We start from the raw sequence: 576,716 nt of genomic DNA, 5'->3' as shown, positions 1-576,716 counted from the left end.
CTCTTGTTAGTCTTGCAGACCACTAAAATCTCCAAATTGTTCTTGAACTCTAATCTAGTTTAAGCCTTCTCTATATTTTACTTATGAAGTTAATTTTTAACCTAAGTTTAAGACTTTACATTTATCACCATTGAATGCCATCATATTATGTTCAGCCCAATGTCTTATTCTATCAAGATCTTTTTTGATCCTAACTCATACAGTGTACTTTATATCTTTTACTAGCTCTGTACCATCAGCAAATTTGATGTTTGCCATTTATGCCTTTAATTAAACCAGAGATAAAATATTAAAAAGCATAAAGTCAAGCACAAATCCTTTGGGTTCTCAATTATAGACTGCCCGCCCTCCAGGTTGACATTGAAACATTCTAGTCTTTCAATCTTTGGGTCCAGCCTTCAACCAATTCTGAATCCAACCAAATGTACTCTTATCCAGTCACATCTCTACCTTTTCCTTCCAAATAGCACGAAAGCATTTGCTTTTAAAATCTAAATAAACAATGTCTATGGCATTCTCCTGATTTTGCAATTTAGAAACTATGTCAAAAAAAGAAAGCTTTCGTCTGGTATGAACTGTTCTTGATGAAGATATGCTGATTCTTTGCGACTACTGCTGCTTTTTCTAGTTGTTTACAAACCATCCCTTTAATAAATATGTTCTAGAATTTTGCAAGAAATTGAAAGTCAAACTTACTGGCCCAAAGCTTGTGAACTCCATTCTCTTCCATTTCTTTTTTTTGTAAATTGAAAAAATTTCCTTTCTCTAGTTCTATGGTACTTCTATTATCCACAGTCATTCAAAGATTACTTTCAGTTCCTCAGCAAATCACTTCTGCCAGTTCTTTCAATACCCAAGAAAATAGTCTATCTGACTTCTGACTTGAACTCATCAAGGGCAGTTAGGAGCTCTTTATTTCCTTTTTAACCACATTATTGGTGCCACATCAGCCATGAATGTTTTGTATTTTCCAGTCCAAAATTCATTCTCTTTAGCAGAAAAAAAGGCAATAGGTCAGCTTTCTCTTTATCATCTATTATCATTTAACCCTCTATAAATCCTCTTATTATCTCCATTCTTAGGTTTCCTTGACATCGTTTAGCTTATTGTGACACTCTTCTTACAAGACTATATCCTATTTTTGTATTTGTCTTCTATCATCTATCCTCACTTTCATTTCCTGTAAATATCCTTCAAAAATTTAGATGAGTCAATCAATTGCTTGTGTAACTACATTGGTCTCTTTGGACAACTCTCTTTTTTCTACCCCATTAGAATTATTTTTCTTCATGTCTTTAGAATTTAATGCCTGAGAAGTTTCAATCATTCTTAGGTGTATATCACTCTAGAATTTTAATCCATGGAATTCTACCTATCCTTATTCTGAACCATTTGGTTCATGACTCATATCAGCTTATCCCTGCCTTTCCTCTCCTCCACCACAAATTATAGTATAGGGAAGTTACTTCTTCCATTTCTGGGGAGGCTACCCTTTGTTCTGGGATGGCCTAACTCAAGCCAGAAATATAGTAGGTTAGGTTCAATATTGGAACAATATGAGATATTTCTTGAAAAATCAACAGTTAACAAAAAGAAATGTATTTACCAATAATAGGGAGAGAGTCACTAGTTAGGCACTGAAGATATCTTGAGTTAATTCAACTGAGCAAAGTTCCCTTGACTGAGTCACCATTGTTTTCCACCAGCCAAACAACATAGAGTGCCTAGAGCTCCTCCTAGCTGCTTTGTAATCAGGCAACCAGGGAATGGATGTCAACATCCTGAGCCTTTAGTCCCCTCAACCAATCAATAGTCTTAATATCTTTAAGGAAAAACTACCCTAATTTGCATGGGAGCAGGGATTAAAATATTGCTTCTACCATACCATCTTTTTAATCCCAGCAACCAATGCACATTGATGAAAGTTGGGTGCAAGATGAAGTTCCCGATTTTAGTTCTTTCACCTTTTGAAGCAAGAAATTATCATTAAGGAAAATCAATAAATTATTTACTTTTTGGTTTTCGATAGAGAGTGCCTACATGGGTCCAGATATCTGTCCCTTCCCTTTACTTGCTATTTCCAATTTATCCTACACCTAGCTTGTTTGCATATAGTAGTTTGCATATTATCTCCCTTCCCCATTAAACTGTGAGCCCCTTGAGAGAAGGAACTATCTTTTGCCTTGCTTTGGCTTAGGACAGTGACTGATGTATAGCTGGTGCTTAATAAATATGCATTGACAAAATGGATAATTTTGATTGCATTTAATTAAAAAAGTTTTTGCACAAACAAAGTCAATGCAACTAAGATTAGAAGGGAAGCAGAAATCTGGGAAACAGTTTTTACAGCCAGTATCTCTGATAAAGGCCTCGATTCTAAAATATATAGAGAACTGAATGAAATCTATAAGAATACAAATCATTCCCTAATTGATAAATGGTCAAAGAATATAAATAGGCAGTTTTTGGATGAAGAAATTAAAGCTATCTATAGTCAGATGAAAACTGCTCTAAATCACTATTGATTAGAAAAATGCAAATTCAAACAACTCCGAGGTTACACATCATGCCTGTCAGATTGGTTAACATGACAAAACAGGAAAATGATAAATGTTGGAGAAGATGTGGGAAAATTGGGATACTAATGTATTGTTTGTAGAGTTATGAACTGATCCAACCACTCTGAAGAACAATTTGGAACTATGCCCAAAGGGTTATAAAATTGTGCATACCCTTTGATCTAGCAATACCACTACTTGGTCTGTAGCCCAAAGAGATCATAAAAAAGGGAAAAAGACCCACATGTACAAAAATGTTTACCACTGTCCTTTTTGTGGTGGCCAAGAATTGGAAGTTGAGGGGATGCCCATCAATTGGGGAATAGCTGAAAAAGTTGTGGTTCATGAATGTAATGAAACACTATTGTTCCATAAGAAATGGTGAATAAGCAGACTTCAGAAAAGTCTAGAAAGACTTGCATGAACTGATGCTGAGTGACTAGTATGCAGAACCAGGAGAACACTGTACACAGTAACAGCAACATTGTGCAATGACCGACTTTATTAGACACAAGTCTTCTGGGTAATGCAATGATCTAAGGCAATTCCAAAAGACTAATGATGGAAAATGCTATCCACATCCAGAGAAAGAACTATGGAGTCTGAATGCAGATCAAAGCATACAATTTTCTCTTTTTTTGGTGTGTGTGTGTTTTCTTTCTCATGGTTTTTCCCTTTGGTTCTGATTCTTCTTTACAGCATGACTAATGTAGAAATATGTTTAATGTAATTTTACATGTATACATGTACATATATCACATTGCATTCCTTCTTGGGGAGGGGGCAGTGGAGGGAGGGGGAAAATTTAGAACTCAAAATCTTAAAAAAAAGAATGTTGAAAATTAAAAATAAATTAATTAATTTTCTTTTTTAAGAAATGTGCATTGACTGACTACTATATCCTAACTCAATTCCAAATTTGTAGTCTATTTTCCAGATTCATCTCTTTTTTGTTTACATTGGTCTACATTAGTGGTATCAAAATCAAATAGAAAAAGGGCCCTCTAATACCTACATAAGGATCTGTAAGGGCCACGTATTAGCTCAATTTTAAAATGTAATATTATCTATGTTTTATCATATTTTTATTTATTTTATAAAATATTTCCCAATTACATTCAATCTGGTTCAGACCACACAAAAATGTTACAGGTCAATTTTTTTTGACACTGCTGCTCTATGTAGGACTTGGGTGATGATTTTTTTCCTTCTTTTGCCTCTGTTGAGCTTCACCCAAATGTTCCTACCCATACTTCTTAAATTTCCTCAAATTAATATATCTTTTTAATGTACAATACTACTCCACCTGTCCCTTCTTTTATGTATGAGGCCATTCTCCCATTTATCTATCTCATTTTTTTCTCTTTAATTTCCTTTTCTCTAGTCATAGTCTATCTAGTTAAATTTCTTCTTGAATTAGCATCTCTAATTCATCTTGTGACTTTTGGTGGGGCGGGGGCAAATGCTTATAAATCTCTGAGGCTATGAGTTCCTTCCTACAAGTTCCTCTCTTAGATTTGTCTCCTATGACCTTCTGGGAATACCTACTTCTATATTTCTTCCTTAGTAGTTATATGTATTAAAAACAGAATGTTCAGGGGGCAGCTAGGTGGCATAGTGAGGAGAGCACCAGCCTGGAGTCTGGAGGACCCCAGTTCAAATCCAGCCTCACACACTTGACACATTTACTAGCTGTGTGACCTCGAGCAAGTCATTTAACCCCAATTGTCCTGCCTCCCTCCCTCCAAAAAAAAATAAAGTTTTCTTTCTCCTCTTTTCTTTTCAGTTTAAAGCCCTTTGATTATATAACAGTAATTACTCTGGCTCCCACTGCGTGAAAACCAGGTATTCCACCCCTCTTATTGGGTTAGGGGATATGGGGGCACAGGGATATTATCTCTGCCATTGAGTCAAGCCCCCATAAATTGTATTCCTGCAATTTTAGAGGTCCAAGAACCTCAATTCCATTTATCCATTTAACAGTCAGATTAGCTTTTACAGAGAAACATTTACTTCAAAGACATAATAAGAACAAATATACAAACATTTCCCTTCAACACCTGGAAGGGAATAGTCCCCCTCTAAGCCACCTCCATCTCTAAGGAGTTAAGGGGGATTAGCTTAGCTCAGGTTCAAAATAAAATTGGTCTCACCAAGTTCCAAGTCCAAAGGCCCCACTGGTCAGGCCTGGAATCCTAGCTTCTCAGGACTTCCCCGAAGAGTAGAATGCAACATCTGGTTTAGCATGCTGGGCTCCAGGATCCCCAAAGCACGCAGGTCCAGGACTCTACTTCTTGAACCTAAAACTAAAAAGGACAAACAAAACAACACTAAAACCCTATGCCCATTTCTCAGAGCTAACTGGCCTTGGGGAAGGAGAGGATGGCCTCTAGGTTTCCCCTTACTGCATGGTGTCCATGTCAGGGAGGAGGAGAGAGGAAGGAATCTATACCTCAGGTAGATTTAAAGACACAGTCAGCGGAAGGAGGCTGTTCTCAATCATGTGGTGAGCCAACAGAGAATGTACATGCTTCAGTTAGTCCTGTCTCCCAGGAGCAGGTCCAAAGTATCTCTCATGTAGGTGCCTCCATCTTAGGTGCTCTGGGCATGTACAATTACATTAGATTTACAATTATATTTGTAAGACTTCAGGAAAAATATTCTTAGCAATAATAATCAATAGCAATAACATTTATATAACACCCACTATGTACCAGGCACCGTGCTAAGTGTTATACAAATATTATCTCATTTGATTGTTAGCCCTGGTTGTGCTATACATCTTTAGACAGAGTCTATCATTGCTTTGTCCTCAACCATGTTTCTGAAATCAAATCCTATTCACAATGTCTTAATAATCCAGACTCTTCATTTTCCGAGTATGTATTTCTCTTCTGAAGCTCTCACAACAACCATCATGAAAACATCATCTGTGTCCTTTCAACTTCTTGCCCAAGACTTTATATTTTTACTAACTTTTTCTAGATTCATTCTAGCAGCATTATTGTACCAATGTGAAAAGAATGTGAAACATCTCATAAGAAAAACAATGGATCTAGAGAATAGATCAAGAAGAGAAAACATAAGAATAACTGGATTACCTCAAAGTTCTGACCAAAAAAAGATTCTTGATGCAATAATACAAAAAATAATTAAAGAAAATTGTCCTAAAGCATTAAAACAAGAAGGGAAAGTAGAAATAGAAAGTCGAAAAAGATCTACTGATATCTGAGACAGATCCTACGAGGAAACCTTCCAGGAATATTATAGTTAAATTCCCAAACCACCAGATCAAGGACAAAATATTACGAGCAACAAGAAAAAAATAAGACCTAGCACTGGTAACACTAAAAGATCTCCAGTCTTGGAAGACCATATATCGAGCAAAAGACTTTGGCTTCTGGCTGAAAATATCATGCCCAGCAAAGCTCAGCATAATTTTAAATAGAAAAAAATGAACAGTTGATCAACTTTCAGGCTTTCAGGACTTTGTTTAAAAAAACCCCTGAACTCAATAAAAGATTTGACACACCAAGAATCAAGAGAAATACGAGGTACATACCAATGACCAATTACAAGGGACTAAATAATAAGGATAGAATGTTTTCCTTTTATGTATGGAAAATGTCAAATCTGTGAAGATTGTTACTAGTAATTAGGTTGCTTATAAGAAAGATTGGGGTAGACCTGTGTATGATATGACTTTAAAAAGTAAAACCATTCAAGAATAGCTAAGAGGGTAATTATCTTATACAAATGAGGTACAAGAGGAAGAACCAATACAGAAGAATTAGATGGGGGAGGAGGGATATTAGTTCTGGAAACCTACTTTCATCAGGAATGGATTTAAGAGGGGAAAATACATTTACATCTAGAAGAGTATAAAAGTCCTCTAAATTTAAAAAAGAAATAAAACTCTAGGGAGGGGGAGAGGATAAAGGAGGGGTCTTTAGAGAGGAGGCAGAGGGGATAGGTTAAAAGGGGGTATAGAAGGGTGTTTAGATTTAGGGGAATGGGAGGATAGGGGAGGGATTTCTGGAGTGGGTGTGGGTGTTTCCACAATCCGGCTAGCAGCTTCTGTGGGGGTGTAAGATCCACCCACAACCAGCACCCAGAAAGCTGCCAACATGCTGTGAAAGCACAGGTTCTTTTGATCTGCTTTAATAAGGAAAGCAAGGTGAAGGGGTTGACAAGCTTACATTAATTCAGCATACAAATATCATTCACTTAGTTCAGGGGAAGAGACCAGCACACTGAACTTCAGAGCAAACAAAGTACAAACATCAACAGACAGACCAAATACAGATTCATAGTTACCAACATCTAGGTTCAGCCCGGGAGCTCAGAACAACGGCTGGCCCAGAGTCACTTGCCCACCACTGCTGCGGCAAAGAGCTCCAGGGAAGAGGAGGCCAACCCCTGGTTTTATATCTTTTTCAGCGTCAGGGGTGAGTCACACATGCAACTCACCCACATGACCTAAAATCGTCACAAAGAGGCAACTTAAACCCACGTGGTCTAAGAGCCTCTGCTGTCCCAGACATGTAAACTAGGCCCTCCCTGGAGTTAGCCGTACCTTGGGCCCCACCTTAGTTGCCAATTCACACCCACATAGGTTTTACACCAAATAGGGGTTTGGGCCTGGGGCTTAGCACCTAGTAAGGCTCAGTGAAATACACTGAATTACTCAAAGGGAGCAAAAGGCAAACTATTCAAGGGCACTTGGTTGAACTAAGTGCTAAGGAGTCCATTTTGCTTACCAACACAGTGGGTTAAGTAATAGAAGGGCAAGTAGCAAGTAGAAGTGAAGTAGAGGAGTTAGAAGAGATAGGAAAAAAGAGATATATACAAACATAAAACAAGATTAGGAGTAGAATCTCTTAGGGAAAGTATATGTTTATACAGGGTGTTCCTAAAGTGGACACATAGGCAAAAATGTATATTTTCAAGAAATAAAATGAATGAAATTTTCAACAAAATTTTATTTAATTGGAATATTAACAAATAACATCTTCAATATGATTTCCATCATTTATGATGCAAAGGTTGATGTGCTTTGCAAGATTCATGTGAACTCGATGTAGTAACTCCACATTGCTGCCAATCTTAGCACATTCACTCTTTATGCACGCAATCAAGTGTGTAGCATCTGGGATTTTCATTGAGTATGCCTTCTCCTTTAGCATAGCCCAGAAAAAGAAGTCACTGAACAACACAGAGTCTTTGGTGAAATGGTTAATGACATATTAATGAGGTTTCCTATGTGTCCAGACTTTAGGGAAATCCTGCATATGTATGTATGTATGTATGTGTAGGGACAGCTAGGTGGTTCAATAAATAGAGCACCAGCTTTGGAGTCAGGAGGACCTGAGTTCAAATCCTGCCTCAGACATTTGACATGTACTAGCTATCTGACCTTGGGCAAGTCACTTAACCCCAATTGTCTTGCCTTCGCCCCTCCAAAAAAAAAAAAAAGAAAAAGAAATGAGATCCGTAGTCTGCTGTTCGAATCCCCAGGATGGCAAACTGTTTTGTCATTAACTCCAAAGTCTTTTACTTTGTTAGCATCTTTTCACCTTTTTATCCCTTTGTCAACTTCTTTTCTCCTGACTTACTAACATTTTACATGTTGTCAATTTGTCTCTAGTCAATAAATCAACCAGCATTTTTTAAGTACCTACTATGCCAGGCACTATGCAAAGTGCTGGGAATACAAAGACAAAAAATAGTCCCTGCTCTCAAGGAGCTCACAATGTAATATCATATCTTGCCTTTCTAAATTCCATCTCCTCCACCAGACCTCCTTGTCTTTCTCTTCCTCCTCCTTTGATTTCTCTTCTTCTTCCTCTTCCTCCTCTTAGATTTTCATTTTCCTCCTTATCCTTTCAGATTCTACTTCTCAAGTTCTCTTCAAATCCTTGTCTTTCTTATTCTTAACTCCTTTTCTTTCAACTCAAACTCTCTTCCTCCTTCAGCCTGAGTGTTTCTTCTCATTTTATCCTTCAATTTCCCCTCAAATCCTCCAAATTTCCCTTTCCCAATTTGGTGTTGCCTTTTCCTTCAAACCTGTGACCATCCGCTTCTCACTTCTATAGCTATCTCTGGATTCAGCTTAGGGTTCATCTTTAGTGCCTGTCAAAGACATAGGCAAAAGTACATACCAATATATTCCCATGTCTATATCTCTCTATCACAATCCAGGTGCATGCTGTAGTTTTTTGAGTCTTTCTACTCTACTACCAGCCTCTTATAATTAAGAACCAGTACCTGATCATTCTGTGCTAATAGAAAATACTATTATTACTAAGACCACTTACTAAAGTGACTCATTGTTTCTATTACCCTTTACTAAAGTGACTTACTTGCACTGATTCACTCTGAAACGTTTGTAGGCCTCATTTCAATGACTAATGTTCCCTTTTATTTCAAAAAATATGTTACTTATTAATCATTATTGCCACAATCTCATCTCCCAAAGTCACTATGATTCGTCAAGTTTAATATCAGAATGTTTTTTTAAATATAACTCTAAGACGCATCATCACAACCCACTTAAATTCAGTTCAGCAAGTATTTATAAGTTAACAGAAATGAAATAAATGTTTCAGACATATCCCTAATTTGTCAAACGTTTCTCAAACTTTTACTCTGGGCTTGGAACTGTATAGAGCATTAAAGATACAAAGAAAAGCGAAATGTAACCTTGTCCTATGCTGGGGAGATATAGCTTTTACATAGGTAAGTAAATAAAAAAAATTGTCTTTTTAATTTTTTTCTTCAGGATAGTGATTTTATAGGTATATGGAGCTCATGGACAAGAAAACTTCCTCACAATGCAGGCTACTGTTATGTAATTTATAATATTAGAGCATTGCCTGGGACACTGAAATGTTAAGTGATTTTCCCAAAGAGACACAGACAGTGAACATCAGAGGTGGCACTTAAAACCAGGTCACACTGACTCCCAAGCTAGGTTCTATCTACTACATCATCCTGCCCTTCATTTCGAAAGCAATAGGGAGTCATTTCAAGATGCAAAAAGCATAAGTAATTGGGGGATCGGGAAAGGACTAACATAAGCTGTGGTAGCTGAGTAGCATTTTGACAAAATTCTACCTGCTGGAAGTATAATTACTCAGCAAAAAGAATGTTGTCAATGAGAAAATGAGTTATTAAGAATTTTTCAAAATGGATCTATGATCTCATCAATGAAGAAAACTCCTAGTGAGTAACTTCCTCTAGGAATAGAGGCAGCTGATAGGCTCCATGTATCCAGGCCTGGGCCTAGAGGCAGGAATACCTGAATTCAAATTTGGCCTCAGACACTTATAAACTATGTGACCCTTGGCAAGTCACTCATATGAAATAATCCTTGTAAAGAGCTCTTAGCACAGTGCCTGAAATGTAGTAAGCTTTATAAAAATGCTTATTCCCTTTCCCTTCCCCTTAGCAATGCAAAGCAGGGTCTTCTCTGCAGCTGTCTTAGAGATGTACATGGGACACCAAGAGGTTAAAAGTCACTTGTTTATCTATAGTCATATGAAAAAATGCTTTAAATCACTATTGATTAGAGAAATGCAAATCAAAACAACTCTGAGGTGCCACATCACACCTGTCAGATTGGCTAACAGAACAGGAAAATTATAAATGTTGAAGAAGATGTGGGAAAATTATAACACTAATGCATTGTTGGTGGAGTTGTGAACTGATTCAACCATTTCAGAGAGCAATTTGGAACTATGCCCAAAGGGCTATAAAAAATGTGCATACCCTTTGACCCAGCAATACCACTTCTAGGACTGTATCCCAAAGAGACCATGCAAATGGGAAAAGAACCCACATGTACAAAAATATTTATAGCAGCTTTTTGTAGTGGCAAAGAACTGGAAATTGAGGGGATGCCCATCAGTTGAGGAATGCTTGAACAAGTTGTGGTATATGAACGTAATCGAATACTATTGTATCATAAGAAATGATGAGTAGGCAGACAACAGAAAAACCTGGAAAGACTTGCATGAACTGATGCTGAGTGAAGGGAGCAGAACCAGGAGAACATTGTACACAGTTACAGCTGCATTGCGCAATGACTAACTTTGATAGACTTGGCTCTTCTCAGCAATGCAAGGTTCTAAGACAACTCCAAAAGGCTCATGATGGAAAATGCTATCCACATCCAGAGAAAGAATTTCGGAGTCTGAATGCAGGTGAAGCATACTATTTTCTCTCTCTTTTTTTATTTTGTTTCGTTTCTTTTTTCTCACGGTTCATTGCATTGGTTATAATTCTTCTTTGCAACATGGCTAATGTGAAGATATGGTTAATGTGAATGTACATGTAGAGCCTATATTGGACTGCATGCTGTCTGTGGAGGGGGGAGAGGAGGGAGGGGTAGGAAATTTGGAACTCAAAAGCTTGTGGAACCCAAGGTTGTAAACTAAAAATACATAAATAATTTTTTTAAAGTGACTGGCCCTTAGCCCAATAATTAGTGTGTGTCATCCAGGACTTAAACCCAAGTCTTCCTGACTCCAAAGCCAACTCTCTATCCCCTAAGACACACAATCCTTATGAGAAAAATACCAATATTTTTTAAAAATCAAGAAAAAATAAACCATACAGCTAGAATATAATTCTTGAGCCCAAAGCTCTAGGAGAAATAAATCATATGATTTAGTTTTATTTTGCGTGATTTGTTTGCCTTGTGTTATTTTTTTTTTGCCTTGTCACTAATGACAACACTTAGCAGGTGGGGCAAAGCTGATTCTCAACTGGAGTAGCAGCTCTTGCTCAGGACTCTATTTGTATAGTCCATGAACATTGTGAATTGGGCATTCCATTAGCATTTTGGTTGGAGATTCCTGTTCCACCTACTTCCTGAACTGTGCTGGCTTTGAGAATGAGTTTATCACTGTAATATCAATTAAGTTGGGTGTCTTTGATTGAGTCTTGCTAGGTGCTAAACCCCAGGCCCAAACCCCTATCTACTAGGTGCTAAGCCTGTGTGGGCATGAAGTCCTCAGGGTCCTAAAGGGAGTTGCTAAGACCAGAGCCAGTAGTAGGAGCCTGAGTTCTGGTCACTCAGATGACTTCGATGACGGCTAAAGAGTGTATAAAAAGAGAGAACAGAGCTATTTCCTTAGGGCTCTCACTCTTGCTAGAGTGCTGATGTGGAGACTCTGGGCAGCTGTAGTTAAGAGCCCTCCAGCTTGTAAACCTGGATGTTCAGACTTTGTTAAACTCTGGTAATTATGCATTGAGATTTGAATCAGACAAGGTCTCTCTGTTGATGTTTGTAATTTGTTTGTATTTGCTCTGAAGTTCAGGGTGCTGGCTTTTCCCCCTGAACTAAGTGAATTATATTTGTATGCTGGATTAAAGTAAGATTGTTAACCCCTTAACTTGATTTCCTTAGTGAAGCAGATCAAAAGAACCTGTGTTGGCAGCTTTCTGTGTGCTGGTTGTTGGTGGCTCTTATACCCCTTCAGCAGCCACTGGCAGATTGTTGCAACAATCACCAGCAGGAATCCCAGAGCAGTTTTTGAAGCTAAGATTTCAGCTTATTTGCTCTAGTGGACAAAGACAGGACTTTGGAAAGCTAAGCATATTTTCTTGGTACTTAAGTATTGCCATGGATGCCCTGTACCTTTGTCATGACACATGATGACTTCAAGGAGAATGGTAATGGGAATTAATGAATTTAATATGGATAGCTGGCTGATTTGGAAATTCAGTTGAAGTTCCACAGCAATGATTGCGGAGCATGTTGCCCTGCCATATTGCCTAAAGTGGTATCTCTGGAATTTTCTCAACAATGCCTGAAGTCTGAAATTCTACATACTTAGAAAATGCTCACCAATGTCGCTGACAGTTTAGTTTGATTCATAAGGCACATTGGAACAAAAAAAAATGCATACTGTTATTAATTATTATTGTATTTTAATTAATAGTAGCATAAACAATGCACAAGGCTCATAGTTATTTTGCTACTTTTTTGTTTCATAAGAATTAAATGAATCTTAATATCATTAATTGTGATAGGTAATGTGGTATAGGAGAGAGAAAGAAAGAGAGCGACAGCGTGGGAGGGTTAGAGAGAAGGAGAGAGAGAGAAGGAGAGAGAGAGAGGAAGAGGGGGAGAGAGAGAGAGGAAGAGGGGGAAAGAGAGAGAGAGGAAGAGGGGGAGAGAGAGGGAGAGAGATGGGCTCAAAAATAAGAAGACCTGAGTTCCTGTTACCTTAACATATACTAGTAGCTGGGTGGCCTAGACAAGTCATTTAACTCTCAGTGACCTAGATAACTCTCTAACACTCTAAGTTGCAGAAAAGAAAACAACAATAATTATATTTTAAACAATAAACAATAGCTAACACCTGTATTGCTCTAAAGTTTGCAAGGCACTTTACATACGTTAACTCATTTGATCTGCATCTCAAGGGAGGGGATTTCCTCATCTGGAGGTTCCTTATGTGATAGATGATTAATTGGACCCGTATTTTATTCCAATCAGTATTAATCAGTTTCATATGATTCCATAGAGGTAGTGATTATAAATTCTGTATATGAGGCCCCAGAGCTGTGAACTATAGATTGCAAGTTCACTTGCTTGATCATAGGAAGCTAACTAAAGACCCTCTACCTTTGTTTTTCCTTGTTATGGAGACTAACCCAGCGTGGCAGAGGTGACTCAATTACATAGAAAGTCCCCCAGCTTTTTTTGTGTCCCTCTGTGCCTGGTCATCCCTCCATTGCCCAACATGGGCAGATGACCATGAGCACTTGACCAACAAGTGGTCCTGTTTGCCAGCCTGTGGCCTGCCTGCCTACCAGCCCATCAGCCCGTATAGATGTTTTGATATATCTTTATCAGCCCAGCCCATGGATCTGCTTATCAATTTAGTCAGGACCTCTTGAAAAATCAAAATAGGTCTGTCAAGGTCTGTTCATTAGCCCATTTGTTAACCAATAGGATTCTGCATTTCATATAGTCCTCCTGGAGGGTCAAGGGCAAGGTCTATCAAACAATTAGATTCTGTATTTTTGGTTTGCTTCATCTGTATCATCTGACTATCAAGCACTATAAAACTAAGACCATGAAGGAAGGGGCATCTCATATCATGAGGAAGATCTAAGGTCCACTTCATTAGAGGGGGCCATTGGCCCTTTAATAAATTGCCATTGGTTCAGAGCTCTGCCTCAGTTTCTTTAATTGTAAGTTAGACAATTTTGAACTCCACACCTGTATCAGGGAAATCATAGATCTAGTTCCTATTCCCTACCCTAATTATTAACTGCATCTAACAGGCACCCCAAAATAGTCTGTGCTCACTTCAAAGCCTCTTGCAATTTGATGATAATTAACAAGATTGCATTAATATGAGTGGGTCTGGGCCCTGAAGTTTCAAGGCTTTTCTTTGGACAAAGAAGATACATATTCTTTTTATAGACCAAACTGGGAGTTAATGTCTAAGCAAATAAAAATAATTACCACCTTGAAAAAGAGAACTTCTCCACCTGCTGGGTGATGGTTCAAATTCCCTTAACAAGGCACAAAGTCACTTCTCCTATAATTAGAAATAAATCTTAAGATGTAGATATCCCTGAGAAAAGTTAGGCATGGCGCCTAACTGACTAAATCAGACCTTCCTCAGAGAACAAGACACATTCACTAATTTGGATTCTGATTAAATTACTGATGTCCACTCTAATCTCATGTTTGTTTGGTTTTGAGATCTGCTGCCTTTATTAGACTTATCAGTGGATGCTGTTGAATAATACTTTTATGTGTTTAAACCTCAGGACCTTGAATCTGGCCCTTCCTTTCAAATACCACCATCCTCCCCCCAGTTTAGGTCCTTAATTAACTTGAATATGCACTATTTTAGTATTCTCATCACACTTCTTGTTTCTCTTTTTATGAAATTAATCCTCTTTGCCAACTCCAGGTTAATTTTCCTAAAATTATGCTAATTATACTACTTCTTTTTCCAGAAACCTTCTAAAAGTTCCCTTTAATTCACAGGATTCCTTAGCTTGGAATTCGAGGCTCCAAAATATGAGAAAGCATCATGGTACACTGGATTGGGAGCCAAAAGAAATGTTTTTTGTGTCCCAACTGATATCCACCAGCAGTTTGACCTTGGGGAAATTAATTAATTTGTGTAGGCCTGAATTTCCTCATCTATAAAATGGATGCTCTGGGAATTGACTAAAAGATCATTAAGGTATCTTCTGACTTTGAATCATGTGATCCAATTTTGATTACCGCCCCCCCCCCCCATTTTTCTAGCCTATCATGCACTATTTTCCAACATAAGCTCTGTATTTCCTCACTCTTTAGACAGGCTGATCTACTCATTGTACCCAGAACATGACTTGGCTCATGCTTTCCCATGGCCTGGAATGCCTTGTCCCATCTTCTCTCCCTTCCACCTGCTATCCAAGTTATACTAATTCATTTGAACTATTGCCTACCGATGTGTTGCCTATCTTGTCCTTGTACAATTGTTGTTTTCATTCTTTATATAGAATTTTACATTGCATCCTGCCAAATTTTGCCTTAACTGAACCCAACACAAAGATCTTTTTAGGACACAATTCTATCATTTTGTATAAACTACCCACTCTGCAAATTTTTAAACATATAATCTCTATAATCTATAGTATAGATTCTATACCTTTACTCGAGTCACTGATTAAAAAGTTAAATAAAACAGGGATAAGAATGGATGCATGAAGTATTCCCCTAGACACTTCCCTCTAGATTGACTGTGAGCAATTAATCACTGATCTTTGGGTCCAGTCATTCAGCTAGTTCAAAATGCACCAAAGTATACTGAAATACAGCTCACACCTCTCCATCTTGCTCACAAGGAAGACTTGTCAAATGAATTGCTGAAGTCCAGGTACGTTTTGTCCGTGTCATGTCCCTTATCTACCCTTCAGCATTCTAGTTACCCTGCCAAAAAGTTAAATTCATTTAGTCAAGCAGGGCCTGTTATTGATGAACCCATGCTACTCCCTATTGATCTCTGCCTCACTTTCTAAAAGGTCACTGACAGTAGCTCTACCACATTCACAAGCAACCATTCCTCCAGGCCTTGTGACTTGGACTCATCCAAGGAAGCTAAGGGTTTTTTCACTATCTTCCCACATCTTGTTATTCAAATCCCTGTTAGACAATTTTGTTCCTACTTCCCAGACTGAAAGTCATTCTTCTGGGTAAAAGCAAAAACAAAGTTAGGGCAAGGGCATTTCTATTTTCTCCCTATCATTTATTATTATCATCACATCCACACCAAGCAGCTGTCTTGTCTCCTCTTTCCGATCTTCATTTTGCCCCATGTATACCTCTAAAGATGGTTCTTCTTATCATCTTTAACATCTGTCTCCAGTTTCAGCTTATTCCAGAATTCAGAATTCCTAATATTCCTCTAATAATGTTGTGTGTCATTTTTATTCATTTTCAGTTTGCTTCCCACCTTCATTTCAAAAATTATATTTAGAATAATTAATCAGTTCTACATAGTACATTCAGATTTATTATTAAGTGCAAGTCATTTTAAAAATCTAAGTTAATTGGAGCAGCTAGGTGGCACAGTGAATAGAGCACAGGCCCTCGATTCCAGAGTGTAATAGCAATTTAGATTTGAAGATCTTTCCCACCAATTAATAGCCCATGTGACCTGCTTACTAAGACGCATGTGGTAGGAGGAGCTTCCTGACAGGAAAATGAAGTTATGTCACAAGAAATGGGGAGAGAGAGGGGGAGAGAGGGAGAGAGAGAGAGAGAGAGAGAGAGAGAGAGAGAGAGAGAGAGAGAGAGAGAGAGAAAAGAAAAGAAAAGAGAAGAGAGGAGAAGAGAAGAGAAGAGAAGAGAAGAGGAGAGGAGAGGAGAGGAGAGGAGAGGAGAGGAGAGGAGAGGAGAGGAGAGGAGAGGAGAGGAGAGGAGAGGAGAGGAGAGGAGAGGAGAGGAGAGGAGAGGAGAGGAGAGGAGAGGAGAGGAGAGGAGAGGAGAGGAGAGGAGAGGAGAGGAGAGGAGAGGAGAGGAGAGGAGAGGAGAGGAGAGGAGAGGAGAGGAGAGGAGGGGAGGGGAGAGGAAGGGAGGGGAGGGGAGGGGAAGGAAGGGGAGGGGAGGGGAGGGGAGGGGAGAGAAGAGAAGAGAAGAGAAGAGAAGAGAAGAGAAGAGAAGAGAAGAGAAGAGAAGAGAAGAGAAGAGAAGAGAAGAGAAGAGAAGAGAAGAGAAGAGAAGAGAAGAGAGAGCAGTTATGGCTGCTAATGGTCACTGTCATGATGGTTAGAACTGAACAGACTGACTTAGCTGTACTATGAGTTTGTTTTGGGGAAGATCCCAGCAGGGGGTCAGAGAGGTTTTGGGATGGTGAGGCTCCAGACTGTGATATGGTGTTTTAAGTTCCTTGCTGTTGTGATAAAGTGGGCTAACTGGCTGTGGGAGCTGAACATTTGGTAATGGGATATGATTCTCTGGTGTCTGAATAAATGTTATACTTCTTTTATCTTCTATATGGAGAGTCTCTCATACTTTGCAATACAGAACTACATAGGCATATTCATGATTATCGTTGATGTTTTGCTTATTGCTTTACTGATACAAGGAGGACCTGAGTTCAAATCCGGCCTCCGACACTTGACACTTACTAGCCATGTGACCTTAGGCAAGTCACTTAACTCCAATTGCCTTGCCTTTCTCCCTCCAAAAAGAATAAAAAATCTAAGTTAATGAAGAATTTTCTGTTCATCCATATTGGTCTCTTCAGATGGGGTCTCTTTCTCTTTTCCCTCATAATCATTTGTATTCAAGTCATAGGACTAATTTTTTATGACCTGATAAAGACTAGACTGATTGGACTTTGTAATTTACAAAGCTAGTGTCCTGAAAATAAGTTATTCTACAAATTTCTAATGAGATATATTTGGCTGGGCCTTTCCATTACCAAAGAGTAAGTGGCAGAGTGTTTTCTAAGTATTAAAAAGATTCATCTGTGGGACTTTCTTGATCACCATAGAATTATAGATTTATAGCAAGAAGGCATGCTTAGAAGTTATCTAGTTCAACTCTACTATTTTAGAGATGAGGAGACCGAAGCTTAGAATAGGATGTTTGAAGGTTACTTTTTGGCCAGAGAAACACTTGTTTTGAGATCAATCCAATATTTATATAATACTGCTTCCTTATAAATTAGATAATCTATCACAAATACTATATTTTCCTCCATAAACTTATATACCACTGATGTACCTTTGAAATGCAGGTTGTCCTATAAGATCTGAATGTCTATTTTTACCTCTTAACTCTCTGGTACATAAATATTTGATATTAATCTTCACTTGCTGATTGAAGACTTTAGTCAATCGCTTTAATTATAGCACTATTCATGGAAATGAGAAATTTGTAAGTGTTAGTAATGGAGATGAGACCAGAATCAAAGTGCTCCATCATTTTGATAGAATCAGAACAGAAACTCCAGTTGTGTTTTTGTGAAGGAGATCTCAAGACAAAGCAAAGCGTCTGGTTTTTCTCAGTTCTCAAATTAGGCTGTTAATGTTTTTACTAAGTGCTTACTGAGGTTCAGAGAATCTGAGAGGAGGAAGGGACCTTCTAACTTCCCATGGTTCCCACCGGTAGGAAATTTTCATTATATCAGGCCTGAAACTGCCTCTTTCTACCCTATTGTCTATAACAGTGTTTCAAATACTTTGATTATTACCATATTGCCCTCTAAGTCAATCAATCAAATATTTTTTTTCAGTTCCTACTACGTATCAGGTGTTGAGGATATAACAACAACTTAATGTATTTATAAGATTTTACATTTATTTTTTCATTTAGTCCTCACAACATCCCTAATGTATATATGCTGTGATTATGCACATTTTACAGATGATGAAAATGAGGCTGAGAGATGGTAAGTGACTTACCTAGAGTTATTCAGCTAGTCCAAGGTAGGACTCAAACTCAGGTCTTCCTGACTCTGAATTTAACACACTATGCTATCTTAAGTACAAAGAATGATAAAATCTTTACTTGTACATATATGTATGTATATACATATATATTTCTATGTGGTACTATATATATGCACAACATAAATATAAAGTTATTCAATATGTATGTATACGCATAAAAAATGGCTAATTTTGTTCAGGCATATCCAACTCTTCATGACCCCATTTGGGGTCTTCTTGGCAAAGATACTGGAGGGGGTTGCCATTTCCTTCTCCAGATTATTGTTTACTGAGGCAAACAAGGTTAAGTGATTTGTCCAAGGTCACACAGCTAATAAATGTCTGAAGTCAGATTTGAGCTCAAGTCTTCCTGAGTCTAGGTTCAGCACTCTATCCATTGTGCCACCTATCTGCCCATTTAAATATATATATGTACACACATGAAAATAGTTAAATACTATGAGTCACCAGCACTTGGGGGGTGGGGGTCAGGGGGGTGAGTGTGGTTCAGGAAAGGCTTCATGTCAAAGATGGCATCTAAACTTTATCATAAAGGAAGAGAGAGGGGCCATCTCCAGTCATCCTGATCTATATCCTATCACTGGACCCAGACAGCTTTGGAGGAGAAAGTGAGGCTGGTGACCTTGCACAGCCCTTCCTCACTTAAATTCAATTCATTTGCAAGTCATGGCATCATCTTCCTAATGTCACAGTCCTCTTCAAGAATGAAGCACAAACAACAATGACAGCAATAAAGGAAGATAAGGACCCTATGAGGAAGAGGTAAGGAGAAAGTTCATTCAGGTAATGAAAGACAGCCAATAAAAAGGCAAAGAGACAGGAGGTGGTATGTCATGTATGAGGGACAGAGAGAAGGACAATTTGGCTGGATCACAGAGCATGGGAGAGGGAATAATGTCTAAGGAAGCTGGAAATATAGGCTGGGACTTAGGTGTGTCAGGTTTAAAAGATAAACTAAAGGACTTTATATTTTATCTCAGGAGCTATAGGGAACAACTGGCATTGATTAGTTACGGCGATCATATGGTTAGATTGACGCTTAAGGAAAATCTTCTTTTGACAGTAGACACTAGAGTGGTGAGAGATTTGAAATAAGAGGACTGATCAAGACACTCTTGCAGTAATCGAGGAAAGTGGTGATAAAAGACCCACTGAACTAAGATGGTAACAGGGTGAGTAAAGAGAAGGGACCACCTTATTAAGAAGTCTTCTCCTACAGTCTAAATACACCCCTTTTCTTAAACCAATCCCTGTACAAGATTTTCCAGCCCTCTCAGTAATCCTGGTTTCCCTTTTGAGGATGCATTTAAACTTGTCTAAGGCCTTCCTATAACATGGCACCTAGAGCCAAACAAAATATCCCTGATGTGTCATAACCCAGGCAAAATACAGCAGGACTGTGACCTCTCATCCTGGATACAATGTCTCTTTTTTTCCAATATATCTTTATTTATTTCATTAAATGTTTACCAGTTACACATAAAAAATTTTTAAATTCTTTTTTTTTTAAATTTTGAATTCCAAATTCTCTCTCTCCCTCCTGCCCCTCTCTTCTCTTTGAGGAGGCAAGCAATTGATATTGATTATACATGTGAAGTCATGCAAAACATACTTCCATATTAGTCATGTTGCAAAAGAAAACACAGACCAAAAAAAGGAAGAAAAATGAAGTTTAAAAAGCATGCTTCAATATCCATTCAGAGTTCATCAATTCTCTCTCTTGAGGTGGAGAGCATTTTTTTATCATAGGTATTTTGGAATTGTCTCAGGTCATTATCTTTATTAGAGTAGTTAAGTCTTTCACAGTTGACCATCTTTACAATATTATTACTGTCTACAATGTTCTTCTGGTTCTACTCACTTCACTTTGTATGAGTTCATATTAAGTCTTCTCAGGGTTTTCTGAAACCATCCTGCTCTTCATTTCTTATAGCAAAATAGTATTCCATCACAATCATATACCACAACTTGTTCAGCCATCCCCCAATTGATGGGTATCCCCTCAATTTCCAATTCTTTGCCACCACAAGAAGAACTACTCTAAATATTTTTGTATGAATAGGTCCTTCTCCCTTTTCTTCATTCTCTTTGGGATACAGACTTAGTAGTGGCATTCCTGGGTCAAAGGGTATGCACAGTTTTGGGCATAGTTCCAAATTGTTCTCCAGAATGTTTGGATCAGTTCACAACTGCACCAGATACTAGATGTACTATGGTCATTTACAACTATATGTACCTATGTATTCCTGTGATCCACCACTCTGTTTCTTAGTTAATATCAGATTGTTTTAATGATTACTGCTTTAAAATAAAGCTTGAAATCAGGTACCAGTAGGCTTCCTTCCTTCATATTTTTATATTGAATCCCTTGATATTCTTAACCTTTGGTTCTTCCAAATGAATTTTGTTATTATTTTTATGGCTCTATAAAACAATATATGGTAATTTGTTTGGTATGGCATTGAAAAACTAAATTAACTTAGGTAGGATTATCATTTTCATTTTATTGGTTTAGTCTACCCATGAGCAATTAATATAATTAACAATAGCTAATTAACAGTTAATATAATTAACAATCTTACCAATTGTTTAGATCTATCTTTGTGTGAAAAGTAATTCTAATTTTGTTCATATGTCTCTGGATTTGTCTTGTTAGGTAGACTCCCAAGTATTCTATATTGTCTACAACTATTTTAAATGGAATTTCTCTATTTCTTCCTGCTGAGTTTTGTTAGTGGTATATAGAAATGCTGATGATTTACATGATTTTGTTTTATATTTCGCAACTTTGCTAAAGTTGTTCATTGTTTTAACTAGTTTTTTAGTTGATTCTCTGGGGTTCTCTAAGTATACCATCATACCATCTGCATAGAGTGATAGTTTTGTTTACTCAGTGCCTATTTTTATTTCTTCAGTTTATTTTTCTTGTCTCATTGCTATAGCTAACATTTCTAGTACAATATTGGATAATAGTGTTAATAATGGACATTCTTGCTTCACCCTTGATCTTGTTGGGATACTTCACATTTATTCCTGTTACAGATAATACTAGCCTTTAGCTTTAGATAGATACTACTCATCATTTTAAGAAAGGCTCCATTTATTCCTATACTATGCTTCTCAATGCAGCCTGGAAGAGTGCTAGAATTTTTTGGCTGCCTTAGGACACTGTTGACTCCTTTTGAGCTTACAACCCACTAAAATCTCTCAGTCCTTTTTCACAGGAACTATTGTCTAGCCACAACTCCTCCATTCTGTACTTGTGAAGTTGATTTTTGAAAAAAAAAATACATAGTTCTTTCAAGTCACTCAATATGAAAATTCCCACTGCCAGCAGCAGTATGAGGAACAGTGCTGCTGTTGTATCCACTCTTACCTGCTTGAGGCAAAGGAGAGGCAGGAAGGATGAAGTTATAGCAGTCATCCAGACTGGTAACCCTTTGGATTGCCCTACATGGTGATCTCACCTGGTTCCCCACAAACACGTTGTACTCAGCCAGATATCTCTCATCGTAATGCTACAGTGGAGATTTTCTTGCTCTCTGTGTTCTTTTTAAAGCTAACCTGGCATGACTGTTGCCTAGAGACTAAAAACTCCCCATCTTGTGCTCCAGTAGCAAATCTTTCTGTCTCCATCTGTTAGGTCCATAGTTTTTTAGAATACCAAACACCATGTCCCAAATTTACTTTACTAGTGGAAAGCTGAATTCCCTCCAAAAAGAAGGGGGAAGTGACCTTATTATCTTACTATTAAATCTTGGTTTCATAAATACAGTGATTCCTCAGAACTAGTACAGCCCTGACCAGGCCTCAAACACCACCCTTGGCACAAAAAGGATCTAGGACTCAAACAAAAGCCTAGTGAGGCTTCAAATGGAGCCTCAGGCACTGGAGCAAACAGCAAAAGAACCAAAGCCTAAGATATTTGACACAGAACCCAGTGTGTCTTCCATGTCATGAGGCTTTATAACTAATGCCATGTGTGAGTTCAGTACTATCCCTAGAGGTTTAGCATGGTGCCTGGTACGTAGTAGGTACTTGCCAAATGTTCATTAACTGACTGATTGACCTAGATCTTTTCCCAAACTTTCTATTATAGCCACCCACAGCTTTGTGGTCTCTAGAGAGCAGAAATCCATACTACTATCACCATCCACTATCACAGTATCCTCAAGGGAGGAGACCCCAATTAATTGGAATTTCCCCAGGTTTAGGACTAGCAAATGCAGACTTTTGGTTTCCCTAATCCCTGCAATTCAAAGTTGTCATATGTTGAGGAAAAACCCCATTCCTCTGCCTATTGAAGAAGGATAGGAATTTCATTGTATGGATTTCATTGAAATATGGAACCTCCCAGATGATAAAAAAAAACACTATACCATTGTATCTTCTCTGTAATAGAATACTGAGAGGTTACCTGAGGTGCCTAGGGTCATGATGCTAGTATGGGATACGAGTGGACTTTCTGTCTCTGAGATGGGCTCTCTATCTTCTATACTATGGCTGCCTCTCTCTACTGGAAATGAGGGGAGCAAGCAAATGAGAGCCCATATGAAAAACCTTGTAGGGTGGGGGAGAAAGAGAGATAGAGACAGAAAGAATTGTGTGAGAGAGCAAAAATAAAAGATTGTGTGTACAAGATAGAAAAAATGTGTGTGTGTGTATGAGAGAGAGAAATGGAGACAGAGACAGTTGTGTGTGTATATATATATATATGTATATATATACATATATATATACAGAGAGAGAGAGAGAGAGAGAGATGGAGACAGAAAGAGATAGTTGTGTATATATATATATATATGTGTGTGTGTGTGTGTATGTGTATATATATATATGTATATACATATATATAGGGAAGGAAAGGGAAAGGGAAAGGGAGAGGGAGAGGGAGAGGGAGACAGAATGAGACAGAGTCATATATATATATATATATGTATTTGTGTATGTGTATATATATATGTATATATATATACATATATATGTATATATATACATATATATGTATATATATACATATGAAGAGAGGGAGAGGAATAGAGGGAGGGAAGGAGAGAGAGAGAGAGAGAGAGAGAGAGAGAGAGAGAGAATGAGCAGAAAGCATATTCCTATAAAGGAAACTTTAAATAAAGATCTAGGATATTTTTATCAGAAAATGTAATCTTCTTGCATGTTGAATAAGTGGTTAAAATTTTAATAGCTGGGCTGTGTGTGGGAAGTCTATTGTAATCTCTTTTATCCCTTTTTACGTGCCTATTAAAAGTTCTTTTTTTCCGGTTGTGTTTCTTTCCTTTTTCCTTTGGTTGTTTTTTTTTTGGCTCTGTCTAATATAGTTGAGTTCTGTGAGAGGCTTACTCTACCATTCCACTAACCCCAATCTCAAAGATAATAGCTGCCATCAACAAGGCCATAACTGACATGAATAGCTGTATTGGGCAGGTTATTTAACTTGCTGAATGCCTGCCAAGGACCAAGAAGTCTAAAAGACAAATCAGGAACTGGTCCACTTATCTCCTAGCCAATCACTGCACTCCAGCACTCTAAGAAATAGTCAAAATCAGAGCCTTATCACAGGCCAGAAGTGCAGCTTTCCATATATATATATATATATATATATATATAAGATATTGCAAGTTGCCCTCCCTACCTGTTCTTCACAGATATGGGAGCTCACCATCAGTGATCAGAAATGTCTGAGTCTGGGAAGAAAGTCCAAGGTGGTCACATTCCAGCTCCTACTCCATTATTTTCGAACCCAGCCAGCTGTGATTTCTACTTCAATAAACTCCACCTGTATCCCCAAAATGTGAATTGGTTTATGCTTCTACATTTAGGGGTGAAGTGGCAATGTTTACCACATAGCCACTTGATTCAGGGAAAGAACAAACAGTGGAGACCAATGACCTCTTTAGTCTCAAGGAGTTTGTTTCTCACCTCCAACGTCCTGTGATCATCATCTTTATTCTTTTCCCTTTCCAGCTCCACTCAATTTTTCTATGTCCTGTTGGATTTCTGTATGGTACCTCTAGTCACATTTACTATCATTAGCTATTCTTGTTCTAATGCCTCCTAAAACACTGAATCAAAGAGAGAAATCATAGATTTTGAGTTAGAAAAAAATCTTTGAGATCACCTACTCCAATATCTATATTTTACAAATTAGTAAACTGAGACTCAGAGAAATTAAATAACTTACCCATGCTTGCACGTGTAAAAACTGACAGCTAGGATTTGAACCTAGGTCATCTGACTCCAAATTCAGCAATCCAAATTTCACTGTACCATGTAGTTTTAATTTCTCTCCTAAACTCCATGCAGTCCTTCCTCACTAAATATCCACTGGAAAACTCCACATGGTTGTCCTATTCACACCTCAAAGTCAACATGACTCAAACAAAGCTCACTGTCTTCCCTCCTAAACCTCAAAACTTGCCTTTTTCTGCTTAGGACATTTCCAGTCTCCCAGTTACTTAGGTTTATAACATTGGAGTCATCTTTGACTTGCCCCTCTCACTCATTCACCATATCTAATCAGTTGTCAGACCTTGTCCATTCTCTCTCCACAACATCTCACATCCTTCCCTTTGTCTCTACTCATACGGGCACAACTCTAATTCAGGATCTCATAGCCCTTCTCCTGGATTATGGTAAAAGCCTCCTAATTGGGCTCCCTGCTTCTGCTCCATTCCTTTTCAAATCCATCATCTCCATAGCTGCCAAAAGAGTCTTCCCCAGGTACAGGTGTAATCAGGTTACTCCTGTATTTAAAACTTTTTTCTGACTCCTCAATATTTATAAAATTAAATACAATATCCTAAGCCCTATATACAACTGTCCAAATCTTGACCCACCCCCACACTTTTCCAGATTCATTTCATACAATTCTCCTTCAAGAATTTCACATTTAGAGGAACAGACTGACTTTATTATAACCTGGGAAGACTTATATGAAATGATGCTGAGTGAGGAGAGCAGAACCAGGAGATCATTACACATGATTACAGACACATGGTATCGGTAAGGGCTAACTTTGACAGACTTACCTCCTCTCATCAATACCAGGTTCAAAGACAGTTCCAAAAGACTCATGATGGAAAAAGCTATGCACATCCAGAGAAAGAACTATGGAGTCTGAATGCAGATTGAGACAAAGCATTTGCTCTCTTTTTTCCCTTCTTTTTTGGTTTTGTTTCCTCTTTCTCACGATTCATTCCATTGGTTATAATTCTTCTTTACAACTGGACTATTATGTAAATAAGTTCAATGTGAAGGTATATGTAGAACCTACATTGGATTACATGCCATCTTGGGGGGTTGGGGGAGGAGAGGGAAAGAGAGAAAATTTGGAATTCAAAAACTTGTGGAACTGAATGTTGTAAACTAAAAATAAAAAATATATTTATTTAAAAAAGAATTTCACATTTAAGCCACACTGGAAAATTGCATTTCCCTACCTGACTTCATATCTGAGCCTTTCTCAGGCTCTCTTGCATACCTACAATGTACTCTGTCTTCAAGTGACAAGGTGGTGGGATCAAGTCAGAGATCAGACTCAGAATAATGTCTATTTTAAAAGAAGTACCATCATATACAGCTGCCAAATGGGACACAGCATATGTATAGTATAGAGGTGTAAGAGGTGAGTTGTGATTGGTAATGATGGTGTCAAGATTCTGGGTTAATAATAAATAACCATACCACATTACTTTAACTGCTCCCTTTAAAAGCCACATGAACACAGTCGCAGGCAAGCAGGGACCTACTTGCCCCAACACAGGGCCAATCAAGTCCTCGCTTTATCTGTCTCTGTCTCTGCCTCTCTCTTCCCGCTGGGATCAGAAAACAATGGTGTGATTGAGGCTCGAAGGAGCACACCCATTTAAGAAAGCTGACAATGAAGATGAGCTTAGGAAAGCTGTTTATGGATTAAGAATGGGTAGAATTCTTTCTTTAAGATTTCTGTGAATGGGAGGCTGGGAGAACATTTTCACTCAAAACATTAGGAGCTTCTAATATGTACTGTGTGGTCATAGATCTGAGGTTAAGCTCTGGGGAAACTAACCAGAATATGGTTTGCATCCTCAATAACCAAGAGAATGAGCTTAGAGGCTTAGAGATAAACAGAGAGAGATCAAACTAGGAAGTAGCTGGTAAATGCCTATTTGTTGTTGTTCAGTCGTGTCCTACTCTTCACGACCCCATTTGGGGTTTTCTTGGCAAAGGTACTGGAGTGGTTTGCCATTTCCTTCTCCAGCTCATTTTACAGACAAGGAAACTGAGCAAACAGGGTTAAGTGGCTTGCCCAGGGTCACATAGCTAGCAACTGTCAGAGGCCAGATTTGAATTCAGGTCTTCCTGACTCCAGGCCTGGCAACCTATCCACTGCACCACCTAGCTCTCCCAATAAATGGCTAGATATTGAGTTAATCAAATCAAGCTGAATTTAATGAATATTACACTTTTCTAGACACTATTCACCTGAACACGTCAAGTATATCTTCTAGTTCAGATCCTGATTGTTGTAACATAACCGTCATCCTCTTTTCTCTAGCAGTTCAGGAATTTCAGTATAATTGCAGATGTTTCCTCAAATATCCTGAGCCCCCCAGTCCATCAATCTCTTCCTGCTCCATAACCTTTATCTTCACTTGATCCCAGCCACTTGCAGGGGATGGTCATATTTTAGATCTCGTTATCATCACCCAAAACTGGGGCCTCCATGAGTTTGAATTGTGAAATTCCCCTTTCTCACAATAATTTCCTCTCCTTTCATCTTCCCTTCTTCCTCCCTCCATTTAAATCTACTCTTCAACTTCATTGCAAACTCTACTTCTTCCACACTTCCTTGTTCACCCAGTCCATCATCCTTACTTTCTTTTTGTCAGAATCTCGAGGCTCTAATGAACTCAATTCTCAGTCCTAAATCACTGGCATCATTGGCCCCCAATCTTTGCCATCCCTCCTTCTCCCTCTCCTTTCCACTTCCTCCTCTTCCTCCTCCTCCTTCTTCTTTTTCTTCTTCCCCCCCCCACACACACCCCCCACATACAAACACAGACTTTGGTATGTTATCTATTAGTTCTTTCCCTGCTGTCTACAAACATGTTCAGATTTACCCCATCCTAGAAACTGATTCTGACATTTCCTATCACCTACATGTGACAAACTCACAGAAAGAGCAATCTGCACTTTCTGACTCAATTTCCTCACTACCCACACACTTCTTAATCCCTTGGATTCTGGATTCCAACCTCACCCCTTTACTGAAACTACATTTTATAAGGTTGTCTACAATCTACTGCCTGCTAAATCCAAATATATTTCTTAATGCTTATCCTCTTGTATAACTCTGAAGCTTTGAATAATGTTGACTATCGCCTTCTCCTAGATCCTCCCTGCTCTACTGGCATCCATGATATAGATTTTCTTCTCTCTTGGTTATCTTTCTGCCTTATCATTTCTTCTAGATCATCACCGATTGTCCACCACTCCTTCTACCCTTCAGTATGTCATTGATGAATCATCATCCATTACCTTTCTGCTTAGAGTGTCTGCTTCCCAAGATTCTATCTTAGTCCATTTTCTCTAAGGTGAGCTTGGTGGTGCAGTGAATGCAGCACTGGGTCTGGTGTCCAGAAGACTTAAGTTCAGATCTGAACTCAGACACTTCTTAGCTATGTGACCTTGGACAAGTCACTTAACCCTGTTTGTCTCAGTTTCCTCATCTGTAAAATGAGCTGGAGAAAGAAATGGGAAACCACTCCAGTATCTTTACCAAGAAAACCCTAAATAGGATCATGAAGAGTCAGACACAACTGAAACAACTGAACAACAAGGTGTCTAGTGTGTCTGAGGAAGAATTTAAACTCAAAGCATCCTGATTCCAAGTCTACTGTAATTAGAACATATTCACCATTTTTACTCTTATTTAAGACAGTTTGTTCCATAACTTATTTCATTTTAAAACCTCTGCATTCATTTACCAATTTGTCTCTAATTCATTGGATCCTGCTGAAATTATTAGTTAAGAGCTTTTCCTTTGAGCAAAAGAAAGATGGTAGCCTATTTTCCGTCACTGAACTTATTTTCTCTTTCTATTTGTACTTAGATATCCAATGATGTCTTCAAAATATGTCTGTGAAACATTGTGCTGCAAGTACAGATAACAAAAAGCCTTTTGCTTGGTCTCTGGCTAGGACAGAGTGCTTGAGAACTGGCAAGTATTTAAGCAGAACCCCCAAATCCAAATCCTTTCCTGGCTGGTCCAACACATTTTGATATGTCACATGTTTCCCTTGTGACAATTGGTTTTCAGCTGGCAGGCAAGACAAAGAGGTTTTGTAGTTTCTAGTTAAAACTGAAGGACTCAGGAAATCGGTATGAATAAAAGGAGAAACCTGTTGAGCCCTGTGCAATAAGAACCTGAGCTAGAAAAACAACTATTTTATGAATAACTACTTGGCAAGATCATACATGTATACACAACTGCAAAAGACCAAAAAGGAAGGCATGTTCTATTTGAAAATATGAGCATCACACTACTTCCTTGCAGATTTCAGTTCTATCTTCTTGGCTACTGGACCATTTTGCTGGAAACAGTTTTTTACTCTTTCTGATCTCAAAATATTTATAGAAATCAGCAAATTGTTTGGCAACTGAATGTGCATCCATTCAACTCATGCTAAGAAATCATTTGGAAATGAGCATCAAATTGGTCAGTCAATAAACACAGCTGAGTACTTCATTTTTTCCCCATAGCACTCTGATTCATGTAACTTTGAGCATGTCTCTTTAAAGATAACCACCTAGTCTAACCAGTGGAAGCCAGTCACCTGCACCAAGAAGAGCCTGTCAGCTGTGACTAGTTCAATAGCAAACTCAGCAGTGCTTGTGAGTTGAAAAGGACATCATTAAGCATGTCACTGCTAGGCTTCCCTGCTGTTCCATCAGCCAATACAGCAGGTGTTGGGCAGCCTCTCTAATTCAGGATGTTATTGGATTAAACGATATTCCCTTTGAAGCTGAAGACTGTGTATAAACAGCAGTTTGTGCCACAAAAGCCTAACAACTCTGCAAGAATATGATGGATACTACATGTTTAAATGTTTAATTGAGGTTGGAGAAGAACTCTATGGAAGTGGCAAATCTGGCAGGAATTTCTCAGGATGCGGGGTTTGACATTGAAGGAATTACTTTTACTTTTCAATATGCCCTTCTGTCCCAGGCCTCCATATGTTGGAAGACCAAAAAGCTACACAATCACAGAACTGGAAGAGAGCTTTTAAATTATCTATTCCAATAGCCTCATTTTACAGACAAGAAAACTGGGGTCCAGAGATTGGGAATGACTTGCCCATAGTTACACGGTGGCAGAACCAGGATGAAGACTCTGGGGTCTTCTGACTCCTAATCCAAACTTCTTTCCAGTGTCAGTAAGTTCCCTACAACTTTTATAGACCTGGACTGGAAAGAGAAAAAACTAACAGTGTTTTGCAAAGATTTTCTTGCCTTTGATGTTGAGCTTGGAGATAGAAAAGACTGTCTATGGACAAATAATGTTATAGCTAATACTTATATAGCATTTAAAGGATTCAAAATATTTTACATACATTATCTCATTTGACCTATACAACAACCCTGTATAAAATGGGCAACAGGCCCTATTATCATCGTGATGGTCCAGTGAGATTAAGTGATTTGTCCAACGTCAAGATAGAAGGACTGGTATTCAAACCCAGGTGCTCTGACACTAAATCCAATATGTTTTCAAGTATTCATTATTACTCCTTGTAATATTTGTGTATGGTTATTCTTTGGGAAAAAGTTTCCTCTCTTCATCTAGTCCCATATGAGGGAGATTGTTGATTCATCAAAGATGAAGGAAAAACTGGGAGAAATAGCTGATGGTAATCAGGATTCAAAAATGTCTTGACAGGCCATAACACCAAGCCAAATATAATGAGATGAAATTTAATAACAATAAATGTAAAGTTTTACAATTGGGTTCAAAAAGCCAACTTTACTGGTACAAGATTGATCATGTAAAGCAATGCAATTTTAGACTTGCAATGAGGTATAGTGCCCCAAATCAATCAACAAATGTCTATTAAGTGTTTGCTCTGTGCAAGGCATCATGTCAAGTGCTAGGAATATGATGAAAGGTGGAAGTCCAAAGAGAGATCATTCTAGGCCTGGGAAAGAGTCAGTGCCAAGGGAGAGAAACAATAAATGGCATTTCATCAGTGATAAACAGTAAGAAAGAAAGATTTACTGGATTGTAGAATGCATGAAGGAGAGATATCATAAAGCTAGAAAGGAAGATTGGGGGTCTCACTTTAAATGTGAGAGTAGTTTAAATTTTCTCCTAGGGATGATAGGAAACTTCTGGAGTTTACTGACTAACACACAGTTGTCCATTATTTGTCTGAGGCTGTATTCAAACTCAGATCTTCCTGATTCCAGGTCTGGCACTCTATATACACCACCTACTTTTAAGTTAATTTCCAATTCAGATATATTCATATTCAAATGTGAGTCCTAGACCATATTGTAAAGGCCAGTTATAGCCTCCATTCTTCCACTGAAGAGCTATAACTTTGGGTAGGCCACTTAACCAATTTTTTCAACCAATCAATTAACATTTATTAATTGCCTACTATGTATCAGGCGGCTAGGTAACACAGTGAATAGAGTGCCAGGCTTGGAATCAGAAAGACTCCTCTTCCCCAGATCAAATCTGGCTAGCTATGTGACCCTAGGCAAGTCACTTAACCCTGTTTGCCTCAGTTCCTCATCTGTAAAATGAGCTGGAGAGGGAAATGGTAAATCACTCCAATACCTTTGACAAAACAAACAAAAAATGGGGTCACAAAGAGTCAGACATGAGTGAAATGACTGAGCAACATGTATCAGGATCTATGCAAGGCACTAGAGATAAAGACAAACATGAAACAGGGCCTGCCTTCAAGGTGCTTACTTTATATTGGGGAAGAAAGCATGCACACATGTAGATATACACAAAATACAGGGTGTTCCTAAAGTCTGGACACATAGGCAAAAATGCATATTTTCAAGAAATGAAATTAATAAAATTTTCAACAACATTTTATTTAATTGGAACACTTACAAATAACATCTTCAATATGATTTCCATTTGTGATGCAAAGGTTGATGTGCTTTGCAAGATTCATGGGACCTCGATGCAGTAACTTCATATTGCCCTCAATTTTAGCACATTCACTCTTTATGCATTCAATCAAGTGTGTTGCATCTGCAATTTTCATTGAGCACACCTTCTCCTTTAGCATACCCCAGAAAAAGAAGTCAAGGGTGCTAAGGTCTGGTGAACGAGGAGATCATTCCACATGACCACATCTTCCAATCCAGTTAGGGAAATTGTCATTCAGCCAATCTCTTACCACCGTGATGAAATGGGCAGCGGCATCTTGCTGTTGGAACCACTCAGGAAGTCCTTCACCTAGCCTTTCAAGTTGGGACATTAATTGGTCTCACCAGTTACGTGTTCATTGAATAAAAATGGTCCCAACACATGAGCTTTCCGCAAACCACAGCACACCATCATTTTTTTGCGCTCCTTGCTGTTTGGAATGGTCCACCCAATGTGGATTGCTTTGGGACCAGTATCGAACATTCTGTCTGTTAATCTCACCATTCACATAAAACAAAGCTTCATCACTGAACAACACAGAGTCTTCGGTGAAATGGTTAACGGGATGTTAATGAGATTTCCTATGTGTCCAGTCTTTAGGGACACCCTGTATATGCAAAAGAGGTACAAGGTGATTTTGGTAGAGAGGGTTATAGGAGCTGAGGGCAGGAAGGATCAGGGAAGTATTGGCCCTTAAGTTGTCTTTTTAAAAAATTATATTTATTGACATGTTTTTGTTTCACACCTCCAAAATTTCCCCTTTCTTCTCACCAAATAAATCATCTCTTATAACAAAAACAACAACAACAAAACCAATTGATATAACGAAAAAATATGACAATATTTGAATTGCTCCACACCCATGGAAAGGAGTAGGAGGGAGGAAATATCATCTATTTCTCTCCTGTGGGGTTAACTATGTTCTTTGCATTTTTGCCACCTTTTAGAGTTGTTTTGTGTTTGCTACTCTTTCCATCTACACTGTATTTGCATTGCCAGCATTTAGCACAGTGCCTGGCACATAGTAAGTGCTGATTAAAGAAGGTGCCAACTGGCATTGGTAGAGGAAATTTCCCCACCCGAGAACACAAGTCCAATCCCTATCAACCTATCAATCTATCTACGTCTATGTGTACAAATTATCTCCTCAATGTAATGTAATCTCCTTGAGGGCTGGGAATGTTTCATTTTTGTCTTTGTACCACCCACACATAGCACTGTATGTAGTATACAGCCTTGAACAGCATAAGAGCTCAATAAAATGTTTATTGACTAACTACAAAATAGGCACTTAATAAATGCTTGCTGATTGGTTAATTGAATATGCTTATGTGACACTTTCCTCAGGACAAACTGATGGGTTTAGTGAGCATAAACATTATTACATTATTACTATTCCCTTTTTAATATGTGAGGAAACTGAGGCTCATAGAGGCTTTTACAGTTAAGGGAACTGAGGCAGACAGAGATTAAGTGATTTGCCCACTAGCAAATATCTGAGGTCTTATTTCTGATTCCAGGCCCAGCACTCTCTCCTTTGTACCACCACCCACCATGCTCCCTAGCTGCCTCTAAGAAGTCTAAATGAATCAGCAGTACCCAGGAAACTGTCAAATGATACAAGGAAGAAAAATCAGTGCTGTATCTAGCCAGATTGTAAGGAAACTGAAGTGAGTTGAGAATATTGTCCTTTGAAGCAAAGAAGGGAAGGTTCCACTGGATGGGCATAAGCAGAATTTCAAAGAAATCACATCTGATATCAAATAAGAATCGATCACTGGCCTGGGGTTTCTTGGAAGAACCGATAGTCTACATTTATTTCAGTGGCAAGCTCACGTTAACGCCCACTCATCACACCAGGTGCCTATCAATAGTACAAATTACCTATAAATTTGTCTCAAATCTTTTGCCAAATAAGTGTGAATGAAGATGCCTAGTCATGTGTGAGCTTTCAGAACTTCATACTTTTTCTATTTTTCTTTTACTTTCTATTATTCTTATTTAAAAATTTAGAAGCCACATTCCCTGTAACAGCCCTGTGAGAAATCCTTACCCACTTTATGAATGAGCAAACTAAGCTATCAAAGCACTTTCACAAGGTCATACGATCAACTAGTGATGGAGTTAGGCCTTGACCTGGGATCTCCTGATTCTGAAACTACTGCTCCTTTTATCATACCACACTGCCTTCACCTTTTTAAAGGAAAGTTTACGACAACTAATATACTGTCTTCTAGCTCTACACTATCCTTCTACATCACCTAAAGGATTATTGACCTTCCAGGACATTTGGTTCTTGTACTTGTAAAAAATATGGAAAATCTATTGTTTGTCAGATGTTAAGGATCTTGGCTGGAATAGATCTATCTCTTAACTAAAGCTCCTTTCCTTAAAGCTCAATGTCAATATTTAAGAAACACTAATTGCCTATAATGTGCAAGGCACACAATGATAAAAAAAAATGTGACGTGCCCACCCCTAAGGAGCTTATATTCTAATCATAAGTCTTTCCACATAAAAAGATAAGAGAAATTTGACTCACCTAGAAAGTCCAATAACCCTGTGGCCTATTCTTGGCCTATTTCAACTTGCAAATGTACTAATTACTAGTGTTTCAAAGATTCAAGGCTGGGAAGGACCTTAGGAGTCATCCAATGTCATCCCCTTATTATGCAAATGAAGAAATTGAAGCTTGGAGATGATAAGCCACCTGCTTAAAGTAACGCAGATAGTAAATGACAGAGCTGGGACTGGAACTCGAGGGCCGTGATTCTGCAGGTCAAGCTCTTTCCACTGCACCACAAGACCTCCCTCATGATTCTTCTTTGTATGCAATATTACAGGCAAAGAAGGTGTTCAGCCACCCCTTCTCCCCAGACATGCACCACTCACTTCTTGAATGCTATGCTTAGCAGAAGAAAACTATTCCTTCAATCATCCCCTTCCTTCCTATCTTCTTCACCTCCTCCCCATCTTACAGTTGTTTCTTTACTTCCTTCTCCTTTGGGGTAGAACTGAACTTAATACATTTTCCCCAAAATCCACTTAACAAAAAAAGAACTCAAATACTAGCTTTATAATTCCAAAGCCTACTTCTGGAGGGCACTCACATATATAACCTCAGAATCATCCTCAGTTTCTCTCTCTCTCATGTCCCACATTCAATCAGTTGGCAAATCCTATCAATTTTGCCCTTATGTCATCTTTCAAACCCATCCCACTCCCTCCAAAAACAAGGTTAATACTCTGGTCGGAGCTCTCATCATCTCCTTCCTGAAATATTAAGATAGCCCCCAAATTGGTCTCCCTGCTTCAAACCTCTTCCTTGTCCAATCCGTCTTCCACACAGTGACCAGTGATTTTCCTAAAGCCTACTTCTGACCATGTTGGTTCTTGCTCAATAATACATATAAAACAATAACTCACACTGGATGGGCATGAGGAGAATTTCAAAGTGATCACATTTGATATCAAATAAGAATCTGGTCCACTCTGAGGGTCATTGGGCTCCATGACCTTCTTTGGATCTATCCTTTTCATGCCTACCCTGCAGATATTTTTGGACTTAGACTGGAGTTATAAAGCTAGTATTTGAGTTCTTTTTTGTTAATTAAACCCTCCACACCCTTCCTGGGAAGAAAAGGGTATATTACGTCTTTTCTTCTCTACAGCTAAACTATTCTCTATAGAACATGGCTGATTTATTGTTTCCTCCTCCACTAGAATTTTTGATAACATCATTCAGTACAGTTGTTTTAAACCAACACTCTATAACGTGCAAATAACAATGGATAATTAACTACACAAGTATAGGATAAGGAAGGCGTAGTGAGGGGAAAGTTCATATGTAAGGAAAGTGGGAGCTTCAGCAGACTGAGAAGTCAGTGATGCATGATCAATACTATGATCTGAAGCTGCACTGATAAAAGTGTAATGTCCAGAATTAGTGAAGTTATCATCCAGCTGCACTTTTCTCTGGTCAGACATCTGGAGTATTATACTGAGGTCCAAGTGTCTCATTTTGGGGAAAGACAGCGGCATCTGGGAAAATATCCAGAGGAGGGCAAACAGAATGGTGAATTGACTTATGACCGTCCACTAAAATATTCAACTGAAAGAACTGAATATGCTAACTCTGAAGAAGACAGTGGAGTGGCCTTTGAAAACTTGAAGGGCTGTCATATGAAAAGGGATTAGCTAGGTTTTGCTTTGGCCCCATAGAGCAGCACTGTGAGTAATGGAGGGAAAGTTACAGTTACAATGTGGAAAATATCAGCTTGACATTAAGCAAAATGTTCCTAATAATTAGAGCCATCCCTGTGAGGAAGCAGTGAGCTCCATCACTAGAGAGCCTGACCATTTGCCAGGAATGTTGCATAGAGGGCTTTTTCTCAGAAACATGAAGGTCTACATGATTTCTGAGGTCCCTTTCAACAAACTCTCTGAATTTTCTATATCTCTTTCTCATTGTACTGCCCACCCCCCCACACACACACACATACTTGTGCCACACGCACACACACATATACACACACAGACATACACTGCCTTATGAAGCTGTCAAGAATTTCTCAACTGGCAACATAATGATATCTAATAAGTTAGTTATGGCAAAACCAAGGAGTCAGGAACATTGAAATTCAAATTCAGCCTCATACACTTATTGTGTGACCCTGGGCAAGTCACTTAATCCCTGTCTGCCTCAGTTTCTTCAGATGTAAAGTGGGTATAATAATAGCACCATATTACCATTGATCAAATGAGATCAAATTTGGAAAGCACTTAACACCGTGACTGGCATATACTAGGCATTCAAATATTTTTCTTTCCTTTTATATCCTGCTCCCATTTCTTTGTTTTTATTTTAATTTATGGAATAAAACAAGCATTTTCATAACATCGTATAATAAAAAGATGATTGCACATGAAGCTGCAAATTATGTTCAACTTGCTATTCCTTTTAAATATATAATAAAGTTATCATGTGAATTTTTTCTTCCCTCCAACCCCATCTTTTCTTGACAAAACATTTTTTAATGTGATGATTCAGAGACCTGATAAAGTTGACCACTTTGTGACTGTTAACAAAGCTTCTTTTAGGATTTTTGGAAGAGTTTTGTCACCCATTTAAACCTATGTATATAAAGCAATAAGTGACCACAATATGAGGAGCTTTGTTTTTCACTAAAAAAGCAAAATCAGTTATATTACCCAAGAACTGCAGAAGCTCCATCTGAACTATGCATTGAAGCTTTGCTTTTCAAAGTGTTGATCACCAAAAAATCTTCTCCATATTTCCAAAACATCAATGGCCTTTGTAATTTCCAAAAGGGGCCCAGACAATAATAATTTTTCTTTGATGGCATCAGCACACATGGAATGCAAAAGAAGCCTACTACATTGAAAGATGTCTTTAGGGAGGCAGAGCCAAGATGGTAGAGAAAAGGCAGCAACTCACCTGAGTTCTCCCCAAAACCTTCTCCAAACACCTTTAAATAATGTCATAAAACAATTTCTGGAGCAGCAGAATTCCCAAAAGGATTGAGTGAAATAGTTTTCCAACCAAAGGTAACTTAGAAGGTCAGCAGGAATGATTTGTTGCACCTGGGTGAGAGTGGAGCAAAGTCTAGAGAAGGCTGTGCCAAGCACAGCCCCAGCCCCAGCCAACCAGGAGCAGGCCTTGGGAGCCACTGAATCAGCAGCAGCATCTGCTTCCACAGCTCCCAGCCCACAGACAGTAAGGGGATTGAACAACTGATCAGGAGGAGATTTATAGGGCTCCCTTTGCTGGTACTGGGGGCAGGACTCTGTTGCTTTGCGCACACTTAGATCTGGGTCCCAGTAGAGGGCAGCAGTCCCAAGGTGAGGAGGAACACTAGAACACCAGAGTTTGCAGCCACAGTGGAGCAGGACCCTCGTCACAGTTCCAGGGCAGAAAAGAGTGCTTGCAGTCACTCATAGACCAGATGAAAGCCAGGAGAGTAGTAAATGAACCTCTCCTTAGATCATACTACCCTGGAAGAAACAAAAATTTACAGGTCCCTAAGAGTATCTCTGAAAACAGTTGTATAAAACCTTTTGAAGCTTGGGACAGTGTGCCCTAACAAAGAGTTAAAAGTCAAGAAATAGACTGGAAAATGAACAAACAACAGAAAAAAAATTCTGACCATAGTCTTTGCTGACTAGGGCATTCGAAGCTTAGTGGTGCAGTGCTGAGCGGAGAGGAGCAGCCCAAGGCAGAGAGGAAGAGAACACCATGAGGGAGCCATGGATAATTAATTTGAGTATGAGGATTATAAGAAAACTGCTGAGTGGCTTTTATCCCATACTAAATATCGATCCAAAATTGCAGTGATCCGTGGTTCTGGACTGGGGTGGGGGGGTTGGCGGATAGACTGACCGAATTCTAGGCCTTTGACTACAATGAGATACCCAACTTCCCTCAAAGCCTAGTACCAGGATACACAGGGCAGCTGGTATTTGGATATTTAAATGACAAGTGCTGTGTGATGAGACAGGGCTGATTCCACCTATGTGAAGGCTACCCACTCTGGAATGTAGCATTCCCTGTGAGGGTTTCTGACTTATAGATGTGCACGCCTTAATTGTTACCAATGCTGCTGGTGGGCTGAACCCTAAATATGAAGTTGGGGATGTTATGCTGATCCAAGATCTTATCACTTTGGTCAGCCAAAATCTGCTCAGAGGCCCTAATGATGAGAGGTTTAGAGAAAGATTTCCTCCCATGTCTGATGCCTACGTCAGGATTCTGAGACAGAAGCCTCATTGCACATGGAAGCAAATGGAACAGGAACGACCACTGCAGGAAGAAACCTATGTTATGGTGGGAGTGCCCAACTTTGAAACCATTGCAGAGTATAGGTTTCTGCAGAAACTAGGGGCTGATGCTGTTGGCATGAGTACTGTGCCAGAGGTTATAGTGGCCAGACACTGTGGCATTCGAGTCTTTGGATTCTCCCTCATTACAAACAAATCAGTATTGGATTATGAAAGCCAGGAGATGGCCAATCATGAAATGGTATTGGTGGCTGGGCCCTGGCTGCCAAGAAATTGCAGCAACCTGTCTGTGCTTTTGTGGAAAACATGCAGCTACCTTCGGAGAAGACTTTTTGACCCATAGGCTGCCTGGCCTCTCCTTTCCCTGTTGCCGACTTTGTATTTCAGACAGTGGCCAGCTTTGCCTTCTTGCTTGAGGCATTTAGCTTTCTGCCCTGAGGTTGTGTAAGAGAAGTGAGAAATATTGGTATTCTACCTCCTTGGAATATCTGCTTATCCTTTCAGGCCCTTCCTAACGGTATCTAATTCTCTTTTATTCCATTGGTCCCTTCGTCACCATGGAAAGCTGGATCATTCCATTGTAGCTCCCAACCATAGCCAACATCCCAACATCCTTCATTCCACCTCCAGTAGGGTTGTCTAGGGATTAAGTCCACTTCACTCAACTAAGGCTGCTGCTAATATTTTGAAAAGACTACTCATACATTCCCTGAGGCCTCACACTGCCATCCTATGACTTCTGAGTTCCTTTGTGGTCCAGACCAGTTTGTATTGAGAATTTAGTGCTATGAGGGAATAAAAAGACAGAAATGTTTCTACCTTTCTGTGCTGAACACTTGACTGGGTGGGGAACAACAGTTTAGGCTGTGAGAATATGTATGTAAGTGTCGGCGGCCGGACGGGTGTGCCCCACAATAGCACCCCGTTCTCCCCGACTACCGCCTCACACTCACCCTGCCCACGGGTCTTCGGACGTCTCCGGCTCCTCCCGGGGGACGCGAGAGGAGAATCACCAGGCAGCTACCAGAATGCGACAAGCAGTTTTATTGCAATGGCGTACCAGAAATCTTACACAAAAAATCCCACTGACCCTCTCTGGGGTGCTCCTTATATTGGGAGTTTCGGGTTAGCTCCTCCCCAGTTCCTCCCCGAAGGTGGAGCCCTTCCAGTTGGAGCCGCCCCGGTACTGACGTAACAGAAGCCACACAGGCACTGCTGCGTCAGCAGGTCCAGACTCCCTGGCGTCTCACTACCCTTTCAGGAGGCCCAGGTCCAGAGCGCCCCTAACATGTAAGTATGATGATGACAAAAGGCTTACAGGCTTCTTAGACAATAAAGAATGGATATTTCACTAGTTGTATATTACTAAATTGTACTCAGGTTCGTCAACAGGTAAGACAGGGAGCAATGTTTTCTTTTAATTCAATTCAATTAAAAACACATTAAGTGCCACTGTAAGCAAAGAAACTGTTCGGTGTTGTCAGATAGAGAGATAAATAAAAGATAAGTTCCTACTGTCAAAGGGCATTTGGTGCGGTAGGAGGATATAGGGTATAAATGCACAATAGAATATAGAATAACATTTTAAAGCCAGGAAAGAATTGAGTTCATTCAATCTAATCCCTCATTTTACAAATGAGGAAACAAAAGAAAGAATTCAAAGTCACTTATAGCCAGTTAGCATTCTAGCTGTAGGAACCTATAAGAACATATACAGAGAGGTGGGAAAAATTCAAGGATGAGTGAATTATCTCTGCTTAGGGTTCCTCAAAGAGGATTGTATGAATAAGGCCTGACTAAGGAATCTGGGTTCCAGTCCAGAAAAATGAGAAATTATTAAAATTTTTCAGCAATGGAGAGATACGAGCAGAATAGTGTGCCTAGAACATTAGGAAGCTGACGAATAGCTCTCTAAATTGGGACAGAGAGAGACAAGTTTAGAGATCAGTATAAAAACTCAAACTGAAATGCAAAGGGGCATGAACTTAGCTGGTAACAGTATTGATACATTCAAGGGATGGCAGAGGTAGAATCTATAAGACTTGACAACTGATTTGGAAGGTTTGGGGAGTCAAAAATGATCCCCAAGATTCCAGCCTTGGGAAAGTTGGAAAATGATGGTGCTATTAAGGAGAAATTAAGAATAATGGTGAATTTTATAGGGAAAAGGGGATGAGTTGTTGAGTTTGACTTGGCCTATGATGTCAACATGGAACTGTACAGTTAGCTGATACAGATAGAAATGTAGGTCTGGAGCTCAGGAGAGGTCAGAACAAGAGACAGATTTGTGAATCATTGGCATAGGGGTCAATAGTCCTGGGAATATATAAAGCCAAGAAAGGGAGGTACAGGGGGTGAGTATCTTTACATTTAAGGAGTAGGAGGAAAACGAAAACCCTGTAACCAAAGAATAAAATAAGGACAGTGGTCAAAGGGGTCAGATTTTACATAAAGGCAAGGAAGGATGAGGATGGAAAAGTTCCATTTGTTTGGCAATTAGGAAGACAGTGGTAACTTTAGAGAATAGTTTCACAAGAGTGATGTGAGTAGCGGCCATCAGATTATAGGGGGCTGGGCAAACAAGTGGTCAGGAAGTAGCTAAACAATTCACTTATCTTCTGATTTAATTCAGCAAAGGAATTAGAGTTCTACAAGTATGGCATTTGTGCCTATGGATGTAACAAAGGAAGTACTTGTTTTCTGTTTCCCAAATAGCCAAAGTGTTCTTCTAAGGCAAAGTTGTGAAACCAATCTGGCACCCTTCTACTTTTAAGTAGAATTTCCCCCACTCTTGATGGCCGTTGCCCCCAGGGCAACCAGGGCTCTCATGATACCTTATGGCAGGCTAGAACCTCTAGTCTGGTGCCTCTGGTTCCTAGCCTATGCTGTAATCCCTTTCTATAAAAACACACTTTTTTGCTAGCTATTAATAAGATGAAATGGTGGTTTTATTTCAGCATCAGGATGTCTCTTTGGCTTTCCTACTTAACTGTGCCCAGCCTGTGTTATATTGTCACTCTTCACGGTACCATCACCTCACCACCAAAATAGTTGCTTCGTACAATTTACCACCATTAGCATGTGCTTTTTTCTCTGCAAGAACAGATATAAGTTCTGGTTTGAGACCACCTTCTGCATTTCTCTCTTCTAGATAGGCACCCAACTATAATTTCTTTATATTAATTGGAGAAAAGATTCAACTTTAAGATACCTGTTAGGGTGGGGGAAATTAAAACAAGAGTTGGATTTGTTCCATGGGCTCACTATCTTTTTCTGTATCTCTTATTACCATGAGTTGGCTCTGATAGAACTAAAAAAGTTGGAACCATGCAACCTGAGAATTAAAGACTGAAGAGTATCTGGTAGCTCATTCAGGACCAAACATAGCTTAATTATTAGCAAGTGTGTAGAAAGTAATAGTGTGCCTTAGGAGTTGCAGCATTTGATGGGAAGACAAGATCAAACAGGAGCTCACTGGTATCCTAACTACAAAGCTCAGATAGGGGAGGACATGGACTCTACCGGTAGTGTGTCAAGCTCTTTATGGGGTAAAGTGGCTACCCAACCTCACTTTCATTCGAAAGAAATTGAGTCATTTTGTGGTGTTGGCGGCAACGTAAGTAATCAACAAGAAGATAGGGAGAGTAAAAATTAACCTTGGGGGAGACTTCTAGCCAAACTCCATGCCTTTACTATCACTATTCTCTACACCTGAAGTGTTCTTGGAAAAAAAATTCTCTCCTCTTCCTCCCTTTCACCTCTTGAAGGCTTACCACTTTTTCTAAAAATGTGACCTCTTTTAGGAAGCCTTATTTAAAACTCTCCAAAAAAAATTATCTTTCTTTCCTTGGTTCTTGGATAGCCCTTTGTACCTGTCTTAATGTTTTTATATATTCCATTTTGCACTATAAGTCTGGGTATTTATCATCATATTGTCAATTTGTGTATTTTGTATTTTCCCTACAGGATTGTAAACTCTATGAGAATAATAAATATGCCATAATTGCATTTTTAATCTCTTTAATCACCTAATTTAATAAGTACTTAATAAATGGCCAATGAATGGAATGGAAAAATCTTAATAACCATAAGTAATTCAATTTTATAATAGTGCTTTATGAGGCTTTGCAAAGTGTTTTTCTCATGCCAATCGATAAATTCTATATGCATTTTTTAAAAAAATTCTGACCATAGAAAGTTACTATGGTGACAAGAAAGATCAAAACACACTCAGAAGAATATAACAAAGTCAAAATTCCAACATCCAAAGCCTCCAAAGGAAAATATGAATTGGTCTGAGGCCATAGAAGAGCTCAAAAAGGATTTAGAAAATCAAGGGACGTAGAAGAAAATATTGGAAGAGAAATGAGAGTGATGAAAGAAAATCATGAAAAAAGAGTCAACAACTTGGTAAAGAAGACACAAAAAAAACTAAAGAAAATAATACCTTTAAAAAACAGAATAGGCTAAATGGTAAAAGTGCAATGAGGAGAATTGGTCAAATGGGGGAAAAAGGCACAAGAAAAAAAATTCCTTAAAAAAGTAGAATTGGCCAAATGGGAAAAAAGGCACAAAAGAAAAAAATAAATTTCTTAAAAAGTAGAATCAGCCAAATGGAAAAGGAGGTACAAAAGCTCACTGAAGAAAGTAATTTCTTAAAAATTAGAATTAGAAGCTCATGATTCTACAAGATATCAAGGAACAATAAAATAAAACAAAAAGAATGAAAAAATAGAAGATAACAGGAAATATCTCATTGGAAAAACAACTGACATGGAAAATAAATCCAGGAGAGATAAATTAAAAATTATTAGATTACCTGAAAGTCATGATCAAAAAAGGAGCCTATACATCATCTTTCAAGAATTTATCAAGGAAAACTGCCCTGATATTCTAGAACCAGAGGGTAAAATAGAAATTTAAAGAATCCACCCATCACCTCCTGAAAGAGGTCCCAAAATGAAAACTTCCAGGAATATTATAGCTAAATTCCAGAGCTCCCACTTCAAGGAGAGAATATCGCAAATAGCCAGAAAGAAACAATTCAAGTATCTTGGAGCCACAGTCAGGATAACACAAGATTCAGCAGCTTCTACATTAAAGGATTGGAGGGTTTGGAATATGATATCCCAGAAGGCAAAGGAGTCAAGATTACAACCAAGAAACAACTACCTAGCAAAACCAAGTATAATCTTTTGGGGGACAAATGAATATTCAATGAAATAGAGGACTTTCAAGCATTCTTGATAAAAAAAAAGACCAGAGCTGAATAGAAATAAACAGGAAAGGGAAATCAAAAGGGACTTAATAAGGTTTAACTATTTACATTCCTACATGGGAAGATAATACTTGCAACTCATAAAAATGTTCCATTATTAGCTAAAATAAAATATTCAATCCAATTGATATTTTTGAAAATAAGTATTTTTATATGGTTTTAAATTTTTTACTTGGTAAATTTTCATAGAAATGAGTAATTTATATGCCAATTAAAGTTTAAGATTCAAGAAATGTACATGGCAAGTATAAGATAATTTTATAATTTATCATAAGGTTTTAACACTTTTTAATGGTTTTTAACTCTTTCATAGACAGTAACTAAAGGATTGTGTCCTTCCTGGAAGTAGGCTATTGTTGAGCATAAAGTAACAAGGCTTTCTGTGCTTTCCTATAAATAATGGTTCTCATTTCTGTTGTTGTTTGAAGTTTTTACACAAAGCTTTTTTTAAAAAGTCCAATATTTTAATGGGTTAATAAGATACAAACACCACTTTTATAACATACTGTATATGAATGCTTTTATTTCATAACCCAATGCACAAAAAGGGAGTATGAAGCAAAAAAGAAATGAAAGAACTTCCCTCCTCACAGAATTATACTGTGCTTGGACCATATCACTTAAAAATCTGTTAAGGCCCCTAGGTGGCACAGTGGATAGAGAGAGTGCTGGACTTGGAGTTAGGAAAACTCATCTTCATGAGTTCAGATCTGGCCTCAGATACTTACTAGCTGTGTCACCCTGGGTAAGTCACTTAACCCTGTTTACTTCAGTTTTCTCATCTGTAAAATGAGCTGGAGAAGGAAATGGCAAAAACACTCCAGTATGTTTGCCAAAAGAACTCCATATGACTGAAATATATATATATATATATACACACACACACACATATATATGTATATATATGTATGTGTGTATATGTATATATATGTGTGTGTATATGTGTATATATACACACATGCATGTATATACATATATGTATATACATACATATTGTGTATGTATAGATACACATGTATACACATGTACCTCTATGTTCATATATGTAGCAATTAATTACCAAGCATGTGCTAACTACTCAACACTCTAAATTTATAGGTTATGGGGAAGCTACTGACTTACATACAAGGGAATTTTCTTATCTAGGAGTTTTCTATACTAATGAAATTATAGGTTCAGTCCCTATTGTTATCTTCCAGGCCTTGTTCTAAGTATTGCATAAACAGAAACCAAAAAAGGAAATAATTCTTGACCTCAAGGAACTTACATTCTGTCAAGGGAGACAATATATACATATAGAAATAAACATAAAATATGCACAAAATAAATGCAAGAGGATTTTATTAATTTTTGAAAGGGAATGTACTTGCAGGGGGGAGGATGTAGCACTTGACACGAGCTTTGAAAGAAACTGAGAATTTTAAGTGTTCAAGGTGTGAAAGGGATGCTTTGTCAATGTGGAAGTGTCCCTGAGATTAATATGTCTGTTTTCTATGAGTTACCTTACCAGGCAGATGCACTGGACACAGAGTAAGCCTATTTGCTGAAAGGAGGCAATCAGGAGCTGGAAGGGAGCCAAAGTCTTGCTCACTTCCAGACTCCTCTGCTGATGTTCACTGGCTGACGTGGCTGTGCTGTGCCCCCCAAACTAGCCCAAACCAGACTTGCAGTCAAACTGTTCCTGCAAAACATCCTGCTTCTATGTCCACTTTTTCCTGGGAAAGAGTATCCATTCTTTTCCCCAACCCATCCCTGAACCTCCTCTTCATGTTTTTGAAGCATAAATCTCCCCTGCCTCTCCCGGGCTATGGGCTCCTTTGTACCTTGAACAGGGACACCTCAGCATCAGTGTCTGGTTTTTCTCCTAATAAAACTTTTCTGCTTTCAACCCAGCTTGGACTCCTCTGCATTTTGAGGGATGGGCTTCACTAGGTTGGCATAAGCATGAGGGACAGAATATGAAAAAGGTTTGGATAAGAAGATGGAGAATTATATGTGAGGAACAGCACAAAGGCCAGTTTGACTGAACAGAAGCATGTATGAAGTGGGGAAAGGAAGAGCAAAAAGTATTTTTTAAACACCTACTTAGGCACTGTGCTAAGTGCTCTGCAAAAATTATATCATTTGATCCTCAGAACAACCCTGGGAGCTAAGTGCTCCTAACATCCCTATTTTACATTTGAGGACATTGAGGCAAATGGAGGTTAAGTGATTTGCCCAAGGTCCCACAGCTAGTATCTGAGGCCTGATTTGAACTCTAGTTCCTACTCCAAGACCAGCACTATATCCACTGGGTCTCCCAGCTGCCTACATATAATGGAGAGTAATATGTAACAGTACTGGAAAAGTAAGCTAGAGCTAGGTTGGAAAGGGTTTTAAATATCAAATAGAATCGTATAAGTATGTACACAGAGAGACAGATAGGAAGAAAAGTAGAAAAACTTACATAAAGTTGCTATCAGGTATGGTAGGATAATATACCATGATTGAACCATTGGAGACCATGATTTTAGATTCTCAATAACACATGTGCGCATGCGCACACACACACACACGCACACACAATGAACTACTTATGCTCGAATTTATTAGTTGGTAATGATTGGATTATGTAAATAGAATTCACAAATTGATCCATAGGTCATAATAGAATACAAGCTTCTGAATATATGATAGTAACTCAGTTTACTTATCTAAAAAGAACATTTAATGACAGCTTGCATTTTAAAGTGATACTGTAAAAGAATGAGTTCATTTTAGCAGTGTCTTTAGCATAGTCTTTTACTAGAAGACTATGAATAGTTGGGAGCTCCACAATTTAAGAAGTAGATGGGAAACTTAGGAGATTCAGAGAGAAATCATGAAGATGAATAAAGAGCTGGAAAATCAAACAAAAAAATGGTTCACAGATCTTCAGCATAGGAAAGAAGGCTGGTTTAATAACACACTTTAAATATATGCAGGATTCCACTACACAGGCAAGTGGCCAGCTGTTTCCAGTCTCCACTAAGGATGACACAGAGGTAAAGCACTAAATTTGAGGCACAAGAAGCAAAAGGTAGAAATCCAGACCTTCTTGATAGCAAGCCTTGTCAGACACTGGCATGAGTTATGAAGAGAGGTTGGGGAGCTGGGGGGTTGGGGAGGTCACTTCTCTGCTCTTTCCTGTAGAGGAGTTTTTCTCACCTGTCTGGGTTGACTAGGTGGCTCACAGGGCTCTTTCTGGCCCCACGATTTTCTGGTAAATTTGAATAAGGGTGAATTGGAAGTCTGTCTCAAGTTAAAACTTTTACATTCTCTTCAAGTACTCCTGCCTCCCTCCAACCTAGTCTTTATTAATGGAATTTCAGCGTAAAACTTTATGAGACACACTGGCAAAGATTGGCTCCAGCAGGCAATTTAACAAAAAAATGGACCAAAGGACAGTACAAACCTGTCTCTACCACAGACGCCATTCAAGAGAGAAATTTCACTGTCTCCTGCAAACCTCATTAAATGTTCTAGGCAGGTTTCTAAAACAATTGGTTCTATTTTGAGCCATTATACTGGTAAAGAATCTTTTTTAATGTAATAACATTTTATTTTTTCCCAGTTACATGTCAAGAAAAATTTTAGCATTCATTTCATAAGATTTTGAATTCCAAATTTTTCTGTCTCCCTCCCCTCCCCTCTTCCAAAAATGGCAGGCAATTTTATAGAGGTTATAATGTGCTACCATGTAAAAAAAAAATCTCCTTAGACACAGTTGTGAAAGAAGAAACAGATCAAAAGGGAAAAAACATGAAAAAATAAAGTGAAAAAAGTATGTTTTCATCTGCATTCAGAACCCATCAGTTCTTTGTCTGGATACGTATAGCATTTTCCTTCATGAGTCCTTTGTACTTGTCTTGGATCATTGTGTTGCTGAGAAGAGCTGAATCATTCAGTCAATCATCAAAGAATGTTACTGATACTGTGTATAGTGTTTTCCTGGTTTTGCTCATTTCACTTTGCATCAGTTCATATAAGTCTTTATATGTTTTTTTCCCTGAAATCTGCCTGTCCATCATTTCTTATTGCACAACAGTATTCCATTACATTCATATACCATAACTTGTTCAGCCATTCTCCAGTTAATGGGCATCCCCTCAATTTCCAGTTCTTGGCCACTGCAAAAAGAGCTGCTGTAAATAGTTTTGTACATATGGGTCTTTTCCCCTTTTTATGATCTCTTTGGGATACAGACCTAGAAGTGGTATGGCTACATCAAAGGGTATGTACAGTTTGATTGCCCTTTAAACATAGTTCCAATTTGCTCTCCAGAATGATTGGATCAGTTCACAACTCCACCAATAGTGCATTAGTGTCCTAATTTTCCCACATCTTCTCCAACATTTATCATTTTACTTTTTTGTCATATTAGCCAATCTGATAGGTGTGAAGTGGTACCTCAGAGTTGTTTTAATTTGCATTTCTCTAATCAATAGTGGTTTAGAGCCCTTCTTCATATGCCTATAGATAGCTTTGATTTCTTCATCTGAAAATTGCCTGTTCATATCCTTTGACCATTTATCAATTGGGGAATGGCTTGTATTCTTATATATTTGACTTATTTCTCTACATATTTGAGAAATCAAGCCTTTATCAGAGATACATGCTGTAAAGACTGTTTCCCAGCTTTCTGCTTTCCTTCTAATCTTGATTGCATTGGTTTTGCTTGTACAAAAGCTTTTTAATTTAATTTAATCAAAATGTTCTATTTTACATTTTGTAATGCTCCCTATCTCTTGTTTGGTCATAAACCCATAATTTGCTTAATTTCTCCTTTAAGAATTTGAAAGTCATATCACTTGGTGTATATGTGTTTAATATTGGTATTACTTCATTGTCTATGGTAACTTTTAGCAAGATGTAATTTCCTTCCTCATCTATTTTAGTTAGCTCTATTTTTGCTTTTGCTTTGTCTGAGATCACTTTTTTTTTACTTCAACTGAAGCATAGTAGATTCTGCTCCAGCCCCTTACCTTTACTCTATGTCTGTCTGCTTCAAGTGTGTCTCTTGTAAACAATATGTTGTAGGATTCTAGTCTTTGATCCACTCTGCTATCTACTTCTGTTTTATGAGAGAGTTTATCCCGTACCATACTATAGTATGGTAAAAGAAGAGATCTAACCTTTACTCCTGTGGACACTGGGAAGAAAGGTGGGCCCCTGAGAGGGGTATCAAGGAAATGAGATGGTGGATGAGTGGCTCCACCATGGCTGTGAGGCATTACTGAGTGACTTGCACCGGCAGATGATTATGAGGAAAGAACTAAATTGCCACAGGAAGGAAGCATTCCCTCAACTTCCTGGTAAAAGTCACATTTGCCTCATGTTGAGTCACAACTCAGCTAGGAATTCTATCCAAAGAAGGCTACTTAGCTCTTTCAGGGGCCTTTTGAATTATAGTTAAGAGAGAAGATCACAAAGGGTTGATACCAAGTGATGGTATCTAGCCCCTCGATGTGATAAGGCTCAATTCTCAAAGGAGGACAAGATCTAGTTTAAGTTAAGGTCCTAATGCCTCAGATAATTTAAATGGGAATTAATTAATTAATTAATTAAATATAAATGGGAATCAAAAGTTTGATTCCCAACTCTTTGTGACTAGGAGTCATTCATTGTGATCTGTGTGACCTCTGTCAGCTTAAGGGAAAATCATCTAACTTCTCTGGGTCTCAGTTTCCTCAACCGCAAACTGAGGGGGTTGGAAAAGAAATCATACAAGATCCTTTGTAGCTCTTGATCTGTGAACCCCTTGGTGCTTCCAGATAGCACCTTTCCCTGTTCGTGTCCTTCTCTTTCTATATTTATTCTTAAAGTTTTTTCATTTTTTAATGTTTTTCTGTATTAGTCATGTTGTGAAAGAAACAGACCAAAAATATTAAAAATAAAGATTGTTCATTTTTTTAAGCAAAAGAAATATTGTGTTGGAACACAAATTGGCTACCCCCAAATAAAGGTCAAATTCTGAAAATGAAATCTCTTTCACTAATTAAAGGTCACACTCACATGTAATACAAGACAGGTTGGAGGAAGAAGGAGAGGGAGGGGGAAGGGGAAGGGAGAGGAGGGGAGGGGGGCAAGGGGAGGCGAAGGGGAAGGGAGAGGGAGAGGTATGGAGGGAGAAGAAGAGGGAGAGGTATGGAGGGAGAAGGAGAGGGAGAGGGAGAGGGAGAGGGAAAGGGAGTAGGAGCAGGGTATGGACAGTACCATTTTTATGTGGACCAATACAGTGTATACTCATCTTTCCTTTAGATTCTGAATTTGAGACAGAGGCCATGTATTCTCTTTATGGTCCCTATGTATGGATCTCTGCATTTGACATATCTTCACCATCACTGATCAGCAACTCAAAAGATTACTGATAGAATATTTCTGAGACTGCAGTTAATTGTCCAATCTGTTGGTGATTCTAGCGGAAAGAACACAGAACTTGGAATACAAAGACCTGAGCTGGGTTCCACTGCCACCACTCACCAACTCTTTGAATGTGAATAAAACACTTCCTGCCACAGGAAAATGAGGTGCTTAGATTAGATTGTCTCAAAGATTCTTTCCTGTCCTAACATTCAATGGCAGTGACTTGTTCAAGGTCTTAAACTTGTTTGCTTACTCCAGCATTTTAACCTACAGTAGCCCAGACCACCTGCCTTCCATTTCTTTTGAGTCATGATAATTCCCTTCAACTCTTCTCCCTTTGGTTTCAGCTTAAGCCTCCTGATCTTATTTCCCATTTCTGCTCCTGGTCCCATACCCACTATTTCTCCTGTTCATCGAATGACTGTTCCTAACTGTCTATTGCTACATCTTCACTAAGAGGTGACTCTCTGGAACTTAGGAAAGCCCACCAGGAAGAAAACAAGTAGCTAGGTGACTCAGTGGATAAAACACTGGGCTTAGAGTCAAGAAAACCTGAGTTCCAGTCTTGCCTCAGGCATTTACTAGCTGTGAGATACTGGGTCAGTCACTTAACTGCAGTTGAACTTCCTCAGCTATAGAACAAGAAGATTGGACTTGATGGCCAAAGTCTCTAAAGTACTTCATAATCCTGTGTGAAACTGTGTGAAAGGATACCAAACACTACTTGCTCCAAAATTATTGAGTCCCAACAAAAGAAACAATATAGGAAAATACAATGGTATGAACAAGGTATGATCATTTTGGCTTTGAATCCAGGAATTGGAATAGATTTCTTATCTTGTCTTGTCTTGTCTCACAGAAAAAAAAAAAAACTTCAGAAACCATATTCCTTTCCCTTTCTATGTCCTGAATTTAGGACTGCAAGGTAGCCTAAAGTATGGACTAGAGGCCCAACCTTAGAATTTGAAAAAGATAGGATTCAAGTCTTGCCTTTACACATACAGCTGCTGTGTGATCATAGCCAGTCACCAATGTACCAGGAAATCCCTTAAGCATTTAAGTTAGATGAGTGATTGATCTGTATCAGTGAAGGGAGTTTCCACATGGAAAGTTCATACTAATGAAATCACAGGTCTGAACGAAAACAAAGCAAAACCTTTGGATCATAGATTTTTTTTAGTTGGAGGACCCTTAGAAGTCATCTAGTCTAATTCTCCCATTTTACAAATGAGAAAACTGAGTCCCAGAGGTGAAGTGACTTGCCTCCAGGTCACACTAGGAATGAGTAACAGAACTAGGATTTGAACCAGCCCTTCTGACTCTAAGGCACTCTTTCCATCACACTACATTGGTTACACCTAAGGATAATAAATGCCTTCCTTGGTAGCTGGAGGGAAACTAAATTAACATTGTATGGCAGTTGTTAATTATAAAGTACTTTATAATCTGTACTTTTGCTTCCCCATAGAAATTTTGTAACGCAAAAAGGTAAATATTTAGCCAACTGACAGTTTTAAATTCAGCCCACAAATACACGCATCTTCACTAAACAGTCTATTTGAATAGAAATATGGATTTGGAGGAAGGATTCTGAAACCATTTAAAGATCAACTGAGGTGGGCAGAAGACTCTAAGACCTATTTCCAGGACAAGAAAGCTCATCAGGAGTATTAATAAGGTAAGAAACAAAAAAGAAATTTTGTCAGTCAACAAGCATCCATTAAGCACCTACTATGCACCAGGTCCTGTCCTAAGCCTTCACTGAATACTATTCATCCTACAAATGAAAGTCTTGGACAGGGGTTCTCCAAGAGGGAGCTGTGAGTAGTATTAGGTAGACTACATACAATTTGGGATATTAGGTTATTGTAGATAAACCATGTAAGTCAATTTGTTTAGTTTGTTGATTTGTTCATAAATTTTATATACCTACAATACAAGGTAGGTATATATAAATATTCACAAAATAAACAAACCTCACGTATCATACATATGTACCAACCTCAAGGTATGTACGATATAGAAAATGGAACTCAACAAAAATGGCTGTTCTTATTGAAGAGATAATTTACTACCTGCAAGATTTTCCTGGACCATTAAGAGTGCTCCCAATATTAGTAAGTAATACTATGACAATAGATAAACAACATTTGAGCACCACTGGTCTAGACATTTTGTTGTTATTCGGTCATTCAGTCGTGTCTGACTCTTCATGACCCCATGACCATAACATACCAGGCCCTTCTATCTTCCACTATCTCTCAAAGTCTAAGTTCATGTTTGTTGTTTCCATGGCGCTATCTATCCATCTCATCCTCTGCCATTCCCTTTTCCTTTTGCCTTCAATCTTTCCCAACATCAGGGTCTTTTCCAATGAGTTCCATCTTCTCATTATGTGGCCAAAGTATTCAAGCTTCAGCTTCAGTATTTGACTTTCCAGTGAATAGCCTGAAATAATTTAAGTATTGACTGATTTTATTTTTTGACTGTCCAAAGAACTCTCAAAAGTCTTCTCCAGCACCACAATTCAAAAGTCAATTCTATGATACTCAGCTTTCCTTATAATATAACTCTCACAGTCATACATTACTACTGGAAAAAAAATCATAGTTTTCACTATACCACGTAGCTAATATTACAAAATATCATCCTATGGACTCACAGAAGGACCTCCATAGATAACCAGAGGTGCCTAAAATACAAACACAACCACAGACTTAAGAGGAGCTGTTAATTGAATATTTGGAGTACCAATTTTCAGAACACTGAACTAGTAGTAATAACTGAACTAACTTTATAATGACTTGAGTATCATCCAGAGTCATTAGTCTATCCCTGTCTTGGTTTTTACAGAACAGAGGAGGGGGAAATAGACTTCAAATCATTTCAAAGTAAATGCAATCCTTAGAAAAAAGCATGATTATAAATTTTTAAAAGATCACTATCAAAGTGGGGCAGGATTGAGCAGTGGTCTCCCCAAAATGATTAAAATGGATTTTAATTCAACAGTTGAGTTTTATACTTGGGCTCAAAAAGCCAACTTCACTAACATAAACTGAGGGAAATCTAGTTGGACATCAGGTTGTCTGGAAAAGATCTGAAGGGTTTCATGGACCAAAAGTTCAATAAGTCAACAGTATGACATGGCAGCCAGGATCAGATCTTAGGTTCCATCAAGAGAGGCATAACTTCCAGGAATAAGGAGGCAAGAGCTCTGCTATAGCATGGCCTTGTTTGACCATATCTAGCATATCATATTAAGTTCTATACATTACATTTTAGAAAGGATATTAGTAAACTGGAGAACGTCCAGAATAGGCAACCAAGACTGTTTGTGGTATATGCAGATCAATTGAAAGGATGGATACTGTTTAACCTGGAAATGGGAGCCTTCATATGGATCTGATAATTGTCCTCAGGTAGTTGAATGACTGTCACATGCAAGAAGAACAAGATTTGTTCTGTCTTGGCCCCAAAAGACAGAAGAAGAGCAAAGGAATAAGTTACAAAGAGGCAAATTTATACATGATGTAAGGTAAAATTTTCTCATGATTAGAGATATTCTAAGGTAGCAAGGACTGCCTCTGAATATAACTGATTCCTCCCCACTGGAGGTCTTTAAGCAAAGGCTGGATCAACCACTTGCTGGATAACCTACTGAAAGAATTATCATTAGACTAACCAGTCTCTAAGTTTCCTTCCAGTTCTGAGATTCTGCAAACCCCGCAATGTACTGGATGCTGGAGAGATCCTCATTACTGGGTAAAGGAAGAGGTCATCTTTACAATCTCAAGGAAAAGATTGTACTTGAAAGAGGAGAGATTGTTTGCCTTCTGGTCTTTTTATAGGACTCCTGACTGGAGAATAACTGTTGCCAGTGATGTGGAGACTTTTGCAGTGTGTCCCATATTTTATAAATTGAGCAATTTATTTCCCAAAGGTCCCTGAGAATTTTTAAGCATTTACTTTCTACCACTGAGACGCTAGCCCCAGTTTGTACAAAGAGATGTTTACAATATATGGTGTTTCTTTTTTTAATTAAAACTGAGAACTGCCATGGGAAAAATAAATAAATAAAACCAACACTGAAACAAAAATAAGTCTCAAGGAACTGGTAATTATATTCTGAGGCAGAAGTGGGCAAACAAATTGGACACAAGTCATGAGTAAATGCTATGCAGAAGGCTGGATATGAAATGTGGCAGAGGATGTTGCAAAAAGCACTGGATTCTCACCACCTATGGAAACCTGGCAAAGTATTTCATGTCTCTCAAACTACAAATCTCACTGATCTCTGGCCCTCTGTTTCCTTATCTCTAAAGTGAGGGTAATTAGGTGATATCTGAGATCCATTCTATCTCTGAAAGTCTGTGGTTCTATGCTTTTTGTGAACTTGAGAAGCTAAGAGATTCTTCTTTACCTGGGAACTGCATTCCTCTTTCCTCAAACTGATAACAATGCAGCTAGGTAATACAATAGATAGAGCACTGGACTTGGACTCAGTAAGTCCTGGCTTCAAATCTGGCCTTAGAACTTACTAACTATGGGACCTTGGGCAAGTCATTTAACCTCTGCCTGCCTTAGTTTCTTCATCTGTAAAATGAAAATAATAATTGCAACTACCTGCCATGGGTGCTGTAAGGATCAAATGAGATAATATTTACAAAGTGCTTTACAAACCTTAAAGAGCTATATAGATGCTACCTATTATTATTAAGATTCCAAGTATACTGATAATTTACTCCATGGGAACTTTTGTACTTGGACAATATATTAAACATCTGTTCCAAGGCCAAGTAAAAGTCTATGGTTTCTAGCACGTCTCATGATTCATCAACTTTTTTTAAGTTTCTTAAAAATAAACATGCAATTATGTGTCCTGCAATCTGTATACACAAAAGTTTTAGAAATATAATGGATCTACAAATCCAAAGGATAAATATGGCTCTATTTATAACAATTTGCTTTGAGAAAGGCTTGTGTCTCATGGAAAACATTGAAACCTAGTCTGTTTAATTTGCTATTCTCTGACTTTTATTGCAAGTTTAAAACGTTCATCATCCCTCCAGTTTGTCCAAGCCTCTCTTAGCTCCTTTCAAACTGGCCATGGAATTTGAGTTAGAGCTAAGAAAGTTTGCTTCTCTGGTCCTCACTTTCCCTCACTGGAAAATGAAGATGTTGCTAACATTTGCTCATTGCCTGTAGGGCAGAGATATGAGAACTAGACTAGTGGGGACTGGGTGGGAGTAGTGGTAATGCCCCTACAAAAAGAGACATGGACCAGGTAAAAAAAACTGGTGTCCTGATCCTTATTCTCACAGGAGATTTTGCCTAGGTCAACCCAACTTAAACTATTTCAAAACCTGACAGAACCAGGGGAGATATGATTTTTTAAGTCAATTTCTACAAAAAGGTACAAGGTGATCTGACAGGTAATTCCAGTTGAAAAGTTCAGGAGTAAGAGTTAATCATGTGGATGTAATGAAAATGAGAACAGAACCTATTGAAAGGAAGGATGGAAACCTCCTCAAGTCATGATAGTGCAAAGGAGAGAGTGCTGGCTTTCAAGTCAGAAGATATGAATACTTGAACTTGAATCCTGAACCTGACACTTTTAAAAGGGAAGGTGGCAGTCAGAAGCAAAACAGACTTTAGAAAAAGGACAGGATAAAAAGAAAAAGATTTAAAAAAGAAAACAGGATGAAGGAAAATACATAATTAGTAATCATAACTATAAATGTGAATGGGTTGAATTCACCCATAAAATGGAAGCAGAGGCAAAATGTATTAGGAACCAGAATCCAACAATATGTTTACGAGAATCACACTTGAAACAGAGAGACATACAGAAAATTAAAATAATGGGCTGGAGTAGAATCTATTATGATTTAGCTGAAGTAAAAAAGCCAAGCATAGCAACCATGATCTCAGACAAAGTAAAAATAAAAATAGACCTAGTTAAAAGGGATAAGAAGGAAAACAATATCTCATTAAAAGAAACCATAGACAATGAAGTAATATTAACAGTAAACATATATGCACCAAATAGTGTAGCATCCAAACTCTTAAAGGAAAGATTAAATAAATTATAGGAGCAAATAGACAGTAAAACTATACTAGTGGGGGACCTCAACTTTCCTTCTAATAACTTGATAAATCTAACTATAAAATGAATAAGAAGGAAGTCAAGGAGATGAATAAAATCCTAGAAAAGTTAGATATGATAGCCCTCTGGAGAAAATTGAATGGGAATAGAAAGGAGTACACCTTTTTCTCAGCTGTATATGGCACCTTCTTAAAAAATTGACTATATATTACAGCATTAAAGACCTCAAACTAAATGTAGAAAAGCAGAAATATTAAATACCCTCTTTTCAAAACACAAAAAACAATACAATAAAATGATATTCCATAAAGATCCATGGAAGCATAGATTAAAAATTAGTTGGAAACTAAATAATTTAATCCTAAAGAAAGAGTGTGTCAGAGAATAAGTCATAGAAATTATAATTTCATTAACAAGAATGACAACACTGAGAGAACATTCCAAAATTTGCGGGATGCAGCCAAAGTAGTAGGCAAAAATTTATCTCTCTAAACATGAACATCAGTAAAAGAAAGAGTAGAGCAATGAATGGGGCATGCAACCAAAAAGGTTAAAAAAAGAATAAATCAGAAATCCCCAATTTAAACACCAAAATGGAAATCCTGAAAATCAAATGAGAAATTAATAAAATTGAGAGCTAAAAAAATTAACAAATAAATAAAACTAAGAACTGGTTTTATGGTAAAGAAACATAAAATAGATAAAAACCATTGGTTAATTTGATTTTTTTAAAAAGAAAACCAAATTACTAGTATCAAGAATGAAAAGGGTAAATACCCCACAAATGGAAATGAAATGAAAGCAATTATCAGGAATAGTTTGCCCAATTACATACCAGTAAAACTGACAATCTAAATAAAATGGTTGAATATTTATAAATATAAAAAACTTCCTGTATTAACAGAAGAGGAAATAGAATAAATAACCCTATTTTAGAAAATGAAATTGAATGAGCCACAAATGAGCTATCTAATAAAAAATCTCCAGGACCAAAAAAATGTACAAGTGAATTCTACCAAACATTTAAGGAATAATTAAACCGAATACTATACAAACCATTTAAAACAATAGATAAAGGAGTCATGCCAAATTCCTTTATGATACAAGTAGTGTTTCAGAAAACTCTGGGAAGATTTATATGAACTTAGGCAAAGTGAAGTAGGTAGAACCAGGAGAACATCATACACAGTAATAGCAATCTTGTGAGGATGATCAACTGTGAAAGACTTAGTTACTCTGATGAATATAATGATCCAAGAGAATTCTTGGAATTCTAGAAAAATACTATCCATCTCCAGAGAGGGAAATGATAAACTCTGAATGTAGATTAAAGCATACTTTTTTTAGATTTATTTTTTCCCCTTTTTGTCTGTGTTCTATTTTGCAACATGGCTAATATGGAAATATGTTTTGCATGACTTCACATGTATAATCAATATTAAATTGCTTTTCTTCTTAAGGAGAAGGAAAGTCTTGGAATGAAGGATAGAATTTGGAACTTAATTTTCATATGACTGTTAAGAACTTTTACATGTAATTGGGAAATATTTAATAAAATAAAATATATATATATATATTTTAAATAAAATTAAAACATAACTCTGAACATTGTAGAATAAGCAGGGATAACATGGTAGAGAAATGTTGAAGTATAATGAGTTTCTGAACATTATCCAGATGTAAGTCAGGAATAGGAAAATTATTTTTCCATCCTCACCGATGGGCTTAAATCTCCAGGAAAGTACGCTAGGCTCTACACACACACACACACACACACACACACACACACACACGCATGAGCGCACACACACGTGAGCGAGCAAGTAAAATCTACTAAATATTGAGTCACTAAGACTTGAGTTTGAATCTTCCTCAGATGCTTTCTAGCTATGTGATGCAGAGAAAGTTACTCGACCTCTCGGTAACTGTTTCCTAATTCTGTAAAATAGAGATTATAATAGTACCTACCTCCCAGAGTTTTGAGGATCAAATGTGATACATAAATGGCTTTCAAAACCTTAAAGCATTATATAAACATTAGCTATTTTAAATAATTATCAGTAGGCACCACTGCCTGAGTGGTATTCCATATTATACCTCTCACAATATGAATTGGTGGAACCTGCAGTCTTGAGGCCACATGTGGCCCTCTAGGTCCTCAAATGTGGCCCTTTGACTGAATCTGAGCTTAACAGAACAAATACCCTTAATAAAAGGATTTATTACATATGGCCTTGAGGCCACAGGTTCCCCACCTCTGACTGTTGCAAAGAATGGCCTACCTGAATAGGTATCATTTATACCTCAATGATACTCTGTGCTCTAGAGGTTCTTAAACTGGAGTCCATGAACTTTTTTTAACATTTTGATAATATTTCAATATAGTTTCCTTTACAACCCTATGTACTTTATCTTACATGTGTAAAAACCTTACTTGGAGAAGAATTCTATAGGTTTCCCTAGATTTCCGAAGAGGTTTATGACCCACACGAAAGTGTTTAAGAATACCTGCAAGACTATAAGCATGTATTCACATGATGCATTGCTTAGCTGTGCCTGACCAGAACAGAAAAACTGCTTGCCCAAAATGACTCAAATGTACCCACTTTGGAAATCCCTTGCAAGTGTCTTTTATGGTTCCTTTGATTAAGCCTAATGATTTTGCTCATTCTGGAATAAGTGGTAACAGCTGAGGATGATTTGTAGGGAACATGATTAAATTCAGAACTGGAAGGAAGACTGATGTCAGTTTACTGTGAAACCTAACTCTAATGCCCATTAGGGTTCTTGCCTTTCAATAAAGCCCGCCATATGAACACCAAATGGCCTGACAAAGACAAACTGATGTTTTCCTAGTGGGCGTGGTGACATTTTACATGGCCCTCTTATTCATGAATGGTGGTTGCTGGTTCTCTCAGCAATCGTCAAAATTTTAAGAAAAAAGAAAAAAAAGTCACTACATGGCACTTGTCCCCAGCATTTGGATCCCTTTTCTCTCTTTCTGATAATTGTGGGCCATGTGTTTGACCTTATTAATTGAGAAGGCCCATGCTAGAAAAGAAACATGAGCTCAGCTTTTGTGTTTTTCCCAAAGAAATAATTATTATTTACTTTTAAAACTAAGTTAGCTAAACGCATAGTTGCTGCTGTCACACAAGTAGTTTTCTTTATGTTATAGTATTCTCTCTCAACTTCAGACTTGCCTTTCTGATTTTTTTCAACTTATTTCTGTGCCTCTGGGGTAATATTTCAGAGTCTCTTTTCCAGTTAACACTTCACTGTTCCAAAGTGGGTCATAAAAGAGATGGGAGGCATTACCCAATTTGAGGAATAAAGAGGTAATAGTCCCTCTGTACTCTACCCTAGTCAACCCATGTCTGGAATAAAATTCTAGGCAGTTTAAGAAGGACATTGATAAGATGTAGAGTAGCCAGAGGAAGGCATCCAGGTTGATAAAGAGCCCTGAACCCAGGTCATATGGGAATCTATTGAAAGAACTGAGAATGTTTAGCCAACTAGAGAGAAGACTTGGGGAGGGAGGTGCTCAATGAGGAGGTTCTGATAGCTGTCTTCAAGCACTTGACATCCTGTATTGAGGAAGAGGGCTCAAACTTATTCTGTTTGGCCTCGCCTGGACTCTCGAGCAAGCAATGGATGGGAGTGGTAGAGACTGAGATTTAAACTTCATGTTGAGAAAGACTTACTCACCATTAGAGCTATTGCAAAGTGGGATGGGGAGCCTCCAGAGGTCATGGGTTCACCTTCATTGGAGATTATGAAGAGGCTAGGTGACCACTGGTCAGGGGTGTTATTGTAGGTATTCTTTTCATGTAAGGGTAGGACTAGATGACCCCTAAAGCTCATTTCAACTCTTAAATGCTGCCATTTTTATCCTGTGTAATTCCAAGGGAAAAGCCTAGTGTGTGCCAAATTTCCTCCCTGGGACTATGCCACTGCTAAATTTCAAGATCTCAGAAATCCCTTCTCACGTATGGGCACCCCACAAAAGCTACTTCACATTCTAGGCAAGCAACCGCCTAATATCCTAGGAAACTGGAGAAACACCAACAGCAGAGCAGCCATCAAACAGAGCTGACTAGACCCCACAGATCCTGTAAAAGAAAGGGACAAAACCCTCACCATCGGACTTATTGAAGTATGAAATGTGGGTCCTGCCTCCTTGCACCATGCTGGGTGTTCATTCCTAAATATGTTCTAGAGTTTGTAAGAGACATTAGACCTCAACTAATCAAACCTCCACTTTTCTTGATGAAGAAACTGAGGCTTATGGACGTTAAGCAACAAAAGTAAGATTATAGTAATAACAAGTAACCCAGATTTTAACACATCTTTTGACTCCAATTTCAGCATTCTTTCCACTATGCCAGGATGCTTCTCCGCCTAAGTCACCTTATTTAATATTGCCCCTCTCACCCCAAAAAACAAATATCTCTACCATACTCGCAAAATTGTTACCTCCCTCCAATGTGCCATTTTAAAGAAAACTTCCCTAAACATCTTATTTTAGGAGAAATTCCCTACCGGAGGTTTCGTCAATCTTGCCTGAAAAACAGAGCTTAACTTTTAACTTAGTTTTACTTTTCTTGAGGAAGAAGAGAGGAGAGGAGAGGAGAGGAGAGGAGAGGAGAGGAGAGGAGAGGAGAGGAGAGGAGAGGAGAGGAGAGGAGAGGGCCTATACGTATCTACAGAATGTTCAAGGAAATGGGAGAACCTGGGCCAGCAATAACGCAGAGACAGGAGAGATAAATAATTTAAAGATATTAAATACATAGCTCCTAACACATCCCTTCTCACAGGTGGGCACCCCACCCCCCGCAAAAGCTATTCCACATTCAAGGCAAGCTATTTCCTAATGTCCTAAGAATCTGGAAAAACAACACCAACAACAGAGCAAATAACAAACAGCTAAATAATTTAAAGGCACTACGTATGGAATCCCCAAGATACCCCTTTTGACAGGTAGGTACCCTGGAAAAGCTACATCACATTCAAGTGAAGTGGATTAGTGCAAGGGTTTGCTGTTAAACAGCCAGCTTTTTTGTGGGGAGGGAAGAGAGGTATACAAGATAATTTTTAAGTGTAATTCGCATTAACTTTTAAATTTAATCTGCACTATTAACATTTTCTCCATCACTTTCTTAAGCCTAGACAATCAACAAAATAATATTTCAAGCCCTAATTTGTAGTATTTGCTGATTTTCAAGGTGCAAATGCTCACAATGAAAATTTAACTATGGATTCAAATCAGTATGATCTGGCTCCAGCATACCTCCCATTAACACCCACTCAAAAATAATATCTTATGAGCCCCTACCAATGTGATACTAGAAATATAGATAATATATGACTTTTACTGGAAATATAAAAGATATATTAATTCAAGTTATTTCATCAAGCATTGCCACACATACATATGGCACATTCTTCCATAGCTTACCGAATTACCAATGGAAAAGGCATATATGTTGATAACGTATGTGAATAGGAACATTCATGGAGGGCAAACAGATAAGGAACCCATGTATCTAGAGAACAAGCATAAAAATGTACATATCAGTTGCTCATATTCCAAGGCACACATGTCCAGGACAACTTATACCTCTGCCCCACAGGATCCTGTGGATGTCTTCTCATGATGTCATTAGGCTGTTCTTTGCAGGGCATATCATGCCTGTTGGGTATTGTTCCAGTAGCCATGGTTGCTGCTGAGTACATAGATTTGCCTCTTATTTTCTCAGCTTCTTTCTGATACTCACTTCTGGGCTTTATCTCTTTGGAGCCACCTGCTGGCCATCTCGACTCCCTTATGCTATTGTGCAATGGTACACTAAACCACCCCCACACCTTCCTTTTAATAGAAGCCCAACTGGTTAATTTGATTTAAAAAAGGAGAGAGGAAAACCAAATCAACCACTAGTATCAAAACTGAAAATGGTGAATATACAACAAAGATGAAAATAAATCAATTATAAGGAGCTATTTTGCTCAATTATATGCCAATAAATTTAATAACTTAAGTGAAATGGAAGAATATCTGCAACAATATAAATTGCCTAAATTAGCATAAGAGGAAATAGAATATCTAAAATAGACCTATTTTAGAAAAAGAAATTGAACACACCATAAATGAGCATCCTAAGAGAAAAGCATCAGGGTCAGATAGATTTACAAGTAAATTCTATCAAAAATTTAAAGATCTAACAATTCTAATATTAAATAAATTATTTGGAATAAAAGGTAAAAAAGGGATCCTACCAAATTCCTTTTATGAAACAAATATGATACAGATACCTAAACCAGAAAGAGTAAAAGCATAAAAAGAAATTTATAGACTAATTTCATTCATGAATATGGATTCAAAAATCCTAAATAAAGTACTAACTAAAAGATCACAATAATATATTACAAAAATTTTACATCATGATCAAGTGGGATTTATACCAGTAATGCAGGGATGGTTTAACATAAGGAAAACTACTGGTAAAATGAATTATATCAACAACAAAAGTTTTAAAATCACATGATTATATCAATAAATGCAGAAAAAACTTTTGATAAAATTCAAATGGATTTTATCCTTAAATTAATTGATAAAAAAGCATTTATCTAAAAGCATTGGCAAGCATCATTTGTAATGGGAATAAACTAGAAAGCTTCCCAGTAAGATCAGGTGTGAAACAAGGATGCCCACTGTCACCAATATTATTAAATATTGTATTGGAAACCCTACAAATAACAATAAGAGAAGAAAAAGAAATAAAAGGAATCAGAATAGGGAATGAGGTAATAAAACTATCTCTTGCTGCAGACAATATGTTGATATACTTGGAAAATCCCACAGACTCAATTAAAAAGTTAGATGATACAATTAATAATTTTGGCAAAGTAGCAGGATATAAAGTAAATGCACACAAATCATCAGCATTCCAATATCACAAACAGACTCTGTAAGAAGAGATAGTAAAATAAATAGCCCGTTTAAAACAATTCTGGACAGTATAGAATACCTGGGAGTATATCTGCTGAAACAAACCCAGGAAGGATATAAACAAAACCATTGAAAAACTTTTTGTACAAATAAAATCAGAGTTAATAATTGGAAAAATAGTAATTGCCCATGGGTAGGCAGGACCAATATAATAAAAATGACAATTTTACCCAAACTAATTAATATATTCAACTCCATCCCAATTAAATTACCAAAACTTTTACTGAATTAGAAAAAAAATAACAAAATTCATTTGGAAAAACAAAAAGTCAAGAATTTCAAAGGAAATAATAAAAAAATGTAAAGGAAGGAAGTTTAGTAATCCCAGATCTTAAACTATATTATAAGGTAGTAACTATCAAAACTATTTGGTACTGGCTAAGAAATAGAAAGACAAGGTAGTAACTATCAAAACTATTTGGTACTGGCTAAGAAATAGAAAGACAAATCAATAGAAAAGAGTAGACATACCATTTGCAGCAAATGAACAAAGTAACCTTGTGTTTGACAAGTTTAAAGACTTAAGATATGGGGATAAGAATTCATTATTTGGTTAAAAACTTGTTGGCAAAACTAGAAAGCAGTATGGCAGAAACTGGGCATAAACCAACATCTTACACCATTTATCAAGATAAGGTCAAAATGGATACATGACTAGATATAGAGATTTTACAAGAAAATTAGAACAACATGGAACATATTATCAGATTTATGGATATGTGAATGACTTATGAATAAACAAGAGATAGAGAGCAAAGTTAGGGGTAAAATAGATAATTCTGATTACATTAAATTTAAAAGGGTTTGTACAAGTAAAACAAATGTAGCCAAGTTCAGAAAGAAAGCAGAAAATTGGGAGCAGGGGGAATTTATAGACAGTTTATCAGATAAATGTCTCTTGTCTAAAATATATAAAGAACTTTGTCAAATCTATGAAAATATAAGTCATTCACCCAATGGCCAAAGGATAGGAACAGGCAGTTTTCCAATGAAGAAGTAATTTATAACCATATGGAAAAAAGCTCTAAATCATTATTGATTAAAATAATGCAAATAAAAACAACCTTTAGATATCATTTTACACCTACCAGATTGGCTAAAATGATAGGAGGGGAAAGTGATGAATGTTGGAGGAAATGTGGAAAAATTAGGACACTAATTCATTGTTGGTGGAATTATGAACTCATCCAACCTTTTTGGAGAGCAATCTGGAATTATGCCCAAAGAATTATTAAACTACCTCTACCCTTTGACTGAGCAATAGCATTACTTGGTCTATTTCCAAAGGTGATTAGGAAAAAAAGGAAAAGAACCTATATTTTCCAAAAATGTTTATAGCAACTCTCTTTGTGGTGGCAAAGAATGGGAAATTGTACGAATACCTATTAATTGGGGAAGAGCTGAACAAGTCATGGTATATGATTGTGATGGAACACTACTGTGCTATAAGAAGGATGAGCTCAATGATTTCTGAAATAAAAATCAAAAGACTTGCAAGAAATAATGAAGAGTAAAATGAGTAGAACCAAGAGAACAGTGTATACAGTAACAGCAATATTGTTTTAAGAATAACTGAGCAAATAAGTTATTTTGACTGTTATAAATACCCAAACTAACTATAAAGGACATACGAAGAAAGATGGTATCTGCATCCAGAAGGAAAAAACTGATAAACAGAAGTATGTATAGAACAATTTTACATATATAGTATATATATACATGTGTGTGTGTTTGTGTGTGTGTATACATATATGTGTATATACACACACACATGCACTCCTATTTGTGTCTAATGGTAGCCATCTCTGGAGCGGGTGGTGTGAAGGGAAGAAAAAAGGAAAAAAGGAAATTTATATGATAATTTTGTTATATATTTGAAAGGAATATCAAGTTGTGCAATAGTAGATTTGTAGTTTCATATGCAATCATCTTTTTATTGTACTGTGTCACGGAAATGTTTGTTTTATTCCATAAATTAAAGATAAAATTTAAAAAATAGAAGCCCTCCTCTGTAACAAATATGTAAAGTCAAGCAAGACAAACACTCACCATGTCTAAGAATGCATATCTCATTTTGCATCTAGTCCATTATCTCTCTGTCAAGAGGTGAGAGGTATATTTCATTATTCTTTTGTTCAAAAGAAAAAAAATAATTGTCCCACTCTCTTTCACTATCGCTTCTGCCCCTTCAACTCTGAATGTACTTTTTTAATCTAGATTTCAAACAAAAGTTAAATCTGATTTAATGATGTGAAAATATTCAAAACATGCCTTCATTTGTTTTTGCTTCTTATAAAACTCTTAGCTGCTTATAAAGAACTCCGACATTTCAACCCAGACATATCTCCAAGGGGTTATCATAAATAATGAGCTGTCATTTATCAGGGCAAGACTGGCAAGGCTTTGCCCTAAAATATTACCATAGCTGATGGTAGAAACGGAGGAAGGCCCTAAGACTTCTCCTTACCCCTTGGTAGACCAGCTAGTTACCTAAATTATGTGTTTTCTATATAATAAGAAGGTCTTTCTGTTGGAGGGAGGAGGGAATAGAGAACTTTTCACCTGGGTTTTTTTTTGATGCTTAAAATTCATTAATTAAAGCCTTATTCTTTTGACTTAATTCTTCTTGTGCCTTTAGATCCTGAGCTCCTTGAGAGGAGGGACAGAGTTTTTGCTTTTCTGAACTTAACACAGTGCCTAACACATTGTAAGCATATAATAACATTCGTTGACTTGGCTTGTTCAATATCACCTCTGATCATTCTAGAAGCCTCTGAAAGCCTTTCCCATCATTTATACTTCAACATTAATGAATTGATAAGGTCCTTTCCTAATAAGGAAAGCAAGGCAGCCTGAGACCACAGGGCATATCATTTAGTGAAGATCACTAAGGCAGTCACACTCAAAAATAATTGGATGTATAAGGGAGGCAAAGTGGTTATAGTACAAATCATCCTGGATCTGAAGGTGAAGAGATGCGAGCTTGAATCCTGACACTCTAGCTAGCTGTGTGACGGTGAGAAGTCACTTAGCATCTCTAAACCTCAGTTTCTTCAGCCATAAAATGGGGTTAATAACACCTGTAATATCTGTCTCTCAGGATTGTACTAAGCTTCAAATGAATTAATGAATGTAAAGTATAAAGAGCCATATAAATCTCAACTATTATAACTATGGTGAAACAGGCAGGCAGAAAGGAAGCGTGGGGCAGAAGACGAACTGGGTCAACTTTGTCATTTCTTAAAACATCACCTTAATGCAGGACACTAAGATGGACACCTACCCTGTTGAGCTGCAATCTGTCATGTCAACAATGCTTCCTGTGTAGTAATTATGGAATGATGGGGCCCCCAAAATAGTTATGGGGTATATCAAATATAAATAATAGGATTTGGCCAGAAAGAGATAAAGACAATGCTGTATCCCTCAGATGGTCACTTTTGTGTCCTGAATCATTTATTCTGCCATATTGAAATAGGTTTCCCAAAAGTCTAGTTGATTAAAATGATTTCATATCATCATTAAGTCCCTTCACTTGGAGTCAGGGTTTCACAGTGATGGTACACAGTGCAAAGCCAGAAATAAGAGAATTTAATTCATCAGTGTTATATTCCCCTTTACCAAATCCATTGCCAAAAGATAATCTTAATTCCCTGTTTTTGTCCAAATGGCATCGTCCCTTTCCTGAATGACATTTTTTTCTGAAAACTATTTTAGATATTTTTCTAAATGAGAAATTGTAATGCTTTATTTGATTTTTAATTCTTTCTAGTGAAAAGAGAGTAAATATTTTTCATAACTGCACATATATAACTTTTTATCAAATTGCTTGCCTTCTCAGTAATAGGGGAGGGGAGGGGGAATGGGAGAAAATTTGGAACTTGAAATTGTAAAAATCCAAAAGGTTAAAAATTGTTTTTACATGTAATTGGGAAAAAATAAAATATTAAAATTCAGAAAAGAGGCTAGTTGACTGGTGTAAAAAGACTGGATGCTGTTGCTAACTCCTGATGGTAGAAATGAGTCATCATTGAGGAAATATTTGGGAATACAGTTCCACAACTTACCCTTCAAAAAAATTATTTTAATGAAGTAAGCATAGGGGCATTTCAGTGACAGACGTCAAGGGAAGAAAGGAAGAATGAGAGATTCAAGTGGTAGACATACAATTGCTTCTAGACACAGATTAGTTTCCGCCCACCTACCCCATCCCATCATAGCAAACAGGCAGACAGTTTGACTGATACCCACAGTTCCCCCTAGAGGTCATACCTTCTTCCAAGGAACATTTAGAAAGGACAGCAGAGACTTTTACGGGTTAGCACAAGGTCAGGTTAGACTGATTTCATTTACTTTATTGATAAGATTTCTAGACGGGAACATTAAAAGGGAACACCACAGGCGCAGTACACTTGGATTTCAGCAAAGCGTTTAACAAATTGATACCCTTGGAGGCAAGATAGAGAGATGCGAACACGATGATAACAGTTAGGTGGATTCAGAAGTCGTTGGACAGCCTGCCACCAGGAGTGGTGATTAATCATTAACAGCAACCTTGAGGAAGTCTGCAAAACAGTGCACCAGCACTTGACTCTGTTCTTTGAATTTTTATCAACAATTTAGATAAAGGCAAAAATTATATGCTCATCCTCATAAGTAGAAAGACACTCATTTTTGAGGGACTCTCTCTTGAAACAGAAAGCAAGCATGGACTGGCTCTCCTCTAGACCTTCCATGCATCTCCCCTAATGCCCAGCTCCTTTAACATAAAACAACAAAATCCATTGGCTTTTATTTAACCTTTCTCATTGTTATGATTGAAAATCCTGCTTCCTTTGAAATAAAGAGGCCATATTCCTTTATGTTGTTCTAAATGTCCAGCTCAGAGGCCTCGCACTCTGATTTTCGAAGATGCCCTTTGCTTAGTCTAACCCAGCAGTGGGGAACCTATGGACTCTAGGTCCTCAAGTGCAACCGTTTGACTGAATCCGAACTTCACAGAACAAATCCCCTTAATAAAAGGATTTTTTCTGTAAAACTTGGACTCTGTCAAAAGGCTGCACTTGAGGACCTAGAAGGCCACAGGTTCCCCAGCCCTGATAACCCTTACATCAGAGGTTCCACCCCAATATGAGGAAACCAGGCATAATTTACCAATCTCTTCCTTCTGCAGCTTATTGTTCCCACCCAGGTAGAATGTGAGTACTTCTGACATATTCCTTCCAAACTTGTCATTAAGCAATATCACTCAACATTTTTTTTTGATCTGTGACTTTACCAGGGAAGGGAACTTCCACTGTGGAAACTCCCTCCTCCAATGCAAATCATCAATTCATCTGCATTTTATAATATTAGAGATTGCCAGTGGCATCATGGAGTTAGAGTGACTGCACAGTAATATCATCATCATCATCATCAAAGCTAACATCTACATAGCCCTTACAATGTGCTAAGCACTTTACATTTATTCAATCCTCACAACAACCCTAGGAGGCAGGTGCTATTATTATCCCTATTTTACAGATGAGGAAACTGAGGCAAATAAAGGGTAAGTGACTTGCCTAAGGTCCCACAGCTAGTAACATAGCTAATGCATCAGAGACCAGACCTGAACTTGGGTGTTTCTGATCCACTATGCTATGATGTATCTCTGCATATGATATGGAATAAACATTTTCTAACAGAGAAAGCATTATAAAGCTAGAAATGACCTTAGAGGTCATCTAGTTCAACCCCTTCATTTTACAGATAAAACAGAGACTCAGAAAAGTAAAATGACCTGCCTAAAGTCACCCACCAAACTTTAGTCTTCTGACTCTGCATGCGGACATGGGAATAAACCAGGTAACAATTGTCCGAGGTAGATTTCAAACCCAGGGCCTCTGACTCCAGAGTCAATGCTCATTTCTCTTGCATAATGCTATCTCTCACTCGTCACCTCAGTGATGATAATTCCCACCTCTATATCTTATCAGGAGCACAGTGTTCCATTCCAGAGACAGCTAGGGGACTCAGGGGACAGAATTCTGGGCCTGGAGTCAAGAAAAACTGAGTTTAAATCTAGCTTCAGACACATACTAGCTCTGTGAAACCAGGGCAAATTACTTCATCTGGGTCTGCCTTAGTTTCTTCAACTATGGGAGAGATAAAAGCACCTACCCTTCAGGTTTGTTGTAGATCAGATGAGACGATATTTGTAAAGCACTCAGCACAGTGCCTGGATCATAGCAGAAACCATACAAATGTTTATTCCCTTCCTTTCTAGGCACCATGTTTTAAAATAGTATTTTATTTAGTCACACAATTACATGGAGAGACAGTTTTTGATATTCATTTTTTTTAAATTTGAGTTCCAAATTTTCTCCTTCCCTCCCTCATCTCCCCCCCTCCCTAAGACGTTAAGCAATTTGATATAGGTCACATATGTGCAATCATGTAAAATATATTTCCATATTAATTATGTTGTGTGAGAAGAAATAGACCAAAAGGAAAAAAAAAACATGAATAAAATAAAGAAAGTAAAAAATAGCCTGCTTCTCTCTACATTCAGACTCCATCAGTTCTCTCTCTGGAGACAGATAGCATTTTTCATCATGAGTGCTTTGGGATTGTCTTGGATCATCATATTGCTGAGAATAGCTAAGTCATTCAGAGTTGATCATCATACATAGGCACCAATTTTTACAAAAGATGCTGATATGGGAGGCCAAGGTGGTCATGGGTCCAAAGATTTAGGACTGAAAGACGCCTAGGCCAACACCTTTATTTTTATTTACCAGTGCCTTTGATTGGCTCTTCTTTCAGGTTTGTAAGAAGAGAATTCACCGTTTTTCTCTTTTCTGTATCAAAATTTATGGGGTAAATTCTGGCTCTGCAGCAGATATTTTGATGGAAATAGTGGTTTAGGCTTTGTTATCTCATTTCAATAATTGCTTGACAAATTTATATCTTTTGCACAGAACATAATTCGTAATCCTACTACATATACTGAGTCACTGTAAATATTACTGATAATTTACAAGCCTACATTGGAGAAGGCAAACTGAAAATTACTTCTTCTAGTAATTTGCTAAAATAGAATAATATGTGGAAATTACTGATGTTCAGAGAAACTATGCCATATAATGAAACTATTCCTTCTCTGTCTCTTTTGCAGACTCCTCATCTTTCTCCTAACACTAACCATGTGTCCTCTAAGATTCTGTTCTCAGTCCTTTCCTCTTTCCACATTATCTGCCCCTGTGATCTCATTTACTCCTATAGCCTTGGGCAAGTAATGTTAATCCCTGGGCCTCATTTCCTCATCTGTAAATTGAGAACATTAGATTATTTTTGTCCACTGAGGTTCCTTTCGAGTCTGAACATGTGATTGGATTTCAACAGATTCGAAGAAATGTTAAGTAGGATCCCATGGCCTCAAAATCTGTACAGGAAGTTGTCCTATAAGAGGATAGCAAACTCTCAAAACTCAAACTTAAGATATTTTTAATGAGGAAGAAAAATGGGGAGACTCTAAAAAGGCCGGTGTGGATTCAAAGGTCACTCATTGACCTAGTTAACCCATTCTATAGATGAGATAGCTAAGATAAACATTCCTAATATATCATACTACTGTATGACCTATCTATGATCTCTCCTGTCACTTTTGTATAAAGGGAAAGAGAGAGGGGGAGGAAAGTTAAGAAACATTTATATAGCACCTACTATGTGCCAGGCACTTTGCTAAGCACTTTTTTTTCAAATGTTATCTCATTTGTGTAACAACAATGTTGCTAACAGCAGCTGTGGCTGTGTAAGACCAAAAACATCAGCACACAGAAGGGCTGCTAGCACAGGTCCTTTGATCTGCTTTTCTAAGGAAAGCAACTTTAAGGGGTTAACAAACTCAGTTTAATTAAACATACATATATAATTCACTTAGTTCTGGGAAAAGATAAGCCCCCTGAACTTCAGAGCAAATACAAACAAAAATTACAAGCATACATCATATAAACAGAGCAAATAACACAAACCAGTCTGTCCATAGCAATGCATAGTTACCAGAGGAGCACCAACATCTGGGTTTTCAAAGCCGGGGTGGGGCAGGGCGCTGTTTCAACAGCTTGCCCAGAGTCTTGTCACCAACAGTCTTTCAGTGAGTGTACCCCCCAAAGGCAAAACGCCAACCTCAGAGCTCTTATACCCTGTTCAGGACCCTGAGGGCTGGGGCCAACTTAGCATTTAGGGTGTGGGAAAGTTCTTCAATGTCTAGCACCACATCATATACAAATCAATGACTCCCTATTGCCTTAGTGTTGAGAAACACTCCAAAACAAAAAGATCCCACTTTACCTGCCCCATTAAAACAAAGGTGAGACTCATTAAAGGCACTTAATACCCTTAGCATCCCAAAAGAGAAGAACAGCAAAAAGTCCTGCGCTGTTTACCATTACAATTTGATATTCATAACAGCCCATTTTACAGTTAAAGAAACTGAGACAGACAAAGGTGAAGTGACTCGTCCAGCATCATGTAGCTAACCTAAGGCCAGATTTGAGCTCAGTTTTTCCTGACCCTAGGCCTATGGCTTTATCAACTCAACAGCAACTGTCCCTTGTGTATATTGCTTATCTATGTTCCATAAGCCAGATATCATAACCATCACATGGGGGAGCAGAATGACATTAGGCATGTACAGACCATGACAGCAAACGAAACCCAAGAAAAGAGATAGTGATAAAACCCAAGGCACTAATAAGATTAACACCTAACTGCTTCTCGATACATTAGGGTCACCTGGTCAGATGAACTACAAACTAAAGTATTAAAAAAATAGCCAGATATAATTGAAGAACTACTGTCAGGAATCTTGCAAAACCGTGGGAAATTGGAAGCACTGCAGAATTAAAATAGAACAAAAATCGTCCAAATTTTCCCTTAAAGCATTGGAGGCAAGAGGGGGAAGACGATGGAGTCTTCAGTGTAGAAACCAGTGAGCTTGACTTTGATTCATGGCAAAATTCTAGAGCCTCTTAATAATCAGTTTCTAGTGAGCATCTAGAAAGGAAGCAGTGATCATACTGAGAAAACTTGATAACTGGCTTGACCCACAGGCTGACATAAAAGATGAGCTTCATTTCTTTTTTGGACAGGGTTACCAGGATAGGATGCTTAACCACAGGAATGCTCGAGATAAGAGTTTACCCAGATTTTAGTAAAACATTTGACAAAGTTTCTCATGTTAACCTTGTGAAAAAGTTGGAAAGAAATTCGTTAGACAATACATAACTAAAACAAATCAGAACGGGTTGGATATCAGATGCCTTCATTAGTTACTAATGATGATATGCCAGTTTGGAAGGTCTCCAGTGGAGTGATCCCAGGGGATCAGTCATTGGCTCTGTGCTACTTGACCTTTTTTTTTTTTAATCAATGGCTTACATAAATGTGTGATTAGCATCTTTATCTCATTTACAAATTACACAAAGCTGGGAAGGATAGCTAACATAGTTGACAAAGTCAAGTTTCAAAACAATATTGAACATGAGGGTATTGGATGGATGCATTCAAAATAGAGAGAAATGGCTTAAATAATTAACTTTAAAAGAGATAAGGAAATCATGGATAGATAGCAGTTCATCTGAAAAAAATACCTTAAAGCAGATGTTCTTAACTTGGGGTCTGTGAACTTTTTAAAAAGTATTTTGACAACTATTTCAATATATTGGTTTCCTTTGTTTTATATCATATTTTATTTTATCGACTAAAAACATTATTCTTAGAAAGGTTCATAGGATTCATCTGATTGCCAATGGGATTCATGATAGAAAAAAATAAAAGGTTTAGAGTTTTAATGGACTACAATGACAGTATAATGGTATGCCAAGAAACTTTTGCTACCTTAGGCCACATCAAATGAAATATGGCATCTTGGACTAGGGAGACATTGGCCCTCTTTTGCTCTGCCCTGGTCAGAGCACCTCTGAATTATTACTTTCAGTTCTAAGATGCAGTATTTAGTATAAACATTGATAAGCTAGAGAATGGCCAGTGGAAGAAAATCAACCAGAATGAAGAATGAAGTATTCTTGTTAAAAAATGGAAGACAAGTTTCAAAGTAAAAACAAAAAAGAAAAGGCTTTGAAGAGGGACAAACAGAGGTCAAGTGACTTGCCTAGGTTCACAGTTAGTAAGTGTCTGAGGTGCCATTTGAACTCACATATTCCTGATTCCAGGTCCATGAATGATAAATCACTAGAGAAGATCCTCCATATTACAGTGCAAGCTCAACACATATGTATCAAAGCTCCCTGCCTCCTTTTGAAGATTCTCCTGCTTGGAGACTGACAGGCCTTAAACAAACAGGAAACTCTTAAGACAAAGGATAAGAAATAACTCCTTTCCTGCTTGGAGAAATACTCCTGAGATTACCTAGCTAGTTCTTAGGAATGAGGGCAGGGGGAGGGTGGCTCCCCTCTTTGGAAGAGAACATCCAGGACAGTTAGCAGTGAGTCTCCCCTCTCTGGCAAGAAAAACTTTCTTTGTTCAGCTCCTTATAAAAGTCACCACGTGGGACAGGCTCATTGGAAACTCATCCATGGGGAGGATGCTTCACCTGGGGTTACATTCAGAAGGGACTCACCAAAGTGGCTGTAAAAGTCGGGGTTCTTCAGCTTAGGAAAAGCCTTGGTGTAGGTGGCGAATGTAGTTATGTTGTATGTTATATGTGTGTCTTTTTGTCGGTATCACTGTATGTGTAGATGTCTCTGTGTGTCTGTGTCTCTGACTTGGTCGCTGTGTTAACTGTGTTTGTTACGAATTGTGATTAATGTGGCTATGGGGTTAATAGAGTATTTCCCCTGTCTTTCAATAAAAAAAAACCTTGTTCTGTTGGGAGTGTACGTTATTGCCAGCGCCAATCTGAATCCAAACCTAACTTAGCTTAACAGAAGAGTCCAGTACTCAATTCCATGTACCACCTAGCTGCCTTTCTATAGAAAACAAGAAAAAAATCTTGGATCCAATCAATCACGATAGCCATAGAGTTGGTAAAAAGCATAGCTTTCGAACTAGAAGGGATTTTCAAGGTAATCTAGTTCAAACTCCTCATTTTTATAAGTGAGGAAATTGAAACTCAGAGAGGTTGAGGGCTTTATCCAAAGTTTCAAAGGTAGTGTGGGGAAAAGTGGGGACATAAGCTCAAGTCTTTTGATTCCAAATTGTTAAGGCAATCAGACTTTTCCCAGGACTTCCCTTTTGGGATGCTAAGACTTTCAAGTCTCCCCTTTGTTTGAATGGGTGGGAAACCTTTTTGCTGTCTTTGTTTAGGAGTATTTCTCTGCCCTGAGGCAATCAAGTCATTGACTTGTATATGTTGTGATGCTGGGGATAGGGAACTTTCACGTACCCAGTCTGGGTGAGGTCAGAGCCCTCAGGGCTCCAAACTGGATATAAATGAGGGGAGCATGGTATTTGACTTTTGGGGGCTTTCAGTCACTGGAAGAGTGGCATGTGACTTGAGGAGACTCTGGGCAGCCGTTAAGAGCCCCTCGACTCATAAACCCAAATGTTGATGCTTTCCTGGTAACTATGAATTGTGATTTGGTCTGTTTATATTGTGTATGTTTGTAATTTGTTTGCATTTGTTCTGAAGTTCAGGGTGCTGGCTTTTCCTCGTGAACTAAGTGAATGATATTTGTATGTTGGATTAAAGTGAGATAGTTAACCCCTTAAAGTTACTTTCCTTAGTAAAGCAGATCAAAGAACCTGTGCTGGCAGCTCTTGTTGCTAGTCTTGTTGGCTCTTACACTCCACAACAGCTGCTAGCCAAATTGTTGCTACATAAACCTGTATACTTTCCACTATACAATGTTTGATGTCCTACCATACCACCATCCCTCCCTGAATGCTGCAGTACTTGACACAAATACCTATGGCTGCCTCTTTCTTTGTGTGCCCTCATCTCCCAGACTGGTGGAAGAGACCAAGTCTGAATAGACTGCCTTACCTTTGGTCTTTAAATTTCCTGAAGTAAGAATCACAGTTATTGCTTATTCTTCTTGGTAGTTCTTGTGGCCAACTCTGATAACAAATTGCAGTGCCAAACTGCCTGCTGGGTTCAGCAGTGGAAACTAACGAGAGAGACTGCTTTTCCTTCTTTTCTTCTTCTTTCCTTTCTTTCTTTCCTTCTTTCTTTTTTTTTCTTTCTTTCTTTCCTTCTTTCTTTCTTTCCTTCCTCCCTCCCTTCTTTCTTTCTTTCTCTCTTTCTTTCTTCTTTCCTGTCTTTTCTCAGGAGGGGAGTCTAGCTTGCCCAGCTGCTTTTGATTACATAAAGGTCCAAAATAAGCTGCAGCTGAACACAGTTAATATAGATGACAGGTTATCTGGCTGAATTCAGTTACCAGTTACTTCAATTCAATTCAAGGAATAAAATTTAGTAAGTGCTCTCTGAGCAAGGCACTGGAGATACAAGGACATACACAGTCCCTGCCCTAAGGAGCTAACAATGTACTGGGGGAATATAGCAGGTACACAAACAAATCATTCTTGATTCTTCCCTCTACCTAACCACCACCCTTTAGCTAACCATGTTTCCAAGTCTTATCTAGTCTACCTCCATAGTTCTCACATCCATTACTTTTTCTACTCTCATCCAGTTTCTCGTCCTCATCGCCTCTCACCTAGATTACTGTAATAGCTTTCTAAATGGTCTCCTTGCATTAAGCCTCTTCCACCTCTAATCAATCTATCCTTCACAAAACTGCCAAACAATCTTCCTAAGGTATCTATGTTACTTTCCTGATCAAAAATTTTCAGTGGGTCCCCATTCCCTCAAAGAAGATGGAATTCAAACGCACCAGCCTGACATTTAAAACCATCTACAATCTGGCTCCAACCCTCCTTTTGAGACTTGTTTTGTATCATTCCTATTTATAAACTCTCTGTTCCAGCCCAAGTGCCTGACAAATTGTTCCCAAAACTCCCCAGTATATTTTCTATCACTATGCCTTTGTATGCATTGTCTCCCATGCCTAGAATGCATCCTCTCCTCACTGCTACCTTTCCTGATGCCTAATACATCCTAGACACTCAATAAATGCTTGTATCTTTGAGTCTTCTGACAAAACTGCCAGAGACAATAGGGGAAGATTAAAAAGGGAACTATGGAAATTGGACAAATAAAGAAAGATTAATGGAAGTGAATTATTTACTGCAGGAAAAATTATTTACCTCAGGAAACTAAAAGGCCAAGCATTGAATTAATATTCCAAGTCTACATTACAGGATTGGTGGCCACAGTGGGAAAGTTCTCTGCAGTCCCTGACAAGCAAAACAAGACATGAGTTTGAGTTATAGCTGTAAGTAACTCTGATAAGTATTACGAAGAATAATTTAGATCTCAACACATCAATAATGGTAGTTTGGGAATTGTCTTCCCTAAAGATATTTAAGCATCTTGGATTGAGTTAGTTCAGTGCTGGCTGGGGGAAAAGGTAGGAAGAGAAAATTATACGTTGCTTCCACTCCTTTGATGTCATAGATGTTTCATTTGAAGGTAGCTTCAACTATTATCCAAAATAATTTCTAGTTCACCTTAAAAACCTTAGATGACCAGTATTTCTCAGTGATACTGTGCTAGATTTGAAGATCAGTTTTCTGATCCCATGGGAAGATTTTTTTATTCAAACTACACACTACCACAATGCTGACAACTTTGTACAACTCTGCCTCATTTAAATCTAATCCATGCACAAGTCAAGACAGCACCTCATGATATCATTGGTCCTCTTCAAAACAAAGGACAAACAAACAACAACAAGACATTTGGAATGTGTGTGTATTTGTATCTTTGTGTGTGTGAATGTATCATAGAAATGTATAAAAGGAAGGTACTTTCAGAGAGAAGGCAATATCTAGCCCCTGGGGGGCAAAGAAGAAAGATCAGGAAAAGCCTCTTGTAGAAGACTGGATTTGAGCTGAGTCTTGGGAAAAAAAAAACAGGGAACCCAGGAGGCCAAAGTAAGGAGGGGTAGTATCCCAGGCATGGAAAGCAGTTAGTATAAAGTCACCAAGTTAGTAGATGGAGTATCCTGTGTGAGGAACAGCAAAAAGACCAGTGCCATTAAATTATATGGCATGTGGAGGAGAGTAAAGTATAAGATAACCACAATGGTAGCAAGAAGTTGGGTTGTGAAGAGCCTTAAAATCCAAAAATAGCACTTTATTTTTGATCTGGAGGTAATAAGGAGTCACTGGAGAGAGCTACTGGTCTCTGCCAGCTCTCATTTCTGATATCCTCTGGCTTCTGTCATATCCACAATTATTCTTCAGTTAATCATTCAATCTACCAACCCCTATCACCTAAAGGAGATATCTTTAACTGTCAAACATGGGAACACATATAAACTGAGGCAAACTGAAGAAAATAGAATGGGGCAGTCAACACACCCAGTGACCACAATAAAGCAAATGAAAAAACTGCTAAAATATATCAGAATTCAGATCATATACCAGGCTTAATCTTGATTCTAGGATCTAAACTCCTTGATCAGAGATAGTCTCAATTTTGGAATTGTATCCCTAGGGCCTAGAATCATGGCGGTCACATATTTAATAATAATAATAATAACAATACTTAATAAATGCTTGTTGATTTATTGTTTGAAACACATCTCCCTCTATTCAGTAAAGAAGTGGTCAGCTGCAGGTATAGATTGTTACACCCAGTGCCCATTGCATCACTGTATTTATATTCTTTAACTGTTTTGCCTTGATTATAAGGAAGATCTATTCAGAAATTGTATTTGTATAAATAACCAAAAACTAAAATAAGGAGAAAGGCAGCATAGTACAGTCTAAAGAGCATTGATTCTCAAATCAAAGGACCAGGGTTCAGGTACCACCTCTGACACTTGCTACATGTCTGACCTTGGGCAAGGCAGCAATTTATCTCTTTAAACCTCAGTTGCCCTATCTGGAAAATGCAAAGGTTAAAGTAACTAACCTTTGAGGTCCCTTCAACCCTAAATCTTTGATCCAGTGTTTGGACTAGATGATCTCTAAAGTTTTGCCTAGCTCTAAATTTCTGGGAATCAGTTATAATACAAATTCTAGTAGCTTTAGAAATCAGGACAGAAATTCAGAGTGAAGTAGATGATTAAAGGTATTTTCTTCTAGTGATGAGGACTGGTAGATAGATCGACCAACTAAAGAGCAATTATGGATGTGCCAGAAGTCAGAGGATATCAGAAGTCAACATTGGCAGCCAGCAAAGGCTAGGTGCAGTTATCAATGACCACAATGGTCATTCGAAGTTTAACCTGAGTGTCTGCAGATAAGAAACAGCATGTTTCCTTCAAAAACAAGTGCTATAAGAAAGTAAAGAGAAATCAGATTGCTGCTAGAATAATGGTATTATAAAGACAGTCTATTCTCCTGAGAGATGGTTAGAAGGATACTATTTAGGCCTGTCTTTACTTGTCACACTGTTAAATTATCCTGCTAGGTCTTCCTGAGCACACACACCCAGAGTGTCAGGGAATGAGATTTCATTTGCAGTAAAAAAAAATTTTTAAAAACAGTCAAAGAGACCAGGCCCAAAAGTTCCCACAGAGCTAATGTCCCCTAATTCCTTCATACCCAGACCCATTAGTTCTCAACCTTTTTGCTGATTCAGCAACCTCTTTCTCTGAATAATAATTAGGCCAGCAGCCTTGCACAGAGTAGACACTGAGTTAATTACCTTTAATAATGCAACATTGTATATGATATATGCATAAGAATGGTGCAAGACAAACGTGAAACAAAATTTGATGAGTAGGGGAGAATCATAACTGCCTGGGATAATCAAGGAAAGCTTCACGGCTATGGAGGTAGGTAGGATTATAATAGCTAGGCAGAATAGGGTATGATGGACAAAGGGAACAGCATGAACAAAGATTCAGGACTTGTATGGGAGATGGTGAATAATACAAATTGTTTGAAGTGGGGTGTGCTTTCCAAGGAAGAGGGCAGAAATCATAAATGTGAAGCGGTACCAGATTATGGAGTCATCAGATGATCTATCAAGGCACCTTAAGAACCAAGAAACAGCATGATACAGTGCAAAGAGAAACGTCTCTGGAATTGGAGGACCTGGGTTCAAATATTGCCTTTGATGCTTACAACCCATATGACTTTGGACAAGTCTCTTCAATCCCCATGGGCTTTGGTTTCCTTATCTGTAAGAAAAAAAATGAAAAAAAGAAAAAGGAAGAAGAAAGTTGGACTTTGAGGTCTCTTCCAACTGTGAAATTTGGTGATTCTATAAACTTTCTGAGCTTCAGTTGGCCTATCTGTAAAAAGGGAATAATAATACCTATACTACCTAATTTATATGGTTGTATTTGGCAATCAGAAGAAATAATATATGTAAAGCACTTGTAAATCTTGAGTCAATACGCAACAATGTGTTAGTGCTCTACATGAAAAATTTTGAAGAAAGCCCAATTTATCTAATACAAAGTTGTTAAAAATGATTCTCAAATAAGTATTCTATATCCATGAGCTTGAATTGTTCCAGAGGTTGTAAAGTGTAAGGTTGTAGGTACTGTCAATCTGAATCTTTTTTTGACATTCCATTTATTTGAAAGAAATTTAAACCCAACCCATTCTTGTAAAATGCTGTTTGTTAGTCCCTTCCAGGGTTGGGATTATACCAGAATCTGACTAAAACACTAGTAATGTGAGCTTGGACCAAATGAAATGAGTCAACACCATTTACCAAATGCCAAGTCATCTTAATGAAAAAACACAGTCCAAGTCAAAATTCCCTGACTCCCCACAAAACAGAAATCATGAGGAGTGAGAATGTAAAATTGGCTCTCTTTAAGCCAAAGTGAAAAAAGGCAACTGAGTGACTTCATCCATGGAGATTTATCTAGCTGGGAGCAATGTTTAAGAGAAGTAATTTTCTGCTATCAACAAACAGACTTGAATTGCTTCAACAAATAAGCCAAGCAAAGCCATACAATGTAAGATCAAGGCTTTCTAGGAGGATCAGGATCCTGTGGCTTCCTCGGTTCACCAACCATTCAACAAACATTTATTGGAAGCCAGGGATGTGCAAGGCACTCTGCTAGGAACTGAAAGAGACACAAAGATATTTAAGACATGGCCTCTTTCATCAAATTTACAGCCTGTCAGCATAGCTAGGATTAATATATAAATAGCTCTCTTCAAATTTGATTATAATAAAGGTATAAATGAAATCTAAATGAAGTGAGAGCTCACAGAAAGAAAAGATCAGTTCTGGCTGGGTTTAATCCAGATTTTTTCCCCATCTGGGACAAAGTTCACAAAACACAGATAAGACAAATTTAGCTAGGGGCAAAGAGAAAGAGACCCTCCACCCTATCCCAAAAGACACAGGAAAAATGTAATGCCATATTCAGTTGTGGGGAAAGAGTTTAAAGCTTTTCTGAGGTACAACATTCAAGGGGGAGGAAGTAACTATAATACCATCTGATAGCTTCCAATTGTAATTAATTATTCTTAATAACATCATTCTAAACTCTGCTATTTGTGTACTGCTAAAGGAGTATAAGTGTTATCAGGGCTCTCTAAATTTTGGCATTCTGGATTATAGCTCTGATCACCCTGCCTTAGTTACAGCCACAGCCCAGGGAGAATCACAGAATACTTCATGGAGTTAGTGTCTACACTAGGCCTTGTTGCAAAAGTGCAACAGGTAGAAATGGATAGGAAGATCATTCTAGGCATAAGGAATGATGTAGACAGGAAATCTCAGTATATATATATATAGTACATATCTTGGTTCTTAGGAAAATTACTTCTCTTCAAACAAAAATTGGGGGTGGGGAGGAGTAAGAGATGAACTATAGTATCTCTAAGGCTCCTTCCAGTTCTAAATCCTATGATCCCATGAGTAGTCAAGTTTGCCTGGAATACATGACAGAGAATAGTGAAATAAACCCAGAAAAGATGGTTAACAAGAGAACAGAGGGATGACATGACACAAGCTGGGCATTAGAAAAATCAATCTGGTCATAGTTTATAGGGTGGATTGAAGGAGAAAGATGAACTTAAGGTGAGGAAACCAGTTAGGAAGGCCATTGTATAAATCCAGGTGAGAGGGAATGAGAGAGCAAAGCCATGCTCACTCTACTTTGCCTCTGCTGCCCTGTCTTGGTTTCAACTCTAGGGAATAAGATGCCCTTCTCAGGATAAATTCCTCACCTCCAATCTCATCTCCATGCTGCTAACTCAAGTATTAATTAACACCACTTCCCTCAGCCTCCTCTCCCCTTTGATGGGAGGGCTGGAGGTTAGGGTACCAAACTCCTCCCAATACCTTCCTTTATTCTACTCTCTGCCTGGTTTCCACTTCTCAGAACAAAATATTCCCTTCTGTTCCCCATTTCTCTCTCTTCCCCTAACATACACATGTGTGCACACACAGACGCACACACACATATATAGCATACACACACACACACACACACACACACACACACTCTTTCCTGCCTCCTTTTGTGTGTTGTCTCCCCCTTTAGACTGTAAGCTCCTTGAGGGCAGGGGCTGTCTTTATTAATTGTATCCCAATTGTTTAGCATAGTGCCTAGCACACAGTAGGCATTTAATACATGTTTATTGGACTTGACTGGATATGAAGTGGAAAGGAGAGTATAGATACAAGAGATATCATGAAGGTAGAACCCACAGGGGATTTAATGACTGCTTAGTCCAATGAGGGAGAGAGGGGGTGGGGCACTCAAAGATAAGTGACATAAAAGCTTGGCTTACAGAGAATGGCAGCATTCTTAACAAAAATAACACTCAGTAGGCTCTTTAAAGTAAAAAGGGATCTTCTGCTTAAAATGGCAATGTGCAAAGCTGCATAGCAGCTCACCTATTCCACATTTACCCAAGCACAGACAAAAAGCACCAGATTAAATAATGATCAGAAAACCCAAAGAGAAAGAACTGAGAACTTTATTCAGCCAGAAGCCTGTAGGGAAGCCAACTCAGGCCAGGTAAATAAGGTAGAAACTCCTGGGGCACCTAAAAGTTACATCTCTGTGCTCCCTGGGGACACAAATCCCAGAGTGCTTTGACAAGGAAACACCAGAGGGGTCAGAAACCCAACATTTCCTGACTATAGATAGAGGGCCAAAAGCTGGCAGTGCTCAGATTTGGTTACAGAGCACCTGGCAGTCCACAACATTCCAAGGTGAGATGCTCCAGAGAGACTTGAAGACCACAAGGTTCCGTGCCCAGGAATTAGGAAGCCTAAAGTAAAACTCTGGGGCTGGGGGTGTGTCAGGAACCCACAGTGTTCTGACCATGGACAGGGCAGGGAGCTAGCAGCACCCTGAAACAGACAAATCGGGTAGGCCAGAAATCCACAGCACCATGACCTGAGATGCACTGATGGGTAAGGAAGATTTCAGTGCTCTGATTCCCAAAATCTAGCGGGAACAAAAATTTACCAGGATTCTGAGTGCAGACACAGGAGAGTAGAAGCCAGTAGAAAGACCCCAGGAAATTCAGGTCAAAACCAAACAGGTTCTTACCAGCACAGCTAAGAGCATGGGAAAAGGTACAACCTACCCCTCGTACAAAGTTCAAAATCAAGAAGTAAGGTGGAAATAGAAGTAAACAGAAGAAAACAAACACTGAGTAGAATTATTTTTGGTCAAGAGATACCCAATGGGTAAACCCAAAGGGAAGAGAGAATGCTACAATGAGTGAAAGTAGTATCTTAGAGAAAACCATAGCGTGACCCCCAAGGTCTGTAACAACACCAGGAAGAAATGAAAGAAGAGATAAAAAATTAACTTATAACTCAAATATAAGTGCCAGAGTAAAGAATTGGAAACAAGAATAGTTTAGAATATAAGATGGAAACTTACCTGAGAAATGCTGCTGAAAATTAGAATAGAGCAAACAAATCTCAAAGATTCCTTGAGACAAAAAGAAATATTAGAATATCAAAATGCTGAAAAATGTAGTATAGAAGGGAATGTGCCCCCCAAGTGTTAGGGGAGTAGTACTGGGACTTCTTTTCCCTTCTGGAAAAGCAAATCAATGTTAATTAGTTTAATGTAAGTGGGTTTCTAATTACAGTTAACATTTAACAGTGAGGGGAGTACATCACAATGGGGACTTGGGCTGATAGTATTAGTATCCCTGCTTCTCAGGAATATCCTTAGACCCCTGAGAGGCAGATGTGCTCCGGGAAAATAAGGCCAGAGAATCACAACACACTTAATAAATGCACTTTCATTTCTTTCAAAGAGGCCAGATGACCTGCCTGTGTCAAATAGCTAGCAAAGGTCAAAGGAAAAATTTGAACTCAGACCTTTTTGACTCCAGAGGTCCATCACCTTTCCACTCTCCTAGGCAGACAACCTGACCTAGATATGCAAGACTAGAAATCCGACTAAAAGCTCTCTAAAGTCCTTCCTAATCTAAAATTCTGTCTCAGCCTAGGGATAAATGTTCAGTTGTCCTCTGAGATAACTCAAATTTGCCCCCACAATATGACTGGGTTAGCAGTGTAACTGACTTTGGTCACCAATACATATCAGATGTGTATTTCTAGGAATTATGAGTTTTAGCCACAGACAAATGAACTCACTAAAATCTTATACTGTCAGCAACTAAAAAGGAGCTTCTTAGTCCTGAATGATAGTCCTTCCTTCCAAATCTTTCTTCTTTCTATGTGCTCTATGCCCAAAGGGCAAAAGTTGGAAATCATTTCCAAATAACCTTCCAAATAATTTTTACCAATCTTTCCAATCAACTGTAAGTAGAACTAGAACCCTCCATGGATGGATTTTCAAGGTTGAGATCCATAAAGCAGAATTCCTCACACTTTACCATAAATTATTTCCTTCCCACCATATACAAACCTAGGTCTTAGAAAAAAATTGTTAATAAATACTCTTTCAATAAATAATATCCTCACTATACTCCCAAATGAAGCCTCACAATGCATAGTTTTATGATATAGTTAAGCACAACAACATAAAATAATGATTTACCTGTACCTTTATACTTCGACAGGTTTTAATTTCTTAGAGGAAAGAATAGAAGCATGCTTAAAAGTTAATGTTAGTATTATCCCTTTTTATTGGAAGTGTACTGCTATTTAAAGTCTTCTTAATTTACAAAGTTGTAATTGGGCATACTGTTTATTGTTTCTGCTTTGTTCACTTTGTGTCTCCTCATGCAAGTCTCTTAATATTTCCACTAATGCTTTATGTGTCTTTCTACAGAGCATAGTATTACATTGCATTCAGAGATCACAATTTATTCAACCATTCCCCAAGACTAGACTAGAGTACTGCATTCATTTCCTTTGAATTCTCAATTATCTAATCTATTCCACCAATCAACTTTGTTATTTTTGAAATGCTTATGAAACAGAGAAATTATATGTTCTTCAAACATTTGATAGAATTCACTTGCAGAGCCATCTGGAGACATTTTTTCCATAGTAGCTCATTCATAACTTGTTCAATTTCTCTTCCTAGGAGATATTTATTTAAGTCATCATTTTCTATTTTGCTAATTTAGGAATTTTACATTTTTGTAAATATTAATCTATTTTCTTTGTTATTTCAGTTTTATCATCAGAGAGTTTGGAATTGTAGTTTCTACTAATTTTCTTACTTTCCCCACATTTGTTGTGAATTCGCTTTATTTTAACTTAGTTTTACTTTCTCTTTTGAAAATTCAATTAACCAATATTATCAATCATGTAAGTTTTTTCAGAAAACCAGATCTATTTTTATTTACTAGTTTAATTTTTTTCTTAAATACCCAAAACTGTTGCCCTTAATTTTCAAAAAGCAACTATTTTTTGTGCCTATTTTGGAACTGTTTTGTTGTTGTATATTAAGTACATTCCCAAACCACTAGTTCTTTCTATCTTTTTGCTAATAGAAGTATTCACTTAATATAAGTGTATAAATATAAATATACAAATAGTACATGTATATTTATACATTTATGTAAATAATATAATAATATAAATGTAATATAATAATGCGAGTTTAGGATAAATTTTCCTCTAATCACTGCTTTAGTCATGCTAGCTCATAATTGTCATTTTCTTTAATATAATTCTGTATTTCTATGAATTGGTATTTGATCTACCTGTTATCTAGGATAGAATTTTTAGCTTCCATTTGTCTTTATCACTTGGCATATTTTCTTTACAATGCTTTTTGAATTATGGTTAATAAAGGATGTATTTATGATTTCTGCCTTTCTGCATTTGTTTATAAGTTCTTTAGCACATGAACACTTTTTATACGGATTCCAAAGTATTGATGAATAATAAAGTGAGAAAAACCAGGAGAATAATTTATACAAAAATGGTTAGTCGTTGTCCTTAGTTCTCTAAGAGGACCAAAATGACATCACTATGCTAGAGTCAAGTTACAATGTGTCCAACTGTGCCTAATCAGACCAATACAAGCTCAGAATGTTCTACCACCGGTCAGGCACAAATAGTCCATGTGAACATTCGGAGTGCATTCTCTAAATTTGCAGATCTTGCATTTCTTTTGAGCTACTTCAATTCTGCTTTGCTCATACAGCACAGAACCTTCTCTCATGAGGGCATGCAGTCCTGCACCAGTGTCTCCCATGTCATGCAATCAATTCCAAAGTTCTTAAGAGAGACCTTGAGAGTGTCCTTGTATAGCTTATTCTGACCACCATGAGAACACTTGCCTTGTGTGATTTCTCCATAAAACAGTCTTTTTGGCAAGAGGACAATTTGCATTTGAATAACATGGCCAGCCCATTGGAGTTGTGCTCTCTGCAGCAGAATTTGAATGCTTGGCATTTTAGTTCAAGCAAGGACCTCAGTATCGTGTATCTTACCTTACCAAGTGATGTTCAAAATCTTCCTAAGACAATTCAAATAGAAGTGATTCAGTTTCCTGGCATGGTGCTGGTAGACTGTCCAGGTTTCACAGGCATACAACAATGAGGTCAGCACAATGGGTCTGTAGACCTTCAGTTTGGTAGTCAGTCTAATACCTCTTGTCTCCCACACTTTCCTTCAGAGCCTCTCAAACACTGACTGAGCTACCTCTGGCAATGCACGCATCAACCTCATTATCAATGTGTACATCCCTGGAAAGTACACTACCAAGGTAAGCGAACTTATCCACAGCATTTGATGCTTCTCCATTTGCTATAACCAATGGTTCCACACATGGATGGTGTGGTGATGACTGAGGGAGCACCTGTGTTTTCTTGGTGTTAATTGTTAGGCCAAAATTAGCACAACAGAGAATTGATCCATACTCTGGTGCACAATCATCTGCAAACAGAAAATCATACACCAATACTCCCTCCACTTTGGTCTTGGATTATAGCCTTTTAAACTTGAATTTATCATCAGTGTGGTAGCTGACTTTGATGCCATGTTCATCCTCATTGAAGGCATTTGACAGCATGGCTGAAAACATCATGCGTGGGGAACAAGCACATAGCCTTGTTTCACTCCATTAGTGACTGGGAAAGCATGAGAGCATTGTCCATTATCCAGAACCCAGGCAAGCCTACCACCATAAAATTGATGTAGAATACTTATGAACTTCTCCAGGCAACAAAATTTCGACATAATTTTCCATAAGCCCTCAGGACCAACAGTATCAAAGGCCTGGGTCAGTTCTACAAACATTGTGTACAGACCTCTCTTCTGCTCCTGGCATTTCTCCTGGAGTTGTAGGGCAGCAAACACTATCTTGACCGTTCCTCAGCCCTTTCTGAAGCCACACTGGCTCTCAGATAGATTACCATCTTCCAGGTGAAGGATCAGCCTATTAAGTAGGACCTCTGGCAAGAATCATCATCCATACCACTTTCCCATATTTTTTACAATAATAACAACATTGCAAACGCAAAGAAAAAAATGTACTTAAGAGGTCTCAAGTCACTTGACCAATGGGATCAAGGACTAGATATTTCCTTCTATCCTAATGACCTCACAGACCTTCCCAAAATAAAAATTATGCACAAGAGGTAAAACAATTACAGCTGTCCTCACAGGCTAAGACTCCAAGAATCCTACCAAGGCACAACCTAATAAATTTATAATTGTAGAAAGGACTAATACCTAATCCCTAGCGTACTCACTCAGCAGCTTCTTCCCCACCACCCCCACACTCTGACAGGGTGACACTATTGGACTCACAGGCTTCAGCAATTCTTTTGCTGCTACTGTGGTCTCTGACAAGATGCAACTTTGCCCCTGCCCTTACCCCATTCTGTGGCAACAAGCAACTGTACTCAACTCTGCTCCTTCCTCTTTTGAGGAGGAGGTGGAGCATAAGACAGAGAAAGTTTGTTCTGCCTAGGGTGGCAGCTTATTGTTCTGCAGCAATGCTCATCCAGAGGTCTAAGAAACATAGGAAACTGGAGCAGGATGCCAGTATGGGGATGGGGAGAGACCACTAGGCCTGAAGGAAAAGGGACTAACATCCAGCTAAAGCCAGTTCTGTGAATTCCCCATCAAAGTGGAAGTAATTCAAATGGGGGGGCAGAGAGAATGGAATTACCAAAGATCTTAGAAAGGAGAAAACTCTGAGCACAAACAGATAAAGATGTTAATGACAAAAGAGAATATGGCATCCAAGATACCTAAATAAGTCAAAACATATCTGAATAAATATTGTAAGACAAAGGAAAATGAATCAATATGAGGCAAAAGGCCCTGTGGGTTCCCAAGAGAACATAGTACCATAGAAGAATGTTTCCAAGTGGTTCAAGAGAGAATTAAGAATGGTAAAAACAGGATGTATAGCCTATTCAATAGAAATAATTAATAACATTGAATAACTTGAATTAGTGCTTGCAAGTCTTAAGAAAAAAAAGAATAACTGATTAAGATTGCAAATACACCAAAATGAAGGACCATCTGGAGGAAGCAATAACATTAAAAGAACACTTGTTCTCTATATAACCAAAATATAGTGATCTTAAAGACAGCATGCACAGAGACAACTTATAGATGTCCCAGAGGAACATTAGAAGTGAAAACATATAAATACCATAATGCAAGAAATAATGCAATAAAACTGCCCAGAACTTCTCAACACAAAAAACCATAGAACCAGTCAAAAGGATCCATAAATTGCCTCCAGAAAAAAAATCCTGTCATGAAAACTCTAATACAGTGATTATATTTAACAATTCCAATGACAAACAACAAATTCTGCAAGTCACCAGGAGAAAGACAGGAATGTCTAATGAACGAGACTGTTCTGCACCCACCAAAAACTGCAGAAGGAATGAAATAACGTGTTCCAAAGCAAAGGAGTTCAGTATACAATCTGAAGCTGACATACCTTGCAAACCTGAGCCTAATCATCAATGAAAAAAGATGACCATTCTATAAAGGAGGAATATTTGATACATTCTTAGAGAAAAACCACACATGAGCAGATTATTTCCCTTGTAAATACCCAGATAGCAAAAAATAAGAAAAGCAAACAAATGCAGCAACTAAGGAAGGCACAAGTAACAAAATTAATTACACTAGAAAAAAGGGTGGGAAAAAACTAGAAAGAGAAACACAACTATCGGGTTAAAAACAACAAGAAATAGGAACAGAGGCACTATTAAGATATTTCTTTCTAAAAATGCACATGGAGTCAAGGGTAAAGTGAAATTTAAATAGACCAAGTGATGGTGGCCTGAGACAACATGGACTAAATCTCACAACACTGCCTATAAGTGAACCAACGTTTTGTTTTGTTTGCTTGTTTGTTTTTTAAGAAACTGCAAAATATGGGGCTATATAAAAGTTGAAAGGGGGGAAAGAAAATTAAGACGGGTGTCTTATGTACCCTAATCAACTCATGGTTAAGAATGAAGGCGAAATAATTCCTGTATTCTCTTAGGAAGACAAAGGCCTACAGGAGAATGGGTGAGGGAACAAAGTTGAAGGGATTGAAACATAGAGAAAGAGAAGGGGAGATATCACTTCAGTGGCAGAAGGGAGTCCCTCTGAAGAACATTCCCATGTCAGAAGAGGAATTTTCTGCCATGGAAGATGGGGGCCTTAGAGTGTGTATGACCTTCAGGGATATGGTGATTAGAGCCACTACCTCCGATAATGTCACATCTCCATATACAGCATCCTGCCAGAGCTTCCTGACCAAATGACATACAGAAAGTAAAAGGACTCAGGGGAGGAGAACAGTCCATCACAAAATACATAATCAGAAACACAGGAACATTCTTGCCACGGGGCAATACTTCTAGCCTCTCTATCTTCTGCAGGAATTGGTAGTTCTAAGTAAGAAGGGAAAAGGAAATACGAAAGGAAAAAAGGGGGAAGGGAGCAAGATTTGCCACACCAAGACAGAGAACTCAAAAGTACCTTGGACTTATTAATTCCATGAGGAATACAGAGACTAAAGAAGGAACAAATAGGTTTAAGGACTATAATCAAAGAATAAAAGTCATGAATGGGCAGAAAGAAACAAGAATTGACAAAGTGAGGGAAGAAATCTTTTTTTTTTAGAAAAAAGAGGCAGAAAATGAATCTAACAAATAAGAGAAGATGAATGGAAGGAGAAGAGGGATTCTACTTGATTATGTAACTAAGAGGGGAAAATTAGATAATTAGATAAAGGAAGAAAAAAGAATTAATAAGTTAAACAAAACTCCCAATGTAGAGAGAGTGGTGACAGTCAGGAGGGGTCGGTTAGGGTTGAAGGGAAGGGAAGCTATAGAAATTGGGTTGTCTTAAAGTAAATTAAGCTAAAAATAACTCAAGAGACAAAGTACTGTCTTTATGGAGAAAGAGGACCAAAAAAATCGTAATTCAATATTAGAGACAAATAGAGGAAAATATCAGCCTAACTCATAATTTTTAATGTGAATGAACTTAACAATCCAATAAAGCAAAAGAGTAGCAGTTTGAATAAGAAAATAAAACACAATCTGTTGTTTACAAGAAATACACCTAAAAATAAAAATGACAAAAGATAGGAAGTCAATATTGAATGGGAGGTGTGGAATGACAGACACCCTAGCAAAGTTTTTGGTGGAGCTATCAATCAATACAACTATTTTGGAAAGAAAGTAGAAATTATGCAAATAAAGTAATTAAAATGTCCATATACTTAGACCCAGAAATTCCACTACTGGATTTATTTCCCAAGGAAGTCATTGATAAGAAAAAAGTTCCCATATACACCAAATTATTTATAGCAGCACCTTTTGTGATAGCAAAAAATTGGAAACAAAATTGACTTTCATTAATTGGGGGATGATAAACAAACTGCAGTACATGAATGTAATGGAATATTGTTGTGCTGCAGGAAATGACAAATACACAGAAATGCAGAAAATCATGGGAAGATTTACACCATCTGATCCAGAGTGAAGTAAGCAGAGCCAAGAGAACAGCATGCACAACTGCTACAATACACAGCACACAACGTCTCATCTCCCTACCCTGCCCCTGGCCTGATACCTTCACACAGCTCATGTCTGAGGCAGAATTTGAATTTAGGCTTTCCTGACTACAAGTCCAGTCCTATACACAGTGCCTTTATCTCTGTAAAACAGATTTAAAAAGGGATGATTATTAACAGTAAATATTTATTACTTTATGAAAGGACTTATCAAAGAATTCCTTTAATTAGCCATCTTCATTGTATTTGAAAGATGATCTGATTTACAAATATTTGGATTTTGTGTAAAGGGAGGCTAGTCCCTCAGCCAATAAACATCTACTAAATCCCTACTATGTGCCCGGCACTGTGCTATTCACTGGGGATACAAAGAAAGGTTAAAAAAAAAGAAAAAAAGTCGCTGTTCTTGAGAAGCTCACAGTCTGATGGGGGAGACAACATGCACACAATTATGTACAAACAAGCATTTGTACAAATAAAATGTACATTTTCCTGTCCTACAGGATAGGAATCATCAACAGATGAAAGGTACTAGCATTAAGGAGGATCCAGAAAGTATTATTGCAGAACATGGAATTATAGATGAGACCTGAAGGAAACGAGGAGATGAAGTTGAGGAGGGAGAGAGGGGGCAGCCAGGGAAAATGGAAGGAGCTGGGGAGTGGAGGATCTTATGTGAGGAAAAGGAACCGCTTGATTTACACTTTGCCTTCCATTTCCAATATTTTGGATCATAGATTTAAGAGAAGGGAACTAAGAGACCGTGAAATCCAAATTCACCATTTTACAGATGAAGAATCTGAAGCAATAGGTTAAATGACTTGGCCAGAGCCACACAGCTAAAAAGTATCTAAGGCAGGCTTTGAACTCAGCCCTTTGTGAGGCTCAGTGCAGGACCTTTTCACTACCCCACAATGCCTCACTTCTGAGCAATTTTGTACATGACTTCTTGAACTTTAGTATCCAAACTCTTTGTCTCTTCATATTTTCCTTGCAGGTCATTAATTCTCAAATTTTATTTTCTCATCATGCTGGAGCACAGCGTATAGAGCGCTGTGCCTGGAGTCAGGAGGACTTGAGTTTAAATATGGCGTTAGATACTTACTTAGCTGTGTGACCGGGGCCAGTCACCCAACCACTATCTGCCTCAGTTTCATCATCTGCAAAATGGGGATAATAATAATTGCACCTGTCTTGCAGTTTTATTGTAAAAAAATGCCTGGTACAATACCTTGTACATAGTAAGTGCTACGGTGCAGTTAGATGGCACAGTGGATAGAGTGCAAGTCCCAGAATCGGGAGGATCTGAGTTCAAATCTGACCTCAGACACGTACTAGCTGTGTGACCCTGGGCAAGTCACTTAACCCTGTTTGCCTCAGTTTCCTCATCTGTAAATTGAAATGGCAAACCATTCAAGTATCTTTGCCAAGAAAACCCCAAATGGGGTCACAATGTGTCAGACTCAACTAATCAACTCTCTCTCTCTCTCTCTCTCTCTCTCTCTCTCTCTCTCTCTCTCTTTCTATGCATATATGTGTGTGTGTGTGTGTGTGTATGTATGTATGCATATATATATGCTAGATATTTTGATTATTAGTTATTATATTATTAACTCTGTAGCTCTGGTTTATAGATTTGAGTCTTCTTCAAATTTTAATCCATTGTTAGTTCTCTGACATCTCTATTTTTCATTCTGTCCAAGCCTCCTCCTCTACCTACTCTTTAAAGGGTCCAATGCCTCACTGATATTTTGCAGCAACTTTTCTGTTATTAAATCATGTCTGCCTTCTTGAATTCTTCCTTTAGCAATCTTATTCCCGATCTTAAATATGCTAAACCTTCTTTTATATCTTACTTCCACTCAAAACCACTCTGTAAGGTCTTTCTTGTGCTATGCCTCTTACCTCTTTTAAAAGTGGTGGTGGTGGTTGGTGGTGGTTGGTGGTGGTGGTGGCAGTGACTGTACTGTTCATGCTCCTACCACTGGTGGTGGTGGTAATGTTGTTGCTAATACTGATGATGGTAGCGGTAGAGATGGTGGTGGTGTTACTGCTATTGGTGGTGATAGTACCAACAACAAAAAGAACAGTCTTGTTCTTCTCATCTGTAAATTTCTCTTTGTCTTCTTTTGCCGTGCCTCATTTCCTCATTGTACTGGGTCTCTTTTTTGCTTACTTCTTTCATCTCTCTATTTATTTTCCTAGGACGACTTTTTCCCCCTCTCCCCTCTACTTTTGATGTTTGCTCTAATTTTATTTGGCACATTTGTCACTGCTTCGAGGCAGGGCAGAAGAGCTGGGAGTTGTGATGACCACTCGTTCTTCCACCTTCTAACCCCAGCTCTCCCTTGTCAGACCACCCAGACACCTGCACACAGGCTTTTCCAGTGCCCACTCTGCAGCCCCAAGAGCCAAAACAACATCTGGATTTCTCCTTTTGTGCTATAGCACATGGCTCAACCCCACACAAATGAGTCTCCCGTGAGTATTTTGTAATGCTTATGATTATTTTTAATGCTGGAAAATGAAGTAAGTTTTCTTAGTAACATTGATCGTGGCTATTGAGAAATAAGAATCTGGCACTTACGGACATGTGGGCAAATTTACTCCAAACTGGTGCAATACACACAAAATTGCTTGTTGAACCAGAAGTGATGAAAGGGAATATGAGAGGAAAGACTGAGAGTTAAGTTCATAGGGGTAATTTTCTCTATTTACATCATAATCTTTCCCTGAAATGAACTATATACAATTCATTTCGGTGACAACAGATATTCCTGAGAAAGCAGCTTTCTTAACAATAATGTTCTTTTATTTCAAACGTGACAATTTCATTAAAAAGCAAACTATAACACACAGAAGAAAAAATGTCCTACGTGTCCATTTCACAAATACAAGAAACTCACAGCTCAGCACCTCAGAAGTTGTATAGGAAGGTGGTAAGATCAACCATCTAGTACACTTCTGTGCTGACAAATTAAAATTGCTCTTCTAGAGCACTAATATTGAGCACAAAATAATAATCATTCAAAAACATGTTAATTTCTAGATGAGTCATCATTCTGTCATAGGCTTCTGCAAAATACTATGAGAGCAAAATAATATATGTTACAGTTAACAAGGAGAAGTAACACATAGCTATGAAAAAAGCATTGGATTTGTACTCAGAGGACATGGGTTCAGACCCCAGGTTCCGCCCTGGCAAGGCCCAAGGTCTGTGTGACATTGGCCAAGTTACTCTCTGGGCCTCAGTTTTGACATCTGTGAAATAGGAAGATCAGACTAGGTGACCTCTAGGGCCCCTTCCAGCTCTAAATCTAATCCAAAAGGACAACAGAGACATATAATCCCCATTAGGTACTCTTTGGTATAATGGAAATAGCATTGAAGGAGAATCTGCAGTTCTGGGCTCTAGTCTCTAGTCTGTGAAGTTGTGATGTATGAGTGTGTGAGAGCAAGGCACAATTTTTCTGGGCCTAAGATGCGCCCCACAGGTCACTCTTACTCTCTGCCTCTGTTGCTTCTAACACCACCGTTTCTCACAACTACCCAGCACCCTTGTTAAACTTTTATCTCCCACCCCCTCCCCAACTGTAGCTCCCCAGTCCTTGGATGGAGGTGAGAAAGCAGGAAGAAACCAGGCTATGATCAATGGCCCCTCCAACCACCCTCTTGGCCTCCAAAGCCATTCTAGCCCTAGCTTTCTCAGTCCTGCAATCTCTATGATCTGCATCCTCTTGCAAACACTGCTGCCCCTACCCTTGACCTCTGTAGTGTCCAGTCAGGTGGGGGTACTGTGACCTAGCTGCTCACAGAGCCCTCACTCAGCCTGTAAATATCCTCATTGCCACCACTGCTCAGCCCAACCCTCTTCCAAAGAAGCCATCCAGATAGAGAAGCCTCTGCAGAAACATCTGGGCAGGGGAAGAAGAGGCCCCAGAGCTCTATTTCTTCTTAGACCCCTATTGATCATCTTACATAATCCCCGTGGGGACCCACGGCCCCCTTGTGAAGATCAGCGCTGTTGTTTCCTGACATTGTGTAGACACCAAAGAGGAACAGAGACTACCCAATGGTCATCCATAATTCTTGCTAAGTGACCACCCCATCTTCTTTTCTGGTCCTATGCTTCTTGGACCTCTTTTCTTTTGCCAGGTTTTCTCCATTGGTAGTTTGTTGTAGTCTCCTCATCCCTAACCATGCATCTCTCCGTTTTCCTGTGGGTAACCTACAATTCTAATTCTTTGGAGACTTTGGTATTCTTCTACGCTATAATAGCGTCACTAAAAGAAAATTAGTATTAGGAAGATCAGTCTTTGTTTCATGAATAATCTTGAGAGTCACAAAAACGCTGCGTGATTTCCCAGCCTGCTCTTTGTGTTGAATTGAAAATAACGCATCCTTCTCCACATAGTTCTACTTTACAGATCCACCATTCATGTCTAAAACCCACATTCTAGCCAAGCTTCCCTTGATTATGAAAGGATTTTCAGATTTCAAAGCATGATAAAAATAAAAAATAAAAAACCTTCAAACTTGATCTCTTTGGAAGCAACTACGTGCAGAAACATGTAAAGAGATGTATTTAAGAAGAGCAATGTAAACAAGTCTTCATTATCTGTATACCTAGCTGGTCCTAGCAGGTCAAAAAGGCACAATGCATTAGAAATTGGAGACAGATAATGAGGCAGCCAGTGGGGAGCAAAAGCACTATTTTCTCATTTGTAATAGGTGTCTCAGACAGCAGTAGTAGTATAAGTTAGTGGTTCTGCTGTTAGCAGCAGCAAAATTATTTAGGGACAGGATATTACAATAGTTAGGTGTTGAAGAAAACCAATAGGAAAAAAGCATAATACAGCCTCAAGCATAGCGACAATATGATAGGGGTTGGTACATCCTGGATAAAAAGTAATTGTTTTGGGGAATAAGGTTTTACTAGGAAAGTGATGGCACCTCCCTGTTTAATAATCCTCTTTTATCAAAAATTAAGTTCTGAATGTGGACAAGAATTTCATCAGAACTCACAAGCAATCTGTCTTACCTATTTGGTTATAATAAAATTGATCATTTTAAATAATGAAAGTAAACTTTGAGAATTCCCATGGATTTCAAATTTGTAAGGCATTTCAGTTGGATTGACTCTTCATATAACTGGAAAGTAATCCAAGCTCAAAATAGATGCACCCCAGCTGCTCCCTCTCATACACTAACCGCCACACAAAGTCCAGAACTTTGTGCTTACCATAATGGCCTATGGAACTTCACTGAAGTGCCCTACCCAACCTTGCTCACCTGGATACTATTCTATGTGCTAGGCTAACCTACAGAATCCTCATCTATTACACTACACTGGTCATCTACTACTTCATGTGTTATTCCTTCAGGTACCTTTAGGAAGACAAGTCTGCTCATTTCGCATAAATTAATTGTAAGGTGATAGATGGCTCCATATGTTATCTTTCATTAGATGTATACATGCTAAAAGGGATTTCAGTTGTAGAATTCCTGAGGAATGAATTTCTAATGGCAAAAATTTGGACCCTGTGAGAGGAGAGAGATTTTGTGGAGTGGGGTTTTCCAGTGACTCTCAATTCACATCTCTCTTTAATGTCTGTACTCAAGATAGCATGTAAACATTTCTAAAGCCTGACAAACAGCACAAATAATACCTCCTTCTATAAGGGGGAAGTGAAAGGAAGGAGAGTCCACTTGCCATACTCCAAGAGCAGTGAAGTTAGTGGCATCAAGAAGTAATCAGAGGTCCTCACCAACAATAGAAAACAAAATGGAAAAGCACCATCCGTGGAGCCTCATTCTGTACTAGGGGCCTCCTTGTGTCCTTGTCCTCATCTCTTGCAGTGAGAAAGGCCCTGGGCCTGGATCCTTATCTGAGTTCCAGAGTCTCTCATTTAATGCCTGGGCTTACTAGATGCTATGAGCTGAATATCCTTTGGAAACTGTCTTTACCCACTCATAGAAGTGGCAGGTGTGGGGAGACTAAGCAAACAAACTATGTTTTCCTGGGACTCTTGGGTTTGGAGAAACTTATTTATTGTTTATGGGTCACCTGGGTCTCTGAAATGCTATGGGCACACAGCCATGTGGTAGACGTTATATTGTTATATGTGTAATGTTATTATTATGTTTGTTTTACTGATTCTATGCCTAAAAGGTAAAATACTATATACATTATTAAAAAAAAACTACCAGGTCCCATGGAGTGCCAGCTCTGTTATGCCAAAGTCATGTGACCAGGGATCAATACAATGTAGCACATTCAGGGAAGATTCCAAATGTTCCAGGAAGTGGGCTTTTAGACCTATTCTGATTGGGTAAATCTATACTAAATATAGCTCTTAGACAAAGGAGACAAGTCTGCCACCCAAAGAGAGGTGGAGCTGAATGTTAGAAGTCCACATACTCTCTGAGAACCATTGGCCACTTGGCACTCTCCAAGAACAATCACCAGGATGATGGCGGGACATCTTAGGGCTAATTTTTTTTTTTAATGAACTGGATCAGGGTAGTGACTTGCAGTGCCACCTAGTGGTTAAACTTCTACCATGCTCTGTCCTCCTTTTGTTTCTTCTATCTCCCATTTGCAGTCAATCACCTAATACAGTTGCTTTTAATCATAGAACTACAAATAGAACATAAGGTCTTTGAGGGCAGAGGCAATTTTCACATTTTGTCTTTGTATCTCCATAGCACAGCCCAGTGCCTGACACTTTGTAGGTACTTAATTAAAAAAAAAAAAACCCTTGTTGAATTGAACTCAATCACCCATGTATTGTCTATGGTTATTTTCATATATTTCTCCATATGGGGAAATAGAAACTAAATCCATTCATCACTGGAAACTCTCCAACCCTGCCCTTGCAATAGGTAGGAAATGAGCCATCTGCTTCCCCACACCCGCCCACTAAAGACCGCATCAGCCAAATAATTGATTTCTATAGTTGAAGAAATCACCCAAGTGGAATGAAGGACATTGAGTTATTTAAAATCTAAGAAGTACACTGTGCAAAGTTAGGTAATGGGCTGGTGGATAGGGAGGGAAGCAAGCGTCACAGACAACTTTTGAAAAAGGGTGTTCTTTTGGAATCTTTTTCTCTTTGCTTCCCTCCTACCCTGACAGGAATCTAGTCTCAGCTTTAGGACTCGCTATTAACTACAGGGATAATCTCTAAACCCTAAGGGAAGCAAATGTGATTTTTAAAATTTACATTATGTTGGGAATAGAAAAACAATCTACTGTTGATGTTTTGTCCCCTTACTTGTTTTTGCTACCCTAAGACAGACAATTAGAGGCAATTGGATGAACTAGTGGACAGAGCCCTGGCTGTGGTGTCAGAAAGACTTGAGTTCCGATATGACCTCAGACACTTACTAGCTGGGTGACCTTGGATACGTCACTTCACCCTCCACCTCCCCCCATTTTCTGATCTACAAAATGGGTATGATAACAGCACCTACCTCCCAGAGTTATCGTGAGGATCAAAGGAGATAATACTTGTAAAACTCTTGGTATAACTCAAAGTGCTCCATAAATGCTAGCTATTCTTATCATAATAACTAAGGTTTACATTGCTTTACACATGTTTCATTTCATCCGTGAGGTCAATACTACAGGCATTGTTCGTCCAATTTTACAGATGGAGAAATTAAGACTGAGATTTTAAGTGACTTGCCTCCAGGCACATGGCTCATAAATTCCAGAGACAGGATTAGAATTTCTCTTCAAGCCCAGAATTCTTCTCAGGCACATTAGCACACCACAGAAAAATAATTCTTGGCAGACCTGAGTTCAGATCTGACCTCAGACACTTACTAGCTGTGTGATCCTGGGCAAATCACTTAACCCCAATTGCCTCCAAAAAAGAAGAAAAAGAATTCACACACACACACACACACACACACACACAGAGTCACACGCATCCTTCTAAATACACATACTTTTTCATCCCATTGGTTATAATTCTTCTTTGCAACATGACTAATATGAAAATATGTTTAATGCAAATGTATACATAGAGCCCATATCAGATTATACACCATCTTGGGGAGGGAGAGGGGAAGGTGGGGAGAAAATTTAAAACTCAAAAGCTTGTGGAACTGAATGTTGTAATCTAAAAATAAATTAATTAATTTAAAAAAAACATGCATACCAACCTCACAGGGTTCTTAGATAATCCTAGATTATTCCCATTTTCTTCCTCTTTTCCTCTTCCGTGTGTGGAGCTGAACAAAGCTAGAAGTCATGACACCACTAACTTGGTCCATTACAAAATTGTGTTGTCTGCTATTGTCTCCTTGTAAGAAGGTGACAATCCCTCTCCTCTCTAAGTGATTCTTTGCCCCATTCGCTGCTGCAGCTGTCCCAAGTGTTCTCTTCTCTCCTCAGATCTCCTTCACTCCCCATCTCATCATCGGAGGACCTTGCCTCAAAAAACACAAGCTCCATTTTCTTCCACTGCTGTTGTCGAGTCTTTTCAGTCATGTCCAACTCTCTGTGACCCCATTTGGGGTTTTCTTGGCAAAGACCCTGGGGAGAGTGGTGGTTTGCCATTTCCTTTTCCGGCTCACTTTACAGTTGAGGAAACTGAGGCAAACTGGATTAAGTGCCCTGGGTCACACAGCTAGTAAGTTCCTGAGGCTGGATTTGAACTCAGATCCTCCTGACTCCAGGGATAGTGTTCTATCCACTGCGCCATCTAGAGTCCCCCTTCTCCCCTTGTAGCCATCTCATATCCCGGACAAGCTAGCCCCTCCCTATCTTTTCAGCATTCTCGCATATCACTCTCCGTCATAACTTCTATCTTCTGGCCATTCTTGCCCACTTGCTGTTGTTCATAAAGTAGGCACCCTCTCCTGTCTCCATCCCTCACCACCAGTGGTCCCCTGTGCCTGGAATGCTTTAATTGTTAGAGTCCCCGGCTTCCTTCAATCCTCAACTCAAGCTCTACCTTCTACAAGAGGCCTCTTCTAGTCCCCCCTCAAGCTCCCTTAAGCTATTGGTGCCTTCTTTTATAAAGTTACTTTGTGCCTAGTTTTGGAGTACCATAGTTTTCAAGCTAGAAGAGACTCAGAAGCCATTGAGCCCAACTGAGGCACAGAAATGTTAAGTGACCTGATTAGTAAATATCTGACACGAGACTGGAATCCAGATCCCCTCTATGCATCACACCATACTGTCTCTGATGTGTTTGTATCCTTTACACACCTATAGATGCTGATGTCATGTCTCCCATTCAAATGTAATCTTGTGTTGGGCAGAACTGTTTTCACATGTTCTTTATGTCCCCCACACTCAGTACAGAGCTGGGCAGCATAGAGTAAGCCCTTAATTGTTGATTGATTGACTTGGTTTTGTTTTTTGGAGGGGAGAAGGCAGGGCAATTGGGGTTAAGTGACTTGCCCAAGGTCACACAGGTAGTAAGTGTGTCAAGTGTCTGAGGCCGCATTTGAACTCAGGTCCTCCTGACTTCAGGGCCTGTGCTCTACTCACTGCACCACCTAGCTGCCCAGATTGATTGACTTGTGTAATAGGAGGGCCGAGTTTATAATCTCAAAGAGGATCATAAACATGTCTGAAAGGTTCGGAATCGCCGGATATAAGAAACTCTCAAAGTAGAAGGCAGAAGAATCAAAACATTTATTTAGGCTCAACAGTAACCAACCCATGAACCAGCAACCCCATTTCGATATGTTGATCGAAAGCTTCCAGGCCCAATAAGTACGCCTTGAAAGAGTAACCAGGAGGCTACAGAGAAACATGATTGCGTAAAGCAAAATCATGTTTCCCCCTTTTATGGTAATAAGATTACCCACTGGACTGAAGTCTTTGTTCAGCTTTCTCCCGTAGGTCAGCTCTGCTACTGGCAGCTCCTGCTTCAGCTGTGTCTGTGGCTGTAACTGACGTAACTGTCGTAACTGCCTCTGTAACTGTCGTTGTAACTGTCGCTGGCTCCAACCGGAAAAGGAAGAGAGAGGATCTTCAAGCTGTCCTCTCCCCTCTTATAGAGTTTTTTGACATCATCAAGCATCGCCTAAACGACCAGGGCCGATTGGTTCTTGACTTGGCCCCTCCCCCTAGCATAGCCGTTAACACCTCCCCTCAGCCAGCCCCATGACTCATCACACAGGAAGTTGTCTGGTCCTGCCCCGGAAGAGCAAGCCCCAGCATCCAGGGAAGCTCAATGAGGTAAGCTGAGTCATTCAAAGAAAACAAAGGCCATTCTGGCTACACTCCACCCCTTGTTATAGGATACATAATCTAATCAGCCATGTATCCTAGAACATACATTGTGATCCAATTACAAAGGAAACTAAAACATATCATTCATTATAAAGCAAAACATATCATTTGGTGACATTCCTAAATATTGGTTTACGATTCAAATGTGATCCACCCCTAGGTCCCAGCAAGATAATCTCTTCAATCAATCATCCCCAAAATAATTATTAATAATTCAAATGTCCACCCCTAAATCCTTGTATCCATTACATAGGATCAATAATATCATAACAATAAAACAACACAGCAAGGATAACACAAAATAAGTAAACAGAACACTATCATCATTTCCACCCCCCTTGAACGATTGGGGCTCAAAATCTTGGGGTGAGGGGTGAAGGTCTCATTTTCCATAGCTTCTTCATGCTGAAATTGGATGTAGAGATGGCCCTGCCCCCAAAAAGTCCCATTCCAGAGGTCATTTCTTTAACGAGCTGGCAGGAATTCCAAGAATGCTACATGCTTAGGCAGTCACCGGAAAGTGCAGGGTGCTTAAGCCTGAAGGAAACAAAACTAGCAACAAGGTTAGCCAAAACAAAGGACAAAAAGAATAGACAAGTATGGACTATAATTCTTCAAATAAAATCATCTCAAGTTTGGTTGAGATTTCAGTTATGCAAAGATCCAACATCAGAGCCAAACTCAGGTGGGAAATGTTTCTTTTCAAAAGGAACATAATGAGGAAGCCAAGAGGATCCCACCCTAGATAGAGACTAAGATTGTCCTCCCAGCCTTTCCCCAGATGTACAAGTTTTCATCCGTTAATCACACAAGGTCACCTTCAGTCTGAGTGGCTTGTAGGCTTGCAGGAGCAGTTCTTATTTCCCTATTTCTCATGTTATCAAGTCCTCTATACATTCTGTATAATTCATTGGTTGGAATTCCATCTATCATTTCAAAACCTACCCCTGCTCTCAATAAAGTAGTAAACATTTCTTTCCTTGTTACTCTCCTTTGGCGCCAAGTTTGCTGGTTATTCACCCTTCTCTCTCGAGGAGATCTATCCCCTCCCCAGTCACCTAAGTCATGTAACTGTAAAATCTTATTTATCACTGTTGTAAGACGGCTCCCTACTTCTCCAAGTAATAAATTCAAAATTAGTTGTTTATAAGCAGGGGGAGCTGTCCTAATTATTAAATTCCTATGAGGCAGTTCCATTGAATCATTGTAATATTTGTCTGCAGTTCCTGTCATAATGGCAGTCTTCATTACCTCCTCCTTTAGTCTCATGATACAATCTCTAAGTGAATACCAGGGTCTGTGCTCAGTGGGCCACATAGAATCAGTAGCATATCTCTTATTGCATCCCACAGCGGCTAATGCCAACAGAGTAGTCCTGCTATCACCATCTCCTTGCTGATGATGTTCCCTAAAAGCTTGTTGAACTAGAGGATCATGGCTGATACCTATGAATCTCATGCAGTCTGTCCCATCTACTGATATTCCACCGGCCCCTTGATCACTGAGTCTTACCATCCAAGATATCAATGGTTCTCCTATTCTTTGGCTGAATCTACTCAAAATATCTGTGACCTCTTGCGGTGAGAAATCTTCCTGAATTTCCCTTGTAACTGAATCTTCACCTCGGGTTTCTGTCTTCCTCCTTTGTATGGGTCGAGCCCTTGTCTGATCATTTAACCATCTCCTATTCTCTGTGTGAGGCACATCCTGAACCCCAGTAGTGTTTTGTGCCTCAGCCCCTAACATTGTCTCATTCTCTCCCCACTCACTTCCTCTGCCACCATGGCTAGGACGAAGCAGGCAGTCAGGCTCTTTCTGGGCTGGGTTGAAATGCACTCTGGGCTTTTTTGGTCTCCTGTTGCTCTTAGCCACATTAATAGAAAAGTTCTCATTTGAGTCAGTTTGGTCTCCTGCTATCTGAGATTCCTCTTCTTCCTGTGGGGTAGGAGTGCCCCCATGTCTTTCACTTAATCTCAATCTTTCGTATACTAGCCGGTAGGCTGATAACACTATCCAGCTTTGCCTAGATAGTGATGCCCCTGACTGAATCCCAACTTCTCGTAAACACTTTTCCAAATCCCTAGGATCTCCTCTCCGTAGCCTTGGTTCCCAGTTTTCACAGGGTCCAGCTTTTTTAGCCAATTCTTTTGCTAGGGAGGAATAAAATGGATCCTCCCATCCTGGGATATTCATCTCTTCCTCTGAAATTGTTCTGCTTCTAAATAGAGATCTTATACCTAGCGATCCTGTTCGTGACGCCAAATGTAATAGGAGGGCCGAGTTTATAATCTCAAAGAGGATCATAAACATGTCTGAAAGGTTCGGAATCGCCGGATATAAGAAACTCTCAAAGTAGAAGGCAGAAGAATCAAAACATTTATTTAGGCTCAACAGTAACCAACCCATGAACCAGCAACCCCATTTCGATATGTTGATCGAAAGCTTCCAGGCCCAATAAGTACGCCTTGAAAGAGTAACCAGGAGGCTACAGAGAAACATGATTGCGTAAAGCAAAATCATGTTTCCCCCTTTTATGGTAATAAGATTACCCACTGGACTGAAGTCTTTGTTCAGCTTTCTCCCGTAGGTCAGCTCTGCTACTGGCAGCTCCTGCTTCAGCTGTGTCTGTGGCTGTAACTGACGTAACTGTCGTAACTGCCTCTGTAACTGTCGTTGTAACTGTCGCTGGCTCCAACCGGAAAAGGAAGAGAGAGGATCTTCAAGCTGTCCTCTCCCCTCTTATAGAGTTTTTTGACATCATCAAGCATCGCCTAAACGACCAGGGCCGATTGGTTCTTGACTTGGCCCCTCCCCCTAGCATAGCCGTTAACACCTCCCCTCAGCCAGCCCCATGACTCATCACACAGGAAGTTGTCTGGTCCTGCCCCGGAAGAGCAAGCCCCAGCATCCAGGGAAGCTCAATGAGGTAAGCTGAGTCATTCAAAGAAAACAAAGGCCATTCTGGCTACAACTTGTTGACAATGTAAGTGAAGCCCTTTATAAAACTTGAAGCACTGTATGATTGCCAACTACTGGTATTATTATTCATTATTCTCTTTCCAACTAAATATGTCTTGTTTGTGATACCTCCTTTGTACCTGCCAGGACCACCGCCTCTGACATCGATATCTAATGAGGTACTGAGCATACTCAGTAAACACTTGTTGAGGGATTGAAATATAGCTCTTGGCAAGCCTTAAACTGCTGGAGGAGCCATGAGCAATCATAATGATGATGGTAGTGACCAAGGTGATGATGACCCTGAGGACAACAGTAAGCAGCTCAAATTTGAAATGTCTAAAGTAACTCATCATCTTCTCCACCCCCACCCCACTCCTGCTCCAAACTTTCCCATTTCTATGGAGGGCTTTTGCCTGGGCCATCCTGCTACCTTGAATACTCCCCCCACCTCACCTCCACCTTTTAGAACTCTTCGCTTCCTTTGTGGCTCAAATCAGGTGCCACCTCCTTCTGCAAGCTTTCCCCAGCTCCCTGAGTTGTTATTGCTCATTGTCTCCTCAAATTATCTTGTATTTACTTATCCCTGTAAATACTCTGCTAAAGTAATACTGGCTGACATTTATGTAACACTGGGAAGTTTGCAAAGCAATTTATATACATTATTCCACTCAAGCCTCACGACAACCTTATGAGGAAACTGCTGCATTTTAAAGAGAAAGAAGCTAAGCTCGGAAAAGCTGTGGGACTTTGCCCGGAGTCTGATAGCTGGCAAGTGTCAGCCGCAGATTTGGAAGCCAGCTGTTCCTGACACGCAGGACTCGATTCACCCCAGCAGGCTATCTCAGTGTCAGCTCCTCAAGACTAGAGACTTCCTTGTTATATATCCTTATCTCCTATAATACTTGACCCAGCATCTGGCCCATAGCAGGCATTTAACAAAGGATTGGTGGGTTGAATTGAATTGAGGCTGGTATAGTGGAAATAACTGTGGACTTTAAGGAAAGAGTCCTAGGTTCTAGGCCTCACTGTCACTAACCATCCGAAAAGGGTTTAGCAACTTCTCCTCCACCTACACCCATTAGAATCCTGATGTTGTGGTTGTTCAATCCTATCTGACTTTTTGTGACCCCAATTGGGGTTTTCTCAGCAAAGATACTGGAGTGGTTTGCCATTTCCTCCTCCAAATCATTTTACAGTTGAAGAAACTGAGACAAACAGGGTTAAGTGACTTACCCAGGGTCACCAGACAGTAAGGCTCTGAGGCTGGATTTGAACTCAAGTTGTTCTGACTGTAGGATCGGTGCTCTATTCACTTGCACCACCTTATAATCCTAATAATTACTATTGTGCTTTTATTTTACAAAACAGTCTCTTGGGATTATTCAGAAGATCTCATGGGATAAATTATGTGACAGTCTTTATCATGCAAATGTTAGGCATTATTAATAAAATATCAAAATGTAGGACCATATGTAAAATTACCTGACAAAAAAGAAAACTTTTTTACTTTATTCAACCAGATGGAAATAATATCTATTCATTAAAATTTTCCCCTCCACATATTCTTCCCTCTCTTAAATATTCCAAAATATATGCACACCTTCCTTTCACATTATAAAAAAATGGGATAATAGCAACTCCCTGAGATGCAAACCCTCATGACATAATAGTCCTAACTAATCTCTAATAGCACAGACAGTTGCAGGAAAAGATGTGATAGATTGTCTTTCCTTTCATCATTATAAAAATTCATACTCCAGCTGAAATGAAGACAAATTTGCCTATTTTATCCAGACAACATTCATAGGACTTTTTTTTTCCCAGTGCTACTGTATATACTCTCATTTTTTTTCAATAGTGTCCCTTCTCTCTATATTTCATTTGCAGCTTCAGCCATTCATAAACCTCTTCTGCCCGATTACTCAGTATTTCACCCTTGAGGGATTACAGGACTTGCCTTCCCCAAATACATTGGGTTTGATTATTGCTCCTAAATAGATGGATGGCCTGAATAGGGCATTGTTGAGAGCTAAAAAGATTCTACCAGCACAAAGCATTCCTAGAATCACAGAACATTTGAGTGGAATAGCCATCAAGTGTTTTCTCAATAATTTAAGAGCTTATTTAAGATTTCATAGTAAAAGCGAGATCCCTAGAAATAGAAGAGACTTTAAAGCTTATCTAGCCCAACTTGATTTTGCAGATAAGGAAAACTGAGGGCCAGATAATTCAAACAGCTTATCTAAGATCACCCCAACCTCATACATGGCAGAAAATTATAAGTTAAGTTATAAGTTAATTATAAATTAAGAATGGTGCATCAATCAGAGATGGTTTATTACCTCTGAATTCATTTCACATATAGCCCAAAAGATTAAAACCTAGAGTCGAAGCTATTTGAATCAGATACCTGAAACATCAAGTTATTTGTGTATTTGTATGGAAGCCAAGTGGTAGAGCAAATAGAGGGTGGGACATGAAGACGGAAAAATCTGATTCAAATCCCACCTCTGAAACTTATCAGCAATGTGTTCCTGGATACAGTTGGTGTCCTGAAGTGCAGTGGATAAGAGTACTGGGTCTGAAATCAGGAAGACTTGAGTTCAGATATGAATTCAGATGCTGTATAACCCTGAGGAAATCACTTTAACCCCTATTTGCCTCAGTTTCCTCATCCGTAAAATGGGATTGTTATGTAGCTCAGATGAGATAATCATAAAGCACTTAGCACAGTGCATATCTATATAAATGTTAGCTGTTATTACTATTGTTAAGTCTCCTAACCTCTAAATGCCTCAAGCAACTCCCTAATGGGTTGTAACCTTTTAGTGGAGGGAGCTGCCATACCAAGAGTCCCAACACTGACAAAATCACAGCTTCTTTATTTACAGAAGGAATCCAAAATATTTCATAGATGGCTAAGGAATCAATTTGGTTCTTTGAGTCAAATGATCAGAACTCCCTATTCTACCACTAACAAGCTGCATGACCAGAGCTCCCTTCAGGCTGCAGGGTCCTCATCTATAAAATGAGGGGGTTGAATCAGATGACCTCTAAAACCCGTTCTAGCTCTAATATTCCATAAATCCTTTGTTCCTGTGAAATCTCAGATTAGCTCCCATGTCACTGAGAAATTAATTGCCTTTTCCTCACCATACCCCTGAGCAGATGTAATGAACAAGCTATTTGATAGTCACAGTGGATCGTAGCTCCTCCTAAAATAAATATTAGTAGAGGAGATTACTCTGAAATTCATAACATACATCTATCTTTCCAGAAGCTAGAAGCCGACCCTCCCCTCTTGTGACACAGTCGCCCGTTGCCATGGGAATGGTACCAACAATTCCATGACATTATCCAGCATCACATAAGCCAGAAGGAAAGGGATGCAATTTAGATAACAAGCTCTCCGTTCACACAGATACCTTATAACACTAAGGGGGATGGGACATCAAGATAAAAGGCACCTATAAGAAATTGGAATTATATCCCATATAGCAGAATATTTCTAAAATCGGTCTACTGATCATCCAAATGAAAAAAAAATTGCAGCCTACCACAAGATGCAAGTTCACATCAGACTCTGGAACATAGCAAGCCATACATATGTAGCTGTCACATAAGCAAATCAATGAGCCCTCTCATTTTTGAACCCCAGATTGTTGGCTCCAGAGCTGGATAGTAAGTTAGAGATTGGCTAGTCCTTCTACCTCATATTACAGATGAATAAACTGAGGCCAAGAAAGGTAGCATTACATCCTTAAAGTCACACAAGTAAGTAGAAGAGCTGAAATTTGAACGCATACCTTCTGATTTCCTATTCGGGGTTTCACAAAATACGTGAAATGATCCTACCCCAGAACAATCGGCCCTAAGCCTTGCCTTTCTCAGGAAGGGGAATCTCAGAAGCGTGAGAATGGCCACGTATTCCCCTTGTGTTTGCACACACAAACTTTTCCATTGTACATAAGCATGCTAAACATTTGGTTGACCTGGTCTGCCAGAACAAAAACGAAGTGGGAAAAATATTTGACATTATTTTATCTGGTCCTTATTTTCCATGGAACCCACCCTCTGATACCCAACTGAAAACTTCTGATTCAACAGCCCAAGAATAAGCACTCCTCTGTGAGATGCTTTCCAGAGAACGAGGCATTTTTCTCATATGTTTTGGTCCACATTAGTCTTCCCATCTTTGGTAAGATCTGTAAGATCACATTTGTTGTCAACAGCTGCTACTTTCCGTAAATATTATCACTCCACAGGGGTCTATTTAGAATGAGAATATTAAACACTTCTGTTGGACAAGACAAAACAAGACGCGGTCTAAAAGCAACCTGAGTGTGCATAACTGTCTCTGTATACCATTCTTCTCCCCACCTATGCTAGCATGAGAGGATTTAGTATTAGTATGCCTGAAACATAACTATTTTCTTTTTAGACAGAGATGCTACCTTGAGTCAGAGGGTGTGGATTCAAATTATATGTTTTCTATATTATCTTGGCTAAGTCACTTGGGCAGCTAGATGGTACAGTGGATAGAGTACCGGGCCTGGGGTCAGGAAGACCAGAGTGCCAATGTGGCCTCAGACACAGACTTACTAGCCATGTGACCCTGAGTAAGTCACTTCACCTCAGTCTGCCTCAGTTTTCTCAATCATAAATCAGGGACAGTTCTCACCTCCTAGGGTTGTTAGGAGGATCAAGTGAGATAATATTTGTAAAGCTCTCAAGATAATACCTGGCATAAAGTAGTTGCTTAATAAACACTTGTTCCCACCAACCTCTTCTCTAGGTTAAACACATCTAGTCCCCGCTACCTATCCACACATGACATGTTTTTGAGTATGCTAACCCTCCTGGCCACAATCCCCTGGACCTGTCTCAGCTAGTTAATGATCCTATCAAATTGTTGCATCCAAAACCAATGCAAATATGTACACTAGGTCTACAGCTTTACCCAAATCTATACGTGTTAGTACATATTAATATGTGGCTGGAATTGAAGCCAGAAAGACCTGAGTTCAAGTCCTGCCTCTGACACGTTCCAGCTTTATGACCCTGGACAAATCACAGAACCTCTGAGTGCCCTAAGCAAATCTTTAAGACTATGAGTTGCTGAGAATGTTCTATAGTGGTAAAGGAAATTCCTCACTGGATTCTATTTTTATCCAGAATCTATTCTTATTAATGAGCTGCAGCATGGCATCATTGAGTAGAGAGCCAGTCTTGGGTTAGGAAGACCTGAATTCAAGTGCTACCAAGGACCCAAACTGTGTGCCTACGGCCAGATTTTTTAACCTCTCAGTTCCCCCATACAATGACCTGTAGAGACCCTAAATTAAACACAAGTTACCTACCTACATTAGTGGAGAAAATTTTCATCCTAGGAGTCCCCTATACCAACAAAATCATAGATCTAGACCAACCAACCAACAGAAAAAGGCAAGAAACCATCCAAAATGGTGTCAAGAATAGTCTGACATGATTTGTCCTTCATGGGCTTATGCTGGCTTGTAGTTGTTATTACTTTCCATTATAAATGCTCTCCGATCATCAAATTGGTAATTCATTCTAGAATTTCACTAACCTTACTACGTGCTAAAAGTTAGTTGAGTCCATCTTCCTCCCCTTTCGGAAAATTGGGACAAAACTTGCCTGTTAGCATTTACACTACAACCCTCCAGGTCGCCACAAGCTTCCTTCAAGATCAGTATCACCAGTTCAAGCAGTAACTCAATAAGTTTTCTCATTCCCTTGGAAGGTAATTCATTTAGGCAGAAAGAGACGATGAGAGAATACTTACATAATGGATCCTTTACTGTCTCCTCACCTCCCTTGGATTTCTTTGTCTTCATAACTCATTGGGTACAACCCATCTCAGGCTGAAGTTAGTTTTCTTTGACAGAGAAAATAGGAGTAAAATAGGAGCCAATAAACATTTATTAAGCACCCACTATGTGCCAGGCACTGAGTTGAGCCCTGGGGAGATAGAGCGAGAGAAAGAAAGGTGTGGGGGAAGAAGGGAGGGGAGAAGAAGGAGGGAGTAAAGAAGAGGGAGGGAAGGAGGGAGGAAGAGAGAGGGAGAGAGAGAGAGAGAGAGAGAGAGAGAGAGAGAGAGAGAGAGAGAGAGACAGTCTAATGGCAGAGGCAACATACAAATAACTATATATATATATAAAATATATACAACAGAAATTGGAGATAATCAACACAGATACACAGATTCTTGAAGTTTGGCATCCTTTGCCTCAAATGCAGACCACAAGGATTTGAACATGTGAACACTAGAAGGAAACAATGAACAGATGATAGACACTGACAACAGCATCCTAGGGACAGAGGGAAGTAGCAGGGAAACTGCCCTAATGAGGACCTCCCAAACCTGCATGATGCAGTTGTCGATGGTCATCCTGGTTAATTTTCATGCTAGTCAAAGCAAAGCATCTCTATTGAGAGACAGTGTGGTATAGTGAATGAAGGGATTAAAAAAGCATTAATTAAGTGCTTACTATGTGCCAAATACTGGGGACACAAATAGAAAAGACTAGATTGTTCCTATTTTCAAGGAGTTTACATTCTAAATGAGGGAGATGACTCATTAAAGAAAATATAACTGCAGGTCAGATGGGAAATTTCTGAGTGTCCTTAGAGTGCATCAGAAGGGACTGATGGCAAAGCCCAGAGGCTTTTGGTTACATCAATCACCATTCAGATGACAATGCCAGGGGTCTGCATGGCATAGAGTCAGAGCAGATGGCAAGGACTAGAGGACCTTAGGAGACAAAAGTCAGCTGGTAAGGCCTTTGGTCCTCCATGCCAGAAGGAATAGAGTTGGTGAATCCCATCTCATCCAAGCCATGTGAGCAGTCAAAGGTTTTGGGTGGCTTGGGCAAGGGAAGGAGGCAAAGGCAGGAGGCAAGTAGGAGTCCAGTTGGGGTAATAATATGCAAGACAACTATAATATAAGGAGGGATCAGCTGTGGCATAATAGAGAAAGCAACTGAATTCAAAGTCAGAAGACCTTAGTTTAATCCCACATCTGCCACTTACATATTTGAGCTTATGAACCGTCACTTCTCCATTTACATTCAGTTTTCACATCTGTAAAATGGGATGGGAAAGGAGATAAAGTAAAACTAGATCCTTTTCAGCTCTAAGTGTTAAGATGCTACGTGCTTCCATGTGTCATCCATGTTGCTTCATTGCAGTCGTCTCCACTCAGGAAAACAACAGCAGGCCTCTTTAGGCCTGTGTAGCAAATTGAACCACCGGACAAAGCTTCCAGGAGATGTGTGATTAAGATGCACTGGAGATATTATTTATGAAGTCTTCTATCATATTCAGACTTAACACAGCCCTTTTTAAAAAACTAAGAAGAGCTATCAATCATGCCTAGAAAAGTTATTGTCTTAATGTACAGATCCAAACAAAGCTTATTATTTCAAAAGCTTTCTATAATGTCAAACAACCAAATGAAAACTCTGACCAGCTTTTAAAAGAGGCTGTCAATTCCCAATATCAATTATCTGATTGCCTCCCTCCATAAACCTCAATAGTTGTTAATATCTTCTGAAAAATGCTGGAATTTGCAATTATGTTGTGTTTTGTTGTTGTTTCTTGGTTTGTTTGTTTGTTTTTTAAGGATGCTGAGACTTGTTTGCAAACCTACAATCTGGCAAACAGTGCACATTATTTCCAAGGGGAGATTTTGCAAAAGAGACAAGAATTACTATGTGATATATTTGGAAACAGATGGATACGTAATGGAAAATTCTGCATGCTCTCTATCATTGCAGCAAAGGTTGTTCAAATCAGAATCATCCAGATGGTGCCATCAATGAAAAAACTGACCCCAAGAAAGCTGAAAGCGTGTCCATAATGTCTTATGGCTTTTTAATGAACCATGACCATAGGATTCATGGCTTTAGGATGCCCCAAACATGCCATGACACATTTTCCTGGATGAAAACATGCCAGGGAAAGAAAGGAGGCAGCAGAGTGCAGGGAGATGAATGTTGGGGGAGAGGTAAAGGGCCTACCACTGGGTAACCTTGGGCAAATAACTTCTCTGGCCCCCACTGTCCTCATCTACAAAAGATTTGGACAACATAACTGCCAAAGGCTCTTTCAGCTTTCTAGCTAAACGTCATGTAGCCTGTTACTCCTCAATACTCTTCTCTGCACTTGGGAAGCTACAGTTTAAGGAAGCTGAGATTCCAGAATATTGCTCTACGTAAGGATACCTCCAATATCCTTGGTCTAAGTTGAAAATCATGCAATTACCACACCTGTGGTAAAATAGAAACAACACCGGGGTTCAGAAAATCTGACTTCCACAAGTAACCATGCTACTGATTGCCAACTTCCCACACAATGTCAGCAGTATCTTACTGACTTCATTGAGATGTTATAATAAATGTTGTTGCTGCTGAGCCCTTTCAGTCATAGCCAACTTTTCTTGAGTCCATTCGGGATTTTCTTGGCAAAGTGTTTTGCCATTTCCTTCTCCAGCTCATTTTACAGAGGAGGAAACTGATGCAAACAGAGTTAAGTGACTTGCCCAGGGTCACACAGTTAGTAAGTGTCTGAGGCCATATTTGAACTCAGGAAGAGGAGTATTCCTGATTTCAGGCCTGGCACTCTATCCACTGTGCCACCTAGCTGCCCAAAATCTGTTTGTGTATACAGGTTTTGCTAAGTTCAAGTAGGTTTGGTTTTTTTTTTTTGAGGGAGGGAGAGAGATGGACCTATGATTTCGTCAGTGCTGAAAGCAGGTGTAGAAATTCCCTTCACCAGTGAACATTAGCAGTGAATAGGTAACTCTTAAAGTCCTAGAGACTTTCCTGGGAAACTAAGACCTGGAGGCAGGTCTTAAACACACGCTATTCTGACTCTCAGGCCAGGCCTCCTTCCATTATGCCATACAGCCTCATATAAATATAACATGGGGTAAATGAATTTACATGTAAATTAAAAACCTCCACCGAAGCTGGTCTGTACTCATGCATAATGAAAAACTTCAGGAGACATATTATGAAAGTTATCCCTATCCATAATTTAAGTAGACATGACTTCCTTACAAATTGAATATTAAAAAAATTTCTTTCATTTTAATAATAATATTAGTAATAACCAGTTAGGTCATGACACCTACCCTTTTAACATGGATTCTTAAGAAGCCCTGAGGGAGATCTTCAAGTAGAGATTAGATGAGAGCTTGCCCTGCACTCAGTTGTAAGGATTCCTTTTCAGGCTGATTTGGCTGTGTTCATTCCTAACCCTAAAAATTTGGTGATTTTGTGATTATGATGTTTGCTAATCTTAGCTCATATTTCTCTGATCAAAGTAAAATCACAACTTTTAGTCCAATCGCACATTCTCCAATTACCTTCTATATCATTTTATAAGAATAAAAAACACCTGGATCCTTTTGCCTTCCTTTAAAACAAAACCAGTAAAAAAAAAAAGGAAATTTGAGTACCTTTTAAAGGAAGTATAAAGACATGTCAAGCTTTAGATGTTCTAAGTGTTAAAACAGAAGTTATAAAGTAGAATCCCTTGAATAATTACAAATTGATCTCTTTTAAAGACTATTAATGAAATATTTTGAGGCCACCAAGGCACCATTTGGCCTAAAATAATTTGATTTATATAATAAAATGTCCAATCTTAATTTATCACCTACCATAGCTGACCCACTGAGAAACAGAACTTTTTGCATCATACTTTTTATAAGCCAGATATTAGATAGATGCCCACTTGCTTCCACTTAGCTTTAAAGTCCAGCCTTTTCAATTAATTCACTAATGAAAAACAGGTCAAAGCTTTTTTCATATCTTTACTCTCTCAGTAATGTGCAACATGAACATAATTTTAAGAAGAAGTCAGAATAACTTAACACACTAGCAATATTAGATTTTAAGATAGGCAAACTTTCAACAATTACCTTCCATTAAATTCAAAAAATTAGCACATTTGTTAATCAAATTAATTAAGTAGCTTTTCAAAATAAAAGCAATGCTTTAAATAAATATATTCTTTTTATAACCATAGAACATAATGTTCTGTCAGAGATAACATACATATTACACTCAAGTACATTATCAATAAGATGACAAAATAACAATGATACAGATTCTACCATGACAGGAGCCTAATTTGTCTCTTCACTGACCTATGTGTCTTCCAATGTGTGTTAAAAGTGCCTTGAAGTTTATTATTTCTCAAAAATTACCCCACTGTTAGACATTTATACCGCTCAACGTGCCCTTTTAGCTGGGTGTAACAGCACACACTCCCGCAACCCTGGCTACTGGGGAGGCTGAGGCTAGTGGGTTGCTTGAGCTAGGGAGTTTTGAGCTGCAGTAGGCCTAAAGGCAATCAAATGTCCACACCAAGTCCAGCACCAGTCACTAAGCTGTCTAAGAAGGGATAAATTGGCCTGGGTTAGAAATGGAGTAAGTCAAAGCTTCCATGATAATCGGCAGTGAGACAGGCCCATGAGTGGCTACTGAACTGCCAGCCTGGGCAAGGTAGAGACCCAATCTCAACAATAATAATGATGCTAATAATAGCAATAACGATGTCCTTTATGTAGAGCTACGTCTAACCCTCCAGGGCCTCCATTTTCTCATCTGTAAAAAAAGGGGGCTGGCCTAGATGACATCTGAGATCCTTCCCATCTCTAGAACTTAAATCCTGTAACTTGTGACACCCCTTAGAGCAATCAGACATTCTTCATTAAAATTCCTATCAAGATATATTCTCTCAATGGGCCCCCACTGATCATACAAGCCTATCACAAGGCTCATGGTTTATGAAGTTCATGAGTTCTCTACAAATACCAACACTGAAATTTCAGGACCCCTGAATATTATTTCTGCATCAAAACCCTAATTGCAAACAGAGCTTTCACTACGTTACTGAGTTCCTACTTGGTGGGCATTATTTTACTAATTATTGGCTTCTCCACTGAAGTCATATGTGTTCACTCATCTCAGGTGCATTACTTTCCTGAATTCTAATAAAGGAATTTTTAAAATTAAATTTTAAATAGCAATGGCTGAATGCAATGGCTTTGGTGATCTATCCATAAATTCTGCTGGTTTGTTTGTATTGATTCACATTGATGCTATGACTCAGAAAATTTATTCTAATCTATATTTTAAGCTATCAAAACATCTATCTGTTGGTAAATTTGGCTTCCCTCAATGATAAGATACATTAAGAGCTCTAAATTAAATGACAAAAGCAAGAAAGTAAAATAAGGTACAAACCCAGTTACAAGAAATACTCTTCGGAATTTCAAAATTAATGGGGGTGCTACAAAACTGGGAGAAAAATAACTTAGTACATGGAGATGCAACATAGAATAGATTCTACACAGTCTCTCTCTCCTTCAATGTGCACACACATGTGCACACAAACACACAGAGCTCTGATCTATTTTAAAACATGGCTACAAAAGGGTTTAACTTAGATAAATTAACCACAATTAAATACTGACGTTGTGAAATAATCTGGGTACTTCCAACACCCTGGAGAGGGCATTCTTTGTGAATTCCTAAATGCTCTTAAAAAATAGTTTCAAGTCCTTGATCCAGAGGACAAGCCGAGTAGCAGTGCCTTGGCTCAGAGCCTTCCATTCTCATCTCCAGTTTCCTTCTCCTCTATCGCCTCGAGGCTTCGCTTGTTCTTTGCTTCAGCACCACCAGCAGCTGCTTTGCTCAAGCCACAGGACAAACACGCTAATTGTATCTGCTTCATGTTCTCCAGGGCCTCATTCTTGGCATTCTTCAACAGATCGCTTTGTCCCTGTACGTAGGTGTAAATATGAACAAAGAAGAAACTAGGAGTGAGACATGATCTTTTCAATGTGAAATAATTCAAATTTGCTCATGCCGTTGCTTAAGTAAATGAAACACAGGCCCATTTCTCCCAACATATACCCTGTATTATTTTATGATAATAATATGTTATTTAAGCTTAAAACTGTACTAATCCCCCATACCTGCAACACTCTCCCTCCTCCACTCCACCTACTGACCTCCCTTAGCTTCCTTTAAGTCCAAACTAAAATTTCTTCTTTTATTGAAAACCTTCTCTAACCCCTGTTTATTCTATTGTTTTCCCTCTGTTAATTATTTCCTCTTTATCCTGTATAAGTTTGCATTGTATGTATTTCTTTACATGTTTTCTCCCCATTATAGATGGTAAGCTCCTTGAGGACAGGGACTTTTTTGCCTCTTTTTGTATACGCAGTGTTTATTACAATGCCTGGTACATAGTAGGCACTTAATAAATGTTGATTGAGAGACTCTTGAGTTACCCAGTGCACATGTGTACATAGGTACATGGTGTGTCTATATCTATAGATTTATATACATAGACTTAGACATGAATTTCTATTACATATACACATGTGTATTCATATATGTGTGTTTAGTGTATGTATATATTGTATTATAATATATGTATTGTATATATGCATACATGTATATTGTGTTGGTATATAATGGGTGCTTATGTGCATTATATGTGTGTACAATTATATATGTGTTAGATACATATATACATATAAACACATATATACATATACACACATATGTATGTGCGTATATGTATGCGTATGTGTGTAGATATATGTATAGATATTTATCTATCTATCAATATCTATTGATATCTATCTGTATATATGTCAGAGAGACAGAGAGGGACAGAGAGACAGAGAGAATATGTGTGTTTGGTATTGTTGTTTGTCCTTCATTCTCACAAAGGACCATGGTATCAGGAAGGTGATGCCATGACTTGCAAGAGAATTGGATTTAAGTGATGGAGGGCTGTGCAAAGTCACCAGCCTCACTTTCTCCCCTAGAGCCTTCTGGGCCCAGTAGCAAGATATAGATCAGGAAGAGTGGAGATAGCCCTAGATGTAGTGGGGACACCTTGGCCTTTTTAACCTAAACAGGTCTCAGTTTGACTGAGGCAACTCCCATTCAGTGATTAAGGCTAAGTAAGAAATGAGGCAGAGAATGTATATATTTGGTATATAATATGTGTAACACATATATAACATATATGCACACACATACAAATTTAGATATACATATATTACGTGTATGTTCTATGTGTGTGTTTGATATATATTGAATTTGATATATTACTGTGATATACATAGTGTGTTTGATATTATATCAGTAAGGCAAGATTCATGACCTCGAGGATAACCATGAACATGCCTGGATGGTTTGGAATCGCAAAGTATGAAAAACTGTCTTTGTAGAAGGCTGAGAAAATATAACATATATTTAGATTCCAGAGGATTAAATCTGAGAACCAAAACCCCCAATTCGATATAGTAGCAATTATATTCCAAAATCAGTAAGCCCACCTCAATGTAGTAACAGGAAATTATAACACAGTATTATAGCAAGGAACTAAGAAACCTTCCCCCCGGCCAGGACATTCCTGTAAACAATCACTCACGAATCCTAACTCTCGGCTCAGCAGTCTCTTCTGCAGCTCTGCCAATACTGGTTTTCTCAATGTCTGTTCTTCAGTACCCTCTTAATGTCTGCTGCCTCAATGTCTTCCTCTCAGTTCTGCTCCCCTTCAATTCTGCTGCTCTTCACTTCTGCACTCTCCTTTTACACAGTCCTAGCCAGCATCTGATTGACTAGAACTCAAGTCTCTGATTGACTGAATTCATGATTGACATGCCGTTGGCTCTGGTCTTAGAAACTCCTCTTGGGCCCTGAGGGCTTCACGCCCACATCAGCTTAGCACCTGGTAAGTAGGGGCTTTAGGACTACTTATAAACAAAGTTATAATCAAGCTTTCCCACCTAGGCCCACTGAGACCTATGGAATGGGTGGGGAAGATCTTCAATCATATAAATACCGTAGATATATGTATATAATGTGTATATAGTGTTACATATACATATAAAATGTGTGTTTGATATATTATGTGATATACAGTATATTTGTTATAGACTATGTGACATCTATATTATGTGTGTTTGAGAGATATAATGTAAGTTGAGATATATTGAGAGTTTGATATACATATATATCATGTGTTAGATATAAACATATCTTATATGTTTAGTATATTTCATGTGTGCTTGATCATGTGTGTTTATTATATCATGTATTTGATATATGATATGTGTTTGGTATATTATATATTGATATAAAATGTGTATTTTATACATAAAATGTGTATTTGATAGATATAATATGTATTTGATTGATATACATATATAATGTGTGTTTGATATACAGTATTTGTGTTTGATAGATATTGTGTGTTTGATATACACTATGTGTTTGATATAAATCATGTGTATTTGATACATATTATGTATGTTTGATACATATTGTTTTGATATTTATTTAGCATGTGCATTTGTTTTCTATATACCATGTATGATACGTATAAATAATGTGTTTGATATATTGTTTTGTTATATAAAATGTGTTTTATATATGTATGTTTAATATATGTGTGTGTGTGTGTGTGTGTGTGTATATATATATAATTCCATAAATCCTCCACCTTACTCCTACTCCATTGCCCCACTGTAATATGGGATTGAATCTAGGTACTAAAAATGTATGCCTCTATATGTATATGTATATTGTTAGGCATGACAGTAGTACTTCAGTGGCATAGATAGACAGACACATATATACGTACATATCTTGTAGAGACACACAGAGGGAGGTGGGAGACAGACAGACATGGGGAGAGAGGCTCTATGGTACAGTAAACAAGATCTCAGATCTGGAACAACTGAGTTCATAAGATTGTAAGTCACAAACAGGTGCCTAACTTCATCGTTGAGGAAGTTTCCTAAACTTCGACAATCTCTGATTTCATCTGTTATTTCTCTGACTGGAGTAAATGGAAGTACCCACTCCTCATGCCTGCTTGGCCAACTCTTTTGTGCCTTAGAAGATCATTTAATTAGTTGCTGTAGCTAAAGAATCATCCAATACCCAAAGCCCTGGTGATGGGCCTTTGAACTTACCTTTGTAGGTGCTCAGAGAACGGATGTACATCCTTCTACCAACAATCAGTGGGAACTTCCATATCTGTCAGGGAAGCTAGGTGGCACAGGGGATAGAGAGTGCCAAGCCTGGAGTTAGGAAGACCTGAGTTCCAATGTGGCCTCAGACACTTACTAGCTGTGTGACCCAGGGCAAGTCACTTAACCCTGTTTGCCTCAGTTTCCTCATCTGTAAAATGAGCTGAAGAAGAAAATGGCAAAACATTCTCGTAGCTTTGCCAAGAAAACCTAAAATGGGTTCACATGGACATAAATGAAAAACTGCTAAATACCTACAACCCTTATCTGTTCTGACTCCAGAATCATCTCCACAAAGAGATATTGGAATAGAACCTTCATGGATACTTACATGTATTCATATACACACTCATACAAATATACATGTATATTTTTGTGTGTTTATTTTATACTTATGTATATTTGTGAAAGATACGCTGATAGTTTTACACATTTTAAATAAACACAACAAATTTTAATAATGCCTTTAATGTTATTTGGATTACAGAGAAGTGTGCAATGAGGTACAACGGATTAAGCACTGCATTTGGAGTCAAAATAAGTGAGTTTAAATCCCAGTTTTTATGCTTAGCTGTACGGGCAAATCAACATTCTGGGCCTCAGTTTCCCCATCTGCAAAATTGAGATGATTCCTACTCTTTCTACTTCATGGTGTTAGTTATAAAGAAAGCTAATTGTAAAAAATAAATAAAGGCATCTTACAAACATGAGTTTTTATTCTTATTTAACCACTATTTTTTGAACAAAAAAAAAATTCCTGTCACCCACTGAGCCAAGACCCTGGTTCAGGCCCACATGATCTCTCTATTAGATTTCTTAATGACTGCCTGGCTTCCAGCTCTTCCCTCTACACAACTCAGAATATGATATTCCTAAATCACAATTCTGACTGTCACTCCCCTGCTCAAGCTTCTGTGGCTCCCTATTGCCTCTAGGATCAACTTCAAACTCTTCTGTTTGATATGTGAAGCTATTCACAATCTCCAGCCAATCTTTCCAGATCCACATGATTTCACTTCATACACTCCAGCCAAACTATCCTACTTACCTTTCTCCAAAGAGAGCATTACAGACAGGAAGACCCTGTAATCTGGCCTCAGACACTTACCAGCTGTGTGACCCCAGGGTCATCTCCACAAAGAGGTATTGGAATAGAACCTTCATGGATACCTATATGTACTCATAACATAGACACATAGGATGTCCTTCATGCATGAGCTATCCTCCCTCCTTCCCCTCTGCCTCTGGGAATCCTTAACTCTCTATATACCCCAGCTAAAGTAACGCCTCCTAGACAAGGCCTTTCCTGATGCCTCTTAATCCTCCACCCCCATACACAGGAAATTACTTTGTATCTACTATTATATGTACATATATGTATATATATATACATATATTTTGTACTCACTAAACATGTCGTTTCTTCTCAATATGACCTAACCTAACTTGGGAAGCTAAGGACTATTTTTTTTTGTACTAGACCAATGCTAGCAAGGAAGAGATACAATAAATACTTGTTGAGGCAATGTGGAATTATAAAAAAGCATGCTGGACTTGGAATCAGGAAGATCTGGGTTCAAATCCCACCTCATACACTTACTAAGTGTGGGATCTGCAATAGTAATTAAGGTGGGACTTTTTGCTGTTGACCTTTAATGATTCTGGCCTTGTTTGAATGGGGCAGATAAAGTGGGATGTTTTTGTATTTCTCAGCACTGAGACAATTGGGAGTCATTGAGATTTGTATCTGATGTGATATTGGGGGTGGGGAACTTTTCCATGCCCAGCCTGGGTGAGGTCACGACCCTCGGGGCCCTGAACAGGATATATAAGTGCAGAGGTTAGCGTTCTCTTTCTGAGCTCTGAGCCACAGCAGGAGTGGCGTGTGACTCGGCCAGCCATTGTAATGAGCTCCCCGGGTGAACACTCAGATGTTGATAACTACAAACTGTATTTGGTCTGTAATTCAGGATGCTGGTTTTTTCCCCTGAACTAGGCAAATGATATTTGCATGCTGGATTAAAGTAAGATTGTTAACCCTTTAACGTTGCTTTCCTTAAATAAAGCAGATCAAAAGGGCCTGGGCTTGCAGCATTCTGTGAGCTGGTTGTTGTTGGTTTTACACCCTCACAGCAGCTGCTAGCTGGATTGTTGATACAGGATCCCAAGCAAATCATTTAGCCTCTCTATGTCTTGGTTTCCTCTTTTGTAGGATGAAGGGAGGCCTAGAAATTCTCTTCCAACTCTAAATCTATGCTCCTCTGATGCTATGAATTGAATTGCTGTAGAACAGAGCCCCTGCCTCAATTTTCTTTGTATCTGCACCTATTCCAAGTGATAGATTTTTGTAGAAGGCAAACTGCATGGATAATGAGAGCATACATATACTGATTTCAAAGATATCTCTCACGCATGGACTGCTACAAAATGCATTCAGAATAGACTTCCCCCTGAATTCTTTGATCAATCAGTTTCCTAAATATGACAGTATTCTCAGAAGAAAGGACAGTATCATATTTCCAGTGAATGCTGAAGCACACAAGACACCAAAATCTATATTACACATGCATATTTTCTCCCCATCGTCCTGAAAGTGTATAATATTTCTAAAACTTCTTAATTACAAATTAATTGACCAATGAATCACCGGAATTTTCTCTTGGCCACTAATCAGCAGTGTGTATGCTCGAGCACCAGACTGTGCCAGTTCTGGTAAACAGAAGTCAGTTTCTCTAGAAAACAATAGCAAATTGGGGAAAACAATTTGTACCAGCTCACAAGAACATGACAGCATCACCTCCTGATAACCCAGAAGACAAAACGTCCTTGCTGCATAACACAGGGAGAAAAAAATAGAAAAGGCAGAAGCTAAGCGAGGAAGGACCAAAGGCAGTCAATGCCAATGACGTGCTAGCCACGATTAAGCATGAAGCACTCCTGCCAGGACTTTAATGCCTTTTTTTTTAAAAGGAGCAACAAGATGTCAGGTTGTATTTCAACAGCCAGAGATTGACAACTGACTAACTGGCCCTTCTCCCTTCCCCATCCCTACTGCTCACTCCCAATAATAGTTGAACTTAAGCAAAATGGTAAAATAGATACAGGTACCATTTGCTCACCCCAATTTATTCTCCCCTTTTTAGTGGCTGCCTCTCTCTTCTCTTGCAGCATGAACCCAAGGGTGTGCTGTCCCTGACCAAAAAAAATATGCTACTATAAATATTTGGTGCATATGGAACACATCTTTTTGTTAATGACCTCCTTGGGGTACATATCTATTGTAGAATTCTATGGGTCAAAAACTTTGGACATTTTAGTGTCTTTATTTGCAAATTTTCAATTATTTTCCAGAATGGTTGTACCAAATCATGGCTCCACCAAAAATGTGTTAATGTGCCTGTCTTTCCACAACCTTTCCAACGTTGACTCTTTCTGTCTTTTGGCATCTTCTGTGATATGTAATCCCAAATGAACTCTTGCTGCACCATTCCTATCTTACTATCTCCCTAATGCAGTCCTCACTATGGCTATTTCAAAACTTTCTTCTCTTTAAGTCCCTAATCCCACAACCTACCTCCATCTATGAGAACAGCCTTACTGAATAGATCCAGGGCATCCTACATGAATATTCTTTTCTCCACTCCTCCGCACCCCACAACTCCTCCATTTGTTCATTTTTAAGACATCTGATTAGACATTTTTTATCTGAGTAGCTATGTGGCGTAGTCCATAGAGCGCTGTGTCTGGAGTTAGAAAGACCAGAGTTCAAATCTAGCCTCAGACACTAACTAGCTATAAGAACCTGGGCAAGTTGCTTTACCTATGCCTCAGTTTCCTCATCTGTAAAATGGGGTGATAATAGCACCTATCTCCCAGGATAGTTGTGAGGGTCAAAAAAGATAATAATTGGAAAGTGCTTAAAACAGTGTGTGGCACATAGCAAGTACTATATAAAAGTTGGTTATTGTTGTTATCTCACTCAAGTTGGAAGTGCAGCAGTCACTAATGGGCTCAGTCTCATTGCTAATAATCATGGAAACTTTGACCTTTTCCATTTATGACCTGAGCCAATTCACCCTTTCTCCATGTTCCCAGGGGTTCCCATGTGGCTCCATGTCCCCAGAGGCTAACCATATTAGTGCCAGACTTAGTAATGACATGTGATCAGCTTTAGTCCTACAGAAGCTCAGAGCTCTTGAACTCCAATAATTCACCAGCCTCAGCCTCCCCCAGTATCAGGGATTACAAGTGTGTGTCACCACACCTGGCCTCTATGTCTTTTCCTAACTTATCTTCCTCATTCTTGCCAAAGTTGAGGCCAGCTGTGCCCTTGATCCCTTCCCCTGGGTTATCCACTGGGCCTTTGCTTCATCAGGCATCCACCTTCATAAACTCATCTTCACTCTTTATCTCTCTACTCTTCTACTCTTTATCTCCTCCTTGAAGAAGGAGGAGGCTAAGAAGAAAAAGGAAGAGGATAAGAAAGAGGAGAAGGAGAAGGAAAAGAGGAGGAAGAGGAGGAGAAGAAGGAGAAGGAGGAGGAGGAAAATAATCTTTTCTTGACCCTGCAATTACCTAAAACTATCATCCTACCTCTTTCTTCCCTTTCAGTGCCAAATTTCTAGAAAGAGTGCTCTATATTCCCTCTTCTGCTTTCTCAAAGTTCCCTCCCTCTCCTCAATCTTTTGCAATCTATCTTCTGCTTAAGATATGCTCCTAAAACTTCTCCTTCCTATGCTTCGGCCAACCTAACCTGGAGTTTTATAGTCTCATCCTGGCACCTCTGGCTTCTGTGCATTTACATATGCATCCTCCATGCCTAGAATAGACTCAGTCATCATCTACTGAAATCTCTACTCATCCAGGTCCCATCTCAGGTGCCACATAGGTTCCTCAAGGAATCTCAGAGTCTGAAGGTAGGTTGGAGGCCATCTAGTACAAGCTGCATCTGAACAAGAATACCACCTATGATAGGTCCTCTTACCACTTTGGGGCTGCTCTAGGTAATAGTGAATGTTTTTTAATTGTTCTTGTTCAGTCATTCAGTAGTATCCAGATCTTCATGACTCTGTATGGGGTTTACGTGACCAGTATAATGTTGTAATTTGTCATTTCCTTCTCCAGTTGGTTAAGACAAATGGAGGTTAAGTGACTTGCCCAGGGTCACACAGATGGTAAGTTTCCGAGGCCACATTTGAACTCAGATCTTCCTGACTCTAGGCTTAGAGCTTTATCCACTGAGCCATTTAACTGCCTCTTTAATGTTTTCTTACAGTAATCTTATTAGATACAAGCCATAAGTCTAGCCCATTGAGATCCTTTAGAATCCTGGGCCTGTCACTAATGTGTTAGCTGTACCTTTCCACTTCTGTGTTGGCAACCAAAAATGGGCTCCTTAGCACTTAGTCAACAAGTGCCCTTGACTAGTTTGGCTTTTTCCCCTGAACTGAATGCTGTTTGTATCTTGGACTGGAGTAAGCTTGTCGGCCCCTTCACCTTGCTTCCCTTGCTTAAGCTGATGGAAAGAACCTGTGCTTTCCTGGTCAACCCCTTCACCTTGCTTAAGCTGATCGAAAGAACCTGTGCTTTCCCGGTCAACCCCTTCACCTTGCTTAAGCAGATCGAAAGAACCTGTGCTTTCCCCAGCATACCTTACACCCCCCCCCCCCCCCCCCCCCCCCCCCGGGCAGAAGCCGGATGGTTAAAAACAGCTTCCGTTGGAGCCAGAGGCTGCTATAGCCGCAGCAGAAGCCAAAGCCGAAGCAGAAGCTGCCCGTAGCAGAGCTGACCTACGGAAGGAAGCTGAACAAGGACTTCAGGCCAGTGGGTAATCTTTTTACCATAGAGGGGAAGCATGTATATGATTTTGCTGTACACCATCATGCTTCTCTGTGGCCTCCTGGTTACTCTTGCGAGGCATACTTATTGGGCCTGGAAGCTTTTGATCAATATGTCAAAATGGGGATGCTGGTTCATGGGTTGGTTACTGTGGAGCCTAAATATATGCTTTGATTCTTCTGCCTCCTACTTTGAGAGTTTCTTATATCCAGTGGTTCCAAACCTTTCAGACATATATATGATCCTCTTTGAAATTATAAACTCTGCCCTCCTAATACAACTTCTTGTTATCTTAAAATGTAACAACCATCCCATCATCTCTGACTTTACGACACATAGCCCAGGACCAAGGACATATACAGAATCATTCTACTACAGACTTCCTTCCAAGTGGACAATGACTCATTAAGGACTATTTTTTGAACTACTGTATTCAATGAGCTCCAAGCTAAGCTAATTATATTTTTATCCAGCTAACAGCCGTCTCATCCACAAGGACATCATATGAATTAGAGACAGAGATGAGATAGAGATATAGATGATGGAGATAGAGATGATAGTGACAGAGATGATAAAGGCAGATATGGATGGGCATTGACCTCAGCTAAAATTAGAGACTTTTGCTGGGCTGCATGTTTTGAGGTCCCACCTGTCCCTAGAAGCAGAAGAAGCAGCGAGAGAAGACAAAGCATTTCCACTCATGCTTTTCTTAGTTCTACTGTATTTTCATCTAGCTGACAGACACCCTTCTTCAGCTCAGCCCTATCTGAGCTAAAGTGGTTCTTTGTTTCTAGTCAATGGACTCAATGAGACAAAGCTATCAGTGCCACAAGCTCTCTAGTAACATTTTTCTCCAACATTGAGCTCTAGATGTGGAGGACTAGACCTTGACAGGTTCATTCCCTTTTTATGCTCCCTTCTTTTTCTGCTCTTCCTCTATACTCCATAAATGAATCCTTCTCAACTATCTAGCCATAGGTTCAAGATGGATCTTTGTCCTTGCCTCCTGATTCCTAGATTGAGAAATACCTTTCTCTCCTCAGGCTTCAGGATGAAAAAGTTTGAAGTCACTTCAACAACCATTCTTAGGGGTTTAAGGTTCCAAATCCCTAAAATGTCTGATTCTTTCTTAATGTTGGCCTAATCTAAATATCCTGATTGTTTAAAGTATTTCACTAGTTTCCTGTAACAGTTGGTATGATCCTTATTTGTGAAATTGACTTCTCTATCTAAAATCCTATAGATGAAGGAATCTTAATCTGGGTTCATGGTCCCCTTAGTCTGTGGATAGATTTCAGGAGATATATGAACTTTCATGGGAAATTCAACATTTCCTTTGACACTTAAAAATATTTTTCTGAAGTGTTCATAGGCTTCACCAAAATGCCAGAGGATTTCATGACACCAAATGGATAAAAACTCCTTTACAGACATACATATAGCTGATCCTCCTCTTTTCTAGAAGCTATAAAGTTTGGGAACCAAGCAATCTAAGCAACCATATTTCCCTCACCATCTTCAAGTCCTTAAGATTCACCTAACAAAGGCTACCTCTTTCAAGCTGAACTTCCTCTTTCTACCCCAATTCCTAGACCTCCAGGAGGCCATCCTATCAGGTTTTTGTTTCTGAGCCTTTATTCATTCCTAGATACACCAGAGTTCAAAAAAGTATGGACACTTTTACTTTGTCCGTCTGCTGGTTCTCAACCTTCTATTTGAAGCCCTAAGTTTCCAGGTCACAGCTCAAGACCATTTTATGGAGAAATTACTTTTGGGACTTCAGCTTTAAACAATGACAATATGACACAAATTACTCACAAACTTAATACTCAAAAGTAAACAGTTTACTACTCTCAATACCAGCATCATCTGGAAACGGTAAATTATCAATAGTAGCCCTAAACATTGATTATTTACATTTTTCCAAAGTTTGAGAAAATGCAATATAGATATCCTCTATGGATAACTATGTATGTTGATTATTCCCCCAAAATAAATAGAGAAAAATGAATGATGGATAAGATATCATTTTAGCAACCAAGAAAAGAAATTTAAGTTTGGTTCCAGGGAAGACTTGAGAATGTGTACCTCATCTCCTTCCCCTCTTTGAAGAGGTGGGGGACTGTTGAGTGTGGAATATTATTTATACTATTAGACATGATTAATTGGTTTTGCTTAACTGCTATTTTTTCCTATTTAAAAAAAATCTTTTGTATAAGGAATAACTCACTGGGTAGAGAAGGGGAAGATTCAGAAATGAAGATAATATAAAATCAAGATAAATCAATAAAAATAAGATTTTTCAAAATAAATTTATTCATTGAATATAATAAGAATGCAATGGAACATGTTTAACAAAAACAAGCCTGAAAGGGAAGTGGATAATGACCTTGACTGAGCTAATATGTAGATAATTTTGAATAATTCCAAAAAGCACTTTAGTATCAAAGAAATAAATCTTCTCTCTCCCTATTTCTTATTTAAATAAAAATACTTTGCATTTTGATACTTCCTTTCCCTAAGAAGCAAATATGTAGATGATGGAACCTTGATTTACCTGAAGAACCTGGCTTGTATGAAAACTTTTAATACCTGTTTAACTATTGGTGGGGGCAGGGGTGGGGCAGGGTCAGAAAGAGGAAGTTTAAGGAAAAGGTTGTTATTGGCAAACCAGCTCACCTCCTGCCTTATTAAATATGGTATGCTGAACGCAACCAAAAATAGTCAAGTTGTACGAATGAAATGTTCTTGAAACTCAAAACATCCAAAATAGAATTCATCTTTTTCCATCCTAAACCCAGCCCTTTCTCATATGTCACTATTTCTACGAAAGAACACGATCATCCCCCTAATCACCTAGGTTTGTAGAAGTCTCGGGAGTCACCCTAGACTTTTCTCTTAACTTCCATATTCAATCAATTGCCAAGTCTAGTCAATTCTTTTTTCATATCCCTTCTCTCACATCCATCCCCTTCTCTCCACTCTGACAGGCAAAGCCCTAATTAGGTCCCTTCCATTCTAATAAACTAAGATGTATTCCTTAGGAATGGGGTTGGGGAGGGAGGAGAGGAGAGAGATGCTTACTAACCATTAGAATGCCTTGAAGGCAGGAACTGTTTTTGCCTTTTCTGAGCACATGATTGGTTAATAGATTGAGTCACGTTCTAAGAGACTCCTCAAAACCTTCTCAACTCAAAGGTTTTATTTGTACTGCTCTTAGAACATATTCTGGAAGTTGTCTCATTGTCTCTTGCAATATCATAATAGTAAAACTAATTACTAGCATTTATATAGCTCTTTAAGATTTGGAAAGTATTTTATATGTATCATTTCATTTATCCTCACAACAACCCTGGGAGGTAGATATTTTTACTATCCATGTTTTACAAAGGGGGAAACTGAGGCAAACACAGGTTACATGACTTGCCCAGAATAACACAGTAAGCATCCGAGGCCAGATTTGAACAAAGGTCTTCCTGATTCTAGGGGAAAGCACTCTACCCACTGCACCATCTGGCTGTCCCTTTATTACTATGATTCCCCAAAACATTGTCTGTCTTATGATACTTTGTTTAGAAGGTTTTGTAACAGGGCATTGGCCTCTTAGTGGATGGAGGAAGGAAGGTGCTTCCTCCTTGTGGAGACCACTACCCCTGCATCTAGACCTGCAGTCCTGCAGAGGGATGAAGGGCTCTCCCAGGGACTTCCTTCCCTCCCAACTCCTTGGGGGCTGGGACTCTCTAGGGGATAAAATACCCTTCCCCCTATTGTGATTTCACCAATAGTACCACCATCCTCTGGAACTTTGCCACTTCCCAGCCAACAACAGAATTTACCCCAGGCCCATTTTGAGCTAGTTACGGCTTAAATTTACTGACTCTAACTGACCATCCCCAATACTTGGAATGTACTCCTTTCTCATATCCATTTTTCAAAGCCCTTCTCTTCCTTCCAGGCTCAACTCAGGTATCACCTCTTCTGTGACACTGACATCTGTCACCCCACCTCAAATAGCCCTAAAGGCCTTTGTCTATATGCCTTTTAGCTCCATTACACCCAGCCACATCTTATACCTATCTGTATATATGCCCTATCCTTCCCAGTAAAATATATGTTCCTTTAGAGCAGAGACTGCCTTGTTTAAAAAAAACAACTTTGTATTCACAGAACCTAGCAAATATGATTTGCACAGAGTAGAGACTTCATAAATGGTTGTTTAATAACCTCACAGGTTTCTCTACACCCTCAAATCCATTAATGCAACACTCCCAGATGAATCTTTCTGGTACTAAGCTCTGATTACAATATTCTACTGCTCAAAAGCCTTCAGAAACTTACCTAATAAAATCTAAATTCCTCAGTTTGTCATCCAAAATCCTTCACAGAGTAACTAGGAAGTGCAATTCATAGAAAGCCATGTCTAGAATCAGAAAAAACTCAGTTCAAATCTGGCCTCAGACATTTACTAGCTGTTGTACCCTGGGTAAACTCCTTAACCTGTTTGCCTCAGTTTCCTCATCTGTAAAATGGGGATAATTACAGCACCTACATCGCAGAGTTGTTGTAAGGATAGAATGAGATATGGCACATAGAAGGCTCTATATAAACATTAGCTATTTAATTATTATTAGTTCAAGGCTCTTGGACTAATCTCACACTACTTCTTTTCATGTCTCCTATAGCTCCTTCCAAAAAGAATACCCTCTAAAAGAGTCCTATGTTTTCTAGGTCTGTGCCTTTGGTGACTTTGTTGAGCTAAACTGTTGTGTAATTCCAGCTTTACCTGTTGAATTCTTCCCGTGATTCAAAGCTCAGACTAAATGTCACCTCCTCCATAAAATCTCCTCTCCTTCAGGGTCAGATGCTCCTTCTCCCTCTTCAAAGCTTTCATAGCAATCTGTGCCTCTCTTTCCTTATCTATGACGTTCATTGAATCATAAACTTTGAGCCAGAAGGAACCTTAAAAGTCATCAAGTCCAACCCTTTTATTTCACAGAAGAGGAAACTGAGGCTAAGAGGAGTTGACTATCCTAGTCCAAGGCAAAATTTGAACTCAGGTCTTCTTGGCTGAAAGCCCAATGCTCTATCCACTATGCCACCATCCAAATCAACTCAATTCAACACTTTCTCAAGCATTTATTAAGTACCTACTATGTGCAACATTCTAAGCCAGCTGCTGAGGATACAAAGACAAAAGTGACAAGGTCCCTGCCCTCAAGGCACTAATATTCTCCTGGAAAGCTATAGCATGAACTCAGATTAGTAAGGGAAAAGCAGGCATGACATCAATTCAAAATAGTCTGTTGAAGAAAAGGACCAATGTCAGGAAAGTTCTTATGCAGGATGTAACACCTGAGCAGGATCTTGGAGAGAGCTGACGATTTACAGAGGTGGCCTTGGGGAGGGAGATAATGCCAGACAGATTCCAAGGCAGCCTATGGAAAGGAGCTGAAGCAGATACAGAATGGCATGTATGACTGCAACATAGAATGTGCGAGGGGAGCCGTGATATCTACTCTTTCCTGCTAGATGGTAAGCCCATTCAGGATAGAGACCATGTCCTCTTCTGGTCAATGCGGGTAGAATGGTGGATAGAATACTGTACTTGGAGTCAAGTCATAGGTTTAAATCCTGCCTCCAATACCTAACTACCTGTGTAACTTTCTCCTCTGGAGCCATTTGGGCCCAGCGGCAAGACACAGATCAGGACGACTGGAGATGTTCCCAGATGCAGTTGGAGACCCTTGGCCTTTTTAAGTTAAGTGAGCTGAATGTAAGAAAATGAAGCTGGTGACATTGCACAGTCCTCCCTCACTTAAATTCAATTCACTTGCAAATCATAGCATCACCTTCCTGATGCCATAGTGCTCTTCAAGAACAAAGGACAAACAATCTGTGAGGAGGAGTAGCTGCCCCACTGGGGACCCAACTGGCCGGTTCCAGTTGGGCAATGCAGCTCCTTCATCTTCTCTCCTTTCTCTCTTCCTTCATTTGTCCATATAGGGTATAATACCCTTACCTATGGGTGCTCAGCCCAAAGGTATGTAAACTTTGATCCCTGAAACCTGGAAAGATATCTTGGACTTTACAAGCTAGATTTCTTTCTTAAGGACCATGCCTTAAACCCAAATCACTCTGGCTCTCATTAACTGGCCAACTATAGGTCCCAACCCAAGCCCCACCTGGTCATTGTTTGGGCTCTCATGGCTCTCCTGGCTCAGAGTGAATGTAAATAGCAACTGTTTCTGTTTTGGCCAGAAACTCTGGGGGTCTTCCCCTCCCAGACTGATTGATTTTCTTTTTTGACTAAGTGAAAGAGGCCAGTCTTTGCCTCATTTATTAGCTAACTTTAATCACTTAATGACATTGCCTCAGTCAAACTGAGACCTGGGGAAGACTTTAGCTTAAAAAGGCCATGGGCTCCCATTACATCCAGTGCCATCTCCAATCATACTGATCTATGTCTTGCCACTGGGCCCAGATTGTTCCAGAGGAGAAAGTGAGGCTGGTGACTTTGCACAGCCCTCCCTCACTTAAATTCAATTTACTTGCAAGTCATGGCATCTTCTGGATGTCAAATAACAAGATATGAATGTGAATGAAATGGGGAAAGGGATGGTTAGGAAGTAGGAGTAATTAAAATTTATAAAACTACTAATACTTCAAAAATTTGTGATTTCATCAGTGTTGTGGATACTCCTTCCACCCAAGTAAATCACAACTTCCCACTCAGGCCCCCCAAACTTAGTAAATGGCCTCACATAAGACACTAAGAATAAAAATGTATAACCTTGCAACCAAGACAGTGATAAGTCTATGACAACTTAGCCAGGCTGACTCTCAAACAACAAATACATGGTTCTGTAGTCAAGTCCTTATCTAGCTGAGTAGGACTCATCAGAGCTTGCACTAGTCTGGGATAGCCTTCAAAATACCACAATGATGGTGGTTGGCTATTGTCCTTCATTCTCCAAGAGGACCAAAATGACATCACTACGTTGGAGTCAAGCCACAATGAACCATCACAATATACCACTATTAACACTTGACGCTTATATGTTGCTCGGCAAGGCATTTTCTTTGCAACACTCCTGTGAGGTGAGTATTAAAGGATTATTGTCCACATTTTACAGATAAAGAACCTAAGCTTCAGAAAGATTAAGTCTTGCTACCTTGCAGCAAAAGTCTCCTGATTCCAAGGCCTGTGACCTTTCCATTATATCACATTTGCTGCAAGGTGGCGCAATGGATAGGGTAAGGAAGACCTGAGTTCAAATCTAACATGACACTCGCTAGCTGAGTGACCTTCAGCAAGTCACTTAACCTCTGTTTCCCTTGGTTTCCTCAATGGTAAAATAAGGATAGTGATAGCACCTAGCTCCCAGTGATTGTAAGCATCAAATGAAATTGTAAATTGTAAAGTGCTTTTGCACATTGACTGGTACATAGTAAATGCTATATAAAAGTCACTATCATTATTATTGTGTCCATCTGCATTTCACAAGGATTCCTTGCTTCCCACACACTGCGACAACCCGGCTTGGAAACTATCATTTAGAAGCTGAAATGAAGCACATATTTCTGCATTCTTAACAGTCGATATTCAAAGTAGTCAGAAAGTTTAATATTTTTCCATTGGTAGTAACGGTGATGGATTTCATTTTCTTTAGCCCATGATTACTAGAGCTGTACTATATGTTTTGCATTTCAAGCATTTCAATTTACTGGAGGGAAAGGATGGAAATCGAAATCACTTGGGCACTTAAAAAAATAAATAACCCTTCCTCAGGCAGTAGAGCGAGGATCCAACTAGCAGACAGTCGTGTAAAGGGTACTGAAAATAAAAACCATCGTTCTTCATGCTGACATAGAAACTTTCATTAGAGAATCGCAAAATATTTTAATGCCCCTTCCAAAGGGTTTCTTTCCATAATTATCATATCAGGATAACTAAAAGGTTCTGTGTAAAACACAGAAGTGTTGCTCTTTTCTGGAAAATTTTTAAACAGCTGTTTCATTTGAGCAAGATGAAAAAGTAAAAATGATCTGGAATCATCTGTCACCCCCAAAGTTAATGGCAAACATTATCCTTTGCAACAAGCCTGTCATCTTTTTGAAGACACCATAAGCAATGTTTCTGTGAGCATGCTCTGTTTGGGAAGCCATCTGCTCGCTTTGGAAAGATGACTGCAAGTATAATCCACTTATAGAAAATGCCATCAGAATTGCTTCAACACCAGTGAGCTAAATGAGAGGGGGAAAACATCCAAGCTAAACTTTAAAAACATGATTAAATTGAAATAAGCATTATGAGTAGTCTGCATAGTGATTCAGGTGCCCAGAACAATTTCCTTACCTCCTACTCACAAAAGAATCATTTTATGAACCAAGATGTCACCTCTTGTTGATTCTCATTGCTATTTTCTGACTTTTTTCTGCTACTAAGATATATGTGTGTAAGGAAGGGAAGGAAATTAGTGGGAATACATCTATATACATAATTTACATATATATGTGTATGTGTGTACATACATATACATCCATATAAAAACATTTATTCTATGAACCAAAATAAGTTATGTTTTGTTGATTCTCATAGTTATCTAACTTTGTTCTACTGATACATAGATATGTATAGAGACACAGGCATGTGCATTCATATACCTACATCATACATATATTTTATATTTAAATATATACACACAATACATTGTGTAAACTATTCTACGAACTAAAATAAATCACCCCTTGTTGATCTCAGTTATCTCTGCCACTGTTCTATTGGATATAAATATAAATGTATTCATATGTTTGTAGTTATATATGTATATTCACATATACATACTCCCCCAACACTGCCCGCCACAGTCCAAACCTGTGATTTCATTGCAGAAATTACCCTACCAATATCACTGACTCCACGAATGCAGATCAGTGGTTGTTCTGTAACATACGCTCTTAAAAGGTTACTTGAGACACTGAGAGGTTAAGTGAGTCGCCCAGAGTCACACAGCCAGATGCGTAAGAGGGAGGACTTGAATCTAGGACTTTCTGACTGTTTCTCCATCTTCTCTGAGTGTTCTTATTGAGATCACAGAATCCAAAAGTTGGACTGGATCTCAGAGGTCATCTAATATGAGCCTTGCTTAAAGTGTGCTAAGAAATAACATTCGATTTCAACAAATTGGTAGAGCTATCACTTCAGATGAAATTTGAATAAGTAGAACAAATATGCGTTAATGAAATAAAACATACTTTGAAACACTTCAGCAGCTAAAGGACTGGTTTTAGAGTAAAAGAGCAAGAGTTCAAATCCTGACTCTGATGTTTACTGCTTAAAAGTGACCTTGGACAAGTCATTTAACAACCTCCCTAGGTCTTGGTTTCCCCATCTTGTAAAATGAAGGGGTTTGCTCTAAATGGCCTCTGAGGTTTCTCCTGGCTCAAAATCTACAATCCTATGATCAATAGTCTGTATGAATTTTCTCTGAGTAATAAGTGACCCTGAAAACTTGAATTTATATAACTGTCATGACATATATATACCAAAATAATAAAGGAATATCTAGATAACCCAACTAATGCAATATAAAATTAGGACTGTTAACAACCCTAGAAAGATACTTTTCAAATGCACCTCAATATTTTGGCAGTTGTTTAGTCATGCCAAATATATCACTGGTGGCAACTATTGGTAATTCATATGAGAAGAAACTAATTCTCCAAAGTGCTCTTCAAAGTTATTTTAAAGAATGAATATGTCATTACAAAAAAAACCATTTACAGTAACAGTGGTCAGCTAGAATCATGGTCTCAATTGATTACCCTGCTACAACGCACTGGATTTCAGAAGGGAGGGGTTCTAATGAAAAGGGGAAAAAAAAGGTCCAGAAATTTCCGTTTGCCTGAAAAAAAATTGTAAAGGTAACTTTAGCCAGGATCCAAGTCCATAACACTTCTAAACAGCTTGAGATGTTGTCTTTTGAGGACATTTTATGGTCTGCCACTGGTAGCATAGCCAATGCGGCATAGGTGTTTTCTTGACACCAAGTTAAATTTCACTTAGACTGAGTCATTAGCAATACCTGTGTCAAAGGGGGAATTTTATTTAACCTGCTGCTCCCCATAAAGATCCCCAGGCACTTTTGTTCTTACTTCTATATCTGGTGCTAAAAGAAATGTTTGTCTTCTTATAAAGGTTTGCAATGAGGAAGAAGCCCAATGTGCACCACCCATCATTGCTGAATTGATGAGTGAATTACATTAGTGAACACTGTGGGGCCTCATATTTGGAAAGGTACTTTCTTTTGCTTCAAAAAATATTATTCTCGGCTTCCTATTTTTCTTTCTTCCACTAAAATTTAAGATTTTTTCTCCAGAAATATGAAATTTTCTTAACACATTAAAGTTAAGATTCAAGCCATATATATACCACATCAAATTACAAGGTGTACTTACAAGATAAAGGCTTGATTTGACTTTCTCTCAGTGGACAGTAGGAGTCAGGAAAAGGAGCATTCATAACCCTAACTGGAAGTTCACAGCAGTAATATACCTCACTGTAAGATACATTTCCATAGCACAGCCCCTGTTGTCTTTAGGAAGCATACACAGTTAAATCCAGTACTCAAGTTTTCACAGCTTTCCCCCTGAAAATCATTTTAGTACCCTTTTTTAGATTAAATTTGTAAATAATTTTTAAAATGATGCCTATATATATTTTTATACTGATGCCCCAGCCCTTGTAATAGCACCACTCACATTTACTAGGAGCATCCCTACAATCCCTAAGCAAACTTTGTAGTTTTCCTACTCTTCACTATGTCACAAGGCCAAGAGGACACAGGCTGTATATTCAGAATTCCACACCTAGAGTCCATAGATATGTATTCTAAAGTCCTTCTCGTCCCCACCCTGCACCCCAAAAAAGGAGTACAGTGAGACAGTGTTCCAGCCTCTATGCTAAATACTTTAAACTTGAGTCTTCCTAACAATTATATTAAGACAAATAATTTGTTCATTTTAAGTAAGACATTCTCTTTTGATTAAAGTCAAAAGTGTCCACCAGTAAAGAAAGCTGAATTTAAATTTTTATCAATATACATCTGTTTCCTCCACCTGCCTCATTATGTCAAGGAAGCGTCAAATCAACACAGTTATCAGATAAAATGAATGGCAAAACCAGTCCCTGTTCTCAAGGAGCACACGTTCTAGTAGGGGAGAGAGCATTCAAATAACTATGTGCATAACAAGGTATTTGCATGGTAGATCATTGATAACCTCAGAAAGAAAGCACTAGCATTTCAGGGGACTGGGAAAGGGTTCTTGCAGAAGATTGGATTTTAGCAGCGACTTGTAGGGAGCAAGAGATGCCAGAAGCAGAGAGGAGAGAGAGCATTGTAGGAACAGAAGCTAGCCGGTGAAAACAAACACAGTTGAGAGATGGAGTGCCATTTGAAAGAAACAGCAAAAAGACCAGTGTCACTGGATTATAGAATGGGTGAAGGGGAGTAACGTGCACAAAGACTGGAAAGTAGGAAGAAAAGGTCGTGAAAAGCTTTAAAAGCCAACCAGGATTTTCTATTTGATCAGTAATAGGGAGTCATGGGAACAAATTAAGTAGGGCCAGAGGGGAGACAAGAGTTAGCCCTGAACTTTCGGAAGATCACTTTGGCGTGGCCTGGAGTGGGGAGAGATTTGCAGCAGGGAGAACAACCAGTAGACTTTTGCAATATTCTGGGCTTGAGGTGATGAGATGGCATGGGGTTCTTAAGACTTTGCCAGCAAAGCCTGAGTTTTAGCTGGAGCTAGCAAGATCAAAAGGCTTCAGTTACAGAGTAGGTGATAACCTGAATGCCTTTGGCAGGAGGTAAATCTGGAAAAGCCCACCACCAGAAATTGGGCCAGGTAAATAAATTTTTGTTTTGTCATTTATGAAAACAATCTGCTGAAGTGTGGAGGGGATATAACATTTTATTGATAAAAGCATGCAGGCCCTGAAGAAGGTTTCAGAGAAATACATCTGATTTCACCACAGAGACTCATTTCAGACAATACCTTCACGGTCTGACATCTGAGACTTAGGCCATGAGGTCTTACTTAACAAATCATTATCCTTTTTAATCGAAGGGCAAACAGAACTGGGGGCAGATAGGAGGCGCAGTAGAGTGCTGGGCCTGGAGTGAAGAGGACTCATCATCCCAAATTCAAATTTTCCCCAGACAAGCACTAGATGTGTGACTCTTGGCAAGTCACTTAATCCTATTTGCCTCAGTTTCCTCATCTGTAAAATGATCTGGAGAAGGAAATGGCAGACCACTCCAGTATCTTTGCTGAGAAAACCCCAAATGGAGTCATGAAGAGCTGGACACAGCTGAAAAGAGCTGAACAACAATAAAAAACAGGACCTGGTTTATGAATTTGCTAAAAGTTGTTCTCTACCCTGTACATTGTGACCAGGCATTTTTCTTTCTTGACCTATGTCATTCACATCACTAATGCATGGATGAAAGGTGTAGCTAGCCATAAACACACTTTGCACAGGACACAGAGAAGGCTGGTTACACCTTTCTTTTTTCTGATCAGAGATAAACTCATCCAGCCCAAACTTTGAATTTTCAAGAAATATATAAAAAGTAGAATGAATTTATTTAAAGCCTCAATTTATAAGGAGACTGCTTGTTTTGATTTCATCACATCTTCAATAAATTCCACTTTCTTTGGACCTTTATTTACAAAAGTGAGTTACACAATAAATAGAAATTTTTAAAAGTATCACGTTAAAAATGAAAATAGAACAGATAAAAATATAAAAGAGGCATTTTGTGCGACTGCGATGACCAGAATGTATAGTGTCAAGAATTATCATCTTGCCCACCAGGTGGCTCCCATGTGTTGGATTTGGGTGTGGGTTTGTGATTATGTGTACAACATATAAACATATTCATATAGATACATATAAACACTCCCACCAAAAAAAATCATGTAATTATAAAGTTAGATGACTGCTGAAATCATTTCCAACTCTGATATCCTATAACCCTATCACCAGAAAACATTTGATAGACTGTCCAGTTTGTAGGGAGACCTTTACTGGGAAAGAACAATGGATTTGGGATCAGGTAACCCCTTGCTGTTCAGTCGTTCTTCAGTTGTGTCCGACTCTTTGTCATCCCATTTGGGGATTTCTTGGCAAAGACACTTTAATGGCTTGCCATTTCCTTTTCTAGTTCATTTTACAGAAGAGAAAACTGAGGCAAACAGGGAACTCCAGGCCCAGCTTCCATCCACTGTGCCACCTAGTTACAGACAGCCCTACCTGGGCTTAATTCTCAACTCTGTCACATATAGTTTGAATTTAGGTAAGCCACTTAACTTCTCTGAGGCTTTATTTATTATCTATAAAATAAAAGAGTTGGATTAGATGATCTCTGAGATCCTTTCCAGCTCTAAACTCAATGGTTTGGAACTGTAAAAGCACAGGAAGTTAAAAATCTGATAAATGTATATATTAGCAGAGATTAAACTGAGAGATTCAAAATATGCAAGGAGAACTCCCTTCTAAGTGAGGCAAGAGTCAAAGGAGACATTATGGAAATTGTCTGTGCGTTATCCTTGAAGGAGGGAAAGGATTTCCAGCAATCAATTAATCAATGTGCATTTCCTAAACCCTAGGTGTCAGACACTATACTAAGTTCTGGGAATGCAAAGAAAAAGCAAAAACCTTCCCTGCCCTCAAAGAACTTGCACTGTAATGAGAGAGATAACATGGATAAATCTGTAAATACAACATAATACAGAGTACATGGAAGGTAGCATTAGAGAGGAAAAGAATTAAGAAGGGGCTCCTGGAGGAGGTGGAAGTTAATCTGAGTCTTAAAGGAACTGAGGGAAAATGAAGAGTTAGTGATAAGGGGAAAGAATATTCCAGGATTGGGAAAAAAAATAGTACAAAGTCATGGACACAGGAGATGGAAAGGCAAGTATGAGGAGCCTCCAATAAGCCATTGTGTCTGGACCATAGAATGTGTGGAAAAGGGTAAAGAATTAATAATAATAATAGTTAACATGTATATAGCATTTGAGGGCAACTAGTGGTGTAGAGCATAGAACACTGGGCCTGGAGTCTGAAAGACCTCAGTTCAAATCCAGCCACAGACACTTACTAGGTGTGTGACCTTGGGCAAGTCACTTAACCCTGTTTGCCTCAGTTTCTTCATCTGTAAAATGAGTTAGAGAAGTAAATGGCAAACCAATCCAGGATCTTTGCCAAGAAAACTCCAAATGAAGTTGTGAAGAGTTGGACATGACGGAACAACACCTTCATCTGCCCTATTTTCTTAGGATTGGCCCCATTGACAGTACTGTAAATATTTATGTATAATGAGATTCAAAATAGCCATGAAAAGACTAGACAAAACCATGTTTCTCTCCTTAAAGAAATGTTTGGAAAATTGTACTGTCGATATAAATAAATTCATAAACTGTGGAGGAGGCATGTTATCAACCAAGATGAGGAATTTAAATGAGTATAAAAAATATTGAATGGAATAATCAAGACTGAACCACTTCAAACACCAACAGACTAGGAAAATTTTCACAAAACCCAATCAGTTGGCAAAGGTATCAGGGATAGTAATAGACTGCTTCTGTCCCTTACCCCTAGCTCTTTCATAGGAAACATAAAAGAAAAAAAAAACGCAGTTATCCAATTAGTCACTGAGGCAAAATCTAATTGTCCTGAGGTGATCCTACAGAATGCACACAGATACATGATCACTAATGGAGTTGATCATCCATTAAAATCCTATCCTGATGACTAATCATGGAATAATAACAGGGACAGAGGGCTGGATTAGGAATGAAAAGACCTAGATTTGAGTCTCAGCACTTATATCAACTAGCTTTGTGTCCTGGGAGTAAATTAAGTCCCTGCCCTCTTCCAGGCATCAGTTTCCCTATCTATAAAATGAAAGGATTGATCTCTAAGAACCAACATTCTCTGATTCCATTTTCTTTACTTTCTTCACTTGAATTTCTAACATTTTTTAAAAGAGGAACTAGGCTGACACCCAACAAAGAATACTTAATAATTTGAGAAGAGAAAAATGGATTCTGGAGGATATCTGATGTCCCTTCAAGAAGTGACCTTCAGGTGTGACTTCAGAACCATGTTGTCTAACTTGAGAGTTTGGTTTTTGCCCTCAGTTTTTTTTCCCCTATATTTGAATACATCTGCTAATGGCAACAGCAAGGGTCTCAGACCAACAGACGTTTTTCCCCATCTTCTCTTTCCAGACCACCCTCCTCAACCCTCGCAAATACACTTTTTCTTTCTCTCTTGGAAAGGCATTGAGCAGTAGCTGCATTGCAGTCTAGTGTAAGCCTGCAAACACTGAATAAGACAAGTGTTAGTGATCAGCCAATCACCACCCTGCCATACTCGTAGACAATACTGCTCCTTCCTAACAAACACTCAGGGGCGGGGGTGTCTTATTAATTAATTTTCTTTGAAAATACAAAATCCCTTAGTTACTGTATGAGAATTGTTCATAATGCAAAACAATTATGTAAAGACAAAGGCATTAATAGAACATGTATTTTAAATATCGAATTGAATTGGTGCAAGCTTAGATAATTGTTGGTTTGTTGTTTTGTTTTTGTTTTTTTAATCAGAAACTAATTGTAATTCTACTATGATGCCTCCAATCAAGACTCCCTCTGGGAGTCTCCTTGCCAGACTTTTACTGTCTCTGGTCTCCCCAGGGACTCTCCCATCAGAGAGCACTGGACTTTATTTTTAGGTACAGCCAAGGCACTGATTAGGTATGTGACAGCAGGCAAGTCAGCTAACTTGTCTAAGCCTCAATTTCCTCATCTATGAAATGGGGATAATAATACTTAAACTACAAATAGTTTAAGCATAGTATTTGGGTTACCATGAGGAAAATGCTTTGCATACCTTACTGTGCTACGGAACTAGAAGGTAATATCATTATATGAGAAAACTCTTTTATGGAAGCAGCTAGGTGGCTCAATGGATAGAGTACTGAAGGACTCTTCAGGAAGGCTAGAGTTCAAATGTAGCCTCAGACACTTACTAGCTGTGTAACCTCGGCAAGTCACTCAACCCTGTTTACCTCAGTTTCCTCATCTGTAATATGAGTTGGAGAAGGAAATGGCAAACCACTCCAGTGTCTTTGCCAAGAAAACCCCATGGACAGTATGGTCCATGGGCTCACAAGAGTTAGACGTGACCGAACAACAATCTCACTTTATAGAATATAACTTCCTGAGATTATACATGTAAGTTTTTTTTTTTTGCAGATTATATTGTTCCAGTAATAAAAATTTCAGAGACAGGTTATCTTCACTTCGAATGGAGCTTTAAATTGTAGCAGCATTACCATCTTTGTCTTAAGTGCCTCTGCTCCTCATAGCTCCAACTGCCAGTGCTTGGCTACAGCCTGTTTCTCAAGGATGGCCCACTAGTAATCATTAAAATATAATAGGAAAGTCATCATTTTACCATTTTTTAGCTTAGATATTTATTTTTAATAGCATTTTCCCCAATTATATGTCAAGATAATTTTTAGCATTCATTTTTACAAGATTCCAGATTTTTCTTCCTCCTCTTCCCTCTTCTCTTGCTAAAATGGTAGGCAATTAGATATAGATTATGCATGTGCTATCATGTAAAACATATTTCCATATTAGTCACAGTTGTGAAAGAAGAAACAGATCAAAAACAAAAAAAAAACACATGGAAAAGAATAAAGTGAAAAAAGCATGTTTCAATCTGCATTCAGAGCCCATCAGTTCTTTACACAGATGTGGATAGCATTTTCCTTCATGAGTCCTTGGATCATTGTGTGGGTGAAAAGAGCTGAGTCATTTATAGCTGATCATCAAACAATGTTGCTGATACTGGGTACAGTGTTTTTTCCTCATTCTGCTCATTTCACTTTGCATCAGTTCATACAAGTCTTTCCAGGTTTTTCTGAAATCTGTCCATTCATTATCCCTTATTTCACAATAGTATTCAATTACATTCATATAGCACAGCTTGTTAATCAATTCCCTAATTAATGGGCATCCCCTCAATTTCCAATATTTTGCCACCACAAAGAGGGCTGCTATAAATAGTTTTATACAGGTAGATCCTTTTCCCTTTTTTATGATCTCTTTGGGATACAAACCTAGTAGTAGTATTGCTGGATAAAAGGGTATGCACATTTTGGTTGCCCTTTGGACATAGTTCCAAATTGCTCTACAGACTGGTTGGATCAGTTCACAAATCCACAAACAGTGTCCAAATTTTCCCACATCCTTGCCAACATTTACCATTTTCCTTTTTTGTCATATTAACCAATCTGATAGGTGTGCGGGAGTACTACAGAGTTGTTTTAATGTGTATTTCTCTAATCAATAGCGGTTTAGAGCACTTCTTCACATGCCTATAGATAGCTTTGATTTCTTCATCTGAAAACTATCTGTTCATATCCTTTGACCATTTATCAATTGGGGAATTGCTTGTTTTCTTATAAATTTTACTCACTTCTCCATATATTTGAGAACTGAGGCCTTTATCAGAGACACTTGCTGTAAAGATTGTTTCCAAGCTTTCTGCTTTCCTTCTAATCTTGGTTCTATTGGTTTTGTTTGTGCAAAAGCTTTTTAATTTAATATAATCAAAAGGATATATTTTACATTTCATAATGCTTTCTATCTCTTGTTTGGTCATTAACCTGTAACTCACTTAACATCTCCTTTAAGAACTTGAATGCTACACCACTAGGTGCATTTATATTAAGTATTGACATTACTTCATTGTCTACAGTACCTTTCAGCAAGATGTAGTTTCTTTCCTTATCTCTTTTAATTAGGTCTATTCTTGCTTGCTTTGTCTAAGATCAGGATTGCTACCCCTGTCCTTTTTGTGCTTTAGCTAAAGCATAACAGATTGTATTCTAGCCCCTTACTTTTACTCTGTGTGTATAGAGGAGGGAAAGGGCGAAAAGAGAGAGAGGACCAACAGGAGGCCTCCTTGACACTGTTTTGCTTTTTCTACCACCTCCCCTGGTCTGCCCTCTCTTCTGTCAGTCCCGCTCACCTTTACTTAATCTGGGGCTCAGGATCTCCTGATGGTTTGCTGAGGTGAGGCTTGCTACTGGATTGCTGGGATATTTCTTGTCCTGTACTACATTCCCCTTTAACCTAAGACAGACCTTTCTTGCTAATCCTTCAAGTTTCTTGGTCTAAAAGATTGTTTCACCCCATCTTTTTGCTGGTTCTACTGTTCCAGGAACGGTTTGGGGTTGCTGGTTTATGGTTGTTTAGAGGTGAATATGAGAGAGTTATGGTGATTTACGGTTCACTCTGCCATCTTGGCTCCCAGAAGGTAGAACCATTTATTATTCCTTGAAATATAAATACTCCTATTAAACTCCTTTATTCATCTTAGTAAATATGTTTACATATATCAACTTATGAAAAAACAGCAGCACAGAGTAGATTACATGTTAAGAGCTGAAAGGGACCTTAAAGTAATTTAATTCAACAATACTACTTTAGAGATAAAGAAATCGAGATCCTTATATGCAAGATCACCAAGAGGTATTAAGTGGCAGAGGTAGGATTCAAACCCAGGTTCTCTGAGACTAATTTTACCATGTAATTCACCAGTTCTGAGTAGCCACATAGTCACTTCTAATTTCTCCAATATCTCGTCTCTTTGGCTAGTTTACCCAAGGTGCCTTTTGTAAGTAAAGTGGATTTTAGTATGTAAGGTAGATTGTTGTTATTCTTAGAGTTTAGTTTCCCAGGATCCATGGCCATAACATTCTCCATTTCCCAGTCACACGACTTGTAAACATCTCTACCATGCTTGCGCAGCATTATATAATGATAAATAATATAAACATTTGTGCTTAAATTGTAAATATCCATTGTGACTGCCCAGTGGATGTAATGGTGAGGTAATGTAAACTTGTGAGATTATTGCTGGCAATATGCCCTCTTTGTCTGTTGCCCTATAAAGCAGGTGGGCACTGGTCGGTGAGTGCAGAACCCTTAGGGTTGAATGCACAAGCTGGAATGCTGTGTGTGGCTTGATCAGCCCCCATTAAGGCTTGGAGGGAATATGTGTTTGCCTCAACTGGCCCTCATCGAGGCTTGAGGGGATTTAGGAGAGTGCACAAGCTGCGCCTGTCTCTATTGACCCCATCAAGACATAGGGGTAGTTGTCCCCTCTTCCAGCTGGCCCCTGTGAGAAGGTGGATTAGGGAATGCTGTAAGAGTTGGTACTCCCATTATCAGCAGCTCCCATTGAGAAGACAAGATTAGAATAAAGTAAAATCATTAACCCCTCCAAAGCTGTCTTCCTGTCTGACCAAATCAAGAGTGAACCTGTTCTAGCAGCCCTCCTATGTACCGGTGTTGTCCATCTTACACCTTTCAACAGAGACTCCAGTTACAGGAAAGAAATAAATACATTGAGAGTGGTCTCAAAATGACAGTTATTCCAAACTGATCAGTGAGGCTAAAGGAACAAGACCTGCCAGGTTTGAGTATTAGAAGACTCTTGGAAGAAGAGAATAACTCTCTGGCAAGAGACATTTTATTTTTAGTGCCAGACACACAATGAATTCTCAATAAATATTTCATGGTGGCAGTAATGAAGATGATAATGATTCATAAAAGAAGGAAAGAACCCAAGGACAAAGTTAAACAGATAACAGGAAAAGATCACATAAAGCTATCCCAAGTCCAATCCCTCAGACAGTTAACAATCTCCATGGAACACAGGAAAAGGAAGTTAAACCCACTGAGAACTAAGGGATCCTTCTTCTTCCTTTTAAGAATCACCACCCATATAAAAAGCCTCATTATACTGGTGCCATTGTTATAGTTTAATCTAAATCACCTAGAAGACTAATTTTCCCTCATTCAAATTTCCATATATTGTTTAAAAAATGAGAGAGGGGGGCAGTAGGAGACAGGCCCCTAATTGACCAATTTTTTTCCTCAGATGGCAAAACTTAATTTGTTCTCTCAAAAGGTTGGATTGAACTTCAAAGAGGATTGGTTTTTGCTTGCTCTGATCTTCTTGTTTCTGTTATGTGGAGGAACAAACCAAATCAAGCACATTTGGTTATCAAAATCAACGAAGGTCCAAATCTAGCTGACCCACAGCAGGCATTGTCCTCATAATCAAATGAAATCTACCAATCACTATAATGCTCCTTACAGTTCAGCTTTTGATTTCATATCCTGTGCTTCCGGTATACAAAAATAATAATAATAATGATAAGTAAATAGTTATAAGTAGACATAACCTTTGGTGGCTTAGGACTTTGGGGTGTATTATTATTTTTTAACTTAATTTTAATTTTTCAATTAATCAAAGTACTTTTTCTCTCTTAAGTATTATTGGTCATGAGGTCATTTTCCTAAATTAACCTCAGCATGATATTGGCTTGTACTAAGTACCAGGGTTTGTGCTAACTCAATAATTTCCTTGTAATTAATAATGCATTAAAGATATACCCTCCCACCCTCACCTACCCACCCATCATGATAATCCAATGACAAATGCTTAAGGACCAGGTGGGGCTACAGGTCTGCTAAATCTGTAAAATTTAAGGATCATATTTTTAAGTCTTGCATTGCCAAAAAAGAAAAGGCAGTGGGGACATAATCATTCCACACCTGACGACCTCAGGGTAGTTGTCACTAGAGAAAAGAATTTTGGTTAAATCCAAATTTTGCTTCAATCAGTTTCATAATGGGACAGTTAGATAAGCAGGGATAATGAATAGTTCAGGGGTTTTTATAAATAACCCTACAATCAGTCCCACATTTTCCCACATGAATTCTATTAACACTGGCAATTTTGCCTAACAATCAAATCAGGTGTAGGGATGTGATCAGAAGCATTTGTGAAAAGAGTAGAGTCAGTAGGAATCACCTATCCTATTCCCCACCCTAGGAGACAGAAATGTAGTACCTCCAGAAACTTGACTCAGACATCCTGATAATTCATAGTTTTTGATGCTAATAAGAGATCTGGCATAACACACGGTAGAAAGTGCACTGATGACCTAGATTTGAGTTAGCAGTTCTGGTGCTGACTAGCTATGTGACCCTGGGCAAGTCACTTTATCTCTGTAAGCCAATTTCTTTGCCCATAAAATGAAGATAATAATATTAGCCCTATTTATCTCCAAATAAATCCAATAATCATTTATTAAATGCCTACTAGGTAGGGGATTCAAAACCAAGAGGAAAATCAGTCCTTTCCCTCAAAGAGCTTATATTTTACTGAGGGCATACATCAGCAATCCTGTCCTAACTCTGTGAATCTTTTTAGGGTTTTCTTGCAAAGATACTGGAGTGGTTTGCCATTTCCTTCTCCAGCACATTTTACTGATCAGGAACTGAGGCAAACAGGGTTAAGTGACTTGCCCAGAGTCACACACCTAATAAGCATCTTAGACCAGATTTGAACTCATCTGTATGTTTTCCCGACTCCAGACCTCGTACTGTATTCACTACACCACCTAGCTGTCCCTTACAACATCAAAATAGATCAATAGACATATGGTAATTGAGTAAGGAGAGAAAACTAACAACTAGGGGGATCAGGAAAAGCTTACTGTAAAAGGTGGTACATACACAGAATGTGCCTGGATGGGAGCTAGGGATGCCATATGAATTGAGGGGGAAGTGTATTCCAGGCCTATCAAAGAACACGGTCAGGAGAGGGAAGGCCCATTTCGGGAAACAGCAAATAGGACAATTTGGCAAGAATATAAAGTACATGAAGGTTGATGTGAGGAAGTCACTTTGCAGACCTTAAAAGAATTATATTAATGTGGGTTCTGCAGCTCAAAAGGGAAGGTACTCAATAAGGATCGTAGATGGAGAGACAGAAGGGAACTTAGAGGTACTCAGTCCTAATCCCCACATTTTACAGACAAACTGACTTGCCCAGGATCACATAAGTAGAAAGCAGCAGTCAGGACTCAATCCCAAGGCCTCTTACACCAGATCTATCACTCTTTTCACTGTTGCTTAGCAAGTATTTTTCAGAGTAAATCTGAAATCCCACTGATGGCATGTATGTATATATGTATATGTGTATCTATGTATATATATGTATATATATATGTGTGTGTGTGTGTGTGTGTGTATATATGTAGATAGATACACATTTATGTTTTATGAGAGAATAATAGAGTTCTAGTATATATAAATAACCAAAAACTCAAAGGAAGTTACCAATTCTCCTTGGTGACCAAGATCCTACCTATCATTGTTATGTATAGTTATAACCTTCCTCCCAGTGAGTGTTATTATTAACAGGGTCACTACAATATATAAACCAGAGAGTAGCCTTTGCATACCATAAACACACACACACACACATGCGTACACACACACACAGAGTCACAATATATTTTACAGCATTCTTTTCAGTGACAGTCTTCCTCTCCCACACAAATCTTTTATTAAAAGAGGAAAGGAAGGAAGTTTCTGGCTTTCCCCCCCAACCCCACCCCCTCCATTTTCAGACTACAACATGCTAAGTAGTCAATGAGCTGGCACTGTGGTTACACAATGTACATTGTTTGGATTCTTCAGTCCCTCTCATTTACTATTAATGTTTTGACATCACCATTGAGACAGACGGATTTTTAGGTTCAGAAAATTTATGCTTGAGAAACAAAAATTACTGATTAGTCTCATTTTCAACAAATAATAAATCAAAAGACCTATTTTATGTAAAATGTATAATGTTTTCTCATATAAATATATAAATAAAAATTGATATTTATTTCTAATTATCTATTATTCTTTGGAAAGTCAGGATTGAGCAGCATTATAATGCAAAAGAATTCTGGCTTTTGAGTCAAATAACCTGTGTGCAAATCCTGGTTCTTCCTATTTCTACCTTAGTTTCCTCATTTGTACAATGAGGAAGTTGGACTAAATAACATTAAAGGTTCTTGCTAACTATAATCCTCTAAATAGTGCTAAACTTAGAAAAATTCAGTACCAAGTGAGAAATCAATGGATATTCAACCAAACTGATTTGTTTTCAATGTTTTGTTAAAACTTCAAAACATTCTTTTTGCTGAAAGAGTTCAATTCATTCACTGACATATTAACAACTCACATTTATTCTTTTCTTTGGAGAGAGAAAAATGAGAGTGAGACAGAGAGACAGACAGAGACAGAGACAGAGGCAGAGACCAAGATGGAGAGACAAACAGAGGAGAGAAACAGAGAGAGAAGAGACAGAGACAGAGACAAAGGAGTGAGAGACAGCGAAGAGAGAGGAGTGTGTGAGAGAGAGAAAACAGGTGACAGTATAAACATAGGCAGTCAGACAATGGATTCATTTTGTCATTTATAAGAATTACAAACCATTATTATTTTACTTGCTTCATAATGATAATGACTCTCTCCGTAGCTCCCTTGCTACTGAATAACAGGCAGATGGGAGTTACAGAAAATTCCCATTGATTAAGTAGTACCTGTGAGAGATTTGGATTACAATCATGTTACCCTGAAACACATTGTAAAGCAACTTAAGAACTTTCCATCATTGAGTACAATTGATTCAAAAGCCCATTGAGAATAGTATCTTTTAAATAAACACAGCAGGAGTTTGACTATTTTTAGACCAGCATTGTGCTGGCAGAGAAAAAGCTTAGGAACCTAATCATTAGGAGGCAGTATTCTCTGCTGCCTAACGAAGTACTCTGTTCAGCTAGAAAGGCCCACGGTTCTCTTTGTTTCTGAAAGCCTCAGCTTTGACCTTGTAGGCTGATAACACCTCCCCAGTGATTCAGTAGGTCAGAATTTCTGGTCAGAGGTCTACCGGGAAGAAAATAAGTCTCTCAAATTCATCCCCCACCTCAAAAACAAAAAACTAATAGCTGTATTCCTAAAAAGTTGTATATAAATCAAATCATATTTCAAATCACAGAGGAATATTCAACTTTTAAGATCCCTAAAATGACTCACTTTAAGACAATGAGTCAACCCTCAATTTATCTGTTTTATACATCCTAATTATCATATACAGTTAATTATGCTTGTTTAAACCACACCAAGAGTGCGGCAGATTTTTTTTTTATAATTGTTTCGATGCTTGTGGTACATCCCTTCAGAAGAAAAGGATTCCAAAAACAACTCCTTTTCGATCACACAAACTTTTGAATCTGGGGCCTTGTATCCCCAGCACCCAAGACGGTTTCTGGCGTATAACACAGGTGCTTAATTAATGGCTTGTTGAGTTGAAAGTAATTGAATTGGTGTATACTGTCTAGTGAGACTTAAGGTCTTTGGCTCAGGACTAAGATGAAGAAAATCAATTTCAATTAGGGAACATCCACACCTGGAAAACAGCCATATCTCTTCTTCCCTATCGGGATCTACTCAAACCAGTTCCTCAGAGACGCAATCTAATTTCTTTGTCTTTTCTATAACATGCACATCATGGGTTTGCCAGCTCAGTGGGGAAAATGGGGAGAAACTACTGCTGATTGGCAGAGACGGCTGCTCAGTTTCCAAAGTGACAGAGAGAAGAGGTTGTTCAAATATGAATTGATAATGATACTTCACATCTGCAAAATTTATGATGAATCATGCATTAAGTCTTAGTACTTAGTATGTATCAGACATGCTACGTGCTAATTCCTTACAGTTTACAAAGCCCTTCACATATATTATCTCATTGGAGGCCCTCCAAAATACTTCAAGGTAGGCACTATCACTGCCATTTCAAAGACGAGAAAACTGAGCCTCAGAAAGATTAGGGTTGACCAAGATCACAGAGGTAGTGAGTGGCAAAGACAGGACTCAAATGTATGTCCTCTCACTCCAAAGCTAATATCTTTTCTACTCTACCACACTGTTACCTAATTTAAAGGGGGGCTGAGGAGCATGAGGATAAAGCTGGTGTATTTTCACTTACACGGTTTTCTTTTAGCTTTATCATGTCCATTCTAGGAAACACTTGAGATAGCACTTTCATCTCAAACTACAAAAGCTTTTGTAAAGACACTAAATATCCATGTGAGAAAGACCCCTTCCACTCCCATCCCAGCCCCAATGTAAAATAAAACTTGGAAATGGCCTCCAAAGTTGCAGCCAACTCCTCCAGTCTTTTTGATAGCTCTATTCATTAGGGCTCTGCCACTTGTGAATTATTTAATAATCATTGTAAGATATGCTGCTTTTCCTCTGAAGAAAAAAGTGTATCTCAGAGAGAAGCTAAATTTAGTTTGAGTGGAAGAAAAGTAACGTAGTCTGTGCCTCCATAATCATGTCAACAGCCTGGCTTTTATCTCTGCCAGCCTCCTGGGCAGCACAGCTGGGTTTCAGCCACCAAAGGGGAAAAGGTAGAGAGGGAGTAACTGCCTATTTATTGCTAAAAAGCATTAGAGACCCCATGCTCAAAGTTCCTTATGTAATTGAGATAAGAACAATTCAGAAAGGGCATGTTTTAAATTAGTTTCATAATGACTCTAGGTACATCCATTTTACATTTATATTAATTAGAATGATCTCTGCTCATTTCTTTACTAGCCCTGTAACCCTGGACAAACCAATTAATGTTTCTGATCCCATGTCTCCACTATAAAACAGGAAAATTGGACTCTACAACATCTAAGGACCTCTTTCATTCTCACAGCCTATAATTCTATGTTTAATTTTTTTTGCTTGTTATTTTATTTAATTTGGTTTGGACTTGTAAAACACAGTCCACTGATGCAGATTCCCAACTCATCTGTACCTTAATATCTGAGAATTGCTTGGGGCAATAAGAGTTTAAGTAATGTGACAATGTTGGTTTGACATGCAAGATTTGAACCTAGGCTAAGAGGTAAAATTTGAACCCAGGTCTTACTGATTCCAAGGATAATGGTTTCTATGTCTTGCCACTGGTTCTCAAACTTTTTGGTCTGAGGACCCCTTCACACTATTAAAAACTGTTGAGACCCCCCCAAAGAGCTTTCGTTTATGTGGATTATATCTATCAATATTTACCATACTAGAAATGTATAAATATGTATTTATTCATTTTAGAGTAACAATAACAAATCCATTACATGTTGATATAAATAATTTATTTTATGACAAATAACTATATTTTCTAAAACAAAAAATGAGTCAGTAGAATAGCTTTATCATATTTTTATAAAAATATAATGTCTGGCTTAAAAGTAGACAGCCAGGAGGGAGCCAAGATGGTAGAGCAAGCAGTAAATCACAACAACTCTCCCACATTCATCTCTAAACAACCATAAAGCAGTGCCCCAAACAAATACTGGAACAGAAGAACCAGCAAAAGCAAGCGAAGCAATCCTTCAGCCCAAGAAACTCGGAAGATCAGCAAGAAAGGTCTGTCTCACTTCAGTAAAAGGGGAATGAAGTACAGGACAGGAAGCAACCCACCAAGCCAGCAGCAAGACCCACCTCAGCAAATCACCAGGAGATCCTGAGCCCCAGTGTGGTGAAGCAGGCAGACACCAATACTAGGACATCCCACATGCTTCAGCATAGCCAGGAATATGGACAGACTCCAGTTCCAAGAACCACCTTGTGCTTCAGCATAGCCTTGGGCAAACAGACAGCTAGCAGCCAGACCTCTACATGCATCAGTGTAGCTCCAGGGAAATGCAGAAACACCTCACAGGCCTCAGCACATGCCAGACACCAAGGCTAGGACCCTAGTTCAATACCAGGTATTCTACCAGGCCCCTACAGCCTCCAGCATCGCCAGCCACCCCCCTCCATCATACCCTCTCAGCACAGCACCAGACAAGAGAATCCCCCATGGGTCACAGGGCAACATTAGTGAAGAACCAGGTAAACAGTCAGGGCTTGCAGCCCCTGACAAGCTTGAGACAGTGCCTACATGTGCAAAACTATTTATAGCAATCCTTTTTGTAGTGACAAATTATTAGAACTCGAAGAGATGTCAGTCATCTGGAGAATGGCTGAACAAACTATGCTACGTGAATTTAATGAAATACTATTGAGCAATAAGAAATGACGAACACTAAGATTTCAGAAAAACCTGGAAAGACTTATATGAACCGATGCAAAGTGAAATGAGCAGAACCAGGAAAACATTGTACACATTATCAGCAACATTGTGTGATGATCAATTATGAGTGACTCAGTTCTTCTCAGCAACACAATAATCTGAGACAAGTATAAAGGACTCATGAAGGAAAATGCTATCCACATCCAGATAAAGAACTGATGGACTCTGAATGCAGATCAAAGTATACTTTTTCACTTAAGAAAAAAAAGACAGCTAGATTCTCACATCTGCTTCTGTATTCAATCTGTTGTGAAGTTAATTTGGTTGAAGTATATGAGGAAAATCCAGCCTCACAAATATATGTAGTTGGAAAAGACAGGAGTATTTTAATTGGCAAATAATGTCAGTAGTATAATGAAAAGAGTTTTTACCTTGCAGACCCTATGAAAGCATCTTAGGGACCCCCTAGAAATCTAGGGACTACACCTTGGAACCACCACACTATGTCCTTCTGCCTCTCACTAACATTCTTGCAATCCCTTAACACAAGCTAACTTTTAATATTATAAAATATTCTTCACCACTTTCTCCTCCATAAGTTTTCAATTGACATTTATGGATGTGCATAGTAATTAAACGATGCTACAGATATTTTCTATAGCCTAGCTAATTAATTCCATTCATAATTTAGTATTTAAATCTTTCTGAAATTAACAATCATCTTGTTTAAATTTAAAGCACTAATAAATTATCTATAATACTAATGAGCGGTTAATGAAATAAAAGTTGCAAATTCTGGAAAATAACATATCCATCCCTATTTCATTTTGAGAATTTCTAACATAACCACATAGACTAAAGTTATACTATGATGCCTCATTCTATTGCAAATGTGACCTTATGTTCTTGAAAGCTAAGTCAGTGAAGTATAAATTCCATTGAATCCTACCATTCAACCTAATAAACATGTCTCCTAGAAGGGACTGGTGTATGGGAACATATATCATGGGTGTGTTGTTTAAAGATCAGCCTCATCGCTAAGAAGGTTGTCACAAGGTGAATAATGCTTTGGCCATAGCAACTTATGAAGGCTATCTTTGAAGGCACAGAGTAGTCAGTATTGTCATCAGTATATGGAGGACCCATAATATTCAAATCACAGATCTTTTGACTTACGGAAATGGTTTTACAGCCATACAACAATCTAAATGAATGACAGACAACTAGAAATTAAGGAAACTAAGGACGTGGATATGAAGTCAAAGTCATTTTTATACTAAATGTCTACAAATATTACCTATAAAGGTGGTGATCAAATAAATCTTTTCCTTACCAAATACCACAATGAAATTTGGGAGGAAAGGAAGGGTGAGAATACCACAATGAAGTTTGGGAGGAGAGGAAGAGTGAGAGAAGCTTTTTCTTAAACGGTAAATATAATAGACTATAGGGAGAAACCATGTTTTCTGTTACCTACTTATAGTCACCAAAATATGCCTAGTTAATTAAATAATAAACATGCACTGTCCTGTCTCTAAACTCATGAGAAAAGCTATGGCATCTCTAAAAAGCCAAGGGTAGATACCGTGGCTTCTAAATGCACACATTTTCTTCTCCCAATAGCTAATAATGAAGTTGAGATACAGAGAGATTGAGGTCAAACATATCTTCCACCACTAAAATGATCACCCTTTCCATTATATCATGCTGCCTCTTATACATTATTTTCTCAATCAACTCTTATCCAACTGGTGTCTAGGTGCCAATTTAGATACTTTTCAGCCTGCTAAAAGGGACTGGCTAGCTCAGCTTAGTGGAAGAAGAATGCTGGTAATGGGTTTGATTCCACACAAACCACTTAGTTTCCCTTCTTTCTATCACCACAGACTACATGTACAAACCTAATTAGCTGTCTTGTCATCATGGGTCATCGAAAGCAATTAGATGGTGTCGGAGATAGAGTGCTGGGCTCAGAAAGAGAAAGCCCTAAGCTTGAATCCTGCCTCAGACAATGACTCACTCTTCAGCCCTTTACAGGTCACTTAACCTCTCTCTCAGGCTCAGCTTCCTCATCTGTAAAATGAGGATGAATGATAATAGCATTTACATCATATGATGACTGTGAGAATCAAATAAGATACCATATGTAGAGGACTTTGTAACCCTTAGAGTGATATATGTGTATACATGTGTGTGTGTATATATATATATATATATGTCTGTGTATATTTAGATATTATTATTGCTATTGCTATAAGAATAAAGCGTGATATAATGGCAAGGGTGATCATTTTAGTGGTGGAAGATATGTTTGACCTCTTAATCTCTTTGTGTCTCAATGTCCTATTCTATAAAATAAAGTGAGAAGGAATGAACCAGCCTGCAAAGTTCTATCCCCCTCGAAATCTAATGATCCTATTGTCCTAAGTAAAAAGCAAAGTAAATCAAATAAAAGGTATCATTTCATTTATACATGCTGTCAGGAACAATTACAGACCAATAAGCCATTCCAATCAGATGTTATCAGAATTTGGACCTTCCACATAAGAAAGGTTCTAAGAAAACACAAAAAGACCGGCATAGTGTAAATGAATGCACTGTTAATATAAACCTGTTTGGGACATATTATGGACTATCAAGTACTATTTATTGCAGATCACACTGTTCCAGAGGAAAGAAGATGGTGAAAACACACTTGCTACATAAGTTTAGAAAACTGCAATCTGAATTTCATGTGTAGACCAACTTCTCTGTGAGATACAGAATCAACAGAAACACTTCCTCAACTATGATGATCAATTCAGCCCAATTTGAACAGCCCTGCAGAACTGACAGAGAAGGCCAGAAAGGCCACTATGTTGGCAAAGGAATGTTGAGATGAGACCCTCTTAGATAAACCTGGAAGGAACAGTGAGAGAGAGAGAAGAGAGCACTGAGTAATGATAATCAAAGGGAGTGCAATAGTAGAGGAGGGGTGGGCAGCAATCAGAACAATACAGAATCACAGACCCTCAAGGTTAGAAGTCTAGTCCAACCTGAGTGGGAGATAATTCTTGTGAAGACTTCACAGAGACAGAAAACATAAAAATTACTTTTTGTTTTTTATTTCTGGAATAAGCAGAGGCAATGAGAGGATGGAATGGACTTGGGATTTAACCTTGTAGGAATGTGATTATCTAATTCACAGGAATTCGAGGCCTGGGGCAATAAGTGCCTACAGGTTGTTAGTTCCCTGCTCCATGAGGCCCCCTCCCTCTTTCCTCATTCCTCCTCTTTATCTTAGCCATATTATTGCCACATCAGCAACTAGTTACTAAATAAGGAGATATGTTTCAGATTGGCTATACTCGATTTCCTGGTTCTTTGTCTAGCTTTTCATGCCTAGATTGTAAGCCCGCCTCCCAGCCAATGGAGAGGAGGGATAGTGGTGGGTGGGAGTTCTTTTGTGACAGGATATATGTTGGTGCTTTGCCTTTGTGATCTGCCTCCTTCCACTAGTCCGTCCTAGTGGAGGTGACACCCAAATCTTGTGAGATTTGTAAAATAAATATTAATTCCTTTTCTGTCCCTACCTGAGAATCCTCTGTGAATTATTGGGGTACTCGGGTGGTCTTGCCACCCCACACAAACCCATGATCAACCAAGAGTCAGTTCTATAACACTCCCATAAATGGGTCATCTAGCCTAATAATATCAAACTCAAATAGAAATGTGGGGAAGGGAGATCACTAAACTACACATAAGGAACCCTCTGGGCTGCATATTGCCTTAGTTTTAAAATGTAATGTCCAGACTTTATTGTTTCTTTTATTTATTTCTTCCCAATTACATTTTAATCTGGTTCAGGATGCCCTAGGGAACCCATAGCATGTGTTTGACCCCTCTAATCTAACCTATGTTAAAAGTCTTATAATGGTGGTTAACCCACTATCTCCCCAGGCAGGAGAAAGACAGCCTTAGAAAGGGAACAGACGATAATAATTTTAAAAATCAATAAATATAACAAGTTTGTAGAAGAACATGCAGAGAGAGGAAAACCTATTTAAGTACAAAGGGACCAAATATTGAAAGTAACTGATGAGACAGTAAGTCAGAGAGAGAAAAAGAGAAGCATTGAAGGTTTTCCAGAACCTTATAAGGTAATCTGGTCCAAGCAGCCCACACAGTGAAGCAGAGAAGGAAAGGAGATCCGTTTACCCCAACTATATTATTCTATATACAAGGCATTTGAAATAGCATCTTACACTTCCCAGGAAGAAAATTCTGCCTTAACTCTTCAATTTCTATCAGTCCCAGATTCTCCAAGTCCTTTTCTAATTATTAATAATAATAATAAAGTTTTTATTGCACTTTCAGGTTTGCACAGCACTTTACACATATGTATGTTACATATATCATATCACAATAACAATGTGAAGTAAGTACTAGAGCTATTATTGTGTTCATTTTAGTGATGAAGAAAACAAGGCCCTGGGAAGGTGGTTGGCCCATAGTCACAGGTATCTCTTAACTCCAAGCCCAGCACTACTTCCGCTACAAAATGATGTTTCTCAATAGAGTGCACTGAAGACATTTCGGATTTTCTGCCCAAGAGTATTTCTCTCTATTCTTCTTCCTCTCCCTTTTCATTATTCCAGGAGACCTGGGTATTTCATCTGTTATAAATCCTACCTTCTCACCCCTTTGTATTGTTAACAACTCCCCTTTTTGTATCATGATGCCCTTGGAAGTCTGGTAAAGCCTATGGATCCCTTCTCAAAATAATGTCTTTAGATGCATAAGACAAAATGTACAGCATTACAATGGAAACTCATTATATTGAAATAAAGTTTATCAAAATATTATTTTAAAAACTAGGTTAGGAACATCCTCCTAGAGAAATGAAGTTTGCATATGAAAGAAGGTTGAAAGTTTCCACCCTAATCTTCTTATCTTACTCTCTCTGATAGAGAAGGAGAAAAGAGCTGTGAAGTAAGAGTGAGGATTATAATGGGAGCATAGTAATGATGGGGGCAGCTAGGTGGCACAGTAGATCAAGTGCCAGGTCTGGAATCAGGCAGACCTGAGTTTAAATGCGGCCTCAGAAACTAGCTGTGGGTCCCTGGGCAAGTCACTTAACCCTATTTGCCTCAATTTCCTCATCTGTAAAATGAGCTGAAGAAGGAAATGGCAAACCACTCCAGTATCTTTACCAAGGAAACCCCAAATTGGGTCACCAAGAGTCAGACACAACTGAAAACAATTGAACAACATAGTAATGATGAAATGTTGGATAAGGGGAAAAAGCCCTTTTCAAAAATTTTAGCATTGGGATATAGTTCTTAATTGTAAAATTTTAATTATAAAGCACTTAGCACAGTGCCTGGCACATAGTAAGCACTATACAGCTATTATTATAATATTTATTTATATAGTGTTTTGTGGTTTCATCTTTATAGGGAACTTCTGGTGAAAAAAAAAATCCCTTTACCCATGGAGATAAACAAATGGTCCACAATTTCCCGTAGTAGACAGTTGCCAGAGGCACTAGAAGATTAAGAGACTTAACTAGGGTCACACAATCCAATGGAGCCAAGATGGATCTGATATCATTAAGCTGTCTGTCTTTCTTACTATTGGTTTAAAGTCCACAAAACACTTGACATGTGTTTGAGGCACACAATAACCCAGTGAGGATGGTAGCATGGTAGTTTCTCATCTTACAGATGAGAAAACTAAGGGCCAGATTTGTTAAGTGAGTTGTCCATGGTCATATAACTAGATCAGAGGTTCACAAACTTATTTGACTTACTGCCCCCTTTTCAAAAGAATTACCCAGCACCTCCTTGGAAATTTACTTTCTTTAACCCTTTAATAGGTTGTTTTTTTAATTTGTCATTTCAAAAAATACAAAATATTTTTAAACAATACATCTTAAATTTGATAATTTATTGTAAATTTGTGGATTTTTCCTGCATTGAAATTTTGATGACACAATATTGTCTCATGTAACAATATAGTATCATGTTGTAAACAGTACATATTCTGGCCAACGCATGCTGGGCTTCCCTACAATGCATGACATTCCTCCTGTCAACACTTGCTTGTTAAGATTTGTGAGTGCACTTGACCACTGATCGGTTATAACTTTTATTTTGTGTGTTTATTTGGAAAATAATATAATCACTATGACTTTAACTGTGTTACAACACAGATGAAACATGTATGAACAGTTTTTCAAATTTTTCTTATCTTCTCTTCTTTACGCTTCCACTGCCCATTATCTATTCAACACTCCCCAACTGCACCTGAGGCTACTACCGCTCCCCTGCATCATTCCAGCACCCTTCCAGGGGGCAATATCACCTACTTTGGGGTCCTGTGAACTAGGTCATGTATTAGATATTGAGGTACACTGGATATTATCTTCCTGACCTTAGGTCTAGTACCAGATCTGTTATACCAACTCAGGCGCCTCCTCTTCTATGACGAAGCCTTTAATGAAATGACAGCAATTGCTGTTTGTCTACGCTGCCCCCCAACAGAAAAGGACCTCTCTCTTCTCATATTTCTTATAGCACTTTAAAATTCTCACATTAGGCCTTGCATCATTTTATTAATGTATATCTTATCCTATTCTCCCTCCTAGATAGCTAATTTGTGGGCTGAGTTATATTTTAGCTTTGTATCCCTGGGGAAAACCATATGCCAAATGCCTACCATAGTGCTCTCCTTAGAGCAGGCACTTATAACTAAATTGTTCAAGGAGAGGAGGCTTGCGTTCCTGATACGGAAGATAAAAGGTAGGGAAGCGTTAGGAGCTCTCCTAGTAGCTGCTGTCCCGGAACTATTTCATAATCTTGGTTGTTTTGTGGGAAGAGGGAAAGTTCTGCACTCACTTATATGTGGACAGATGCTCTCTACTCCCAGAAAAGCTTAGACTTGTTTCCATACTACCCCTGACAAGGCAGACCTCATTTTATCACCCTGAGCGTAGCCCTGTTCCCTCCAACCCTGTTCTCTCCCTAGGGCTGCCTAGCTCCCTCTCATTTCTCCTATTAATATTTCACTTTTCAACAGAATCATGGACCATTAAAGTGGGATGGCGCCTTACAGGTCAACTCCCCCAGTCTACACATGAGCCTTAGGTTTAAACTTTTCAACAGCGAATGAAAGGAGCTTAAATAGTATATGACACTGTAAGGCTAAACAAAAGTATGCTGCATTGAGAAATAAAAAGCATAATTCTGGTCAAGACAATCCAGTCTTTATTATAGTACTGGGGCCGTTTTAGGACCTATAGCTAACCAGCCCATAGAAAACTTTTCAAGAGGATCACCAAGATTAGTATCAAATTTCAAAGGAAGACATACCAAAAGTTTAAAGGCTCTAGGATTATTCGGCCTAGAACAAGGAAAACTTAGAGGTAATTTAATAACATGGATAAGTATAATAGACTAGGACTCAAGAAGAGCTAGGTTCAAATTCTGCCTCACATACATGCTAATTTTGTGACCCTGGTGAGCTATTTAACCTCTCTAATATTTCCACCTTTGTAGATGGGAATAATAATGACACTTGACCCACAAGTTAATCAGGAGGATCAAATGAGGTAAAGCACTTTGCACACCATAAAGTCTTATGTAATAGATACTATTTTTCAATCATTTGAAAAGCATCCACACAATGCATAACAATCAGCTTTGCTCAGTCTCCACCCTTCTCTCTCATGACATGCAATAAAGGATGAAGATTTCATGCCCTGTCAGAGACCCCTGAATAGGCGGAGGCCATGTGAATGCTTGGATGAGATAAGACATTTGATGGAAGTCTACTGTGGAGCAACAGGCAAGAGGAGAGAATCAGGTTAAGTTAGGAGGTTGCATCACATAGGATTTTCCATTAGATTGTAAGCTTCTTGAGGGCAGGGACTGTGTTTTGCCTCTTTTTGTATCTCTATTGATCAGCACTGAGCTTGGCACATACTAGGTGCTTAATAAATGTTTATTGATTGATTGATACATAGAGGAAGTAAAATCTTAGAGGAGAGGAAATAAAATGAAGTAGCAGTAGAAATAAACCCAGAGAAAGAATGAAAGTGGAAGAGATAGTACTTACACAATTGGGTCTTAACTTATTGTTCTGACCTCACTGAGCATTACTCCCTACCTTATACTGCAGTCTAACCAAATTAGCCTTCTCTGTGTTTCTCACACAGGACAATTCATGCCTTTGCACTGACCTCATGGGATGGCTATCTTGTAGAGTCCCTCTCTTCCGATTAAGATGCAACTTTCAGGGGCAGCTAGGTGGCACAGTAGATGTAGCACCTGCCCTGGAGTTAGGAGGACCTAAGTTCAAGTCTGACCTCAGACATTTACTGGCTGTGTGACCCTGGGCCCCCCAAAAAAGCAACTTTTGCATGAAGCTTTTCCTGATTCTCCTCTTTCTCTCCCCATACTTGTCAAATGCTAATGCCCTATCTCACAGACTCTCTTGTATTTGACTACTTTGTATTTGTATTTCTTTTCTTTCTAATTATATTGTATATATTTCTACATGTACTTGTTGTCTCTCCCATTAAAAGATAAGCTCCTTGCAAGTAGGGATTATTTCATTCTTTTTACTTGCATCCCCAGCACCAAGCATAAGTTCCTGAAATATAAAGACCACTTAAGAAATAATAATGAATTGATTGATTGTGGGGGGATTATTATGGTAATATTGAGGAGTATAATAAGAATTAGATAAAGATATTTCATCTATATGCTCCACCTAAATCAAAAGAATTTTTTTTCTATCTTATACACCAAAAAATAGCAAATTATGGAACAAGTCCTCGCCAAGAATTTGGAAAACTGAAAATACAAATCATTCCACATGAGAAACTACTGCTGAGGTAATAGTTTCATTATCCCGAGATGCCATCTATTCTACACAAATGTCATTCAACTACTGATCATTAAAACTCATGAATAAAGCTTAAGTTAGGTTTTCACCCTCCCCTACTTCAATTTCTAGTAAACACCTTCTTCCTTTCTTTCCTTTATAATAAAACTCCAAAAATATACTCCCCCATTATTATTTTTCCATCTGTACTTAAATCTTTCCCAGCCTCCTAAAAATGGATGTCATCTGTTAAGCCACTAAAATTTAATGGTTATGAAATCTTGAGCCCTCAAAACAAATTTTAAAAATGAGCCAGAAGAACCTATTCCAGAATCTCTCTAGGACATTGTTCTCAGAGTCCATTTTTGGCATCATGTTATAGGTAAGAATACCTTAACTCAATTTCATTCTGGAGGGAAAAAAAATCACATTTTGGCCTAGGCATAATGAATTTCTATGTCTCTCTGCTAAGAGTAGAAGCTCAGAAAGTTTTCAAACCCCCAGAGTCTCTTCTAAATTTAATTTACATTTCCCCAAGAGTGATGGATAACCAAGGGAAGTTGCAGATGCCCTTTCAGCAGAGGTCTTTTAAAATAGGAGAGATTCTGTTAGATATAAAATCATGCTAGCAACCAGAACAAACCTGTTCCTGAAGAACATCATTAAGAAAAAAACAGGTGGATGAAGCTGCTAACGTGTGAGGGTAGGACAGGTGCTGGTGTCTGAATCACTTTCAGCATGCAATAGATGTATGTACTACAAAATGGACCGAACGGCTCATTCCAGAGCATGTATATCCTATACTTAGCAAGAAGTGGAGGTGGGATAGGGGTCAGAGGGAGGATGAAAATTGGCTCCTCCAATCCAGCTACACTGGCCTCCTTGTAGTTCTGCAAATATAACCTTCCATCTCCCTCCTCTATGTTTTGACCTTTGTCATCCCCACCTGCTCTGCCTCCTCTCACCTGGTTTTCCTGGCTTTCTTCAATACTCAGCTCAAATCTCACTTTCTATCAGAGGCCTTTCCCGGTTCCAAGTCTTCTGCCCCTGCCCCCAACTAATGCCTTCCCATTTCAGATTACCTTCACCTCCTCTGTTTATATTTTATACGTACCTAATTATTTACATGCTGTCTCCCCCATTAGAAACGTAAGCCCCCTGAAGTCAGGAACTAGCTTTTTTCCTTTGCAATTTCTTTGTATCCCTAGTACATGATGAATAAATTACTGCTGAATAACTAACAATCATTGCCATGTGGAAAAACACAGAGAATTTGATACAGTCACACCATGCCCAGAACTCTAAGGCTAATAAACAAAACAGGCACTCAGGCCTTTTTTCATCTCTCTACCTCCATTTTTTTTAACAACCTACAATTTTTTTTACCAGCTTCTTTCCCATTGATTAATATCATATCAGTGGGACATCTAAACAAGAAGATTTGATTTTTAACTAAAGAAATTCATTCAAATAAATTAATGAAACTAAAGAAATTTTCCATATTCTTTTTTATTTTAAGATCCAGCCCTCTTTCTTATAGGTCTGGGATGTCTGGGGCTACACTGACTTGTAAAAGATGAAACTCTTTCTCTTCCCTTACCTAGGCAGCTAGGTAGCACAACTGGTAGAACTCTGGGCTTGAAATCAGGAGGACCTGAATTCAAATTTGGAGTCAGGCATGTATTAGCTATGTAACCTTGGGCAAGTCACTTAACTTCTATCTGCTTCAGTTTTTTTTTCAACTGCAAAATGGAGAAAAAATTGCACCTACCTCCCAAGGTTATTGTGAGGATCAAATGAGAAAATATTTGTAAAGCATTTACCACAGTGCTTGGCACCTAGTAGGAGCTTAATACACGCTCATATCCATCCCTTGCTCATTTTTATAGCCCTTCCTTAAACCAAACACAAGTGAGATGGAGAAGCAAGGGAATTTACAGAACTAGGCCTTTCTGAGCAACTCCATTATCAATTCAATTGCAATTTTAAGTGCCTAGTATAAGCATGGCCCTATACTAGACACTGATGATACAAAGACTAATTATAAGAAGGCCTCCACCCTCAGGAAGCTTGTATCTTACGTGGTGCTGGATTGGACATGAGGAGACATGGTGGTGTAGTTTCAAACACTTGTATTTGCTTGAACTCTACCTGGAGCCACTTACTAAAGACTGGTCAAAGAAGAAGGTGGAAGCTTCTCTGATTGCAAACCTGTGTCTCAGTGGCTTGTTTCTAAAAACTAAGGAGGATGGACTGCCTGACCTCTGAGGTTCCTTCCTGCTCTAAATCTCCGATCTGATGAATGGCTCCAAGCCCTAAACCAATCAAAGAGCAAATACCAAGATTTTGGGAAGAATCGGAGGTGGGAGGGAGAAGGAAGAAGAGAAACCTACTCAAGTTGCTTTGTTCTTAACATGGCTGAAAAGTGCTACAGGTGAATTCTGTTAAGGTTGAACCTGAATATTTGGGGCATCTTAATTAAATCCAATAAATAATTCAATTAGCATTTATTGAGCACCTACTATGTGCCATGAACTATGGTAAGTACTGACCATGCAAAAAGAGGCAAAAGACAGTCCCTGCCCTCAAGGAGCTTATAATCTAATGGGGAAGACAATATGCAAACAAATATACACAAAGCAATCTATATACAAGATAAATAGGAAATAACTAAAAGTGAGAACTCACTGGAATTAAGAGAATTAGGGAAGGTTTCCTGTAGAAGGTTGGATTTTAGTTGGGATTTAAAGAAGACAAGAAATTTAGTAGAGAGAGCTGAAGGGGAGGAAAGCATCCCCATCATTAAGGACAATCAGAGAAAATGCCTATGTAACTGGATCAAAGAGTATGTGTAGGGGAAAAAAGGTGTAAGAAAATTGTGAAGGTAGGAGAGAGCTAGGTCATGAAGGGCTTTGAATGCCAAGTGGCATCTTGTATTTGCTCCTGGAGGTAAGAGGAAGCCACTCAGCTTCATTAGGGTGGGACTGGGGGGAGGGGGTTCAGGACTAAACAGCAAATCTCTAACTCTACTTTTTGTTTATGTTGATGGCCTTACACATGTGGATATAGCTTCATAGGGAAAGAGAAATAATTTTACACTATTTTGCCACTGAGTATTGAAACAGTCAATCTCTCTAGGCCCTTCTTTTCACTCTAATAATATTTTCAAGCTCTCTGCCTTCAACATAAGAAAGGATAAGGTGTAGAAAAAGGTTTTACTGCCTAAGTGGCAACCTAAAAGTCTATGTGTAAGCCAAAGATAGGATGGAAGTAGAATCCAAGAGAACATCGAATTAGACTGTCTTGTGCAGAGAGATTTATTTTTAAACTGCTTAATTTCTTTTTGCATAAGGGGAAGAGTTCCAATTTTCAGGACTCAGGCAGCATCCAGAAGCACAGTTGTATCTCATATGGAGTCAGTTTTTCCATAAATACAGTTTCTCAGAGATTTAAATATTGCTTTTGCAAAAATTCGGTCTAAATTGGGGGGGTGGGGGGGAAGTATTGTCTTCTAGGTAATATGCTTTCCTACAACAGCATAACAATAAAACTAACCTCTTTTTTCAATTAAGGTATAAAATGTTGCATTTCTGCTGTAGACTTCCAAAGTAGCAGGTATTTGAGAATTATCTAAGTCAGAATATTTTTAAAGTATATCAACACTGACCAGTTACCTTTCACTTATGCAACACATAATCAGTCCACCTTTTCTAGCCATAAATCTCTGATTACATCCTTCGCATCATTTCTCTTGCATAGTTCTCAGTGGCAGCCTATTCATGCCTATCATTTACCTCTCCCTTGATGTTTGGTTGACTCTCAACTTTCATTCTTCAGTCACTATGATATTCTACGCCTTGAATACATATAACATCATTTGAAGCACATCGTTCTGCTGAGGTTAACTAATGAACAGTCCACATGCTGGACTGGAATACTTTCAGTGCGCCAAAAGATCAAGAGGAAAGATCCCCTCACATTGGGTGGACCCCTGGCAGAAATATTCCCAGGGAACATGGACAAGAGTTTCAAAGGAGGCAAGAAAGTGGTTGGGATTCAATTTGCATCACTGAAGGGAGTGCCCGCATTGATGAGATCACAAATCTATCTATCAAAATGTTAAAATATCAACAACAAATTAGGACTAAAAATGGACTACATATCTGTTGTCCATGGACCAACCTAATTAAGTTATCCTCCATGTTTCAGAGTGCTTGCTCTCCTCATTTTCAATTCTTCAAATCCCTGTAAGACTCAATTCAAAAAACATGTACTACGTGAGGCCTTTTCTAATCCCTCTAGTTGACAGTGCTCTCCATATCCCAATCACTTATTTATTTGTTGTATATATTTTGTGTTATCTTGTTTTGTGTGTATATTGTTCCTCTCCTCCTTTCTTAAGTAGAATATAAGCTCCTTGACAGCAAGGACTATTCCGTTGCTTTCTTTGTATCTCCAGCACCTGGCACAGAGTAGACATTTAATAAATGTTGTTGGACTGAGAGGCTCATAATTATATCGGTTACAAGGTGATGAACTTCCCTGACCCTGAAAATCTTGAAAAGTATCATAGAGGAGTAATGACCTGTATCATTAAAGGGAGAACTCAACTCATCAAAATCCCACATCCTTGTAATTTCACAGTTAGCCTCAATAACACATAAGATTTTATGTGAAAGGGTATCTTCTTTGTTTATTCTTTTACTTCATTTTCCTTATGAAACTATATGCATGAGTATGGCTATCATATTATTTTTAAAACCTAGCCTTTTATAAACAATGACTCACAGCCTGGATGTGTGCATCACTAGATGAATGCTGTTGCAAATGAAACAAAAGAAAACATCAAAACAACAACAAAAGATAGACCATTGTTTCAGGGCGAAGCAGGGTCATTAAAGGCACTGCCCAGTATCCCAAAGGCAATGCAGCCCACACTCTTCCTCTCCTTCAATCCTGGCCCAGATCAGTCACGAAATATCACAATCTCTGAGGAATTAAAATTGAATGGAGAACATGGTAGGCACAATTATGTAGCAGCATATTAAGAATAAAGAGCTACAAGAAATGGCATATAGGATATCATCAGAGAAGAGTATGATTTTCAAAAACGTGAGCTGGTCATGTAGCAAGATCAAGGTGTGACCAGCTCATGTTGTGCCAGTGCCATGGAATTTCAAGCGTTATAGGACATATTGAGTGGAGCTCTTACAGAGAATTTACAAGAGGATGTAGTCAAGAGTCACAAAGTATGGCTTGCAACACAACTTCAGAAAAACCTGGAAAGATATACATGAACTAATGTGAGGTGAAGTGAGCAGAACCAGGAGAATGTTGTACACAGTAACAGCAATATTGTACATTGAATAACTGTGAATGACTTGGGCTATTCTCAGCAGTAAAATGATCCCAGAAAATCACATGACACTCATGATGAAATACGCTATCCACTTCAAGAGAAAGAACTGATATCTGACTACATACTATTTTCATTTCCTTCCTTCCTTCCTTCCTTCCTTCCTTCCTTCCTTCTTTCCTCCTTTTCTTTTCTGTTGTTGTTCTTTTACAAAATTACTAATATGTAAATGTTTTATATACATACGTATAACCTATATCAGATTGGTTACCATCTCAAGGAGGGGGGAGAGGAGGGAAAAAGGGATAGAATTTCGAACTCAAAACTTTTTAAAAATATATTAAAAATTATGTTAACATATAATTGAGTGAAAATAAAATATTATTTTAAATATATACATATATAACTTTATATCTATACATACACAGACACAGAAAGAATTCCCCCAACCATGGAACCTCAAATTCTTCGACATATCACTTTGCCTTGCTGAAATGGTGGCACACCACACAACTGCTGTCCCTCCTGTTGGGGAAACTGACTGAGGTTGGTAGATCACTTGATCTCAGGAGTTTTGAGTTGCAGTATAGCTAAGCTAACTGGATGTCCATACTAAGTCCAGCACCAATATGGTGAGCCTCTGGAAGCAGAATGCCCTTCAGGATGCCTAGGAAGGGGCAAACCAATCCAGGTTGGAAAAATAGAGCAAGTTAAAGGTTCCATCCTGATCAGTATTGGGATCATGCCCTGGAGTAGGTGCTGAACTTCTAGCCTGGATAAGGTTGAGAACTAAATTTTTTAAAGTTTTGAAGGTTAATATATTAAACACAAACTTCTCCAAATTAATTTCACTTGAACTCCTTATCTTTCTAGAATTTTATCAAATTAGTTTGGTCTGTCATTCTCAATAAGAGTAGATATAGCCATTGGGCCAAGACTGGCTTGTTGATCACTTCCTTTTGTTTTTAGTTACATTTGTATCCATAGAAGCAGTCAAGCCAGCACTTCCTCTTAAAACACTAAGCTCAGCATATTTTAATTTTATACATATGATTACACATACCTCCAAACAGAAGATTTTGCATATATTTTAGGGACCACTAACAAGATTATCACAGATCAAACTACAGCTCCCCTCACTACCATGTGCAAACTAATGTAACGAGATATCCCAAGATCTTCCCCTTCAAATACATATAATGTATAAACATGCACAACGCTGAGTAAGTATTGGAGTTTGTGTGCATAAACGTGCACACCCAGCCCATAATAAGCCATAGTCAAGTTTATTGCTGCCTAAATAATCTCTGATTTAGTAGATTACAGAACCACAGAACTTTAGATCAGCCATGTAGCTTCAGCAATATATAACCTATAACACACTCAAGTCATTCAGCCTTTGCTTAAAGATTCCACAATAAGAATGCTCCTGCCTAAGCATCCCCATATGTCTTTAAAGTACCTCTATTAGGAAGGTTTTCCTGACATTGAGTGTGTTTTTTCTTTTTGCAACTTCTATGCACTGCTCCTAATTCTTCCCTTTGGGACTGAACAGACAAGTCTAAGAACCCTCTACCACAGCACAGCTTTTAAAGTTTTTGAAAACAACTATCATCCTCCCCACCCCCCAAACTTCTCTTCTGTAGCCTAAACATTCCCATTTCTTTTAAGCAGCTACCATGAGGGATGATCCTGGAGACCCTGAGCATTCTAGTTGTCCTCTTTTGGATGGCCTCAATCTTTTCCACGTCCTTCCTAAAACATGGTGCCCAGAACTGAGCAACATTGCAGAAGTGTTCTGACTAGGACTAAAAATATAAAAGTGTATTACTGTTATTACTCTAAAATTAAACTAGAGCTAAAAATAATAATGATAATAATAGCTAGTGTCTATATAAGCACCTTAAGGTTTACAAAGCACTTTCTTTACAAATCTTATTTCATTTTTATCCTCACAACAACCTTGAGAAGTAAATATTATCATCTTCCTTTTACAGAGAAGGAGACTGAGGCTGAGAGAAATTAAGGAACTAGTAAGTGGCTGAGGCCAGATGAGAACTTGGGTCTTCCAGAATCTACTCTGGCATTCGGTCCACTGTACCACCTAACCATAAAGTAGATGGAGGCAAACTAGCTTCCTAAACAATTCCCAAACAAAAACAGCATGTGGGGGCAGCTAGGTGGTGCAGTGAGTAGAGCACCAGCCTTGGAGTCAGGAGGACCTGAGTTCAAGTCCAGCCTCAGACACTTGACACACTTACTAGCTGTGTGACCTTTAGCAAGTCACTTAACCCCAATTGCCCTGCCCTCCCCCTCCAAAAAAAAAACACACAAAAAGAGTATGTGTATGTGTGGTAGGATATGGGGGTATGGGGTGATTACTTTAAAGACTATATGGTCCTTGATGTCTCAATAAAAACTGCAGTTTGTCTTCTGCAACTTGTAGCAGCACCCTTTGGTTGTATTTTGCTCACAAGCAAATATATGGAGACCCTATCAATTTCTGTGATGTACAACTAAAGTAAGAGCACACCCAATCGTTAGAGAATGGAATTTGGTGTCACATGTCTTTAACCCTCTGTCTTATGCGCAAATTTAATTGCCCTATTATGGTAAAATGTTTATTGATTTCAATCTGCATGTTCCCATGCCTCCCACAGAGCATGAGCCAGGCAATATGCCCACAAATAGCTCTAAGGGACCTAAATCATTGTCCACAGCTGAGAAGCCCTTGAGCATGTAGTACAAATAGGGTGGACAATCAGAAAGTTCAAAGGGGCAGCTATATTTTCCATTTACCTTCAGTACTGTAATGTTCCATGCAAAACTCTCAATTGCCTTGTTGAGTTTTCTTCCTTTCAAACCTTCTTTTGCCCCAAGATTATGAAGTTCCTCATGGAATTCCATCCCTTTGAAAGTAAAAAGTAACAGACTTCAGAAAATAAGGTTGTCCATAATAATGAATAATATTTGAATTGTGAAAAAAAAATCCTATTTTTCCTTACCCCAAAAAACCCCTTTCTTTTATTTTGTTCATCCCTGCCAGTAGCTTATTGTTCAGAGTACACATTGGCATGTATTAGTCAAAATTACAAGAGCAATAATGCATAAATAAGGAAAGCCAATGAGCTATAATTATTCAATCCAATTCAAGTAGCATGCATTTAGGGTTATGACCGTCTGCCATGAGCATATGGCTTCCTGCTTTTCTTATGATGCCACTCAAGACTTGACTCCTATGATGCCTCAATACTTTAGAGATCTTTTGAAAGACCCACAACCCCAGGAAGACCAATGGCATTGATAATTCTTTGGTCCTATGCAAAGACTGATTAATCAAAAAGTTCCAGGCACAAAATAAAAATATGACTATTTAGAGGTACCCCAATGAGCTCACAGCTATGCACTAAAAGTCCACTCAAAGTTCATGTTAGTATCACTTTTATTTTACAAAATAAAGAAAATTGGATAATCACCTGCTTTTTGACACTGAATAATCTTATCATGGATGGTGTCTGCCATTTCAATAAGAAACTTGCTCTCTTGAATCATCTGTCACAAAACAAAAATAAAAGATTATTGCTCAGCATCATTAAACTAGATTTTAGGGAGGTAAAGCATATACATAAATAATACACGAATAAATCAAACTCATTATAATTAAGCATAAAATATTGTCTAATCACCAGTACTTCGCTATCTACCTTGTATTTCACTGCCTGGTATTTATTTTTATATAGTTATTCCATACATGCTAATGTTTGTCAATTTTACTTCCACTACTAGACTATAAGCTCCTCAAGAACAGAAATTGCTTCATTTTTTTTTGTCTTTGTAGACTCAGTGATTAGCAGTGCTTATCACGTGGCATAATAAATAGTTGATTATTTAATATGCAGGGGTGGGCTGGAGCCAGCTCTAACTTCCAACTCTTCAATTTTCAGTGTGATCATTCAGACACTACAAGACAGGGTTTGATTAATTCTTTTATTGTCTAGGCTTAAGAAAGAGTTAACAATTCAGATTAAACTTAAAAGTATGTGTACATGCATTTTATTCTGGAGAGCTCAATTGTTAAACATTTACCAGCACACCCCTACATCGCTCTATAAACACCGCTTGGGCTCAGCAGGAGTGCAATAGAAGGCTCAGGGAGGGAAATCGGCACCAGATGGGAGACCTGTGGTAACTGTAGGCTAATAGTAAACACAACAACAACAACAATTATATGCCATTTACCTAGTGCTTTAAGGTTTGCAAAGTGCTATTACATTCATTACCTCATTGGAGCCCCACAACGCCACTGATAGCATAGTTGTGGAGAGAAAAGAGACATCAGTATAGGTTGAAGATGCAAAAAGATTTCATGAAACAGGTAGAATTTAAACTGGACCTACAAAAACAAATAGGATTTGGAGAAGGAAAGGAAAAGAAAGAAGACTTGTTTGTTTGTTTGTTTGTTTGTTTGTTTGTTTGTTTTAAGAGGGAACAGTGTGTAAAAGACCAGGAAGGGAGCAAGGACAGAATATAAAGAGAGTGAAGAAACCAGTCTGGTTTAAAGGAGTGACTTGGAGTTCAGAAATGGTGGCAGAGAAGGTAGGGTAGAGGAAGTGGAGCCAAACAGTGAAATGTCATGAAAGCCAGTCTCTGAGATGTTTAGACTTTATTCTGAGGGCACTGGGAAGCCAGTGAGGAGCTCAGAGGACAAGATTGGCATCAGGAAAGCAGGGTTTTTAGCAGTGTTAAGGAGCACAATGATTTTGGTTGCTGTTGACAAGCAAAATAAATGTCACTAGAAATTGTTGGTCTTTCCTCAGGAAAATGGAAGAGGTGGGATCAAGGGCATAAGTGGGAGGGTTATGATTAATACTTTCTAAGTCAGAGTGAATCTCTTGGCCCAGATAAATTAAATTCCAAAGTACTAGAAGTAAATAAAGAAAAAAAAAACTCTTAAGGATGAGATCACTGAATGATGGTTAGTAGTCTCTTGTTGTTCAGTTGTGTCCAACTCTTTCTGGCTCCATTTGGGTTGGGTTTTTTTTTTTTGCCATAGACACTGGAGTGGTTTGCTATTTCCTTCTCTAATTCATTTTAAAGATGAGGAAACTGAACCAAACAATGCTAAGCGACTTTCGCAGGGTCACATAACTGGTAAGTGTCTAAGGCTAGATTTGAACTCAAAAACATGAGTCTTCCTGACTCCAAGCACAGAATTCTATCCACTGTGCCACCTAGCTGCCCCAATAATATTTAAGCGATGCTAATTAAAAATAAGTAATCTGCAATATGTCTCCCTGACTTCAACTATGAGAACTTTAGAAATCTTGGTCTTTTAAAGCAAGTTTTCTCAATAATTGCAAAATCCATTAACTTTTACTTGGGGTATGATTTAGTTCTTCTTCGAAATAAATTTCCCCTCCCCCTTTCTGGATCACAGTTAATATTTTAGAAGTCCAGGAAAACCTGTTTCTTAACATCTGAGGGAGCAATGTCATGTTTCAGATATCCTGATCAAATTTAAGCTCAGGATTTTAGTTCCTATTGAACGCTGAGATTCTCATAATTTTCTCTTATCTTTTGTAATCATTTCAGATCCTACTGTGCTAATGACAGTTCTCCATATGAAATGAAGCACTTTTTTGTGCAATGCAAAATACATGATAATAATATCTAAGCAATCATGAGTAAAGGAGAGAAGTTCCAGAATCCTCAAGTTGGGCAAAGTGATGGTGATGTTTAAGAACACAGGGAACATAAGTTCTGTGACTTAGTGCAGACTGCAAACTATAAACTTGGCACCATTCTGAAACATTAAATTAGAAGGTTTTGAACACTTAAAAAATGAATGGTGATTAATAGAAGGTAATATCACTAAGATTGTCATTCCAAACTGACTTCATTTACTTTTTTCATTAGGTTATTAGACTGATTGATCAAAAAAAGTTATAGACCTAATACATACTAAGGTTATATTTGAAAAAGTCCATCATATTAACAAGATGGATAACTGTGGGCTGGATAATTGTATAGGTTGGTAGATGTGCCCTGGTTAAAAACTAAATTCAAAAATCATTTATAAATGGATTGATGCCAGTCTGGAAAGAATAGCTCAATAGGTGCCTTGGGGCTCTTTTTTGGCTCTGTCTTGCTCAATACTTTTATCAACGACTTTCTTGCTTGAATGGCTTGTTTATCAAATTTGTTGGCAACTTGAAGCTAGGAGGGATTGATCAGAAGTTGGATGACAATCTAGGGATCTAAAAATACCTTGGTCAGGCATGAAGAGAGGACTGAATCTGACAAGATAAAAGTTAAGAGAGATAAATGTAAAGTCCTACCCAAGAGCTGCATGAATATCAGAATGGGAAAGCACTACTTTATAATAGTTTAGGATGAGAAAAAAATAGGATTTTGACTTCAGTCTCGATGGGTCAAATGTAATGTGCTTGATTTAAAAAAGCTAAATCAACTTTGAATGCACCAAATAGAAATAAAATGTCTGGGATAAGGTGATCATCCTATTGTTCTCTTTGCTAATCCTACCGCACAGGGAGAGTAATGTTCAGTTCTGGGTAACATACATTTTCTAACATTTTATTTCTTAAATGATGTTTTGTTTCAATATAGCAGACAGTTCAAAGAAAACACCCAAATAAACTTTCTCTCCCTCTCTCTCTCTTTCTCCCTCTCTCTCTCTGTCTCTGTCTCTCTCTCCACACACACACATACACACACACACACACACACACACACACACACACACACAAATATTGAGCAAATTTTGATGCCAAATTCTGGGAGTGACATTGACAAGTATATCCAGAGAAAGGAAAGAACTGGAGAACTGAAAAATTAAAGGGGCGCATGATTAGTGTTTTAAAATTCAGTTCAATTCAATTTCATAAACATTTATGTGGAAGCAGCTCGGTGACACCGCAGTGGGAGGCAAGATCGAAGTTCAGACTTGCTTCAGACCCTTACCAGCTATGTGAATCTTGGCAAGTCACTTAAACTCTCTCAGCTTCAGTTTCTCCATTTATAAAGTTAGTTTAATTATACCACCTTTCTCACAGGATTATAATGAGGATCAAATGAGTAAATACATATACATACACACACATACGTACATATGTGTGTATGCACAGACTTCTGATACATTCATTTCAAGACACTTGTTTATAAGTGATTGGATTACGCAATTCAGCTGAGGACTACAGTAAAGACTGAGTTTTTTGCTTGACTGAATTTTCTATTTGATTATCTTGCTTTTTTTACTGACTCCACTGTCAAAATCATCTGACTATAAGAGGCATGTAGACATCTATATGCCTAATAAGCCTCATTATTGATGATTAATAATCGATACATTTCTATTAGAAGTACAAGGTCTAGAACTGTTCATTCAGAACGTTGTAGAACCTCCTAGAGTACACTCAGAAGAGCTGGGCCTACTATCTTCATTGATGGTCAGACCATTTTGGGGGTACTGTCTCCAGTTTTGAGAGACGCAGTTAGAGAATGAAGAATGCCTAGTGTCCGGACTATGATAATGAGCTATATAGACAATCTAGCACTTGTTCATCATTATATTTGTTTTGGAAAGACTCTGAAAGTAAACAATGTGGTGGGTACAGATTACACAGGATGTAGAGAGTAGATTGGATTGCCTCTGGAAAAATTACATAGTTCTTTTAGTGATGAGCTTCTCCCTTAAAAATGAAAGGAACATATTATTTTTGTACCAACAGTCTCCTCGTAATGTTCATAGCTACAAATCATGGAATACTATAGTCACCAGGGAATTTTAGTTGAGGTCACCCAGAGGGCCATGAAGAGGCATATGGTGGGCAGGAGCAGGTTGCAATGCATAACAAATAGGAAATTACTCAGAAAAAAAGTAGTATAAAGTATATCCTCAGAAAAATGTGTGACCAGAAATATAAAAAAAGATGTTAGCCACATAGAGAAAGAGAAATAACTAATGGAGGGTCCACGAAATCTGTTGTTACCACCATAATGTTAAGGAAATAAGAAAAAAGGCCCCCAGCATGCTAGGTGAAGTCACAGTAGTGGATTTATAAGAATACATGGACAAGACTCAGACAGGGTGGTCAGACATACGTGGACTGCACTTTGAGTCACTGAAGAGAGTGCTCAAGCAACGAGATCACACACCCATTGAAATACTGAGAATGCCCAGAACCAGGTAGTTGATAGTACTATTCACATTCATGTAGACACCTGCACCACTCAAGACAGACCTGAAGAAATGACATTAACTGTCAAATACCTAGGGAAGATTGCATGACTTTGTGTAGCTATGACTTAACTATGAGCTGTGTGTACATAGATAGATAAATAGATAGATAGATAGATATAGATATGTGTGTATGTATGTGTATATATATATATATATTTGTATATGGTTATGTGTGTGTATATATGTATATATATCTACTAACACTTACATGTTGTTTAATACTCACAACAATATATAGCTTTAATATTCACACAATGCCTTACACATATTACCTTCTTTGATCCTCACAACAACCTCATGAGGTAGGTGATATTGGCATCTCCATTTTGCAGATAAGGAAACTGAGGCCAAGAGAAATTAAGTGGTTTTCCTAGGTTCACACAGATAGCAAGTATTTGAGGAAGGATTTGAACTCAGGTCTTCCTAAAAGTAGCTAGTGTCATGGTAGATGGAGCACTTGGCCTCAAGTTGGGAAGACAAATGCAAATTTTGTTTCAGATGTTTACTAGCTGTGCAACCCTGGGCAAGTCACTTAACCTTTATCTTCCTCAGTTTCTTCAACTGCAAAATTGGAATAATGATAAAGTTTATTTTGAGGATTAAATGAGATAATATTTGTAAAGCATTTATCACAGTACCTGGCACACAATAGATACATAATAAATACTTATTTCTTCCCTGACAAATTCTCGTGTCCTCTTCATCATTTTACCTAGAATTCATTCAGCAGCTTCTAAAGCGTCTAACACAAAGCCAGAGCTAGCTTCTTATTTGTTCGTTATTTCCTACATTTGTAGTCACAGCGTCATACTTTATTTCATGAGCTACTTTGTTTAGCTTCAATAAATTTTTTTAAGGTTTATGACCTGCTGTGGCAAATTTAAGAAGGGTTTATTCTGAAAAAGCTTAGTAGCTGACATGTTTTGATGAAACATGGATAAGGGAAATATTCCTGCTCAAAGAAGATTCCAAAGCCTCAACCATAAGCCAAATAAATAACATTGTAGATTTCTAGAATCACAGACTGCAAAGCTGGATAAAACCAATATCAAGACCTGCCATCTAATTCTTGAGAAACGGAAACTGAGGTCCAGGGAGGCAAAATGACATACATAATACTGCTTTTATTTTTTAAATGTTGGAAAAAAAAACATTTTTAAACCTAAAAAACTGTTGACTTGAATTATGTGACTTGCCTAAGGTCACACAGCCAGTTAGTGGCAGAGCTATACATAGGACCTAGTTCTTCTGACCTCCAAGCTCAATATTACTTCCGTTGTTTATCATGATAAAACTTCCCTTCTGGTAGAATGTGAGTTCCTTAAGGGCACTGCCTCATTTTTCTGTTTGTTTCCCTAGAACCTAACACAGTGTCTGGAACATAGCAGATGATGGATAAATATTTATTGTTTTGTTGACTGATCCTTTGCTTTGCATAGACCCACAAGAAAACTAATTTATGAATCTAGCCTTGGATTTAGTATTTCTTGAAGAATGTTCTATTTGGCACCAGAAGTAAGAAGCAATATATAGAAGTTGAAATAAGGAGAATTTTGGCTTGATATTAGGGAATATTTCCTAAAAATTTGACCTCCCTAGGGATGGGTGGAATGGACTACCACAAGAGAGAGTAGGATCTCCCTCATTGGAGGACTGCACATTGAGACTGGGCATACTAAAGTGGAGATTCCTTTTAGATAGGGGTTAAACTAGATGTCTATTGAGGTACCTTCTGCGATTCTGTCAAGGGGAACCTTGAAGTATCACATAACGCATCTCTCTATATTTAGATACAATCATAACTAAACCATTTCTGCCAAATGCAAATCTGTTCTCTTTTAAAGAGTAATTCTACAACTTGTTTTGGAAAAAAAAAACTCATGGCTTCATCTCGAATCCATTTCCTTTTGGGTCATCCTGAGCGTTCATAAATATATAGTTATTAATGATTTTGCTGTATATAAACACCATGGTCACTCAAATTTCCCTTCTTAAAGCTAAATATTCTCCATTTCTTGAGTTTTGCCTATGAAGAGTCAGTCTTTTAATTCTTCAGTCTGTATTAGGCTTCTCTGTCCTACCTCTCCAAGCTCTCTACATCATCTGAAATTGTAAAATTTCAGATTGTAAATTTACAATAAAAATTGTAAAATACTCTGGTACAGATGTCCATGCCCATATTGTTGTGCCTGTCTTTTGGAATCCAAATATCTTATCATTTTTGAACAGTAGTAAGACACTTTTAATGCCTAGATTTTTAGCTACAATTTTACATAGTATTTAATTCCTTATCTCACATATATATAAAAGGTAACTTGGCATAATAGAGAGCTCAATTATGAGTCAAGAAGATGGGTTCGTATCCTGCCTGTGACACATACTGGTTATCACTTTTATCCTCTCAGTGCCCCCACAACTCTCTAGGAATATATGGTGCAGAGAAGGCATTGATCTTCACTGATAAAGGGAGCACTTCACTGCCAGCTCCCTACACAAATGAAATCACAGGTTTGGTCGAGATATATAAATCAATAGATAGGAGAAGACACAGCTATTTGTTGTTTTTGGTCATCTGAGTTACGTCCAACCCCTCATGACCCCATTTGGGGTTTTCTTGGCAAAGATACTGGAGTGATTTGACATTTCCTTTTCCAGTTCATTTTACAGATGAGGAACTGAGGCAAACAGGGTTTAGTGACTTGCTCAGAGTCACACAGCCAGTAAGTATCTAAGGCCAAATTCAAACTCAGTAAGATGAGTCTTTCTGATTCTATGCCTGGAATCTCTACCGCACCACCTAGCTGCCCATATGGGTGGGGAACCTGTGACTTCGAGGCCACATATGGCCCTCTACATCCTTAGATATGGTCTTTTGACTGAATCCAAATTTCACAGAACAAATCCCCTTAATAAAAGAAAATTTTAAAATTCAAAGGGCCACACTTGAGGACCGAAGGGCCACATGTGGCCTCGAGGCTGCAGGTTCCCCACCCCTGATTTAAGCTATCTATATATCTGTTTATCTGGATTGTGTGCATATGTGTCTATGTGTTAGGGAATGAGTGTGTAATTTGCATTAATTGCTTTCTAAAATATAGATTGGGTCAAGTCTAAACTCTAAATCTTCCTTTGAAGGATAACAGTCCTCTGTGTAACTATTAAGCAGGTTTTTTTGTTAAAATTCCTACAAAAATTTATTTCATTTATTCCTGACCATTTCTCTAAATTATTAATGTTCTTTTGAATTTCAATCTCATCTTCCAAATCTGTCCCATATTTACCTGCATCTTCTTTTTTATTGTTATCTGGAATAATGGCACAGTCAATCTAGGGGCTTAAGCCATAAAGGCAAATAATATGATATCACTTCCATAATGCCATTCCTTTGTTCAACAGCCTTCAGTAGCTCCCATTCTGGGACCAGCTGTTAAGGCTCTATACAATGTGAACTTTACCTTACTTGTTCAACTTTATTTAACACTACTCATCACACACTCCCCTCCTCCACAGTAGGCAAATTAGTCACTATCCCAAGGAAACAGAAAATAACTATTTTTGGTCCCCACGACTGCATATGTTGTACTTGCTTTCTCCTGGAATGCCTTCTTTTACATCCTCAAGCTATCTAGTTTACTCATTCCACAAATTATCATTTTTATTCCTACCTATTCCACAAAATCTTTTCTGACCACTTGAGTCATTCTCAGAGAATCCAGGAAGTGGGGGAAAAACCCTTAGCTGCCATCTAGTTATCTAGTACCTGAATAGGAATCCTTTCTATAACCTCATTGACCAGTGGCTAATCTGCCTTTGTTTGAAAACCTCTAGTGATGAGGAAATCACTACCTACCAAGCAGCCCATCCCATTACTCAATAAGAGGTTTTATCCTTATATTGACCCAAAGCCTTCCTCTCTGCAACTTACACTCATTGGTCCTAGATATAGTTTCTGAGACCAAGCAAGACTAACCTAATTCCTCTTCCACATGACAGTCCAGCAAATGACTGAATATAGCAGTTATTCCCTTCCCCCCACCACCTTCCATCATAAGCTTTCTTTTATCCAGGTCAAGCATCGTCAGTTCTTTCAGGTCCCATCATCATGCCTTCTAGACATACTGCAGCTTATCCAGATCAATCATAAAATGTAACCCCCAGCACTAACCATAGATACTCCAGATCTGATGTGTCCAGAGCTGAATACAACAGAACTACACTTCCCGAATTCTGAAAACTAGGTTCCTGTTAATCTTTGTTTGCATTAAATTTTGTTTTATTTCCATTTCATGACATTGGCTCATGTTTGTCTTTCAGTACATGAAAAACACCCAGGGTTTTTTCACATGAGTGAGATCACCATGCTTCTCTATATTATGATAAAATTATATAGCACTTTTCGTTTGTCCCAATTAAATTTTTATTAAACAATTCAATCTATCATTCTCATGTGATAAGAGCACTTTGAATCTTCATTATGATACCAATTAGCTATTACCCACCACTTCCTGTCACTTGATAAGCACGCCATCTCAGACTTAATCCAAAGTATTGACAAGAAGGTTAAACAGAAAAGGATTGCGGAGAGAACCCCACCAAAGCCCTCTCTCAGGTAGACATTGATTCATGCATCATTCTTTGGGTCTGGTCATTCAACTATATAGAAGAAGGAACAATGATTCATGAACTGAATGTGAAGATTCTTAGGCATGATTTTAATTAATTTTCTTCCTGTTAGAGATCATGGGTTAAGTAAGACTATAACTCCATAATTAGCTCAGGAATAAATAGTGGGAAAATATTCAATAAAAAATTTCCTCTGCATAACATTTAGCAAAAAAAGCACCTGACACATATAGTGCTTTAAGGTTTGCAAAATATCACCTAATGAATACAGACAGTTGAACCTTTATCTTCTTACGTATTTTATTCTTTTGGATACAAAGCATGACAGGTATAAAAAAATCACCAAGCAGATACTTATGTGACATGAACCAAAGAAAAACCCCTTTATATTATTGCTTCAGGGATATGTCTCATTGAATCTCTATTTGCTTTGAATGAAATATTCTTTTGTAAGAATAATATTTCTCATATACTAAAACCCAGTTGCCACACAGAATCATCCTTGCTTGCTTGTTTCTTAATGTCACTTAGGTACCCAATGTTCAAGTAATGCTGGCATCCATTAGAAATTTTTGCCAACTCTGAAGATGTTTCATCAGCTCCATTACACAGTGTCAAATTGATTTTGTCAAGAGTCATCTGGTAAGGGTTAGAGGAAGTAGAGATGAGTAGTGGTGATTGGTGATTCCCTGCTGAGGGGTAATGAGGCAGCTATTTGTTGCCCTGACAATAGCAATAGAGGGTTCTGCTCTCTTACCAGGGCATGTATCCAGAAAACCTCCCCGGAGCGGAAAGAGAAGGACCAAAGAAAGGATAGGACCATTGCCCAGGGTAGTTAGGACCATGATAATGGACAACAGACAGTAGACATAGCTACTCACCTCTAATTTTGCTATTTTCTGTAACGAGGAGAATCATTTTTAAGAGGGAAAAGAAAAGAATCAAAATGGCTTAAAGAGGAGTTGAATTCAAAGACAAGGGCAGGGGGAGATGGGAAGAGGGCACTGAGGTGCCCTTGATAAGTTCAAGTCGCAAGGCCCAGATGAACTACATAGCAGAGCATTTAAAAAACTGGCATATGTCATTGCAGAACCACTGTGAACGATATTATAGAGAATAAGAGTTGTGCCAAAGAACAGAAGGAGGACAAGTGCTATTCCTATTCTCAAAAGAGGAAAGAGAAGGGAATATGGTGACCCTGACTACTTCCTGGAAAATTTCAGAATATATAAAAGGAATGGGTTTTGGACCATTTAAAATAGGAAAGTATGATCAAAATGAGCCACCAAAAGTTTATACAAAAAGGACCAGGCCAGACTAATTATATTTCCTTTTCTAATAGGTTTATTAAAAAGGAAGACCCAGCAGATGCTACAGCTATAGTTTACCTGAATTTTAGCAAAGCTTTGATAGTCTTCCATGTTATTATTATGGACAAGATACAGTGCTATATGCTAAAAGACAGTCTTGTTCAAAACTGGTTTAATGACCAGACCAAAAGAATAGTCCCATGTTTTCTTAGGAGGGCTTTAGTGTGGTGACATAGGGATCCAGGCTTGACACACGACACACTTACCAGCTGTGTGACCCTGGGCAAGTCACTTAACCCCAATTGCCCTGCCCTCCCCCTGCAAATAAATAAATAAATAAATAAATAAATATATGCTTGTTTACTAACTGACTATTTTTGATCAGTGACTTTGATAAACCACAGATTGCATGCTTATCAGATTGGTAGATAACGTTAATGTGATCACCAACACAAGCTTGGATGAAACCTGGTTTACTGCTGGCAAGCTGACAAGGGAAATGACCTAGGCAGCTGAGTTTTGTTTTGGGTCACACCTCAACCCTCTTTTCACTTCCTTTGAGTTATCAGTATTATTTGGGAGGAAGAAACCTTGGAATGGTGTCATGGAGAAGAGCTTGTGGCAAAGTTTCTTCTCTTGGTACACAGTGCCTGCTCAGGAGAAAACTAAGCATATGTTTAGACAACTGCATTGTCTTCATTTTTCACTTTTATTTATCTAAACATCTGTTGTGTGTTTTGTAATTTGTCTTTTTAAAAAGGGTAATGTCCTGCAATCTGACTAGCTCTCTTATTAATTAATGCTATGTCATTTGTCTCTTCGGACAACTTAAAAAAACATTGACCATACATTCTCCATCAATGAAACATCTGGAACCATAAAAAGGGAAAAAAATTGCATGTGACAATGCAAGGAGGCAAAGTTAACACAGTGGGTACCAGTCAGGAGCCAAAAAAGATAGAACATTAGGCCAAATCAAATGTAATGGGAAGATGGTGTGTGTGTGTGTGTGTGTGTGTGTGTGTGTGTGTGTGTGTGTGTGTATGGAGGGGAGAGAGAAAGTCTTAAAATCAGGGTCAAGAAATTAATTTTATAATTACAAGGACACATGTAGCTAGACAACAGTTAGAAAAAGTTTGGCCTGTTTTCATGTCCTGAAATCTCAGATGAGTCAAAAGTGTGACATAGCAGCCAATAAACCCAACTGATCAATCAAAAATTGTGTACTGTGTGCGGAGCACAGTGCTAAGTGCTTGGACTACAAAGTCATGCGGAACAAGAGCCTTGAGGTGCTCACATGCTAATGGGGAGACAACATGTAGAGAACCAGATACAAACAAGATATAACACAGAGTAGATGGGAGGTGATCTCAGAGGAGACAACACTAGGGGTTGGGAGAATGAAAAAAACCCTCTTGAGCTAAGACTTGAAGGAGGGCATGGAAACTAAGAAGCAAAATGTAAGGAGGGAAAGAATTATGAGCATGGATACAGCCATTACAAAGAAATGGAGATGAAAGATGGGATTTCATGCGTAAGGAACCTCAAGTGGGCCAGTGTAGGCTGCACCAGGAGGTATAAGGTTTCCAGGATCAAGGAGATGCCACAGCATTCTTACCAGGTCAAACCACAACTGAGGTATTACAGTTCTAAGTGGCACATTTTAGGAAAGATAAGGCAGAGAGCATACGAAAGTGGGTGATCAGATTGAAAAAAAGATCTCAATCTTTATGGGGATCAGCTAAAAAAATTGGAGATGTTTAGCCTGGCAAATGGAAAACAAAGGGACATAATGACCATCCTTCATGTATTTTAAGAGTTATCACACAAAAGAGGAATTGGATTTGCTTTCCTTTGCCTCGGGAAAAAATAGGAGCGAGTACCAAGAGGTAGATTTAGGCTCGATGTAAGGAAAAATATTAACAATTAAACATTACCCTGAACGTTGCCTCTGGAAGAAGCAGGTTTTCCTCACTGAAGTCCTCAAGCCAAGGATGGATGACTACTAGTCTGCTATATATGGCACTTCGGGAATTCCAGCCTCTGAGAATCTGTCAAACTGATATTATGGGATTCTGGGACCTAGGAGCTGAGTCTTTGGGTTTTGGCACTTTGTAAAGTGATGCCTGTCAAAGAATTACTGTTTTGTTTTGGGTTTTTTTATTTGCCTCATTAGTATCCTACGAGTCAATTATTTTGTGTGTCATTTACACTAATATGAAATACCACAGAAACCTAATATTCCTGGGTGAGAAAGGATTGTTTTATTGAGCTGATTGGAACTTAAACTGTTTTCATGAAGCATAATTACACTCTTAGAAGACCAAATTTTCTTGCTTTGAAAAACTATAGTTTTTTGCCCATCCTTATAATTACATTGATTTAAGGAATTCAGGATAAGGGAACTCCCTGTACCAATGCAGATCGGCAGCTTTAGGGCCCTGGTTCCTTGGAGTACTAACAGAATAATCAATTTGCCCAGGGTCATAAAAGCAATACAGGTCAAAATTGGGACTTCAACACAGCTGGGACTCCACAATGACACTGCCTCATTTTCTTATCTCTGCCCCTTAGTATCTCTTGGGAGAACATAATACCCTTTACAACTATGGAGTAACACCAAACACATGAAAAATTATTTACTTCTGCTTGAAAATCCTTGGTTGGGAAGGCCATATTGGTTCCATTGTGAAAAAGATTAGATAATCATAATAGCTAGCTATTATTCATATAGTGATTTAAGGTATGCAAAATGCTACACAGATATCTTTTTGATCCTCGCACCAACCCCAGAAGGCAAGGGGCTATTATTATTCCCGTTTTATAGATGAGGAAACTGAGACAGACAGAAGTAAAATAACTTGCTCAGGTTCACACAGCTACTGAGTATCTAAGGCTGACTCCAGACCCAGAGTTTTATCCATGGCATCACCCCACTGCATTAGGCAGCAATTTACTCATTTTGAGAGTTTTCTAGTAATACTCATTTCCCAGTTCTCTCCTACTGACAAGGTAAAAGATGCAGACACACTGGGTCCATGTATTATAGCTTGTTTTTATTTGTTCTGTATTCAGAAAATCTTTTACTTCCACCATAATAAAACTTTAACTTCTATGTTAATGTTTAAGAATACAATCTAGAAATCACCTGCAGAAATTGCTTTGAAGTTATTTTTTACAGTTACAAATGCCCTTTTACTACTTAGATTTCTGGCCAGTGTACCCAAGACACTCTTGACTCAAGAAATAGTTTTTATATTAATTCAAACACAGAAAATAACAAGGAATCTACAAGGGTTCCCTGGCCGTGCATCAAGAAACATCCTACACCGCAGCTAACAGGATTGAAATCAAAATGTCAGCCTTTAAAGATGAAAAAAAAATTGAGGAAAGACATTCAACAATATTTATAAACATTCTTTGTAAGCCAGCAAATACACTAAGCCTTTTCTTATTGGTTGCTATTAATGTAAAGATGTGATCACAGCATCTGAGGGGATTAGACTCAAGTTAGGGAGAGAAAACCTCATTTGCACCATTCATTTTATGTTTATTGTTGTTAGCATGGGATAAGGGTCTAGATGGCTTTTTGTTAGAATTGGAATAGGACTAGGATCATTACCTTTCAGGGAATCTGGGTAGGGAAGGGAAGGAGTAGGCAGTCTTCAAAGCAAAGTAGAAAGACAGATGATAGATAGATAGATAGATAGATAGATAGATAGATAGATAGATAGACAGATAGATAGATAGATAGATGATTGATAGATATTTGATAAATAGATAATTGATAGATTAAAGGTAGAAAGATGGATGTATGTATGGATGGATATATAGCAGATAGATAGTAGACAGATAATTGATAGATAGTGTTTGTGCTAAGTATTCCATTCTAATTACAGGGATGCTTAATGTTCAGAATTGTATAGCCACATTATGCATTTTGGAAAAGAATTTTATCCTCTGAAGAAACTGGATTTAACCAGGACTAAATCAGACAAAAAGACAAAGGGGAGAATGATAACTTGGCACCAGAATGTTCTTTTTTTTCTTTTACTTTTCTTTTTTTTAGTAATAATCCATTTTATTATTTCTTTTTTAAAATTAATTTATTTAATATTTTTAGTTTTCAGCGTTGATTTTCACAAGAGTTTGAATTACAAATTTTCTCCCCATTTCTACCCTCCCCCCCATTCCAAGATGGCATATATTCTGGTTGCCCCATTCCCCAGTCAGCCCTCCCTTCTGTTAGCCCACTCCCCCCCATCTCCTTTTCCTTTACTTTCTTGTAGGGCAAGATAAATTTCTATGCCCCATTTCCTGTATATCTTACTTCCTAGTTGCATGCAAAAACATTTTTTTGAACATCTGTTTTTAAAACTTTGAGTTCCAAAATTCTCTCCCCTCTTCCCTCTCCATCCACCCTCCCTAAGAAGGCAAGCAATTCAACATAGGCCACATGCATATCATTATGTAAAACCTTTCCACAATACTCATGTTGTGAAAGACTATATTTTGTTCCTTCCTATCCTATCCCCCTTTACTCAATTTTCTCCCTTGACCCTGTCCCCTTTAGAAAGTGTTTGCTGTTGATTAACTCCTCCCCCTATCTGCCCTCCCTTCTATCACCCCCCCTCCTTTTTTATCTCCTTCCTTCTTCTTTCCTGTGGGGTAAGATACCCAATTGAGTATGTATGGTATTACCTCCTCAGGTCAAATCCAATGAGAGTAAGATTCACTCATTCCCCCTCACCTGCCCCCTCTACCCTCACAACAGAACTGCTTTTTCTTGCCATTTTTATGCAATATAATTTACCCCATTCTATCTCTCCCTTTCTCTCTCTCTCAATATATTCCTCTCTCTTCCCTTAATTTGATTTTATATTTTAGATATCATCCCTTCATATTAAACTCACCTGTGCCCTCTGTCTTTACATATATTTGTATGTGTGTGTGCATATACATATGTATATATATATATATATATATATATATATATATATGTATGTATGTATATTCCCTTCAGCTACCCTAATACTGAGGTCTCATAAATTACACACATCACCTTTCCATGTAGGAATGTAAACAAAACAGTTCAACTATAGTAAGTCCTTTGGGATTTCTCTTTCTTGTTTACCTTTTCATGCTTCTCTTGATTCTTGTGTTTGAAGTCAAATTTTCTATTCAGCTCTGGTCTTTTCACTGAGAAAGCTTGAAAGTCTATCTTATTGAAAATCCATATTTTGAGCACCCTAAATCAGTGAGCTTTGGCAATTACCAGACTTCTCAACCCACAAACACCACAGACAGCAGAGAAGTTTAGTGGGAAAAGCTGCAGGAGTGGAAGGAGTTCATGGTTCGGCCACCATCCCCGGGGCAGCGGAGGTGGGACAGCTACAGCTGCAGTTGCTTCCCGCCCCAGGCCCACCTGGTGAGAGGAATTAAGTGGCAGATCAGAGCAGGTGTGCACAGCCTGCTGAAGATCTAAGCCCAGTCCGGGTTGGGGGTTGTTGGGGAAAGAGGAGTGCTGGTGTGGCAGAGCTGCGCATCCCCCCCCAAACATTGAACATAGAACTCTTTAGTCTACAAGCAGTCATACCCTGCTGAAAAACTCAAGGGTCGAGTTAGCTGGTTGGGAATATGGTCAGGCAGCAAAAACACACCCAGATTCAGTCTCAGACTTTGCATTCTTTCTTTGGTGACAAAGAAGACAAAACATACAGACAGAAGAAGTTAACAAAGTCAAAGAGCCTACAACAAAAGCCTCTAAGAAAAACATGAACTGGTCCCAGGCCATGGAAGAGCTCAAAAAGGAGTTGGAAAAGCAAGTTAGAGAAGTAGAGGAAAAATTGGGAAGAGAAATGAGAAGGATGCGAGAAAACCATGAAAAACAAGTCAATGACTTGCTAAAGGAGACCCAAAAAAATACTGAAAAATACACTGAAGAAAACAACACCTTAAAAAATAGACTAACTCAAATGGCAAAAGAGCTCCGAAAAGCCAATGAGGAGAAGAATGCCTTGAAAGGCACAATTAATAAGTGAATGTGCATGTATGTATATATGTATGTATTTATATATATATAGAAAGAGAGAGAGAGAGAGTGGACACAGGGTGAGTTGAAGATGAAGGGAAGATATCTAAAAGAAATAAAATCAAATTAAGTGATGAGAGAGGAATATATTGAGAGAGGGAGATAGGGAGAGATAGAATGGGGTGGATTATCTCACATAAAGGTGGCAAGAGGAAGCAGTTCTGTGAGAGGAGGGGTGAGGGCAGGTGAGTGGGGAATGAGTGAATCTTGCTCTCATCAGATTTGGCCTAAGGAGGGAATACCATACATACTCAATTGGGTATCTTACCCCATAGGAAAGAAGAGGGAAGAAGATAAAAAAAAAGGGTGGGGATGATGGAGGGGAGGGCAGATGGGGGTGGAGGTAATCAAAAACAAACACTTGCAAAAGGGGACAGGATCAAGGGAGAAAATTCAATAAAAGGGGATGGGTTGGGAAGGAGCAAAATGTAGTTAGTCTTTCACAACATGAGTATGGTGGAAGGGTTATACATAATGATACACATGTGGCCTATGTTGAATTGCTTGACTTCTTAGGGAGGGTGGGTGGGAAGGGAAGAGGGGAGAGAATTTGGAACTCAAAGTTTTAAAAACAGATGTTCAAAAACAAAAAAAAAGTTTTTGCATGCAACTAGAAAATAAGATACACAGGCAATGGGGCATAGAAATTTATCTTGCCCTACAAGAAAGGAAGGGAAAAGGGGATGGGAGGGGAGTGGGATGACAGAAGGGAGGGCTGACTGGGGAACAGGGCAATCAGAATATATGGGGGGGAGGGTAGAAATGGGGAGAAAATTTGTAATTCAAACTCTTGTGAAAATCAGTGCTGAAAACTAAATATGTTAAATAAATAAATTAAAAATTTAAAAAATCCGTATTTTGCCTTGGAGCATGATACTCAGTTTTGCTGGGTAGGTGATTCTTGGTTTTAATCCTAGTTCCATTGACCTCTGGAATATCATATTCCAAGCCCTTTGATCCCTTAATATAGAAGCTGCCAGATCTTGTATTATCCTGATTGTGTTTCCACAATACTCAAATTGTTTCTTTCTGGCTGCTTGCAGTATTTTCTCCTTGATCTGGGAACTCTGGAATTTGGTGACAATATTCCTAGGAGTGTTTTTTGGGGGGATCTTTTTCAGGAGGTGGTCGGTGGATTCTTTCAATTTCTATTTTACCCTCTGGCTCTAGACTATCAGGGCAGTTCTCCTTGATAATTTCTTGAAAGATGAGATCTAGGCTCTTTTTTTTTATCATGGCTTTCAGGTAGTCCAATAATTTTTAAATTATCTCTCCTGGATCTATTTTCCAGGTCAGTGGTTTTTCTAATGAGATATTTCACATTGTCTTCCATTTTTTCATTCCTTTGGTTTTGTTTTATAATATCTTGATTTCTCATCAAGTCAGTAGCTTCCACTTGCTCCAATCTAATTTTTAAGGTAGTATTTTCTTCAGTGGTCTTTTGGACCTCCTTTTCCATTTGGCTAATTCTGCCTTTCAAGGCATTCTTCTCCTCATTGGCTTTTTGGAGCTCTTTTGCCATTTGAGTTAGTCTATTTTTAAGGTGTTTTTTTCTTCAGTATTTTTTGGGTTTCCTTTAGTAAGTCATTGACTTGTTTTTCATGGTTTTCTCACATCACTCTCATTTCTCTTCCCAATTTTTCCTCTACTTCTCTAACTTGCTTTTCCAAATCCTTTTTCAGCTCTTCCATGGTCTGAGACCAGTTTATGTTTTTCTTGGAGGCTTTTGATGTAGGGTCTTTGACTTTGTTGACTTCTTCTGGCTGTATGTTTTGGTCTTCTTTGTCACCAAAGAAAGATTCCAAAGTCTGAGTCTAAATCTGAGTCTGTTTTCACTGCCTGGCCATGTTCCCAGCCAACTTACTTGACCCTTGAGTTTTTCGTTGGGGTATGACTGCTTGTAGAGTAGAGAGTACTTTGTCCCAAGCTTGAGGGGCTGCGCTGTTGTTTTCAGATCTATGTCTACACAGCCAGCTCTGCCACACCAGTGCTCCTCCTCCCCCAAGAACCGCCAACCCGGACCTTGACTCAGATCTAAGCTGGCTCTGCATTCCCACTCAGATCTGTCACTTAATTCCTCTCACCAGGTGGGCCTGGGGCCAGAAGCAATTGCAGCTGTAGTTAGGTAAGCAGCCTCAGAACTGCATCACTTCTGCTGCCACACCCCCCCCGCCCCCCGGCCAGTGGCCAAATGGCGAACTCCTTTCACTGTGTCCTGGCAGCTTTTCCCACTAACCTTCTCTGTTGTCTTTGGTGTTTGTGGGTTGAGAAGTCTGGTAACTGCTACAGCTCACTGATTCAGGGTGCTAGGGCCTCTTCCGCCTGGCTCCCGGTCTGGTTGGTCGGGGCGCAGGCCACAGTGGAGCTCTGCTCCGCTCCCAGTTCCATGCGATAGACCTTACCCTGCGTCTATCCAGGCTATCCTGGGCTGAAACCCTGCTTCCCTCTGCTATTTTGTGGGTTCTGCACTTCTAGAATTTGTTCAGAGACATTTTTATAGGTGTTTGGAGGGACCTGTGGGGGAGCTCATGCAAGTCCCTGCTTTCCAGCCAACCCAGAATGTTCTTAAGGATAATTTCGTGGTATATAATTCTTGCACAGTTAAGCTGTGTTTGGAGCATGAATAGACCCTATTCCTCAATGGTTCACACACCAAGTCAAATAAAGCTAATCTGAATTCTTCTAAAAGAAGTCCAAGTTGTTATAAAATCCCAGGAGGGTCACAGTTATGGTAATTGGTCTTGTTAATAAATAATAATCATATGCAATTGCATTGCTGCTATTTACGTATATGCCTGATTTTTCCATGTAGATTATGACCTCTCTCAGTATTTTATATCTGGAATTATTATCTAACTCAGGGGTTCTTAACCTGGTGGCCAAGAACTTGTTTTTAAAATATTTTGAAAATTATATTTCAATGTAATTGGTTAACTTTGTAATTCCATATATTTTACTTTATGAATTTATAAATCTTAAAGTCCATCATGGGTTTTACCAAACTATCAAAGGGATCTATAACCTCTATAACACACACACAGACATACATGCATGTGCACACACACACATACACACACACACACACACACACACACACACACTTTTAAAAACAGAATAGGCCAAATGGTAAAAAGAGGCTCAAAAATCCACTGAATAAAATATCTCCTTAAAGAGAAGAATTGGCCAAGTAGAAAAGGACGTACGAAAGCTCAATGAAGAAAATAAAAATAAAAAATTAGAATTGGGCAAGTGGAAGCTACTACCCCATGAGACATCAAGAAGCATTATAATTAATTTTTACAAAAGAAGAAAATGTGAGATCTCATTGTAAAAACAATAGACCTGGAATATAGATCAAGGAGAGATAACTTAATTACTGGACTACCTGTAAGCCATGATCAAAAAAGAGCCTACAAATTATCTTCCAAGAAATTGAAAAGGGAAACTGTCCTATCCTAGAACAGAGAGTGAAACAGAAGTTGAAGAAAGCACTGATCACTTTCTGAAAGAGATCCCAAAATGAAAATTCCCAAATTCCAGAGTTCCCAGGTCAAAAAGAAAATATTGCAAGCAGCCAAAAGAAACAACAAATATTATGGAGCCACAGTAAGGATAACACAAGATTTAACACCGTCTACATTAAAGGATCAGAAGGCTTGGAATATGACATTTCAGAGGTCAAAGGCGATAGGATTACAACCAAGAATCACCTACCCAGAGAAACTGAACATAATCATTCCAGGAGAAGATGGATATTTAATGAAATGGAAGAATTTCAAGCATTTAATACAAAATTTGACTTTCAAATACAAGACTCAAAAGAAGCATAAAAAGGTAAATATGAAACAGAACTCTTAAGGGATTCAATAAGGTTAAACTATTTACCTCCCTATGTGGGAAGATGATACTTGTAACTCCTTAGAACTTTCTCATTACTAGGTCAGTTAAAAGGAGCGTACCTAGACAGAGGGCATGGATGTGAGTTGACTATGATAAGATGATATCTAAAAAAATAAAAATAGGGGTGGGAAAGAGGAATGCACTGGGAGAAGGGGGAAGGGAAGGGAAAATAGGGTTAATTATCTCACATAAAAAAGGAGCAAAAGAGCTTTGATAGTGGAAGGGAAGATGGGGGGAGGGGGTCAGGAACACTTGAACCTTACTCTCATCAGAATTGCTCAAAGCAGGAACAACATACGCACTCAGTTGTGTATAAAAGTCTACCTTACCCTACAGGGAAGTAGGAGGGGAGGGGGATAAAAGAAAGATAGGTGCCAATATAAGGAAGTGGGGTTTGGGGGAGGCAGTGATCAGAGGCAAAACACTATTGAGGAAGGACAGGGTGAAAGAAAAGAAAGAGGATAAACTAGGAGAAAAAATAGGATGGAGGGAAACAACAGTTAACAATCATAACTGTGAGTATGAGTGGGATAAACTCACCACCCATAAAACAGAAGCAGATAGCAGAGTAGATTACATAATTTAGACATAAAGGGTTATACTATAAGCCAATTAGGGGAGTATGTAATAATTTACTTGTCACATCTATGGCTAAAGGAAGAATTTATGACCAAACAAGAGATAGCATCACAAGATGCAAAACTGATAAGTTTGATAGCATTAAATTTAAAATGTTTTGCACTAACAAAACCAATGCAACCAAGGTTAGAAGGAAAGCAGAAAATTGGAGGAGAGATTTTAATAGTAAGTTTCTCTGATAAAGGCCTCATTTCTCAAATATATAGAGATCTCAGTCAAATTTATAAGAATACAAGTCATTCCCCAATTGATAAATGGTCAAAGGACATGAATATGCAGTTTTCAGTTGAAGAAATCAAAGCTGTTTAGAGTCATATGGAAACAAATGCTCTAAATTGATTACAGAAATGCAAATTAAAACAATTCTGAGGTACCACCTCACACCTATCAGATTGGTTAATATGATAGAAAAGGAAAATGACAAATGTGAGAGAGGATATAGGAAAATTAGGACACTAACATACTGTTGGTGGAGTGGTGAATAGATCTAGCTATCCTGGAAGACAATTTGGAACTATGCCTAAAGGACTATTAAACTGTGCATACTTTTGACCCAGCAATACCACTACTAGATATGTATTCCAAAGAAATTTTTTAAAGGAAAAAGTCCCACATGTACAAAAATATTTGTAGCAGTTCTTTTTGTAGTGGTAAACATTTGGAAATTGAGGGGAAGCCCATCAATAGGAGGATGGCTGAACAAGTTAAGGTATATGATTGTGCTATAAGAAATGATGAATGGGATACTTTCAGAAAAAAACCTGGAAAGACTTACATGAACTGATGCAAAATGAAGTGAGCAAAATGAGAGAGCATCATACACAGTAACAACAATATTGAACCATGATCAGTGATGAATGACTTAACTCTTCTCAGCACTATGATCTAAGACAATTCCAAAAGAAATTATGATGAAAAATGCTATCTACCTCCCAGAGAATGAACTGATGAAGTCTGAGTGCAGGTTGAAATATACTTTTTTTTACTTTCTTTTGTTTTCTTGTTTTGTTTTGGGCTTTTTGAGTCTATGCTTTCTTTCACAACATGACTAACACAGAAATATATTTTTGCATAACTGCACATGTATAATCTATATTAAATTGCTTGCCCTCTTAAGGACAGGATTGGGTAGGAAAGACAGGAGAGAATTGGGAACTCCAAATTTCAAAAAAAAATGACTGTAAAAAGCTATTTTGACATGTAATTGGAAAAAAATAAAATATTACATTAAAAACATAGAGGACTATTAGAATGATGATGATAATAATCATGAATGTTACTGGCTTGTAAGTTCCTTGAGGGCAGGAACTATCTCTTGTCTCTTATTTTTAGCCCTTAGCACAGTGCCTGGCATATAGTACAAGCATTTCATTATCAGCACAAGATGGTTACTTAGCTAAACCTTTCTCTATAGGAATATTTTCATGGCCTTTTGTCCTCTAAACCAAACAAAATTGTATTTTCTTCATTTGTTTAATGTGGTTGCCATTTTTCTTCCCAAGGCAAGACAACTGTGTAGGACAGTACAATTTCTGCCAAATCCTTAATTTGTAATGATTAGAGTTCAATGTAAGTACTCCAATTTTCACATATCTAACTCATATCCCTATATTTATGAACAGTATTCCACAACAAATTACATCTTTGCCTTTCTACCTAGTGTGGGACTAATCATATTTCATAAACAGCCTACACGTCTCTATTCCTCATCATAAGACTAAAGGACAATTTCTTCAGGGGATAAAGAGGACTCATGAAACTGTTATAAATCATGCCCAGTTACTGAGTGGAGAAAGCTATTATTTTCAGACACAACCAAACCCATTCTTCTACAAAAAGGCACATTTAGAATATCACAGAAATAAATATTAAAGGGATAAGAGCACGAGAAATGCCAACTAGTCTAAAGCAAACGCAGTATCCCAGGCAACAATGTGTATTACTTGTTTCGACTGACAAAATTATGAATGTATTCCTTTTGTCCCCCGTCAACAAGTCAGTTAGTCAGTCAACAAGCTTTGACTATGCACTTACTATGTGTCCTGGCATATGTGCCCTGCCATAAGTGTCCAAAAGCACTTAGAATACAGAAAAGGCAAGAACGGTCCCTGCCCTCAAGGAGTTTACGTTCTAAAGAGAGAACAATATGTAAATGACTAGGTAGACGCAAAATATACACAGACTACTAATAATAATAGTTAGCTTTTATTTGGGTTTTTTTTGTTTGTTTTGGAAGGGGAAAGGCAGGGCAATTGGGGTTAAGTGACTTACCCAAGGTCACACAGCTAGTAAGTGTGCCAAGTGTCTAGGCCCTTATTTGAACTCGGGTCCTCCTGACTCCAGGGCTGATGCTCTACTCACTGAGCCACCTACCTGCCCCTTAATTAGCTTTTATTAAAGTGGGTAGAGTGTTGGCCCTGGAGTCAAAAAGACTGAGCTTTCTCAGTTCAAATCTGGCCTCAGACACATTAGCTAGGTGAATCCGAGCAAGTCAGTTAAACTCGTTTGCCTCCGTTTCCTCATCTGTCAAGTGAGTTGGAGAAAGAAATGACAAACTACTCCAATATCTTTGCCAAGAAAACCCCAAAGGGATTGATGAAGAGTTGGACAAGATTAAAATGAATGAATAACAACAAAGCATTTATTAAGTACCTACAATGTTCCAGGCACTGTGCTAAGTGCTTTATGAATATTATTTCATTTGATCCTCCTATTAATCCTGGGAGGCAGGTGCTGTCATTATCATATTCACTTTACAGTTGAGGAAACTGAGGCAAATGGATGTTGAATAATTTGCCCAGGGTAATGCAATGAATAAGTGTCTAAGGGAAAGATTTGAATTCAGATCTTCTTGATTCCAGGCCCAGCACTTGATCCACTGCCCCACCTAGCCACCTTTCACTAGTTCAAGTAGGTGAGGAGATGAAAGGCATATTGGGAAGAAAACACTGGTGACACAGTGGTGAACAAAACTCCCAAAAATATAGGTATATTCCTTTTTTTCTTTTGTCAACAAGTCTGTCAGTCAATCAATAAGGATTTAATTAAGCATTTACTGTACATAAGACACTAGAGATACAAAGAAAACAGTCCCTGCTCTAAAGAGCTCACATTCTAATAAGGGAGACATTTCAATAATTAGGTACATACAAGATCTGTAAAGAGTAGCTGAGTGTCCTCTTGGTAAGAAACGTTCACCTGAGACAGTCAGGTATTTTCACAATTATTCTAAAGGGGTTTCAAGAGCGTCTGCATGGGTATCCATGAGGCATGAGATATAGCATGAGGGATAGAAGAGGCACAGCAGAGTGTATTGCCAAATGCACTAGCCACATTTACTACTTGTATTAAAAGAGATATGGGAATTATGAGCAGTGATGAGCCTACATGCTTTCAGTTATGGTTTAGGGGTTTAAGCTTTGGTTAAGCATGCTATTCATGGCATATAAGCAATACTTCTGAAATATGAATGGAAAAGTTGATGATCAGGCTCTGGTTCAGCCAGATAAACCAGAATACCAGTGACGGTAACACCAGCTTTAGGGTCTGCAATAAAAACAACCAACCAGTATCCTGATTTCTCTTGGTTTCTCTATTGCTCCAGGACTAGGGAAATTGTTTCCTCCACTTTTCTGAAAGGAATGAATTTTAATGCTTAGCTTGAAAATCAAGTGAAGGAATGAGTGGTTTCCATGGCATCAGTTTTGATAGTAACTAGGGGACCTAAAGTCACTACTTAGATAGCAATTATGCCTAGCTACTGCATAACTGGCAAAGTCTTTGGTGTCAGGAAGGAGGAGAAAAAGGAGGGAGAAGAGGAGGAAAGAAAAAGAAGAAAGAAAGGGAAGGAAATAGATTTCATGACTAATGAGACATGGGGAACAAATAAACTTCTGCCCAAAACTAATGTGAAATTTTGGTTTGAATTTTAGTAACTAGGTTTTACTTTTAATTTCTTTTCATCCTGTTTGTGGGGGGTCCACAAAACATAGTGAATCTTAATTTCATTTCATAGATGTTGTTCAATATCCTTTTAGAAATATCCTCAAATCCTATAGTATAGACCCTTGCAAGTGCTTAATAAATGTTTTTCAAATTTAAAAAGTTTGTTTTAACAATATTAGTTAAGAAAGCTAAGGTTTCAAAAAGTTTTAATTCTAAAAATATTTCACTTTAGTTACATTCAAATCACTACTGCAACCTAAGTTTGGTTCATAATATGCATCAATATAGTACCAGAAGCTTACAATCAATGCTGCACCGAATGTTGGTACACAAACAGTACTTCAGCAGTAACATCAATAACATTAGCTTAAATAAAATAAAAAGCTTTACTTTAGTTGGGGGCAAGGGGAATGCCATTTCAACCTGTAGCTGCCTACATTCCATACCTGGGAAAGGAGAACTTTCTTCCACATTAACTCAATGAGTAGTACATAGCAAAACAAACTGTAATCAGCAAAACTGGTTAACACTTTTCCAAACACACAGAATAATTATAAAAATGTTAGATTAGGATATAAAATTTCATACCAGCTCATAAGCAGCTAGGACCTTTTTCTGTACATCTGGTATTGTTCCCAGAGGTTCCAGGTAAGGGAAGTTATCTTTCATAATGAGAGAGACAGAGGGTGTATCATCGCTGTTTATCAGCCGAGAGGACAAAGTCAACATGCACTGTTTCAGGCTGGCAATTGGAGGGAGTCCACAAAGCTCTTTAACAGACACTATTGCATTCTGTTGGGGAAAAAATGTGGAATTACATTGGACGGTTTAACACATTACATCTACTTTATATAACATCTGTTCTTGATGGATAATTCTATTAAGAATTTCATAATTCCAAAACAGACTAGAACTGCAAATTTGAGGTAAATTGGAAAATGACTAATTTTTTAAAGTGGCAATATTCACTGAGGTATATGAATATCTAGTTTATTATTGCAGTTTATACTTTTCAAATTTAAGCAACTCTTCATATTCCACAAGAACAGAATAGGTCATTTCTAAAGGCTACATTTATGCATTTTAAAGCAAACTTCCTCCAAAAAAGTTTTAAATAATTTTTAAAATGAACAATAGTTTGTTAATCTCTTCAATTTCTGCTATGACTACTTGTGGAAACTATAATTTCACACACAATTTAATTTTGCTCCCTCTCCTTCATAGTTATAACAGTAACACATAGATTTTACTTTCTACCCCAATCAACTTACCATCAGTAGTTGTCCCCTGACATCATAAGGAAAATGCATTTTTTGAATTAATTGTATAAAATATATTTTGGAAATTACCCATATTCCACTCGCTCTCTATTATAATTGTTAGTGTATGGAAAAGGCATCAGACCCATTCCGCAACCATCTGACCCCTATCAGTCAGCTTTTTTTTAGGGTAATAAACTAATTGTTTACAACTCCTCCCACAAATAATATTTACCTGACCTCTTTCCTGAGCCTACAGCAAAGCCTATATACATACACACATATAAATGCATCTATATGTATGTATATATGTGTATGTATGCATGTGTATACACACAGATACACAAAAATGTATGGAAAGAAGGAAAAAATAAAGGAACCAAGGAATGAAGGAAGGAAACAAGCATTTATTAAATGCCTAATATGAGCCAGGCACTGTGCTAAGCACCCTGCAAATATTCTCTCATTTTATCCTCACAACATCCCTATTTTAGAATTGAGAAACTTAGACAAATGGAGGTTAAGTGACTTCCTCAGGGTCACACATCTAGTAGGTACCTAAGGCTAGATCTGAACTTGTCTTCCTGACTCCAGGCCCAGCTCTATCCATTGTACTACCTAAGGGCCATATATACATCTATCTATAGCAAGTATAGATAGATGTATGAATATGAGTATATATGTATATGCACACACATACACATGTATATCGGAATGAAAGTATTGCATAGGCTCAAGGATTTTTATATGATATATGTATGTATTGTACATATGTATGTATTTATCATACTAAGTTAAAGTTATTAATACATACATTATAATTTTAATATAAAACTTTCCCGAAGATAGGAACTATACACACTGGAATGCTAAAAATTACAAAATTTCAGACTTAGAAGAAAGTATAGAGTAATTCAACCTCCTCATTTCAAACCTAAGGTTGATAAAGGTTGAAGGACTTGCCCAGAAGACACAGAAAAAAATGAAGCGTTGAAGCCACAACTAGAATACAGGTCTCCCAATTCCTTTTTTCTCTCCTTCCTTCTGCATAGTTTGCTACTCTATCACACTATTTCTTTTTTCTCTTTCATGATGGAGAATCGTTCTTAAGCCACATAAGTTTCTCACATATTAAATGAAAGCGAGTGCTGCCACTTTCTAGTCTATTATTTCTGTACATGATTACAGAATGCTAGAACTGGAAGGGAATGTAAAAAGCAAATAATGCCTTTAATCAGAATGCCTTTTGTTGATGCTCAGTAAATGTGTTTGCCAGTCTCTTCTATTAAATCTTACCTATATGAACTATATTTAGGATAGACATAAATTATCATCCTATGATTTAATATTCCAGATGCAATGTTGGCTGTCATTATTTATACTACTACACAATAAACCCATATGACATTGGTCTCAAAGATTTAAAATAAGAGCCAAGGCATTTTTATACTTCCTTTAAACAGGAAAAATAATTATACACTGTATATAGTAGGCTTTTAATTGATAGAATGGAATTCTCAAACTAAATATATTCCAAATATCCTCATGCGATGGCTATTTGATATTTCCACCTAACTGCTAAAATTCTATTGGCTTATGTATGGTTCTAACATTTATTAAATAAATTAAGATAAAAGATGGTGCTGGAAAATGAAAAACTAGTAATATTTATAGCATTTTCCAACATTTCTCTCATTCAGTGGTCTGGGACCTTTCAGTAACTTCAGCATAGTATTGCTCTGCATAAGAGTGTTGAGGAAAGTTTTTAAAATTTCTTTTCAAATTTCAGCATTAATAGGAGGAAATAGAAACACATATAATCCAAGAGAACAAACAATCTCCCAAATATGTATTCTTTATTATGTATGTGCTTCTCTATTTATAGATAGGTAGGTCTGCTTAGGGGAAATTATTCCAAATAAAACAGTGACACTACTCTGAAGAATGATTCAGGGGAAAGAAGCTTTCCAATTTCTCCACTTTCTCTCCCTTATCAAATCCTCCATGAAACGCATTTTAAAAATCTAATTTTCATGAAGACTTCCCTCTTTTCAACTATGCAGGAAGCATAGGATAGAGCTGTGTTTCTGTTTCATAGGCCTTCTCTGAATAAAAGTAAAGGGATGGAGTTGAAATTTGTTTTTTTTAATGAACAGAAATTTATTTTCTCTTACTCAATTGGGAAAAAGACAAAAATATGTTGGAACAAATATTCATAATCAAGCAAAACAATTTCTCCAAATTTACATACATATATACAAGAGGTATGTACATGTATACACATCAGACATTATTATTGTGTATATCTATATTTATATATCTATGTCAGATAGATAGATAGATAGATACACGGATACATGGATGGATGGATGGATAAAGTCTCCTTTTGTACCCTGAATCACTTCACTGTAAAGGATAGCCTGTATCATCATAGGTCTAGAGAGGAAAAGAAGAGAAGGAGGTAATACAGATGGGAAATGTTACATCCTTTTTCAGACAAAGTCACTGAATTATTAGTGTTACTTAGCTGTTTTGGAGACTTCTCACAAAGTGGGAGTAATCTGTGAATATATGTGATGTAAAAACAAAGCATATCAATAAAACTGGAAGTGGCCAAAAAAAGGAAATTAATAAAACCAAGACTTTAACAGAATGAGTGTTAATCAGCATGTACTCACAAATATCATTTGATAAAAAGTCAAAACATGGATAGCCTACCTACAATTAATTGATAATTCATTATATTAATGAATATGCTAAATGCCAAACTAGTTCAAGTGGTTTATTTGGTAAAGAGAGAGGTTTTGTAGGAGAGAGAAGTGAGGATTGGTTCAGTTATTAAGTGCCTACTACAATGCAAATATGAGCATGAAGGCACACTTAACATATTTACCAATCTGAAACAAGAAAACTTGCTCCTTGAACACAGTCCAACAGAAGATCTAAACTTAGCTCTCTCACATTATGTATTTTTGACAATGCTGCATATCATTTTTCTAGGGGTAAACCATATACAAAGCTGTGAGGTAGTACAAGGGATAGGGTGCTTGACCTGGAGTCAAAAAGACCCGAGTTCAAATGTTGCCTCAGATACTTACTAGCTGTGTGACTCAAGGTCTGTTACTTTACCTTTTAAGCCTCAGTTTCTTCACTAGTAAAATGGAGATGATAATAATAGTTCCGACTTCTCAGGGTTGTTGCGAGGATCAAAGGAGGTGAGACAGATAGATAGATAGATAGATAGATAGATAGATAGATAGATAGAGATAGCACTTTACAAATCTTAAATAAATGCTAGCTAGCTTGTAATAGTGGTAGTAATAATATACTATTGTTATTCTTTCTGAAGAAAGAATTCAAGTAAAAATACAAATATCACAAGGGTCATGTTACCTGCATATTTTCTCTCACATCAGTGGCTTCTCTCAGGGGATGAACAGCTATTTTAAAGATGTCATCTATGGTTTTCAGACCAACATTCCTGAGCATGGTGTATTCCCTAACCTTCTTCCCTATTCTCACTGAAAGGCTGCGCTTTGGGGCCTTTCCTCCTCCACTTTGGTTGGTTATTGCTATGTGAACGAAGAGTGTCACATGTTCCATGATATCTCCCACAAAAGAGCGCAAAGGGATGTGTCGATAACCAGGTTGCAAGCACTCCAGAGGTATCGTATATTGTCCTATAAATTCATCACCGATGTAGTCATCATCCAAGACCACAAAACGGATCATGGCAAGCTCAGGCAGGTTTATTTGAAACTCAAAAGTTTCATCAAAAATAGGATTATCACTGTTTTGCTGAACAGTTTTAGTTCTTTGTTCTGAACAGTCTGCAGGAATACCATGTATTTCAATACAGACATAGGGGTCTATGACATCCCCTTTGGCACAAGCTCCCTTGGGTTTTGGAAAGTTCTGACCACTGATAATTTTGATATGTAGTACTTGAGGAGAGACCCCTGGAACGATACCCTTTGTATTGGCACTAAAGTAAGAGACTTCATCTCGCATGATGGAGGGTCGGAGGACATATCCACAGCCCCCATTCTGGAGAAACCAGCCTGTATGTAAATCCATCATTGGACCAGGAGTCTGGAAATTCATTGCCACAATCTGACAGCCACAATTCCAGAAGTCTTGGGGGTTCAAATTACTGGAATCTATCCTCATAGCACTTGGGTATATCCTTGATAAGAACCTCTTGTTATAATTTACAAAGTCCTCTGGATATTCATTGGCAATTCTGCTAGCTTCTGTCTCACTAAATGAGCAGATTTCCCAATAACTTTGGCTCTTCATAGACATTTCAAAATCCCTATATTGGACAGATTTACATATAGATACCAAATCTGATAGTTCTCTACAGAGGCATATCAACTTCTGTTCACCATTAAAGTCCTCTGACATCCTCTGAGACATTTCAGCTTCCTCATCTTCATCTGTTACCTCCCCTTCCAACATATCCTGGTCAGGAGGCAATTTCTTTCCTTTCAAAATTATCTTTCTTTTCAGTTTCTCAGGGGATGGGAGGTAGGCTTCAGATGGCAAAGGTGCATCAGTGTATAGCTTATTACCAAAGATCTTTTTCATGTGTTGGGCCATGACTTTCTGCTGTGGTACCGAACAGTGAGTGCCTAAGCAAAGGATAAGTGGGTATTCAGAAGCCACAAAGGCAAATTTGTTTATTACCTCAATGACACTACGGAAGGAAAGGGGTGTTGTCATATTGTTACGATTACAAAGGATCGGCTCATTGTCTGGCCCATCACTTACATCAAGTTCTATGCTCCTACAGCTCATTTTTAAAGCTCTAACATAGCCATTAATATCAGCAGGTCCCCTGAACTGGTCTTCTATTAGATAAGTGTTATGAGAGGCATTGATATAATAGTGTGATAACGGCTGGGTCATATCTTGGGCCACCTTTCTTTGCTCAGGATCAAAAATATCACATTCTGGTGACAACAAATACTGGGTAAATCCATCAATTGCAAGGAAACCTTTGAGCCGCCCTTCTTCAGAAAGCTCATACCTTCGAATAATGTCTAAACACATCTCTTCAGTTATATGAGCAACTCCTTGTTCAGCTTCTAAAAACAGCATGAGGTCATTGGCATCTAAATATTCTTTGTTTTTGGATATCTGTACAAGTAAGAAATAAACTTCTGGTCTGGTACAAAGTTCACTAAAAGCTTCACAAAATTCCTCTTTTGTTACTCGGGTGGTTAGTTTCTCTTTGCTCTTCTGGATTTCTTTAAACTTTAACCTGATCTTTGATTCCTTCAGGGTAGGATTGAGCTGTTTAATTAACTCAACAGATGTGTCTTCTAACATTATCCCATTGCCATCAACATCTGCTGCTTCAAATACTGTTTTTAGCCACATGAACCTTGGAGTATTCTGGCTGCCTTCTATTAAGTCAAGGGGTTGCTTACTTCGAGAGACCAGGTACCGTAAACCAGAAACCCAAATATTTGCTACATCAGCTGAATTGGCAACTAGGTCCAAAGACTCATAATTCTCCCCATGTAGTATAGACAGGGCACAGTCCTCAGAAATCTGGTCAGCAAGTCCATTGTTCCTAAATGTCTCGGTGTTCTTCCCAAGCCTGATCTCTTTTATAGCAGAAATATCAAGCTTTGCTTTTTCAAGGTCCTTCTTAGAGGGCTCCCAGCGAAGAGCTTGAAGGTCTGTGTCCAGGGTAAAGAAACGATTGTATATCCGGGAATTGGGACGTACTTTCTTCAGCTCACAGCCAGCCTGCATGAAGCTGATGCAATCACTTGCGCTGCTGATTTTCTTCTCGGATGGCATACTGCTGAATGACACGGTTTTCTTCCTTCCACACTTTTGGTTTGAAGGATCCTGTAAGATAATTGGAAAGGGATGAATAAATGTCTTTTGTAAAACAGACAAATTCAGGAAAATCTCATTAATTCAGACTTGCCTAAGGTTCACCTTCACAATAAGGGAAGGGGAGGAAGAAAAGTAATGATATAAAGAAGATGAAGGAAAATAAAGGTTATAAACCAACAGATTTTTCAATCACAATCAAGTCTTATACAAGTCAAACAAAGTGATGCCCTAAATACAAATCGTTCATTTAGTATTAGATCTAAGGGACTTTAACTTAGTAATTCTTTGATACTATAGTTCAATATACCATATCCTTAAAAACAATGAAACTAATGTTCTTCTTAAACAGAGTATAAGTAAAACATTTTACTAATTTGGGATAATTTTTCCCAAAATTAGTTGAAATTTATGAAATTTTAATGTATATTGATATTCCTTTCACAGCATTGTATATATAATATGACTTTCCTATATTATAGTCATCTCTGGAAAAAAGACTCTAACTATAATTATCCAATATACCCTTCAAATAGAGAACTACGAATTTTCAATGTGAGAATTGTAATGCTAAATAACTCCCATGAAAACCAACTACAACTGCTTTTTTGTGTATAATGTATTTATAGCCATAGCTTATGAAAGAATAGAAATATAGACAGCATTATCTATTGTTAGAGGTCAGTCTAATGTAACATAATGTTTGACATTTTCTACTCTAAAAGATCTCACATGAATCAATCAATAAATGTTTATTATGTACCTAATATGTGACAGGCACTGCGCTAAGGCTACAAATATAAAGAATGAAAAACACTCCCAAGGAACTTCCATTTTAAAGAGGGAGATAAAAATATATAAATACAAGCAAAATAAACAAAAATACAAAAAATAAAAAAAATATATAAAGCAATCTGGAAATACTAGCACTTTGAGAATCTGAAAAAGAAAATCTTTTGATAAGTATATCAATAAAATAGATAAAATTTGTAATCCTATGTATTTCATTTTATGCATTTAAAGTATTTTTGTGGGGTCCAAGGCTTCACCAGACTGCCAAAGGGATTCAGATACAGAAGAAATCAGACAAAGATAATTCTCTGGCTAAGTGTTGAAGGAAGAGAGGAATCCAATGAGACAGAGGGGAGGATGGGATGTATTCTAAACATAGATGATGGCCATGAATACTTATTATGTTGGCATATTATGCATATTTATTAATAAAGAACTTCCTATTTTGTTAAATAGTCTCTTGATTTTTTAAAAAATCCAGAAAAGAAAGTCCATTCCATTTATGTTTCTGGGTATATAAGTAGCTAAAATATAGCCTCTGAAAAGGATCAAAGGGTTAATTACTTTTTAATTTTAGCTGACCCATGGTTCCAAAATAAAAATTACATTCCTTATTCTCTATACAAAACTATAATTACAAATAGTAAAAGACTTAGGAAGCTAAATATAAAAAAAAATTGAAAAAAGTGGATAAAGTGGAGGCGGGGAGAGTCCCATCTAGGGAGGGAAGTGGTCCATAATACCCCTTGCTGTTTTTAGGGGGTACAACTTAGAAGGAAAAAAAAAACTATCATCTCTGCACTTAACTCTCAAGGAAAAAAAAAATTCTCTCGCAGATTCTGGCTATTAGAGATTCATCTGGAATTTCCGTGGGATTGTAGGCTTGGTAGGGTTCTCCTAGGCCTGACAACTTGTAAACCAGAGGCCAAAACCAGTCCAGCATCAAATCTCATATAGCAGGCACAATGGAAATGGCTTCTATATTTGACATGAGATCTGCTGGAGAAGGTTGGGAGGCCAACAGGCAAGTCTCATAAAATAATGTGCACTGAGTCTATATGAAAAGGTGGGCAGGTTTGGAAATATAGGGGTCATACAAAGTGAGTCAGGGTGTACAGCATTTTCAATGATCCCAAGCTGTTTCCTGGCACACAAACCCATCTTTTCCCCACAATATTCTCCAGTGTGTAAGTGAAGTATGTAAAAGGACGTTTCAGATTTAACGTTCAATTACCCTAGTCGACAGATGTTAGAAAAGAAACACAAACGTCTATGTTCTAATTGCAACCCCAGTGGTATATGACTAGGAGAAAACTACATCAAGGGATTATAGAGTAAATCAAGTAATTGTTCAGAGAAGGTGCTACCAACAACAGAAAAATGAGTGGGTCTGACAGGAATAGAAGCCACTGAAGAGTTCTGAACAACACAGAGGCATGAGCAGATCTGTGCTTTGGGAAAATTTATTTGGCAGTTTGCAGAGGATGAGTCAAATGGGGGTGAGGAGAGACTGGAAAGAGGGAGACCAATTAGAAGGCTATCACAATAGTACAAGTGGGATGTGATAAGAGATTTGACCCAGGATGGTAGTCATATGAATGGAGAAAAGGAGACAGATTCAAGAAATGTGACTTTTGTTTGAAAATTTGATTGGGATTTGCTATGTTTTGCTTTCTACTTGATGTCTCTGCTTCTTATTGAGTGTTGTTCAGTCAATTTTCAGTTGTGTCCTATTCTTTGTGACCCCATTTGGGATTTTCTTGGCAAAGATACTGGAGTGGTTTGTCATTTCATTCTCCAGCTCATTTGACAGATGGGGAAGTGAGGAAAACAGGGTTAAGTGATTTGCCCAGGGTCATACAGCTAGTAAGTTTTTGAGGTCATATTTGAACTTAGGAAGACGAGTGTTCCTGACTCCAGGCCTGATACTCCATCCACTGCGTCACCTAATGGTCTCTTCTCTATATTGATTGTTAACTTAGCTTTGTTGTTCTTTGTCCAGGTCCCACAGAAACTTAGAAATAAGGTCCAAGTCCTTTGAGTAGGGTGCAAAGAAAACGCAGTTTATGTAAACCTGTACTTATAAAAGTAATAAATTGTATTAATCATTTATTAGGAGGATCTGCTATCCTGTGTGTGAAGACATACAGTATAAATAAATTTATAGGAAGCAGCACTCATTGTATAGTAGAGGATGTGCCAGAAGAGTAGACAGAAGACTTAGGTTTGAGTCCTAGCTCAACCACATACTAGCTGTATGACCCTACACAAATCATTTCAGTTTTATGAGTTTCAGTTTCCTCATGTACAAATGAGGGAAATAAATATTATTTGTGCTACATATCTTGCAAAGTTGTTTTCAGGAAACTGCTTGGTAAACTAAGAAACAAACAAATACTATGTAAATTTGCCTTTTTATCACAAAATATACAAAAGAAATAGACCACTAATCACTTACAGTCATAACTAGTGCTATTCAATGAGCATATAACTACATGCCTAGACCAAATTATCAATCACTCTGAAATCATGTAGAAGAACAGAATTTAAGCATCAATCAACATGGCTTTGTGACAAGGTAATCATACCTTACCAATTGAATTCCTTTTTGTGAGTGACAGACCATAGACTTGTAAGCTTTAGAATATTTCTAGTACATCTGCCTTGCCTCTTTGAATTTCCAGACAGGCTTTTGATTCCTTTTAATTCCAATGTGGCATTCTTATAGAAAATAAATGAATAACTATGTCAAAGACAACCCAAATCATATTCTTCAATGACTCTACATGAATGTACTGGAATTGAGTATTGGGGAATGATTTCCCAAAAGGTTCTCATCCATAAAATCACAGAATCATAGTGTTTCTGGACTGAAAGAGTACTTAAGGATTATTTAGTTTAACCCTCTGAAATTAGAGATGATTAACTAAGGTCCCAAAAGATGAAGTGACTTGCCAAACAGCTCTAATAAATCAGGGGCAGAGCTAAGGCTCAGGTCTCCTGCCTTCCTATCCAGAGAATTTGCTAATACACAATTCTGCCTTACAATTATCTTTATTGATGACCTGAACAAAGGAACCAAAGACATACTCATCAATTTTTCAAATAATATTCAGCTCAATAAGTATTTATTAAGTACCTATATCAAATTAGGGCAGCTTATGAATAATGTTTAAAATCACTCAGTGCCAACAATTGTCTCTTTTCTTCATGAATATCTCCTGAGATAAGAATTATGTTTTCACTTGCTTAAAGAAAGGGGACTAGACTAAACTAGATGACTTCTTGAATTTGTTTTCCAATCTATTATTCTATAGTTTTAACATAAACCTCTTTAGAAAAGTATTTAAAGAGGAACATTTGCTTTATGAAAATAACTACAGAATGATTTCAAAGGACCAGACAATTTTGGCTTATGTCTGTTTCCCATGGATCTAGCCACATGGCTTCCAACTTACTATTTTCATTGTAAACACAACATCTGTGTTTTGTGAATTATTTTGAGTCTTAGTATTGGTTTTTTTTTTCAAATCAGGCAATTTATTTTACCTTTAGATAGGGGATTTTCAAATTTTACTTATCAACATTTGAAAAACAATATGCTTTAAGATTTTTTAGTCAGAATGAATGCCAAATTATTTCCATGGAAATACATCTCTACATTTACAATAGAAGTCATTGGGTAAAAAAGATTTGAATTAAAGATCTTTTCTATTTTGTAAAATTTATAAGTTCCTCAAGTGAGGTATATCTCTGACTCATTACCAGCTCTACTAACTTCTCTAGTACTAAGTTATGACTTCATCAGCTCAAATGTCCTTCCGAAGGAAGAATTCAAAAGTACCTCCTTACATTTTTATAACCCTAATGTTGTGTATATGTATTGAATCCTACATATAACAAACTATTCTTATGGAAAAAGTGGAATGCCCTCATCTATACCCCAGCTACGAGGGGCACTATTCAGCCACAAAATTATTTTTGGATGAGGCCAATGAGGCCACGTAATCTTTGTCTTCCATGTTTTACATTAGATCTTCGATATTCGTTTTGGTTGTCATTTTAACATAATGTCATAGTTTTTACAACATTGAAGGAATAACCAAAGGAGGCTACATGATCTTCTCCTATGGAAGTCTTTAAAAATGGGAATGCTTCCCATCTGTCTGGCCTAATGTAGTTGTGGTAGTGTCTGAAAGACCTTACAACCCTGAGTCTAAAAAAGACAGAATGATTTATTATTCAATTCACTAAAACTACATCCATGAAAATTAAGAAAATTTACTTCGTTTACAAGATCCTGGTGAAATGATTCATTGAACCAAACACATATCCGATCTTTGGGTGACATAGATATAAATTACCCATGTTAGACTACTTGGATTTTGCTTTTCCTTAGTATTTTTGGCATTTAACAACTAAGCTTTTGGACTTACCAGAGAACTGTTATTTTTTAATTAGCCTGCTGTGGTCAATTTCTTTGCCCCTTAGTTACAAAACAACAATAAATCTTCAAGGCTTTATGCACAGATGCAATATTAGAGCAAATTCAAAGTCATCAGCAGGAGTTTCAAATGTTTGTGTATATTTTCCTGCCATTAATGTAGGCAACTAATGACATTGCTTCAATGGAATTAATCTTCCACATAATGTAAAGTGGGTAGCTACAAATTGTGATGGTAAATTGGAATATGACTCAGCCTCTAAAACCCTCTATTTTTACTACTGTCGCACTCTAATGAAAGCTTTCAAATTAAACATTATTTTTATAAAAGAAAATTTTGTGTTAGCATAATTATTAGCAGAGCTTCAAAAGCCCATTTTAAAATAGTTCTTGAAAGGGAAATTATTCCTTTTTTAATTTATGCACTTTTATAAAGATTACTAATCATTCTGTATTAATGTGTTAACTTTCCTCACTGGCCTCTTCATTCCTGAGCTATTGTCTATTACTACCAAACTCGAGAGGAAAAGAAATTGAGATTGGGCCAAAACATTAAGGGTTTCTTAAGTCAAATTTTTGGACAACTATGTGGCACAGCGGACAGAGTGAGAGGCCTGGAGTCAGGAAGCCCTGAGTTCAAATCCGGCCTCAGACACTTATTAGCTGTGTGAGCCTGGACAAGTCACTTAATCCTGTTTGCCTCAATTTCCTCATCTATAAAATGAGCCAGAGAAGTAAATGGCAAACTGCTCTAGTATCTTTGCCATGAAAACCCCCATAAAGGGTCACAAAGAGTCAGATACAACTGAAAATGATGAAATAACAATATTGTGAGGAAATGTCTTGGCACAATAAATCATATATGTATCAAACAGATGAACTTGAAGGTCTTCATTTCTTCACTGGGCTTTCTACTGGATTATTCTATTCTTCATTCTGACTATTTCTAAAACACTGAACAAATAAAGTCCACTCTTCCCAAAGAATACAAACAGAAGATGTGCCCTTTGTGCACCTCATGAAGCTACTCTAATTCCCTAGAAAGTCATAGCAAATGTAAATGATGAGTTAAGGGATATTCAGCCTTTTCAATACCAATATGACTGCTCTAAGACACCATGTCTAAAACCTCTTTCAGATCTAACTGACACCCATATTATTATCTGGCTGTAAAATGATGGTGGATCAGTTTTCAAATGGCCAACAGTAAAATAACTTTTTAGTTAATCACTTCCCCCTGCAGGCATGTTCCAAGATTCTCTTTCCCCAGAATTAGCACCTACACAGTTCTCCCTCCTTTTCTTCAGGTGGACTCAGGTGCAAATTTCCCACACTCCTGCATATAGCATATAGTTGTGCTTATTTTAACATAATTTTACCTTTTCATTGATTGCTTTGACCTTCAAATGAAATCAGCACCTACAAAGTTATAAAGAAAGACAGTCTGGCAGACTAGATAGAAAGCCTTCCTTGGAGTTAGGAAGACCTGGGTTATACTTCTGCCTCTAACACAAACTGCTGGCATGATGGTTGGCATGTCATTTAAACTCTCAATGCCCTCAAGCAACTCTCTTAGATGACCAATTGCAAAAGCAGAACACTTTCCATGCTCCCAGGCTACTCTCTATGACTCTAAATTGCCTACCAGGTTAGTCTGCATTGGGTGGCTCAGTGGATAGAGTTCTAGGCCTGGAGTCAGGAAGACTCCTCTTCCTGAGTTCAAATTTGGCCTGAGTTCAAATCACTTGCTAGCTGCTCGCAAGTCACTTAACCCTGATTGCCTTAGTTTTCTCATCTGTAAAATGAGCTGGAGAAGGAAATGGCAAACTGGTCCAAGTATCTCTGCCAAGAAAACCCCAAATGAGGTCACAAAGAGTTGGACATGACTGAAAAACAACTGAACGACAAGGTCTGGTAGAAGGAGTTTTCTCTTTGGGAGTTCCCATTACCAACGCAATCACATCTAGGCCATACACAGAAAAAAAAGTTATAAAAACAAACCAAAGATATTTTACGCCTTGAACAAATCACAAAGGACAATAATTCTTCACCTCACCTATCACAAGTGACAAAGTCCTCGGGCCTTACAAGCCACCTACTCAGTTTAAAAATGATCAAAAGCACACATGCGAACCAATAATAAACTGGCTTCCCTATGACAGGCGCCAAAATGATTTACAGCCAAAATAATCAAAAATGTCTCTGGGAGTGTAATGTTTCTGTGCTGTTGTGAAAGCAGTCCAGCATTCAGAGGCATTTTGTTCTGGTCATTTTCAATAGCCATGTGATGTGGTCATGCTGAATGAGATTGGGAAAGGGGGTACAGTGCGATGTGAGGCTAACTAGGAATCAGGTTGTGTCTCAAACCCAGAATCTCCTTCCCAGCAATTTGTAGGGGCCCTCTCTCCCAGTGGTCATGATTTGAAGAAAGCCACACACCCTCATATGGCAATTCTCAGCAGGGTGGAGAGGGCCAGCAGGGAGGAAGAACACTGCCAAAGAAAAGGAGTTAGTAAAATTCTGCTGTGGAGATGAAAGAAAGGCTAAAATTGTTCTAGGGCTAACTCCATTATAGCCTTTTCTGATTCTTGGTAAGACAAATACTCTTGGAACTTTTTTTTAAACCAGAAACTTGGCTTAATATTGATTCGTGTGTATTTTTGCCAGCTTCTTCCCTGGACTGTTGCAACATCTCCAGAAAGAAGGCAAAGACCAGAAATTATTTTTAAGTACTTGTCAGAAAATAAAAAAAAGTAGTTTTAGTTTATTCCAGGCCTAGCTTCTCTCTGCCAGCAGCCTACAATCAGCAGGAAAGAACTGTGGCCCCAATTGTCAGAGTTATTCACACTGGGTTACAGGTTATTACTGGGCCTCTAATTCCAAAGACCTCCATTGAATAGATTGCTAGACTATTGCAATGCCCTGCCTCCTTTCCCTATCATTCTGTTTCCACCCCTTGAAACAGAGCCTGGACTCCTGTACTAAGGAATTAGTCCAAGGAATTAGTCAGACCCTGATCTCAATCCTTTCTATTTCCCAACACTCCCATGTTTAATTTTCAATATCATCACCTCACAAGAAGACACCATGTCTAAACAAGTTTTTTATGGTAAAATAAATAAACCAAGTTCTTTGGTTTATATAGTTGCCGTATGTGAAACAAAAAAAAATCTCTAAAAATCAAAGCATGAAAGAGATCCCAAGCAGATCTGCACATTTTTGAAGTTCATTACATCCTAAAGTAACCATCCTTCAAGAAGGTTTTTATAGTTGTAGGCTTGGACGATCTCAGAAACATCAAAAACTCTGGCCAAATGTGCCTACTTTCTTCTGCTAAAACTTTCTAAGATGAGGTGTCCAATCACTTCCCATAATAAATAAAAGTTTGAGACAACTCTGAGCTGGCTGCATGGTTTGATTTCTACAGTTAGAAGGGAGTTTTCCCAGATGTTGCTAACAGTGGCCAACAATTTCTCATTCTTTTCTAAAGGATGAAATCACTCTCTTCTACTGTTAGAAGCAGGGCACCAGCAATAAGCAACCAATACTATGACAGAATGAAAAGAGCTTTCCATCTCCCTCAAAAATGCTTCATTGAATGAAAATGGGAAGAAAATTCTGAGTATTAATGTAAGTCAAATGAATAAATCTATTTATTTTGCAATGTACTTCAACCTCACATCTGAATTCTTTGAACAGTATGAAATCAGATCAACTAAAAATTCTTTAACTGAAAACTCCAAACACTATGACTGTCCATCACTGTATACTGCAAAGAAAACACTAGCCACAAAGACGTATATAGTATGGACCAAGAGTGACTCCTTATACCATGGGGAGGTCTACCTCAAGCGAGTAAATATTTCCCTATCTTTGTATTTGTAGGGTCCAGTACCCAGCATAGTGCTCAGCACATAGTAAAAACTCAATAAATGGTGTTTTTTTCTTAATTCATTTCATTCATTCATATATGTTTTCTCGACAAGTTGTTTGAAAACAAAGTTCTAAAATAACTCTTTATAAAAAGAGGTAAAATTGATAAAAAAAAACTAAAGAACAGGAATCAAAAGTACCTCTTATCCAATTACATTCAGAAACAATACTTGCTTGAAAATAAAGAAAAACTGCAAATGCAAAAAAGTTAGTTGCTCCTCACTTTTCCATTTCAATGCCAAAAGTTAAAAAAAAAACTTACATGTTGATGAGTTTTTTAAAGTGAGTTTTTATATAAAGCTTCAATGGAATAACTAAAAGCCAAACAAAAACCTTTATTCATGCTACTTTCAAAGTTCGTTTTCAACAAAAGAACAACTCTATGTTTAGGACTCACCTATAAAGACCAGCGTTACATATTCATAGTTGCATCAATTTCCAAACAAATCCTGGTAATGTAAGTGTGGCCTACATGCAATATTTTTGGTAGAGGGCTATAGGGGTTGTCCCTCAGTGTGCATATCTGGGACAAACAGCATAAAAGAATGAGTTGAGCCAGGAATTGAACAGGAGAAGAAAGTAGGTTAGACTGCCTCAAGAAATTGCCTGGATTCCTCACTATCTCTCATGCCCCACCTCCTCCTCCCATATCCAAACTCTTGCCAAGGCTTGTAGATTTCACCTTTGCAGCATCTCTGAAATACCTTCCTCCTTCTCCCTCTCTGCCTTTCTCTCTGACAGTGGCATCACTCTAGTGCAGGCCCTCATCACCTTATGCCTTGATTATTCCAACAGCCTGCTGGTGGCTCTGCCTGCCTCAAGTCTCTTCCAATTCTAATCCATCCTCCATTCAGCCACTGAAGTGATTTTCCTAAAACTCAGATCTTTACTCAGTAAACTCCAGTGGCTCACTGTTGCCTCCAGGAACAAATACAAAATGCTCTGGTTGGCATTCAAAGACCTTTATAACTATCCCTCATCTACCTTTCCAGTCTTCTTATACCTTATTGCCCATCACACTCTCTTCAATCCAGTGACACTGGCCTTTTGGCTATTCTAGAAATACCCTCCCTTCACTCTGACTACTGACCTCTCTGACTTCCGTTAAGTCCCAAATAAATCCCATCTTCTACAGAACAAAGAATATGATAGTCCTGGTCATTGGTTACTCAGTTTTTTAAGAGGAAGGTTGGCTGAATATAAGTTCATCTTTCATTATTAAACTCTGAAAAATGGATTTCATATTTAAGAGAAAACCTAAAACAAATCTCAGTCCAACATCATAAGAACATCCAACCACACTGAAGGTTGTAAAGTGACAAATGTTTATTGATGTGACTCCATAGGAGGTCCTGGTTTAAACAGATTCTCTAGCCAGTTCAGCAGCAACTAATAAACATTTGTAATTACTCATTTCACTTGCCAAAGAAAAATACCTTATTGGTATCTTCCTTCTAGCACTTAGCAATGAAATAACTCAAAATTCTGAAATTTGAACAAGAAATGAAAAATTCAAATTTCAAAGTCCTTTATTAAGGCTTTATCATAGCATGGAGAGTCTGGTTCTAAAACATTATGTCCATGGAACAAAAGTTCAGGCAGTTGTAATCAATTGAAGGCTTCAAAGGTCCAATAATTGACTGTGTGCTATACAAAGCACAGCCTAGGTAAGCTACAAGTTATTGATCACTAGTAAGCTGACTACCATTGGATAGAGTTTGTGGTACATCCCAATCCATGATGGTCATTGACTGAGGGGTGAAAGAGTTGTGATCTGCACTGGTGGGGCAAATAGTCATGTCAGTGACATAGCTGATCTTTGGAAGTATCTAAATATGTGTGTTTCAATGTGTACAGATTCAAATCAAATTTGAATTGCTAAAGTTTTCATGACATTAACACATGCAGAAAGAACATTCTCAGTCAAGGGATGCACATGGTTGCTGTTCCCATAAATCCTTTTGTTCAAAGGGCCTAATAATAAGTTGTAATGGAGAACAGGAGTAACCACAGAAAAAAAGGAGTGGCCAAGGACAGGCTATCTAAAAAGCTTAGATGGATGGAAAAAATCGGGGATGGAATCCAGAAACAAGCTGTCATACATTTTCAAGTATACAGTTCTTTCTGTAGTTGGTAGCAACTTGGTGAGAATTCTATTCCCCTGGACCGAGCCACCTCCTACAATTTATTATGATTATTATTATTATTATTATTATTATTAATTATTTGTTGTTATTTTTCACATTTATTTTATTTTTAATTTATAAAATAAAACCAGCATGACTTAGTATAACAAAAAGGATGATTGCACATGAAACTGCAAATCTATTATGTACAACTTACTACCCCTTTTAAATATATAATAAGGTTATCATGTAAATTTCTCTTTTTTCTTACCTCCCCCTCCCCAGCCCTAGAGATGGCTACCATTAAATGTAAATAGGCATATATGTGTAAAATTATTCTATACATACTTCTATTCATCAGCTCTTTCTCTGATGTAGATAGTGTCTTTCTTCATAGGCCCTTTATAGTTAATTTGGATATTTATGATAGTCAAAATGACTTATTTGCTTAAAGTCATTCTTAAAACAATATTGCTGTATACAATGTTTGTTCTCTTGGTTCTGTTCTTTTCATTCTTCATTATTTCATGCAAGTCTTCCCACATTTTTTTAAGATCATTGCACTCATCATTTCTTATAGCAGAAAAGAATTCCACCACAATCATATACCACAACTTGTTCAGCCATTCCCCAATTGATTTCAAATATGTAAATCTCAAATATATAAAGATCCTTGTCAAATATATAAGAATATGAGTCATTCCCCAAATGATAAATGGTCAAAGGATATAAACAGGCATTTTTCAAATGAGGAAATCAAAACAATTTATAGTCACCTCTACAATTGATCAGTAATGAAAGGGGAGAGATAGGCACCCTGCCTCTGGTGTTTGAAAAATTGTGGAGTCTATATTTTGACCCTATCTCATGTGTTCCACTTTGTATTTTTAGAGTGACTTTTCATTGGAAAAACAAGACTAGGATAATGCGAGGTACCAAACAGGTGGCAACTACTTGGACCAATCAACTCCTGGTGGCCCTGAAGGATTTTTTCAGCTAGTAGGAGATAGCCTGAACATGATCTAAGGGACTGTGAACTGCTAGTGTTCCTTAAGGCTATCCTAAATATGTTTGTAGTATATAGTTTTATTTTCATCTCTGAGTAACAATTTTATTTTCTACCAAGTAAGTAATTTCTTGAAGGCATTTCTTGAGGTGGTAAGCCCAGCACTGGGCTTAAAATCAGGAAGACATCTTCCTGAGTTCAAATCTGGCCTCAGATACTGACTATCTGTATGACCCTGGGAAAGTCACTTAACTCTGTTTTTCACTATTCCTTATCTATAAAATGAGCTGGAGAAGGAAATGGCAAAACACTCCAGTATCTTTGCCAAGAAAATCCCAAATGGGGTCATGGAAAGTTGTACATGACTGAAAAAACTCAACAACATCATTTCCACGTAGTCTTATGAGATATAGGGTCATGTAAAAGGAAAAAGAAGGCCAGTTTTACTGGGTCATAGAGTAGGCAGAGGGGAGTAGGGTGTAAAAAAAAACTAGAGAAGAAGGAAGAGGCCAAGCTGTAAAGTGCTTTAAAAGCCCAAGAGAGCATTTTATATTTGATCCTATAGGTAACAGGGAGCCATTGCACTATAATTAGTAGGAAAGTGACACAGTCTGACCTCTGATATAAGAGGATCACTTTGGCAGTTGAGTGGAGGATGGACTAAAGAGCGGAGATATACAAGGTAGAAAGAACAACCAGAAGACTAATGCAATACTCCACACATGAGTTGATGAGGGCTTATTACAGGGTAGCAGTTGTGTGAGCAGAGAGAAAAATGATAAATTGGTAGAAAAAAAGACTCAGTAACAAGCTGCATATGTGGGGTAAGTATAATGAGGAATCAAGGATGACACCAAAGTTTTAAGCTCCAGTTACTGGGAGGATAGGGGTGCCCCTTGTTAAGGCAATCAGACTTTTCCTTGTTCTTTCCTTTTAGGATGCTAAGACTATCAAGTCTCCCCTTTGTTTGAATTGGTGGGAAACCTTTTGCTGTCTTTGTTATGGAATATTTCTCTGCTGTTTCTCAGCGCTGAGGCAATCAGGAGTCTTGACTTTTATATGATGTGATACTGGGGATGGGGAAGTTTCACACATCCTGGGTGAGGTCCGCGCCTTCAGGGCTCCTAACAGGATATAATTGAGGGGAGCTTGGTGTTTGACTTTTGGGGCTCACTCATGGAAGCAGCGTGGAGACTCTGGGAAAGCTATTGTGACTGCTCCCCCTGCTTTACTAACCCAGACCCATTGGTTCTTCTCTGGTAACTATGGATTGTGATTTGAATCAGACAAGGTCTGTTTGTTGATGTTTGTATTTTCTGTTTATATTTGCCTTGAAGTTCAGGGAGTTGATCTTTTCCCCTTGAACTAAGTAAATGATATAAGTATATGTATGTTAAACTAAACTGAGATTGTTAACGCCTTAAAGTTGCTTTCCTTAGAAAAGCAGATCAAAGAACCTGTGTTAGTGGCCTTCTGTGTGCTGGTTGTTATTGGTTTTACACAGCCACAGTAGCTGCTAACAAGATTGTTGCTACACCCTTCAATAGTGATGGGAAAGTTAGGAAGAGAAAAGGGTTTGGGGAAAAAGATAATTTCTGGTTTAGATATGTTGAGGTTGGGTTTGAGATGGCTACAGAATATCCAGTACGAAAGGTTCAAGAGGTATTGTGAGACTAGAAATCAGGAAAGAGTTTGGGGCAGGATAAATAAAAGAATCATCTGCACAAAAAGAAGAGTCAACAGGTTTGAATTAACAAGGAGAAGCACTACTTCATGTTAGATGAATGAGTAAGAAGTTTCTGTTGTAGTTCAGTCATTTCAGTCATGTCTGACTCTCTGTGAACCCATTTGGGGTTTTCTTGGCAAAGATACTGTAGGTTTGCCATTTCTTTTTCCAGCTCATTTTACAGATGAGGAAACTGAGGCAAACAGGGTTAAATGATTTGCCCAGGATCACACAGCTAGTAAGTATCTAAGGCCAGATTTGACCTCAGGTCTTCCCAACTCCAAGCCCGGTGCTTTATCTATTGTGCCACCTAGTTGCCCCAAAGGAGGAGGCAGTAGGCAAATAAATCTGAGTGATGTTAAATGATAAGGAGGAGAGAAGAGGGAGCTCTTAGAAAAATGGCCTATTTTTTTTCAGTAAAGTGTGAGGCAAAGTACCCAGTAAAAATGGTAGAAGTGGGTGCCATGGGATATTTAAGGAGGGTTGAAGAGGTTTGGAAGAACTACTAAAATGAGGAGAGTAAATTGATTAGGAAGGTACAAAATATTTGCTTTGCTGAAGTGAGGGCCCAGTTAAGATTATGTAACAAGTCTGTAGTGGACCCAATCAACACAATCCATGATTTTCTCCAGCAACTGTATTCAGCAGTACATGTACAGAAGCTAAGATGGGATGATGGGAGAAATACAGGGTTGGGGCTTGGCAGCTAATGCTCAGCATAGAATAAGGAGATAAAGTACTCAAATTTAGAGGGAAATATGGAGCTGAATTGGTTTACAAGGGGTCAAGGTAGAGACAAGATCAGATGAAGCAGTTTCAGAGTTCATGAATATGGACATGGAACATTTTTAGGTGATGAAACGATCAAGAGCTCTGCTGTGTGGAACTGAGATGCAATAGAGGAATAAATCATGGGAAATAAGCAAATTGAGGACCTCATAAATTAAGGTATTTGAGGGTATATCTATGTAGATGTCAATGTAGATATTGATATTGAATTTCTTAGTATGAGGGAAGGAGCTGGAAGGGAGAGAAAAACTGTGATTCAATGTCTGACCTTACTGAGGAAGGGAGGAGAATGTCCTGTAGTCAGTAGATTACAACTACCAGAATCTTGATTTGGATTGAATAAACCTCAAAAAAAGAAAGTTTACTGAGTGATGGCAGTAGCAGGAAAATCTGGAAGAGATAATGGGAAAGAAAGAGTATTCCAGCTTTCAGTGTTGAAAAGGGTTGACATCGATTCCACATCATTCGGAGGGAGACAATTGTTTAAGTCAAAAGATGGGAGGAATAGGAAAGGAAAAGGTTTAAGATGAAAGAGAGTGGAGCTGGCATTCTGGAAAGCATGGTAGAAAAGCTGAGTAGATCTGGAGCAGGACATTTAAGGGCTAGGGCTCAGAGGGATAAGACTAAGGGAATAGGCAGTTAGGGACAGGAAATGAGGTTTTTATAATATACAAGGGTTCTAAATCACTGGAATGGGGAAAGTATAACAGGGTGTGAGTATGCTAACAAAGACTACAGGCAGATTATTAGTGGTTAGAGAGAGGTCCCTTAAGGGAGATAGGTGATAAGATTTTTAAATTTTTTTTAATTAACAAGCATTTATTTTCTATTCCTGACACCTTCCCTCACCCATTCAGCTGAAAAACAAATAAAAACAATATCGTCATAACTAATATGTACTGTCAAACAAAGCAAATTCTCACACTGGTCAGGTCCAAAAATATTTTGTATATTGAGTCCCTCACTTCAACATCTATCTCAAGAAGTGGATAATATGCATCATCATCAGTCCCATGGTTGGACATTGAATTGACAAAAAACAAAAAAAAAAACCAAGAAAACAAAAGAAACAGATGTTCTAAAAGGAAATCTGGGGATAGCTTCTAGAAAACTTCCCTGTTAATGAATAGTATGTTTAATATTATAGATTTATTTTGTTAAACAGATGAAACATATATTGTGCTGCATCTCCTTATAATTGTCTGCTACTTCAAAACTCATTAAAAAATAAAAGAAATGATCATGAGTTCTGCCTTTGCATATTTTTATCAATTTCTGTTTTGCCTGAAAGCACAACTCTTCCTATTCATTTATTGTACACTATTAAAATAGTTCTTTCCAGTCTTAGATAATCATTAACCACAATACTAAAACTGCCTAGAACAGGTATCTTTTATGTATCATTTACACTTCCTTTTTGTTCTTTATGTGTGCTGGTATATTTAAAAGATCCTTGAGATTATTTAAATGAATAAAATTTATTTAAAGCAATGTTTGTGTGATTTCAAGAAGAACTCTTATGCAGTCAAGCAATTTATCTAAGGAAAAGAAACAGAACAACCTGATAAACAGAGAATGGAAATGTATATATGTAGATTTTTTATACATTCATATGTATATTTTTAAATTTAACCTACAATAGCCAAGGCATAAAAAAGGCTTTATATCTGAACCTATATCTTTAATAGCAGGCTTAAGATGTCGAAAAACAAGGGAGACAGCAAAATTACACTATGATCAAAACTCACAAAGGTAAGTCTGAATGAAAACAAAATTAAAGAACCATCAAGCATCTTCATTTTAACAAAAATGCCATAATGTAAAAACAATTTACACATTAGAGCTTCAGTCTGATACTCTGTCTACTCAGGAATGGAATCTAGAGTAACACAGATCTTGGACCCCATCCATGAGAGAAGTTTCATTCTTAAAGTACTTGAAAAAGCTGGTCATAACACTGTGTCACCTATGAGACTGCTTGCTTGGGCTTTTAGAAAGGCTCCAGGATATTCTTCTATAGTAATTTATTCTGCCATTATTTTGTTACCATTTGGGATTCAGTAAAAATAAATTTCTAATAATAATCTGAAGGCATATATTAACCTGTACAATGAAAGCATTCTCAGAAGGCTAAATTTCCATGATACAAGCCAATTCTTTCAATTTCCATCCAATCCCATACTCATAAGGCAACCTTCCAATGCCTTATTGTGGCATGAAGGTTACGATGGATTCTTGAAAACTATGCCAAAGAGGTACGAATTTTGGAGGCCTTACCAAGCTGAAAAATATTCAAGTATGGACCAGTAATTAGCTTTATGTCTATCATCTAAGAACCAGCATAACTAAGTTCACAGAGGCTCATTATCAGATTGGCCCTATGGTAATTTTCTTTGGTTCCAGCACCTCCAAAGACAGGCTACCAGGTAGTAGAGAGGTTGTAAACTAAAGAGGATACACACACACAACAATGATGATCAATTTACTAGAGCGTTAAGATATACAGCATTTAGAAGGATACCCAGTGTGTCCATAACAATGTTTCATTCTCTCATCTTTTTTTAAATTTTATTTTTAATTTATGGAATAAAATGAGCATTTCCATAACATAGTACAATTTAAAAAGATGATTGTATATGAAACTGCAAATCTATTATTCACAACTTTCTATTCCTTCCAAATATCAACAAAATTATCATGTAAATTTCTTTTGTTCTTTCCTCCCCTCACCCTAGAGATGGCTACCATCACACAAACAGGTATATGTATATATAAATGTATTATATATAGATATAATTATTCTATACATGTTTCTATTTATCACGTATTTCTCTGGGTGCAGATAGTATCTTTCTTCATATGCCCTTTATAGTTAATTGGGACATTTATAATAGTCAAAATAACTTATTCATTCAAAGTCATTCTTAAAACAATATTGCTGTTACTGCATACAATGTTCTTTTGGTTCTGCTCATTTTGCTGCTCATTATTTCATGCAAGTCTTTCCATGTTTTTCTAAAGTCATTGAGCTCATCATTTCTTATAACACAGTAGATTCCATCACAATCCATTCCAATTCACAGTAGATTCCATTCACAATCCATTCACAATCACATTCCAACCATAACTTGTTCAGCCTCAGCCAATCCACAATTGATGGGCATCCCTGCAATTTCTAGTTCTTTACCACCACAAAGAGAGTGCTATAAACATTTTAGAATATATAGATTATTTTCCTTTTTTCTCTAATTATCTTTGGAAATAGACCAATAAGTGGTATTTCTGGGTCAAAGGGTATACCCTTTGAATACCTTTTGAATGGTAGTTGAATGACTCTATCAGCATAATTCAAGATTGCCCTCCGAAATGGTTGGATCAGTTCACAATCGAACCAACAATGAATTAGTGTCCCAATTTTTCCACATCCTCTCCAACATTTGTCACTTTCCCCTTCTACCATTAAAGAAATCACATGCTTATATCAACAGATGCACAAAAAGCTTTTGATAAAGTTCAACACTCATTTCCACTTAAAAAAAATTCTCTCATTTATTCAAAAAACATGCAGAGTGGCTTAGGCCCTACCATTTACATGAAAATATATACAAAAAATCCCTCATTCTCAGGCAGCTTGATACCCTAACACATTTTTATTTTGTAATATCCTTCTCCTCTCTACATTGATGATCCAATGACCTTAAAAGTGTTACTTTTTTTTAATAAAAAGGAACTTTTAAAAATGAAGACAACTTGGCAATATGCCTTGAGATACAACTAAATCCTGATTAGTGTGAATAATAAATCCCCTGAGGTAGTCACATTATTTGAATTCATGGTGCATATTTCCATTGGGATAGAACCAATTGCCATATTTTATATAATCATAATATTAAATAATATGAATCCATACATGTGACCACTTCAGGGGATTCATTATTCGCATTAATCAGGACCTTGCTATAATTGGTATAATAGTATCAAAGATGGGAAAGCACGTTCTATGTTCCTCTACTGTATATCCCAAAGCAGTTTTCAATGTAAGATATAACTATTAGAAATAATATATCCCTAATCACCTACTATAAATTCTCATTTATAACCAAAAAAGGAAGAAGTTTGCATCAGAAGTTCCAAGTTTGACCTGAATTCTGACACTTAATTCTTATTTTTATGACCTCATATACCCATATTTCCCCATGTATAAGATGTCCCTTTTTCAAAAAATTTGGGGTCTAAAAACTGGGTGCATCTTATACAATGGCTGTAGATTTTTTTACTTGTATTTTCTGCTTTTTCACGCTTGTTGTCTTTGCACTCATTGTTTCACATTTGTTACCGGTATATTAGGTTACATTTTGCCACATTCTGCACAGAAATGGCTCTGAAAAGATTTTCGTACAGTGCTGAATTCAAGTTAAAAGTGATCCAGTTTGCAAAAGTGAATGGAAATTGTGCTGCTGAACATAAGTTTGGTCCTCCTCCAACTGAGAAAACAATCCCAGACTGGCTACAGGAAGAAGAAACCCTACTGAAAACGCCACAGCAGAAGAAGGCCATGAGAGGCAAGTCAGCAAAATGGCCTGATTTAGAGAGGGAATTGAAGATATGGATTGAAGAGTAAAGGCAATTGGAATTCCTGTGTCCACAAAGATGGTTCAGCATGAGGCAAGAAGAATTACTGATGAAAAAGAAGTTACTGATTTCAAAGGAGGACACAATTGGTGCTTCAGGTTCATGAAACGGAATGGATTAAGCACGCACACGCACACCGGACTTGTCCAAAAGATGCCTGAAAGCTATGAGCTGATGAATAAAACTTGAGTTCAATAACTTTATGTAATACATTTTTTCCGAATTTCAGGCCCCAAAATTAAGGTGCGTCTTATACATGGGGAAATATGGTAAATTGTTTAACTTTTGAACCTCAATTTCCTTATCTGTAAAAGAGGGATAAAATACTTCAACTACCTACCTCATCCGGTTTTTGTTAAGCCACTGTTAGAATAACACTACACTAAGTACTACACTGCTTGACATTTTCCATTACCTTGTTAAATGCCTCTTGTTAACTACCTATGTTAAAAATTGGCAACCACTCCTGAGAGTCGAGGAGTAATACATATTAACCACAAGTCTCCCCTCTTCCTTTCTCGTTCAGCCAGCCAAGATGCCAAAAGGGAAGAAGGCCAAGGGGAAGAAGGTGGCTCTGGCCCCTGCTGTAGTAAAGAAGCAGGGGGCCAAGAAAGTGGTCAATCCTTTGTTTGAGAAGCGGCCCAAGAACTTTGGCATTGGTCAGGACATCCAGCCCAAAAGGGACCTTAGTTGATTTGTCAAATGGCCTCGGTACAGCAGACTGCAGCGTCAAAAGTGTATCCTTTATAAGCATTTGAAAGTTCCACCAGCAATTAACCAGTTCACCCAGGCTTTGGATCGTCAGACAGCTACTCAACTGCTGAAACTGGCTCATAAGTATAGACCCGAGACAAAGCAAGATAAGAAGCAAAGGCTTCTGGCTCAGGCTGAACAAAAGGCTGTAGGAAAAGGAGATGTTCCCACTAAGAGACCACCTGTCCTGAGAGCAGGTGTTAACACTGTAACTACCCTGGTAGAAAACAAGAAAGCACAGTTGGTAGTGATTGCACGTGACATGGACCCCATTGAGCTAGTGGTCTTCCTACCTGCCTTATGCCGAAAAATGGGGGTTCCTTACTGTATTATCAAAGGTAAAGCCAGACTGGGTCACTTAGTTCACAGAAAGACCTGCACAAGCATTGCCTTCACACAGGTTAATCCTGAAGATAAGGAAGCCCTGGCTAATCTGGTAGAAGCCATCAAAACCAATTACAATGACAGATATGATGAGATCGCTCATCACTGGGGTGATGATCACTGGCTCAATGTTCTGGGACCAAAATCAGTGGCTCATGTTGCCAAGCTGGAAAAGCCAAAAGCTAAGGAACTTGCAACCAAATTGGGTTAAATGTATATTTGCTTTTTCCCTACATAAAAATGAAAATTTAAACAAAATGAAAAAAAATCCTCAAATATGGTTATGTGAGAAGTAGTAGAATAGAACAGGAATATACACGCACGCGCACGCGTGCACACACGCACACACACACACTTATATATATGACATTAGAAACCTATTCCAAGCCCTTCATTTATGTGCATCACTTCTCTGCTTTCTCTCCTTCTTTTCATCTCTGCAGTGCACACACTGAGAAAGATAAAGTTCCACTAACCAAGAGACAGATGGAATTCATGGAGGGAATCCTAGACTCATAAAATGTTAGGGCTGAAAGGGACCTTACAGATCATTTAGTTGTAGGGTTCTTAACCTTTTTTAGGTCATGGACCCTTAGGCAGTCTGGTAAAGCCCAGTAAAACCCTTTTCAGAATAATTGTTTTTCAGAAGAATTTTTTAAAAAATTATTCCGCCCCCCCCCAAAAAATTAAACCAAAAAATCAAAAGCTGTAAAAAAATAAAGATGTATTTTTCCCATTAGAGTTCATGGACTGACTAAATTCTGTCCACAATTATAGTCCAACTGTCTCATTTTGGAAATAAGAAAATAGAAACTTCAAGAGATACAGTGATTTGCCCCAGGTGACAAAGATAATTAGTGACAAAGCTAAAACTAGAAGCCGAGATCTCCTGACTCCAAGCCCAGTTTGTTCTTTCTTTGCTATTACAGGTCACACAGATTCTATTTATAACCACAATCCTTAGAGCACACATTCATTGTCAAACCATGTCATGTTTAATGCTCCTCCTCTCCATTAGGCTCCTCCTCTCAACTCATTGTGCTTCTCCCCAAGATAAATGTGCTTACTTAAAACTATAAATAGATGGCTTAAGGGAAAGTCCTTGAAAATCCCCAACCTACCTTTATTTCATCACATTTATATATTATATATACATATATATTATATATGTATATATATGTACATATATGTATGTACATATATATATATACATATATATATTATCATTTTGTTCACTTATTTGATCCTTACAACAACACTCTGAAGTAGGGGGTCTCAAGTGTTATCATCCCATTTTTATAAATAAGGAAACTGAGGTTTAAAGAGGTTAAGTCATTTGCTGCAGGTTATACAACTAGTAAGTGACAAATTAAGGATTCAAACCCTTTTTTGGGGGGCTAACTTTGCCATTGTTTCTACTCCATCTGGCAATTGCTTTGTGTGGGGAGGCAAAGTGCATGTGTGTTACTATTCCACCCTAGCATGTGACTTCCTTCAAGTGCCCCAGCCATTACATGTTATGCATGATGTGATTTATTATAAGACCCAGTAAAAACACAAGCACACTGCAGAGGCTAAGTGATACCACCATCAACAAGGTGATGAGGACAAGGAGAGAGGTCATTAGCATCCATTAACCAGCCTCTGGGGAATGGTCTGCTGGTATCAATCCAGTTTCAGCAAGACAAACACCTATCTCAAACATAAAAAACACCACAATTAAAATTAATTGGCAACATGATAGCTTTCTCAACAGAGGTGCCCAGGAATAAGTATATCACAATATTGAGATACTTTTCTTTCCCTCCTTAAGAAAGCCCTTCCTCAAGGCAGCTAGGTGGCACAGTGAGTAGAGGAAAGGCCCTGGAGTCAGGAGGACCTGAGTTCAAATCCAGCCTCAGACACTTGACACTTACTAGCTGTGTGACCTTGGGCAAGTCACTTAACCCCAATTGCCCTGCCTTCACCCCTCCAAAAAACAAACAAAAAATAAATAAAATTAAAAAAAGAAAGCCCTTCCTAAGGAAATTCAGGCACACAGACAAGGTTGGGACCTTTATAATTGTTGTGAAGGTTAATTGGAGAATTTTGTTCTTTAACAAAAATTATCAGCACCGCCCCCCTTTAAAAAAAAGTCCATGGTAGAAAATAAAGTAGCCATTCATTACCAGTGATGCAAAAAAAAAAACATTTCAACTTCCATTTTCAGACAATTAATGTAATACCTCAATTACTTTTATTAACATCCCATAACTGAAATCTATAATGGAGGGTGTTAATGAGGTCATTCATCAGAAACTGATATAGAACTAGGTATCCAGCTTCCATAATGCACAATTTTATTATTCTGTCTAAATAATATTGTGCACATAATTAAAATGCTTTAGCTGAAAATTAAAATGTCAACAGGGATATGCCCACATTATTACATGGATTCCATATCCAGAGCATTCTTGCAAGAAAGAACCATAATGGTATATTTTTTAACTTCTCATGTTTCACTTTAAGTAAGCTCATTAAACTATCCTTACAATTTTTTCTCCCTTATTTTGACTTTGGGCTTTTTTCCTTAATGGTGATATTTTCCCCCCAAGAATGAAATATTAATATAGTATTTACATGATTTTCAGTCACTTTGGAATTTAAACACATTCACTACCATTAAAATTTAAATAAAGTATATTTAAAATTGAAGAGGACGTGCCAGTAATGCTTCAAGATTGCTGCAGCTCTGGCAATCATGGGCTATTATTAAAGTAGTTTCAGAAACAGGTGACATTTCTAGGAAGAAACAAATCATCTACTGTTAAACTGATAGGTTGAAATTACAGAAATGATCAGTCTCACAGTTTTCCCTGATGGAAAAGAAAGGGAAAATCAGATCAATTGCCAGGATTTTATTACTTCCTCTACAACATTTGATTCAGATAAAAGAGCAAGAGACCAGCTTAGATGTACCTCTACTGGACTCTAAATGGGCACCTAAGAAACTTATTTTTGTTTAGGGTGTTTCTTCGGAATGGAATAAACTCTATTGTACTTGCAACAATACTGTATGTGTTAAAAAAAAATAAAAATAAAATAAATAAGATGGCCTCATAAGAGAAAATCTTATGAGAGATTTGAGTGCAATAGAGTTAATTTTAAGTTTTCCTCCAATTGAACATAAGTTAATAAAAAAAAACTTCTCACTCAATAAAAATGTCAAACAAACCATTCCTTCTGGTGGTAAAGAACAGTCATTCTTTCATCCTCTTAAGTATATAAATCTACAAGAAAATAAGTTCATATAATGGCAAAATGCTATAAAGATTTGATTTGATTCCTTATCCTAATTTTTTCTTGTTAATTTCCTCAGATTCCATTCTATTTAGCTACAATCTTCTCTATCCTCAATTACAGGGTTTGGAGGCAGCTCAGTGGTACAGTAGATAGACTGCTGGACTTCGAATCAGGAAGATCTCAGAATCCTGCCTCAGACACTCAACAACTGAATAACCCTGGAAAAGTCACTTGACCTATCTCAGTCTGAAACAGCTTTAAGAACATGAGATTGGAATTAATGACTTCAAAAGTTTCTTCTAGCTCTCAATCTATGATCCTAAGTCAAAGATGAGTCAACTTTTCCTGAGCATTTGCTTTAAGAAGGGTAGTCAATTTTAGGGTTATTATGCTTAAGTTTTCGAAGAACAATGACCCAAATACCTCCACATTAAGCTGAGACTTAGGGGCTTATTGAATAACATATAAGTGATATATACATGCACAAGAAGGATAGGATATGAGAGAACTTATAAACTTAATCTACTTTACTGCTACCTGATGAGTTTCCTGTCTTGTCTGATCCAGAGAATTGAGACCATACATAGAACTGTTCCCAGAAGGTTGCCACTATTCATGCAATATTACCCCACTCATCAAACAACACATAGATATGGGTTATGTAGTTTTATAAAGTAGGAAGAGAGAGCTCGAGTCTCTTACAAATGTATATGTCCTGCATGGGTTAAATGAGGCTAACCACAGGGATTTATAGAATTCCAGTTGGGTTTTACACTCATGAATATTCTTCGGTCATTCTAGTCTCTCTTCCATTCATGTCTCTATTTCCATGTCCTTCCTTTCTCTCAAGGTGATGGAAGCTGATCTACCTGGACTGAATCACAACTGTATTAGTTCTTTATAAGATCCTTACCAGATGCAAAAAGCAATTTCTAAAAATGTAAAATTTACAGTACATTGACTTTTAAGCCACCATACTTAATCTTTCCTCAATGCTCAACTCCCACAATTTATCTCAGTAGACTGTAAGCACCTTGAGGTCAGGGACTCCATTTTTTTTTATATCTCCAACATTTAACATAATAATTGATATGTTATAGGAATTTAAATATTTGTTGAATTTAATTAAACTTGTGAACTTATTTTTTTTACTTGGTATATGCAGTCATTAAGGCACAATGCCTAGAAGAATACTATGTACAATCTCATTTTTTTTTTAATGATGGTGGTAAAGTATTATTCTCTTTAAGAATTTTGTAGCTAAGTGATTGAAGCCTTTGGGTCAGATCACTGATTTGACTTGAAGCTGCATCCAATTAAAGATTTCCCAGGTGAATTCTGGAATGTATTAGAATCACCTACCACTTTAATCCTTATTACACTATATTTGATTTGCTGGTCATCAGTATCTGTCCATCTACAATAAACAAAGAATAAATCCTATAGAATAGGTCTTCACAATTGAGAGCCTCCTTCACTATGGAGCTTTATTTCTATTAAAACCCAATAGAGCTTCAACAAGCAAAATAGTTACAAATCAATTGTTTGCATTTTTAAATTTTCTCATATTATGAATTTAGCAATTATCAATAAACAGGAACATCTTAGCATACAATGAAGAACAAAAAGAGGATTATATATGAAACTATCACTAGTTATATACAGACTTTTTAATCAATTATTTGTAGCTGTTTCTATTTCATTTTTAAATTATTTGCTGCGATGTTCTAAAATTTTACAAATTCATAATTTTAATTAAAGATGTTAAACTTTAAAGATATCATTATGCAATTTCAAATGTGCCCATCTTCCCCAAATCCTTCCCAACCTACTGATTTAAATTATTTACAGGGATGAAAGTCACAAGGTTGGGAGTCAATTAATCTTTGTGCCTGAATTGTCTGTCAAGGGGAGATGATATTAATTAATACCTTTAAGCCACATGATTGCTGTAAAGATGCATTCAGTTAATGGATATGAAAGTACTTTGAAAAGTAAAAAGTGGCATACAATGAGTTGATACTATTACAAATAAATGAGGCTTTGTGTTAGTTCTCAAACTGTGGGTTTATATCTTTAGAGGTGATTAAAAGGGAGAGGGGGAAGGGATTTTCTTAAAGTTAGCTTATATAACTGAAATAGCTAATTGAAAATTAGGAGTTTTTAAATAAATATACATTGGTGAAGTACATATTCTTATACAGACATTCTTATACAGACATTTTGGTTTTGTCTCAGTTAAATTGTACCATTCATTGTTCTTAAATTGATGTTCTACTAATATTATGTGGCAAGACGATCCCATTTTTACCTGAAAATTTGGAGATTCCTGGCCACGTGATTCCAAAAGTATCCACTTCAAATATTTTTGGGTCATTCTACTTTCTGACATAGCAATAATATTAGCCTGACAAAGAAAGTCTCTTTCCATAAAAATGGATAAACTGGCTTACTTTTTGGTTATTTAAGCTAACAAAATCCCTTCCACTCTGTCAATAACACAATAGTTCTCTATGTTGAGAATTTCATAATCTTAACTGTTTAACTTCTTTCCATTGACCACAATTCTGATTTTGAATCAAATCGATTCAATTCAACAAACATTTGTTAAGGACCCAAAATTCCTATATTAAAGGTACTACTAAGTGCCCTGATGTAGTTTCTTGCCTAGTAATTTAATTCAATTTAATGCCATGAATCCGTGAACGAAGTTCCACTAATACAACCCTCCAGAGCTCAAGCTCTTTCAATTCCAAGCTATTATTCCATCTGAATACTAACCCAAATATAATAAATGTAGAATTTAAAGTTTAGAATTGCTCTCCCTTACTTCCTTAGCTTTCACTCAGTCCAAACTCACAATTGCCTTTTTCCTGTTAATGACACCAGCATCTTCCCATTTATGCAGGCTCAAAAAACTTGAAGAACTTTCTATCTCCCTCCATCTTCCATCCCTCCAAAAAGCATTGGTGAATCCTGTGGATTGTGCCTCCAAAAGATCTTTTTCACTCCCTCACTGACACAACAGCAATTGAGACCCTCGTTCAGGCTCTTATCACATTTCACTTCGGTTGTTTTATAGCCTCTCATCTAGTCTCCCTGTAGTCAGTCTTTCCCTCTTCTGGTCCATTCTTCATACAACTGTCAAAATAGGCTTCCTAAGACACTGACTTATTCAAAAACCTTCAGAGGCTCTATGTAGCTACAGGATTAAATGCAAACACTCTTTCACGACATCTAAAGGCCAGTCGTTCAGTCAATAAACACTTATTAAGGGCCCACTATGTGCCAGGCACCGTGGTAAGCCCGGGGGGGGGGGGAAGAAAGGTAAAAGGCAGTCCCCACTCTCAAAGAGCTCACAATTTAATGGGGGAGATAACATGAATATAACTAAGTATAAACAACCTATATGCAGAATAAATTGTAAATAATCAGCAGAGGATCCGGAAAGGTCTCCTCTAGGTGAGATTTTAAAGTATGTGTAGAGGGGGTGAAGTATAAGATACAAGGCTGGAAAGGTAGGAGGCAAGTTATGAAGGGAGGCTTTGAATGCCAAACAAAGGATATTCTGCTTGATCCTAAAGCATATAGCAAGTCACTGGAGTTTATTACGTATGGGAGTGACATGGTAAGGCCAGTCCTTTAGAAACACCCCTTTGACAGCTGAGCGGAAAAAGGGCAGAAACCCATGGCTGGCAGATCAATCAACAGGCTATTTTAATAGTGTAGGTGTGAAGTAATGAGGGCCTGAACCGGGGTAGTGGTAGTGTTATACAAGAAAAGGAGGCATGTGCAAGAGGTGTTATGAAGGTAAAAAATGGCGATTGGATTTGGCACGTGGAGATTGGATCAAGGGAAGAGTCAAAAATGACATTAGATTGTGAGTCTGGGTGACTGAGAGGATCTTTCCTCACAATATGCCTTCTACCTAAAAGCCTCTGGAATGTGACATACGAGGATCCATTGAAGGAACTCAAAATATTTAGCCTAGAAGAAAAGAAAATTTATAGTAGGTATGCTAGCCATTGGCAATTATTTTAAGGGCCGTCACATAAAGGGAGCCTCATGTAAGTAAGAAAAAAAAGGAAAAAAAAGAAAAAAAAATCCTTAATATTAGAGTTATCCAAAAGTGGAACAAGCTACTTCAAGAGATAGTGGGTTTTCACCCATTATTAATCTGCAAAGTCCTTTTCACGTTTAGATTCTAAAGATGTGTGTTTCTGTCTTTCCAGTCAGGTTTCACATTATTCTTCTCACACTCTATATTGCAGCCAAACAGACAATAAAACATTTCCTGATCTCAACCCACCTCCACCCCAACACCAGCCTCTGTGCATGTACATGAGCCATCCCCATTCTGGCATCAACAATTACTAAGTTCCTTTTCTTCCTTCAAGGCTCAGCTTCTCCTCAATGAAACTTTCCACGTCTCCCCAGCTGAAAGGCCATAGGATATTGCTGAACTTGATGCAATAAGTATGACATCTATAAACAGAAGCATATAAAGGATCTTTCCTCCTTTAGGAAAACCAATTCAGTTAAATAAATATTTATTACTTTTCTACTATGTGCAAGGCCCTATGCTTGGAGCATGGAATGCAAAGATGAGAAATGACACAGTCTCTACCCTCAAGGAACTTGGCTGAGAATACACTATAAACCTTCTCAGGGAGATCTATGACCATTCAGAAATATCCAATTTTAAGTACATAAGGAAAAAGTAAGCAGATGAAAAATTCATGTTGCCCAGATTATGGCATGCAATTGAATGGACATCCTATTGAGTTTATTGATTCATTCATTCAAGAGTCATTGGTTAAGTATGCCAACTATTCACCAGTTGAAATGTTATGTGGTATAGTGGATAGAGAGCTGGCTTCAGAAAAAGAAAGACCTTGGTTCAAGTGCCACCCCTCACACCAACTCGCTCTGTGACCCCAAACAAGTAACAGAACACAATGATTCCAGCAATTCTCTAAACCACTAAACTGCAGAAAAGGTACGAATCAGATAGAAGTGCATCAGTGGTAGATCCTTACACCAATAAAATCACAAGTCTGGTTTAAAAAAAAAGTTCCCAGCACATTGCTAGGGACCAGAGACACAAATACAAATAGAAACGGTCCCTTCTCTCTAGGAGCTTGACTTATACTGTGGCAGGGGTTTTTAACTTTTTGTGTGGTGGATCCAGAGATGTCCTGGTAAATATTTAAGTCACCTCTCCAGAAAAACAAATGTACAAACCAACATACTTTTAATCTGCATTATTAACACTTTCTAAGGTCTATACAATCAACAAGACAATAAACCAAGCCCTGATGTATAATCTTTGATGATCCCCAAAATGTAAATGCTCAGATTGAAAATTTAACAATGCAATCAGAGCAGGCTTCAGTACACTCCTGAATGGACCCCTTTGGCAGTTTCTTTCAACCTATGGGCCCCATCTCAGCATAATATTTTTAAATGCATAAAACAAAACATATAGGATAACAAAGGAAACAAATATTTCAATAAAAATGTATGTTGTACAGATTATGGCGTACAGTTGAATGGACATCCTATTGAGTTTACTGATGCATGGAATCACCAATATTATACTGAAATACAGTTATCAATATAGTTTTCAAACAAGTCCGTGGACCTAGGTTAAGAACCCCTGTGGGACAAATAATATGCTAATATGCATGGAGATATATGTGTAGATAATATGTAGAAATAACATAAAGATAAGTCAATATGAAGTACATACGGAATGATTGGGGCAGAGCACTAGCAACAAGGGGGATTACAATTTATTTCCTCAAGGAGCTGGTACATGAGCTAAGCTAGACAGTCTGAGAGGTAGAGATGAGGAGGCAATATATTTCAAGCTTAGTAGACAAACTGCACAAAGGTTTTACAGGTAGAATGTCAGCTATGAGAAACAGCAAATAGTCCAGTTTGGCTGTACTAGAAAGTACAGGATTAGGAATAATACATATAATAAGCCTGAACAAATAAGTTGGAGCCAACCTGTGAGGGCTGAGAGCAAGAGATAGCCCATGCACTAGGCTGTTAATCACAAACAAGAAGAGATTAAAGGGTGGTCTTCAGCATGTTGTATTGGTCCCTTCTGGAGAACTCAAGGAAATTCATAGACAAGCATTGCACCAGATAAGAAGGTATGAATTGGTTCCAATATGCATCCACATTAGTGGAACCATGGGTCCACTGAAAGTTTTTAAGAAAATAATACAGCATGGTAAGGATGACACACACATGCTTGCTATTACATACCAAAATTTTCAAAGGTTAAGTGTTAAGGGTGTTTCAAGTAAAGACTAAAAATAAATTGCTGATACCAAGTCCTATACATGGGCCCACATTTTAAAAATTGTTAGGCAATTGTTTTTCTTTCTAGAGATTCATCTGGAAAATAAAGACTATGAACTAGATAACCTCTAAAGGACCCTTTTAGTTCTAATATTTTATTATTAAGTGATTTTCAGAACCCTGTGAAATGTGAAATATTTATGCTCGCTTATTTTAAGGGCCTTAAAGGGTAACTAATACTGCAACCATTCATAGGGTTCTCAGCTGACATACACTATTCTAGTTCATCAACTCTCCTGAACTCAAAAATATTAAACGCACAATTTTAGAAACTCAAAAAAAATCACATAAGGTCATTAGTTTTTCTGAAGGCTTGTGCTTTTCCATGTTGATGAAACTGAGTGGCTCAACCCCAGGGATGATAAATCTCTCATACTTCCATTAATGTTGCCTGATAGTAATAAGATATTTTTTCCTAGGGAGTTAATATCCCATGGTGAAGAAACAGAAAAAAAAATTCACATTATAGATTGCTCTTTAGTCACTTAATCATAAAAGGAAAAGCTGATCATGAGCTTCAAGGACACAGAAACATGCTGGGTGCATTTGGTTACTTACACTTTGTTTTAAAATAGCCTTCAATAGTTTTTGTCTCATTTTAAGAGAATATAGAAGTAATTTATCTTATAGAATTAGTATGACAAAGAAATTAAATAATTAATCAAACTATTCAAGCAATTGAATCAAACTCAATCAAAATAGTCAATCAAATTAATCAGTCTCCCCCAATCACACATGGTTTTACAGGACACTTTTCAATCCCAAAGAACATTTACAAATAGCAGAAAATAATCTCCAATTAACCTCTAAGAAGGAAAAAAAGGCTCTTTACCTGATAGCATATTTAAATCTAATTATCACTATTATTAGAAAAACTTATAAGGAAGAAAAATAAATCATTAGTATATTAATTATTTATGCCTAGTTATACAATATATTTAATGAGCAGCTTCTCATTAATAATTTTAAAGGGGTGGGGAGCAGACGTATGATTTTTCCGGTATAAAGAAAAACTCCACCAGTGTAGATAGGCAAGCCATCTGTAACCTACAGGTTTAAAGAGTTTTCTGAGGCCCTGGGAGATTAAGTGACTTAAACCTCTATGCATAGAGGTTAGCCTACCATCAAACAACCAGTATGTTTCAAAGGTTTTACTGAATCCAGGTCTTACAGACTTCAAGGTCACTACATCACCATTCTTCATTCCTCTCACTAATAACTCTGCATTCGACCAAATAAATGAATGCTTGTTAACTTAAATTGAATTTATTTTTAAGAATTATTAATTTCATAATAGTGGATAATATCTACATTTCTAATAGTCTTCCAAAAAAGATAACACTTTTGTCTATAATCAAAATCTGTACTAAACTGAAGGGAGAATTTTTTAATTACCAACATTTCATATCTATAAAATACTTTTCAAACTTTCCAACGTAACTTCACAAACCTTTTTCTTATATGAACTTTGCAAGATTTTAGAAAGAGGGCAATTGAGGCCAGTAGCAGAGATTGGCCTCAAAGCCCATTTTCATGATTCTGCTATGCCTGCATTTCTTTAAGAATGTGGCATTCATGCATTTCTTAAGGTCATTCTTGATTAAGGTAACTTTTATCAGTGTGCCATTGATTACAAACACCAATGAGAGATCAAAGGAAGATTTATATGTATCTTTCTACCATTCTTACTTATCTAGATCAGAATGAGATTTCACATCTGTTTGCCTAAGCAATAAATAAAGTATTGCTTTACAATGATGTCCACGCTAAGAAAAGGCTAGTTAGCAAAAGGGAAAAAGTCCATTTACAATATAATGTCTAAAGGCCTTCCAACACATTTTCTCCAAAACTAGTTTGTCATTGTTTTTCCTTTTCACTTAAATTTTATTAGATGGATAGGTGGTGCTGTGAATGGATTACAGGAATTGAAGTTAGGAGGACTTGAGCTTGAATCCTGTTTCAGAAACTTACTATCTGTGTGACCCTGGGAAGTCATAAACTCTCTGTGCCTCAATTCCTTCATCTGTAAAATTAGGATTATAATAGTACTTCTCTCAGGGTTGTTGGGAAGACCAAATGAGTTAACACATATGAAATACTTTGCAAAACTTGAAACATTATATAAAAGTTAGCTATTATTATAATTATTGAAGGTAATAAGGATGTCATGAGCTTGTCTACAGCTCATGGATTTTTTTTTTTTTACATAAAGCCAAGTATACTGGTTTGAAACATTTTTTTGTAACCTAAGGGTTAAAGAACTTCATTTATTAGTCATTTCTGTGAGGGAGTCAGATACCAATGATGTTATCTTTGATTCCAAGAAGAAATAACTTCAAGATGATGGCTTCTCTAGTCCATCATTAATTTTCACTCTGGATTCTGAATATTTGCAAGCCTTGATAGCAATACTTGAAAACACACACACATCTTATTTCTATAATCAGCCAATAATATCATGCAGCAAAGTGAATGTTTTTTCTTCCTTCTCAGACTTGTTAGTTTGTAGTCTGACATTAAAGTTCTTCTTCTCTGGGCTTCAAATCATGTTGTTTTACAAACAGAATTGATTTCTCCTAGCAACCATGATTGCCTCGTTGGCCACTACTTGTCCTCTGAATAATACATTCACTCTCTTTTCTCACTGGCCTACATAACACAGCCCCACCTTTTCCTCCCACTCCACTTACATTTCTGGGCTCTATACTGAAGTGGTCTAATGTATTTTCCAATCCAAATCTTAACATTAAAAAAATGGTTCATATTAGCTCAGCACAACAAAGAAGAAAAATCAAACAAAATCAGTTCTACCTTCCCCACTTAAAAGGTGCATAATTATTTCATCAGAGCTTGGAGCAGTATTGTTCCACTGGCCAAGAAGTCTACATATTCAAATTTACAAAAAGGAACGGGTTTCTGTATAATCTACCAAACAATGCTGTGAATTGAAACAAAAAGTTCTGTTGTGTCCTTTGGATATTTCTTTTTTAGACAGCAAATTTATCTAACCTATTATTCCATTTCACCTTTATTCAAAAACTATAATGATGCAGTTGATAGAGTACAAGGTCTGGAGTCAGGAAGACACATTTTCTGACTTCAGACACTTACTAGCTGTGTAACCTTGGGCAAGTCACTTAACCTTTTTTGTCGGTTTCCTCATCTGAAAAATGAGCTGGAAAAGCAAATGGCAAACCACTCTAGCATCTTTGACAAGAAAACCCCAAATGGGGTCACAAAGAGTCAGACACAACTGAAAAATGACTGAACAACAACTAAAATATTAGTATTAATTCACTTAATAATTAACTTTAAAAGGCACACTTATAAAATGATCTAGTTTGGATTTTGCAAACAGGAATCTATCAGACACAAGGAGCTCCAGGTTTGAATTACTAAGCCATAACTCATATTTGTGACCATCTAATCCAGGGGTAAGGAACCTGAGGCCTCAAAGCCACAATGAGACCTTCTAGGTCCTTGGGTATGGCCTTTTAACTGAGTCCAAATTTTATGGAACAGATTCTTTTATTAAGAAGTTTGGGGTATATTGGGGGTGGAGCCAAGATGGCAGCTGGAAAGCAGGGACTTGCGTGAGCTCCCCCCCAAGTCCCTCCAAAAACCTATAAAAATGGCTCCGAACAAATTCAAGAGCTGCAGAACCCACAGAACAGCATAGGGAAGCAGGGCTCCAGCCAAGGACAGCCTGGATGGTCACTGGGTAAGGTCTATCCCACGGAGCTGGGAGCAGAGGGGAGCAGAGCCCAGCATGGGCTGCGCCCAGACCAACCAGACTGGAAGTCAGATGGAACAGCCCCTAGTGCCCTGAATCAGTGAACCGTGGCAGTTACCAGACTTCTCAACTCACAAACACCAAAGACAACAGAGGGGGAAAAGCTGCAGGGAGTGAAAGGAGTTGGTGGTTCAGCCACCACCCCAGGGCAGCAGCCGTGGTGCAGCTCTGAGGACAGAACTACAGCTATAGTTGCTTCTGGCCCCAGGCCCACCTGGCAGGAGGAATTGAGGGGCAGATCTGAGCAGGAGTACAGAGCCTGCTTAAGATATGGGTCCAGTCCAGGTTGGCGGTCCTTGGGGGAGGAGAAGTGCTGGTGCGGCAGAGCTTGCTGTGTAGAAATAGCTCTGAAAACAACAGCGCAACCCCTCAAGCTTGACTCTCTACTCTACAAGCAGTCATACCCCAACAAAAAACTCAAGGATCAAATAGTTGGCTGGGAACATGGCCAGGCAGCGAAAACAGACTCAGATTCAGACTCAGACTTTGGAATCTTTCTTTAGTGACAAAGAAGACCAAAATATACAAAGTGAAAGAGCCTACAACAAAAGCCTCCAAGAATAACATGAACTGGTCTCAGGCCATGGAAGAGCTCAAAAAGGATTTGGAAAAGCAAATTAGAGAAGTAGAGGAAAAATTGGGACCAGAAATGAGAGTGATGCAAGAAAACAATGAAAAACAAGTCAATGACTTGCTAAAGGAGACCCCAAAAAAATACTGAAGAAAATAACACCTTAAAAAATAGACTAACTCAAATGCCAAAAATCTCCAAAAAGACAATGAGGAGAACAATGCCTTGACAGGCAGAATTAGCCAAATGGAAAAGGAGGTCCAAAAGACTACTGAAGAAAATACTAACTTAAAAATTAGACTGGAGCAAATGGAAGCTAGTGACAATATGAGAAATCAAGATATTATAAAACAGAACCAAAGGAATGAAAAAATGGAAGACAATGTGAAATATCTCATTGGGAAAACCACTGACCTGGAAAATAGATCCAGGAGAGATAATTTAAAAATTATTGGACTACCTGAAAGCCATGATCAAAAAAAGAGCTTAGATATCATCTTTCAAGAAATTATCAAGGAGAACTATCCTGATATTCTAGAGCCAGAGGGTAAAATAGAAATTGAAAGAATCCACAGATCACCTCCTGAAAAAGATCCCAAAAAGGAAACTCCTAGGAATATTGTCACCAAATTCCAGAGCTCTCAGATCAAGGAGAAAATACTGCAAACAGTCAGAAAGAAACAATTCAAGTATTGTGGAAACACAATCAGGATAACACAAGATCTAGCAGTTTCCACATTAAGGGATCAAGGGGCTTGGAATATGATATTCCAGAGGTCAATGGAGCTAGGATTAAAACCTAGAATCACCTACCCAGCAAAACTTAGTATCATGCTCCAAGGAAAAATATGGATTTTCAATAAGATAGAGGACTTTCAAGCTTTCTCAGGGAAAAGACCAGAGCTGAATAGAAAATTTGACTTTCAAACACAAGAATCCAGAGAAGTATGAAAAGGTAATCAAGAAAGAGAATTCACAAGGGACTTACTAAAGTTGAACTCTTTTGTTTACATTCTTACATGGAAAGATGATGTGTATAATTCATGAGACCTCAGTATTGGGGTAGCTGAAGTGAATATATGTATGTATGTATGTATGTGTGTGTGTGTGTGTGTGTGTGTGTGTGTGTGTATACACACACTTATATAACATATGTATGTATATATATGTATATAACATATATGTATGTATTACATGTGTGTGTGTGTGTGTGTGTGTGTGTGTGTAGACAGAGGGCACAGGGTGAGTTGAATATGAAGGGATGATATCTTAAAAAAATAAAACCAAATTAAGGGATGAGAGAGGAATATACTGAGAGAGGGAGAAAGGGAGAGATAGAATGGGGTAAATTATCACACAAAGAAGTGGCAAGAAAAAGCAGTTCTGTTGGGAGGGAAGAGGGGGCAGGTGAGGGGGAATGAGTGAATCTTGCTCTCATTGGATTTGACCTGAGGAGGGAATAACATACACACTCAATTAGGTATCTTACCCCACAGGAAAGAAGGAGGAAGGGGACAAAAAAAGGGAGGATGATAGAAGGGAGGGCAGATAGGGGGAAGAGGTAATCAAAAACAAACACTTTCTAAAAGGGACAGCATCAAGGGAGAAAATTCAATAAAGAGGGATAGGTTAGGAAGGAACAAAATATAGTTAGTCTTTCACAACATGAGTATTGTGGAAGGGTTTTGCATAATAATACACATGTGTCCTTTGTTGAATTGCTTGTCTTCTTAGGGACGGTGGGTGGGGAGGGAAGAGGGAAGAGAATTTGGAACTCAAAATTTTAAAAGCAGATGTTCAAAAAAAAAGTTTTTGCATGCAACTAGGAAGTAAGATATACAGGCAATGGGGCATAAAAATCTATCTTGCCCTACAAGAAAGTAAGGGAAAAGGGGATGGGGGGAGTGGGGTGACAGAAAGGAGGGTTGACTGGGGAATGGGGCAATCAGAATATATGCTATCTTGGAGTGGGGGGAGGGTACAAATGGGGAGAAAATTTGTAATTCAAACTCTTGTGAAAATTAATGCTGAAAACTAAAAATATTAAATAAATAAATAACAAGGAAAAAAAAGAAGTTTTGTTTTGTGAAGTTTGGATTCAGTCAAAGGGCTGTAGTTGAGGACCTATAGGGCCACATGTGGCCTTGAGGCCACAGGTTCCCTACCCTGATCTAATCCAATCATCTTATTTGTAGATAAACTGAGGTCCCTGGAGGTCTGTGGAGGGTTACTTGATTCCAGGGTCTTGGTATCAAAAGGCAATGTTAGCAAAAGAATGCAGGACCTCAGTTCCTGGTTCTTAACACTTCAATGAGCCTAGTGTAGTTTTCCTTATATTATTCAGGAAAGGTGGTGCTGAAATCAAGCTTTTAAAGTTTATTATCTAGAGCCAAGGAACTAACCTAAATAAATATTTTCCACCTAAAAAAAAACCATAGGAGAGAGAGAGAGAGAGACAGAGAGAGACAGAGAGAGAGAGACAGAGAGAGAGAGAGAGAGAGAGACAGAGAGAGAGAGAGAGAAAGAGAGAGGGAGGGAGGGAGGGAGGGAGGGAGGGAGGGAGAGAGTTAAGAAAGTGAAAAGGCTAGAAACAAAGAAAAGGAGTTTCATAAACAAGATTGCTATTCAGCCTGACAAATTCTTCAGAAAAAAATAGTAATTTAACTAAGATATACTTGATTTATGTTAAAGATTCTATTGATATATGTATAGCCTTACCCCCATAAACTCAAAATTGGATGTTTAATTCTACCCAGTAGGTTGCAATAATTTTTGGAGGGAGGGGAGGGAAAGGATGAAGCAAAAGCAAAGCAACAATGGTAGGGAGTCACAGCTCCTAAAACAGAGCAAAATACTGCTATTGACAAGCACACTCCACTTTTTGTACAGGAGCTTTGAGAGCTAGAAAATAACTACCAATGTAAAGACATGCACTATTTTAAGAAAAAGAAAAGGGGAAAAAAACTCCAAACTAAGAAGACCAGTAAATTAGTTAGGGTTATTTGCACTATAAACTAAATCTTTGCTTTATTAAAACAACTTACCAAAAAGGTTCCTTTAAATCTTAAGTTCACTTGGTATCTAAAATGTTTTGAGGTTGATGGTATTCAACTTACAGGAAACCTTTCAGGAAGGTATCTACCATGTAAAAGGACAATATAGATCTATGTCAAGAATGACCAATTTAGCGGGTGGATTTCTGCGTGCTTTTATTTGTTTGCTTGCTAATTTGATCATTTGATTTAATTGTCCACTTTATTTCCGGAGCAGCAATGAGATTGACACAAAGATAATGACAGAATATCAATTTGTGTGGGTTTTGAACAATGTCCTCAAGTTTTAAATTTAGCTCAGATATTTCACAACCTAGATGGTATCTGACAAAAGCAAAAACAAAATTGTATTTTCATTATAATAGAGTGTTCACATAAAAATAAGTTTTTTTCAAAGATTTCTAAGCATTTTAAATTATAAAAGGAACAAAAAAAATCTACCTGCATCACATAGAAACCAGCAAAAGCCACCGTTTCACCAGGTCCTGCATTGGCCCACGCAAGATTGTACTTTCCCAAAAGTCTTTCTGTGCTCAGTGATTTCCAGAATCAGAATTTTATTCACAACCAAACCCAGGGCACAAATTGAATTCCTAATGATAACTGCTAATAATCCTTTTTCAAGAGCAGATGGAATGCTAGTTTTTCTTAAGAAGGCATTTCCCATGCTAATCATCTTCATGCTTACTGGCCTAACTTTGCAGTCATGTTTCCATTGGAGATGAAACAATTTGATCCATTCTCACTTTCTAAGGTGGTAAAGTCAATTCCACAAATTTTCAATTCTCCTTCAAAGAAGGGATTAGGTTCCTTATCCAAAGAATTCCTCTTCATTCCTCATCTTCCATCAAATATCAAAATATAACATATTAAAATATAACATTAAAATGTAACTGTATTTTACTTCTTTTTTGCATGCCTGGTGCTTAGTACATTGCTTGGCACATAGTAGGCATTTAATAAATGCTTATTGATTGTCTAACATTAATCACAAGTCCACAAATATTCCTTAAATGCTTTTTACATATTAATTTCTTTTTGACTTTCAAAAATAATTAAATGACAGTCACTGAGGATAAAATGTACCAAAAGTAAATCAAGATAGATAAAAACTAAAAAGAAAAGGGCTAAGCAAGGGGATCAAGACAGGATTCAAGACAGGAAGTGGTGCTTTAGCTGAACCTTGAAGGAATCCAGAGGCAGAAGGAGGGTTATAGTTAGGGGAATTCTAGACCTATGCAATGGTATGGAGAAAAGAGATGGAATTACGTACCCAGGAAATAGCCAATAGGCCACTTTCTTTAGAACAAAGTACAGGAAGGAGAGTAAAGGGCAATAAATAAGCTTAAAAGGATAGGCTGGAATTATGTTGGGAAGGGCTTTAAGAGCCAGACGAGGAGGTTAAATTTTATCCTAGAGACAAAAGGAAGCTACAAAAGCTTCTTGATTAGGCCAATGGCATGGTTAAACCCTCTGATTTCAGAATATCCATATGTCAGCTATGTGGAGGATGGATGGGCACATGAATACATTCAAAGCAGAAGACAAGATAAAAGATTGTTTTCAAGTCACTTCAATTGTTAGATTTCTTCTATAATTCTTTTTTTTAACCAACTGTAATATCAAGCAACAAATAGTTTAATGTTTCATATAAAATATTATAGGGCTAAAATAACCTGGTTAAATTGTTCCAATCCACTTACTTACATCTTTCCTGGAAATAAGTGCAGTTTCAATTTTAAAAATTCCACTCTTGTATTTTTAAACAAAGAGTTTATGATTCCAGTGAAAAGAATGCCTTTAGCATCCTAATAGGATTTCATCAAGGTTTTGTACTTTTTATGCCTCTTTTTTCCCTCATAAACTGACCCACATAGACAAGTTGGCCACATGGTGACAAAATAGGGAATTGAAATAACTTGACTTTCCATAATCAGGACTGGAGGTCAGTGAGTATACGAAACTGAGACGAGCTACAAAAGCTCTAATTTGTGAAGCAAGGTATTTAACACTATCATTCTCAACAGGCTCCATACTCAGAGTTGGGTATCTCTGCTAAATTTAACATCTATAGTGGATTACATAGGAATAGTTTCGAATGATTGATGTATATACCCTTTAAAATGGTTTTTTATTTTGTTAAACATTTCCCACTTACATGTAAAAAGTTTTTAACACTCATTTATTTAATTGTGAGTTCCAAATTCTCACCTTCCCTCCTATCCCTCCCTCGCCCCTTGAGAAGGCAAGAAATATGATATAAATTATACATGCGAAGTCATGCAAAGCATATTTCCATATTAGCCATAATGCAAAAGAAAAAAAACTAAGAAAAAAAAAGAAAATTTAACAAAGTAAATTACAATTTGCACTCAGAGTTCATCAGTTCTCTCTCTGGAAGTGAATAGCACTTTTCATTATGTATTCTTTGGAAGCGACTTGGATCATTGTCTTGATCAGAGTACCTAAGTCTTTCACAGTTTGATCCATATACCTTTTTAAAAATAGTTAATATCCTCTATCCTGTACATTGAATTTGAGGCTACTATCTCCTACAGTGATCACCAAAAAAGTCAATTTATCCATATCATTATTCTGTTTTGAAATAAATGTGTGACTCAGTGATTTGTTTTGGGGGTAAAAAATGACTCAAGTGAAATTTTAGTCTTTGAGATATGGCACTTTTTTAATGGTTCTTTGTTTGATGAAGAAACTCATGGTCATTAGAAGAGGTTTTCAGTTTCAAAGAGGTAGTTCCAGTCCACTCTTCTTCCAATTCACTGTCCATTTACAATATTTATCCAAGATCTATAAACTGATGAGAAAACTCTATATGTTATCAATCCAACTATATATCATAGTCTGGACAATAAGCATTTCTTCATCCACTTTGTTGTTGCTTTGTGGATACCTAGATAGAACTCTTTGGAGTTGTAAATCTCATTTAAGAGACTTCAGTGTTCTGGGACTTAATGCAATCAACACAAAGTCATCAACAAACAGAAACATCTTTAAGCCCTTACCATCTATAGGGAGTCCTCTCCTCCATGATAATGACATACATCCCTGACAGGAATCCATCCTTGGCTTAAGGATTCACTAGATAATAATCAGAGGGTCAACAAAGTTATATTTATTGTTCTATTTTTAAAGAGATCTTGCATCATTTTGAGAAATGCATGGGAAACACCTTGTTGAAGAGGAGCCTTTAAGACAATGTTTTACTCTACCAAATCAAATTCTTTTTAAAAAATATTCAACACTATGCAGTGGTATATTCTGCTCTTTACACCTTTCAGTAATTACGTGATGATAAAAATGTGGTCCACTGTGTCCAATCTGCATCTTTTTTCTTTGAGATTTTGCTTGTAGATGTTTTCAAATCATTGTCCTCTTCTGTGTTTGTGTCTTGAGCTTCCCTGTCACCAAAGTAGCTTTTCATGGTCAGATTCCTTTTTTGTTTGTTTATTTGCTCATGTTTTCAGCCTGTTTCTTCATTTTGGGCTCTCTGATCATCTCTACGGGTGATGTCTGGCCTCAGTTTCTGTCTTTTATGTTCTGCTACTTATACAAATCAGTCCGGTTAGGGGCTGGGGGGTGGAACTCTTAAGTTTTTAGTGCTTCCAAGGCGATGTAATTTGGGGAGAGGCCTGTTTCCTTCTCTCCTAGTCTACAAAGTCCTGACCTAGTTTGGGTCTGTTGGCTTATGTGTGATTGCATTTCTAGAGACTGTTGCTGGGACTCAGTTGCAGTTAGCCTTCCAAGAGGATCTGCATGTATGAAATGACTGAACTGCTGCCCCGCCTTCCCTCCTGCCCCGGCCCTGCTTTATTCCATTGGAGGTTTATACAGCAGGCCTCTAGGTTAGAACTGAGTCCCCACTCTGTATTTAGGCTTAAAGCCACACAGCTATGTTTCTGAAACTTGTTCCTTGCTTATGACACAGGTGGGGCTCCTATCCCCTCATGACCATGACTGCTCCTCTCTGCCCTGGAACTGTGACCCAGAACTGGGTAATAGGTAACAGAACTGTGCTAGTTCAGGGATCCCCTGGGATCACTTTCTGGCCAGGTGTTCAATCCCCTTACCATCCTTGGGCCCTGGGCTGGTCCTTGTCACTGCTGCCCATCTGTTGTGATGCCACTACTGCTGCTGTTATACTTCTGTCCAGCCCCCAATCCAGTGCCTATAGACCTTTCTTTCTGTCTTCCTGAGCTGCCCTGGGCTGGAGAAATGAATCACTGTGGCTTTTCTTGGCTTTTTCTGATCAGAATTCTGTCTGGCACTCTTTATCTCTCATTAAGGGATGTATGTGAAGGAGCTCAGGCAAAACTACTTCCTTTCATTCTGCTATCTTGACTCTGCCTCTAACAGGGTCCACTGTGGAAGATCACTCATGAAGTCCTGCCTGTTTACATCTAATACACTCAGGAAACCTTCCTCATATCTGTAAAGTTTTATCAAAAAAAAACCCTTTGTATGTGTATATGTATATACACGTGTACCTATACATGTGTGTATATAAAGAGATGGGGAGCACATAATTTAGTTGCTGGTATTCACTTTGGGGGGGTGTCAAGATTTTGTCTGTGCTTTTCATGTCTTTCTTTCTTTCAAATACCTTGTGAAATAATCCCTCAGTGCTTGCTAAATTCTGCTACCTCCAGCACATAGCACTTGTATTTAAATTTGGTCTAGCCTAGGTGCTTTTCTTGTCTTTGTTGTCTTCAGTGCCATTTCTACTTCCAAGGAACATAGTCAGAATGATGGTATTAGAGTCCAGATATAATAGTTCTACTGTCATTGATGGTTAAAAATAAGTTAATGGTAACAGTCTTCACAGATTTTTTTCATTTTTCACTTATTTGTTGTTGTCCTTTTCATGGTTTCATCTTAAAATGTTCTCCATATGATTTGTTTAGGTGGATCTCTCACCAAGTTTTCTTAAATTTGCTTTTCTATCCACTGCTTCCTTTTATTTTGAGTAAATATTGCTCATAATCTTCCATCATTCTCTTCCAAGAGATTTTACAGATAAATTTCTATTCTAAAATGGTGTTGCCCTTGGGTGCTATGTCCCTCCACTTGGCAAGGAGACCAAATATTTGCTAAGATGGTTTTTAGATTCTTTTGATCTCCTTGACATAGAAATTGCTCTGTCTGAAATTTTCATTCTGGTCATGTTATGAGGATACAAGTACATATAGTATCTGAAGAATTGCAGTTGAGGAAAATGCAAAGGGAAATGGAGAGCAGTATGATGGGTGCAAATAAGGAATTGCAGGAGAAGTGGAGCAAAATATGCAAATAAAGAAATATATGACTAGTTTAAAAGGTGGACCAGTTATGTATTGAGAGTAAGGGATAAACCAAAGGTTAGCCTGTATATTCCACTGGAATCCATAAGACATCAAGACACAAGGAACACCCCCAGTATCCTGAGTGGAACCCCAAACAGGAGATGAATGAGAATTCCATAGGATAGACAGTCATGGATGGCTTAAAAACTGCATCATTGGAAAGAATACAAACACTGATAAAATCACAGATTTGCCAGAGTACTGAAGAGCATTGGAGCATAAGATGTGGTAGTAGACTATTAACAGCCTTTTCTGAAGGCAAACATTCAGCAAGATCTCCATGTTTCCAAAGGGAAGAGTATGATTTTTACCCATTCACCATTCTCAATGCTACTGTGACAGAACCAATCTTACTGGCTATGACATATTTAGAAGTTATTCAATGAAAAGATATGGAACATATAGTGAAATACTAATACCTAGTATTTATGTAGCATCTACTATATGAGAGGTACTATGTGAAGCACTTTACAAATATCTCATTTGATCTTGACAACAACGCTGGGAGGTCAGTGTTATTATTATCTCCATTTTACATGGGGAAACTGAGGCATACAGAGAATAAGTGACTTGCCCAAGGTCACAGAGCTAGTAAGTGTCTGAGGCTGGATTTGAACTCAGACCTTCCTGACTCTGGGTCCAGTACTCTATCCACTGTACCACATAGCTGCCAAAAGCCTTTGGATTACATAATTAAAATATTGTTTTCATTTCTCTGCCATGATACCCTTTGTGACATTTTCTTTTAGTCTTTCCACAGATGATATCTCAAAACTTTACTTCAGTAAAACTCATTTGTCTTCTGTTATTAATCCATAAACATTCCCTTTCACAGGGTGATATCACAAAATGTTAAAGCTGGAAGGGACTTAGAGATCATCTAATTAAAGCCCTTCATTTTACTGATAAGGAAACAGAGAGGTTCCCAATAACACACAGCTAGCTAATGACCTTTTACCTATAGGATCAAATAAAATCTTCTGCTGGAAACTGAGGCAGCTGATGGTACAGGGAGCAGAGCAGACTTGGAGTCAGGAAGTTACTAGTTATGTGATATTGAGAAAGCCACTTAACCTCTGTATACCTCAGTTTCCTCATCTGTAAAATGGGGATAATAAAAGCACCTACCTCACAGGGTTGTTGTGAAGATCAAATGAAATGACATTATATAAAACATTTTCCAGACCTTAAATGCCATACGGATGCTAGCTATTGTTTGTATTACACCGTGTCCACCTTCCATGCATCCCATCATCCAGCTACAGCAGCACATTGCTGTTCCTCCCACACTCACTCTCACTATTCTAGCTTCCAACTCTACACCTTTGCACTGGCTGTCCTCCATCCCTCGAATGCGCTCCCTCTTTCAAAACCCTCTTTCTACAGATGACTTTTCCCAGTTCCACCCATGGCTAGGGCCTGCCCTCCGAGATTAACTTTCCGTTACTCAGGATATATCTTATATGTACAGAGTCATTTGTATGTTGTCTCCCCCTAGAAGAATGTGACTTCTTTGAGCACAGGGACTGTATTTTTGCATTTCTTTATATCCCTCTAGTTTAGCACAGGGCCCTGGCATACAGTAAGTGCCTACTAACTGCCTGCTTAGTGACTGGCTGGCAGATTCAGGACCATGGCATGGATCACTTCACTCCTACTCCTATGTTCTTTCTACTCAACCAATATGCTTTTCATTAGTCTCATGGCTATCATTTGATAATGATAATGATGAGCACCTAATCCCACATTTTAAATTTTAAGATGCTATTCAAGCTTTAAAATGCCAGACAAAGGTGTTTCTGTTTTATCCTAGAAGTGATCATATGACACAATAGAAGAAGTACTGACTCTGGAGTCTTCGGACTCAGGTTCGAGTGTCACTTCTGCCAACTACTACTTTTTCATCCTGGGCAAGTCATTTAAACTTACATGTGCCATGGTGTCCCTTTGTAATGAAGATCCATGTTCCTAAAGCAAAGTAGAGAATCCCTTTGAAATATGGCATCATTGGTTAAATTCAATGAGTTGAATTTAGTTACTGGGTACATACTATCTACCTAACCCTGTGTTAGGCCTTGTGGAAAGACATGGAAGAAGTAAAAGACATAATCCCTTACCCCAGGGAATTTCCAGTCCAGTTGGGAAAATGACATTATATACATGAAAAGTAAAATAGCTAATCAAGTCAGTATATTAGGTGAGTAAATAAAAGTTACCAAGAGAAGGGCTTTAGAAATTCAGAAAAAAAGTAAGATCAATATGGACCAGAAGGCTTCATGGAAAAGGGAAACTTAAACTAGGTCTTGAAAGATTTAAATTGATTCACGGTGAGGTAGAAAGAATGCTAGATCTGGAGTCAGGAAGAAGTAAGGTTCAAATCCCACCTTAAACACTCACTAGCCATATGACAATGAATAAGTTACCAACTCTCTTGAGCCTTGGTTTGCTCATCTGTAGAATGGTGATGATATCTTTAGCACTCAAAAAGAATTGCTATGAGGATCAATAAGATAGCATGTAGAAAGTAATTTAAATTATTACATAAACTCAGTAATTATCATTATTACTATTACACTATTTTAGGTAGAGAACGATCAAAGGCGAGCAGAGTAGGTTTAGCATGGTGTGTTCAGAGAATGATGAAAAGATCAGCCTGGCTGGAGCATAGGATTCATGTTGGGAAATAGTGCGACATAGGTTAGCATTATATTAAATCTCCCTGAAAGCAGAAACTAGGATTATTTATCCTTTTATGTCCCCTCACTGCCTAGCACAGTATGCTATGCATAGTAAATGCTTAATGAATGCTTGTTGAATTTTGAATGAGTACAGATTTTTTTAAATACACAAAGAAATGAACAGAGGCTTCTCCTTAGAAGTGTTAAAGCAGTATGGCCTAAAATTTGCAAATGACAGAAAAAATGTAGTCATTTAGCAGGCATCCTTAAGCTAACAGCAAAGAAGAAAACTAGAGTCTGTCTTCTTAAAACTACTCTGGTCTCAGAGTAGTCTGTTTTACAGGATCCTCTGTTTTTGTACAGATGTGTCACCTGAATAATTTGAGAATTGTCTTCAGTTAGTCAAGTTTTCATCTGCTTAATGAAAAGTAGTTGCTAAGAATAATGAGCAAAATATAGCAAAAGTTTGTCTTTTGTTAGTCTAATAAAGTTCACATAAAGGGATTGGACAATTTAACCAAGCAGGCTACAATAACATTGTTAATAAGATTGCTACCAAATTTGGAACATGCAGATAGACTCTCCTGCTTCAATGAATATAGTTAGAAATGGCAAACCATTACAGCATCTCTGCCAAGAAAATCCTGAATGGGGTACAAAGAGTTGGACACAAACAACAACAAATGCTAAACATTTTTCCTAAAATGCTAACAAGAAAAAGAAAAGAAAAGAAATTTAAAGAAACAAAAGAGTATACTAACTATACATTTACCACTAGAAAACTGCATAATTCTCAAATTTCCAAAAACATATGTTCCCATTTGAAGTAAAACCATAAAGTAATACATTTTGCTTCCTTTTTACAAACAAAATGCATACATTAAAATGATCCTTGCCCTATATTCTTATTCCAAAAATGTTGTCATCATGCCAGCCAATTTTTTTCTTGTTGTTCATTCATTTTTCATTCATGTCCAACTCTTCATGACCACATTTGGAGTTTTCTTGGCAAAAATACCAGAGTGATTTGCCAGTTCCTTCTCCAGCTCATTTTACAGATGAGGAAACTGAGGCAAACAGGGTTAAGTGACTTGCCCAGGATTACACCAGTAATAAGTGTTGGAGGCCAGATTTGAACTCATGAAGAGGGGTCTTCCTGACTCCAAGTCTGGAATTCTATCTATTGCACAACCTAGCTGCCATGTCTGACACATAGCAGGTACTTAACAAATGTTTATTGAATTGAATTGAAATACACCATTTTGAAATTGCCTTCAGAATCTGGGGCATATTTTCATGAATATCCTCAGTGATGGCTAATCCATATTCCTTGAGTAAATAACTGATCTTTGTGAAACCAAAAATCATTTGGAATAATGTCTAATTAGTGAGGTAGGTGATCAAATAGGGAAATGTAATTTCAGGTCCAAAAAATATCCCAAAACACCAAGGTATGGTTATAAAGTTAGGAGACTGCTTATAGACAGATCCACATGGGGAAAAACTACATCCTATTCATATTTATACATTCCTAAATACCTAGGCTGGTGCTCTAGTATTCATTCTGGTATTCATTGATACTTAGCAAATGTTTGTAGTACTGTGCGTAGATTCCTGGATCTAGAATGAGAAGAGACCTTAAAGATCATGGAGTTCAATTCATTCCTCTTACAGATGAAGAAACTGAGGTGCAATGAGACTAATGATTTTCCTAAAGTCATACAGGGATTAAGCACCAGGAGCGGAATCTGAATCTAGGTCCTCTGATTTCAGAGTCATTTCTTTTTCTGTTTTACCATGTTGTATTGCATTGTGTGGTTTTGGGGCTGTATGTATGTATACAGAAATATGTATATGTATGTATGTGTCTGTGTGTATGTATACACCCACACATACACACATATGAAAGAACAAAGGAAGGATACAAGCATTTATTCAGTGTCTACTATGTATCAAGCACGGTGTCATGCACTTTACAAACACCACCTCATTTGATCATTACAATAACTCTTTAGGGGTAGATGCTATTATTATCCACACTTTACAGCCTAGAAAACTAAGGCAAACAAAGATTAAGAGACTTACCCAGGGTCATATAGATAGTAAGTGTCTGAGATGGGAAAGCAACATATTTGGAACATCTATCACTTCTCAAGGTAAAAACGTTGACAGGGATCTCTCCTTTAGGTGTCCAAGTTCTGGTGTATATGTTTGAAATAATCAGTATCCTTAAATTCATAATCGTACAAACTATCTACTCATAATCTAAGGGTGTATTTCTTTCAGACTTCAGTTAGCAAATTGTGATCAAAAAGGGACAAGCCACTATGAGGAGAAGATGGAAGGACTCATGTTTCCAGGGCATTTGCATCAGCCTTATAGAGGATAAGCAGTTTTCATAAGTAAGTATTCTTGGTAAAAGATGTTAGGATTTGAGCAGCTCATTTGCATATGAAAAGTCCAAGAAATGTTTGAGTAGCCAACAGAATCAATAAACATGCCCCCAGGGTATAGATGGCTTCTGGGCCTTTTCCCCCAGCTACTCATTTTCTTACACCAATGAAAGATTAAGTTTCGGGAAACTGAAGAACCTTGAACTCCAGAGCTCTTTGGTGATTTCGTGATTATTAGGAAGATGGCCATTATCTGGGTATGGCCCACCCTGCACCATCCAGCGATGTACTGGGTAATGACCATAAGTTAGGGCAAGTTCTAGCACCAAGGGTTTGCAGTCTTAAACCAGGAAGAGTTGCTGAAAGGAAAAGCAAAACTTCTGCTGATCCACCTCCTGGCCAAGAGGTAGCAAGTGTCACACTGAAGAAACAGAACTGAAAAGACTTCAGGCAGTCCTAGGTTAAGGGTCTCTGTTCTTTGTCCTAGGCTAAGTGGTAACCCAGCCAAGGATTGCAGCTTAAGCTAAAGGTAGCAGAGACTATAGCTACTTTACAAGGAGTTAAGTCCTGGGAGTCAGAGAGAATGAATCACCCAGCAGGAATAACTTACCCTGTGAGGAACAAACCCTACCCAGGAACCCATCCAGCATAGGCTTTCTTTGTGAGAATTCTAAAAACAAAGGACGGCAAAGTCCTGCAGTTCTAGATCTGTAAATTGGCTGGGCCGCCTATGTTCACTACATATGTGTCTCACTATACTTTGTGTCCCCTTTCCCCTCAGAGTACCTATTTGTGGGAAAGTATAACCCAAGTTTATGTTGTGGGTTGGGGGGAGCAGAGATTTAAATAAATGTCTTTGCTAAAAACTATTTGAGTCTATGAGCTAACTACTAAGGGCAAAAACATTAGTGGGGGCTTGTGATCTGTACTGTCAGAAAAGTGGTGCTACAGGGTATATCCTAGAATCCTAGGAATAGTTGCCCCTCTGAGGACCAATTAATCAGGTGAGAAAATATGTTGAGGGAGTAGCCCTGAGAAGCTACTATACTATATTTACAAACAAATAATTGTTTCAATTTGGTGGTGCATCTTTTAACAACATAAGAGTCCAGCAACAGATTGTGTTGTTAAAGGGTCAGTTAAGTCAAGTTCAAAAAGACATCACCAAGTTGGTCCTAAGGCAAAGAATATTTTGGCTACAACTGTGGAATACCACCTACTAAGTCAGAGAAGGATTTGTATTCCACATCAGAGAGAGAATACACACACTAAGAAAACACCAGATCCCTGAAGTGCAAAAGTACAAATTTTGATTATGATTCTAGGGAGATTATGTGTGTGTGTGTGTGTGTGTGTGTGTGTGTAGGTGTGTACGTGAACATGCATTTGTGTGGGTTATTTTTTTTTTATCAAATTATGCCCTCTCCAATCGTAGGGAGAGATTTTTATGTTAGGGAATTACAATTTAATCAAGGCTTTTAATTCAGATAAAAATAGCTCTTTGTGAGAAATCTCAGGATTTTTTAACTGTGAAAATAAATAAATAAATAAAGTATCTTCTGCTCATTAAGAAAAGCAGGTTGTTAGAATGATTCACAAGTTTAATTTTGCTACTTGGTAGGTGTGATTAAGAACATAATTGAAAAGGAAAAACAAAATCCCCTAAGATATTGGGTTGTTTGTTTTTTAAGCCAGGGCACTCACACATGCCAGGTGCAGATTCACATAAGAGTTAGAAGTGTGCTGCTGCGTCTTCAAGTGTGAAACTATTTTTATTGACATATTACCAAGTGCAAGAAGGGTAAGTGAGAGGACAAAATCTTGATGGAAGCAGAGCTGTATTTTTTACATTGTTGCTAAGGTTTAGGCAGGAGAAACAAGAGTTAGTGATTTGAAGAAGATGCTGATACAAAACGTACTGTAGCAAGCTAATCAAGATCAAAGCCAGTCAATAAAGCTACAGTATTGGTACTAGCTCTCTTCTCTGTTGGCTAGAGAAGTCAGATAATATACCAATATCAAAGAATTCCCGTAATTCTTAAAATTCCTGAAAGTTAAAGATTGTAACACCCTTCACTCATCAAACTTAACAAGACTATCAAAGATGTACTTATGTAGTCAAGGTAGGCATCAAAAGTAGGGTAAGGCAAACAAAAGGATGTCTAACCAAATAGCAAATTTTGAATGACAAACTATCTTATAATGACAAACTTACTACTGAATATAACCCCGAAGGCCCAAATGAGAAAATTGCCAAGATGTACCCTTAAAATACCAACACACACAACTGCCAAATTCTATAGGCTATTTAGGTAAAAACCAACAATTCCTCAGTTGTTCTGGATTAGGGACAGAATGCAGTGGGATAAAGAACAAATTATCAGAGGCTTATGCTAGGCATTCAAGGTAATGGAACAACCCCAAAAGAAACCCCAGAACCAGGAACAATTCCCTTTTTAATGTCCATGAAAAACCCATAAAGCTTTATTTTTCCCTCAAAGGCCAACAAAGTTATTTTATTAACTAATAGTTGTTAAGGAGCACAAAATACCCAGAACCTCCTGTGGGAAGGGCAGAATAAAATATAACAAGAAGACTACCCTAAAAAAAAAACATGGTTACTACATGTTTCTCTTTTAAATTTATTTTACTTAAAGCATTATATGTAATCCATAATTATGAAAAGATAAACACCACACAGTCTAGACAAATATTCCTTTATTGTTTTAAATTTTAAAACTATCTTATTGCTTTGAATGTTTCCTATTTCCAATTAAAAATGGGTGCATTGTAGTTCTATTGTAATCCTAGGCCAAGGAGAGATTGAAATTTCAACAGCCCCTTTCCATCTGAAGCAAATTATTCCATTTTCCACTTGGAACATTCCCATCCCATTTGACTTTTTGCCATATCCTCGGAGGCTGGCTGGAAAGCCTTCATAAGCTAAAGGCTGCCAAGATGTTAAGTCCCGCTGTGTTTGCAGGACCATGCACCAGCAATGATGAAATAGGGGTTGGCTTCAGTGTTCTCATCATCAGTGAAATATAATTTCACTGGAACGCTCCCAGCTTTCACCATTTATTAGAAAGGGAATGAAAGGAGAGGCAGTATAATATTGTGGGAAGAGCACTAGCTTTATATTTTAAAAAAAAACCTGGTTTCCTTCCAGATATGATACATGTATGACCTTTGACAAAATGCTTGCCCTCGCTGGATCTCAGATTCCTCAGCTGTGAAATGAGGTCTCCAAGCTCTCTTCCAGTTCTAGATCCTAGAGATAAAGCTGGCCCTAACATTAAGTCTCCACAGAAGGATATTATGCTGCTTTACAACACAGTGCAGTATTTAGGACACTAAACTTGTAGTCAGGATCTGACTTCAAATCCTGACTCTGCTTCTTACTCTCTCTTTGACATTGGGCAAATTATATAACCTCCCTAGACCTCAGTTTCCTCAGCTGTTAAATTAGTGTGTTTGACTACATGACCTAGCCCTTTTAGCTCCTCTAGCTCAATGTCTATGATCTCTGACTTTGACTGGATTATTTTGGGTTATGTTAAGAACCTCCATTAAAAACTCTAAAAAGTGATGTGGTAGGCTGTATAGAGCTCTGGTCACAAAATCAGGGAGGGCTGTGTTCAAATTCCAGCTCCAACATATACCTACTATTTAACATTAGACTAGTATCATTTTCCTCATCTATAAAATTGATATGATACCTACCTCACAAGATGATCACAAGGCTCAAATGAGACAACAAAAATAAAGTTTTGTACAAATTCTGGTGTTACATAAATGTGCTTTATTACTATTAATTTGCTCCCTCATCAGAACATGGAGGTGAACTTGGATTCTCAAAGATTATGTCAAATAGCCCAAGCTCTGCCACACTGGAAAGATTTCAAGCATAAGTTCATTGAGAAATTGTGTGGGAGATATAGAAGGGACATAAAATGACCAGCCTGGCTAAATTCAGAGGGGTGCATCACCAAAGAGTTGGTGCCCATTTGGTGAATGTTTTTGTTATTTTAACCTACAACTCATGGCATTATCTACTAAGGTATAGAGGGAGTTATGATTAACTTCAATGAAAATTAAACCATGGATACAAACATTAATCCAAATATCATCTTCTAGTTACAATATTTGTTTGTGATAATACAGAAATAACTGGACAAGTCATTTAATCTTTCCATGTGAAAGGCATTATCTTAGACTAAGTTGCAGATGGGTTCCCAGACTGTTTCTTTATAGGGAGTTTCCATACCAGAAAGCTCTCCATATTGACGAAGTCACAGGTTCCAACCCCTCTCCCCCAAAACAGTTTTAACTGTATTATCCTAATAAAGTCACTTAACTTAGCAGAGTCTTGATTTCCTGAAATTGCAGTATTATACATAGTACAAAGAGCACTGGTCTTAGAGTCAGAAGGCCTGAGTATAAGTCCTGAAACCACTGCTTATTAGCTATTGATCTTGGGCAAGTCATTTGGTTCCTATAAACCTTAGTTTTCTCATCTGTAAGATAGCAATAACATTATTACTTGTGATTATTAATAGTATCGATAGTATTATTAATAATTGTGTCACTTATTAATAATTTAATTAATACTATTATTGATTAATAGTAGTAATATTAATAGCAATAATAATAGTAATCTACCTGAAATTGTAGTTGGCAGAATCTGTGAGAATATTTTATAATTGTAAAATGCTATATAAATTTTTATTATAGGATTCTTGATCCAACCCTATGCTAGCTCAGCATTCAAACAGATAATAGAAAGTTAGATGTAACTTGGAAGACAAATGAATGCATTTATCACGGAGATAATTCAAGGATGTGGTTATTAGGAAGTTTGCCCTAAAATTAGAGATTGTTTAAGATTCAGAGTCAATGACTTCAGCCACTTGAGGACACATCTGGAAGAGATCTCTCATATACATACAGAAATGTTTTAACCAGTAGTCCTTGAGGTCTGTGAACGTGAAGGGTTGAAAAGGTTAAATCAATTGGTTATGTGCATCTTTTAGCCCCAAGCCCCTCAACAGTCTAAAAAAAACAGGAAGTAGGAGAATTGCACAAGGCAGGTCAAAGCAGGGGATGTTTCTTCCCAGAACCTCCGACCTGCACAATGTGACCAAAAAAAAAAGTATCTGGGAAGAAGAGAGGAGTTTGGATAGGGTGTCCATTTCCTGTTTTTCTTCATTTATTAGCCTCCCTTCCCCATTCCCACCCCATCATCGCCACCACATGACACTATCCGACTTGCCAAATGATTGTTCTATCCTGAAGCCACTCTGGGACTCTCCACATGGAGCTGCTGAAGATGCAGAATGGACCTTCCCTCCCAGTGAACCAACCCCATCATTCTTACGCCACCAACAACAGCTTGGAAAAGTGGATAACTGAATCTTGGTTCAAGTTTGACTCTCCCCACTAGGAGCCCCTTTCACTAGAGAGTCTAAACTTCAAGGATCTGCCTTTTGGCGTAATAAGTCTGAACCTGATCTGAAATCTGGACCAGGTTCTTATGTAAGCCATTTGGATGTTAAAATGTATCCCCTCCCATAGTGCTTCTCTGGCAAAAAGTGAGCCTGGCAAGAGTCACAAGCAAGCTCATCTTAGCTCCCCTCTGTGAAAAGCTACTGCGTATCTGGCAGAGGAAGATGCTCAAGCAGCCAGCACTGTAATCCACTCAACTGCAGGGCCTGCCCAAATGGTAGTGAGAATAAACCAAGGTCAGGGATGTCTGTTCCAGGCTCAGCAAAAGGCCAAAGGGAGATCCCTGCAAGGCCACACGCAGTTCTTTTTCCTCTGAATTGACCCTCTAGCCCTTTCCCAAAGGGAAAAAAAAAAGAAAAAACATGCAATCCTGTAAATACTCCACTCTAATACAGAAAAGTCTCTAAAGGAAATGAGAAATAGATAATAAAGCAGAGGCCAGAAGACCCAAAAGATTCCTCACCATAGCAGGTTCTAAAACAAACTCATCATCTTCTACCCCATATCCAGTTCCCCTTCCCATTTCTTTGTCTCTGGCAATAACATTCCCGTTATCCTAGTTGATCTTCCCATACAGTCAGTCTGTCACCATACTTTCTCAAATATCTCTTGCCCCTCCTCTCCATTCATGCTGCCTTCACCTTAGTCCGTGTCTTTATCACCCCTAGCCTAGATTCTTTCAATAGCTTCCTGACCTCTCCCTGCCTTATCTTTCTCCTCTCTAACACACTCTATGTGCTATGGCCAGTCTAACCAACCCAAAGTCCCATTTTCTTTTATTTTTAGCAATTAACTACCCTGTTCCAGAACCTCTAGTGGTTCCCCATTGACTTTTATACCAACTCCAGATTCTGCTGCCTAAATCCCAAGGTCCTCAGGAATCTGTGTCCATCTTGTAATGAAAAATGCTGTCTACAGAGAAAGAACTGATGAATTCTGAATTAATATTTTTCACTTTATTTTTTTCATGGTAGGTTTTATTTCTGGTCTGTTTTCTTTTACAATATGGCTAATATAGAAATACGATTTACACACTTATATATGTATAACCTATATCAAATTGCTTAGCATCTCAAGGAGAAGGAAGGGGAGGAGAGAGGGAGAGAATTTGGAACTCAAAAATTTAAAAGAACGAATGTTAAAAATTTTTTTACATGTAATCGGGGGGAGGAGGAATTTTGAAAAGAATCCGTGTCCATTCTAACTTGCTAGCATATTTCTCATTATTATTCAACACATACCTTCTGTTATAGGCAGGGCATCCAACACTCTAATCCAATATACTTCAGGGTAGTGTAAGTAAAAAACTCTACTTCCCTGATAAGGTTGAGAATAAATCAAGACTTCTTACACATACTGTGCTAATTTCAACCTCTGTGCATTTATACATATCCTTTTCCCAGGCTGCTTTTTTCTACCTATGAAGTATAAAGTATTCACTGACTACTCTGGCCCCCAGCAAATTCTCCATTCTGTAAATTGATGGTCGGTTTGATGACATTTAGTACCTTATTGGATGTCATTGTGTATTAGGTTTTGATTGGTCTGTGTGTATTAGTTTGACTCCCAAACTAGGTCATAATTAAACTCCTTGAGGACAGGGACTTTTTTTGCAGTTGATGATATGAGAAACAAAATGCTCTCAAAGGGACCGATTCTTTCGTAAATAAATTAAAGTGGAGGCATAGAACATTGAGGAACCAGTGGAATGCAGTGAAAAGACAGTACTATGCTTGCAATGATTATGTTCTGGTAACTAATAAAGAACAGCAGACAAAAGAAAAATAAATTTCTTGCACTCAAGATTACATTCTATGACAATAATATTTACACATCAAAATAAACTCAGGTATTCTGCAAATGAAGAGAGCACTGACATTGGAAAGGTTTCCCTTAGGAAGTACTCTTAGCCTTCAAGTTAATCTTTCCTAGCTGTTAATGTTTTCTTCATTTTCCCATTACCTTTTGTCTTTATATCCTCAATATCTAGCACACTAAAGTAATTTCTACATTGTAGGTACTTAATTGATTTCAAGATGCTTGTTGAAATGAATTAAAAGTTGAGCTGAATAAATAAACTGATATTTAATAATAATCTCACACTGGGGATCAAAAGTTTTATTTCACAAGTACAAGATAAAGGAGATATGACTAGATAGCATTTTGTCTGAAAAAGATACAAAAGTGGAATGAGCTGCCTTTGGAGGAACTGGATTCCCAGTCCTGGGGGGTCTTCCAGAAAAAGATTTGATAACCACATGTTTGTGACTCTTGTTCAGGTATAGGTTGACTAAATGAGCCATGAGGTCTCATATTTTACATTCTATTATTCTGTGACTCTACAGGGATGTGAAAATATCTCAGGAAGGTAGGTGAACCTATCTCCACCTCTTTGTTCCAGGTAATTGCTTAAGACATGAAGACAATTTGTGGCGATCAGTTAGGCCTGTCTTACATATCATGGGAATGAGCAATTGTCTACTTGTTAGGATTACATCGTACCAGGAAAGCCCTATTAGCTATATAGATACTTCCTCTACTAAAAGCTGGTGCCTGAAAGTCTACGGTGAGAGATTTATTACTTTAGCAACAAACTTCAACTATAAATAAAAACGGTAGCAACGTAAACTGTTGTCAGCTTTTTTTGTCTTTGTTTTTTTTACAATTTAGTGTTAATAAGTTTCAGTTCCATTCTTAGAAATAAGTTTTGTTAAGTGGAAAGGGAATAATTATGAGGGAACTGGATCCAGTATGCAGAAAATTAACCATTAAGTATGAAAAAGGATGTAGAATGAAATGTTGAAAGTGCCAGACAAACTTTGATAACTTCTCAATTTGTCCTAGGGGGAGCTCTAGTGAACAAAGCCAGCAGTTTTTCAGGGAGAACATAGTAGTATTTGCCCCAAACAAACTAATTCCTGTTTTTGCTCATTTCAGATACTCACACACTTGCAAACAGAGGCATTCCCAAGTGTTATTACACTGTACTGAAGTATAAAGAGAGATTATGTTCTGAGTAGAGTTTTCTCGCCTAAACTCTATATTATTAGTCTATAAAAGTGATGAACCATAGTCATTACAAGGCAACCTTTTTTTTTAATTCATCAAATGTGTTTGGCTATATCTAGTGCAGAATCTACAAATCTTTTTGAGTATAAGAACCTCAGTATTCCAACTTTCATCTTTCTCTTCAGATCTTTTCCCAATGATTTCATCTTTTTAGTCCTTCTCTCAACCAGTCAGTTTTAGAGGTAGAAGACATCAGAAGTCATTTATCTAACCCTTTCATTTTTAGATGAGAAAATTGAGGCCTGGAGTGGTTAAGTTATTTGCTCAAGGTCACATAATTAATAAGTAGCAGAGCTAGGATTTAAATGCAGGTCCTCTAACTTGAAATCCAGTTCCCTTTCCACCATAGGCAGGGCAGGCCTACCTCACTGAAATGCCTGACAACTTAATTGCATTCCTTTAGTTACAAATCAGGAATTTGGTTATTTGAACTTAAAAGAGAAAAGATTGACTCAGTTAAGTCTCCACCTTCTAGCTCTATGGTTGGACCTTGAGATTTCTCCCTCACAAATAATTGTACTGCACGCCACTTTTCAAATCAGACTATTTTCAGAACAATCTGTTTTAACTAAAAACAGCTCCCAGAGGTGTTGATTGGCTAAATGTAGCTTAATCTAAGATTGTATGGACTTCCTGGGGGTAGCATCCTAGAAATTTATCAACAGGGTGAGAGAACATAAAGGAAGCGACTAAAAAAAAAGGCAAAGTGAAAGAAGTCAATAATACAGAGAGACAAGGGAGAAAAATGTAGAAATCAGTCCATCAACAAGTTCCTAATCTGTGTCAAGCACAGTGTGAAGTATTGGGTTTACAAATATAAAAATGAAAGGCTGGGAAAGAATGTTGGGGAAAAGAGAACAAGAACACCCTCTCTCTCTCTCTCCCTCTCCCTCTCCCTCTCCCTCTCCCTCTCCCTCTCCCTCTCCCTCTCCTTCTCCCTCTCCTTCTCCCTCTCCCTCTCCCTCTCCCTCTCCCTCTCCCTAACTTAATTCCCTGATGTTCATTTTACCCCAGTTACTCTTTCATTGTGCCCCATTTTCATTTTTATTATTTCATTGTGCTCCTTTTTATATCATGAAGAAATCCTCATATATACTCCACCCCCCTACTTTTAGTGAAACTTGGCTTCTTCCTTTGTCAAGCTAAAAGCACATGTCTAATTCCTATCCCCCTCCCCCTCCCAACCCAGTACTTACCAACTCCTCAAGTCATATCAACAAGGCACTGTATTAAAAGAAAAAATTTAGTTAAGACACTGCCCCTGTCTTCAAGTCTACTAGGAGAAATATCTAGGAGAAACATCTCCCTAAAGGTAGGGAGACAAGCTTTGGTAACAGGGACTGAACAATGGGAGGCCCATCCTCAGAACATAAACAGTTTGCTCTGCCTGTTGCCAAAATATATATGAGGGAGGCTTGGTGAGCCTGTTTGCAGAAAGTCCTCATGAAGTAGAGTCATAGTCATTCTCCACTTCAACAGAACATGAGCAGGTATTCTCTTAACTCTTGCCTACTGACTTGCTATACAGCGAAGAAAAAGTCATTTGGTTGGTGAGATGAAACTGAATCTGCATACAAAAGACAATAGCTATCTGATTCAATCTCTTTCTTTCCTAGTAGTGTTTTCTAGTAGTGTTCAAAGCAAGGAAAGTTGTAAGATCACAGATGGGGAGAGAAGCAGTTTGTGCTAGCCAATCTACTTTACCCATCCAGGCCCACAAGGGGTTGGGTTGTGAATTTCTGGTGTCTATTTCTTTGACTCTTTGTGCTACTTCTTTACTATTCTTAAATGAAAGAATATTGGAGATGGCAACAACCCTGTGAGCTTTGAAAGACTGGGAGAGCCACCAGAATTTGCCATGACCCAAGCCTGGTGAGACACTAGTGGAGCCTTATGGGATCAGACCCAGAAGAGAATTGATCTGGATGCTGAGATGTCATGGCCTACTGCAGCAAGGGGGTGGTTGTCCCAGCAGCTCTGCCACATTTGGAAGTAAACTTGGCAGGGCAAATGCATTGTAGCAACTGCTTTAAGTTTGAACCCACTCTTCACAAGGACAAAGATAATAGAAGGAAGAGTGTGCCTTCTAGTTTGGCAGAGATGTTTAATTACTTCTTCTCCTGCCATATCTTTTCGATAATTATCTCTTTGTAAAAAAAAATGAATTGATGTTAATTGCTTATTGATGGTATTGAGATAACTGGTTAAATTAAGAATGAGGTGCCAATTACTGGGTCATCTCATGATATAGGGGAGATACTAAATATAACTGTTGATTGATATACGGCATACAACACAGGCTTGAGCTAATAGCATTAGAAGATACCCCAAGACTGGCTGAATGAATTGTGGCATGTGAATGTAAAGACATTATTATGCCATTAAGAAACAATTTCAAAGAATCCTAGGGAAGTAGGAATTGATTGAGTGAAGTAAGCAGAACAATTCATAAAATGATAACAACATTATGAAGAAAAACAAATTTTAAAGATAAATAACCGATCAAGGCAATGACTAGCTACCTCTCCAGGGAACATATGATAAGGCATGTTAGCCATCTCTTAACAGAGAGGTGATGGAGTTAGTTTGAAGAAGAAGAGATAGACTTTTGGACATAGACACTGCATGATTTGTTTTTGCTTGACTAGGATTACTTGTTATGGGGGTTTCTTTTTTTCTGTTCTTCATTGGATGCAGTGGAGAGAATTGGGTCATGATAGTGATGAAAGAAAGAAAGAAAGAAAGAAAGAAAGAAAGAAAGAAAGAAAGAAAGAAAGAAAGGAAGGAAGGAAGGAAGGAAGGAAGGAAGGAAGGAAGGAAGGAAGGAAGGAAGGAAGGAAGGAAGGAAGGAAGGAAGGAAGGAAGGAAGGAAGAGGAAGGAAGGAAGGAAGGAAGGAAGGAAGGAAGAGAAAGGAAGGAAGGAAGAAGGAGAAAGGGAGAAAGGAAGGAAGGAAAGAAGGGGGGAGGGAGGGAGAGAGATAGAAAAAAAAGAAAGGAAGGAAGGAAGAAGGGAAGAAAGGAAGAAAGAGAGAGATAAAGAAAAAAGAAAGAAAGAAGGAAAGAAGGAAGGAGGGAGGGAGGAAGGAAAAAAGGAAAGAAGAAAAAGAAAAAAAGAAAAGCCCACTGAAACATTTAAAAACTGCACAATATATATACAGACAATAGTTTAGAAGCAAGCACAGATAATAGTGGGATAATTTTAAAAATAACAGATTGAATTTTTTTAAAAAGCAATACAAAATAGAGATTTATGCTTTTGTATATAATACCATTTTGTGCTCTATTTTGTATTTGGAAATGCTCTCTTTTTTAGTGGTTAAGTTCAGATTAATTTTTTTACAGAAGATATTTTAACCCCTCAAGGGTACCCCTAGGACGCCGAAGGAGAGATATAGCTATTCACTCTCTGGGGACCTGACTAAACAGTGGGATTGACAGTTGAGATGAGGACCACCAGAGTTTATAAAGGCTTAATTGTTATTTGCAGATATTTTTCCAAAGAAAATTAGTCCTAAAATAAATATAAAGTGTATATAAGATCAACTGAAAAACACTAGTAGATTCAAGGGTCTGTGGGTGTTTTTTGTTTTGGTCTGGACTTGGGATTTCAGGGGGAGAGAACCCATCCTACCAATGGAAATCAGCAGCTGCCCTACAATTTACAATGTTGCAGAACCGCCTGTTACACTGAGAAGCCTTGGTCCACTCACAGCTGGCAGTGTCGGAATCATGACTTAAACCCAGATCTCTCTGATTCAGAGGGAAGCTCTCTCCAAATTCTGAAATAACATAGTGGGGCTTGTGAGGATTCGATAATGTGCTGTGTTGTAAGGCTATGATAAGATGTGCTAAAATCTCCTTCCCTAAAAGCTATTTTGTAGGCACCATTTCAAAGAAAGTATTTATATAGTTCTGTTTTCTTCTCTAGCTTTTATTATTTCAAAGTTTCCTCGGATGATGAGTCTCTATTAGATTATTCCCACATCTACCACTCAAATGTCTAGTTGCTTTATTTTAACAAATAAATGTACAAAAGTATCTGAAGTGTGTTTATTTTTTACTCTGATCAGATCCTGATCAAGAACCTTGATATTATTTCAAAAATTAGAGAAGGTTAGCTGGTCTTTTCGCTTAAAGTTTGTAGGCACTTAGGAGTCATCTTTTATTATTGTATACTTTAAATTTTTTCTCAATCTTTCCTGCCAAACTGAAAGGGGCCCCTCTCTAACCCATAGGGCTTCCATAATGTTCCAGTTTGGGAAAAGAAGAAAAAAATCATGTCCTTGGCAACGGGGAAAACTGCATGAGCAGGGAGCAGCATCCACACCCTCAACCAGATGGCTACAGGCCATAGCCTTCCAAATTATGCCAAGCATCACCGAGGCCAAATTTTCAACTATACTTAGTGAACCCTACCATCCCTCTCCCACCCCACTGGCACCAAACACACTTCTGGCCCCAATTCAACAATGATGCCTAGTGTCTCTTTTATATAAAGCACTTCCCACAGCTTGAAGACCAGCTGTTCCATATTGCAGTTGTGTACCAGAGTTGATGGATGCTTCCATCAACTTTTCATATTTACCAGCCTTTTAGCTACATCTCACCTTGGCACCCAGTTGCATTCTCTTCTCTGAGGAATCTTTCAACCTCCTAATCAATCATTACTTCCACAGGCCTGCCCACTTTAATCATTCTGTGGAAGGTTCCTTCTATTAATATTGATGAAGAAAGAGTATGACCCCCACACAGCAGTTGTCTGGCACTGCTAACTTTCAATCAAGAGCCATGAAAGATGCTGTGACTTACAGGCCTAATGAGCTAGGAAGTCTGAGACCTGCTGCTGCTGCTGTTGCTGCTGCTACTGCTGCTGCTGAAGGGAGACCATTCAGCTGGGTTTCCCTTTTAAATTATTTAGAAACCCTGCCTGAGGTGTTGGAAAGCAGCATCTTCTCTCAAGAGAATTTACTGTTACAGGCACATTAAAAAACATGCCTTTTCATAGCCACAATGTGGGCAATACTGCCTTAAAAAAGGTGACATTCATTGGAAAGATTCATTTTGAGGAACAATAGCAAAATAAAGCTCAGGGTTTCTTATCTTCACTTTCAGACAATTTCCAGGTTCATTTTCACTATCTGGCTCATCAGTCACAAGCCACAGAGCCTTGATTATAACAAGATGCCCTGTATAAATTATGCATATCATTAATTAATATTTGTTGAATGAATAAACAATTGTCCTTTATGTTTTCATCTCTCCAATCTGAGACTGTCTGGCATCCTGTTCTGAAGAGTAGTCCATAGGTTTAAGAAAATCTCCAGCTCCTGTTTTGGTATTAGTCTTTAAAAATTAATTAGCTCACTTGCCCCGAAGAAATAATAGTTGTTTCCATTCATTCCTATGATTGAAACAAAATAAGCTTTGTTTTTTCTCTGTCTATCTTTTTATAAACAGATTGAAAAGAAAAATATCTTAGGCTTAATGCATCCTGCCAAATAAAACCTGCGCTGTGGATTCCAATCACAGAGCTCTGTGATGTAATGTAAATGAATGTTAGCTAAGCAGTCTGATCAAGGTGGTCTAACACCACCTCACCTCCCCAACCTGATCTTCCATTCCAGTCTATTGTCTCTCAGATCAGCTCCCCTTATTCCTTCCTTCATGTCTTTTTTCATTCTGTTCTCTCCTCCTCTAACGCTGCCCACCATGCCCATCTATCCAAATCACATGCTTCCCTTGAGACCCAATTCACATCCCATCTCCTCCATCAAGTCTCCTCCAGTTATTGATTTCTTCCTTTTCTAAATTCCTATTGAATTGGCAATCTGTACTACTTTGATGAAACAGGAGGTTTGGGGATAATATTCTGCTGCCATCATCCAGAGAAAATGGAAAAATTTCTACTCATAGCCTTTCACCTTAACTCTTTTTGCAGTGACTATCCTTGCATCATCCACTATAGTATTGCACACAAAATATTTTAAAGCAATGCGTGGTAAACTGAAGGCAAAACTCCATAGAAACTGTTTCATGTTACCTAGTTAATCTAGGAATATGTCCACACAATAGATCAGCTTCTTGCAATTATTACCAATTCCTACCCCCTTACTGCCATCCCCTAAGTCAATATAGGATTTGGGTTGTTTTGAGGTTTGTTTGTTTACTCTTGGCTCAACTGGTCCCTGAAGAAGCAGATCTTTTCTGTCTAGATCCCAAGGTATTCATTCATGACTTCTTCATGGAAACTGCTCTCCTCAAAGCCACCCAAGTCCCAACTCAGTGATATCTATAACTGGACAAAACTCCCTTTTCCCAACACATGATGTAAGCTAAAGATCTAAGAAATATTCTCTGACTTTCCCTTTATTATTATTTATGTCACCATAGTTCCTCTAAAAGTCCCAAGCCCCTTACCCATGACCACCCTCATGGCATGGCATTCATATTAATATTTCCATGGCTTACTGTTAAACATCAGCATATGCCATTTACAGAATTGTGTTTTTAAAGTCTCTGCATCTTACTCAGTGACTAGCATAAGACTTTGCAGATGGTAATTTGATGAATGTTTGCTGAATGAATCAATGATACATTAATATGTACACAACCCAATGATATCTTTATTATTCTGGTCTCAGCAAGACTAAGAAAACTTTTGATCCACAAATAGCTGTGGGGGGTGTTTGTTTTGGTTTGGTTTTTTGGAATGAAATCTTTCTAATAATTACACAACATAGTACCTGATTTCATAATGTCTTATGCTCAGTCCTACCTACCAGAAGATCAATTAGGGGCTGAGCCTACCATACCATAAAAGAATGGTGCCCAAGGAAACTACTGAAGTTCTTCAGTTTATCAAGTCCTGTGGGATAAATGCTCATTCTGCTAGCACTCACTGACCCCTTTTTGTAGGACCTTCACAATGATTGACTCCAAAACTAAACACCAGGCTTTCAGAGTATTATTAGTACCTCCATTTCCTGGTTCACGCTTCAGGTTTGGTATCCCAATAAATGTAGCTTGATCAGGCATGACCTATCCTTTGAGTGTGATCATAAATTATACTTTGCCTACTTTCCAAAGGACAGTTCTTCCCCAGGCCTTGTTAGTTGGCCTTATTCACAGGTTGATGCTAGTCCTATCCTTCAAGAGGCCAAATGCAAAATCTTGGACATTCCTCTAATTTAGTGGTTCTTGACCTTTTTGTTGGCACGGATCTGTGTAGTACTCTGATGAAGCCTATAACCTTCTTCTCAGAAAGACGATTTTATGTGCACAAAATAAAATACGTAGAATTGCAAAGGAAACTAATTTTATAGTAATACATTTTACAAACAGGAAGGTTGCTATCATATATAATCTTGCAGCAGATTTAATATCTACAGTACAAAGTAGTGATGAGTTTAAATGAGTTTAACGACTGTAATAGAATATGAAAATATCTTTGGTTTCTATTGATAAGAAAATCATAAGTACAAATAATGTTACTGCACTTTATTCCCTACTTCATAGTTGGAGGAAATGCTAAATTCCACTTAGAGGCTAGTGAAAATAAGGATGCATGTTCTTTTTCACCCAAGTTTATGGACTCCCTGAAATCTCTCACTACCCTTGTGCACCCCCACTTAAGAACCCTTGCTCTGTTTCCATGAATGCAAATTTCACCTCCCCCATAACACTGTAATCTTTTCAGGCAAGAGACAATGGTTTTTATTTCCTTTATGTCATCCTCAGGACCTATAAACTGACTGAATATTGATGATTTATTAACTGCTATGAATAAATGTCACCTGGAAATACTTAACAACTTTCCAAAGGTGGAGGAAAATAACTGGGTTCCAACAAAACTTTCACTTCAGCTATGAAAGCAACTGAACATTTAAACGATGCTTTGTCACTGTACCCATCACCAAGTCACCTCTTCTCAACAGGTATTTATGATGCAAACAACCTACTGCTGTGTGCTCAAGACTTTGAGAGAAAAGAAAAGAACTAAAATCACTGGTTGAAAAATATATACAAAACATCCACATAAAAGTTTATAACATAATACAGTTAAGCAACAAAATGAGTGGTAGAGAAATTAAGCATATAGGATAGGCCTGTACAACATATAACCCACCAAAGGATTTTGGGCAACCCTAGTGAAATGTGGAAGACGTGAAAGAAAGTAAAGATGTAACTAGTGCTTTGTTGGTGCCCTGCTTAAGCCACCTTCCACTAGTCACTATTGTGCCTATCATGTAACTTGGTGGGTGGGTTGCCATTGTGTACTCTTTCCTGTTTGTCATGTGACCCATAGCAACCAACCATTGTCATTCCATCTCTAGTCTGAGAGGAGTGAGAGTCGTATCTTTTCGCTGTGTTTTTAGTTGTCACTAAATATAAACAGTAAGAAAACCTGAAAAATGTATTAAAACTTGTACCACTTAGCAAAGTAATTTTTAACATTAATGTGATTTTATGATAAACAAAAATCTTAATAAGCATAATTAATTGATATTAATTGAAATTTTTTTTAAAATATGGTTTATTTGCAAAATAGTTTAACCATTAATTATACCTTTACTTGGAAAGTAAGCTGCTAAAAATCTATCTGCAGCTCAAAGAAGTTTAGCCTATTTTGGTCCCTACCTACTGCCAAGTTGTGCAGGTCTGGTAACTATAGTTCACCAAATAAGAAAAATGAAACAAGTTAGTCAGGCATGATCTGTTCTTGGTGAAGAACTCCTTGAGATCCAGCAACAGGCCCTAGAGGCAGCTAGGTGGTACAATACTGGGACTAGAGTCAGGAAGACCTCAGTTCAAATCTTGTCTGCCCTCAGATACTTACTAGCTGTGTGACCCTGGGCAAATCATTTAACCTCTGTTTGCCTCAATTTTCTTAACCATAAAATAGAGATAATAATAGCACTTACTTCCCAGGATTGTTATGAAGATCAGACAAGATCATATTTGTAAAGTGGTTTTTTTAGCACAGTAGTTGGCATTTAACAAATGCTTGTTTCCTTCCTTCTTGCTCTAGGTGTTCCATGAAGCTTTAGTCCCACGCTATGACTGTAAGCTCGTCAGGCAAGGGACCATGTATACTACTTCTCTCATACTGTCCTTCAGCCTCTTAGTGATCACTGCTTCCTGTGGGGGATGTTATCTAACTCTTTCATAGCATATACTAAAATTTTGCCAGGATTTAAAGTCACATTCACTTGTCCATAGTTAGCATGCTCTTTCATTAACGAATAAAATAGGAGTAACATTTACTCTTCTCCTGTCTTGCTGAACCTCTCCCGTTTTCCATGATCTTTCAAGTATCACTTTGAATGGCTCAGCCATTCCATCCACCAGTTCTTTCATACCCTGGAACATAGTTCATCTGGGCCTGGTGACATGAATTCATTGGAGGTCCCTAGATTATTTAACATTTCTCTACATATCTTGGGCTTCTATTCCATATTAGCCATATTTATTCTGTCTTTTCAGTCCAAAAATCATTCTCCTTGGCAGAGAAAATGGAAACAAAATGAAAAATGAACAACTGAACATTCTATCTTCCACCAACTATATACCCTAAAAAGTGTTCCTGTCCATCCTTTGATCCTCCTCTTTTCTTTTTGTTTCAAGGCTTTGTTTCAAGCCCTGTTGCACTGGCCCATGTTAGTCTAGATAACTTCACTCAATCCTTTCTGAAATGTTATTATTTCTGACACTATTTTTATAGGATGATGCCACACTTTTGTATTTATCTTCTACATATGTCTTCTAAAAGTCGTAGTTGGTTGATGAGATCCTTATAAGATAAAAGGGACCTTAGAAATCAACAGGTACATCCCTCTCATTCTACAGATGAAAAAAAACAAGGCCCACATAGCTAAGCAGCTGGCCCAAGTAATGCAAGTAATAAGCTGCATTCATAAATTCATTCATTCATTTATTAACTTGATAAGAATGCACCAGGATCCCATTATATGCATAGAGAACAAAAAGAATATTAGGCATCTTCTAATAGGTTGGGGAGAAACCCCAGGCATTCCACTAGAGCTAGAACCAGAGATATTTCAGAGAAACAAATTTCTCTTTTGATTCCAATAAGGGCAAGAATTGACCTCCCCAAGTATATTAGGAAGGCAGAATTTATGATTTCAAAGAGAATCTCATATGTGCCTAAAAGGTCCAGAACCGCAGGATATAAGGAATTCTCTAGGCAGAAGGCAGGAGAACTAAAGCATGTATTTACACTCCACAATAACAAGCCCACAAACCAGCATCCCCATTTTGATATTTTCATCAAAAGCTTCCAGGCACGATAAGTCCGCCTTATAAGAGTAACCAGGAGGCCACAGAGAAGAGAGATGGTATAAGGCAAAATCGTATACATGCTTCCCCTCTACAGTAAGAAGATTACCCACTAGCCTCTAGTCAGCTCTGCTACCGGCAGCTCAGCTTCGGCTGTAGGTGTCTCTGGCTCCAACCGGAAAAGGAAAGGAGGATCTTCAAGCCGTCCTCTCCCCTCTTATAGAGTTTTTGACATCATCAAGCGCCGCCTGAACGACCAGGGCCGATTGGTTCTTGACTTGGCCCTTCCCCCTAGCGTAGACCACGTTAACACACTTCCCCTCAGCCAGCCCCACGCCTCATCACACAGGAAGCTCTGGTCCTGCCCCGGAAGAGCAAGCCCCAGCGTCCAGGGAAGCTCAACGAGGCAAGTTGAGTCATTCAAAGAAGACAAAGTCCATTCTGGCTACACCAAGCGGTAAAATAATAACTCACAGTCTTATGGCAATTACCCATCCTGACAATGCTGGCAAATTCTTCCACCTGAGATTCAAGACAGCATGAAGAGGTGGCACAGTGGACAGAGAGGTAGCCTTGGAGAAAAGAGGACCTGGGTTCAAGTTCTGACTCTGACATATGCTGACTGTGACTCTGGACAAGTCAGTTAACCTCTCATTGTTCTAGGAAAATCACTAAGATTATAAATTGTGATAAAAGTGGCAACTAGCATGGGTAGATAGTTTCTTCACAAAAGAATTCTTTATACCAATTAAATCATAGATCCATCTCTGTACCTATCTTCTATGTATAAGGAAGATGCTAGTAGATTCTGTCGAGTAACTTAGTTGAAGGAGAAAGGGAAGGGGAGGAATACCAAATCCTGGTAAAGTGGTATGGAACATGAACCACTGATGCCATAGAAATAACCCATCACCCCAATTAAAGAAATGAGTTTTTTTAGATACTGCATCTCTAAGAGTAAGCCACTTATAGGACAGATTGGCGTCATTTACTCTGGCAACCTAGACTGTGCCATTAAGTCATTTACATAAGTGTAAAGCTATGACCCCAGATTTGAATTTCCCACATTTCAATCACAGTTGTTAAATCTAGTTAGGCTTTTACTTAGAGGCCATTAGTAAGAGCACTCAGTCAACAGGGTAGTCAACATCCATTTCCAAGCAAATATCTATTTATTACAATTAATTTGAGTCTTTAGCTCACCTATTGATTCCAGGCAATTAAAATTCATCACCACTCTAAAAATGCCAAGTGAACTGAATACTTTCTCCTCTTTACTACCAGCCCTGTGTAACTCCAGAACATACAAATTAATGCTGAAATCATGCAATAATGAATATTTGCCATTTTATTATCCTTAGCAATATGAAAAGTGTACATATCAAGATGGTTTGATATGTCAAGTAATATTTTAATGATTAATACAATCATAGTTAATCCCCCTCCAAAAAATCTATCCTACTGTGATAAAATCTGAGACAAGAAAGCCAAATTAAGCTTCCATTTAATGCAATGTCATGTGTTCTATATTACCTCCAATCCTATGACTCATACCCCTGCAGCATTAAATAAAATTGAATAAACACTGGAGGGAGGAAAAGTAAATCTATCAGTCTTGTCAAGCCTGTTGATTCAGTCTAGGCAATATAATGAAAAAACCCAAATACTAATTTCAAAAGGAGGAAGAACTTGTGGCAACATAAAAAGACTTGTCACCTATTCAAATTCTTAGATGCAGCAATGTATATGAATAATTAAAATTAAAACATATGAATAAAATTTCCTATTATTTATGTTAACCAGGTGACATGTGGAAAGATAATGTAACATGAAGTCTGTCCAAATCATGGCTTACTCTTTAAAATATTTAAAATATTTTATTTACTATTTAAAATATTTAAAGTATTTTAGTTGAATATGGAATCTGAGGGAAGAGGACAAGGTGAAGTTACTTTAATATATGAGCCCATTTCTTTGAATATGAAGACTTTTTTTTACTTAGTTCTATAATTTCATTGGTGTAGGGAACTCTCCACTTAAGTAACATAGAACTTAAAATCTTAGAGGATTGTCTGGGACACAGAAGAATTATAACTTATAGTTATAGACAGTTAGGTGGTGCAGTGGATAAAGTGCTGTGCCTGAAATTAGGGAGACTGCCTCCCTAATCCATCAAATCCAGCCTCATACATTTACTAGCTGTGTTACCCTGGGCAAGTCACTTAACCCTGTTTGCCTCAGTTCCTCCTCTGTAAAATAAGCTGGAGAAGGAAATGGAAAACCACTCTAGTATCTTTGCCAAGAAAACCCCAAATGGGGTCATGAAGAGACAGACACTACTGAAATGACTGAAATAAATGCATATAAAATAATTTATAACCCAAAAGTGCTGCATTAATGCCAGCTATTATTATTAAAATTCCAATTTAGGTGCAGGGCTACGACGGATATTTTCAAATGCATATAAAAACACACAGCTAGACTGAAACTGAATCTGTGAACTGAACTCTTTGAGTTTTGCTTCATATTAAATCATCTAGTTATGAAAAAGATAGAATCACCATAATACAGAATAAAATAACTTATGGTCATAATAATGACAGTAAATTATAAAGAAAAATTAAGTTATGACCTGTATACTCTGTTTAAAAAAACAGAAGTGTGCATATTTCAAGAATAGTCTAAATGGCTAGGCCATTTAAAGTTTCAGTTTCATTGTGGAAGGTTAGGCCAAACTCTTTCACATGATTGTGGACCTCAGTTGGTAGGTTTGTCAGTATTCTGGGGTTTGATGCAATCAGCATAAGGTAATCTGCAAACAATAATATCTTAAGATCCACATCAATTATGTGAAATTCCTCTTTCATTTGTACTTTATGCTAGATCTCCTCCTTGATGCTGACAAATACTTTTGGTGAGTATACATCTTTTGGACTCTCTTGATCTTAATGACCAAAATGTAAAAGTTATCTCTTTTGTTGCTTTTTTTAACATTCTTTTTTTTTACTTTGAATTCCAAATCCCCTCTCTCCATGTCCCACCCATTGTGAAAGCAAATAATATGATACCTGTTACACATGTAAAGTTATAAAAATCATATTTCCATATTAGCCATGTTACAAAAAAGCAAGAAAAATCAAGTGAAAAAAATACACTTCAATCTGCACTCAGAGTTTATTACCTCTGTCTGCAGGTAGATAGCATGTTTCATGATGAATTCTTTAGAATTGCCTTGGATCATTGTATTAATCAGATTGGCTAAGTCTGTCATAGTTGATCATCATTACAATATTGCTGTTACTAGTATATAGTAACAGTATACAGTGTCCTCCTAGTTCTGCTCACTTCACTTTGCATCATTTCATATAAGTTTTCCCAGGTTTCTCTGCAACCATGCTGCTTGTCATTTCTTAGAGCACAATCGTATTCCATTGCAATCACATACCACAACTTATTCAGTTGGGTATCCCCCCAATTTCCAATTCTTTGCAACCACAAAAAAGCTGCTACAAATATTTTTGTACAGATAGTTTCTTTTTCTTTTCCTTGATCTCTTTGGGATACAGACCTTGTTGTGGTATTGCTAGGTAAATTGGTCATGAACAGTGTTATTGCCCCTTGGACATAGTTCCAAATTGTTCTCCAGAATGGTTGAACCCTTTTGCTGCATTTTAAAAGAAATGTTACATAATTTTGACATCCATTAGAGACACCTTGGAGAAGAGTCTTAAAATATGGAATTTTGCTGTACAAAAAAATACTTCTTTATAATCAACAAAGAGAAAAAAGCAAGTGAATAAAGAGTACCTACTATCCAAGCCATGTTACTCAACTGACTAGACAACCCATCTAGCTGACATGGCAATACACATATCTTGAACAAACAGCTGACGGACAATAAACTAGATCTAGAATTGAACTGGAATAGTAGTGCAAATTGGATGGCTGTTGGGAAATTACATAGTTCTTGTATTGATTCCAAAGTCTTCCCCAATTCAAAGGTTCACACTGATTTTCTTTCAGTTATGCTGTATATCTAAGTTGTAGAATTCCATAGTCTCCGAAAAAGAAAAGTTTCAAATTAACAAAAGGCAAAAGGTAGGCGGAAGTAGTCCCCGCCTTTGCCCTTTGGCTGACTGACAAGTCTAATTTTTCAGAGACTGTGGTATTCTGTACTTTGTATATTCAGAATCATTGAGGAATGAAGAGTTGCATATAAATGAATGTTCCATGTAACTAAAGAATTACATTGGAGAAAAAGATTAAAGATGCCTCGGAAAGATGCAAAACAATGAGGGTAAGGGATAACTAATGAATAGCCCTTATTGGTATCTATGTAAAGTCAAGATGTCTAAATAAAGACACAGTACACTAAGATCTTTCCCTTCCCTACCCCCATCCTCCATTAAAGACATGGAAAAGAATTATACTGGATGATATGAGAATGGTTTACAATCTGAACCAATGAAAGGAATACCCTTATCGATAATGAATCTACAGTTCCATAAATGTAACAAAGTAAGCTTCAGTTAACTGAAAAGTTCATTTATATGGAACCCCTCATTCCTCATTGATTCTGAATATATAAGGGGCTACTATAATAATTACACTTCGCATTTATATAGGATATCAGACTTTTCAAAATGCTTTCACATAGATTATCTCATTCAGTTTCAACAGGTCAAATCAATAAATATTTGTTCTAAAGAAACATAAAGGTAGAACACAGCAGAGTAGGGCTAAAGACAAGGATTATAGAAGAATAAGTGCTAGAGACTTTTTTTTAATTAACAGAAGTCTATTTACTCTCCCTCCTACCTCTCCACACTGCAGTAGAGAAAAAAAACTATATACATATATACATACATATGTATATGTTTGTTGTACGGTGAGGAGCAGACAGGGAGCAGCTAAAGGAAGGGAAATCTATGTTGAGTGTAGGGAACCACAAATGATACTTGTCTGCTACCTATAACTTCAGAGGGCACTGAGAAGTTAAGAAAATTGTCCTTAATCTCACTTTTACTCTGTGTCAGAGGTGGAATTTGAACCTAGGCCTTCCTGACTGTACAATAACCTGACTGGTTATTGCTATTCATGATGCCATTATGACTGAGAACAGGAGAGAGGCTAACAGTAGATAGAGTGCCCAGGCTTGGAGTCAGGACGACTTGACTTGAGTTCAAATTTAGCCTCAGAAACTTACTAGCTGTGTGACCATGGGCAAGTCATTTAACCTCTGTTTTCCTCAGTTTCCTCATCTGTAAAATGAGGATAATAATACATCTGCCTCCCAGGGCTATTTTGAGGATCAAATGAGACAAAAGTTGTAAAGTGCTTAGCATAGTACCTGGCATATAGTAAGCACAACATAAATGTTTCTATCATTATTATTATCATAGTAGCAGTAGTAGTAGAAATAGTAGTAGTAGTAGTAGTAGTAGTAGTAGTAGTAGTAGTAGTAGTTCATTTTCTTTTTTTTTAATTAGTTCTACAGCATTTATTCAACATCAAGTTTAACACTGAGGAGCAAAGAAACTAATAGCTTGTAGTTTTAACAAACATCAGATTAAGAAATAGCATGATGAAAAAGATATAACGTAAATATTACAGAATTATACTTTTACAGAAATCTTGTCTTATTAGAAAGGAAAATAATTTTGTTACACCAGAAAGACGATGAAAGATACATTTATTTTAGATTTTACAACCAGTATCCATTTTTATTGTTATGACTAAGTTTTTGTTTTGCCCCAAAACTTCCAAACTATGGTTTATTAAATATTTTTAAATAAGAAAAATATTTTGCAAAGAAATTATATTAACATTGGTTCTAAGTAGCACATGATTTTCTATTAGTATTCAAATTATGAAAAAACAGGACTGTTAAGTGTAATTGTTTCTCAGAAAATCACATAAGACATGAAATACTAAGAAAAGAACAGGAGTTAAGACAAATGATTTTGCATATCATATACAAAGAATTAGCAAATTGTGAAGAACTGTAAGTGGTAGTCAAGGTAGCCATGGTATTATTTATTTCTTACAGTGTCATTATGCTGCATCTCATGGAGGGGAAAACAAGAATGTTTTTTTTTTAAATTTAATCTCTGCACATTTGTGTAATCATAATTTCATAATCTCTTGCATGTGAGGTAGTGGCTATTTGTATTACATGGTGTTTATTAGAAATAACATTAGGTATTAAGAAATAAACATTTTCATTATTGGCCAAGCGTAAGAAAAAGATTCCTTAGTCTAGTTTAGTTACTTATTTGAATATGTAAATTTTGAACCAAGTGCCTTGAATGTTATTTTCAAATTCTGGAGACAATGAGGCTTTGACATAAAATACTGAATAACTTGCCAACAATTACAGTAGTAATAAGAACACATTATTTGACATTTTTGCATATACATCTGCTGATATGAAAAACATTTATGTATATAATGAGGTAGGGAATCAAAAATTCTGGTCATTGGCTTACACAAGAATTGACATTTTGCAAATCAGAAAAAAGTTTTTTCACACTCCTCTGTGGGAGACTGAAGAATCAGGAATGAAAAGTGATGGCTGTATGAGATCATTTATAAATAATTCTGCTTTAATCTATTATACGTGATTCATAATCATAAAAATGCTATTTTCCTAGACCACTTAAAATATTTCTTCAAGCCTATAGAGAATAACCAAAACCCAATTCATTTCCTTGTTACAAATTACAATTTAATTTATAAGCAAGATACTAGAGATAATTTTCCCACACCAAAGGGGGAAAAATCAAAATTTTTAAAATTTCTCAAATATTAGGACTGGTCCCAACTTAAAATATGGCAAATATCTTTTGGGGTCATTCAATATATTGTGAGATTTGTGTCTCAGAACCACTAAATATTTAAAAATTTAAGACAAATCCTATCATGGAAATTATATAACTAGCCATTCCAAGGACCAGCTCATTTGAGTTGCCTTTAAAATACAAAGTCCTTGCTAACTAAGCTTTTACTGAAGAATTAAATGTCATTGCATATAATACACCAAATTTAAAAAATAAAATTTTACAAAACCATTCAGGGTAAGGTGCTTGCTTGTGTCTTTGGCACTATGTGAGTAGACATAACTCTATTCAGACACACTGAAAGTTTAAGCTTCAATACTACTCATATTTTTAGTGCTTTAGTGACTAGTGCTTTTTAACAAGTATGCCCCAATATACAAGAAAAGCATGTTGCTTAATAAATGCTTGCTGACTAACAAATATCTGGTAAATTCTTGAAGCCTCCCTTCCTTCTTTTAGTTCTCTTTATCAGAGAAAGTGGAAATGTTTTATTATCTTAATTCAGGAGAAAACTTTAAACCTCAAACTTTAAAAGGAAATTCAGGAGAGGCATCATGTAATATGCCCCAAAAGACTCATAAGTGGGTTGTTAATAAATTAAACATTTTACTTGATTATTCAGCTCTTCTACATTAGCAAAAATTTACTTAATAAAATTTCACATTTAATTCATGGAAAAGTACTTCCTAACTTCCTGAATTTGGGAAGACCTTATCTTTCATCTGCCAAGTCTTCCCTAAAATAGTCATTCATCTATTCATTGATAGAAGGGGAAAGTTCTTTTTTAAGATAAATATGTGCGCTATATGTATATACATATAAATGACAAAAAAATTAAATGTTGCTTTACTCCAGATCATCTTTGATCCAGTGACACTGGCCTCCTTCCTATCATTACTCACACAAGCCACTCTTATCTCCCAACACTATGGATTTTCACTGGCTGTCTCATACTTGGAATTCTCTTCTGTCTCATTTCTCCTTCTGGATTCCTTGGCTTAGTCTCAGCTAAAACCCTACCTTCTGCAAGAAGTCTTTGCCACTACCCCTCAATATTAATGTGTTCCCTCCAAGATTATCCATATTTTATCCTGTGTGTAACTTATTTATAAATGGCTGTTGGAATGATTTCTTCCCCAGTAGATTCTCCTTACCTTTCCTTGCATCTCCAAGCATTTGGAACACAGTAGGCATCTAATAAATGCTTGCTGATAACTTGAAGTTTCATTTTTTTTTTAAACTTTAAGTATCACTAACAGCCAAAAGGAAAAAAAAAACATGCTTGACTTTCTCAAGCTATGTCAGACTTTCACTCCAAGTTTGACTTTCAATACAGCACAGTATTAATGTTAACAAGTTAAACCCATTATCTTCTTTTCTGATTTTTAAAAGGTTTCTCCTATTCTCAAATGTGATTATTACATCCAAGTCAAAATACTTTCCAATAAAACTTATCTCTGGTTTTCTAATGGAGGTCACAGGGATAATGATATCAACTTAACAGAAATATGCTTAGCCAAACTAAGCAGAAACTAATGTAAGGAACCTATATTAGAGTTTCATCTTAACACACACACTCACACATACACACACACACACACACACACACAAAGACATACACAAAACTTGATGATAAAAGTAAATAGTGTGAAGGAAATAAAATATAACTTTAATTATAAGTAGTGCATTTACCAGTCATCTGACAGAAATCTGTGGTGCTGCTACTCTGATCACATTGACCCTTAAGTCAAGATGAAGTTCATGGAGAGCTCTGAGATGAATCTTGTAGTTGTTCCTGGACTGAATCATTTATTTCTTTTTCACATGGATAAGGAGAACTTTGTTCTCTGATCAATGGAACATTTGGAAGCCCATGAGGTAAATCCATACATGATGATGGTATGAGTTCAGAGTCAGGAGTAATTTTCTTTTTCTTTTTCTTTTCCATAAATTAACAATGTAAGTGGACAACCTGAGGCAGAGTACTTTGTAAGTGTCTGGCTTTGTTCCTGACTTAAAGCTGCTTCTTTGCAGACCTGCTGGCAAAATTCAGTTAGGCTTTGCTTTGTCACACCCAGTGTTGACAAAATATGATGTCTTTCCTTTAGTAAACTCTCCTCCTTTTCCACTTCTCAATTTCTGAACTCAAGATTTTGTGTGAAGTCAAGTTTTCTTTTTCGACAACATTGTGCAGCAATTCTATTTTTACTTAGTCTTCGAATATCATGTACATCATCCAGTTGTTCTGGAGTCAACTTGTACATTTTCAGCAAGAATTGAAAACTGTTTCAAGAAAGTGAAATGATTCTTTGTGCATTGAATGGTAGTTTGACCTCACACTTGTTCTCTGGCTGAGTAAGAGTCACTATACCCTTCTGTATCTGTTTTGGGATCCTCTCCCACCTGCATATGGGCAAGACTCTTGCTGTAATTCTAGACAAAATGATCACTGCCCATTTTCAAATCATTAATATATTCTTCAATACTAAGAATATTTATGAGTGGGCAGCTGACAGAATTCAATGCAGTAAAAAAGTTCTTGACACTGTTCAGGACTGTCACTGATTCTGATGCCCGTCCAGGGACACTCTGACCTTTTTCATGAAAATATATGTTCTGGAAAAATTTTTGCTATGGCAAGTAACTAGTGAATTTTACAATTAGTGCCTGTGTTGCAAAGGTCACTCTAGAAATGTTCTTTAGGTTCTCTGCCATTTTGCTTTCCATAATGCTTCAATCATTTGTTGATGTAGGGCTGTCATCTCTATAACCTGAAACAGATTTCAAAGGCATAACTCAATTTTCAGTGATTGTTTTATTTGCTCTCAAATTTGTGCCAGTCAAAGGGTATGCAGCTAACACAGTTATATTTTGCATAGCTGTAAGATTTAAATCACCATAGTATTCATATAGGTGCAAGAGAAAAATATAATAAAATCCACATGGCATTATGGGAAAATCTGGGGGAAAACTGTGTCATCTCTGTTTTTGTCACAGAACCTTGAAATGAATTTTTTGCTTCTTACTCATCATCCATTTCTATTTGACTGTTCATGTTTTAAAATCACCTATAAATCTGTACAATCTTGGGTTTCTTTGTCTTCATTTTCAGATAATTCACTTGGCTGAACAGGAACAAATATTAATGTTTGAATATCTTTAACACTGGATTCTATGACACAAACTCTATCTGTTCCAAGAGCGTCTTGGAATTTCCCATACTTTAGGCCTAAAGATGGCAAACCAAGAACACCATCCTTTTCTAAGAACAGCAATTCACATGTTGGATTGGCATCATCTTGGAGAGAAGGTAGTGTCTTTGTATTTGCTTTATTTCTGTGGAGTTTAAAGAGAAGGTTTGAATATCTTCATTCTCTAGAAGTTCTACTTCATCTATTTCTAGGTCCCCATGACCAAATAGTGAAATTTTAATGTTGGCTTTCTAACAATGTTAGAACTATTCTGTTGAGTGTTCTTGCTGGTCTGCTTTGGAGTTCAGAAATGTTGGTCTGAGGAACTGAAAACAGTTATTTTCCACATTATACATGCCTAAAAAGTCAACACATTTGCATGTTTCATTCACATTGTCTTTATTCACCATAAGTTTAGCTATGTAGGCAAATTGAACTAAAGATTAAATCCTTTAATTGTCACCCAGTGGGCTGTGCTTAGGTGAGGCCCTGGGAGGGTCACTTCCTACAGATTAAAAGGGGATCTGATATTTGATAGTAGTTCCTGACAGTGTCAGAAGCTCTAGAGCACCAGACACAAGCCAGTGACAGAACCCCAGAAGGGAAGTGATCAGGTGACTGGTATAGTTCATTTTCAAAGAAAGGAGTAACACTAAGAAGACTGTCTGCCTGATTCTATAATAAAGCAATAATTCATATCAAAGCTTAACTCCACTGGCTGGTGCCCACAGAATCATGAAGCTGGAAAAGACTGACAGAGGCAACACGGTCCAGATCTCTGACTGAGGCAGATGGTTGTTAGCACTATTTTTAGTGATTTTCAAGGATGGAGATTCCACAACGTCCTTAGTGGCCCATTCCAACCTTTCAGTCAAGATGTTCTCCCTTATGTCTAACCAAAACTTCTTTCTTGCTACAATTTAAACCAATTTCTAATCACTTGCCTTCCAAAGACATGCGGAATAGATCACTCAATCTTTTGTAGTATCCTCAGAATTAGAGGGTTTTTTATCTAAGTTTTTTTAATTGACAAAAATCCATTTTCTTTCCCTCCATTGAAGGAAAAAAAGACAAATTAAATCCTTGTAACAAAAATACAAAGATAAGGAATACTAAGAGAATCTTGAGAAGAATTCCAGGAATTGATACAGAGTGAGCAAAACCAGGAACAAAATTTACACAATAAAGGAAAACAACCTCTCTGAGCAATTCAAAGATCATCCATGATTCTAGATGATCAAAAATGAACAATGTTACCCTTCTCCTGACTTGAGAGGTTATGGACACAGAGTGTGGAATGAGACATATTTTTTGGACACAACCAGTGCTGGAATTTGTACTAACTGTAAACTTAAGTCATCCATAAGCCCTCTCCTTTCCCCAGGTTAAATTAACCCTATTTTTATCTTTGAACATTTTTGTTGCTTTTCTCTGAATAATCTTCAATTTTTTACCTTAAAATGAAAAACCACAATTTGGACATAGTAGTCCAATGAGGACCTGGCCAGTGGTTGGCATAAGTTATTTGTTAATAACAGAATTATACCACTCACTCATTGAGTTTTAGATCATCTTCTTCTGCCATACTCGTGTAAAGTCATTTTCCTCCACATTTTACATGTGTACGTTAGTTGAGTAGAGACAGTGAGTCTTGGAAAATATAAGATTAGGACTGGAGTCATGAAGACCTGGCTTAAAATTCCATCTCTGATACTTGCTAGCTGTATCACCCTGGTCAAGTCACTTAAGTTTTATGCCAAGATTGTATTTACATTTCTACCTGCAGACTGAAAGCACAGATTCAAGCATCTTTTGATATCACTTCCACTATTAAAAGTACATAACCCTTTTTCCAAAGCATTAACCATCCTGCCCAACTTGGCAACTTTGTACAACTCTGCCTCACTTAAATCCAATTCACTTGTGAGTCAAAACATCACTCTGTGAGATCATTGGTCCTCTTTGGAAACAAAGGACAAACAACAACAACAATATGGAAACATAAATAGCACATTTCACCCAATCAGCCATTAATAAATATATTAAGTAATACTCTTGAAGTGAAAATGCAATAAGAAAACTTCCTTTTGCCACAGCTGCTAAGAGCTTCTATAATAAATCTTTAATATAATTTTATAATGAGCATCTAGGGGTACAGTGGATAGAGTACTGGGCCTGGAGTCTTCCTGAGTTCAGATCTGGCCTCAAACACTTACTAGCTGTGGGACCCTGGACATGTCACTTCACTCTGTTTGCCTTAATTTCCTCATCTGTAAAATGAGATGGAGAAGAAAATGGCAGACCATTTTAGCATCTTTGGCAAGAAAATCCCAAATGGGATCACAAAGAGTCAGATGTGAATGAAAAATGACTGAACAACAAATTCTCTAATAAATTCTATCAAGATACAATAGTAGGGAGCCAAGATGGTGGCTGCATGTGCTCCCCACCAGGACCCTCCAAACACCTATAAAAATGGCTCTGAACAAATTCTAGAGCTGCAGAACACACAAAATAGCAGAGGGAAGCAGGGCTCTAGCCCAGGACAGCCTGGATGGTCGCTGGGTAAGGTCAATCGCACCATGCTGGGAGCAGAGCTGAGCAGAGCCCAGCATGGGCTGTGCCCAGACCAACCAGACTGGGAGCCAGGCGGAACAGGCCCTAGCGCCCTGTATCAGTGACCTGTGGCATTCACCAGACTTCTCAACCCACAAACACCAGAGACAACAGAGAAGATTAGTGGGAAAAGCTGCTGGGACAGAGTGAAAGGAGTTCCTGGCCGACCACTGTCCCAGGGGCGGTGGAGGTGGTGCAGCTCTGAGACTGCTTCCAGAACTATAGCTGCAGTTGCTTCCGGCCCCAGGCCCACCAGGTGGGAGGAATGAAGTGGTGGATCAGAGCAGGAGTGCATAGCCTGCTTAAGATCTGAGTCATGGTCCAGGTTGGTGGTTCTTGGGGGAGGAGAAGCACTGGTGTGGCAGAGCTTGCTGTGTAGAAATAGCTCTGAAAACAACAGCACAACCCCTCAAGCTTGGGACAAAGTACTCTCTACTCTACAAGCAGTCATACCCCAAGGAAAAACTCAAGGGTCAAGTAGTAGGCAGGGAACATGGTCAGGCAGCAAAAATGGACTCAGATTCAGATTCAGACTTTGGAATCTTTCTTTGGTGACAAAGAAGACCAAAACATACAGCCAGAAAAAGTCAACAAAGTCAAAAAGCCTACATCAAAAGCCTCCAAGAAAAACATGAACTAGTCTCAGGCCATGGAAGAGCTCTAAAAGGATTTGGAAAAGCAAGTTAGAGAAGTAGATGAAAAATTAGGAAAACAAATGAGAGTGATGCAAGAAAACCATGAAAAACAAGTCAATGACTTGCTAAAGGAGACTCAAAAAAATACTGAAGAAAATAACACCTTAAAAAATAGACTAACTCAAATGACAAAAGAGCTCCAAAAAGCCAATGAGGAGAAGAATGCCTTGAAAGGCAGAATTAGCCAAATGGAAAAGGAGGTCCAAAAGACCATTGAAGAAAATACTACCTTAAAAATTAGATTGGAGCAAGTGGAAGCTAGTGACTTGATGAGAAATCAAGATATTATAAAACAGAACCAAAGGAATGAAAAAATGGAAGACAATGTGAAATATCTCATTGGGAAAACCACTGACCTGGAAAACAGATCCAGGAGAGATAATTTAAAAATTATTGGACCACCTGAAAGCCATAATCAAAATAAAGAGCCTAGATATCATCTTTCAAGAAATTATCAAGGAGAACTGCCCTGATAGTCTAGAGCCAGAGGGTAAAATGGAAATTGAAAGAATCCAGTGATCACCTCCTAAAAAAGATCCCAAAAAGAGAACTCCTAGGAATATTGTTGCCAAATTCCAGAGCTCCCAGATCAAGGAGAAAATACTGCAAGCAGCCAGAAAGAAACAATTTGAGTATTGTGGAAACACAATCAGGATAACACACGATCTAGCAGCTTCTATGTTAAGGGATCAAAGGGCTTGGAATACAATATTCCAGAGGTCAATGGAGCTAGGATTAAAACCAAGAATCACCTACCCAGCAAAAATGAGTATCATGCTCCAAGGCAAAATATAGATTTTCAATAAAATAGAGGACTTTCAAGCTTTCTCAGTGAAAAGACCAGAGCTGAATAGAAAATTTGACTTTCAAACACAAGAATCAAGAGAAGCATGAAAAGGTAAACAAGAAAGAGAAATCATAAGGGACTTACATAAGTGGAACTGTTTTGTTTACATTCCTACATGGAAATATGATGTGTATAATTCATGAGACCTCAGTATTAGGGTAGCTGAAGGGAATATATGTACATATGTATGTATGTATATGTGTATGTATGTATACATATAGACAGAGGGCACAAGGTGAGTTGAATATGAAGGGATGATATCTAAAAAAAAATCAAATTAAGGAATGAGAGAGGGAGAAAGGGAGAGATAGAATGGGGTAAATTATCTCACATAAAAGTGGCAAGAAAAAGCAATTCTGTTGGGAGGGAAGAGGGGACAGGTTACAGGGAATGGGTGAATCTTGCTCTCATTGGATTTGACCTGAGCAGGGAATAACATACACACTCAATTTGGTATCTTACCCCACAGGAAAGAAGGAAGAAGAAGATAAAAAAGGGGGGATGATAGAAGGGTAGGCAGATAGGGGGAGGAGGTAATCAAAAACAAACACTTTCAAAAAGGGACAGGGTCAAGGGAGAAAACTGAATAAAGGGGAATAGGATAGGAAGGAGCAAAATGTAGTTAGTCTTTCACAACATGAGTATTGTGGAAGGGTTTTACATAATGATACACATGTGGCCTATGTTGAATAGCTTGCCTTCTTAGGGAGAGTGGGTGGGGAGGGAAGAGGGGAGAGAATTTGGAACTCAAAGTTTTAAAAGAAGATGTTCAAAAAAAAAGTTTTTGCATGCAACTAGGAAGTAAGATATACAGGAAATGGGGCATTGAAATTTATCTTGCCCTACAAGAAAGTAAGGGAAAAGGGGATGGGGGGGAGTGAGGTGACAGAAGGGAGGGCTGATTGGGGAACAGGGCAACAGAATATATGCCATCGTGGAGTTGTGGTGGGGGGTAGAAATGGGGAGAAAATTTGTAATTCAAACTCTTGTGAAAATCAATGCTGAAAACTAAAAATATAAAATAAATTAAATAAATAAAAGAGAAAAAAATAAAAGTCAGAGCTGCCTAGAGGCAGAATGGGCAGAATCCCCTGTGAACTCCCTCTTATGGGTTCCCTCTATCTTCCTATCTGACTTCATTTGTAATTATCATACAATTAGGTGTTTCACATTAGCTCTTGAGTAGCCTTTCATGTGAGATAAAGCATCATAAAAACACACCGTATTGCTTTATGCAAAAAAAGATATAGTAATGTTGGTCTAAACACCAAACTTTTTAAGTTATAGAATATGATGGAGGATAAAAAACTTTCTAAAGTCTCTATGAACTTTATAGAGATAGAGATAGAGTGATATATCTCTATGGAAAGAGAGATCACATCTTTTTGTATTAAGATGGGATTACAAATTAATTACATCAATTCAGTATGCCACACACAACAATCAATATCATCATATAGAAAATTGCTATCCTATAAATTAATCTAGAACAGAGTTTGACAGTATTCTTTTTTAACTGATGGCAAGTTTCTTTATATAAAGAACTATATAAAGAGAGCAAAGAAAAGCTTTTAAATAATAACAATTTAGGAAATCATGTAGTAAGTCAGCTGCCATTTTAATAAAACATTCTTTCTTATGAGAGTCAAAACGTATAGACAGTCCGCTTTGAAGCTGGAAGACTTCAGTTCAAGTCTCACCTCTGGCTGTGTGACCATGGGCAAATCATTAGTAGAGCATATTTTCTAACCTGGGATTTTCTATGTCAATAAAAATATAGGCTAGTCTCTAACTCTATTCTTTTGTAAGGACATGAAAAAATTGTGTATTATAGGGAGTAGACACTATCTACAAGAAGTCATTATGTATGGTCAACAAGAATAGAACAACCTAGTGGCAAATCTAAGTCCTTGTGTCCAAGATGAGTTTGTTTGCAAAGATAGAGTGGAGCCTGTGGCTAGAGCCTCATCACCATGGCAAACTTTTATTAAAGTTGGCATTGGGAGAATTGGGAGATTAATAGCTTTTTCTTTTGTGTTTAGGCAGCTTGTCCAAAATGAGATGAGATTCATTTCCAAGTAACTAAGATTACTATCAGTACTGTGTACCTAGTCTAGATACAGTTTAAATTGCTTCTGTACTGAATAAATAGTACATTAATGTCTTTTGAACATAAGCTGTAAGTTCTATTTTGTCCAAGGATTTCTCCCACCAAAAATATTAGGACAAAAATGTGAACAATAAATAGTTTTGTCTTATTTGAGGCTTCAGTTCCATTCAGCAGGTAATAATTAAGCATTAATTATTCATTATTAAATAACATGCAAAGCGTTGTACTAGGGGCTATATTTTAAAATTACAAAAATGAAAGAACCCTGCCTTCAAAAAGCTTGCATTCTACTGAGGGGAGAGGCCCCTCTGACTCTACTACATATCATCCCTATCATGGATTGAACTGGGAACCCAGGAGTCAAGGGGTTAAATCAAAATATCAAAGGGCTGCTTTTGGACCATAGAGTTCACAGGGGCTAGCAGAGGGCAGGAAAGTCAGAAGCAAATGACTGAACATGGAGACAGTCAGGCAGCTTTTCATTTGTTGAAGCTTGGCTTTCAATCAGACAGTGGGAAGAAGTATGCGATATTCGATGAATGCACATCTTTATCAGAAATTCCCTATAAGACAGAGGAAGTATGGGGAAAAAAGGTGTTAAATCTGAGGGACTGGCAGGAAGAAGAGTAAAGGCCAAACTGTGTCCCAAAACAAACTGCACAGAACAGAGATTAAATACAAAAGGTCAGGACTCATGGTGGGTGGATCATAAAGTCATTGAGAAGCTAGGAAAGCAGGCTGGTTCCGTGGCTAAAATAAACTGTCCCATGACAACCTTTCGTGATGCCCCCTAGTTATTGGTGCTCCTCCTCCTTCCTCACATTACCCTGTGTTGCCAATCTGTTTGTACTGTTACCCCAGTAAAATTTAAGGTCTTGAAGAGTAGGAACTGTTTGATTGTTGCTGTTTAGTTTTGGTTTGGTTTTTTGCTTTTGTCCTTTGTATCTCCCCCGACCCCCACCTCCACACCGCTCCGTGCAGAAAGTAAGTGCTTAGTCAATGTTAACTACATTTTGTTGAGTCCCCTCATCTCACAGATGAGGAAGCTGGGCTTCAGAGGAGTGAAGTGACTTGCCCAAGGTCTCAAAGCTAATGACTAGCAGGGCCAGGACTAGAATCCAGGTTTCCTGAAAAGCATTCCAATTACACCACCCTGTCATTTTTGTCTCACATTTATTTGTTGAAGGGAGTAGAATAGATAGCAACAACTGAGAATCGGACTGAGAATCAGGAAGACCAGAATTAGGATCCTGCCCCGACACTTACTAGCTGAAACAAGTCTATTAACCTTTCAGCCTCAGTTTCTTCATCTGTAAAACGGGAGTAATAAGAGTACAGAACTCACAGGGTTGTTGGGACAGTCAAATGAGGTCATCATTTTAAAAGCTCTATACATGTCAAGTGCTAAATAAATGTTAACTATTATCATTTCATCCACCTTACATTTATGTTTGCATCTACATTATAGGTTCCTTCAAAGCAGGAGTTACACCTTGTACACTGTTTCTCCTACATCCCCCTCAGAATCTAGCACTATGCATAGCACCGCTTACATGGCAGATTCTTAACAGGTGGTTGACTGCCTGGTCAGAAATTGGATAAATCGCCTCACTAGAGCACGTCTTCTTAAAGAACTTTGTCTACATCTCCCTTTTCCCCATCGCTCCCTTCTTGTATTAATATCTATCCATATACTTGTCTTATCACACTCCCCCAATCTCACTCTCTGGAATATGAACTCTTAGGGCAGGGGTTGTTCTATCCCCAGCTCCTAGAACAACATCTCGAGCAGAAAAGGTACTCAATAAAGGATTATTGACTAAATCGTGGGACTCGCTGAGCATCCTCTGACAAGGCCTTTCAGATAATCTCTTATTCTCTTCCCTCTTGTTAAAACACCTCTCCTAGAAGGCTAGAAAATAACAATGATTTCTTTCTCTTTACTCCTGATGTCCCTCTAGGGGCAGGAGGTGTGAAGAGAAAAAAAAAGTAAGCCTTATCTATCAGCTTGGAAAGGCAGCAGGTGTAATCAGCACTCAGAGCTGAAACTGGCAGGCTGCAGAGGTTTCTTTCCATTCTAAGCCTCAACCCAAAAAGCCACCCTCTGCACGGAAATGCAGACTATGGTGAAGTTAGTTATTTTAAGGAGATGAGGATCTGGATTAAAAGACCTCGACCTAAACCTGCTGATTCACAATGGAGCTGCTTTAGGCACAGAACTCTCCTAAGAAGATTAAAAATTGTGAGCTTCTTAAGCAAGCCACACAATTCCCTAAAACCCCTACTGACCAAGTTAAGAAGTAGCTTTTAAATAAGTTGTCTGTGCCCTTGCACATCCTAGTCTCTCTGTGAGCAAAATGATGATGAAATCTGTCACATTTTAGGCATGCAGTACTAAACAACCCTGGGAGGCAGGTGCTATAATTATCCCCATTCTTCAGGTGAAGCAGACAGAGGTTAAGTCACTTGATAGTCTCTGGGGTAGGATTTGAATTCATCTTCCTGATTCCAGGTCCAGCTTTCTCTACACTGTCATCACCTAATTGTCCTTTGTAAGCCTCATTAACTATTTCTGGAGGGGAAACTTCAACTAAAGGAATGGTTTTTTCTTGTTTATTTTTAAGTACTTGGAAAGATTTCTACTTAAGTACAAGTGCTCTCTGCAAGCTTCATTCTAATCTCTCTTTGTGAGGTGGAAAGGACCTTGAGGTCTCTCCAAGTCTATGCCAGTAGGGCATGCACCCTGGCAGGGTCTATCCATCACACTGCAAAATTTACCCTTTTTTGTGTTGTGGACACCTTTGACAATCTGCTGAAAACCTATGGAGTCCTTAAATACATGAAATAAAAAACACAGGATCACAAAGAAAACCAATAATATTGTAAATACAATAATCGAACTATTTTTAAAATGCAAGTTCAAAGACCCCAAGGTAAGAATACTTGCTGTAAAGGTTTCTAGTACGGTCCCAGGCACAGATTAAACCTGCTGTCTACAGACCAAGACAGCTAGATGTGGGCAGACTCATCACCAAATGGGTCATTCAGTGCTGAATTCTTTGGTCATGACAACCCACAAAACAAAGAAAACTCAAAAAAGACCCCTCAGTCACGGTCAGCCTTCTTCCGTGCTTATATTTACAGTAGTAGAATGATAGCAACAAGAATATTAGAATTCTAGGAATCACAGATTTCAGACTGTCTATAAACTTTAACTTAATTACTAATGCTACAAATGGGCTTTCTTTGTCCAATGATTGAAGTGTTAACATAATATTGGAAAAAATAGAATCATAACAATATTAATGTTTTCATCATAAAGGAAAGTAGAATACAAAAGGATATTGCAGCTAAGTAAGAAAAATTATTCACATGTTCATGCTGTAGGAGTAAATAAGGGAAATGGCAAAAGTAATTTTATCTCACACCCAAAGGCAATAAGACACATAATTTGGTGGTACACTTGCTCATCCTCTAGGCTAGATGTTGGTAGAATTATCATCCAGAGGGTCACTTTACCTGTGGTCATCAGCAACCAAGCAAGAGGAGATAAAGAAACATGGCGGGGGGGAAGAGAGAGGGAGAGGGAGAGAGAAAGAACTTGATCGGATTCCCCAGAGCAAGACAGTGTATATCAGGTGTCCCCAAAGTCTGAATGCAGTTTTAAACTTGCTGCTATTCATTCATTTCAGTTGTGTCTGACTCTTTGTGACCTCATTTAGGGTTCTCTTGGCAAAGATACTGGAATGGTTTGCATTTCCTTCTCCAGCTGAGGAAAATGAGGCAATAGAGTTAAGTGACTTGTCCAAGGTCACATAGTTAGTAAGCATCTGAGGCAAGTTTTGAACTCAGGAAGATAAATCTTCCTGGCTCCAGGCCCAGCACTCTATTTACTATGCCCACCCAGGTGTCCCTAGCAAAATTTTAAAAAGTCAGCTAGATTCCTCTGTGGATAAAGCCCTGGGCCTGGATTCAGGAAGACCTAAGTTCATGTCCAGCCTCAGACACTTACTAGCTGTGTGACCCTGGGAAAGTCACTTAACCTCTGTTTGCCTTAATCCATTGAAGAAGGAAATGGCAAATCATTCCAATATCTTTGCCAAGAAAACACCATGGACAGTAGGGTCCATGGGGTCATGAAGAGTCAGACATGACTGAACTACAGAACAACAACAAAAGTTTAAATGTTAGTAAAGCTTAATTCTACTCTAAATCTTGTGCTACACCTTATACTTTGATATTCAATGACTTCACTACAAAGGTAGGTAAAAGAAAGAATGGAAAAAAATATGTTGAACAAAAAATCTGAGGTTTGAGGAATGAAAGAAGCTAAAAGTGAGCTGCTTATAGACTACTCAGGTGCCTCATGCCTAGCCAGCATGTATATGGCCTTCCAGAAGAAAATTCAGAAGGCCCTCAAAAGAGTGAGCACCAAATAGCATAACATAGTCACATATACAAATGAAATGGACTGTATCTTAGTAGTCAAGAAACATTTGGTTATTGACATGAGTTATATCAGGATTGTTTATAGCCAGATAATTAATTAGGTAGAGCCAAGGTCAAAATAAATATCAAATTTGCATAAAGAAAGATGAGAAGATGCTGCCATCAATTACAATGTCCTAATAATGAACCATTCAAGAAATAATCTATCAATGATGAAAAATGGAAAATGTAAAAAGGCAATGATATTGACCTTGATTATCTGCCACAATGAGGAGGCCAAAAAAATCCAGAAAAATACAATTTTCTTGCCAAACAAAGGCCTGACAATCAAGGGCCACCACTGATTTAGAATCCAAACTCACTTTTAAAAGATGATATGGGATTGCAGATTCCATGGAATAAAAATGTTAATAGTGAAAATAAGGCTACAGAAAATTTGATATGAGACTCAAATGAGCTGTGACATCTCAAGAGCATTCAGAGACAAAGTTGCCAAGTTAGCAGGAGAACTAAAATAGACAGAAAATAGCTCTAATTTGTCAATGTTTTTATAATCATCAACAAGCATGGAACTACGATCCATAGACTCTAATACCTTAGTCCCTAATGTGTAATATAAGGAAGTTGAAATGGCATTAAGAAGACAAAGTTGGGAAAAGACACTAGACCACACCAAGGATAAAACAAAGAAATCCATGCAGGACAAGCAATAGAGGGATGCATGGTGGGAGTCAGTAAGCTAAAGCATATTACAATGATGACCCATGTGCAAGAAATAGAATAAATGATGCCAAGTGGGAAATTTATGATCAGAAATAGAGGCAGGCTACTCGTGTATCAAGACTGGAAGATAACAGATGGATGATCGGAGTACAGAACCCAATGATCTCCACAAAATGAAAAAAGTCCTAATCACTACTGTGAAAACATTGTCCATAAAATTAGTACATAAGAGCCAATGATCTAAATCATCTTTTAAATGGACCACTGAAAAGACAGCAATGGAACAGCAGAAAGAACACTGAGCCAGAGCAAGAAGCCCTGGGTTCAAATCCTAGCTCTGTTTCAAAATGTCATTTAACCTCCCTGGACCTCATTTTCCTCATTGGTTAATAAAGGCAGAGGGTGGGGGGAAGGGAGGGAGAGAACTGTTCTGAATATACGCTATATATTCCTGTAGTCTTATGTGCCTTCCTACTGGAAGAAATATTTTTCTTCTTCCTCTTTGATGGGGGAGGGGGGATGGAAATTGAGTATGATCAAAGGATGGGGGGGAGTGGGGCCCATCCCAAATGGTGGAACAATCAGATTACCCAAGGACTTCTAATGTAATGACAAGCTCCAAAAATTACTAGTGAAAGATGTAGCATTAAGAATGTAAAGGTGTTTTTTTTCTTTTAGAGATGGGTATTGAGTGGTAACTCTTGCCTCCTCCAAGAAAGAAGAATCTCTGGTCCATGCTTTTTAAAAGTCACATGATTTTGTGGGTTTTTTTAATTATGTTTACCCTATCCTGGGAGCTGACATTAAAATGATATTTACAAATGCTACCAGACATTTCAGGAAACTATTCCAGAGAAGTAGCTGTATGCATAAGATGTCCATATCACCTGAGCTAATTAAAGCTTCTAAAATAGCTAAAACTGCTAAAAAAAAATCAATTCCATTAAACAGCTATTTATTGTGTTTTGTATGTATCATTCTATGCCAAGCACTATGTTGAATAAAAAGTTAATGAGGCATAATTCTTGCATTTAAAAAAATTTAAAATCCAATAGGCATCATAAGAGAGGGACACAGGTAGCTATACTATAAATCAGAAAATAAGCGCTCAGAAAGAGGCAATGAGGACTTTGGCAGTTTAGCAGAGAAAGGGGGGGAAAGGAAGAGGGAGAGAGGGAGAGGGGCAGAGAGAGAGGACGAGGGACAGAGAGAGAGAGAGAGAGAGAGAGAGAGGGAGGAAGAGAGGGAGAGGGGCAGAGAGAGAGGAAGAGAGGAAGAGAGGGAGAGAGAGAGAGGGAGAGAGGGAGAGGGAGAGAGAGAGGGAGACAGCGAGGGAGGGACAGAGAGAGAGAGAGAGAGAGAGAGAGAGAGAGAGAGAGAGAGAGAGAGCGAAAGAGAGGGAGAGGGGCAGAGAGGGAGGAAGAGAGGAAGAGAGAAAGAGAGGGAGAGAGTCAGAGAGGGAGAGGAAGAGGGAGAGGGAGAGGGAGAGGGGGAGAGGAGAGAGAGAGGGGGGAGAGAGAGAGAGAGAGAGAGAGAGAGAGAGAGAGAGGAGAGAGAGGAGAGAGAGAGAGAGAGAGAGAGAGAGAGAGAGATAGTTTGGCTGGGAACATCTGGGAAGGTTTTACGCAGGTTATAGTACTTGAGCTGGCTCTTGAAAAAAATCAGCAAGATTTTAGAAGACAGAAAGGAAAAATTACTTTTACACTCAGGGAAAGGAGTCCATTTTGCAATACAAGGTCATTGCAGGGGAATAATGAGAAATAGGTTTAGAAAGACAGGGTGAGAGCAGAGCAGAGAAATTGTTGCATTGTGATATAATAAATTCATAACATATAAGGGTCAGAATATTAAGGATAACCCTTCAAAATTGGATTGTTCAGTTATGATATTAACCCAAAGACAGCCCATGGATGAAGTGCAATTTTAAAAATCAAACTTCAACATCATTGGCAGCCTTGGTTAATAAAATTATGATATAAACATCAGAGATAACAGCTAGGAGAAATATAACAAAGAAATTGTTATGAAAGTGTAACAAGCAGATAAAGGGAGATGCTGAAGAGAGTAGGGAGGTCATTATGTAGCAGCAGAAAAATAGCAGCAAAGCAGGAAGCTTCAATTACGTTGAAGGTTTCATAATATTTCAATATTTTACCAGAGAAAATTTGGGAAATATATTATTCTTGATTCACATACTCTACACCATAACTAGTACAAAACAACAGAAGTCTTGCCCCGGAACACTGACGTATAACAATATGAGTTTTTTTTTTCCCATGGTCCTCTATACTTTGAAATCCTCCACTGGGCCATACCACATAACACTCCTGCTGAGGGTCATGACCATCTGCAATTGCCAGCCTTGACTCACCATAATGCTTCCCAAGGGTTGAAAGTCATTGGTTATGTCATAGCATAACCAATAACATAGAGGTCAGGGCTAGATCCTCTGGGGGGTAGCCATAGATTGAATGGTTCCTCCCTCCTATCTAGTCAACTAAATTTGCCCTGAGCATCAGAATTCCTACTTTTAGCCCTGCACACATTACCTTATAACAATATACCTTCTTTATTTTTGCTCTTGAGAAGACAAAACTAATCCCAGGAAACTATAAGACTAGATTCAAATTGTATTCTTTAAAAGATTGCTGTTTCAATCAATTGACAAGTACGTTGCCAGCACCTACTATGTGGAAGGCATTATGCTATAGATATAGAAAGGCTCTAAAGGAGGGCTTATAATCTATGTGAGAAACACATGAAAAGTTAACTAATGATTCAAAGGATAAACAAGAGTACAGGACAATACAAGAATATCATAGGATGGTACATGATGAATTGCTAAATGAATACTGCAGATGACAAGCTCTGGGAGTTCAGAGAACAAAGAAATTACTGTGAATAAGGCAGCGTTTGGACACACCACAGTGCTGGCAATAAGCTGGAAATTCTACTAATAAGGTCAAATAAATACCGTATTTCCCCATGTTTAAGACGTACCTTTTCCAAAAAATTTGGGGTCTAAAAACTGGGTGCATCTTATACAGTGGTTGTAGATTTTTTTATTTGCATTTCCCACTTTTTCGCGCTTGGTGTCTTTGCTCTCATTGTTTCGCATTTGTTACCAGTATATTAGGTTACATTTTGCCACATTCTGCCCAGAAATGGCTCAGAAAAGATTTTTGTACAGGGCTGAAGTCAAGTTAAAAATGATCCAGTTTGCGAAAGTGAATGGAACTCGTGCTGCTGAACAACTCTCCAACTGATTAAACAATCCAAGACTGGATACAGGAAGAAGAAACCCTACTGAAAATGCCACAGCAGAAGAAGGCCATGAGAGGCAAGTCAGCAAAATGGCCTGATTTAGAGAGGGAATTGAAGATAGGGATTGAAGAGCAAAGGGCAACTGGAATTCCTGTGTCCACAAAGATGGTTCAGCATGAGGCAAGAAGAGTTGCTGATGAAAAAGAAGTTACTGATTTCAAAGGACACAATTGGTGCTTCAGGTTCATGAAACAGAATGGACTAAGCACGTGTACATGCACCAGACTTGCCCAAAAGATGCCTGAAAGCTATGATCAGATGAACAAAACTTGAGTTCAATAACTTTATGTAATACATTTTTTTCAAAATTTGGACCCCAAAATGAAGATGTGTCATACATGGGGAAATATGGTATTTCTAAGGCACACAAAATATATTTCATTAGAGGATGTTTCATATATACAGTAGCTACTAGAAATGCACAGGTTTGTCATTACAGTTTTAGCTCTCGTTTTCATTCCTAGTAGAAATTGGGAAGCCATCTTCCAGTTTCCGCAAATACTGTATTTATTTAAATAAATAACTTTCAGTGTGGGGTTTTTTCCTTGACTAAAGATTAGTTTAACCATTTTAACGTGATTTTGTCTTTAAATAATAGACATAACCGATCTAACTTCAACCATTATTCTAAAACAAAGACTCATAAGATCCTAGACCTAGAGGTGGAGGGGGTTCCAGCTACGATTTAGTCCAACCCCATCATTTAGCAGATGACAAAACCGAAACGCAGAGAGGTGAAATAATTTGCCCAGGACCACACAGCTTGAGACAGGATTCAAACCTTGATGTTCCAACTCCAAATCTAGCCTTTTATTCACTATACAGAACAGCTTCTGAAATAGATAATCTACCACAGGGGTGTGATGGAGTCAGCTCAAAAGACTGTGGAGAACCCATCAGGAAATTTTCGGTGTGAGCATTTACCTCTCAGAAAACAACAAACTCTACAAATCAGCATTTGATTTATTGTCTTGTTGATTGTCTAGATTTAAGAAGATAGTGGAGAATAAATTAATAAGGCATATTAAATTTGAAAATGTAATTCTATTTTTTTTAAGAAATACAGTTTTTAAACATTTACCAGCAACTGGTGTCTATCTCAGTGTAATTTAGTTCATGTGAACTGTAAGCATGGTTTCTTACTAGTATTTGTAGCATGGAAATCTTCATTCCCTTAAAATAAAAGCATAAACCTGAAGTTTCCACACAATTCCATTGCCCTTTCTAGGATTAATAAATAACAAAACCCTTGTGTCCAAATACATGTTTCCTCTATTTTGTAACCTTGTGACAGAGGAACAGTTTCTGTCTTTTTGCTCTTTATAGTTCCTAAGATTACAGATTTAGAAATCGTGCAGTCCAAACCCCTCATTTTACATAAGAAACTGAGGTCTCACAGGATAGCCCTGATCTGAGTACAGTAGCACAGGTAACAAGCTTCCGAAACAGACTTCGAACCCAGACACTCTGACTCCAAATCCAGGACTCTCTGAGAGGCAAGAGAACCATCACACTGGCCCTGGAGAAGGTCAGACTCAAACATTAACAAGTTGTGTGACTATGGGTAAATCACTTAATATCTCAGAACCTCTGTTTTCTTTTATGAAAAAGGGAATAATAATATTTGGATTACCTTCCTCACAGGATTGTTATGAGGGAAGAACTTTGTAAGCCTTAAAGAATTTTACAAATGTGAGTTGTTATTTCACCATAAAAGCATTTGATTTCCCATCTACCTCATTCTGGTGGCTAGTTGCTCATTTACAATCTTAGAGTATTTACTATTTGGGTTCTAATGTAACCAACCAGCATTCTAAAGCACCATAGATGGCAATCTGCATTCAGGTTTACATTTGTTCAGATCGTTTAAAAGATGCATACATCTTTTGATTCTTAGTTGATGGCATTTATAGAGGTATGACAAGGGAGTGTGACAAGTTTGGTTCATGGGTATAGATAGATGTGAAAAAAACAGGCAACTGATAAGACCTCTGAGCTCTGACAGGAGAGAAGAGGGGGCAAGTGAGTAGTTAGCATCATCAGGCTAAAATAAAATCAGCATCATGATGCTCCCTCCTCCCCAGTAAAATCCCATGAACTGAGCCAGCCAGTTTGAAGTTTAGATACATATTAAAGTTGAAAACAGCAACATGGAATAATGGAAAGACATTAGACGCAGAGGCAAAAGTCTTACATCTAAATCCTGGTTCTGCTCCTTATTACTGACACTACTATGAAATCATTCCACCTCTCTGTGCCTCAGCTTCCTCATCTATAAAATGAAAGGGTTAGACTAGCTGACCATCAACGATCCCTTCTAATCCTAAATCTTACGACCTGTACTCTGTGACCTGATTCATTCCTGGGTCTTCTGTTTTCACTTAGATTATTTTTACAAGTTCCTAGTGAAAAATTCTCCCCTTACCTCCTCTGAACTGAGGCAAGGGATTTTTTCACATCTTGGTTCAATGCACCTATGAAATGTTGTTGTTATTATGGTTATGCCGTCATTTCAGTCGTATCCAACTCTTCATGACCCCATTTGAGGTTTTCTTGGCAAAGATGCTGGAGTGGTTTGCCATTTCCTTCTCTAATTCATTTTACAGATGAGGAAACTGAGGCAAACAGGGCTAAGTGTCGGGTCTTCCTGACTCCAGGGCTGGAGCTCTATCCACCATGCCACCTAGCAGTTAACAATTAATAATAATAATAATAAGCCCAGTGTATAGTTCACTAGGCCTAGAATCAGGAAGACTCATCTTCCCAAGTTCAAATCTGGCCTCAGACACTTACTAGCTGTGTGACTCTGGGCAAGTCACTTAACTCTGTTTGCCTCAATTTCTTAATCTGTAAAATAAGCTGGAGAAGAAAATGGTAAACGATTCCAGTATCTTTGCCAAAAAAATCCCAAATGGGGTCATGAAGAGTCAGACAGGACTAAAATGACTAAATAGCAACAACTACAATAATAATGACAATAGCATTTGTATGGTGCCTACTACGCGCCAGGCACTGCGCTAACCAGTGTACAAATATTACCTCATTTGATTCTAACGGCAGCCCTGGGAGGTAGGTGCTATCATTATCCCTAGTAGAGGCAGTTCCAAAACTAAGGGAGAGTTGGTTCAAACCCAGATGCAGCCCAGTAGAGAAAAAGGCATGGATAGAGGTAGCATTTGACTCCTCACAGGACGCAGCATTCAAACTTTCCTTTTGTTATCCCTGGCTTGGCCTAACTTTAGTGGAACATTTCAAACGTAGCATGGTTTTTTTTCCATCAATCATTATATTAGGTATGTGATGGTGACATCTTTCCTTCAAGGAAGAGCTGCCTACAGCAAAAATTTAATGACCTTGCCCTCATTCACCCAGGAAAATAAAGGCTCAGGAACAGAATCTGGTCATTTTAAGCCACATCTAGATCCCTAACTTAGTACTCTATACAAAGCATATGTTTTATAGACTCTCAGACAAAAATGGCTGAAAGGGCTGCATATTTCCTTTTAAGACAAAATGTCTGCCTTACAGAGAGGTTACAAATGTCTCTCCTAAAGATTTCCTCTCTCCAGCCTAATGACCCCAAACTGGATGATTCAACTTGTCACAGGGGTGCCTGAAAATGCAGCTCCTGCAGCACAATTACTTCAGTGGCAAGACTGGATTTGCATTCTGTCCTCTCATTATGTAAATGAGAGTTATTATGGGTGATCCACAACAACATCATAACTAGCACGGGGTGAGCAGGGCTTTGCCTAGGGTGGGTTGCTGTGGGCAGAGGCTGCTCTTCCCTTGGGGGTACCCTTCCTACCCATATCACCACCACCATATTAAGTGACCCCAAATTTGTCTCTCAGTGAACATTACTTGCCTCTCTATACTCTGTGATCCAGTCAAACTGACCTTCCTTCCATTCCTCACACACCACACTCCATCGCCTGTCTCCATGGCCTTCACCAATGCCTGATTTCTTCCCTTTGCCTCATAGAACCCCTCTCTTTCCTTAAAACACAACTCAAAAATCATCTTCTGCATGAAGTCTTTCTTGCTAGAGTCCTGTCTCTCAAACTACTTGTACTTTATAATTTTCTATATATTTGAAATTATTCACTTCATATTTATGTTTTATGTATTTTTATATGTATGCACTTGTCTCCTCCATTAGAATTTAAGCACACTGTAAGTAGTAGGGATTGTTTCATTCTTTTTACTTGTAATCCCTGAGCATCTAGCACAGTGCCTGGTTTATAGTAGGTGCTTAAGAAACACCTGTAGATTGATTAATTGATCACCATGATGCCCTTCCTCCTAGGCTTCATCCTCCTCAGTCCCTATAGGAAGCAAAGGCCACATTCTCTCAAGGACAGGCAGCTCCCCCAACTGCCCAAGGCTACCGCACCCTCACTGGACTTATCTTCTATACCACCACACCACCAACTACACACCAAACTGAACTTGCCCAGGTACAGTTACAGTTAAGGACAGGGTCTACAACCTCTACAGGGTCACGACCCAGAAAGACAGTATGAATTTACTCAAATAGTTGGAAGAATCAATTCTACTGATCTCTGATAAGCATGCCAATAAACAATCTTGCTACTTTTTCAAGTTAGCTATACATGTTTAGTTAAACAGAACTTGGCTCCAAAGGATTGCCCTGAAACAAGTTGTATTTTTAAAAGCTAGTCATCTTAATCATTTCAGGTTTAATCTCCTCCTTGTCTGTTTACCCAGCATCCTATTACTAATCAGTCTTGTTTGCAGTATTTCTTATGTGTGTTTCAAAAAGAAAAACAAACAAACGAACAAAAATACCTGTCTCCCGGATGGCATTTAGCTAATTCAGGGTATTTGAATCATTGATTTTCTTCTCACTGTGAAAGTGAGTGGTTCATTTTCCAAATTAGCAATAAACTGTAGAAAAGTTTGTGCTTCTGTTTTAGTTTGTTTCTCCAGTGAGAAGAGCCCCAAGTCAATTTATGCTCCACCACCCTCCCTAATTCCACTACGCCATGAAATGTTTAGTTCACCTGTGAAAAAGCACAAGGGATCTGTCCTAATGGGGAATAAAACTTTGCTCTGGTTTGCCTGTCTGTAGGAATTTCACTGTTAGGGGAAGACAATATTGAATCAGGCAGCTAAATCCTTCTCATATTCAAATAACAATTCGGCCTACATTTTGATTAATTAATATCTTATGCCTCTATTTCCTAGGAACTGAAAAACTGAATGTAAGAAAAAAAATTCAAACACCAAACACCACAAAAAAATCTTTTTTTTTTTTTTTGCAAAAATATCAGAGCAATTTTTTTTGTCTTACTGTCTTTCTTTTGAGTCTAGGGATAACAAAAACATTTCCTGGCTGCTCTGCTTCTCAAAGCTGCAAGACTTTGGCATACATTCTGCTATTCCCACACCTGGAAAATTGCCATTGTATGACACATTTAGAAAGCAAATATTAGTCCACAATGGAATAATTGGTCTATTTATGTGCACCTACAGTAAGATAACAATGTGGATGCTGAAAATGACAGACTAGCAAGATAAGCTTCCCTTAAACTCCTGGTTGCTATGGGGCCAAGCCTATGGGAGTCCAGATAAAAATCAAGTCATATTTATTGCACATTCTTCAGAGAATTTTTGTATACAAAGACACACTGGGGGAAAAAACTAGCAATAAAAAGAGCTCTATTTACCCATAAAAATCTTCCTTGACCTCCAAACTGAATAAACAAAGATATGTGTATAGGAGATATGTACAAACTCCCATACTGGCCAGCTAACAGAAGAATAATTTAATTCATTCAATTCCATTAACATTTCATAGGTCCTACTGTGTGTAAGGCACTATTTGAGGGGAAGGGAAATGAAAAGGACAGATGAGGCATGGTCCCTGTCCTTGTGGAGCTTACAGTCTGGTAAGAGGGCTTTAGGACTTCTTTTGCCATGGTATGATAAGCACCACAGACAAAGATTAGCACAGGAATAAGGAATATTTTAAAGAATATAAGAAAATTTTAAGAAAACAATAAGGCCAAATTCCAGTGGTATTTGAAGGCCCCAAAGACTATGAAGCACTTCAAATACATTCATCATCTCACCAAATCATAAAAAGAGTCATGGGAAAAATGAATCCAAAATCAAAGTGGTTACAAATTCAATGTGAAAAACCTCACTGCTTAACTAGTTAAAATGAAACTTTCTTTGTGATCTTTTTATTTCTCTGGAAAAGAGATTTGTCCTCAAATAACCAAAAGTCTTTTGTGGATACTCAAATTTGTAGCTGCACTCAGACATTTGAGGGTACCTTATAACGATTTCTGGGGCCCCTTTAGTACCAAGTTCCAGCATATCACTATATAACTAAGGCTAAACCCCGAGAGTACGTAAGTATCATTGTATAAGAGTATCTTAAGGGTTAAAAAGTGCATTTAGTATTCCAAGTATTTGTTATTCCTGTTTTATGGAGGAGAAAACTGAGCCTCAGAGAATTTAAGTGATATAATTATAGTCAAACAGTGGGATAAATAAGTGTCAGAACCAGAATTCAAACCCGAGTCTCCTGACAAGACCCAAACTCTTTCCACACTATATCACACTGTCCTTCTGGCATGCAAATAGTCAATACACATTTATTAAGTGCCTACTATGTGCCAGACCCTGTGCTAAGTGCTGGAAATATAGTGAAAGGCAAAAGACAGTCCCTAACCAAGAGAGGAAGGTGAAATGAGAGCATTCCAGAGATGGGAGACAGCCATGCAAAGAGATAAAGGCAACAGCTGAAATGTCTTGTGTGAAAGCAGCAAACAGGAAGGTCTGATTGGCATGTACAGTGCGTGAGGGTGAGTAATATATTGTTACAAAGGGCTTCAAATGCCAAACAGAGGAATCTACATTTCACCCCAATGGCAAGATGGAGCCATTGAAGACACTTTAACAGAGAAGTGACATTGTCGCGTCTGAACTCTATAGAGCAGTGTCTGCTGTCGAGTCAACATTTATGGAGCAGCAGCACGCACTTTGAAGTCTGAGACTTTCTTCTTGTGTTGACTCAGCATTTGAAGACAGAGAAAAGGAAGATGTATCCTTTGACACTATCCTGCCAAACTGTTAATCAATGCCTATCAGTAGCAATGGTATAACCAACAATTAAAATACTGGCCTGATGCTGACTGACAGCCCAGCAAGTCAGTGATGATGATCGAAAAAAGGCAGAGGGAATCACCTCCTCGCCTCTGATTCCTGTGTACCCTAGAACTATTTAGAATTGTAGGGTTTTGAACTGAAACATTAGAGATAATTTAATCCAATCCTCCCATTTTACAGAGAAGGAAATGGAGATGAAATGATTTTCTTGAGGCCATACAGGTAGTATGTGTCACAGATGAGATTTGAAACACTGTCTCTTTTGGGGTAGCTAGGTAACACAGTGAATAGAGTACTGGCCTTGGAGTCAGAAGAACCTGAATTCAAACCCAACCTTACACACTTAACACTTACTAGCTGAGTGACCATGGGCAAGTCACTTAATCCCAATTGCCTCACCAAATTTTTTTTTAATTAAAAAAAAACCACTGTCTCCTGACTCTAAATCAAGTCCTTTTCTACTCTACCAGGACTCAAACATTACAAAATGACTGGGTGAAGCTCAATAGTGAAATACTGTACAGATATGTTTCAATAGTGGGGAAGAAAGGCAGTACTAAAATCCCTGATTACTAAGGGCTAGCAGAAAGGAACCTAGCCACAGAGGTCAATCCTAGGACAATAGAGTGTGAAAGGGGTGGAAAAGGGAGTGGGAAAGTGCTAAAAAAATAAAAGAAGGAATATTGTTAGAAGAGGCTTCTTAGGACCAATTTCCCACACTTCATAATTTTGCCAAGGGCAGGCCCTAACAAAACAATCAACTTAACTTTTCAGTTCTTCTCTATGAGAAAATGTGGCAGGATTGAGTTGGAGTCTAGGACTGCAAAGCAGACAAGCTGCCAGGCAGATGTGACAACTCGAGAAATAATTTGGTCCTTTGTGTACTAAGTGTTGAACACCATAGGACTACAGAGATGAACCAAGCAGGGATGAGATCAGGGATAAACTATGATCCTACACTGAGAACTTTGGGAAGTAATTTACACTTATCAGTAAAGACCACTTCTTTAAGGAAAAGATAATCTGAAAAAAAAACCCTCTCACATTGGGCTAGTACCTAAGCTCTTGTTTTTAAACAAGAGAAGAAAAAGTAAACTGTAGGCATTATAAGAAATTCCCTTTTGCTGTTGAGACACCTCCATCTTCTAGTCTCTCAAGTCAGCAATTCAAGATGCCTCTTTACCACTTCTCTAATCCATTCCCTTCTTTTCACTCACATAGCTAATTCTAGATCCTCATGACATCTTACACAAATAATTGCTGTTGAGTCATATGCAATACTTTGTGACCCTATGGACCATAACATGCCAATGCTGTCCATGAGGTTTTCTTGGCAAAGATACTGGAGTGGCTTGCCATTTCCTTCCCCAGTGGATCAGAGATTAAGAGACTTGCCCAGGGTCACACAGCTAGTAAGAACCTGAGGTGGGATTCGAACTCATGATCCTCAGAGCCACCTACTTGCTATTCCTACAGCCTCCTAATTAAGTCATCAGCTTACAATTCTCCTCTCTTCCATCCAATTTCTACACAACTGCCTAAATAATCTTCCTAATTCACCAGCATGATCATGTCAGTCCCCTGCTAAAGAGCCTTCAGAGGCTCCCTATTGCCTCTAGGATGATATCCGATCTTTTTGGACTGCTATTTAAAGCCCTTCATTATCTAGCTCCATCTTACCTTTCCAGGCTGATTGCACATTATTCCCCTTCACACATTTTATGTACCAGTCAACCTGACCAACTCACTATTCATCAAACTTGACAGGCCCTCTCCCATCTCTCTGCTTTTTTCTAGGCTGTCCTCCATGCTTAGACATATTCTCTCCTCACTTCGACCTCTTAGAATCCTTAGCTTTCTTTAAGGCACAAACTCCCAATGATTTCTAAATAATATACAACATTTAAGATCATGTGAGACTTCTTTTTGCACCAAAAATTACTTACCACACAAAGCAGTCCCTTAAGGAATAAAAACAAAGCCTTAATCCAAATTGTGACATGTTAAATTTGCTCATGCATTATATTTCACTTTCATTTATTCAGAAAATATTCAACAAGCAACTTGTATGTGCTGTGATAGGAACTGAATATGACATAGTCCCTGCCCTCAAGGAGTTTATAGTCTGATAACGAAGATAATCATAACTTACATCTGTATAGTGCTTTTTTATCGCTACAATAGCATGAGGTAGGTACTACACGTTCTCATTTTGCATAGGAAGAAACAGACCCTAAGAGGTTAAGTGATTTACTCATGATCACACAGCTGGTAAGAGTCTGAGATGTAATTCTAACATGATCTTCTTTCAGGCAGAAAGAACAAGAAATGCTTAGAGGAGAGCAAGATCAACCTCAGATGTAGTGATTTCAGAGGAGATAACATCTGTGCTGGGCCCTGAAGGATGAGTAAGATTTCAAAAAGTAGAGATGGAGGAGAATAAAAGACAATATTCCAAATATAGCAGCTTGAGCAAAGGTTTAGCAAGCAAGAAAGAGGCATGTACAGAAAATAGCATTCAGCTAAATCATATAGTACATGTGGGCAGTAGTAGAAGCATGGCTAGAAAGGAAGATTGGAGCCAAACTGAAGGATCATGAATTTTAATGGCTGGCTAAGAAGTTGAGACTTTATCCTGTTGGCAGACTCAAAAAAAATCATAACCACTAAAGGATTTTAAGCAAGAGTGACACATTCAAAGTAAGTTTCTTGGAATGATGAATCTGGCATCAGTATGCAAGATGGATTGCATTAGAAACAGGCTGGAGGCAGGGAGTCTAATTAGGATGTTATTTCAACAGTCTAAGCATGAGCTAATAAGGGCCTGAACTAAGGTAGTGGAAGGAGGAATGGAAAGGAAAGACAGATTTGAGAGGTATAGTGAAGAAAGAAACAAGATTTGGCAACTAATTGCGAGTGGTAAGGGTGGGGGAGGGGCGGGATATAGCTAGTGACTGTGAGAAGAATGGTTTTAAAACAGCGAAACAAATCCAAACTAGGAGCTATCACATGAGATGAAATGATGATGCTGGCTTTATGCATGTGAGTATTAGACTGAGATTTTTGTTAAGCAATGAAAATCCCTTGCTTCTTCAGAAAGAGGTAAGGGCTGGAAATGTAAATTTGATAATAATCCAGAGAGCATCAACAATTGAAGCTTTGGAATCCCAATATTTAGGGAGCTGATAGAAGAGGAATAAAGAGGAAAAGAGAAAGGATAGACAGAAAAGTAGAACAACTAAAAGAACAGAGTGAAGTAAATACAGTGAAGAGAGCTCAAGACTCAGTCAGGCAACCTGAGTTGAAATTTTTGCTCTTCCATTTATTATCTCTTTAAACTTTAGCGGTCATTTCACCTCTTTGGCCTTCATAGTCCTCATCTTTATATCTATAAAATCAGGAAGGTGGACTAGATGATCTCTAAAGTCTAAAAATCCATCTATCCTAAAAGCATCTCAGAAGGCAAGGGAGAAGAGAGATTCAGAAAGGAATAGAGGTCAAGAGGGCTAAATCAGGTCACAAATCAAAAAGAAAGGTCATGGATCTGGATACTAGGAAGTTACTGGTGACTAGGAGGGAACATTTCCAGTAGAGTTTGACACATTCCTCAACATTAACACCTCTAACATAATGCATTTACACCACATCTTCTGTGATGAATTGTCAGAATGACCACTCACTCACACACCCCATTTAGAGTTTTAAAAGGAAATAGTATTGTGTCTCTGACTCTCTATCTCTTCCTCTCTCTCTCTCTCTCTCTCTCTCTCTCTCTCTCTCTCTCTCTCTCTCTCTCTTTCTCTCCTCCTCCTCCTCCTCCTCCTCCTCCTCCTCTGACTGTCTGTCTCTCTGTCTCTGTCTATCTGTGTGTCTCACCTGGTTACCATTTAGTGTCCGTGCCATGCATTGGTAGCTTTACCTTTAAGGAACTCTTTGAGTTTCCGGGATTTTCAAATTTCCAGAAGCTGGAAAACTGCCAAGACCCTAGCCCCTCTTTTAAGGAATGCCCTAGATAGATATCACAGAGTATAAGATAAGGCTACAGCTATCTATTGCTCCTAGAGTGGTGGGTTTTTCATTTTTTTGTTTGTCTTATTTTGAATATTCTTTAGTGCCATTTATATTTTGCCTTTGCAACTCTGAAAGACTTAGTGTGTATGTCATGGATACTAATGTTCTTTTCTTCTCAATTAAAGAAATTAAATTTGTTTTACTTTTCATTGGCCTTTGCAGGCTGCCTGATGACTCAAATCGTATTGGCTGGGTGCATTTTAGACAGTGAGGGAGCTATTCTTAGGCTGCAAACCTCAAGTCCTTATTCTCAGCTAAGCTCTCAACCTCAAACTACAAAGAAAACTCAATTTTCTAACACTATCACACCTTCGGGGGAAGGGATCAGGAATAGTTGTCAACACTGAATGAAAACACGCACTTCTATTTGCTATTCAGATGATGGGGAGGAAGATCTTAAAATTAGTTGGACATACAACAAAAAAGCTATATGTGGTAGGAAAAAGCTACATATCAGAATCCACAGTTCTATACACAATTTTCTATTTTGTTTTTTGTTTATGTAATACATAAGCTCTGGAGATTCATCTCTCAACTAACACTCAGATTAAGAGGTCAGGTCTCCACAGCAAAGCTTTTAAGACTTCTCCCCTCAGGGCTCGAGGGGTAACCAGGGGGTGCTTTTCTGTAGTGTTATTGCTCAAAAGCTCCCACCACTGCACCTCCCTATTTGATTATCAAATAACCAGCCAGATGTAATTAGCCTTTAGAAACTGGTGATCACTAAGGTGGTATAATGGCAACAATTAATACAAAGCATCCCCTCCTAAACCAGGGGCACATTGTCCTACAAATATATACAAAGTCCAGGAGAAAGTGGGCTGGAGCTTAGAGAGCATATGAAGTAAAGGGATAACTCATAGCTCCCAGCTGCTGGAAGTCCTTTTCTCCCCTTAAAAGTGTCTTCATAAAATGTAGCTTTCTTTTTGACTCTTTAAAGAATCCTTAAGAAGCTTTTTTTTAGTCTAGTGTTTGTCCGTGGCTCCCAAAACAGATATCGTCATTAGCGACTGCTGTTCCCGGGACATTGCTAAAATACCCCCGTAAAGTTCAAAATCTTCTGACCTTTTGAAGTTCATATAGTTATCCACTGGTCAAGGGGAGGAGGAAGGACACAGAAGCTTTCTCCTCCCTCCTCTCCAAGCAATTCCTTCTCAGGAGCTTGGCCAAAACTACTTCCACCACTAGGCTGACCCACGACTGGCATGCCAGATTCTAAACTGGCTGGTTTACCAAGCCCTACAGGATGTGATTGAATTTCTTCAACCAATTCAAATATACTTCTTATGCAGCATTGTTTCATTTTACCCCACTGCCTTCACTTATTCCAAATCAATTGATGATATTTCTATACCTCATTTAATGCTTGCAATTAGTTGATTGATTGATTCCATAAAGGAGTCCTCATTTAATAAAGGTACCAGAGGAGCTGGTTGAGTTATCCAAACCTGCCTTTACATATATATTTAAAATGTTTGTGGTTGTTGATACTTATAAAGTTCAGAATAAAAAAGAAAAATTTTTAATTACTTGGAAAGTGTTGTAGTTTCTCAATTCCTTTCTCTGTTAGTAAAGCAATGCTTTTTGAAGTCTGTTTTAAGAGTGAGGCTACTCCAAGACAGTCAACCAAACTAGGGAATTCATCCATAAGTCGAATCTTCAATTTCATCAATGAAATTCAGTCATTCAGTTATTTGATCTCCATGGTACCAATCAACCAACTTAACTGACACTTTCTTTTAAAAAAATTAATTAAAGGCTGAAGTGTTTGTTTGAGGAGCATACAAACACAACTCTAATGCTACTTATCTTCTGCCAGTATAAGGACTAGGGAAAGACAAAGGTCTACTCCATCTGACTTTCAGAAGCCATAATTGAAGAGAAGATTACCACAGGGATTAAAATAAAAAACAGACCTGCTTGTTGTTCTTTTAAAGCTCTTTTTTTTTTCATTTAAAGCCTGCTTTAAAAGTGCTAATACCAATGTGTTTGACTAGGGCAGCCATTGCTTAAGGGAAATGTCCAAACATTTTAAAGGCTTTTGGTAATAAATGCTGCTGAGTACTTTCTTTGTCTCTTACCACACAGACTAGAGACCTTTTCTCAGAAAGACTTCATCTTCTCAGAGACACATATCATAAAATTATTGTAGAGAAGCTAAAAAATTTCACTAATTTTTATGAGAAACAAAAATCGATAAATTTTTTGACCTCATACAAATGTATGGATGGAAACATGATTTGTAGATATCTTGTTTCCACTCAATTCTGTATGACTTTGCACAATACATGCACCATGAAACAATTTAAAGCTAAGTACCATATTTCCTGTCATTAATTGTGATAAAAAATGCTCTCAGATTATTTTATATTACCATATTTATTAAAAGTCTAATTGTCATCCTAAACCAAGCCAAAAACCAAAATCAGACATCAGATTCAAATAATATTAACAAGTAGGATTTTCTTTAAAAAAAAAAGATCGATGAAACAATCTGAAAATACATCTTATCTGAAATTATTCATGAACATTTGTTAAGCACCTACATAGCGCTGCATGGCATAAATGGGATGAAGTATTTTAGCCTTGGTTCATTTAACAGATGCAAAAAGGAACAGTCTTGAAAAATTTTAAAGGTGTATGAAGTAAATAATGTAAGCCCTTTTACATAGCTATGATGGAATAAATTGTTGCATGTCATTTAGATGAGCACATTCTATAGAATGATTCCCAAACTTATTTCGCCTACTGCCCCCTTTAAAAAAAATTCTCAGGGCCCCCCGCCAGGGTTAGGTTAGGTTAACTCTTTATTTTTATTCAATGCCCCCCAATTGCACCAGAGGCTGCTACCACCCTTCCCCCATCTTCCAGTGCCCCCCAGGGGACAGTATCAACCACTCTGGGAACTATGGTGAGATGCAGATGTACAAAGTAACTCATATGCCATGTTTTTCCTCTTCCCAAGACTTAGATAACCCTATTTTCCAGTTCTATCGCAGGAGGAAATTGCTGCCGAATGCCCAGTTTCCACCACCCCTGCCAACAGACTCTCTCCCTCTCCCATTTTTATAAGCAAAAGGGAGAATCTAGATTTTACCAATAATTCAGGTGCTTAAATTTAATGGGTGGCAGACGATACCAAGATCATCTCCATTCTGTGGGCCATTTCTACTAACAGTGCCATAGGGAAATGAAAATGGCACAAGGAGGTTAGAAGGGAAATCGCATCACCAGCCAAATGCTACATAAATGTGATATTGATGTTGGTGATACAATGAATCAGTCAGTAGCTTATAAGCGTAACCACAAAGAGTTTCATTAGACTGTACTGAGAAGTGCAAATGGCTTCTGAGACAGCTTGGCCACACTGAGCATCAACACAAGCACAGATGGTGTATGTTGCTATAGCTTGTTTAAAAATATTGTTTTCTCCTTTGCCCATTCCACCTCAGAGACCTCTGAGTAATGCAGGTAATGCCAGCCACAGCAGCAATTTGGTAATGAAATAAAATACAAGTCTCATCCTCACAACGGGGAAAATGTCATTTTTAATAAAGGTCCATTAAGAAGAGATATTATCAAGCGGAAAAGCTGTTATGGGTCTATAAAGATCTTAAATTTACTCACTCAAATGACTATTATGTCTCCTGAGCAAGAGAAGATGTACAAAACACAATCTGCCTTCCAACTGCTGGTCTCACATGATGAAGAATGGCCTTTGGTGGAAAATTCCAAAAATAATTAAGTGCTAAAAGACATTAGCTACATAGGCCAAGACCTGCTTGGCCACAGTGTCCTTATGAAGTAATGCTAATCTCACTCTCAGTGTCAGAAGAGCCCTGTACACCATTTAAAGCCACTTGACCTCACTGTGAGATTGGCCAGTAACATGAAGAGGTTTTGTCTTCCTTTCCAGAAATACTATCACTTTGACAAAAGAAAAAATAAAGTTGTATGACAGACCCAAGTAACATTCTCTCAGACTTTAGTTAGGCATCTGAAGAAAGATATCCAATTTTAAACTCTGAAGGATTTTAGCTGCAGTAAATTTATGGAAGTCCATCTCATGTTTAAGAGATTTTCTGAGGACTATATTATATATAACTGTGAATCAGGAAATATTGCAATCTGGGAAATATCAAAATTTCAGGTAACTTAGCAGGAAATTAATCAAGTCATTGATAAAATTACTGAACAACACAGAACCAAGGATAAGTTCATGGGGCACGTAGGTAGGAGTCAAGAAGTCCTGATTTCAAAACCAGCCTCAGATGCTTACTGGTCATGTAACCCTGGGCAAGTCACTTAATACTATTTGCCTTAGTTTTCTCATCTGTAAAATGAGTTGGAGAAGGCAATAGCAAACTGCTCCAGTATCTTTGCCAGGAAAACCTCAAATGGGGTCTCAAAGAGTCAGACACTACTGAAATGACTGAACAACAACAACCCTATTACAGATCTTCCCACGAGTTGGCATTGACACATCAATGCCTTCTTTGGGGGTCTAGCTATTGAAAGAGCTCTAGTTCTACCTAACTAGTCTAATCCATATCTCTCTGTCTTGTCCTTTAGGATAATAGGAGAGACTTTCTCAAATGTTTTGTTGAATTCCAAGTAGACTATGCGCTAAGTGTTCCCCTGACCTGTCAAGGTAGCATATCAAATAGTAAATTAGGTTAGTCTGGTATTATCTGTTCTTGATAACCTATGGTTGCTCTTAGTGATTCTTGCCATCCCCTGCCCAAAACCTCACAAACCATGCCTCATTCACAGGATCAGAAAGTCTAACACTAGAAGGAACATCAGAGGATATCAAATCCAACTTTGTCATTTTACAAATGAGGAAGCTGAGGCCCAGGATGAGTTAGGGGCACTCCCAAGGTTACACATATGAGGTGAGAGTGGACCCAAGATCCTCTGTCTTTAGAGTCAGTAATCTTTCCACGAAGTTGGGGGCAGGAGGGGAGAGATAGGGGTCCAGATCTTCAGCAAATGGAATATATAGTCTTGGAGAGTTGCCTAAGACAAAGAAAGATTGGGCTTCTTGCCCAGGGTCACACAGTTAATTCATGTCAGAGGCATTACTTGAACTCAGGTTTCTCTTACTCAAAGACCAGCCTCAATCTACTGTACCATGATGAATTTGTGCAGAATAATGAATTTTTACAGAAACTGGAGTCAAGCTTGCCAGTCTATAATTTGAAGAATTTACCTTCTCTATCTTTTTTTAAGTCATCACAAAATTCACTCCATTCCTGTGACAATTCTCCAATATATCACATTTCCCCCCAAATATTATTAAGAACAGTTGAGTAATGACATAATGCAAGCAGGATTCACTGATCCAGGCTATAAAACACCCCACAGGGCCCACAGGCCTCACAAATTACAATAAGGAAAAGCATTGCCTTAGCCAACCTCAGTTTTCAGATTTGATGAAATCAAAATAGAGAGCCATTTATCTTTGGGGACCTGAGTACACCATCCAGGTACTAAAGCATTTAAGTCATGTCCCAGATATTAGGACTTGAGAATAAGTGAACCATTTCTGAAGACTAATCTCCACAGTGTATGTGACTATGTATTTGAACTAAACCATGAATTTTTTATTTTAAATGGATTCAATATTGGGAGAGAGGCCAGATTTGTTCATCTACTTATGACAGCTCTTATCCCCAGTTTCCTATATGATAATCATGTATCACTCATTCAGTGCAACCTTCCCACATTACTTACTAAATAGTTTCCATTCCTGCTTACAGGCTGATGGACAAGACTGTGGTGGCAATGAATGCTCATTCCATTGAGTTACTCTGTAGCTCAATCTATTGAACTCGACTCATTTTGCATGTTCTGTGATGTGCTTCATAGAAGAACAGCTAATGGTGATGTGCTGCTATAAGGTTTGCTAAAAAGCTTTTCACTATATTATCTCATTTGTTCCTACCAAGAGCCCTGTGAGAGCAATGCTATTAGTATCCCCACTTTACAGATAAAGGAAGTAAGACTGATAAAGTTAAGTGTCTTGCCCAGGGTCACACAGCCAGTAAGTGTCTGAGGCCAGATTTGAATTCAAGTCTTCCTGACTTGAGTGCCCAGAACTCTATCCACTATGCCACCTAGTCATGTAAACTGATAAACACACTCTGTGAGCTCATTGTTGGTAGGGCATGGACTCTGGGTTATTTTCTGAGTAGCTGAGAGAAATGATTATTAATAACCAATGATTTGGGGAGATCCAGAGTTTCACCTTTTTCTATAGCTTCATTTGAAAGTTCAGTCTCTTGAAGGGCGTTACTGATGATGAGACTGAATTAACTGTCCTCAGTCTTGGTCAGATCCTACCCAACCATACAAAGAATTTAAACCCATTGTGTTCTACTCAGATTTAGGTGGGGATAAATTGTCTGATTAGATTGCCCAAAGTTGGGTGTGGTCTGGGTCTCTTTGTCCAAGAATGACATAATGTCACTCTCTCGATCACTCATTGGAGTAAGCCCACTTCTCTCATTACTTGTTAACCAATCAGAGTTGATTGCCACCCTCTGGAACACCCACTTTTCCAAGGATATATAAGCTGTGAGGGTCTTTGGCATTCAAGGGTACCACTGACCTCTTTCACTAAAATACTAGCATTATTAATAAAATTACTAATTACCCAGAAATTATGTCTCTCAAACTTTTTAAATGTCACATAGTACTGAAGGATTTATACTGATCTAAGCACATACCTTCGCTTTATTCAACTTAGGTCCAAGGGCTTGGAAATAGATGGGGACAGAGGGTGTGGGCCTGGGGCATTAGCATAGCCTCACCAACTGAGCAAACTGAACACACAAACAAATGGTTTTTACATACTCATGTTAGGAAGATGGACAGAGGGAAGCATATAGCAGCTTATTTATTCTGAATGTTCATTCATCACATCCTCAGTCCTCCTAGACTGCTAACTTACTTTTCTGTACTTATTCTAATTAATATCACATTCTCCTAGAGTTCTGGCTCCTTTAGAATGCTTCCTTAGAAATTTTCAGAAGTAAAAATAAAAATATTTTCAAATAAAATGTGGCTGATTTTATAAAGCAAATATACAATATATATTTATATGTGATATAAATTGAGAGCCAGCACAGAGAGTGACCTCAAGTGAGGAAGACCTGGATTCAAGTTCTGCTCAAACATATGAGGACTGAGGGGATTGTTCTTTAAATGCTAAATAAATTCATTTTGATTGATTTACTTGCAAACTTTCAACTCTGTAAGATGCCATATAAGTTAGAGATCAGCTTTTGTATCAGTAGGCTATGTCCCTGACTGAGAGCTCTGTACTTGAATAAAGTTACAGGTATGTGACAAGCTTTGAACTTTAACTAGTGTTAAGTCAAAACAAAATGTGTCCCCCCAAAAATGCAATGTATCAACTAAATAGGATTCAAGTGGTAACAACTGTTTAAGGAATGGAATTTAGGGAAAGGGATTATTGATTAATAAGAAATGAAAGTGGAAGAACTTTCTTCAAATGAATTCAGTAAGTTTTAAAGCTCCTACTATGTGCAAGCCATGGTTATATCCTGAGGAGCCAACAACAAAATTGAAATAGTCTCTGCTCTCAAAGTGCTTTTGCTCTCCTGTATCTTCCTCAACAATTTGTACACAAGTAAGAAAATATGAAGTCTTTTGAGGAAAAAGCAGAGCTGAAATGAGAGATTCTGAAACCACCTCCCCCCAACCCATTGACTAGAGGAAGAATAAGAAGAATACCATAAAATCAAAATGTTAAGATAAATTCCATCTTGAGGGTGGAGGAGACTTTAGGGCACAAAGTCCCATGGTAGCTGGGAGGCAAGAAGACTTAGGGCCCTGGTCCCATAGGCAGAAATCCATGAATTCCCTGTGAAGGCAGCATTGCTAGTACCAAAGAGGAGCTCACCAGGTTTCAGTCTATCTAGTAGTTTCCTATTTTACCTAATGATTTTTGCTAAATGGATGACAGGCTTAACTGTTGATGCCTTCTCATGGTTTACATGTGCTGACCCTACCCTCAAGACTTCTGTACCCTGAGCAAATACCCTGTTGCCCTGCCCTGGTTTCTGCTCTCTAGGAGGGAGCACCAACACTCAGTGGACACATAAAAGCTTCACAGAGTAGTTGGCACCTGAATTGAACCTGGATGGAAGACAAATATTTCAAGAGACAAAGGAGAAGTACTGGTGTGCTCCAGTATGAGAGATGGCCTGAGCCACTGAAAGGGTGGCAGGGATTCAATATCTTCCAGAAGGAATCAGGTTTTTATAAGTACAAGGACAGCGGAGCCAAGATGGCAGCTGGTAAGCACGGACTAGAGTGAGCTCCGTACCCGAGTCCCTCCAAAAACCTATAAAAATGGCTCTGAACCAATTCTAGAACGACAGAACCCACAGAACAGCAGAGGGAAGCAGGGCTCCAGCCCAGGACAGCCTGGATGGTCTCTGGGTGAGGTCTATCCCACATGGAGCTGGGAGCTGGGAACGGAGTGGAGCAGAGCCCAGCCTGAGCGGCGTGGACGATCCAGACCAGAAGCCGGGCGGAGGGGGCCCTAGCGCCCTGAATATGTGAGCTGTGGCAGTTACCAGACCCCTCGACCCACAAACACCAAAAACTGCGGAGAAGGTTAGTGGGAAAAGCTGCTGGAGTGGAAGGAGTTCGCCTTTGGGCTTCCAGCCCCGGGGGCAGCGGAGGTGGGGCAGCTACAGCTGTTGTTACTTCCGGCTCCAGGCCCACCTGGTGGGAGGAATTAAGTGGCGGATCAGAGCAGGAGTGCAACAGCCTGCTAAAGATCTAAGCCCAGTCTGGACTGGGGGTCCTTGGGGAAGGAGGAGTGCGGCTCTGACAGAGCTGGCACCTCCCCCCCAAACGTAGAACATAGAACTCGTAAGTCTACAAGCAGTCATACCCCACTGAAAAACTCAAGGGTCAAGTTAGTTGGTTGGGAATATGGCCAGGCAGCGGAAACGCGCCCAGATTCAGTCTCAGACTTTGGATTCTTTCTTTGGTGACAAAGAAGACCAAAACATACAGCCTAAAGAAGACAACAAAGTCATAGAGCCTACAACCAAAGCCTCCAAGAAAAACATGAACTGGCCCCAGGACATAGAAGAACTCAAAAAGGATTTGGAAAAGCAAGTTAGAGAAGTAGAGGAAAAATTGGGAAGAGAAATGAGAAGGATGCGAGAAAACCATGAAAAACAAGTCAATGACTTGCTAAAGGAGACCCAAAAAAATAGTGAAAAATACACTGAAGAAAACAACACCTTAAAAAACAGACTAACTCAAATGGCAAAAGAGCTCCAAAAAGCCAATGAGGAGAAGAATGCCTTGAAAGGCAGAATTAGCCAAATGGAAAAGGAGGTCCAAAAGACCACTGAAGAAAATACCACCTTAAAAATTAGATTGGAGCAAGTGGAAGCTAGTGACTTTATGAGAAATCAGGATATTATAAAACAGAACCAGAGGAATGAAAAAATGGAAGACAATGTGAAATATCTCCTTGGAAAAACCACTGACCTGGAAAATAGATCCAGGAGAGATAATTTAAAAATTATTGGACTACCTGAAAGCCATGATCAAAAAAAGAGCCTAGATACCATCTTTCAGGAAATTATCAAGGAGAACTGCCCTGATATTCTAGAGCCACAGGGCAAAATAGAAATTGAAAGAATCCATTGATCGCCTCCTCAAATAGATCCCAAAAAGAAATCTCCTAGGAATATTGTTGCCAAATTCCAGAGCTCCCAGATCAAGGAGAAAATACTGCAAGCAGCCAGAAAGAAACAATTTGAGTATTGTGGAAACCCAATCAGAATAACCCAAGATCTGGCAGCTTCTACATTAAGAGATCGAAGGGCTTGGAATGCGATATTCCGGAGGTCAATGGAGCTAGGATTAAAACCTAGAATCACCTACCCAGCAAAACTGAGTATCATGTTTCAAGGCAAAATATGGAGTTTCAATAAAATAGAGGACTTTCAAGCTTTCTCAGTGAAAAGACCAGAACTGAATAGAAAATTTGACTTTCAAACACAAGAATCAAGAGAAGCATGAAAAGGTAATCAAGAAACGGAAATTGCAAGGGACTTACTAAAGTTGAACTGTTTTGTTTACATTCCTACATGGAAAGATGATGAGTATGATTCATGAGACCTCAGTATTAGGGTAGTTGAAGGGAATATGCATATATATATATATATATATATATATATATATATATATATATATATATATGTTTATATAAATATAAGTGAATGTGTATGTATGTATATATCTATGTGTATATGTATGTATGTGTATGTATGTGTATATATATGTGTGTTGATATATATATATATATATATATATATATATGTAAAAGAGAGAGAGAGCAGACACAGGGTGAGTTGAAGATGAAGGGAAGATATCTAAAAGAAATAAAATGAAATTAAGGGATGAGAGAGTAACATACTGAGAGAGGGAGATAGGGAGAGATAGAATGGGGTGGATGATCTCGCATAAAGGTGGCAAGAGGAAGCAGTTCTATGGGAGGAGGGGAGAGGGCAGGTGAGGGGGGAATGAGTGAACCTTGCTCTCATCAGATGTGGCCTGAGGGGGAATACCATACATACTCAGTTGGGTATCTTACCCCACAGGAAAGAAGAGGGAGGAAGATAAAAAAAAATAAAAGGCATGGGGATGATGGAGGGGAGGGCAGATGGGGGTGGAGGTAATCAAAACAAACACTTTGGAAAGGGGACAGAGTCAAGGGAGAAAATTCAATAAAGCGGGATGGGTTGGGAAGGAGCAAAATGTAGTTAGCTTTTCACAACATGAGTATTGTGGAAGGGTTATACATAATAATACATGTGTGGCCTAGGTTGAATTGCTCAACTTCTTAGGGAGGGTGGGTGGGAAGGGAAGAGGGAAGAGAATTTGGAACTCAAAGTTTTAAAATCAGATGTTCAAAAACAAAAAAAAAGTTTTTATATGCAACTAAAAAATAAGATACACAGGCAATGGGATGTAGAAATTTATCTTGCCCTACAAGAAAGGACGGGAAAAGGGGATGAGAGGGGAGGGGGGTTATAGAGGGGAGGGCTGACTGGGGAACAGGGCAACCAGAATATAAGCCATCTTGGAGTGGGGGGGAGGGTAGAAATGGGGAGAAAATTTATAATTCAAAATGTTGTGAAAATCAATGCTGAAAACCAAATATGTTAAATAAATAAATTGCATTTAAAAAAAAATAAGTACAAGGACAACAGACAGAAGGTAAAAAGGACAGACAAGCTCAGCTCATAAAAATGCATGTTTTTAATCCATTTCACTGTGTATCACTGATTCATTTCTAATGCACACAAAAGAAATCCCCAAACTAAGCGCAAACAAATTTTAAAAGCAATGGAATATTACTTGAAGAATTCACTAAGAACTTAAATCAAAATGCAGCAATGTTTTTTCCAGACTCAGGATCATGTTCTTCCTAGGGGCATAAAATCTCATGGGGGATAAGGGATTTCAGATCTCAGAACAGCTGTTGGTTGATAGACTAGAGCTCACCTTCTTAGCAGATAAATAGTGTAAATGGATCTTTGGGATTCCAATTAAAGCCAAGCCTCACTAGCAAAGGGCTCACATTCTAATTAAATTACTCTGCTTACTTTGCTAAATAGTGTCATTTAATTAACATCTTTTCTATGTGCTATTTCCCTAAATCGCTCTCACATGGGTAATCTAGTTTATACCTGTGATATTAACTTCTGAGTTTGGTATTTCTGCCCTGAGCACTGAGTTACTCACATATGTGCTATCTGTCAAGAAACTATTTGTCCACCAGAGTGAACACTCAACCTTTGAGAGAAAACAACAACAAAAACTTGCCATTGGTAGTGTACAGAATCTTCCATTCTAGCTCTTAATGAGGGTTTCAGTTTTGTTTTTCCCCATGGGGAAGTGGGGGGGCAGGACATTATAACTATCTAAACACTAAAGAGACTATCTGAACAAAAAAAAGTCATGAAGAGAATATGGACAATTAAATATCTAATTTCCAGGGGAGCCATATCACATGGATAAATAACACCTCTGAATCTTAACCAGAACTTAAAGTAAAATATGTTAAATAAAATAAATTCATAGCACAGAAGACTTGAAGACAGAAGGACAAGTCTCTGTGAACAATTAAGATTCTGAAATGACTAGTTTTGTAGTCTCTTGAAGGAAATTATCCCACTTACCAAAGTTCCATTTCAGAATTTCAGCATTCCAAAGAACTATGTTTCAAGGCACATCAAGAAAATTTCTAGTTTCATTCCTAAAAATGGAGTATTAACATTCACTCCTGAGAGTATTACATTACAGACCTATAACTGAAGCTGGCAGGTAGTGGAGAAAGTCTCTATTAAAAGTAATAACAAAATATAGCTAATACTTATATAGCACTTTATGGTTTGCAAAGTGCTTGACATGTGTTAAAACTTATTTGATCCTCACAATAATCCTATGTAGTCGGTGCTTTACTACCCCAATTTTACAGATGAGAAAACAAAGACTGAGAGGTTAAAAGACTTGCCCAGCATCACCTATCTAGGGAATGCCTAAGGCAGGGTTAAACTAGGTCTTTCTGACTTACATCCTATGCCACCTAGCTGCCAAGTATATTTCCTAGTAAGGGAAAAATCCATCACACTGCAGCCTTCTTGTTGAAGGTTCTAGAAAATTCTGGGGTGCTGGAGTAGGGGAGGATGGCAAGGGGACAGGGATGATGATTGCCTACAAGTGTTTCTATCCTTCACAGTTTTAATCTCTATCACTCTGGGACCCTCACATGGCACACACCAGTGCAGGAACAAACTATGATGACAGCGATGAGATCAAATTTGGTTTATTACTGCTTATCTCAATTGTGTCAAATGACTTTACTTTTAATTCTCACTCTATCCCTTATGATTGACATTGCCCAGAATTATCTGGATATTGGAGGTAATTTGGGGTCGGGATAGTAGATGGATCTGAAGGTACAATGGATCTACCAAAGTAACCTTTTAGTTATACCAGAAAAACCATAGAGATGGCTTCACTTCTCCTTCTCATCTTGAATAGGTGGCAGTGAGGGGCATGGGTAAACTAATTTATAGTCATTACAGGCACTGACCACAAGAATTGTGGCTGATCAAGGAGACTTGGTAAAGGTAATGCATAGGAGAACACACACACACACACACACACACACACACACACACACACACACACACCCCAACCTGCCTCTCTTCCTGACCTCACATTCTTCGAACTAATTTGGTAAACAAAGTCTAGTAATTGATTGCCTATTTCTTGATTTGTTGATAACAGCCTCATGATTTCTTTCCTAGCTGAGTGCAGCTAGATTTACAGTTGAAAGTGTTACATTCTGAGATTGTCCTATTTGAAACAATAAAGCTGGTAGCTGAACTGGTATGTCAAACTAATGAACTCAATTTAATAAATATTTATTAAGTCCCTATTATATGCCAGGCACTGTGCTAAGCACCAGCATTATAAATTAAAATAATTTTTTTAAAAAGCTCCTGCCATCAAGGAGCTGACAATCTATTAGAAGAAGTTGAAAAGCTGGGTTGGGCGGAAGTGAGCATAAGTGGGTACCCAGCACAGGGGCATGTTGTTCCCTGGAGTCAAAGCCAAGCAGAGTGGCTGAAGGGAAGAAAATAGTTACCAGGAAGGTTTTGTGTGATCCCTCTATAAAGGAATGGGCATTACCTCACTCTAAGTGAGTACCTGAAAAGGCCTTACCCCAAAAGGGCCAGGGTCTCCCATTGCATCCCGGGATATCGCCAGTCATCCTGATGAATATCTGGTCACTGGAGGAGAAAATGAGTCTGGCGACCTTGCTCAGCCCTCCCTCACTCAAATCAAATCAACTGCAAGTCAGGTCATCATTTCCCTGATGTCATGGTCCTCTTAGAAAACGAAGGATAAACACAACAACAAGTTTCAGCAAACACCAGAAGATGGAAAGAATAAGAGGAAAATCTGGGATCAAAGAATTTAACATTAGAGGGAGATTATTGAGAAGACAATGGAAATGCAGAGCCCAGAGAAGGCTAAGTTTATGGTTTCTATTGCCAGAGCTTTATAATGGATCCCAGGCATCTCACCTGTGTGTCACAGGTTCTCAGATCATATGCGGTCAATACACATAGAGAAGATTAATAAGTGAGAACCAGAAAAGGGATGTGACAGCCATGGCCTTGAGAGTAGGGAGTAGCTATGAGGGATGTCTGCTCCTGGGTCAGGGAGAGAGTGGAATATTCTGCTTAGTTCAGGCTCCAAGTCTCTCATCTGTAAAATTAAAAGTTTAGACTAAATGATTTCTATTTCAGACCTAAAATTCCAGGATTCTAAAAGTTTGAGCTAATTTTAGGAACACAATACTGTATTGAAATTTAAACTCTGCATTTTAATTATCTTGTAAGTAACAAAGCCTATTGGTGACTAAAGCTTGGATTTTATCCAGTCACAGAATATCAGTTACATCATACTCTGAATAATATCCCACAGAGAAATCCTACAGAAGAACAAGTCATTAGTACATTTGTGGACTCTCTAATCAGAGATTATGTTTACAACCACATTGCTTTTGTAAAAAAGAAAAAAACTCAAGCTCTCAACTCATAAACAATAGATGATAACTACATATTTCCACTTGATTCTGTCCTTCTTTTAAAAATTAGAGAATCTGGAAGGTTCCATTCACTGCACCTTGCCAACATCCACATCTGAGCATCAGAGGATGCTCAACATCATATAGGTCTAACCCAGAAAAAAATGATTCTGTAACTTCCTCTTCAGTATAACTTGCTTTATGTTTAATATTCCTTGGATTACTCTTAAGGTTTTGGCAGTAATGGATATCCCTCTAGTATAGCTTTATCAAAGCCATCTCTTCTGATACCTTCCACATACTACCCAAATTCAACTTAGTCCCTCTGACTATTGTTTGCTTGGAGTTGGGGGGAAGAAAGAAAGGGGCTATTCTCTGTGGTTAAACAAGCTAGAAATTAGATTTCTTTATATGTAGACATATCAAAATTTAATGTACACAAAAAGCTAAACTGCTAAGCTCTGAGAACTCCGTAAAATTTGTTCCTGCGAATATCTTTAATGTTCTAATAATCACCACAATCTAATTAATTGTAAGAAAATTACAGCCTAATCCTACAATTACTTTGTTAGCTTTTCTCTTTAATTTAAAACATTATAAAACTATTTTGAGCCAGCACATTTAAAAAGTTTGTACTTTCAGTATAAAAGCTGTCATCAGATTTAGAGGGGAAAGGGCTTCAGAGATAATCCTTTGGTTAATTTAACAACTGAAATGGGCAATTAGGATATTAGTACCATTTGCTTCACAACAAAAAATATAATTAACAATTTATTAGAAACCCTCCAGCTGCAGTTTTATCTCCACTTAACACACACATGCAAATTCTGCAGATATAGCTTTGTTTTGCTTCTATAGAAATTTCTATAGACTTCTAAGAAGTCAATTCAAAGCTCAGGCTTTCTGATGTCCTTATTCTTAACACAGCAATTATGATACTAGTTCAGGAAAAATGTAGGCAAGTCACTTCTATATGTGTCAAAAAGAAAAATAATACCTTAAAGAACCCTCAATTTATATAATTTATTTTTAAAAATTTTGGATATATACAGACTCATAGAATCATAAGTGTAGGCATCTTAGAAGTCAGCTAATCCAACTGCCACCATTTTATAATTAAGGAAACTGAGGCCCAGAGAAGGTAAATCACACAGCTGGTTAAGTAGCAAAGCTGTGAGCAAACCCAGTTCATTTGATCACCAGTGCAGTATACACCTGCTCATCTGCCCAGCAGAGTAGAAAACAAAGACCTGGAATGGTTTCTACTGATTTGGGTGTAATACCCTGAATGAATAGAATAGATCTGATTTAAGCATATTACAACATGGGTCCTGGATTTGACCTAATAAGCCAAATCCCTACCAAGAAAGTACAAATGGTAATTCTGTCCAGAATCAGGGCCAACGGTTAAGGTGTTTGACACCCTGTGTAAACAATGTTCTACATAGCATTACAAGGGGACTTGAGAAGCTTGTGGTAGGTGCTATGTAGGCTGACTGAGCAGAACAGATTAAGTTCACCCAACTGGCATAAATGCCATTTCTTTCTACAACCCACCCCCTTCCACCAACACACACACACATGCATATATACATTCATACATGTGTGCATACATACATATATACCTCAATACATATACACACCTCAGCTCCTCTTTGGATCTAGTCATGGGCAAAACTCTCAAAGAGGCACAATGTGTCTCACATGGCCCCCAGCTTTCTATTTCCTTTTACTCTATCCTTCAGCATCACCACCTATTTTTCCTCCATTCTGGTACCCAGTGTCCCCACATATTCTCTCTCCCCACCTCCCACTCTCCACACCCTTCCTCTACTAAAGCCTGACCTCTGGAAAGGATCTAATAAATTTATTTACACCAATCCCATTATCACTGACATTTTAACAGGGGAAGAAAGGCCAAAACAATATATCCCAAAATGTAGAATTTCAAACACCAAATAGTAGACAGGGAAACTTCTTCCATGAAAACAAAGACAGCTGGCTTGTCTCTCCACTGGCTTCCTCTTCCTGTCCAAGTAGAAATGGCTATTAAAGTTTAATGAATGGTAGGTGAAAATAATAGCTAACTTTCTTCTCCTTTTGCCACTCACTAGTCATTGTTCTAATTTCAGTCAAAATTCTGGGTGGAAGACTCTCTAGTTATGACCACATTGTTGTTCAGTCATGTGCAACTTTTCATGACCCTGTATGGGTTTTTCTTGTCAAAGATACTGAAGTGTTTTGCCATTTCCTTCTTCAGTGGATTAAGGGAAACAAAGGTTAAGTGACTTGCCCAGGATCATACAGCTAATAATTATCTGAGTCTGGATTTGAACTCAGTTCTTCCTGACTCCAGACCCATCACCCTCTCCACTGAGCCACTCAGCTGCCTCCCATGACCATATTAACTACCTTCTTACGCATGACATAGCTAAGAGCTAGCTGAATATGGTAAGATGAACTGAGTCTCTCCCTGGCCTCTGGGATCTCTTCATCTGAAACAGACATCAGAGTGGTCAGACAGTAAAGGATTAGAGGGATTATCTAGAAATAAGAGGCAACTATAGGAATGAATGGATGTGCTATATGTTATCTCAGTGGGATTCCCTGGATGGATAAAGTCATGGGGCATCTAGAATAGCTATTCCAAGTTGCATCTTTTCAGAACACACAAATGCTACAAAACCACTAATGTGTTCTCCTGATGTTATCATGCTGCACTCACTGGGCCTTCCCAATGGTATGTCGTTTCTGCAAGGCATGCTGCTCTTCAGGTCACCCTTAGTCTCCTGGTAGGTATAGGGTCTGGCTGGGAGGTCTCTCTTGGGCATTGCTTTTCTTGTCTTGTCTTGGGCTGAAGGACATAGTCTCTGTTGTACATTGCTCCCTGCCACCAGTTTCTGGCTTCTTCTATTCAGGGCCACTCAATGGCTACCTTAACTTCAGTCTTCTAGACTTTATCTTTACACTTCTAGAGTGGTTAGAATCTAACCCTGTTAAAGGCAATCATAACCACCACACTCAATTAACAAAAGCCAAGAAGAGTGCTTTCAAGCTAAGATCATCTTTCTTTCTCTACCCTTTGTTTTTTGGGAAAGGTGATGAAATAAGCAAAGGGTATAACTATCTCCAGGACCCCAAAATGAGCAACAGACATGATCCTTTATGCAATCTGCAACACTAATCACCTATTGTAGGAATATCAAAAGTTCAAGTACAAATTGTAACAGGTAAGAAGCATTTTGAGAATTGACCCTTTCATTTTAGGAGATCCCGTTGATAAGGCCATCTTACTAAGAACATTCGTTAGATCTTAGATCATGATTGTTTTGTTTTGTTTTGTTTTGTTTTTTAACAGCAGCATTACTACAGGACTATGGTAGGGAAAGGGTGAAATGTTATCTAAAGTAGATGGCAGCTTGTTCAATCAGTCAGCAAACATTTATTGAGTCATTCAATTCAACAAATAATTAAATGTCTTCAGAAAGCAAACTATGCCAGTTACTGGTGACACTGAGATAAATCAAACATTGACCATGTGAAGGAACTTTCTTTACGACAATAAAGAAAGACTAGTACACAAACAGCTAGGCAAAAAGGGAGAAGGCACAAAGCAGAGGTCCCGCTAGCACAAGGCCTGGCACACTGTCGGTTGCTGATTGATTGACTGATGCGATAAGAAAACCTCTACAATAGAGCAGGCTAGCACCTACCCTGACACATGGGGTCCCAAAAAACTACCTCTGGAACAGGCCTTATATGAGTAAACTGTTACATTCCAGATTCATCTGTATTTCTGACTCAGCCACCCCATGGTCAACTCCCTCTAGCACACTGAGGTGGTTAACATTCAATTAGGCCTCAAATTCATGAAGAGTTTAATTAGATCATTAAAATCATGGCAGAATCAGAAAGCATTAGAGCTATGTATCACAAAAGGCAATATTCCAAACACTTCCTAGTGCCAATCCACAAAGCAAAATCTTTCAGAGTGATGTTCATTTCTCTTTTCTCCAGTTTCCTGAGTTTCAGGAGAGCCAACTGTGTCCCTGTGGATACAAGGCCTTAGAAAACTATATTGCGCATTAGTTTTGCTTGGCTACCTACCTATCCCTGAAACTCTATCACTGATGAGAGATGTTTATTAAATCCCCTATAGGTTAATACTACATTGGATAAAATCTGACTGTACTAAATCTAACACCAATAAGTAACAGGGGACTGATAATCAGCTGTCTTATAGCCTTGGCTGCCATTTCTTTCTCTTCTGTCTCTAAGTTCCATTAACTTTTCCACAGCACCCTAGCACTCTGCATCCCATCCACATATCAAAACAAATCCAGGATCTTCAGGTACCAGAGACAACCAGAAAATATCCCAAAACAGGCATTCCCTTTAGAAACATCATTACTAAGATTCCAAGACTATCCCAACAGACACATTCTCTCTGCCCAAAACCCCTGCTGTCCATGACATGCATCACTAGTCAAGCTACATGTGTTAAGGGTGAAGACTTAAAGTTTCCAGTGGACAGGGAAAAAACAAATTTGATTACAGAACTGTCAGGGGGAGGAGGGAAACAACATGTGTTGTGGTTCTCTGTAAATATCAGTAAGGTCAGGTTGGCCATCTGGTCCTGATTCATCCAGCAATAATAGCTTACATTCATATAGGATACGTTAAAGTTTGCAAAGTAGTTTATATATATCATCTCACTTAATACCCATGATAATCCTGTGATATAGTGTGATATAGGTTCTATAGGTATGATATTCCAGCAACCCTCCCCGCTCCTTGCTTTTTAAAGGAATGAACCTCTGAAGAAACAAAGGCTTACAAAGGTGATACTCGTTGCCCATGCTCACACACTGTCTTCTGTGTCATGCTGCCTCCCTAAGCTAAGGAAAAAGGGACATAAATATCCTGGAGGTCCCATCATTCATTTGAGCCACTGTACTGAGATGGATGCTTTTTTTTTCATTTTATTTTGTTTTATTGCTTTTTTGAATTACATTTAGCTTCTTACATTTCTTTTATTTAATTTAAATTTATTTATTTCACATATTTGGTTTTCAGCATTGATTTTCACAACAGTTTGAATTACAAATTTTCTCCCCATTTCTACCCTCCCCCCCACTCCAAAATGGCTTATATTCTGGTTGCCCTGTTCCCCAGTCAGCCCTCCCCTCTATCACCCCCCTCCCCTCTCATCCCCTTTTCCCGTCCTTTCTTGTAGGGCAAGATAAATTTCTACGCCCCATTGCCTGTGTATCTTATTTTTTAGTTGCATGCAAAAACTTTTTTTTGTTTTTTGAACATCTGATTTTAAAACTCTTCCAGTGCATCAGACAGCTAGGTGACCCAGTGGATAGAGTGTCGGGCCTGGACTCAAGAAGATTCATGTTCCTGAGTTCAAATCTGGCCTCAGACACTTACTAGCTGTGTGACCCTGGGCAAGTCACTTAATCCTATTTGCCTCAGTTCCTCTTTGTAAAAATGATCCAGAGAAGGAAAAGGCAAACCACTCCAGTAGCTTTGCCAAGAAAACCCTAAATGGGGTCATGAAGAGTCAGACTTGACTGAAAATGACTGAACAGCAACAACTTCTAGTGCAAAATATACCTCAAATTCACCTCAAAAAGCAAGCCTTGCACTTCTTCTTTCCTGCAAGTTGGGTCCTTTAACTAGTAAAACAGTATATGCTAGGAGTTGCAAAAACAGGATGTAGCACAGCCTGCATTCTGATCAGTACAGATTTGTGCAACTGATTAGCATCTCTTTGAGGAGAACTCAATTTTCTGGCCTTTAGCTGCACTTTGTAAACCTGGGGGTTGGGGGAAGGGCATTCCTGACAAAATAGATTCTGCTTAGCCAAAAATGCCCTGAGTCAGATGAGGAGCTGGCAGACTTCGCCCAGCATTTATATAGCCATAGGTGTCCACTCTGGGTAAGAAAATATATTATCTAGTGTTCTGAACAAATGTTATTTAAGGCAAGAGGCATTCTTGTTGGGCTGTGCTTTCAGGTTTTGGAGAATTTTTCTATAAAAGCATTACAAAAAGAAAATATCATTCCAAAATCAATATTCCATCCAGCAAAAGAGCATTCCTTTAGCTTTGATCTACCATCTGCTGTTACTCCCTAACACATTTGGTCTTTGTATGTTGTATGCAGGTAATCAGTACTCTCTGCTCAAACAACACAAGTCCCAAACCCTCATGAAAAATACTCTAAATTGACTGTAGGTTAATCCCTGATTTTTTTCCCCTTTAAAAGTAATAACTAATCTTCTAGGAATTTTTTTTCATGATCTGAAAGCATTTTTCACTTCAATGAGGCATTTTTTTAAAAAATGTAATTAAATCTACACTGATTTAAAAGAAAACCCCTTAAAATAAATGTGCATAGTCAAGCAAAACTAATTCTTCCATTGGCCATGTCCAAAAACTGTATATCGTTCTGCACCTTGAGTATATCATTTGTCTGTTAGCACCCACCCTGAGTCCATCATCTATCTATCCTTTTCTTACACCATCTTCTGGAATTCTGATGAACCAGGAAACTTCACCCAGCATTTAAATACCATAGATGCCCATTTGGGGTATGAACATTTATTATCTACCGTTCTGAACAAATGTTATGAAAGGCAAGAATCCTTCTGGAATCGTGGCTGGCGATCAGAGTTCCTAAGTTATTCGAAATTGTTTGTCTTTACAATGTTGATGTGGTTATGCTCACTTCATTCTGCATCAGTTCATTTGAGTCTTCCCAGGTTTCTCTGAAACCATTCAGCATTTCTTATGGCACAACAGTATTCTATTTAATTCACATATGTAAATTTGTTCAGCCCCCTTAGTTTCCAGTTCTTTGCCACTACAAAAAGAGTTGCTATTGATATTTTTATATACATATAAAGATAAAAATAAAGGCCATAAAGAAAAAACAAAACAGTCCCCACCCTAAAGAGAATTATATTCTGTAAGGGAAGGCACACAATTTGGTGGAGAGAGGCACTAGAAGCTAGTGGAATCAGAAAAGCCTTCATGTAAGAGGCAGCAACTGAGCCTTAGCCAAGCTTTGAAGGAAACAAGGGATTCTGGGAGGCAAATGTGAGGAGGGAGTACATTCTAGGCATGAGAAACAAACTACATAAAGGAACAGAGATATGAGATGAAATGCTATGTGTGAAAAACAGAAAGTTCGCTGGTTTGGTGGAACAAAGAGTACATGACAAAAATAACGTATAAGGCTGTGAAAAAAGTAATCCCTCTCTCCTTTGAACTCTTAGAGTAACTATTGTCCAGATCAATCATATAGTATTTAACATAAAATGTAATATACTACAGGAACTTGTGTACATGTCTTATCTCTCTGAATTAGGCTGTAAGATGCTTGAGGGCAAGAACTTTGTCTTCTAGTCTCTGTGTTCTTCACAGGGCCTGAAATAGATCCTTGTACCTCCTATTTGTTAAATAAATGAATGACTGACTGATCATATCCTATCAGAAAAGAATGTCATTCAGTACCTTATGAATTTTAATGGTGCATGCAACATGAGCTTTCAAACTATCTAGTGTATTTTTACTGTCCTTATTTTTTCCACCTCTACATAGTGATTCCCCCCCAAAATGGGATTTTTATAACCTTAGTTTTGAACCATATAATCCATTTGAACCATATAAATTGTACCTTACCAAAAAAATGATTGATGTACTGCTGGGGGTGGGGCGCAGAGAAAGAAAGGAAGAGAGGGTGGGAGGAGGGGAGGGAGGGAGAGGGAGAGGAGGAGGGAGAGAGAGAGAGAGAGAGAGAGAGAGAGAGAGAGAGAGAGAGAGAGAGATTGCTTCATTGCTTCCCTTCACTGAGGTTATTTGTAAACCTGACAGTCTTCTCATTGCTCCATCTTTGCTCAGTCAGTCAACATCTTTTAACTTCCTATATTATACTCCTACCACCCACCTGTTGATAATGAGACAGCTAATCTTTTTCATTCTCCACTCCTCTTTCTAATTCAACAAGGTAGATTAATCAGGGCCATCTACAACAAGAATTCTTTCCTTTTATTTTCTCTCTTTCTTCTGTTTATTTTCCTTTTTTCATTCTTCCTTAATATTAAATCATATGCCTTTCTCCCTTTTCCCTCTCTCACAAACATATATGTGTGTGCATGAAAGAAGCTCAATTTTTAACAGGCAAGATAGAAATATACTTCTGTTTCTAAAAAGCTAATTCAATCACAATACTTGGAATGGTCTAGACATCAAAAGATCTGTGATTCCATCGGTATAGACATGCCTTCCACCAATGCAAATAACAACTTTTCCACGGCTTAATAAATGTTTTCTCATGAATTCTTGCATCCTCCCTATGCTCCCTGATCTGAAAAAAAAAAATCTGGTAGCCACCTTCCCATGATGAGCTTCTTTGAACTTGGCTAGATGGATCCTTAGACAATAGTGCATTGCTGGACCTATATTCAAGGTCTTTCTAGCTTGGTAGAACCCACCAATGCTTCCACTCCACTTCAAAAATCCAAGGTCATAGGCTGGATATGTTGACAACAATATAAATTAACATTTTCAAATGCCTACAAAAACAAATAAACATATAGGAAAAAAACTTATTATCCAATAATCAATGGAAGTTAGAGTTATAAAAGACCTTAGAAATCATCTAGTCCAAATCCCTTATTGTCCAGTGAGGAGACTGAGGCACAGAGAAGTTAGGTGATATTCCCAAGATCACACAAGTAATCAATGCTCCCGTATAACGGGACTTCCATCTTAGCCTGGGGCATTTTGCATGCAGTTATTGAGTGCGCACTGGTGGATAGAATTCTGAGGTGATGTAGTGTACTTGTGTAAGGAACAGTTTGTGGCAGAACTTTTGAGAGAGAGAGAAAGTAGTTCCAGAGACTCATCGCCAGAGATACACATGAAGAGAAAAGCTGCAGACATGTGATAGAGGCCAGCTCTTCAACATGCCTCTGATTTCCAGCTTGTCTTCCTAGAAACTAGAAAATTTACCTCTTTGGGTTATTTTGAGCCCTCTCTCTTGATTTGTTGGTTATATCTCATCCCAATCCAAGCTAAAGAACTCATTCATTGTTGTATATTCTTTAGCATATTCTAATAATCTATAACTTCTCCAATTTCTGCTTACTTGAATAAAGAAGTTTACTCACTATTTACTATTTATGATGGACTTTTGTGTAACCAACATTTGGTGGGAAGGAGCTAAATAGGCAAGGATAAGCTAAGAGCTGCCCCAGAGAAGTGGCTTTCGTTTTGAACTAGATATATTTCCCTAAATTACCAAAATCAGAGGTGAGGGGGAGGGCAAAATTCTCCAAGAATGGTCAGAAGTGTGGTTTCACCAGGATTTGATCCAGGTCTTCTGGCTCCAGACCCTGGCTCTTTTCACTTTATCAAACCATTCTCAGTCCATCTAAAGTAGTACACTACTTCAAATAACTGCAGGATTATAGATACTTATTTTATAGATCTAGAGATGAAAGAGACTTCAGAGGTCATCTTATCCAACTCCCTCATTTTTATAGAGGTCTAAACTGAGGTCCAGAACCGTTTAAGTGATTTGTTTAAATTCACAGAGGCAGTAAAACATCAGTAGCAAGGATTTGAACCTACGTCCTCTGACTCTAGAGTCAGCACTCTTTCCCACTGAACCATGTTGCATTAGATAAAAAGATGTCATTGTATGAAAACAACAGCAGTGGAATGTTAAATCTTGGCTTCACTACTATTTAGCTATGTAAACTTGGGTGAAGTACTTAACTATTCTGGCTGGAATATGAAATCGGCAGTCTTTTGTAACTATACAGTTCTCTGATACTTTTTTTTCTGGTTCCATGTATTCTGAATTAATACAATTTAACATATTTCACCCAATCTTTCAACAGATATGACTGAGATGGAAAACAGATACTTCGTTGTCTAAACCCTGAACAGCAATGGTAAACTACAGAGGGAGAAAAAACAAAGAAGCACTGTTGGTTGGCTGAATGTTGCTTATTTGAAGAAATCCAAGAGAGCTATTGTTCCCATAGAAGCCATTAATTGTTTCTTTGCTAAATGTATCGTGGTTGTTGCTATTCATTGACAAGGTTACATAAATTTCAAAACATTCAAATGCCAAATGCTAATTTGTCTTGAGAATTAACCTTTTTATGAGAATACCAAGAATACTATCCACTCTAGCATTTCTTTATGGCCTTTCTTGCCTCATCTAGCTAAATTTTGGGCCTCCTAGGTTTTGTTAACTGAATCCAAAACATGCCCACGGTTATCTAAAAAAAAGATCATCTTCATAAAAATCATATAAAATACTCTGAGTTATGTTCTAGAAAATAATAATATCATAGATGTTTATGCAGTAAAACCCTCATTAAAACATGACTCCAATTGAATCAAGCACTGCCACAAAAGGAGCAAATAGCAGCAAGATTAGCCCGAAATAAAAATGGAAGGCTAAGGATAAATTCTATTTCCCTGACCTTTTTATTTTCAATTAAGCCTTTAAATTGTTATTACACCCTGTCTTCTAGAGAGAGCCAATGAAACAGCTAAGAAAAGCCATTTCTAAAGCTGCGAGTTTTTCTGGGTTAGATAAATAGTTTTGCTGGCACTTAAACTGAGTGAATTCTTTCACTTGCTCACTCCAAACAGTCCACTGAAGACATGCTTTGCCCTCTCCTAAGCTTGAATTCAAAATACAAATCTATTCTTAATATCAACCTAACAATGTTGATATTGTGGACCACACAGGAGACAGCTAAGAAGAAAGTTCAAAAGGCCACAGCTCCTCATTAAAAGTATCCAAACAAGTCATTTTTATCCATCTGTAATTCAAAGAAATGGCCAATGCTCAATATTTACAGAGAAAGTTGAATGAAGCATGTTAAAAGTGAGTTATTTTACGCATGTCCATTTAACATTTAAAGATACATTGCTTGCCCATTGATTAAGGAATCGCTAAACAACTTGTGATACATAAATCAAACAAAATATTACTGCATTTTAAGAAATTGTGTGGTTGCTCCATTCTCAAAGAGGACTGTGACATCAGGGAGATGATAGGACTTGCAATTGACTTTGATTTAAGTGAGAGAAGGCTGTGCAAAGTCACCAGCCTCACTTTCTCCTCCAGAGCCATCTGGGTCCAGTGACCAGATATCCATCAGGATGACTGGAGATGGCCCAGGATAAAGTGGGAAACCTTGCCCTTTTAAGGTAATGTTTTCTTTCCTTTTCAGGTCCTCACTCTGAGTGAGGCAACACCTATTTAGTGAATAGACCTCTTTAAGAAATGAGTCAAGGGATGACCCCTTTCAGAAAAAAAAAAAACTGGGGAGGAAGACCTCAGGGTTGCTGGCCAAAAACACAACTTGTGAGCACTCCAATCTGCCTGAATGGGGACCCAACTGGCCAATTCCACTTGAGCAATTCAGCTTCCCCTCCCCTCCCCTCCCCTCTGGTCCTGCCCTCTCCTCTCACCTTACCTGAGGGTGTTCTGCCCAAACAAAGATTAATTTTGATAGCTGAAAGCTACCTAGTTTGTTTTTTGGGGGGTTTTTTGTAAAAAAATTTTGAGTGTGATGAATACATAGAAGCATGTAAAGCTCTCTATGAACCAAGTCAAAATGAAGTAAAGAGTCAAGAAAACAACATATACAGTGGCTACAACAATTTAAAAAGAAAGCATACATACCCATACACACATATCAAAAGTGAATGTTGCAGAAGTATAAAGAACATTTATGGCTTGAAAAAAGAGATAATCCCACAAAAACCCCTTTGTAGACATGAGAGGTCCACAAGTGTTTCACATTTCATATACTTTTTTCAATATATTGATCAGTTAGATTGATTTTTTCTTCTTATCTTAAAAAATACTATTCATTATATGGGATGACTCTCTGAGAGGAGGTAGTGCAGGAAAAGGGAAAATTTATAGCAAATTGTATTTGATTTGAAGAAAGAGAAAGATCCAATTGATAATGATGAAGTACAAAATAAAGAAGAGACGATGTCTCAAAAAAATTCTGAAAAATGTTAGGATTCAAATCCATGACTTGACAAAATGTCATGAGACTTATATTTTGCTAATTTAAATAATTCTTCATTCAGGATCAAATGAGATATTACAAAATGCTACAAAGCATTTTGTAACCATAAAACACTATGCAGATATCAACTAGAATTATTGTTATTATTATTAATTGCTGCTTCATGTATACTATAAAATATACCTCTTAAACTTAATAACATGTTTATTGACTGAAATTCCACTCGTAATCTTTCTCCCCAAATTGTTTCCTCTTCCAAACTTCACTATTATTGTCAGAAGTATTATTATCCTCCCAGTGCCCCAGACTTATAACCTAGGTGTCATCCTCAACTTCTCATTCTCTCATCCCCCTTATCCAATCTATTTGACAAGGTCTATTGATTTTGCCTTTGTAACATCTGCCTTATACACTCTCTTATCTCCTCTAATGCTGCCATCACCATGGTATAGGCTCTCAGCTCCTCACACCTGGACTATTGCAATAGCCTACTAGTTGGTCAGCCTGACACAAGCATCTCCCCACACTCAGCTGTCAAAATGGTCTTCCTAAAACACCAGTCAAACTATGTCACGCACGCACACACACACACTCATAAACTTCAGTGGCTCCTTTTCTCCCTCCCTCTGGGATCATTTTTTGGACCTGTAACAACAATGCTGCTTGCAGCTGCTGTGGAGGTATAAGGCCAACAACACCAGCACACAGGAGGGCTGTGAGCACAGGTTCTTTGATCTGCTTCTCTAAGGAAAGCAACTTTAAGGGGTTTGCAATCTCACTTTAATTAAACATACATATATCATTAACTCAGTTCAGGGGGAAAAGTCAGCACCCTGAACTTCAGAGAAAAGACAAACAGAAATTACAAGCAGAAATTATGTAAAAAGAGCAAATAACACAAATTAGCAGACAGGGCTTCTAACCATCTGTCCATAGCAATGCATACATAGTCACCAGAGAGAGAGAAGCACCAAATCTGGGTTTTCAAAGCCGGGGTAGTGGGGGTGGGGGTGCTCCTTAATGGCTACCCAGAGTCTCATCTGGCCAAGTCACAGGAATTCTCTACCAATAAGTGAGCCCTCAAAGCAAAATGCTAACCTCAGAGTATATAAACACTTCTTCAGGGTTAGAGGTCATCACAACCATGTGACCCAAACTCATGTGGCTTGGGCTTTCTTTTGATTTATGCAGGTTATCAAAGACTCTTGGTTCAATCAAAGACTCTTGATTGAAACAAAGGCAAGTCTCAATTAAAGGCACTTGATTACCTTAGTGCTGAGAAGAACTAGAACTCCAGAAGAAAAAAAGAGCAAAAACAAAAAGTCCCACTTTGCTTGCCATTACAGGGCCCTGATTGGCTCAGAATGAATGGAAATAGCAATTGTTTCTGTTTTGGCCAGAAACCCTAAGGATCTTTCCCTTCCAGATCAATCTCTTTTTTTTTTTGACTCAGTAAAGAGGCCATTTTCTGCCTCATTTCTTACTAAGCCTTAGTCACTGAATAGGTGTTGCCTCAGTCAAACTGAAACTGTTAAAGACCTTAGCTTGAAAAGGCCAAGGTCCCCCACTGCATTCTGGGCCATCTCCAGTCATCCTGCTCTATATCTAGCCACTGGACCCAGATGGCTCCAGAGAATAAAGTGAGGCTGGTGACTTTACACAGTCTTCCCTCACTTAAGTCCAATTAACTTGCATGTCATGGCATCTCCTCCCTGATGTCATGGTTTTCTTCAAGAACAAAGGACAAACTACAGCCCTCCAGGATCAAATATAAAATCCTTTGCCATTCAAAGCCCTTTATAATCTAGCTTCTTCCTCCTCCTCCACACTTTTCCAGTCTTCTTACACAGACCTCCCCATATACTCTTAGATCCAGGGCGTTGGCTTCCTTGCTGTTCCTTGAAGAAGATACTCCATCTCCTAACTCCAAGAATTTTCACTGGCTATTCTTCATGCACGGAATTTTCTCCCTCTTCATCTCTACCTTGGCTTCCTTCAAGTCTCAGCTTAAAGTCCCATTTTCTGTAGGAAGCCTTTCCAAATCCCTCTCAATTCTAGTACCTTCCATCCGTTGATCATTTTCTATTTATCCTGTACATAGCTTGTTTGTACATGCTTGTTGGCACATAATCTCCCCAATAGATTGTGGGGACCTCAAGGTCAGGAACTGTCTTTTGCCTTTCTTTGTATCTCCACTGCTTAGCACAGAGTCTGGCACATAGTAAGTGCTTAATAAATGCATACTGACTGACACATCACTTTATACTATGACTGTATGCCTGAAAACCTGCATGAAATTCAAATATTTGTAAATCAGATCATATTTCACATGCAATAAGGAAAATTATTGAAAGGAATTCTTTAACAAATCCTTTCATGAAGTGAGAAATATTTACTACAAATAATCATCCTTTACTTATCTCTTTTGCAAAATTAAAGACAGTTCAGCATAGCATTAGACTTATAGTCAGGAAAGCCTGGGTTCAAATTCTGCCAAAGACATTTACTGGCTATGTGACCTGGACAAATCACTTAAACTCTCTCAGGTCCTGTTTATTCATCTGTAAATGGTAATAATAGGGCAACTAGGCTGCCCAGTGGATAGAGCACAAGACTTGGAATCAGGAAGACTCATTTTCATGAATTCAAATCTGGCATCAGACACCTACTAGCTGTGTGACCCTGGGCAATTCTTTTCACCTCAGTTCCATCGTCTGTACAATGAGCTCCAGTATCTTTGCCAAGAAAACCCCAAATGGGGTCACAAAGAATAGGACACAACTGAACAGCAACAACAAAATGGGGATAATATTAAATAGCATATATCTCACAGGGTCATTGTAAAGATCAAAGGAGATTTTATATGCAAGGTGCTTTGAACTTTATGAAGGTTAGCACTTATTATTTGTACCTTTAATTTTCTTAAAGCCGATACACCTACAACTAACTTGATTTGGCACATTTTCAAAGACTATTCTCTTTGTTTTGTTTCAAATATCTCACCATAATGAAAAACAAAACAAGCAGAGAAAACATTTTTTAACAATTGATTGTTTCTGGTTTTATTTCAAAGGCCGTCCCTCTTGAGGACTATTACAATTTCTAAAATGAGAAAATTAACTAAGAGATCTACATCTTAAAATCTTGACCAATGAAAATGGAATGGAGAAAATACTAGTGCATAGAGTGCTTGAGTTGACAGTTTTCTAAAAGCGTTACCTTTATATTAAGAGAGGAACATAGTCTCTCAGCATTCATCTGGGCATTATGAACTCTAGAAAGTCCATTTTAAGCTCTAACTCTGACTTTCTGGTTGACACTGGGTAAGGTATTTAACACCTATGGATAACAACTGCTCTGTTAACAGGTGAGAACTCTTCTTTACCTATTTAACAATGATTTACTATGAATGAAAATAGTTCATTGGATCAGAGGACCAATGAAAAGACCATTAATCCTGTACTAATAAATTACTGAGGAGCTCTCACATGTATTCTTTTTTTTAAGTTTTTTTTTATTTTTAGTTTACCATACACGGTTCTACATAATTTTGAGTTCCAGATTTTCTCCCCTCTCTCCCCCCTCCCTCCCCAAGATGGCATGAAATCTCATATAACTACCATGTATAACTTCGCATTAAATTAATTTATACACTAGTCAAGTTGTGGAGAAGAATTATGACCAATGGAATGAATCATGAGAAAGAAGAGACAGAACCAAAAAAAAAACAAACCAAAACCCCAAAAACAAAAACAAAAGAGAAGAAAAAAGGCAAGCATGTAGTACGCCTCAATCTGTATTCAAACTTCACAGTTCTTTTCTCTGGATGAAGATAGCATTCTCCATCATGAGTCCCCTGGAGTTGTCCTTGCACCTTGCGTTGCTGAGAAGAGCGAAGTCTGTCAGGGTTGGTCCTCACGGAATCCATATATCTGTGGTTGTGTACAATGTTCTCCTGGCTCTGCTCCGCTCACTCAGCATTATGTCGTGTAGGTTTTCCAGGTTGTTATGAAGTCCGTATCATCCCCATTTCTTATGGCAAAATAGTATTCCATTACCTTCATATACCACAGCTTGTTCAGCCATTCCCCAATTGATGGGCATCCCTTTGATTTCCAATTCTTGGCTACCACAAAGAGAGCCGCTATAAATATCTTTGTACATATGGGTCCCTTTCCCTCTTGTGTGATTTCTTTGGGATACAACCCTAGAAGTGGTATTGCTGGGTCAAAGGGTAGGAAGAGCTCTCACATGTATTCTAATGAAAAAATATTCACGCTTGAGAAGCCAATTTTTATCTCTGAGTCAGCAACTTTCCTTCTAGGAGACCATGATAAATTTGGGGTGCTGTTATTTTGGGGGTGAATACTGAATCAGTGGCTACCTATGCATTCTCCCTTAGTGTAATCAGTGTGAAAGATACTTAGTCATTTATTAGTACTAATGGTCTTTTCCATGGCCCCTGGATAATGGTCTTATTCATTGCAATTTTCACATTTCTTCCTAAGCACCATTTGAACAATTTTTAAATTCTTGGGTATAGTCATTTTGGTTGCTATTTTCCTCTCCTCTCCCTACCCACCTCAATAAATAGTCTACAAAAGCTTATGATAGCCAATAATATATTCAATGTTCCTCTAGCTTCTGTGATCTTTTTGGGTCACACCTGGACAGAACCCAAAGAGTGGAACTACAGTGACTCAATCAACCAATCAATAAGCATCTATTAAGCTCCTACTTTTTGGTAGTCACTCTGCTAAGTGCAACGGGTAAATTCCCCTGAGCATTTAGTTCAATAAAATTATGTTTATTCATCCTTTCTCAATTTTAATTTGGTTCTTGTATTTTGAAGCCCAATAAAAAAGGTTCAAATTAGTAACACCAAGTAAAAACTTTCAGGGCTTCCAGAATTTCAATGTTGGAAGGTACCTCAGCTGTAATCTATTCTAACCCATTAGCTGTAGAGGAACTATTCCAGACCATAATCCTCCAGCCTCTGTTTGAACACATCCACTGGGGGGAAATCTCATTACCTCCCAACATGACCAACTGAACTTTGGGAAAGCTTCAATTAATAGCTCTGAATTTTTTCCTAATATTGAGCTGAGATCTACCTTCCTGTAACTTTTACCCATTGCTGCTAGTTCTTCCCTTTGGGACCAAATAGAGCAAGCTTAATCTTTCTTCCATATGGCAGCTGTTTATCCAGCTGTGCCTCAGTGGGTGAGGGAAGAATTTAGGTCCCTCCTTCTTGGCTCAGGGTGGAGTCATGGAAAGAACATTGACCTAGGAATCTGTACATTGCAATCCTAGTCCTGGCTCTTCCATTAACCATTGTGCGAACTTGGGCAACTAGGTCTCTTCCCCCTCTCTGATGCTCAGTTCCCTAGAACTGAAGAAAAAAAATGTTAGAATCTCTAAGCCAACTTCTAGCTCTCAAATGTTCCAATTCTTTCATTTTCTCAATCTGTGAGGTGATTTTTCAAAAAGTCCTGATTGATGTACCCAAGGTTTATGGTGAACCTATTAGGAGAACTACTTAGAAGTAGTAAATTAGGAAAATGTATGTGTAGAAAGAAATGGGAATCGAGATGGTAACCAACTCCTGTAATTACTGACTACGAAGAAGAATAGAATTCTAAAAGATAGACTAAAAAGATGTGTTTCAGAATGAGAGTCAATTGTAATTGATATGTAAATATTAAATTAAATTATAGATGTAGGGAAGAGTTTTTCTCAAAAAACTGAGAAGTATGCATGCCAGTGTCTCTAGCAGGCTTGGTTATTTGTCCAGCTCTGAGTTTTAAAAATATGAATCGGCTTTTTCTATGTAAAATATGATTTGCTTTAGGAATTCCTAGCTTTTTAATTTAATTGCATGATACTTTTTTATAAATATGCATGGTTTATTAATTTATTTTTCTGGACCTGTGATTTCCTTGGTGTGGGGAGATGATAGCTGGAATATACTTCTACCCATGCAGATTGGCAGCTATCCTGCAATAGCCTTAGAGAGTTGCCTGGAGATATTTACTAAGAGGTTAAGTGAATTGCCTGGAGTAACACAGCCACTACACATGAAAGGTAAGACACAGAATCCAGATTGGCCTGACTCTATGACCAGCCCTCTAACCACGATTTCTATCAAGCCTTTCACCTTAGTTCACATGATATCATTCTGCATTTTGGCCTGTAGAGGGTGAAGTAAAGCCAACTTTAGGTTTTGGCATATTTAGACCTGTTAAAATGAGTCTAAATAATTTTTGAAGAGATGAATTTTTCAGTCAGATTTTTATTAAAAGTTATGAACTTTGGTAGAATTTGTAGCTATGTAGTAAATATCTAAATCTGAAATTCATAAACTAAATAAAATTAAAATGCACATGAACTGGCTCCTACACATATACACTATTTCCATCCTAGTCCTATCATTTTCTGAACAGAACTGGACTACCCCGGGGAGCAATTAAGATTCATGCCCAAGTACTTTGGAGTAATTGGCAGCTTTTTGCTCTTTCCCTTCTGAGTCTTAAGAAATGAATCTATGTTTCTATTAATTGGTTTCCATCTGCCTGCCCATCTCTTTCTGTGCTTAGTTTTGTCCTGCTGTGTTCTTTTGAAGCACAGTTCAAATATGGCTTCTAGAATTTCATTATTCCCCTAAATTGAAAAATCACTGGTTTAGATGATATCCAGTTTGGAGATATTTTATGTGTGAACATTAATAAAACACAGTTAAAGAAAGCCTTTAAGAAGCAGTGGGGTATATCAATCAATCAATAAGCATTTTTTAAAGTGTGCTTGATACCAGAGATACAAAGAAAAAAGCAAATTAATCCCTGCCCTCGGAGAGATTTTTTTACATGCTACCAAGGCAGACAATATATATGTGTACATATATGTGTGTGTATAAGTTAGCCATTCAGCATTCACCCCAATAATACTACACCCAAAATTTATGATAGTTTCCTAGGAGGAAATTTGCTGATTCAGTTGTAAAATTGGGCCTCCCAAGGATAAACGATTTTTCCATTAGAATACTTGTCAGCCCACTAGAGCTTACTCTAAAATTGCTCTTGCAGGAAATTCACAGAAGCAAACTTTTTTCCTGGGATTTATATTTTGTTTGCAAACTGTTTCAGACAGGTATCACAACTTGCAAATTAACTGTAATTATCACAAATGTTATATTTTATTATAATTGCCTATTCTAATCAACAATCACAAAAATATTGAGGAGTAATTACTATATGATTACAAAAAAATCAAAGGATTAGTGAATTTTTTTTCCTCTATAAAAATCAGAATTTCTTTCCATGTAGCATATGCTGTAGAAAAAAAAAACACTATATAGTTTCCAAAGGCAATTTTCTTCCTCTTCTTCGATTCTGATCTTGTTTCATTCTCAATCAGCAGTATCTTTCTATGATCCTTGTACAGATGGATGAGCTCTATGGATTGTCCATCCGCAGTGTTTATTGTAGTCTGAACAATAGGTATTTTTTCCTCCACTCGCTTTTTCCTGGGCTGACAGTAAGTTCACTGACCTCTTCAGACCAATTATAGATTCGACCTGAAAGGCTCTGAAATATTTAAGGGCTTGTGCTATCAACATGATGTTATCCACAAAAAAAGCATCCAAAGGTCCTCACCACATAGAGAGAATCCTTCTTCAATTTGTACCCTGCACTAGGCCTCCTCTATGACAGTGGTGACCAATTTTAGGGGGCATAGAACACCTTATTTTATGCCTTACTTAATAATCAATCAGAAAGTTATTTAACACTTGTTAAATCTTTGAAGTCTTTTTGTATGATTTTGATTTATGTTTTCTTGGAGGAGGGCCTTTATAGTAGTTTTGATCCACCAAATCAAATTTTTTATAATCAATAAATGATAAACATAAGGAGATCTTATATTCTCTGTACCTTTAATTGACTATGCTATAGAATATCATTTATAAAAATCTGCCTATTGCCCTCTCATTTCCTCACCAAAGATGCCTTCAGATCATTCTCATAAACTTTTTGTAGAATTAGGAAATTTGGAATATAAGTCAGTAGTTTTCAGCCACATTTTTCATGCTATACTTTTAATGACTTCAAGCTTCTTCCTAGAACAAAGGTCCATTTTTTAACATCAATATTATTCCAGAGATATTATATGATAGTGTTATGTAATACCATAGTAAACAAGAAATAAAGCTTTAGGCTACCCAAAAGACAATGGAGAGGTGTATGGCAAGCATGAGTCACTACAACATATTACCAAGGGATAGTTTTACAGCAGAACCATCTCATTAGCAGAGAGATGCATGACTGAAGAAGTGGTCACTTGGTTGTGTTAAGAAATAAGGATAACCAATAATATCAAAATTCATCTGGAAGAACAAAAGGTCCAGAATATAAAGGGAATTAATGAAAAGAAATGCTAAGGTGGTCTAGGCATAGCAGATCTTAAATTCTATTATAAAGTAGCTATCATTGAAACCATTTGGTACTTGCTAAGAAATAGAGGGGTAGATCAGTGGAATAGGTTAGGTATACAAGACACAGTAGTCAATGATTATGGCAATCTACTGTTTGATAAATCCAAAGACCCCAGATTCTGGGATAAGGACTCACTGTTTGACAAAAACTGCTGGGAAAATTGGAAAATAGTAGGGCAGAAACTGGGTATAGAATAACGTCTGACACCATATACCAGAATAAAGTCCAAATGGATACACAATCTAGGCATAAAGGCTGACACTATAAACAAATTAGGGGAGCAAAAAATAGTTTATCTGTCAGATTTATGGAGAATGGAGGAATTTGTGGCCAAAGAAGAGATATAGAATATTATGATGTACAAAATAGATAATTTTTATTACATTAAATTGAAAAGTTTTTGCACAAACAAAGCCAATGCAACGAAGATTAGGAGGGAAGCAGAAAACTGGGAAAGAATTTTTACAACTAATGTATCTGATAAAGGCCTCATTTCTCAAATATATAGAGAAGTGAGTCAAATTTATAAGACTACAAGTCATTCCCCAACTGATAAATGGTCAAAGGATATAAACAGGCAGTTTTCATAGAATGAAATTAAAGCTATCCATAGTCATACGAAAAAAATGCTCTAAATCACTGTTGATTAGAGAAATGCAAACCAAAACAATTCTGAGGTACCACACCACATCTATCAGATTGGCTAACATGACAAAACAGGAAAATGATAAATGTTGGAGAAGATGTGGGAAAGTTGGAACACTAATTCATTGTTGGTGGAGCTGTGAGCTAATCTAACCATTCTGGACAGCAATTCAGAACTATGCCCAAAGGTCTGTAAAAACATGCATACCCTTTGGCCCAGCAATATCACTTCTAAGGCTGTATCCCAAAGAGATCATAAAAATGGGAAAAGGACCCACATGCACAAAAATATTTATAGAAGCTCTTTTTGTGGTGGCCAAGAACTGGAAATCGAGGGGATACCCATCAATTGGGAAATGACTGGACAAGTTATGGTGCATGAATGTAATGGAATACTATTGTACTATAAGAAATGAGGAGCAGGTGGATTTTGGGAAAACCTGGAAAGACTTATAAGAACTGATGCTGAGTGAAGTGAGCAGAACCAGGAGAACATTGTACACAGTAACAGCCACAGTGTATGATGACTGATTTTGATAGACTTAGCCCTTCTCAGAAATGCAAGGACCTAAAACTTTTCCGAAGGGCTCATGATGGAAAATGCCATCCACATCCAGAGAAAGAACTATGGAGTCAGAATGCAGAGCGAAGCAGACTCATTTCTCTTTTATTTTGTTTTGTTTTCTTTTTCATGGTTTCTCCCATTCATTATAGTTCTTTTATGCGACATGACTAATGTGAAAATGTGTTTAACAGGAATGTATGTGTAGAGCTCATACCAGATATTATGCCTTCTTGGGGAGGGAGGGGAGAGAGAGGAGGAGAAAAATTAAAACTTACGGAAGTGAATGCTAAAAACTGAAAAATAAATAAATTTGAAAAAAAGAAATAAGGATAACCAACGTACAGACTATAAGCTCTATTGATATCCCTGAACTCTAAAAATGTCCAAAGGTTGCTCTCCCTCCCTGCCCTGACACATTGAGAGAATCCCCCGTGCAGGAGCTGGGGGAGAACATGGATGTAAATTACCCAAGAGGAGATGGCTTAAAGTAGGCCATTATCTATCACGCTGAATGATGTATACCCACATTGAGGAGATCATAGGTCCATCACAATTTTGCATACTGTTTGGATAAATGGCACAGCTGACTTTAAAACTTCCTGTAGGAAATTAAAAGAAAGCCAAACAAATCAATTGCCATGACTAATCCAGGGCCTGGAGAACAAATGATGAAACATATTTCCTTCTCTCAGGGAGGGAGGATGAGCAAAGGGTATGTAAGGAAGCAACTATGGTGAATGAATGAATGCTCTTTTTAAAAATAATATTAAAATAATAATAATAATAAAAAATAAAATCTACCAGTAAATTTTGACCTCTCACCCATTAGTATGATGACAGGCTGATAACATGAAAATGATTCAGGCTGATTATATAATTATATAACTTGAAGTAACATTATATACCATCATTTTTCTTATAACAGGACTCGTTTAGTTATTGTCATTTTTCAGTTTTGTCTGACTCTTCAGACAAACCCCATTTGGGGTTTTCTTTGCAAAAATATGAAGCAGTTTGATTTTCATTCTCCAGCTAATTTTATAGATGAGGAAACTGAGGCAAGCAGAGTTGAGTGACTTGCCCAGGGTCACACAGCTACTAAGTGTCTGAGGCCAGATTTCAACTCAGGAAGATGAGTCTTCTGACTCCAGGCCCAGCACTGTATCTACTGCACCACCTAGTCACGCACAAATGCCTCAATATTGTTTGAGAATTACTATTTGATGCGTGCTTCCCTCATCCCCAAGACATTACAGAACCCATCAAGCACTGGGTGGTAGGAAGACTCTCCAAAACAGAAAGAGAGGCTCAGAACCTATCCAGGACTGGCAGGAAGACCTGCCACCATAGCACTGTCCTCCCTTTTCTTTCCCTTTCACCTGGGTGAGTCAAAACCCATCTTGGCTTCTTAATTAGTTCCATGGCTTAGGTGAGATGGAGGTTACCAACTCTTCCTTTTGGCAAAATGAAGGAAAACCTCGTATTACTAACCACCCTGCTATAGTATCCTCAGGTCCTCTAGGACTAAATATCAGCCCTGCTTCTATGCCATCCCACATTGTCATCTGATCCAGTGATGCAATCTAAGGAACCCTGACCCTTGCAATCTGCCCCAGTGTTGAATCTTTAAACCTCCTAAGTTTTTCCACCTGCCTTCTAATTGAACTTTATGTTGCCTGTTGTCACTTCAATTAGACTGTGAGCTCCTTGAGAATAAGAATTGACTATATTTTTCTGTAGAGAGATCTTTGCACATAGTAAGCCTTTAATAAATGTTCTTTATTCATTCATTCATTCATTCATTCAGCCATTAAAAAGGAAGTCCTGACATTGTAGGAGCACAATGTTTACATTTTGAAGGCACCTAAGAGATCATCTAATCTAACTCCCTCTTTTAACAGATGAGGAACCTAAGGCTTACAGAGCTTAAGTGATTTGACCAAAGTGACCCAGACAGTGAATGGCACAGGTGAGCTTCAAAGATTTTCCAATGGCAAAGCTTGTGATTTTTCCATTACAACATAACGATGTCAAAGATTATGGAAGGATGTTACATCTAAAAGTATGACTTCATCTGGGACATACTCAGATCCTAACTGTAAGCTTGACTAGGCCCCAATTATTTAATTGTATATTTCCCATAACTATTTCTAGAACCCCTTTCACAGAGACAGCCTTCATAGGATAGCCCTATTCTTGCTACACTTGCTTTTTCTTTTAGTTGCTAAAAGTGACATTTTGAAGTAGAATATAATCATTCTGAATAGACCACAAAGTTGTTTTAATAAAGCTGTATTTGTGTTCTAAATACTACAGACGACTCTCATATTTTAATTACTTTGACAAAATTTGTCAGCCAGTCTTTCAGAAAGCAAAATCACTCAGTAGGGGTCTTTATGACATAATTCCAATTCCTTGGTCACTTTCCATAACAGATTTTCTTTTTCTTTGTATAATAATGAACGCTATTCAATCTTAAATAAGGTTGTCCCCATGTTGTTAACCATTTCTTTTACTTTACTCAGCTACAAATTCAGCTGCAACCTAGTTCAGGAAAGAGGAAATCGATGCTATAAATATCTGTAGTTAAGGCACTCCCTGGGAACCAATAGGAGCTTAATGTTCACTTAACAGCATTTTTGATCTCTGCAAAATTTTCCTTCTTAAAATAATTTGGTAAAAGCAAAAACAGAATGCAGACTACTTTAAACTTTCCAAACAATTTAAATTTTTACTTCTGCACATAAATGCAAATGCATTTATGTAAATAAATAAAGGTAAGTGAAAATATTTTTTAATTAAAGAATCTATTGAAAGAATGGTATAATGGTTAGGGGGCCATCCTTAGAGTCAGGAAGACCTGGGTTTAAGTCCTATCTCTGACACACACTATCGGTAAGACCGTGGGTAAGTGATGTAATTTCTAACTAGTCCATGAAACTCTACTAGTTCTGTCTGAATCTGTGTAGGGGATTTATACACTTCGAGTTCCTCTCAATGATGAGATTACATTTTTAAAAAACATCTTTCCAGCAGCTTTGGTATCTCATGTGATCACCCAAGCTTCAAAAATAGGTGCCATATACTGTTACATTTATCTAATATTCTCTCTTCCTTTACCCTCACCTGGGTTATTTTACCTGTTGTTAACTTTAATTAGAGTGTGAGAGTGGTAGCTTCAATGTTAGTTGGAATCTTGAAGTTGGTGAGATCTCAATACTCCATATTTAGTCCTTCAAAAAATCCCTTTTATTTTTAGAGTTGAAAGCTGATGTTTTCCCCTCAGTGACATATGGAGAAAAGTCTTGCTATATACATCCTTGGCTGGCACAAAAGATGATAAATTTTTGCTTTCCCATTTTATTTTCATATATTTTTTTATATTAGGAATCTAGGCTTCATATTCTGGAATTAATGGTACCTCTCTATGTCTCTCAGAGTTCCTTCTGCGGTCTTTTCTCTTAACTAGATGTTGGACATGAGGATTTTTTGAGGTACCTTCTGGATCTAGGGTACTGATTCTTAAGCACCTGATCTCCTTTTCTGTACTGGGTGATGGAATTTTCAAATAAGGAATAATAACACTCTTTCAAATATATTAGACTTTCATTTACCCAGAATGATCAGAGAATGGAATACTATTCATAGTTGAAGAAAATACAAATAATGTCACAATTATATTGATTATGGTTTAATTTTTTATGACAATGACAGAGAAAACACCTGAGAATACCACAAAGCCTCAGTATCCTTGTTATGATCATCATTTTTCATTGTGCACTACTAAAAATATAGGAGATAAAAGAAATTTGTCTAGAAGTGAACAGATTCTATGAAATATCCTTGAAAATGATTTAGCACTTCCGTGTCTAATTTGTCAAAAGACATTCTATTTGCCCTCTCTAGAAAATAGAGCACTTCTAACTACCGTCAACTTTAAAAATCATATAACGGGATTACTGGGATGGAAACATGGGATCAAAATCTATATTTCCATAGATTTTGACCTACAATGTAGGAATATTTCAATATAAATACAAATACTTGGTGGGCAATTACTCCCAGGGTACAAACTAGACATGTTGAGAAGCATATAAACTTAGAAAATTCTTACACTAAATGGAGTTGTATAGGCCAGACACAAATTCATTCATTTACCTAGCTTAGGTATTTGGAAGACCATTACTCCTAATTTAAATTGTAATCTGTCTATGAATACTTTAAGTAATTAATGTTTTATATAGTGCAGATCGGCACTTCATCTATCCTAAAAAGATAATATATACACAATCCACTTGATTCACATGTAAACTTCATTTCAATGTAAATTTTATCTTTATTTTTATCTGTTTTTTCATTGTTATTATTAATATTATTGATGATGATGATGAAAATGATAGCTAGTATGTATCTAATGTATCTAATGCTTTAAAGTTTGCAAAGCACTTCATATCTGATGTGCCATTTGATACTCATAACAACACTGTGCTATTATTATCCCCATTTTACAGATGAGGAAACTGAGGCTGAGAGATTAAATGAATTGCCCAGGATCATACAGCTAGGAAGTTGCTGGAGCAGGATGTGAATCTAGGTCACCCTGACTCTACATCCAGCACTCTATCCACTGTTCTACCTTGCTACCAATAGTGTATTGTAATAGGATACTATCTCTGAATTTCAATAACTAAAGTAAACTAGCCAGCTATTAGGCAACCCTAAAAAAAAAGAACCTAGTCAGTTAAGTAACAAAAAATTTTACAGATACACGAAACTGCATTTTATCAATAAGGTTCTCTAACAGCAAGCACCCAAGACGGCCTGCTAGCACAGATTCTATGTTGAAATCCTGTCTTTGAAATTCCAGCCCCACCATTCAGTTCTCTCAAAATATCGGTTAAGGTATTTTCTCAAAAATTCCCTTAATAATTCAGTATAACAATATCTATAGTATCTTTGAGAGGGGCTATTGAATCTGGTTTTACAGTTTCAGTCCCTGAATTATTAAGGGACAATGGAATCTTGGATAGTAACGGTTTATCATTCTATAAGAAGTCTGTCAGGGGACTGAAATTTTGTTATTCTAGAGGGATTGTTAGCAGTAATAAAGAGAGAACAGGGGAGAAGTAATTGTTTAAGTTGAAAAGAACTTATTTCCTAATAGAACTGGATCTAACCCTCACCTGGTAAAGAAACACTAAGAGAATTTTTGAAAAAAAAAATACCTTAATTGATATTTTGAGAGAACTGAATGGTGGGGCTAGAATTTCAGAATTGAGAAGTCAATGGTTGTAGTGAAGGTTAAAAACCTAGTAACTTTAAGTTGTGATCTTTCTCAGAGCTTATATGTTACAAATAATAATTTACCTTTTTTGTTTGTTACACTGTTAACAAAGAGTCTAACCATAACTTTGATGTCCATTTAAGTCCAGGAAAATAGGAAATTTGATATGAGTAGACAGTTGTTCAAGAACTTATGGGGGAAAGTTTTCCAGCTTAAGTAATAAAAATTTTCTAAAAAAAAAAGTTATTGGATTTGGAATCGGAGAACTTATGTTGAAATCCTGTCTCTGCCACTTCCTACTTCTGTTACCTTGGACAAGGCATTTCCCTTCTCTGAGTCTAACTTTCTTCATCTGTAAAAATAGGGGACTTAGAATAGATGACCCCTAGGGTGCCTTCCAATTCTAAATTTATAATCCTATTTTATATGGCAGAGTGTGGTGGGATTCCACATCATGATGGAATCTCAATGAGTGCAGATCAGGTCTAGATGCTGCCTTTCAGAGAAGATCCTCTAAAATCCTAATACCCAAAAGAACAGAGATGGAAAAAAGAGGGCTGATTCATTGTCATTTTATTACTTGGCAGGTGGGGTCAGTAGTGTACAATCCAGAAAAGGACAAGAATAATTCACAGAACATTATTCTATAGTATTCTACAGTATTATACCAGAACTTAGGACAGTAGGATTTTAGAATTCAAAGGATATTCATATTTCATGTAGTCTAGCATACTCACCTTAAATATGAAAAAACTGAGCCCCCCAAAAGTTAAGAGACTTGTTCAAGCTCAAACTTCAAACCCAGGGCCTTCAGCTTCAAATCCCATATTCTTTGTACCATGTTACATCCCTCATCTCATCCTGTCATTCAGAATGAAGGTCCATTAAATATGCATAAAATAATTCATTAGATACACTACCAGAAGCAAAACTGCCCACAAATCTCCTATATCACATTAAGGCCAAATACCGTGCAATTCCTTTCTGACCCCTGAAAATGTTTTATGACTCCCATCAAAGCTCAGGTTCCAAAGACTGTAGTAGATGCCATACTTAACGCAGACAGCAAAAACCAAGAAGATGATAAGAATGTTGAAATGTCACCATATGATATCTAAAATTGCTTATGAAATATAATAATGTCACAAAGGCCACAACAATAAGGAGATGAGAACATAAGAGCCACAGTAATGGGTTAGACCCATGTCCTTTGAAGGTTCTAGCCCTAACAATGGCTCCAAGAGACAGTAATATACATATGTATGTATATATACATATATATATATATATATATATTCATTATTTTAGGTACTTTGTGAGGAATACAGGAGGGAGAAGAAGATTCAAGCTGTTGTTTCAGCAATCTGGCTAGCAACTTCTGTGGGGGTGTAAGATCCACCCACGGCCAGCACCCAGAAAGCTGCCAACAGCACAGGTTCTTTTGATCTGCTTAACTAAGGAAAGCAAGGTGAAGGGGTTAACAAGCTTACTTTAATTCAGCATACACATATAATTCACTTAGTTCAGAGGAAAAATCCAGCACCCTGAACTTCAGAACAAAATACAAACAAATTACAAACATCAACAGACAGACCTTGTCTGATTCAAATCCCAATACATAGTTACCAGAGTTCAACAAAGTCTCAGCATCCGGGTTTACAAGCTGGAGGGCTCCTTAACTACAGCTGCCCAGAGTCTCCTCATCAACACCCTCTCGAGAGCCCTGCACAAATGGCTCTGTCCTCCCTTCTTATAGGGCTTCAGACGTCATCAAACATCATCTGAATGACCAGAACTTAGGCTGCTATGGTTGGCTCTTGAGTTAGCCCCTCCCCTTAGGACCCTGGGAGGTTCACATCCACATAGGTTAGGTTAACACCTAATAGAGCATGGCTCTGGAGTTAGCACCTCCCCTTAGCCAGCCCCACCTTGGGCCCCACCCCAGTCACCAATCCACACCCACATAGGTTCCACACCTAATAGGGGTTTGGGCCTGGGGCTTAGCACTTAGTAAGACTCAATGAAATACACTGAATTACTCAAAGCAAACCAAAGCCAAACTCTTCAAGGGCACTTGTTGAACTAAGTGCTAAGGAGCCCATTTTGCTTACCAACACAGCTGTATAAAACACGGTTGGAGAAATAAATATGTGTGTGTGTATATGTGTGTGTAAATGAAAAAATAATTAATTATACAGCCTTAATAAGTCAACAAGATATAATAGTAAGCACAGTAAACTGAAAGTGAAGATGTGGGTTTTAGCCCTGGCTCTACTACTAACTGCCTCTTTGATCTGGGACAAGGCCCCTTTGTGCCTTGGTTTTCTCATCTATAAAATGAGAGAAATGGGATAAATAATCTCAAAAGTCTTTTATATCTCTAAAATTCAATTATTTAGTGAGTCCAGAGAAAAAAATCATTCATTTTAGGCTGGGGTAGTCCAGGAAAGCTTCTCAGTGGAAGTATGATTTCAACTGAGTCTTTAAACAGAGTCATGGCTGACTCTTCATGAACTCATAGATCATCGCGTGCCAACATTGTTCGTGTGCTTTTCTTGACAAAGACACTGGAGTGGTTTCCCCATTTCCTTCTCTAGTGGATTAAGGCAAACAAAGGTTAAGTGACTTGCCCACATTTGCACAGCTAGTAAGTATCTGAGGTCAGATTTGAACTCAGGTCTTTCTGACTCCAGGCCCAGGAATCTATCCACTGAGCCACCTACTTGCCTCCACAGAGAGGAAGGAAGGAGAGGGGAATTATGAGCAGGAACCAAAAAAAGGAAAGTGTAAGATATATTTAGGTAGGGTAAACACACTAGTATATCAGGGAGTTGGTTTCTATTAGTAGAATAGCAGACTGAGAATGGGTAGCAAGGAGAGTAACACTTAACAGAAATAGAAAAAATCAGGAGGGAGAACTACAGATGCTTTCTGGAGTATATGAGAAGTTCAGTTTTAGATACGTTGTTTATTTGATGTGACATCAGGACAATGAATTGGAAAAATGAAGCAGGGAGTTGTAATGTAGGACTAAGTTTAAGAGAATGGTCAGAGCTAGAAATGTAGACTTGGAAGTCATTTCCATAGGGGTAACAGTGAAAGTTATGTAAATGGAAGAGATTTCTAAGGTACAGAATATGGAGAAGGGAAGAGAGGAAGACAAGTGTAAAACTTTAGGATAAAACCAGTATTTACTGAGCTAAAGAAGGGGATTAAAATGTTGTAAATGACCAAAAATATCAAGAAAAAGTCACTTAGAACTGAGAATCATGTATCCCTGGTGATTTCAGAGGCCTACATATATGTACGAGACAATTAATCATTTTATCTTTGAGTTTCCCTGTGATGAAACTAAATCCATCTACTTGAGTGCACCTTGGGAGAATAATGGGCATAATTTCATCATGGGTACCAGCATATATTTTGAAATTGAGATGAGGTAGCAGAATCAAAGCTTAAATGCTTTAATTTGGTACATTGTCAGAATTTGAAATCTATGTCATTTATCCTTTTTACCCTACAAAATTCATGTATTTAGCAAACATTTATTAAACACCTATTTCATACAGAATACTATGGTAGTGCTGGAGGAGAATAAGAAATGGTCCTTCAATCTGTCTTCAAAGAGTTTATAATCAAGAATGAGGGAAACAAGGCATATGTTGAAAAGGCACCAGGACCAAGGCACCTAAATAGTGTTTTCTGTGATCAGTCCCGGAAGAGTATGCCCTAATTGGAGCCATTCTTCTTGGATGTTATTCATTACCAGGAAGCTAGGAAGGAGAGTAAGTATAGTTGGATCAGTGAAAATGTATCACCAATTAATAGAAAAATAAATTCAGTTTGTTCCGGACTAAGATGGGTCAACGCTGTAATCTAAGCATGGGTGAAACACTGGATCATAAAAGACATGATATTTTCTATGTATTGGAGGTCTTCATTCTAAAGAAACACAAAATATTAGTATTCTCTTTAGGCCAGATCCTTCTACCTAAAGTTCTCCTCCCTGAGGACGTAAATTAAACCTGAGATTCTCTAACTAATTTGGACATGGAATATTCTTATTTTGTACCTGAAAAATAGTGATACAATCCATAAGTACCATTAGGCCATATGGGTAAGAAAGAAAGTATTGGGACTATGGGCTATCTCCAGGATAAAGAAAAGGGCATGGAAATTTGGAACAACATGGTGGAAATTAAGCTTATTTTCCTAACAAAAAATCGCCACTGATACAAACCAGAAAAGCAATGGGCCACCACAGCTTAGGGAGTTGTAGGCTTCTTGCAGCATGCACTCATAGGTCTGTGTTAGCTTATACCAAAGCATGACCACAGTCGTTTCTTGAGCTAGAAGAGTTTTGTGTTATACTTTTCCTTCTTTCCCCAAACTATGAGATTCTGCTTCTATTCTCAGAGCATCTGCTGTCCCATCAAAGTCCTCCCCTTTGAAAGAGGTTTCCACCATATTTGACCACAGGCACAACTTTAACTTAGGCCAAGGCTTTGCCTCACCTGCAGTCATTATCCCACTCCATTCCCTTGCTTTCCTTGGTCACCAACCCTTCAGCAACATCATCATTAACTTTGCATATCACTGCCACAGCTAGTGACAAAAAACTGCTCCTACACATTCATGCAGGAAAACAAATATAAATATATCTTGTGACTCATTCATCAAACTTGGAAGAAAAAGAGATGATTCCCTCCTCCTGCCATAACTTAAGAAATTGTCACAGTCATTGAAACCTTCTCAGACACACTCTCCCCACATTTAGAGTGCCATTCAACAGCAGCAAAGTATGAGTTAAGTATTTCTGGGAGTCTATCAAATAATATTTACAGCTGTAATACCCAACCTTTTGTGGGAAGGAACCACTTTTTATTTTCCCGAAGACTTGAGATCATGGGGCTGGGTCTTGATAGTGAAGAAATCCCTTAGGAAAGAGGGAAGTGAAAGGAAAGAATTAAGAGTGAAGTCTCTGAGGGTTCCCTAATACAGGCAGCTGTCTGAAGCATCTGGAGACTGTTCACAAACATTCTAGGAGAAGCACTACATATATTTTACATTAGCCAACAACTGACCTCATCATCTGGATTCATGAAACTATTATTAATGCAATCTAGAGTTTTCAAAACCAAATTGCCCTGAAAACTTTTTTGACTGTCATTCTCTTCCTGCCCTGGAGTGAGTTCTCTGCCAAAGCAGAAAATAAAGTGTTTTATTCCTTTCATTCAATCTGCTTTTGGTAGGTCATTAATTCTTAGCATGGTCCTGTCACAGCTCATTATGTTAAACAAGGCTTGATGTTGGGAATTTCAACAGTGTCATGGAAGAGTTAATTTTCAAGTCTGTAGTATTTGAGGGTGGGGGGAAAAACACAGCCTAAAAACATGTGAGAGTTGAAATGTGATCCACAGTCCCTTTGAAGTGCTTTAGAAGAAACTGATTCTTTCAGTGAGATACAGAAATCTTGCTAACATCCCTTAGGAAAAAAGAAATTCCAAAAAACAATTCTGCATAAGATACAAACTCATGAAACAAAGGTTGCAAGAGTATTGTTTTCTCCCAAAAGGAATCTTGAGTAATTTATTCTTTTTGTACCGTGCATGCTCAAACACTTTTGACAACCTGTCACCAAAATAATAAATGATAGCAAATTCTAGCACTTGGATTTTAATTCATTTGGAAGCATGGCATAAACCCCTTTTTTAAAGTCATCAGTGTTCTTGACCTAAAACATAATAGCATTATTAATATAGCACGTCAAGACATGTAAAGGGTTTCGTACACAATAGACAGTAATTGGAAATTGTACCATAGGTAACTGATGATGTTAATAGCTAAAGGAAAGAAAATCCCTGAATAGTCAACATTCTATTCTATAATTACTTGTAGCAAGATTATTTCAATAACAGTTTAGCACTTTATTTGAGCGAGGTCACAAATTAAAGGTTGGATATCATGACAGCCATTACTGTGAGATTACATTAGACTAGCTATCAGGGAACTGACTTTCTCTCCATCTCCTCTCTCCCTATTCCAGGCAGATCCCCTCATTTATCTTCACCTACAAGTTCTAGGTTAACTTTATTGGGAATTGGTTCTTGCAATGCTGGATTACCCCATAGATAACTAGAAACACATGCCTGAGGATCCCTAAAGGATGGTGGCAACAGGACACATAACAAGCAGAAGCCAAATTGACTCCTATTCTTGGAAGCTCTGCACATCAGATTTCAAACCATTTGTTTAAATACTGGCAGAGAACCCATCACCTCCATCCCTCTGGCACAGCCTTTGAAGCCCAGTGTCTAGATTCTGACCCAGGTCAGATTGTATGGGCAAAGGATATGCTCCACTTAGGAAGAATCCTCAAAGGCTAGGGCCTTTGCAGTCTGGCATAAAGCCCAAACCTAATATCATATCTAGAGACCCCATTCCTAGACTGAGCATTATGATTCTCCCTATTCTATATACCTCATGTGTAAGTCATAGCCTCAAGTAAGCTACCCTGTGTTATCATAGTTAATATGTATCACTATTACTCTCATAAAATTTAATGGAAGACATTATTTTCTCGATTCTGTATTTTATTTAATTTATTGGTGGCAGTTGGTAGCACAGTGGAGAGCCAGGAAGACCTGAGTTCAAATCCAGCCTCAGACCTTTACTAGATGTGTGACCCTGAGCAAGTTACCTAGCTTCTGTTTGCCTCAGTTTCCATCTGTAAAATGGAAGTAATTGAGCCTATCTTGAAGGGTTGTTGTGAGAATCAAATAAGATAATACTTGTCAAAAATGCTTATGTAAATCCTTATTTCCTTCCCTTCTCCTATTTAACCATAGTCGGTTTTTCTTCAATTCCATTTCTTTGATTTCATAGAAGGTAGTACTGGAAAAGACTTTAGAACCTATTGACTCCAATTCCTTCATTTTATAGATAAGGAACTAAGACCCAGAGAGGTTAAGTAATTTGAACAATGTCACACAGTTCATAAGCATCTGAAGCAGGAAATGAACTAAGTCTTCCTAATTCCAAGTGCAAGGTTTTCTCCACTACATCATGCTTTTTATATTTGCTGAATCCACAGTTTTTCTTTTACAACTTTACAAGTCATTCCTAAATTACAAAAAATTAGAGTAGTAATAGGAAATTGTTTTGTATTTGAATTTTAACATTTAAATCAATTTTTTAAAAAAAACCTGAAAATAAAATAGAACAATAAATGTTTTCAAAATTGTAATTTTTCTCTTAGGCATTTCAATTTGATATAATAATTTATGGTTGCATCTATGTGTTTTTCTTTTAACATTTCAAACTTCAAAGAAAGGTCCCCAAAGTTTTAGAGCCTAAGCATTCCAAAATATCTTAATCCACCCTGGGCTTTTGCTTTAACAAGACACATAAAAGTTTCAAGCCAAAGCTAAGGGCTGGCATAGTTAACAAGGTCTTATTGCTGGTGTCTTGCATCTGTTTTCCTGCTTGCTTTACTCAGCCCTGCCCCTCAGATCTCCTAGTTTCTGCCTATTTGTGTTGGCTTTTGTTCCTCACCTGTCTCTGACCTCCAGTATTTATGGCTTACTTATTTGAGTCTGTTTTGCTGGCTCCTAATTGGTTGCTTATATTGATCCTCGTATGTATATATATATACCCTGATCCTACCTCCTGTCTAACTTCTAACGCTTGCCTGATCCTTTAAGCTCTGATGACCTGGATTCTAAACATCATTGCCCAATAGGACCTCTGATACCTGATTTTTCTGATACCTGGCTTCAACCTCTCCCTCCCTCTCCTCTCTGTATTTCCCCATACCCCTGCCCCAGTGTGACAATAACAAAGTCTAAGTCTGAATTCATAGAACTTATTAAAACACAAACCATATATACAACAACTATCCTTAACTCCAAATTCCTTTGAATGGACATTTTAAATTTTGTTCTCCAAACCGGATGTCCAAATAAAGGAAACTACAACCATCTATTTGATTTAGGAACATCTGAAGTAAAAACTTCTTAAAGACCCTATTACCTTTTGCTAATTAAAAATTGATAACTTCCTGTTTCTTTTCTTGCATAGTCTACTTAGGGGACAATTTTACCTATTTATTATGCAAAAGATGAATTTAAGACCCAAAGAATTCTGAAGCCAAAAAGGACCATAGGTATTGCCTAGGCCAAATCCTCCATTTTAAACACGAAAAAGGGGGGAGTCCAAAGAGGTTATATGTCTTGTCCATTTTTTTTTATTTTCTTGATGCAGACCAGATCCACACGAGTAATTAACCCTCAACAAGGTGAATCCGTCATCTTAAGTAAGGATCTCCTCAAAGTTTATAAGACTTAGAAGTGTTGTACATATAGTGTGATCTTATACCTTGAAGAATTAGTAGAACTTTGAATTCTTAAGCAGTATAGTTGCTAGTATAGACTCCATCCAGTGTCTTCTACTTGCTCCTTAGGAGCACTTTTAGAATCTGGGTCCTTAGTATATATGCATTTACTTAGAGAGCAGCTATTCCTACTCAAGAGTCCAATCTCAACTAAGCAAATGTAGATGATAAGATAAAAAGAGAAATGGACACTTGCTTGATTTTTGATCCTGAGTTTCTGAAAGCCACAGAATGTCCAGAGTACAACATACAATAATATGGTTGACTTATCAAGGCTCCTTTTTTTTCATTCAGAGAAAAGAACAGAAGAAAGGCTAGAAAGAATAAGCAAGATAGCTTTAAAGGCTACATGCTGAGTTTACATACTTAAAAAGAAAAACAATCTAGAGATCTGAAATTTGATGTACAATCCTTTATTTTTCTGTTTTACTATGCAGATAGGAAGGACCATTTTATTTGGTGTTTGTTGAGAATAAAAATCAATTTAAATTCAACAACAAAAAGTCATGCAGAACTAAAAAAGAGTGAATGATGTCCTAATTTTCATGAAAGGAAAGAGCAGAGTCCCTCCAACCTCAGCTCAACAGCAAACAAAATTCTAGGGTATATTATCACAAAAGAATAATTAGGAAATATATTTCAGACAGGATAGAGAGATATTATAGACAAGGCAACAATTTTGTTTGGTGGATTCAGAACTGACCAAAGGACCTGAGGCAAACAGAGGCCATTAATAATTCAACTTTAACTGGGAAGTTTAGGGCTTTTTCCTCAAATGAAGTGTCTCAAGGAGTTGTTCTTGGTCCTGGGCTATTTAATGTCTTTATTGGTGAATTGCATAAATTGATACAAGACATAATTATCTAATTATACAATGAATAAAGATGGGAAAGATACCACGCATATTGGTTGATAGAGCCCCAAAAGAACATTGTAAGCAAGAAAGATGGACCAAATCTGATAAGATGACATTTAATAGGGATAAATACAAAATTTTGCAATTGTATATTTAAAATCAAGTACAGGATGGAAGAGGCATAGCTTGAGAAGAGATTCCAAGAAAAAAAGATCCTGGGGCTTTTAGTAGACTGCAATTCCCAACAAGCCAACAGTGTGATCAAAAGAAAACAAAAAGCTAATGCTACATTAAGAAAGGAACAGTATACAAAATTTGGAAGGTGATGGTATCCTTTTCTTTGTCCTAGTAAGACCACTGTATTCTGGGGTTTTTTTACCCTAAATTTTATAAGTAAATAGAGAGCATTCAGAAAAAAATGAGCAGGCCGATGAAAAAAATTGGAGACCACGTCAGATGAGATCAGATAAAAGAACTGGAACATATTTAAACTGGAAAGCAAAAGACTTGGGGTGGAAGAAAGAACGTAATGGCTGTGTTCAAGCATCTGAAGGGTTGTCTTGTGGAACAGAAATTAGATTTGTTTTTCTTAACCTTGGGAATGCCAATGGGTGACCAGATGTCATGGTGGAAGTTGCCCCAAGATAGATTTAGGCTCAATATAAGGGAAAACTTCCTAATAATTAGAACAGTCTAAGTGGAATGAGCTGTCTCAGGGAGTAATGAGTCCCCCTACATTGAAGGTTTTCAAGCAGAGATTGGATGATTGCTTCTCAAGGATCTTTCAAAAAGAGATTCTTGTCAGCTATGGGTAAGACCAATTGGTCTCCGAATTTATATCTCATTCTTCTGATTCTATAATCTTGATTAGTTCTTCCTGCAGAAGGCATTTCCTAATTTCACAGCAAGAGCTTCTAGTATCTTCTCCTCTGAAATTACCTTCCATCAATTTTGTAAATATCTTGTATGTACCTAGTTGTCTCTCCCACTAGAATGTGAACTGCTTAAGGAGAGAAATTTGTTTTCCCTCTCTTTATATTCTCAGGATTTAGCACAGTGCCTGGCACACAGTGAGCGCTTAATAAATGTTCATTGACTGACTTTGCCCTGCAGAGAAAAACTAGGATCAAGAGTCTAGAGAGAGGCATATGTTAGCTCAATTCAAGGAAAAACTTCCTAATCACCAGAGGTTTTCCAAACATGGAATGAATTGCCTTAGAAACAGAGAGTCCTATCACTAGAAGCCTTCAAATAGAAACTGGATGATCATTTATTAGAGATGTTTATCAAAAGGATGCATGATTTGGTTAGGAGCTAGACTAAGGGAGCACTGAGTTCCTTTGAACTCAGCAATTTTCTAATTCTGTGCTTCTAGATTTAAAATTTACCTCGAGGTAACAAAGTGTCACTAGAATAATAAATAACACATAATTAAGTTCAGTAATAACTGTGTTCATTAGAAGCTAGTCATCCAGACAGACATCATCAGTGCAAAGCAGTTAGAGAAGATTAGTATATGATAGAAATAAGCTTACGAGAATTAGGGAGGAGGAAAAATCCCAACTAGATTTTTTCTTTGTAAGATTAGTCATTTGTACTGAGTATGGCAAGATAACATCTAATTCCATGCCTTCTCCATTGAGGTACCAATACATAATGCATGCCTCACTGACTATGATTAAGTGACATCATCCTTATTTGTGAAGAACATCAGGCATGAAGAATGTTAAATAAACTATTTTTACTGATATCAATGATTCTACTAAAGTTGTTCTCCATTGCCTCATGGTGGTATGCAGGAACCTGGGTTCCTAAAAACTATGCCAGCAGAACATAAGACCTAGAAGAACAGGAAAGGCTTTGAAAATAGACTAGTCACCCATTATTTGTCTACAGACCAAGGAGAAGGCTAACAATGTTTGAAGAGGCTCATCACCAAAAATTTGGTCACTAGATAAAGGTTTCTGGCCCCAGCAAATTGCTGCAGAAAAAAAAGTTGTTTGGAGACATTGGTAGATTAAAATAATATCAATTATGAACTAAAAGAGAGTTCATAAAGTCTTTCTGTGTTTTTATAATTTTATTAGGTTTTCTAACAAAGTTTTTTTTTGAAAAGTCAAACAAATATTTATTAAGCTCCTACTACATCCTACCACTGTGTGAGCTCCTGGAGATATGAAGACAAAGACAAAAATTAAACACTCCATGCCCTCAAAGAACTTACATTCTATATTCATATATAGTTATGTACAAAATAGATAGGAGGGAATTTGGGAGAGATGACACTAGTAACTGGGATTCCAAGATTCATATATAAAACTAGTGATGGAGCTAAATTTTGAAAGAAACCGGGGATTCTACAAAGCATAAGTAATGGAAAAAAGCATGGGGATGGGATATAAGCAGATCAAAATTATGTAGATGGGAGATGGGGTGTCCTTAATAAAGAATAGTGAGAAGAACAATTTGACTAGACTATAAAGTGCATGAAGGGGAGTAATATGTAATAAGACAGGAAAAGTGGGTTGGTGTCAGGCTATGAAGGGATTTAAATGGCAAGCAAAGGTGTTTAAAATATTTAACTCCATAGGTAATAGGGAAGGAACTGCTGGAGCTTAATAAGTAGGGGAATAATATGGTTAGACTTGCACTTTAGGAAAATCACTTTTGCAGCTGTGTGGAGGATAGAATGAAGTAGGGAGACACTTGAGGCAGAGAGACCAATTAGGAGGCTCTTTCAACCTCTATAGAGGGGATGAGAGCCTGAACTAGAGTAATAGTAACAAAAGTAGAAAACAATGAATGAGTGTTGACAAGGAGGTAGAAATGTTCTGGAGGGTTATTTTGGTTTAGAAAGGAATTGCAAGGAGGACTACCAAGGATTTGAGTGATATACTCCTTCCAGGACCAAAACTTGAGAATTTGATTATGATTCCAGAAGTTGAAAGGGGTGGGGAAGGGTGTTGGAAAGGAGATGAGGGAAGGTTTCAGAGATAGCATTTGAGCTGGACTTTGAACAGTAGGGTTCCAAAAGGTATAGAAGAGCTATGTGGAAAGAGGAGTGGAAAACACTTTAGGTTTAGGGAATGCCATGAACAAAGACAAGAAAGCAGGAAAGTGTTGGATGTGTATAAAGAGTGGCAAGTAGTCCAGTTTGGCCAAAGGGTAGTGAACATGGAGGGGAATAGCATAAGAAAAAATAATGGCATTAGAATATTACCCAAAGTAGCTTAAAGATAAACAATTTCTGTGCATTTATTCTGAACTTAAGAAATAAAACAAGCATTTCCATAACATAGTAGAATAGAAAAAAAGATAACTTCAATGTTATCCATAAATCCATGTTTCTATCCTTCATCCTACTTATCTTCAAGGTAAATTAGTATCCTGATAAGCCTTATCTCAAACTTACTACATAAATATGTGTTTTTGAGTCTCTTTTGAATTCATGGCTCAAATGCCTTTAGAGCTCACTGACACTGTCCACTTTCAAATAATTCTTTAAAATCTACTTACAGTCTTTAAACATCAAACACAATTCCACCATTTTGAATTTCTATTTATCTGTCACATTTAGTTCAGCCTCATCATTTATACTAACTAGTCATATCACACAATAATATAAATGATCACATTTCAATCTAGTATTGTGAATGTCAGCTTTCAAATTTCATCAATTTAATTGAAACTCTTTGCATAATACTATATAGATTTATCTCCTTCATTATGTTTTGTCAGAGCTGATATTAAAAACTGATTGGAATTTCCCAAGTAAAGCAACTGACACATAGGAAAATTGTGCCAGACACATGTTGGGTTATAGAGGAAAACTAGATTCGAATTTAAAATTAACCATGAATGACCCAGATGCAGATAGTTGAGTAGCTTTAATACACAAATCAAAACTGTTTTAAAACTGTCATTAAAATAAACAGGGGTAGTCAGTCACTGGGGCCTGGAGGCAGGAAGACTTATCTTCCTGAGTTCAAACGTGGCCTTGCTAGCTATGTGACCCTGAGCAAGTCATTTAACTGTTTGCCTCAGTTTCCTCATCTGTGTTGGTAAGAAAAATGGGCTCCTTAGCACTTAGTTTGACAAGTGCCCTTGAATAGTTTGGCTTTTGCTCCCTTTGAGTAATTCATTGAGCCTTAATAGGTGCTAAGCCCCAGGCCCAAACCCCTATTAGGTATAAAACCTTAGTGGGTGTAGATTGGCAACTAAGGTGGGGCCCAAGGTGGGGCTAACTCCAGGGAGGGCCTAGTTTACATGTCTGGGAGAGCAGAGGCTCTTAGACCATGTGGGTTTAAGTCGGCCTCTTTGTGACGATTCTAGGTCACATGGGTGAGTCGCATGTGTGACTTACCCCTGATGCTGAAAAAGATATAAAAACCAGGGGTTGGCTGTCTGTTCTTTGGAGCTCTCTTACCCACAGCAGTGGTGGCTCGAGTGACTCTGGGCCAGCCCTTGTTCTGAGGTCCCGGGCTGAACCTAGATGTTGGTAACTATGAATCTGTATTTGGTCTGTCTGTTAATGTTTGTAATTTGTTTGTAATTTGCTCTGAAGTTCAGTGTGCTGGCTTTTTCCCCTGAACTAAGGGAATGATATTTGTATGCTGAATTAAAGTAAGCTTGTCACCCCTTCACCTTGCTTTCCTTAGTTAAGCAGATCAAAAAGAACCTGTGCTGTTGGCAGCTTTCTGGGTGCTGGCCGTGGGTGGATCTTACACCCCCACAGAAGCTGCTAGCCGGATTGTTGAAACATCATCTGTAAAATTAGCTGGAGGAGGAAATGGCAAACCACTACAGTATCTTTGCCAAGAAAATGCCAAATGGGGTCACCAAGAGTCAGACACAACTGGATCACAACAATCACAGAAAGAAGGCATTAAAATTAAGGAGGACTGACAAAGGCTTCTTGGAGAAGGTGGGACATTAGGTGAAACTTGAAGGGAACTAGAGAAATATAGGAGGCAGAGTATTCCAGGCATGAGAGACAATCAGGGAAAACACTAATAGTCTGGAGATAGAGAGTCATGTATAAGAAAGAGCAAGGGGTCACTGTTACTGGGACATGCCAGATCCAAATTCGCTATCCTTTCCACTGTGTACAGCACAGTTTCTAATTACGATTTTGTGTTTGTTTCTAGTAACAATTTAGTTCCCATCTAAAATAGACAAATATTACCTTCCACTTGATGCATTTATCCTTTGCTTAAGTCTATTTGTATCTTGCTTCCATCTGTTACCTTTACTTGAGCTAAAGAGGCAAGAAATAATAGAAAAGAACTGTTTCCACCTATCTTACCTTCGAGGATCAGTGATTTCATCCTTGTGATTTTGTCCCTTAATCACATAGCCTGAATTCTCTCTGATTTGTTAAATGATCTGCAAAAAATTACTGTGGTCAAAAAAAATTTACCATGTGGTGACCAGCACCCTGGTGATCAGATTCTCCGACCTTAGATAGGCTTTTCCTTAGGAGGTAGAGACACAGTTCAACACTGGGTCTATATTGAAGCCTTTTCTGTTTGGTAGACGTACCAAGACTTGTACTCTCCTGACATAGCCTTTGAGAACCCAGGGTCAACTCCACAGCAAAAAGAGACCCCAGAGACCTTGTGGGTCAAAAAATAACTCCCTTAAATATAAAGCCTCATTTCTCAAGTCATATATTTCAAAAAGAATCTATCATTTAAACCCAGGAAAGAGAAGTTAACTGCCCCCAAGTCCTAAGTTTATTTTATCTGAAATCCAGATAAGGCTAATAAAATAGCAAATAATCATCCCAGATCTAGAGAATTGAGTAAAATTACAACAGGAGTATTGTAAGTGAAGTATCATAAGGTTTTGATAATGATTTTTATCTTTCTGTGTCCCTAAGGAAAATACTTGTATGTAAACTAAAAGGAAGGAGGAAAGAGGGGAAAACTAGAAAGCTTCAAATCCATCCAGAATGAAAATAAACAACTAACTGAACTTGACATTGACCTTTAATTGTTCCAAATTGATGGAAAGGAAGATATATAAGCGCCAGAAAATGTCCTATAAAAGGGAACTGTAAACCAACCATTTGCCTGCCTACTACCAAAAGGAAGATCCATCCATCAGACATTGAAATCTGTTGTACTCTGTCTCAGGATGTGACTGATGCAAATCATTCCCCAAGATCAAAGTGCCATCAGGAACAGCTATACCCCCAGGAGTATGCTATGCTAAAGTGTGCATGGAGGTGAGGGATGGGAAAGGGCAAGATAAGTCAAACCTTCACCCATGAAATGCGTTGTGACAAATATTTAAGGCCAAAACATTTGTGCCTCACAAACCATTATTGATTTGGATTATTTAGCATCAATCAACTGCCAAATTCCAAAATAAAATCTGAAAACTTGCCAGAATTCTTCTGACATAATCTTTCCTATGAAGCACAAATACATAATTGAATACCCCTTGCCAAGAAGCTGACAGGGAAGCTAACATTCCTACAGTACTGAACTGGAGAAAGCAAAATCAAGCTACACATCTGAAACACATTCTAATACATGAAAGTACACCATGTACGCCATACCATGGGCCTGATGGAATTAATTTGCAAGGCCCTGGAGGTACCACGTATATAATTTTCCTCAAAAAAGGGACTACAGACATGTTAGCTAGGGGGGAAAATGACCTTGGCCTAGGCAGAATTATTGTGTAGAGGAAGATTTTCTTCCCAAGATTTTCCTTTAAATGTTATCCGTACCCTTTCTATTCTTCATGCCTTCTCTCCATCCTCAAATACCCCATCAACAGCTGTTCCCAGGGAAAAAAAAATCTGATATCACTTATTTACATCTTCATGTGAATTCAGGGATACCAGTTACTAAAATTTTAGCCTTATCTCTTAATTATACAATAAAGCTTTTCTCATGTTTTAGCCATCTGTAAGTAGGTGTGGAGACATTTTGCCTCCTAAAAACATACCCTGTAGATAGCTCTATAATCTGCCTACACAGAAAGCAGCTACTGAAGTGTTCCTCTACCTTTTTATCTCATGACTTGCCTAAAGACTCCTGAGACCCCCCCCCTTGTCTTTCCTCATCTCTCACACCACAAGCCCCATACCCCAAAGTATGATAATATGCCCATGTTATGTAGGAGAGTAGCATATGTAACAGATTTCCTTTTACCAGCCAAAGGGAGGAGCTCATTGAACTGCTTCTGAGTTAGGTTCAACTGATCCCATGGGAGACCTGCTTTTTAGACCCCAGTTATTGCAATAAGGGGGAAAAATGTGGTGATTCTCTAACAATACAATATGTAATATCAACCAATCCCCCGTCTACATCCACACAATGAAGGTAGGATACGGCACCATGAAAAGATAGAAAACAGATTTGAATAGAGGACAGAGATAACATGGATGATAGAATTTTTTTAAAAATGTGTTCAAACCATGCATTTCAGCTCCCACCTTCACCAAATCTTTTGTCAGTGCTCTTAACAGTTATCAACCTTTCCTCCTCCTCCTCTTCATCCTCCTCCTCCTCCTTTTCCTTCTCCTCCTGCCTCTCCTCCTACTCCCACTCCTCCTCTCCTCCTCCTCCCCCTCTTCCTCCTATTCCCACTCCTCTCCTCCTCCTTCTCCTCCTGTTGATCCTGAACAATTTGTGAAGAAACTGGCAGGTAGTTAAGTGGTCTAAAGCGGGAAAATCAGGAGAGAGAAGGAGAGAAGGAGAGGCCAGAAACAAGACAAGCAACAGTTCCTTTGATACATTAGAGTTCTATGTCATTTGGATATTGCCTTTGATTTTGACCCTAGTAAAGTTAAAACCAGACTTTTAACAATGAGAACTTCTTTTATTTGGGGTAGGGGTTTGGGGGGTACTGTTGAAAGCAACTCTGTTCCTGATCCCGGTGTATCCAAAACCAGGTCCGACAAAGGACTTCCTGATTTTACAGAAGAGACACAAAGCAATGGTATTTATACAGCATGATTTCATAGCCTAGAAGCTGAGCCTTTAAAGTGCATGTGGTTTAGTGGTTAAAGCGCTGAACCTGAACTCATGAAGAACTGGATTTCTAACACAAGTCACTTCCGTCAGTCAACAGTCAATAGGCATTCCACAAGAGGCTAAGGGAGGTTACAAGGAACTAACATTAACTTGCAGATTGAGGAAACTAATAAGAGTATTAATTACTATCTGTGAGAAAAAAATATTTTCAGTCACTATAAAGATAATAACATATTGGTTTTCTGGACAATGTCTTGACTGGTATCTTAACATTAATCTTGTATTTTTAGGAATGGATATTTCTTACATCCTTCCCTTTCTTTTAAATTTTTTTTTACTGATTCCTTTTCCTTTTAAAATTACATTCTTTTCTGAAAAACTTATCCTTCCCTCCTCTCCCCTCAACATTCCCTGACAACAAAGAAAATAAAAAATATCAGCAAACCCAAAAACCCACTCACTGGGTAGAAATATACACATATACACATATTGTCTACCTATCAATAAAATATAGATAAATATCTATAAAAGATGGATGTATATCTATAAAATATATAATCTATAAAATATAGATAAATAATATATGTAAATCTACAAAATAAGCAATACAGATAGATGTATATACATGTATAGTATATGTACATATATCCATATGTATATATGTACATATATTTATATGCAACATTCCAAGCCCATAGCCATCCCATCTCTTCAAAATTTTCTTTCTATTTCTACTACCATACCTTCAGCCCAGGTCCTCATTAAATCTTTTCTAAGGTATTATAGTGGTCTCCTAACTGGAATTCCTTCCTTCAAAGTAACCCTAAATAACTGCCAGATTAATCTTCCTAAAGCATAACTCTGATGGTGGTCCCTTCATTTCTCAAGAATCTCCAATGTCTCATTGTCTCAGTGTTTAGATGAAAGACACTCAAAAATATATTTATTGAATTAAATAACATTTTAAAAATTTAGATCTACCTTCTCTAAAAAGTAAGTAGATACAGCAATGAACATGTCAAAACAGTCACCATCTTTGCATTGTAACCAAATGAAGATAAGAACAGAGATCATCTTACTTGGAGAAATAAGTGTCTCTGATCCTAAACTAAAAGACTTGGGGTTTTTACGTGGCTCATTAATTGTTTTCCTGTCATGCATTAACACCATATTAATCTGAGTTGTTGTAATAAATCACCACATAATTCTTAAAACCTATTCCTATATTTCTTGTTCACCAAAGAAACCACAATACTGACATGATATAGATGAGAATTACAGATTAGAATCTCCCAGACTTAGTTTGAAAGAAACAAGTAGAAAGCTATTTTGAAAACCAAACAATTTGTTGGACTGCCTATAATTTTTGTCCTAAAATTGAGACTGACTTCTTAGAGTGGTAGATAGAATGCTGGTCTCGGAGTCAAGAAGACCTGGGTTCAAGTCCTGTCATTGACTCTATGGCCTGGGACAAGTAATTGAACCTCTCAGTGCACCCAGGTTATTCTCTAAGACTAGATTGTAGGGCAAGTGCAGATCTGCATTGACACAGGGAATTTCTCACCAGGAGTTCCCTACAGCAATTCACTGATGGGTCTAATTAACTTTTTTTTTAATTTTTAATTTTAAAAGATGGAGAATAATACCAATGTTTATTACTACAATCATCACTCTTTCCAAAAGAACTTTGATGCAAGGATATCCACATTTTCTGTCCTTACACAATCAAAGAGTTTGAGAATAGAAAGGAGAGTAGATTTCTAAAAGGAAGCTTAGGCAATTGTATTCAACCTTTTCATTTCTCCTTATGTAGAAAGTGAGGTTCAGAAAGATTAAGTGCTGGGGAAGCTAGGTGGCGCAGTAAGTAGAGCACAAGCCTTGAAGAAAGAAAGAAAGAAAGAAAGAAAGAAAGGAAGGAAGGAAAGAAGGAAGGAAGGAAGGAAGGAAGGAAGGAAGGAAGGAAGGAAGGAAGGAAGGAAGGAAGGAAGGAAAGAAGGAAGGAAGGAAGGAAGGAGTTATTCAGGAACTGTGCTAAGTGCTTTGCAAATATTTCATTTGATCTTTACAAACTGCCAAGGTAAGTGCTATTACCATCACGATTTTACATTTGAGAAAACTGAGGCAGACAGAGGTCAGGTTACTTGCCCAGAGTAACACACCTAATAAGAACAACACATATACTGAAATACATTAATGGTAGAAGTAGAAGAACCGAAGGAGAGAGAAGAGACTATTTGGCAAAAAGTGGGGAAAAAAGATTGCCAATATACGTTGATTTTGAATTGCGGACATATATTTTTTGGGTTTGGAAATAAAATAGAATAATATGTTAGTACCTCACTATGGCAACGGTTTCTATTTGGAAGGCTTCTAAGTATTCATACAAAATAGAGAAATGTCAAAGAATTCTGAAATATATAAATTACTATTATTCAGACTGCTAAATGTCCAAGTTTTTTAGTATCTAAATACTGACTTCAATTTAATGTTATCTTGTTCTATGCAAAGAGTACCTATAAAGTAAGAGTGATTTTCTATAAACAAATATGAGAACTAAATCAGTATTGTCCTCTTTACTCTCGTCACCTTGGAAAGCCATAGATATTTAAATAGTGGAAATATTTTCTCTACATAAAACTTGTTTAGAATTGCCTTGGGCTCCAGTTAATGAACCACATGAAAAAAAATGGCCCCATTATTTTGCTACTTTATACTTTACAACAACACCTTGGTTTAGACTAAAAATAGTAGTACTCAGCTTGACCACACACTATATTCACCAAAATAGGCTCAGAATGACTTGGCTATTTTAAAATAACATAACCGAATCCAAAAGACAAGGCTCATTACATGAAGGATCCAAAAAAAAGGAGTTCCAAAAATATTCTAGCCAAGGTGGTGGTGTTGCATTGTTGAGTTTCCTGTCGTGATTACTCAGTTGGATACGAACTTCTAATATGTTTGTGGGGGGAAGCCAATCTCACCATTCTAATAATGTTCTTCTGGTCAACTACATTTTGATAGGCAATGTTAAGCAAACAAGATACTTTAAAGGCCATGTTTTGAGGATCACATATTTGGAGGCAGAAGGAACCTTAGTGGCCATCAAATCCAACCTCTTCATTTTACAGAAAGGGAGACTGAGGCTGAGAGATTAATTTTAGATATGCTCTATTATAGTCTGTGAATATATATGATTGAATCCATTATGGTCTGTATCAGAAATAAAAAGTGAAGTGGTTACATATATTTGAATATATATAATATATATATAAGCTATAATTATGTAAAATATGGTAATCAATTCCAGACCGATGGAAATATGCAGTACAAATTCTATTAACGAGACTACTTCACGAGATTCATTATTTGCACTGATTATGACCTAGCTGTGTGTAAACATAATAAAATGCTGGCCCAGGCATCATGAAACATATAGAAAAAAGCAGACATTCCCTGAATTGGTCCTGGAAAGAAAAATCATATGAGGTCCCCAGGACACCCAATCTTTCAGTCAGCCATTTAAACAATGTAGGGTTATGACTCCCAAATGACTCCCAATGTCCCTGTACAACCTGACCCTGGGCTGGTTATGGCTACCTTATAGTCTTGATTAAATCTGTAGGACCTCAACCAGTGACTCATAGTTTACATCAAACTGCTCTTTTGTTGGGGGTAAAACATGAGTTACCACTATGCTCATGGCCTTCCTTGAAACCCACTATGTCAACTATTGCCTTCTATTCCTTCAGCGTCTGATAGGGGATAGATTATACAATCGTGGCAGTTGCCCTCACCCATAACAGGACTTTCCGGCTACATCCAGATTTGGGTAAAGAAGATAAAGCAGCAATGAACGGCTAACACCTCCTGACTAATACCAAAGCAAGGAGAGGTCTGAAAGAACCAAAATGGAATGTAGCCCACAAAAGACTTAGAAAGAGCACTGACTTAGAAGTGAAAGGATTCGGATTCGAACTTCAGCTCTTCTGGTCTGGGCCCAACTCAGGCCAGTCCACTGGTAGTTTATGTTCAATATTAGAACAGAATGAGACACTTGTAGGTCATGCAAGAGTTATTAACAAAAGGAGATTTATTTAGCCACAACAGAAGAAGGATATTTAACAAGGAAATGCATTGAGGAAACACCAACGTAATTCAGTTGAATGAAGCTCCCATACCCTTGTTATCTATCATGACCCACCTTAAATGCCTTAAAAGGAAGGCTTAGCCTGTACAAGAGCCATCAGGAGCTCCAGGTGGACCTTTAGACACCAGAGCCAATCATGTCTCAAGGATTGTCTCAGTACCTTTCTAGGAAAAAACAAGCCTGATTCACATGAGGCTGGTGGGTTGGGATATTGCTCCCACCACAACAAATGGGAATCACTTAGTCCTTTTGTCCTTGAACAAGTCACAGCCTCCCTAGACCTGAGTTTTTACATCTGTAGAAGGAGGAACATTAGTCCATATGTTCTAAACTCTCTTTTAGCTCTAAATTTTCGATCCCAACAGAAACAATGCACCTCCACTTAGAACATATGAACTCTGTGAGATGTTCAGCTATATGTTATCTCAGTGAAGAATCCCAGAATAATATGACAATGTCATTTTGAAATGATGCTACTAACATAACATAACAAAAGCCACTACAAACTTGCAAGACCGTCATATTTGGCTGCTTGCCTGAAGTGAAAATTGAATTATTAATGACAATCCAGACTGAGACCCTAGAGACATTAAGCCCCTTGAAAAACATTCTGCTTACCATCACCACACTGCTTGTCCTACGTTCATGAACAACGTTTCTACGGAACTAACAACCCTCTTCTAGAAATATTGCTTTGCCTAAGGTTACATTTTTATGAAGCATTAGATAAAGTTTGAAGATTTAGTGATTTCTGAAGTCACAACAATGCTACCAGTAGATGAGGGAGGTAGCCATTTAACGATTTTTTGAAGGATGAAAGGAAAGACATCTCTTGCTCAAACGCATTTTCCTGCCTGTGCCTACCACGGTGCCTGAAATTCTCACCTTACTCATTCTATGAGGTTGAGGTAGTACCATTAAAAGGCAAGGGATAACTAGAAGAGGTAATACATTAAGTCACAGTCAATTATTTCTACCTTAGCTGTTCATTTTATAAATACTAATTCTTAAAACTAGTCAGGGAGTCATATGTTGTCAGACATGGCCAATATGTTTGGGGTTATTTTCCACTTAACTATGCTTCTTTCTTCTAAAGGACTGTCCTGGGGGAGAGGGAAAACTGAGAAATAACAGCAACGTAAAGAAAAAGTCAATAAAGAATTGAAAACTACATCTTGTACCAAAAGGACACAAACTCAGTAGCCATCCAAGTCATGTATGTTACACTAAACATACATATGCACATACATGCTGTGCCCTATCCACCTATAATCTGACACTCTAGTCTACCCCTGAGATTCTTGGCTTCATCTCCATGAATATCCTAAATAGATACTCCTTACAAGAGAGAATTAACAGATTTCACAAACATGTTCATACACCACCAGAAGCAGGCCTCAGGCTAGAATAAAAATTTTTCTTGCTAATTGCAGGTACCCCAGAGAACTTTCAGAAGTTTCTGCAACTCGATTTTATTACTGGAAACAACTTCATTAAGAGAGAATACCATACAACCACAATTTTGGAGTCAAAAGGTCAGTCTCAATGCTTATGTCACATTTCTACACCACAATGGATTTCCTCAGCAAATTCTGAACGACCAAATATTGTCTATATGAAATACTGTGATGATAGAGAGAAACAATGCTGTACAAATACATGTGATTATGTCCACAGAAGCAATCAGATAGAACAGCAAGAAGGGATTGACTTATTCTATAAAAATACTGTATAATAATGAATTAAATGGTTGAGATTTTGTTCAAATATAGAACTAACAATAATACATCCTATCCCAGCTTGTTCATTTAATAGACCACAAACCTTTACCTGTTTAAATCAACACAAGGGTACAAAGTGTTACCTTCGAAGAAAGAAAAGCAAGTCCTGCCAAGTCCATTGTCATGATGGGGGGCAAAGCATAGGATTTCTAAAATTGCTGATCATTTTAAAATACATAGAACAGTGAATTTAGAAAAGGCTCAATTATAAAGGATGGTAGCTTTAAATTCTAACAGGTTTGAAATGGGGCCATGCCACCATATCATGTGGATATCTACTTTAATTATTCTTGCTATCTATATGCTGTTTAATAATTTTTATATTCCTAAAGGACTTCAGGTGCCATAAGTGCCCTCTTAATTTTGATGCCCTGGGGAAAACTTCCATTCTCCTCACCCTAGTTATGACCCTGGGTAATATATTATCATCTTCATTTTTATAGATGAGGAAACTGAACCTTATGGAAGCCAAGTAAACTTCATCAAGTCATACTCTTAGTATGAGAGCCAGAATTCAAAGCCGGGTCTCTCTGGCTCCAGGTTTAGTGCTCTATTACCTGAGAAGTCGATTGATATGGGGATTGAGCTGAGGATACCAAGCCCCAAACTATGGGGAAGTGCTTTGGGCTCTGTTCAGTGGTGGGATTCAAATGAATTAACAACCGGTTCTCCACAGAACCAAGCCGAGGTGCCGCCCCTACTGCTTGGCAGATACAGGCCTGCCCCAGCTAACAGCTAGTTCACTGAACTCAACCTAAAATTAGGTACCGGTTCTACCGAACCTGTGCGAACCGGCTGAATCCCACCACCGGCTCAGCTGTATCTGAAATGCATCAGTAACAAGGATTGCACCTGCTCAGTACATGCACCCGGCTGGTCCAAATCTTAGCTCCAAGACTGGTTTGACCTCTACTACAACAAGGCATATATCTGAGTGGTTCAAAACCAGGTTTGTAAGGTCATAAATTTAAAACCACAGGGTCTTATTAGGACACAGGCTGGGAGAGGTTTTTGAGAAGTACTCGGACCTCTCTCTAGTGGTGGAGCGCAGTCCATCCTGGAAATGTCCATCTTGCCTTTCACATTCAGCAATTTCATCAAAAATAGACACAAGTAAATAGAAACCACCAGCCATTGGTCTATTAGGTAAGTAACTCAAATATATGAACCCAAAATTAATCTCCCACCCCCTACCTGCCTACAGTGCTAGGATCCCTAAGACTGAAGTATTGATTTTGAGTTTCCTTCCTATCCTACCTTAAGTCCTGACTCTGGAACAGGATGCAGGCAGAAAGAGCCTAGTTTTACCCAGGGTTCAAAAGAATGGCACTACCAATAATAATAGTAATGACCATTACTATTATTATTATTTACTAACACTTATATAGCACTTATTATATGCCAGGCACCGTGCTAAATGCTTTACAATTATTATTTCATTTCACAATAACCCTGAGAGGTGGGTAGTATCATGATCCCCATTTTACAGATGAGGAAACTGAGGCAAATAGAGCTTAAGTGACTTGCCCAGGGTCAAATAGTTGGCAAATAAATGTCGGAGGCCAGATTTTGAGTCCAGGCCTAGATCCCTATCCACAACACCATCTAGCAGTAGCCTTCCAGCCACTGCTTCTGCTGAAATCTGGTGGTATCCAATGTCATCAGGCCCAGAATGGATACCAGACTACTAGAAAAAGGCCTTCCCCAGGGTTCCATTTTGGAAAACCATCCCAGACTCCTCACCTTGTACTTGTATGGATTTCAATTAGTTCTTTAGACTGGACAGGAGTAATTCTGTTCTGAGATCTTAAGACACTTCTTTCTATAATTAAGAGGATAATATCACTTTCTTAACCCTTAGAGCCCCAGATCCTTCTTTATTAGACCTTTACTCTGACCAACACAGGAAAACCCCAAATTACTCACAGCAGAAACCTTTCTATACTGTTCAGCTTATCTAGCCAATGAGATTCCACACCATAATCAGATTAGGAGAAGGTATAACATATTCAATCTCCTTCCATCTGATAGTGGGAGCAAGGTGACCTGAATTTATACCTCCCACCAGGGTGATAAATGAGTTCTGTGAAAGAGAATTAACAGCTCTGTAGCTTAAGTCTCCAGAAAGCTTATGCAGGCCCAGCTCTTCTCATTTGTGCAGGGGAGGGGACGCCAGTGACACTGGAAATCTTGCTTTAGGAGCTTCAGTCAGGGCTTCATACATCAAAGATCCCACTCCACTTAGTGTCATTCTGACACTCTATTTCAGTCCCCTTTCTCTCAAAATAGCATTACCCCCACTTTTTGCTTGGCCCTTCCTGCTTAAATCCCTTCTCCTTTAGTAGATCTGGGATTTTTCTCCTTCTGGAGAGGGAAAGGGTCCCACAGTAGGGGGTCTCATAATAACCATGAAACTGAAAAGAATATAATCTAGCCTGGTCTGTTGTCAGCTATGCAGAACTTTGAAAAGAACCTAATTGGTTTATCATGCATGTCTCACATGAGCCAGGAGTAATTGTTACCTGTAAATTCTACCTGTGACTAATTTGTAGCTGGAAGGCCTAATTAAATCACAGGTGACCTGCCAAGGCATATTTTTAAAGTAAATAAAACTGCAGGGAAGGCACAACCAGAATAATTGGAAGCAAGGACAGGAAAGAGGTGGGTCAGTCAATCAGTTAGTCAATAACCATTTATTAAGCACCTACTATGTGCCAAGTACTGGGTAAGCACTGGAAATTCAAAGGAAAAGGGCTGTCCTGAGGAGGGAAATGAGTCCAGGATCAGCAGGCATCTGCCCCACCCCCACACCAAATAACACCTGGGAACCAGAAAGTATTGCCAGGACAGTGATGTCAAGAGACTGGCATAAAGCAGACCCATTGTATATCCATGTGCTCTGATCATTGTATGAACACTTTCCCACCCCCAGATGGAGGCTGCCAAAAAGTCCCAGCAGCACACCACTATCCCTACTGGGATGCAAAGAAACATAGGCTTCAGCCCTTTATAATTCAAAAGCTCAACTCTCTCTCTGCCAGCCCCAAGCCCTCCCCTTCTCGACCTTCAAAACCTTGGATTCTGCTGGCTGTAATTTCAAGGCAGGCTCTCTAACTAAAATTCCTTATTTACTACAAAGTCTCACTAAGACATGCTGCCTTAAACTTTTGAGTTTTACAAATGATCTTACATGATTACTTGAAACTCTTGTCCAGGGCATCCTCATAATTTTGGAGGTGACCCCATCATATTTTGGTGGTTAAATTTTTGAGTTTTTCAAAAATAATTTTATACAATTATTTGAAGCACCCCGTACCAAAGTCTTTATCCAATGTCTCACCACATTTTGATTTTTTGAAGGCTCTGTGAGAGTACAGGAAGCCTTAACCTAGGGGTGCATGAATTTTAGAAAACTATTTTGAAAACTGGATTTCAATATAACTAGTTTTCTTGGTAATACTATATATTTTAACTTATGCATTTGAAGACATTAAACTCCATAGGCGTCATCAGACCACCAAAGGAGTCCACGGACACACAAAAAAAAATGGTTAAAGACTCATGACCTGGAAGGTCTTACCAAGCTGAGAAAAACTTCAAATACTGACCCAGTGACACAGTGTTATGTTTTTGTTTCAAAGACACCTCTAAGAAAATTCACAGAGACACATCATCATAAGGACATAGGTGATGAAATTATTTTCTGGATGGAGGGAGTCCTATCAATACATGAAGACTGTTTACTAAGGTCTAAAGGGGTTAGAATTTACATTGAAGGAAGAAGTAGCCATAATAAAATTAAGAATTCATGAAGTATTAACAGAATCAAAACACTGTAGCTTTGAATACAGTGATTTCTGTTTACCTGCCCCAGTAGTTTCCCTGCTGAAGGCAAAAACATTGTTTATATACAGAGTGTCCCAAAAAAAGTTCAATAATGGAAAACTACACTAAGACTTTTGGCATAGTCTATATAGTTAATAGGAAGCAGCCAGACCCTAACCATAAAGGGCAAAAGTATTTGAATATGAGAAGCATCATAGCAAATAGGAGACATTTACCCTGAATTCAAGCCTTTTGTCACTAACTTGGTTTCAGTAAATTGCTTACTTTTTCTGATGCTCAGTTTCCTCATATATATAAAAGACAGAGTCAAACTATATATCTTGAAAGTCTTTTCTATTTCTGAAATATTTCTGATCAGGGCCACATGATTATGTACGTATTTGAGAAAGGTGATCTTTTTTAAAAGTTGTGGAGTTAAATTTTAAGAAGATATACATGTTTGTGTGTGTGCGCGTGTGTATGTGTGTGTGTGTGTGTGTGTGTGTGTGTGTGTGTGTATGAAGAGGAGCTATGTATTAGTTTATTGAAGAAAGAGATCATTGGTGGTGCAAGATGTATTAAAGGCAGTCATACATTTACTCATTAAATCATATTTTTGCCTAGAGGAAAGGAAAACACTTTTCCCTGATACTCCAAGAATGTGGTGTCTGCTATATTTCAATAAAAAGGAGACTTTTTCAGTTTAGGACATTATAAGAGGGACACTATAGAAATCAGCTTCATAAATGCTAGCTAGGAGTAGCATGACTAGGCAACATTTCACGTGAAAAAGATCTGGGGGTCTTACTTTCCCCCTCACTAATCCATATTCCACATAGCTGCCAAAGTATTAATCTTAAAACAAAGGTCTGACCATGTCACTCACCAGCTTGAAAAGTTACAGTGGCTCCCTGTTGGGGGTGGGGAGGGGAGCAGAAGGCGGATACATAAGCATTTATAGAGTGCCCACTATATGCCAGGCACTGTGCTAAGTGCTTTATGAATATTATCTCATTTGATCTTACCAACAACTCTTTGAAGAAGGTGCTGTTATCCCCATTTTTATAACTGAGGCAAATAGAAAATAAGTGATTTGCTCAGAGTCACACAGCTAGTGTCTGAGGCTGGCTTTGAACTCAGGTCTTCCTGACTCCAGATCAAGCGCTCTATCCACTGTAACATCTAGCTGCCTAAGTGCCAATTGCTTCAGGTGTAAAAGAAAAACTCCTCTTTTTGACATTAAGGGCCATTAAAATCTGGCTTCATATTACCAATCCAGATTTAATGCCCATTATTTCCATTTTCACAATAGACTTGCTAGCCAAACTTGCCTACTTGTTCGTCATACACAACATTCCACCTCCTGTCTCAGGGCCTTGCAGTCTACCTTCCATCCCTGAAATGCACTCCCTTCTCATAATCTCTAGCTTTCTTCAAAGCTTACCTTAGAAGTCATCAGCAATGAAGTTCTCCCTGATCTCACCAGCAATGAGGACCTCCTTCTCCCACAAAATTACCTGATTTAGTACACACTTTGTTCTTATTTATATGTGTACTTGTTATTTCACTAGATGGAGTATAAGTCCTTTGAGGCTAGGCATTTTCATTTTTGCCCTTTTGCCAAAGGCAAAGCAGGCCTTAGCATAGATTGGCACACAATAGGTCAGCTTGCCAATAAATATTTATTATTTACCATGTGGTAGGCACTATGCTAAGTGCTGGGAATATTTTTTAAAAGGCAAAGAGATGGTCCCTGCTCTCAAGGAGCTCAGTCTAACAATAGAGACAATATGCTAACAGCTAGGTACAAACAGGATATATACAAGATAGAGTGGACATAATTAACAGAGGAAAGGCACTAGCATTGGGGACATCAGGAAAGGCTTTTTGCAGAAGAGGGGAAGTACAGCTGTGACACGAAGGAAGCCAAGAAGCAGTGATGAGGAAGGAGAGTATTGCAGGCATGGGGAAAAGCAAGTGAAAATGTCCAGAGTCTGAAGATGGAGGGCTTTGTGACAGGAAAAGCAAGAAGGCCAGTGCCACTGGATCTCAGGGTATGCAGCATTAAATAATTGTTTGTTGGTGGATCGATTAATGGACTACAAGCTAACGTACATCAATTTAGCAGCCAGAAGAGACAATACTACCTACGGCTTCACTAAGAAAGTCAGTGTCCAGAATGAGGAAGAAATAAATCTACGATATATACTCAGCTGAGGTCTGGCCATATCTGGGGTACTGTGTTTAATCCTGGGCACTCCTTTTTGGGAAATACTTAGACAAGCTGGAGTATGCCCAAAAGAGGATGAAGCCTGAGAAGGGTGAGAACATGCTTGGAAGGAACCAGAAATGCTAAGCCTGGAGAGGGCATAATGGTATTTGAAGGGCTTTTATAGAAATATAGAAGAAAGATAAGACATGCATGTCTTACTTGGCCCAAGGGAATATAACTAGGAGCAATAAGTACAAATTGTAGAGAGGAAATTTTTAAATTTACATAAGGAACCTTGTAATTAGAGCTATCCAAAGATACCATGCGCTGCCTTAAGATTTACAAAGTACTTTACAAATATTATCTCTTCTGATACTCACAACAACTCTAGAACATAGCTACTATCAATATCCCCACTTTACAGATGAGGAAACTGAGGCTGCCAGAGGTTAAGTGATTTGACCAGGGTCACACAGCTAGTACCTGAGGCTGGATTTGAACTCAGGTCTTCCTAAGGTCCACACTCTCTATACACTGTGCTACCTGATTCTAAGAAGTAACAGAATCCTCTTTCATTGGAAGTCTTCTAAAATATCCTGTATGTTGTAGAAGGGATTAATTCAAGTAGGGGTCAGATGAGATTTCCCTCTCAATTCTGACATTCTGTGATTCTGCAATTTAAAGCATAATAAAGTGATTAAGCATTCACTATCAGGTTACAACAACCAAAACATTATTTTAGTCTTGCACCATTAAACAATTGGACCACTGATGGAAATAAAGGACAAATCAAGATAATTAGGGTTACCTGTTCCCTTCACCATCAATCAGGAACGGAAGGGACAGAACAAATTCATGTTCACTTTTTATTTCTGTCCAGTTACCCGTACTAAGAGCCACTAGGTGGCACAGTGTATGGAGTACTGGATCTACAATTAGGAAGACTCATCTGAGTTCAAACCCAGCCTCAGACACTTACTAGCTGTGTGACTCTGTGCTGGTCACTTAACCTGTTTGTCTCAGTTTCCTCATCTGTAAAATGAGCCAGAGAAGGAAATGGCAAACCACTCCAGTTTCTCTGCCAAGAAAATTTTAAACAGGGTCACAGAGGGTTGGACACAACCAAAAAATCATTTAACAACAATAACAACAGAAGTTGTCCCTAACTTCATTTTCCCATTTATTCTATCACATTCCCACCTCCTCTGGACTATAGCTATGAGGCACCAAACTTGACAGGCTGTCAATTGGCCAGTTGACAAGGGCGTTTATGCCAAACATACGCCAATTCTATAAGAAAACATTGAAGCAATGATCTTCACTGAACTAATTATACAACTACCTGATTCTCCTTGCTTATGACCAAGAGTGTATACACTCCACTCCAAACTAGAAAGAAAAGAAGTCATAAATAGAAACACCACCTGTCAAACACTTCACTTCAGTAATTACTTCTTAATCTTAAGCTCTCACTCCTAACAAACACACACTGGCATTAAAAGTCAACAATTTCTTCAAATGTCCATTCTAATTCCTTACTTCAAGCTTTTCTTAAAGTACAGTTAGTCTTTCTCAAAAAAGGGGGAAGTGAATTAATTGACTAGCCAGGAAGGTAACTTAGTTTACTAGTGGGAAAAGCACTTGACAAAGAGGTAAAAGATCTGGTTTCAAGGAATAACTCTGCCACTACTCATATTATGACCTTAGGAAAGACACTTCATCTCTGACCCTGAATTAACTCATCAAGGTGAGTTAAACTAAATATGTCTAAATCTAAATCTAAAAAATCTAAATCTAAATCTAGATCTAAAATTCTTTATTAGCAGATCCCATTCAACTTTGTAACTGACATAAAACTTAGGTAAGTTGTTCTTAATTAATTGAGGGGTTAGAATCTCCAAGATTGAGATTGTTGAGGATAATAGAGGTAATAACCAGGATCAAGATCCTCTTTTAATTTCCAACCAGTGACTACTCCCATTTTAGAGTGAAAATAATATAAAGTCTTTAAAATAACCTTCCACAGAGAGATTAATGGCATCCAGACTGAATTCCCTGATAATGTGACAGTATGAGACTGCTATCAAAGTGTTAAGCAGCCTTTACTTTTAGCATCATACTCATTCACATTCCATTACTATTTAGCCATTAAAGTTCAAAGGGGAAAGAAGGCAGAAGAAATTACATTCCTATCTACCCTCTTTTCTTCTCAAACCAAAATGGCAATTAGTTGTGATAATAAGAAATCAGATATAAATATGAAGTAAAAAAACCAGGACTGCTCCATCTAAAGACGTAAACAACCCACACACACAAAAATCATGCTACCAAAATACCATGTTATTATAATAACTGTTACTCCACACATTTTTTTAATTACTGAGGTGTTATCATCTGAAGTCAGATTCAATTAGAGCCAAGATTCATTCTGGAGTGACAATTATAACACCATATATGTGTATATCCTTTTTCTGTCATGTTTCAAAGGGCTTTCACATCTATATTTTGATTTAATCTTCACAACCAACAATCCTGTAAAGTAATATGTGCAAGTATCATCATTGCCATCCTACACAAAAGGAAGCTGGTAAATGGAAAGTTAAGTGGCTGATCCCCACCCAGGTCACACAATGGCAAAGTCAGGGCTAAAATATCTATTTCCTGACTCAGACCAGTGCTTAAACTTCTGTTATGTTATGACTTCCTTTATATTAGACTATGCTGCTTCTAAAATGCATTGAGGGGAGGGAAATGAAGACTCAAATTATCAGGAAATTTTATATTTGTTAGCCTTTCAAAACAATGTTCAAAATTGTTTTCTATGTTTAATTGGTAATATTCAGTTTTCTGTAGGAATATGGATCCTTCAGACAAAGCAAGCTGTAATTGAAGGCTCACTTTCACAAAGCTTTAGTTGGCGGGATCAACTACCACAAAGCTACTTTACAACTTTACTTCTGTATAGAGAGTAGTAGATTGGAAAATAAAAGTTATATAAAGACAAAAGAAATCCATAAAATTTTTCTTGAAGAAAAAAAGTAATATGGATGAGCTCTAAGTCTGAAAGGTGATAGGAGAGAACTAAAGCAAGTTTTCCTCAGAGAGGGGGGCTATTATATGGGTTTATCCCATGCTGTCTTCTTACCTACCCAGATTCCATCCATCCTTTAAAACTTTCAATTAATCCTACCATCCTCTCAAAATATTTTTCTATTTTACTTCTACCTTTCACCGCCAAACTATTAGAAAAAGCGTGCTCAGCTCATTGACTCCACTCTCCCACCTCCCACTCACTTCTCAATCCCTTGCATCTGGCTTCCATCCCCACCACTCAACTAAAACCTCTCTTATCAAGGTCACAGATTATCTCTTAATTACTAAATCCTTTTTCTCAATAACCTTTTCTGCCTCTTCTTTTTTTTTACCTTTATGCAGCATTTGATGTTGTTAACAACTTCTTCCTTCAAGAATCTAAATACTCTTTCTTCTCTTGGTTTTCTTCACATTAATGATGTCAAACTCAAATAGAAACTGAGGCCACTAGACCTTGCAAATTGACTTAGTTTTTAGATGGAATATTATCAATGTTTGATTGTATTTTCACTTATTTTGTTAAATATTTCCCAATTACATTTTAATCTGAGGAGTGCTATGGGCAGTATGCAGCCAGTGGGCCAGCAGAGTGTTTGACACCTCTTCATGATACTGCTTTGTAGTGATTTTCTTCCTATCTATCCAAAAGATTTTTTTTAGTCACCTTTGCAAAATTATTCCTTACCCCTACACACACACACACTCTCTCTCTGTCTCTCTGTCTCTCCCTCTCTGTCTGCCTCTCTCTGCCTCTCTCTCTCTCTCTCTCTCTCTCTCTCTCTCTCTCTCTCTCTCTCTCTCTTTGTCTCTCTCTCTCTCTCCCTTTCTGTTTCTCCATGTCTTGTCTCTCTCTGTCTCTGTCTTCTCCTTCTGTCTCTGTCTCTATCTGTCTCTACTTCTCTGTCTATCTCTCTCTGTTTCTCTGTCTCTGTCTGTCTCGGTCTCTGTCTTGTCTCTCTTTGTCTCTCTCTCTATCTATCTCTCTGTCTCACACTTTCAACGTTACTTAAGGAGACCCTCGATTATAGGGTGAAGCCATACAAGGAGAGGGATACTCTCTGATCTGTCAATTGGTAATCAACAATAAAGTGAGGAAGTTATTTCTCATATTGTTTGAAGATCACAAATTTCAATTTATTCAATTTCAATTTATTAATTATTTCAGTACGGGCTTCATAAGCCATGATGCCATGTCTCACAAAACTCACATATGAATGAATGAATGAATGAATGAGTAAATGACTGAATTTAAATAATTTAGGAAAATAAATTATAAAAGTAAATACAATTTGTATTTTATTGCTTTTAATATAATATAGTATTCACATCTTCCTTTAGCATCTAAAAATAAGCCTGGTCATAAAATAAATGATTCCTGCAGAAGAGTTAAATCCTCCTCAGAGAAGAGTGCTATATTTTCAACTTTCCAAACAAGCCTACTCAATAAGTATAGTCTAATACTCAAATAAAACTTTAAGATTAAAATTGCATGTGAGAGGGGCGGAGCCAAGATGGCAGCTGGTAAGCAGGGACTAGAGTGAGCTCCCTACGGAGTCCCTCCAAAAACCTATAAAAAACGGCTCTGAACCAATTCTAGAACGGCAGAACCCACAGAACAGCAGAGGGAAGCAGGGCTCCAGCACAGGACAGCCTGGATGGTCTCTGAGTGAGGTCTATTCCACACGGAGCTGGGAGCTGGGAACTGGGAGCTGGGAGCTGGGAACGGAGTGGAGCAGAGCCCAGCCTGAGGTGCGTGGAACAACCAAACTTGGAGTCGGGTGGATGGGGCCCCTAGCACCCTGAATATGTGAGCTGCGGCAGTTACCAGACCCCTCGACCCACAAACACCAAAGACTGCGGAAAAGATTAGTGGGAAAAGCTGCGGGAGTGGAAGGAGTTCGCGGTTCGGCTTCCAGCCCCCCGGGCAGCGGAGGTGGGACAGCTACAGCTGTTGTTACTTCCGGCTCCAGGCCCACCTGGTGGGAGGAATTAAGTGGCGGATCAGAGCAGGAGTGCACAGCCTGCCAAAGATCTAAGCCCAGTTCGGGTTGGGGGTTGGGGAAGGAGCAGTGCTGGTGTGGCAGAGCTGGCACCTCCCCCCCAAACGTGGAACATAGAACTCGTTAGTCTACAAGCAGTCATACCCCACTGAAAAACTCAAGGGTCAAGTTAATTGGTTGGGAATATGGCCAGGCAGCGAAAGCACACCCAGATTCAGTCTCAGACTTTGGATTCTTTCTTTGGTGACAAAGAAGACCAAAACATACAGCCTAAAGAAGACAACAAAGTCATAGAGCCTACAACCAAAGCCTCCAAGAAAAACATGAACTGACCCCAGGCCATAGAAGAACTCAAAAAGGAGTTGGAAAAGCAAGTTAGAGAAGTAGAGGAAAAATTGGGAAGAGAAATGAGAACGATGCGAGAAAACCATGAAAAACAAGTCAATGACTTGCTAAAGGAGACCCAAAAAGATACTGAAAAATACACTGAAGAAAACAACACCTTAAAAAACAGACTAACTCAAATGGCAAAAGAGCTCCAAAAAGCCAATGAGGAGAAGAATGCCTTGAAAGGCAGAATTAGCCAAATGGAAAAGGAGGTCCAAAAGACCACTGAAGAAAATACTACTTTAAAAATTAGATTGGAGCAAGTGGAAGCTAGTGACTTTATGAGAAATCAGGATATTATAAAACAGAACCAAAGGAATGAAAAAATGGAAGACAATGTGAAATATCTCCTTGGAAAAACCACTGACCTGGAAAATAGATCCAGGAGAGATAACTTAAAAATTATTGGACTACCTGAAAGCCATGATCAAAAAAAGAGTCTAGATATCATCTTTCAAGAAATTATCAAGGAGAACTGCCCTGATATTCTAGAGCCACAGGGCAAAATAGAAATTGAAAGAATCCATCGATCGCCTCTGCAAATAGATCCCAAAAAGAAATCTCCTAGGAATATTGTTGCCAAATTCCAGAGCTCCCAGATCAAGGAGAAAATACTGCAAGCAGCCAGAAAGAAACAATTTGAGTATTGTGGAAACCCAATCAGAATAACCCAAGATCTGGCAGCTTCTACATTAAGAGATCGAAGGGCTTGGAATGCGATATTCCGGAGGTCAATGGAGCTAGGATTGAAACCAAGAATCACCTACCCAGCAAAACTGAGTATCATGTTCCAAGGCAAAATATGGATTTTCAATAAAACAGAGGACTTTCAAGCTTTCTCAGTGAGAAGACCAGAACTGAATAGAAAATTTGACTTCCAAACACAAGAATCAAGAGAAGCATGAAAAGGTAATCAAGAAACGGAAACTGCAAGGGACTTAGTAATAAAGTTGAACTGTTTTGTTTACATTCCTACATGGAAAGATGATGTGTATGATTCATGAGACCTCAGTATTAGGGTAGTATAAGTGAATGTGTATGTATGTATATATCTATGTGTATATGTATGTATGTGTATGTATGTATATATATATATATATGTGTGTGTATTTATATATATATATGTATACATATATATATATATGTAAAAGAGAGAGAGCAGACACAGGGTGAGTTGAAGATGAAGGGAAGATATCTAAAAGAAATAAAATGAAATTAAGGGATGAGAGAGCAACATACTGAGAGAGGGAGATAGGGAGAGATAGAATGGGGTGGATTATCTCACATAAAGGTGGCAAGAGGAAGTAGTTCTGTGGGAGGAGGGGAGAGGGCAGGTGAGGGGGGAATGAGTGAACCTTGCCCTCATCGGATTTGGCCTGAGGAGGGAATACCATACATACTCACTTGGGTGTCTTACCCCACAGGAAAGAAGAGGGAGGAAGAAAAAAAATAAAAAGGGGGGGGATGATGGAGGGGAGGGCAGATGGGGGTGGAGGTAATCAAAACAAACACTTTGGAAGGGGGACAGGGTCAAGGGAGAAAATTCAATAAAGCGGGATGGGTTGGGAGGGAGCAAAATGTAGTTAGCCTTTCACAGCATGAGTATTGTGGAAGGGTTATACATAATGATACATGTGTGGCCTAGGTTGAATTGCTCGACTTCTTGGGGAGGGTGGGTGGGAAGGGAAGAGGGGAGAGAATTTGGAACTCAAAGTTTTAAAAACAGATGTTCAAAAACAAAAAAAAGTTTTTTCATGCAACTAAAAAATAAGATACACAGGCAATGGGGCGTAGAAATTTATCTTGCCCTACAAGAAAGGAAGGGAAAAGGGGATGAGAGGGGAGGAGGGTGATAGAGGGGAGGGCTGACTGGGGAACAGGGCAACCAGAATATATGACATCTTGGAGTGGGGGGGAGGGTGGAAATGGGGAGAAAATTTGTAATTCAAACTGTTGTGAAAATCACTGCTGAAAACCAAATATGTTAAATAAATAAATTTAAATTAAAAAAAAGATTAAAATTGCACTATGATTCTGAGACATTCTGTATGAAACCAAGCATCATTACCCAACAGATGAGTGGTCAAGGGAGAGGAACAGTTTCTCTCCCCCAAAAATGGAAACTCTAAATGACCATAAGAAAACATATCCCAAATCACCAGTAGTAACATAAATACAAATCAAAACCACTCTAAACTTCCACCTCACTCTAAGAAAAACTGGCAAAGATGAAAAAATATAGGAATAGTCAATGTTTTAAGGGTTATAGGAAGACAGACACCCTGATGCTCTCTATTTGTGGAACTTTGAAGTGACCCAACAATTCTATATTTCAATTTGAAATTGTAACAGGACAGTCACTAAATTGCCCTATACCTTTTGTCCCAGCAAGCCCACATACCTCAAGGATGTCAAAAAAAGAAAAATATTTGAAAATCTTCCTAATAACAATTTGTGATAGCAAAAAAGTGGAAACAAAGTGGACACTTACTGATTTCCTCAAAAAAACTATTTTATAGCAAATTAAATGAAATGTTATCATACTATATAAAATGACAATTATAAAGAACTAGACAAATGTGAGATGACTTGTATAATCTGATATAGAGTGAAATAAGCAAAATTAAGGCAACAATACACACAATTACTGCCACAATATAAATGAAAAGACCCCTAAAAGGATATTGAACTCTAAGTAATGAAAAAACCAATGGTCTTGAAGATGGCATAATAAAATATACCTTTCTTCCTTCATGGCTGAGACATTAAGACTACTAGCACAGAAAATTGTATACATTGTCAGACAAGGTTTCCATATTAATTTTTTGCTTAATTGTTTTTCTTTGTCATGAGGAAAGGTTTAATCTGGATGGAAGGGGTTAGAAGAGACTGTAATATGATGACAAAAGGCATCAATAAAACTTTTTTTAATGAAGAAACTTACTATTCTGGTATATCTATAGAGGTCCTAATGGGGATGAGTTGTCATAGGTATTTTTAACCAGGATTTTTAAATTTTATTGCCATATTTAAATCTAGTTTAACCAATTTGCCCTTGAAAGCCTTTAACAATTCTCAGCGAGGCATGAATTCCCCTAAAACTTAAAAAGCAGATACTGTGCATCTTAAAATAGAATAACAGAAGAAAGGTCATAGAAACAAATCTGTGAAAGAAATTTGCAATGAGGAAAGTCAAATAAAATCAACTATTCCACTGTAATTATATGCTTCATATACTTGGAAATATGTTATTTTCTATGGAACAGGAAAAATTCATGTGAATTTTGTTATTAACTATTGCAACAAGTTCTTAAAATAAAGCTATTTATAAACAGCTTTAATATTATTTGTATATATGTGTATGTGTATCTAACATATATACATAAATATTTGTTGTTGTTGTTGTTCAGTCATTTCTGACTCTTTGTGATCCCATTTAGGGTTTCCTTGGCAAAGTTACTGAAGTGGTTTGCCATACATATATAAGCCCAAACCTATGATTCTATGATTTTGTTGATGTAGGGTCATTGGAGAACTCCTAGTGAAGAACCTTACTCTACCACTGCAAATCTGCAAATTACAGTCTTAGAGGATCACCTGAGACACTGAAAGGTTAAATGACTTGCCCAGAGTCACAAAGCCACTATATGGCAGAAATGGAATTTGAACTCAGACTCTCTACCCACTATACTATATTGACTCTATAAAGCTCTATTATTTAGTTGAAAAAGAGAGAGAGAAACAGAGAGAGACAGAGAGACAGAGACAGAGACAGAGAGACAGAGAGAGAGAAAGAGAGAGAGAGACAGAGAGACAGAGAGACAGAGACAGAGACAGAGAGAAAATGAGAATAGAGGAGTTTTAATTATGAATCTGACAAACATCAATAAATATAATCATTTCCACATACATATGGGGCAAGAGAATGACCAGAAAACCAGATTTCCCAAAGCATACTATATCACAAATTAATTACCAAAGATAATAAACTCGATGCAATGATAAGACACAATGGCAAAGATAACACGTAACTTGACATGGCGATGATGGTCCTACCTTGTGACCTGAGTGATGTTTTTGCATCCAAGCATTATCTTCATTTTAAACATCGACTGAATAAATGTTTATGAGATCAATTTAAACATATTATTAATGTAACTTCATCCATAGCTTTATTAAAGAAATTCTGTCAGCATGCACATTTAGGGAAGATGCCATCTGTTGTCAGGCACCAATGAAAAAAAAAACGGGATCCATCCTATGCTTCAGAATGTCAAAAAACTATATGATAATATGATACTTTCTGGGGGCATTTTCTGTAGTTTATGTCTCAGTAGCATCTACAAGGAAAAATCCAGCTTCCTTCTGGAAGCTGGAAGATCATGTCATTTCATCAAATATTTTCTTTAATAAAGTTGGAATGTTCTTGTGTTTCACATATTTAATCATTAAAAATGTCAGACACGTCATTCCTTTTCTTTATATTTCAGCACATTCAATGTCATTCAATTTGTTGTGGTAAAAAAAAATTTAGGAAGAGTTCAAATCATGAACTATCTGCCAATATCTGATGCTGGACAGTGCATAGAGTTACAATGCCTCATCAGAAAAAAAAAGATAGTTCTTATTTTTGTAGCTGGACATAGGCTTTATATAAAAAACAAAACTGGGAAATGGGGGGAGATAACTACCTTGTCTTAATTTCTTCTCAAATGAAACCATCTGGAGAAGTATAGGAAAAGCATGCTTACATTTCAAGGAATTGATGGAAGCCACACAGTGTACTCCAAATGTTAAATCCACCTATCTTCCACCTGTTGTCAAATTCAGTCAGCTGCTGCTATGGACAATATTCTCTTAATTAGTGGAGTAAATGTATGAACGCTGGGTTATTTCAATGGTAAAAATAACCAAAGGGATTGGGTTTATTCTTGTCTGATTTTGTTTTTTAGCAACCTCAGCCCTTACATTTTTTGAGGAGGGTCATGCTACTCATGCATCATCATTGGGGTGAGTTTATTTTCCAGTACTGGTAATAGATTTGTGTCGTGTTCACAAAGGCATTATTATTGTTGTTATTAAATATATGTGTTCAAATTTCTATTACTTTACAGTTTCATCCTCATTAGTTGCCTACATAAATATTATCATAGAGACAGATGTCAAATTTATATCAATGTTCAAATAATGGGTTTTAATATCCTTTTCAAAGTAAATCTTTGATGTTATGTTTACACTTTTTATTCTGATCCTTATAAGGGTGAAGACACAGTTAATAAGTAGTTCCACATGAAGGTAAGGGGTAAATTTGAACCTGTGGTGCTGATTTGCTATTTGGAGGTCAAGCTTTCTTGTTTCACATCATTAAAACTCAATCTACATGGAATCATAAGTTAAAACTGTTGACTATGAAATAGAACTCATAGCAGGTTCATTTTGGACCCCAACAAAATGATTTAGTTAATGAAAGGCTGAAAGGCAGTCTCCCATTACAGCTGATTTCACAGCACAAACCCTCAGGAAAACAAATGAACAAGGCTTAAGTGATAGAAATTGAGGCTGAGATACACAAGGTTTATGTATACTAAAACTTTTGAGGTCCAAAGACATGAATATCAATAACGTATTCAGAAGCCAATGGAAATGCTAAGGTAGAGTATGCCATTTTCCCCAGAGGTATTGCAGAATCATCAGGCTTGAAGGAACTCTAAGTGATCATCCACTCCAGCCCCTGAATTCATATAAAACTATACCTGTACTTTTTCAGATCAGTAAGAATCCTCATGCACTTCTTCTTTTAAAATCTAATCTAAACAAAAAACAAACCTTCAACTAGTTGTTTGCACGCTCAGTCAGTTGTTTGCACAATACTCAGTCAGAGTGGTGCAATGCAGCGGTGTCAAACTTAGGAAGAAACAGGGCCACTAAATCAAACATATGGATCCCTGCGGGCCATCAATTAATGACACATGTTCATACGATTTTTTTTTTTATTAGTAGTACATCAACACATTGAAATCAGACAGGAACTACACTTTAATCTTGTGCAGGCCACGCTCGGGAGTGTTGTGGACCACATGCTGCTGGACATTTGGTATCTCTGGTATAATGTTTAAAAGCCCTGAATTTTGGAATCAGCAAATCTTGAGTTCTAATCCCAGCTGTCAATAATGAGTTACTTAACCTGGGGCAAACCACTCCTTTCTGAACCTCTGTTTCTCTCTCTGTATATGGAGCTGGACTAAGGTCCCTGCCAGATCTGAAATTCTTTAGTCTAATCTATTATGCATGTAAACAGAGTGTTAGTGTCTCACAGTCCAGAGTAAATTACTTAGAGACCCAGGGTTGTAACAAGGGTGAGGCAAATTAGGCACTTCCTGTTAGTACTCAAAGAGGCATAGAAAATATGTAAAATATGCATCTACTCTATGACACATGCCATTAGAGTAGAAGGACACAATTTTATATTCTTGCCTCTGGTGTAATATTAGCTAGTTTAGTGCTGTGAAAACCATTACCAAGCACTTTTATCAGCCATTTCTCTTTCAAGTTCAATCATTATATTCTTTTGATCTTTCCTCCTGTCTCATCTTCCAATCTTTTCTCCTTGGGACTCATTCCTGAACCTGCTGAAAGTTGTTCTTGGTACATATATCAAAAGTCAGCTTGTTAGGTTCTAGTTAACTTTTCAGGAAGACTAGTGTACTGGGTGTTTTATTTTAAAATTTCATTCATAGAGTCACTGAATGCTAAAATTAGGAGGAGAATTAAGAATCCAACTCTCTCATTTTATTTAGAAAGGGGAAACTGAAGCCCAAATATGTGAAGTGACTTGCCCAAGGTCATACAGCCTTCAAAGTAGCAGAGGCAGAAAAATGAACCAGGTTTATCTGCAAATCCAGAGCTCTTCCCACAATGCCACATTTTCCTATCTATAACAATACCATCTGACCACAAATCCAACTACTGCCGAAAGAACCCCTGAGGGCTTGGAAACCCGTGAATGGAGTGGGACTCCACCAGCAGTACAGTAAGAAGAGGAGAAAGAGGTAGAATCAGGAAAAAGAAATTTCAAAAATTTTACTTGGAAATTTCAGAGTTAAAATTTTACATCATATCAACTTATACACTTGCAGAAGGCACTGATCTACCTGTACCTACCCCACCTGTACTTTCGAATAAAATAAATCTCTCCAATATGTGCTGATTGGTTATAGGAAAGCCAAGCTCAGTGTGGTGTTACATGCCTATAAGTCCTCGCTACTGCTTGAGTTCAGGATTTCTGAACTACAGTAAGGCTAAAGTCAGTGAAGTTGTGAGCCACCAGAAACCTCAGAGGGCCACCAAGCTGCCTAAGGAAGGGCAAAGTGCCCCAGCTCAGAAAATGGGATAGGTTATAAGGCAAGAGAGGACAGAAAGAGAGAGGGGAAAGGAAGGAAGGAAAGAAGGAAGGAAGGAGGGAAAGAGAAAGAAAAAGACATAAAAGAATGAAAGAAAAGAAAGCAAGCTGTGTTATTCACTAATATGATGTCTCTAGCTGTGTTATTCACTAATATGATGTCTCTAGAAGTCAAAATAGAAACAATATCCATGGTTCTTCCTTAGTACTAATAAATAGTATCCACCACTTACTGCTGCCCTATCTATAAGCATCCAGGGACCTAATATAAGTGGGTTTGGAGATCCATTGAAAGTTATAGTACATCAGTCTAGGCATTACATGTGTATAATATGTGTTGTTTTGGTTTTTTTTAACAGCTGAAGAAAGGATCCCCTTGAAAGGAATAATCGTGTTAACTTACAGAATCAGAAAGCAGCCTAACTACAGTCCAAATATTTTTCCTAAGATAGAGAAGACACCAACAGCTGATTTTCCAAAAAGCCATCCACATCCTTCAATGTAACTGTGTTTATATAACAGTTGCCATAAACTCTAATTGGCTGAGATCTCCTAGATTTAACATGATTAGGGGGAAGATGTTCAGAGCTAAATATGCTGAGTCAAGACACTCTTAAGTTTCCTTCACAGGCTTCTGGAAATACATCATGGAACAGAACTCTTCTGAAATAGTCATTTTTAAATATAATTTTCTTTTTAAGGAAGCTTATTTAAGCTAAAAAGTCTTAAATAATATGTAAATACTGATAGAAGCTGTATCCTGTTAGATCACATGGAATCTTTACACACTATAGAACACAACTTGGTACATTTGCTGAATGCAGTACCACAATAAATAAATAAATAAAAGAAGTGTGCACCCTGTTAAATCAGGAGGGCTCTCTCTCATCCCATACACACTCCGATGAGTATTCCCTCAACTTGGCTTCATTCCAAGGATTCTAATGGATTCATTCATCTCTTAATTATCTGTATTTATAATATAGCCTCCCTAAACTAAGCTTTTATCACAGTAGCAAAACAAAATGGTTTGAAATTCATTGCCCCTTTCTTTGTCTCCCTACCCTGGCATAGAGGCACTAATGAGCAGGAAAATGACCCAAAAGTGGCTAGCAGGAGTGAGGAGGAGGAAGAGAAGAAAGGGGCTTGGATAATTCAATAGCTGAATAATTAGTTTTTAAATAATCAAGAGTTGGATGGAGATTCTGCACCAACCCTCTCCTCTTGCTCCCTCCCCCAAGCCCATCACCATCCTCATTAAAGTTAAAAGCAGAATTGTTTTTCCTTAAGCTACCAACCCTTATGCAAGATATATCAGATCCATAGCAAGAATAGAAATGACAACCCGGAAGAGAGCTCTGTGAGTCATCTAATGATGGTTTCTATTCACTGGGGTCTCTGTTTTTCTCTAATCATGCCTTGTTTATGGGATCTATAATATAAAAGGAAACATATTTCTCTTGAAATCTTGTTTATTATTGGATCTTGGAATTTTTTTCATTTAATTTTTCAGATCAGACCCTAGTCTTTGTAACAATTGGCCAATTTAAGATCTCAGGCACCAAAATAACAAATTAAGAAACTCCTTAGCCTGGCATGTATGACCCACCACAACATGGCATGATCCTACCTTTCTACCTTTATTTCATATTGCTTTACTTTTTGTTCCAACCTGCTGCTCCCTGATCTTGTCATGCCATCTGATTGAATAAAAGAACCCCTTGCCTAGAATGCACTCAATCCAAATCACTGAGTTAGGCACTAGGGAAGGAATTGTCTTTTGCCTTTCTTTGTATTACCAGCACTCAGGACAGTGTCTGGCACATAGTAGGCTCTTAATAAATCTTTATTGACTGACTGACAAAAAGAAAATAGCCCCTGTCATCAAAAGCTTACTTTTTAATGGGAGTGATGCATGTGGCACAGAAATCTGGGTCAATTTGTCCAAGCGTTCTTGTCCCTGCCCTGGGGTGGAGACCTTGGCCACTGGGAGTACTAGCTAGTCTCCCAAGGTAGCCTCAGACTCCCATTTCCTGAAATCCTTAAGGCTAGAGACAAGCTCTGGATTTAGCTACTTTTCAAAAAATGGACACAACTGAAATAATGGTATCACAACTTTATACAAAAAGTAACCTCAATTTTGGGGAGGTACTTTCATAAAGATTCAGAATCTGGAGCCACAGAACATGGACCTGCTATTAAATTTCTATGTAACCTTAGGCAAGTCGTTCAGACAGCAAGGGTGGCAGAGTGGACACTGTTTCAGAGAACTCAGGAAAGCCTAAAATCAGATCATACCTCAGACACTGAATGAATCATTTAACTTCTCTCAATTTCATTTTCCTCATCTGTAAAATGAGGATAACCACCTATCTCAGAGGGCTGTCATGAAAACCAAATGAGACAGTGCTTGGCAAACCTAAAATGCTCTATAAATTCTTTTTCCTCATCTTTAAATTGACTCAGTTGTAGTAGATAACCAGTAAGATCCCTTCCATCTCTAATTCTATGATCCAAATTGTAAATATACTTTCTTCCTTGTCTCTCTTGTTGAAAATCTTCTCTTATTTTAAGAATTCATTCAGTGCCATATCTTCTATGAAGCTTTTCTTGATCACTGATCCCCTCTGACAATGATTTCCCCATCTTCAAGTTTTCTTTGAGTATCGTTTTGTCCCTTACACTCTATCTTGCAGTATCTTTATTTGTGTGTGTGTGGGTGGGTGTGTGTTGCATACTCCCAATTAATAAACAAGCAGAGCTTTTGAATTTTATTTTATTGACAGCACTTTGTACATATTAGGTGATTTATAAATACTGGTTAAATTTAATTGAATCACAATTATCTAGACATAGGACCTAGATGACTCTATGACCCATTGAGTGGGATGGGTATACTCAACTAGCCATCTTTGACTTCAGGCAGATAGTCTTGAATATTGGTCTGATCAATAGAAACCATTGAAACGGGATCCCCAAATTCCTAGGATGATACAGTCTCAGAATAATCTCGACTAATACGGGTAGTACTGTTGAATGGGTAGGAATTATTTAAAAAAGAGAATGCCACAGGGTGCCCCATTTAAAGACTAATAGATGACCCAATTTAGTAGGGGCTCTTGACGAGGGATTCCAAATTCTATGGACTTGTTTCGTCAGGATTTTGATAACCATATTCAATATACTTGGTTTCTAATGTATTTTATGTGACGCATTGAAAAACATTCTTCTGAGAAAGGGTCCATAGTTTTTACTATACACTGCCAAAGAAGTCTATGAGTCAAAAAAAAGATTAAGAACTCCTGCAAGATAGGAAGTTTGAGGTCAATCACTAGATTTCCAGGAAAAAAAAATTGGCTCTTCCCCTTCTGTCTCTTGGTCACAATAAGTATCTTATGCAGACATTCAACAGAATTTCTTCTAAAATAGTCAACCCCGCCGTGCTCTACAAGAAGAGGCCAGGCCTGAGCAAACCAAAATGAACAGTTGATCTTCTGTGTTCCCAATTCCCCCTATCTTATATCTTACTGTAAGTTCAAGTTACCATAAGTTTAAATCACTATGATACATCTCCCTGGAGTAATTACAATTTAAGCCATATTTCTTTGTGGGAAAAGCTTAGGTCCATGTAAAACTTGGGGGAGAAGGGCCTTTGAAATAATAATAATTCACATTTATAGAGTGTTTTAAGACATATAGAGCACTATATATGTATATATGTTATGTGTAATATATGTATTGTGATATATGGTATACATATGTTATACTTAACATATGTACTCATCTATCAGTCTTCTCCTTAAGTGGGAGACCCTATGGCACTTTTTTTTAATCCTAACTCATATCCATTTCATAAGACCACCCATATTGGATGAGATTATTTTAAGTCCTCTAGTTGTGCTGGGAATTTGAGGATTCCCCCCAAAAAATATGTGTTGATCAGACTAGGACTCAAGACTATATACATGATGTTAAGCAGGGCCAGTTGAGTATACCTGGCCCATTCAATGGGTCATAGATTCTAAATAACTATGGTTCAAGTCAACTCAGTCAATATTTATAAATAACCTAGTATATGCAAGGTGCAGCCAACAAAAAAAGATTTTAAAGGGCACCTTGTTTCTTAATTGGAGGTATGCAGCACATACATACACAAATAAGGATGAAACAAGATAGAATGTAAGAGACAAAACAGATTCAGATGATGTAAAATATTCAGATAATACATATACACATATTGTATATAATACATATAATCTTATTTGATCTTCACAACAACCCTGTGATATAGACATTGAAGTTAACTATATAGAGATAGATAGGGAGATTGAGGATCAGAGAGGTTAAGTGACTTGTCTAGGGCGCCACAGCTAGTAAGTGTCTTTGGAAGGATTCAAACCTAAACCTTCCTGAATCCAAGTCTCTCCCTGTATCCATTATACCACACTTCCCTATGGGAATAGCCTGCAAAAGGGCATCACTTAGATAGCTCTGGTAAAGGAAGCAACGGTAGTCCTAAAAAGGAAAAGTTCATCTATAATGGAATGGGAAGGGAGGAAAGGAAAGAACTAATTTGATTATTTGGGAACTTACAAAATAAGCCACTGATTGTATTTCTCCTTGCTCCTCACACATACTTTCCTGCTGTTCTCCAACAATATAACAAAGCACAGGAGGTAGGGGACAGTATAATGCTGTCAGGGGTAAACTGCACACTCTCCAGAAATCTTCCGAAATGCCAAAATCAGTAGAGACAGAATTTAGAGAAGCAAACAGGCATCCTCTTCACAAAGGTCCCACAACAATAGCTCCACATGACTCTTATCCTATCCTGGGTCAGTGATTTTAACAGGAAAGCAACTGAAAATAACTAAATAACCACCAGAAACATCCCTGGGGTTGGGAAAGCACAGACAATTGCTTCAGCCCAGGTTTCCCAGAGACTCCTACTTCAAAGATGGGGAGGTCAGAACTATAGGCACAGAGGTTCTACATGAAGGGTTAAAGAGGGAACCCAGACTGCCTAGTATCACTAACTAGTGCTGAGAAAGAGAGACAGAAACAGAGACAGAGACAGACAGAGAGAAAGAGACAGAGAGAGAGAGATGGATAGACAGATGGACAGACAGATGCATGCATACATACACAGTGCATACGTACATACCTAGATACATTGGCATATGGGCGGATAGACAGATACATATACACGTACACACATACATACATATACACATAGATGGATAGATGGATGGAGGGGGGAGGGAGGGAGAAAGGGAGAGGGAGGAAGGGAGGGAGGAAGAGACAGAGAGAGAGAGAGAGAGAGAGAGAGAGAGAGAGAGAGAGAGAGAATATGATAGATTTTTTTTAAAAAACTACCTAAGATACTCACAATAAAATTGAAAAGTGGTGTGATCAGCTGACGCCAAAACACCCCTCAGGCTCATGCTGGCCTGTGATGATGACATCTTTGCCTTCCTTTCCTTCTTCAAAGCTGCTCTTGTTCATTTTCACTAAAATTTATGCTACAACAGATCACTGCAGATATTAAGGGAGAAATGTCCTAAAGAGCAAATTTCCACAACATCTTGGGAATTAACTTAGAAGAGAGAAGGAACAAAAAAAAATTGAAGAGGCAATAAACCAAAATGTTTCTCAGAAGTAAAAAAAAAAAAAAGAACAGTCCACACTAGCAGTTACATGAGAGTTTATAAGGAATTGTGGAAGTGATGACCCATGGTGGGGGCTCCAATTCCCCAGGGACAATTTTGTGTTGTCACTCAGCCAATATTGATTGCCAAGGAAGCCAAACTGTTAGCAGTTCAGCTGACCTAGCTACTGACAAAAGCTGTTGTTTGGGCAAGAGACAGATCTGAAGAGACCTCCAGTTCTTTTTTTCAAACTTGCAAAGCAGATCAAAGGTAGAAGACAATAAATAAAGAGGTCTTGCATATAAAGAACTCCAAAAACAAAGTTCCTTTGCAGAATGAACTAGTGAGAAGGAATATATATATATATATATATATATATATATATATATATACACATATACATATGTGTATATATATATGCACCAAATTAAGACTAATCCTAAGATTTCATTTTCAATTTTAGCTCCACATTTTCTACAGTTTCTGAGTCACCAAATACAAAATAAAATAATAACCCTAACACTAATAATAGAATTCAAACCTCTCTTTCCTAAGATAGCAATCTAGGTTGGAGGCTGAAATACAGGCACATATGTGTATATACATATGTGCATGCATATATGTATGTATGTATTACTTTGTGAAGAATAAGTCTTTTTGGGCAGTGACTCTAATGCTTTAAATTGTACATTTTCCTCTAAAGACTTGATGAAATGTAATAATTCAGGGGGTTTCTGATTGGCTTTTCAAAAAGCGTCAATTTAAAATGAAAACATAAGAGTGTGTGAGTGTGCATGTGTGAGTATGTGCATGTGCATGCATGTGTAAGTGCATTGTGCATATGTACATGGTGGTGCGGTGAGCCCCAGAGGTTAAAATGCCACTCTTGTCTCAGAATTGTATTTTTTTAAACTTGGAAAAACCTCAAATAGTGTATATTACATTCCAAACCACTTAAACCCATTTAGACTTTGTGCATTTATATGGAGTAGTAGTAATGGGTTTTTTTCCCACTCTTGGAACTCTATGACTGGTAGGTCATTTGCACAAATTACAGTATACCCTTTTATGTAGATTCATCCCTGGGGAGTGGTAGCCCACACCATCTCTGCCTGCCTCCACACCAATTGGCACTCAATGAAACATTTGTGGCTTAGGGCCAGCTGGAGGAAGTAGAATTAGCAAACAAACTAATTCGGATAATAAGTTTTATTCAATAACTTAATTCTGATTAAATATATAATTCGTTCATTTTCTCTATTTCCTTTCTGTTATACAATCATCATACACCTGTGGCTTTGAAATAGCAGGAAGGAGGGAAAGATATAAAGAAAGTTATGCTTTGAGCATGATAAGGATAAGGACTCATTTGACTGGTAGCTGTACCCTTTGCCTCACCAGACTACATTTGCCCAAATCTTTATTCTCCCTAACCAAGTCATCTCTCAGTTTTCCTCTCTGATAATTTAGATATACAAAATACCCATCCACAACTGCCCTTTTATAATGTTTATATGCTATCCAGACACTAATGATTTAACCCTCTCTGCCACTAGACACAAGGGTTCTTAACCTTTTTTATGTCAGTCTGGGTGAAACCTATGAATTCCTTCTCAAAATAATGTTTTTAAATGTATGAAGTGAAATACATAGAATTTTAAAGAAAATCAATTATACTGAAATTCAGTTATTGATGTATTAAAAAAAACACAGTCATGGACCCCAGGTTAATAATTGTTGCTCCCAAAGGCAGACTATTAAATGAATTAGATTTCCCAGAAAACTCACAAATATCTTCCATATCAAAACAATTCACAGACATAGTACTATATGTAATGATCTGGAAGTGCCCAAGGCAAGAGACTACTCCCACAAATAGAAATAAAGAACATTCTGAAAGGCAAAAAAAACCCTACAAAAGAAGCTATCATTTCTTCATCATATGAGCCCAAGAATCAATCAATAACTCTTCAATCAATAAGCATTTTTATTAAGTGCCCATCATATACCAATGCCTGAGCCAGATGCCAGGGATTCAGTAACAAAAATGAAAAAATCCCTGCTCCCAAAAAGCATACATTCTATTGGGGAGACAAAATGTACATAAAAATATATGAAATATGTTTCCCCCAAAATCAAGGTAAATTGGAGAGAGTATTAGTAGCTGGGAGGATCAGGAAAGGTTTCAGGTAAAAGGTGGTGTCACTTGAGCAGAGTTTTGACAGAAACTGAGGATTATGAAAGGCAGAGTAGAGGTGAGAATGCATTCTAGGCATATAAGACAGGCAACGAAAGGCATAAAGATGGTAAATGGTATATCATTTGTTAGGAACCAGTTTGCATGGAGCACAGAGAGCAAGAAGGGTGGTAATATGTAAGACTGGAAAGACACATTGGGGCCAGGTTCAAAGGGTTTTAAGAGCTAAATAAAAGAGTTTTTATTTCATCACAGAGAAAACAAGGAATAATTAGAGTTTCCTGGGTCAGGGAACAACATAGGAAGACCTGTATTTTAGGAAAATCACTTTGGCAGTGGTGTACAGGCCGGATTGGAGAAGGGAGAAACTTGAGGCAGAACATATTACACTGTCCAGGAAACAGAGTTCCATTCTAGTGCTTTTCCATCCAGGGCTCATACAGAATCTTAAAATCCAAGAAGGTTCATGATATATGTAACACATTATTACAAAACCTCCAGTAATGTAAATTTCAATCCATCCCTACCCTCTCAACTTGTGCAGCTCTTCTCTATATCCTCTGAGTTTGTCACAAAAGATCTACCCAATATATTTAGAACCATATTTGATTTTCTTTGCTATCACAATGATACCAATGGAATACACAAGCTGTCCATCAGTCATATCTCAATATTGTTATAGAAGAGACCCAGTGCATAGTCCAAGTCAAGGAGAGATTGTATAGATGATGAAGTAATTTGGCTTATAAATGGAATGCTCTCCCTCCTCATCTCTGCCTCCTGGCTTCCTTGTCTTCTTTCAAGTGCCAATTAAAATCCCACCTTCTACAGGAAACTGTCTTAATTCTAGTTCCTTCCCTCTATCGATTATTTCTAATTTATCCTATCTAGCTTGTCTGCACCTAGTTATTTTCATTAAATTGTGAGCTGTTTAAGATCAGGGACTATCTTTTACCTTTCTTTATATCCCCAATGCTTAGCATCATGCCTGAAACATGGTGTTTAATAAATGTTTATTAACTGACTGAAATGACATTGTTCTATTTGTCTCAATTCCTACAACAAAGCAAAGACTCCAAAATTAGAGGTAAAATAATTCAAAAGAATTCTGCATAACTATGCACACAGGAAAAACCAAGCAGACGAAGAATGTCTATGTCTAGATTATAATAGGCAGCTGAATAAACAACCTGTAGAGCATATATATATATATATATATATATATATATATATATATATATATCATACAAATTATACATATATACACAAATATATTACAAATGAACAATGATCTAGGTGAACCCAGAATTGAAGATATTGAGGACAGCAGGTTGGATTTTTTGCAAAGTTTTGTGTTTTCTTAATGGCCCCAAAGCTTCTCTCTGAAATAAACATTTCTTTCTAATACCACATTCTTCCAGTAAAGCTATATGGCTACAAGTCATGGAAAACTACCACTTCCAGAGAAGTAGAGTCAAAAATTACCGAAAGGGCAATGGCAAGACAAATGGTGAGCATAAGCAAGCTACAACATATTATAAAACACATTGAGATGAAAATAAATTAACTAAACAAAACCTGTCTGTAATTTTTTATCCACAAGCAAAACTCAGTCTCAGAATTCAATTGAAAAATAGAAATCAGAGATGAAAGGTTTAATAAGTATCTAACTCCTCTCTCCCCATACTTGCTAAAGTAAAATTATTCTCTTTTTAATATTTTTTCCTAGTCTGGTTTGAAGTCAAGTAGAACACAGGTTCTTCAGTAGCCTTTAAAATATGAATTCCAAGAACACAGTGTATTAATATAATTTAACCCTTATTTCTATAAATATGTCTTAAATACAGATATTGGCCAAAGTTAAAGAGAAAAAACAATCCCTTAAAGTGCTAATGATCCACTTTCAAAGCAATTGTCCTTTTCAGAAAATTACATACAGTGTTACCCCATAACCCTGCCCCTGAAGTAGCTAGGGCAGTACATATTCTCTTCATATCATCTTGAATATTTATCAAAGACCTCCAATTCCAAGACTGTCTAGTATCTAGCTTGTTTTTCCCCAAAATTTCCTGATTAATGGGGACAAGACAGGCTTTACTGTGCCAATTATCCATGGGGGGATACTTTCAACCTCTTCACAGCTGGGACTGCACTGTGGAGAGAAGGAAAAAATAGCAGCATTCACTTGATCAGCACCACTGAATACAGAGCCAAGGAGACTTAACCTTGCCAAGACATTTAAGCCATTTAAAGTGAATGATAATCTAATTGGGAACAAAATGCTTGTCTGAACCAAAGAGCTAATACATCATTCTGCATGTTTATCTGGCAGCACATTTCCTGAGTACAGGTAAGGAAAGAATAAAATTTTCCTTAAAGCATATTTGAATACAGGTAGACAGTTCTTATACTTCATGATGCAGAAGCATACACATACAAATTTATATATATATATATGTATATATATATATATATGTATACGTATATATGTATATATATGTATATATACATATATGTATATACATATATATTATACATTTTATGTACATATATAACAGATTCATAAAACACTTTTCAACTTACAAAGCTCTTACTTGGTTCCATCAACAAATTTCAAACTGACAACAAACTACATTTTGCCATTGAGGAAACCAATGCCAGGAGTAGCAAAGTGACTTGTCCATGGTCACACAGATAGATAGTGGTGGCAAAGTCAAAATTTGAAACAAGGGCTCCCGTCATCAAAGCCAGCATCCTTTCTACTATATCATACTGCCTAAAGCTATATCAATATTTTATATGTAGATATGAGACAATACAATGAGAAAATCTACATACATGCCCTCAAATTTCAAAGACAACCTCCTCTATTAAAGTTCAGCCTTTTGGCACCATTGCATTTTTTCATATTAAAAATGTTCATGTTTGTCCTAAAAAGATTTCCCTTTCTTTTTCTCAGTTCAATGAAATTCTTTACATTTATTGCCTCTAGTATAGTGGAAAAAACACTGACTCCGGGAGATGAAGAACCTAGGATCAAATTCTGCCCCCAGACATTTACTCCCTGGATGACCCTGGACAAGTCACAACCTCTTTGGACCTCAACTTCCTCATTTGTAAGATGAGAAGATTGTACTAGATGGCCTCTCAGATCTCTTTCAACTTTAGATCTATGATTCTATGATTCTCCCTGTTGAACCTACTATGTGCAAAGCATTGTTATTCTATTCTCACATTACCATAGCTACATCAGTGTTAATTATAACTATTTATTCTGGTCACTCTCTAAAGAGCTACATAACCCTAATGAAATTTCAGTAATAAATATGGATGTTGATCGCTCAAAACATTTTCTTCTTAGAAACAGAATCATGTAATCCATCCCTTGGGAACAGTATTAATATCTCACCCACGCAAACTTGAATCATAAGGCCTGATCCACAAGAAAGAATGTCTACGGAGACATCCTTCCTCCCAAATAGTTCTTCCAAATGAGCCAGAAAAGTTTCTAAATCTAGAAACCAGCGTAGCTATTCCTCCCAATTCCTTGTAAGATGTACCTTGAGCAGGCTTATGTATTACTGCCTTGGCTGCATGCCCTTCTAACAGCTAATTCTTGCTTATTATAATTCTTCCTCTTCCTCTTTCTTCTTTAAAAATAAGCCTTGATCATCAAAAGGTATTAGGCATTGTGCAAAACACAGAATTAGAATAGAAGTCCATACCAATTCAGCTTACATTGTAAAACTGGTAAACCAAGAAACAAGTGAGATACATAGAGGATGAGAACATAAAAAGTAACTAAATAAAGCTATAGTGACTGATCACACAAACTTCATAGCAGAGGAGATTACCTTAGCTTTTCTCTTCCACATAGCTGCATTAGTCTTAAAGATGCAAGGGACACATTTACATCCTAAAAACCTTCATTGGCTCCCCAGTGTCTGAGGGATAAAATATAAAGTATAAATTCCTTATCCTGGTATTCAACACTCTCTACAATCTACACTTAACCTACTTTTTCATATTTATTTCACGTTATTCTCTCTCCCATCTACTCTACAATCCAAACAAATATGCCACTCTTTCCAATCACTGCATTTTTCCTTCTACTTTTCCCCCTTCCCCATCTGCTGACATCCTACCTACCTGAAAAGGCTGAGTTCAAAAGTTTACTCTTCTGTAAAGCTGTTCTTGATTCCTCCAGTTGAAAGTGGTCTCATAACAGTTTGAACTTCTATGTATTCATCATATTCTAATTTGTACTGAAGTTATCTGTGTACTCAACTCTTCTATTAGATTGTAGTAAGCACTTGGAGGACAGGGACCGAAACTTTGTGTCTATCACAGTTCCTACATAGTGCTCTGCACATATGAAATGATTAAGAAATATTTATTAAATGATTGTTTGTGGTATGTCACATAAACTACAAGGCAAGAAATTGCCATTTAGTCTACACTGTGAAACATAGTTGTTAAAGAAGCAGATGAAGATAGACAGAGTGGCACATGAAATGACTGGAAAGTAATGATTTGATAGAGAAGAATAAGGAGAAAGCTGCGATAATCAAATGAAGATACAACCAAAAGAATGGGCAGAAGGAAGTTCATGTATGAGAGAAACAGGCTTATGTTCACCTTGGGGCACAGTTCTTGCCAAGAGCTTAACAATAAAGTCTTCCAGTTTGGTAATTTAGTGCCCAGAGCAGAGATAGCTTGTGCCCAAACCCAATTCTGTCTCCTCCAGGTTAAGAATAGAGTTATGCAATTTTCAGAATATTTGAAATTTTCAATTCTAAGTAGAAAATTTTAGAAAGATTGTATGTAAACCTGGAACTAAACATCACAATTCAGAGCACCCTCACCTCTCCAAAATTGTATATTTTTCTCCATAGATTTTTGTTTTGTCTAAAAATTTCCACTCTTAATGAGAAATTAATTTCATAATTCAGGTAACTATTTTTTCTACTCCAATAGAACCTTGTACAATATAGGAAAATGCATGCATAGTTAAAGATAATTTCCTGGCTTTCCAAATTAAGCATTACAAAGAACTACCTCACTTCTATACATAGAAGCTTAAAAGGTGTTTCAGATCTGTTTCCTGATACTTTATGTGGCTTTTTCCATCTTAAAAAATAGTGACTGTGTTATGCTGTATCAAAAGGATAACTTAGAGATTAGATGCCTGCCCTGAGTTTCCCCAAAACAATTAGCTGGAAAGCCCGGCTCCTAATTCTATGCCTGGTTCAAGCCAGAACTCACTCAAAATAAAAAAAAAATGGTTTTACCTACGGATTTTTTCATCAAATGCTGAAGCAGTCAGAGAACAATGAATACAATTCTACTTATAAACCACAAAGTAATTAAGATCTCTAATAAACTCCCTCTGCTTTATGCTATACAGATTTGTGATTTGCTGCAAGTTAACTCAGACTAATTGTGACATTACTTCCTTCCTCATCTAAAAGTAAATACCCAAGAGCACCCTCTATAGCAATACAAATGGAAATTCCCTCTAATGCAAAAAGTGTGGCACACAATTGTAATATGATTATTTCCAGTCCCTGAGCGATTAATGATTCCATCCATAGTCAAGTAAAGCCAACCACTATTAATTATGCATATACTGTGTTCCTAGCATTGTGCTAGGTACATTTAAGGACACAAAGAAATATAAGGAATAGTTCTTGCCTTTGGGAACCTTAAAACTTCAGAAGGCCAGTTTGTGAAACTAGAGAACACTGCAGTCTGAATGTTAAATAGTGAGATACAAGATCTAAATGCTGAAGAAAATGGTGAGATGAGGATAAAAGGAGTCTGAAAGGAAGAGAGTTTTATGTTGGGCCTTTGAAGAATGAGTATGGTTTGGTAGGGAGGAGGTCTATAGCCATTCAAAGAAAGGCTATATGAGCAAAGATATAGTGGTGAACATTATGTTAAGATACATAAGTCTAGCCTTAATGAAGCAAACTCATTAAACTAGAGAGTGGTAAGAGAAAATCTGGTTAAGAGATGTCAGAACAAAAGATGAAAGGCTCTGAATGTCAGGTTGCGGTATTGGGATTTGAATATATACCTATGTGTGTATGTATACAAATAGAATGCTTCACTGGCAATTATTAGTATCACCTTCCATACACATCCTGAAAGTTATTAAAATTATTATTTTTTTAAATTTCAGGAATATTGCATTTCGGAAAAATATTTACTTTCTTTTCATTCACTCTACTATAGTCTTGATGCGATATTGTATTTCTTTAATCAAAGTCACAGATTTCAAAATACAACTTATTTCCACTATAAGCAGTTATTCTCAAGGACCTAAAAGTGAAGAGTCCATATTACACTTTATTCTTCTACCACTATGGAATTTTTCTCTCAAAATCTACGCAACCCTCCTCAATTTCAACTTATTATATATATATATAATATATATATATATATATATATATATACACACACACACACACACACACACACACACATATATATACATATATATATATATGTATGTATGTATGTATATACAATTTAGACTGATAGATAGCATGGTGTCATGCTGGGCTTAGAGCCAGAAATACATAAATCCTACCTCTGACACTTAGTAGCTATGCAACCCTGGACAAGCCACTTAATCAATATATACCTCTGGCTACACCCTAGAAGAAAGGCAGTGTGGTGAAGTAAAAAGAGCTGCTCTGAAGCCAAAAGACTTGAGTTTTAAGGGCCAGGGTTCAAATCCTGGCTTTGCCACTTATTAACTCTGTGGCTTTGAACAAGTCCCTTCCCCTTCCTACACTTTCTGTTTCTTCATCTGTAAAATGAAAGGGTTGTCTTAAATGACCTTTAAGGTCCTATCTAGCTCTAAATCTATAAGTCTATTATCCTATAATCTACCAAATCTTATCAACTCTTTAGAACTTATCTATTAGCCTGTAGCTGAAGAAATCAATAGTCCTTCATAGATCATTCAGACTAATGAAAAATCACTCTAGACAATAAGTATACATAGACAAAAAGCATTTATTAAATTCTATGTGCCAAGCACTGTGGTAAGCCATAGAGATACAAAGAAAGGCAAAAGACAGTTCTTGCTCTCAAGGGGCAGGCTCACAGCCTTTCCCCTTTTAAGGGGAAAGCAGGCAAAATGTTGGTAAAGCCTCCTATTGTACATTTTCATTAAGCACAAGAAAATTCACCAATAATTCCATATTTACTCCCCAAGTTTTTATGTCTCTCATATATTAGAAAAATTAGAACTTCCATCCCAAATAGTACTAATGGAAAAATTAACTAAAAAAATCTTTTTGGGGAAAAAAAACATAAACAGTTTACAATTTCTTTTTAACTTCTTAACCTCAAGAATTCTGTGAGCTCATTAAACCCAGTCATTTTCAAAAGGTTTTTATCTTGAAGCAATGATAAACATCCATTTGTCTTCAAGAAAGTCTATAATCCAAAGATCTAAATTCAGCTCCTTTTTTATTTTCTTCTTCTGAAATTTCTTTGTCAAGTAGTCATTTCTCTTCATTATATTTGCTTCATTTCCTCCAAAAATTAAAAATGGAGGAAAAACGAGAAAAGAAAAATAAAGGCTGAAAGTAAAAGAGGAAAAAAAAAAAAGTACATATATGTTCCCAAACTGGCAGCTAATAGCCACAGAAAGTAATAACAATTCATAAATTTAATTAGTAAGAGCTCCATTTATACTGTTAGAACTAAATTCAGAACTGTTAAATCTGTTAGAACTAGTCTAGAACTCTAGAACCTTCATTATGATTATTATGTCTGTCAATGAATGTATCAAGGATCATACTCAGCACATTTTTTATACACCACTACCTATAATAAAAGCATGAAGTAGCCTAATGTAATAGATGCAAAGTTGACCTTAGGATCAGAAAGACAAAAACTGGCTGTATGAGCCCTAGCAAGTCATTTAATCTATCAATGCCCCTAGGCAACTTCCTGAGACTCTAAATTTCAGAATAATTATTGATCTGCATTAGTAGTCATTTCCTCAATAGAAAATTAAAGGCATAGACACCAATAACAATGATAGTATGGATTATCCACCTGTGTATAAATAAACCACAAAAAACCCACAAAACATTGAATATAAAGGAAACTTAGCAAGATAGTGACAAACAATAATAAAAATCATTAATGGGGGCAGATAGGTGGTACAGTGAGTAGAGCACCTGTCCTGGAGTCAGGAGGACCTGAATTCAAATCTGACCTCAGACACTTGACATACTTACTAGCTGTGTGACCTTGGGCAAGTCACTTAATCCCAATTGCCTTGCCTTCCCCCCTCAAAAAAAATCATTGGCAAAGTATGATGTCTTACTTTATAAAATTCAAAAATTGTTGTTACTGTTTTTATTATTATAATATAACCTAGCAAATTACTATTTACCCCAAGATCTTTCAGAATGATCCTTTAGCAAATATGTTACTCAACAACATCCAATGCAGAATATTAACTGGTATTGGGCCTTGAAATTGGCTAAAGATAAAAGGGAAAGTGAATGAGAATAACTAGACAAAGAATCCTGAGAGGGATTTAGACATGAATTAATTTAAATGTGAATCCTGTGTGAAGAACAGTAAGAAGGTCAGTGTCACTAGTGCATGAAAGGGAGTAAATTGTAGGAAGACTGCAAAATAGAAAGAGGTCAGGTTATGAATGTTTTGGAGGCCAAACAGAGGATTTTATATTTGATCATATATGTAATACGGCAATACCAGAGTTTACTGAATAGGGGGTCATGACATAGTCAGACCTGCACTTTAGGAAGATCATTTTGATGGCTGAATGGAAGATGAACTGGGGTAGGGAGAGATGTTAGGGATGGAAGATCAATATTGCAGTAGTCCAGTTGTTAAGTAACGAGGACCAGCACCAGGACGATGGCAGTGTCAGAGAAGAGAAGGTAGGCATATACAAGAGATAATGGAAAGGCAGACTCAACAGGACTTCGCAAAAGATTGAAAATGTGGGCTGGTGAGAGAGAGTGAGAAGTCAAGGACAGTAACTAGATTGTGAGCCTGAGAGACTGGAAGGGTGATGGTGCCCTCCAAAGTAATAAAGGAAGTTAGGAAGGAATGAAGGTTTGGGGTGGGGGGTGGGGGGGGTGGGGAAATGAGCTCAGTTTTCCACGTGTGTAATATTAATGTGATTAAAGATCTTCCCTGCCCATTCAATAAGCCTCAGGTGGGCCTAGGTGGGAAAGCCTGATAATGTCTTTGTTTGTAAGTAGGCCTAAAGCCCCTACTTATTAGGTGTTAAGTCAATGTGGGTGTGAAGCCCTCAGGGCCCTAAGGAGAATTGCTAAGACCAAAGCCAATGGCGTGTGCACTGAGTTCTAGTCAATCAGAATTCAGCCAATCAGAGACCTGAGATGCTGGCTAGGACTGTATAAAAAAAAAGAGCCCAGAACTGGGAGCAGCAGAACTGAGAGTGGCAGGATTCAGAAGCAGTCATCAAGAGGACACTGAGGCAGAAGACACCGAGGGAGAGCCAGCAGGGAGAGACACAGCAGAGCAGAGCGTGCAGAACAAGAGAGAGTCGCAGAGATCAAGGAACTCCGAGTCAGCAGAGCTGCAGAAGAGAGTGCTGAGTGGAGAGTTAGGATTCATGAGTGATTGTTTACAGGAAGGCTCTAGCAGGGGGGAAGTTACAGTATGGCTTGGCTCCCTGCTATAATACTTTGTTACAATTTTCTTGTTGCTACATTGAGGTGGGCTTACTGATTTTGGAATACAATTGCTACTATATGGAATTGGAATTATTGGTCCTGGGATTGGATTCTCTCATGTCTAAATAAATGTTATACGACCTCTGCCTTCTATCTAGAGAATTTCTTATACTTTGCAATTCTGAACCATTCAGGCACGTTCATGGTCATCTTCAAGGTCATGAATCTTGCCTTAGTGCTATAACATGTTGAGTTTAAGCTGTCTAGAGGACATCTAGTTTGAGGTGAACAGGCAATCGGTGACGCATGACTAGAGGTCAGGAGAGAAGTTAGTGCTGAATGAACAGATCCGAGAATCACCTGTCCAGAGATAATAATTGAATCCATAGGAGCCGATGAGATTAGCAAGCAAAATAGTATACCAGAATGAGAGATGGGAGATTGGTTGGTTAGTTGTTGTCCTTCTTTCTCAGAGAGGACTAAAATGGCTTCACTCGGCTAGAGCCACGTTTCAGTGTGTCCAACTGTGGCTGTTCAGACCGATGTGAGCTTGGAATGTTCTACCACAGGTCAGGCAAAAATAGTCTGTGTGAACATTTGGAGTGGATTCTCTAAATTTGTGCATCTTGCATTTTTTAAAACTATTTCAATTCTGCTTTGCTCGTAGAGCACAGCACCTTCTCTGGCATGCCATGCTGAGCAGTCTCATGCCAGTTTCTTCTATGTCACAAATTCCAAAATTCTTAAGAGAGACCTTGAGAATGTTCTTATATCACTTTTTCTGACCACTATGTGAGTGTTTGCCCTACATGAGTTCTCCATAAAATGGTCTTTCTGGCAAGTGTACGTTTTGCATTCAAACAACTTGAGCCCATCAAAGTCGCACTTTCTAAAGCAGAGTTTGAATGCTTGGCAGTTTAGTTCAAGAAAGGACTTATGGAGACACTACTTAACTCATTGAATTGGTTTAGATCTTTTACTTCTTTAATGTTGATCACTAGAGACAAACTGATAAAGTTTTGATGTAGCATGATGATAATAAAAATAATAATAGCTATAATTTTTATAGATCTTTAAAATTTTCAAAACTCTATGCTGGTGCTACTATTATCTCCATTCTATAGATGGGGAAGCTGAAGTAGACAGAGTTTAAGTGATACTCCCCAGATCATACAGTTAATAAGTGTCTGAAGCTGGATTTGAACTCCGTTCCTCCCAATTCGAGGTCCAACACTCTACCTATTACAATTGCCTTCACTGCTTAGAGAGCAAAAAACTGGTTCATGTCCAACATTCACTTCAGTGGGTGAGTAATAGTCAATGTAAAACAAAGTACTAAAAGAAAGACATCCTCCAGAAGCATGAAAGCATCTTTCATTTAATGTCGTATGTGTGATTCTTAAGGCCTAATAAATGAAACTGCTCAGACTTATCAATAAAAATTGGAATTTTTGTATTTCTATTCCTATTGAATATTATACAGCATTTCATAATAATGTTGGCTCAGATAATAACGGTAACATATATATGCAGATAATATAATGAACCACTGTACTACGGAATATGTGCAAGGTCCTTGGTAGGGTAGGAGAGAACCATTTCCAGTATATGTTTTATATCACATACTTAGAGTATCAACCAGTATAATAATTCAGATCAAGAATGTAATGTCTAAGTATGCTAGGTACCAAGTCATTCACTTTAACACATAGTTTTGCGTTTCTCACATATCCATTATACTATGCAATCATTTCATTAGTTCCAATTGTTTAACTCGGCATATTGTAATTTTTATGAAATATAAGTTACTCACTTGATCCTAGCACCAACATTTACTGTGTGGCCATGAGTAAGTCACTTAACCTTGCTCAGGCTCACTTCTTTTGTCCATAAAATGGGAATAATACCTCCCCTTCCCCTGCAGTTTTGAGTAGTCTTTTATAAACCATAGAGGGCTTCAGAAATGTGAACTATTATTACTTGGATAATGATCAAAATAGGTTAGGGAAAGAGGAAAAAAGCATTTATTAAGCACCCACTATGTGTGAGGTACTATGGTGGGTGCTTTACAAATATTGTCTCATTTCACCCTCACAACAACCCTGGGAGGCAGGTGCTATTACTACTCCCATTTTTACAGTTAAGGAAACTGAGATAAACAGAAGTTAAGTGACTTGCCCAAGGTCCCACGGCTAGTGACAGAGGTCAGATTTGAACTCAGGTCTTCCTTATTCCAGGACCAGGGCACTATCTACCACACCATTATCTTAGATATCATCTAGTCACTAGATTCTAATCTAAATCTCTCATTTTACCAATGAGCAAACTGAGAATGATTAAGTAACTTAAGTCACCCAGAATGGGTGGTGGTTTTTGTTGTTGTTGTTTGTCCTTCATTCCCAAAGAAGACCATGGCATCAGAAAGGTGACTATGACTTGCAAGTGAATTGGATTTAAGTGAGGGAGGGCTGGGGAAAGTCACCAGCCTCACTTTCTCATTCAGAGCCATTTGGGTCCATCGGCAAGATATAAATCAAAACAACTGAAGATGGCCCTGAATGCAGCGAGAGATCTCCACCTTTTTAAGCTGAGGTCTTTCCCAGGTTTCAGTCTGACTGAGGCAATGCCCATTCAGTGATTAAGGCTAGGTAAGAGATGGAATGATAAAAGATTATAATCAGATAAAGGAATTAGAATTCATGAACATTTGTGGTTAAATGCTAAGATCAAAGGTATAACTATCTCTGTGCATAGGGATGATGGAGTTGATGAGCAGGTCATGGGAATCAAAAAGATTGAGGAAGTAGGAAATTAGAGTGTCAGGGCAGCATGAATATGTATGTTTGTTGAAGACCCCCTAGTATAAAGGCAGAAATTGTGGAGAGAAAGGCGAGGGACTGAGCACTGACCTGGGGATGAGAGGAGCATGTCCTGGGGACCAAGAGACAATGGTCATAAGGATTTGCAATAGGTGATAAATGCAAATAGAATCAGCCTCAAAGGAGGAGAGTGCTGAGTGATGATGGTAGAAGACATTTGGAAGTAGCATTGAGGAGTAAGGAATAGTTAAGAGATATGAGAGAAAGTGTAAGCAGTACACTCACAGCGCTTCTTAAACTGTGGGTTGTGACCCCATATGGGATCATGGAAAATTTCTGAATCCATGACGACCAAAAATTAATTCAAAATCAAATTGCAATGAATCCAAGGTGTTTCTGGCAATACTTGCCCATGTTGCATCACTCAATTTCACTGTAGCCTTGGTTCTGAACACAAAGCATACACACTTTGCACCATGCGTGCCGTCACACCATGCAATGCCAACAAACGCTGCCAAAACACAAAAAGGGGTCACAAGTGGAAAAAGTTTAAGAAACTCTGCACTAGAAGATGGAAGGAGTGAGAAAGGAAAATTGTTAAAATGAAAAGAAGTGTGTTGATTATTGTACAGACTTTCCAGAAAGCATATTATAAGAGGCAAGCCAGTCTGGAGTAGGTTACTGCAAGGGTAGGTTTGAGGTGGATGGGAGTAAGGGTGTAAGAGGTTGCGGCTGAAAAATGTGGATGGTAAATTGGCAGGCAAAGGTACGGAATTATTGGAATGGAGAGATCATAAGGGAGTAAGGTTAGTGAATCACTGAGGAATGAGTCCAGGCTACATATCAATGATTGAGAACAGGTCTTTTGAGGGAGGCAGGCGATTTGATTATCCAAGTTCCTCCTTCAAGGTCCAGCCTCATGGCAGGTCATGATGTTGTGTCACATGACATCCCAATAGGCCAGACTCACAGCAAGCAAGATGAGGAGAAGGTATAAATAGAGCCAGCAAGAAATGGGATTAAAAGGTAATGGGTGGCCAGCCCTGGGGGTAAAGATAAGGCTGCAGGTAGGTGGCAGGGTCCTGTCCCACTCTAAACTGTGTTAGGCTAATTCATTTGCTAATTTACTATAAGGAAAAACTTAATTTAAGGCAACATACATATATGTATTTTGAACTACAATTGATACAATATTAGGTAATATGGTATATCTATAAACATAGAAACAAGAAAAATAATAATAGCTTACATTTTTAGAGAGCTTTAAGGACGACGTACACTTTCCACACAATGACCCCGTGAAGTAGTTTGTGCAAGTATTATTTCCATTTCAAAGGTGAAGAAATTCGAGGCTCATGGAAATTAAAGTGACTTTCCTAAGTTCAGTCAGCTAGTAGGGGAAGAAAGGGTTCAAATGAGATCCCCTGCTCCAAATCTGGGGCTTCTCTATTTCTGGAATCAGAGGATTTTTTATTTGATGCCAGAGGCAACAAGGAGTGACTAGAGTTTATTAAGTCCAGGGTAGAGGGGGGAGTATAAAGTAGTGTATGTGACATGGTCATACTTATTCTCTCCAGTATCTTTCCAATGAAATAGATTCCCCAAGTCTACTCAAATACAATGACCCTCAATTTGGATAGTATGGAGCAAGTAAAGTTGGAGATGCAGCTAAGATCAGGTCAGTGTTAGACAATCTGTATCTGGCACTAACCAAGAGGGCTTTCTAAGGACCATTCAACAAAGAATAAGGAACAAACTACAAATGCTTTTTTCTGTCTCCTGAGTAACATTCATAGAATCAAAGAATGTTATTGCTGGAAGGTGCTTTGGAGATTATCTAGTGATTTCTAGCACAATCCTTTTGTTTTACTGTGTCTTGTAACTTACATTATTCACAACTCAATCAGGCATATTTTTCCCCTGAGGCTTAGTGGAAAGGGAGGAAGGAAAGGAGTAGGTTATAAAAATTGAAGGTAACAGTCAGAGAAGTATGTCAGAGATTTGGGGAGGGTGGGGTAGGCACAAGAAGAGCATGAGGCCTTGCTTGGTTTGTAATATTTTCTTTTTTTCTTTATCAAGTTCTGCATTAGAGGATCAGAGATAGATCCCAACCAGTGGTCAAGAAAGTCTGAGGATAGAGGGCAAGGAATTTGAGAGATGAGGGCTCCCCTTCCTTTGGTCCATCTTGTCCTTTCCTTGGCCTCCCTTCACACCCCAGGCAGGATTCTGTGACCAGCAAGATGGAACACTAGTCACTTTCTGTAAACCTCTTCAACCCTTTAAGCTCTAAAGAAAGAAAATATGAGCCAGTTGTATAGTAATTAGAGTTAAATCCACAAGATAGGAAGATAGACCCAATGCTACCACCAACCATCCCTAGGCAAGGTAAAAATCTTAAGAATTAACACCAAAGAACATTAATATTTAGAGTGCTCACTTAGCCACCTACCTCCATACCCCTGTGGCACTGAACACCACATTTAGCCTAGGGGCTAAATCTAAGATAGGAACTGCTTCCATTTCAAGAAAAAAGAAAAGTTGAATGCAGGGGGGTGAAAATATGTTGGGTGTGCCTGTATCAGGCCCAAAGGAAGGATTACTCCAAGTCTCTTAAAGATTATTCAGGGCAGAGATTCAGACAATGATCAGTATATCTTCCAAACTAAAGAGACTATGGCAGCCTTTGCCCACAGGGCAGCCCAGCCTCAAGGTTCTGCCCACCAAAGAGTAGAGAGGAGCCAGAAAAGGACAGGGAATACAAGAAAAAGGCTGAAACACCAAAAAAGATCAAGAGAAAAACCCTCAATAAAAATTCTTCACATAAGCAGATAAATCAATTGTGTCCTAACAATAGTCGAGGGGATGCCCATCAACTGGGGAGTGATTGAACAAGTTGTGGTATATGAATGTAATGGAATACTATTGGGCTATAAGAAATGATGAGCAGGCAGACTTCGGGAAAACCTGGAAAGACTTCTATGAACTGATGCTGAGTAAAGTGAGCAGAACCAGGAGAACATTGCACATAGTAACAGCCACAGTGTGCAAAGACTGATTTTGATAGACTTAGCCCTTCTCAGCAATGCAAGGACCTAAAATTTTCCAAAGGATTCATGATGGAAAATGCCATCCGCATCCAGAAAAAGAACTATGGAGTCAGAATGCAGAGTGAAGCAGACTCTTTTCTCTTCTGTTTTGTTTTGTTTTCTTTCTCATGGTTTCTCCCATTCATTATAATTCTTCTATGTAACATGACTAATGTGAAAATGTGTTTAATAGGAATGCATGTGTAGAGCTCATGTCAGATTGCTTGCCATCTTGGGGAGGGAGGGGAGAGGAAGGGGGAGAAAATTTAAAACTTAATGGAAATAAATGTTGAAAACTGAAAATAAATAAATTAAATATTATTTTAAAATAAAATAAAAATTGTTTTTATATGTAAAAAATTAGAAGTGAGAATGAGTTAAACTTCAAACTGAAATGAGCAAAACTTAGTACCTGGGTGGCCCTGGGCAAGTCATTGAATATCTGTGCCTCAAGTCCTCATTTGTAAAATGAGGAGATTGGATGAGATGGTCTCTAAGATTCTTTTCAGCTCAGAATTTATGATGTACAAATATTCTAATACAAAGGAAAAGGAACCAGAATCCTGTAGATGCCCCAGAAATCATGGAATAACAAGACACTTCAGAAAGGTTCAAAAGAGAAATATTATACATAAAATAAGAAATTAGAAATTTTCTCTTAATATATTTTCTTAAGTTAGCAGAGTTAAAACATTTTAATCCATGATGGAGAACCTCTCTAAAGAAAGAGAAGTTGTGAAAGAGAGATTAACAAATTTGAAACACAAAAATGCTGAAATGGAGGTAAATTTATTTGACAGAATAAAAAGAAAAAGCAACAACATTAAAAAAAACCTCATAAATTCTATACAAGCCACTGTCTTTGAAGATAGGATGGGCAGAGATCATTTAAAGCTAATTGGTCTCCCATAAGAATAGTTAAAAACTTTAGCACCAAACAAGTTAAAACACTAAACAAGTTTTTTTAAAAAACACAAAATGCAAAAAATGATATATTTGTTAAAACTGTCTAGAACTCTTGAATGAAAAGAATCCACAAATTTTTGCCAGAAAAAGAGGCAGGGGAAGAGGAGGAAAAAAAAATTAATGCTTCAAAGTCCACAAGAATAGGCATCAAATTTAACATTTTTGAGGACAAACAAAAAATTTTCCAAGTGGTCAGGAAAAAGATCTTCTAGTAATGATGGGCAGGCAATTCAAATGGCATACCAAAGGTGAATTTTACATACTTGAGAGTATTTCTTAAGGCCAACTCTACTTCTGCCCTACTCGAAAGGCAGCTAGGTGACATGATGGATAGAGTGCTGGGCGTGGGCAAACTTTTGTTTGCCTCAGTTTCTTTAAATATAAAATGGGAATAATAATAGCCCCTACCTCCAAGGCTTGTTGTGAAGATCAAACGAGGTAAAAATTGCAGTTTAGCAGAGCGCCCTGGTAAATAGTAAATGCTGCATGAATGTTACCTCTTATTAATATTATCCTTCCTTCCACTCAGCCTTACCCCAGTTGATCCTGTCTACACGTCATCACTCTCATCTTCCCTATATGGCCCATTACAGAACTAACTACACAGACTGAAAATTTTCTCAATTCTAGCTCAGTTTCCCAAAAGTGCATAATACATTTTCCTTGTTGTCTCTAATGAGAGTCTTTTTCCTCACAATTTTCTATACAACTAATTCACACTCTGCATAGAAAATATGAAGTATATCTTAGGGGAAAAAAAGGAATTTAAAAGAGTCTTCAACTAGGGTTGATCTTAAGAAATATCCTTGAGTATGTAAATTTTGCCTTTGGTATCCTATTTGAATTGCCTTCCCTTCATACCAGAAAATATTTTTTCTGGTCACTTGCAAAATTTTTTTGTTACTAAAATCTTTTATTTTGACTACTATTCTCTTGAAGAATGAACCTTACTCACCATTCTTTTCCAGGGGCACTTGTCATATCATACATATGGTATAATAGTAAGAGCATTGGCTCTGGAGTCAAAGGATTTGGGCTCAAATTCCACCTCTGACAATTATTACCTGTTTAATCTCATCTGCCATAAATACTTACCCCATTTGCTGTCTTTCTCTAGGAGCACTTATCATACACATACACTGGCACATACACATGAGCCAGGTCAGTCAGTGGGCAAAACACTAACTTGGGAGTAAGAACAACCTGAATTCAAACCCAGTCTCAGACACTTATCAGTCAGTTAATAAATACTTACTAAATGTCTGTTATATCCCAGGCACTGTGCTAAGCCTTAGGGATGCCAAAAGAAGCAAAAAGAAAAACAGTCCCTGGACTCAAAGAACTCACAATATGATGGGGGAGACAAGAAGCAAATAACTGCAGTTATCTCTTCCACACGGTTAGGGGCACAGTGCCGCCATGATCGGGAAAATCCATGTAACATTTTTTGGTCCATCTTTTATACCAAAGAAGAAGTCTGAATTTTTTCTTTTTCTCTTATAGGGTATTTATAGTACTTTATTGTAAAATTTAGGTTGATATTATACAATACTATACAAATATTTTATCCATTTTTGAGTTTCTAAACTTCAGCTGTGTCATCTTCTGGCCTTTGCATGTTGACTGTGGCTTCTACAAAACTCCCCCAAAGTTCCCATTTTATTTCTCATACTGATATATTGAAGATGGGGAAAGTCACAATTGTGGAAGGGATAACCATATGTACAAACAAGTTATATATAGGATATATGGAGGCAGTGGGGATTAAAAAGGGAAGATGCTAGAATTGAGGGGTTAAGAAAGAATTCCTTTAGAAGATGGGATTTTAGTAAAGGAAAGTCAGGGAAGCCAGTAGGCAGAAGTGAGAAGAGAAACTGTTCCAGGCATGGGGGATAGCCAAAGAAAATGCCCAGAGCCGAGAGATGGAGTGCCTTCTTTGTGGGACAGCCAGAAGGCCAGTGTCACTGGTTTGAAGAATACATGTTGGGGAGTCAGGTGTAAGAAGCCTGGAAAGGTAAGAGGGGCTAGGTTATGAAGGGCTTAGAATGCCAAACAGAGCATTTTGTATTTGATCCTAGAAGCAATAGGGAGCCTCTGGTGATTATTAAGTAGGGAAAGTGATGTGGTCAGACCTGTTTTTTGGGAAAATTGCTTTGGTGACAGGACAGAAGATGAATTGGAATGGGGACAGACTTGAAGCAGGCAGGCCCATAAGCAGGCTACTGCAATAGCCCAAGTATGAAGTGATGAGGGCCTACACCAGAGTAGCATCAGTAAAGAATGACACATAGGTTGTGAGCCTGAAGGACCAGAAGGAGGACAGTGTTCCCCTCTACAATAAGGGCCAAATTAAAAGGGGGTGGGGGTAAGTTTAAAGGGAAAGATAATGAGGTAACTTTTGGACACAATGACTTTCAAATGTCTACTGAGCATCCAGTTCAATGTGTCTGAAGGCAGTTGGAGATGCAAGATTGGAGGTCAGCAGAGAAATTGGGGCAGAATAGGTAGAATTGAGAATCATAAGCATAGAGCTGATAACTAAAACCATGGGAGCTGATGAGATCACCAAGTGAAGTACCATAGAGAAAGATGAGAAGAGGACTCAGGACAAAACCCTGTGGGATACCTATGGTTAGAGGGCACGGTCTGGATGAAGATCCAGCAAAGGAGACTGACAAAGAGTGGTCAGATAGGGAGGAAGAGAACCAGTGGAGAGGAGCGTCCCAAAAACCCAGAGAGAAGAGCATTATCAAATGGGAGGAAGTGATCAACAGTGCCAAAGGCTGCCAAAGGGTTTAAGAGCATGAGGATTGAGAAGAAGCCATTGGCTCTGGCAACAGATGAGGATGTTGAGGCAGTTAGAGCTGCATGATCCTGAGCAAAGCACTTAACCTCTAACTGCTTCGATTTTCCTCACCTGTACAATGGGGATGATGATAGCATCTACCTCCCAGGTTTGCTGTGAGGATAAAATTAGATAATATTTGTAAGGCACTTTGCAAGCTAAAAGGGTTTTATAAATGCTAGCTATTATTATTTTTATTACCAATCATAGTGAAAAGAGCACTGGCTCTGGAGAGAGATTTAGGTTTAAATGCCACCTCTGACTCACATTTAAGCAATTCATTTAATCTCCCTGTGCCTCAGTTTCCTCAGCTGTATAATGATAGCACCAAACTGGATGAACTCTGAGGTCCACTTCCAGTTTTATTATCCTGTGGTTTTTTTTATGGGTATATATTATACTAACTGCCAGAATTACAACTAGCCACAACTTCATTTAGCAAGAACAAATTCAGCATTTTTCCTCTTATTTCATTTTATTTGGGGGAAGGGAGTGGCAATACAGAGGGACCTTTGAGGTGACATACAGAAGGGGTAGAAGAAGGCAAGGTCCTCCTCCAGATGGCCAGCTCTGCCAAGTCCAGCTCTGCTAATAACCCCTGCTGCTATATTCCCACCCATATCCCTCCTGTGACCAAATCCCAAATATACTCTAAGCAGTGGAACTAATAATAAGGCAAGTCCTACAGACCCACAGTTTTATAATCGCTGAACAGTTCCTGGTCACTTTCTCAAGGTGTTAGGGGGCAACTTCTACTGGGAGGAGGGGAGAGAACCTACTTTCAGATCTTTCCTGATCTATGAGGACTACTATGGAATTAGGAGGGGCCATAATCCTTCTCCCCACATAAATATATAACTGCACCTTTAGGGCTCCCAGGGAAGGGTGGAGGGGACTATCTGTATGGATAGGTTAAATAAGCAAGAAAGAGGTTCTCAAGGTGTATTTCTCCTTGTTGAAAGGACATCAACTCTTTTCAGCATAAATTCATAGTGCCTACCATTGCTCCTGAGCAAAAAGTCTTTGGGAACTGAACTTTTTGAATAACATTTCCTCAAGCCAAAAATGGGTGGCAAAGGTTTTCCATCTATATATGGAAACATTTCCTGACTCTGCCAAGTACCTAGAAGAGTCTCCTTAATTCTATTCTGGCGATATGAATCATGATCTAAACAGCAAATTCCAAACTCAAAACAGTTTCCAAGTGAAGAAAAAAGGAGCTCAGCAGCCAAATGCATACAATATCTCCTGGAATGAATAGCTGTGGGAAACTGAATGGCACATTCATCTTCTGGGACTAAATCTACCACCACAGAAATAGCAAAGACTCACCTTCAGTCTCTTTTAAAAGGACTGTATACTTCTATTATTGTACGTGCTTTAAAAAACCTTGCTATTGAGACGAGGAATTCAGATACTTGTCCACAGATCATTAAACAGATTATTAAACATTTATAATCTCAATATATTCTTCAATATGTCCTCATAATTTTTTTCACTCGTTATGATTTCATATAGCTTTTTTTTAGAGCAAGTGTTTTCTTCAACGCATACAAATAAAGGAGATGTCAAATGCCTCCTTTTTCTGCGAGGAGAGATCTAATACTAAGTCTCTGAAACCTCTATGGTGAACAAAAAGTACGACAAAAATAGTTTCTATAGAAGATTGTTACCTCCTCCTCTACCGGATTATAAACATGTATTTAACTCAAATGTCTTTCTGTTATTCAGTGTCAGTAGGTGGAGAAGAATCATCTACAGGAAGAGTATACTTTTTGTTAGATGTGATAAAAATTTAATGTATCTAGTTAATATTTTCTTTACTTTTATTGCTCATAATGAAAACATAAGATTGGTATATATTTAACATGACCTGTGTTTGAATTTACTTAATAGGATGATACATAAAGATCTGCCTATAAAATATGTGCTACCATGTTTTTATTTTATCTGCTCTCCCAACCAGCTACATTTTATTCCTTAATATGTTTTATCACTGTGAAAATTAAATGGACATTATGTAATACCTAGAGTTGTCATTCTTGTTGTTGTGTTGCCTTTATCTCTCTCATGATGTCCTATTACAATGTGCTTTTCATGATTTACTCATAAAGGGAGAACCGAAGGCCAAGATGAGTTAGAGGAGCCAGACAGCACTTGGCCATTCCTAATGAGTACAAGTCCTTTTAAGTACTATAAGGCCCAAGTCCATAAGAGCCACCCAGGACTTTCAAAAGATATCTGCAGCAGCCAAGAAGCCATTATTCTCAATGGTCCCTGACTGCTCTACATCTTGTACCCTTCCTGTCCAGTTCATGGTATGCTTAATCCTGATCTGTTAACCCAAGCATTTTTTATCTGTCTGCTTCAGATCTTTCTGTTCTTACACACACACACACACACACACACACACACACACACACACAATTTCGTCTCTCTACTTCATAAGATGGGCTCAGATCCAGTTCTCTGATTCTACATGGTCTCCATTCCAACAAATGATAATGAGATCCTTGGCCTTCCTATTAGTGGATAATATGAAGATAAGAGGTCTTGCCCCAAATGACAAAGATCTCCACTGGTCCTGACTGTTATACTCACTACTAGACCATGCCTTGCTGCCCATTCCCTAATGCAACCCTCAGTTAACCCTTTGCATCCCAAGCTGCCTTGATATGCTACAAGGATAAAATAGAAAGTCCCACATTCAGAATAGAAAAAAGTTAAACAAGTCCAAGATTGATTGGTGTACCTGTCTTAATAGCAATTCAAATTTTGCTCATTTCCAAAGTTGCTGTAATTTCAGGCTGCATTAATATATCAAGAGAGGCAACATAGAAGATATTTTCTAATTGTCAGAGAACATCATGAGTTTTGTTTTTAGTTCTGGGTGCCATCTTTCAAGATAATATTGGAAAATTTGTGCACATCCAGAGGAAAATAACCAGGATGGTGAAAGCATATGAAAATAGTATCATAAAGTAACTGAAGATGTTTAGCTTATGAAGGGAAGTTTTAAGAGTTACATGATTGCTGTCTTCTAAAATATAAAGCATTTCACATAAAAAGATGTATTCTATATTACTTCTAAGAGTATTACTATCAATTATCAATATCAGTAGTTGAATAAGCAAATCTGTATTTGGTGTATAATATCTATCATTTATAAATTAAATTTTAAGGTACATATCTAATACTTTTATTTTTCCTAAAGTTTGGGTCGGACCATGTCACTCAATAAACTCTAGTGCTTTCCAGTACCAGAACCAAATATAAATTACTCTGTTTATCCTTTAAAACTTTTTACAACCAAGCCCTATTCTATCCTCTTTTCCTAGCTTTTTACAAATGGTTTCCCTCCATATACTCTAAGGTCCAGTACACTAGCCTACTTCCAAATATGCAACATGACACTCCATTTCCCATCTTCATACCTTTTTCATTAGCTGTCACAAATAACTGGAATTCCTAGTGTCTTCTTGGAAATCTTTGTTTCTTTCAAGACTCAGCTCAAGTACCTCCTTGTGCATAAGAATTTTCCTGCCCTCCCCCAAGATGCTAGTTTCTCTCCCACTAAGTTTACCCTATATCTATTTTATATGTATACATGTAGACATATGTATATACAGGTGTCTTCTATTAGAACATAAGCTCCTTAAGATCTGAGACTGTTTTGCTTTTGTCTTTTTATAACCAGCACCTAGTGCAGTGTCTGAAACATAATAGGTGCTTACTTTATTGATTGGAGGCAGATTCTGGCAGTCCTATATATTGAAAAAAAATGTTTTAACAGATAGGGCCATGTAACAATGGAATGGGCAGCCTTTTAAACAGAGTTCCCATTACTGAGTGTGCGTCAACAGAGGTTCAATGAATACTTGTCAGAGGTATTAGAAAAGTTTTGACTAGAGGACATCTAAGGTTTCTTGCAACTCTAAAATTAATTATTATATGTTTTCTCCACCCTTGTGAATATATATGCTGTATGTAGTGTAAACTGAACAATGTGAAGGCTAACAAACCTAAAATTAGCCTTGAGTATTAAGTATGTGTGTATGTACATATAGTCTATCATTCCTCCATATGCCCCATCTAATCTTGTAAACCAGCCCTGTTCAAATACATATAAGAATATGAAACAACAATCTCAATGCTGTATAGTGTGATGACTCTGAAGATAAAACTTTCTAAAGGAAAAGTTTGGATCAAACATGTAGAAGTCTGCATTCATTTAGCTCAGCTAAATAGGGTGCCAATGAAACTAATTTTCTGAAGGCATTGTTGGGGGTTCAGGGAGAGAGAAGGTTGCTTCAATCCATTCCAGGGCCAGATAATGCAGCCCCACCAGCTATCTTGCAAATAAAACCACACACAATACCATTTGTCATAAGATAGACCAGGTGAAAGAATATGAATGATTCAACAAAAGCCTAACAGTCAATACTAGGAGAAAGCAGCTCATAACAGATGAGTCTATTGAGAGTGATTCAGGAATGTCACATCTGACAGTAGTGATTCATCCTCTCCTCACCACCAGTTAGTAAGAAACTTTCCCCTAACACCCCACCTGAAACTTCATTTTGTAATTTCCTAATGGACTTATTATGTAGTATGCTTATTGGCAATTGGCTGGTCTGTTATCCTCTTTCTCTACAGTTAGCTCACTAAGGGCAGTGACCATGAATTTCCTAAACTTTTCATCTCCTGCCTCAAAAAAGTGTTTGTTGAATTTTATTACCATCTATGAAGGATACCATATAATATATAATATTTCCATAGAAGTGATCAAAACCATATCCAAATGATTGACACTGTAAATAATTTTGAACCCCAGAACCTTATATAAATCATCTAATCTTGAACCATGATTATTTTTAATTACGATGATTACCATCATCCAAATCACATCCTTGAGACTCACCCCAAATATTCCAGAACACAGCAGACAGCATTTCTATTATTATAACTTTTAGTTCTCTTAGCAAACTAACTTTCTCAGGAGCTTTCAAGATGTAGCACGATGATCACAATTTATTATATCATGTATTTCACTCGATAAACATCATTGTGTCCTACTACGTACAAGGTACATAAAGACTAAAGCATGGTCCTTAAAAAAACTTAGTCGAAGGAGCTTATACTCTGTCATCCAGTTCTCAATTATCAAACATTTGTTTAGTATCCACTATATTCACTATAGTGAAGCTGAAGCTTAAATACTTTGAGAAGACAGGACTCATTGGAAAGGACAGCTGATGTTGTTAAAGACTGGAGGCAAAAGGAAAAGAGGAAGGCAGAGGATGAGATGGATAGATAATATCATGGAAACAACAAGCATGAACTTGGACAGAGACAGTGGATGATAGAAGGGCCTGGCATGCTATGGTCCATGGGGTCACAAAGAGTCAGAAATGACTGAACAACTGAAAAACAACATTTTGCAGGATACTGTGCCCTAGGCTACAAAGAAGCAAAAGACTCAATCCCTATTCTCAAAAAAGGTCAATGTCTATGTTTTTATACTTTAGTACATAAAACTTACAAAATCTTAACTGTTCCTTCCCTCTCCTTGACACTTTCTTTTAGGACTCAGTATTCTACCCTTGCATAAAACTGGCTTTTCAATTAATGTAGTGTCATAGAATGTTAAAACTGAACATAGCTTTAATGTTTTCTAGTCCATTTCCCTCTTTTTTGTTCTTTGAAAACATAAGAATTATCTACCATTTATTTTAGTCTCTGAATAATCGCATAAAATTCCACCACAAAGCCTCATGCATTATAATTCCTCTTTGAGGAGGTATCTTGGCAAGCTGGCACTACCCTTGAGGGGCAGTTACACACCATTTGGTACGGACTCTAATTTTCTGTTTCTGTTACATGCTATAAGATATTTTAACAGGAGGAAAAGTATTTCTTTATGTCCATTTAGTTAAATGCAAATGTAACAATGGAAGAAAGTGACATTACTAAGGATTGGTATTGGTAATTGGATTCAAAGATAAAAGTTACAATAAAACTGATAAACCTTTATATTCCCAGAAGAGGATATGATTTACCATAGTAGTTTCCTCAGGAAGGGTGGAGGGGATAGAAAGCCACTAACCTCCTATGCTTGTCTGCACATGAAACTCCCAGCCACAGCACCTCAAAACACATTGAAGACTGCCCATGTGAAAATGGATATTTTTACTCTTCTAGGACAGGTACTTTAGATCTTCTCAGATTGTAACCAAGAAAAACTTAGAATGAAAATTGCAACTACGCAGGCAAAATTTGGTTGACTTTTTTCCAAACTCTTTAATAGCAGTAAAATCAAAGGAAGTATTTTTTAATTAACCATGGATAAAAAAATAAGAGCATCACCCTAGACCTTCAAGTACACTGCACCCCTTTTTTAAGTATGTGATATTTATAAGGGGTCATCTGATTCCTTTTCATATCCTATATTATCATGTTCACTAACCAGAGTTCTTGAGGAGGAATACTTTTTCCAAGCTTATTTTGGTGAATAAGTCTCTTGGGAACTTCAACTCTTTCTATTGGAAAGAGCATTGGACTAGAAGTCAGAAAACCTGGGTTATAGACCAGTTCTTTCACTAACTATGTGATCTTAAGCAAAATATCTACTCTCTTGATACCCCAGTTTCTTTATCTGTAAAATGAGATTAAACTAGATTATCTCTAAGATTCCTTCTAGTTCTTAAAAAGTCAATGATTCTAACTCAGAAAGTCTTGCTGATTTCTATGAGAAATAGCACAAAACGGGAGAATAAGCTCCCTATGGAAACAACTGTCTTTGACATTCTTGTCTCAATAAATTTATATTCCCAGAATTCAACTCACAAAGAGACCACCACTCATTCTACCTCACTGTTTCCACAGGTCACAAATAGATTTTCCAAAATTATAGTATTTTAATGAAGCTAGAAGTAAAAAAAAATGGAGTGATCCGGTTATCTGGAGACTATATGCACACTTTGAAGGAAAATATTTTTAGTTTTGTGGGATCATTTTGTGGTTTCCTCTCCTCCAAGTCCATCTGTAAAACTTACTTCTTGATGTAACCTTATAATAAGCATCCTTCACAAAAAAAACTGCTGGAAGTAAGGTTCAAAGACTTACCAATAAGACAGTTATAGACAAAAAGTAGTGTTGGAAAAATGAAACGGAAAGAGGACTACTCAATTGACACTGTCCAGGGGTTTACAGTGATGTTCTGGTAGGCTACAGGCCCAAGGACCAGGGACTACGTGTTCTTTCAGGCTCTGGACAGTGCCTACAGCATTCTCTGTACCTAAATTAAATCATTCTAAATTTTTATGCCTTTGTACTACGCGTACAAGAAAAGAGGAACATTAAATTGGCCACATACCATTCCCTTAATTTAATATTCCCAACTAAATCTTAATTTCTTTCAATGCAAAAGATGCCCCTCCCATTTTAACTAAGGTAAAACCAAATACTCTAGGTCCTCAACTGAAGATTTATCACTGCAATGTTAATCACCACTAAGTTTTACTCTTCTGAGGAAAACGAAGGTTAAGACCAAAAATTTCCATATAGGAAAAAAAGTTAACTGGATGAAAGGAAAACAAAGCCAAAGCTATTTTAGAATTTTTAACTGAGTACATATAAACAAGGACCGCTAAACTTTAATCAGAGAACATTCAAATGTTTGAGAAAATTGCCGGTTTGAATAAAGGAGTATATAATCAGACAGATGTATAAAGATCATGTGGATAAACAGTTTTATGTGCCTTATATTATATTTTAAGCCCTCTCCCATGTTTTACATATGTATCATGTGCAGAATGTAGATGAAAATATATTTTAAACTGTGTAATGATTTATGAAATATGCATTATATTTATACTCATTTTAGTACACATGCAAATGATTAGAGCTACAAATATATAAGGCATTGGTGCTATATCCCTAGGACAGTAGGAGCGAAGCGCAAGCAACCTGACTGAACAACTGACAATCTGTAATCTGTGGCTGGTTATATAAGTTGGAACACATTGTTATCTAGGCCAAAGTCATCGATTAACCAATCACCAGTTACTGAAGCTCTTACTAAGTGCTAGGCACTAGGCTAAGCAGAGGCGATACAAAGCAAAAGCAAAACTAGGTAATGAGTTCAACAGCACTAGGAACCATCAACTTTTTACTGTGGTCTGAGGGCTGCCAGTCTAAGCTCAGATAGGACAAGACTACAACTCAGTGGGCTGGACAAGAAAGGATGACACATGAGTTTACTTGAATGGGTTAACAAGTACCCAAACATACTCACAAATCACGTAACTTCAAGGCAACATAATGGCAAGGCTTCAATCGAGACCAACAAGCATTTATTAAGTAGGCACTCTATGTTCCAGACATGGGGAATACAAACAGAGGGAATACAGGGAGTTCACACACTATCTGAGGAAGCAACATGTAATATATGCAAAATATAATCAAAGTATAAACAGGGTAATTTGGGGTAAAGAGGAGGCACTAGCAGCTGAGGAGATCAGGAAGGGCTTCATCATATTGGCTGTGTGTATGTGTTGGCATATGCATATGTGTGGATATGCATAATTCTCGTAGCTGTCCTTCATCAATGTGTTTCCTTCACCCAAGTGTTCTCACTCAAGGCCTATTTTTCACAAGTTAATTTTGGGTTCCATAGCTGTTACATGATACCAAATCGTGAATTTTCAAGCTTTGCTTCTTCTAAATACAAAAAGCAATGCTGAGACTAATTCGAAGTTGATATTTAGTACCTACTAATAAAGTATTTCTTGGTTACTTATCAACTTGGTATGTCATTCAAATAACACTTTCAAAGTATTCTGTTAAAAGTAACAATTTACTGAAATATGATTATTGTCTGCATTGCTCAATGTCTGAGGCTAGCAAACTTAAATCAATGCATAATTATATTTTATAATCGGCATACATTTTGTTGTTGTTCAGTTGCTTTTAGTCATGTCTGACTCTTTGTGCCCCTGTTTGGGGTTTTCTTGGCAAAGATACTGGAAGGTTTGCCATTTCCTTCTCCAGCTCATTATACAAATGAAGAAACTAAGGCAAACAGGGTTAAGTGACTTGCCCAGGGTCACACAGCTAAGTTGTACTTGGGAAGATGAGTCTTCCTGACTTCAGGCCCAGAACTCTATCTGCTGAGCCACCTAGCTCCTTTTTTAAAGAGCCTTATTTACTTCTTCCTAGAATGATGTGAAATCAACATATATTAGAAAAGAAAGTTAAATGAATAAGCAGAAACACAACCAAGAGAAAAGCTGAAATGATTCATCTTTGACTTGCCTATGTTTTCCCTTAGATTCTTTAAAGTTAGCCAAGAGATCATTAGTGGTTGACAGTTTTAAAAATGAAAATTTTATATAAGAATCAGCCTTCAGAATTGGGAGACATATTCAGCGTCTGGAGAATTTTTTTTCTTTTATGGAGCAAATCTTTTTTTTTTTTGATGTTGGCTTTGGATTTTGGAAACAGCCAGAAGTCATTCCACACCAAGAGTGATGAACCAGGCAACAAGAGACCAAAGTAAGGAATACCATTTTTGGTCAAAAACAAGGTGAGATTGTAAAGTAGCAATGTGATTAATTTTCTAGGACAGCTCATAAAAATGGCCATGAAGGTAATTCCAAAAGAGGAGTTCTAAAAAGTGTAAAACAATGGCAGGGGCCTAAGAATGTGTACATAGCCTTCCAAGGCAGGATTACTTGGAGAGACAACACTGATAACTGATTCCTCATCACTATGCCCATCCAGTTGCACAATTCTCTTGGATTTTAAGTGATTATTAAGCTTCTTTATAGCTAATTTCCAAATAATGTTTCTAGAGATAGGCCGCTGGCCTAGAGACTAGAAGACCTGAATTCAAATGTGGCCTCAGACACCTACTAGCTATATGACTCTGGGAAAGTCACTTAACCCTGTTTGCCTCAGTTTCTTCATCTGTAAAATGACCCAGGGAAAGAAATAGTGAAACACTCCAGTATCTTTGCCAAGAAAGTCCCAAATGAGGTCACAGAGAATTTGACACAACTGAATCAACACAACAACAAGCTGCTACACTATTAGTTGTCAAATGCTATGAAGCCACTTAATAAACCCTCTAAAATCTAGATAGCACTCTAAATGTATATAACATGGCAAAAATATTCATTATTTCTTAAAGCATAAGATTTACTCTACCATGCAAATTTCTGCTTTTTAGAGAGGGAAGAAAGAACACTTTAATAATTGAGCTATTCCAAGACAACACTTGAAGGAAAAATCCCAATGGTCAAATGCCATTAGTTATGTCCACAGAGGAGAAAAGACAGGGTTAGTGGGTTCACGTATACTCCGTGACTCTAGAAGCTGATATTGGATTGCTCTTTTCAGACCATCTTTTCCCTCAACCCCTGATCAATTTATCCCCCCCCTTCCCACCAGTCTTTTATTCTTCCACATCTTTAGTGATGTGTTTTCTTTTTATACTGCAAACATTTATAGACTGTTCCCACTTCCATGAAAGTTCCCTTGTAAAAAAAAGTAAAATGGTTAAGCAAATAATAAGCAAATAAGCTAATAATCCAGTGACTTCATTTGAAAGTGCATGAAACTTTTCACATGTGTAGCACCACCTCATTTCTCTTTTTTTAATCAACAGAATTTTGTTTTCCCTTCCTCCCAGCCCCAACTCCAACAGAAAAAAAATAAAAACAAAATTTCTTATAACAAATATGCATAGTCAAGAAACAGATTCCCACAATGGCTATATGTATATAATAACATGTATAGAATAAATATATGTCTAATTCTGACTCCAAATCCATCACATCTCTCTAATAGATAACATATTTCTTCCTCAGCCCTCTGAAATCCTGACAGGTCATTGCATTGATCATAGCTCCTAGAGCTTTCAACATTGTTTGTCTTTACAATGTTGTCATTATTGTATAAATTATTGTATTGTTCTATAAATATACAGGTTCTGCTCACTTCGCTCTTTGTCAGTTTCTAGAAGTCTTCGAAATTGTTCGTTTTGTCATTTTGGTGGCAATTGCTCTTCTTACTTCACTCTGTATCAGTTTATATAGGTCTCTTTAAAATCTTATTATCTCCTCATTTCCTTTATTTCTTTATTTCTTCTATGGAGCACAATAATATTCCATCATGTTCATGCGCTATAACTTATTCAATCATTCCTCAGTTCATGGGAATTCCCTTAGTTTCCAAGTTTTTGCTACCACAAAAAGAGAAGATAGAAATATTTTTTGTACATAAAGGATCTTTTCCTCCTTCTTTGATCTCTTTTGGGTAGAGATCTAACAGTGGTAGTCATGGGTCAGAGGACATTCTGATTACTTGGAGGTAGTAGCTCCATTTCTCTCATCTTTCTTTTGTACAACGGGCATACAGAGCACTAGACTACAGACATGGTCATATCAAAGGAGTAGATGGCACAGATCTCTGTCTGGGCATATAGTGGGCATTTAAGAAATGTATGAATGAAAATGGAAAACTCTCTGCCTAGAGTTTACAATCTATTTTAAGAGATATGCTGTTTTAATATCAAACAGCTAAAGAATAGTTCCAGGGCAGCATTTATGAACAAGTACAAGGGAATTTATAAATACTGAGGAAATTCAAAGTAAAGGAATGATAAGTTGATGAGTGTTAACTTGACTAACACTTTTCACTTAGGGGAAATGAGACTTCAGCTGGGCCTTCAAGAAAGTATATAATTTAGTTTGGCACAAAGGAAGGAGCAAAAGGCATTCAAAGGAAGGGATTTTGGGGTGGAAAGAGAGGGAAACAAATGATAAAAAGTGTGAAGGTAAATCAGCCTATATGTAGCAAAGAGAATTATGGTAAGTGGAATGATATTACACAGATACCCAGTGGCAAAAATCCTTCCTATTCAAATTCACCAATTATTAAATATTGTGTGTGCAGCACTGTGCTAGATACAAGGCTTCAATAATACAGTGTCTCTGCCTTTATGGAGTTTATGGTTTAGTAGAAAGATGTGACACATACACAAATAACAATGACATACACAATTAATTTGTAAAGTGTGTAAACAAAGTGTTTTGTGAAGTCAAAGAGGGAGAGATCATTACCAATTTGAGGGTATGGAATGGGAATTTTCCTGGAAGAGGAGTAATATTTGAGTTTAGGAAGAAGACATTTCAGGCAAAAAAAATCAAATACAAGCAAAGATACAGGGACAATAAAGGATGGAGTGCATATGGGAGACAGAAAGTAGTCCAGTTTTGTTGGACTTTATGCTAGAAGGTGAAAAGGGGAAGCCCCACATTACAAAGAGCACTGAATGCAAGGCTAAAGCAGACTTACAAAGTAGATTCAAGGCGCTATCATAAGATTTTAAGGAGAGGAATGATATAAAAATTCTTAGTATCAGGAAAATTAATCTGGCAGCAGTGTGAAGGGTAAATTATGAAGAGAGGCAGGAAGATTTGTTAAGAAGCTATAGTAATACTTCAGGTGGAATATAGTTGTGAGGTCCTTGACCAACGAGGTGGTAGTGGGTATAGAGAGACAGGGACAGATGTGAAAGACAATGCAAAGGGAGGATAAACAGGATAAAATTTCTGATTGGGTAAGTGAAGGAAGGCTCACAAGAACTTGCCTTGAATACCACTTGGAAAATATGGATGGCTACTAATATATTCCAAGAGCCAAATGTTCATATTGATTTACCTCCTCGGGATGAAGGTTACATATCTGTGTTTTAATTTTTGTTTTGTTTTGGTTCCAAAGCATTTCATTCTTGTAGGAGCATTTTTTCCCCACCTGATATTTTCCTTTTCTGTATTTAATGTTTTGTTATATTTGTGTTGGACATTTGCCTTTCTTTTGTTAGTTAGGATTAATGTATATTCATGCAGAAGGAACGTTTATGGGGCCAAAATTTCTATATCACTTTTGGAAGGAATAAAACTAAACTTTTTTACCAAGTGAAAAGGACAAACTCAGGGTTAGGTCTATAGTTCAATATTCAACAGTCCAGAATATGGGAGTGGGCAGGAATAAAGGGTGATAAAAGGTAAGAGGGATTAGAATTGTTAGAGAGAGAGCCAAAGTTGGAATGATAAACTGGTTCCATGTGAGTGTTACATGCAAAATGAGCTCATTTCCTTATAGATACATTTCTATGATAGATCAAACCCCACCCTGTGTCCCATCCCCTACCTTGTGGGGACTTTGCTGATTTTTCTTACTGATTTGTGTGATTGAGAAGGAAAGGCATAGCATGTCTTTCTGGATTCTTACACTTTGCCTACATATATATATATATATATATATATATATATATGTATGTATGTATGTATATGTGTGTGTATATATATGTATATGACAAATGTTTGTAAAGGTCTATAATATAGATATGTCTTTCCATTTTTTCAAATGATCTAATAACAATAGATATATGAAGACTAGTAAAGCACTTCTGAGCAGAGAGAATTGTTATTCCTCCCAAAGAAGTTACGAAAGAAATTACATAGCAGTCTTTTGGACTTTATTGTTTTCCCTATGGAGCCAAGAGTTCAGGAGTAACTATCAAGAATATACAGCTGCCATGTGACAAGATGTATTAACTCCATAAGTCCTGTGGCAAAGATGAATTATGCTCACTTCAGATTTCTTCAATGTTTTCAAGTATTATCACTCAAAACTGAAGTATTGCCAATAGTAAGTCTCAGTTCAAATACAAATGTCCAGCTTTAACGTCTGACTTAAATCCAGATCTATTTAAGAGAGAACAGCATTATATCCATGGATAAAGCATTTGTTGATTCCCCCAAAACTTACAGACACTAAGTCAAATATTTACTGTTCTCTACAAATGAGATTCCTTCTGCCCCTTCAGAAACAATTATGTACAACTCTACGTAGCATTACTGTAACTTACATTTATATGGGAATTCATATCTGCAGAGTACATGATAGCATATGAGGCTCAGAACAACTCTGAGATAGGTACTACAAGTATTATGACCATCTTACAGAGGTTCAATGGCCTCCTTGGTCACACAGCTAGTAAGCATTGCATTGAATTTAAACCCTAGTTCCTAACTCCAACTTCTATACTCCGTTCTATCCACTATTCCACACCAAACACCAGAGACCTTGAACTTTATGGCAGTTCTGGTAGAGGGAGGAAAAGGAATAAGAGGAGAAACAGAAAGGAGAAGAAGTAGAGAGGAGGACTCATATTCAAAGCCTATCTCTGACACTAAATAGGTGAAATTGTGCAAGCAGCATTCCCTTTATGGGTCTCACTTTCCCAATTTTAAATCTGAGATCTTATGATTTTATGCCCAAGATTTCAGTTACCATTTCTATACAAATGATGCCAAAACTTCTCCAGCTTCACATCTCTCCTCTGAGCTCAATCCTACTTACTGGACATCAGTCAGCTAACAAACATGTAGTAAGCACCTGCTGTGTGTCAGGTACTATGCAAAAGCACTGGTAACATAAAAAAAATTGTTTAAAGTCCTTGCTCTCAAGGAGCTTACATTTCTGTCTGGATGTCACAATGGTTCTTCCTCCTGGTTTCCCTATTTTATTTGACAATACCATCATCCTCCCAGCCACACAGATTGGAAACACTAGAGTCATCATTGATTCTTCCTTCTAGCTCACCCCATATATGCATCCAATCAGTCACAAAGTCCTATCAATTCTTACTTCAAAATATGCTTTAAATAAGTGCCTGCCCTTCATTGCCACAAACATAAATCTAGTCTAGGTCATACAACCTCTAAATTTTAGAGTTGGAAGGAGCCTCAGCAGTCATCCAGTCCAACCCATACCCAAAGTTAATTCCCACCATAACAATCTAGTCAAATGGTCATCTAGCCCCCTCCTTTGAGATCTCCAATGAGGGTGAACACTCTCTCCCTAAGGCATCCTATTCCATTTTTGGACAGCTCTAATTGTTAGAAAGTCTTCTTGACATCAAGCTGCCTAAATTTGCCCATTTGAAATGTCCATCTGTTGCTTCTTATTCTGCTTTCTGGGAACAAATAGAATATAAATCTCTTCTGAGACAATCCTTCAAACACTTGAAGACAATTATCATTGCCTTCATGGTTCTTCTCTTCTCCAGGCTATATATTTCCAATTCCTTCCACCAGAACTCATGGTTTCAAAGCACTTGAATAATCTACTAGTCCTCCCCTATTTTCTCTGGCCTATCATTGTCTTTCTTAAACTGTCCTAATCAACGCTTTCTTAGACTGTTGTATCAACCTCATAACTGATCTCCATGACACTACTCTCTGCCTGCTCCAGTCCTCATGGACAATGTGGTATCTTTCCCTCTCAAAAAACAGCAACAACAAAACACCTAATATACAACATGATTATAAAGCTGCAAGTGCCTAGTATCCAGAACAAGATAGGATAAGTAATTAAACAAATTCATGAATATAGTTTCATTTTTACATTTCAGTTATGAAGAATGATCATTTTTAACCTTTGCTGAAGCCCAATATTTGGATTACACTATCAGCCCATTTAAGTGGACTGAATCTGGATTCCTGTTATGAAATACAAATGTAGACATTCAAAGCCACTGTTTTTGCTCATGAGCACTGATGGTTTTTAGGAAAGATATTTCATTTAAAATAATCAGCCTTGACACCAGAAATGTAAGCAATGCACATTTAGTAAGAGTACATTTTGCTCATTCTTCTTCTCTATATGACATTTGTTCAGTTTCTAACCAATGTCCAATCACTAAATTGTCAAAAAGAGAAATAGAATCAGGTTTAATAGAAGAATAAGTACAGTCAGTATAAACCCAAGGTATCATCAAAGTAAAGTACCATCATTCCTAATCCTACCTACTGATTTGTCTCACTTGTCAGGTACTCATATATAAATCCTTTTTTAATAATTTCTGGCTGAAGAAATGAGTGAAACTGGCCTTGGGACTCAGCTACTTATTTTTGTATCTTAGTGCTATTTATCAGCCTCATACTAAGGTACGAAATCTCCTCCTACATAAGAATGTTCTCCAGTTCTCTGGGGATTCTTGAGATTTAACTAGTTTCAGTAATTAAAAATTGGCTTTAACTTATACACAAAACAGTTGACTCAGTTGGAACTTTCACACAGTAAATCAAGAATAAACAGGATGTTACTTTAGCAAAGAGAGAGGTCAAATAAAACAAAACTTCTTTGGGGATATTACCACAACACATTTTAAAGATAGTTTCCAAAATTTCTAAGTAATTAAAGTGTACTTCACATATGATACCTCTGTGTGTAAACATATGTGGGTGTACATAGAGATATGTAGAAAATATGAGAGATAGAGAGCACTACAAAATGCAAAATGGATAATTTTGATTATGTTAAATTGAAATGGTTTTGTACAAAAAAAGCCAATGCAACAAAAATTAGAAGGGAGGCAGAAAATATGGAGAAAATCTTTATAACTAGTGTCTCTGATAAGGGCCCCATTTCTAAAATATACAGGGAACTGAGCCAAATATATAGGAATACAAGTCACTCCCCAATTGAGAAATGGTCAAAGGATATGAACAGGCAGTTTTCAGAGGAAGAAACTAAAGATATCTATAAGCATATGAAAAAATGCTCAAAATCACTACTGATTGGAGAAATGCAAATCAAAACCACTCTTAGATACCACATCTCTCCTGTCAGATTGGCTAAAATAACAAAACAGGAAAATGATAAATGCTGAAGAGGATGTGGGAAAATTGGAACATTGTTACATTGCTGGTGGAGTTGTGAACTGATCCAGCCATTTTGGAGAGTAATTTGGAACTATGCCCAAAGGGCTATAAAAATGTTCATACCCTTTGACACAGCAATACCACTTCTAGGGTTGTATCCCAAAGAGATCACACAAGCGGGAAAAGGACCCATACGTACAAAAATATTTATAGCGGCTCTTTTTGTGGTAGCTAAGAATTGGAAATCAAAGGGATGCCCATCAATTGGGGAATGGCTGAACAAGCTGTGGTATATGAAGGTAATGGAATACTATTGTGCTATAAGAAATGGGGATGATATGGACTTCATAACAACCTGGAAAAATCTACATGACATAATGCTGAGTGAGCGGAGCAGAGCCAGGAGAACATTATACACAACCACAGATATATGAATTCTGTGAGGACCAACCCTGACAGACTTCACTCTTCTCAGCAACACAAGATACAAAGACAACTCCAAAGGACTCACGATGGAGAACGCTATCTACATCCAGAGAAAGAACTATGAAGTATGAATGCAGATTGATGTACACTTCATACTAGCCTTTTCCCCCCTTTTTTTCTTTTTCTCTCTTTTGTTTTTGTTTTTGGGTTGGTTTTTTTTTTTTGGTCCTGTTCCTTCTTTCTCATGATTCATTTAATTGATCACAATTCTTCTCCATAACTTGACTAGTGTGTAAATTAATTCAATGCGAAGTTATACGTGGAAGTTATATGGGATTCCATGCCATCTTGGGGAGGGGGGGGAGGGAGAGGAGAAAATGTGGAACTCAAAATTATGTAGAACCAAGTGTTGTAAACTAAAAATTAAAAAAAATTAAAAAAAAGAAAATATGAAGGAAACTAACTTAAGTGAAAACATTCTTCTATTCCACATCATAGACAGCACTTGGGCATTACCCACTGAGCACTCAATTCACTTCAGCAGACATTTATTAAGCACCTACTATTTGCAAGGCACTCTGTTAGGCATTGTGAAAAGTACAAAGAAATATAAAATACAGCCTCTACCATGATAGAATGTAATATATGCAGGGTATCCCAAGGAAATTATAAAGCAATTGCTGATTTACATTAGCAAAGGGAGTATCCTTAATGAAAGTCCCACATCAAGGAAATCACAGATCCACCAATTTTGTTTTGAAAAAAAAGAAAGAAAAGCTTTCATGAAAAGAGTTCTTCAGAATTAATGACCAATCAAGAGATGGAGAGGATCACAAGAAGTAAAATGGATAATTTGATTATATTAAATTAAAAAGTGGTTGCACAAACAAAACCAATGCAGCCAAGCCTAGAAGGAAAGCAAGAGACTGGGAGAAAAACACACAGCCACTTTCTCTGACAAAGGTCTCATTTCTCAAATACATAGGGAACTGAGCCAAATTTATAAAAATACAACTCATTCCCTAATTGATAACTGGTCAAAGGATATAAACAGTTTTTGGAAGAAATCAAAGCTATATTAAAAAGCCATATAGAAATGCTCTAAATCATTATTCAGTAGAGAAATGCAAATTAAAATAATTCTGAGGTACCACTTCACATCTATCAGATTGACTAACATGACAGAAAAGGAAAATCATAAATATTGGAAGGGATGTGGGAAAATTGGGATACTGATGTATTTCTTGTAGAGTTGTGAACTGGTCTAACCATTCTGGAGAACAATCTGGAACTATTCCCAGAGTGCTATAAAATTGTGTATACCCTTTGATTTAGCAAAAATACTACTAGGTCTGTATCTCAAAGAGATCAAAAGGAAAAGGAATAGGACCTATATGTGCAAAAAATATATGTAGCAACTCTCTTTTTGATGGTAAAGAATTTGAAAGTGAAAAGTTACCTATCAATTGTGAAATAGCTAAACAAGTTGTGGTATATGAATATGATGGAATACTATCATGCTATAAAGAAAATAATGAGGGGCATAGTTTCAGAAAAACATGGGAAGACTTATATGAACTGATAAAGTGGGCAGAACCAGGAGAATACTGTGCACAGTAACAGTAATTTTGTACAACGATCATCTGTGAATTACTTAGCTATTCTCAGCAATACAATGATCCAAGATAATTCTGAAGGACCCGTGATGAAAACTGCTATCCAGACAGAGAACTGATGGAGTCAGAGTACAAATTGAAGCATATTTTTTCACTTTCTTTATTTTTCTTGTTCTTTTGCAACATGGCTAATATGGAAATATGTTTTGCATGGTTTTACATGCATAATTGAGATCACATTTTTTACCTTCTTAATGGATAAGAAGAGGCGAGAGGGAGAGAATACAGAACTCAAAATTTTTTTTTTTGATTTTAAATGCAATTTATTTATTTATTTAACATATTTGGTTTTCAGCATTGATTTTCACAACATTTTGAATTACAAATTTTCTCCCCATTTCTACCCTCCCCCCCACTCCAAGATGGCTTAGATTCTGGTTGCCCTGTTCCCCAGTCAGCCCTCCCCTCTATAACCCCCCTCCCCTCTCATCCCCTTTTCCCTTCCTTTCTTGTAGGGCAAGATAAATTTCTACGCCCCATTGCCTGTGTATCTTATTTTTTAGTTGCATACAAAAACTTTTTTTGTTTTTGAACATCTGATTTTAAAACTTTGAGTTCCAAATTCTCTTCCCTCTTCCCTTCCCACCCACCCTCCCTAAGAAGTTGAGCAATTCAACCTAGGCCACACATGTATTATTATGTATAACCCTTCCACAATACTCATGTTGTGAAAGGCTAACTACGTTTTGCTCCTTCCCAACCCATCCCGCTTTATTGAATTTTCTCCCTTGACCCTGTCCCCTTTCCAAAGTGTTTGTTTTGATTACCTCCACCCCCATCTGCCCTCCCCTCCATCATCCCCTTGCCTTTTATTTTTTTTTATCTTCCTCCCTCTTCCTTCCTGTGGGGTAAGATACCCAACTGAGTATGTATGGTATTCCCCCTCAGGCCAAATCTGATGAGAGCAAGGTTCACTCATTCCCCCCTCACCTGCCCTCGCCGCTCCTCCCATAGAACTGCTTCCTCTTGCCACCTTTATGCGAGATAATCCACCCCATTCTATCTCTCCCTATCTCCCTCTCTCAGTATGTTACTCTCTCATCCCTTAATTTCATTTTATTTCTTTTAGATATCTTCCCTTCATCTTCAACTCACCCTGTATCTGCTCTCTCTCTTTTACAAATATATATGTAAACACATACATATATATATACATACACATACATACACATACACACAGATATATACATACATACATATTCACCTACATATATACATAAACATATATATATACATATACATATATATACACATACATATGCATATTCCCTTCAACTACCCTAATACTGAGGTCTCATGAATCATACTCATCATCTTTCCATGTAGGAATGTAAACAAAACAGTTCAACTTTAGTAAGTCCCTTGCAATTTCCGTTTCTTGATTACCTTTTCATGCTTCTCTTGATTCTTGTGTTTGAAAGTCAAATTTTCTATTCAGTTCTGGTCTTTTCACTGAGAAAGCTTGAAAGTACTCTATTTTATTGAAAATCCATATTTTGCCTTGGAACATGATACTCAGTTTTGCTGGGTAGGTGATTCTTGGTTTTAATCCTAGCTCCATTGACCTCCGGAATATCGCATTCCAAGCCCTTCGATCTCTTAGTGTAGAAGCTGCCAGATCTTGGGTTATTCTGATTGGGTTTCCACAATACTCAAATTGTTTCTTTCTGGCTGCTTGCAGTATTTTCTCCTTGATCTGGGAGCTCTGGAATTTGGCAACAATATTCCTAGGAGATTTCTTTTTGGGATCTATTTGAGGAGGCGATCGATGGATTCTTTCAATTTCTATTTTGCCCTGTGGCTCTAGAATATCAGGGCAGTTCTCCTTGATAATTTCCTGAAAGATGGTATCTAGGCTCTTTTTTGATCATGGCTTTCAGGTAGTCCAATAATTTTTAAATTATCTCTCCTGGATCTATTTTCCAGGTCAGTGGTTTTTCCAAGGAGATATTTCACATTGTCTTCCATTTTTTCATTCCTCTGGTTCTGTTTTATAATATCCTGATTTCTCATAAAGTCACTAGCTTCCACTTGCTCCAATCTAATTTTTAAAGTAGTATTTTCTTCAGTGGTCTTTTGGACCTCCTTTTCCATTTGGCTAATTCTGCCTTTCAAGGCATTCTTCTCCTCATTGGCTTTTTGGAGCTCTTTTGCCATTTGAGTTAGTCTGTTTTTTAAGGTGTTGTTTTCTTCAGTGTATTTTTCACTATTTTTTTGGGTCTCCTTTAGCCAGTCATTGACTTGTTTTTCATGGTTTTCTCGCATCCTTCTCATTTCTCTTCCCATTTTTTCCTCTACTTCTCTAACTTGCTTTTCCAAATCCTTTTTGAGTTCTTCTATGGCCTGGGGCCAGTTCATGTTTTTCTTGGAGGCTTTGGTTGTAGGCTCTATGACTTTGTTGTCTTCTTTAGGCTGTATGTTTTGGTCTTCTTTGTCACCAAAGAAAGAATCCAAAGTCTGAGACTGAATCTGGGCGCGTTTTCGCTGCCTGGCCATATTCCCAACCAACTAACTTGACCCTTGAGTTTTTCAGTGGGATATGACTGCTTGTAGACTAACGAGTTCTATGTTCTACGTTTGGGAGGGAGGTGCCAGCTCTGTCAGAGCAGCACTCCTCCTTCCCCAAGGACCCCCAGTCCAGACTGGGCTTAGATCTTCAGCAGGCTGTTGCACTCCTGCTCTGATCCGCCACTTAATTCCTCCCACCAGGTGGGCCTGGAGCCGGAAGTAACAACAGCTGTAGCTGCCCCACCTCCGCTGCCCCTGGGGCTGGAAGCCGAACCGCGAACTCCTTCCACTCCCGCAGCTTTTCCCACTAACCTTCTCTGCAGTCTTTGGTGTTTGTGGGTCGAGGGGTCTGGTAACTGCCGCAGCTCACATATTCAGGGTGCTAGGGCCCCCTCCACCTGGTTTCTGGTCTGGATCATCCACGCCGCTCAGGCTGGGCTCTGCTCCACCCCGTTCCCAGCTCCCAGCTCCCAGCTCCGTGTGGAATAGACCTCACCCAGAGACCATCCAGGCTGTCCTGGGCTGGAGCCCTGCTTCCCTCTGCTGTTCTGTGGGTTCTGCAGTTCTAGAATTGGTTCAGAGCCATTTTTATAGGTTTTTGGAGGGACTCGGGTACGGAGCTCACTCTAGTCCATGCTTACCAGCCGCCATCTTCTCAAAATTTTTTAAAAATAAAAACTTTTACACCAAAAAAAGAAAGAAAAGAGTCTTTTGTCAATTGGAAATATCACACATTTATCATAAAATATTAGAAGAATAAAGGACCTTAGATATTGGTAAACCTAGCAACCTTACTTTATAGACAAGATACTGAGGCCAAGAGAAGAGTGGTGATTTGCCCAAGGTCCTATGTGGTATTGCTGAGATCTAACAGAAAAGTTTAATGACCTTTAGCAGTTTTATCACTACTATTCTTCCCAATAGCAAGGACATAAAGAAAATATCCGAATTTCATCTATTGTTCAATCCCATAGACTTTTTCTCACAGAAACCATGGTTTAATTGCCCAACATAGATACCACCTGTCACCAATAATTTGTTATGGAGAAAACTTCCAAATTTGTCTTCTTTTTCCTGTTTAGCTTTTCTAACTTTTCAGAATGTTTTCTGTCCATCAAGGTCTAAGAAGTATTTGTTTAAACTCCCACACAAAAGTGTAAGTTAAGAGGTCTGAGTTAGATTCCTGGGTTTGATACTGATTTTCTATGCATCCTCAGGTAAATTGTTTAAGGTCTCTTGGCATCAATTTTATTACCTATAAAATGAGAGGGTTGTATTTGATGATCTCTAAGATTCCTTTCAGGTCTAACAATCTAAAAATTCATGCTAACCTTTTGGAGCCATATCTTTTATTTTTCCATTCTGTATGAGGAACCCCCAAATGAAAGTAATTTTTCATCCACATTTTCACATTGAATCAAGATATCCTGAAAGAAACAATCTCTGAATGTGATCCATTGAAAACATACTTCAATAGCAGAATAAGCATGATTTTAAGCTGGTGTTTGTTTCATAAATATTGACATTCAACCTGGATAAACTAGGATTCATGAGAGAACATGGAAGCTACTTTTCTGACCATTGGTAGGATTTTATGACTGTATAATATAAATACATATATTCCGTTTCAGCATTTCTCTAGAAAAGCTTTTTTTATTCTAATAGCTCAGCTCTATTTCCTTCTTAGGAAAGAGATTTAGCATGCCCATCTTACATGAAAATCTGAAATATAGGGGTAAATTACCAACAGCTTATTATAATAATACTGAATATAAATGAACAATATTAGAGAAGTTTTAAGACCACATCATTAAAGATGATTCATTCTGATGAAGCAAAATCTAACCACAAGTTGTCATCAGCTATTCTCAAGCCAACTGAAAAAAAAATACATAGAAGAATGATCAGCTCCTTGAAGGCCCCCATCATTTCTCCTTCAATCTTCTCATCTCCAGCCTAAACATATCCTTTTCCTTCAAAAAACTATCTCATGTCACAAAATTCCTTTGATCATTGTGGTCACCTTCCAGATTAGAAAGTGTGGTGTCCAGTATTGAACACAATATTTCAGATGCGGTCAGACCAGGGCAGAGTACAGATAAAAAGACAGTTTGTTGTGAACATGGGAAACAATATTCAGAAACAATATTCTTGCCCCATTCCAGAATTCTTTTCATTCCAACACCCTTCCTCACATTAGCTTATAGGGATAGCAGGATCAAAGGATGTGGATAATGTTGGTGGTAATAGATTGTTTCTTGTTGTTAACATAGGGGAGATTTGAGCATATATAAAGGCAAAGGGGAAGAAGGAGGTACCAATGGAGAAACTGGAGATTCAGAAATAAGAGGAGATGATTGAAGGAGCAAGATCCTACAGGAGGAAGGAAAGGAGAGGATCAAGAGTGTGAGTGAAGGATTTAGCTTTGGCAAGGACAGCCACTTCATTCTCTGAGACCAGAGGAAGGGAATCTATTAAAAGAACAGTAATGGGAAAAAGTGGAGAAGCAGGTCTGTAATAACAGAAGTTTAGGAAATACACAAAAATAACCTTTCATTTGCTCCCAACTGTAAGACTTTCCAGTGATCCAGTTACCCTGAATTATAGTAGTTCCTTTTCTACTCTGAGAAGTTTAATAGCTGACTATTTTATACTGGTTTTGATTATTTACAATTTTAAACAGGATTAGCAAGGACATTTCTACCATTTACTCAAATATCATCATTTCCTAACCCAATCTCATCCATTCACAGAATATTAGAAAAGGAGGGATCGGGGCAGCTAGATGGTGCAGTGAGTAGAACACCGGCCCTGGAGTCAGGAAGACCTGAGTTCAAATCCGACCTCAGACACTTGACACACTTACTAGCTGTGTGACCTTGGGCAAGTCAGTTAACCCCAATTGTCCTGCCTTCCCCCCTCCAAAAAAATAGAGAAATGGAGGGAAACTAGAGGTGATCTAGTCCTAACCCCTCACTTAAAATGGGGAAATGTGGTCCCGAGACCAGAAGTGACTTAGCTAAGAAGAGATAAAGTAGAGACTTGAACCCAGGGCTTCTGATTCCAAGTCTACTACTTTTTTCTAGCTACGCCACACTACCTCTGCAACACCCTACATTCATTACAGAAAAATTGAAGATCAACTATATAGAGTCATTATTTTATTGCTGTGGAGGATATGGATGTGTGTACATATGTATACACATATATTTATTTTTTGATATATATCTGTGCACACACACACACCAAAGACTCTACCTAAAGCTCAGAGTCTAAGACAGTAGAGAAGACATGCCTGTCTACAAATAGCGAGGATACAAGCCAGGGCTTCCTTTGGTAAGTGCCATGTAATTGCTTTCAACAAAGAATTATTTGAGGTTCAGAGGATAGAAAAATCATTACCAGGTGAAATTTTTAACTGATAGTTCCCAATCTGAGTGGGAGTCGTGGTAGAAGGGAGATAAACATTCATATAGCACCTACTATGCCGCAGAGAATATACTAAGTACAAATATTACCTCATTTAACGCTCACAACAACACACTGTGCTAAGTACTTTACAAATATTAACCCATTTGATGCTCATGATAACCCTAAGAAGTAGGGTTTACAATTGAGGAAACTAAGGCAAACAGAAGTTAAGTGACTTGCCCAAGGTCATATAGCTAGTGCGTATCTGAAGTAGAATTTGAACTCAGGTCTTCCTGACTCCAGGCCCAGGACACTACCTGCCTAGACATCATATTACCAACTTTTTTTAGTTGACCTCTACTCTCGTTTTCAAAAAGTACAATCTAGAAAAATGTCTTGTTACATAGAGGTACAATTTAAATTTTATCACTGGTTTCGCATAGGAGAGAGACTTAAAATGCTGGGATTGAAAGAGATGACCTCTGTGGTCTCTGCCATTCTGTTACTGCTTGTCTATTCATCTTCCAAATCATCATCACTTTGAATGACATTGTGTCAGACTGACGTTTACTCTGGGATCTTGTGAAGTTGGTGATTAACTCGTTATGTATTCCTTCTCATCCTGCCTTCCCAAAGCCCAAAAATTAGAAATTAAACAGCAATCCAGTATCGAACATCTTTTTGTAAGCAGTGGTCAGACCGACAAGCAAAGGAAAATATCTCACACACACACACACACACACACACACACACACACACACACACACACACAGAGGTTCTCTCAACCACTCATTGCACTTTGGTATTAAAAGTCAGACTGAGAAATAAGAAGAGGGAAATGAATAAAATGGGGATGGAGAGACACAGTTAATATTTCCATCACAAAATTTTTAAAGGATACACAGAAAGACTGCCCCTGTTTCCAATGCCAAAAGCAAGAGCATCAAGGGTCCTTCTGACACTGAACCTCTAGGATCCATTATCACAGAGCCCACTGCTTCCGAGAGAAAAGAGCTATTGGCAAATTAAACTTTCTTTGAATCTCAATTTTCAGTTCTCCTAGATCTCATACAAATTTTAAAATTCCAAGAATACCACAAGGGGAAACAAAGAAGGTTTTGTTCCAACTGGTAAAGCTATGGTGCAGCATCAGAAATTTCCTTCTATAAAGAAAATGACAACGTTAGGGGGTGGGGGTAAAATCACATCCGTATAGTTCCTACTATGTGCTAGGCACTGTACTAAACGCTCTGAAACTATTGACTTATTGGATCCTCACAAATTTTACAGGAAACCGAGGCAACCAGAGGTTAAACAATGCCCAGGATCAAATAGCAGTGTCGCAGGCACTCCAATCTTTGAGCTCCAATCTTCTTGACTCCTGGCCTATAGCCCTATCCACTGTGCTACCTCACTGTTAACGTGAGTCTCTATTCCAAGGAGATAGAGAATGTTTATCACAACGATGGTGCACAGTGTATAATATAACAGTATAATAGAGCAATGGGCCTAAAATCAGGAAAATCTGAATTCAAATCTGACCTTTGACATTAGTTATGTGACCCTGAGTAAATCATGTAACTTCTACTTGCCTCTGTTTACTCAACTGTCAAAAAGGGATAACAGTAGCACCTACCTTACAGGATCACTGTGAGAATTAAATGAGGTAATACTTGTTTAAAAACAAAGCACTCAGCACAGTGCCTGGCACATAATAGACACTATATAGATGCTGATGCCCTTACCCCTCCCAATGAAGCATCCTCTCAAGGACATGGTACTTATATTTTTAAAATTCAGATCTCTGATTTCATTAGTATACAAAACTCGAGGAGGTAAAATGCCTACCAATACAGGTCTGCAATTTTTAGTCTTAGAGCGTTTACTGATAGGTTGTTTGCCCAGGTCTCCCAGTAAATGCACCACCTTCAAATCCTGCTGTTAGCACTTGCTAGCAGGGTAAGCATAAGCAAGTTAGGTCACCTCAGCTTCAGTTTCCTTAACTGTTAAATGGGTGATTGTGAGGTTCAAATGAAATGTATACAAAGCATTTTGCAAACTTTAAAGAGCTGTATAAATACTAGTTGTTATTAGCAATTGTTCAGTGCCCATGTTTTACAGATTCTACTTGATTCTCACTCTGCATCTGGCTGGGTATTGTACTTAAACACAGAAAACATCCACATCTAATAAAAAAGGTAGGGCAAATGAGGATAAATGACACTATATGAACATTATGTTAGTGGCCAGAGCATTGGGGTCTGGAGTCAAGAAAATCTGAATTCAAATCTGACCTTTCTAGCTGTGACCTTCGGTGAGTCAGTTAATCTGTGCTTCAGTTTCCTCACCCGTAAAGTGGAGATAATAATAGCATCTACCTCCCATGCTTATTGCAAGTATCAAATGAGATAATATTTGTAATATTTGTAAAGCATTTGGCACAGTGGCTAGCACATAGTGGGCGCTTAATAAGTGCTTATCCCTCTTCCCTTTGTGCTTCTTTATTGTTTCTAACACCATCTCATCCATTTCTATCAGGGGAAAGAGAATCAAAAGCATTTGTGGAGAATATGTAAAAGTTTAATAGGCAGCTTGGTAAGTAAGAACCAGCTTGAAGAAGTAGATAGTGACCTCACCTTGGAGTCTGGAAGACTCATCTTCCTGAGTTAAAATCTGGCCTCAGACATTTAATAGCTGTGTGACCTTGGGCAAGTCACTTAACCCTGTTTGCCACTGTTTCTTCATCTGTAAAATGACCTGGAGAAGAAAATGGCAAACCACTCCAGTATCTTTGCCAAGAAAACCCCAATTGGCTCATGAAGAGACAGACACAACTGAAACCACTGAACAAAAAAACAAAAAAGCTGAAGCCCAGAGAGGTTAAATAATTTGCCCAAAGTCACACAGACAATAACATCACAGCAGAACTGGAATTCAAACCAAAACTTGGCTCTGGATGAAGGTTCTGTCACCAAATCCAGAGTCCTGTCCACAGCACAACGTTACATAAAGATAGTCGCTGTGATTATTCACGATCTCATTAAAGGTTCTACTCCCACACCTCCCCATGGCTGGAGGGGTCCATGGGTTCTGCAAGTTCTACGTTAGAGGGAATACAAACTCTAATGGATCCTACCAAGCTGGAAAGGCTCTGAGGATGGGCCTGGTGTGGTGCTCTGTCTATTGTCTAAATACCAAACAGCTACAAGTAGAGAGGTTTACTATCACGGCTTTGAGATACAGCACACTTTAAACTAGGGAAGCACGGGTATCATCCCATCTGCAGCAGCGGAGGAAGTGCCCACACAGGTGAAATTAGGGATGTTTGAAGTACCGAGGTGGCTTATTTCCAAGGCTAGACAAGAGATTTACTCCCTTATCAAAAAAATAATAACACTTACATAGGGCTTTTAAGTTTGCAAAGTACTTTACAAATACTATCTCAGTTCATCCTCAAAACACCATGGGTGGTTGATGTGATTTTTGTGCCCATTTTACAGATAAAGACACTGAGACAGACAGAGGTGAAATGCCTTCCCTAGGATAACACAGTAAATGTCTGAGGCAGGATTTGAACTTAAGAAGATGGGAGTCTTTCTAACTCCAGATCAGGCACTCTACCACTGTACCACCTAGCTTACTAGTATAAAACATCTGTTCATTTCTCCACTAAAATCCCTGGAGCTTTTCTACATCTTATAAATATTATTGGTCCAACTGTGATATGGAAACTAAATTGTTTTTAAAGCAATATAATTAGACAAAAGCTAGTTCACTTGAAAAGTTGTGGTTAGGTTTTTATTTCTTTCAAAAACTTAAAACTAATTATATTCATAACCTTTCTTCACATTTCCCTATGTTTATCTTAATTACTTAACATATGCATGCAATAGTTTGCACAGACCTTTATTGCATGAACATAATAAAAAGAGGGTTTTCACCAAGTTGGATGTGAGACTTAGCTAGTTCATTTCCCCCACTCTTCACCAAGAAGAGCTCTGAAGAAAAAGTGAATTGTGAGGCTGCCTGAATTTTCTTTCTTCTATGACGACTGACATAATTGAACACTAGAAATATGCTACAGTGCACAATTAAAAGATAACCAGAATTTAAGTTTTGCTCAGGTTGCAGTTCACTGCATTTCAAAGCATTAAAAAACTGACACTTTTAGGGGCATCTGCACATAATTATGTCTTTTAAAGAAATTGATTGCATATTTTTTCCTAAGGCAAAAAAATCCATTTTTCATGGTTGTATTCCAAAGAGCAAACAGCTACAGCACTACTGAAATTATGGCTTCAGATCAGCTTTATATTCCCTGGCAAAAAGACAGTGATGTTTGTGATTAATAGATAAACATTTGATACATTTGTTTTCTTGCTATTTTCAACCGTTGTTTTCTTTTTGGTTTTGTTTTACAGGAGGAATAGCCTGTTAGTCACTGTCTGTATCATGTGCCCTTGTCTCCAAGTCAATCAGCCAACAAGTATTTCTTAAGTGTCTACTATGTGGCCAGCTCTCTGTATTATACACTTTCTCCTGGATTATCCGTGTAATAAATAGTAAGGGTCCCACTAGTGGTGCAGTGGATACAGTGCCAGGCCTGGAGTCAGGAAGACCTGAGTTCAAATGCAGCCTCAGATGTGTACTAGCTATGTGACCCTAGGCAAGTCACTTAACCTTGTTTGCCTCAGTTTCCTCATCTGTAAAATGAGCTGGAGAAGGAAATGGCAAATTGCTTCAGTATCTCTGCCAAGAAAACCCTAAATGGGGTCAGACACACCCAAAAATGCCTGAACGATAACAACATTCCCAAAGTAGAATGAAAAGAGCTAGTAGTCCATGGAACTTGGGTATTATCAGGAGAATGAATGTGTTAGCCTAGAGCTAACTCTTAACCCATTGGGAAAGAAAAGTGGAATGTTTTCTGGCCCCTTTATTAGTTCTCTATGTAATGAACTACTTGTGTGATGCTAGATTTAGAAAAAAAAGATAAAAAGAGGGTGAAGAACTCAGGTTTTGTCCCATGGCTAGTGCCTGGGGCTTCTACACATTTGAAACAGATCTAGATTCATAAAGCAAACATGCTTGAAACTCTCCTTAAGAGATTTCTGTGGCATCCTATTAATATATTCAAGTAAACTGAAACCAGCTTCATTCCCATTTTCTAGCCCATAAAATATAGCCTCACCTGAGAGGAAATCTTCCATGCTATCAGAAATAAAACAAGCCTACTGACCATGTCCAAAAAATATAGATATTCTTAGGGAGATATTAAATGACACATTTAAAATCCAAATTACTTCGGTCTCAAATACAATTTAAATTCTTGCTCTTATCCAATCACATATGTTTTATTAATTACTTAGTTTTCAAAACAGAACACATGCTGACACATAATGGCCATGGGGACCTGAGAAAATCATTTAAGTTCTCGTTCATTGTCCCAGGAAACTTACTAAACCTAAAGTGCCGAGCAATGTCTGATCTACATTGGGAGAAGGAATTTCATAGCGGGAACTCTCTAGACCAGGGGTGGGGAACCTGCAGCCTGGAAGCCACATGTGGCCCTCTAGGTCTTCAAGTGTAGCCCTTCGACCAAATTGGTCTGTGAAGTTTGGATTTGGTTAAAGGGCTGCACTTCAGGACCTAAAGGGCTCCATGTGGCCTTGAGGCCCTATGTTCCCCACCCCTCCCCTAAACTGATAAAATCATAAGTCCAGACCCCACAAAAAATGTTTTCAGCATATAGCCTTGATGTTTCCCATCTTTAATTTCATTTCCCCTACACTGTCACTTCAGTTTAATTGAATTCTATCTACAATTATCTAAAAGCTGTTTGAGTCCACACACAAGCCCCTATTTTCCCTTTGATTTTTGATGAACCAGAAGAGTTACACATACACACACACACACACACACACACACACACCATATCACAGAAATACAAAAGGACATTTACTTAAAATAGAAATTCAACACAAATAACCAAAAAAATATAATGAATAGCAAAATACTCTCCTTTCCCCTTAAAAAAAATTTTTTTAACCACCAGAAATGAAAGGTTGTAAGTCTAGCTCCCTACTGCTAATAGGCATGGGCCTATTACTTATATAAGCAGTAAAAGGTGAATTGGCAACTTACCCACTGGATAGGTGCTAAATATTTCCCTTTTTGATTTCCCTGTCTCTCAACACTGTGAGTCTTTAGAATTCTTCACCTTCCGTTGAGAGTCTCAATGGGCTACCAAAGTAGAACTGCATCAAAGTCTGAACATCTATCCATGAAATGAGTGGGGAGATGCCTCACTAGCCTGCCAAGGTGCTGCCACATTAATGCCATTAACATTAGACAGCATTATTCAGAGAGGGGTGTCAATACCTCAATGCATTCTAGCCCCAGTATGAGACACAGCCCAAGGACAGCTCCTGGCTCAACAGCCATCTCTTCTATTCCTCTTTTGATTTACACCTACTAAGTTCTTTCCAAAAGCCCTGCATCTCATTAGCTAGCCTCCTATTTAATGGCCTGGGTGAGGACATTACTGAACTCTCATACAGAATTCTAATCGATGTAGTCCTAATTGACAACAAGTTGCTAGGTGGCACAGTGGATAGAGCCCTGGGCTTGGAATCAAGAAGATTCAATTTCATGAGTTCAATCAGATCCAGCTTCAAACACTTTCTAGTTGCGTGACTCGGGTCAAGTCACTTAACTCTGTTCACCTCAGTTACTCATCCGTAAAGTGAGCTGGAAAAGGAAATGGCTAAACCACTCCAGTGTCTTTTCCAAGAAAACCCCAAATGGGGTCATGAAGAATCAGACACGAATGCAAAAATATTTAACAAGAAGAAGTCCTAAACTGAACATGGTATAACCCTAACCAGGGACATGATTCCCCTACCCCTTAAACTTTCTTCCCACAATATAAAAAGTACAATTTTTACTAAGAAGGAAAAGCGTTCCTATAATTATCTGTGTATGACCTAACTGTACATCCAGTGATTACAAAATAATTAATTAATGAATTCTATATGAATGGCTGGTAAAAATATAATGGGGAATGTAAGATGATATTTCTTAATAAAGCATATAATGCTAGGGTATTTTTATTCTCTAATTCAATCTTCTTGTTGAAAATTGGTTCAGACTGACCTCTGTCAATTAGAAATAAAAGATCACTGAATCAATGAGAATAACAAGATGATGGAGATACCAAACCATGCAGAAAACTTTTTTCAAAGCCTTTGAAAGGATCACGTTTATCTGGCATACAGTATATATTACAGCAAGGTTTTGTTTCCAGCAGAGTTGTGGTCATTTACAAGTTATAGCACAAGAGCTGGTAGTAGTAACTTCCATTTCTAGATCTTGATTTTAAGAGTTAACGTTCACTATAACAAGCCTTTCACTCAGGGTATTGTGTCCATTTTGCAGATAATGAAAGAGGATCAAAGAAATTTAGGGACTTTTCTAGGGTCACAAAAAGAGTAAGGATATTTCTACTGTATGAAAGATTCCTTTTATTGTTATTATAAAATGTTTTATATAGCTAGAACAGATTTATTTCTACTGGGTTTTTGTTATGTCCAATTTGACAGTGTTAACACTCGGCTAAAGTAAATTATCTAAATTCCTCTGAATGTAACAGTTCAGCATATATAATATCAGCAATTTTACATGATTTAACATGATATAATCAAAGGAATTCTGTTAACAAACCAGCAGAAACCAAAATTATAATGAAATAACTCTTGACAAAGATAACTACTACTACTACTACTCATGGAGTTTTCAATATAGAAACATCCTGGGAAAGTTCATTTGCAATTTTAGAATAAATGCTCCAAGCATTCTTCAATAGCCAAAGAATTTCCTATAGTTTGAGGTTTAAAATTTTTAAATTCTAATGTTTCCCTCCTCCAAGAAAAGCAAGTAAATAGTATTACGAAGGCCAAAGGTAAACAACCAAACTAAATATAAAAAGAGGGGACCATTTTCGATGGTCTGAAATCCCCAATGCACCCCCACCAGAAGTTCTACAATTTCATTGTTCCTTTGTTTTTAGTGAATAACAACAAGAAGAAAAAGTTGTTTGTTTTGAATCCTCTTTCTAATCTTTTCCCTTCTCTGTAGACATGGAACTTTTAATGTCTTAGCGAGGTCTAATGTATGTAATAGTTGATGCTCAGTGTGTCTAAGCAACAGACTAAAAACATAAAAACTGTGTCTGAATCCCAGGCAGGGCAAATCATTTACCCTCTTAATATCTTGTTTTCCTTATATGTAATATGAGGATAACAATAACAGTCCACCTCACATATGTGATGTAATAAAGAACTAATAGAAGTTATAGATCATCTTGTAAATATTGGTGGCAGTAGAAAAGGAAGGTACCTTAGTGATCATCTATTCCAACTTCCTCATTTTAAAGTTAACTGAGAGCCCAAGCGGTTGTCACTTGTCCAAAGTCACACAGCTAGTCAGTGGCAGAGTCAAGTCTAGAGTCCAAATCTCCTATGTCTTGGGGCTTTTCCAGAACAACATCCTGCATTCCTTTTAAATGACTTAGAAATATTGCATCATGACAGAAAGTCATGGTATAAAACAGTTCTCAAATACTCATTGGCTTCATTTAGCTTCTCTTTGAGAAATCTTTTTAAAGTCTAACTTGCAAGCAATATCAGTAAGGTGGAGTAGAAAGTGAGAGAAGAGTTTCAATAAAGTTACATAATGATAATTGTCATATCAGTCTGGAATAAAAATGTTTGCCTGCCTTTGTAGTTACCAATAGTTGAAAAGGCAAAAAGTCATAGAATAAGCAGTCCTGGCTTTTCCCTGTGATGCCTGCATAGAAACCATGGCATACAGTAGGTTGGAATTTCTCAGAATCACATTTATATAGCTGGGCATTGCTTTCCCAAGCAAGATCTCTTTACCATAGGACCATAGGATATAGAGCTTGAAAGGGACCACAGAGATTATCTAGCCCAGCCTCCTCATTTTGCAGATGAGGAATCTAATACCTAGAAAGGTAAAGGAATTTGCCCAAAGCCACAAAATACAATGAATGGCAAAACCGGGAATTGATTGCAGATAATCTGTTTCCTAAAAGAGCGGAACCTCCATGCCACTCTAATAGCAGAGATGGGAGATATCTGGTTGAAATACATCATTTTACAAATGGGAAAACAAAGGCCCAGATGGTTAAAGTGATTTGCCCACAGTCATAAACTCATAAATCTACAGCAGAAAAGGACCTCAGAGGTCATCTAGTCCATATACCTTATTTTATAAACTAGCAAACTGAAGCCCATAGAGGTTTGGTGACTTACCAAAGACTGACAGGTACTAAGCATCAGAGTTAGTCAAAGCTAGTAAGCTTTCCCACTCTTCTATCAAACATCCACTGCATACTAGCATGAGCTTTAACTAGCAATTTTGCTGCCCAGAAAAATCAATGCAATTACAGTTATCCCTTCCACTTCCTGACTTTCCCTATCTCATGGTTTTTATATATCGAGGGTCTGCATAAGAAATTAAATGAGAATTTTGGGAGAGTTTTGTGGAAGCCACAGACAATGCTGAAAGGACAAGAGATGACTACTTAACTCACATTTTACAATAAGGTACAGTAAACACCACATAAAAGAAAAAGAAAAAATTCAGACTTCTCCTCTGGTACAAAGAGAGGACCAAAAAACTTTATACAGATTTTCCATATCACAGGGTGCCTTGCCTCTAGTTCTCCTCCCCCCATGCCCCATGATGTGGAAGGGATAGCTATTATTATCATATATGCCTTTTTAAGGGTAATTTTTATTTTACTTTTTAATCAATTAACAAGCATTTATTTTCAATCCTTCCAACCGCCCTCTCCCTTACCAAAAAAAAAGTATGTGTATATACACTATATATACACACATATATATAACATATACATGCATTTAAAATCTTTGTAGCAAACATACAAAGCAAAATAAATCAGCCATGTCCAAAAATATATGTCTCATTCTGCACCCAAAGGCCATCACCACTCTGTAAGAAAGCTTTATCATTTGTCATCTGGAATTATGGCTGGTCATTTCATTAATCAAAGTTTTAAAGGCTTTCAAAGTTTATTTTTACAGCGTTGTTATTGTATGAATTGTTCTTGTTTTGTTTACTTCACTTTGCATGAGTTCATATAAGTCTTCCTAAGTTTCGCTGAAACCAACCTTTTCATCATTTCTTATGGCACAACAGCATTCCATTATATTTACATACCATAAGTTGTTCAGCCTTTCTTTAATTGATGGATACTCCCTTATTTTGATTGGTATGGCATTAAATAAGTAAATTATCTTAGGTAGTATTCTTACTTCTATTATATTGCCTTGCCATCCCCAGGAACAATTGATACTTTTTTAATTATTTAGGTCTATCTTTACTACTGAAAATATTGTTTTTGTAATTGTATTCATATTATTTCTACATGTGTCTTGTTTCGTAGACTACAAAGTATTTTATACATTCTGTAGTTAATTTAAATAGAATTTTCCATCTCCCTCTGTTGGGTTGGGTAGTTATTGTATAGAAAAGTCAACTAATTGTATGGGTCTATTTTTTATCATTCAATTTTTCTGAAATTATTATTTCAATTAATTTTTAGTAAACATATTATCTGCAAATAAGGATATTTTTGTATCCTCTTTGCCTATGCTTATTCCCTCCATTTGTTCTTGTCTTCCTCACATAGCTATTATTTCTGGCATTATAATCAAATAGTTTTGTCTATCAGGCCACCCTTCTTCAAGTATTTTCAAAAATATATAGATATTGTTTAAACTAATAAAATACAAATTTATTTGAAAGCCCTACTAAATTAACAGCACCTTTTTGTCATTATGTATTTTCTTAATCCACAGATACTTATAACACTGCTGTCATGTAGGATTCTATGAGGTTTTTTTCAAATTTAAAAAGAGTCCTAAAACTGGAAAAATTAATAAGTACAATCTTTCTTCAACTTTCATGAGTGTAACATTTCTAGAAAAGGGTATGAAAGTCAAAAATGGGTATTTCATACATTGAACTTATGAGAAATAGGGAGTTAGATTCCCCCAACCACCAAAAACCATAATCTTTTGCTAGAGATTTCTGAACATACACTTTTCTAAATATAATGCTTTATAACAAAACATTAATTCTGATAATATCCATTTTTCCCAAAATAGTAACCATGAAATAACCCATAAAATGCAGTATGCAAAATAAAATTGGTAACATGCAAAACATTTTTCTTGCTAGTATTTCCCTAGAAATCTATAGCCCATTGTGCTAAGGTCTCACTTAAAAAAAAATTTCAGAACTATATTCATTTTGCATAACATGTGAAAGCTATAATCTATAATATCATAAATACTGTACATTTTTACCCTAAATCTCACAATCCACTGTGTCAGATGGTCATGTGAGGGCATTGTACTGTATACTACTATACAGTTTTAAACCTGCCTACCTTAGATATCCTCCAAAAACCAAGGGAGATGTTGCTGGTACTTTAGGAGCTGCTGTTGGAAGACACTGAGACTGGCAAGGTCTCTACACCACCTTTGATACTCTTTCACAGCTGGTGGATAATGGTGAAGATTGTGAAGGATGCATCGGCTTGAAATAATCTGCCAATGATGCTTCTTACACCATTTGAGATCCTTATGGGTCTCAGAGTATGAGAGCATAGGTGCGAATATAACCAGTTGTGAACACGAAAGTGAAAATGAGACTACTAATAAAATCACATAAATGCTTGAAATCACAAAAAGCTGATCTTGAGGATTGATTGCACTATCTTTGAACTTGGTACCTTTTCCCAAAATGCCTGTAATATTTCTCTTCTTCCAGTAGGTGAAGTAGCAGTGGTTGTTGTCGCTGGCTCATTTCAGTCATGTCCAACTATCTGTGATCCCATTTGAGGGATTTCCTTATCAAAGATCCTGAAATCATTTTGCCATTTCCTTCTTCAGCTTATTTTCCAGATGAGAAACTGAGGAAAACAGGGTTAAGTGATTTATTCAGGGTCACACAGCTAGTAAATGTCTGAAGCCACATTTGAACTCAGAAAGATGAGTCTTCCTGACTCCAGGCCCAGCACTCTAACCATTGGGCCACCTACCTGTCCCAAGGTGAAGTATTCACACAATGGCAAACCAAATTATCATTCAGAATTTGCAAAATAAAACTTTTGGAGGTATAAATTAATATCTAACTGAGGGGGGCAGCTAGATACACAAAAAAGGCCTGGTTACTATTTTTTTATTGAACGACTATAAACTGTTGCTTCAATCTAGTGAATTCTTTTGGTGAATAATTTTTTTTGTTTCTTAGAAACTTTGTCCTCTGTGGCCCATCATAAAGCTCTGTTTCCTACAGTCTTGATAGTATCATGACATGCATCAATAATAACAACTCAAAACATTCCATTGCCTCTAGAAAGAAAAAAATATCAATTAATGGCTCTGTTTATGAGAATGAAGATCAAAGGAGAAAAGCAGAGCAAGTAAACTTCAAAGTGTTCTTTGTAAACCAGTGAAGTTTTCTCAAGGACATTGTTTCACACTGATTTAAGTCCTGATTAAAGGTATGCCAAGCAGTTTGGCAGGGAGCTAGACACCAACTAACCAGAGGTCACTGTGCATATTCTTACATTCACAGACTTTTAAAAAACAAGCTTTAACTTTGCTTCATCTTATAGCTATTGACCTTTTTTCCTTCTCTATGAGAAATATTTTTCAAACCTATTTTTAAATAAAACTGCTCAAGCAAGGTGGAGTAGAGAGTAATAGAGTTTAGACAAAATTGAACTTCATATCCAGCTAAGATAAAACTTCTCAGACCACTTTTAAAGGGCCAGGAAAACAGAAGATCAAAAGTCACCAATGTCATTGGAAGTTAAGAGAGCCAGGACTCCAAATTTCATTCAAACTTGGTAAAAACAAGCTATATGCTATTGTGCTGATTTTGCTCTATTTAATTCAAAGAATCTGGGAGTAATCATGATCCAGGTTCAGTGAGAATTGTGTCAAAGGGAAGAACTGGAAAAGAGTTGAAAGCAATGACAACTAGCTCTAGGTAGGTGATGGTACAAAAGCTTTCGAGATCCCCTTAGAGAGCCAAATGATAGGTAGATAGAAAATGGATAATAGATAGATGGATAGGTAAGTAGGTAAATGATAGATAGAGAAAAAGAAAGCAAGAAAGAGAGAGAAAGAAAGAGGGAGAGGGAGGGAAGGATGAAAGAAGGAAGGAAGAAAGGAAAGTAGGAGGGAAGGAAGGAAAGAAAGAAAGAAAAATATGATTGATGGATCAATGGATAAATAGGTAAGCAGGTAGCTAGATAGTTGGTAAAGTAGATAGACAGATAGATAGATAGATAGATAGATAGATAGATAGATAGCATTTATTTAGCACTTACTATGTTCCAGTCATGCTAAATTCTGGGAATACAAGCACAAGAAAGGCAGTCCCTACCTTTAAGAAAACTGAATCCTAAAGGGGTTAGGAGAGAGACAGTACATATAAGCATAGAAATCTAGTGGGGAGAGGGTAGAAGGATACCTGTGCCAAAACAATGTAGCAATCCTGAGAGAGCTGAGAAGAAAATGAGGTGAAGTATGGCTGGAGTCCTTCCCAACATGGTGGCCCCAGAGGAAGTCTACCAGGGTGGCAATATATCTGGCAAGGAACAGTAGGTAGAGTACAGAAAGTAGAAAAAAGAGAACTAGGTAGTAGTTGGTAGTGCCTACTTTATGAGAGAATGAGTTCTCCATCATCACAGGTCTTCAAACAGAACCTTCATGAGCACCGATTTAGGAAGTTAAGGAGAAGATGCCTGTTCAGTTACATAGATTCCCCTGAGTCCCCTTCCTAACTCTAAGAGTCAATAAACCTCCTGCATATACCGTTTACTTCCTACTATGTAAGAAATTTGCCAAATATAACATTGAATGACTTGAAAAACTCCAACCTCTGAGGTCAGGGAGCCTATCTTAAAAAGTATTTAAAATCAAGTTAAATTATTTAAAGTAACTTGATATCTTTTCTTTTGGCCTTTCCTCCAATATCACTTTTAATCAGAAACCATCTCACATAAATTTTCAAACCCAAATTGGAGTTTAGCACACAAAACAAAAGAGCCATAGAATTTCTTAAATGTTCTCTACCCTCATCCAGATCACTAGCCAATCAATCAAAAAGCACATAATGAGTACCTCATTCCTCTTCCAACTGCACTCCAGACTTTCTCTACCACGTCTCAGCTCTTCATCCGGAAGTCTTCCTCTAGCCCAGACCTGTACAACTTGGAAGTAGGTAGGGGCCAAAACTAAAATAGGCTAAACTTCTTTGGGCCACATATAGGTTTTTAGCAGCTCTCTTTCTGAGAAAAGGTATAATTAATGATTAAACTATTTTGCAAATAAAGCATGTTTTTTTTAAAAAGGGAAATTTCAATTAATATTAATTTATTACATTTGTTACTTAAGATTTTTATTTAACGTGAAATCATATTAATACTTTAAAAATTACTTTGCTAAGAGGCACAAGTTTTAATGCATTTTTCAGGTTTTCTTACTGTTTTCATTTAATTAATGGGATGTATTACACTTCTTGTCAGCTATCAGTTTATTGTACTCTGGAATCATGCTCGAAATCTATTTCCTTAGAAATCTGAAAATTAACCTTAGTTCTGCCTCATTTTCTGAGTTTACTTTCTTGAAAAACTGTTGTTCCCCACTGAGATTTTTCAACAATTTGGACACTTTAATTTGTTTTTCATTGGTGTCCAATTTGCTTAAGTCAGGATGTTTTGATTCGAAATGGCCACTAAGATTGTATTCCTTAGGGAACAACTATTACTTCTCTGCAAACAAGCCATACTATTTTGTCTCTCATGTAAGTAAACAAGTGTCTATTTGTCCACTCCAGATTAAACACTCTATGTTCTGACTCAATCTTCTGTTTCTTTTTATCACCCACTTTACAAAGTCACCCCAAAAACTTCTAACCAAAAAAAAATCTCTACAGCAACTGTTCACATACAAAGAAATACTGAACTGAGTGTCTGTGCTTGAAGAGGTCATTACACTCATGTAACTTGGAGGGCAGCCACACAGTGAGGGAAGGGAAGAAGCCCCTTATGTTGCTGCCGCTCATCAAATAGCAGGCGTCTGCTGCATTGGTGCGAGGCTGAACACACTTTGTCCCTGTTCAATGCCAGTGATGACTAAAAACACATCGAAAAGATATGACTCTCACTCCTCTCAGACAGTAGATGGTTGTTTGCCATGGGTCACATGACAAACAGGAGAGTGTGCACAGTGGCAACCCACCCACCGAGTTACACAACGGACACAATAGTGACTAATAGAAGGCAGGTTAAGTGAGGCACAGAGAAAGCATTCATAGCATCTTTACTTTCTTTAACATCCTCTACACTTTTTGTGGGCTGCCCAAAATACTTTGGCGGGCCTCAAGTGGCCCATAGGCCCTATGTTGTGCAGGCCTATGCTAGCCCTACAATTTACATGTTGGAAATATCTTCTTTCTCTCTAGCCTCTCCTAATTAGATGGTTCCTCCAAGGACCTCCATGTAAGGAGAGCAACCAGCCAACTACATCTCATTCCTCCCTAGGTTGCACTCTGGACTCTCTTTACCATGACTGGGCCAAGTACATCTGTATTCCCCACTCTCACCACCTCTTCCACTCTTTTCAGCTTTCTCCTATATGTTGTCTTCCCCCAGTAGAAGTAAGCTCCTTGAGGTCATGAACTGTCTTTCTATGTATAATCAGCCCTTACCATTACGCCTGGCACATAATAAGTGCCTAATAAATACTTGTTAATTGTTGACTGACTCTGCTAAGTATGTCAGGCTCTAGAGATACAAAAACAATAAGGAGAAGCAATATCTATACGTACCATTACATGCAAAGTGTACACAAAGAAATTATATGAAGGTAGGTACTAGCAGTTGGGGGTGGAGAAGAGAGGCATCTGTTAAGGTCTCATATAAGAGAAAGAACTTGAACTGAATTTTGGAGAAAGCTGAGTATTCTTTTTTTTAATATTTTGTTTTCCCCCAGTTACAAGTAAAAATTATTTCCACCTTTTTCATTTTTTACTTTATATATATATATAATTTTTATTTCAATTTTTTTTATTCAATTCAATTTGATTTGATTCAATTCAGTTTTCAATTTTTCAATTTTCCCCCCTCTCTCCCTCCCTGCAGAAGAAAACTCAAACCAAAAAAAAAGTGAAAAATTGCATGCTTTGGTCCGCATTCAGACTCCATCAGTTCTTTCTCTGGAGACAGATAGCATTTTTCTCAAGAGCTCTTTGGGATTGCCTTGGGATCATTGTATTGCTGAGAATAGCTAAGTCATTCATAGTTGTTCATTGTAAAATATTGCTGTCACTGTGTACAATGGTCTCCTGATTCCGCTCACTTCACTCTGCATCAGTTCACACAAGTCTTTCCAGGTTTTTCCTAAAATCATCCTGCTTACCATTTCTTATTGCACAATAGTATTCTATTATATTCATATACCACAACTCACTCAGCCATTCCCCAATTTATAGGCATCCCCTCAACTCCCAATTCTTTGCTACCACAAAAAGAGCTGCTTTAGATATTTTTGTACAAATACGTCCTTTTTCCTTTTTTTAATCTCTTCGAGATACAGACCTAGTAGTGGTATTGCTGGATCAAAGGTTATGTACAGTTTTATTGCCGTTTGAGCATCGTTCCAAATTGCCCTCCAGAATGATTGGATCAGTTCACAATTCCACCGAGAGTGCATTAGTGCCCCAACTTTCCCACATCTTCTCCAACATTTGTCATTTTCCTTCTTTATCATATTAGTCAGTCTGATAGGTGTGAGGTGGTACCTCAGAATTATTTTAGTTTGCATTTCTCCAATCAATAGTAATTTATAGCATTTTTCATAAAATTATAAATAGCTTTAATTTCTTCATCTGAAAACTGCCTGTTCATATCCTTTGAAGATTTATCAATTGGAGAATGACTTATATTCTTATAAATTTGATTTAGTTCTCTATATATTTGAGAAATGAGGCTTTTATCAGAGACATTAAAAAAAATTCCCAGCTTTCTGCTTTTCTTCTAATCTTGGTTGCATTGGTTTTGTTTGTGCAAAACTTTTTAATTTAACATAATCAAAATTATCCATTTACATCTGGTAATGTTCTCTATCTCTTGTTTGGTCCTAAATTCTTCCCTTATCCATAGATCTGACAGGTAAACTATTCCATGCTTCCCTAATTTGTTTATTGTATCATCCTTTATGTCTAAATCATGTACGCATTTTGACCTTATCTTGTTATACAGTGTGAGATGTTGGTTTATAACTAGTTTCTGTCATTTTTGTTATGCCTAGTTTCTGTCATTCTGTTTTCCAGTTTTACCAGCAGTGTTTGTTAAATGGTGAGTTCTTGTCCCAAAAGCTTGACTCTTTGGGCATATCTAACACTAAATTACCATGCTCATTTATTACTATGTATTGTGTACCTAATCTATTCCACTTATCTATCACTCTAATTCTTAGACAGTACCAGATTGTTTTGATGATTACTGGAAAGCTGGGGATTCTAAGAGATGGAGGTGAGGAGGTGCATTCCAGGCACAGGGGACAGCCTGTGCAAAGGAACAGATAAGAGAATATTATGTGTGAAAGTCATCAAGAAAGCCAGGTCAGCTGGATCATAAAATGTGAAGGGGGATAATGCATAATTAGCCTGAAGAGATGAGCTGGAACCAGGTTGTGAAAGTCTCTAAATGTCAAACAGAAGCATTTGTATTTAATCCTAGAAGCAATAAAGAAGTGCTAAAGCTTATTAAGCAGGGAAGGGACATGGTCTATGCTTGAAGCATATCACTTTGGCAGCTGTGTGGAGGATGTATTGGAAAGGAGAAAGACCATGACACAGGGATCTTCCCATAAACTTCCCTTGTCATCTCCCTTCCCCCACATCTACTGTCAGTCCAGTGTTTACCTCTAACATTCCCAGGAAGACAGCACTGTGAGATATTGGCAAGCCTAGTTTTGGCCCAGATCTAACAAATCCCATGATGCTAAGCAACGAGTCTGCATTCCAAGAACAACAAGAAACTTACATTTTCTCTTTTCCATTCCTCTCCCCACTACAAGCCTAGGAGAGTAGAATACTTCATAGGCCAACTTGATAAATTCATGCTTGCCCTTTGGTATGAGCTAACTCTGTTCTCACCTATGCTGCCCAGAGAAACACATAATCTCAGCACCTATACTGCCTAAAGAGATACACAATCTCAACCAGAGCACATAGTGACTGGGGCATACTGTACTTTCTGATCAGCAGAAAATAGAACCTGTCTTTTCTTTTTTTAATTCAGTAGAGAAGCACAACGGACAGACTATCCATGGATTATTTTTAAATAATCAGAGATCTCCTTAGGAGTAGACCACATCTATCTACCAGTGTAAAGGTCACAAGTTCTAAATGACCTTTTAAAAAAAACACCAAAATGACAGGACCACATAACAAATTCTCTACTCTCCCTCTCCTCCTAACTATGGAACATGGTTCTCTATCTAATTGAAAGCTGAAGCTGAGTACATAGTCTGGGATTTTTCAGACTGCTGCCAAATCAGGCACAAATGGTTGACTGGAAGTTATGGATTCTTAGATCCCAGGATTGAATCTAAGGTGCATGTGTCCTCTCACTTCCAGTGAGGATGGAGAATATGAGAAACGTTAGCAACCCAATCAACTTACGGGATTAAAATGGCAGCCCCAGATCATTATGGTAGCAATGTTATAAACATCAATAGGAGGTCTTCTTCATGGCTGGTTAGTGTCTTGCAGTAACTCTCACCTCTCACTTGCTCTGAGGCAACTCAGAGCTGCACTGAATATAAAGAACATCAGCATTATTATATGTTCTGTACTGTCTTGTTGACTGACTTCTTGCCTTCTAGACATTTAGTGTCTAATCCTTTCTTTCCAGTCTATTCATCTGTGTCTGTACAGAGTTAGGAGTATTGAGCCATGGCAGTATTGCTGTCTAAGTGTTCCCTGAGAACTCGGTTTTTTTTTCCCTTGAGGACTCTATTTACTTGTATATTCTGACAGGCTGAGAAAGACAGGACACCATAGTAAATAGAGGACCATGGCTTGGAGTCAGAAAGACCTGGGTTCAAGTCCTGCTTCTGATTGGTAGTAGCTGCGTGGACATAGGTCAGTCACTTAGCCGCTTTGGTCAGTCACTCAGTCAATAAGCATTTTTTACTTACATATTAGGTGCCATAGTATGTATTAATCACATACTGAGTGCTTAGCTTGTGCTAAGCACTAGGGATACAAAGAAAGACAAAAGACAAGTCCCTGCTCTCAAGAAGCTCAAAAGCTAATAGGCGACAACATGTACACAATTACACACAACTGTGTACAAACAAGATATACTCAGGGTAAATCAGAAACAATCAATAGAGGGAAGACCCTGAATTAAGAGGGATCAGGAAAGGCTTCTCATAGAATATAGAATGTTAACTGAGACTTAAAGGAAGCTAGGAGGTAAAGATGAGGAGGGACAGTATTCCAAGCAGAGGGACAACCAGTGAAGAGTCTGTTGTCATGTACAGAGTCTCTGGAGATGGCATCTTTTTCAAGGAACAGCAAGGAGGCTGTAACAGTAAGGCAAGATTCATGACCTTGAGGATGACCATGAACATGCCTGTATGGTTCAGAATTGCAAAGTATGAAAAACTCTCTAGGTAGAAGGCAGAGGAAGTATAACATTTATTTAGACACCAAGGGATCCAGTCCCAAGACCAATGACTCCCATTTGATATAGCAGTAATTATATTCCAAAACCAGTAAGCCCACCTTGATATAGAAACAAGGAAATTATAATACAGTATTATAGCAAGGAACCGAGCCATCCTGTAACCTTCCTCCCTGCTGGAGCCTCCCCATAAACACTCACAAATCTTAATTGTCTGCTTGCCTGTGTTCTCTCCTCACTCAGTTCTCTGGTCTCCAAACCTCCCTGCTTTTCACTCCACTGTCTTTCCCAAACTCTTTCTGCAGCTCTGTCTTCTTCTTGGGCTGTATTCTGAATTCTCAGTTCTCAATGGCTACCTTCTAGGTGTATATACTCTTTTTAGGGCCTGAGGGCTTCATGCCCAATTGGCAAAAGGGTGGGGGCCTGAGGCTTAGTGCCTAGTAAGTAAAGGCCTACCTACAAACAAATCTCTACAAGCTTCCCTTAATTGGCCCTACCTGAGGTCTACAGAGTGAGGGGGAAAGGTCTTTAATCACTGATTGGCATCACAAAGGTGTGGGCCTGCCTCTAATCAAGCCTCCCTTTGTTGGCCCCACCTGAGGCCTATTGAATGGGTGGGAAAGATCTTTAATCACTGATTGGCATCACAGTGGCCAGTGTCACTGGGCTGCAGTATTTTGAGGGGAGTGAGAAGAAAGAAAACCAGAAAGGCTGGAAGAGGTCAAGTTGTAAAGGGCTCTGAATGTCAAACAGAAGATTTTATATTTGAGTCTAGAGGTGATAGGGAGTCACTGGAGTTTATTGAATAGGTGATGACACGGTCACAGCTTTAGGATTAATTTGACAGGTGAGTAAAGGAATGGACTGGAGTGGGGAGAGACTTGAGGGAGGGAGACCTACCTACAGGCTATTGCAACAGTCCAGTTGTGAGATGATGTGGGCCTGCACCAAGGCAGAAAAAGTCTTAGATGAAAAAAAGGAGCATAAGGGGCTGCTAGATGGTGAAGTGAGTAGAGCACCAGCCCTAGAGTCGGGAGGACCTGAGTTCAAATCCAGCCTGAGACAATTAACCCCAATTGCCCTACCAAAAAAGGGTAAAAAAAAAGAAAAAATGGAGCATATATAGGAGGTGCTACAACCATAGATTGGATATGGAAGTTGAGAAAGAATGAGGAGTTAAAGATGAAAACCTAGGTTGTAAGCCTGGGTGACCGGGAAGATGGTCATGCCCTTGACAATAATAGGGAAGTTTGGAAGAGGGGATGGTTTGGACAGAAAAATAATGAGTTCTCTTTAGGACATATTGAATTTAAGATGTTTATAGGACATCCAGTTGGAGATGTTCACTAGGCAGTTGAAGGGGCAAGACTAGAAGTCAAGCAGGGAGAATAGGGATGAATAAATAGACTTGAGAATCATGAGCATAGAGATGGTAATTAGATCCATGGTAGCTGATGAGATCACCAAGTAAAATAATGTAGAGAAGAGGACCCAGGGCAGAGTCCAAGAGAATGTCCATATTTAGTTGGCATGACGATACAAGCAACTCTCTAGGAAACTGATAGTTACAGATGAGTCACTGATCTGCTTCTGTGGGAGGAATTTCTATGCCAATAAAATCACAGCTCTGATCAAAATAAATCCTTGGTGGGGCATGTGAGTTAATCCTCTGAAGAAGCTTGACTGGATAACTAACATAGGCAATCTATGATGAGGTTTGGTTTTTTTTGTCAGAAAGTAGTGTCAGTCATTTTAAATTTGCTGGCTAAGGTTACATTGAGAGATAGGCAGAAGTGTACTAGTACAGGCTGGGGCATCCACTGTAACAGACACAAGATAAAAACATGTCTTGTCCAGTTTTATGTACTACCAACCAAATGAGACTAGCCACTTGGCAGTTACAAATACTGATAAATTTTGATCTTCAATTATTACACCCTTAAACCAAGAACTGTACTAATACACCAACTTGTGCCTTCTCTAAAGAATTTCAGTGTAACTCTTTTTAAAATTACATTGCCATGCCAATACAGGAAAACCTGATGATAAATCAAGGCTTAGCTTGGCCACAGAAAATATATTTTTAAAAAATCCATCTCTCTCCCTTCTTTGCAGAGGTCAGAGATGATGAGTGTTCTACATTTTTACATGATGTTAGACTTGGTTGATAAATCAATCAACAAACATTTTTAAGTGACTATTATATGCCAGGCAGGAGCAGCTAAGTGTTGCAATAGGTAGAGTTCTGGGCTTGGAGTCAGGAAGATCTGTGATCAAAATCCAGCCTCAGAAACTTCTGAGCTGTGTGACTTTAGATAAGTCACTTAGCCTCTTTTTGCCTATGGATTGGTGATCCACTAGAGCAGGGCTGTCCAAATTAAGTCTCGCTGGCCCCGTGTGGCCCGCAGTTTGATTTTATGCAGCCCGCCTGTGGGTTTTAATTTTCACAAGAAAAAAAATAATAATTGATGTTAATTTTCTTCGGTGTTTTTAAGCAGCATTACGGATGGAACATATCGCATGGAATTTTCAGTCGATCTGTGGGATGCATTCTGTCAGTATGATGCAGACTGGTCAGTAAGCACCTACCTTTATACTGTTGTGTTGTTGTTTTGTTGTTTTGTGTTTGCCTTCACAATTTGTGCCTTCGCCTGTAGTATTGATGACACACGTTCCCCCACTTTCTATTAGTATATTGTATTTTTTTTATTCTGGGTGCGGCCCTCAAATAATGGTTTTCTTTTAACGCGGCCCTAAGATAACCTAAGGTTGGACAGCACTGCACTAGAGAAAGAAATGGCAAACTACTCCAGTATCTTTGCCAAGAAAACCCCATGGACAGAGGTCTACCAGGTCACAAGGAGTCAGATATGACTGAACAACAACAACATGCTAGACACTGTGCTAAGCTTTGGGGATGCAAATACAATGAATGAAACAATTCCTACTTGAGAGGGTATATGTATTTATATATTTTTTAATTTATTTTATTTTATTCCATGTTATAAGGGATAGTTTGATAAAGGGGTTAGATATTTATTCAGAAATTTAAGATAATATACAAATCAATAACTTCAATAAATTTTTAAATGAAAAAATTAAATTAATTTTTAATAGAAGCTTTGAAGATTTATGGGGCACGCAGCCCCAGGAGCTTGTACTTCCCACCTTTTTCCTCAGCACCTATAGCCTTTCTTCCAACTAGCCCAGTATCTCCCCAAGAAGTGTCTGGGAAACACATAATTTCCCACAGCCAGAGTTTCCGGGCTCTTCTCCCTATTTCCAACACCAAGCACTTTGAGGAAGACAGTATGGTTCAGCTGTATAAAATGTCCTTGGCACTAATTGCAGGAAAGACAAGAATTTGCCAAGCTAAAAAAAATGGTAATAAAGCCAATTAAGCAACCAAAACCTAAAGATTCTTCTTAATTCTAAGAATGTTGGCAATCACTAGCCACATCTCTGTGGTTTGCATTTCTAGTTGCTACCTTTCCTGTTTAACAGTGAGTTTTCGGTACACACTGACAGATTATCCTGTTTTCAGGGATCTCCACAATGTAGCAAATCAATTCAACCAATATTGGATACCTGCTACATGAAAAGCACTGTTCAAATGCTATGATAGACAAAAAGAAGAGTAAAACTTGATCCCTGACCTCAAAGAACTAATAGTCTACTAGGGAAATAAAACACGAACACAAATAACTTCGATTAAAAGTTTAATTGGAGAAGGACAGTAAGAGAGGTGAAGAGGAGAGTTTAATTCTGAATGGAGGAATGACAGGAGGAGAATGCCAAGAGTATCCTGTAATTATAAATGTGGGCTAACATAGACTTTATATTTACATGAGGGGTTTTGTTGCCTTTGCCACTTACCCAAAGTAAATGTATCCCCATCTCATGCCAAAGTCCTTGATCTTAGCCAGTCTCTTAATTTGGCAGCAATATTGCACAGCAGATCAAATACTTTCAAACTTTGAAACTGAACATCTTTTTAAAGTTTCTTTCTGACTTACTGTCGATAACCTTGGCATAAGTCAGCCCTAATTAGATCTAATACATCCTTTGAACTTAAGTTCAGTTGGTCAAGCTACTTTCAAGGGAAAAGAAATCAGTGGTGCTTCAGAGTCTCCCAACAAGCTGGCACTTAGATTTCACCTTTCAGCGCCATTTGACGCTTAATGAAGTGTGGTATCTGTCATAAATGATTTTTTGAGAAGGAATACACGTGAGTAAACACTATAAAATTGAGTTGTTGCTTAGTTCAGAGGAGGAACCAGAATATAACTTAGTCATTATTAGCAATATGGCAGATACTATCCATTTCCCATATAAATTAATAGTAGGTGTAGAGTTTGTCCAGATTTTTTACTGATAATGATAATGGCTAATGTTATTCTTGTCAACCAATCATTTATTAGCCATTTACTATGCACCAGAAAGACAGTTTCTGCCCTCAAAAAGCTTATATTCTAGTGGAGGAAAATAATATATAAAAAGAAGATGTGGGGCAGGGGAGGAAGGCATGGGAGAAGTTACCCTCATAGGGCTATAGTGGAGAAAATTCAGAAAATCAGGAGTACATGCCTGAGAAGAATGAAGATAAGGCTGACTTGGACCCTTTACTTAAAATGGAGGTTCCATTCTTATGCAAAAAAAAATGTCAAAGTGTGGATTAGAAGCTTAATTAAACTGATTCAGAATTGGTTAAATGACCAAACTCCCAAAGTAGTCACTAATGATTTGATATCAATTTAGGAAGTGTTTCTCCATTAGAGAACCCAGGTTATTTGCTTAGTCCTATGCTGTTCGATAGATCTATGAATGACTTAGAAAAGGATATTAATGAAATGCTGATGTAATCTGCAGCTGACACAAAGCTAGAGATATTGCTAACACACTGGATGACAGAGTCAGGCTCCAAAAAGAACCTGACAGACTAGAATCTTGGGAAAGATCTAATAAGATGAAATTAACTAAGGATCAATTTAAAGTCTTATAGTTGGGTTCAAAATACTGATTTCACAAGTACAACCATGAGAGAGGCATGAAAAGGCAGCAGTTTTTCCAGACATAATTTGGAGGTTTTAGAGGAGTGCAACCTCAGGATAAGCATTCAATGGAAGTCAAAAAAGCTGATGCAATCTAGGGTTGCTAGAATCATGGACTCCAATAACAAGGTGACAATCTCACTATTCTTCCTTAGTGAGACTACATCTGGAGTACTGTGCTTAGTTCTGGACACCACCATTTGGGAATGACAATGATAAAATAGAAGATATCCAGAGGAGAGCAACTACAACAGAAGAGGAAGGGCACCAGTAGAAAACCTCAAGTCCATAACAATATGAGGATCCGCTGAAGGAGCTTGGCTCATTTAGTCTAGAAAGGAGAACACTCAAAGGGAATAGGAGAGTTATGTTCAAATATGTTCATTGAATGACTTCCATTTGGAAGAGCAATAAGACTTTCTCTGCTTAACTCAATGGATAGGACCAAGCACAATGGGTAGATGACTGTTGAAATTGTAATTCTGGGAGTCTGTAAATTACAGAGACCAGAGGTAAGGCCACCAACTAGAGTAGTTAGTTGTCTACTCTGCTTTTATATCAAAAATAAAATCAGCAAAATTAATGAGTGAGGGTGAGGAAGGGAGGAAGGGAGACTTAAGCAGTAGGATAACATCAAAAGCTCTAACAGTTACATCCTGCCATAGGTTGCTTTGCCCTCTGTGCAGGGCAACTCAAAGGAGAAACCAGTATTACATCTGGTTCCTCTTTAATCACAGTGTTAGTCTTGGTTATCACCATCACTTTACAAAGTGTAACAGCCCTGATGCTCTTCTGTTGTATCAACTCTTCCCTAATATTCAGGGTTGTTAGATATGAACTATAGAATTCACAGGTAGCAGAACTCCTAAAACCAGAAAACTAAAATTACAAATGCATGAACTCTTAAACCATGCCTGAAAACGTATGCCAAAGACTAAGGTGACCGCACAGTTAAAGCCAAAGCTATTGATTCTCTAATATGAATGCTGCAGGACTTTTGCACCTGAAGTTTAAAGATGCATCTAGCCAAGGGCAAAAAATAACAAGAAATGGGCAGGGATTGCTCTTTATCCCCAAGTTCCAAATGAAGTCAAGTCAACAAGCATTTACTAAATGCCTACTATGAGTTGGGCACCATGCTAAGCACAGGGGATACAAAGAAAGGCAAAAACATCCCCTGTCCTTAAGCATCTCATAATCTCTTGATTCCACAGAGAAGCACCAATCACCCAGAGGAACCTTGATTGTGGACTGTTTTAAATACCTTGCTAATGGAAGAGTGAACAAAGTGAAACTCTTCTAATTGATGGCTCTGAACTAAAATTATATGTGTATGTATGTCCATATACATACATGTAAATATATGTACATACACACATATAAAACATGTGCATATATTTGTTTATGTATAGGCACGCATATGTGTATATTTGTGTATGCATATGTGTGTGATATATGTTTATGTATATGCACAAATATACATATCTATGTGTGTATGTTGTTTGGAGGGGGAGAGAGGAAAGAGACAGAACATCATACCGAAACTCTGAAAACCATAAACCCTACCCGTTTCAGGGAGTGTACCCGAAACAGAATGAGGTTAAGCTAATGGTTATAATATGAAAATGTGGGGGTTAACTAAAGTCAGCCATCTAAAGTCAGGTTAACTAAAGTCCACTGACATTCTAGCCCACAACAGTCTACCTCTTAACTCCTGACTACCCATAACCTTCACAGCACGATTCCAACCTCCTTATCCTTACAGCAAAGCTGAAGGAGCCCCCTATCAAAATGGTGACAAAGAGCTATCGTAATCCTGTCTGTCCCTGTTTCCGGCCTGCCCAGATGGCTGAGGCCCTTGATATATCCAACCCAACCAGCTGACTGGGGATCCTAAAACTGTTCAGCATGCTTCCCCGCCTCCTTAAACATAGTGTAAAGAACATAATTTAGCCTTTTCCTCATGGCAGAGTAGTAATTATTAAAATACAGTAAGTGATGTTTATATATTACTTTACAATTACAAAGTATTTTCCATATATTATCTCATTTGATCTTTACCACAACGAAGGCGGAAAGTAATTGGAATATTGTTATTCCCATTTGGATAGGCACGGACAAGTTGTAACCTGCATGGAGGGTATATGCTTCCAACCTTGTCAGTGAAATCATAGGCCCATTAGGATACCTGAATAGAAGGAAGGCTCAGAGACACTGTGACTTACCCAGGGTTCCACAGCTAACAAGTGGCAAAGATGGGACTCTAATCCAGGTCTTCCAAATCTACATCCAGTGACCTTCCTGGCCCTGCTACCTATGCTCTTTTCCCAGATTAAAATCCCAGAAAACCCTGAGGGGACTAGGAGAGGGGAATTGCAATAAAGGCATCAACTGGCTTAAAGTTCTACCAGGCAATTTTTTTGTCAGTCACTAAGCAAAGTATTAAGCCAAGTATTAAGCACTTATTATGTATCAGGCGCTGTGCAAAGGACTGGTAATATAAGTTCAAGCAGAAAGATATTCCCTGCCATTCAATTCACATAAAAATGGTTGGGGGAAAAGAGAGACAGAGACGGGAGAGAGAGAGGGAGAGAAAAAGAGAGAGGGAGAGAGAACAAAGGATGAAGAAACTGAATATGTATGGTAGAAGTCCAGAATGCGGCCCAGAGAAGAATGAGATATGGTTGGCTAGGTGACTTCCTTACATGGAGGTTCTGTACCATCATACTCCCACTGTCAGGGGAAAGGAAAGGGAAGGAGCATTTATATAGCTCCTAGAGGTGCTAGGCACTATGCTAAGCACTTTTTTGATCCTCGAAATCCTATTATTATACCCATTTTACAATTGAGGAAACCAAGGCCAAACACAGGCTAAGTGACTTGCCCAGGATCACACAGCTAATACGTGTGAGGCTAGATGTAAAATCAAGTCTTCCTGATTTCAGGCCCAGGGCTTTATCCACTGTGCCACCAGCTGCCTCTCGGGCTAGAATGAATTTCAGGATGAAGAGCTTTCTGAGGCATGATGGAGTACATACTGAAGAGGAGTATGTTTTTTCAAGCTTTATTGGTAAATCTGGATCTATGTGTTGGAGATAAAACCAATTTACAAAAAGAGTAAATTTAAAACAATAAAATGTCCTGGATTTGATATGAAATAAGCTTACAAAGAGCATAGTCTTTAGAGAACAACACAAAATGTAAATGTAAAGAAAGACAATAATTAATATTTTAATTTTTTTCATTCTTTTTCCTTAGGAGGATAAGAAAAATTCCCAGTTCACATGAATAAGCATGAAATAAGATTATGTGGTCTTCAACAATATCCTTGAAAGCTACAAAAGGTAAAAACCGGGTGGGAAAGTGCTATTAGTTTCACCATTTTGTCAAAAAGTGTGTGAGAAATATTTCAATCTTGATGGAGATTCTTTTAACAGGAGCTAACAGTTGACAATGCTCACAAACTGGCTGCCCACTTGGAGGCAACTCCCGAATGCAGCCAAAATCAGATTAAAATATAATTGGGTTGTGTTTACCAAAAGAAATAAAAATACAATATAACACAGATGTTGTTAATTTGTGGTTTTCTAAGTACATAAACAGCATACAAGGATCTATTTGAGTTTGACACCACTGTTCTACAGCATAAAGATAATACCATGAAAGGATTTGTCTCTGTAGCATAGAGGAAACTTCACCTCTACCTCTAAAAGTCAAAAGAAAGTAAGGAATAGCCCCTGTCTGATGCAGTCCCAGCCACATCTCTAAAAGATCATGGCAGCAGGCCTTGATAGTATCAATCAATTACAATTTACAGAGTGCCTACTACACAAAGTACATAAGTAAAATGACATGACTCCTGCCAATGTGAAAATAAAGCAATGACCCTTCTTCCCTTCCCACCAGCCCTACAGTGCAGCTAAAAGTAAGAGTGACATGACATAGTTAGATTCCTTTCATCCTTTTTTCCTAGTCTTCTTCTCTGGATTAGGACTGGGGAGTCCAACAAAGATCAAATGTACTGTGTCTGTTAATGGTTCTTAAATCATTTCAGTAGCTCTTCCATTCTATTAATGTGTATTATTGATCCTACAATAACTTCCTTGACATTAAAAAGGATGGCTTTTATGTAGTACACATGAGAATTACAAAATCACTGTCTCCTAAGGGATTACCAGAGAAGGAAATGCAAAGCAACACAATAGAAAGACCACATGAAAAGTAATGAAAATTAGGTATATTTTATATTAAAATTAAGTGCTAAATTTGTGTAAATTATAGGGCAGGAGGAATCTAAAACTGCCTTCATTTCACTTTGCTTAGGTAACACTTTCCAACAAGACAAATACTTAAGGTAGCTAATCTTAGTCTTTATCCAAGGAAACGTTACAGTGAACTTCAGTGATCCATACTCATTTGTACTCAGCTCAATCTATATTTAGTATCATTGTCATTGAATCTAAATTATTGAAACTGCTATTTCGGCCACCTGCTGACTGAGTAGGTTTGGTCCTTTGTTTCCTTTATTTTGATGTGTGCTACTTTACATTTCTAATTTAGTCATGTAGATTTGTATTTATAAAAGGCATTATGAAAGTACTCACTGATTACCACCCACAATGCCATAATTCTCTACTTAAACTCCTCTCAGTAAGGTGGCATCAATTGATTTTTTTAATTGAACTCCTAATATGTCTAGTACATGCCAGGCACTGAGAGAAATACCAAAAAAAACCAGAAAGCCTTTCCCCTCAAGATTCATAATTGGGAAGACCAAGTTACCACACATGAAACCATTAAACAAGTCCTAAACTGTGTGATGCTAAGAGGAACTACAAAGAAGGGTAAGTAAGATCAATGTGGAGGAGCTGAGGTAGCTGTATCTTGATGGAGATCAGAAGATTTTAGACAGATGAAAGGAAAGAGGAGAAGTATTTCAGATGGCATGTATCAAAAGGGCCATCCTTGACAAAAGAGAGTGCACAGTGGGAAATAGGGTTAGATGGAAAGTTAGTTGGATAGTAGCAGAAAATAACATAAAATGGAGCTAGATGATAGCCTTGAAAAACAGATAGATGAGTTTGGACTTGATGCATTAATCACTAGAGAGTCAATTATATGTTCTTCAACAATGAAATAATATGATGAAAACATTCTTTTTAGGGAGATCAACCTGCTCAAGGAAAACAGCATTGAAGGAAGGAGGAAAAAAAAGAGAAGATATGTATGTGATGCTTTCTGTTTAAAGAGAATGGTAAACAGAACAATTCATATTAAAGTAGCTGAAAAGAGATAAAATGTTCAGATATTTTAAAAGCGAGTAGGATGAGTTTCAACGAAATTGTCCTCTCAATGAGAAGCATTAGATTGAGATTCATTTTTTTGACTAACCAAAAAAAGTTTGAGATCTTCATTACTCCCTCTGAAAACCTGGTCAATAAAACCGGAATGTGGTTTCCTGGGCAGACCACTAGAACGAGCACCCAAGAAACCTGGATTTTTTTTTTCATCCTGAACTGCCTGACCTTGAGCAAGTCACTTAATTTTGCTGTGCCTGAGGTTCTTCAATTATGAAACGACATGTGCTGCTTATTACCTTGAAGCTAACATTGATTGAGCACCAAAGTGCAAATCATCATACAGAATATCAAGTTAGAGGGCTCCTATCCAGGGGGTTCAAGATCTACCATTAATTAAAGTGGCTTAATGTAAAGTGGCTCAGATAAAATTGCAATTAGTACCAAAGACTCATATAACCTGGATAATAAACCCTGTACACTGGGCTTTCACCAGCAGAATTTCAACCTGTTTCCACAGATAGGAATTTGTAACATCTTTATGGCTTTCAGGCGCTATTCATTTACATACAAAGTATCATTATAACATACATCTTAAATACACCAATGGAATAAGAATGGTACTTAATAGACAAAGAAATCATTTTCTTGAGGGAGGCAGGGAGGGGGGGGGGAGAGAGAGAGAGAGAGAGAGAGAGAGAGAGAGAGAGAGAGAGAGAGAACAGAGAAAAGGCTAAAGAATGGTGAAAGCAGACTTGTTATACTTATTCCTTTAGGCCTCTGTTGCTAGGATATAATAGTTTGAAATCCCACCAGACACAAAGGAAAGAGACAAACCATTCAGGTGAGAGGATAGAAGTTAGCAAGGAAGGAGGGAATAAATACTGACAAACAAACTTCTCTGTATTCTTCCAATCACAGCTACCTCCCTTAGCGAACTATTATCAATGTAGTTCACATAACATGCCTCCATTGGAAGAGTGCTAAATTTATGAAATGGTTGCTAGAAATCATATAGAATATGGGTCCTGGCACAAGGAATATATATGGGGTTATACAGCTGTAGGGAACTATATATAGTATGCCTATGCTAGGAATACAATTAGAAGGGAAGGAGGAGAAAAAGGAATAAGCATTATTTATTGAGCACCTACTATATGCCAGGCACTGTGCTAAGTACTTTACAAATACTACCTCATCTGATCCTCACAATAATCCTGGGAGCTAAGTGGTATTATTATTACTATTTTACTGTTGGGGAAACTGAGGTAAACAGATTACGTGACTTGCCCCAGCATCACATAACTAGTAAGAGTCTGAGGTCAAATTTGAACTCAGGTCTTCCTGACTTCAGGCTCAGGTTCCGCTGTGCTACCTAATTGCCTGGTCAATATTATTATTAATACACAAACAGAATTTTCTTTTTGTTTTCTAAATATGGTGCTAGAAAATGTTCAATGAGTCAGAGATACTCTCCAAATTTTTCCATAATCTTCAAAGGTGAAGCAAAATACCACTGTGTTATCTCATGAAGGAAAGGATGAATGGGCCAGAATGGTCATGAAACTCACACACTTCAATATGAGAGGGCTTCACAGAATAAGGAATTATTATGACAACTTCCCTCACTTAAATTCCTTGAAAATGGTGTTTTAAGAAATTAATAGAAATAAACACATTAATGGAGCATAGTATCCTATGAGAACAGATGGCAATTTCATAATACCTGATGCCACAAAGCTCCTTAAATACACAAAGAAAAAACATCTGAAATAGACCACAATAATTGGATCCAATAAATCACTAGCTGATGTGTATTTTGCCAAAGGGTAAAAGGTAGGATATCTATTCCATTTATAATGCAATAAATCCTACTTCAATTATGTCTGAGATATTCTACAATTGTCTCCTTTCTTTACACTTCTCACTAGTGATCTAAAATTACATTAAAAATGTATTGGGGTGGATAAACAGAATAAATCCAATGATAACACATTTTAACACATCTATGACAAGTCACCTAAAGCAAGGCAATGTATCGTATTTACCAAAATCCTTAAATATTAAGCTGATAGCTCCTCAAGGGTAGGGAGTTTTACTTTCTTCTTTGCGTCCTCCATGCTTAGCATAGTTCCTGATGTATAGTAGGTGCTTAAGAAATGTTAATTTGTTGATTCATAACAATAGCTCATTTCTATAGCAATTTATACTTTACAATATATTTTCTTAGTGCAGCTCTGTGAATTGTATATGTGCCATTATCCCCATTCCATAAGTGAGTCAAATGAGGTTTGGAGTGGTAAATGACATGTCCATACCATAGGCACAAAGTGTCCCTAGTGGAATTTTAACCCACGTGTCTTTACTTCAAATCCAACATTTTTCCCCATTATATCACTACACAGATATCATGTTAACAGTCATATGTGATCTTGGAAAAGAAAAACTAATTTGTGGCTGTTATAGTTAAGTGGTGCAATGGATAGAGTACTGGGTCTAAAATTAGCAAAACTCATCTTCCTAAATTCAAATCTGGCCTCAGATACTTACTAGCTGTGTGACCCTGGGCAAGTCACTTAACCCTGATTGCCTCAGTTCCTCATCTGTAAAATGAGCTGGAAAAGAAAATGGTAAACCACGCCAGTATCTTTGCCAAGAAAACCCCAGATGGTGTCTCACAAAGAGTCAGATATAACTGAAATGACTCAACCACAACATAGTAAATATGTAGAATTTCTTAGGACTCTGAGTGAAGAGACTTGCTTAGGGTCACATATAGCTAACATGTGATAGATATATAGATATATACATGTGCATATGTATATATCTATATGGCTATATAGATATATACATGTGTATATGTATATATGTGTATGTATATGTATATATATATATATATATGGCTTTAACCAGGGCTTCATGACTTTGTGATTCTGTCTCTACTCTTTAAACCACACTGCTTCTCAACTCCCTTAACTCCTATAAATTGCAGAGAAGGTACAAATCTGTATTGGTAAAGGCAGGAGTTCTACATACCAATGAGACCGTGTACCAAGTAAATGTAATAGTTACCACAGACATATTAGTTGCCATCTAATTTGAATAGCACAGACATCATTACCTAATGGAGAAAGCATTCATCAAGGAATTTAACTTCCATCTAGACTCTCATCACAGCATCTCACAGACGACATCACATCTCTACACCCATGTATCTTCAATCTATAAAATATGAAACATTCAACATGCCAAATAACCAACAAGGTATTCCTAAAAAGAACAAGAGTAAAGGATGTCATCAAGAAATTGTATTATAGGATAAGAAGATGGACTGGTCCTGTGGTAAGAGCGAGGAAGAGCAAATGAACAGTGAGAGTGCTCCAATGGTATATTGATGACATCAGGAAAAATCAAGGAACTTCTCCAACATGTTGGGAGGACCCCTTAAGGTGAACTTTAGGGAGAACATAGAGAGAGTCCCAAAGGATGAGCAGGCATGGATGTGTTATGAGTTGCATAACTGGTGGGAATTCCCAAATCAGTGAGATCACAGATCTATTTAAATATTTGAGTCAACTCCCCAGTGAGGAAATTTCATCTATCAAAGTAGGTAAGCACATATTTTGTAACTTTTAGTCTTAGAAAGTTTGCTAAAGCTCTAAGAGGTTAAATAGCTTGCCTAGGATCCCACAATGAGTTATGTCAAAGGAAGGAATTGAACTCAAGTCTTCCTGATTCTAAAACTAGTGCTATTCTCTATACCAGCCTGCTTCTCAACAATACTCTTAACTGAAAATATAATAATAGCTCATATTCAGAAAGCATTTATTAAGCACTTACTATGTGCAAGGCTCTGCAGACACTATAGATACAAAGATAAAATTTTATATATGTATATATTATTTATAGATAAAAATGAAAGCATCCTTCTTAAATCCTAATATTTCACTTCACCGTCTATACAACATTTTCCCCACTGTAAGATAGGTTACACTGCCTATCAGTAAATTCAGCATACAGCACATTTGTCATTAGCACTAATTATTATACCTAATTTCTAGAAAAGAAAGATGACTCAGTTTGGAAAGCTTAAGGGGCTTCCCCACAGCCTACATGTACCTGAGCCAGGATTTAAAACCAAGTCCAGGGTTTTTTCCACCACTCTAGGCTGCCTGAGTGCAATGTCTAATAAGTTTCATTCAGAACAGCTTGTGAGGACTCAGGGCAAAGTAGTTGCTTGGAAAGAGCTCAAAAGGAATGATAATTCCAAAGAGGAAATGTCTTAATCTCCTTTTCCTGATCAACCACCTACACTTGTAATAAAACTTCCCACTCACCTTAAACATCCCTGCCTCCTCAGTCTTCAGAAAGCAGATGGAAACTATTTAATACTGTCAAATGTTAGAGAGCAATGATTATTCCAACTAATTTATCTAACAGTTTTATTTTGTTATGAAGCTAATTCTTATCATAAATATCACTGAAACAGCCTAATTGTGTCTCATAGTTCTTCATCAGATTTGAAACTTTGGAGATGCTCTCTCTGGTTCAATAAACTCAGCATGCAACACATCTGTCATTAGCACTGACCTGAATTACTAAACAATCAGACAATTTAACATCACTTATGGTGGGGGAGGGGGGCGGGAATCGAAGCAGAAATTTGTCTTATTTAAAACAATTAGTGCCATTAAAATGGAGTGCCATCATTTCTGGATGTTCCCTTCCTCTTATCAATCAGTCAGTCAATAAACATTTATTAAGAGCCTACTAAGTGCCAGTCATTGTCCTAAGGACTAGGGATACAAAGGAAGGAAGAATAAAAAGCAGTCTCTGCTCTCAAGAGGTTCTCAGTCTAATTGGGGAGATATTATGCAAACAACTATGTACAAACAAAATATATACAGGGTAAATTGGAGATAATCAGGGAAGACACTAGCATAAAGAGGATAACGATAGGTTTCTTGTAGAAGATATGATTTTAGCTGGAACTTGAAACAAGCCAGAGAAGCCAGGAGGTAGAGATGAGGAAGGAGAGTAGTCCAAGCTTGGGGAACAGTCAGCAATTTTTATCCCAAATGCAAGCTGCACTCAGAATATTTCTCCATTTATCAACCATAGCTAAACATAGGCACAACCAGAAATTTGAATTGTTTTGTAGACTGTATTCAACATTTATTATCACCTTACATTTACATAGCCCTTGGTATTATAAAGTTCTTTATAAGAATAACAACTTTGTGGGAGAATGGCAGCCAGGATCACATGAGGTTAATCCAATCAGGCTATCAGGTCTAGAGGTTAGGATGTTCAAGGTCAAAAGCACTCTGCAGCAGTACTAAAGAAGTTGGCAATGTGCACCTATCTGAATTACAACTTACTTCCTGTCTGACTCTATGTGAGGCTTAACCTTGGAAGAAACACAAGTCACTGGATAATATGATAAAAGCCCTCCTCAAAAGCCACGCTGGTGGGAATTTGTAGCATATGGGCTACTGACTTGGCTTCAATCCAAAAGGCCCTCCAAATGCATAATTAATTCTAGGTAAGTGGTATTTCTCAGTATTTAGAGTTTCCTTAAAACAAGAAACTGTTTTTTGGAGTAACTGAAGTACTATACCAATAAATATCATTGGAGATAAAAAAAATACAGTAGGGTGGTGATATATTAGAGCAATTGTTTTTGTGTTAGCTTTAAATATAAGGAGGCATCATTTAGTGCTGTTACATAAAAATGTCAAAGCTACAAAAGAATATCTTCATCAATAATAAATATTGATCCTTTAAATCAGCAAGAAGTTGCAGAGTCTTACATATCCCTAGATAGATTATTTTTAAATCACTGAAAGGAACACTCATACAGTGGTGTTCAAAGCATCTTCCTACTTTTTTCTCAGCAATCCTCATAAAATTATACATCTTCCACTTTCAGCACGTAGTCATATAGTAGGATTTCACCTAAATCAACTCTCTCAGTCCCTCAATTGATTCATTAAGATTCCTTACACATGTTTTTGTTCAAGCCAAAGGAAAGTTCAAAGAAGCTACCAGAAGTAAGGTTCATTGTCAGATAATCACTACTTCCTTCCAAAAGTTACTGGAATAATGTACAATTGAATTTTGATTAGGGCCACAATATGTTTTCATGAACAAAACCCTTAAATTTTACATGAAGCATTTGATAAGTGAAAGCTGTATGGTTCAAATAAATGAAGGAGTTTTGTCTTCTGTCTTCCTCTCCCATGAAAAATGTCTTTTGCCTAGGGAACAATGCATAAGCAGTGGGACTGTGATATTCAAGAACACCAAAGAAAATGTGTTAACTGTGCAATGTATTGTAAATTATGTGCAAAGCACAATGCCTTGCACCTAAGAGGCAATCAATAAATATTTATTGTAATAACAAATTAATGTCACACTTTTAACAAATGGACAAAAAGTCCACTGAATAATTTTACCAACTATGTGAATGGGTGATATGTGAGTCTTAAATACAGGATATAGGATCATAAATTTATAGTTAGAAAGGACTTTAGGCCTACCAAGTCCCCGATTCTTAAATGTTAAACAACAATAACAAAACCTGAGGTCAAGAGGGGTTAAATGATTTGCCTAAGGACACACAGTTAGTAAGTAATAAGGATTTGAATTCTAGTCTGCTATGATATGGTACCCTCAAGGGCACCATGTATTAGTGAGCTGTGACAGTGTGTTGCGTTAATCAATAAACATTTATAAAGCGCCTCCTATGTACCTGGCACTGCACTAAGCCCTGTGGAAACCAACAGAAGCAAAAGATAGTCCCTGCCCTCAACAAACTCACAATCTAATTCAGGAGACAGAAAGCAAAGCTTGAATCTGGAAGAATCTAGAAAAAGAAAAAAGTTGGTTTCTATAGTAATTCAATAATTTACCCAAGTATATGTAGTTTTTACAATTCCTTATGCATTCTCCTAAATGAGAAGTCTTTTCTAAATTATTTTTAATTTAAAAAATTTATAATTGATAATTCAGTATTTAATGCCTTTTTTCTTCTTATCTTCCTCAAATTTTCATAGAATGTTTTATATTGATCTCTCCTTCGCTTTTATCATATTATACTATATCGACCTGTGTATATGTAATAAACCCCACAGCAGACAATATAAGCTCCTTAAGGGTATGAATTGTGTCATCTTTTTTCCTTTTTGTATCCCCAGCACCAAACTGATAAAGTCTGAATACGAAATGATGTACATTCTAGTAGAAGAAGGCTCATATCTACCTGTAGTTATTAATCACCCTGGAAATAAAAAAAGACGTCAAGACGTTCTAGTAATACTGCTAATTAGGTGGACTATTGGTGAAGTAAGCACAATAAGGATTCTAGCCTGTGAATGTTTGTGACAATGTACATCCGGAGCTACTGAGAGAGTGGAAATCAGTAGTGTGTGTGAGTGATGCTTATCCTAATGTTGCGGGGGGGGCAGGGAAGGAAGGTTTGGTGGGGGGCTATCCTTATTAAACTGAAAATAAATGTTCAATGGCATTGCATATGTCACTATGAAAGTATATATAGTAATTTAATCTAGATAATCTTCCAGACATTGACTTAAAAGTACTTGGAATCTCAGTGTTTGTTAGAAGGGACTTCAGAGGCCATCTAATTCAGTCTGTACGCAAAATTAAAATGATGTGATCAAAATGTTCAAAATTAGTTTATCCAACCATAGATTGCCATTCTTATACTAAATTTCTTCTTAATAAAATATGAATCTTTCAGATTCACAGACAGCAGATGTTTCTAAAATTCCACTGGCCTAAATGGCTTATGTTGTTTTCTATATATGCCATATAACTAATTTCTACACCAACAACACAATTCTTCTTTTTTGAAACTGGGTCTCCATCTCTTGCCCAAGATAGAAGTTCAGTGGCTGTTCATGAGCCTAATTCCATTACTGTTTGACCTCGGACCTTTTACCTACTCTGTCTCAAACTTGGACTGGTTTACCCCTCCTTAAGCAGTCTAATACCCTCCCAATTTCAGGGGGCTCAACAAATTGCTGCCAGATTGAGTGCAAACACCCAATAAACTTTAGCCCTCCTGTAGCTCAGGACTTCAGAACTAAGAAGCCTCTTGATGAGGGTGAAAGCAAAAAGAGTTAAAGCTGACTTGAAGCTTACCATAAAAAAAAAAAACCTAAGATCTTAGCAACTGCTCCCATCACTTCCTGGCAAATAGAGGGAGGAGAAATAGAAGCAGCATCAGATTTTATATTCTTGGGCTCAAAGATCTCTGCAGACAGTGAGTAAGTGCAGCCACAAAATGAAAAGCTGCTTGCTCCTTGGAAGGAAAACTATGGCAAATCTGGACAGCATACAAAAAAGCAGACATTACCTTGCTGAAAAGGTCTGTATAGTCAAAGATATGGTTTTTTCCAGCAGCAATGTATAGCTGTGAGAGTTAGACGATAAGGAAAGCTGAGCACTGCGAAATCAACACTTTCAAAGTGTAGGGCTGGAGAAGACTTCTGAAAGTCTCTTGGACAACCATGAGATCAAATTAGTCAATACTTATAGAAATTAATTCAGAGTATTCACTGGAAGGTCAAATACTGAAACCGAAGCTTAAATACTTTGGCCACATAATGAAAAGACAGGACTCCTTGGGAAACGAAAAAAACCTTTATATCGGGAAAGATTAAAGGCAAAAAGAAGAGATGGTAGAGGATGAAACAGATAGTGTCATGGAAGTAATGAACATGAGCTTGGACAGACTTAGGGGAATGGTAGGGAAGAAAAGGGGTTGCTGTGCCATAGTCCATTGGGTCACAAAGAATAAGACTCAACTGGACAATTGAACAACAACAAAGCTCGGAATTGATGATCTCAAGTGATCCACCAGCCTCAGCATCCTCAGTAGCAGGGCTTACAGTTGTATGCCACTACAGACATTCTTCAATTCAGGAAGACTTTTAAACACTGGCACAATATTGTCCTACATACTCTAGGAAAGACAAGACAACTAAGATACAATCCCTTTCTGAACTTTCGACCTTAAAAAGGAAATAAAACATGTATTCAAACACCGACGATACAAAACAACAATGAAACAAAACAGAGTATGGTAGGTTAACACTACCATAGGCAAGGTACCTAGGTACAAAGTACTATGAGAGAACAAAGGTGGAAAGAATCCCTTCCACTGAGGAAAGGAGGGATTCCTAGCAGTCATGGCAGGCAGACTTGGGAAGGACAGAAATTCTAAGACTAGTTATGACCTAGTCAAGCATAAAGTGAAGTAGTATAGAATAATATGGAAATTATTTTGCACAACTACACATGTAGAATCTTTATCAAATTGCTTGCCTTCTCAATGAGTGAGGAGGGTCAGGAGGGAATAAGAGAATTTGGAACTCAAATTTAAATTTAAAAAATCGTAAATTAAAAAATGTTAAAAATTGTTTTATATGTAATTGGAAAAAACTATTTTTTTAAAGAAAAGTTGAGAGAATGTTCAGGGAATGGTGAGTATTCCAGTTTGACTGGAAAGCTGTGTATACAAAAGAAAGTAATATGAAGTAAGACTAGAAAGGTAGAACTAAGCTGGTTAAGTTGTGGAGAGCCTTGAATGGTAAGTTAGGAAATGTGGTTTGGGGACAGCTAGGTGGTGCAAGGAGTACAGCACCAGCCCTGGAGTCAGGAGGACCTAAGCTGAAATCCAACCTCAGACACTTGACATACTTACTACCTGTGTGACCTTGAGCAAGTCACTTAACCCCAATCGCCCTGCCTTCCCCCCTCCAAAAACAAAACAAAACAAAAAAAGGAAATGTGGTATTTATTTAGTAGGTAGGTAATGGGTAACCATCAAAGGTCTTTTATCAGTCAAATAAGTAGCAACATGATACAAGGCTATTACAATAGTCCAGAGGAAAGATGATAAAGGGTCATGTGAGCCAGTGAAAACTGGTTTGATTCTTAGGATGCATGTATTGGCTAAGGCCAATAAACCCAGAGATCAGGCATTACCTCCTCCCTCCACAGCTTCTTGCTTTTGTGGCACAGTTAGCATTAAGTTATGAAGCAGCTGAGGAAGACCTGAGTTCAAATCCAGCCTCAGACACTTCTTACCTGAGTTAAGAGTAACCTTTGGAAAGTCACTTAACCTCTGATTGCCTGACAAAAGGATCCACTGGATCTATTGGAGAAGGAAATTGCAAACCACCCTAGTATCTTTCCCAAGAAAATCCTGTGGACAGTTGGTCCATGGGGTCATGAAGAGTCAGACACAACTCATCTACTCAACAACAACAAAAAACCATTAAGTTTCCTGGATCCCTGCCCTCATTCCTTACTCAGAAAATCTTCACATCTCAATAGTCCAGATTTACCTTACTGCCTTATGATGGTTCATCTCCTAAAAGTTCCATGTTATCTCTCTGTCTAAAATGCTATATAAGTTTGAGGCTTGACAGGATTTGGGCCTTTGCTGAAGTGTGCACAACATTGCACAGTGGTATGTCCAAAACCACCCCTCTGTGTACTGCCCTTGGACTAAAGCCAACAGAGGCCACACATTGACATTCTTCCCCATTGATATCTGTTCTCCTCCCCTAATGAGGAGTAATCAAGTTTTACTAACTGACTTTCCTACGTGGCCTTTTTGCCACAATCCAGCTTACTCCCTCTCCTTCTATACTACAGGTCAGGACTAAGATGGTGAGAATAGGAATAGAAAGTAGAAAGGGAAGGACGCCCTATTTCAGAGGTATTACACAGTCTTTCATAAGTTCTTTAGAAAAAATTATCAGAGAAACCTTCCTAAATTGTGTTCAGGTGCCTGAATGATGCATTATAAATGCAATCAAAAAAAATTAATGGGGAAGCAATCAACAGAAGCCAGGAACGTCACAAATATTTTTTATTTCATCTATAACTGTACACTGTTTACAGAAACAGTGACTGTCAAGTAACAAAATTACTTTTAATGTGTGTTGTTGTGAAGGGGGAGGGTTGTTGTTTTTCTACCAGTTAAGAAATATAATATTCCTACACAGTTGAGATTGCTGGCTAGCTTCCAGTCCAGTTAAAATTCCTCACCTTCTGATTGAAAGCTTTCAGAGTTGAGATTTACCAAAATGTCAAATAGTTATCTCTTACTGGCATAAAGCATATTGTTTAGCTCTTGGCCAAGACTCATTTTTACATCATTTGTCACTTTACACATTAAAGGGGAAGAAAAAAAAGCTTTGACAATTTATGCTCTCTTGAAAAGAAATGAGAATATGCTTAATATTTTTCCAAGTCCACTATGTGAATATGTAATGTGTAATAAATTGCTATTAAGAAATTTAAATTAAGAGAAGGAACAACAAACAAGGCTGAATACATCCACATATTTTAAAACATTTGTGCTCAAGGAAATCTAACCATGTCCTCTCCAGCTCATTTCAGTCTCCATTTCATTAACAGTATAACAGCTAATCTACGGGAAATGGAACCTTATTATGATGTTATAACACAACCTTCAGAGAAGAAAAAAGAAATGGAAAAACAAGCTTCAGTAAAAATGGTTGGAGTAGAGTTAAGGTCAAAACATTCTACATTCATTGATCTGTTGACATTTGAAATAGTTCTGAGTCAACCAAGAACTTAACCTAAAAAATCCTATTAGGCATTGATAGCATTTATTTCGCATACTATTCTTTTCAGAAAGGTAGCATGAGTCAGAAAAACTTGGAGTGAAGAAAGCCTGGATTCAAATCCCACCTCAGATACTTCTTAACTGTATAACCAGCACTTAGCACAGGCCTGGTACACAGTACGTGTTCAAAAAATACTTGTTGGCTGATTTGTTGATTGATCATAAACAAGTAATTTTACCCTTTAAGCCTTAAGTCTTTACATTATTCATTTGCTCAAAAAAATGAACTAAGAACCTACAATATTAAAGACTTTAGGGCTGGCAGCAGAGATTGCAAGCTCCTTATATAAAGGTACTATACTACCTCTTTGTGAGAAACACAGTGCAATGCATATAGTAGGTACTCAAAATGTATTTGATTGAATTTTCAAAAAGAAAGCTACTTCAATTTGCCTTCTCCAGGAAATGCCAATTTGTGGCATTTTGCCACCAGAAATTTCCAAGTTCCTTTTTCTCTGGGGAGAAAAAAAGATACGCAATAAAATGTGAAGGCCCCATATCTAGCAAAGTAAATTTAATCGGAAAAATTTATCAGGATGTTTACTTTCTTTCTGGGTAGCCAAATTCATCATAAAGTACCTTAATGTGAAAGAGGAAAGAATCTATGTAACAATCTAAGAATGTAAGAGGAACCAGTCTCAGAACACGTGAATTTATAATAGCTCTAGTGAGAAGCATTCCTCAATTTCGCTAGGCTAGTCTTTGCCACAATTAGGCATAAGAGTAGAAATTTGGTAGGTAAATGCCATTTATAAGTTAATTTTCAAAATTTCTAATTATTTTCACAAATGTATGGTTTCCAAATGATAATTTTTAAAATGTGGTCAAATGTAAATGGATTTCCTCACAAAAAAAGTACTTGATTGTTTACATAGCACAATGGAATAGACAGCCTGATACTCAATAAACTGCTCATTTGATGGCAAATCCTCTAACTCCTACATTTTTACACATTGGACAGAAGAGTTAGGTTTGATTACTTTCTTACTATTGAGAGTAGAATAACAGGTACAGTGCTAGACTTTGAATTAGGAAGAGCTGGGTTCAAATCCCAATTCTGATACTTACTATGTGACCCCAAACAAATCCCTCTAACTCTTTTGATCTTCAAGCAATTCTCTGAGATTTTAAGATTTAGACATTGCAGCATGCATCAGAAGGAGTTTCCACATTAATGAAATCACAGGTCACAGACATTTCTGGCATTTACCATGTAGAGCATAGCTAAATTTGAAAGAAAATTTTAAAGGTGTATATATAATTAGTCTACCATGAAAGCTGAAATAAGCCTGAAAATTATAGGTGGCAACCAGAAGAACAGAGAGACTTTGACAGTTTCTGCTACCACTGATGAGCAAATTATAGGATTTTCATTTCTCCCATTTTTGAATGCCAGTCTACTACATAAGAAATACTAGAGAACTTGGATTTTACTACAATACCTGGCTCAGAAACAGGAAGAACAGAATGAAGCATGACTAGAATGTTTCCCTTGTGAAAACCTCATCCCCAAACTCAGTGGTTGCCATAGCTCTCATAAGTTTGGTCTACTCACAAGGATTACAAATGGATTATGAAGGATTATGACTTTGGAATGTCATGTTGTGAACCATCCTTGCATTTAGCTTCAACTAAACTTCAATTAGGCTTTAGTAGCTTAAAATTGTACTAGTCCCAAGACTTTTAGGATACTCTATATACTTTGGCTTTATTACTAATGAGAATGCCAACATTGGTATGCTTCAACACATCCAATAATGTTTCAACTTGATCATTGGACAAGGGCATTCTGAGTAACAATTAAATTAATTTGCAAAGACAGTCTAAAGACTCACTTTCTTAGTTATCTCTGAATCAGCTGTGACTGTGTAATTGATCCTTTAACACTGAACTTGGAGTCAGAGGATTTATGTTTGAATCTTGGTTCTGCCACTTAATTCCTATAAGACTTTGGGCATGTCAATTAATCTGTCTGGACCTCATTTTCTTCATTTGTAAAATGAAGGGGCTAAATGAGATGCCCTTTGAGGTCCTTTCCAGCTCTAAAACCATGAACACCAACAAGAAGAAAGGATAAATATGAAGATATGATACTACCTACCCTATTCAAACTTAATGACACAAAAATAATTCAAGATAAAGGAAAAGATAATAAGATAGATGGTCACCATTTCATACAGAAGTTAACTGAGCTAAAGCAAACAACATAATATGGAGGTCAAAAAAAGCCATATACCAATTAAGCTAGAAAACATTTGATCTTGTTACTCAAAAGAGAGGCATGGAAGCCAAAGGCAACATTGGTTTTGATTTGCAAAATGCTATAGTGGAATAGGACAAAAGATCATAAGAAGCATCTCTTCATAAAACAGCAAAGAGCAAAGGAGAAGGAAATGAGTCAGCAGAAATCTTGCCAGGAGACCCAACTAAGTTAGAAGATGATCTAGTTATTTATAAAAGAACATTTATAAGTAAGATAGGAAGGAGGACAAGAAATATGTGAAAATGGGACAGATATATCAGCATTTTCTTTAATAAATTATTTTCATTATTGATAACAAGAGAACCACCACATTCAGACTCTTAGTCCGTGATGATACGAGGAAGTGAAAATGGCTTTAAAAAATGACAATAGAAAAAGCAGTTAGACCAGAACAAGCATGCAAAATATAAATGCTGAAGGTATGCCAAAAGAATTGATTTTTCAGGAAGGTACCAAATGACTGCCCCAATAACAGATTATGTCATTAGTCAAACAAAAGTGATCAAGAAAACATCAGAAGTTAGCAACCTTGTGCTTACTTCATCTCCCCAAGGCCAGTCCTTAGAGCCACCTTCTATCACCTCCCTTACTATAACATCCATCAGGTTGTTCCACTACAACTGCTTCTCTCATTCTCCCTCTCTTTCTCTCCCTACCTCCCCACATCAACTCCTCTCTCTGTCTCTGTCTCTCTCTCTCTCTCCCTCTCTCTCTCCTTTCCTCTCTGATTTTTAATCTCTCCATATTTGCTGATTACTTGCCTACTACATACAAAATACACCTAAGTAAAAACTCTCTCTAGATCCCATCACCTCTGCTAACTATGAGCCTATCTCTTCTCTTTCTCAGTCAAATTCCTTGAAAAAGCTATCTACACTCAGTATCTCCACTTTTTCTCTATTTACTCTCTTCTTAACCCTCTACAATCTGGCTTCTGACCTCATCACTCAACTGAGACTCTGTCTCTAAAGATTCCAATAAGTTCTTTATCACCAAACGTAATGGCCTTTTTGCTCTCTTCATCCTTACTGACCTCTCTGTAGCATTTGACACCATTAACTACCCTCTCCTCCTGAATACTCTCTCCTTTCTGGGCCTTCATAACATTACTCTCTCGGTTCTTTTTCTACCTCTGGGGACATCTGTGGATGAAATCAGTCTGAAAACAAATGTGAAATGATACAGATTGGCTAACTGTCCATCCCAAACAATCATATTTTGGTATAGTGCTTAATCACCCAAAAAACATTTGTTAAATTCCTACTATGTTTCAGGCACTTGGATAGGTGGTAGAAATAAACAGATAAAAATGAGGCTGCTAGGTGCGGCAGTGGATAGAGCACTAGCACATGGAGTCAGGAAGAAGACCCAAGTTCAAATCTTGCCTCTAGTCGTTGCTTACTAGTCGTATGACCCTGGGCAAGTCACTTAACTTCTGTTAAGTTTCTGTTTCCTCATCTGTAAAAAATAAGAATAATAATAGCACTTGCTTCCCAGGGTTGTTGTGAAGATAGTATTTGAAAAGAGTTTTGTAAACTTTAAAGTATTATATAAATGTTAGGTGTTATTATTATTAAATGAAATAAATATAAAATATAAAACTATAAGTATAAATTCTATAAAGCATTATATAAATGCTAGCTATTATCATTGTTATTGTTAAATAAAATGTCTCTAACCACAAGGAGCTTACACTCTATCAGAAGAGATGATATATACACAAATCTTTGTGTATGGAAAATAAACAAAATTGAAACAAGGTAATTTGAGAGAGAATCACTAAGACCGGGTGAAAATTGGGGAAAGCATCATGTAGAGGTGATGCTTGAGCTGCATCTTGGAGAAAACAAGGGCTTCTAAGAGGCAGCGGAGAAGAGAAAACATTCCAGGGCACAGAGGGACAGCTACCGCAAAGACGCAGAGATGAAAAATGTGAGGAAACCCAAGAAGGCTATGGAGTGCAGGAAAGAGAGTAAAGAATAAATAGATTGGGACCAGATTATGAAGGATTTTAAATGCCAAACAGAAGGATGCATATTTTATCCCAGAGGCAACAAGGAGTCATTGGAGTGTAACGAATGATCTCACTTTATCAGCAACAATAAAGAGCCTTAAATTTGGGCTCTACCACCTCAATACCTAATAGACTATATAATTAAATCACAATAATACTTCAGAAGATAAAAATAGGTAGGAGCAGCTAGACTTGGCTAAATATATTTAGAAGAAATCTGCTCTGGAAACAATTCCATTTGAAAGGCCCTCGGGGATCAATTTTTTTATAATATCTAATAGTGGAATAAGATTCCAAAATAACAGCAAACATCATAGTGTTAATAATAGCTGACATTTATTTTAGTAAAGTCCTTTACATGTATTGATTTGATCCTTGTGAATACTGTTTGAGATAAGTATTCCCGGTTTTAATAACCCCATTTTACAGACTTGGAAATTGAAACTCAAGCAGGTTAAATGATTTGCCATAGTAACACAATGACTAAGTGTTAAAGATAGCTAAGAAATGTTACAATCTAGGTCTTTCCTGACAACAAGTCCAACACACTTTCTACTACATCATACTACCTCACCAAGAAAACATCAGGTCCTAGCAATTTACATTCCTGCTTTCATATCCCCATAAATAACTTTAGTAGTAAAGTCAAAGCATTCATTAAGAGTATCCTCAAAGAAAACATGAAAAAGGGCCAGGAAGGCTTTAGAAGAAAATTTTCTATAAGAGACCCCTTTTTATGATCATCCTCCAACTGAGACTGAGAAGTATAGAAAATACAAGTTCCCTTTGCATCTATTGTTTAGTTTTTTAAGTATTTGACTTGGGGAGGGATAGGTTTGTTCCAAAAACAAATAATAAAAGGAAAGGAAAGGAAAGAGAGCTATTGAAGAACATTTTTTAAAATATAAAGAGAACATAAGGAAGGCCAGAAAGAAATACAGAAATGCAGGACAGCTTTGAAAGTTACACTTAGAGTTTATCATATACTTTAAAGGAAAAGCATGAGTATGTACATCAGAGATGTTATACCTACTCCACATGGAGGCCCAAACCAAATTAAAATGTAATTGGGAAATATTTAACAAAATAAATAAAAATACTACAGATAAGGTCTTTCTAAGTCAATATACAGCTGTAGGGATCCTCATGTACAGTTTAGTGGGCCCCCATTTCTAGTTGATGGGCAACTAGGTGGCACAGTGGATAGACTGCTGGGTCTGGAGTCAAGAAGACATGAGTTCAAATCCAGCCTCAGACACTTACTAGTTGTGTGACCCTGGGCATAGCCACTTAACCCTGTTTGCCTCAGTTTCCTCATCTGTAAAATAAGCTGGCAAAGAAAATGGCAAACTACTCCAGTATCTTTGCCAAAAATAAAACAAAAAACAAATGGTATCACAAAGATTCAGACACAACTGAACATCAACAAATTTCTATTTCAGTTTGACATACCACTGCTGTACATAATAGAGATCCACAGTTTCATGTACAATCTTTTTTCTTTTTGATTCTGTACATGCACATGTTATTTTGTTTGGTGATTTTCAGAATATAAATGAATATTTTTTTAAAAAAAGAAGAGCATTTGCTGCAGTTCCCAAGTTTTCTTATATGTGAAAATTGTAAAGACTATAGATAAAAAATGAGCTAGATCCAGGACTAAATGGGATGAGGTCAAAGTGGAGTACATTTAGAAAACTAAACAGTTCTTTCAACAATCCTAAACTGATTAGTATTATAAAAACTGATTTCTTTAACACCAAAATTGTCTTTCTATATGACCAAGAATCAAATTTACAAAAGAATCATAGCATCAGAGCCCAGGGAAGGGGTGGAATGTGGAGCTTCAGAGGCTATCTAATCCAATCCTCTTATTCTACAGATGTGGGAACTGAGGTCCACATAAGTTAAGTGTCTCGTTCACAACCACACAGCCAAGTATCAGAGATGGGATTGTAATTCAAATCCTCTGGCTCCAGAATCATAGAGCCACACACACACACACACACACACACACACACACACACACACACACACACACACAGAGTAGGTACTTAATAAATGTTTGTTGACTTGACTTGACCAGTTAATCAATAGTCAGTCAATCAATAAGCATTAATTAAGTGCTTAATATATGCCAAGCACTGAACTAAGCTCTGGGGATACAAAGAAGGACAAAAATAGCCCCTGTTCTAAAGTTGCTCACAGTTTAATGAAGAGGTAACATGCACAAATAAGATACTATAGAAAGGACTACATGGGGATAATCTCAGAGAGAAGATGCTAAGATTAAGGAAGCCTGAGAAAGACTTCTTACAGAAGATAGGTCCCTGAACGGAGACTTGAAGGAAGCCAGGTGGTATTGGTGAGCAGGGAGAATATTCCAGACATTGAGGCAGACAGTGAAAATGTTCAAAGTCAAAATATGGATTGTTGAATCTGGATTCCAGAAGACTGGGCTCAAATCTGACACTTATTAACTATGCAAACATGGACAAGTCACTTAATCCCTTCATTCTCAGTTTCCTCATCTGTAAAATTGGGTTAATAATACCTATATCACAGGGTTGTGTGGCTCAGATGCAATAAAATATGTAAAGCACTTTGCAAATTTTACAGTGTTCTACAAATGTCAGTTATTATTTTTCAGCACTCCAGATATATTTGAACACTGGAAAAAAAAATCAACCTGTGAAAAAGGTTTAAATGAAAGAAGTAACATGACACATTCATCTAAAATGCTATTCAATTTAAAATGACAGACACAGATTACTTTCATTCCCTACATTCCCTAAAGGGAAAGCAGATAAAGTAGTATATAATTGGCTCCCATGATTGCCACACAATACCCATACTTCTGCAAAAAGGCCATGACAAATATATAACAAGTTATAAATTGGTGTTGTAGTCAAATGACAGAGTAGAGAGGAGGCAATCACTAGCATACACATCAGAAGATGACACTCCTGGGCAGCTAGGTGACATTTACTAGCTATGTGAGCCTGGGTAAGTCACTTAACCCCAATTGCCTCCAAAAAAGAAAGAAGAAAAAGAAGATGACACTCCTTGCCCGTCCTCCCTGTCTCAATACTTCCAAAATCATAGATCTAGAGATGGAAGACTCTTCAAGACCTATTTATTTCCACTCTTTCATTTTATGCTTGAGGAAACTGAGGCCCAGAGAGGTTACGTTATATGCAAGGTCACATAAGTAACATCAGAGGTGGTGGTTGAAACAAGGTCCTCAGACTCCAGAGCCAGTGTTCTTTAGGTGTTTGTTCCTTTCCCCAACCCAGCATCAGTTCAAATGAGCAACAGACAATCTGGCCATTCCAAAAAGCCCTTGGTCTCAGACGCCTATTCTGTGCTTGCCTCATTGACCTTTTAAGTCCCTCTCACCCAACCTCAAGCTCAGGAACATCTTTGACTCTTCCCTCTTTATCACCTCAACATCCAAATGAATTGACAAGTCCTGTAGTTTCTTACCTATGAATTATCTTTTGTCTCTATATGCTCCTTTCTTTTTCTGCCATCCTTATTTCAAGTCTTCATCTTTTCTCTCCTAGATAATTAAAATACTTTCCTTACTGGTCCCCCTGCTTCCCAACTTATCCTCTCTGTAATTCATCAGATCTCCAGTTCTTCCTTTCCACCATTGTCCATGCAATCTTTCTGAAGCACTGCTCTGGGCCCATGTAACACCGATGCTGCTCACAGCTGCTGTGGATATGTAAGGCCAATAACACCAGCACACAGGAGGGCTGCTAGCACAGGTTCTTTGATCTGCTTTTCTAAGGAGAGCAACTTTAAGGGGTTTACAATCTCATTCTAATTAAACATACATATATCATTCACTTAATTCAGGGGAGAAAGTCAGCACCCTGAACTTCAGAGAAAACACAAACTATAAGCAGAAGTTATATAAACAGGGCAAATAACACAAATCAGCAGACAGGGCTCCTAACTGTCTGTCCATAACAATACATACATAGTTACCAGAGAGAGAAGCACCAACATCTGGGTTTTCAAGCCGGGAGGCTCCTTAACAGCTACCCAGAGTCTTGTCTGGTCAAATCACGTGATGCTGTTCCAGTGAGTGAGCCCCCAAAGCAAAATGCTAACCTCAGAGTATATATACCCTTCTTCAGGGTCAGAGGGCATCACAACCATGTGACTCAAACTCATGTCACAACCATGTGACTCAAATTCATTGAGATCAAATGAGATAATAATTGTAAAGCATAATAAATTGTAATACTATATGTACAGTGTCTGGCACATGATGAATGTCAGCTATTATTATTTTGGAGGAGGTAGTACCTTAATTGGGCCTTGAAGGAAGGGAAGGACTTCAAATGACAGAGAAGGAAGGATTTGATCCCCTCAACAACCTCCTGAAAAGCAGGTGCTATTATTTTCTCCATTTTACAAATAAGAAAACTGAAGTAGAAAGAGGTTAAGTAACTTGCTCACTTGGTCACATAGCTAGGAAGTGTCTGAGGCAGAATTTGAACTCATGTCTTCCTGACTTCAGGCCCAGGGCTCTATTTCTACACCACCTAGATGCCTTGTGAACACCTCTTCCATGAAACCTTCTCTGATCTCTTCAACTGAAAGTGATCTCTTCCACCTCAGATTTCTCGCAGACCTTCTCCTGGACTTCTCTTTTATACTTAACCCATGCTCTCTTATATCACTCGTGTATGGTTGGGTTTTTTCCCTTGTCAAATTGTCAGCTTCTTGAGGTCACGGTCTATATCATAGATATGTTTTTATCCCTAAAACCTAAGCAGAGTGTCTTACACACAGTCAGCACTCAATAAATGTTTGTTGTATATACCATCACCTTCCCGGCATATCACATCATTATCAGCCCTGGAGTCAGAAAGACCAGAGTTCAAATCTGACCTCAGACACTTACTAGCTATGTGACTGTGGACAAGTCACTTAACCCCTACCTGCATAAAACTGGAAAACCACTCCAGTATCTCTGCCAAGAAAACCACATGAGCAGTTGGTCTACAGGGTCACGAAGAGTTAAACACAACTGAACAACAAACCTATCAAAGTGGGGATAACAATAGCACCTACCTCCCAGGCCCAACTAAGTTGTATGGCTCAAATGAGATAATAATCGTAAAGCACTTGGCACAATGCCTGGCACATAGTAAGCACTATATAAAGGTTAATTATTATTATTATTATTATTATTATTGCCAATGTCTATTATCCGATTGACTCATTCTATCACAAAATGCAAAGCATAAACAAACAAGGAACGTTTTTGTTCTTCAGAGAAGAGTCACTTGAAGATTGTTCTCCATGAACTTTTGACTCTTAATGGCAAATTTAAAAGACTAGGCCACAGGGGATTTATGATAAATGCTATGGAGAGGAAAGACCACTAGTCTTCAAAAAAAAAAAAGGCTTGGTTTTAGAAGAAATGATTTTGAGTTCTAGCTCAAGCTCCCACCAATGGTAGACCACAGGCAAGTCACTTTACCTTTTTGAGACTCGGTTTCCTCATTTGTAAAATGGGCAATATTCATTCTGCCCACCACATGGGGTTGTTATGAGTAAAAATTTGTAGCCCTTAAAAAGATATGTTATCGATGATAATAATAATAGTTAATATTTATATAGTGCTTTGAGGTTTTCAAAGTTATAAATATGTGTGTATATATCATCTCATCTGAGGAATTATTATTCTTGGCATTATTAATGGATGATCTCAAACTAGCTAGTACAGAAAAAAATCTAATATAAAAGTAGTATTTCATTGCAGGATGTCAATTACTTTTAGAAAAGTTACATCTCATATGATAAATGGAAAAAATGGTCCCCATCCTCAAAGAGTTTACATTTTATTGAAGGGAGATGATGAGATAGACAGACAGATGGATGGACAGACAGACAGACAGACAGATAGAATGGATGATGGACGGAGAGAAAAGTAGATAGACAGATGACCATGATTAGATAATACATACATACATATGTACATACATATGTACAAAAGATAGACACAGTTATACAAAGTAATTCCTAAAGGGACAGAGCGCTGAGAATTGGGGAGGATGTTAGTGCCTGTCTTCAGAGATTATTTCCAATTTATACCCTATATATTTTGTTTCAATATAGTTGTTTGCACATCATCTTCCCTATTAGATTGTGAGCTCCTTTAGCAAGAGCAGGGACTATTTTCGTCTTTCTTTGTATTCTCAGAACTCAGCACAGTACCTAATATACAGTACATGCTTGATAATTGCTTGCTGAATTGATTTCATTATAAGAGACAGCATCTGAGTTGTGCTTTGAAAGAACCCAGATATTCTAGGAGGTGTAAATTAGGAGGTGGTATATTCCAAACATGGGGGAAACATCTATGCAAAGACTAACAGTTTACTGGGTGAGGGGAAGGTGAAATGTCATGTACAGGGAAGAACCAAGCTGGCCAATTGGACTAGAACAAGGTGTACATGAAGGAAGGAAAGCAATATGATATAGAATTAGAAAGGTAGGTCAGAGTTATGTTGTGGAAGGCTTTAAAAGCCAGGTTAATGATTTTGTATTTTATTATAAAGGCATTTTCTTTCCTCTCATCTCAGTTTTTATTCTAGCATGCAGTCTCTCCAAAAGCCAGGATTAATAAAGGATGGGGTGGCTTAAAATGAAGAGTTTAAGAGAATAAAGGAATAAATATACATCACTTCCTCCAATCCCCATTGCTCACCTCAAGTACTTTATACAGGCATCAACATTAATAGATACCTTCTAGGTCCCTTACAAACAAGTACTTGTAAATAATGTTATTAGTCTTTAGAAAAAGCTGGCATTTTCCCCATTTTAGAGTAATAAGTCACACATAAAGGTTTTTTAAGGTTTATTTATAGTACCTACCTGACTGGGTTGTGGGGAGACCATTAAAATAATATATGCAAAGTGTTTTGCAAACTTTAAAGGACTTTATTAATGTGAGTTATTTACAAAGCACTTTCCCCACAAAATGAGATAAGTAATAAAGTTACAATATGATTAACCAAGCTTTACAATGAAGAAAGTGAGGCCCAAGAAGTCAAGTCAGTCAATCAATAAACACTTGTTAAGCACATACTATGTGCCAGGAATTCTGCTAAGTGTTGGGGACACCAAAAGAAAAAAAATGCAAAAGACAGTCCCTAATCTCAAGGAGCTCCAATCTAATAAGGGATACAACAAACAAATATACACAAGCAAGCTATATTCAGGATAAATAGGAAACAATTAACAGAGGGAAGGCACTAGAACTAAGGAGTTTGAGAAAGGCTTCCCATAGAAGGTGGGATTTTAGTTAGGAAGACAGAGAAGCCAGTAGGCAGAGATGAAGAGGGAGAACATTCCAGGCATGGGAGAGAGCCAGAGAAAATGCCCAGAGCTGAGAGATGGAGTGTCTTGTTTGTGGAACAGACAGGAGGCCAGCGTCACTGAATGGAAAGATGCATGATGAGGAGTAAGGTGGAAGCAAAATGAAAAGGGAAGAGAGGGCTGGGTGATGAAGAGCTTTGAACCCCAAGCAGAAGATTTATATTTGGTCCTGGAGATGACATGTTCAAACCTACGCTTTAGGAAAATCACTTTAGTCACTGAATGGAAGATGAATTGAAGTGGGGAGAAATGAAGCAGGCAGACCCACCAGCTGATGGTGGGTTTATTAATCCAGGAGTGAAGTGATAAGGGCCTGCACTAGAGTGCTGGCATTGTCAGAGGAGAGAAAGGAGAGTATTTGAAAGATATTGCAAAGGCACGAAGGCCTTGGCAACAGATTGGATGGGGTGGGAGGAAGTTGAGAGATAGTGAGGAATGGAGGATAACTTCTAAGCTGAAAGCCTGAGAAACTAGGAGGATAGTGATGCCCTCTGTGGTAACAGAAGGTAGGAGGGGGTGGAAGGTTTAGGGGGAAAGATCAGTTCCAGTTTGAACATGTTGAATTCAGGATGTCTGAAAGGCAGTTGGAGATGTGAAATTGGAAGTCAGCAGAGATGTTGGGCAGGTTAGGTAGATTTGAGAATCATCAGCATAGAGATATTATTAAATCTATGGGGACCGATGAGATCACAAAGTGAAGTAGTAGTATAGAGGGAGAAGAGAAGTAGTATAGAGGGAGAAGAGAAGAGGGCCCAGGATGGGACCCTGAGGGACACCTGATAAGGATCTGGCAAAGGAGAAAAAGCAGTCAGATAAGTAGGAAGAATACCAGGCAAGCACAGTGTCCTGAAAACCTAGAGAGAAGATTAAGTGACTTGCCCAAGGCACTTAGCAGCAGATTCAGTATTTAAACCTAGGTCTCATCTCCAAGGTCAGGGCCCATTCTGCCTCTACTCTACCACACTACTGCTACAAATAAGTGAATAGTCCATATGAAATTCCACTTGCTCTTTCTTGTTGACTTTTAATTTTTTTTAATTTTCTTTGATTTTATAGAAAACATAGAAGTCTTAATGTGTTTAGCTCTCTGTATTTAAATAGAGCAATAAAGTCATATTTTAAATAGCTTAAAAATAAGTGCTTTCTATAAGCTACATATTTAAAGCCATACTGAGGCAGCGAATATTAATGAATATGTATTAATTCTATAAAAATGTTCAGTCTTGCAGCAAAAAGTGAAATAGATTTTGCTCAGCCTTGTACAGAGACATGTTCTTGCAATCAGACCATCACATTTTTACCAGCCCTTCATACAACCCTGGGACATATGGTGATGGTCCCAAGGGAAATCAATATTATTCATTTGAACGAATAAGCCCTAATGCTCTAGGTTATAAATCAGTTTTTATTTTATTCACTAAAATGAAAGATCTTTTAAGCACAGGAATTGTTTCATTTCTATCTTTGTGCAGCCAGCACCTTGCACAGTACCTCCTTGTGTGTTGATCTTGACCTTTTGATTTCAACAGCGTGGGAAACTGAAAGAAATTCTCCCCACTGATAGACGTTGGTAGCTCCCCTTTGATTTATAGTCTTAGAGATTTGGCTTGCACAAAATAGATGCTTCACAATTTCTTATTGGGTTTGTTAAAAAGCATCTAGTAGGGGCTTAATGAATATTTTCTGAATTGAACTAATTACCGTAATTCACTATAACTGCCTCTTCTGTGAACTAGGTCAAACTCGCAGTCCAACAATTAAACAGGTCCCAGCTCTTGAAAGTTAAGCTTTCAAGAGCTGGGACCTATTTAGCTGTTTGCTGCAAAGGTATTGATTTTGTTGAAATCTTTCTAAAAATGCAGGTCAATATATGTAATATTTAATGAAATGGAAAGTAAAACTAAGTGATATGTAGTAGGATAGAAATCTTCATCCTGAATAGTCCCAGGCAGACACATCACAAAGTAGTATTTTATGGATTGGGATGCTACAGATTAAAGACATAGCTGTTGTTGCTATACGTGTGTATGCAAACAACAAAAGTGATTAAATATGACCTTTCCTCTGTGACTTACCCATAAATGCATGTGGAGTATTTCCTAATAACAGAATGAATAAAATTGTAGTGGTAATGCAAGTAAAGACATAAAATTTAGCAGACCATGACTTCTCACTGTCATCTTGACAAAGCAATCTGAAGGACAATAAAATTTCATCCATGTGAAAACTCTCCCATTTTCTGGCCAACTGAAAGTTAACCTTTTAAGCGCTGAGCTGTTTTTAGTTAAGTGTATTGTGATAGCATTGGTTTTATTGAAATCTTTCTAAAATAACTTGCAGATTTCCCTGCTTCTTAAACTGAGGGTCCTGAATATAAATCAGTCTTTCCTTGATTACTCTGATTTATCTTTGTGAATTTCCATTATCACAACATGCTGAAGGTGCAGCTATGGATAAAGATAGAAGTGATACTAGGTGTTCCCTAAACTCTCTCTCAGTTCTAAGTTATCTATTAGCTTATCATTCTATTGAGTAGAACATAATGAAGCATTAGTAGCTGGCCCCAACTTTAGGAATTTATTTTCTTAAGGGGAAAAAATGTCCCTGATAGGTTAACTGCAATAAATATCCACATTAAAAAAAAACAGATGATGAAGCCCTCTCTCAGTAGAGAGATAGGGAACATGAGTACAAAATATTCTATGTACCATCAAATGAGACCTCCTTAACAGTTGATTTTACTTAACTATTTTTCTTTTGTTCCAAGAAAGGGCTCAAATGGGGGAAGAGGACTATATCAGGAAATGACAGTGACATTAAAAAAGGCAATAAGGAAAAAATGGAATCTCTGATGTAAACTAGCCCTGTGAACATCAGCCTCTTTCTCATAAATATGTAGGTGAACAACCTCTTGGCCAGTTGTCTTTCTTCAAAGTGAATTAGCAAATCAAAGGCTGAGGTATCTTTATCCCAAGTGATTTTTCTTACCTTTCAGGAAATCATCACCTTCACTATGAATATCATTACCTTCATTATTAATATCCATTCTTCAATTTGCCAGCCCCATTTAAAACATACTCTATGATTTGTTCATTACTACCTCAATGGAAGAAGCCCCTTCCCTACCACCACCTCCAAAGTTTGCACAAACTCATCTATTTCATCCGCACCATTTGTTCACGGGATTTGATAATTACTCAAATTTCGGCATTAATCATGATACCTGTGAAAACACTATTCAGCTTTTACGCCACTAAGGAGAAGGCACATAAGATTGGCAACAATTCAAGCTGGCGCTTGAATGTAAAATAGGCTCACTTTCTTCAACCTCCTGAAGTATCAGTCTATGTACCATCATTATAATATTTGCTACTGGTACATACACACTGATTCTATGGAACTGACTGTCCTAGTAATATTTTTTTCACCTAATGTGTTTCTTCAGAAAAAAAATGATGATTTAGTTGAGATAGACCTGAAGTCAGAAAACATTCTTTATCAATCCATATTTTAGCTTGAATTTTGCCTGATAAGTATGTGACAGCTTTGAAAGTTTTCAGATGATAAAATTTTTCAATCCCTAAAGATTTGACTTTAGGAATGTTGTCAAGACTCCAGCTTCCCACATGGTGGTTCCTTTAGACTCCTGGGTTAGGTCTAGCTGCCAAGCCCAAGGATATCATTGAGAAGAGGCTGTCAAACGGTAGCCTGCATCGTTGAAACTTCAAAAATTATTAAATACAAAGCACTATACAAGAAGCTGGGGACACAAAAATTGAAAACAACTTAGTCTTTGGCTTCAAAGATCTTTCTGGCTTTCATGCAAAAAAAATTATTTTTAAAGATTAGCCTTTTATAGCTAGAGCCCCGTAATCAAACTGGCAGTTGTTACTTTTTTTTCCTTCTGTTTGTTTGATGAACCAACCAACTATAGAATTACAGTTACGGTATTCAGGTCTTATGTCTTCTCAAGGGTGTTCCCTTGTTATTGATTTTTTACTGGTTAATTCCAGATCTGTAATCACCAGAACACTAGGGTCTCCTAATAATCTCTTAATAGGGTTAAGTGTCACTGTACAGAGACAGCCATAAAATAAGATTTTAAAAATCACTAGCTCTGGCCATACTGCAAATTGAAACTCATGATACCTATAGATGATAGCATCATAACTTCATTTCCTACCAAGAATGAAAAAGCAACGGTGACCACAAGGTAAATGCTTTCCAAGGTTTGCCTAATACATGGCCTCATGTATGATCTCTTTTTGTGATTAATTTCCCTGTTCAAGCATTCTACTTCCTCGTATTCTCTTTCTAAGAAAACAATAAAAATTGGGAACTTGCTCATTTGTCCCCAGCTCCCAAATTGTTCCCTATCTGATCACCAACACACTCTGTTAATTAAAGCAATTCTATGCAGTAACATACTTGGGATTCCAGAAAAGTCTCAGGTCAATCTTGCTTTCCTTGAGTTCATGGGTTTGAAAAAGCATTTTGGTCATTGTAAGCACTCAGATATTAAGAAAGCAAAGTAAATTTGGGGGTAATAATAGGTTAAGAGAAAAGCTACAGCTCAGGTCTAACCATTGTCATTCTCTTGCTCAAGATTCTTCAGTGGCTCCTTATAGCTCTAGAATAAAATATAAACTCAACTTGGCATTTATAGCCATTCACATTCAGCTCCAGCCTACCTTTCTTATACTTACTTCATAATTACTCCCTTTCACACACTCAACTTTCCAGCCATACTTGCCTCTTCATGGTTTCCTGAACTTGGCATTCTCTCGCTGGTCTCAATTCCTTTGAATAGGCTATCCCACCTCTCTGGAAGACACTCCCTCCTCGCCTCCACCACAATCCATCCTAAGCTTCCTTTAAAGAGAAAGACCAGTGTCATCTCCAATAGAAAGCCTTTCCACATGCCTCTAGTTGGTAATACTTTCTCCTTCCTCAAAAATATCTTTTGTTTATTTATGTGTATAAATGTTGTATCACTCCCCTTCAGCAGAATGCAAGCTCCTTAAAGACAATCTTTGCTTCATCTTCATGTCCCCAGCAATCAGCACAGTGCCTTACACATAGATGTTTAGAATGAACATATGTCATGTTAAAGCTGAAAGGAGCTTTAGTCCAATCCTTGCTCCAATCAAGTCCAATCCTTTCATTTTACGGATGGATAAACAGAAGTATGACCCAAGGTTGTCCAGCAAGTTAGTGACTGCCAGAGCTACTACAAGAACTCAGATCTCCTAATCCCTGGTCCAAAGTTCTTTGTTTCTGATAGAATAACCAAAAAATAAGACTTGGAAAGTATTAGGTCATTGTATTAATGATCTATTGAACTGTGTGAGGACCTAAGCTGTAAACCAATCCCTCAAATGAACAACCATTTCTCTTTTTCAAAACCTCTAAAGAGAGAGCTTCCTAGAAATCTATATAAAAATAAATGTTTTATAAATATGTTGTGGTCTGAAAAAACTTCTAATTGTCCTGACCTAGAATTTCTCTATCCATCAGGCTGTCTATTCCTTAGTCATGTCCCTTTCTTCTACACAAAAACCCTTCCCTTCTGTTCTTTCTCAGAAACTGCCACGCTACTCCTAAAATGTAGAACCTTTTATACTTAGAACATACCACATGAGACACTTTGATTTTCCTGAGTGATTAGTGTCTCCCTGCCTGTGACCTCAGGGATGAGAAATCACTTATCCCCTCCTGTGCAGGACTCCTCTCCTACCTATGAAAACACCTGAGTGGTTCTGACCCTAAAATTGAATGTAACATCCAAGAAGATCCAGAAGTTGCCCTGAAACATAGACCCAGTAATCCTAAACTATGGTAGACTCTTTCTTATGGCCCAGGCCTGAAGGTCGTTGTGCCCAAAGCTTCCTGGAGATATCCCTGATTGTATTCCTTTCCTGTCCCTTATCGGCCCTACTTTTAGATATGGCCCCAGAGTAAAGAGTACGAAAGAGTCATTAGACTTCCTTAGTGTCCTTCCCTTGTTGTCCATGCTTCCCCCTTCAAGGAAACATATCAAATAAAAAAGGTCTGATGCTTTCAGGACTATCTGAGACTCACCTAATTCTGAGACTTTTTTAGTCCTAGCAATAGATTGTAAGAGAATAAAATTTCTATCTCCTTTAATTGATCTTAAAGAAGTTCTCTAATGTTTCTACGAAAGGCAGCTAGGTGGTACAGTGGATAGACTACTGGGCCTGGAGTCAGAAAGATTCATCTTCCTGAGATCAAATCTGGCCTCCAACACTTACTAGCTGTGTGACCCTAAGCAAGTCATTTAATCCTGTTTGCCTCAGTTCCTTCATCTGTAAAATGAGTTGGAGAAGGAAATGGCAAACCACTTCAATATCTTTGCCAAGAAAACTCCAAATGGAGTCACGAAGAGTCAGACATGATTGAAAACAACCAAACGACAATAACTGTTTCATGTAATTCTTCTTATTTCTTGAACCCTGATTCCATTCAGTTTTAAGAAGCTCCTCTCCTTGCATTGTTCCCTTCATCCTTCCCTCTTACTATCCCTTCCCTTTTTTTACACACCTATTCTCACGTCCCAAAAGCTTGAATTCTAAGTAAAAGCTTAAAGTGAAACAAAAAGGTATTACAATATCCACTTCTCTGTGTCTGTTGATGTCCTTATATTAGCATGATTAATTAGCATTCCTAAGCAAAGAACTTGAACTGAAGGAAAAAAACACAACAGGCAATGTCTGAAAAAAAGTTCACTTCTTTCTTTCCTTCCTGGATTTTCTTTAATGGGGCGGCGAGGTGGAGGGGGAAGAGAGTATGATAAAATGCAAGGATATACCCAAACAAAATGTTCCTTGTATTTGATGTCAACTTGTAAGTTACCACTTCCTGACATAAGACAGTAAACCTTTTTAGACAGCCAGGTTGGGAAAATATACACCTGGAGAGGGCTTCTAGCCTAATAGGAAAGTTCCCTGTGATCCTTTCTGTACCTATTTCTATATCTTGTATGCCTAATTTGTAAGACTTGTTCTTTTTTCAAGTAAAATTTGATGATGCCACTGGCTTAGTTTTTCTTGCCTTTAACTTCATCTTTCAAAGAATTCCATCTCTCCACCCGGCTATTTATTATAGAGGCATATTGGATTTGGAAATTATTTTGGAAACATTAGGCACAATGAGCACTAACACTACAGTAGGTGTCCTACAGACTTGATGGGCCCTAAGGTCCCTTCTTGCCCTAGAGTGAATATCCCATGAGAAGTAATGAGATAGGTGGGATTCCAATTGCAGGAATCCACCTTTCAGTTAAATGGATCAGAAGCTGACTTGTTCTCATACTGGAAATAGTTCTCATCTGGCTCTGATTTACTAATCTGCATCCTTACTCAGAATCTCAATTCCTTTCATTATATATCATAGCACTTGTGCAGGCTCTAAATATTTTGAGTGACATTAACATTTTAAAAGTGGTTAGTGTGAGGTTTAGGGTTTTTTTTTGGGGGGGGGGGTAGTTTTCTCCAGAAAGGATGAGGTAGAGGAAAGAAAAGTTACATTGCACAGCTGTACTCTCTGATTCAAGCTACCTAGCAACTGTCAAAATATAACCCAAACCACAAAGGTGCCTGAAAAACTGCATGTGAAAGCTTATTCTTGGGAGACCCAGTGCCAAACGTACAACTGTGTAATTTACACTTTCTCATTTCTGGACCTCCAAGTGAGGAGGTTGCTTTGAGAGCTAGGTTGAGAAAATATATATTTGTTCATCTGGGCTAACTCATATCTAGCATCAGTCACAAAATAATAGAAACACTAAATTAGAACCAAAAGCACAAAACCTTGATTGAAGCCAGTGCTTTAAGAGCCAATGAGCAGGAAACCAAATGTAAGAGAGGAGAGGGAAAAATGAATAAGTACTGTTTCTCAGAATGTAAGCTTCAACAAAGTAACATTTGAAGGGTGGAATAGATGGCATTATCTGGGAAAGCAACTTGAACAGAAAGTTCTACCTTCACAAACTATGCATCCATAGTCACAGTTAGCATTCAAATCAATACAACAGCCTGCTCCTCAAATTCTGTCACTGTGTTTTCTGAAATTAAGTCCCAGTTAAAGAGCAGCCATTTGTTGTGTTTCAAATGCAGTACACCTCCAATTATATCTTCCTAGAAAGAAAGTGGAAGCCATTCTGATTATATATGTCCCTTCTCCTTCAGTGACTTGAATGTTGCACAGCATTTAACAATGAGATCACCCTCATGGGTTAGAGGTGCGAACATATTTATGCTAGGCATGCTCTGAATGTCTACGGAGAGCCACAGTTCTTATAGTTCAAAAGAAAATCCTCCTATAAACGCTTTCTGGTAATTTTTGATAAATATGGCCTGAACTTTTTTCATTGGGAATACCAAGAAAGTAAACTAAAATTCTATTTTGAGAATTCAAAGTACATACCGTTCCTGCAAAACCAGAGAACACACACTTGCTTAACAGCCCAACCTACTGTTTCACAGTTTTAAAATGTGAATGAGGGGCCATAAGTTTCAAACCAACATCATGACTCTTCTCATTTTTTCCCTAAAGCCCACAGCCTATTTTTGATTATCAAGATATTGACCTGATAAAAGTTCTTTATAAAATGTAAACAGCATTGTCAAACTCAAACAGAAATGGTGAGGGAGCACTAAGATTGTCTAAATTCTATTGTATTTTTATTTGTTTTGTTTAATATTTCCCAATTACATTTTAATCTGGTTCAGGCAGGGCCTTTGACGCCTCTGCTCTCTACAATAGGTATTGCCCATCCCGCTTCTGCTGGAAAACCAACACTTTCATCCTCAATCCCATGCAATTCAGTGAGGAAATATATCCTATTATAAATTCCAGGGTACCTCATCCATTCCCAAAGTTTCCCAATGGTTTATCAAGGCCAAATGCTGCTCAATCATCATAGTTATCCTTTAATGTCTCGGCTATTTAACAATGTTAACCACTCCCTCCTTTTCCAAATGCTTTTTAACCTCAATTTCCAAAGCAAAGCCTCTTGACAATTTGCCTTTGATTCTCCAAATCCACCTCCCTTCTATTAACAATGGTAGTCCCTTCAGGGGGACCATCTTGGTCCCCAAATCTATCTATACACCATCCCTTTAATACCAGTTGCTTTCTATATATCTCACAAACAATTCCTTCATCTAATTCTGCAGAATTTATTTTTCTTCCATTATCTGTTCCTGAAATTCTTCTTACTTGATGCATAACCAAATGACTTGCCAAAATAAAAACGTAGCATAACTAAAACTAAATTCCTCACTTTTTCTCCAGATTCAGTATGTTTGCCAATTTCCCTCATGTTAGTTGAAGGCACTACCGTCTTTCCCAACACCTAAAAATGGAAAGTCAGGATTATTATGGAATCTATCTTTCTGATATTATCCTAATAATTAATAATAATAATAATAACTAACACTTATGTAGCACCTACTATGTGCCAAGCACCGTGCTAAAAACTTTTAAAATATTATCTCATTTTATCCTTGTGACAATCTGTGAGGCAGGAGCTATTATTATATCCCTTTTTACATTTGAGGAAATTGAAGCAGAAAGAGGCTAAATAACTTTCCCAAGGTCAAATACCTAGTGAGTATCTGAGGTGGGATTTGAACTCAGCTCCTCCTGAATGTAAGCACAGTACTCTATCCACAGCACCACCTAGCTGCCTATAGCTGGGCTCTCAAATTTTTTGGTCTCAGGACCACTTAATACTCTTAAAAGCTGAGGATGCCAAAGAGCTTTTGTTTGCATAATATGTATTGATATGTACTATAGGAAAAATTAAAATTGATAATTTTAAAAATATGTATTAATTCATTTTCAAATAAACTCATTATATGTTAACATAACATTTTATGAAAAATAGCCATATTTTTCAAAACAAAAAATAGTGAGAAGAGTGGCGTTGTTTTGGATTTTTTCTAAAGCTCTTTAATATTTGATTTCATGAATGACAGCTAGATTCTCCTATCAGGTTCTGCATTTAATCTGCCGCAATGTTGTTTTGGATGACATGTATGAAGAAAATCCAGCCTCACACAGATACATAATTGGATTTAATTTAATTTTCATTGGAAAAGGAAGTGTTTTAGTAGGAAAATAATGTAGTGAGTAGGAGTAGGAGTAGCAGTTGTTGCTGTAGTCATAATCATAGTAGTAGTAATAATAACAAAGCTTTTATTCCCTGGCCCCCTGAAAGGTTCCGAGGACCACATTTTAACATTTTAACAACTGCTAGTTAACAGCTACTTCCTTCATATTCTCTCTCATATTCCTCTTCTTCTTCAAGTACATCCTTGTTATCTGGACTATTCTTATTATAGTAAGAACTTACTCATCTACTTCACCTACCTTATACACCTTATGTGCCTCTCTTCAAATATTCTAAAATGCGCAAAAAGTCCGGCAAACTACAACCATGTCCAGTGTTGTCTCCTCTGTTAGACTTTAAGTTCCTTGAGGGTAAGAACTGCCTTCGCTTTTGTATTTGTATCCTTATTTCCGTCACAGTGCTTGGCACATAATAATCAATATATGCTTTTATTCGCCATACTTTCTTCACATTTCACTTCAGTTCACTTTTTTGCCATCCTCCATATCTCCACTATTCTCACAGTCTTCATCTTCTTGTTTCTGAATAGTTTAAGATGTATTCTTCTTAAGGGAAGTGTTAGAGGTTCCCTCTACCTCTTCTCGTTACTCTTGTCCAATAATAAACATCTAAAGTATCTACCTAATATGTATATTTTAGACTCTAATGCCATTTTTTATGCTTCAATCAATAAATGTTTATTAAGCACCTACTACGTGCCAGGAAAACACAGGGGATACAAAGAGGCAAAAGACAGTCCCTCTCTTACAATCCAAGGGGGGGGAGAACATGTAAATAAATATATACAAAGCAAGCTATATACAGGATAAATAGGAAATGATTAATAGACAGAGGCATTGGAAATAAGAGGGATTGGGGAAGGCTTCCTATCAAAGGTGTGGTTTTAGTTGGGAGTTAAAGGAAGCCAGAGAGGTCAGTAATCAGAGTGGAGAAAGGAGAGTGTCCCAGGCATGGGGGACAGCCAGAGAGAACGCCTAGAGCTGAGAGATAGAGTGTGTTATTTGTGGAACAGATAGGAGGCCAGTGTCACTGGATCTAAGAGTAAGGGTTGGGGAGTAAGGTGTAAAAAAACTGGAAAGGTAGGAAGGGGCTAGGTTATGAGGGGTTTCAAAGGACAAACAACATTTGGTATTTCCTCCAGTAGGCAATGGAAGCCATCAGAGCTTATTGAATAGGGGGGTGACATGCTTTGGGGTTTGTCTACACTGAATTATGACACAGGGTCAGGTTATTGATAGAAGAGACCTCAGAAGCGATCTAATCCAACCCCCTCATTTTATAGGGGGGGAAACTTGGACCCAGGAAAGTTAGTAACTTGACCAAGGTTACAAGAGTAGTAAGGCTCAGGGGTAGTATTTAAACCCAAATGCTCTGACCCTGGGGTCTTTCTGGTGCCTATGACTTCTCGATGTTATTTTAGTTCCATTCCTTAATTTGGCTAACCCATGAATGCTCAATAAAGTAAAGGAAGATGATACAGTGTTAGGAATCAGACACCAAAATGGATATCAGGAGATCCTTGATTTCCTCGTTCCCAGGATTCCAATCCCAGTTCTTCCATTTTCTGGTGTGTATGACCTAGAATAAGTGATAGAACTCTCAGCTCCCTTATCTTTAAAATAAGAGATTTACACTTGATGATCTCCAAAGTAATCTGTAACTGTCTATGAAGCTATGATTCAAACCCTGAAATCCACATACTTGGATAAGTGCTTCTACACTTAAGTGTCTATTTTGAGGAAGTGCCCAAGCCAGTCATTAATGACTCCTCTCCAAACTCTGCTCCTCACTTCAGACTATTCCCCCGACTAGAGTACCTCTGGTCCATCCCCTTTTCACCTTCTCTTTGGGTACTGTCTTCCCTCATTAAAATGTAAATTCCTGGAAGGCCCCGACTGTCTTTCTTCTGCTTTTACTTGCATTCCCAACGCTCAGCCAAGTGATTGGCAGATAGTAAGCACTTAATAAATGCTTGTTGATTTGACTTGACTTGAAAATGCGAAGACCAAAATGCTCACACACTCAGCACCTACCATTAGAGGCATAAAATGCAAGTCATATATCTCAGAGGTTTCTAAATGACAAGTTTGACCTCCAAGGTCCTTGTACTAAGTAAATTCCCAGTCCTCTCCTTTCTCCTATGTGAAGCATGGTTTATAATGTCTAAATGACTTCCTGAGAAATCAGGGTGGACTACTGTTAATGCCAAAAGCTGTTTTGTTCATTTGAAGGAATGCTACATAGTCATGGGAATACAAACTGGAAGAATTTTTATTTTAATCCTACCACAAACCAATAGTTTCCAGGCTGTAACTACTATAAAATGTTTTTCCAACAAATTTCAGTAATAAATCGATAACCAAAACGATTACGTTTAATCCTAGCATTTTATAGTTTATGTTACAAATACGTAGCTGTGATTCCCATGAAACAGATAACAAATGGAAAGGATGAGCACAGAGCAAACCACATGATAAAAGCTCATTAAACTTTTAGAAGCAGTGTGGTGTAATGGGAAATACATGAGTTGGAGCACTGATCAGCTGTACCACCTTAAACAAATCAGCTCTTTTACTTGTCTGTAAAATGGGGATAATCAAACTTTTGCTATCTACCTCACCATAATCATAACAGCAATTCTACAGTCGCCAGAAGAATAATCTTTGCTTTTGCCAGGAAAGACAGAGGTTTATTTAACATAAAGAAATAGTTAGCTATTGCATCAAGTGGGAAGATCTAACTAGTATTCACTCCATCAGGATCCAACCAGGCCAAAGATAGGGAACGTGCGGCCTCGAGGCCACATGTGGCCCTCTAGGTCCTCAAGTGCAGCCCTTTGACTGAATCCAAACTTGTTTCTATTCTAAAAACGAATATAAGTTTTTCCTTTTGGCATTTAAAGCCCTTCACAACCTGGCCCCTCCCTCCTTTTTCAGTTTTCTTATATTTTACTCTCCTCCACAAACACCACAATCTAGGCACAATATAGCCCACTTGTTGCTCCTCACATATGACATTCCATTTCCTGACTTAGTGCATTTGCCTTGGCTGTGCCTCATGCCAGGAATGCTCTTCCTCATCCTCTCAGCTTCCTGGTTTTATGGCTTCCTTCAAGACTCAGTTCAAATACAGCTTTCTGCAAAATGTTTTTCCCATAATCCTCTCTGCCCCTAAATCCCCACCTCTATGCTAATATCTTCCCTTTGAGTTTGTCTTATATTTTCACTTAATGTATCCTGTATGTGTGGAGTTATATGCAGGTTGTCTTTCTCCATTAGAATGTGAATTCCTTGACATCAGGGATGATATTTCTCACCTTTTTGTCTCCAGCACTTAGTACAGTGCCTGGCACGTAATCAATACCAAATAAATGCTTGTTGACTGACTACCCTTATTGCTTCCAGATAATTAATAATAAAAATAATAATAGCTGTCATTTTCTCAGTGCTTTAACTTTTACAAAGTACTTTAATAAATGTCTCATTTGATCCTATAAATAATAAATTATAATTTATAAATTATATATAAATACATATAAAATATATAAATATATGAATATATTTATATATAAATATATAAATCCTATAAATTGTAAATTTACATTACAAATTATCTCCATTTTAATGTTAAAGAAATGAAGTGACTTAACCAGTCACAAACCTAATAAGTATAAAAGGCAGAATTTGAACCCAGGCCCCACCTGCCTCTAAGTCCAGCACTCTTTCTACTATACTACATTAGCTTATGCAGAGATATGATTATATCACTCATCTTGTAAAAATTCTTCAATAGCCCACCAAACAAAATGCAAACTCCCTAGTTCGAGGTCCTCCATAGTTGGTACATTTCCAGCTCATTCTCTACTGCTTCCATCCAGATTACTACATTTTACCAAAATGCAATACGTCTCATCACCTGTATATAATTTCCTGACGTTCCCAACATCATTTTATTGGAGACATTTTATTTTTTATTGTCTAGAAGTTGACACTAGGTTGCTGTGATATAGCTTACATCACACAAGTGAACTGGGGAGTCGGGTTCTCGTAATGATAGCTAACATTTATGTAGCACTTACGCTGTGCCGGGCACTATCCTAAGCGCTTTACAGTTATTATCTCATTTCATCCTCACAGCAACCCTTGGAGGTAGGTGCTAGTGCAGGCACACTCTGCAGATATTGCAGGTTCAGTTGCAAATATTACAATAAAGCAAGTCACATGAATTTTTTTGGTTTCTCAATGCATATGAAAGTTAGATTTACACTATACTGTAGTCTCTTAAGTATACAAGAGTATTATGCAAAAAATAAAACCCAATGTACATACCTTTTTTCATTTGGAGGGGGTAAGGCAGGGCAACTGGGGTTAAGTGACTTGCCCGAGGTCACACAGCTAATAAGTGCGTCAAGTGTCTGAAGCCACATTTGAACTCAGGTCCTCCTGACTCCAGGGCTGGTGCTCTACTCACTGCACCACCTAGCTGCCCCAATGTACATACCTTAATTTAAAAATTACTTTATTGCTAAAAAATGCTAACCATCATTGAGCCTTCAGGGAATTACAATTTTTTGGCTGATGGAGGGTCTTGCCTCAATGTTGATGGATACTGAATAATTAAGGTAGTGGTTGCTGAAAGCTGGGGTGGATGCAGCAATTTTTAAAAAGTTAACAATGAAGCTTGCCTCATTTATTGACTATTCCTTTTCACTTGAACACTTAGAAGCTGCTATAGGGTTATTAATTAGCCTAATTTCAATATTGTTGTGACTCAGGGAATAGAAAGGCCTAAGTAGAGGGCAAGAGATGGGAAACTTGCAACATTGGTCAATTAAATTCACCTCTTAAATGGTTAGCGATGCCCCAGAACAATTATAATAGTGACATCAAAGATAACTGATCACAGTTCACCATAACAGAAATAAAAATAATGAAAAACTGAGGGGCGGAGCCAAAATGGCAGAGTAAAAACAGGTACTTGCTTGAGCTCTCCCCCAAACCCCTCCAAATAACTGTTAAAATGACTCTAAACAAATTCTAGAGCAGCAGAACCCACAAAATGACAGAGTAAAACAAATTTCCAGCCCAAGATAACCAAGGTCAACAGAAAATATCTATTGCACCAGGCTAGGAGAAGAGTACAATCCAGTGTGGGCTGTGCTGGCACAGACAGGGCCAGAGTAGTCCTCAGGGCATTGAATCACTGGCAGTTGTGGTGGTTTCCAGACTTCTCAACCTACAAATGCCAAAGACAACTTAGAGGGTCAGTAGGAAAGATCTGCTGGACCTGGGTGAGACAGGAGTATGATCCAGCCCCAGCCCCAGGATGGCGGCAGTGGTAGCAGGTACAGCAGCAGTAGCAGCTGCTTCCAGAGCTCTCGACCATCAGACAGTGGAGGGATGGAGCAGCTGATCAGAGGGGGATTTCAGGGATCTCTTTGCTGGCATTCAGGCAGGATTCTCTTCCTTTGCCTTTGCTTGGATCTGGGTCGCAGTCCTGGGTAGCTGTCCTGGGGAGAGGAGGAACACTGGCATGGCAGAGCTGGTAGCAGCAGTGGAGAGGGAATCCTCCTCACAGTTTCAAGGCAGAAAAGAGTGTTTGTACTAAATCACAGACCAAAGCACAGACCAGGAGAGGAATAAACACCTCTCCTTTGAGAGGTCCCTAGAAATATCTCCAAACACAGCTGCACAAAACCCCTGAAGCTTGGGACAGTACGCTTTCCACACTGGAAGCAGAGCCCTACTTTAACAGAATTAAAAAGTCAAGTAATTGGCTGGGAAAATGAGCAAACAGCAGGGAAAAATCAGACTATAGAATCTTACTTTGGTGACAAGGAAGATCAAAACATATGACAAGAAGAAGACAACAAAGTCAAAGCTCTTACATCCAAAGCCTCCAAGAAAAATATGAATTGGTCTTGGGCCATGGGAAACCTCAAAAAGGATTTTGAAAATCAAGTAGGAGAAGTAGAGGAAAATTGGGAAGAGAAATCAGAGCGATGCAAGAAAATTATGAAAAATGAGTCAACAGCTTGCTAAAGGAGATTCCAAAAATGCTGAAGAAAATAACACCTTAAAAAATACTCTAACCAAAATGGCAAAAGAAGTCCATCTAAAAAGCCAATGAGGAGAACAATGCTTTAAAAAGCAGAACTGGCCAAATGGAAAAGGAGAAAAAAGAAAAATGGATATTCAATGAAATAGAGGACTTTCAAGCATTCTTGATGAAAAGACCACAGTTGAATAGAAAATTTGACTTTCAAATACAAGATTCAAGAGAAGCATGGAAATGTAAACAGGAAAGAGAAATCTTAAAGCTTAAAGGACATATTAAAGTTGAACTCTTTACATTCCTACATAGAAAGATGATATTCGTAACTCATGAGACCTTTCTCAGTATTAGGGTAGTTGGAGGGAACAAATACACACACACACACACACACACACACACACATATATGTATATGTATATATATGTATGTATGTATATATGTATGTATGTATGTATAAAGAGAGTGGGGGATGCAGGGTGAATTGAATATGTAGGTATGATATCTAAAAAATAAAATTAAAGGGTGAGAGAGAAATGTACTGAGAGAAGGAGAAACAGACATATAGAGTGGAGTAAATTATCTCACATAAAAAAGACAAGAAAAAGCTTTTACATTGGAGGGGAAGAGGAGGAAGGTGAGAGGGAATGAGTGAACCTTACTCTCATCAGATTTGGCTTAAGGAAGGAATAACATACACACCCAATTGGGTATGGAAATCTATCTTTCCCTACAGGAAATTAGGGAGGAAAGGGATAAGAGAGGGAGCGATGATAGAAGGAAGGGCAAATGAGGAGGCAAATGGGCAGAAGCAAACACATTTGAGGAGGGACAGAGTCAAATGAGAGAATAGAATAAATGGGGGGTAGGATAGGATGGAAGGAAATATAGTTAGTCTTTCACAACATGACTATTATGGAAGTGTTTTGCACGACTACACATGTATAACCTACATGGAACTGCTTGCCTTCTCAGTGAGGGTGGGTGGGGAGGGAGGAAGGGAGAGAATGTGGACTCAAACTTTTAGAAACAAATGTTAAAAATTGTTTTTAATGCAACTGGGAAATAAGATATACATACAGGTAATGGGATGTAGAAATCTATCTTGACCTACAGGAAAAATAGAAGGGAAGGAAATAAGAGAAGGGAGGGGGGGATGAGAGAAGGGAGGGCAAATTGGGAGAAGAGGCAATCAGAATGCATACCAACTTGGGGTGGGGGGAGAGTACAGATGGGGAGAAAATTTGGAACTCAAAATCTTATGGAAGTGAATGTTGAAAACTAAAAATAAATTAATTGATAAAAAGACCTACTCTTCAAATAATAATAATAATAATGGAAAACTTTGAAATATTGCAAGAATGACCAAAATGCAGCACAGAGACAAAGTGTGAGTGCACGCTGTTGGAAAAATGGCACCAAAAGACTTGTTCAACACAGGGTTGCCTCAAACCTTCGATTTGTTAAAAAAAAAAAATTTTTTTAAAAAACACAGTATCTGCAAAGCACAATAAAATGAATTATGTCTGTACCATCTGTTGCTGACCAGTTTTGTGATGACCAAATAAGACAATTATGTGAAATGCTTTGCAAACTTTAAAGTGTATATAACTGTCAATTATTACAGTCATCATCTTGGCCAATATACAACCTTACTATACCTCTGTTTTCAATGAGTAGAAGATGTACAACAAAATTAAATCTCTCTAGCTTTCAATGAACTTCTGCTCTTTACCACTGCTTCTTCTTTTCCCTCCCTGAAGGGCAGAGAGAAAAGTTCAGACTAGAGTGAAAGTAGATATGGTTTGGGAAGACAGTGGCAGAAGCTAGATGTCTTTGAAATACTAGAAAGATGGCGGTAGTGTTATGATATGAACTTTAAGGAAGTTATTCTGTATATCTGCTAAACTTCAATTTCTAAACTACTCAGGTCACTAGTAATAATAGATCATATTTATGTAGTTTTTACCATTTCAAATTATTTTTACATACATTTGTCTAATTCAGCAATTCACATAGCAGGTTATCACAACAAACCTGAGATATAATACTGCTTTTATCATCTCCATTTTACTGAAGAGAAAATAAGCCTCAAAATTATCACTTCAACCCTTAAACATCCTAGCTTCTTCCAAATGCTGCCCATACCACTGTGCTGATATGCTAATGAACAATGGGGACTGACTAGAGCATCTAACAAAACATTTAGAAATCATGGTGAAATAAAGCAGACCTTCCTGCCCTCAAGGAATTAACTGCTAATCTTGCAGAAAGGCAGCCAAATTGGAAAATTCAGCTGACATAAAATCATAGAATTCCAAGGTTCCATTGCATCATGTAGGCCAACAACCTCATTTAATAACTGTGGAAACAAGCCCAGACAAGTGAAATGATTTTCCTAATTTCACACAAGCAAGTTAGTGACACAGCCATCATTAGACTCTAGGGCTCCTAATGTATAGTCTGTTGTTCCTCCTACCATATCACGTTGCCTCCAGCAAATTAGAAAAAAGTTTAGACAAACTACTTGGTCAAATGATGACTCTTTTCATGTTCATGGAACCTATTAAATTTTTTCCTAAAATTCTAAGGTGCACATGACCACACCCTGTAATGAGCTACATATTTCCACTGGGTTTGAGAGATGATAGTAATAATGGGGTTGAGGAGAGGGGAATCTGACATTCATGGTTTGCCCATAAATATCAAGTAAGTATCTAAGATAATCTATTTTGTTGGAGAGCAGTTGTCAAGAAGCTATATGCCCATAGGTAGGTCTCAGTGTCCTTCTATTTCTTGGATTCTTTTCAAATCAACATTTACTGAGTGCCAACTTTTTTTTTAAACAGCATTATCTCCAGTATTCACTGAAAGTGTGTTGATGATACTAGTAGCTCAGATTTCTGTAGCACTTTAAATTTTGTAAAACCATTTCCTCACAACCCATGAAGTAGGCAATGCAAATATTGTCACCCTCACTTTACAGAGAAAGAAACTGAGGCTCAGAAAGGTTAAATATCTTCCCTATGGTTCATATAGTTTGACTTCAAGTCTGGCTCTCTTTCCATGACAGCATGTCTCTATTGCTTGGGAAAGACTGCTTCTCCTGTAAATAACCAAGGCAAAAAGTAACCTTACTATACTACTTGTCAGTCATTCAATAGGTATTTGTTAAGTTCTGTGTGCCAGGCACTGTGCTAAATGCTGGGAAGACAAATACAAGAAAAAGAAAGACAGCCTCCACCCTCAAGGAGTTTATACTCTAATGACGGAAGATAACACATAAAATGTTACGGAAAAGAAGAGGCAAGGGACAGAAGGTACCAATGGGGCATGATGGACAAGTCCAGAGGAGTCCAGCCTGGCAGGAAACAAAGACATGACTGACCTGGGCTACCTTCCTTAAATGGGGATTCTGGGAGGAGTCCTTCACCTTCCAATCAGAGGAAGGTGCCGCAGGGAAAGTATTAGGCTCTCTTTTAGGATCCTAAATCTAGAGAGGTGAGGTTACTTTTCCAAGGACATATAGATAAGGTATAGAATATGAAAACCTGTCCAGAGTGAGTGTTTTTTTCCTTTTTTCCACACTCCACCCTCTGAATGAAACACAAAGCCATGAAAATAATAGTGACAATAACAAAAAAGTGAATAAGAAAAAAGGAAATATATATTACATTTCCTTTCGTCTTTCCATTAGTCCCAGTTACATTAGAAGCTAATAACACAAGCTCCTATTTCATCCCATCTTCCTCCTAGCCCTACCTTAAAGGGATGCTTGGGAGAATTTACTAAATTTGTTTCCAAAGATGCTGCTGACAGTGGGACCTGGCCATCAGGCCTTGTTAGAAATAAAAAGGGAGCAGCTTGAGCTGTATCGGCATCACTTACTCACCCACCTCCAGTACTCCCACAGTCCGCAGAACAAAATAGCTATAGAGAGGGTTGGCTTCGGTTGGCAGCGGAAGAGGGAAGTTAAGGAACTTAAATAAAAGTTCAAATCTCACATCATATTTGGCGCACCTGTGGTTTATATTTGGCTCACAAACCTCCTGAACTTGCTATATGTAGGGATTATCTCTCCAGAGAACAGTCATAAACACTGTCTGCCTTTCAATCAGCCAATGAAGCTTTTTCCAAGGTCTTCCCAAGTCTTCATTCCCACACTGGTCAAACATGTTGTGAGGAAAGTGAGTATAGAGGAGTTGCAGGGAGAAAAAAGTGAACCAGAAATCTTTTTAGAAACCTTCCAAAAGTTCCAGCCTTGGTTTCAGAAATGGTGCCAAATTTTGGGGAAAAAAAATAAGGAAAATCCCCCTTCCCCTCCCCCAAACCCAAACTAGTTAATTTGCCCTACTTAAGACACATTCTTTCTTCAGAAGCCTAGTCTTCTGTATTCCAAGCTGACTTTGCATTTTCCATTATAATACTTTGTAGACAAGGAGGGCACCCTTCCATTACTACGTTTTAAACAGTTATAATTGAAAAAGAAAATCAGCTCAGCCTGAGTTGTTGTTTACATTTTATTTTCCTAGTATTCCTTTCAAATGGTCATTTCTAGCTGTGTTCTGCAAAGGTTAAAATCACAAATGTAATGAAAATGCAGCCAGGGACATAGTAATATTTTTTAAAAGGAAAGGAAGGCTAATTTTTAAAGGAGCATAACTGGCTTAAAGGAATCTCTTGAGATCAGAAATCTAAAACCTGCTTTATAAACTAAAATTTTCTTCCATCATGCAGTAAGTCACATATTGCCAGGTTCTTCATTAGAGCTCTTATTAAGATTATAAGTTCATTTGGAAAGGATTGAAAAAGTCATCTTCCTGAGTTCAAATCTGCCCTCAGACATGTACCAGCTCTGTGACCCTGGGCAAGTCACTTAACCCTGTTTGCTTCAATTTCCTCATCTATAACACGATCAGGAGAAGGAAATGGCAAAGCACTCCAGTATCTTTGCCAAGAAAACCCTAAATGGGGTCGCAGTGAGGCTCAACTGAAACAACTCAACAGCAACGGAGTCTAACCTGTTCCAATAGGTTGTTTCTCGTGTGTTTTGAAATCATCTAGGTCACTGCTGGCACTCAAATGTCAAATAATGGTAATTACAGTGATTAAATAATTTTTTTTAATTTTTGAGTGAGAGGGAGTCAAAGCTACCTACCCTTCTTGAAAACTGATTTAAGAAAGAATAAGTTTATATCAAATTCTTCAACTTCAAACTCTGAGAGCAGCATTATTAGCTAAAAGATCAAAAGAAGTATAAAAATAAGTGAAATGAAGGACGTAATAAATATATATCATAGGTAGCTAGGTGGCACAGTGGATAGAACACTGGACCTTGTAGTCAGGAAGATGTAAGTTCAAATATTGCCTCAATCCCTTACTAGCTACATGATCCTGGGCAGGTCATTTAACCTCTGTCTGCCTCAATTTTCTCCTGAGGATTAAATGAGATAATGTTTGAAATGTACCTCGTACATAGTAGGAGTTTAATAAATGCTCGTTCCTTTCCTTTTCTGTTGCAGTTTAAACTCTGCCCACCCAGGGATGCCAAAAATTGTTGCGGTCTTGCGATGTGTTGTGGAACCATCTCAAAGAATTCAGAGTCTGACCACCTCTAATCCAAGTATAGGCATTTATTGAGATTGATGCCTCTCATGAAGCGGGCTAAGTTCTAAGAGGAACCAGCCGCTTCAGAGACAGCAAGATGGATTTTTAGAGGGTAAAGTTGCAATTACATAACAGAAAGTATGAATGTTAAAAAGGCAGGAGGAGTTTGCTAAGGGATTAGGTAATAGCAGAAGGGTCCCAGCCATGGTGGAACTATGCATGCAATTACCCACAATGCATACAGAAAAATCCATCTGAGGGAGTATGTATGTATGATAATGATATTATAATAAGCCTCTCTACATCATAAGTTCACCCTCAGTCAGTTCTTTACTATTACTGCACAGGTGCCCACTTAGGGAAAGACTCTTCTATTGGTTTGGGGTCCACATCCTGCTTGGGCATCCTGGTGGTGCTGCTTTCTGATTGGCTGACTACTGTGGTCATGTCTGAGACTAGATGGATGTGGTTGTGGTTGAGTGCATGGATACACCTGCTGTTTCTGTGGGAAATATGAGTTCATGGACACACCTGTTGTTCTGGTGAGCAGTGAGGCATATATGAAGAAGTTAGGATATTAATTAGGAATGGGTCTGGGGGCAATAGCTATCTAGAAGCAGTGTCTGGGATCCCATCCCATGGACACACCTGCTGTTCTTTGAGAAATATGAGTTCATGGACACACTTGTTGTTCTGGTGAGCAGTGAGGCATATACGAAGAAGTTAGGATATTAATTGGGGTGGGGGAGTGGCTAAGTAGGGGCAGTGGGCCTGCTGTTCAGTCAAGCCTATAAGGAAGTTAGAATATTGGGGCTGGGGGCAGCTTTCTTAGGATTCCATCATTTTCCACCCATGGAAGATTCCTCCTCTTCAGTACAAATTCCTTATGTTCTCAATTAACTATTGCTTCGGTAACAAGTAACTATGATTCACTAGTCACTACTGTTTCATTAATCTACTACATTTCCAAGGAGGCAGTTAGGTGACCAAGCGTCTAGAGCGCCAGGCCTAGAGTCAGGAAGACTCATCTTCATGAATTCAGATCTTACCTCAGACACTAGCTGTGTGACCTTGGGCAAGTCACTTAACTCTGCCTTAGTTTCCTCATCTGTAAAATAAGCTAGAGAAGGAAATGGCAAACCACTCCAAAATCTCTGCCAAGAAAACCCCAAATGCGGTCAAGAAGGGTCAGACACAAGTGAAACAAAATTAAAATATTTCCAAGACAAATCATGCTTCCAATGGAAATTTTTACTAGTCACTGATTTATACACATACACCATGGATCAGTCAATTCCCAGGCAGCATCTGGCCACATTTAGTACAAGTATAGTACCCAGCTTCATGGCTTGTATTAAGTGGCACTAGTGTAAGAGAGCACACCAGAACAAAAGCTAGACACAGTGAAGTCATCCTATTAGTATCAGCAGGTTAAGGTTGCCAGCCTGTCAGTGTGTTTCCTTCCACCCCCAAGTGAAAGTAATTACCCCACCCCTGTGCCTAACAGGAACAATAAATACAAAGCAAAAGCAGCCTTATTTCATAATTACTTTCTCCTCCAAAATTATTTTTAGTTCACATTGTTTATGTTTTCTTTTGAATAGTTTCACTAATTTCAGTTAATGAAAGTATTAAGGCACAAAAAGTTAAAGTCAGGGCAGTGGGCCTAGAAATCATTGCATTGGATGCATTTTTTTCTCTTCCTAATAAGAATTAAAAATATGGAACGCATTTGATGTATTCTAATGTCCCATAGAGGGAAATTATTCATTTTCTCAAAGGATCTCCACCCAAAATTTAATATATATCCTTCCTTCCAAGGGCTAAAGAGGCAACCATTTTCTAGTTATGCTTGCTAGATAAATTATACTGTCAGCAAATTCACATTTGTTTTTATAAATCCCTATACAAATATAGGTCTCAAAATATCCTTGAGAATTCAACCAATTAGCTGTACTGGAATCAGATCATTATCACAGACAAAACAATTGCCAGTTCAGAGATGTCAAACTTGCCTCCTTATCTGGAACCAGATTAAAATTAATTGGGAAATGTTTGACAAAATAAATAAAAATACAATACAACATAGATAACATTAATATGAGGTTTTCTAAGTCAATATGATGCCTTCAGGGACTCTTTTCTATTTAATTTTTACACCATTGCTCCAGTTCATTTTCCAAATTCTGTTTTTGGAAGAGTCCAAGGCTAGAAGAAGACTGGACAACATAGGACAAAACTTATGTGTGGCAGTGAGTAGCCGGAATATGACAACTTTGTGACACATCTCCCTCTATTCCCATACACTTACCTTCCACTACATCCATATTGGTCTACCCACTGTCTCCAAACCTTCACCTATAACTTCTCTCTCCTCTCAAAAGCCTTTCATAGCCAATGCAAACCATGTCAATAGCTGAACCACCTAAGTACTAATTGGCTGTATTACCAATTTAGTAGCAATCAATCAATCTACCAATAGTATTTATTAAGTACCTACTATGTAGCTGCCACATAACAGGTACTGGGGATATAAGCACAAGGAGTAAAACAATCTCAGCTTACAATGAACTTACATTCTAATGGGAGAGCCAACAAATATATATTAAAATACATATGCATATAAATAGATATGTAAATATAAAGTCAATAAATAAAGTTAGTAAATACAAACATACACAAAGTAGTTCAACAGAGAAAGAGAGCATTAGTATTTAGAGTGGGAAAAAGATCATGAAAGGTTTCATGTAGGAGATGGTGCCTGAGATGCCTCTTAAAAGACTTAATGAGTATGAAGAAAAAAGAGAGTGCATTCCAGGCATGGAGAAGAGCCAGTGGAAAGGCACAGAGGTGGGAGATTTTGTATCACATTTGAGGAACAGGGAGAAGGCCAATCTGACTAGATGGCAGAATGTGGGAGGGAGTGTAATGTCCAATGAAGCCTCAAAGATTCATTAGGCCAGGATATACACAGAGTTAAAAGCTAAAAGAGAAGGTTATATCTTATCTTAGAAGCAATAGGAAGCCACTGTAATTATTTTACTCATTTTAATTTTCACTTTCCACAACACATATGCCATTTCATCTCTCCAACTGGATTGTTAAACTATTTGAAGGCAGGTAGGAATTCTTTGTATTCCTCATAATACCTCCATGAGTGTCTTGCACCATTATAGTCACTCTATCAATGTTTGTTGATTGGTTTATACATCTTGCACTATTATTTGCTATTTTATTGGTATATGCCCTTATTAATCTCTTAGAACCATACAGAGCTAAGTATGAAAATATTTTTCCAGAACTAACAAAAATCAACAAATTTTAGTATGCAGTTATCATCTTTTCATTTCTTCTATCCATCATCAGATAGGAATGCTAACAAGCAATGAAATTGACCAAAGGAAAGAACATGTATTAGCCAAAATAGGATAATAAGACCACTAATACCTGACAGTGGACTGAAATAAATGACTTTAAAAAATAAAAGGCATATGTATGGATCATGTCTGTTAAATTTCTAGAAAGTTTATTACATCTGATTAAAAATAAAAGTTGTCACCAAAATACAAGGGAAATTTAATTAAAACATGTTTTCAAAACAGTAGTTAATAAAATTCAACCACCACAATTTCTACATCCATTCTGAAGAGGGGGGAAAAGGTCATATTAAATTGTAAAGTATCTAGGGAAATAAATAAATTCACTATTTACATTGTATACATGTCAAGGTATTCTTTTCTCTTTCCTATAAAGGAATTTGAACTGAAAGGAAATTGTCAAAAGACAAGGTTAATATTCAAAGAATACCAGGTATTTATTTATCTATTCCAAGAATATTAGGTATATATTAAGAATGACACTTGTCATCCATTTCCCACTCATTGTTCTATAAGGTCTATCACCTTAGAGGCCCTTCAGAAAATAGAGTTCAGAAGGCCAATTAAAGACTGTGTTTATTTTGTCTTGACTTTTCATTTTTATTCTTAAAAAATAGGTGGAATTTAATTTATGTAACTAGCAGTTATGAAAAGCTTCAGACTATTTTTCAATTGCTGAATAGCATATCATTATAAATTAATATGAGAGGCAACATTGTATAATGAATAGAATGCTGACCTTGAATCTAGGAAGATAAGTTCAGGTTCAGCCACAGAAACATACTGGATTTGTCACCTGGGGAGAGTTACTTAAACATTGAATTCTCAGCTCTCTAAGACTGCAGAGAAAGTGCCAACTTGAATTAGCAAGGAGTTTCCTTACCTAAGAGTTCTCTATACTAACGAAATCATGGTTCTGGTATATTGGTCTACCATGTTATTCTCCTGTTCAATAAGTTCCAGTAACTCCCTATTACCTCTAAGATCAAATATAAACTTTTCCATTTGGGTTAAAAGCTCTCTGTATTTTTTTGGTAGTCAAGAACTGAAAAATCAGGGGGTATCCATCAATTGTGGAATGGCTGAACCAATTATGGTATACAAATGTGTATGCATATGCATGTGTGTGTGTGTGTATATACATGTATATGTGCAAATACACACATACACATATACATATATGTGCAGAAAGAGATCTATATAGATGTATATCTTGTATGCATCCAATTATTTTTATGTTGTCTTCCCCATTAGATTGTAAGCACCATGAGAGCAGGGACTCTTTTTTTCCTTTCGTTGTTTTATCATGGCTTAGTACTGTGCCTGTCACAAAAAAAGTGCTTAATAATATTTTTTGAAAATGACTATTATGGAAATGTTTTACATGATTGCACATATATAACCTATATCTGACTGTTACTGTCTCAGGGGAGGAGAATGAGGGATAGAATTGGAATTCAAAACCTTTTTTAAATGTTAAAAAATTGTTTTAACATGTAATTGGGGGACATAAAATATATTTTAAAAAAAGAAAATTAATTAAGACCAAAATAATAATAATAAATGTAAATAGTTACCAAGCAAAATAAATAAATATTTGTTGACTGATTTATTTTCCAGTCCCTATAAATCAATAAAAATACAAGTTTGGGGGTTAAGTTAGTAATTTAGTAACATAGTCATTTATTTTTACACTTTTCCTTAAGAACTGAACATGTGCTTTTTGGCTCCTTCCTTTGGAAATATTCTTTGATTCCTTGTGGCTCTTTCTACCTTCCCTAGTAATTGAAATCTGACTTTCTCCTGAATATACCACAGGCCTTACAATTCCCTTCAGCAGTAGCTAATCCTTGTCTTATTCCTCCCCCGCTAACTCAATGAGCCAGGAGGACAAATTATCATCCTCCTTTTTTCATGATACTTCCTGATTCTTACTCTGCAACAAAAAAATTAATATTCTTCTTTGTTGCTCATACCACCCACCTTCTTTTCCAACTTCTACCTTCATCCAGAACTGACCGTCCCACTCCCGTGACCCTGGACTCTGATTAATGAGCATTTATTTCATTTTTTAGCCTAGCCATTCCCATACCATGCTCCTAGATAATATCCACTCCCCTCCCTTTCCAGCTCTGAATCTTAAGTAGTAATCAAATCAACCCTACCATTCCTGACAAGAACAATCACCACTCTTTCTGACTCCTCCCTGACCACCACTTGCCTGTATATGTTATTTTCTTCTATTAGAATATAAGATCCTTGAGGACAAGTAATATCTTGCTTGCTGGTATTTATATCCCCAATGCTTAGCAGGGCACCTGGCACAGAATCAGTGCTTAATAAATGCTTTTTTCATTCATTCACTGAAACTCAGAGGAGAAACTAGGTCTGGATATACAGAACTGTGAGTCATCATCTGATACTTCTCTGTTCTCCCAGTTCATCATAGAATGTTAGAACCTGTAGGATCTTAGATACAGCCTAATCCAACTGATGATGACACTGAAGCCCAGAGAAGTAAAGTCACAGAAGGTCACATAGGTAATAACTGCCAGAGACAGAACTCAAACCCAGGTGTTTCAATTCCAAGTCCAGTGTTATTTACACTAATACTATACTTTTCCCCCTTGTTTTGTTTTTGTTTCCTCCCTTAGCAGTCTTGGCCATCCCTCCATGTCTGGTCTTCCACCATCACCAGCACCTCCTAACTACCCTGGCTTCCTTTGAGATTCAATTCGTCTCACCTTCTTCAAGAGGAAGCTTCTTTCCATCTCCACCCCACCCACCCACCTGGTGTCTTCCCTCTTTGATTGCTTCCCATTTACCCTGTGTATATTTTATGTGTTCATAGTTCAAAGAGAAGGCACTAACAGCCAACGGGGATAAGGAAGGCCTTCTGCAGAAGGTGAGATTTGAGCTGAATCTTGAAGCAATTCATGAAAACTAAAAGGTGGCGCTTATCCCAAGAGTATTCCAGGCATGAGGGGTAGCCATTGCAAAGGCAAAGAGACAGAAAAGGGAATGGTATTTTTAGAAACATCAAGAAGGACAATGTAATTGGATCATGGGGTGCATGGAGGATTTGTAAAGTATAAGAAGATTCAAAAGGTAGCCAAGTTATGAAAAGTTTTAAATTAGAAAAGAGATCCCAGGACAACACTTTAGGGCACACCCACTGTTAGTGGGAGTGACATAAGCGAAGAATCAGCAAAGGAGACTGAAAAGGGGCAATGACGCGGATATGAGGAGAACTAAGAGAGAGTCAAATCATGAAAATGCAGAGAGGAGACAGCATCCAGGAAAAGATGATCAACAATCTCAAATGCTGCAGAAAGGTCAGGAAGAATGAGGACTGAGAAAGGGGCCGTTAGATTTTGTAGTTAAGAATTAATTGGTAATGTTGGAGAGGGCAGTTTAAAACCATTCCGTGTTCTCTCTTATTCTCTCTTCCTTCTCTCCATCTTAGAGGAATGGAAGGGAAGACCAGGGAAGAGAAGATCAGGGGAGGGAAGGTCAGAGAAGGAATGGGAAGGCCAGGGAAGGGAAGGCCAAAGAAGGGAAGGCATAGAAGAACAGGAGAAAAGAAGAAAGGGATTCATTTGTAAAATGATGGGGTTGGGCTACATAATTGCTGAGATCCCTTCCAGTTCTAATAGTTTGAGGCCAAACAGACAATGTATCTGAATGGTTTCCCATCTCATCTTGTTTTTCGCTAGATTCAAATATTTAACCTAGTGGACCATAAGGCACCCATCACCCTTAAATATACCAGCAAGGTACTTTATATTTATTTTGCATATATTTTGCAATAATTCTATCTTAACATATTATTTCTACTAAGTAGAATATAAGTTCCTTGAGGGCAGAGATTGTTTCATTTTTATTTTTGTATCACCAGCACCTAGACTAATGCTCAGAACATAGAAAGTGCCTAATAAATACTGGCTGATTAAATGGTAGATTAATTGAATGATACTGTTTGGTGCTGTGTTTCTTAATCAGAGATTATGAGCAAAAAAACAGTAGAAATATGCTAAACAATCAAGCTACCAAGTCACTGACAATTTTTAATAGTTTGTTTTCTGAAACTGAGGCCCATGATGTTTTAATCTTAGCATATAATGCTTTCCTCTTAAAGGAATTAAAGACTATTAGATTATGATCATTCATACTTATAAATGACCAATGACAGGTAAAATTCTTGCAAGAGCTTGGCTCTGATACCTCATTCTTTATTTTTCCTTTTTCTTTTTTCTTTTGGTGGGTACAAGGAGAAAGAGTTTGGATATAAGAGAGAGATGGCCTTGGTTCCTTTAAAAAAAACCACCACAAAACATTAAAGCCCTCACCAATTATTAATGAGGCTAAGTCAGAAAAACTAACCTCTGACACTCACAGGAAAAATACGTCCTATAACATACAAAGGGCACTTCGTGACTGATGTGTGCAGCCAGAAGAGATGGAGGCCTTCCAGGCTTAAAAATAATAAAAATAAGCTGTGACTATAGAGAGCTCTTTGCAACTGAAAAACACATCCATTATTCAGTTACCCAGCTGAAATGTAATTATTTAGTTTTATCAGTAAAATTAAGAGCAGACCACTATTAATAGTGTAGCAAATGAGTAGATGGTTTATGTGATGGACACTACCTAAAAGATGAGAAAGTAAGGAAATTAAAGCGTTTTTGGAAATTCTCAATTGAGAAATGACTGATTTTTTTCCACTGTCAAAATTCCATCTTTACATCAACTTTACTAAAGTAAAATATAAAAATACATTTGAATTATTCTGTGAAAAATAAATATGGAAATCAGAATTGTGTTGCTTTTTAATGTGGGAAAATTCACTGTAACTGTCAAAGCTATGATAATACATTTATTGGAAATAGTCTTTCAATAAACCCTGCATTTGCAAAACCAGAATCATTGCTTAAATTAAATGACTTTATTTTGTCCAAGATGACCTTCACTTCAGAACACAAATCCCTGCCCCCAACACATCTGTTCTGTCCCTATCATTATCAAATTCAATGGCAACATTCTGTCAAGTTCTACCACAACATTTCTGCTAAAACTGTATTTCTCATTTTTTATTCTCCTATTGGGTATGCTTATTGTAAAAATAACATCATAAATCGTGCTTTTTGCTATATAGCATATAATTATACAATCAATTGGCAGACCATGTAAAAAAATACAATGGAGTCAATGGGATTTGTAACTTTTTAGAGAAAGTAATAACCATTTATGGAATTGTTTTAGGACAGCTAAAGTCAGCCAACTTCCATATGTTCTTGATATATTCCTTGGGGGACTGTTCATGACAGCACTTAATATTTACTTTTTACAAAATGGCAGTCACTAGGCATCCAATCCTGGATTTATGCAAGTCATATTTAAATTGATTACAGCAATGAATATTATGATCACTGGTAATATTTCATGACATTAGGTGCCTGCCATGACAAAGCTTCCAATGACACCGCGTAACTACATAGTTTAATGGATAAAAATTTTTTAAAGGATCTCTCCTCTTCATACTATAATTTCAAATTAGTATTGCTGAATCACTCCAACATTTTTTCTTTATACTATTCTATCTTTCCAATATCCATTTTATAATAAGTGATGAGCCTCCCAGAAAATAATTAAAAATTCCATGATCAGCTTTACACTTAACTATACTTCATTATACCTTAATATTATATTATATTCCAAAATAAGACCTACTTTGGAGTATTTAAGCTATAAAAAGGAACTATTTTTAAAAGTTGCTTATTATTAGTTCCTTAAGTTTTGAATTCAAGGGTAATTTTTCATAGCTAAAATGTATATCAATGGTGGTTTTTTCCTTGAAAAAAACTTATCCTTTAAGTCAAACTTCAGTGTCTGTCATCTTTGAAATATAACAATGGATTAGCAATTTCATGATAGTCTTTATAGGATCATAGTTTTAGAGCTGGAAGGGATCTTATCACCTAGTGCAACAACCTCATTTTGCAAGAGGAAATGGCTTTAAAGAAGTTAATGACTTATTTCATGTCATATAGAAAGGAATTAGTAGATTGCTACTGTTCAATCATTTTTCAGTTTTGTCTTATTCTTAGTGACCCCATTCGGGGTTTTCTTGGCAAAGGTACTGTTTCCTTTTCCAGCTCATTTTAGGAAACTAAGGTAAACAGACTTGCCCAGGCTAAGTGTCTGAGGCCAGATTTGAACTCAAGAACATGACTTCCTGACCCCAGGCCAGGAACTCTATCCAATGCATCTCCTAGCTGCCTCAAGAAAGTAGTAGAGCCAACATTCCAACCCAGGTCCTTGGATTCCAAAATGGAATATCCTCTCCTCTGTACTACACTGTGGCAACTGACCAAAAACACTGGTCTCTTACAAGTATCTGATGTATAAAGAAGTCTGTTTCTATCAAACCAATAAAATGGGACCACCCACACACCTAATAATCCTAAACAGAAAAACAGTAATTTCAAATATTTCTGTAATATCTATCTCTGAAGAATTATTTAAATGACTTTTAATTAAAAATAACCCAAGGTGTCACAAAAGTCTTAATGCATTTATAATCTGTAACAACCTTAAGAATAGCTTAAGACAAGTTAACCAAATTAAGTTTAATTTCTTCATTACAAACATACTTTCTAATCTGTGAGTGTTATAGAGCTGTCAGACTATAACCAAGCAAAAATAAAGATCACCTAAATAAAAACAGAAAAACTTATGTTGTCTGAGTCAATATATTCCACTGGCTAAAAATCACAATGTATGGAAATTTATGACATACTAAGTACTCATAACAAAAAAAGTCATTTGGGGGAACTTTGTAAAACAATGTAAATCTTACATTCAGGATTTCTGACAAATGCCTTAAATTAGACTACTTTAGTATTAATTATCTTTGAGCAGAGAAAAAACCTAAAAATAAAGATCTAAAACAATGTTATTTCTGTATTACAGAGTAACACTACACTGTATTATTTCCTGAAAATAATTTGAAACTTTTAAAAATTGAATAGTTTATTAATTTTGAAATTTCCTTTTTTCCAACATCAAATCCCTCAGTCAACCATAACTGTCTACTATGTAGTCTGCTCTTCCTGGTTGACTTCTAGCTCTATAATCAGCCCTAAATGCCATTCCTAAAATAATTTTCTATGGATACCACTTTATCCAAGAGACTTCAATATTCAAATCTTTCCTTTTTTCAAGTGCTTCTTTATAATTTCCAATGGCCTTTGTCTCAGTCCACATCCTACTTGATACTTCTGCAACTTTTGATATCAACTACCTACTGGATACTCTCCTCCCTTGGTTTCTGTAGCACTATGTTCTCTTTGTTCTCTTTCTATCAATCCTCAGTCTCTCAAAGCCAACCCTCCTCCAAACCTCCTTATTTCTATTGAGGGCCCCATTATCTTTGCAGTCACCCAGGTCTATAACCTCAGATTCATCCCTCCCTCTTCCCTATCTTCCCATGTCCCATCAGCTGCCAAGTTGTGCTGATTCTACCCCTAAAACATCTTCCATACTCATTCCCTTTTGTCCATTCACACAGTGTCTGTGATGGTTCAGACCTTCAGAATCTCTTGCCTGGACTATCACAAAAGCGTCCTAATTTGGTTTCCCTGCTTCCATCCTCTCCCACTCCCCAAATGGTCCAAAGCTGTGCATATCAAATGAAATAATATATGTAAATACTTCGCAAACTTTAAAGCATTATATAAATGTTAACAATTCTTATTGCCATTAGTATTAGCTCCAAAGGTACAGTTCTGGCCATATTATCCCCATGCTCAAAAATCTCTAGTAGTCTCTACTATATCCTAAGATAAAATACAAACTCTTCAGTTTGGCATTTAAAGTCCTGCATAATCCTCCCTAGTCTACTTTACCAAACATTTTGTATTATTTCTTTTCATTCATTCTGTTTTAGCCAAACTAACCTAGGCCCTGAACTACGCATTCCATCTCTCATCTTATCACCTTTACCCTAGTCGCACTTCATGCCTAGTACATAATCCCCCGCCCCTCACATCTGTCTATTAAGGAGGGTTTTCTAAAAGGTCAGATCCTTAAGGGAAGCCTTTCCTGATCCTCAAGTTGTTAGCCCTCTCACTTCCCAAATTCTCTTATATTTTTATTGTTCCATCATATCAATTATGTCCCACTCTTCATGACTCCATTTAGGGTTTTATTGACAAAATACTGCAGTGGTTTGCCATTTCCTTCTCCAGTTCACTTTACAGATGAGGAAACTAAGGCAAATAGGGTAAAGTGACTTGCCCAGGGTCACACAGCTACTAAGTGTCTGAGGCCAGATCTGAACTCAGGAAGATGAGCCTTTCTCACTCCAAGCCAGTATGTGCCACTTAGCTGTCCTATCACTTGTATTTTACTCTTCTATGAATATGTTGTAAACCCCCCCCCCCCATCCTACTCCAGTAGAATGTAAGTTTCTCAAGAACAGGGACTATTTTTTTAATTTATATGCCCAAGGCCTAGCATAGTGCTTTGCATGAGGTAGACACAAAATAAATGTGGAGGGGGGCGGAGCCAAGATGGCGGCTGGTAAGCACGGACTAGAGTGAGCTCCGTACCCGAGTCCCTCCAAAACCTATAAAAAATGGCTCTGAACCAATTCTAGAACGGCAGAACCCACAGAACAGCAGAGGGAAGCAGGGCTCCAGCCCAGGACAGCCTGGATGGTCTCTGGGTGAGGTCTATCCCGCACGGAGCTGGGAGCTGGGAACGGAGTGGAGCAGAGCCCAGCCTGAGCGACTTGGACCATCCAGACCAGAAGCCGGGCGGAGGGGGCCCTAGCGCCCTGATTCAGTGAGCTGCGGCAGTTACGAGACTTCTCAACCCACAAACACCAAAGACTGCTGAGAAGGTTAGTGGGAAAAGCTGCGAGAGTGGAAGGAGTTCGCGGTTCGGCTTCCAGCCCCGGGGGCAGCGGAGGTGGGGCAGCTACGGCTGCTGCTGCTTCCGGCTCCAGGCCCACCTGGTGGGAGGAATTAAGTGGCGGATCAGAGCAGGGGTGCACAGCCTGCCGAAGATCTGAGCCCAGTTCGGGTTGGGGGTCCTTGGGGAAGGAGCAGTGCTGGTGCGGCAGAGCTGGCACCTCCCCCCCAAACGTGGAACATAGAACTCTGTAGTCTACAAGCAGTCATACCCCACTGAAAAACTCAAAGGTCAAGTTAGTTGGCTGGGATTATGGCCAGGCAGCGAAAACGCACCGAGACTCAGTCTCAGACTCTGCATTCTTTCTTTGCTGACAAAGAAGACCAAAACATACAGACAGAAGAAATTAATAAAGTCAAAGAGCCTACAACAGAAACCTCCAAGAAAAACATGAACTGGTCCCAGGCCATGGAAGAGCTCAAAAAAGGATTTGGAAAAGCAAGTTAGAGAAGTAGAGGAAAAATTGGGAAGAGAAATGAGAAGGATGCGAGAAAACCATGAAAAACAAGTCAATGACTTGCTAAAGGAGACCCAAAAAAATACTGAAAGATACACTGAAGAAAACAACACCTTAAAAAACAGATTAACTCAAATGGCAAAAGAGCTCCAAAAAGCCAATGAGGAGAAGAATGCCTTGAAAGGCAGAATTAGCCAAATGGAAAAGGAGGTCCAAAAGACCACTGAAGAAAATACTACTTTAAAAATTAGATTGGAGCAAGTGGAAGCTAGTGACTTTATGAGAAACCAGGATATTATAAAACAGAACCAAAGGAATGAAAAAATGGAAGACAATGTGAAATATCTCCTTGGAAAAACCACTGACCTGGAAAATAGATCCAGGAGAGATAATTTAAAAATAATTGGACTACCTGAAAGCCATGATCAAAAAAAGAGCCTAGATATCATCTTTCAAGAAATTATGAAGGAGAACTGCCCTGATATTCTAGAGCCATGGGGCAAAATAGAAATTGAAAGAATCCATCGATCGCCTCCTCAAATAGATCCCAAAAAGAAATCTCCTAGGAATATTGTCGCCAAATTTCAGAGCTCCCAGATCAAGGAGAAAATCCTGCAAGCAGCCAGAAAGAAACAATTTGAGTATTGTGGAAACCCAATCAGAATAACCCAGGATCTGGCAGCTTCTACATTAAGAGATCCAAGGACTTGGAATGCGATATTCCGGAGGTCAATGGAGCTAGGATTAAAACCTCGAATCACCTACCCAGCAAAACTGAGTATCATGCTCCAAGGCAAAATATGGATTTTCAATAAAATAGAGGACTTTCAAGCTTTCTCAGTGAAAAGACCAGAACTGAATAGAAAATTTGACTTTCAAACATAAGAATCAAGAGAAGCATGAAAAGGTAATCAAGAAACAGAAATTGCAAGGGACTTACTAAAGTTGAACTGTTTTGTTTACATTCCTACATGGAAAGAGGACGTGGATGATTTATGAGACATCAGTATCAGGGTAGCTGAAGGGAATATGCATATATATATATATGTTTATGTATATATATAAGTGAATGTGTATGTATGTATATATCTATGTGTATATATATGTGTGACACAGGGTGAGTTGAAGATGAAGGGAAGATATCTAAAAGAAATAAAATGAAATTAAGGGATGAGAGAGCATCATACTGAGAGAGGGAGATAGGGAGAGATAGAATGGGGTGGATTATCTCACATAAAGGTGGCAAGAGGAAGTAGTTCTGTGGGAGGAGGGGAGAGGGCAGGTGAGGGGGGAATGAGTGAACCTTGCCCTCATCAGATTTGGCCTGAGGAGGGAATACCATACATACTCAGTTGTGTATCTTACCCCACAGGAAAGAAGAGGGAGGAAGAAAAAAAAATAAAAGGGGGGGGATGATGGAGGGGAGGGCAGGTGGGGGTGAAGGTAATCAAAAACAAACACTTTGGAAAGGGGACAGGGTCAAGGGAGAAAATTCAATAAAGTGGGATGGGTTGGGAAGGAGCAAAATGTAGTTAGTCTTTCACAACATGAGTATTATGGAAGGGTTATACATAATGATACACATGTGGCCTAGGTTAAATTGCTCGACTTCTTAGGGAGGGTGGGTGGGAAGGGAAGAGGGGAGAGAATTTGGAACTCAAAGTTTTAAAATCAGATGTTCAAAAAACAAAAAAAAAAGTTTTTGCATGCAATTAAAAAATAAGATACACAGGCAATGGGGCGTAGAAATTTATCTTGCCCTACAAGAAAGGAAGGGAAAAGGAGATGAGAGGGGAGGGGGGTGATAGAGGGGAGGGCTGACTGGGGAACAGGGCAACCAGAATATACGCCATCTTGGAGTCGGGGGGGAGGGTAGAAATGGGGAGAAAATTTGTAATTCAAACTATTGTGAAAATCAATGCTGAAAACTAAATATGTCAAATAAATAAATTTAAATTAAAAAAAAATAAATGTGGAACTGAATTCTTAGAACTAAGGAGCACAGATTTCTGACTGTGGCCTTCATTCGCCTATATCATCTCAATTAGTGCAAATTAGAACCAAAGCCACAAATTCTACTTCTGCATCATTCTCCCTCCATTATATAAATATATATAATGATTGTAATCCATTATATGAGCTTTTTCCCCAAAAAATATAGGGCCATGTCTGATTCATGCTCTTTAAGGGAAGGAATTAAGTGAGGGAAGTTGGAAGGAAACTTAAATTAAGGACCATAGCTCTGTTCCAGTTATGAGCTTGCTTAATTACAAGATCTGGCATAGTCCATTTATGCCATAATTAAGTTATTTGCATAGGGGTTTAATGGTGTATCACTGTGTACAAATAAAATTGTTCCATAGTGCCAGAAACATATCTTTTCAAGATCCAAGCTGGTAGATCTTTCATGACTCATTCCACAGATATGTATTAGACACCCCCCTTCATTCAAGGAAAGAACAGTGCTAGTTACTGTAACCAACAATAGAGTTTTTCTTTTATTTAAAATTAGGAGAGTAGAAAAATGATAAATGGTCATTTTGATAGTTTAAAAGTAACTGTCTTAAATAACTTACTGAGGAAGTATAAAAGCAAATGTTAGTACAAGATTCCTTAGTAAATTGCCAATCCTTCTCTTAATAAACCACTACTAGATAATAAAAAAATGCTCTAATCTCCATTTAATCCTTTACCTCTGAACCAGGCAACTAGTGAAATAATAGAATCAACCGTGCTGCATCACAAGGCACTGAGCAAGCAGATAAGAGTCGTAGTAGTTATGCATGAAAAGTCACTTGGTAGAGCTGTAAATTGGTTCTAAAGTTCTGAAAATAATTTGGAATTACAAAACAAAAATCACTAAACTGTTTAAGCCCTTTGACTTAGTAATCCCACTACTGGCATATATCCTGAGATTGTTAAAACAGAAATAAAAGCCACACATAGTGGCAAAAATATTGGTAGCGGTTCTTTTTGTGGTAGCAAAAACATAGAAACAAAATAAGTGCCCACCAAATGTGGAATGGCTGAATAAATTGTGGTATGTACATTTAATGGAATATTAATATACCATAAAAAACAATAAATATGAAAAAATCTTTGAAACACGGGGAGACTTGTATGAAGTGATGCAGAGTGAACAAACAGAACCAAGATAATAATATATAAAGTGTAAATCTTGCATGCAGGGATTTCTGACAAATGCTTTAAGTTGGACTATTTTCATATTAATAATCTTTGAGGAGAAAAAAATCCTAAAAAGAAGATAGAGTCTGCTGTAAAGAATTATCTCCAAAAGCTTGCCTGTTCTCTTCTCCTATTTTCATCAAGGATACTCTACACATGTGCATAGATCATTCTCATGAAAGATTTTATAGAGATGAGAAAGGAGACATATAGTTTATAGTCACCAATGTCTTTTTAGCTACCTTTGTTTAATAATACTCTATTTTTATGATCTTTTCCATTCTTTTAGAATTTTCTTCTCTTTCAGACCTTAAAAATCAATACCTAAGTGCATTTAAAACTCTTTTGTCTCAGGGTAGGCTTTCTTCTTTATGTATTTGGTCAGCACTTGTCAGATAGTTTTATAAATTCATGATAGATTTTGAAAAGCCAGTTCAAGAAGTATTTTGTTACTGTTTCATAATATGTTTTCTCAAGAGAACCACTTCAATGTAGATGACAGGAAATACAGCCTATAGTATGGATATTATAAATTCCCAATATTACCTAGCTGTCTATTCCAACTGTCATAAGAGAACCAAATAAGTCCAGAAAAATTATGTCTAACATAACTGGTTACATAATTTCTTTTATTTGATCCCACAGGAAACAAAGTTCTAAACTGTAACTGGATTATGAGATTATATCATTACAACTAAGCCAACAAAGAAGCTATTTTTAATAATTAACTAAAGTTGTAAATACTAATCAGTCATTCAATCAACAAACATTTAATTAAGCAATGACTACATGACAGGCACATGCTAAACACTATATGCAAAGAAAAAATTAAATAGTCTCTTCCATTGAGCTTACATTTTACCATGTACATATAAATAAGAGAGACAGGTAAGTGGTGCAGTAGATAAGGTGTCAGGCCTGGAGTCTGAAAGACCTGAGTTCAAAACCAACCTCAGACATTTACTAGCTGTGTGACCCACATACCCTCTTGTATACCTGTTTCCTCATCTGTAAAAAGGAAACAACAATAATAGAACCTGCCTCCCAGGGTTGTTGTGAGGATCAGACAACATAATAATTGCATAGAGTTTAGCACGGCGCCTGGCACATAGTAAGCATTATATAAATGTTAGCTATTATCATTAGATAAAATGAAACAAGACAATTTGAGGGAAAACACCAAGACATACCACCAAAGCAGAAAACTGCCAAAGCCCTAAGGAAAAAAAAAGTCCCCCCCCCCAAAAGAAAGTCTCAAAGCATGGAACCAAAAACCTTCCATTTTTAAACACTGTCTAGTAGAATGACATCATAGGGAAGGGGCTCCGTCCTCCTACTCTGAGGATAACAATATCAGCAGGTCCCCTGACTCTTAATCCGACAGTCTCCCCGCTATAACCTGAAAAACAGCTTTTAAAAAACAATATCCAATGGAATAAACTTTTAATTGGTACTGAAATGACAGGCTACCCAAAGGTCTGCCAAGTGGGTTTTATTTCTCACGTTTGTTAAAAAAAAACACAGAGACAATTCTTGAGTTTCTAGAACAAGTGATTTATTTCTGTAACTTCATCATTTTTTTACTGAAGTTCTGTTCTGATGACTCATCCTAGTATAGAGTTCTTCAAGGCTATGCCAGTGCTTCATGAGCTCTGGCATACCAATACACTATAATTCAAGAAACATTTATGACCTACTCTGTGCTCGGCACTGTGCTGGGCACTTGAGATATAAAGAAATCTCTGCCTTCAAGGAGAGGATACAACAGATAAACATATACATGATAATTTTAAGAAGGAGACGGAACTAACAACTAGAGGGATCAGGCTTCAAATGAAGTCCTGGAGACAGACGAAAAGTCCTCTGAGGACCAGACCATGTAAGTTTGGGAGGTTCATTCCCAGAGCCACCTACTGATTTTTTTTCCTTTGGTCACAGCAATTCATTCGATTAAGGCATCAAGAGGTCATGATAGGGATAATCAATGACATAGATTAAATCATGAGTCCTTAAAGTATTAATGTGAGATAGAGAAAAGTGTTTATAACTAAAATTGGAACTAGATTTTTGGCTAATTGGTGGGGGGAGGTGTCAGTGATTGATTTTAAATAGCTTCTCTATCTCCCAAAAATCCCGTTAGAGGAAATGAGAAAAAAAAACACAACAGCAATCCTTCTCACTTTCCACAGGTCAATCTCCTTTACAGAACGGAAGTGAATTTATGCTCTCTTATTATAGGTCGCACAGAGTAAGTGTTGTGGTTCCCAGCACTTCAGGGACAACTCTTCCCCAAATTACATATTAATGATCCCTGCAGTAGTAAAAGTAGGTGACAAACGAGCTCAAGGCAATGGAAGGATTTTGGTCCTTTGATTGCCACTGCTTGTTAGATCACTTCATCTGTCCATGAAAGTATAAACGGTGAACAATCCATATACTCCATGACATGCAATGTCAAAAGAATGAAATGCCCCAAAATTTTGGGTAGATTCCCTTTAGCTTTTATGTAGACATGGGCATCGACATAGAGAGTCCAAAATATTGGATGGGATTGGATGAGTTCTGAGCTGGATCATTTATATATTCACATTGATGAGAGAAGAAAAATCTGCTGAAATAGGGAAGTACTGTGGAGAGCTTGGTTGGCTCTATGAAGTTATATTGTTTCAAACTTCTTTTCAAATTTAAGATCTTTCCTTTCTCCCTACCATTACATGCAGGCAGTCTGCCTATTTCCAAAATAATCATGCATTAGAGTATATTCAGAAGGTATCGGTGTTCCATCACAAAGGGTACTAAAATCTTCCTTAAAGTATATTGCCAATTTTTGCTTTGACTTAATAACTGTGAGGGTGAAACCACATTCAACATCTTGATGTACTGATATCAACAAGAAACAACACTCAGCTACAAAGCATTACAGAGACTGGACAGTTCTATTTAAGTGTCATGATGCTATTGCTGTTAATACCCAAACTAGGTCCAAAGCACTCCAAAATAAGATGCAAAAGGATGTACTCTTTATAACAAACTTCAAAGAAAAAATAGAGATAGCTACACGTGGAATAGAGAGAGACTAGGAGTAACATCACTGATATAGGGAACTCCCAGTGCAGAAAGTGCCAATGCAGTCAACAGGTACCTGATCTGCCATTCATTGTCTTAGAGAATTTGCTGAGGGACTGAGAAGTTAAGTGATTTGCTTAGGATGTGTCAGCCAGTGTGGCTCTCTAACTCAAGTCCTCCTAACCCCAAGATTAGTCCTCTAGCCATGCCATGTATAGTTAAACACAACTCAGTTTTTAAATTCATAATCTGCTTATATGATTGTATATACATCAAACTAAAATATATCTACCTCCAAAATAATATAGTGAATTGTTGCACTATAGTTACATTTAGCAAACGTATAATAATCATAATAGTGATAATAATAGTTCATATTTGTATGGTGTTTTAAAATTTACAAAGCACTTTCCTTACAAACAGCCTGGTGAGGTAGATAGTAAAGTATAATTAACTTCATTCAAATAGATGAAGAAACTGAGACCACAAGAGGTTACTTGACTTTCTCAGGGCCAGAGAGTAAGTATCTGAGCTAGGAAGGAAACCTGGATTTCCTGACTTTAAGTACAGTATTTTTCTCCTGTACCACTCATAATTTTGCAAATGACATTCATTAATGACAAATTTGTCATTTGTCATCAGTTAATGGGGCAGCCAAGTGGGGAACCTGTAAAATGAGCTGCAGAAGGAAATGGCAAAACCACACCAGTATCTTTGCCAAGAAAACCCTAAATGGGGTCATGAAGAGTCAGATATGACTGAAAAACAACTGATTGAACATTGACAAATTAAATTCTAATAATAACTATAAATTTTTTTAAATCACAATCAGGTAGTTAACAAGCCAAGAACCATTTGAGGATACCAACCTGAATAATCAAAGCTATCTTATAATCTAGTAATGACTAGTTAAAGAAGCAGTGGGTGGCACTGAGATGTCCTAAGGCAATTCAAGTTCAAAATTTCGAAGTCATTTCTACTTCTTCTTTCCCCTCCACCAGTGTTAGAAAGTCTTATTATTTCTTCCCCCTAAATGTTTCTCACCTTTCATCTCTTCACTGCATTTCCAAAGGCATGGCCATAGTCTAGGTCCTACAGGGGTGGTGAACCTGCAGCCTCAAGGCCAAATTTGGATTCAAAGGGCCGCACTTGAGTTCCTAGAAAGCCACATGTGGCCTCGAGGCTGCAGGTTCCCCACCTCTGGTAGGAGCTCATCACCTCACACATGGATGGATTACTGTAATAGCCTTTTACTTAGTCTCCCTACCACTAGTCTCTCCTCATTTGATTTGTTCACAGTTACTCAGTCCAGTCTTTCTCAAGCATTATGATCCTGTTCTTCCCAGCTTAACACTAGAGCAGCAGCTCTTGTTAAATTTATTCAAATTGAATCTATCTAGGACTCAAAGCCATCCTTTAGTTGGCCTACCACAACTCTCCAAAATCATACTTGCTATCCTGGTCCACTATTTCAGGAAGACCTAGCCATACTACACTTCACTCCCTATTCCCTGGCCCTTTCAACAACCTCAGCAATTGCCTTCCTGACAATCATGGATCCTTTCCACAACCACCACCCCTCTAGTTCTAGAACAGTGCTCAAATCAATTCTGCCATTGCTCCCACAAGGGCAATGCCAATCTGCTCCCCTACAGACCCACTCACTATCCCTGTAATTTTCCAGGCCAACATACCCCTCTCCCTGGCCACCACTCCCTATGTTTGTTGACTCCCCTTATTAGAATTTAAGCTCCCTGAGAACAGACTAGCTTTGCTTTTGTGTTTGTATCTCCAGTTCTTGGAATGGTACTTAAAACATAACAAGCATTTAACAAATGATTTTTCATTCATTTAAACATGGAGGTGACACTAATGATAAATTGTCAGTAGGATATACACTTTGGGTGGGTTTTCTTTTTCTGGTAAATTTTTTTAAATTTTAAACTTAAATACAAAATGGGATGGGGGGGGAACATTGCCATGTACACAGCAGACCATAAGGAGAGGATTCAATATAAAACAATAAATTCCCATTTCAAGAAAATCTATATGGTAAATACTACACATTGTTTTCAAAGCTGCCCAGCTTTTCTTTGCTTCTTTGTTAGTTTTCTTTTGTTCTCTAATGAACATTAGGTGGGTTTTCAAAGGGTGGTGAGTTAAACTGACCATCCCTTCTATCGACCTCTTAGCTCTCCTTCAATTTAATGGCATATGTTTTCATGCTATCCTATTATCATAAGGAATGCAGACTATGGCAGAGATATCTCTATCTCTACATGAAGCTAAGTAGCCCATACAGGAATTGAATTTAATTGACCCTGGTTTCATGAGGATCATGTTCTAATCAGTTGAACTAACGCAACCACTTAGCATGTACACATAAACAGAATCAGGAAAAATTTGAGCTCAAGAAAAAGTGGTATCCACATAATATTTTGATATCATATATAGTATCCTGGCTCTTTCACTCATTTAAGAGTACTTCGCTTGACTAATTCTTTCAACTTAACACACCCATACTTCACTGCAGAGTCTATAAATATGAAGTGTTATTTCCCTCTTTCTTATTTTATAAAATGATGTTATTTTAGAACTAGAAAGGACCTTAGAGATCATCTAGTCCCACCCACTCATTTGACAGATAAGAAATTCAAACAGTTTTGTTGTAGTGCAAGGACTCATTTAAAAAAAACTGAACTCTACTTCATAGACAGCTAGATGACTTAACAAATAGAGCGGTGGATTTGGACTCAGAAAGACCTGAGTTCAAATTCTGCCTCAGATACCTACTAGCTTGTGACCCTGGGCAAGTGACCTAATGCCTCTCAGTCTATTTCCTCATCAATAAAATAGAGATAATAATAGTATCTGCTTCATAAGATTGTTGTGAGGATCAAGTGAGGTGCGAAGAGCTTAGTAAAACCTTAAAGTGCTAGAGAAATGTTATCTGTTATTATTAGAATCACCAAATGCTAAAGCTAGGATTTTAGCAATCTACTAACCCAACTGCCTCATTTGACAAAAAGAAGGAAATGGGAAACGAAGAGACTGGTTCCAGATTGCACAAATAGTAAACAGCCAAGCAGGGATATGAACTCAGCTCTTCTGATCCCAAAGGTACTGTTCTTAGCACTGTGCTGTTTCCAAGAACAAGTGAAGAAGTTATGCTGCACTTCACCCACAGAAGCATCTTAGCTCAGAGAAATCCATTTATATTACTGACTGCAGTATATTTTTATAGAAACGCGGGCAATTTAGAACAGCTGAAAATACAAGATTTAGGCAAGTACAGATATTCTCAGTCTTATGCTGAATTCTACCCCATGATAAAGATTATAGAGACATTTCGGGGTACACAGGCGCCACTTATTCAAAGAGAACAAGGATCTAAAAAGGGACTTGAGGAGATTTTAGGAGCATAGAAATAGTGCTAGAAAGAACCTCAGAAGCTAATAATCCAACAACCTCATTTTATAGATGGCAAAACTAAGGTCCAGGTAGATTAAATGATTTGCTCAAGGTCATACACAGAGTGTTAGAAGAAGGATCTGAACCCAGGCCTTCTGACTCCAAAACTAATACTCTTTCCACTAGATCATAAGAATATCAGTATTATGGAGGAAAAGAGATGTGACAGGCTAGATAAACCTTAAAGGTATGGCTTCTAGGTGGCACAGTGGATAAAACGCTGGCCCTGGAGTCAGAAGGACCTGAGTTCAAATGTGACTTCAGGCACTTACCAGCTGTGCAGCCCTGGGCAAGTCACTTAACCCTGTTTCCCTCAGTTTCCTTCCCTTCAATATCCTTGTCGATACAACGAGATGAAGAAGGAAATGGCAAACCACTCCAGTATCTTTGCCAAAAAGACTCCGAACGGGGTCACAAAGAGTTGCACATGACTGAACAATAAAGACTTGAAAATCTGATGAATATTTGCCGTATTACTATGGCATATTACTATGATCTTAAGAGGGAAAACATTGTGGCAAAAAAACCAACCTCAGTCAAAATAATAGCTGACATTTATATAGTCACAGACACACACATATCATATATCATATTATATATCATCACATCACAACAACCCTATGAGGCCTTATAGCTACTGTATTCCACTAATATTGAAAGTATTATCTTTTATTTTACAGAGAGGCTAAATGACTTGTTCCCCATTGTCTCCTTAATAAAATACAAACTCATTTGCCCAGCATTTAAAACCCTCTTCAGTATGGCACCCCCTTCCCTTTCCAGAAATTTCTTATCATCTTCTCTACACCCTCTACACTCCAGTCAAACTAGCCTGCTAGATGTTCCCCAAACTTGACTTAGGATCACAGATTTAGAGCTGGGAGGGCCCTTAGAGGTCATTGTGCCATATTATACCTCTATGTCTTTGCACAAACTATATCTAGAAGACACATCCTCCCCACTTCCTTCTAATTAGAATGTCATCTTAGGTGCCCTCTCCTATAGATAGCCTTTCCTGATTCCCTAATTGTCAATGCACTGTCCATCCTGAAAATATTTTCATTTATCTGTGTGGGTAGGGGTATATGTATAGGTATAGGTATAGATATAGACATAGGTATAGGTATAGATATAGATATAGGTAAATATATAGGTATAGATTAGATAGAGATAGAGATATATAGATAGAGATATAGATAGAGATAGATGTATGTATATTTGTCTGTGTATGTACATGTGTATGTACATATGTATGTGTGGTTCTATGCATATATGTATACACTTATAAATATAAATACGTGTATTGTGCCTGTATGTATGTATGTATACACATGTATAGATATATTTATATATCTATATATGTGTATGTATTTGTGTCTATGTAAATGTTTTTTTCATTTATAGATCTGTTGTAGTTGTTGCTGTTCAGTCATTCAGTTGTGTCTGACTCTTCATGAATCCGTGGACCATGCTGCCCATTGGGTTCTCTTGGCAAAGATACTGGAGTAGTTTGCCATTTCCTTCTCCAAGCGTTACAGATGAGGAAACCGAGGCAAAGCGGGTTAAGCAACTTGCCCAGGGTCACACAGCTAGTTAGTGTCTGAGGCCACATTTGAACTCAGACCTTCCTGACTTCAGGCCCAGCACTCTGTCCACTGAGCCACCTGCTTCCTATCTATAAATATAGGTGTGTATATGTGCCTGTGTATGTATGTATGTATGTATGTATGTATGTATGTGTGTGTGTGTGTAGTATTCTTACCCACACAGAGTAGAATGTTAAGTGCCTTGAGACTAGGAATTATTTCACTTTTGTCTTTGACTCTCCAGGACTAGTATATTGCCATCTCCCTAGTAGATGCTCAGCAAATATTTTTTATGTTGAATTGTCCAAGGTTACTCAGCTAGTAAGTAGCAGAACCAGGCCTCAAACCCATAGAGTCACACTCTTTTCCACACTCTTTCCACTAGATCCAGTTGCCTTGCTGCCTTGAAGCTTACTATACTTAAGCCATTATCTGTCTTTGGAAAATAAAAATAGCCCCCCCCCACAAAAAAAGAATTAAAATAAAGATTGATGAACACCAAGTTAACTTTTTTGTTTTCCTAGGAAATCCCAAAGCATTAAGTTTCTGCACCTCAGAAGGAAGCAGGTTTCAAAGGATAATAAGATATTAGACATGGTTTTTAAAAGTTGCTGCTTAGTTCCCATTGACTTCTCTGGAAGGAGTTCAGTCTAACTAAAACATCCTGCACAATGTTCTCATTTTATGTAAACAAACATCTGATCTCTGGAACCTAGGCAAGCTCTAAAGGTTATAGTCTACCTAAAACCAAAACAAATGTGTAAGAATGCTGTGAAGATTTGCAAGCTGCTCTTCAGATTTTTTTAAAAGTATGTATTAGGGATATTGTCCAGAAATCTAACATTCCTGAACAGGATGCCAAGTTCTTTTTTTCCATCATATTTCCAAGTTTACACAAGGAAAGAAACACTCAGGTTTTGAAGTCAAGAGATCCTAGCTCAAATACAGGATGCTTGGTACTGGATAAATTACTTTAACTCTGCTTGGACTCAGTTTCTTCACGTGTTAAGGGAAATCAGTGAACTAGACCATCTCCAAGGTCCTTTCCAGCTCTAGCATGCTAGGATTCTTTTGTTCCAAGTGATAGATTTCTGGATAAATGGGCACAAAAAAGTAGGTTCTAAGAGTTTCCTTTTAAAGAATTATGATGTATATGAAAAATTGGATCATACATAATCTTGGCTGAGAAACTGTGTTCAGATATTAAAGACTTGAAAAAAAACCATAAAATGATCTCCAAAAACTGCACATTAATGCAGAAAATAATTAATGAGTTTGAAGAAAATTAATTTAGATTTGGGAAAAACTCATTGTAAAGAAGTAGTTTAAAACTTGGGAGCTATGACCCCCAAGGTAGTTTGTAAGGATAATAAATATCATGATCTTAGGAACTCCAGTCCTACTCTGGCAATGCTCTCGGGTTTGCTGCCAGTGCTGTTTAGGGAACCACCTTAAGCCATCACACTTCAGCTTCTTGCTTTTCCCATCTCAGAGCAAGCAGCTGTCGTAGGCCACCTTAAATTCTACACTCTGGCTGGGCCCCCTTTCCCAACCAAATCACTGACCTGATAAATTCTGGGGTGTGTGTGTGTGTGTGTGTGTGTGTGTGTGTGTGTGTGTGTGTTTCGTAGTTTAGGATTGTGGTGGTGGTTGTCGTTGTCAGTTGCTTTGGGGTGGTATAAGGTGAAGGGACAAATTAAAGGAGCAACAGCGAGGTCTTTCCAGAAGAGAGGGCAAATTACAAAATAAAAGCATTGGCAGACCCCTACTGTAATATGAATCTTAAATAGAATCCTTAATTAGACTTCAATGATAACTCAGCCTATTTATTCCCTAATGAAAACCTGTCAGAAAGGAAAGAAATATCAGAAAGTTTTCCTTATCTGAAGAATAATATGCTTAAATTTCTAAGGTCTTCTCCAGCCCTGTGATTCTTTAATAATATCTATGATTTACTTTTCTTATCAGAAACCAATTGTCAATTTTTCTGTAACATGGTGAAAATGTCCTGATAGGGGTTGGAAAGCAAAAAACTGAACTTATTTTTTTCTTTATCTCTATCCTTAGAGTTGGCCCTACAAAACTGAGGCAGACTGTCTTTTAGCACTCTCTTCTCTCTCCCCTTTTGGATACCAGATACCCTTTCCCAGCTGCCTATTCTGTCTCCATTCCCACTTTCTGTCATAAACCTCTAGCTGCTAATTGCTTAAGGCAGCATTTCTCAAATTAATTTGGCAAAGTCACACCTTGGGGCTTGCAGTATATTAACTAATCCATAAGTGCTAGTCTAGGAAACTTAGCACATGAAGCATCCCCAGGATAAAGGGAAGTTGCAGATATTTTAGAATAAAATAGAAGATATTAAGCCAATTTATGTGCTGAAAAAATGGATTTAGATAATCCACATTTTCATGTTTAATAGATTTAGAGGAAAAGATTTGGCTAGAAGTGTGTGTTTGTTTTTCAAGGGACAACTATACAAATCACATTAAATACCAGAGTTTCACAGAATGTAGTTTGGGAGCTGTTGGCTTATGGTATTACTCTTCCTTAGGCACTTTAATAAAAGATTCCTAAAGACTGAAAAGTCTTAAAGTCCTATATATACCACAGGCCTCCCTCTTCCTCAAAGTAAATTAGCAGTGGTAGGATTTCAGATAGAATGCTTGTAGGGAGATATTTTTAACTAGGGGGATTTTCACATGTCTTTGAATTCACAAAACAGAGGCCTGTCCTAACAATTTAAGAGAACCGGCACTATTTGTCTCCATTCACTACTGGGTTCAAGTTCCAAGTCTAATGTCAGTCTCAAAGTCCACTGGTATGAGACAATCGCCTTATTGGTAGAGATGAAGGCCCTGCCATACTAGAGAACTCCAACCTTCTCCAGTCCCCTTTGGAACGCACCCAAGGCTCCTTTACCCTGTGTTTTCTGGTATATGTTCTCCTATGCATTTCTTCTTTGATTTCTGTTTTGCAATGATTTGGATGTGTTTTGCTTGAGTTTTTGTTTGTTTGTTTTTGCTATTCCCTATGTTTTGATTGTAGAACTGGTATTTCACGGTAAAGGGGTCAAGCCCTGAATATAAAACTTGAGATCCCCCTCTCCCCAAAATGACAGTGATCAGAAATTAGATTAGAAACCTTATGATATCACCTAGATGATCAATATTTAAGGGAGTAAATAGATATAATTCCAGTACCCTCTCTCTCTCTAAGAAGAGTAGAAAGGCCTCTGGCCCCAACCTCCTGCTTCCCCTCCTGGAAAGGATGAACATCTCCTTTGGAGAAGGGTTGGGTAGAAGAGGCTAAAATATCTATTCTGCCTCTCTTTGAGCCACACTTTTTTGCTACATTACCCTTGTGACCTTCTGCAAATCCTCTAACCTCTAGGAACTTGAGCTGAGAGATGGGGAGGGAAGAGTGTGTGAACTATATGACCTTTAAAGTCCCTTCCATTTTTGCCATTATGTGAATCTGTAACACTGATTCTTCTGACTTCTAAGGTGATTGAGTTACATGGCATCCTCCCACCCCACTCCCTATCTCTGCCTGGCTATCAGCCCTGCATACAAATAACTGACTAATTAAACAGCACTTTCAGGTTTGCAAAGCATTTTAGACTATTTCATCTAAGCCTCACAGCAATCCTTGAAGGTAGGTACTATGGGTATTATTATCCTCTTTTATTCATATGAAGAAACTGAGACTCAGAAAAATTAAATTATTTGCCCATGGTCACAACTAGTAAATGCTAGAGGGGGAATTTAAACCCAGGTCTTTCCCACTACAGCCCTGCACTCGCTACACTGCCTCTCACATCACATACCAAGTGTGAACCAAGAGTGGACACTAAAATGGAAAAACAGTGACATAAAATCACTTTGCTGGTAGAAGAAAATGCTTTGCTAAAGAATCCACGCACTTTTCTGAGACCAAGCTGGCTTTGCAAATGTTACACTTTATGGTGGCAGAATGGAAGGTAAAGAAACCAAAGTCTGTCTCCTTTAGTAATACAATAAAATAACTGAGGAGGATCATTAAACCTGACATATAAATTGTCCCTGAAAGGTAACTTACAGTCCCAATAGCATCAGACCAATCTGCAACAGATCCTTGCTTACAGTTTAACTGGCCATACTACATCTCAGCATATTTCAAACCTGAAGTTTCCCTGCTAGACAAAATGAGACAGTTAATATTAATAAAATGAAGTAACCCTAACAGTCACCATAATTCTATGATGAAATTATCTGCTTAGATCTCCCATATATTGACTCTGGATTTCTAAATAGCAAGACAATAGAGATTGAACATACATATAAAGTAGGAATGTGTCTAACATACAATGTCAATTAGCTCTCACCAACATTTCACATTTCTGGAAGGCATGAACAATGTCATATTTCTTTTCTAACTCCCAAAGTACCTAGCATAGTGCTAAGTATATATGCATATATATTTGGCTGGGGCTTGGGGAAGAAATCCAAAAATAAAAGAAATATTAGCAGTTTCAATATGCTAGCTTTATCCTATGTGGTTCATCTCAACGTATATGCCTTGAAGTCTTCATGGAAAAAAAAAAGATTATACAAACCATACTTGCATATAGTAAGCATTACACAACTATTTGTCAAGTCAATGAACATCAACACAGGTTAAAGGGGTTAAAATGCGGCAAGCCACCTCACTCAAAACTATACTGCTACAATATTAAGCTTGCTTGTTTTGTAAAATTTACATTTTGTGAAATGGACTTTCCAGAGGTGATTCAAAAGCAAAGAAATAAAAATCAAATAAATGCTTGTTGTGCACTTACAATGTGGGAAATATTGTGCTAAGCACTGTAGGAGAAAGGGTGAAAATGAATAAGATACAATACCTAATGTCAATCTAGAAAGAGGGAATAAGACAAATATACAAGTAGGTGAAATAAAAGGTATAATACGCTGCGCTGAACAAAGACGTACAAACAAAACGCTGTGGGAAGGTAAAGGAAGGTGTGATTGCTTCCAGCTGGACAAATAAGGGACACCTTCATGAAGCATAAGGTATTTCTTATGGGTCTTAAAAGATGTAAAGGGAGTTCAAGTCTTTCACAATCTGTTTCCTACCTACCCTCCAGTCTAAGTTCATGATACTCACCAAATACTCTTCATTCTAGTCCAGCTGGCCTGGTATCTAGATTCTGCACATAACATTCCATTTCCTGCTTTTACAAAAGTGGTCCCCTGTGTCTGAGACTGCATTCCCTCCTTACCTCTGCCTCACAGAATCCTTCGCTTCCTTTAAAAACAATGATGATAATAATAATAATTTAATAGCATTGATATAGCACTTAAAGTTTGCGGAGCACTTTACAACTGTGATCTCATTTTATCTTCACAATAATCCTGTGAGGTAGGTGATGTTATCGTTGCCAAAGGAAACTGAGTCAACAGAGGTTAAGAGACTTTTCCAGGATGGCGTACCTGGCAAATATCTGAGGCAAGATTTGTACTCAGGTCTTCCAGATCTAAGGTCCAGAACTCTATGCAGTATGTCACCTAGCTGTTCAGGTGCCACCTCCGATATGATGCCTTGCCACATCTTCCCACTTAAAAGTACTCTTACTTGGTATATGCTTTGTATTTATTTACCTTCACATGTGCCATTTCCCTCAAGCTCCTTGATGACAGAGACTATTTCATTTTTGTCTTTGTATCTGCAGCATCTAGCACAGAGATCCTTTTGCATAATAATTAAATAATAAATGTTGATTGAATTGAACTGATGGAGATGGGAAGAAAAGGATTCAACACAAAAAGGGGAAAGCACAATATATATTCAGGAGTATATACAGGAAAATAAGGACGGATGAGTTTGTAATAGCAGGCTGAGGCAATGTTCTGGAGGATTCTGAAGTTCATTAGGTGGGCAATGGGGAATAATTGAAGATATTAAAGGAGATATGACCAGAGCTGTGCATTAGTATGATTAATTTGGCTGGGGTATATAAGATTAGAGAAAGGCAGTTTGATGGAGTAGATAGAGTGCTAGCCTCAAAGCCAGGATCAGGTCCTACCCCTGGCACATGATGCTTTAAAGCTCTCAGTCCCTAAGTAACTCTCTAGATTCTAAATTGCACAGATTATGCCAATAAGAAGTGGTAGAGAATTTCTTCATCTGCAAGTTCCCTATACAAATGAAATCCCAGGCCTAATCCCTATCCATACCCTATGGAGGATTGGGAAGGGAAGAACCTGGAGGCAGAGAGACCTTCAGGCAACAGAAAATTAGGAATTGTGAAAATAGGAATAGAAAAGAAAGGATGGATGAACTGATGACATGGTAGAGATAGAATTTACAGTATTGGGCCCCTGACCAAATGTAGTACAAAAGCATAAAAGTAATGCAAATGATTCCAAAGTTTTGAACCTGAGTGACTGAAAAAATGAAAAGAAAAAAAGAAATAGGAAAGTGAGAAGGAACTGATATTATAAGTTCGCTTTTGGATATATTTAATTTTGGGCAAATGAGATATCCTAATGGCAATGCCCTTTAGACAGCTGGAGCTCAGGAGTGGAGTGGCACTCAGGAAAAATGGAAGACTGGAGATATTGATTTGAGATTTACCTGAATACAGGTGCCAAGGGAGTTAAATGAAATTGTCAAGGGAAAGAATAGAGGGATCTTTGAAGAAAGCAGGGAAATTTTATTTATTAAATACTCCTTGGGAAAGTTTCAAAGAGCTATTCTTAGAACCATTTATTTCTGATATGTTGTTTGCTCTTCAAGGTAGCAACAAGAGAATCTGTTGTTTCATCTATTATTGCTTAGGTTCAAATCACTATGAACAAAATAAACACAGCCCTCTTTGACAGTGAAAACAAACAATAAAAATAGCATTATAAAATTTTCATTAACCAGAAGCCAACCATTAAAGGCCTAAAATAACTGAAATATGGGGAATTAGACTTTTTAGGAAGAAGGCATAAATGATAATAAAATAAGTTAATAAAAATGATTCAATTTTCTTGAAAAAAGGTTATATTCTGGAAAAAGTGAAAATTGAGTTAATCCTACATCTCAATTACTTAATAATGAGAATTAATGTTCAAAATGATTACCTCTAGTGACTATAACTTGTCAAATCATCAAAGAAAGCTTCGATGATGCTCATTAAATGAGAAAGATATATAACTACATTTTCCGAAGTCATTATAAAAGGGTTGAAGCAAAGAAAGTTCTCAGTTAAACAGAAATCACAAATAAACATACTTCCCTCCTCAAAAAATCTCTCCTAATCTCACTATTGCTGTTAATGGCATTCCCTCAACAGTGAGACAGTATTGCATAGTTGATAATCAGGAAAACCTGGGTGCAAATCCTGCTGCCAACACATCATAGTGGTGTGAACATGGATAAGTCACTTAACTTCTTAGTGCCTGAAGACACCTCTGTATAACCTTATAGTATAGACAAACTTCTGATCTGCATAAGCCCTGGGTGTTTTCACAGCAGGAACTACCTAACCAGATACAATCACTGTGCGGAAGGATATCAACAACAAAAAAGTTGTGTCGGTATTAACAAAAGCTAACTTAGTATGGCAGAAAATGTAAAGATAAAAATATACTTTGCTCTTGAGATCAAAAATAATTCTAATTATGTTTGTACTTTGCATATTATCAGCTGAATATGAAGATTTCCTGGCTAACAATATCATGTTTTCAAAACGACCATGAAATTTTAATAATGTGCAAACCAAATCTTTTTGTCCTTTAAAAAAAAAAAGAAAAAAAGCAGAGGCTCTTTTCCCCACTTTTCATGCCAGATAAAAGTCATTTCCTTGCTCCTCCTTAGGCTGTCAGTCAATAAAGATGGCATTTACTAAGGATTCATAAAGTGGTAAGTATTACATAGTAGGTGCATGGGGATTGTTAATAGAATAAGCAGCATAATTTAAATTTCAGAGCTTACATTTCAACAGTTAAATACATATAACCATCATAGATATCTACAAATAATATTATAGTTATCAGAATACATTAAAGATACATGAATGAGACATAATGCTGACTTTATAGGCTCACTGATTTGGAGTTGAAATGGACTTTAGTAGTTATCTAGTCCCAAACCCTCATTTTACAAATGAGCAAACTGAGACCTAAAAAAGTTAAGTGACTTGTCCAAGGTCATATGAGTAGCAAGGACAGAATTTAAACCCCGATCCTCTGACTTCAAATCCAGCACTGCTGACTTGCTATTTCTTTAAAAAAAAAAGATACTTAATCTGGGAGGGGGACTAATAATCTTAAAAGGTTTCACAATGGATGGAAGTCTGGGCCTGGAGTAAAGAAGATCTGAGTTTAAATCCAGCCTCAGCTTTACTAGTTATGTGACCTTGGGCAAGTCACTTAACCTCTGTTTGCCTCAGTTTCCTCAACTGTAAAATGGGGATGATAACAATACCTACCTCCCAGCGTTATTTTGAGGATCAAATAAGATCATTGTAAAGTACTTAACATAGTGCCTGGCACATAGTAAGTGTCGTATAAATGTTTGCCATTGTTATTATCATCACCATAATTAAAATTCTATGAAGAACATTTGTGAAAACACATATCACAGATTCCCTTCAAAGTGAATTTAACAACCTACTACAACTCTGCCATTTTACAGAAGAAGAAACTGAGACCTAGGAAGGTAAGACCTGCCCATAGTTGCACAGGAGCGTGGCAAACCAAAACTAGAGGCTGAGTCTCCAATAGTTTATTCAGAACCCTCCACAACCAATCTTTCAATATTGTCATTTTGAACTTACTTTCCTTCCAAGGAACACAAAGCATTTTACATTCACCTGAAGTAGGGAAGGAAAAGGAATTAGATGCACTTTTGCAGATGGAAAAAAAAAACAAATAGGAAGGTTTAATGATTTGCTCTAGACCATAAAAAATGTTGGAAGAGAAACCAGGGCCAAATTTCTTCATTTCTCCTCAGGGCTCTTTTCATGTATGCAGTAGCATAACTAGGGCAATGCAAAAGCACCAAATACAACAACAGGAACATTAAAAAGTCATTAGAGACTGAAAAAGAGATGTTCAAATTGGGTGCCTTCTAACTCAGAAAGTCATGAGTCAGTAGACTAGGGATACAGATTGGAGGTCAAATCTCTAGGTTAGAAGATTTTTCAGGAAGCTCATATGAAGAGCAGATAGATAAATGCCCAGGAATATTTCTTATCACCTCTATTCTCCTATGCCTCTAACTTCACCTCATAGCTGCTCAACAAAAAATGGAAGTAAAAATTCCTTGCTATATGTCTATGCCTTTGGGTCAAATGGGAGATCACTTCATTTTTTGGTAGCATCTAGCAACTCAACTCTGAACCAAAAGGTGAGGCTAGGATTAGGTGTCATCATCAGTAAAGGAAAGTAAAAAGGACAGAATCTCTCAAGACCAGCAGCAGTAACTCCTGTGGGTATGAAACTACATATAATCGCCTAGATCTCCTATGCCCATGAGTAGTCACAGTAGATTTATGTGCATAAATGTGTTTTATAGCAAAATTCCACAAAAGTCATAAAATTGCACAGCACATTCCATAAATTCTGTCTTATTTGGTTTGTTTATTGTAGTTTAAGGGCTATAAGGCCTTCTCTTGGCTGCTAGTACATTAAAAACTGATTTAAAAACCAAAATAGGTAACAAAAGAGAAAATACAGGAGAACTAATTAGCCCCTGAAGACATTAACAGCTCCTAACACTTATTTGTTAAATAAACAGATCATTAGGTTACTATTATCAATTAAACTCACCAACATTTAGCTTTAAATACTATACAGCTCCTCTAAACTTTACCTGCAAGGTCTTTCATTTAAAAAAAAATTTTTTTTGGTGTGGATGGAAAGAAAAGTTCAGGTTATGTCAATCATTCATTTATTTGACAATTATTTATTAAGCACTATCAGCCATCAATTACCTGCCTATATCTTCAAAGCCTAAATGAATTATCCTGGGATTGATAAATTTAGGGTTATAAGATCATAGCTTTAGAGCTGGAAGCAGGCCATACAGTTCAACCTCTCATAGAGGAAGAGCCAAGGCCAAGAAAGGTTAAATGGCACTGATGGAATCAAAAGAGTACTTGGTCCTAAAATCTTAGGAAAAGCTCAGTACTGTTATTTAAGAGAAGGAATAGGAAGTAGGTGGCAATCACAAGTGTGCTTGCTTTGATAGACTCATGATTTCATTAACGTCAATGGTCTCTCTCCATGCAGATTACAAGCCCTCCATGTCTTTTCAACCTATACAATTCTTGCTGTATTTTTCCATGTAGCAAGGAGTTGGAATAGAACCCATGAAAAGGATTAAAAAATAAAGAAGCACAACCTACAACGTATTAAACCTGTGTCTGTATTAGTCTGAATAGTTTTGTTAACAAATAACAATGTTACCAGTAATTGTATGAGTAAATTTCAAACCAAGTCCTTTTCTTTGGGATTATCATTCTTAGGAAGGAACCCTTTTACACCAAAGATCCCTGAAAAATCTATCATACAATTCTTTTGCTCGTGAAAAACAAAAAACAAAAACCTAAGCATCTCAGAGAAAACTTAGCTTCTCTCTGTCTCTGTAAATGTCTGTCTGTCTGTCTGTCTCTCTGTCTGTCTGTCTCTCTCTCTCAATATATATATATAATATATGCACACATATATGTACACATATATGGGCATACATATGTTCATAGAGAGATGAACACAAAACTCACAGTTATATAGTGCTTGAAGCTACACACGGTTCTTTCCTCAATGCCATGAGTTAGGTATTACAAGTGCTATCATATTCCTATTTTATGGATGAGGAGACTGAGGCATAAAAAGGCAAAGTGACTCATCGATGGTTGCATGTCTAGCATCAAACCCAGAGATCAAATGAAGATGGCTTGGCTCTGAAATGACTTCTTCCTCATGAAAATTATTTTAAACCCATGCTCATATAATGACTTAAAGACCAACAAAGAAATTTATTTACAGTTATACTTCATTTTTAAAATCTTTTGGATTGACCTTCTTCTTACACTTGCCAATCTGTACTAATAAACTGAAAATTTTTACTCGAATGACTTTTTCCTGCACCATTTGTGATTAGAGGGGAATTTCAACAATAGGAAAATCAAAGTATTTAAACTATTTTCAAGGTGCCATATTCCCAAATGCTGCTATGCGGTAGAAAGGTAAATACGTCTATCAAATTAAACATAAAAGGAAAGCTACATAAATCATCAGTAAATTTTGAATCATACCATGAAATTTAATTAATTGCATTATAAAATTAAAATAAAGGAACTATGTAGATTCCCATTATTTTTCACTGGGATTCATCAAATGCAGAATGAAGATGCTACTTTCAAATCAATTTTCTTTTATCTTAGTTAAGCCAAGGGTAGCAAGGGGGTGCTGAGGATAGAGTGCCAGGCCTGGGGTCAAAAAGACTCATTTTCTTGAGTGCAAATCTGACCTCAGACACTTACTAGCTGTGTGACCCTGGGCAAGTAACAACCCTGTTTCCCTCAGTTTCTTTGTCCGTAAAATGAACTGGAGAAGGAAATGGTAAACCACTCCAGTATCTTTACCAAGAAAACTCCAAGTGGGGTCACAAAGAATTGGACACAACTGCAATGACTGAGCAACAAGAAATCAAATTAGAAGGTTATTTTTAAAAATCATAGAACTATAACCATCTTGCACTAGAATGATGGTTCTTAAATTTTTTCAGCCTGAAACCACTTCGGCACAACAAAACAAAGCTTTCCCCACTCTCAAAAAAACCTACCAACCCATCCACTCTTGTGTGCTGTTACATAAAAAAAAAGCCCTCAAAAGCATTTCCCTACTAACCACACTAGGAAGGTCTATCTATCAACAGAAGTTATATTATTATACCTCCCCTAAGTTTTCCCCAAGGTTATGGATTTCCCCAAAATTAATGCTTCTTCATCCATCAGAGGACAATTCTAGCAAGACAAAGGCAACATCTGGGCTAACGAAATCTTTGCCTTCCTCGAAGCTTGTGAAGGAATTAGTTTTTGGGACTTTCCACTAAGCAGAGAACTTCCCGGTTTTTCATAGATGGTTGATGATTAGCCTTTTAGCCAAGTATTCTTTTCTCTTGACAATATCCCACAGAATTCAATGAGTGATAAACATAGACATACATCCTCCTTTACAAAAAGAGACAGAGATAATGTCAGTTTTGTAAGATCCCTCTGAGAAAAACCTAAATCCTTTAGTGAAGTTTAAAAGTAGTCTTGGAAAATAAGAATGATGTTCTCCAACTCCGAAAATGTATGCAATTATAATTATGTAATCTCCACATTAAAAAGTTTTAATCAGTTAAAGTTTAAAATAACTTGGAAAGCTGCTGTTTCAAAAACATGATGTAGATGAAGCCCTGTAGCTACTTTCTTCTTCAATGAACATGTTGATGAGAAGTGTTAACTACTTAAAATTATTTGCCATTTGGTCTGAATTTAAAATAATGAGATCTTCACAAATTGCCTGAGATACATAGGACATAAAAGCATAGTTTATACAATAAGCCTCCCAATGCAAGAAGTGACAATTTTTAAGTTTTGTTCAAGGCAGTTTTTAGATTCTTTCAAGAGTCAATATGAAAGAAGTAACAGAAAAAAAGTATTCTGGCTTTAGAAATCAACCAAAATCACATATCTTTAAAAGTTACTATTTACTTTCCTTTCAGAAATATGAAGATTAATTATTAATATGAAGATTATATACTTGACTATTCAAAAGCATCTATAATCTCATCAATTCAGTTGTTCTTTACAACCATGAAGAAAACAATCCATCCATGATGCCTGCCTATCCTCTGCAACTCTATTCTATGTCTCCCTCTAAGTTTGACAGAAGAGGTCCACTCAACATTCAGGAGGCTCTCCTGGCTGTTAGATTGTACAGCATAAATATAATATTTATGTCTTACATACTTACTTGAGCTTTCAAAGTTAGGGAGCATCATTCTTATTTTCCAAAACTAATTTTAAACTCCACTGAAGTTCTATCCCAATACTTCATCCTGGCATAAAGGTGACACTAGATTCTTTTTTCACAAATTTTTAAACATTTTTATTTAAAGTTTTGAGTTCCCAATTCTATCCCCTCTCCCCTCCCTTCTCCCTGAGATGGTAAGCAACCAGATGTAGGTTATACATGTGCAATTATGTAAAACACTTCCGTATTCGTCATTTTGTACAAGAAGACCCAAAAGGAAAAAAATGAATGAAAGAAAGTGAAAAATAGCATGCTTTAGTCTGTATTCAATCAATATCTGTTCTTGTGCCAGTCAATGAAGCACAAGGTCTGACAGATCATATCAAGCTGGAAAGGCTTCAAAGTATGGGCCCAGTGAAGAACTGCAGGACTGTTCTTTGAGGACTAGCCTCGAAAAATTTGGAGAAGCTCATCACCAGGTTAGCATTGAAATAACTGAGTTTTTGGTCCCAGTAACTCTAGAAGACTATCTACGATCACTCAGGTCAGTGGAGGAAGGACTCACAGGGAAGAAATCACAGACCCTTGAAGTATAGATGTAATTCTAAATTTAATTATGCCTGAGATTACCTAAAAGATTAATTTCCCTAACACAAGTGTTCTTAAACTGGGGGAAAGGGGGAAGGGAAGAAGTAAGAGGTAAAGGGAAGGTCCATGAACTTTCTAATATTTTGATAACTGTTTTTCAATATAGTTTCCTTTATAATTCTGGGTATTTCATTTTATGGATTTAAAAAATGTTATTCTGAGAAGTGGTCCATAGGTTTCACCAACCTGCCAAAGTCAGCCTACAAAAAAAGTTTAAAAATCCCCATGCTAGAAAGACTTCATAAAAGAAATCCCTGAATTCTCACGTAATATTAAAAAAGAAAAAAAAATTTCCTAAAGTCTGTCTCAGGGGGCATATAGCCAGGAAAAGTTAATTCTCTCATGGCTTTAGAAAGCTTTATAAAGCAAACAAGCTTATAATCCTAGATTTGTGTTTTAAAATTTGTTTGCAAATCAGCCTGCCTTCTTCCTGGAAAGAATAAAAGAAATTAAAATTGTAATTCTTTTCTACTTGCACTGAACAAATTATTACTCTTCTTAGGTGAATGGGATCTTGGTTATTTATAAAGTTAATTATTGCTTGCAATTGGGTAAAACATTAGTTCAAGCTTGGAAAAACCTTTGTTACATATAAATTTTGTTGTTCACTGGTACTTGTTGTAACAAGAGTTAACCTGTAATGTACTATTAATTTGTTGTAATCAGCACAGTGTAATAATAAGTGTAATAAATAATAAGTATAATAAACATAATGAAATCTATGAGGAAAATATAGAGCCACTTATATTCCAAAATCTTTTTTCTGTGTAGTTACAAATACACCTGTTCTATAATAAGCCCAAAAGATGACTTTTTGATCCTTAGAAGAGTTTCATTATGGTAATAAAAAGTAGGCATGCTCTCATCAGACAACCTGGGGGAGTCCAGGATATACAAGGGGACACTAAAGTAATAACTTGCCTTCTTTTAGTCCCCAACTGATACAAGTAAATATATTAGGTTTGTCAATCAAAATGCTTACATTCTTACCTGTGTCACAGCTTTGGTACTATTGCATACCCTGAAAAAGGAGTTAGTTTAATGTTTATAACCATTAGAGGCAGCTAGTGCCACAGAGAGAGCACTGCAACTGGAATCAGGAAGACGTGACTTTCTTATTAGCTATGTGACCCTCAGCAGGTAATTTGGCCTCAGTTTCTTCATTTGTAAATGATGATAATAATGGCACCTACTTTCCAGGGTTGTTTTGAGGATCAAAAGGGAAAATATCTGTAAAGCGCTTAGCTCAATGCTTGGCACACAGTAAGTGTTAAATATTGCTTCTTTCCATTAAATGAAATAGAGGAGTCTGAAAGTCCCTCTTGCTCTCATATTGTTCTACTTCACAAGACTGTAGCTAGTCTTTACTGTGAGCAAGAAATTGTACAATAACCCAGAAAGTCAAATACGTGTTGCTCTTGATGTCTTCCTATACTAAAATGCTTGAGATGTGAATTACCAAGAAATGTCTGATTGACATTTCACTACACAAAATCTAATTACCTGTTTTCTCCATTGTGAAAAGTGGAAAGACCATGAACTTAATTTTAATATACATTTAACTCCTCTGTTCCTGCCATTGCTCCTATTTTTATAATCTGCAGATTTTTCCCAAGAAGAAAAAAAAAGTACAATCATAATAGTAGCAATGGACACCTTAGCAGATATTTCTAAATCTCCTTTCAGCAAAAGATCGCAAGGTTCTTTACAAATTCCTAACTAAATTTAATTTCCCAACACCTTTGAAAAGTGGCAGAGAGAATCACTTCAGATATGCACCATGAAATATAAAGCTCCTTCCACAAGGATATGGCACCATGTTTCTATAGCAATTCCAGAGAAAATAAATACTTCTGTGGAAACTGCTGAAATACATTCAGAAAGAGAACAGTAAATTACTTAAAATTTATAACTACTATTGGAGATTCCTACCTGTCAACTCCTATCTAATATATGGCATTTCAAACCATCAATTGACAGGTAATATCAACTCTTGTGTGTTCTCTTTGCCTATACTCAGGGTGAATTTTAAAAAAAGACAAAAGCTTCTTGGTGACTAACACCTCTAAAAAATAAGCTCAGAAAGAGTAAACGAAAAGTAAGGGAACAAGTAGAGAATCCAATTCAACTCAGATATTAAACCTGGGAAAATCCAAGACTCTCTACAGAGAGAAGACAAGAAAAAAGGTGAGGGGATTTGGGAAAGATTGTATGTAGCTTTGAACTCTCAGAGGACAATGGAAAGATACGTAAATGTAAAGCAATTCTATGTGACTTTTTCCAAATCAGAAGGAAATGTTATCTAAACTAGAACTATGTTTCCACAAAGTATAGGTCAGGGTAATAGGAAAAGGTTCTTTTTTTTCTGTTCCCTGTAATTTGGTATGGAAAGGGAAAGAAGTTCTCTGGTTATTTAAATAGGCTCATTAATAACCCTACATATTTGGATCACCAACTTTCAAAGAAGTAACAATTAAATGCATGAAAACTGCTGAAAGTAATGTAGTCTCTGATGATTCATGATTTTCAATGAAGATTGTTATGCGCATCAATTATCACTAGGCTGTAAATATTTAAGATGTCATCTAATATATTCAAAGTTAAAATGTCAGAAAAATCTTTTACTATGCATTAACCTCAGACTCAAAAATCCAATAGGTAATTTTTAGATGTAATTTCTTCCCCCCACAAAAAAGAGCAAGTGCTATGTATTTCTCTAGAATCTAGATCATGCCATGATCCCTAACCTTTCTCTCAAAATCTACTTTTCATTTAACTGAAATGAGAAAAAAAATGGGGGTAAGGGAGGTCAAGGGAGCAAATGAGGGAATGGAAGGGAAGGTAAAGATCTGTAAATGTTTTCAGGCTGGGGGGGGGCGGTGAGGGGGGGTAGCCTTTTGGCAGTTACTGAGCCACAATCCATCTAATTGGCCTTAAAGAATGACGCTGATCAAGACCTCTTAATTGGAGATTCATCTATATACAACACTTAGATAATCAAGAAATTTCCAAATCAATTTGATGACTGTTGAAATAGCATGTCTATAAAACAAGAGCCTGCTCCTGAATTTTACAATATTAATTTAGGGAAAGCCACAACTTTCTTTGTCCTCTATTGCCCTTCAAACCTTAAATACAATTCAGTTTATTAGCATCACTGTATGTTAAGCTATGAATACAAAAAGAGATCAGGCCTGATATTGATGCCTTCTTTTTTAGGTCATAAAAGCAAACTAAAAGTTAAAGAATCATTGTCCCACAGCTTTATTTTAGATCCAACATCGCCTTATGTGAATTTAAGCCACCACCAAAAACATAATCTATGTTCTTTAGAAAAACAAACTTGTTTGCAAGAATTTGCAGCAACCTATTTTTTGTGGACTACTTCACTTTGCTTTTCCAACATCACAAAGCAATACTTCACAGTAGACAGGGAGACAGTCTCTGAGTCAGGAAAGTCTCAGTTCTACCTTACACCCATACTGGCTATGTATCCCTGGGCATTTAAACTCCCAGTGCCTTAGGCAGCTCACTAGTACTAAATTGCAGAACAGTGTCGGGATGTGCATTGATAAAGGGAGTTGTCTCTCTAGATCATGGATCAGGAAACACCTACCCCCCCCAAAAAAAAAATCACATAGTATACTGTGCTGTACATTTTAAAATCTCTTGAAGATGTATGCTTCCTCAGGATGTAACTACATTTAATATATGAAGTTTAACCATCTAAAATATGGATATTTCCTGTACTCGTTATAACTAAATGTATTAGTTTCAAAAGTATATATTTGATCGGTGGGGTTTTTTGTTTGTTTAAAACTTGGCCTTCCCCGCCACCTTATCCCAGTTCATAATCTGAATAGGACACTACCTCCCACAAAATCACTGAACCACAAAAATCAGCGAAACTGCTATAAACTATTTATATCTGGTCCAAACCACCCACTATTCTAATACAGCCCTCTCCTTGATGGTCTTAACCTTGCATGTGTCAGAGTGCTGGGGAAAAAGAGCAGAAACTACTTACGGCTGAAATGGATATATTATAGAAGTAATCTACCCACACTTGTGCTGAAAATTCCAATTTAGATCTTGGAAAAATGCCACTAGTTAGGTCCTGCGTGCACTGCCTCAGATCTGAACATGGATCTTGAAAATGTGCATTTATTTGAGCACCAACAAGATGCAGAAGAGTTCAGAATCAGCCATATGTTATCATCATTGACACTTTTTTTTTCTAAGTAATGTCATGCTGACTCAAAGGACCATGTCAGCCAAAATCGATCTTAATCAAATATAGGTCTGCTTGCTCATAGGCATTTGTTTTAAGAGGCATCCTCCAATTATGTTTGGTGAGAAGACTATTGCGGGCCAGGGGAAAAAAAAAAAAACTATCGTGGAATGATGCACCCACAAGGTGAAATGCCAAACCGAGTACAATCAAAAGGAAAAGAAGATTGGGGGTGGGGAGGGGAGAGAGAAGAAGGTCAAAGAACCAAAGTATATTCTTAGCTATCCTGGCTCCTTCCTTTTCTCCCTCCCCTAACCGCGCCCCACGAATCCTAGGGTTCCCACTAACCCGAAGGTAGATGTGAAACATTAAATTCAAAAAAGATTGGAAGTTATAGAGACTCCAGACTCTATTTTAACAGTCAGGGAGGACTCCAGAATTCATTAAGACGTCCCACAACCGTATCTTGCTACCTGAGGCATTCTCCACTGGATGCGGGGTGGGGGGGGGGGTAGGGCCTTAAATTTCCCCCCACTTTTGCTTACTCAGGTGCCTGACTGGACTTCGCCTCCTGACTACGACCCACCCCCACACCACCACCACCAACCCTGGTCCCTACCCCCACCCCACGCCTTGTTGCTTTTTGCTTCAGAGAAAAGGCTCTACAGATCTTGAGGCACTTCAACTTCGCAGTAGAGAAAGTTAAATTCCGGAATTTCAAAGCCACTTGCTAATGAAAGCGATTCTTTCACTAGTGGGAAAACATTATACTTCACAAGCTGCTGTTCAAAAATCTAACCCTCTCTCTGAGATAGTACATAAAATGAAGTCCGAGTACCCCTTTGAGACAAATGTTTATGTGATTAATGCGCAACAAACACTACTATCGTAAACAGAATTTATCACTCTTCTTCCTCCCCTACCCCCACTCCAGCCCAATCCCGATAGCAGGTCTATAGAAACTTTCAGGAGGCGTGCAGAGGGGGTTGGGGGTGGGGGGGGAGGGGGGGCGGGGAGAGATGTGGACTATATCCACACGATTAATAGCTGTGGAGTTGGATTTGTCCTTCTCCTAACTGACAGAAATCAGTCGCTCGTAGTCAACGCTAGCGCCTGTGAACATCCTGGGGAGGAAGGAAGATTTGGTAATGAAGGGGGGGAAGGGGGGGAAACAACACAAAACCTCAAGATGTCTCTAGGGATCCTGCATCCTGGCCCCCAGCTCCCGCCTGCTCTTTCCCAGGGCTGCGCTGCACTCCAGATGCTCGGAAAGGGAAGCCAGGGCATCACCAGGGACGCAAAGGACAACCCCACTCCCGGGTCAACAGGGACTTACCTTGATAATGCTACTTCTCCGAGGTGTCACACGGGCAGCTTCCAGGAGACTAGCTTCGCAATCAGCTGCTGAGGTACCCGCGGAGGCTGGCAACGAGAGCCCACTTCTGCGGTCCCTTCGGCGTCCTGCAGCCCCAGCCGGTAGTCCTTCCAAGGATGCAGAATCTGGGCACACCTGAGAATCCTCCTCGCCATGGTTCACCTCGGATGAGGAGGGACCTTCTCTGCAAGTAGCACCTTCGGCCATCGTGACAGTACCTTCGGACTTCTCCCGGGGTAGAGGAGACTTAGGGAGATCGTAATCCACTCCTCCACCCACAAGCAAACATGCACCCCAAAGCCGACCCTCCAGACTTTTTCACTGCCCCGAGGCAGCCACTGCAACTTTCTCGAGAGGAGACATCACTCTGGACGAGCTGTCCATAGAAATCCTTCCCCCAACCAGTCGGATAATAGAAAGGGGCGCGAGAGGGAGGCAGGGAAGAGGAGAGAGGAGATAAACTTGTTTTGGAAAGATAGAGGAAGATTAGGGCACAGAAAGAGAGAGAGAAAGAAGGACGAGGAAGAAGGGAGGTGTCCGGCCGCCAAGAAATGCTATGCAAACGCTTCACTCGCCACCAAACAAAAGACACCAAGGCGCCGTTTCAAAGTGGCCCCCTTGAGCCGAGATGAATTTGTGCCAGAGCGCAGAAGGAGCCGTAGCGAGCGAGCGAGCTTGCGAGGAGAGCAAGCAGGAAGTGGCTCGGCGGCAGCCTCCACCACTCCTCTCTGTTGTGACAGGGAGGGAGACTTGTTTTGACAGCCCGTGGGGATTGGCAGGCTGCTGGGCCTCTTAGGGGCCGAGCAATACCAAGGAGGGGGTCGGTGTGACCAATCCCCAATGGAGAGGGGTGTGACCAAGAGAAAAGAATGGAATGTGTTCTGTATTGGGAAGAGGTCCAGATGGTCTCATACATAATACTGTGTGTTACGGATCTGTGAGTGTGTGTATGTGTGTGCGTATGCAAGAGGGTGCTCCACACGTATATTTTGGGAAGTTTTGAAATTTGAAACGAGGTGAAAGATGAAACAGGCAGGGGGAGGGGAGGGGGGGGTCGCGTCCATCTGCAAAGCAAATCAGCTCCCAGGGGTGCTGGATGCAAATGCTTAAAAGCATCCATTGCCTACAAAAGTAATTTATGGAGAGTGTGCTTGGAAAGGCGCGGAAGAGAGGTACCCTAGCCCTAGGGAGAGGTTAATTTCAGCTTCACACATGTTTCTTTTAAAAGTAAATACTAGGCAGAGATAAGATTGGTGTTATTGGGACACTGTCAATTCTTTTATGCGAGGGAGGAGGGCACATAAAATAATTTCCTGCAAGTATATAAAATAGAAAAGAATATGAATAATATTAAGAGGGATAGATAATGATAGTAAGATAGAATGTGAATAAATGTGATGAATAAAGGGATGAAATATAAGAGTTAAGGCTAAAGAACCATACAAACTAAAAGATGCAGTTAGAATTATGTTCTCTGTAAAGGCACAAATAATGGAATTCTTCTGCTTACTTGAAGAACTGAAAGCTTTGCTCCCATAGTACCATTGTTTAGGTAAACTGCCTATGGAGAAAAACTGTTGCTCATATTTATGTCCTAATATTAGACGAGGCCCTCCCTCCTATTCAAAACCAAACCAAACCATACAATCTCCCATGGTGATGACATGAAAAATGTCCCATACCTAGAACTTATAGGAATGGGTTCCAAGCAGGGCTGTGCTAAGGCCAGCTCTGATAGTTAAATTTTCAGTGTGAGCATTTATCCCTAGGAAATCAGCAAATGCTATAAATCAGGGCTTGATTTACTGTTCTGTTTGTTGTCTAGACTTAAGAAAGTGATGGAAGAATGTTAATAATGTAAATTAAACTTGAAAGTCTGGATGCAAGTACATTTGTTTAAGGAAAGCTGGTCTTAAACAACATTGTAACAACAAGTAACTTCAACTAAGGTTCTACTTATTATCGGACAAACACAGTTAGGGACTGCTCTAAAGAGGCTAAGAAGTCTAAAAAGTCTTAAAAATTGTTGCCTTTCAATTTCTCTGATAAAAATCTGTGCCAAAAATCTCTTCTTAACTAAATGGATAGATAGATAATGAAGAAGAAGATGAAGATGATGATGGTGAAGATGATGATGATGATGATGATGATGGATAGATGATAGATAGATATAGATAGATAGATAGATAGATAGATAGATAGATAGATAGATAGATATAGACAGATCAACAGATCTTTGTCTTGGAAGAGGAAATTGACCTGCTGGGCAGATTCATATTGGCTGATAGATGGATGGATAGATAATAAAGCATGCTCTGCCGGATAGAGTACTAAGTTTCTTTGAATCAGGAAGGCTTGGGTTCAAATACCACTTCTGAGACAGCATGACCTCTATGTGTCACTTAACCTCTAGGTGCCTCATACAATTGATCTGCTAATGGAAGGAGTTCCAACACCTGGAGCTCCCCATGATCATGAAATCTCACATCAAAATAATCTCAATCACCCATTTGCCTACAGATATCTATACTTTTTAAAATACATTTACCAAAGCACCTAGAAAACAGAACTGCCTAGAAGTTACAAGAACTTTTTTTTCTGATTCTGAATGCCAGAGTGATGAATTTGGCTTACAGTATAATTACAGAAAGCTCTGAGGAAGGCTAGGTCTATTTAAAACTACCTTAACAATGAGCATCTGGGGTAAAATTTGTTCATTAACAGATCAGAAGCAAGAGAGAGCTGAGAGATGAAGGTCCTAAGCATCTTAAAAGACAGTATAGCCTAAAATCAGGGGTCATAATTTAGACAGTTTTCACATCAATGTTTAGATTAAGACCCTAAATAGCAACATTCAATTTGAGAAAGGATTGTTCCTCTTTTTTGAGATGTTAGTTTCTGAAATTCTTATAAGTTCCAGATATTCTGGTGTTGGCTGCGTACCCCAGTAGAGTATGAACTGGAACTTTGGGTGGTTTTAATTGCAGGATTTTCCAACTTTGGCACGAGAAAGAAACAGAAAACTTAACTTTTTGTTTTCTTAAAAATATAAATGCATCTGAATAAGTACTAGAGAATCTCTGGTTTTAGAGACAACATCCCCCTCTAGCTAGAACTGAAAGAAACGCAAGCAGTAGATTTCTTACAATATGCTATTTGCTTGGTTATAAAGGAGGGAGAGAGGAAGCCTGGGATGAAAGCTATTTTGGGTTGAAATTTTATAGTTTTATTTTAAACTCTGTCCTAGTGTAAGTAAAGTCTGCATTTTAAGCTTATGGTGGGGATGAATAAAAGGAAAAGGAAAGAAATGAAAAAACAAGCAAGGAAATTCTTAAAAACAGAACAAACAGAAGACAACCTCCTCCACTGACCCATGAGATTGTCATCTTTCCAATCAATAAGCTCTCTCTATAGAGAGAAAAAAGTTTTCTCTAGAGAAAAAAGCTCTCTCTAGAGAGAGAAAAAAGTTTTCTTCTCCATCTTCATGACCTTTAAACTCACGTTAGGTCTTACTGATTAGGAAAATTATCCTCCATGTTTCCCCTAATTCTTTGCAAAGCTGTTCGATTTCTACAAAGCTCCTGACTATTCTTGACTTAAAGTTAATATTTGTTAGTCCCTCAATTCCTTTGGTACCTATTTTTCCCGTAATCTCCCAAGAATAAAGCCTTTATCTTGTGTTGTGACCTTTTTTGATGCATGTGAGTATACAAGCATTGCTACCACATCTGTGTACTATGATGTTCACGTTAGAAATTCCAACAAACAATTTTAACAATCTTTCAACAATAACAAAACTACAGTTTTCTAACCCATGTCACCTTACTACCATTTAAGGTCATTTTTGAATGGTGATTACTAGCTGAACCATTTCCCCTTTTTCCATTCTTTCTCATTACATCCCCACATCCCACAAACACACACAAGCCCTAAGTACCTTCACAACATTGCATTCTTTTTCATGTCTATCTGCTTAAAAACATTGTCTAGTTCAGTCTACTTTAGGCAAATAGGCCATCCCTGATCCAATAAATTTTAAGTATTACTGGTTCACTACATAAGTCTTAGAAAGGCCCTTCAAAGATGTGGTGCTTCTAATGCTACTCACACATACAAAAAAGCGCACTACTTTTTCTGCCTATTTTTCTAGAGAAGGAAACCCATTCCTGCTAACCCCCAAGAATGAGGCAAGAGGCCCAGCAGCCTTATATTATAATAGCAGTTATGGGCAAGGACTCTGGATTTTAGTTTCATCAACCGCAAAATTAAGTGAATGTATTAGATGGCCGTTGAGACCACTTCCAACTCTAGGCCTATGAGCCTATGAATTGTGGTACAAGGGGGTAATACACAAGATTAGAATTTAGGAAGCCTGTCTTAGTTTTTTAAAACACAAAAGAAACAAGTAACCAAGAAAGAATGCATTAAAGCAGCACAATCCTAAAAGAATAATGTCAGAAACATTAAAACTCAGAATGAAATGAAGCTGATGGTAATTGTTAAAAATAACAAAGAGGACTTTAAAAAAAAAACCTTTGCTTGGAAGGCATGAACTGCTGATAACAAATAGAGAGAAGGCAGGACTACATTTCTCCTATTTTGTTTCTATGTTCTCTACAATGTTCTGAGTGATTAAGAGAGAACAAAATTGTTGACAGAGATTTGAAACTCAAGATGAATAAAGACATGGCAAGAAAGTGGCTAGTAATCCTTAATGAGTTCAAGTCACTATGTGGGGATGCAGTACAAATGGCTGAGTTCTGGTTAGTGATCTTCAGAAGACTGGGTAAAACAGGAAAGGTGCCACCAGAATAGAGATAGGCAAATTTTTCTTGATTTCTTTGAAAAAAAAAAGAGGAAAGGAAAGGAAATGAAAAGAAAGGAAAGACGGTAGAGTCTTCAAACTATAAGCCAGTGAGCTCAATTTCAATTTCTAGCAAAAAAAATTAACATATTATTGATAAAGAGATGGACTTATGAATAACATTATGCAATTTCACTTCCTTTTTCTTTTAACAGTGTTACTAAACTTATGGTCCCAAAAGAATGTCATTTCGGCAAAATTTTTGGCAAAGTCTTCTAAGATATACTTATAGATAAGATGGAGGGATATGGGCTACATGTTAGTTAGGTTAGGTGGATAAGGAACTAGTTATATGACTGACCCCAAAGAGTAAAAGGAACTCTCTAGTAGAGGGCGCTGGAGACCTGTCCTTCACTCTTTCTGTTCCATTCTATGCAAATCACTTGAATGAAGGTGAAAATGGTATTTGTAGTGAATTTGCAGCTGACACAAAGCTGATAGAGACAGTTAACATTCTGGGATTAAAACAAGTTGGGGGGAGGGGCAGCTAGGTGGTGCAGTGAGTAAAGCACCAGCCCAGGAGTTAGGAGGACCTGAGTTCAAATTTGACCCCTGACATTTGACACATTTACTAGCTGTGTGACCTTGGGCAAGTCACTTAACTTCCCTTCTCCCCTCAAAAAAAAAGTTTCAGCAAGTTAGAATGATGGACTAAAATTAATATAGTGAAATTAATAAGAATTTGTATATAATCCTCTATCTGAATTTAAAAATACAACTTGCATAAGAAAGGGATAGGGAAAGCATTGCCAAACGATAATTTGTGTAGAAGAAAAAATTCTCAGGTTGTTAGGTTTGGGGGGAAAGAGGTTTTGTTTTTGTTTTGTTTTTTTTTTAGTGAACTGCAGGTAGCCAAAAAAGGAAGAAAATAATTCTGCTATAATTCTTTCCGTTCAAATGACATCTGAAATATTATATTCAATTCTAGACATCACATTTTAAGGACATTAACATACTAGAACATCTCCAGGACAACATTTGCTTCTCTAGTCCTGTAAGATTCCTATACTATGGTGAAAAGACTGGAAACCATATTATATGAGAATTAGTTGAAGGAAAAGTTTACCCTGAGGAAGACTTAGGAGGTATGATAACTGTCCTCAAGTAACTGAAGGAATATCACATAGAAGAGAGATTAGATTTGTTCTACTTGATCACAAAGGAAAGAACCAAGAGCAATGGGTGGAAATGTGTAAGAAGCAGATTTTGGTTTGTTCAGTCAACAATCAAGCATTTATTGAACCTTGTTCTGGGCACCGTGCTAGACTTTGGAGACAAGAGTTTCAAAAATAAAATAATCTCTACTTATAAGGAGCTTATATTCTAATGAAGACAAATACATTTAGCCCTTATAAGTTCTGTAGGTCTTTATAACAACTCTTATTCACAAAGAGTTGTTCTTTTGGAGAAACATTAGCTACCAATCACCTCCTGAAAGAGATCTCAAAATGAAAATTCCCCAGAATATTATAGCCAAATTCCAGAACTCCTATGCCAACATGAAAATATTGCAAGCAGCCAGAAATAATTCAAATATCATGGAGCCATAGACAGGATAACACAAGATTTAGTAGCTTCTACATTAAAGGATCAAAAGACTTTAAATGGGCAAAGCAGAGGTTGATGGTCACTCATTAGGGTGTTGTGGAGGAGAATCTTATCCAAGTATGGATTGAACTAAGATTACTTCTAACTCTGAAATTCTATGATTCCATGACTACGTTTAATCCACCTTTATATTTCACCTAACATACACTATCTCTTACATAAGTGGCACTCAGTAACAATTTTCTGAATTGAAGGCAGAAGGTATTTGTCAATATAGGGTAGAGCCCAGACAACCAAATGAACAAATAATTAGGCACACGTACTGGTCCCCATAGAGCAATGAAGTTGGATTCTATAGGAGCAAGAGCTCCAGAGCCCTCTGCCTAAAACGAACAGTGACTGAACTTTAGAAATACCCAGGCAGAATCCATGATCTACCTTTACCATAACCCCAAAGTGATGAGTACCTGAGCCAGTTCTTACATTTTGAGGAAACATTCCATGAGAATTGAAAACTAATAGCCATGGTCACAAAGTTCTCACCTCATCATCACTATCACTGCAATTTTTAAACGTTGTTTACTTTGTTTGTTTGAGGTAGATTTCAGAAACAGAAAATAATCAACATGTTTATCTGTCTGGATTAGGAGAACACAGACCTAATCTCATTCACATTTGAGTAGCAAAGAAATCATAGCATCTAGGACCATTTCTCCTGATAACTTCAACATGAACTGAAAGAAATCAGAGATCTTTGTAAAGCAAGTACAGCACATTCAAATCTCAGAGTTCTGACGTTGCTTTTGAGACTCTATTGTACGTAAAAGAAATATATATGTATATATATACACGTATATACATATATATATATATATTTGGACTTGATAATATGAAAAGCATTCCCAGTAAAATCCTCCTATTCCTCCTTAAGGCAGGAATAACTTCGAGTTCTTGAAGTCTATACCAGCAGAGTGTTGGAACATATTCTCAAACTGGAAAAACCTTGAGCACAATGTTCACTATAGACTGCATGTGTGTTTTCTGTGGACCAGTCTAGCTAAATTCAGACAGGCTCATTTTACCTAGTTAACTACTATAGGTTGAACAGCAGCAACTCAGAAAGACTCTGTGTTAAGAAATGGAGGGTTTGCGGTGTAGCAAGTACTCATACTGACAAAATCATGCATCTTTTTTGGTACTAAGTTTATCTGAGTAGAGGTCAACGGGATTCTGAATTAATAAGATTTGAATGATTTATAATGTAAATGCCAAAGTAGAATAAATGGAAACAGGAAGACACAAAGGAGAACAAGACATTAGATAGATATAAAAAGGATAAGATTACTCTTGCTCCAAGGAATCTACCATCTAGCACTGTGTGCCTGGTACATAGTAGGTACTTAATAAATGCTTGTTGAGTGATTATGTTAAAAAAACCCTCAGATATGAAGTATTTGAAATATACTTCTTTGTATTTTATTAGAGACATTAGAGAGGAAAGTTTCACTATATGAAAAGTAGAAATTTGTCCATCCTATTTCATATAAGAAGCACTTTGTAAAGCTATCAATGAAAATCTGAAGTTATGAATTCGGTAAAATGGGTCTATTTAATGGTTCCCCAGCTAATAAGTATCAGAAAGAGTTTAGAATTTAGAAATCTCTATGTTCCATAGTCTCCAATGGGCTGCTACTTCTATTCAGACATCGGAGAACATTTGCTGTATGTAACTGCTGTGCTATATGATGAATGCATTTTATCCTTAGTTTCCATGCCAAGTGTACCTCAAAGCATTCCATAGAGACATGCCCTAAGCCTGGGGTCATTTCCAGTAAGTCCCTAGGTCAATCCCTCAATATCCTGTCATTATATATTGGATACACTTCCTCCACCCTTTATTAAGCCTCTAGTATCAACTTTGAAAAGTAATCAGTAAAGATTTCCTTCTTACTAACCTTCTCTAGCATGGACCCTGGAGTTGGCGTAGAATAGGGTGCCCCCTACTGCCCTACAACAACAAGGAACAGACCTACTTGAAAGAACTTCAACGAAATTGCATTTAGGGTGGGAATGGCCACTCTCATTCCTCTCTTAGGAGAGGCTCTTTAGGCAGTTTGGGAGCTTGAGCTCAAACCAATCTTTAGCACCTGTCACTTTATATTTAGAGAAAATCTACAATGGAATGATACGTGAATTACTTCCTCTTAATGCAGGTGTCAAAAGAGTACATCCCCAGCCCAATTCCTTATCATGTAGTGATCGCTCCCCACCCCGCCCGGGACTGATAAGCTGTGAGAATTCTTCATGCTCAGTAGTATCCCAGAACATATTATCAGAAAGTAATATATTTTGCTTGGAACCAAAATTGTTCTTCTCTGAGAATGAATCATTACATGGTGCATTATGTAAAAATACGAATTATAATGAACTTGTCAGAAACATAGCTACCTTACTTTGATGGATCTTTAGTTTAATTGATACTGGTATTCTCTCCACCAATCCAGATCAAACAAAACCCCTCCATATCTTCTCTTCCTATGGTATTCATTTCCAAGTTTTTCTCTAAATCATTCAAAGAGGTTCTACAGAATTCACTAAGTACCTTTCTCTTGTTATTTCATTATCTTCAGAAATATCAATGTAGCACTCAGACTATCCATCTGTTATTTCTTATTCTTGCTTCATTACCAGCCCATCTCCTTTTCTGGTTATACATTTCCATATTAATGTCTTTTACATTTTTTCTCATATGTGAATTATCATTTGTTGCAGCCTACTACAACCTTTTCTTTCCCTTGCCCGTTGGGTTATTTGGCATTTAAATTCTCTAATACCATGATGTTAAATTATTCATACTTATATGACACCATCAGGAGAACATTATTGATAAAGAAATAGGCCATTGCAGGTAATTTGGGATCAGTAAAATCACTGCACAATTTCCCAAATGCAACCCAGCCCAATCTCCTCCTGCTACTTGCTTAAGGTTCAGATTATCATTCATATGTCGGGTTTATCTAATAGAATATATACTTTTATGGAATTATTTCATATGTTGTCAATTCATTTATATGCCATAATCTCAGCATATGCATTTTTCATCCATCTTGTTTTTTCGTTGTGGATGGTTAGACTATTTTCTTTTAAATTAGTCTGAATTTCACAAAGGAATCATTATAGCAATTTCTTAGGCTCAGTGTGATTAACATAATGTCATCTGTGAACAGGAGCATCTGAAGATACTTATTATCAATAAGAAATTCCTCTTTTTGGACCTTACATAGGATGTCTTCCATGACAATAATGAACATCTTTGATGAACTGTTATCACTGTATGTAAGACATCAATTCATGTAATCAGTGAATCCTTGTATAAAATTATCTCTGTAGTAGAACATATCATGGAGTATTGATATTGATGTGCTGATAAGAGATATTTTATATGAGGACAATTTTCAAAACATATCATTTCTTAAAATCATCTAATATCAAATAAAGCCAGGTATCACCACATTTCCATATCTGTCAACAGTGTAACAATGAAGATGCAGCCATTATAGAAAACTACCCATAGAAACCTATTTATTGCTTTCCTTCAATTTTGTAGAGAATATCCTTGATGCACATACTGCCCATTTTCATAAATATTCTATAAGGATGAGAAAGCAGAAATGCCATGATGTACATGTACACCCATTTTTTAATAGGAGAACTATAAAAATACATGTACTTTATTCAATGCCATAATGTTAAAAATCAATCCTATTCCTAGCCAGTTTTCTAAATTAAGCTAGCTTGACAATGCTTGCTCAGTCATTAACCCCAATGGGAATCCCACAGTTCCCACACTCATTGAGTTGGAAAGGTCACCATGGATATAACTCTCTGTTTTTGATCCACTGGGAAGAAGCCACAGCTGTTGACCCACACTGGATATTTACACCATTCTGTGTTGTGTATAAATTGCACTGGTAAAAATATTCAGATACTGATATAATAGTGTTGAAAAATGTGTAAAAAATTATAGAAGCCGATCTGCAATATTAAGAATATCATAGAACTGAAATTTAATTTAATGACTGAACTGGCAAAGAATGCCATCAGTATGATACGTATTGAAACTTTTTATTTAAATTTAAATTTATCGCACATATTTAAACTGCAGTGTTCTTGCCACAGCAACAAATGGTCTCCAACAGAATTAGATTCTGATAACCATAATGATCTTCTCAAATAGATATCCGAGAATTTTCTTTTATTTGGGTTACAGAAAGGCATGCAAATTCTTAACTTTCTAGGCCTAAATTACCAAAGACCTGCTTCATATCAAGTATGAAACTATATTGCTAAGTTCTGGACAGTGTGATTATTAAGATGAGAGATGAGACATTTTCTCCAACCCTCATGACTTCTCAAACCTTTTCAAAATAGGAGTTATGTACAAGATATAAAGCAATTTCAGTTGTCTCCATAATCTAGGACACCAAGAACTCTAATAAGGTGACAATCCAATGAAATAGCAATAGAGAAAGGTAATCCCTAACAGCTAACATGTTCACTCAGTATTCACTCCCCAACCACCATATGGGTAGCACTACACAAGACAACCCACAGACTTGCCACATAACTCAACTTTGCAGACCTTCCTCCTTCTATTGTGAAAAACCAAAAAGCAGAAGCCTACCCTGTCTGGGACAGAATCAGTACTCTGTGCTACAACAGTTCAGACAGAAATCTGAGGAACAGAGGAAAATGGAGCAGGACGCCAGCTACATGGGCTCCACTAAGCTGAAGATAAAGAGCCCCAAATCAAGCTAATTCCAGTTATGAACCCCTAGAAGTCATCTGGGGCAGAGACTGTAACTGGTAAAATATGAATTGCCCAGCATGGGAGGTGGCTGAGACAACTTTCAGCCCTTAGGGAAAATGCAATCAAAAGGGAAAGAGTCAGAAAGTGATTAACATGAGAATAGATGGGGGAAAAAAGAGAGAAAGAACCAGAGATCTTAAGAGGAAGAAAAGTCAGTTAAATACCTTGAACATAAACAGATTTTTAAACACACACACACACACACACACACACACACACACACGGAAGATATTAACAGAAGAGAATATGACTTCTCGATCAACTGAACAAATCCAGACTTCCATGAATAACCATTACAAGACAAAGGAAAATTAATCAATACCTGATAAGGCTGAAGACCTTGTGAATTCCCAGGAAAGCATGGAACCACAGCATGGTTCCTGTGTGGTTTAAAAGAAACTATATTACTGTAGTTGAGGTTCAGTCTATCACAGAAGCAATGCACATTTCTACAACCATAAAGTTAGCTTAGATGTCCAGATCTTTCACTAGTATGAGTGCCTAAGGTATAGTTTTTTAGTAGTATTAATAATAATAGCTGTTACTAATACAGACATTTGTATGCACTTACAAGTTTTCAAGTCACTTTACATACACGATAGAAATAATATTAGACTAGGAGTTAGAGACCAGAATTTTACTTAATAGCTCTTCCATTAAGTAGTTATTGGAAATGGGAAAGTTAGTCTTTCTGAGCCTTAGTTTCTTCATCTGTAAAATGAGATAATTGGACATCATTATTAAGGCTCTAAAATTCTGATTCTATGATCCCTAATCTAGCAAGAACTAAAAGTTTGTATACCTACTATAAAACCATGTCTAAATATTTCCTTCCTAAATTCTATCCCCTCTCAATTCTATCCTTCTTGTGTATGAGCCTTTTATACTTCATTCTTTATTAGGAATTGAAAAGAATAGCCTTGGATGTTTCATAGAATCAAAGAATTATAAAATCACAGTTATAAGGGACTTCAGATAGTATCTAGTCAAACTCATCTTTGAATAAGGATTCCTTCTAAACCATAACTAACAAGTAGTCATCCAAGTCTTGGGGGAAAACACCACTGAAAGAAAGCATGCTACATCCCATTACACTTTTCAATGGCTCTAATAGTCAGGAAGTTTTCCTTAACTTTTATCATATTCACTTTTTATTCTTATGGTAGCTCTGTCCTCTGGTGCCAGAGAGAATCTAACCTTCTACATGATAGCCTTTCAGACACTTGAGGATACCTATCACTTATCTTCTAAGTTTTCTTTTCTCCACTCTGAACATTCTCAATTCTTTCAGTTGATTCTTATGATACATGATCATATTAGTTGCAGAACAGCTGAAAAAATGTGGCATAAGAATATTATGAAATATTATTATGGCATAAGAAAATATAAAGAATTCCAAAAAAACTTGGAAAGACTTGTATGAAGTGATTTTTAGAAAAGTAAGCAAAACCACTAATTTATACAATTTGGACAATTACCATAATAATGTAAGGTAAAATAACATTTAAAAACATCAGAATTCTGATCATAACAGTGATCCACATAGGTAAAGAATAAGGCTTCTATAATCAAATGTGGTCAATGTGTTTGTTTTGCTTACTGTACGTATTTGCTATGAGGAAGAGTCTTATTGGTGAGAGGGAGGTAGGACTCATTGGGAAATAACAGCAATTTTTTTTAAAAGAGCTTTAATAAAACAATTTTTAGAAGTAAGACATGAGGGGATGCCCTTCTCTTGAGGAATGGCTGAACAAGTTGTTTTATGTGATTGTGATGGAATATGATTGTGCTATAAGAAATGACTAGCAGGAGGCTCTCAGAAAAACCTGGAAAGACTCATATGAACTGATGCAAAGTGAAATGAGTAAAACCAAGAGAACATTGTACATAGTAATAGCAGTATTTTAAGATGATCAACTGTGAATGACTTAGCTATTCTCAACAATGCAATGACCCAAGACAACTCTGAAGGACTTGTGATGAAAAATGCTATCCAGTCCCAGAGAAAGGACTGATAGAGTCTGAATACAGATTGAATCATACTTTTAAAATTTATTTTTCTTGGGGTTTTTTTGGTCTATGTTTTCTTTTACGACATGACTATTATGGAAATATGTTTTGCATGACCACACGTATAACCTATATCAAATTGCTTGTTTTCTCAATGAGGGCGAGTGGAGAGGGTGGGAGAGAATTTGGAACTCAAAATTTTTAAAATGAATGTTAAAAAATGTTTTTACATGTAATTGAGAAAAAATAAAATACTAAATAAACAACAAAAACAATTAAGAAGACACAATTTCAAGGCCATTTGCCATTCTTGATGAGCTCCTCTAGATTCTGTCCAACTTAACAATATCCTTCATAAAATGTGGCACCCATAACAGGACACAATACTCCAGATGTTGTGTGACTAGGGCAGAAAACAGCAGAACTCTCAACTGCCTAGTCATGGACATCAATCATGCTTCTTTCAACAAAGCCTGAGAGTACATTAGGTTTTTGAATGCCATACCACATTGTTGACTCCTCACAAAGCACTTGAAGTCCACTAAAATGCTGGGATCTTTACAGGTAAACTGCTCTCTAGCTGTACCTCCTCAATCAACTGGAGGTTGATTTAAAAAAAACTCTAGTTTAAAGTTGTACAATTTTCTTACTAAATTTCATCTTACAGACTTCTAGATCAAATGATCAAGGTGAGAAACTAAACATTTTCTCTAGTCACCCCTTTCAAAAAAAGAATTATGCAGTATAGATAAAATAATTATAACTGTGACAAGTGAAAGATGAAATGATGGAGGAAAACAATCACTCTTCTGAGTATATTGATTTATTAAATAATGCATGCCAATTGCTTAACAATCTGGGACCCTTTCCTCAGCTTAGGGCTGGACCTCGAATACAGGGGGAGACAGACTGTTATACATTAAAAACAATTCATAAAATAAGGCCAATTAATTAAAAGGAAACAATACAAGTTTAGGTAACTTGATTTCTAACTGGAGGAAAGATTTGGTACTTTCAATGATAAGAGAGGAAAGTGAACAAGTGCGATTCCCTATAATCAGAAAAGGAGGTGTCCTGCTCCTCAAAGTATCTACAAACAATCAAAAGAACGTGGAAACAATAACTCACTGATGAGTATGGGGCCAATTTTCAAATAAGACATAGGGTTTCAAATAAGACTTGAGATGTACAATTGCAAGAAAACTTCTTGCATCAATCTTTGGATTTGACTAAGTTTCTGGTCAGCAAAACCAAAGTCCTTGGTCGAGGGTCTCTAAACAACAGGTAGAGGTGACCCAATTTCCCAGCATACAGGGCTAGGTTCAAACAATTTAATAAGGTTTTCTCCGAATTCCCACAATTGAATAAAGTTTTCTCACAAGACAGAATTTGGATTAAACCCATAATTGAATAGAAAGGGAACTGAGCTAGCTCCAGAATTGAATCACAAGATGGAATCAGTGTGGTTCATTCAATTCCCGCAATTAACCACTTGCTGACCTAATCTCAATTCCCTCATTCCACAAACCAAGAAATAAAGAGGGCCAATGAGGTAACAGCTTTATGAATTAACAATGGAGAAACACAATCCCTAGCATTCACTCAGTACCTCTATCCAACAGTCCTCCACTACCCCACTACCTTATGCTCTGAAACCTACTCAGCAATTTCCCTGCAGCTTCAGTCTCTGCTGACACATGCTGCTTCTCCCAGGCCACTTGTGGAAGAGAGAGAAATATATAAAAAAGCAGCCCTTTACTCTTCTTGTAGTGGCCAAGCTCAGCCTAGAGGAGTCCTAGTTCAGAAAACTTGAAGGTGGAAGAAATTCTATCCAGGACACCTTCCCCCAACCCTACAAAAAGTGGCAGACACAACTAACTCGGCCCAGTCAGCAAACTAAAGAATAGAGGGTACTAAGGCAGGAAGCTAGCATGTGAGGCTGCATCAAAGCTGAAGGAAAGGGGACTGGTATCCATCTGAGGCCAGGGCTATCCCCCTAGAAGTTTCCTATAGAAGGAGCCAAGGCCAGTGAAAAGTAAATGTGGGAGGCAGATGAGAAAGCTATATCCAGTCCTGGGAGAAAATATACCATCAAAGAGGAAGGAGTATGAAAGTAAATCTGAGAGACTATAAGGGGGAAAAAACTAAATCCACCAAAAATCTCATAAGGAAGAAAACTTCATTAAAACCCTAGAGAACAGAGATAAATCTATAGGAAAGATATTAAAGTCTGAAGGGAAGATGAATACCAATACATCTAGAAGACTGAAAACATTTCTAAATAGATACCTCAATACAAAGGAAAATGAACCAACACTGGATAAAACACAGAACTCTGTGGATTCACAAGAGAGAATGGAACCATAGCACAAAGTTCCAAAATGGCTCAAAAAATTCAGAACCTTAAGAGAAGAATTTAGACTAGAACAAGTCTACCCAGAGCAGATCCTGGCAGGAAACTCATACAATGAAAAATGTTTCTCCTAACAATTTAGCAATAGTAGATGCTTTCTAGTTTCTGGTTGGGTGTGCTTGTGCAGACCTGGTAAAATATTTGATCACCACTAAGATATAATATATTTTTGCTAGTTCTTTCCAGGAATAGAAAGTCAATACAAGTAAGTTCCAAAAGCTGGCACTTATATTCTCAAGTTGGTAATCATTTTCTTTATACACCACTGGCACAAATTTCATACTTCTTGTTAATATCTCCAACCATCTTGGGCCCATGATATCTGTTACTTACCATATCTAGGGTCATTTCTTGACCCATATGTCCAAAGTCATTATGTAAGCTGTGGTGTCCAACTCAGATAGAAATGGATCCCAGGGCCACATATTGATTTAGGAAACCACAAATTAATGTTTATCTATGTTGTACTGTACTTTTGTTTATTCTGTTAAATGTTTTCCAATTATGTTTTATAACAATAATGGTCCTAGCAGCTGCTGTGGAGGTGTAAGGCTAATAACAACAACACACAAGAGGGCTATTAGCACAGGTTCTTTGATCTGCTTTTCTAAGGAAAGCAACTTTAAGGGGTTTACAATCTCACTTTAATTAAACATACATATACCATTCACTTAGTTCATGGGAGAAAGCACCATGAACTTCAGAGAAAACACAAACAGAAATTACAAGCAGAAATTATATAAACAGAACAAATAACACAAATCAACAGACAGGGCTTCTGTCTGTCCATAACAATACATACATAGTTACCAGAGAAAGAAGCACCAACATCTAGGTTTTCAAAGCCAGGAGGGCTCCTTAACGGCTACCCAGAGTTTTGTCTGGCCAAATTACAGGAATGTTCTTCCAATGAGTAAGCTCCAAGGAAAACGCTAACCTCAGACTATATATACACTTCTTCAGGGTCAACCCACAGAGGGCATCACAACCATGTGACTCAAACTCATGTGACTTAGGCTTTCTTGTGACTTAAGCAGGTCACCAAAGACTCTTGGTTCAACCAAAGACTCTTGATTCAAATAAAGGCAAGACTCAATCAAAGGCACTTGATTGCCTTAGTGCTGAGAAGCACTCCAAAAGAAAAAACAGGAGAAAAGTCCCACTTTGCTGGCCATTATACATTTTAATCTGATTTGGGCTGCATTTTGGAGTTTTCTTGAGTGTGGGCTTCATATCTGACACCCCTGGTATAAAGCATTCATGGCTATTAGGTAGCATGCTCTGGATAGCATTACTTGTTTTCTGGTTCCATGCATGGGATCATTCATTGCTCCACTGCATTGCTCCAACTTCTGCCATTATCTCAGCAGTAAAGGTATCTTTGGCTGACTGGAACCCAAGATATTTAGGACTACTACCTTGCTTTTTGGATTTTA

The 576,716-nt window shown here is 37.8% G+C and overlaps 1 protein-coding gene and 2 pseudogenes across 1 annotated transcript; 2 read left to right on the top strand and 1 right to left on the bottom strand.

The window, feature by feature from the left end:
• Window positions 1–37,977: 37,977 nt before the first annotated feature.
• LOC118835519 lies at window positions 37,978–38,844 on the top strand (annotated as a pseudogene).
• Window positions 38,845–113,791: 74,947 nt separating this feature from the next.
• PLCL1 (phospholipase C like 1 (inactive)) lies at window positions 113,792–560,027 on the bottom strand. Its single transcript, XM_036746717.1, has 6 exons — window positions 559,537–560,027; window positions 199,576–202,047; window positions 195,512–195,715; window positions 169,632–169,707; window positions 168,955–169,064; window positions 113,792–115,752 (listed from the first exon to the last, which is right to left on the bottom strand). The coding sequence occupies exons 1-6, from the start codon at window positions 559,780–559,782 to the stop codon at window positions 115,570–115,572; spliced, it is 3,291 nt and encodes a 1,096-aa protein (XP_036602612.1). The 5' UTR covers window positions 559,783–560,027; the 3' UTR covers window positions 113,792–115,569.
• LOC118839269 lies at window positions 221,979–222,831 on the top strand (annotated as a pseudogene).
• Window positions 560,028–576,716: the final 16,689 nt, after the last annotated feature.

This window comes from Trichosurus vulpecula, chromosome 2 (genome assembly GCF_011100635.1).
Source record: "Trichosurus vulpecula isolate mTriVul1 chromosome 2, mTriVul1.pri, whole genome shotgun sequence".
In the NCBI taxonomy this organism is placed as follows: Eukaryota; Metazoa; Chordata; class Mammalia; order Diprotodontia; family Phalangeridae; genus Trichosurus; species Trichosurus vulpecula.
Note: the sequence above shows the minus strand (reverse complement) of the source record. Positions and strands in the feature narration are given on the sequence as shown.

Coding starts and splice junctions, on each gene's coding strand:
- PLCL1 (XM_036746717.1), bottom strand. CDS start 559,782: ATGGCCGAAGGTGCTACTTGCAGAGAAGGTCCCTCCTCATCCGAGGTG. Junction 202,048..559,536: donor GGAGAAGTAGCATTATCAAG/GTAAGTCCCTGT, acceptor ATTATCTTACAG/GATCCTTCAAACCAAAAGTG. Junction 169,065..169,631: donor TATTCAGTGTCAAAAAGCAG/GTGATTATCCAA, acceptor TTACTTTCAAAG/GGATGGAATTCCATGAGGAA.